This window comes from Mesocricetus auratus, unplaced genomic scaffold (assembly GCF_017639785.1).
Source record: "Mesocricetus auratus isolate SY011 unplaced genomic scaffold, BCM_Maur_2.0 Super-Scaffold_100019, whole genome shotgun sequence".
Lineage (NCBI taxonomy): Eukaryota > Metazoa > Chordata > Mammalia > Rodentia > Cricetidae > Mesocricetus > Mesocricetus auratus.
Window position 1 is genome coordinate 9,108,244 of NW_024429200.1, and position 576,716 is coordinate 9,684,959.

Below are 576,716 nucleotides of genomic sequence, written 5' to 3' on the forward strand. Positions count from 1 at the left end.
GAGTTTATGGAGCTAATTTGTAGGAAGAATGTGGAAAACCTTGGAGATATGGGCTAACTAAGTCTTAGAGTGCTTAATGCAGAGCTTCATGAGCCATTCTGATTGGAGTGTGGGCGACCAGGATGCTGACCGGGGGCAAACAGTATAAACTGCTCATGAAGTTTCATAGGGGGACTAGAAGTGTGTTGGGAAGTGAGCTGGAAGCCATTTGTGTTATATTCTGGCAAAGAAACTGGCTGTATTGTACTCATGTCTTAATCAATGTGAGACTGGGTTACAAAGTAATGCACAGAGTTATTTGATAGAGGAAATTTCAAGACGGCATCATATTCTGTCTATGGCTTGGTTACCACTTACTGCATTTACCCAGATTTCAGCAAGAGAAGAGCATAGAGTGGACATGAAGGATGCAGAAATGTGCAGTTTGATGAGAACAGGAATATGTGCCCAGTGGAAGATAAGGACACAGCGTATTCAGACAAAGCATCTGTAATTGTTGCAGAGATTAGTGCCATAAAAGCAAAAGTGACGATAAGAAAATTACTCTGAGAGTAAGATCCTACCTGTCAAAGGCTCCAACTTGTGAAAAAACTAATTTGTTTGAAAGGAGAAAACCTGAATTAATAATGATGCTTTAGGGGTCACTGCTTGAGAGAATTGGCTAGAGGGATGTATGCCAGGCCCATCCACCAAAACATACAGAAGCCACTTTATTTATAGTAGAAGAAGCTAGAGTATATCTTGAGTTGGCACAGTACTTATCGACATTGTCTAGAATTGTAGTGCTGGTCTTGTAGATACATAGAATACAAGATTTTTAGAACATGGAGGTTTGTCCCAAGGTTCCAGAAAGAAGTGATTCTAAGTAACATGGGTTGGGTTGGATTCCCTACAAGCAAGCATTAAAAAGGCTGTTGTGTGAAATGTGATGGTGAATGCTAAATTATAATAGAGACCCCAGGATGTCAGAGGTGCCAGGATCGTTGGTTACTGAGGAAACCTGACAGAGTAGAGTTCACCCGAGTGAGAGGATTTGTGTGCTGCAGGTGGCAAAGTTGGAGGGGCTGAGCTACCCAAGTTTTTTGAAGCCTTGATGATGTCACCACAAGTCCTTATTCTGGTATGGAGCTGCTATCCTATATGGGAATTATGCAGCTTCATTTCTTCATAGGGGTTTGTCATTCAGATAATGCATTCTTACTTAGAAGAGACATTCAACTTGACTTTTAAGACATTGGGAACTTGGGGAGATGAACCAAAAATGCTTTTATTGTGTTATCAAGAGACATTAGGGACCAGGGGTAGACAGTTACAATTTAAAGTGACATATTTGGGCAACAAGTTGACAAGGAGTGAACCTGTGGTGATTGGCCTTCATCATCAACTTGACATTATTTGCAAGCACCCAAGAGATACTTCCTAGGGCATGTCTGCGAGGATGTTTCTGGGGAAACTGAGACAGGAAGGCCCACTGAGAATGTGGGCAGCATCATCTCAGAAACTGGGAGAGTGGGGTGTGTCCCAGATGAACAAAAAGAAAAGAGGAATCCAGCTGGGCTCTAACATTCATCTCTCTCTGCCTCTGATAGCTATGTAATCAGATGTCTCCTGTTCCTGCTGACCTAGCTAGAATTCTTCTTGCCTCCAAGCCTTCCCCATCATGATGGGCTGTACCCTCAGACTTGAGTCCAAATACATCTTTCCTTATACTACATTTGTTAAGTTTTTGGTATATCAATTAGGAAATTGACTAATAGAATGGGCTGACTTTTAGGAAACTGGGTTGGGTTCAGATCCATAAGAAAGGTTGGGACACAAAGATCTTTTTAGAATGATGGTTGATTTCTCCTAACCCTGCTCTGTGTTCTGCAGTTATGGTACTATGTGTGTTTATCAAGACTGGTTTTATCTCCTTTCCTTTTATAGTTGTGTGCCCTCCCAAGGTTCCCCCAACTTGCTTTCTTTAGAACTGTTATCTCTCTTATACATCTTACTTCAGAGCCTTGTGCTAGTTTCTTCTTTCGTTTGCTGTGGCCCATCCCTGGCCAGCTCTTTTTTTTTATCCTTTTAAGTCACGGCTCAGAGGTTAACATTTCAGAGACGTTTCTCTAACCTGAGAACCTCTCCCCCCTCTATCTATTCCATGCTTTTGCTTTTGTTTTTCATAGAATTTACTACAAGCAGAACTTGCTCATTCACTGACCTTGTTTATTCTTGTTTCTACCTAGAATGTGTAACACAGGAGCAAGGACCTTGCTTGCCATGAGTTCTACTTCATCCCTGGTACTTAGACCAATGCTTGTCACGTCATGGGAGCTCAGGGCATATTTCCACAACAAACAAATAGAAGAAAGGATGAATGGACCTGCTTATGCAAGTCCTTGTCCCCGTTGGATCATTTTGGTATTTACGAAACAAGCATGCTCAAGTACAGCAATCAGCTTCCCATGCAAAGGACTAAAAGGGCATTGTCACCAATGTTTCACTGTTTCGAATCCTAAACTTAGAAGAACATATTATGTTATTTTTTAAATACTATAACAACATAAACATTATTGATAAATTTTAAAAAGGCATAATTGCAATTTGAATATGATGATGTGATCAGAACCTAGAAGTGTTTTGGGAGTGATACCCTCCCCCTTAAGATCCTTTACCCCCACATGAGCTCTCATGTCTTAGCTCAGTCAGGTCCCTGCACTACTCACCTGAAGACCTGGAGGGCAATGACTATGCCTGAGATCTTTGATCTACAGCATAGAGCCATGTAGTAGGCACCCCATGAATGTTGTTTGAATGGATGGTTCTAAACATGACATGAGTTATGCAAACTATCCTGTTGGCATATTTTCCTCTACAATGAAATAAAAAAATCTTTATAGTCCCATGGAAATATGTGGTCTTTGGAAGGTACTTTTATCTTTGCCATTCTCTTATCATTTCTTCCTTTTTCTCTCTTTCTGTCTCTCTCTTTATTCCTTCATGCCTTCCTTTCTCACCCCATTTTTCCCTGCCTCCTTTCTTTCTATGACTTGACTTATCTTTCACTATAGTTTGAATGCTGGGTAAGCATGAAGGAATCAGGAGGACGAAGATAATGGGGCCTGAAAGGAGTTAGTCTCAGGAGAAGAAGATGATGAGGGGTTCATGATAACATAGGAGAATTACAGTCAGAAGCAGAAAAGGGACATTTGGACCAACAATTTGGTGTTCCTGTGGAAGAAGCTACTGCAAATTCCTTCACAGAGAAGTTCACTTGCTGATGAAGCAATTTTCCCCAGGAGATAAGCGATGAAGGACAAACTAGAGGAGGAAAAGCAGGTGTTATTTACAGTTATCACAGTGTGGTCAGGTGTAGGACAACACCCAGTCAGCCCCCAAGCTTACTGTTCCTGGAGTAAACTGATATAAAGTGACCTGATTTCCATCACCAGAGAGCTCTCTGAGATGCTAAGGGGGTCAGCTTGGTTCTTATGCCCTTGTTGCTATAGAAAGTTCTGAGGATGAAAGGGGGTAGGGATGGAGAGATAGAATGGGCACTCCTGGGGAAAGGAGAAGCTGCCAAGTACAAGGGAAGACAAATCCATCCGGAGCCACACAAAAGAAAGACAGGACCATCAGTTACATGGAATGGAAGATGGGTTTAATAATCGTCTTAGCTTAGTTTCCTGTTTCTGTGATAAAATACCCCCAACAAAAACACTTTAGGGAAGAAGGTTTGATTTGATGGTTATAATTCATGATTCTAGGGAAGTCAGGGTTGCAAGAACTTAAAGAAACCAGTCATATCACATTCACAGTCAAAAGCAGAGGGCAATGGATTGATGCATGTATGTATGTAGTGTTCAGCTCACATTCTCCACTCATATATAATCCAGAGCACTAAACACAGGGAGTGATGCTGCCAATGGTGAGGAGGTTTTTCCTCATCATTGAATGTAATTAAGATACTCTCTTGTAGATGTTCTTACAGGTCAATCTAACCGAGAAGTCTCTCATTGATACTTTTTTCTTGGGTGATTCTAGGTTGTGTCAGGTTGACAGTTAAAACTAACAGTCACAGAAACTATTGAGAATTCAGAACCAGGCTATGCAAATATTCAGGGAGGTGGTTTCATGCAGGCCAGCACCGATGGAGCAGAGGTGGTGTTTCTAAGGAAGGAGTGGGTCAATCCAGGTTTACCCAAGGTGAATCCTCTTGCTCCTTCCAGCTCACTCACTGGTCCCATCCATGGGTTCTATCCCTAATGGAGATCCTGGTGGGGGGGGAATGGTTATCTTCCTTAGATGTGATCTCATACACATTGTAGCTGAAGTCAACGGACTTCTGGTGAGTCAATGCCAGGCCCATGGATGCCAACGCCAGACACAGAACAACTAAAATGTTGGAGTCCTAGAGATGCCACTTAGTTCAAATAGCAGTGTCTTCTTCATCATTACCCACTTCCTCCCCACACATGTCAAATGATGGAGAGCTCAGAGCCATGCCAGGAAATCTATTCCTTCAGAGAGCTCTGACGCTTAGAAAGACATTTCTCCTATGGAGCCTAAATGGCTCTACATAAACAAATTATACTCATTGATCCTGCTTACATAGCTTAGAGTTATATGGACCTGATACTGCAACCCACCCCCTTGGCAGCCCTTCAAATATCTGAAACGTCATGTTCCCCTGAGTCTTACTTTCTGAAGTTGAACAGCACTGCTTCCTTTTGTTGTCTCGAATATATTGAGGTTTAAATTTCCTCTTGAGCTGGGCCATTCTCCCCTGAATGTACTCAAATTTATCATAAAGTAGAAGGCCTTGGGCTTCATGTATAATCCTTCTCAAAGTGGAGAAGTGGTTATCACTCCCTTTGGGACTCCACTCTCCATTAATGTACCTTACATCCAAATGACCTTGGTAGCATCCTGTGGTGACTCACACTGAGCATATCATAGGTCTCAGTTTGTCATCACATTGCCTAGGTACTTTAATTGCCAAGTCATTCTCTCCACCTGTATATAGGACAATGGGTATATCCATATCATGTGGTCATTTTTGGGAAGCTTCCCGATTGCCTTGAATGCAGAGTGTGTTCTTCGTGGCTAAGCTATGGTCATACACTTGCAGGATAAAGATAACGAGACTTCTTACTGTAACTTGACAATGTATCTAAAAGAAAGCAAGAGCACCCCCACAAAGGATTGAAAATTGTAGAGTTCTTTACTGATGGCCTCTCTGAGAGGCACAAAATGAGGACATCCAGTTCATCATTACTCATTGTGAAGGACTTCCTAGAAAACTGGTGACAGCTACTGATGTCTCTCTCCCTGCCCTCCCTCATAGCCTTCCTCCTGCCTGGAAACCCCACCCTCCCCTAAGCTTCCCTGCCTGCCTCCCATTGCATACTTCTCCCCATTATTAAATCTTGTCTTTCTGGCACTCTGTGTTTAGCTTCCTTGCTTTCCCCAAGTCAATACCAAACTTCCGAACCAACACGGAACATGCCCCAAATCCAAGGTTTCTTTTTCTCTAAGAAAGGGATTACAATACTCATGTTCAATAACTTTAGTGTAGTCTAGACGAATTTGATAACCATGTCTCCTCTGTCTTCATCAAAGTCACTAGTAATTGTGTTAAGTAGGATCAGTTCAAGAAGGTGTATCCTGACAATGTTTTCCTTCATGCTGCCGTTGATGCGTCTGTGAACATCATTGAGATTTAACCAAAGAGTCCATTCATCAATCAGTCCACATGACCCCATGTCCTTCCAGACTTTTATTCATCAAATACCTGATACAATTTATTCTCTCTCATATTTTCCTTTTAAAATATGTTTTTGGGGATTTCACACACTATAGTTTGACAGTATCCTTTTCCCACCATCCTCCTCTCTGGTCTCTCCACTCCAACTTCATGTTTGAACCCATTTTTTTTCATTTCATGTGCGTGGGTTTTGCTTATATGTCTGTGCTATAGGCTTGTTGAATCATGGCATGAGACAAATCAACCAAGTTTTGCTTTAGAGCAAACTTGAATGATGCTCCTAAATTCATATAGTGCAGCCTGAAGCCCTAAACCCTGATGGTATTTGGAGATGGAGTCTTTGCAGGTGATAGGGTTTGGAGTGTGGTCTTATGGGGTGAAGAACCAATTTATGGTGGGATTAATGTCCTTATAAAATATAGATACTTAAGATCATTCTCTCCATCTTCTTCCCCATATCTCCTCTCTCTTTGGTTCTCCATGAACCAAAGAAAAGCCATGCGAGGACATAGTCAGGAGTACTGTCCTCACCAAGAATCCACTCATGCTGATACTGATCTTAGACTTTTAGCCCCAAAATATTAGGAAATAAACATTTGTTTTTTATTTTTTGTTTTTTTGTTTTTTTTGGTTTTTATGAGACAGGGTTTCTCTGTATTGTTTTGGAGGCTGTCGGTTCAGCCTGGCCTCAAACTCACAGAGATCCGCCTGCCTCTGCTTCCCGAGTGCTGGGATTAAAGGCGTGCGCCACCACCACCCGGCTAAACATTTGTTTTTTAAGCCACCTAGTATATGCTTTTTCATTACTGTAGCCAAATGATGAATATAGCAATGCTAGGCTTATCCCTTAGAAATGAACCAAGCCTTTCCCACCACCAAGTACCAACCTTTGACTGAGGAATTGGTCCATTTCTGGACCATGTTTATGTTCATGGATTTTTCAGAATTTCCATTGTTCTTCCTTTTGAAGCAACAGAGTAATATTTAACTGTCTTTCATTTTCTGTCTCCTCTTCCATTTGAAACAATGCAAATCTTTCTCCCATTAGGAGATAATATATATTTACTTCACCATATTTTATATCCATACCATGTCTGAGTGTTACTTTCTTTGAGTTTACCAACCCTGCTACAGAAGAATATTTCCTTTCTGTCAACCTAAGGTGACTCGCTTAGTGTGGGCAAATGCCATTCTAATATATTTATGCAACCCCCTCCCATCCATATACTATCAGGAAGAAATCCTCAGGCCAAGTTGATTGCTGGCTGGCCTTTAGGTGACAAGATGAGGACTTCTTCATTGGGGCAGACAACCTGCTGAGCGACCGCCAATGAAAAGGAGCAGCTTGGAGCAGGGAGCAGGAAGGTAGAACACAGGCAGGCCTGAACACGATGCAGATGGGGTGGAGGAGTGCTTGGCTGGGCTTGAAAAGTGAGAGCACAGAGGGCTGGCAGTGTGATAAAGATGTTTTTAGCAGCAATATTTTTTTTGTTCATTTTAAAATAAAGCTATTTAAAAAATGGAGAACGCAGTTTTTGCACATGGTAAAATGCCATAAAGAACAAAGGATATGTAATAGAACAATGAAGTATGTATCCTTGTCACCCTATTTTCTCTTAAGCTTCCTGGTGCATTATTTCAGGGTGTTCTGTGTGCATGCAGACCTGCAGAGACAGGAACACACTTCCTGTATATGTGGAAATATGCAAATACATATACCGAGCCATTTTTTTTCCTGCAGAACAGAAACATATATTAACTTCATCTCATTAAGTATCTGTACAGTATTCTATTTCATGGTATACCATAATTTTAATAGAAGTACTTACAGAAAAAAAAACAAACAATGCCAAGCCCTGGGTATTGATCGTAAGTTTGAATGGAAAGAGTAAATGAGAGGTACCCGTGACACTTGGAATGAGAATGTCCCCCATAGGCTCAGATGTTTGAGGACTTGGTCATCAGTTGGAGGTACTGTTGGGTAGGTTTAGAAGATATTGCCTTGCTGAAAGAAGTATGTCCCTGGGGTAGGCTTTAAGGTCTCAAAACTACAAACCATTCAAAGTTTGTTCTCTGCTTCCTGCCTGTGGTTCAAGACATGAGTGCTGAGATTGCTGCTCCATGTCTGCCTGATGCTTGGCCTCCCTCTAGAACCATAAGCCCAAATAAACCCTTCCTTCTGTAAGTCAGCTTGGTCATGGTGTTTTATCATAGCAATGGAAAAGGAACCAAGACAGCATCCATTAGCAAATTTACACACTGAGCTTCCCGTGTAACATGAGCCAGGTAATGCCAATCCTTTACCTTGGTTTGCTGATTGGAGAAAAATAAACCACAGTCCACTTGCTAGAGCAAGAATACATTTCCTTTAATATAAGGCTTAGAGAAATAGCATATGTTAATATTTTCTTTAAAAGTGACATGTGGACAGAATAGAACCCTTACCGTGACTACCATGACACTGAGTTGGGTTGGTGCGGTTGATGCCTTTGATGGTGTTATGACTGGGTTACATTTGAATAGGTGTTGGAGGTTTGGTCCCCAGTGGGTAAGTACTGTGAGGACAAACTGATAAGAAGTGGAGTCTTGAGGCAAATCTTCAGGTCATTGGAGCCTTTGCCCTAATGAAGCATTCTGGTTGTTCTCCTGGGGCACCTGAATTAGTTCCTGCAAGAGAGTAGTCAAAAGGGAACAAATGTGGCTATTCCCAGTCTCTGGCTTTCCATTGGTGATGTGGCCTCTCCCTCTGGCATGTGCTCTGATAATTGTGATGTTATCCCCTGATGGATCCTCCTTAGAGCTGAGCTAGTGCTGGCACAGTGCTCTGGAACCTACAGAACTAAGAGCTAAATAGACCTCTTTTCTTTATAAAGTTACTTAACTTTGGCCATTACATTATAGCAACAGAAGGTAACGTAATACAGATGGAATCTGTTACCAGTCACCTGAATGCCTGGTAAGGTAGGCTAATCTGGACCAATGCCCTGTATCCAAGCTTGTCATTGGCTTCTTTAATGCTATGCCAGCAGATGTTTGCTAAGAGAGTCCCTATTTGTAATGTGTGATAAATATTACGGTGTAAATATTTCCAGTGTCTGATTTCCAGCTGCCAGCATGACATCACTGAATGCAGACATGGGGAGAGACAGATATGATTGGCTCTCCCCTGTTCTTAAACGCATCATTGTGCCTTGGACACCTGTCCCTCTGAATTCCAAGGGATGTATGACATTTGCAAGTCAGTCAGCAGCAGAGCTTCAGGAAGGACTCCTCCAAGAGCAAGGAAAGGAAATAGGCCCCAGGATAATAGAGGCAAAGAATGGAACTTGCCTCAGAGTCTTGGAGAGAGAGTAAAGGGGAAATGGCCACCATGGGTCTGAGAATTGATGGATAATCTTTCTGAAGCTGTCGTCATGGGATTCTCTCTACTCTGACCCAGAATAGTCAATTCTTCCCTTCTCTCCTTCTCTCCCTCTGCTTCGTTTTTCCTTTTTCCTCTCTCCCCAACCTTTGGTTTTTGGTATGTGTTGGGAGTAAAGGGCTGAGGAAGGGTCTTTCTATTTATTCCCAGCTCACTTAGAACTGGCTGTGCTGCCCAGAATGACCTTGAATCCACCATCCTCCTGCCTCAGACTCCTATGTACAGAGACTGCCAATGTGTGCCCCCCTTGTGCACGCCTTGGCACTGCTGAAGACCCTTGCATCCTCCTGAGATCTCCACAAGCTTTCCAGGACTGAACAGAGAAAGTATGGGGACATTCTCGTGGAAAACTGTGGGAGGGAAATTTAAACTACTAGTTCTTGCATTCTCCAGTCTTTACTGTGCCTTCTAGCTGTAAGAACTGGCCATTGACTGCCCCTTCCCCTTGTGGCATGGTGAGGCTCAAGATAATCTGCAGGCAAAGCTTCAAGGGAGAGTCTCCAAGGGAAGTGGTGTTCTGAAGGTCTCGCACTAGGTTCTCACTCAAGCTGGTTTCCAGAAGGCTCTCGGTCAGGGGCTGGAGCCAGACAGCTCATTAAAATGAATAGGACCTAGCAGGCCTTCTGCGTCGCTCCTGGACGCCTCTGATTGCTGACAGTCTGGAGCTGATGACAGCCCACTTCAAGTGAATGCTGGACTTGAACATTCTCTGTGTTTTGCTTTCCCAGACCCTTGGTCGGATTTTGTCATTTTCATTTAACACAGTGAGATGCATTGAGAAGCTTAACCCCAGATTCCTGCCGGGAGATCCTGGCAGGTTGCATATAGGAGCTCAGTCCTTCCCCATATCAGGATATCATATGCACAATGTTCTCCCCCTTTCTTTCTTGTCCTAAAGCCAAATTGGGCTCAAATAATGAGTGTGAAAGGTTAAGGGGCCCAATGAATGATTTGTTCTCCATCACCTCACCACATTGGCCACGTATTGCTGCATGGCAAATTGCTTCCAAATTGCCCCCATAAAGCACCTGCCTTGTACCTCACTGCGAGATTCCAAAGGTTGCAATCAGGTGTTTGTACTTTCTTTTTCAAGAAAGATACAAATCTTGCCAGATCTGGGACTCTGCTGTTTCTGGCCAATAGACTCGGGCCATTCTGATCCGTCTGCCATCTCTTCCCACATCACGGCATCTTCTAATTTTCCAATTTTACTATCAAAAAGATACGTCTGCCAGCGGGTTAAAAGGAAAAAGAATTCTAAAGAGCGGGGAGTGGATAAAGGAGGCTAGGGAGAGGGGGGTGGGCACACACTTGGACCATGGTTGGGGGACACGGGGGATACTTCTAGGATCGGCGGGGGACCAAGATTCCCAGTGTCTGTGCTTGTGTGTGGTTAGATGAGGGCATCCTCCCTGCCTCTGGACCCTTCCCGTGTGGTTCGACAATCCATAGCAAGCCTGTGACACTGGCTATTAGCAGCAGTATAGCCAGGCAGCGGTGTCCTTAGGAGGCCACCACACGGCTATCAATGCCAAGATGTTTTCCCACCAAATGACTGATAGGCAGTGCACATAGTGAGTAAACCTGTGAAAAATAACATGATCAGCTCCCGAGTACAGTCACCAAGGGTCAGAGGGCGGAGTCTCTTACCTTAGATGAATGGAAAGGAGTGAGGTTCAGATGTTAACATCTGCACTGTCATTTACACCCACGGGGGAGTGAAGCAGGGACGGTTTGGATCCTAAGACTGCCACCATAATTGTGACAAGGATGCTCCACCCCCACCCTTTTCAAAGAAAACCATTTCTCTGTCCTATGTCCCAGCACCTGGAAGACAGACCCATGTGTTCTGAGCTTACTCACCGTTTAGTAATGTGAGGAAAATAAGTTTGAATGGATTGGGAATATGTAAAGCTGCTGTTGATCTTTGAAATAGCAGTTTCCAAGGAATACACACTGAAGGCTGCTGGAGTGTACGGAGGACATCTGGTGATATCTGCCTGATAGCAAGGGCCCCTTCTTTCTGTCTGCAACCCTGCCCTGACTGGGCTAGTTTGGGGAAGCTAGGACTTCCCATTCTTGGCTAAGATTTGGGATAAAGTTGATAACTGTGCTCTCCTGCAGGTGGCGCCACAATGTAGGTTTTCAAGCAGTCTTGGGCCATAGGTTTTTATCCTGAGCACAGAGCAGGACCCAGCTAAGGGACAGCTCTTGGGGGAAAGATGTCTCTCTGTAGCACCACCAGACTCTGGCAGTTTGTTTAATAAATTAACCTGGCTTTGTCTCTGTTCCTAAGCTATGGTGGTAATTAAATGAAGGGAAATCCAGGAGTCTTCTCTCTCCCTTAACCCTGGCCCTTTTATTCAGCCACTGGAGATGAGCCAGTATGCTTCTCCCCAGATCTGGCAAAGAATCACAGCCAAAAAGTCTCCCAAAAATAGCTTCTTTAGAAAATAGGACTCTATAAAGCAATATGCCATTTAACTTCTCCCTCTTGTGGCCATGGGGCCAGACGCTGACCTCCCCAGCTCCGCCACCAGGCCAGGGACGCAGTGAGTGACTCACAGGCCCATAGCCATCAGGAAGCAGCTAGACTGCCCAGAGTGTGTCTGTCTTCACCCCTTATCAGCTTGTGGGGGTTGTGTAGCTAGAGAGAGTGAGCCCGAGGGAGAGCGAGGGGGCTTGTAGCGAGGGATGATGTGAATCACTGCACGGTGCTGCCTTTTCCAGGCTGTTGCTTCATGGGGAAGAGTCAGGACAGCAAAGGGCCTGCCCCCTGCATGCATCGTACCGCTGGAGACAAGGATGCTTTCCTATGACAGGGAGTCCAGACTCCTTCCACGTGCATTGTGTTAGAGCTCCAAATCATGCTCGCAGGGGCTGCGTTTCGTGTGAATGCCACTGCAAGCAGAAGGCTTAAATGTGGCAGGGAATGGTACTGAGGGCGTGTGACCCATGTGGAATGAGAGGGAAGGTCAATACCAGAGTCGAGGAGTAGGACAGTCTACCTTGCCCCCCCACCCCGCTCTAGACCTGAGGGGACATTCAATAGGCCATTAGGTCTCTTGCTGTGGCCATCTTGACCCTTTATGCTAACCCTTACAATGGTATGAAGCTGTAACTGTTTCCAGCCTGCCTTCCTCCTGTGGGGTTCAATGGAAGCCAGGGAAGGAGCCGGCGGTGTGAGGGAAGGGTCCCATTAAGAACAGGAGGGCTAGCAGGGGCTGCACCTGCCCTTTGTCAGGCCAGCGCTCCACACTCTCCTTCCCTGTCATTGAGCTCTGTCATTACTCTTCAGGCACCACGCGATGCTCCTTCCTGTGAATGAAAAGAAATGATACCACACACTAGGCAGGAGATAAAGGGTAATAAATACTTTGTTTGCTACCTCTGGGGAGAAAAAAAAAAACATCTTTGACTTCCATCAGGGCATGGACCTGGAATTTACACACACACACACACACACACACACACACACACACACACACACACACACACACACCAAAGGAACAGAAAAAGACAACCAGGCAATATTAAAAACACTTGCTGGGATGCTTAATGATTGACTGCAAGGGGGTTAGTTCTCCCTTCCTCTCCCTTTCAGCCCTTTTACAGAAGTCCTCTATAGCCAAGTGACAATTGGGTTTGAAAAGATCTCTTGTACACCTTTAGTGAAGCATATTATTTAAGTAACCTGTTAAGGTTTTCGGTAGTACTTTCTAGGCTGCCACTTCTGGGGCGAGCCTGCTGTGATGGTACCGTGTGTCAGTTTCAGAGCAGAGTGTTGCTAGTGGGTTTGGGTCCAGGTGAGGCAAACCTTATGTAAACCTATGGGGACAACTTCCTTAGATTTTGCATGTCAGGTGTCTCTGCAGTCCCATGTAAGACAGACATGTGGCCCCAGGGCTTCCTCGGTTCTGGAAGGATGCCAAAGCAGTAGCAGCAACATGGAATTACTGTCTTGTGTTTCTCTGGCCTGCAGAAACTAACTCGATATTGTATGCTCTATCTTGAGTCGGGGATCCAGAGTTTCTGAGATGAGAGGAGCCAGATGAGCGTATTAACGGGAGCTAATAAGATAACCCTTGCTGTTTTCTGGGCCATGCCATGCTCAGCGGACAACCAGAACCTAACAGGGCTCCACACTGTCTCCTGGAACACCCTTTAACTAGAGCAATGTCTGGTGTTTTCTTTTGCACGCTTGATTCTTTGCCTTCTTCTGGTAAGAGCAGTTTCTACCAGGTCCTGTGTGGATAAGTCCAGTCTGACCCACCTGTGCTACCTGCCCTGGGGGCTTGTGTAACGTGTCATCTCACAGCTCATTCCAAAGTCAACCGAGTTTATGACTGATTTCTGTGAAAATCTAACCCCTATAGGAAGGTGTACAAGTTTATACTGCTGTCAGTCATCTCCTAATAAGTAGGTTCTGAGAGGATGGGAGGGGCAGATACTGGCAGGAAGTTGGGGGGGTTGAGAGAGTTAAGATGAATAAATGGCGTGGTTGAGCAGGCTGGGAGCCACAAACCAGAGTCTTCTCCAGAGGGCTCTCTTTGATGAATGGCTACTCTCAGTGGTCGTGGCTGACAACGCCATTTCTCTGGAACTATGCTAGAAGTAAGCATATAGGCTTGGGTAGACAAATAGGTGGGCATCCTGCCTTGTTAGTTTTTAATGGTTAGGCACGTTGATGGGGAATGGTCTATGCAGAGATATTCTACATAGTGCTACCTATTTCCTGTCCTCACCTATTTTCTGTCTGTCGGATGCTGTCTCAAAAAGCAACCTCAGGATTTCTTCCTTCGGGCGTCTCAAACTACTCGGATGTTGGCATTGTCTAGTATATGTTTGGGATATGGTCCAGGACCTAGGGCTTCAGAGACAGAGAAGCAAGGTCAGCCTCTGGACATATTGGTTTACCCAGCAAGCTCTGGGGCATTGCATTGGCCATTCATTTCTTTCCTGTGACTAGAAGCCTTGGACTTGGGCATTCTCTAGTGCTCTGTATGTTTACCTTGGTTGGTGGGGAACAGGGCTGGCCTGGGATTCTAGTTGGGAATGGGTGTATGCTTTGGCTGATGTCTGTTAGGAGTACCCCGAAGTGCCTTCACCGCCTGAGCCCACATGGAAGTGCTTGGAAGTGTGACTAGATCCCAGTGCACTTGGTGTCTCGGTATATGCGCCACTCTGCCCTATGTCGCCACCACCAGGGTGGCTCCAAAGACCCAGTGGGTGTCTGAAAACGTCCACACTGAGGAGAATGGGCGAGCCTGCAGCGTCGACGTTCAGGGAAGCGCCCCCTGCCCCCTCTGCCGGCCGTTCTACCTTGGTCTAGATGTCAGCCGCGAGCTCCGAGCCAGCCAGCGAGCCAGAGAGGGAGCGGCGGCGGAGGCGGCGGCGGCGGGCCGCGGGCGGCGGGGAGGGGGAGGAGGCGAGGAGAGGGAGGGAGGAAGGGAAGCAGGGAGGGTGGGAGGGAGGAGAGGAGGACCCAGAGAGCGCCAGGCAGCTGGAGTTTTTGCAGCGCTTGGCCGGGCTTCAATGCACAGCAGCAGCGAGCCGCGGCGGCAGCAGGCAGCCCGGGAGCTCCGGCGGCGGCCGAGCCAGCGGCGGCCCCGCTCCCTGCCCCCTGCAAACTTTGCGAGCAGCCCGCCCGGGGGGCCGGGGGCGCGCCCGGGAGGCTCGGCTTGGACCACGGCCGCGCTCTTGGCCGCCGCAGCGTCAGCCGCCGCCGTCGCTGCTACCACCTCAGCTCCGTGCCTCCCCGGGGAGCAGTCGGCGGCTCCTGCGGCCCCCAGCCCCGGCCCCTGGGCACTGCCCGGCTAGTCCCCGGGCAGGGGTAGGGGCAACAGCGGCGCGGCCAGCCCTGGGCTGCCAGAGGGTGGCCGCCACTGCCCAGGGAGGCGCGCAGAGGCTCGGAGAGCGCTCCCCGGCGGGTCCCCAACGCACTCGCCGCCGTGCCCGGGCAGCGGCCCGACCCGGCTAGCATGGGCGGCGCAGAGTGACGCCGCCGTGCCCGCTTGGCATCAAGGACATTCAGCCCGCTGGGGTGGGGACGAAGGGGGGCAGCCCCGCGTCGCCGCCGCAGCCCCTGAGAGCCACCACTGCCGCTGCTTGGGCTCTGGGGCTGGGTGGAGGAAAAGGGGTGCTTGGAATCGATCCACATTTTCTGACCTTTTTGTTGGACATTACGCCCACCTTGGACGCTGCAAGAGGAGCTGTCAAGCCCGGCAGGCTCTGATTTGGCCCCCTCCGTTTTCCTCTGCTGCTCGTGGCTTCCCCGTGCCTCGGTGGAGTATTTGCGTTCGGGGCTGGGGCTGGAGGAGGCAGCCACACGCGCGCACACGCACACGTTCAGAGGAGGGCGAGAGGCAGCGGTACAGGCACCATCTGCAGTGTCAATGCGGCGCTGGGGCTGAAGGAGGGAAACGCCGCTCTTCCAGGTAAGGAGGCACCGGGCGGGCGCAGGGCCAGCGAGGCAGAGCGGGCGGAGGTGTGGGGTCCGGTCCCGGAGTCCTCGCCTGCTCCAAGACAGTCCGCTACACAGATACACGCACGCACACACACACACACACACACACACACACACACACACACACACACGCATGCACAGACAGACAGACACACATACACAAACACGCGCGCGCACACGCACACACATGCATACACGCATACACTGAGCTCACGCACCTGCCCACGTCCCACCTGGACACCCGTGTAGGTGCAGCGCAGCCCGGAGCAGGGATTTCCCGTGTTCTTCTCTTCACTGGACCTAGACTTCCCCTCACCGGGACTTTCAGGGTGGGATTCGGTAAATGACTGACTCTCTTACCTAGCCTGATAGAAGGAGGGAGCGATTTTGCTGTTTCTAGCTCCTTTCATTTCCTAACTGTTTTTTTTTTTTGTTTTGTTTTTTTTTTTACAAAACAGAAGTCATGGGAGGTCTTAGGAGACCCGCCCAGTGCAATTGCGCCCTTGGCTTTTGGACACTCGGGGATTTTTTTTTTTAAATAGGAGATAGACGTAAATATTTAAAGGGCAGAGATTTGGAGATTGTGGTGATCAGGCGCTTGGGAGGAGGCCACATAAGCAACCGGGCTGCAGTTCTGTAGGGCGGCGCATATGGAAGAGACTCTGCGTTTCCCTAGTAAAGGCAGCACACACGCCTTTCCGAAGCGTGGCACTGCTTCCCTGGAATGTGCCGGGATTTCAGGCAGGGAGGGGCTTTAGCATCAAAGCTAGAGGAGGGATCCTTGTCTAGAAAGGATGCTGCGGTCCTTTAAGGGGGATCAAACCTTATTCACGTTGCCAGTCACTGGTAGACAGCAAGCAGACAGGGCTTGGGGGACACGGCTTTGTGGCCAGTCCCTCACTCCCTTGTCCTTCTCTGTGCATGCCAGGCAATTTCCTCTGGTGCTTTGGCTAACCCTGTCACATGTCTTTGAGGTATGTGTTTGAGAACACAAACTAGGAGGGAGAGTAGAGATGGATTTAGACTTCCAGGGAAAAAGGACTGTGAACACATTGTCATACCCCACCCTCTAAGGTATTGAATCTACTAGTGCCCACCCACCACCACTCCAGATCTTCTGCGTGCAGAATTACTTTCCCAAAGCCAATGGTTCAAGCCGTACGTCCCCAGAGCTCCGGTCCCCGCCCCAGTTCCAGAGCCTGCTCATTTTGAAACTTTTCCTAGAATGGATGGGGGGTGACTGGAGTTCCAAAGGGCTTTTTCCTGGCTCCCCTGTTGGAGTCTAAGACAGACTTCTCTGGGGCTTCAATTATTTCAGGGAGAATAGAAGATTCAAATAAATCGTAATTTTAGGCTCGAATATACATGTAGAAAGTTTCTATGTTTCTATAGCTGTCCCTTTGTGGGTTTTTTTGGGGGGGCATCCTGATTTTTAAAAAATGGGATATGCTTCTTCCCTCTTTATAAGATCATTTGTTCAGAATGTCCTACAAACCTACCAAAGGGAGAAATACATTGGGAATCTTCCAGTAGGTGAGGGACAAGGAGCAAATACTCTTGAACAAGGAGGCCTGAGTATAGACACAGGATTTTGACTGCCTTATAAATCCCAAAGATGTGGTACAGCCACATAGGGTTTTTTCTATACCCCCACCTCTCCTATTTTTCAAACTTTCTTCTGACCCCACCAAGGTCTCTGAGGGCTAGATGTGGGGGATTGTGGGGAGAGTATGTGCCCCAGGAAAGAAGCTGTACCCCTGCTGTGTGTGGAGTAAGCTGTCCTTTGATTGACTGAAACAGGTAGCTGGAATAAAGGGAAACAATGAGAACCCAGACCAGGAAGAAACATTATTTTAAGAAGGGTGGGTGTGTACATCCAGCTGTATACTCCCGTCCTTAGAACCTTGCCAAGTGCAGTCAGCTTGTCCGAGCACAGGTGACAGGGGTGTCCACTTCTGATACCCAGGCTGTGGAAAAACACTGGTACATTGCAGCATGCACACACTTGGAGTGTGTGCATGGGGAGGACCCACATATGCATGCATATGGCTGTGGCACATGGTTCATAATAAGGAGCGAACCACAGTGACAATGAGTGTCTCTGAGAGAGGCATTCCCTCACAGGACCTGCGAGGGCAGGGAGCTGGGGTGCAAAGCTCCCCTGTCACAATAGACTTCTGATCCTTTCTCTGTCCCCTCTTCCCTCTCTCACATAGTTGCAGCCTCAGGATCTGTCATTTTAATGCAAAGTCAACTGTCATGCTGGCTATAAACACCAGAGCTCAAGAGAATCCCCACACTTTCTGCACTTACCATTGGTTTCTAGGAAAACATAGACAGGAATGAACACTGTGTGTGTGTGTGGTGTGTGTGTGTGTGTGTGTGTGTGTGTGTGTGTGGTGTGTGTGTGTGGTGTGTGTGTGTGTGTGTGTGTAAAAGAGAGACAGACTCAGAGACAGAGAGACAGAGAGTTAGTTCCTGGCTCTCTTGCTTAACCCTGGAGTCTACCACAATATGCTTTACTATTCTTCCATGGGCTTTTAAGTTCTCTGGTCCGTACTGGAAGACACTCAGCTGCATGCACTAGGAAAGGCCCAGGCACAAATGCTTTTCTTTGGTCAGCCTTATTGAGGCTGGAAGTTGTTCTGGATGCATTCCTGTGAACAGCAGGCATGGTTGACCCATGATCTGCTCTGCTCTTTCACTAAATCCTACACACACACACACACACACACACACACACACACACACACACACACACACACACAAATAGGCCCTGAAAATGTTTCAGGGAGGAATTTTTCTCCTAGGCAGCCAATTTGCTCCGGTCGCCTTCCCTGTCTCTCTTCTCCTGCTTCTGCTCTGCTCCCTGCAGACAGGGAAATCGGCATAGCAGAATCTGCCTACACTTGGCCTACAGATCCCTTTAATCAGAAGGAGGGCTGCTGGGAATTAAGTGGGGGCTTTCTCGGGTGCTAACATTCCTACCTTGGGGAGAGAGTTCAGGGGGAGGGGTTAGTAACTGCTCTGGGCTCCTAGGATTTTGCCAGGCTTTCATGGAAAGAGATTACAGCAAGTGCCTCTCCTCCCAGCCAGCTAGGGGGCATTTCTTTGCAGCTCCAGCCCAGTCTCACCAAAGAAGGCACTGTGCAGACAATGCACATTGGAGACCTGTTGGAGTGGCCGTCTGCCTGGCTGTGATGGGGTGGCAGCTATACTGTGAACCTACCGTGATGTGGTTTTGGCTTTGATTACTCTGCAACAGATGTGTCTGTCACTCTGGCCTGGCCTCTTACTTGTGTCCAGTGCTCCCCGATGGGGAATGGGTTCAGGCCCTGGGCAGTTGGGCAGGGCTCCTTTCTTTCCCTTGACACCTGTTCCCTCCTCCTTCAAAGCCCCGCCCCTCCCTCCCTCCCTCCCTCCCTCTCTCCCTCCCTCCCTCCCTCTCTCCCTCCCTCCCTCCCTTCCTCCCTCCCCCTCACTTGAGCCTGCATCCACCAATCCACCAGCCCATTCACCCTCAAATTTGCGGCACTCCACAAAATCAATATAACATGAATTTAATGACAGCTGGATGATTAAGTGTTATTTATATTTAAAAGTGGCATTTAAAAAAAAGACGTTGTGCTAATAAATCAAAGGGCTGTTTGGGAGATGCACATGATTAGGGTAATTGCCCTGGAGGCTCCACTGAGCAATGCTTGGTCCACCCAGAGCCCTGCAGACACTGTCACTTTAAAAGCTAGTCCTCACTGTTCCCTTCCCCAACACTCTCCTGATCCACTCTCACTGTCCAGACTCACTCCAGGTCTCCCTCCTGTCCTTGTTTCCCAGGCTGCAGACATTCTAGTTATGACAGGAAGGTGGAGCCAGCAAGGAGACAGGAGCAGGCTCTGCCATTGAGTGGAAGGAGGTGCATCTTAAAGGGGAAGGCAGGCAGGGTTCCAGAGCGGGGAGGCTGCTTCTCCACTCACTGTGAAGCAGATTAGCTTCTAACTAAAAGTCCCAAGTGAGGAACCCTGTGCTGTGATCCTGCGGTGTCAGCCTCCCTAGGGAAGCAGCTGTGTGGACATTAGTATTGGCTTTAGCCCTTATGAAAACACGGGAATAAAAAATAGTACTAATTAATGATGATAGTGGTGGCTGTGTTTATGGAGCACTTCCTTTGATCTCGCATCATGAGCGCTCTAGTTGGGGTTGCTTCTTTTATTCTTCACAAGCACCCCAAGAGGCAATGGCTACAGCTGTCCCTACATCCCCCTCAAAGGGGCTGAGATGAGGGAGGCTAAGGACTTTGTTCAAAGTCACATAGCCGCCAAGTGGTGGAACCAAGTCTCAGTGCTAAGTCATCTGACCTGGCTTCTTGTCGCCAAGCTGCTTGCCATGTGAGGATATAGGTACTCCACATGCTGCCACCCCCTTGCTAAGTGAGTGGGAGAGTGTGGTGGGGGTCCTGCTTTCTTCTTTGGATTATCTCTGACTCCAAGCAAGAGTTTCTATTTGTTGAGCCTCAAATTTCCCTATTAACTAAGGGGATAGAGTCTCATCCTTGGTTGATGGTGGATTGGAAAGTTACATGGGCCTTTTGAGCAGACCACTCGGCTCTGAGGTCCATTGTTACTTCATTTAGAAATTGCTGCTTTTCTCTGGGAAAAACATGGAAGACATGGCTGAGGGAATGAATGAAGTCTTCACCTTTGCTTTGGAAACTTGGGAAGCTCTAGGGGTCTGGTTCTTTGTAGTGAGTATTCCAAATTGCTGGTATTGTGGAAATGATACTCTCATTGAATGCTTAAAGTAGCCTGTGAGGTGGGGTATTGTGGCTTACCATTTTGATGGCATGAGAACTTAGGCTGAGATGACAGTTAAGGATGCCCCAGGCCCAGGTTGCTAAGCAACAGATGGCCAGTTCACTGTCGGGCAAAGATGCATGCTATGGCACTGCTCACAGGTGGTGCTCTGCAGTTGTTCTTTCATTCATTCACCAGTTCTCAGGGTCTAAGCTTTAGGGTCCAGAGGCAGGGACAGTGTCATGTCATACTAGGTGGAGGTTGGTTGGTGCCTACGACCCGCACAGGAAGGGTAATCCTGTAGCTGTAACAGAATTTGGAATTTATACTAGAAGAAGAAAAGGCATTGGAGTTGCCATAGGCTGAGTGGAGCCACTAGGAATCACATTATGAAATGAAAAGATATACAAGCAGGGCCCTAGGAAAGTCAGGCAGTATGGTGTGTGTTACCCTACTCCAAGGCCAGGGCTCTCCAGACTCACTCCCTCTGGTCTATATTTCTCAGGCACAGAATAAGAGAGGCTCTAGTGGCTAGGGTTTTCCCTCTAACTTTCTAAAGAGAAACTTTTATTCCATGCACAATGCAGTTTGCTTTTCTTCTACACTGTTCAGTGACGGAAAGCTCTGCTAAAGTTGGGGAGGTTATAAGGGGCATAATTAGAATTTTATCATATCCTCCCTGGGTGGGTGAGAGGCACAAGCAGGGGAGGCAGAAAGGACTCAGATTTAAACCAACAGGTGCCTGTGAGTTCTGAAGCATCCTAGGAGCCCGGGGCCGTCAGCTGGAATATCCACTCCCCTCCACGGTGCCTACTCCATGAACCAGGATTTGCAACAGCAAATTGGATTTTAGGGTGTTTTGTCACTCCAACACAAAACACATCGCTAGCTAAGAGGATCTTGTCTTCACAGTCAATGTGCCGAACCCAGCCTAACACAATCAATTCCCCAGTTCTTACCAGGAGAAAGTCTTTCATTATGAAGTGGGAGGAGAGGACCGTTTGGAGATGAGGTCACTGAAACCACAGCTATTACAAGTCTTTTCTGCTCATTGCTGCAGACCAGTGCTTCCCATCTGACATAACCCATGAAAGTCTTGAGAGAGCCCAACTCACTTCCCCTGCGCCAGTGAAGAGCTCTGAACCAGAGGGTGAGCAAACTGACCCTTGGATTTAGCCCAGAGGTCAAAAGGAGAGAAAGTAAGCCAAGTTGAACTGGTTGCCTGTTTCTTTTTACACTGGGCTTAGAGATGGCATTGGATGCTGGTTTTTCTATTGAACCACAGTCCATGCGGCATGGCAGCATCGCAGAGGGCAGGAAGTGCATTTTCTCATCTCAGGCTTGCTTCTTGAAAGTAATGCCAACAAGAGTGCAGAAATCCCCAAAGTCCATTCTGCAGTTGTGTAAATAGATGTTATGCATACCAAACGTTACCAAATCCGGTAAGTTTGAGACACTAGGTAAGTTAAATGAGTTAAGCTAAATGAGTTTCTTGCCGTGGGGTTTCTCAGAGACTGTGACATATAAGCAGCATGGTCCACTGTGGTATAGCCCTGAAATTCATCAAGAAATAAACACTGTCCTGTGTGTGTATATGAGTGTGTGTGTTTTCATATTCACATGTATGTGCAAGTTTGTGTGTATATGTGGAAGCTGGAGTTTCATGCTGAGAGCTTCCCCAGTTGATCGCCACCTTACATTTTTTTTTTTGAGACAGCGTCTCTCACGAACCTAGAACTTGCCAATTTGGCTGGACGGGCTGGCCAGTGAGCCACAGGCCCTTCCTGTTCACAGCGCCAGTGCTGGGGATCACAGTGCCTGTTGCTGTGTCTGGCTCTTTAGGTGGGAGCTGGGGATTGAATTCAGGTCCTTACACTTGCATCATGAGTGCCTTACTGACTTGAACTGAGGTCCTCACACTTGCTTTACTGACTGAGTCATTTCTGTAGCCCACCTTTTTCTCATGACCTTATTATTGATTGAATAATTGCAGCTGAACTTTTATAACCAAGTCCTGAGTTCTGGTGACTATGAGTTTTCCAGGTCCTCAAATTCCGTCTCTAGCCTCAGCATCTGCTGAGCCATCTCCACGCCCTACCCTTCCCTTTGTCCTTCCAAGACAGTAGAACTTCTCAGGCATGCGGACATATTCTTAGATGCATAAATGATCCCTGTAAGGTGTTTTTTTTTTGATAACCAGTGGTGTTATAGGAAAAGTAGGCTTTGGATGCAGCAAAATGTCAATCTCAGCTTGGTCATTTACCAGAAAAGGGTTTTTTTTTTCAAGTGAGATCACCTTATGTCTCAATACTACCAGTTACAAAATGAGGACATTGTTCTAGAATGGGGGATTGAAAAACATTTAATATAAAGCTGAGAAAGTCCTTGTTCAACTGAAATTTTACACGGAATTCTAGTGCCTAGAAGAAGTGTAAGCAGTACTGTTCTGGCCAAAGATGGGGATACCAGGATTTACCCCCTTAGCCTGTCTGCCCCTTACACCTGATCTCAAATGCTGGTGTGACAGGATCTTAGCCTAACTTCCTCAGATGCTGCTGTGACATCACATTATTGAGAGATGGTCACGCCAGGGGCTGCACCTCCGTGGCTCCTCCTACTGTGTTTGATAATAGAACCTTTACCGGAACCTGACCTTTGCTCTGAAGGAAGAAAGACAGTAAGAGCTAAAGGGCAACAGGGCTGGTATGAATTGTCACTGGGTCACACTGAGGGGGAATCTGGATGAAGAGTGGCTGGAGCCGGAAAGAGTCAATTTATCCCCTACTCCATGAATCAGTCAGGTTTATTCACTAATATTTGACTCCTGAGTTTTATTGAATAAAAATATAAAAAGAAATCACAATATCTGGTGTCTCACCTTGGATGCCATGTGTAGCAAGTCTTTCTGTGCCCCACCTGCCAACTCCCAAATAATGACATGGAGACTTACTAATTATGAAAGCTCAGCCTTAGCTTAGGCTTGTCCCACTAGCTCTTATAATTTAAATTAACCTTTTTGAAAAAAAATGAATCAACGTTCTACCACATGGCTTTTACCTCTGTCCCATTCTATGTGTCTGACTCGCTCCAAGTCTCCAATTCATGCCTCCATTCATCTCCTTCCTCTCTCTCTGCCTGGAAGTCCTGCCTATACCTCCTGTCTAGCTACTGGCCATTCAGCTCTTTGTATCTTCACACACTACACAGGGTGGGATGGGACCGATCTGGGCAAATGCATTAATTGGGCTCATGACTGCAGCCCTTCAGGGTCTAAACAGTGAGACAGGAAGGAATTCTCTAATAAAAACCTCCTCAAATTCATAGAGTTGTGGCAACCTTAGTCAATCATACTGCATGCTGCCTGGCCCACAGTCCCAGCTGAACCAGCATTAGGAATGAGCGCTGGCATTCCTAGAGATAGTACTACATTGTTTTGGTTCTTGCCAGTGAAATTATTTTATAACTTATAATGAGCTAATACTGACAAAATTTATTGAGTGGGTCATAGTAACAAAAAGTAGAGAAACTGGGCAGGTATCAAGACGTTTCCCAGATGTTGAGCTGTGTTAGCCCCAGGAGTGCCTTCCAGCATGGTATGGGGGCATACCAGGCACTTCTGCTCATGTGAGTTGATGATACCGCTGCTGGAAGCAGGGGGCAGGAGCAAATGATCTGTCCTCCCTCCTGCTTTTTGAGTCCTGTTGTAAGCTTTGAGGTGTGGTACAATGGAGGAGAGTTCTGCATAAAATTTCTTTTAAGTTGTTGCTTTTAGCCAGCCCTGTTCTCTCTGTAGTTTACTTATTAATTATTTTTGGTAACTCTTGCACTTCGGAGCCCTTCCCAGGTCAATCTGAGCAAAGACTGAATGATCACACTGTGTTTGCGACCTCTCTCTTCTGCGTTAGAGGCTGACATGTCCTCCCTCCCTAGATGCTTTTGCTTTTAACTACTGACTGATGTGAGCAACTCACTGGCCTAGAGACGGGGTTTGCAGAGCAGTCTGCCTGAGAGTTCTGTCCTCAACCCCTGCTTGAAAGCGTGTCTTGTGCAATCAGGAACTCAATTCGTTCTTTCCCACGATGACAAAGAAGCTGCTGCCCGGCAGGGGCAGTGATGACAATTGAAATCATGTATAACCTGCTCTCTGTATCCACGGGTTCCACATCTGTGGATTCAACTAACTGTGCATTGAAAATACTAAAAACAATCATATTGCTGCCGTATGTGAACAGACTTTTCTCCTTGTTCTTATTTCCCCTGCACAATGCAGCATAATGGCCATTTACATAGCATTTCCCTTGTATTAGTGTTATAAGTAATCAAGAAATGATTTAAAGCATACAGGAGGACAGGCCTATGTTGCATGCATGCAAGAATTGCATCATTGTATATAACAGTCTTGAGTGTCTGCAGATTTTTTTAATCCATGGAACTTGGTGTTGTCCTGGACCAATTGCTTGCAGATGCCAAGGGATGACTATATTTTCTGATGTCCTAGATTGAGAGGAACCATTTAATACTTCCTTTATACTCGGCCCAACCCAGAATATTTGCTGAATGTGCAGGATGGGGGGAGATAGTGTGCAGTGGGCTCTTCATGTTGATGGGCATAGAATCAAAGTGTCACTCTCTGTGTGAAGCTTACTGTGGGTTAGATGCTGAGACATGGGGAGAGATGGCCAAGTAGTTTACTCAAAGCCCAGTCCACCGTATGTCCCCTCCTCATGTCCCAGTAAAAAAAATGACACGGTTAAGCAAGTTCTGCAGATACCTTCTCCTGTGTCCTCTCTGTCTCAAGACGCATAGCAAATATATTAAAGGGAGGCCTGCTTATTATTAACCATATGTTTTACAGTTTATCTGGCAGTGGAATTGCTTTGTGTTGATGTATTCAAGCCTGCTGACATCTCCTGGAATAAGTGTTCTGTTTAGTAGAAAACATATTTTGGATGGGGATATAGTTCAAATGCAGAGTATTTGTTTATCATGTGCAAGGTCCTGGCTTTCTTCCATAACTGAAGGAGTGGGGGAGAAAGAAGAGGGGGAGGAAGAGGAAGAGGAGATGGGGGCCAGTGGTAGAAGCATCTTAGTAGATGCTGTCCTTTAATGGGATGCTTTTGAGTTCAAGGTCAGCTTGGAGGGGAGCTAATAGGAAGAGGAATCCACTGTATTGGTGAAGTGAAGGCTTGTGTGGTCCAGATCTCAGGGATCCCACCCACCTGTCGTCCCTGCCAAACGTTTCTGAGGGGTCCAGAAATGACTGGATTCTTACAGAACTTCTATGAACACAGCCATACAGCCTGTAGGCAGGCATCTTCTGTAGGGATTGTTTTCAGAAGCGGGGATGCGTCTCTGGCAGATCGTGGACTTGTTTCCAGCAAGTGGTAATTTTCTGTTGCGCATCATTGGTCAAGGTGGATGTCTGCCAAACCTGTGAGTAATGATGTTCACCTTTTCCATTCCCCCAACCCCAGCTGCTTGTATGAAGTAACAGGCCTCAGTGTAACTGACAACGAGAAATGTTCTTTATCAAATTAACAAATGGGACTTACATTACTAAGGCACATCTCTCTAAATTTTGAATAGTTGAAACCAGTTTGCTCCTGAAATGTGTTGGGGAACCTTTGCCACCCTAAAGGAGGATGAAGGTTTGTGATTTGACTGTAAATTCGTAGCCTTAACCATGAAATCATGACCCAGAGGTTGTATTTCCTATAGGACTCCTTTTAATCACTGGCTATTCATCTTAGATAGGTAAATGGAGTGTGTGTGTTGGGGCAGGGGAGTGTGAACTGAAGTTCCTAGAGGTTTTGTAGTTTGACTGGATAGAACCTCATGATTTCAGAGAGTCAGAACATTGCAGATGGAGAACCAAAACCATCTTGGGTTATCTTTAGACCTTTTATTGCTCACCACTGTATCTGACTTGGCATCCTTTTGACTACCAGGAAAAACATTCAGAATATATTTTTAGTAAACCGTTATCTTCCATTAGCCCCATTGATAGCATCTGAAACCTATAGCAGAGTTTTCCCATTTGCTACACCCACCTGCCTGTGGTCTCAGTGTTTGGTATGTGCATTACTTTATGACTGCTTTTTGATCTGTGTTCCTGAGAGTTCATGAAACTATTTTCATGGTGGATTGTGTTAACCGGAGGCAACACAAATCTGTGTTCCCTAGACCACAATCACTAATATTTGGTTCAGTGCAAGCTATCTAACATCCTTTGGAAGGAGAGTTGCATTTTGCACTGACAAGAGGTCCATTCCAAGTGGTATTTGGCTTTGGATTACCTAGGGACATCAACGGATAACCAGCTTGCCCAGTTGCTGGGCCTGCAGTACCCTTTGCCTGAGCACCTAGTTCCATTTCAGAGTGAATAACGGTTGCTAACACACACTTACTAACAAAATTCCCCTGAGACCCATTCATAAAGCATGCATTGGTGATTCTATCAGCATTAAACTGTTTGGTGACTGAGTTTAGAATTATAGGAATCGGAGAAATGAATTAGCAGTAAATCAAGTCCCAGCTGAGTTCAAACCCAACTGCAGTGAGTTTTAAATTTAAACTATCTAGCTCTGATGAAGCAGTTATAATTCAAACACTGGAGCTCTGTTGCTCTTGACTTTGGAGAAGTGTGGCAGCCACCCTTTGATGGAAAAACCCTGACAACAGCTCAACAGCTTGTATTCATCCCTAGCCATGTTGGGAAACTGTCACTTCATTTCTTCAGTATAAACTGCTCTCGCTCGCTCTCTCGCTCTCTCTCTCTCTCTCTCTCTCTCTCTCTCTCTCTCTCTCTCTCTCTCTCTCTCTCTCTCTCTCTCTCTTCCTCTCCCTCCCTTAAAGTAGGAATCCCATTTTCAGGGACACAGCAGAGGACAGGTGGGAGAGGGGCTTAGACCCATGATTTGGGGAGGGGGACTATTCATCAGTTCCTCTTTGGCCCTGACCATGCTAAGTTCTGGGGAAGGGGCCTCTGTGGCTGCTGCTGGTGGTGTCTCCTTCTGGGAGATCAGCACAGACAATCAACAAAGAGAACACTCTGAGGAAGCAGCGCAGACTGTCATGTTGCAGTTGTCAATTGTAGTATAATAAGAAGTCATTTACGTAAGTTACAGGGTCCCCCAACCAGAGCTTGTCTGAAATGTGGCTACAGCTTCTCCAGACTGATTTTTTTTCTCTCCTGCAAAATAATCCTGTGGTTTTCATTTTCAGAGCAATTGAAGAAGAATTATGTGCTGCTCAGGGAATAGAGTGGCGTAGCTTCTAATCCCAAGTCGGCTGAGTACTCTCCAGTTAGTTCTGTCTGGGCGATGCCTCTATTTCTCTTTCTTTAAAGCCAGGAATAAGCCCTTCTGTTCCCCACCTACAGCCCAGGAGGATGAATATGGCCATACATATTAAAGGTCTGGCTTCAGAAAGCAGGCTCTATTTGCACACAAAGTCAAAGAAAATCAAGAAAGAGAGTGATAGAGCCAGGCTTCTCACCATGACTCCTTGAGCATCTCCTAGTTTTGTTCATCTGGTAAAGAGCTACAAGGGATTTAAGCCCATTGCCCAGGGCCAGAAAGAACAGTGCCACTGGGGACAGCAGGAGAAAAGTGGGCTGGGATGCTTAACACCAGAAAAGGGATCCTGGGCAGGGTGGGTGGGAGAGCTGTATTCCGATTTTGATCATTGTAGATTGAGCTGGGGACTTTGGAGAAGGAAGGGGGCAAGATTTATCTACATTCCCACTTTTCACTGTGCTCCATCCAAATACACTTACATATTTTAGCTAGAGAAGTTTGTTGTGATGGTATAGGAGATTTTACCAAGTATTCTGCGGGCCATCCATTCAGCTAGTGTCTGTTGAATGCCTACTGCATTGCCAGACTGTGGAAGGATTGGTTTGCACAGGAAAGGGCCTCTTTCCTGTCTCTCGGGCATAGTGTATTATGCATGTAGCATGGTGTGAACAGAATTTAAATGAAATGTGGTCAGGGTGGGGTCATGATGAGATCATAAGTGGGCACGTGTCCAGCTATGAGAAGAAGGACATAGAGATGACCCTTGGCAGGAAGAGATGCTACACTGAGTTTGAAGGGTGAATACACAAAGAGGCTTGAGGTGGAGGAAACAGCATAGGTATAGGCGTGGAGAGGGTGTGAGAGTCATCTGAAATAGTTCAAGGCCAAGTGGGAAGAGATGGGTAGCAGCCAGGCCAAGAACAGCATAAGTGCCCCAGAGAGGGTTTTACCCTGCAGGTCCAGCTTTGGGGCATTCCAAGGAGGAGAATCAGCCTGATAAGATTCTCCTGTAAATGGTCTCAATGGGGAGCACATCAAGACCAGTTGGAAGTAAGGTCACTGTAGCAACTCAGGGGATAACCGAGCAGGGTCTGAACAAAGTCAATGGGAAAAGTGGGAAAGACAAGGCTTTGGGAGATGTAGAGGAGTTAAAGTTAATGGTAGTAGTTATGGTGGTAAAGGTGTTGGGTACAAGGGAAGGGGCTGGGGATCCCTTATAGGTGTCTAACTTGAGCAGCTGGTGGCAAGTGAGATCCTTAATAAAGTGGAGTTTTCTAGGTGGAGATAGGGCTGGAGTATGGGTTGGGAGAGCAGTAATGCTTTTCTGTTGGGATATAGTGAACTGAGAGATGTAGGGAGTCAGGGTGGAGGTGACCAGAGACCAGAGACCAGTGGCTTGAGCTTCCTCTATTTGCCCATGCTGTTTTAACCTATGAGACTGTGGACTTTAAGAGCTCACTTTGTGATCTGGCAGTAGCTTGGTAAACAAGGAAGACCCGTGTGTGGATTTTTACACTTTTTTCAAGTGATTCATGTTTTGAATTAAGCATGCTGTCTTGAACAATTTACTTGAGATGTTTCTAGCAGCAATCCAAACATCTACCTAGTATTAGGAGAGCCCCACTCCTTTTCAGCAGGGGAAAAAGTGACAGTCCTTGGAAGGTATAGTGGTACCCATACTATCAAAGAGCAAACTGCACAAAAAAAGATGTCAATGGAGAATGATAGGCCTTTGTTCTGACCATCTTCATGTTCTCTTTCTTGGCGTACATCCCTCTCTCCATTTCAGCAAATCCCCATTCAGAACACTGTGGTCTAGTGAAAAGAGTTTCATCAGCCTAAGAAATGGCAAAGATATTTTGACCTTGCCCCTCAGGAATAATGACTTGTTTACTTAGTCCCAACATCCTGGGTGATAGTGAGGCATGATAATAAAAAAGACCTGGAAAATTCGGGGGCCACGTGGACAGGAAGAAGGGGTCCACTTTGCCTTTCCTGCTGAGAGTCAAGACATTTGAACACAGCCAATAAATCCAGGATTGCTTACAGAGATAATGCATGTTTTCCTAAAGATGCCTCAAATAAGAATGTTAAAAACAACAGACTACACTTATTTAGGGTCAGAATGTTTGTGTCCTTGAGCTTAGCTGTGCCAACAGTCTACTCTCATCTCCAAATTAAAATGATGCTCCTTGTAAAACCATGTGTGATTTCATTTATAAAAGCGAAATCTTTATTGTTGGAGAAAGATCTAAGCCAGTTCATATATATCTTAATTTAATTTGTAAGCTGGGCTTTATATATTGTTGTAAATTATGTAAGAACGTAACATAGAAAGCCACAGAATTATATACACGCATGCATACATACCACCATGATGAGGGCAGCTGTGATGGCTAATTTTACATCAACTTGACACAGGCTAGAGTCATCAGAGAAGGGAACCCCAATTGAGAAAATGCCTTCATAAGACTGGACTGCAAGCAAGCCTGTAGATCATTTCCTTAATTAATGATTGGTGCAGGTGGTTCCATCCCTGGGCTGGTGGTTCTGTGTTCTATAAGAAAGAAGACAGAGCAAACCGTAGGAGCAAGCCAGTAAGCAGCACTCCTCCATGGCCTCTGCATCGGCTCCTGCCTCCAGATTCCTGCCTTGCTTAAGTTCTTGCCCTGACTTCCTTTGATGTTGATTAGTGATGTGGAAGTGTAAGCCAAAAAAGCCCTTTCCTCTCCTGTTTGCTTTCGGTTACGGTGTTTCATCACAGCAATAGTAGCCCTAAGACAATGCCTAATTGACCTCTTTCCAGAACTTGCATGACTTAGTTATAGTCCCCGTTTCTTAAGCATCTCGCTCACTCTCTAACATTCAGACTCACCTTAATAAACTCATTAACTTCATTTCACTCTGGCCTGTCCCAAACTTCCTTTCTTAGGTAGTCTGGGATCAAGCTTTACCCAAATGGAGGTTCCTTAAGTAGAGGACAAACACCTCAAGCTGCTGTAGCAGGGTTGGGTTGCATATCATCTGAGCCACTGCTAAAAGTAGGAGCCTGTCTGCACGGTCAACGTGTCTGGATAGGTCTGACTTGGTTCAGAGTGGTAAAGAAAATCTTACTATTCAAATGCCTTTTAGGCAAGGCAGTTTCCATTTAGGGAGCTCCCTGTATGCTCATACGTTTGCTTTACACAGGTATGGTGAGGGCATTTCAATTAATGTGCCAAGCAGAACTTAGCACCTAGTAGGTATTAAAGCAGTATTTGGCACTTGTCTTTGCGCCATGTTGGAAAATAGGCTAACACATCCATGTCATGTGCTTAGCATTCTATAGGAAGGCTTTGTTGTCCCTATTCACAAGAGATGCAGACTGGGCTGGTAGAGAATCTTAGATTGTGTGTGCCCATTCCTATGGCTCAGCATAGGAACTGGAGAGAACAGGCCATTTGCTTTGAGCAGTTTGAAGAAGAAATATATCCAACTCCTTAAAGTCCATGCAGACGCTTTGAGTACCCGGTGCCTCCGTGGGAAGTCATCAGTCTTAGGTGAGGAGTGGAGGGCTCAGTGCAGGATGCCTGATGAGCACAACCTCTGGTCTGTCCAGTTCTCTAGAGCCAGGGCTTCCAAGAGTTCAGCCCGGACTTTGTTTGTAGCTGAGGAATTCCAGTGCAGTTCCAGGGGAGATGGTACATGTGCTTTCTGCTGGATTGTTTCTAGGTATCTCAGTTGATTCTAAACATGGCTGACCTCTGGGCTTACTCACAGAATAGAGCTAGAACAAGAGTAGGGTGTGGCACAGGCGATGTTTTGGGGGCACTCCCTTTTCAATAGTTCTGCAGAAGCAGCAGGATTCCTGTTCACCTCTGTGTCCAGTTTTATGCATGCTGAACTCTTCTCAGTATGCTAAGTATCAATGTGGCTGCACTTCTGTTCTCAGAAGAGGCAGTGGCTTCCCTGGTTTATCTGGTAGAGCACTCTTTCCTTTCTAGGGGGCAGAGGGCATGGCTGGAGACCCTGGGAGGGGAAGTAACCTAACCACAGCGCTTCTGGTCAGGGTAGAAGGAGAGCTGTGGACACACCCACCTCTCCTGGCTGTGTTCCCTACACACATGTCTCTACCACCCTGCGATCTGAGTTCTAGCCACAGCTCTCTCCAAGCCTGTGACAAAGGTCTGGATCCCCACTGCTCCCCTTCTTATGCTGCCGTCTCATTGACGGATGTGTGCCAATAGACAGCCGAAGAGGGGCAACTGGTCACCCGAGAAGACTCAAGAAAGAGAGGCATTACTTGCCTGAGAGTCAACATGCCAACCATGTACACGCTGACAAATTGGATGAAGATTCCAGGCTGATGGTGGGCCTCAGACTGTGTGTTGGGTGCACGTAGAGAGAGCAAGCTTTGCTAATCCCAGCCCTCTTTGCCTTAGCTGATCCTACTCATTCCATTTCCCTTCATTCCTCCTTCTAGGACTTAAGCAAGACTGGCAAAGACTCAGAAACAGACTCATTAAATAATTTGTATAAACTGTGTTTATGTTACTGGCTGTCATTATCCAGTGAAATACTATTTTATTTGCATTAGGATTTACAATGATGTAATCGCTCTCAGTTTTAATTTGATGAGGCCTGGGTTGGTGTGTTCAAGAGAGCCAGAGTAAAAGTCTAAGACATATCACAAGGCCAAATATAGAAAACAAAGTCTGCAGCTGTCAAATAAAATTTCCCCAGCTCATATTGTTTTGAAAGAATGGCATTTTCACCTAATACTTCTATTTGCAAACTTTCAAATATTGCCAGGCATGGAAGAGACTTTAAACTGGCTAACCAAGGTTTCAAATGCTCTTACTTTCCAACCATTTCCTGGGTCCAGGCATTTTTATGTGGCAGCCATAGCTTACTTAGAGACTGTCTGCAATGTCAGGCTTCCAAGAGTTTCCTGGTAAATTGCAATTTATTGACTTTATTTTGGGTATTTCCATTTACTTAATTGCACATTTCTTGAGAGCAGCTATCTTCTTACCTACATTTAAAATCCCCCTGGACCAAACATAATGCTTCATTTTCTTCTTTCTCCTCACATGCTCACCAGGTTTTCTGATCTTCAAAAAGAGAAGTGGTTGAGGTTTTTTTTTTTGCCTTTAAAAATATTTTTTAAGATGGGATGTTATGTTACAGCTCAGGCGGGTCTTGAATTCCTAGTGAACCTCCTGCCTCAACCTCCTGAGTGGCTGGAATTATAAGCATGTACTACCACACCTGGCTAAAAGGAGGGGAGTTTGAGCGTCCAGATGGCGGAGGGCATTAGCTATCGGGAAGCAACTGAGTATTCGGGAAGTGGGAAGCAGTTTCGTGGGGAGATCTGCATGTGGAGATGGCTGTGTGTTAGTGTGTTTATTATATTTAGACATCGTTACTTCCCAGTGGACGGTGGATGGCATCCAGTGAGTTGGAGCTTGATCACCAACTTACCATACCTCATGGGAGGCATGAAGGGCTGTTAATTCTTCCTTTCCAGCACGAAAACACCACAGAGTTGCGCTGATTTCCTGTTGTCTTGGGCTAGAAAATTCTGAGCTTCTGTAAATATTTTTGAAAAACGGGAACTATATAACATGGTTGTAAAAGTCCAGGAAATAGAGATCTTTCTTTGAGGGCACAAGCAATTGCTCTTGGCAGCTGCTTACCTATTTTCATGCCTTCCCTTCCCTACCATTTTTATCTTCTGTGAAGAAAATATCAAATAGCGGACTTTTGCCAACTCACTTCCTATCTGTCTGGTCTGAGTCAAACATCCTGTCGGGGTTGCCAAGTTGGGAGCCTTTGCAGGGGATGATGGGAGCATCCCAATAGCGGTAGTGGTTTGGCAGACTCTTCCTTTTATTGTCCCTCTGTGTTGATTAGTTAGGGGTGACTCTGCCTCTGATTGGACAGTCGCAATGTGCAGCAGGTGAGTATGGCAAAGGTCAGGGTCAAAGTCCCATGTACGGCAGGCTGTAGAAATTAAGAGTGACTCTGCACACCTTCATTTTGAGTGTTTTACATGATCTTCTGCAGTCTTGTTTTTTTTTACCACCTCTCTCTCTCTCTCTCTCTCTCTGTGTGTGTGTGTGTGTGTGTGTGTGTGTGTGTGTGTGTATTTGCTTGAAACTTAAAGTCTGAACTTATTTTTAATCACATTTAATTTGGGGTGGAGGGATCCCCTTTTGACAGATTGCTTTAAACTGTGGGTCCTCCCCATCAGTGGGCTGAGTCTTACTGTAATACCACATGGATGTTCTTGTATTATCTCATTTGACCTTCCCAAGTCTTGGAATCTGTCATCTGCAGTTTGATAAATGTGATTCTCAGTCTTCATTCAAATTACTGATTAAAAAAAAGTGAAAGAGCCTAGCGCCAAGGACAGAGCCCCTTGCCCGGACATGTCCTGGAGAGCATCCATTCTGAGTTTGACAAATTGCCATTGAGCTACCTTCTCTGGGTCTGGGAAACAGTGGAGTGCCAAGGACCCGGCGTGGACCCTGGAGGCAGACAGGCCCACCGGTGTGACATGACTTCAGCCAACACCACTGTAGGGCCAGACTGTATTCAGTAGTGACAGGTAAGAGGCAGTTGTAGGCCTCCTTCTCTCCAGCCTGCCATTGAAATAAGTTTAGAACTCACTTGGTCCTCTCCTGCCAGCCTTTGTCAGCCATCAGGCCCACCGCACTCTTACAGGTGAGGGAGGACCTGCTGTCTGTCCGTCCTAGTTAGTCTAGTAGGAGACAGATTGATAAGGTGGCAAGTACCTCCACCCCCGTCCCCCAACACACACAGAGGTCATGTAGGACATGCAGGTGGCAGCGGCCCCTTCTTTGATCCCTGGAGTGGGGCAAAAATCTTTTCTGTATCATCTGTAGATGAGAAAGTTTTCGATGCACTGATCTGACAACTCCGGTGAGATTATCTGAGGCAGAGGCAACAACACTTTGGATGTAGTTCCCATCCACCTTCTAGTGCAGTGATTCTCAACCTTCCTAATTCCGTGACCCTTTAATACAGTTTCTCATGCTTTGGTGACCTCCAACCATAAAATTGTTTTTATTGTTACTTCATAACTGTAATTTTGCTACTGTTATGAATTGTAGTGAAAGGGTCATTCATGTCCCACAGGTCGAGAACCTCTGTTCTAGTGGGATCTGTGGGCAACTGCTCTGAAGGTCAGAACTCTGACAGAATGGGAGCCTTAGATAAGAATAGAGCCACAAAGGCTCTGAGCTTGCCAGACACTTATGCCCAAAGGGCAAAGATTCTTGGAAGCTGCTTCTAACCAATCATCTGTCTTTGACATCACTTTTCATTGAAAAATTCTTCCCAACATCCCTCATGTTCATTAACAAATCTGGTAATGCCTGCTGAGACAGTGTGGTTAGAACACTAAGGGTAGGCTCTGAGGGAGGCTTTCCACGCCAGCTCTGTGTGTGCCTCTGATCACGGTGCTCCAGAGGTGTGTGAGTTAAAGTGCAAAGCTGGAGTACATTGGTTCTCCTTACTCAGAGTTTCGCTAGCCACAGTTTCTGTTACTTACAGTCAACTACGAGCCAAATATGCTAAATGGAAACTTCCAGAAATCTGTAAGTTTAAAAGCATGCACCATTGTGAATAGCATGATGACATCCCATGCCCTCGGGTTAGTCTCTTCCAGGACACCAGTGATCTCTCTGTGTATCGCATCCACACTGTATATATTTACCTGCGCATTCCTCGGGGCTGTCTTGTTATTGTTTGCATGCTTCTGCGGTGCTTGTGCTCAAACACTGGGTAAGTAGTCGTGTACGGCTATTCCACAGGGCATACATCATTCAACTTCATATCATCTCATCACATAGGGATTACACAGTCACAGGTAGAGTGAGTCAGTGTGATTAGATACTAGGGGAGAGAAAGAGGTTTCCACATTTAAACTATATTCCTTTCAGTAGATTGTTATGCTTGTTGCATTGTATTATTACTTAATTGCTGATAATCACTTATTATGCCTGATTTTTAAATTAAAGTTCATTATTGGCATGCATGTACATATAGGAACAAGCAGTATATATGGTATTTAGCACTGTACCTATAGGAATAAACAGTATATGTGGTTTTGGGCACCCAGTGTCATTTATGAATAAGAGGCAGACTACTGTAATTTACAGACATGTTAGCTCGTTTGGCGGTGTCCTTGAGTACGTTACTTACCTCCTCTGCTATCCAATTTCTCTATCACTAAAAGGTTAAATAATACATTAAGAACTACTGTGACTATTAAATGACACACACGGGAACTAGCTTGTGTACTGTTGGACATATATTAATTGTTCAATTTGTAGAAGCATCTACTATGTTGTGAAGAGTTAGTCCCTGTTCTCCAGACCTAAAACTTGTTAGTGCTGCCTCTTGCCACCCTGAACTGGACCAAAACACTTGAATCCTCTTGGTTTATAGTCACAGCTCACAACTGTTTTTATGTGGGACTTTGGCAATCCCTGTGGTTCTGTGACTCTCTCCCTCTCCCTCTCTCTCTCCCCGCCCCCTCTTGTTATGGCCTCTTAAAAAGGGACTTCAAATATTTATAGGGATGCCTTCACTTTTGGAAGACTCAAAGATTCTAGATTTAGCAGCCATATATACACAACCAATCTGGGCTCAGTTTGGCCATTTATTTTGCCAGTACTAGCTTGCAAATGCACTTTATTTTTACAGAATTTGCAAAGGTGACACAAATAATGCTCCCCCAGACATAGGTATGCTTATCGGCTTTTTAATTCTGGTTTTTCTACCCCAGGACTGTAACTGTGGTTTTAGGAGAGAGAATGCAGGAGATTCTTGGCAGTGGCTAACCACTACTAAGTACTTACTGTGTGGATGCTGTGCCAAGCATCACAGGACATGATCAGCTAATGTTTGCCTGCAATGAGTCCCAAGGCTGCTATGGTTTACTGGAGACCAGAGAGGTGTGTTCAGTGTGTGTGGCATCTACAGACTTGAATATGCTCAATTGTATCCAACAGGGAGAGTTATGAAAACACCCTATTTCTACTGTGTTCAGCCCCAGGCCCTGGTTCCCTGCCAAGGCAACCTTAGACCACATATCAAGGGCCTCTGAGATTTTCTTGTATGGTTTTCACAGGATGTGGCCATCTATCCAATCAGAATCCATTGCCCCAAAGCATCCTGGTTGTCAGAGAATGTTCAGTTCAGTTCTCCTGGGCTCTGAAAATAAGTGACATCTCTTCATGATGACACGCTCTTCAGCTTGGAACATTGCATTATTTCCAGATACACTCTTACAGGGACAAGAAGAAACCATGAATTGACTATGGAGAAGGATGGGAACAAAAGCTTGGAAAGCATGATCTGTGTCTCCTTCCCCTCTCGTGTGTGTGTGTGTGTGTGTGTGTGTGTGTGTGTGTGTGTGTGTGTGTGTGTGTGTGTGAGTGAAGATGATGGGGTGTCTACCAACACAGTTCAGCCATATCTGAATAGGACAGTTTTTCCACTGTAGAGCAGACCATACAGGAGGACTATCACTTCTGTTCTGTCCTCCAAAGAAAAGTAGGAATCTCTGGTACAAATTTCTCACTATAACCCCACCTCGGGATTCTGTCACAGCTGTCCTTTATTCTTCATCACATCTACAGTGATGACAGAAGAGCCCATGTCCCAGTTATCCTGCGTCATTGCTGGAGTATGTGTCCTGATATTTTTGGTTTGAAAATAGTCATCATTTCCATATTTGTATCTGTATCTCTCATCTGTCACCATCCAAATAGTTACCCTTGAACAAAATTGAGAAGTTACATTTTGCTGTAGGCACACCGTTCAATCTCTCCTTCGCATCTCTCCTTTCTTTAGACAAGGTGTCTAACACTCTATACTGTAGTTTATTTATTTCACTTACTTAGTTTTAGATTCCTATCTCTGCCTCACTCTGTAGACTAGACTGGACTTGAACTCACAGAGAGTTTCTCCTGCCTCCTGTACTATAGTCCATGTCCCAGAGGTAAGAAAGACATTTTCACATGCTCCATTGGGCAGTCTTGCATCTTCTTGCACAGGAAACTGTTTCCTCTCTCTTCCATCACAATGATGTCTACTTACCATGTCCTTGACTGAGCGGAGGGGCCAGGATTCCCTAAGTTCTGGGCAAGCCAGTGAAGACCTGGATGCCACACCCTCCTTTTCTTCCTTTCCTTTTTATGCCCTCTACGGTACCTCCTAATCTTGGGGGACAAGATGTGACAGAGAATGCCCGCTGACACAGGGCTTCTTAAACATTTTTATTCATGGCTCCTGTTGCCTGACAAGTTCCTAGGTGGTTATAAGTTTATAGGTTTATGAAATAGGTTTTTAACTCATTTTCTAATTATAAATCATAATGAGTTTATTTTAAATAACTATTTGGCAATTATATATAGCTTTACCATTTATTGAAGTTAGAAGTAAATTTACATACTAGTAAGGTGGGCACACTCTTTTGTCTTTACATAAAGAACTAAATCTTGGCTGAATATTTGATACTGGCAGGCACAGAGCATTCTCAGGAATGTTCAGAGTTTATCAGTATTTTGACTTTTTAATCATTGATAGAATTAATACCAGTTCATACAGATGCACACTGCAGACTGTCAGAGTATGGCTAGGTCCATTTTAGAGATTGTTGGAAGTTCTGTCCTAATCTGAAGCCAAAAATTCACTTACTCATCTTTTTTCTTAAAAAAAAAAGGAAACTTAACTGGCAACTCCAACAGCAAGTTTAAAAAATATCTATTGTCATTGATGTGTATGAGTCATGTGCTTGACAGTGCCCACAGAGGTCAAAGGTGGGTGGGGCTGGATCCTCTGGAACTGAAATTTACAGACAGTAGCAGACTGCCACAATATGGGTGTTAGGCACTAAACTCATGCTCCCTGCGAGAAAAGCAAGTGCTCTTAACCACTGAGTCCTCTCCTCCATGCCTCAAACAGCAAGGTTTTACAAAACCTGTATAATTGTTTAAAATATCACTTTTAAAAATTTGAGATTAGAATATAATTACATCACTTTCCCCTTCTCCTTTACCCTCTAAACCAGCAGTTCTCAGCTGGTGGGTCATGACTCCCACAGGGGTTTCATATCAGCCTGCATATCACATATTTACATTATGATTCATAATAGAAGCAAAATTAGTTATGAAGTAGCAACAGAAATAATTTTATGGCTGTGGACACCAAAACACGAGGAACTGTATTAAAGGGTTGCAGCATTAGGAAGGTAGAGAACCGCTGCCCTAAACCCTTTGTTATATAACTCTTGCTCTTAAAAAAGGAAATTCTCGCCGGGTGGTGGTGGCGCACGCCTTTAATACCAGCACTCGGGAGGCAGAGGCAGGCGGATCTCTGTGAATTCGAGGCTGGTCTGGTCTGACAGCCTCCAAAACAATACAGAGAAACCCTGTCTCGTAAAACCAAAATTAAAAAAAAAGAAAAAAGAAAATTCTCACATGCTGAGGGGCAATGACAGGAAAATTATTAAAGTCTATTTCTTCATCAAATTGTCATGTTCCTATGAGAGCAAAAAGTGTTGCGTGCAAGTTACAAACAGTGCAATTCGCCATGCACAGGAGTATTGAACCTGAGCCGTGATGCTTCAAGTAGGTCCCTATTGGTGTTGCTTGGCAGGACAGCACGCCCAGGGTGGGGTTTACTTGCTGCGTGTTCAGAACCAGCACTGCAGTGAAGCTGTGTGATGTAACACTGGGAGTGCTACCCAGCACACCTCGGATTTGCTACATGCTTGATTTTGAATTAATGTTTGGTTGTTATGCTTCCGGAAAACCTTTTACTGCTGCCAAGGTTTTCTCCACCTCCACAGTCAATGATGTGGTGACCCACAGTTTAAGAAGCCGGGCGGCAGGAGTGGGTTGTTGAAAAAGCATAGTGCTTGACCCGAAGAAGCAACATGCCAATTAAGTACTTTTGAGGATGTTGGCTGGTACAGGGGACATTGCTAGAACTTCTGGAGCTTGACAGGGAAGCACTGTGTGTCTCTGCTGGCCCACTGTCTGTTTCTCTGGCCACTCGTGCTTTTTCTTTCATTTGAGTAGTCTGACAGGAAGTTCCGCCCCTGAGCTGAAGGCTGTTGCCTCTTTGCTCTTCTAAGAGGCCAGGCCAGGTCTAAACCTGGAAATGTTTTGACAGTGCCATGAGCCTCTTGGGACAAAACGTGACTAGCCATAATGTGGAAAATCACTCAAGAGCCACCGAGAGCTGGCTTCTCCCGTGTCCCCACATTTCCTTTAATATGTCCTCACTGCCGTTTCAGGAAATGTGGGCTTCAGGGTGAGGGGGTCGCAGGCCACACATGGTGCCAGAAATAGAGTTCAGGATGCAGGCCCTCCCGGGCCTCTGGATCACGCAGGTGCAGAGATGGGTGCCAGGGAGAAGTCAGCAGACAACATATTACCTGTTAGCTGCTCTCTCAGACTGGCTTCTCCACCAAGCAGATTGAAAAAGAAGATACTTTCCATGGCGAAGGGGGCCCATTGCACCTCAGTAGCCAACCCAGGGTTAAGGAGCCAATTCTGCCACCTGGCAGGGCTTACCATGGGCAACACTGGACAACTAGGGAAGATTTCTTGGCTTCTCACTCTGAGTCTGCTATTCAGTCCACTTACCTTGGAGTTCCTAAGCTGGCTCTGAGGAAGGGACTGAGTCCCTTGTCCCTGTGGGAGTCTCTTCTAATGTTCATCTCCAGGAAAATGAAATCCTGGGTTTCTTCTTCTGTTTAGGGATTTGTAGCCCAAAGGAGAGGACCTCCAGCTGGAGTGAATCAAGTTGCCATGCTCACTGGAGCTCCAACAGTAATCATCAATTCTACGTCATCTAGAAACCTCATGCCCCAAAGCTTTTCCTCCTGTCACTTTCCAGAACCTTCCTTCTCTGCTCAGAAGTGTGTTACAGGAAATGAAATGTGGAGCTGATGAAGGAAAACAGGGTTCTCTTAGAGGTGGAGACTTCTAAGGCTGCTTCTAAGGGTCATGCCTCTGACTGCTCAAGGCCAGGCCTCCTATGGTAAAAGGGAGCCCAGACTTTGGGGGTAACTGAGACTAACAGCACCGAAACAGATGACTGCTACCACGGAATCCTTTGGAGAGGGGAGTGTTCGCTGAGAATTCAGTCTGCTCTCCTAAGCTTGCTCTTAGTATTTTTAATACCGGTCTAGGAGTTAGGTCTTTCTACCGAAGTTCTGGGTAGTTCCTCCAGCTGCGATCTTGGACAATGCCTCTGTATGGTTTTCCCAACACCAGTTAGCTTCTGTCCTTCACGCTGCTCGCATTAACTCTCACCAGGAGCTTTCCCATGGAAGGGAGGAGGCAAGCACTCCAATTCCCGCCAACTGTCAACTTTGGCCGCATCTTGGCTGCGTTCGGGACATTGATTTTACACATCCCCTCTCAGCGGACCTGTTAATAAGGTTCCTTTCCTGCCTCCCTTTCCTTTCAGCCTGGCCCCAGCTCCTGGTCAGACCTTGATTACATATCTCATTGATTCCATCCAGCTATTTATTAATACACTAATTAGTATGCTCACTTAAAGGAGAGTGACACCGCTTTTAAAAAGTAAACAGACAGAGGTGCAGGTTAATGGAAACTTCCTCTTATTTAACATTGATGTCTGGTGTGGAGAGGATTCATTTTGGATGTTAAAAGGACCAAGGGGGTTTTGCCAGGGCTTAAATCACTTCAGCTGACAGTCAGTGGCACTCTCTGAAAGGTGACACCTAGAATCATATTTCACTCTCCTTCTGTGATCATGGACTCCATGGTTTGGTTAGAGGAACTCAGCGAAGGTCAAAACTCTCCTTTTGTGCAGGGCTGGCCAGACAGTCTTACATAAATGGCTCTGCTCTAGCTGGAACTGCCTGGCCCTGCGGCAGCATTCAGGATGTACACCCTCTGCTCTGACTGTAGGGCCGTCGCATTCTGCAAGGCAAAGCCTGGAAAATGGATGGATATTACTCTTCCTGATATTGGCTCTTTCTGTTGTTTTTGGGTTGTTTGGTGTTCATCGGGGCAGGTAAGTTCAGTAACAATCACCGACTCTCAGTGGGTAAATGCCTTATAGTCTCATACGGCTTAGTATGTATGGGATTTTGCTCCACACAGTGATTCAGGATCCCAGGTTCCTTCTATCTTGCTCTGCCATTTCTGGGGCTTTGAAATTCAATACTGGTTCTTCTGCATCTCACTAAGAGAGGAGGAAAGAGAAGGTAGGGAAACCCCCGTTCCTGTGCTTGGGAGGTAAATTCCAAGATCCCCCTCCTGTGGATACCTCGAAGCTGATAGTTCTAACCTCTACAAAAACACACCATGAGAGTGTATCAATCAATCCAACAACTGAGATGACTGTTAAGTGGGAGTTACCTGAGGGATTGTTGAGGAAAAGAAACATACATAATATGACTGTACGATGACTGTGCGTTTGATTATGTGAGTCTGGAGAAACCCATGGATCAATACTAGATGCCAACATTTTCCTGAAAGAAAGAGAAATTAAGTGTAAAGAGGGAGAAGACAAAACACAATGGGCTTAGACCTCTTTGGTGCCATTGGATGTTGGTAGCTAGGGGATGGATTGAGACAGGAAGATAAACTAAGTTGATTTACTTCTTAGATCCATCTTGGTGGCATGGTAGATGGGTGGAGGAGCATGGCCTCAAAGAGAGAAAATTTGATTGGTGAAGAGGTGACGGGGGCTGTTTAGTTGGGGTTACTGTTGCTGGGATGAAACACCATGACCAAAGCAATTTGGGGAGGAAAGGGTTTACTCAGTTTATGCTTGACATCACAGTTCATTGTCTAAGGAAGTCAGGACAGGAACTCCAGAGCAGGAACCTGCGGTCAGGAGCTGATGCTAGGACATGGAGGAGTGCTGCTTCCTGGCTCACTCCTCATGGTTTGTCTAGCCTGCTTTCCTATAGAACCAGGACCACCAGCCCAGGGTTGGCACCACCCATAATGGGCTGGGCCCTCTTAAACCAATAACTAATTAACAAAATGCCCTACAGGCTTGCTTACAGCCTGATCTTATAGAGGTGTTTTCTCAATTGAAGCTCCCTCCTCTTTGCTGATGCTAGCTTGTGCCAAGTTGGCATAAAACTGGCTAACGCAGGGGTGGTGGATTGAGGGATAGAGAGGATATATAAAAGTGGGCCTAGATGACAATTAGACAGGGCAGCTGAGGGAGCAGTCACACTCCACCAAGGACAGAAGTCAGGAACAGAGAACAGAAAATGTCAGAAAATGGGAGCAGTTCTTGACAATCTGACTCTGAGATATCTATAAGGCCTGGGTAGAGATATATAGGCTATGGCTGTGTGTGTAGTCTGGGATCTGGGTGCGAGAGAGCAACGGAGGTCTAGACTAGGGATAAAATAAGGTGTGGCCAGTGTAGTCTCCCAGTGAAATTGTCAAAGCAATTCCAGGACCCTTGGCGGACAGAGTTCTGGGCTGCCCTTGTCTTCTGCCTAGCAATGATGGCATGGTAACTGTGTTCATAGACTTTCAGTGCCTTATGAACACAATGTTAAGTCTCATTTTGGTTAAAATTCAAATTATGGTTTTTCTAAGCTGGTTTGCTGCACTTGTATATACATATCCTGTGTAGCCTTTGGCACTCAAGGTAAACTGACCAGTGGCTGTCCTATTAACCTGACCCCATGAAGTCCTTTCCAAAATCCCTCCTGGCACGAGGGAGCTCAGATCATAACCCTGAATAAAACTTCTGTGATAGGTGAGGGGTAATAAAAGGACCAGGAAAGTAATAGAGAAAGGACTTCGCCTCTCCTGCAGCTGTGTCTGCAGCTGTGTCTGCATCTCTAGCTTGGGTTATCCTCAAGGGAGTGCCTGAAGGACCAGAGCTCCATGGGCCCATTCTGGATATCCTGTCCCCAGATAAAGGTACTCTGAGCTCAGGTTGGAGACCCAAATTCTGCCTCTTACCTTTTCTCCTAGGAAGTGGGCCCTCCTTTCTGTGGGAACTTCATTCTCGGGCATGAAGTGAATGTGCTCCAGAGGCCTCCAGGTTATCAGTGGCAGAGTTAGGTTGTCCAGTGTGACACGTTTCCCAAAGTCTGGACAGAGCTATAGTTTGCTTCGGGATCCTAGACTCTAACTCCCCTCCTTGTGGGGTGGTGATCTATCTTCTTAGCTTTCTCTCCCTCCCTCACCCCCTCTCCCTCCCCCCTCTGTCTCTCTCTCTCCCTCTAATGCGTAACTCTACAAGGATGAGAGGGAGTTCCTTTTTGAAAACATAGAATTAATTAATTAGTTAATTAATTGTATGGTTTTATGCATGCCACAATGAATGTGTGGAGGGTTTAGAACAACTCACAGGAGTCAGTTTTCTCCTCCCACTATCGGGGTCTGGGGATAAAGCCTGGGTTGTCAAGTGTGCTCTGAGCTGTCTCACCAGTCCTATGCGCTGAGAGCTCTGAAACCACTTTAAGAAAATATAAAAAGAGTTTTTTAAGTCCCACACCACTTTGCAAGCAAACAATCCCCAAGGAGAACATTAAAGAAGCAGCCACAACTTAACCCAACTGTTCGTTTGCATGACTAATAAGACTGCCTCTTTGCAAGACCATTTTCCAAGACATCAAATCAGGTAGTAGACTGGGCAGAGGGAACCTGTCCTGAGAGGTATTTCACAGTCCATTTATTTTGAATGCTTTATATTCAGGGTCTGTGTTTCAAAAATCCTTGGACGGGCCAGATATATCATAAGTGTCTGGGTCACTGTGTTGAGCCCCCGGGATTTACCAACAGTTGCCAGGTGAATTTCATGTGTACCCAAGTTCAAAACCATTTCCATGTCTGAACTCAGATGTTCCAGTCAGACTTCAACACAGTGAGAATTAATTCACTGAATGTTCTGTACACGAGATGAGGTTTCCTCGGGCTGAAGTTTCCTTAGGTGGGGTGAGGGTACTCTTCATGCAGAGCAGGAAAGAGCAGGTTGATGTTTTGTTCTCCTTGTCTGACTGGGTATCTATTGGGGAGTGTCCTTGGGGAATTCTTCGTCTGGGTTGTTGGCCGTGTCGTGACTGGCTGGCTGGGATGGATGGAGGAAACAGCAAACCCAAAGCATCCGCTGCCATTCAGCTGCAGCTCTCTGGTTGATGTCTGCTATTGGTGTCCACAGCTGAGTCCCTTTCTTCAGTTGTCTCCACCAGATAAACTCTCAAAATGCACATGAAATGATGAGACAAAAAAAAAAAACGATAACAACAAATAAAATAACAATCAAACAGGAAAACTGCTTGCACTTGAAATTGCCCTAGGCTCATCTGCATATCATAGAAATCTCAGTCATCTCCCAGTTAGAATCAACTCTACTCTGAATTAATTTCGCATCAGGATTTAACTTGATTAAAGACAAGGGCTGGGCGAGTCTTGAGCTCTGTTTCCTCCTATGACGACCAAGTGCAACTCAACAACCAGCAATCTCTAACCCCTTCCCAAACCCCACTGGATCCTGGAGGTGGCATTCCTCGAAACTCCTTTGAGGCTTTCCAAAGAGCTGCTTTGTCTGTCTCGTTTCTCTCTCTCTCTCTCTCCCCCGACTAGCAGCCCTGGAGCAAAGCCACCCATTGAAAGGGCTCTGTGTGGCTGGGTATTTTCTTCAGTTTCATGTTTTGTTCGACAGCGTTGGATCTGTTTGGGTTCAGACTCCCCGGGGCTGTGTGTGCGTCAATGCAGCCTTTCTGTCCTAATTTGGTCGTGGTGATCTTGGGCTCTGTAGTTGTGACTGCAAAGAGAGGTGCCTTCTACTTTTGTGTCATCCCCAGGGCTTGCTTGAAAGCTACTGCATAAGGTTGGGGACAGAGCCACCCAAAGGACAAGGATCAAGGCAAATCACTTGCTGGATTCTCCCTGGTTGGGTCTTTGGGGGTCTTAATGTTTCCTGTCTCCTCTGTGCTTGCTATTGCAATGCCTGTCCTTCAGTTCTGCATTGTAAGCAAGTAAGTAGGAATCCCTGCTAGTACTTCAGGAGAATCCCTACACCCAGGCCCCAGCCTCTCTTCTTAGTATCTGCCACCTCCTGGACCCTCAGCCACATCTTCTTGGAGTCCGAAGAATAGGACAGATTGCACTAGAATGAAGGAGGACCTTGGTTAAGTGTGACGACACACTTAGTTACAGACTTGATTCCTAGAAAGGGGAAACCTCAGCGGAAGAATTGTCTTCATAAGATTGATCTGTGGGGATTTTTCTTGATTGCTAGAGATGCAGGAGACCCAGGGCACTGTGGGTGGTGCCATTCTTGGGAAAGTGGACTTGAACTGTATAAGAGAGGTGGCTGATCATGAGCCTAAGCACAAGGCAATAAGTAGCCCTGCTCCATGACCTCTGCTTCAGTTTCTGCCTGACTTCTCTTAGTGATGAACTGTTGTCTAGAAATGTATAGACAAACAAATCATTTCCTGGCCTCAAGCTTTTGTTGGTTGTGGTGTTTAACTATAGCAACAGAAAGCAAGCTAGAATATTTAAGCAGTACTCAAAGAACCAACAGTTAAAGCAAAGATGTACACACAGAAGCTAAAGGTGAAAACTCAGGAATATGATACAGATTCAATTCACAGCCTGCCACTCCTTAGCTTGGGCAATGACTTAATCCCCGCCCCTCCCTCACAGTCAGATGACTACCTCTGTAAAGTGGGGATAGTCCTATCTTCTTCACAGGTGAAGTGAGATGTGTGTAAAATGTTCAGCCATGATGCTTGGCCTAGATCATACATGGCCTTGTATATTTTCCCACTGGAAAAGACATTGAACTTTAAATCCTTGAATAGTGGAACCAGGTCATCCACTTTGGCATTTGACTTGTTTATGGTCATTCTGTGGGTATCATGGGTTGGACTTGATTTTCAAGTCCTGCATTATCCCAGAATTTACCTGATGAACTTGTGAAAAATTATTCAGTTCCTAGCCTCATCTCAGACTGATTGAATCAGAATCTCCAAGGGTATTGGGAGTAAGAAGTTGGCATGGAGAGCCTTCTAAATATATACGTATATGTATAAAACAAAAAGTAACAGATACTGGGTGGAAATGTATGGGAGAGTTTAGAGGGAGGAAAGAGAAGGGGAAAATCACATAATTACAATTTTAGAATATAAAAATTATTTTTTTAAAGGAAGGAAGGTGAGTTTGACAGTCATCAGTTTTGGAAGCCCAAGGCAAGGCCATAGTTCACCACTAGGCAGTTTGTTTCTGTCGTTTCCACTAATGGTGTCTCTTCTCCCTCTGCTCTCCAGAGTATCATTAAAATCCTGAGTACTCCAGGGACACTCAGCATCTGCCCCCTTCTGTTCCTGAATCTAAATGAGTATCTGGTTGTGTGTTAATGATGGCCCTACTGGTCCGGTGACACATTCTGGGGATATTCTTACAAATGACTTCCTGAATAATTCTACTTTCTTGGGGTCTTTCAAACTTGAATGCAAGTTGGATTCCCTTTTTTAGTTCATCCAGCCCAGTTCTATAGCATATTAACCATACGAGGGCTGGCAAAGAGAACGGAAGATCAAGTTCATCTTGAGCAAACACAGGGCAGTGGCTTCCTCTGTCTTGTTCCCTCTTCTTTCTGACCTCCAGACCTCTGTATGAGGGTTCATGCCAGCTGTGTCCACGAGAAAAAGAGGGCAAAAGCATAATTCTGTGGGTTCCTCTCTCAGAAATTCTGGCTTTTTCTTCATTTTTTCCTTCTTTGGGCTTGCTCTTCTTGCTAAGTTTAGAGCCATTGCTCTCTTCTAGCCCCACCAGACAGACACTGCCAGAGGGGCTACTTCATCTTTGTATGAGAACATATTCCAGGAAGCATTGTGGGTCTCCATCCTACTTTTCTGTATCTCAAGGATAGGATTTAAATATTCTAAGTGTTCATATTTTGGAATTATACCAACTTTGTTTTTCCTAGACATCATGGAACTCAAAGGGAGAACCTGGAGCCTCAGGTCTGTTCATTTCTGAAGGCCTTCCAGTGTTTTGACAACATGGGTCAAGGTAGAAATGAGAAGTCTCGCTTCTTGGGGGATAATTCTCTGAACCAGGAGGGAGTAGTCCTTTATGATAGAAGCTGTTTAGTCAGCTCTTGGCCTGACCATGGAAAGGGAAACTAGACCACCTTGAACGGTCTTTAACTCAGTGTCAATCTCTTGCTGCTCCCTGGAAGGAACTAAAGTCTATATCCTAAGAATCTAGAAAGGATTGGTTCTGCTCACACCTGGCTTCATGTCCTCCAAAAGGACGAAGAGATACCATAAAGCCTCATGCCTTTCAAATTGACCCCAAACTAATGGTTTTCAGACGTTACTGTTTGACAGGGCCCCCAAAGCCAGATCCTATTTTGTGTTTTGTTTATACCTGTGGAATGCTTTGCTGTGGCCAATATTTAAAGAGATTGAGCTTCAGATGTGGTTTTGCACTTCTGTAGAAATGCAGGCCTGTCTGAAAATCCTGAGCCTTTAATCCCAAATGGGACATCTGGAGGTGCCTGGAGCCACTTCCTGGTGGAGTAAACTCCCCAGCTTGGAAGGAACACATCCTCCCTAGTTTGCTTTAGCACGTGGAATTATTTGTCTTACTTTTCTTCAGCTCTGGGTTGGTGCCTGAGTCTGGGAGTCCTTCCTATGTTACAAGAATGTCCTGAATATCCAGTGACTGTAGAGGCTGCCAGACCCTGTCTCTCAGGGACTTCCCTAGATGTGTTCCTGCTCCTAGAAATTGTACTAGAGGGCTAGTGGCCTACAGCCCAGGGTATGATTTGAAATGAGAAGGGTGAGTGTGATTGCCACATAAGCAACCAAGAAAATAGCATTGAGGGCAAAGACATGTATCCATCTTTGGTACAGGGTTTAGAGTCCTGTGGACCCAGAAGATAACATCAGCTGAGTTTTGTTTTCACCCTCATAGGTGTAATCTGGAAGGAGGTTCCTTCTTTGTGGTTGTGATTGGTGGACAATGGTTGTCTCACTGAAGCCTCTAGAGAAACAGAATGACCCCCCCAAGGAGTGCTTGAAAACGATTCCAGAGAGTCAGCAATGAGTGCAACAATGTGACCTACAGTGGCCAGAGTGAGTCCTAACAGTTCAAAAGCCTGTAACAGTCGAATCCCCAGGACCTGGACTCTCTTGTATATTCTATTCTTTATGGTCCTAGAAGCATCAGTTTTCCTTTGCCCACATTGTTACCATTGTATTTCAGTTTGAACGTTGGTTAGTTTTGTGTTTAGACAAGCTTCTGATCCTCAAGCTGTAGCTAGAGCAAACACCCTGTATTCTCTGTTGAGGGAAAGTGTCTGTAGGTGTGGTTCAGCAGGTGCAGCACTCTGGAGCACCTGTCCACCTGGGACTGTTGTTAAAGCCAGTACTCTCTTAGCAAGCTACTAATGACTGAAGTTATTAGGGGCAATTGACCACTTACTAATATGTTTCTAGGATTGGCTGGTTATTTATGGTGCCCTATTCTGCCTCCATCTTCTGTTCCTTGCTATTCCACCAATCAGCAGAAATAGAACCATCTACCTCCTGCTGGGTCTAGACTTTGCAGGTGCCTGATGACTTAGTAGATGGTGTCAACCAATCAGCCAACTTTCCCTACCTAGCAACACTCACTTTTCTTAGCGGCCTCTGCGCCATCTCACTCCTTAACACCTCAGTCCTAACTTATCCTTATCCTCACCTTTCTTCTCTCCCTGTGAAAACCATGCATGGAGCCCTTTCTACCTTAGACTTATAGACATTCAGTGCTGCTTCTGTTTTTTTTTTAATGGAAGAAAAGCTTTGATAGGAAAGATGTCAGGACACACTCCCACAGAGGACCCTTCATGGAACTGTGTAATGAGAGAGCAGAGAAGATCTTGGGTCAATTCATGGCTGTGCTCTTGGGTAGCAAGTATAGAATTCAGCTACTGCGGCAAGCATGAGGATTCAGCAGTGAATTAGCAACCATGACCTTACCAGCAGGCACTTGATAATCTATTTTTGAGACCATTTCCCTCATCCTTTGTTTTGCTTTAGTAAGGTTTTCAGTCACCTACCCACTTTTGTGTTTAATGTTCATGAGCTGCAGCAAGGCCACACACATGATCTTAGGAGTGGACACCAGGAGATGGAGTTCTTTAGGGGAGAGTTACAAGGAACTTCCATACAATTGAGTCCACAGGATATTGACAGGGGGGGTCCCCACTCTCTTGAATTCCAGGTGTGAAAAGGAAAGAGGAGTCCTGGGATTAGATAAGGAAGAGGCTTTTGTAAGTCTTATTGACTTGGTGAAGACAATTAATAAGAGAAGGTAAAAGGAAGCAGGTCCTGTGGTGAGCTTTGCCGGATGTGGCTGGACCACTCTCTTCAATAGTTCAGATCCATGCCAGGCTCTGTAATTTATTTATGAAATTATGCTTCCCTTCCTTTAGTAACATTTTACTTTTATTTTATTTCATCTTCCAGTTCCCTACAGTGGAAGCAGGAGTTATTTCCTCATAGGAAGCTGCCTTTTGACGTTTATTCATATAAATGGAAGAGTGGATGGGAGAAAATAGCCATAGTGTACGGTAGACATTTAGACCAAAAGTGATGTGATTATAGTTTAAAGGTTTACATTTCCATTGAATCCACCCCTAGGAACCTGGCAAGTTAATCCTAGTGGGCACTGTTTTATCACTCAATGGATCCCATAATGACAATATGTGGAGTCCCCTGGTGTCACCTGTCTTAAGGGGATGGAATGTGCCCCTCTTATTCTCTGCATACTTGAGTCTATTTCTGTGTCCTTTGTTTTCTATGGTACCTCCTGGTTGTGTTTCCGTAGTTCAGAACCTCTGTATATTAACAAGCATCTCAGAGCGGTGTCTCTCAAAAGGATAATACTGCCAACATGTTCACTTAGAGATTATCTGCTATCACCAAATATGGTACACCCACTCTGTCTCCCCAAGAGGTTGTCCTCATCCCTGATTATAGTGACATAGATGTATCTTCACATAACATCATTCCTCATGGGATTTTCTGGGTTGGAGAGAGGCCATTGTCACTCACTTCAGACCGAGATCTTTCCCTGAAGCAATGTCATGACTGAAGGACAGGTAATTGTGGTTTAGACCACCCTTTCATCTGTGACTCATCCCTGTTTAAACCTCAGTGTCACTTGACTCTTTTCTGTCAATTCCACTCTTAGTCAACTGGCAAATCATATCATTCTTCTATTTTATCGTATTTCCTTCATTTGGATTTGTTCTTATTTTTTTCTTTTATCATTTTTTCTTTTAATTTTAAATAGCTTGTTTTACATGTCAATCCCAGTTCCCTCTCCCTCCTCTCCTCCCGCACTCCCCTTCCCCCCAGCCTCCCACCCTATTGCCAAATCCTTCCACATAGGAACTGAACCCAAGGAACCCAGTGACAGAGAGAGGAGTGACGAGCAAATTGGCAAAGAATGGGCTGGCAAAACCAGCAGAGACAGCTGATCTGAACAGAGGAGAGCTCTTGGACCCCAGACTGACAGCGGGGAGGCCAGCATGGGACTGATCTGGACTCCCCAAATGTGAGTGTCAGCGAGAAGGCCTGGGCAACCTATGGGGCCCTGAGCTGTGGATCAGTGTCTATCCCTGGAATAGAGTCATCATGCGCCCATAGCACAAAGAGGGATGCTCTCTCAGCCTGGATTCTTAGGGGAGTGCCTGGACCCTACCCAGAGTGAAATGACAGACTCTAGATATCCCCTATGTGGAAGGATTTGTTCTTATTCTTTAATTCCTGTCTTGGTCTTCTGGTTGGCACACCGTACTCACTCAGGAGTCCTGGACACCCATCTTTCTGTTTTCCTGTTGTCATCCTATAATCCCAGTGCATCTGTGTGAATACCTCTTCTCTTAGAAAGCTTGTTGATATCCCTTCCTGATTTGGAGTTTGGGGTATAGTATTGAAAGCTATTACTCCCTCCTTTATTGAAATTAGATTTTTCGCTCACATAATGTATCCAGATTAGAGTTTCCCCTCCCTCTATTCCTCCCAATTCCATCTCACCTCTTTTCCCATCTGGATTTATTCCCTTTCTGTCTTTTATTAGAAAACAAACAGGCATCTAAGGGATAACAATATAATACTATAATATAGTTTAATATGATAAAAACTAACACAGTGGAATTGAATAAAACTAACAAGAAAAAGAACATAAGAAGAAGCTACAAGAAACAATGGCTGAGCAAGGTACTGATCTATGAGTATAGAGAATGTCATTAGGAGTCATTTTTATTGCTACTTTTTTGGTAGAATAGTAGTATTTGGTTTTACCCTTGGTCCCTGTGCTATCTAGTCTTTGATTCTTGGCCACCCAACCAGTGTCAGGTGTCGGTTCCATCTTGTGGAATGGGACTTAAATCAAATCAGATATTGGCTGGTTACTACCATAAGGTTTTTTCCCCCCATTGCATTAGTATGCCATTTTGCAGGCAGGATACCATTGTTGATCCAATAGTGTGTAGCTGGGCTGGTGTTTATGTTTCTCAAACACATCATCTTTGAAACATTTAAAATATTTTTATTTTATGTGTATGTATGCTTGACCTGCATATATATATATCTGTGAAGCAAGGTATGTAGTGCCAAGGGAGGCCAGAAGAAAATGTCAGTGGGTCTCTAAGAACTAGAGGTACATACAGTTATGAGCCACCACATAGAAGCTGGGAATTGAACCTGGGTCCTCTAGAAAAGCAGCATGTGCTCTTAACCACTGCGTCACTTCTGTAACCTACAAAGACACACTCTTGAATGACATAATCTCAAATATTCAAATCCTAAAAGAATAGCATCCTTAAACTATGAAACTATGAAGATTCAAATCCCCAAAATACAATTCTTGGGAAAGGGATAAAATTCTTTTAAAGGTATGTATTTACATTTTTTAACTTAAAAACTCAGATAATTTAATTATAGCATTTCTCCCTTTCCTTTCTTCCCTCCAAACCTTCCCATATGCCCCTCCTTGCTCACTTTCAAATTCATGGCCTCCTTCTTTTTTGTTAATTTTTACATGCATGTATGTGTATGTCTATACACATATATTCTGAAAATAACCTTCTCATTTGTATGTTTCTGGTATGTATACATCTTCAGGGTTGATCATTTGGTATTGGGTAACCAGTTGGTGTGCTCTTCCCTAGGGAAGACTGTCCCTCCCACACTTACCGTTCCTTAGTTTCCAGTAGTTCTTTGTGTAGGGCTGAGACCTCATGGGCTTTTACCTATGCACTTTGGCATGCCTATTGGTATTTCCTTTGCTCAGATCATTTTGGGTTGCCATGCATTTCCATTGTTTAAGGAGAATTTATTTGAGAAACATTAAAAAGTCACAACGGAATACTTCTCAGATACTTTACACGAGAGTAGTAACAGGCAATAGCAGTAATGCGTTTTTGCAAGCATAAACACCCAGGTATGCAAATGACAGTCAAATGAAGAATGGCTGTAAGCAGAAAAACCACGTTCATAAAGAAATAGGTCATGAAGCAAAATGCATAAATGTCTGTCACTATGGATGGTAATTGTGCACACCCAGTGTTATGACTGTGGTGATCTGAAATGCCATAGCAAGTGACCTAGGTCCATTAATAAGATCATTCAAAAACAGCAGTGGGTCAGCACTTGCTTACACTGTCCCCTGAACATTTAAGACCTCAAGAATTGTTTTCTTTCACAAATACAGACACACAGAGAGGACATCCCTCCATTTATTCTGGAACTTACAATGTATTTGTATATATACATGTGCTTGCATATAATGTCTACATTGAGATAATGTACTTTCCTGGATTTGGCAAAAAAGAAAATTTGTAACAATTCATGCTGAAATTAAGTGGGAAAAAACTTCCAGAGAGTTTGGTGTCTATCTACCATGGGAACACTTGTCTCAAGGCTGACTGTAAGTGAGCCAGCCCTTACAGGTCCTGCTGAGAACATACCAGTCCTTGAAACCATAGGAATACTCTACTGTGTTGCAAGTAGTTACCAGACAGAAGCAACCCAATGCTATCAGGGCGGAGACACTTTATCCTTCTTCCCAATTATTTTATGCAAATAGATGTCTGAAGACAATGCTCAACATACAGTCAAAGAAAAGCTAGTACAGGAGGAACAAAGTTTACCTGAGCAAGAACCAGCTAAAGTGATAGATTTACAGGTTTCCTAGACACTCCAGTTAGGAAGTGCTGGCCTTTAAAATAAACAGACTTACTATCCCCAAGTGGAAATAAAACAAGGCTAAAAGATTTGGCAGCAAATAGGGAACTACAGAAATTATATAGTAGGTTTGAAACAAAGACTAACTCTAGAATGGAAAAATGCAGCAATTTGAGTATGATTTCAATAGGCAGATATAAAAAGAATTCAGAAACAACCAAAAAGATAATAAAGTGGGTGACAGGGCAAAAGAAATTACCCAAAATAAAAGTTAAGGGTCTTAGAGGCGACATTGAGAATATCTTATAGTTTAATTGGAGTTTATATAAAGAGAAAGAATTGGGAAATTGTTACTTGAAGAGATAGTAGCTATATATTTTCCAAAATGGAGGGAAAATATCATTGAACACATTCAAAAGGCCTACCAAAGGCAGATACATAAAAATAAACCAACATCTATCCATGCCACAGTATAAGCAGAATATTGAAGACACTGTTCTACTGTGGGCTCTCCAGCCAACCCTCAGTGCCCACCCTTTCGTTTTCATCTGTCCAAATATTATTTGTTGATCAGTCAGCACATTCTGATGATCCTGTTTTCATCTCCACCTAGATTTGTTATTTAAATAACCAAAGATATGTTGATGTCAATGGTATTAATACTACTTCCTTGACTGTTGCTATCATGTACTTATTTAGTTCAGGTTTTTTCTTTGTCATCGGCCACACATTATTTTATTTAACCCCACAACACAGCCTGGGTTTTTACATAAAAAAATGGAGTCACTAGCCCTTCTGCGAATGCTTGTATCACTTGATTTGTCATTTGCATATAAAGGCAGTTTCATCTAGGGCAAGGCCCCTCTAAACTGTAGGTTGCCACTATGGGTGGGATTGTATAACTGAATGTGGGTGGCTGTCAACTTTTGTTAATAGCAAAAGGTTTCTGAATACACTCTGGCCAAAGGTTAATTCAAGATCAAATGTGTAAGCAATTCTTGGTAGTTCTGCCACTACTCACCTGTGTTTCAAGACACGACTTCACTCTAGCTGTGGTTCTGAACACACCATATGTGTACACAGCACTGCACATGCCTTCACACCACACGGTGCCGTGCCCAGATGACACCTGCAATATTGTGGCTCAGATTTGAAATCATTGTATGGTGCAAATTCCAGTGCACATAAAACTTTCTACTCATGGGAAACATGATAGTTTAATTACAGAAGCCAGAGACTTTCACTATTCTCCTTCCAATCACTTCTAAGCATAGAAATATCAAATTAGTATATTGTTGGATTGCATTGTGTTAAACAAATGGGCATGTCCGTTCATTAGTATATAAATGTCTTTTATCTTATAATTGGTAAAATTACACCTATGTCAAAGAATTGTTTTAAAATAAATCTTAATGATTTGTTGTCAATAAATATTTGATTTGTATGCCTACCTTGTATCCCTATATTCCTGTGTCCTGTAAGCATTAAAAGAGTCATTAGCATAAAAAGTTTAAGATGCCTTGCTCTAGGTGAAGTGCCTAGCACCTAGTGTGTCTCATGCATAGTAGGCACTCACTCCAGTGACAAATAGTTCTTGCGTGTGGCTCCATCCCACAATGCCTGTGTCTCTGTTGCAAGTCTGAACAGATACAAGCAGTGGGGACTGTGACCCTGTCCCCACACCTGTCCTTGCAGCTCCCTATCATGTGTTAGACTGAAAGTAGCAACCAATGCTCTATTTAACGGTACACAAGTGTGTAACAAAGCTATTTCCTTGGTGCGGGAAAGGTATTTTTGGAGAGGTTGTTTTTACCTTTGGATAGGGGCCTTTATAACCAAAAGTCATTATACAACACCTGTATAGATGTCAAAAGAACAACAGAAAAAGAAAAAGAAAAGAAAAGAAAAAAACCCCACCAAAGTATTAGTTACCTCCATCTCTAGCAAGACAAAAATCTGCCCGGTTATTTTCTCCATCAGGCAAGTCTCTCCCATCAGTATCTAAGGATCACACAATATGACCTGAGGCCAGGAAAGTTGAAGCAGGAATTGTCCAGAGCAGAAAGAATAATTGCAGTTTTACCATTAGCATTCCAGTACTGGCTCTCTCTGGGTTTGTTCACCACCTCAGTTTGACAGCTTAATGGCTTGTGGGACAAGGAACATTTTAGCACAGTCAGTTGCTGCTCTGTGGGGAGGGGGAACTGGTGAAAGCATGAGGCGGAAGTCCCTAGAGAGAGTGGCTGTGCCTGGGGACAGAGGCGTTGAGTCAGGAGAAATGGCCGCCAGCTTCATCAGAGCTGTAGGCCTTCGCTGCTTCAGGGGAACAGTGATTTGTGTGTGCCTTTAAGTGCTGTTGCAACAGCCCTCCCTCTGGTTCTGTCTCGTAATGTTACTTTGGGCATCCTTTGAAATAAATCTTTATTGATTCCACTGATCAAATCTCCTTCTTGCACTGTTGACCCACAGAAACTTTTATCTTCTGAACAGTACACACATTCAACCTTCTTCTTGCATCCCTTGCCCTTCTTTGAGCCGCAAATAATAACCGTTAAAAAGTTTTAAAGGTAGGTCCACTCCACACCCATTCTCTTGACCCAACATCAGTTTCCTGTAGGAGCTTCTGGCAGAATAGAGGGACTCCCAAAGACACATAGCATGTTATGTCTACGTACTCCCATGGAAGTGAGCTAGAAGTCAACTAAGTATAAAGGGAGTAAAAGAAAATGTCTAGAGTGGGACCCAGAAATGAAACACAAAGTACAAATTCTGGTGACTACAACGGGAATGTATCTCATGATACTTCTTGTCATTCCTCCCTGACATTACTTCAATTTGCTTGCTAGAGGGTGGCCTGTGGCCTGGGGTTCTTCTCTTCTTGCAGACTTTGGATGGTCAGGGTTTTTGAATGGAGGAACTGAAACAGTTTTGTGTGTGATGGTTCTTCATGATTGAGACTTTTTGCACCACCTCCAGGAAGAGGACCCATGAGCTGCTATATCCTAAAGCCAGGTACATTCAGTATTTCTACAGACCCATGGCAGAGGGGACTTGCCCCTGACTGACAACTTCTGAAACCCAAGAGGAAGAAGAGCACGGTTGAGCCAGGTATAGTAGGTCATACCTGCCCCATAGAGGCTGGGGCAGAAGGATTGCTATGAGTTAAAGACCAACTTTGGCTAATTAGAGACCTAGTTACAAAACTGGAAAAACAAGACAAAGAACAAAGGAGAGAATGGTTGACCCCTGTCCTCTTCCTGGGGAGATGAGCTATTTAGATTGACAGTCCAGTGGTCTTGAACAATTCATTTCCAATCTCCTAGGATCCTTTAAAGAACGAGAATAATTTCTCAGCGTTATTCAGAAGACAAATCTAGCAAATATTTATATAAATGTACAAGATCTCTGCTACTGTTTGTAACCAACCACACAAGGAAGCAGCTGACATCCTTAGGCCAATTTTTTTTAGACTGGGTTTCTCTGTGGCTTTGGAGGCTGTGCTGGAACTAGATCTAGAGACCAGGCTGGTCTCGAAACTCAAAAAGATCCACCTGCCTCTGCCTCCCGAGGTCTGAGATTAAAGGAGTGCACCACCACCACCCAGCCGCATTAGGCCAATTTTAAGTTGGCAGAATTGTTTTGAGTTCTACCTGAATGTGTTAATTAAGGATATGCATCAAGCTGGCCTATCACTTCAGCCAGTGGTTCTTAATCTTGAACATCTTCAGAGTCTCCTGGTAGGCTTGAGAGACTCTGATTGCTGTAACCTGTGCCCTGTCCAGGGTTCCTGATTCTTTGGGGGCTTCGTGGGTTGGAGAGTGTATAGTCCTATCAAGTTCCCAGGTATGGCTGCTCTGTCTACTGAACACATACTGAGAACCACTGACTTGAGCTTTGCAATGCAGGAGTCCCAGTACAGATCCCCCTGCACACACAGCCCCAGGGATTTGTGAGGCTTTGCGTGGCCCTAGATGGGCTGCCATAGAATGACTAGGAAGCAGCTGGGCTGTAATGTCAATCCACTGAGACTCCTGGGTCCCTCAGGCCCAGAATGGAGGAGGCTGAGTCCTCAGTAGGCACTAATGAGGCCCTTGAGCCTTGCAGCAGAAGAGAGATGGGCAGGATGGTTGGGAGCAGCAGCTACAGGGAAACAGACAGGGACTAGGGCTGGGAGGTCACACAAGATGTGGCTCATTATAGGAGCAGAGAACTACACTTAGAAAATGTAACTATGTCTGTGGAGTTTTTAGTTTTTGAGATTTGTATTTTCTTTAGAAAGGTGTCGTAGCTAGCTAGCTTCAGTTATCAACTTGACACACCTGGGAAGAGGGACTGTCCACTGAAGAACTGTCTCTGCCATCAGAGGGCCCAGCCCTCTGTGGATGGTGCTATCCCTAGGCTTATGGGCCTGAGTTATAAGAAAGGTAGCTTGAACAAGCCAGGAAGAGCAAGCCAGTAAGCAGCATTCCTCCATGGTCTCTGCTTCACGTCCTGCCTTGGCTTCCTTTGATGAGTTGCCTCTTCAAGTCGCTTTTTTTGTAACAATTTAAATATTTTAAATTATTTGAAAATTTCATATATGAGTACTGTACTTACATTATTTCTTTCTCTTCCTTTTCCTCCTCCAACTCTTTCTGCATCTCTCCACTCCCTCCAAACTTCATGGCCTATTCTTTAATTAATATTATATACACATATGCATACATGAATGCAGTCTGTTGGGCCCTTTTAGCCCTGCTTGTTGGTGTATGTGATTTTGGCCGACGTTTATCACAGTGACAGAGAAACAAACGAGAACGCGAGGTCAGCCTGAGGAAGCAAGGAAAGTTTCATTCAGCCATGCTTGGACTAGGGCTTGAGGAAGGGAGTTCCTTCTCTTGGCTGTCACTTGTTAGGGTGACAGCTGGGACCAAGGTCAAGAAGCCCAAAGAGAGGCAAACACGGCATAGCTCTGCTGCCAACGGCACTCACAAATGCTCTGGCAGCTGCCCACCCCATCCAGAGATCTCAGTGTTACTGCTAGACCTGCCACTTGCAGTTGCTAATGGCTACGTACCAGGGCTCATGTACTGCACTTTGTTGTAGCTGTGGGGATGGGTCCTGTTTTCAAAATCCACTACATGGATCAAGAATGTAATTTAGAGAGGTGTAGAGATGTGCTCAGATCTCTCCAATGAACAAAGGGCAGCCCGGCCAGCAATACCTCAGGAAAGCCCAGGCCTGTAATCCATTTGCTCCAGTGTTTACCCAAAACCCCAGCTCCTGTTTGTCTAATCAGGGAAGAGCCTTTCCTGACCATAGGGACAGCGAAGAGTTCCATTCAGAAGTCAGAAGCAGCTGGTCCTGAGCTATGTACATGCCTTAGGTTGGCTCTGTCCAAGCATTGTCCTTGAACCTGAGTTGGGTATAGAACTCAGGAGGCCTGAGTGCTGCTTCTGGGTGGGCACCCCATTTCCGTTCTCACTGGGCTGCTGTGTGGGTCCTGCTGTATGTCTGGGATCCTGAGAAGAAAGGCAGCAGCATCCTCCATCCATCCACCCAGGCAGAAGCCCCTCTGCAAGGCAGGCCTCTTCCAAGCCTGTTGCCACACCATGGGAGTGGCGGCAGAAGGAGAGCTAGGGGAGAGGGAAGGGAAAGATGGCAGTGGTCTGATGTCTCTCTCTGGGTGACCTAGAAGCAAGCAGGTTGTGCTGGGGCGAGACCATCAATGTGCTGAGTCCTGCAGAGGCAATGCTTTTTGATGAAGGGTTTTCTCCCCTGCTAGTTTGATAAATGATCCTTAGCCGTGGGAAGGGGGAGGGGATCCAGGCCAAGCAGGTGGGGTGCGGTGGCCCCCGCTGCCTGTGCACCTTCCTGTGAAAATGACAATAGAGTTCATTGCTTGGACGGGGTCTCAAGTCAGATAAAGACTTTTTCATTTATTTTTAGTTTGGGCTTCCATTCTTACCGGTGCTTTGCCTGTCATTATGGATTTGACCTCTTACTCCCAGAGGGCCTTTGGCCTCTGCTTCCTTTTCGCTCCGTGCCTTCATCCGTCCTCTTTTCTGTGTAGCATGAATTGGAGAAAGCTGTGAGGAAATGCCTCCACCCTCTGCTGGGCCCTATCCAGGCTCTGACAAGGTATACAATGCTACTCAGTCTCGCGGCATTGGAAACCCTGGGTCTGGCCATCTCAGAGAGTCTCCAAGAATGCCTTTAAAGGGATCTTGGATGAGCAAGTCGGCTTATCAGTAAAGTGCCTGCCTCAGATGTGTGAGCACCTGAGTTTGGATCCCCAGAACACATCTACAAATCTCAGGGCAAATCCCTGGATCTTACTCACTGGCCAGCTAGCTGAGACTATTTGGTGAAGTTCCACGCCAATGAGAGACCCAGTCTCAAACAAAAGGCGAAAGATGGCTGAGGAATGATGTCCAAGGTTGTCATCTGACTGACCTCCACATGCCCATGTACTGTGTGCACACTCTTACCTACACACACACGCATACCCACTCAGACACAAATGTGAGGGCATGCATGTGCACACCCTCTCCCACCCCCAAAAGGTCCCGACTCAGGACACTGAATACAACCCAAGCATTAGAATACCTTCCTACAAAGCTGCTGCACCATTTCTGTCCATAAGGGATCCCTTCTTATCATTCTATTAGTAATTCCTAGGAAGCTCGATTATGCTGAGCACACAACCTGTCCGACCTGTGTCCAGGGAAAGAGGGGATATCTGTTTTCTGAGTGCAATGGCGGCAGCCTAACCTATTGCTCTTCAGGCTCAGGCACTGTAGATTGTGAGAGGATGGAGAGCGTCATCTTCTGGTCTCCCTTGAGTCTTCTCTACAGACCAGAGCGTTAGGGGAACTTCCTGTGTAGCAGGCAGTCTGACCCCTGCATGTGTGGGTGGAGGGCTTCTTGTTCGCATGAAAAAGAAAATTAAAAGCTGGGGGCTCATGACAAAACTCACTTGGCAAATTTGCTCCCCTAGCATGCCCACCACCCTGGGCTCAGTGCCCACTACTGCTTATGTGTGCACCATGTGTGCGTATGTAAGTGTGGGCGTGTTGTTCCTTAGGTGCTTTCTACCTTTTGATTGAGATGGTCTTGCCCATTGGCCTGGAGTGTTGCCAAGTAGGCGAAGCTACCCAGTTAGTGGACTAGTTCCAGGATTCTCCTTTGTTTACCATCTTGCCATCACTGGGGTGACAGGTACATGCTTGTCACCCTAGCACTTAGGAGGGAGGAGGAGTAGAAGAAACCCAAGTTCAAGATCATCCTCGGCTACACAATGATTTGAGGCCAGCCTAGACTACGTGAGGCCCTGAATCAAACAAAAGAAATTAAAACAAAGCAAGCCCCTTCTCCTGTGGCTGTCAAAGTCCTGACTTCTGGGATCCTAGAACCTTGGGCTTGATAAATTCTAGTGCCACTTTCTAGTAGTTTCTCCTGATTTGGGAGATGTCTTACAAATCACTGTTATTGTAGGGACAAGTTACTGTCTTGCATTGGTTCTGGGTTCACAGCCTGCCTGCCTTTCTCAGCAGCTGCTTCTCCCTGGGGCCTCTGGGCCCATTCGCCTGAGGACCAGTAGCCTAATTAGTCTCCAGGTGTCTGGGGCCCCAGTAGGACAGCCTATATCTGGCAGATTGACGCAGAAGGCGTGGCTTGCCAGGTGTGGGTCCTGCAGAGACTGAAGAAAGCCCTTTGCTGAAGTGACTTCTCCACTCGTATGCTCGTTCCATTCGCTGAGGCCAGGATACAGCTGTGGTGTGTACAGAGGCGATGGTAAGGGTAGTTCCAGCTTCCCCTCCGGAATCCACAGTTTCTCTCCTAGGAACAAGAGGACAGACTTGGCTTACGAAAAAAAAGTAGCAATGGCAACAGCCTTCACTGCTCACACGGCACCAAAGTTTCTCTGCTAGAGTATTCTCTGAAGCTTTGTGTGTGGTAACTCATTTAAAGCCCTGTGCAATATGTCCCAGAATAGCCTCATTTGACACCTGTGGGATCTGAAACTCAGAGCGAAACTTGTCCAAGGACAGACGCCAAGTGTTTCTTCAACTTCTTCTTTCCAGACTGTGAGAAGCAGTAGAGAGGTGAAATCAGAGTTTCTGGGTTGGGCATGAGTGTAGCTTGCCCCTTAAAATGACCTGCCCTCTGTAGCCCCCAATTCCTTTCTTTCTCAAAGGGTTTAAATAAGATTGGATGAATAGAAATGAGGGCGTCAAGTTTGCGGTCCAGAGTTTAGCATGTGGCAAAATCTCTGTAGTTAGGTCCTGTTGTATAGAGGAAGATGCCTTGATTTTCCATTATGGAAAAGTGCTTTGCCTTCAGGGTCTGCAGAATGGATCAAGAGATCAAGGAGGAACCCAAGGACAAAGAGACCCAGGTTCTAGTTCTGTGGTATGCTTGCCTTTGGACTTCCTAGATGAATCAGTAGGGCCAGGCAGATGGGGATGGTTGTCATTGAAGCAAAGGAGGCTTGTGATTTGTCTAAATACCAGGGAATCCCATCTCCTTTGTCCTCTGAAGTGAAAATTCTGCAGCTTCTGGGAGGAGGAAGGATGGCATGAGAAGGAATAGATCACTTGAATGGTCCTAGCCAGCAGAAGTCTCCACTAGATGCTTTCTCTCCTGGCTTCTCCTTGATGCCCACCAACCAAAGCTCAGCCATCCTGTGCCCTGATGAGCCAGGACAACCCTCAGCAAAGAGAGGAGAGGACATGTGGCCCATGGTGTAACTGAGGTGTGCCTCTACCCAGAAGGCCGTGCCTACAAGTACGTCAGCACTTAATGGGAAACTCATCGTTCAGGAGGGATAGCCACAGTGAGTTCTCAAAAGAGTCTCCTGAATGATTTTGATTTCTTTTCGAAAGAAACAAGTGTCTATTCATGTTTTGATTTGTTGATCCTGAGGTTTGTGGTGTGGATGATGAAGAGCTTGCGCCTGGAGTTAAGGGTGACCTCTTCATTTTCTTATTGATTAATAGTGTTTATGTTACTTAATTTCCTACTTACACTGTCCTTGTAGGAATCTCTTAAAACCATTTGCTTGTTTTTTAAAAACCACCGGATTGTTGAGGTGAAATTACTCAATAAATAATAAATTGTCTTAATTAGCTGAGACCAACTGTAATAGCTTATAAAATACCAATGTCTAACTAAGAAGTAAAGTCACTGGGTCTGTCCCTCAGCTTCATGGTGCTGCCTACTCTCAGGGTGCCTTCAGGGTACACATGACCCTGAGTATGCTAACCAGCCAAGATATTGATTTTGTGTGAGGACTCTTAGTTAGAGCTGTTTGTGTTCTTTCCTTTGAGATACAAATATATTTAAATAGGAGCTGTAACACAGTCATGTATGCTATTTAATGATGATGTGTGCTCTGAGTAATGTATCCTGAGGCAATTTTACCTCTGAGCACATGTTGCTGTCTGTGTGTATACTATTATCCCAAGGCTACATGACAGATGTCAAACACTTTATGTGGTATCATAATGTCATCAAGAGACATGGTGGACTTCAGATATCATTGACTGCTGCTGACATAACATACCATTATACAGCCAACTCACCTTCTAATAAGTAAAAGGAGTTTACATTAATAATAAAAGTATAACATGCCAGGCAGTGGTGGCGCACACCTTTAATCCCAGCCCTCGGGAGGCAGAGAGAGACAGGTGGATCTCTGTGAGTTCAAGACCAGCCTGGTCTACAGAGCTAGTTCCAGCACAACCTCAAAAGCCACGGAGAAACCCTGTCTCAAAAAAAAAACCAAAAAACAAAAACAAAAAACAAGTATAACAAACACATCCAATAGGAACATAGTGGCATTGATATCAAGTCTTCTGATTTGTGCATCACTCGGTCATGGGAGTTTCTCGGCTCTGTTTTCATCTCCATGGCTCACTGTCATATGTAGCCTGTCACTGATATATATGACTCTATGCAGAAAATGACTTATTAGTTCCTCTACTCTTCACAGTGGATATCACTGAGTCAAGGCATCAGCTCCAGGCTGCCTTGTGTCTGTCTATACCATTCTACATGTTGGCTCTTCTCACTTTCAAGTCACGGGCCTTTCCTTTGCTGCCTTCTCATCCCTTTCTGTGATGGCTACACAGGTATGTCTCCATACCAGTGGATGACATTCTTGGACACCCCATTACGGCCAGGTATTTGGCTTCTGCGTTGGGCTTAGGTAAGGGTACCAGGGATGGACCTTGGCAGGAACTCTTGACTACATTTCTCTTTCTTGGATACAACCTTCCTTAGATAGTAGATCTAATGGTGGGAGTAAGTGGTAGGATCTGGGTTCTGTAGCAGGTTGGATGGGAGCCCTGGATCATCCTCACTTCCCTGCTTCAACCAAGGCAGAGAACAGTCCTCTATTCTTTCCTCATTCTACTATTTTACATTTCACTACAAACTCCGCTCCCTGACATGCCTCAAGCTGCAGCATCCTTTTTCTTTTTTAAAATACAAGTAGGATCAGCCCTAGGAACCATCAAAAAGCAGCCATTTTATTTCCCAGCATGCCTTTCTCCAGGCCTTTCCTTCTTTACGGGACATCTCTCAATTTCTTTATCTCTGCTGCCTGGATAACTGCTTAAAACAAAACACCAAAACCCTTATTTTGCTCTGTTACGCACCAGGGGACTGGAATAAAGGAAGTGGGCTCCAGAGTTCTGGCCTCATTCGAGGTGATGTGTTGGTGTGTCATGATGGTGCCCAGGAGGCTGTGAGCAGATGAAGGACAGACAGCAGGCAGGGAAAGTACTGTTGAACATTCTGGGTCTATAGACTGTTTGCTGAGGACCTGGTAGCTTCTGTCAAGTCCAACTCCCTATGGTGGACAGTGTCACTGAAGCTTCATGGACTAGCAGCACAAAAGGAGAACAGATACCCTGAGTGTCAAGTAAGAGGAAAATGGTTTTGTTTGGGGGATTTTTTCTTTTGTGTTTTGTTTTAGTTTTGGTTTTGTTTCAAGTAAGCACAAGGGATTCCTGGTGTAAAAGGAATCTTTCAATTGCTGGAAGATGTTGTTTGGGGCTGGAAAGCTGGACTGGGGCCAACCTCTGTGGGTTTGGGGAAACCTTTGAAGAGAGTGTGTCTGGAGGCAAGTTAAACCCTTGCATGCCAAAGGTTTACACCCATCTAATCCCTAAATTCACGTCCTACCCCAGCATTTGTCTCCTTTCCTTTGAGGTTCTAGGCACTATAAGGGTTCTCTAGGGGACAATTTAAAGCCATCCAACACTGATCATTTGTGCTTCTCACTGTGGTTGGGCACTTATGCTGCTCTGTGCACTGGGCTAAAATTAGAAGTACTGCTTCTCCTCCATGGGGTTTCCTTAGCTGAGGGAAATGTATCCAAACCAGATATAAACATTCCTGCAAATGCAAAGCAGGAGGTGGTGAAGACCAATGCTTGTGCCTATTGCCCTATCAAGGGAAGAGGTGAGATTCTCCGGGCTCGGAAGTCAGGAATGATTGGTGGTGGTGGGCACCACTTTGGTGGATTGCCCTATTCATTTTTGTTCTTTACTACAAGTAGGAGGGTGAATCTTACCATCATTTCTATTTTATGGTTAGGATTCTGAATCATAAAATATAATTTTCACAGGGTGAAATTCCTGAGTATAGAAATAAAGAAGGAGTGAGGAGAAAGGGATCCTAGGCAGAGGAGAAAATAAAAACAAATACTGAATGCTGGAGGGCATAACATATCACTGAGCAATGGAGGGTCATTTTATTAGAGGCTGTCTTTGAATAGGCCACCTGTCCCTCTCTCTACAGGAGGTAGGAGTCACCTGAGACTCTTGTATGGGAAGGTGTTATCTGCAGATGGTCTTTTGGAAAGAGTGGACTCTGAAGATGCCAAGACCATTAAGAGATGTGACAAGTGTGCTGCTTATATGGGGGTGGTGTGATGTGATGTTATTATGGGCGATGCAAGGGAGAAATTTTCCTTCATTGGTAAGAGGCAACTGATGTCAAATGAATACAGAAGGGCAGCCCACATTCCAGTTCCTTCCCACTCCTGACCCACGAGAGAACCTCTGGCTACTACTTCCTCAGCCTTTCTGTCTCTCTGCCTTATTTCTTTGGCAGGAATGCCAGTCCTTTTGTAGACAATTCTCATGCCACTCTGCTAGCATGGGTAAAATCTATGTCTTCATTTATTGACCTTGGGGGAAAATGGGCACATAGAACATCTAGCATGCTAGATGCAGGTTTACAGTAGGAAGAGCCTGGGACTCAGGCTCTTAGTCTCACTTAGTTCCACTAGTGCTTGTAGGCTGTGTGGTCTTAGGTTTTGAGTTTCCATTTCTGCGAAAGGATTCTGTTTATTAGCGGGTCCCAAGATATGGCCCTGGCTCCCAGTCCCAGTGGTAACTTGCTAGAAATGTCAAATCATTTCCCACCATGGCTGTGTGGTTGCACATTCACACAGTAGTATTCAAGGGTTGCAGTTTTCAATTCCCCAATGACTAATGACATCAAGTAAGTTTTCATGTGACTGCTAGACACTGATGTGTATTCTTTGGACAAGTATTTCTTGAAGTTGCTTGTTCACTTTTATATGCCTTTGTGGTTTTGTTGTTGTAAAATTCTTTACATGTAGTGGCTTCTAGTTCTTTATCAGTTATTTGATTTGCTACTGTTTTCTCTCGTTTTGTAGGTTGTCTATGGTTGTATTTTAAAATGCAGCTTTATTGATGTATAATTATGTTATCAGGATGGTCTTAAACTCCCTTTGGGAGAGTGGGGGGGGTTGAGACAGGGTTTCTTTATTAGCAGCCATGGCTGTCCTGGGACTCACTTTGTAGACCAGTCTGACCTCGAACTCATAGAGAGCTGCCTGCCTCTGCTTCCCTAGTACTGGTATTAAAGGCATGCACCACCACCTCCTGGCAGTTAGCTGTATTCTTAAAGACTATACTGCCGTGTGATGGGAGATACATAGTCTGGGACTCAGAAGACCATGTTCCCAGTGCTCTGGCTCAAGGCTAGCAAATATGTGATTTTGAAGTCTCTAAAGTTCCCAGGCATGCTTCCTCATCTACACATGACAGGACTCAGCTATCAGAGGTTCCCATCCACTCTGCCTGAACGATTGGACATTTCACGTGAAGGGCATTTTAGAAAGTATACTGCTATCTCCTGCTGACCATTTAAGTCAGAGTCTCTAGGAGTGGGATCCTATTTTACCTGTATTTCTTTAAAATTCTACACCCCATGCCTCTGATGATTTCCAGCACATGCTTTGAATTCCAAAGCCCACAATTTATACTTTATATTATGTATTTCATATTGATTTTATTTCAATCTCTGAAAAACATCATGAAATAGGAAAGGGAGATGTAGCCTACTCAGGGAAGCAAATGAATTTGTAGGTTCCATATTCACAGATACCAACAATTGTACATTAAAATGTTTAAAAACTCATCTCTACTGAGTATGCACAGACTTGTGTCACAATTGCTTAAACAAAACAGTGTAAAAATGATTGATATATTATTTATATTGCGGTAGGTATTATAAGCAGCCTAAGGACAGAAGTTCAAGCATACAGGAGAGTGTCTGCAGGTTATATGCAAGTACTGTGCCGTTTTGAGTAAGATGCTTGAGCATCTGTGGATTTTGGTATCCAGGGGGATCTTACAACCAAATTTCCGCAGATACCAAGGAACAGCTGTTGTGGGCAGATTGCCTAGGTGACTTGAGTAGAGACAAGATACAGGGGGACAGGAAAGTAGCATGTATTTTCTGCTATTTCATCAGATTACTATCAAACAAGATGGCACCAAGATTCAGTGAAAGTTAGTCAGTGGTGCTGGTGTTGTCATGGGCCAGGGTCTGTCTTGACTAGTGTTCCCAGACTGGAACAGGTCTCCAGACCCAATTCCCTCCAAGCTGAGACATAGATGGTATTTATGGAAGGATGCTGAATTATTCACTCTGGTGGGTCTTTTCTTATCCAGTTCATGAAAGAATGGGGGTTTATCCTCCTAGACCCCTCCATGGTCTTTACGTAAACAACTATCTTATTTGAACATCTGTAGCCCAAAGACTTCCAAAGAATCCTAGTGTGATGCTCTCAGATTTTGCCAGAACCGAGGGTAGTGAGAACATAAAGAAACCAAGGGGGTGGGAGGGTCAGTTGCTCACCACCAGCATCATCATACTCTAAGACTTTCCTCACTCTTCTCAGCCATTGTGGTCACGTCACTGACATGATTCCTGGGGGGGGGGCACAGATGGTTTCAGCAGTTCCCAGTTCCCAGGCATCACAACACCTAGATACATTAGGAAGAGACATGCTTCCTTTGTCAAAAGGAATAATTCAATGTCCACGAAGTCTCTAGCAAGCTTCCCATCGCAATCAGTTGGCCAGGCTTGGGTCCCATGACTGTTCCTACCCTGTCAAGGAGAAAGAGATCATTATGGCTGGCTTAATCCAGCCATGATTAGTGGATCAGGCTCTGCACCACAAACTTACTCCAGTTGTGTTTGAGCCCTGCCCCAGATGTGGTCCTTCAGAAGGTAAACACTTGGATAAAGCTGTGAAGATATTAGCAAGAAAAAGGAGAGGAAGAAAGAAAGAAAGGAAGACAGAAATAAAGCAAGCACCGGAGGATGGCTGCCTGGCAGGAAGCATGGAATCAGAAGCAGAGCTTGCTCGACCTTAAGAGGGGTGTCACTCATAAAAATGAAGCCTGAAACACAGCTGCTATCACTTAGAACTCACCTCTCTGGTGAGCCAGTCACCACAGCTCTCTCCTGAACACCGTGAGCTTGGACCCCAAGCACTTCTTGCTACTTGCTCTGCACTCCAGGCCACTGCCCCGAGCTAGCTAACACCTTGTGTATAGTCCACTGTTTCCCTTACGGCCTTCTTGAGTCCCATTGTTGTGCCGAGGATAACACCTTGTCACCCTGATTGGATTGCAGTTCTCGGCTCTTTCTGCAGCAATTTAGGATGCCTTGTGAGGCGGCTTCTGCTGATATCTGGGGCTTGCACATGGATGTCTTGATTGTGACTAAATTAGCTCTTAGAAGGTCACCTTATCTCCCTGTTCCAGAGGCTTCTTTCTCTAGCTTCTGTGCAGGCTTCATCAGCCACCTCTCAAGGGCCGTTTGAAGATGTTCAGTTGGGGTCAGGCGGATGCTCCCATAGATGTTGACTCTGGTACCTCGTGAATATGCTGGCAGGTGGGATGTGAAGTTGGTTTGGGTGAACACAAATATGACATCATATGGTTGAGTATCAATTCAGGTGGAAATACAGGCCATTGGTTGGTTGCCCCATCGATTTTCACAGGTTGAGCATTTGCCTCATTGATTTTTTTTGCTGCAAACTGAATCCTGTTTGTCTGCTCTCTAGGGATTGCTTCATTTCTCTTTCCTTTTTGTACCTGTTTGGCACTTTACTACATTGGATTGCTCTTACTCACTGTCAATGCCAATCAGCTCTTTCTTGGGAGAATCTCTGGGACCTTAAAAAAGATCTTTAGCCCCACTGAGCCTTGCTTTCCTCATCTGCTAAATGGAGGCAGTGACTTCTGTCTAGATTGTCTAGGAGCTCGGTCAGGTACTGGAGAAAATAGGTCCTGTTTGGTGGGTGCTTAGATTTGATTAGTTAGAGAATTATCACCTTGGACATATATTAATATAAGGCTCAGAGATTAGACTACAATGGGGGAAAACTTCTATTTGAGGGTGTGAGATTCCCTCAACCTCCACCCTTGTCTAAAGACGCAGACATCCACAGTTTGGCCATGTTGCTTTCATGATATTCCTCGGTCAGGTCAGTGTGTTTATAACTCTCTGTTGATATCTGATATCTGCACAACTTAACTGGGCGTTTCCCACAGCATGGAGTGAAAAGGGAAATATATAGAGTTGCTGTAACGAGTCCATGAGGTTTCCTTATTTCATTGTGTTGCCTCCTATAGTGCAGGCACATTCTAGTATCTGCTGTGCTGCTGTTTCTGTTTTTGACCCCCTCAGCAGACCCTCAGTACCCCCTGAAAGTTTAGGCATAAAGAGATCTTGAGGAGAATGGGAACCCCACCTGCAAAGGTGTGTCATCATCTGTCTTCCTGATTTTTTTGTTTTTGTTTTTCAAGATAGGTTTTCTCTGTATAGCTTTGTAGACCAGGCTGGCCTCTAACTCACAGAGATCTGCCTGCCTCTGCATCCTGAGTTCTGGGATTAAAGGTTATGTGCTACCACCGCCTGGTTCAAGCCTTCATGATCTTTTGGGAGCTACTTTGTTACCTGGATAATGTACCCCTTCTTAGGGAGCCATGGCAACCTTCACAAGCACGGGCCTGTCCCACAAATGAGGACAGAAGAGTGAGTGCCATTCCCAAGACAGTCACCTCAGCACAGGCTAGAGAAACGTCCAAGAGAGGTTTCTCAGGTGCTGAGTCAGCTCTTTGGGAGCACAGCCTGGCAGGGCTCTTGAGTTTGGGAATTGGTGGAGATCCATTGAGACAGAGACACCTACCGTTTGTTCACACAGACTCACTTTGTTCTTGTTCTTCTCTTTACATTTGTTTTTCTTCAGGGTTTAATACAAGCATAGAAAACTCTGACCCCTCTCTGCTGTGCTAAGGGAAAACAGAAGAAAAGAACTGAATATTGCAGGCTTGGTAATTTGTTTCAATGCATGAAGCAAATTACCTTAAATTTCAAAACCTGCACTACAAGACTGTAGTAAGGGTGGATAAACTGGGCATACACATGCTTCCAGGGTTGAAATCAATTAACGTACAAGTATTTCCCGAAGTGTGTATTGTGAAATGGGGTTCTTAAAGATTTGATAGGTGTACGGCAGTAAAGGGGTTCCTTAGTCAAATGAGTTTGAGAAACCTTGACTCACACACTTTAAGGAAGTTTCATCATTAGAGTGTCCCTTGGGACTTCAAGTAAGCTAATGTGCATCATGGTTCTCCAGGAGGGTGATTCAGTGTTTCCCAATTCCTTGAACAGAGTTTTCTTTGGGTTGAGTCTTGAAGGGACTTCGGTTCTTCTTAACATTGTATTAGGATCATGTGGGCTGCTGGAAGGCCATTTTTTTCCACTCAATATGTATTGACAGACACCTGTCTACACATTGTCTCTAATTTCTCTATCTTCATACCCATAAAACAGCAGCTACAGGAGTCATTGCTTTAAAGATGTGTGTTAAAGAATACTTGGTATATAATTTAGCATTTCAATCATTTTTATGGGTGTGGTTCAAAGACCTTAAATACATTTGCAGTGTTGTGCAGCTGTCATCATCATCATTATCATCATCATCATCCATCTCCAGAATCCATTCATCCCAAGCTCCAACTTTCCCTCTTAAACACAGCCACACTTCCTTGCCCCAGACTCCAGCAATCACTTGGTTTCTCTATGAATCCTGGGGACTCCAGGGACCTCATGAATTCAGGATAAGAACCTCTGCCCTTTTGTATCTGACTTATTTCTCTTAGCATAATGTCTTCAAGGTTCATCCAACTGCAGTCCCTTCCTCAGCCTGAGTTCTTTTGATTTCTATTGAATTTTCATCAGCCTGGCCTGTGGGCTGTCACTGTTTTCCAGAGCCCAGGCTGTTGCTCATGATGTGACTGAAAAGATGGCTTTTTGTTAAGAACTATGTGACAGAAAGAGGATGGGCACTTATTTTTGCTATTAATTTTGGTTGGAAACCTAATGAAGTTTACAGAATACTCTATGTTGCAAGGACATTTTCAATTTCTCTTTGATAAAATGGAACTTTTGCTGTTATTACTTCACAAGATGAAAGCATAAAATTCTAGGTTCCTAAGTAAGGCATTTTAGTTGACATCACTTCTCCCAGTCTAGAAAGCTTAGTGCAAAATCGACACTATCAAGGGATCAGTCCAGGTGAGAGAGCATGGTCCCTAGGGTCCTTTGGTAGTGTAGGTTCATAAACCAGCCTCATTTCATCTCAGCTATGGAGAACCAGTTTCTTATCTAGATATGATGATGATGTTAGCATCCTGTTAGAAGCATTTACATCCCAGGCTTTCTAGAGACTACAAGCTTTGTACTTTGTAAGTCATTCCCCTAGATGATTCTCATAACCATTGTGAACAGGGTAGTCTCTTCAGCCAATCTAGCTCTTGAGGTCCCAAATAAGGCTCTTGACCCCCCCCCATGGCTTGTTCTTCCTCAGTCTTTCCCCAGTCATTAAAATGATGCCACCATCATCCACTCAGATAAGGCACTTAAAACCTTGGAGGTAGGATGAATGCCTTTCTCTTCTTCCCCTCTCATCTCGGAACTCACCAGAAAGCACGTTGGAACAGCCATGCTTCATACTCTGCCAGTCTGGCTCATGTCTTCCATCACTCCTCGCTGAAGTCCTGCAGCTCTCCTCTTCTACACCACAGCCAGGCTGACAGCCAGCCCCATGCCTGACCACTCCCTTGCTGTGCCCCTTCGCAGGCCTCTCATGCTACTTGTGACAAACAGACTCCTCTCCATGGTCCCGCGGAGAGTCCTCAGTATCTGCTACCTTCCTCTGGGGCTTCACACTCATACTCCCATGCTTAGTCCATGCCTCCTACTTTTCCCTCGGGGGGGGGGTTCTTTTTCATGTTTTTTGTGATCACTTTTTCATTTGTCTAGAAGACCCCCCAAATCTTTGAATGGCAGTTACCCCCTGATTGTTAGTCCTTCACCTTGTGGAAATCATTTGGCTGATTCAGACTCCCTGTCCCCACATGTAGTATGTTATCCCTGTTCGTTTTCCTTTAGGTGTTAGTATTATCTGGCTATTTTGTTTTGTTTCCTCTTTAGCACGTGCACATACACATTTGTATATGGTGCTGGGATATACCCAGAGTCTTACACATGCTAGGCGAGCACCCTACATTAAGCTATGTTCTCAGTTTTGTCTTTTAATATGTTTAATAGGATCAAAGACAATGTTGTCTCATTGATGGCTTTACTCATAAAAGGCAGGTTACTAGTATCCAATGTAGAGGACTGCATATATGTTGTTGAACAAATGCACAAATGGAAGTGAGACATCTGTCTTACTAGCTGGTTGGCTTTGACATACTATCTGCTGTCTTCCCCCAAACTTGCCCAACTGTGGAACCTCACTAGGTTCCGTGACATACAACCACCAATGCCTGTCAACGTAATAACACGTTTAAAGATTTCAGCATGCTGACATGGCCTTCTCTCTTCTCAAGTTGGAACTATACATTTGCACTGGGGCCATCTAGACTCATTTCTGCTCCTGCTTTTGATATACAATCTCCAATGATGGGAGATTTGTACTATAGGGGAAAACAGAACAAACAAATGTATTAATGTGGTGTGTTGGTTACTTTTGTGTCATCCTGACACAAGTTAGAGTCATTTGGTAAGATGGACTCTCAACTGAGCATATGCCTCCGAAAGACTGGCCTGTGGGCAAGCCTGTGAGGTATTGTATTGCTAGTGATTAATGTGGATGGCCCAGCACACCATGTGCAGTGCCACCCATAGGCAGATGTTCCTTGGTTGAATAAGAAAGCGGGCTTATCAAGCCAGTAAGTGACACTTGTCCATGGTCTCTGCTTCAGTTCCTGCCCCTGGCTTCCTGCCTTGAACATCCTCCCTGACTTTCCTCAGTGATGGACCTGAGAGTTATACACTGCTTTTGACCATGGTGTTTTATCACAGCAATATAAACACTACGGTGTATGGGAGGCTCGTGAACGTCCCTGAGGTTCAGTCCCCAGCTTTTGGAATCATGAGTGTTCAGTGCATTTGAGTTACTTGAAGGCAAAATGCAAAACGTTACACTCATGAGAGGTGGTAGCCATGACACAGGTGGACTCTGGGACCATGTGAGAGGGACAGTGAACTGGCAGGCACTTCTTCCCTGCCTAGAGGATAGTGTGTTCCCACCCATGGCTTATATGTACAGCTGACTCAGAGCCACTGGAAATAATGGCCTTCTGGACTTTGCAGCAGTCTTGATCCTCTCTGCAGCTGGCTTACCTCTTGTGCTCCTTCCACAGACACAGTTTTGAGAAGATCCTGAAAGAGGGTATCAGCAGCATCCAATATTAATTGGATGTGCCAGGCCTTCCTCTGGGCCCTCCTTTAATTCTGAATTCTTGTAACCTTGAAAAGGGGAAGAGCACACAGCATGTTTACAGGGATGCTATAGGAGAGGACCAGGATACTGGGAGCAATGGGAAGAGGGTCAGGTCCTGACTTGGAGACACAGGTTAACCTCAGAGGTGTGGACTATGCTGCTCTGCCAGTGATGATAGCCCCTGATGGAATGTTATAGCTGTTTCCACTGGGTTGGACATGAGCATCATCACCTTGAAGCAGAGTAGCTGTGATGACTACATGAGATCTGATCTTCTGATATACCTCCCTAGCACAGGGAGGCTCATAAGGTCCTCGTGGAGTCCCACCTCTGTATTCCATTTGCCACTATGGGAAAGGTAAATGATTGTCTCGGGTGGGACTTCTCAATGGTGGAGCTGCTGGTGAGTCACCAATGCACCTGTAAATGGCCCTCTTTTCACCAAACTGCACTTTGATGGGATCTCCTCTTTGATCTGTCAGTCCCACTCTACCTGGGGTACATAAATGCTTCCTATGTCTTCCCAGAAAAAGTCACACAGCGCCGGTTTAACTTCCATGTCTGAATGGTAGGTAGTCGGGAAGAGGACACCATTTTCTGCTGCTTGCCCTATGTGTGGCTGGATAAATACTGAAGGCAGGGAGGTATCAGCACAGTGGGGGCGACGGGGAATAGCAGTTGGGAGGTAGGGACATGTTAGTTAAGCTGGAGTAATTATTAGAAGCCGTAAGTTTCTGCTTAAGGATCTGACTCACATGTGTGTGCCTAATACATGGGAGAATAATGATGTCTTCCCATCTGTTGACTGGGGACAATGTCTTAAAGCACGTATCAGTGCTTAAGAGTGAGCAGAGGGTGAGTCCAGAATGACCTCACAAGGAAATGACATATTGTGCTGGTGTTGCTTAATCAATAGGAAATGTTTTTTAATAGTCATTGTTGTCATGGCAATGGAAATGCTTTCCAAACTTTAGGGACCAGAATCCCTTGTTCTCTCTGCTTTGCATACTTCCAGGTAATAGCAGTGCCTGGTTTCAAAACTTTGTCACCTCCATTCTGAATTTATTTATCTTTTTATGGAGCAAATATAACTTCCTTCAGCTTTCGGCTGCAGTGGGGATTTCTGCCAGGATTCGCGGCACACAGCTGAAATGTGTTCTGTGTTTTATGAGCTTTGCCTCGTTGTGGAATTAAATAGCACTAATTACATGAGTATAGACCAATGAGGCAGACAACTGTTCACTTCCTGATTTCCTCTAGGATTGAAAACGGAAGGGATGGATGGAGTAGGGGGACAAAGAAGTCATGTAAGAGATACCACTAGACTTGGGGGACAATGGAGGTACCATCGCCTGGCAAAGTATGCCTCACGTCAACTACTTCTCCATGGTTCTGCTGTTGGGTGGTGCTTCGGCTTCTTTGCATGAAGACTGTTGGGGCTGGAAGGGCAATGGCTACTTGACTCTGATAAAGGTGGCAGTGACAGGGATGGTGGCAGTTTCAGGGGAGGTGACTGGAGAGATACTCAGGTCCCAGGACCTAAGAACAAAGACTCTCAGTTTTGATTTCCTAAAACCATGTATCTGTTTGTATTGCTTCCAAGCCTGGCAACATTAAGTTAAGAGAGTCTAGTTAAGGGCCTGTGATGTAGCTTGGTCATAGAGCACTTGCCTGGCATGAACGAGTTCCCAGTGCCACACACATGCAAAAAGAAAACACAAGTCTAGTTAGGTATTTTTGCACCAGTCTCAGGGTGGGAATGTCTGTGTCTTACTTGTCAAGGGAAGGGGAGGAGATGGGGAATGGATCAGTTTATTTGAGGCTTCCTATTAGACCTGTGTGGGGGATGGGGTGTTCAGGGCTTGCAGATTTCCTGTCTACTGTTCCACCAACTGTCCTACATAGCCCCAGGGGCCAAAAAAAGCAAAGTCATACTCCCTGGGTAATGAGATAGAGCAACACAGAACTGATGACATGTGTGTCCTACCCCCAGGTACTTCCTCTTGGAAGAGAAAAAGTAAACTCTAGGGAGAGTGATGTGGGCCCACTTGGCAGAAGAGGAGTCTAAGCTCTCTGAGGGCAGGCTGCTGGGTTAAAGCATGGTTGGTGTGCCAGAGACATCCCACAATTTCTGTTGGGTAGCTCAGAAGTCAACTTAAAGGTTCCTAGTCTCAAAAGAGCAACTTCAGGGTCAGCCGTAAAAAAAACACTCCTGGTTGTTGTAGGCACTACCATTGCAAAGCTCTGCCTGGCTTTGCCTGGGCATCCCTACAAATATGGTCTGAGGACCCCTCAAATCCATGATAACCTGTATCCTGGGAAGTCTAAATTTCCTCACTTCTCCAGTGGCTCACCAGAAGAGCAACTTGGGCATGCCCTTTTCCACCGGGCTTCTAGAAATACCACTTTACAAATGGGGAAACTGAGGCATCAAGAAAAATGTGCAGACCACAGCCTGTGAGGGCAGCTATTCCTGGTGTCTGCAGTGTCCTGGCTCATGGTGATTCAGAGAGAAGAGGCTTTAGGGAATGTCACTGGCATAAACACGAATGGCTGTGAGCTAAGGACACGCAGCTGCTCCCCCTGTCTGTGAGAGGAGTCAAGATCTCCAAAGTGAGTTCTCATATGAAAGACCATCAGATGTGGCTCAAAACAACCAAAATGAGCTGAGCTGTGAGCCCAAGGCTGGAGGCCAATATGGGTCTCCTTCCAGAGGAAAACTACTCAGACAAGCCCGAAGTCACATGCATAGGACAAGTGGACCTCAGGTTTCCTTCTGAGAGCCAAATGCCCACCATGTCTTATAATAGCAAAATCGCCATCACTTTACAGGATGTTTTGGTCACTTTTCCATGACGCCCTTCCATTTCTGTTCACCCAGCGGCCATTGCCAGTGTCTGAGGATGGAAATCCAATACTGGGATCAGGACAGCCAGGCAAGGGCTTTCATAGAAGCCGCGCTGGGCAGCTGGGACAGCCAACAGCAGCCAGATCAATGCCAGGCTCTATCAGTGGGTTCTGAACCACAATTCCTGGCCAGACACTAGAAAGAAGTTGTCCACCATTTGCTGCCCAGATCATGCTTCCCTGGAGAATTCTGTGTTCTTGAATCCTCCCAGCCACACCTGGAGTGGAGAGAACCATTGTGTAGTGACTCCTGACTCACTTTGGCATCACAGTGCCTGGAATATCAAGGGTGGCATGCCTTCAGGTCATAACAAAGAGCTTCATCAAAGTTAGCTTTCGGTTCATGACCTTTCTGCATGCTGGAGTTGCAGCTTCCTGGTCATGATACTGTCTGCATGACTTAGGCAGGTGGTGATGTCCCTGGCTTCTGAGAAGGGACTGAGGAAATAGAGTTTTGTACAAGTTCTCCACGGGACAGCTAGAGGTTCTCTAGGAGACTCTCAGGTACTGGAGAGCTGGGACATTACAGTTTGCTTTAGGGGAACGAGCTACCTTTTGGTCCCAGCTCAGGAAATCCTCTTATGGCATATGTTCAATTAGCAATCACTTGCTAGGAAAAAATAGTATGAGTATATATATACTGACTTCTAACAACTAGTATCTACTGTTCTGTTTCCCCCAATATAACCTTCTCAGGCCCTGCTCCTTTCCTTGACAGAGACTGCCCTGGATTTCTTGGTTGAGTAGGGGAAAGTTTAGTTTGTAGGCCCAAGGTGACTTGCGACAATATTTCAGTTGGTGGACTGCTGGTCTCCTTGTAAATCATGCATGGAATGTATGGCTTCTCAGATGCATTTGTACTCACATTTGAAAAGGACAAAATTGAGTATTTTAAGTATTTATAAGCCCTTGATTAGGTAGGGAAAACCAACTTTGTCAATCCAGATCCTCCTTGACCTTGTTGGTACAGCATTGAGATTCACTTTTAATTTTAGCTGTAAGTGATATCAGCTGCTATCTTATATACTCTGCCATGAAAGTCATTCATTTATTTCCTTCTTTCCTTCATACTCAGGCATTTATTAAATACTTCCTGTGTCTCAGGATCTAGGCTCAGAATTGGAGATATTCAGTGATGAAAAAACCCTATCATCTCTATTTTAAAAATTTATTACACTTATTTATTTATTGTGTGTGTGAGAGAGTATATATACCATGTGGAGATCAGAGGATAATTTACAAATGCTTGTTTTCTCCCATCATGTGGGACCTAGGGATCGAACTAGGGTCATCATCTTGGTGTCAGACACTTTATCTGATAAGTCATTTTGCCAACCCATGATTGTTATTCTGAAGGGACTCTGGATAATAGAAAGGACAACATAGCTGGACAAATTTACCAGCTTGTTCTCTGTGGATCTCTGGTGGCCACTGATTCTTGTACAAACATGCTATCAGGACATCATAGAGTCTTCCTGGAATCAGAGATGGCTTCATTTGAGATAGGAAAGCCATGAACAGGTGGAAACCTTGGGGGACTTGTGGGTACAGCCTGAAGATGGGGGGGGAGCAAAATGGTTATGAAATTCTGTATATTCATACTCATCCCCAAATCTTAGCTGGGACAATGCATCACCATTTATAGAACTATAGTTAATCTCTATGGGTAGGGGACACAGAATCCTACTGGCTTGTTATTAACATCACTGAAGAACAGATGGTAGAGAGGATGTGGTGGTAAACACTTTTGGATTTCTCTCATGTGGCTTAGGATTTGCCCTGGTTAGTTTTTTGTCAACCTGACACAAGCTATATTTGTTTGGGAAGAGGGACTCTCAGTTGTGAGAAAAATTCATCACATTGACCTGGAAGCAAGACTGTAGGGCATTTTATTGGTTGAAGGTTGATGTGAGAGTGACCACTGTGGACAGTGCCACCCCTGGGCAGGCAGTCTTGAGCTGTACAAGAAGGCAGGCTGAGCACGCCATGGGAAGCAAGCCAGTAAGCAGCATCCTCCGTGGCCTCTGCATCAGCTCCTGCCTCCAGGTTCCTGCCCTGTTTGAGTGCTCACCCTGACTTCCCTCAGTGAAGGACTGTGATGTGGAGCCATAAGCTGAAATAAATCCTATCCTCCCCAACTTGAATTTGTTCATGGCATTTCATCACAGCAATAGAAAACAAGATTCTTTCATTAATGATTCCAGAAAACCAAACCTGAACTTTGGCTCATATATTATCTGGGCAGGACAGGCACCCCGATGGTGTCGTGCATACTACATAGACATCTGCATAACCTGAACTGGAATTCAGGCACCTCTAATCATTTCTGTTTTCTTATAGCTTCATTATTTGAGGTCCCTCGTTGTATTTGCCCTCTTGGGTTACAAGATGGCCCCAGCAATTCTTAGTCCGTACTCTTTGGGATCACATGCAATGGTAGCTCAATAGAGTCATGGTGAACAATAAAATCAAGAGGAGGTAATGTACACGAAGACGACGTACACACTCTGAAGGAATTTTGTGAGCTAATTGCTATTTTAAACTGCTCTATAATAACTTTCTTTCTGCCACTCAGGAGTCTGAGAGGACGGTAGCACTTCATGAAAATTAGTTTGAGCTCTTCAAAACTTGCCATATAAAACAAAGGCAGTCCCAACTGCTTTAATCAGAATGATGATAAGCTTCTAAAAATGAGTCCCATCTCCCCTGAGACCACTCAGAATTTAAGTCTGATTTCATGAAGGAGAGGTGGCAGTGTGTTTGGGTTTGATTTGGTCTGTGGGGCGTCCTGTCCTCTGTCCTGCCCATCTGCCTGGTTCAGAAATCCCTTTAGAAAACATTGGAGTGATTTGCTGGTGTTTTTTAAAAAATTGTTTTAAGATCACGTTAAGTAGATATTTGAGTGAGAAGTGATACAAGGATCAGAAATTGGGGTAGGGCACTCCTGGGCTAATGACAGTACTTATTATGGGTTGACGTCTTGGTATAGACACCTCCACCCTTTAGAAGCTCCAAATTTGCAGTTCTGTGAGGCCAGAACAACTTTAGATGACCCTGGGTGAGAGGGGGCTTGTGGCTCTGCCCTTCTGTGGGAAGAAGGCCACCTTTGAGCTGGGCTGGGGAGACTGGCATTGACCAGGCTCTCAGTGGGGTCTTCAGTGGACCAGCTAGTGTCCATGTGCTTGTTCATACCACTTCCTTTTCCATTTCTCTGTTCCTTGTTTCCTCTTTCATCTTTTTTCTGGGGCAAAAATGTGAGACTGTTTATTCCAATCACATGTTACTGTTTATGCTAGATCCCCTGCCCCTCCAGGAACAGTAAATTTCACCATCCCCAGATAAAAAGTGATAAGTGTTTGAGATGCATAACTGTGTCTCATTTTTGTACCTAATAGAAGATGGTGAATGAGCTGTGGCTACTGCCTGCCCAGGAAAATCATGATTATGGTCTGCCTTGGCACTGACTCGGGAGCGGTGGATTGGCCGTGGGTCTGTGAGTGTACAGAAAGGTGGGCCAAATGTCAGGCGTGTGGCATGCTCAGAGGCAGGGTCTGCCGAACTATCCCTCCCGAGGGGCTAATGGCTGTGCCCCAACCTGCCTGTGTCTTCCAGTGAGTACATCAGCCCCTCTGGAATTTGGCTGTTGGCAGAGCTGCAGTGAGAGCCCTGTTAGCCAGCAGAGCATATGGTGCCTGAATAGCTGTCACTTTCAAAGCCTGGGGAGCAGATGTTGGAGTAGGTTTAGATAAAGTCAGAAGAGGCCAAATGTGATAGGAAGAGCACTGAATGGCGAAGCAGTGATCTGTGTGTCCCTCATTGCCATCTTTTATTTATATTTTGTTATTGATTAATTGATTGTGTTTGTGTCATGTGTAGGGGGTGGGTATACATGTGTGCTGGCGCATTTGTATTTCTGCATGTACATACAGAGGTCAGAGGTCAACCTTGGGTGTCTTTCCTTTGTTGTTGTCTACCTGCTTTTTGAGATGGGGTCTCTCACTAGCCTAGAACTCATTGATTATATCAGGCTGACTGGTCAAGGAGTCCCAGTGACCTTCCTGTCTTTCCATCCCTAGGACTGGGATTATAAATATATGCTGGCATGCCTGTTTTTTTTAAACATGGATTCTGGAGGTCAAATTTAAGTTCTCATTTGAGCATGGCAAGCACTTTGCCAGCTGAGCTATCTCCCCAACCTTCACCTTCATCTTTTATCCCATGTGGCCACTTTCGATATCACTGCCATTGCCTTTGAAATCAGGACTGTGAGTAGCATTAAACCAGATTACCTAGTTCCGAAAGCAAATTTCTAGAATCCTCGCTGCTCTCTGGATTGGGAAAGACAGTTCAAGAGGAACTGTCTTGACTCCTCATCACTTGTCCTCAGGTTTTTCTAACCAGTAGGAACCATCCCTGTATCACAATCCTTATCTTTCTAATCCAATTTCAATCGTCTTAACAGCTAAGCCCCTCCTGTGTGATGAACGAAGTCCTCATGTCAGGTGTTATCAATACTTTCAGAATTTTCATGGAATAGGACCCATTGACACATGTCATTTCCCAGGTAGTGTCACAGGAATCTCTATTTCTGTGAGTTTGGTAGATGGTATCCTGGGACTTCTGTGTTTGGGACTTGTGTGAATTAAACGCCAAGGGCTCTATATTCTGGGTTCTGTAACGAAGCATTTCTAGACAGTGCACGGACTTTGCAATGGTGTAGACCTGGATCCCATCCCTAACTCTGCCTCTCACTGGCCACATATCCTTGAAGAACTTGATACCTCATCTGCAGAGGAGGAACAGGAACAACCATGATGATCCTATAAGCTTTACAAGGGGAAGTATTTACCTTGCAGGGGGTCTGGGATATGGTCAAGGCTGCACAACTATTGCTTTTCTTCTCTGCTTCTGAACCCTCTTTCTGCCAGTCAGGAAATAGTTGTAGAGCCTCCAATGGGTACTCCGCAGGGCTTCGATGACTTGGTTGCACTAGTGATTAGGACAGGACCTGTTTGGCTCCTGGATCTCACCGATCCTCAGCTCCAATTTCTTCCAATGAAGAGGAGGGCTTCTTGGCTGTTTTTAGTTTGTCCTCTTCCCCCAGCTCTGTGTACTTTACTCTTCACTTTGAAGTAATATCCAGGCAGGGCTCATGGCTTTCTCTCTTCTGCGATACCCTCTTCCTGATTCTTTCCTGAGCTGTGTTCTCCACGCGTAGGCTTCCTCGTTCACACCCTGGTTATTTTTTTCTCTTCTCTGGGTGTCCAGTTAACCTGTCCTTTCTTACTGCTGGGGTGACTGCTATTATTTTAATGATTTACCTCATCCCATAACCTCATTTTTAGGAGCTTGGGGGAAATGAGAAATCCCACAGAGCTGAGATATCTCTAAACAAGGTATTGACAATACCAGCCTTTATTTCATCCAAGCTGGGAGAAATATGATGCTGTCCCCTAGAAACATGTGCAAAAAGTATATTAAATAGAAATGAAGGCAACTGCTAGAATGGATGGCAATTTTGTGCCCTAGAGATCATTTATTTATTTATTTATTTCCTGGACCCCTGGTTTTCTCTCCTTTCAAAGAAAAATCATAGGAGCTAGAGGAGTCCCCACTATAGGAGATAGCCAAAGCCAAGTTGTACCTCATTAAAATGATATGAGAGTCCAGACCTACATGGGTAGTGTACCCCAGTGGGGGACTGGTTGCCCCTGCAACTTGAAGAGATGGAGGATGTGGACTTTTAGTTTAACCTCCCTAAACTGTCTGGCAGAGGAGACATGGAGGACAAAGCAGGTCAGGGACAGCAGTTATAATGGATGGCCTTAGCAATTCTGTTGTGGATAACAGGAGGTGGAGTCCAACTCTTGCCGTGGGATCAAATGAGATGGTTAAGGACCTACTATGAACTAATTCAGCCACCTTTTCCTTTTTTGGTGATACAAGCCACAGAAGTCCCCTAAGCTCACATTCCTTAGCTGTAAAATGTGGTGTAAAATGACCACAGGCTTCTGTTGGCAGCAGTTACGGTTGTGGCATGAAACAAGATGTGCAAATTTGGTCTTTTGGACAGAAATTAATGAGAGTATTTGTGAAAGACTGGTTTCTTCATGGGGTAGTGCTGGTTTTTCTTTTCTTTTTTCCTTTTCTTTTTGAGACAGGGTTTCTCTGTGTAGTCCTGGCTGTCCTGGAACTAGCTCTGTAGAGCAGGCTGGCCTGGAACTCACAGAGAACTTCCTGTTTCTGTCTTCTGAGTGCTGGGATTAAAGGTGTGTACCACTGTCACCCAGCTTAGTGTTACATTTTTTGTGCTATTAACAATGAGATCACTGTTACTCTCTCTTAGGTCTAATGAAATAGGCAGGGGATGGTCCACAGACCATGGAGACAGAGAGGCAGAGGAAGGCCAAAGTGTGGATGCACCTCCTCTAGCCTTCTGTTGATGCTGTTCAGTAGGATCACTAAGTTGGGACCTGTTCCAGGGGACCATCAATGTAGGGTCCATGTGTGTTAACTTTGTGCTCACAGATAAGTGTAGACCTTAATTCTAGAAGGACAGCTGGGATATACTCATTATGGAAGGGTTACTAAGATGAAATGAGACAGTATCCAGAGGTACTGGCCAGAGACGGGTACAAAACCAGACACTTAGTAGGCAATGCTGTTTCCTATCAGCATCACCACTATCATCTTCATCCTCATCACTATCATCACCCATCAATATTATTGATAAAGAGTAGTAGAGCTGCTACTGCCAAGATAACATCTCATGCACCTGTTCTTGGGTCTGGATCCGCTGGCCTCTAGTTTTCCCAGAACAGGTTGGTTCCATGTATGTACTAAATTCAGGAAGAGCTGTAGGCATTACAAAAGCTCTTGGCTCACTGACATTGCAATCTTCTTTCCTTGCTAGGGGAGACAGCCCTGCTGAGCCCTGGCCCTCTGGAGGGACAGTTGTGCTGGTTGCCACTGTGTTGACAGGACCTCGCTCTGAGATGAAAGCCATGCCCTGGAACTGGACTTGCTTGCTGTCCCACCTCCTGGTGGTGGGGATGGGCTCCTCTACTCTGCTCTCGAGACAGCCGCTCCAGCTGGCTCAGAAGCGTTCTCTTGTCACATTCCGAGGCGAGCCCACCGAGGGCTTCAATCACCTCGTGGTGGATGAGAGGACAGGGCACATTTACCTGGGGGCTGTCAACAGGATCTACAAGCTCTCTAGTGACCTCAAAGTCTTGGTGACTCATCAGACAGGGCCAGACGAGGACAACCCCAAGTGTTACCCACCTCGTATTGTTCAGACCTGCAATGAGCCCCTGGCCAGCACCAATAATGTTAACAAGATGCTGCTTATAGACTACAAAGAAAATAGGCTGATTGCGTGTGGAAGCTTGTATCAGGGTATCTGCAAGCTCCTCAGGCTGGAGGACCTCTTCAAGTTGGGAGAGCCCTTCCACAAGAAAGAACATTACCTCTCAGGGGTTAATGAGAGTGGCTCTGTTTTTGGGGTGATCGTCTCCTATAGCAATTTGGATGACAAACTCTTTATTGCCACCGCAGTGGATGGCAAGCCTGAATATTTTCCTACCATCTCCAGTAGGAAGCTGACTAAGAACTCTGAGGCAGATGGCATGTTTGCTTATGTTTTCCACGATGAGTTTGTGGCCTCTATGATCAAGATCCCTTCAGACACCTTCACTGTTATCCCTGACTTTGACATCTACTATGTCTATGGCTTCAGCAGTGGCAACTTTGTCTACTTTTTGACCCTTCAGCCAGAGATGGTGTCTCCCCCAGGCTCCACGACGAAGGAACAGGTGTACACGTCAAAGCTTGTGAGGCTCTGCAAAGAGGACACGGCCTTCAACTCCTACGTGGAGGTGCCCATTGGCTGTGAACGCAATGGGGTGGAATATCGCTTGCTACAGGCTGCCTACCTGTCTAAAGCTGGTGCTGTGCTGGGCCGGACCCTGGGAGTCCGCCCAGATGCCGACCTCCTCTTCACTGTCTTCTCCAAGGGCCAGAAGCGGAAGATGAAATCTCTAGATGAGTCTGCCCTGTGCATCTTCATCTTGAAACAGATCAACGACCGCATTAAGGAGCGCCTGCAGTCCTGTTACCGAGGCGAGGGGACGCTGGACCTGGCCTGGCTCAAGGTGAAGGACATCCCTTGCAGCAGTGCGGTGAGTCAGAGGGGACCCTGTGGGGTGTGGGGAACAAGGACCCCAGCTTTGTAGTTAAGAATTTGGGGGCTGTTGATTACTGTTCCTAAATATAGATAGTCAGTAATGAACCATATTTGTACTGTGTGTGCTGTGTGTGTGTTTGTGTGTGTTACACATTTAGACATAGGTCAGTAGAGGGAAACAATAGAAGACTAGAATAGAGAAGACCATTAGAGAACTCTCTTACTTCTATTGTGGAATACCACCCTTGGGCCACCAATCATGGGAAGAAATTCATTTCTCATTATTTTGGAGGTTGCCATAGTCTACACTCAAGAGTCTGCATTTATTGGGGGCCATTTGCTGTATCATAACATGAGGATGAAGGGAAGGAGAGAAAGAGAGTAAGAGGTGACTGATCTCATCCTTAACTCCCACAATAAAACAATTCATTCAAACAAGGAGTGGTGGCACATGCCTTTAATCCCAGCACTCGGGTTAGAAGCAGACGAATCTCTGAGTTCAAGGCCAGTCTGGTCTACAGAGCAAGTTCTAGGACAGCCAGGGCTAGGAAGAGAAACCCTGTTTCAAAAAAAAAAAAGGAAAAAAACCCCACAAAACAAAACTCAAAAAAACAAAAACAAAAAAAAATCAATCCACTCATTAACCATTTCTTAAATGCCCAACTTGTTTATTTTCTTTTATAATGCTTTGTGGAAGGTGGGCGTGAGTGTGTAGATGTTTGCGTGGACCCAGGTTGATATGGGGATCATTCTCAGTCACTCTCCTGCCCTATACTTTGGGACAAAACCTTTCAGTCAAACCCTGCTAATTTGTGCTACCCAGCTCACTCAGGGAATCCACCTTCTGCCCCTGTCTCAGCCTTCAAGAATGGAATTATAGGTATGTGATCATGCTCACTCGGTGTTTAATGTGTGCTTCTGTGGATCTAAACTCAGGATTCACAGCTGTATAACAAATGCTTTAGCCACCGAGCTCCTTCCCAGCCCCATTACCCTAGAACCTCTTATGACAGTTGAAAGGCAACCAAATTTAAATCTGCATTTGGGTGGGGGTGAACTCCAACCCGTAGCACCCTGGCTAAATTTTCATTTTACATTCGAGTACCCTGACACACTTGAATACATCCAAAAATGTCTCCATCAATGAGTTTACACACACATGTGCACACATTGCTCACACTAAAAGGCTACATTGTAGTGATGTGTGCTTGCTAAGTAGGTAGTAGTTCTGAGATAAGAGGGTTTAGCGATCTCTGACAGTCTTCTGTAGAAAACTTGTTCCAAACTGTTTGGGGGCTTTGCTTTTGGGAATAACAGCATCTGTAGGGAACCACCTGATACATTAACAGGCATGTATCCTGCTCTTGCTCCTGCCATAACACAAAAACCAGTTCAGCACGGAGGCCTGCAGAGCAGTTGGCCCTAACACTGCATGGTACCCTTGGAGAGAACAGAGGGAGTACCGCCTTGAGAGATGACCAATGCCAGGACTGAGAGTCACGGAGCTAGATAACAAGCTTTTGATTTTCTTCTTTTGGCTTTAATTATCCCTTTCAAGTTAGAGGCAAGTTCAGGGCTGAGGATAGAGAGGGGGGAGGCCAGAAACTGCACAGGGCTCAGGCTGTTTCTTTTGATTTGGCTGATACCCAAGTTCCTTTGCTCAGGCTCTCTTGTTACAATTCATCAGGACTCAAGCTCAGATCACACATGTCACATACAGCACAACGTCAGCATCAACCGTGTCAGACCATGACCTGGCCCCCAGTGTCGGCCATGGTGGCAACCCTGCTTTCCCTTGAGCCAGCCATCCCCTGGACTGTTGTTTCTTCCAGTCTAGAGGCAGAGAATGGGCAAGATTCTCTTTCGCCTCTGAATCCGGGGCTCCCTTGGGGGGGTCTGTAGAGTGGGAACCAAATCTCAGGTGGCGTCTTAGTTAGGGTTTCTATTACTGTGATAAATACCATAACCAACAGTGAGCTGGAGAGAAAAGGGTTTGTTTAAACTTACGGTTCTGTACCATAGCCCATCACTGAGGGAAGCCGGGGTAGAAACTGGAGGCAAGTGCTGATGTGGAGGCCATGGAGGAGTGCTGCTTTCTGGCTTGCTCAGAAGGCTTTCTTATAGCACCCTGGACCACCAGGCTAGAAGCGGTACCGCCCACAGTGGGTTGGGCCCTCTCATGTCAATCATCAGCCAAGATAATGCCCTACAGACTTTTCCACAGACAAATCTTATAGAGGCGTTTTCTCAATTCGGAGTTTTTCTTCCCAAATCATTCTAGTTTGTGTCAAATTGACATAAAATTGGCCATCACAGCTGGATTTGCCCTATGGGTCCTATTTCCAGTAGGAAATTGGAGAAGGAGGCTAAAACTTAAGAGGTTCCTTTAAGTTGTCCTTTGTTTTGGAGGGTGGGAATCCTGGGGTTATTGTGGTTATAACTTGGGGAGTTTTAGAAGGGCGTATGACCAGAGATTTGTTTTGATTACTCCCTCATCCCAATACTGTAAGTTAGAAACTTCTCCAAAGGTACTTCCTAGGCTCATATGGCCCTTGCATTTCCTGTGACCCATCTTCCTTCCCTTGAACTCAGAGCTGAAAGTAGCCTGACCCTGAGTCGCTTGCCTACCTCATGAGGTCCTAGCATCCCCTCTGGCTGTGTATGGTGGCAGGTGTGTGGAGGAGACAAAGGATATCCGTATGACTCAGGTTACTATGCTATGGGGCTTTCAAGGAACAGCTTGCTGGGAAAAGGGTTGAGTCATGAGTCCAGAACCTTCTTTCTGACTGCCACTCTCAGAGAGCTCAATGGTGCTTCTGCTCCCCTTGGGCCAGGAAGGCTGACTGCACTTGTATCAGAGAGATGGCTGAGGAACAACCAGGAGTGGTCTCATATGAGTGAGCGACTGTGACTAAAGAAGCACTTGCAAGCATGACTCCCTGAGCTGGGTATGATTCTGTGGGAGCTGGTGATGCATCTCTAGATGTTTGTAGGGATGGGAACAGCCCCCAACTTTGCTCTTGAACCTGATCTTCCCTAACCCAAATGGAGAAGGCATTCATTAACAAATGCAGTAGAGTCTGTATTTTACTGATAGACTCTCAAGAGGGCATAGGCATAAGAGACCTAGAAAGATCTGTTAGGCTTCTCAGGTTGTGCTGAGACTCAAGGGCCTAAAGCCTAGCCTGAGGCGAGTTTGCTACTAAGGCAACTAGGAGGATTAAAACATTCGGTTTAATTTCTATTTCTGTAGCTCTACACTATCCACCTCTATCTCTGGCCCTGATTCCTTTTGTAGCCAATTTCAAAGGTTCCCTGCAAGTCTCAGTCACACTTAACTCCCGGGCTATGGGATCCATAGCCTACCATTTTTGTCTTGTTCTAGGACTCTGTGAAGGCCAGCCTTTCCCACAGAGAGCGGGCAGTTCTGACATGGAGTAGTCCCCCTGCTCTGGGGAGTACACTGTTATGAGCCAAGGATCTGTGTCCTCCGTGAATCTAGAGGCTGTCCTGGATTTGGCTATCTACATTTCTCTCCCTCTTCAGCTTGCTGGGGTTCCTCACACAGCCCTAGCCCCTGCCACCAAGTAAGCTGACGAGGGGAGAAATGTCTTAAGTCCTGGGAATGTTCTAGGGAACTGACTGGCCAAAATCAAGGAAAGACCTCAGTCTCCAGGAATGTAGAAGGGAAGTTGATCACTGTAGCCTGTAGACGGGACAAAGGTTGTAGTCAAGGGAGTGTCTATCACTCCCTTTCCTGAAGTCTGAGTTTGAAATCAGCTAAGGAGTGAAAATGGGCATCAGGCAGCACCAGCCTAGGGCTGATAATGGGGGGGCTGACACAGTGGATGCAAACCACTTCCTCTTCTCTGTGAGCTTTGACCTCAGAGTGACCTTTCATTAGGGAAACTGACTCCATGGGGGCAGGAACTCTTATTTAGAGTCACCGCCTGTCACCTGTGAGGCCCTCATATCTGGGAGTGGGGAGTAACAGCCACCACACATTTGTACAGCTCTGCCCTGCCAGTGTGAGAGGTGCCTCACTCGCCCTTTTATTATTCCCAGAAGAGGCAGCCACCCTTTCCAGCTCCCAGGGCAGGGCAAATAGCACCTCAAGCCTGCTGTGCTCCTGGAGTGCCCAACTCCTGATCCACTGTAGTACAAGGTGGCTGACTTTGACACAGAGAAGGAATAGTCCAGCGAGGAATGCTCTCCAGCGGGAAAGTCAACTACTTACCTTCATGTCACGTAATTAGCAGTCTAGAAAATACTGTGTGTCTAAATTCCCAGCCCATTACTTCTCCCATGGCATGTCTCAGTGCAGGGCCAGGAGTGCTTGTCTGGGTAGGCAGGTTTCTGTGCGAGAACAATCGAGGTAAAACAGGGCATGTGTGATCCTGGGACTTGAGGGTCAGGCTCAAGTGAAGCCTAGAAAAACCTCCCAAGACTCCAGAGGCCCATTTGGAAGAACCATGGCTGGGCCTACGACTCACAGGTTTACCCACTGGTCTTGCCAGTCCCATGGGGGTCCTAGAGGTACAAGGATCATCTTCGTTTTCACTTCCTACCCAACAACCATTAATGTGAAGGAGACCCCCATCCCTACATGCTGTGTGATTCATCTGTTTCCCAGACACAGCAAGTAGTCCTAGGGAGAAGACAGGGTCATCCCCTTGGACTCAAGCTGGCCTTGTGTCCCAGCCTAGATGGTCACTCAGGTTTGCCTGGCGCCTGAGATCCTGAACTCCATTAAAAATGAGTATCCGGAATGGCCAGGCAGCTGTCCCAGACCAGTCTCAGCTGGTCAGCTTGGGCTGTTTTCATTTCCCTGTCAGCAGGAAGCTGGGCTCTGACTACATAGGCTGGTTTCCTGTTATGGTGAGAGGCAAGGGTTTCTCTCTTTGCTTGGTACTTACTCTCCCTTGGTCCAGGAATTCCTCCTCTTCCCTACCCAAGTTCATGGAGTACCACATTCCTGACCCAATAGGTACACACATTGCAATTCTCCCCCAACCCCACCTGAACCCTCACTCCTTACAAGCCCCTTGAGGACCCCAATTTCCTTATTTAAAATTTGGATGCCTGTTATAAGAGAACCCCAAGACAGAAGTCTCCCTTGTCTTCCCTCGATGTAACACTCATGCTAGGGATCCACGTATAAAACCACTCACCTGTCTTATCCGTCTTGGTTGGTGGGGTATGCAGTAGAAGTCCCATCTGGGTCAAATGCCATAGTCTTTTGGGGTCATATGATGATGGCTGAGACTGAGGGGATAAGCTAGATCTGGTGGGAGGGAGTCTGAGGTTGGCCCTAGGCTGAAAGTGTTCTCCTAGGATGCCACTCAGAGGCCAGCAAGTCAGTGGGGGCGGGGGTAACTGTAGAAGCCAAGAATCACACATGCAGAGTTTTAATGCAGGCAGATTCAAGAGACTCAGTAGTAAGTTGCCAAGTGGTGGATGACGGACATGGAGCGTCACTGTGCTGAGATATCACTTCCCGGGCTCGGCACAGTGCACACTACCCCATATGCCCTCATTGCCCTCACCTTCCCTGCGCCTGTGTCCCCTCTTGCTGACATCGATTTGTTTCTCTCCGCATCTTCACGTCTTGCTCCAAACCCTGCTCCCTGTGCCTCATCACCTCCTGGCCTCTCTCTGTGGCCTGTCCCCCCGTCCTGCCCACACACCACTTTCAACAGGGAACATAGTGATAGTCCTCTCTCGTGAGTATACACACATACACGTGCATGCGTGCACACCAGCCTCATTCAGTATGACACAGCACAGCCTGAACGTCTTGTCAATCACCACATGGTATGCCCCACTGATTACTCCAGATGTGGAGTTCCCTTTAGTTTCTTTCGTCTACACAGGGTGGTGTCTTGGCAAGGATGCCGGCCAGGGAGTCTGGACCTTTGGGTCTCAGCCAGCGCCAGCTCATGAGTTCCATAGGACCAGTAAACAGTTTCCCTTCTGCTCTAATTTATGCTAAAGAAGGAGCTGGTGACCCAATACCTATTTAATAAAGAGCAAAAGGAAGCACACAGACGTTCTTAGGAAGTAAGGATAGGCACAGAACCCCTTGATGAATACAAACGACCTCAGCCCCACCCCGCACTCACCCCTACCTCTAGTTACACTGTCCGTGTGATTTATTGCTGAGTCTTCGCCATCCGTATCTTCTTTGGAAAGATTTGGGCTCTACCTAACTGAGGTTGCTTTCTGGTTCTCAGTCCCTCGGACTGGCCTTCCTTTCTCCATGTACACAGGATGACCACTCAGAATGCACTAGAAGGAGACACCTTTGGAGCCACAGTCTCGCCACTCTTATGTTCTGGTGTCCTTTAATGTTTGCAAGGGAAAGATCACACATCCACACACTGACAACTGCTCTCATTTCATTAACACAGTTAAAGAAGAAGGGAGCAACCAAGGGCACTTTCCTCATTCTGTCTGTCCATTTAGATCCTTCTAGATCCTTCTTCCTAGTGAGTCTGCCCTCACGCGCTGTCCACATACAGACTCTGGGGTCTGCGAGGGAGCAAAGAAAGCCAGCACCGCTCTCCATGTCATTACCGTGTCTCTGTCAGTGTTCCAAAATAATAATGGGATGTGTTCTGCTGATTTATCCTGCGTGCAGGCGACATTACCCAGACACACGGGCCCGAGGAGCAAGAGAGGAAGATGCGTGGCAACATGTTTGGTGCTAATAAAATTTATTTCCACTAACAAGGGAATGACCTACCCCATAATTCAGCCTGGCGAGCAGGGCCACTGCTTGCCTTTGCCCGCCAGGAAACACACAAACTTAATAATCGTGGCGTTCTTCACTTCAATTATAGTTCGAGTGGTGGCTGTGGCTGCCTGCCTTAAACTCTGGGAGGGAGAACAAGATCTGGGAATTGATGGGCGGGCTGCGTGGGATCTATCTGCCCCTGTCAGGCAGCTGCTAGGGGCGTGTAAAACTAAGGTCTAGAAGGGGAGGGAAGCTTCCAGAATGATATTGCTCACAGGGCTGAGAAACTCCTCTGGGAGTCCCCAGGGGTCCAGTTGGGGCTACTGGTTTGCTCCCAGCCTAGCTGCCACCTGCAGAGTTCTGATTCTCTTGCCAAGCTGGCCGATGGCTGTGGCCTGTCAGCCCTCCATTGTGCCATGTCCTGGCTGCTTGTCAGAGGGAGGAACCTGGGGCCCTCAGCAGCTGGGCTAATGAGGAGAAGGTCATGGGTCCAGCCCCCAGGATCCTGATGGCTTTGCTCAGCAACCCCTTGGAGGTACATGGCAAACGCTTGCTGTTGGTTATGGCCTGGCTTGCAGAAAGCATGCTGGGATTAGTGCCTCTCTTCTGGGAATACAACAAAAACACGTGGCCTCAGTTCCCTACTAGAAGGCTGGCTTGTTATCATGACTAGCAAAGACTCCTTAGATATCTAGTGACAATGGGCCATACTTGAGCCCCAAGCACATGGAGATTTCAAAATGAGTATAAAAAGAAACACGGCCTTTGTTTATGACTTCCATTACTCCATAGGTATGGAAGTGCAATAATTAAGCTTTAGAAGCTGCCCCAGCTTCCCTGGGACACAATTGGCCTTCTTCTGTCCTGATACTTAGTCCCCTCCCCTCTTTCATAAGATGCCTGGAAGCAGGGCACTTGGTTCTTGGGAACCTTGGCTACAATTTGTTGGGTTGTTTTTCCAGCCCCGAGACATTTTCTACTGGGTCCCTTCAATAACATATTTGTCTAACTAGGTTATTGTGGCTGTGGCTTGCTGGCTCACCCTCCTCTCTTCTGTACACATTCATTTTCCCTACAATCCCACTGAAAAGGACACAAAAAAGAATCACTCTGAGACGATGCATTAGTAACTAAGGAGTGAATGGCTGCAGTCCCCCGCCCATTCCTGTTTCTGCTGTCTATGCTCACGGCCTGGATTCAGGGGCAAGTGTCACCTGTAACAGTCCTTCTCTGGCTTCCTTCTGAGAGTTCAATGCATCAGGAGCCTTAATTGAGCTTACAGAGAGGGTTAGGGATCATGAAGGAGAAAGAGAAGGTTATGCAGATTAGTAAAGGCATTAAAGAGCTGGAGGGGTGTGTGTGTGTGTGTGTGTGTGTGTGTGTGTGCTAACTCTTTGTTATAGAAAAGATCACTTCTCAATAAGGTGAAACAAAAGCCTACCTCAGTCTCCTGGAGTTCTTTCTAGGCTCCCAAGAGCCCTCTCTGTTTACCCCTGAGGAGACAGAGTGGAGCATACACAGGCTCATCTCTAGGGGCCCATGTGCTGTAGGCCCTGGTGTATTTATGAGCACCTGAGGGGTCAGCAGCCATATTTGAGATATGGTTCCTAATAAGTGGGTGATCATTATCAGCCTGTACTGCCGAGCTTCACAATCGGAGTCTGTATTTAGACATGAGCTATTACAGCTTATCTGATCAATACCTGCTTTAAAAAGAAATCCCACATGTGCAATTCACTGATGCTGGGTTTCTAGCAGAGGCTGGCTATGGACAGCTCTTGGTGTGTGTGTGTGTGTGCATGCGTGTGTAGGTGTAATTAATACAAAGAGATCTACGACTTGTGAGGCTAAGGTTCCAATGGTCTTCTGTTCTCAGGAGTGTCGGCTCACAGACATCTCTCCTTTTCCTCCTGTCCTGTATTTCTTTAAAAAGCGTCCACTTTCACTTTCTTTGGAACACATGGACACAAGAGAGGAAGATTATACTTAGATGACTGGTCAGGGACCCACTCAAGAGGGGAGGTTTGCTTGTGTCCAGGCTCTGGAGGTGGCAGAGGGCAGGGGTCCCCCCCTTAAGCTGTAGCCCTTCCTATCCCCGAGACTGGAAGATGCTCACTCTAAGGCTGCTGCCTAGCAACCTGCTAGACATCTGGGTTTTGTTGTTGTTGTTGTTTGTTTGTTTATTTTCTCCTTCTAGACAGGGCATTCCGACTTCTGTTTCCCTGTAACTTAATAGGTTACTCAGGCAGCCACATTCAAGTCTTGATTTTCTTTCTTGTAAAATGGGCTGGTCTGGCCTGGAGATCTTACTCTCTTTGCTGGCATAGTACTAAAGAATGGTGGTATGCTATATTCTAAGCCAAAGAACAGGAAGTGGAGATCAAATCACTGCTTGTTTCCCTAGAAGCTGGTGGCCCTGTCCTCCATTCTCTCCAAGGACGCCTGAAACAGGATACCAACAGGTTGTTTAAATACAGCCTAAGTCTGTTTCCCTACTAGAGAAGAACAATTTGGGGGACATCTACTGAGGCTTATGCATTTTTATGCTACTGGGACTTCCTTTAATGCTTTGTCTTTTATAAATATTCTGAAACAAATTAATAAATGAAGATCTGACAACAGCATTGTTCTCCCAGAAGCTCAGAGTGAGGAGCTCTTCTAGACTAGGGGACCCCAGCAGAGGCCTCTCTCTAGGGATTTGGCAGCTTTCCTCCCTCATTTAATGGGCAGGGTGATGTCTCAGGGTCGGAAGATGCTGTAGAGGTAGGTGTTTGGAACTCCACGTGTGAGGCTAGGCAATACACCCCACCCCAGAAGGGAAGAAGAACAGGTTTGCTGCCAGGTGTACAGATTCCCGGTTTGCTGCCCTCAGAGCAGGTGTAGAAGAACCAGGTCTGGCCTTCCATTTTTCTTCTGGGATTCAGAATAGCCTGGCAGGTAGTCCATGGTCAGAGTAGTTGGCGGCATCCATCTATCATGCTGGCTCACCTGCCCTGCATTTCTATTTGTAAGCAGTGGATGCCTGGGGTGAGAGGGGCAGCCTGTGGCTATGGAAAAGGCTGCATCCCAGAGCTCAGCTAATTGGCCCACAGGGGGATGGACCTAATGACCCCTGCCTCGTTAGCACTGCCTTTGGACCACTGAGCTCTGGCCTAGCTCTGACCTCTCTGTAATAAGGGTTCACTAGAGTTCTGGTAAAGGTGGGCCAACCGAGGGTCAGGGTAAGCATCTCTCTGTGGCAGGGAAGGGGCTGTGAGGAGAGGATCAGGAGCCTGTCAGCTGACGTGGGGCAGCGTCAGGGTCAGGTGCCAACCCACCTCATGCCTTACAGTCTTCAAGGTGGACTGGCACGGTGGTCAGCATGATGGTTGGGTTCCTGAAAGCCAATCACTGGACCTGGGGTTGTAAGGGGATTCTAAGAGGTTGAAGGAGAACCCTCACAGTTTCCCAACTCTACTTCCTCCTCCAGCCCGTCTCAGGTCTGGGCTCCTCAAGTGGCTGCTTTGTGGTTCTGCCCCAGAGCCAGGGGACATTGCTAGCGGCAGGAGGCTGGCAGCCTTTTCATTCCCCTCTGCGGAGATGATAGAGTTTTCAGAGTGCCAGTCTCTGCAGACTGGGAGCAATTTCCCTGTAATTGGTAAAGTAACCGTAACTGCTCTGTCATTTGTATGTAGCGACACATAATTGCACGGTAACCTTTGCTGCTGTGTGCGAGGGAAGCGCAGTAAGCTATTAGATTGTAATTCGGAGTGTCAGCTATGGCTCCCCATGCCACCTTCCCATGGCTGCCAGTGCTTTGCAGGCCACTGGGTAGCTGTTGTGGGACCTTTCGCATTTAGGTGCAGCTTGGGTGGGGTGCTGCTATCTCAAGATATTAGGAGAGAAAGTCCGGGGTGTGGATGCCCATCCCCTCCTCAGTGGGGATAAGGGCCACTCTGGTAACTTTGAAAACACAGAAACAGAGAAGGTCATGAACATATGGTTGTCTTGGCCCTACTCAGCCTTTCTGATGAGTGGGTCTTGTTGGGATACAAGGTTTTGCTGTTGTAACGAAATTGTTCCATCTTCTGGATCAAGAAAAAACATTCATTTGTTCTTCATTTAGCCTTCTGGGCCCAATTTCTACCCCAGCCTTACAGACAATGCTAGTTCCTCAATCTCCACAACACTCCTGAGGTAGAAAACATGTATTTCCTCAGCACTGCCGAGATTCACCAAAGTTGGTGAATTTGTCTCTGGTTGACAAATAATACTCAGGGCTTGTTATGAGAAGCTTTTTCTTTTGCTAGCCGCTTTGGTTTATCCCCCGCCAGTCGCCTGGGCTCTGCCGCGCCAGCCTGTTTCTAGATCCGCATGAGTCCCAAATAAACACACAGGAGGCTATATTAATTATGAAGCTGTTGGCCTTGCTTGTCTCTTACTGGCTAGCTCTGCTTTACCCCATAATTGTTAATCTAAGTATGTTTCTTACCGGAGAATAGTTCCCGGCTTCCTACCCCATGCGGTTACATCTCGAACTCTCTTGTCTTTCTCTTTCCCAGAATCCTCCTCAACTCCTAGTCCCTCCCATCTTGGTTCCCTATAGGCTCAACAGTACTTTATTGACATAAGACTTCCCCAACATCTCCTCTTTTCTGTTTAAACAAAAAGAAAGGTCTTAACTTTAACATAGTCAAATTGTATATGACAGAACAGTTATCAAGTAAGAACACAGTTACAACATTTTGTCTATTAACATTTAGCAAGATCTAAAGAAAATATCATCCATCCCATCCTTGTGAGTCTAAAGTTCTATATGTAGCTTATCTCTTATCATAACTAAGGAAAACTATAATTATAGCTATCTGTCTTCAACTCTATCAAAGACCACAGAAGGGTAATATATAAACACTAGGATTGGCAGAGATATCTTACTGCCTGGACAGTCACCCGAAGTTCCTCTGTAACGTTGGGGCATCCATCTTCAGCCCATAGGCCACAATGTATCTGGAACACTTCTCAGCAAAGCAGGAAATTTCAAACTGTCCATCTGCATCAGCAGTCTGTCAGTCATTTTTCTGTGTCCTGCAGAAAGTCCCGTAGACTCTTTCATGCAGCAGGAACCCTGTAAGACTTAGTTCAGCAGTCACATCCCTATGGGTCCTGCATGTCCAGATTATACAACAATAGTCAAACAGTCTAGGCAAGAGCAGTTTCTTGCCCAAATGGCTAATCTTGCCATGTTGAAAGCAAACTCCATAACAAGTTTCTTCGATGCCCATCTTCCTCTCAGACATAATTGGTGCTGCCAGGAGCAGACAATTCTCATTGTCAAAAAAACCTTAGACCATTTTAAATGCCATGTTCTGAAGGCCTTTGAGAGGTTTGAAGACTGTCTATCTGTCTCAAATATATTTCTGTATATCTAGAAAACCTAGCTTATGTAACTAGAAATTCTATTATAAGTAACTATAGTCTGTATTCAATTATGCATTACGTTGTAAAAGATCAGTATAAGCACAATACTTAATCAAGAGGAGAAATATAAGCATCACAAAATTGACTTTGAATTTGTATCAATAAATGAAAAACAATACCCATAACATAATTCCCCTTTTTTACCATTAAAAAGATTGGCTATGATCACTAGCCAATTATAAACAATCCCATTTAGATGAAAACAAAGATTTATAAACAAGATGGGAATTGGGACGTCGTTCATTCCAAACTGCTTCCTGCTGGAAGGGGGCGCTGTTCATACCATGGGGATCATGACAAAACTCAGAAACCTGTATAAGTCCGTATTTTCGGGGTCTGTAAGGCTGTATCATCTTAGCTGTCTCAGTCGTTGAAACACCTGGTCCACTGCTTCCGGGGGTCTTGGTTCGTGAAACCACAGAAGCCTGGAAGGAATTCTCAGCTTTTCATTTTCTGTAGAAACATAAGCAAAAACTCCTTTTCCGAGTAACATATCCTTATACTTAAATTTTGAAGTCAAGTCATTTTCAAAAGATAGAAGTTGGATTAATTTAGCAGCATTTATAATCAAGTGTACTTTAGCAGCTGTTCCTTCCTGAGCAATTAAAAAATTGAAAAACACAATAGCGTACAGTATCCAGACTCTCTGTGTATTTTCCATCTTTACGTGGCTTATTTATTTATCTAATATTACTTTATTTCTTTCACTTTTATTTATTTTTCTCTGAGACAGGGTTTCTCTGTGGAAACCTGCCTGCCTCTGCCTCTGGAGCAATCCTACCGGCATGCGCCACCACAACGCCGGCTTTTGTATTTATTTACCACTTTGTCGTTTCAGTTTCTCTCTCAATCTCACATATATTTTTAAACACACTGTAAACCTTTAGAAGTTTTTCTTCATCCAAGTCTGACTTTACTGTAATGTTTTTCTGGCCACGTGTCTTATCTGTAAAACCGCGGCTGTTTTAAACTGCCGGTGTTTTTTTTTTTTTTCCGTCAAGATGGCGGGCGTAAGCATGACTCCAGCTTACCGCCTCAGTCCATGCTGACCTCCAGCAAAAGCTGCCACTTCCAGCTGTACGTACACACCTTTCAATCGTTAGCAGAGTCTTTTAAAACAACCTTGCTGTTTTTTTTGTTTGTTTGTTTTTTGTTTTTTATGCCGAGTCAGGAAGACTCCGGTAAGCAAGCCACGTGAATCTCGGCTTGTCGTTAGCAAAACAGAGCACACCTGAGAAAAAATGCTGCTACCAAAAATCTGTGCTTTTGTTAAGAGACGCTTTTTCCTTGAGAGAAGCCTTCCCGCCAGCCTGGTTCCAGAGCCGCTCTCCTGCCAGCCTGGTTCTAGAGCCGTATCAGTCCCAAATAAACACACAGGAGGCTATATTAATTATGAAGCTGTTGGCCTTGCTTGTTTCTTACTGGCTAACTCTGACTTAAGTAATTACCCCATAATTGTTAATCTAAGTATTTCTCTTACCGGAGAATAGTTCCGGGCTTCCTACCTCCATGGCATTACATCTTGACTCTCTCGTGTTTCTTCTACCCAGAATCCTCCTGGATTCCTAGCCCCACCTATCTAGATTCCTATTGGCCAGACAGTGCTTTATTAGCATATACACAGGACTTCCCCCAACATCTCCTCTTTTCTGTTTAAACAAAAAGAAAGGTCTTAACTTTAACATAGTCAAATTGTATATGACAGAACAGTTATCAAGTAAGAATACAGTTACAATATTTTGTCTATCAACATTCAGCAAGATTTAAAGAAAATATCATCCATCCCATCCTTGTGAGTCCAAAGTTCTATATGTATCTTTTATCATAACTAAGGAAAATTATAATTATAACTATCTGCCTTCAACTCTATCAAAGACCACAGAAGGATAATATATAAACACTAGGATTGACAGAGACATCTTACTGCCTGGACAGTCACCCGAAGTTCCTCTGTAACGTAGGGGCATCCATCTTCAGCCCATAGGCCACAATGTGTCTGGAACACTTCTCAGCAAAGCAGGAAATTTCAAACTGTCCATCTGCATCGGCAGTCTGTCAGTCATTTCTCTGTCCTGTAGAAAGTCTGGTAGACTCTTCCATGAAGCAGGAACCCTGTAAGACTGAGTTCAGCAGTCACTTTCCTGTGGGTCCTGCATGTCCAGATTATACAACAACAGTCAAACAGTCTAGGCAAGAGCAGTTTCTTGCCCAAATGGCTAATCTTGCCATGTTGAAAGCAAACTCCATAACAAGTTTCTTCGATGCCCATCTTCCTCTCAGACATAATTGGTGCTGCCCGGAGCAGACATTTCTCATTGTCAAGAAAAACCCTAAACCATTTTAAATGCCATTTTCTGAAGGTCTTTGAAAGGTTTGAAGACTGTCTATCTATCTCAAATATATTTCTGTATATCTAGAAAACCTAACTAACCTAGCTATAAATTCTATTATCATTAACTATCTATAGTCTGTATTCAATTATGCATTACATTCTAAAAGATCAGTATAAGCACAATACTTAATCAAGAGGAGAAATATACACATCACAAAATTGACCTTGAATTTGTATCAATAAATGAAAAACAATACCTATATCATAATTCCCTTTTTTACCATTAAAAAAGATTGGCTGTGATCACTAGCCAATTATAAACAATCCCATTTAAATGAAAACAAAGATTTATAAACAAGATGGGAATTGGGACGTCACTCATTCCAAACTGCTTCCTCCTGGAAGGGGGCGCCGTTCATACCATGGGGATCATGACAAAACTCAGAAACCTGTATAAGTCCATATTTTCGGGGTCTGTAAGACTGCATCATCTTAGCTGTTTCAATTGTTGGAACATCTGATCCACTGCTTCCGGGGGTCTTGGTTGTCGAGTCAGGAAGACTCCGGTAAGCAAGCCACGTGAATCTCGGCTTGTCGTTAGCAAAACAGAGCACACCTGAGAAAAATGCTGCTACCAAAAATCTGTGCTTCTCTCCGTTCTTCTGTTTCTAAAATTCCTTTAAAGCTTTTGTTGTTTTGCGTGGAAATTCAATCCCACTTCTGACACCATTATGTTATGAGAAGCTTTTTCTTTTGCTAGCCGCTTTGGTTTATCCCCCGCCAGTCGCCTGGGCTCTGCCGCGCCAGCCTGTTTCTAGATCCGCATGAGTCCCAAATAAACACACAGGAGGCTATATTAATTATGAAGCTGTTGGCCTTGCTTGTCTCTTACTGGCTAGCTCTGCTTTACCCCATAATTGTTAATCTAAGTATGTTTCTTACCGGAGAATAGTTCCCGGCTTCCTACCCCATGCGGTTACATCTCGAACTCTCTTGTCTTTCTCTTTCCCAGAATCCTCCTCAACTCCTAGTCCCTCCCATCTTGGTTCCCTATAGGCTCAACAGTACTTTATTGACATAAGACTTCCCCAACAAGGGCTAGTGCTCTTGTAGAGTTTGCTGAGTGGTGGACAGTGTTGTCATTGGATTGGGTGATCCAATCTTTGCCACAGCGCTGTGAAATGTGTTCTGCCATCACAATTCCTGTGTTACAAGGATAAACCTTAGTTAAATGATTTGCCCACAGTTACGAAGTTCAGATGGGCAAACCTAGTTCTAAACTGTTAGCCACTGGGAAACCAAAGCTTTTATTTGCTTGTCTGTCTACCTGTTTGTCACCCTGTTGTCCATTCACCCATTTATTTACCTCATGTTTCATAACCTAGTGTGAACCAAGCACCAAGCTCAGAGTACAGAGATGCATAAAGCACAGACCCTGTCCTCCTTCTCAGAGCCCCGAACACAGTGAATCACTCATTTTAAGTTATAGCCTACATGCTGAAAAACATTTTTAAATAGAATTTATTATTAAAAATATTTGCAAATAAAAAGTACAATTCACCAAAATTAACCAAACCCAAATTTTATACAACTTAACAAACTTATATCTAGTTAGAATTGGCATTCAGAATGGAAGCTGTAAAGCTTACATTAATTTTCTCACTTTTAGTATCAAATAGATTTTATGCACTTAGCAACCACCAAAAACAAAAGATCCACGACGAATTAGAACTAGAAAAACAATTAACTTTATATTCTTTTCCATAACTTGTCTTCTTTATGAGCATTCAGTTCTTATCTCCTAATACTCAGTTTTTCTTGTTCTCTTTACTTCATGTTATACTGTACCCATATAGATTCTATACTGTTAACCACTGGGGAAGGAAAACTTTTATTTGGTCATCCGTCCTCCTATCTGTCTGTCCATCCTTCCATCCATCTACCTATCTGTTTACCATCTGTATGTCTTACCCTATTATGAACCAGGCACTAAGCTAAGGATCCAAAGATATTTAAAGTATGTTCATTCACCTCACTCTCGGAGTCCCTGGAATGCAGTGAGCCACTCATCTTAATTTGTATCCCATGCATTCTATGAGGACTTTTGGGGACAGTGGAAAGAAAAGAAAATGTCCCTTTAGTAGTGAGAGAGAAGACACAGAATATGTCACTGGTCTGTCAACAGCATTATCCAAGTGGCACCCATATGCATTCCCTTGTGATGGAATGATGTCCTTGCTCTATAAGAATGGAGCTCATTGTCCAGCTGGCCTAGCTGAACTGATAAACTTCAGGTTCAGTGAGGGACCCTGAGACTCTGTCTCTAAAAATAAGGTGGAAAGCACTATTAGGAATATCTAATATTTATCTCTGGCTTCCATATGTCATTTAGACCTATGTATACATTCACACATGAACACACACACACACACACACACACACACACACACAATGGGGGTGCTGAGGAAGATATATCACACTGGCAACTATAACATGCCCATGGGCATTTGTGGAGTGACTGGAGGGAGAGGCCAGGCCTGGGCCTGCAGGCACAGCTAGATTCTTGATTACAGCTTAGTCTTGTACTGACTCCTGTGACTGTGGCTCTCATAATACTGTTAATGGGGCCCTGGGGAAAGACCCAGCCAGGGTCAGAGCAAATGCTCCACACCCACATCACCCAGGCACTCAGGAATATATAGCATCTGCCCAATATTGTCACCTGCCCAAGGTTTTCACCAATTAGCCTGGAGCCCAGGCATCTGCATTCTATGGGCATCTGTGGGTCTTTGGGCAGGGAGAGTCTTCCAGATCCTTCCCATATGCTGTAATTACCCTGGGACTGCAACTCAGGAGCCTGCAAAGGCCTCTGTTCCCCCACAGCCATTATGTCTTCAGTTCCAGGCTGGATTGCCACTAACAAATCCACGTAAGATTTCCTCCTCACTGAAGTACTTCCAGGTGACAGGTAGCCGTGTTCACTGCCCCATCCAGTCTGGATGTGGGCCCCGCCTTCCCATTAGATAACCCAGAAAAGTGAGCCTAGGAGAACAGCAGGCGAGTTACAGCCCAGAGAGACAGCTCAGCAGCTCTGTAACCCTGTCCTTTGATATTTTCTCGGTGCTTCACTGTGGAAATAAAGAATCCTTCCCCAAGGTGCTTCAGCTTTGAGGAAACTAAGAAAGGGCACTTCTTGGGACAGCTGGAGAACCTCAGCAACCCTGCTTGGTTAAGGTCTAGATCACACCCTCATCATCTGGGGTCTCATTCTGAGGGGAAAACTGAGCCCCAGGGGTGGAGGGTGTCATTTTCCCTCGTGTCACAAGCCTCCAGCAGCATCTTCAGTCTCCTTTGAGCTGAGGGACAGTACTAGGACAGGGAATTGTGTGATGTGGTGTCCAGTGATTCAGGATGAGCAGAGCCCCCAGCTCAGGCATCCAGGCTGGGTAACTCCAGCTTCCTTCTGGTAAAACACACACCTCAACTGGGGCTCCTTGCTGTGACAGGCTGCAGCTGAAGAGACTCACAGGTATCCCCCTTTTTGCCCCCTGACAGCAGGACTTCATGACACAGTTGCCTGAATGCATAGGCTGTTTTTGTAGGTGGCAGCTGATTTGTTTGCATTCCACCAAGCTAAGGGGTGTAACCCTGGCCATTCAAATGTTCCTCTAGATAAAAGCGAAGAAGCCTACATTTCCCTCACCTCAGGTTAACTGGGGGTGTGTAGATGATGGTGGTGCGGGTCTCTGACACACGGGCTCCCTCTCTCCCTGTCCTGGCTTCCCCTTGTGCACAGCAGATTATCATTCATCTTCAGCTACTTGGAAGATGGGTCAACATGGACAGAATACAGACTTTACTGGTAGCAGGAATCCTTGTAGAATGATGTAGGCTAAGAAAATTAGGGATGCTGATTCTTGGTAAACTGGAATCAGCAACATTCACGGGCTGTGAGGCGTCTGTGCCCTCCAGGATGCCCTGGGAACACCTGGCAGGTTGCCATCGATGCATCGAACAAGGAATAGGCATCACGTGGTCTTGGCCTGGATCGTTCCTTCCTCTCATCTGTCTTTCACCTACCACGTGCATCCTCTCACCACGATAGGAAGAAAGATGCAGGTGAGACTAGGTCTTGAAGTTTCATCAAAAACTTCACTGCTGTGGTTTTTTGTTTGTTTGTTTTTGGTTGTTGTTGCTTTGGTTTGGTTTTAGAGGGGAAGGGGAGTGTTTTGTTGGATCTGAGCTGTTGGACCCGATGCATGTAGTAGCAGAGGCTGGAGACCACCTAAGGCATAGGACAGGCATTTGTTCCACACGTGGGAGAAGGGGAGAGGTTAAGAAATTCGCAGTGTCCAATGTGTTGTCCTCCCTCCATGATGCCTGTTCCTGTTCCCCTTCAGGAAGGGAGTGAAAGAGCCGTAGCCCCGGGGAGCTGAGTTGGCCACTTTCACAGGGTTGTTCTGGCAAGCGCCTGCCTGTTGTTCCCCAGGTGCCCCTTGCTTTGACTGGATTTAAGCCTTTAAGAAAAGCGACACCTTGTATTTTATTTCACTGCCTCCTCTGGAAGGTCCAAAGACGTTTACAGGCCTGAGCCCAGCAGGCCTTATGGTAACCCATCAAAAGCCAGGGACTGCGTCCTTTCTCTTTATAATGTGGAGAATAAAAAGCACAGGAAGACAGAGGAACTCTTCTGGGGCCAACGGTGCCTCCAAGAAAGGAGTAGAAGCCAGGAAGTTCCCAGCACCTTGGAGAAGCCTGAGCCAACCCAGACCTGCTGGAGAAGAGCGTGAGAGCTCTTGTCACCCACTGCAGAGGTCTTTACCCACATGGGCATAACAGAACCCAGAGGGGACCCCACAGTTGCATGGGGTCCCCTATGTTGAAAGTAACTGGAAGACTGGTATGGAAAGGGTGCAGACTGAGGGGAAAGATTGAGGAACAGGCCCAGAAGCTCTCTCCCCTTTGACCCTTGACTCCTGGAGGTTCTGTTTCCTGGAGTCTGGAGAATTGGGTCATTTGAATTACAGGCTATTGAAGAGCCTTCCATTTAGAGGGTGCTCAGCAGTGTAGGTTGGTTTGAGAATGAGATGTTTTGGGAAGCCCGAGAGCAGATAGCTTCCTTCTTAAGGGCGTTCCTATGACTGGCATTGTGTCAGGCTGCATCCCAGGAGGTTATCAGAGGGGACTTTGATGTGAGTGTTCTGGGGAAGGTTGCTCTAGGCATGCTAAGGCTACGGCTGCCCCTCTTCACTGTGCTCTAGGAGACAGGGAACCTGAGAACAGCAGCCTGGGCAGGTACAAACCTGGCTCCTTCAAATCCCTGTCCTTGGCTAATCATTTGGGCATGTCTTTGTGCTCCTGTTGGCCTCACTGTAGGTGTCCAGACTCCATTCTCTCCTTCCGAGTCCTCACTAGCACATCTCCTCCAAAGCCAGTGTGTAGACACGGGCATGCAGGTTGCTTCTCTCTTGCACCAGAAGCATGTGTTTGTAGCCCTGCAGAGGGCTAGCCCAGAACTTTTCCATGTGACCGCAGAGGTGGGCAGTCAAGTCCACCAGGCTGGTATTAGAAGGACTGGAGGAGATGCTGTGGTACATGGTGAGAAGCACCTCCAATGCCTGTGCTGCTGCCTTCAGGCTTGAAGCCGACTACTTGGGGAATTAGAACAAATCACTTAGCTCCTTTCAGCTGAGTGTTTCATGCAAAAAGAAAAAAAAGGATTTGGAACAGATTGTCCATTGCTCAGGAGTCCAGAAGCTCCTGAGTTTCCTTTGCCATTCTCTGTATGCTCTTTTCTAACTTTTCTTCCCTTTAACTTTCAGCTCCTAACTATTGATGACAACTTCTGCGGCCTGGATATGAATGCCCCTCTGGGAGTCTCTGAAATGGTGCGTGGCATTCCAGTCTTCACAGAGGACAGGGACCGCATGACTTCTGTCATCGCCTACGTCTACAAGAACCACTCTCTGGCCTTCGTGGGCACCAAAAGTGGCAAGCTGAAGAAGGTAGGAATGAGGTGCGGTCGTTTTGATTGCTGTGAAGATGGTCTCTCCCCGCAGTGTCTCCCTGTCGTGCGTCCGGTGGGCCGGGAAGACAGACTTGCGCTGAGGAGATGCGCTGCTGTTGAGGTTACAGATGTTGTGCGTCCTTTCTCTGCCTTCATTTGTAGGCTGGTGTGCGAATCAGGCTGCAGGAGTGGGTGGATTCACCCTTCCCAAGAGCTGGCATGCACCTGAGACTTGTTAGCCCGGCCTAGCTGGGTGGCTCCAAATGGTGTATTCTGTTCCACTTGGCCTCGTGCCCTTAGGCAAGGGCTCTATTAAGCCTAGGTGGCTGGAGAAGGTGGAGGGGGGGAGGGCTGGGCCTGTTCCCCTTGTTCCAGCCCTTATGGGCTGGTGCATCCATCTGGAATCCATTCAGGGAACAGATGGAGCAATGTGCAGACCTGCTTGAGAGCTGCTAACGGGGCTAAGAGCCAGCTTGTGAGAGGAGGGCACCATGGCTGTAGTGGAAACACAGAAGTGGCTTACGGATGGATGGCATCACACGGTCTGAGAACTTGACCTGTGACCCCTGTCCTGGTACAATGGGCAACCTTGGCCCATGGCACTATCAGGTGTACCTGCCCAATGAGAAACATTCTCAGCCATGGATCCTCAAGGGGACTGGGAGCGGCTCTATTGTGAGCTGTCTTTGACGGGGCTAAGTCTTTCTAACTCTGGAAACCAGACGTCCTGTTTTCTGTTGGCTGGTTATTAGTTGCTCTTTTGCACTTACTTAATTTTCCCTTGGCATTTTCCAAACATTGTGTGATTTAGACTATGTAAAATGATGGCAACTGAACCTTGATCCCGCCTTTCCCTTTGATGTGTGTCTTGGCATTAACTCTGAATGGTCATCAGGATATGTTCTATGTAAGTCTAGAAGGCTATGTGTCTATTCTACCATCTTACTAAATAGTTCCTTCATGTGGACTTGATATTCAAACAAAGGTTGTAGGTCTGGAATGTGACAGTGTGGAGGGCATGTGAGACAGGATCAGGAGTGAGTGGTGGGTGTATAAATAACTATTTAATAATTGGAAAAGAAAACAAGGTCTGTTGCGAGAGTGCCATGGTACTCAGCAGAAAGCACACATGGTACTTACTGTGTGCCTAATCTCATACTTCATTTCATTGTCCTGTCTTCAGTGCCACAGCTGAAAGATAATCTACCCAGTGTTTGTACATCTACCCATTGTTTGTATATTCCCTGGGCCTCCGCCCTTTCTGTGTCATGCATAATTAAATCCCTTCTCACTGTCGTGGTTCCTTGGGATTTCTAGCCATGTGCTGAACTGGGTTCTATAGTTAGCCAGAGAATGTGCAGCAAGGTGTTGGTCCTCAAATAGCTCTAGTGTCTAATTGCTGCCACCTGCCTGCTTCTTCTCAGGTTCTCCCATGATCCCTACCAGTCATCACTTTGTCAATGTAGGAGATGTGGACCGCTTTCCCTTTTTTTAGCCTGAGGCTTCAAGTTTTGAGTGTACTAGGAAATCAGATCCCAAACTTGCTGACTACATGTCTAGTAGGCCTAGGTACAGCCAAGAGGAGAAGCCTGTGAATTTCCTATAGTCAGATGCCTTGTGGGTACCTCTCTTGGCTCTTCAGGAGTACTCTGCTTTGCTATTACTCACTGTGTTGGAAAAGTGAAGTCTGATTCCCAGAGGCATGCTGCCGTTTGGATCAGCTGTAAGATGCTTGGCCCTAGCAGAAGACAGTGAAATCTTTGGGAGATAGGGACTAGTACAAGGCCCCATGGTCATCAGGTCTTGCCCTTGAATGGAATGGCCTAATCCCATTCCTGCATTTCTCTGTCTCTGTCTCTATCTTTTTCCTCTTTTGCTTTCTGACTTGTGTTGTACATTAATTTTTTCCCATCACATGTTGCGTGTTGTATCAACTTGACATTCTCCCAAAACAATGAGGCCAAGTGAAATTAGACTGGAATCTTCTCAGTTGTAAACTCACACCACCCTTTCTCTTTTATAATTTAATTATCTTGGGTATTTTGTGATAGTGGTAAGACACTGTCCAATACAATCACCATACAATTCATTCAATGAAGTGTCTATTTACTGGCTACATCAACTCCCACAGGGAGAATAAACACTATTGAAGGTAAGTTCACAAGCACTTTGCTGCTGAGATTTTCTCCATCTAGACTCATTGGACCGATTTCTCTCCACCCAATCAGTTCCCCCACAGCCATTATGAAATAACCACTCTGAGACTTAATATTTATTTGTAATTGTTTGACCATTGGCTCAGGCTCCTTATTGGCTGGCTCTTTCTTAATTGTTAACCCATAACTATTAATCCGTGTATCTCCACATGGCCTTATCTTACTGGAGAATGCCTGGGAATCCCACCTTCCTGGTAGGTACACTGCGACTCTCCGATTCCACCTATTACCTTTCTCTCTTCCTGTTTGGATTTTCTGCCTGGCTAAATCCTGCCTGCCCATTGGCCAAAACAGCTTTATTCATCAACCAATAAGTGGACCATATATTCACAGCACACAGAAGGATATCTCCCATTACTTAGGGGTGCTTTGACTCTTTTCTTTGGTGAGTCCCATATTAGTATAATGGAGAAGCAACTTTCTTTACCCTAAAATACTGTAACCCAAAGAATCTCAGACTAGCTGTCCAGACAGAATAGCCCCTGGATGAGGGGTAATTTTATGTCATTTCTGGAGTTGTTTAGACTACTACGTTGCCAGTGACAGGAATGTGGAGAGTTCTTTGCACGTAACGGAACAGGCAGTTACTGATGAAAATAGACTTTTTTTGGACTCAGCTATACTGTAAGTCTGAGATGATTTAGAACAGTGCAGAAGCCTGTCCCCTGCCACTGAGACTCAATGTCATAACTCCACGAGTGGTTGTGAGCATAGCCCAGGAGCAAACGCACAGAAACCACCCTTCGGGCAGAATGTAGGGGCAGAGTCATGCATGGGTGACAGGCAACACCTAATGGGAAACGTGGGGGCATTCTCAGTCACATACAGGCTGGCATTTCCCATCTTCCCCTTGGGTGGGTTTGTAAGAGAACAGTCCAGTTTGAGATGTTATATTTAATTTCCACAGCAATGCTTTGGGGCTGGTGAGGCATTAAATATCTGAAAGCTAGGAGTAGAGGTGTTGCATGGGGGGAATGAGCTGGCCCTTCTCCTGGCAGGGGCGGGGCAGGGGGCTCACCGCCCAGGCAGCTAAACTTTCTGCTCCACAGGTTCAGAGTGGCAGCCGCTTAATAGCTTTGCTCAAGCCTGGTGTCTGCTTCTGCCGACTCAGCACAGTCAGCCCAGGGGACAGTCTGAGTTAGAAAAGGAAAGCAGGGCTGCCATGTCTGTTGTTTGAAATAATAAAAAGTGAAAGTGGCCCATTTGTTTATTTTCCTAGACAATAGAATGTCCCGCCGCCAATAGCTCAAGAGCACCACGCCCCTTTCCCTGCAATAACTCTGATTTGCTTTTTCCCAGAGGTTATCAAACCCACTGCCACCTTTCTGGGCAGAGGCCCAGCCCTAGCTGGCTGGAGGCTGCAGCTGAACTTTGCAGCAAGTTTTGTGAGCCACCGAGCCTAGGGTGTGAGAATAATGACAATCATACAGCAGCTGTAATTACGGAGTTGGCGTCTTCTAGCCCTGTAATAATCTCCTGAGTGTACAAGGGCCTTTCAGAGTTCTTTGCAGCGTGACAAGGGACTCGAAGTGGGCAAGGTGGGCGGGAAGGGGCTTGGGTGGTTGCTGAGAGTAAGGGAAGTTGGCTGTGGGCTTTGGGGACCTGAGAGCTAGACTCCAGCTATCCATAGGCTGCCCTGGAAATTACTGACTTTTCATTTTGTTTGAAAGGTATGGGTTCCAATTATTTGCAGCCCTGCCTTTGAGGACCATAATTTCACTCCTTGAGTGCACATCACATGAGGCAAGGGGAAAGGGGGTGAGGAAAGTGCCAATTTGGATGTCTTTTGTATTTTCTGGTGTGTGTGTGTGTGTGTGTGTGTGTGTGTGTGTGTGTGTGTACACGCGCACTTGGCAGACTTTCCCTGCGGTGTACATAAAAGGCATGTTCTGTTAAGAAATCTGGCATATAAATGCTGAAATCATCAGGAGGTGCCCAGGAACTCTGAGGAGCCCACAGCCTGTTAAAATTTCATCTGCAGGCAAAATCCATGAAGCAAACACCATCTTGACTTGCTTTAGGGTGTCTGTGTGAATGCTGGAGTATCTAGATTAAAAATCTGTTTGCTTAAATATCTCTACTGCAGTCCTCTCTGACTCCCTCTTTGCAGTTAAGTGATCACATTTTATAGTTTCTGATCAGCACTGAATGGCTGCCTGACAACAGAGGGAGAGACTGACGTTCCTCGTGAACCACAACATCATAAACTTCCTCTGGAGGTGTGATCACTCCTTTTCGTTCTGTGCTCGTGTTTTTCCCAAGTGCTTTCTGCCGCGTTACACTGTTCGTATCTAAGGGGCGGAGCACTCACCAGTGTTGGTTAAACAGAGCCCTGGCTCTTTCTGCCGTGTGTCTGTATTTGTGTTGCTCCTGGCTGTCATCAAATACCTGCAGGAAGCAACTTGAGGGAGGAAAGATTTCATCTGGCCCACGACTCAGGGGATGCCATCCAGCCTGGATTAGAAGGCACGGCAGTGGCATTGGTCCTGGCCATGGCAGCAGGTGACTGCTTTCTCACATCTCTGTGGATCAGGATACAGAGAAAGGGAAATACTTAAAAGGATCTCTGTGTTTCCTTTTTATTCAACATGAGAACCCAGCCCACATTCAGGATTGACATTATGCTCCTCAATTAATCCTTTGGGGGAAGCATATAGACACACTCAAAGGTGAAGCTCACTAACTCACTAACATCCCAGACATTTCTTAATCCCATCAAGTTGACACTTGTAATGATCAATGACAGAGCCTGCAGCAGGGTATGTGTTCGAGGCATCCATACTCCAAGCCAGACTAACTACCCAGGATGATGGGACCTGAATGTGTGTCTCCATGTGGAGTCAATAGGCATGTGAAACCCACAATCCAACCTTCATCGCAATGTCCCACACATTGATTTCATCATATATTTCCTAGTCCCGTTTTAAATCATTTTGCTTGTTTTCCTAGACCTACAAGGGGGAACCGGTCCCATGGGGATTTACAGCTTCTCAGAATTGAATGCTGGGTGCAGAGAGAGAGAGAGAGAGAGAGAGAGAGAGAGAGAGAGAGAGAGAGAGAGAGAGAGAGAGAGAGAGAGAGAGAGAGAGAGAGAGAGCTTGAGCCAGTAGGGTCTAAACCACACAGCTGTTTCGTATCTGAGGCTCCAGTCCTGCTCTGTTACTCCCTAAATACATCTGGGAATTCCTTTCAAATTCTGGACTCTGAAAATTTGAGCCTACTTTAATTAAAAATAAAACCAGGAGATTGACAAGACATCTCGGAGGGTAATGCTGCTTACCACACAAGTTGATGACCTGAATTCAATCCCCAGGAACCCACATGAAGTGGGAGAGAATTGACTCCACACATGTACCATGCACCATGGCATGTGCAGGTGAACACACACACACACACACACACACACACACACACAATTACAATAAATAGAATGTAAAATGAACCCATGCCATGTGGAGCTGGGCAGGTGGGTGGAAGGATCTGGAAATCTAGGGCAGCCTAGTGTTGGGCACTGTGGGTTGACCAGGAGCAGAGTAGAAATTGTACCATGCTGATTCAGGTTTGGCCATTCAGCCTGGTTGCGTTATTTCCTTCTTGAGCTGCTATTGTGAGTTTGCCTAAGTTAGGAACAAACAAGAAGGAGAAGAGTGTGAAAGGATTGGTACTGAGCCTTTTCCACAGTGGGAAGGATCCTGCTCATTGTTTTATATGTCTTAGCCTGGTTTTTTGCTAGTGTTAAACCTTAATGGATTTTAAACTATGCATTCTGCATAAGAAGTGGAAACTGAGGTTTGCTGCAGTCGAGGATCCTCCTTTGGGTTCATCCATAACTTATTCTGTCACTAGGCATTGAGCCTAGGCATCCTAAGCTTGGCTCTTCAGAATAATTTTGCCTCATGTTGACCTGTCTGCTTCCAGGCATTTCTCTCACTTCATGTCAGTCTCTGTCATGTTTTAACCTTTCTCCTCATGTTGTACCCAGTAAGCAAGTAGAACCACCAACCTCTGACTATTTTATGTGCTTGATACCATGAAGCCCTCAACTATCCATTTATCATGAATATTTCTCCATTGGTCTTACTTTCTTACCTTCATGAGTTTGTGCATGCACCCAACTACTTTCTTGGAAGGGATCTCAAGTGGTCACTTAAAAGGGCATGTTCTTACTGTGGTATCTGCTGTAACTCCTTTCAAGGCAGCTTGACAGCCATGGCTGGATTTTGGCATCTTCTGTTCTGGCTTCCTGCAGAGACACACATTGGGATCCCTAGCTAACAGTGTCTTGGGGTCACCTGTCATTCTCTTCCCCAAGAGACCAGTGTTAGAGTTCATGAGTCAAGGATGGTAGTAGAAATAAGCTTTGCCAATTCAGAATTTATTGATACACATGCCTCCTCTTTGAATTATATGTGTGTATATACATTTGTGTGGTAAGATCCTGATCATATAGTAAAATGAAAAGGACATTGAAATTGAAGGAAGTGCCACTGAACCACTTCAAATGATAGCACACATTCAGATACACAGATGTCAGAAGCACTGGAGGAATTTATCCAGTGACACATACAATTGAAGTAAAACATTGTGCTTTACTAGAACATATCATTAGGGGGAAACTAGCGGCATATCAGGAGTCTGGGCCTGTAACCAAGACAACAAAGATGGGAGAGGATCAGACACATGATGTACAGAGGAAGAAAGGAGAGGCAGAAGGCAAGAGGAGCAGGCCCCAGCTGCTGTTACCCCCTTACCTGCTGGGCTTTTCACTGCTAGACTCTCAATTGAAGGAAAATAGTACCTAGGGGTTCAATAGAGAGAAGGACCACAGCAAGGATGGAACCAGGGAAAGGCTTCATCCCTGCAAATTGCTGTGACTTCCTGGGCCACTTTGATGGAGAAGGCAGTATCAGTTGAATTGAGTCATAGTGGACCTCTTGGTGCTTTCACTACGGCTCTGATTAGAGTTTGCTTGTTCTTAGGATCTGTCTGAATGTGACACCAGGCTTGCTTCTTGCTGATGTCATAGTGGTTTTCCTAGGAACTTTGGTTTATTGTAAAAACACCCATAATGGCTTTGTAAGCACTTTTTCCCACCCTGATTTCAGACCCTCTATCCTGGCCCATGAGACCCAAGCATGTTGATCATCTATAGCTGTGTAAAATATTCCCCAAGCCTGGGAGCATGACACCTGGACTGTTGTAGGCATCTTATCTATACTGTGGGTTAGTGCATGCACGTGTGTGTGTGTGTGTGTGTGTGTGTGTGTGTGTGTGTGTGTGTGTAAGCACTTACACTCCTGTGAGTGTGTATTGTCAAAAGTGATACTGCTAAGATGCCTTTGGTATACTTCTAAAGATCTGTAAGACAATAACTTTACTTTGGTCTTTTTAAAACAGTACTTTTTATTAAGCCTTTGAGAATTTTTTGCCATGTATTTTGAACATAACCCCTTATAACTCCTCACATGACTTCCCTCCCATTCCTTCCCACCCAACTTTGAGATTTTGTCTTTATTTGGTTTTTCTAGTAAGTTACCAAAAGTTTCCTGTGATAATTAAATTCTGTCTTCCCCACAGAGCATGGAATTTACCTGATTTCTTATGAGGGAAAAAAAAAGATTCACTTACTACAGGTGTTCTTCTTGATGGGCAAATAGACTTTTAAGAAGTTACGTGTGATCATGATCATATTTAAACGTGTCAGGGTAGCATATATACATGCATCTGTTTACATACATTTTCTTCTCAATGCTGGAGGCTGAACCGAGGGCGTTGGGCATAGATAGTCAAGCTCTCTGCCACTGAGCTATCTCCCCAGTCCAGAATATCTTATTTAGTGTTCATGATCAAATTTGTTCTGGGCCTTTCTCCGGTCATGCTGATTAGGAAGAGGGAAAGATGTTTATAAGCCTCACTCAGATGAGTCTTTCTTAGATCCAGTGAGGCTTAATTGAGCAGGATGGGATAAAGCCTGTGTGGACCTGACCTTGCATATAAATGGTCCTCAGTGCCCAGCTGGATGGAGCCAGTATGACTTCTAGGACACTGGACTCCACCCGGTATGGACAGGACTACTGTGGAAGGGATGCTGGATTCTGGCTGTACTAGCATTGCTCCCTTGCTTCAGCTAGCCTCTGGGCTTCTTTACCTACTGACATTGGTGGGTTTTTGGGTGGGAGAATGTAGATTCATTGAAGGAGCCAGTGAATTTTTTAAAAAATGAATAATCCATTTCTAGAATTAATAGCCTTGTGATGAATCCATGTTATCAATTTGAATTTTTATTTAGTCACATCTTGATTATGCAGAAATTACAGGAAATAAGCTTCAACATTTGTAGCTGAGCTTTCTTTTCTAAAAGGAATGTGTTATCCAGCAAAATAAAATAAATTAAAAAGGGTGTGCTTGCTTTCTTCAAACGGAAAACACAGCTCATTGATATAGATGACATTTTTTTTCTTGTTGTATAGAAGCACCTTCCTACATGAGTACACAGGACCACCAAATTGCCTGAGGAGATAGGAATCCATGCAGGTTGAAAAAAACATATATTTGGGGATTGATTCTACGTGGTTACTGTTTTTGCAGCATCTGTCTGTCCAGTTTTGTAAGGGTGTATCAGCTAGCTTAGGCTATGTTAACTTTAGGTAAGAAATGACTCCTAAATTTAAGGGACTTTCAGCAACAAACATTATTCCCAGCTCATGTTCAGATGTACCTAGGATTGGTAGAAGCTTTGCTCCCCATTGTTGGGGACAGAAACTAAGGTCCTATGTGGGATATGCCAATCTCACAACAAAGAGAGAAGTAAGATACAGAGCAGCATGTCCTCTAGTTCACTGACCAGGTCAGTGTGAAGAGGAAGGCTAACTCCACCACAGGAAGGGGTTCACTGTGTATGTGGGTGGGGTGATGTGGAGGACAGAGAATGTTTGCTGGTACAGCTTGCTGTAAGTCTTACTGTCATGAACATCAGTCTTCAGGCTGGCAATAGCGCATTGGTCTATGATGTGCCAGGTATTTCTGGAGTTAAAGAACTCATGGTTAAAATTAGAGAAAATTTTTCTACAGGAGGGGATATGGCCATTGTATGTCATCAGCTCCAGATACCGTGTTGCAGGTATTTTTATTAAGCTGATTTCTCACAGCTTGTTTGTAATTTACGTGTTTGCCTCCTGAAACTATACTGAAATTGTTCATTTTCTTCCATTAGTCAGGCTCTGGGTGTTTGTATCTCCCCAAATTTAGTTTTCGTTGAGATTGAGGGTGTGTTCTGACTAAAATGCAGTGATTAGATTGTGTTCAGCAGATGTCTTTTGGATAACTAAATTACCCAAATTTATTGAATCATTTCTTTTACCTACAATTAAATAGAACCGCCCAAATTAATTTTTCCTGAGTAATGTAACTTGCAAAGATCCTCTTACTTTCCCTCTAAACTGCCTCAATTGACTGTGATTTCCAGAAATTCACTCTGGGTACCACTAGAACATTGTCCTCAGTGCTTGCTGCTGCCTTCCTGGGGATGGGAACCCAAAGTCAGTCAAGACCTGAACACAAGTCTAATAGCATTGGAAACCTTAGAGTGGAGGGAATCAGTCTGCAGTTTGAGGAAAGTGGACTTTTAACTCTTAAGTTGATTTCTTGGACTGCCAGATTTATTTTGCACAGCATTAATGATGCCCAAGGAAGCACCAAACAACGTTCATTGGGACACAAATTACACATGCTCACCACTGAGCCAATAACAGCACCGTGCGGGCCTCAGTGAGGACCACAGTTCTCTGGGAGCTGCTGCTCACTTTCAGTTTTGCTAGGAGGCGCCTTCTGAATCTTTCTGAGCTCTTCACATTTTCAGGTTAACACGCACATGCTTGTACATGCTTTCTTATGCATCAAGGCATATCTTTGCCCTACCCCCAACCCCAGGAGTCATCCTCATAAAAATGCACACGGACTTGACTAATACAGACCTACAGTCACCTGGTATAGCCATGTGACCCACAAATGCTCAGGACCACGCACAGACAACTCTCTGCGATTTAAGCCTGGGGCTAATGCCTCTGGCTTCTACCCCTCTTGGAGGCAGCCACTACTTCCCTTCTACACTCCCTGGGAAATTAGCAGCCCACCATCTAATCAGTTTACCTCTGACTCGAGCCCACTTTGGCCTAGAGATGATGACAGAGTACAGCCATTTAGCTGCCAAATGCTCTGACAATAGCCCAGATGGACAGCATCTCTGACATCGGAGTGGTTTCTTCCTCCTCCTGATTGGGGGAGGGGGTAATGGGTCTCCCACTTGGTTTTTTCAAGTGCTTCCTGCATCTGCCTTTAATTTTTGTGCCTTTTGCTTGCTGACCTCGCTTCCCAGCAGCCAGTCTAAGTGTGATTCCCATAATTAGCTTAGTGATAATTTAATCTCCCTGCTTTAAATTTGATTGTTTTTGAAGGGACTCGGGTCTGGGCATGGGGGAAGGAGACCTTTGCTTTTGAATGAACTCTTTCTCTGTCTCGAGGCAGAGGTGAAAGGAAGCAGTGGGTGGGTGGGTGGGATGGGGGACATGGTGACAGATGCTTGTGGCTCATGGGCAGACTCTGCACAGGAAGCTGGGATGGAGTCCATTTCTCTTTCTCTGTTGCTCACTCTCTTTGGGCTTTCCCTCTCTTTGTTCTAATCTCCCCCCTGGAAGTTCAAGGGCACATGACTATGCTCGTACACCACACACCGAGCTGTTAGCGGTTCAGAAGAGCAATTTAAACATGGAAAACAAAGGCTAGGGCTGGAGCATGAGGGAAGCCTTGATTGATTTGATTTCACAGCATTGCATAAACTTTGTGTGGTGGCACATACCTGTAATCCCAGCACTTGGGAAACGGAGGCAGGAGGAGCTAGAGTCTAGTCTCATCTGAGCTACATGAAACCCTATTTTTTTTTTTTAAGAAAGAGCTCAAAATAGGAAAACAGTGCATTTCTTAGGTGCCCATGACAATTGTTCCCCAGGGAAGATAAAGAGCTGGTGTCAGTGAATGCCATCCTATTGCCTCCTGATTCTAAGACAACTCCAGCACATACCTAAGTGGCTGTTTGGTTGGGTCTGTGTCTGTGGTTGGCCTCACCTATGAACTGTTTATAGTCAAACCTGGCTGTTGTGGAAATTGTGTGATAACTGGGAAATCTCAACTTCTGCTTTGAGACAAATCGATTGCACAGATGTTCCAGGCTTTTCGTCTTTGTGATAAAGCTGCAGAATATTACTTATTTGGTGTATGTGTGCACATCTGTGGGTATGCATGTATGTGGGGGGAGTAGGTATGTGGGACAAGGCCTGTGGAGGAGGATGTCAGGTGTCTTGATGCTTTGGTCTCTGATTTATTCCCTTGAAACAGGGTATTTTACTGAGCCTGTTGTTGGTTTTTTGTTGTTGTTGCTGTTTTGTTCCTTTTTGGCTAGGTTAACTGACATGTGAGCCCTGAGATTGTACGGGGTTACAGATGTTCATAGCCACCATGCGCAGCTTTTACGTGGGTGCTGGGAATCTGAATTCAGGTCCTCGTGCTTACACACCATGTGCTTTTACCTACTCCCCAGATCCTGTAGAGTGGTTTTTTTAAATATAAAGCAGGAGGACAAATGTAATAAAGAGGATGTCGATGATCCCTGTGACTGACTTCAACCTCCACAGATATAAACAGCCATGTGAACTTAGGCAAGCTAGGGCAGTGGAGTGTAGAGTGTAGGAAGTCCCCAAAGATCAGCCTCTCCAGGGGAGTATCAGGTGCTCCTAAAAGATGCCTTAACCAGCCCTTGTGGCCTTGGGTTTTGGGTAGGGTCAACACATATGTGTGTGTATTCTAAGGCAGAAGAGGCGATGTGACTCAGCTGAGCAACCCTGGACCCCCTGTGAGGAGGTATTGAGCCTGAAGCCAATGACCTGGGAGAAGGAGACATGCACAGCCGCAGCCGGGACACCAGGCTCCCTCCTCCAACTTGCAACGGAAACAAGGTCCTAGATTCATGAGCTAACATTTAATTAAGAGAACAGAAAAAATATCTCATTTTGACTGCTTAAGATTTATGTAGCACAATCCACACCAATTTTATTTCTTCCCACAAAGCCCCAGGATCCCAGGTGGTGTGACCTTGGCTTAGTACTATGGCTCTGACCCCTTCCCCTTTCTCCCATGCCTGACCCTATGAGCCCTGGCATAAATGTCTGTCTTAGTGTTTGTCCTGGCTCTGCATCTTGTCACTTTCCTTTGCAGCTTTGTCTGAACTCTTCACCTGCAAAAAGATGCTGTCCACCCCGTTCTCATGACTGAGGAACTTCCCTCCCTTTTGTGACAGCAATGCTAACACCACCCGTGGGCAGTCACCCCAAGTTCTCAGTGTGCTCTGATTTCTCTAATAGCCCCTCAATTATGTGTCCTGGGTGTTTCCCAGGATGGAACTGACCAGACAGGTGGCCTTTGTTGTTGGGAATTGATTTCTTCTAATGTGACTTAAACTGACATGGGGGTGGCCCTGGTGTGTTTAGATGGAAGCGTGGCCTTTCTTATGTGACAACATTTATTCCCCGTCACTGCCCATCACCTTTAATAGCATAATATGGATTGTGCTTTTGGGTGGAACCTACCTTCTGCAAGTAGCTGTTCATTTTCACATTTAGAAGTCTGTTTCCTTCTTTGTTTTGAAAGAGTCAAGTCCATTCTCCTGTGATACGTTTATGCCACCCTCCACCAGAAAGATTTGCAGGGTGCTGTCCCTTGTTTACTGAGGTAGTGGCCAAGAAACCTCACTCCAGGCAAAGTACCTCCCTGGCACTGCCCCTGTGGGCAACTTTTGGGTAATGCTGGAGCCCCTGTGGATGGTTTCCTCCAGGATCATCAGGGCAAAAGTCTAACAATGACATACACTATGAAACCTTGAGGGAACTGACCAACAAGTCACCAGCAGGGCAAGCCAGAAACCCCAGTGCAGAGTCACAAACAGGGAGGCTTCTGCTGGTGGAGGACCTGGGATTTGTACTTGTGACAAATTTCTATACTTTTCTGCAAAGGACAAAGATGACCCTTGCTGGGCTTTGGTCTTTTTGGCAGGAGACAGAGGCAATGAGCTTCCAGCCCCCTTTGCCTTCTACCCACTGTTGGATCTATAAATATTCACTGCATAATGTCCTGATGGGGTAGGAAGGGATGATCTGGGACATTGGCCATGACTCTGCAGTGGGAATGCTTGGCCTTGCTTGGTTTCATCTGGATCTCAGTGCTGATATCTGTGGACTTGCTGTGAGTTTTCAGCACTGTGTGCCCATATCTGGGAGACCCTGGGGAAAAACAGGGTATCCTTGTCTCCAGTCCCTCAGCCTGCCACCTGCTGGACACACTCTGGCCAGTGCTCCTCATGGGTTTAGTGTACCTCTACAGGGAACCTATGGCCTGCCACCTATGTTGTAGGGGCCAGTAATGTCTGTCTCTTTCAGATTGTCCAAGTGATGTTTCCCTGAGCACTCTCAGGCCTTGAGGCTGTTCTGCAAGATGAGATCATTGGTGCTAAATTTATCTCTGCTGACAGCCCAGAACCGGGTTCCAGGGCCCCTGCCTGGCTTGGGAGGTAGTCAGCTAGGAGGGGGATGGACCAGTCTCTGGAATGATCTGCCCCAGCTTTTGCTGTGGTCACTGTTGTCTGGGAGAGGAGCTTGCTTTCTTCCTTACACAATCGACCCCCTGTCCCCCCGTCCTGTTATTTCCCCCAGGATTCTGTGTGTCAGAAATGTGCTTTTCTGCCCACAGCAGGTCTTGGCAACTTAAAGGGTCAGTTGGAAACTCAGGTGAGAAGAAATTGAAAAGATCCTGATGTAGGAGGGAAGGGCAGGTGTGAGGGACCCACTAGAGATGGCTAATGCATGTTTAGAACACGTGACCAGGATACAACATTGAAACAAACAAGCAAGAGTCAGAAAGGAAAATATTTCTGAGTAAGGCACTATCTAGATTTGCACTTAGAGAGACCCTTTCTGCATTCCAAGAAAAATAAATGAAAATATGGGGGAAATTTGTTAAAAGCAGGAATGAGGGAAGGGAAGTGAATCTGTCAGGGAAGAAACACCAGGTTGGTCCCAGACTTCTTGGGCTTCTGGGAGATAACAGAGCAGGTTAAAGTTAGTTTCTGTGAGCTTTTCTGCTGCCTGCGGGTGCTAAGAAACTCATGTCCACAGAAGTGGTGTTGGTGCTTCTTTGACTCGACAATGCTGGAAATGCTTCAGGTGTGTCCTGCTTCATGGTTCCATATGGTACAGAATGTTTAAGAATCTGAAAATTAAACAAGCACACAAATAACAGGGGAGAGAGTGCCAGCCAAGGTGAGCCAACACACACACACACACACACACACACTTCCTGCTTTGTTTTGTTATCATGGTGTCCAGTACAGGCAGGGTGAGGATCTGGGTGAACCTGGGACCAAAGGGGCCAAAGGACAGCTCTCTTTGCCGTCCCCCTGTCCCCAGCCACTTGTGGGCTATAATTTTGACAAAGAATTAGATCTCCAAGGGTCCCTGGAATTGGTAATAAGAACTAGTGAGTCCCTCAACAAGCCAGAGTCCCATGAACTAGAGGGGAAGATAGGACTGTGTTCCCTAGCTAAAGGAGAGCTGACTTTGGGGTCATCCCTAGGAGTTCCCCAAGAGGCAGAAGAGCTTTCCTGCCAGGAAAACCTAGTCAGTAGTACCTTTGGGGAGTCCAAGGACAAGTGGAGGGTGGGACCTGCCTCGCCATGGACCAGCAGTGTGCTACTTTGCTAATGCCGTTAAAACATATTGCCAGCAGTTGCTGAGTTAAAGCAAATATTACTATCTTACTGCCTGGAGGTCAGACACGTGTGTCATTGGGCTAAAACCAAGGTACTAACATGGCCTCATTCCTTTCTAGAGGTGCTTGAGGACAATCTGTTTCCTCCCCTTTGGCAGCTGTTAGAAGCCCTCACATTATTTGGCCAGAGCCTTCCTGCTCCATCCCTAGAGCCAACATCATTGTGCCTCTTCCTCTGTCTTCCGTTGTCATGGCTCCCTGTGACTACAGCCAGGAAAAGGTCTATGCTTTTACACCCTGGTGTGTTCTAAGCATATCGATAATTTAGGGTACTCTCTTCATTTCAAGGTCCTTAAACTTGTCACCTTCCAAGTCCCTTTTGACATGTTAGGATGTAGACATCCTTGGGATTGTCATGGTTCTTCTCCCCACAACAGAGGTTCTTGTAAAGTCCATGCAGAATTGCCAGAGAGACAGTGAGGTTGGACAGCTCGAAGGATGCCATTGGGAAACAGATACAGACAGTGTGGCAGGTTTTTACAAAGATGGAGAATCCTGACCAATATTTTGTGGTTCCCAAGGAGAGTGCTTGTGGTTCCCAAGCCTCTGGAGCATCAAACCACTCCAGATGAAGCATTGGCACTGGTCTCTTTCTTGGGCACTGAGTAAGAGGACCCTCCTGCCAGCCCCTCAGTTTCTTTGACTGGACGTTGGCTTTCACTGTATGCAGGATTGAAGACTTTCTCTTGGTGCCAGAGATTGCAGAATGAAAGATACTAGGAATCTCACCATGGTGTGGATTCCATAAGACAGCGAGGCTTTGGGTACTCTGCCTGTAAGGGCAGGTTCTAGAGCTCCATGGAAAGATCTGGGGTATATAGCACCAGCATGCAAGGCTGGGAGTGACAGCTGCAGGAGGTCTCACCACCCTCAGAGGGAGTCTCCACTGACCTTGGTTATTTACTGTCAAGGGAAACCATGATGTCCTGGGTCATGTTGGCGGGCTCTGTTTTCATTCTCTTCCTCTCATTTCCTGGTACCACTGCCATCTTGTATTAACAGTTACCGCTAAGCAAGACACGGCTTACTACATCACTTTTGGTTCTTGTGATTTGAGGTGGACAGACCACGTAGAAGGACTTGTGCATGAAGACTCTGTATGAGCGTGTTGGAACAAAGACTGAGGGTCGCTTTCTTACTGACAGTGCGTCCTCTGCCTGGCTTTTCAAACCTTGTTGTTGAGCCCTGTTGGGGATGGGTGAGTACGCCAGACAGCGGTGGAGGTAGACTTTCAATCACTGAAGTGAGGACCAACTCTGCCAGCAGGTGAGCAACTGAGGCTGGCTCTGCTGTAGAGGCAGAAACCACTTTTAATCTCTCAGGGCTGGGGAAGGGAAGAGAGGAGCTGGGAAACAAAACCAGCAAGCAGCTGCTGTCTGCTGGGTCTGGTGCCACCAACACCTCCCTTATACAAGCACAGCCTAAGGACTTCACTGCAGCCCTGTGAGGGGAGCGGGCTTGCTCCAGCTCTCCTGAAGAAGAAACTTTATATCCACGGCAGTCATGTACTTCCTTGAGCACAAACTTCAAGACATATGTTCTTTTGTGGACAGTGTGGTAGAGGAGGAAGGGGATTCAGGGCTCAGTATGGCTTTACATTAAATACCCACTTCTTATAGATAAAATTTGGAGTATATGAGGAAGCTGTTGGTACCAATACCTCAGGTAGACTTCCAAGCTGGATGCTCTGGGCCTCTCGGGGCTTTCTGAGCTCCAGGGAGGAGCCTTTTTCTCTCAGTGCTGGCTGAAGGCCCGGGACTCTAGCCGTGGGCTTCTGTACGCACAAGATTGAGTATGCTCCATCTCGGTCAGGCCTATGGAAATGAGCAGCTGACATGTTATGTAACTCCTTTTCTGCTCAAATGTGTAATAGTGTGTGCATAAATAGAGGGTACGTGTGTGTAGGGGGGTTGTTCCTGGAAAAGCTTCAGGGGACCTGACTGCCATTTATAGCCACTTATTCTCAGCCTTTCTCCGCCTCTCCTCTCCTCCCCTCCTGCTTCTGTCACTTCTATAGTAGAAGGTACAAAAGCCCCAACCCTGAAGGGGGCCTTACAAGCGTTGTTGGCACTCCTAGTCACCTCTTCCATTTTTTTTTCCACATCACCTTGAAACTTCCCCATTTGACCTGAATTCTTTCGGCTGTGAGGTTTGATCATTTTTTTCCTCTAGAGTTCACAGGGATTGAACGCACATGTCATTAACACTATCTGGAACGACAGTTTGCCCAGAGTGTAAGAGATACGTGTATGAACATTAGTGATGTCACCAAACAGGAGCTGCCCTTTGAATTTCGAGCACCATGCAGTGTGTGTGCACACATCGCTTAGCGCCTCAGCAGATGGGAGGTTCAGCTTTTTCCAGCTCTGGCATAATTACTTCAGGGCCGTCTTAGGCCCAGTTGAAATGAGGTGACCAAGGTTTGTGCCACTTTTTCCAGAGTTAAGGAGTAGAAGAGACCTTCCTAATTCAGTGACGTGAAGACCTGTCAGAGAACACTGAAGTGCTCGAGGAAACCAGTGAAGCAATCACTTGGAGGCGTGTGCACACGACCACGTGACAATGGAGTAGTGGCCGTGTCTAATGGTGTTAATAGGAACAGGTGTTTCTTGAGGTCTGAGAGATTTGGAGCACCTTGACATTACAAAGGCGTCTGAGGGGTCCATGGCCGAGAAGCCAAACTTCTAGTAAGCCCCAAATAACTGCACTCCTTGGACACCACTGTTCTGAATAACAAGAACAACTGAAGTATTAGAAAACCCCAAACCGCCTTCTCTCATGCCACCTATGTGGACATTCTCCTACGACCTCATAGAACTAGGCTGAGAGTCTCCGTCCCTGCGTCCAGAATCTTTTCAGACCATGGGCAGTCACTGTTTCTGATGTCTGTGTTGATTTCCCCACTGTCTTGAAGTCCAGCACACATTTGGGAATTTTACCTTCCAGGGAGTCTTGGTGAGTATAGCTGATCCAGGCTTGGGAGTCGCAGATCCAGGAGCCAAGTTATGTGAAACAGGGACATCCTGAGACCAAGGTTCTTCACACGCTCCTTGCAGGAGATAACAAATGGCTCTGGGTTGGCCCGGGGAAGAACCCAAGCCCTTGTGTAGCTTTTGCTTATAAGAGAGTGTGGCTAATTAAGCCTTCTGAAAGGAACGCAAACCCCATGGCCTCTGCATTGTAGGTCATGTCCCCTCCTACCATACCTTATCCCAAGACCAACCCCCCTGCGGAGCTGTGGGATGGTGGGGCCCTTAAAACAGCCTACTCCTTGATGAACCAGGAGCCTGCCAACTCTTGCACACCAGTAACTCCTTAGGCTGTCTCACATCTTCTTCACGTGAGGAGGCAGCAGTGGGTGGCTTACCGGACAGGGCTGTTTAGAGAGCTGCTAAGGATTTCAAAGCCACCTAAGAGGCAAGGATGGTGAGTGTTTGCCTAAGATGTTCAAAAGCATCCGAGACAAGTGATTTCCTCCTACAGAAGCCTCCTGATAAGCCAGGAAACCCAGGAAGCTGTGAATGGTCAATTACGTCTATGGCCATGCATTACTCTCAAGAGACGAGTCACACAGAGAAGGTTGTTTTGGGGTGCTGTTCATACCCTCTCTGTTACCATAGCAAGTTTACTTACGCCTTCTCATTAGCAGGCTGAGCCAAAAGGGCCCTCCAAAAAAGGGGTACTCTGACCTCTGTGGTGAACGTGTGTCTCGGTCTCACTAATCATACATACTGCCCTGAGTGATTTGCATGTGTTAACTTGCTCTGTGCTCAAAACAAACCTACAAAGTAGATATACTTGTTATTACCACAGGCCTTTGAGGGCACTGAGGCCCAAGAAGTTAAACAGCCAATATAAGCCACATGGGTGTAGCAATGCAGTGTGGTTCAAATGCAGGGTCTAGACAGAGTCCAGGCTACATCCTGTCACACCCCGTTGGGCTGAGGAGGATAAGAAGACCTGTCCAAGGCCTGCAGCTTCTAAAAAAATGTCAAACATTCCCTCTCTTTAGGAATTACCACCCACTTGACTGAAGCTGGTCCCTTCTCTCACATCCTCCTTGCCCCAAGGTCTTCCATAACCAAGACCATGCCCAATGTAGCTGAGGAGTGGCTTCTAGCTGTTCTGTCTCATGGGGAAAAGTTGGACTGATAAATGTTCTCAAGATGTTTCCCATGTTGAGGCCAGGGCTAAGGGTGGTGTGGTGACCTGTTGTGACCCAGATTCTTTCTAACCCAGTTGTTCCCAACCTTCCTAATGCCGCAACCCTTTAATACAGTTGTTCTTCGTGTTGTGGTGACTTCCAACTATGAAATTATTTTTGTTGCTACTTCATATGTAATTTTGCTACAGTTACGAATCATAATGTAAATATCTGATATGGGGTCGTAATGCACAGGTTGAGAACCACCGTAACCTCTTTGAAGCTGTGATCTTAGGCTCCAAGATGGCATCCATGTTTCTCTAGCCTTCTCTTCCCAAATTTGTGGTTGTTTTCCAAAGCTGTAGACAGGTTTCTGGGGCCGCTCTAACTGTTTTCTCCAACTTCCTAGGAAAGGATTGTCTCTTCTGGGTCTTTCTGTGTTTCATTTTTGTTTTCCCACCACACCTGTTGGGTCTCCTTCCAAGCCAAGTCTGAGAAGGTGCTTTTCTCATCTGGGCTCCTGTGGTTTAAGCTGACCAGCAGTCAGTCATGCTCTCCTTGATCCTAGAAGAAATAGAAGGACTTAGTCTGTGAACTAGAAAACTCTTTGTCCTCAAGTATAGTGGCCACATGCCCAGAGAAGCTCTAGGTGCTGTTATCGTAGGATAATAGTTTTCTCTTAAGGAAACATGGTTGTTTGGGTGGGTGAGAAGGCCCTCGGATGACTTTTCTCTATCGAGGAACTAAAGGCCTCTTTCCCTAGACTTCCTTTGGACATGGCCCTGATTAGCCTTAGGACCAAAGATTATGAGACTTTTTGATGAGAGAACCTTTTCTTCCTGTAACATCTTATCTGGAAGCTAGACATAGAACTAATGAAAGTAATTTCAAGTTCAGGGGGCAGATGGGAAGGGGCAGATGTTTTCAGAGGTCTCTCTTTGTCTCCCATGAAATCCTCTACCCCAAGACTTTAGATACCTCAAAGAGCTCAAAGGACCCCACACAGCACAGGCCTTACCTTAACATACCCCCGTAGGAAGTGGCATTGAGTCTCCTGGTGGGGCTGGCTTAGCTCTTGGTGATTCCAACCAAAGACAAGTCATCTGTTCTTTCTCCCAGCTGAATCCAAACTGTGAGAAGAGACATCTGCTGGTGACTTTTGTCTCGAAGCAGAGATGTTTCTACCTGAGAAACATCCCCGAAGACCCACAGGTTAGGGAGATACGATTGTTGAACATGAATTGTGGTCAGGACCACGAGCAAGGTCTACTGACCTTGACCTGGGAAAACCTGTAGTGCTGGAATTCCATGGGTCCTGCTGAAAATGAGGATCTCATGCACTGCCATTGTCATTTGGGCCATTGGGGAAAAGGTCATGTTGGCAAGTATATCACTATTGTCACCAGACCTCCAGGGACCTACTCTTACATTTGAGTGGCAGGCTACAGCTGGCCAAGTTCTTCTATGTGACTGGGGGCCACTGGTCTTATTCACCTTGAGGACAAGGAATCCAACTGAGAGAGGCTACCTATTCAAGCTGGCCACAGGACTGACCAGTGCTCTCATGGGTGCCCATGAGCAAATCCTCACATCCCAGGTCCATGACTCAGAACAGAACCATCAGAATTTCTAGATGGTTCTCTGTCCTCCCCTAAATCTCCCATATTCATGCTTTCCTTACAACCCTCTGTGGGTAAGGCAGAGCAGACTCTTCCAGAATATATCTCCATTGTTATAGTTTGCATGTCGGCACCACGTGTATTGCTATTTTTATCCTGTACTAGAAACTATTAAGTGGGGGGAGAAATGTTAATTGGTATTATTACAGCAAACTGTGTCCTAGTAACATCGAATTCAGAGGTAAGCTCCCCACCCCCTCCCCTGCCTTTTAGGCATATACAAGGATTTTGTTCATTTTGCTGACAGCCAGCACAGATTTTCTTTCTTTTTTTCCGATGCCGTGCCTGTTGGGAGAAGTATTCAGGACTCTGACACATACAGGGCAAGCTGCTAGGCCTCCACTCTGCTTAGGCACAAGGGAAAGGCATGGGGATACCAAGAATTGCCGTGTCTTTAAGTTCAGTTTTAGCCACTGAAACTAGACCAGAAGGAACAGCATGCCTGTGTGGGAAGCACACATGCTGTGTGGCTCACGGGGCCTTTGCGAGAGATTCTGGGGTGTTTGTGTCTTGTTTATTTTGGTAGTAGTGGGCATTCATCCTTCAGCCTTATGCACATGAGGCGCATGCTCTATCTCTGAACGATAGCCCCTCCCTTAGGGTGTCTATATTTATGATATAGCTGAAATAAATAGCAAGTAACCTTCATGGTGGTATTCCCCTAAGTCAGAACGAGGAATGGACAGACTGGAAACCCATGGTGAGAAGATCCAGGCATATTTCCTGAACTTCCAGAGGTCATATATGGGCTGTGCCCAGGACACCATATGTCCTGGCAGTTTCCTTTCTAGCTATGTGGCCTCAAGTGCATCTCTTTTTTTCTCTGGCTTCTGTTTCTTTACCTGAAAATACGACTGGCTCTACCTATGTCTCTGTGTGGCCAGTGGGTAGAGCATGTCCCACAAAACACAAATTAAAGGCTTTCTGGTGATTCTCTCTAAATTCTGGGAATCTCAAGCATGAAGATTTGCTGGGTGCATCAAGAGAAAGTAAGGTCTAAATTCTAATGCAGCATTGTTCACCGTCCGTCAAGCTAACTACAGAAACTAGCATCTTCCAAATTCTCGTCATCTCTTCCTCTTCTACCCAAGTAGATTGGTTTGATTTCTTGGTATCTCAAAGCCTTTTCTATATGTCAACTGTTTTTTAAAATGTAATGACAACATCATATATTGTTTGTATAGAACATTGAAACAAACAAACACCATGAAACAAGATAGCCTGGGAGACCACGAGGGCCTTCTGTGCAGCCGTGCAGGCTGGAGTTCAGATCTCAGAACCTGTGAAAGAAGCTAGGCCTCCCACAAAGGCTTGCCGCCAGCTCTGAGGGATCTGACGCCCTCTTCTGGTACAAGCAGGCATGTTCCCCACTCCCCACACACACATGCATACACTCTCTCACACACATAATTAAATATTTTTGAAAGTTAAAAATAAATAGCTCGAAATCCTACCATAATAAGATAATATTTATTATGGGTGTGTTCCTGTACCGCCCCTCCCATGAGCACGTACTTTAAATATAGCCAAAGGTGTGTATTAATGTTTTACTCACCACTGTTTACTGTGAACAGTTCCTCATGTGTACCAATGTCCTTCCAACCTGCAGTTCTTGACAGTAGTTGGCATTTCACAGTACACATCTTGCTTTGTCATTTGCAATCATCTAGTCTCATTTTTCTGTTCTTTTTTCGGGTGACTTGCTTCCTATTTCCCTTTTATCCCCATTCATTTTTGTTGTGTGGATTGACTGGGTTTTCTCTTCTCTCCCTCTCTTTGACTTGAACAATAGCCACCTATTTTAACTTAATTGTGATTACACTTACGTTTTTTAAGAGCACGCTTAAGCCCATATTCCCTCAGCATCCAAGAGACGCACACAAACCACACATTGTGATTTTTTTTTTGTCCGTCTCCAATTCTTAGACTATGATCTTTCTTTTAGGGCCCCTAATAGTAGTTTCATATCGTGGTAAATTCAATATTCATTCAACCATTGCAAGCATTGTTTTTGACATTTCTACATTTGTAATTGAAATCACACTAAGTGTTTTGACATCTCCACTAGACTATCATGGCTCATAGCTGTAGCACATTGTAATTCTCCACCTGTGGCTTCTTAATTTTGATTTGTCTCCTGGTAGATTGGCATTCATTATTAAGACCCCCCCCACTCTGTTCCACGAAGGAGATACAGGTAATAGAAATTTTAAGCTCTTGGCATCTGAGAATGTCATTCTGTTGACCTCACATGTAAATGAAAACACAGCTTGGTATTTTTCTTCTCTCAATGTTGTGAAATTGCTCAACTGTCCCTGAGCAGTGCGTACAGGGGAGAAACCTGGGGCGAGGTGGACTTTGATCCTTCTGTAGGTGGTCTTGTCTCTTTTTCTGTCTGAAGGCTTACAGAGCTTTCTCCAGCTATCAAAAACATGTTTCGGGATAAGTATGTGGGTTAACTTAATTTCATTTAAATATGTCCTTCTAGTCTGAAGCCTAGTGTTTTGTGTCTTCCCTGCAGAAAGGTCTTTGTTTGACCACCATTATCATTAAACCTTCATTGTCTTCTTTTGTGTTGTTTCTGTATTGGAGGACTATGTGTGTGTGTGTATGTGAGAGAGAGAGAGAGAGAGAGAGAGAGAGAGAGAGAGAGAGAGAATGACTCTATGTACCTTCCCAGGCTGGACTTTAAAATCACAGTGTAGTCCAGGCTAGCCTCAACCTCACAGAAATCTTGCTGTGCCAATCTTCTAAGAGTTGGGATTATGAACATGAGCCACCATACCCTGCTTGGGTGATTCTTTGTGTGGGTGTGTACCCCTGATTTGGTCACTCAGTTCTCTCTCTTCTCTCTCCTCACTCTCTCAGTCTGATTTGTGCATGTTTTCACGACTTGCTATCTTAGTGATGCTGTGATTTCAGCCGCTCATGCCACCTGTGCACCTTCCCCAGCTGCAGGTCCTTCCTCTAGACGGATGAGGCCAGATGACAGCTCATATTTGAATGTGCTCTGCATGTTGTTTGCATATTGCTACTGCTGTGGGGAGGCCAATTTCGAAACAGACTCTGGCCTTGGAGCTGCTAATGTTGACTCTCTGGCCTTTTAAAGGAAAAACTTGCTGACCTCTGTCCTAGGCCTTATTTACTTTGGCTTTATTTTCCAGACAGAAGTCCTCTTGAACTGTAGCAAAATATAAATAAGAAAAAACCCCAAACATTTTCTTTCTCTCCTTTTCCCCCTTATACTAACCCTACCTTGTTGACGATGTTTCCTGTGATACGCCTTTTTTAGCCCTAACATCTGTCTGCTCCTTTGGTAACTCTTTTCTGTTTGCTCAGCCTTAAGAGGAGAGGTTTGGTAAGTCTCTGGGTCTGGTGTGGGCTTTCTTTTCTGAAATGTTTAAATTTCAGTCTCTTTCTCTCCCTCCCTCCACCCCCATTTTCCTTTCTCTCTCTCTCTGTCCTCCATGCTATGCCTTTTCGTCCTCATAGTTACTAATATTTGAGACTAGCAGGGATCCATTCCTACCAAGTTAGCTAGGAAAGGAAGGCAAGGATGATGGAGGCACAGGGAGCCCATGGAGACACACGGTTTGGGGTTTAAGTCCGGCTCTTTTGTTTTGAAGGCCCCGCCCCCTTCCTCAGCAGAAGGCCGGCCCTCCAACTATCTGACTTCATTTGCTTCCCAAGGGGTGGAACCTAGCTCAGGGTTCTTCAACACCTACAATTCTAGAAAGACATGATAGGGAGGAGCTCTGGGAGGTAAGCTGTGCATACAGCTAATTGCTCCCCCCATGAAGTGATTTTTGAAGACATTTGCAGTATTTATGATTTGAGTCCTTTTTATATTGTGCTGTATTAGACACAGCCGTAAGGATTCTTGCTGCTGTTTGCTGCTATAAGTCACTTAGCGGGACTTTCAGAGGCAGGAGGTGGGAATGTCAAATGGACAATGCCTTGTGCACTTGCTGGTTTACCTAACTGAATACAAAAATGGGGCCTGTGCTTTATTACAGGCTCAGGTTGGGGGGTGTGGGCTGGAGCGTGAGCCCTGTGGCTGTTGGCTGTGTGTGTACACTCCGGGGTGGTGGGGGGTGGGAGTGGGGGGTGGTTGTGCAACAACATGACAGAAGGGTTAGGTTATGGGGAACACTTCTTGATACAAACATGAACTTGAAGATCAGAATCTTTTGCAGCTTAGCTCCAATGACCTGCCCTTCTAGAAGGGAGCTGTACTGCCAATGTCATCAGAAACAGCAGATAATTTAAAAATGATTTCCACTTGGTCTTGGGTGTTATATACTAAGTATGGAGGACACACCCCACTCCCATCAGGCTTCCTAACCCCTCCTGCTTGGGAGTTGCTTTCTGGCCTGTGCTTTCTTGGGCCTGAGATGAAACAAATCAGATTTGCTGACTCGAAGCCTAAAGGTCTGTGGGAGTGGAGAACAGTTAAAAATGCCTGAGGCAAAGGAACCGCTCTCAAGAGCCTTGGAGCTGGACCCTGTCAGTCTCTTCCCCTGGACATCCCTGACACCCTAATGTGCTTCACCCTGACAGAATCTACACAATCAGATCTGCTCTAGCCTGCCTAGTGCTCGTTGGCTTTTCCCAGAATTCCTCTCTGCACGCCAAGAAAATCTCATCGCTCCATTTCACAGGCACTGCCATTCAGTTCGCTTCTAACACCTCTTCAAGGAGAGAATGTGACCACAGACTGAGGTTCTGACATAAAGAGAGATGAGGGATCTTTTCCCCGATAAAACAAAACAAAACAAAACCAAAAAAAACCTCCCTGCTAAGAAACACTGTCAATAGCTACTGCTTAAGCATACACTTCATGATTCTTCATTCAATTTTTAAATTAGGGAGGGACTCTGCCCCAGAAGAATGGTCTGCACAGGGGAATTCCCCAAAGTAGTTTATGTCCTTGTTCAGACTGGAGCCCAGAGGGTCGGGAGCCTCCTGGCAGGGTGGTGGGAAGCAGGGTGAAGGTTGTACTGACTGTCTGGTTTGGTCGTGCCGTGTAAGTATACATGCTTCACTTAGACCTGTGTAGATGTATGTGTTTATGGCTCCTAAGTTGCATATTTCAGGGCTGTAATTGCATCCTGTGTCCCCACAACATTACAGACATGAAGGGAAAATGAGGGCTTTGCACGTTCATGGAGATGTAATTATGGTAATAGGCAGGCCTTGTTTGCTAAGCTTGTCCTGTGAGGCATTTAGCCCAGCTCTCTTGTGTGCGTGTAGCTTTGTGAGCGGATGGGCTTGGCAGAGGGACAACTTGTAAAGTTGAATTTCCTGGGCACCTTAGACAACAGTATTGTCATATTCATGTATGATCATGAGTACATCCCGAAGATATACCTTACTAAAACTTCACCCACTCAGTTCCTTCTAACCTATATCAGATCAAGGAACAGAACACTTAAATTGCACAGAAGTCCCTTCCAGTACCCTAAATTCCAGTCCCTACCCTCTGGGGGCAGTCAGCCTCCTGACTGTCCACAACTTTAATTTGCTTCACTGGCTATGTACTTAATCCTCATGGCACCGCGTGGGCTGGGCCACACACATGGTCTACTCTCCCATGTCTCTTGTCCTACTCTATGGGTATGAGGGTGATCTGTGCCATGAATGCATTTGTAGGCTGTTTAAATTCTCATTTTATTGCTGATGAGTCTTTGAATGGTTTGTGATTTTTTTCCTTATAGGAACAGAGCTTTCTTGATACCTCGTGTAGGTCTCCTGTGCAAGTCTTCTGGTGACATATCTACTGACTTCTTTTCTGGAACTGCAACACCCAGGAGTGAAATTGCTAGCTTTTGAGTGCTCAGTGCCTAAAAATGTTAAGATGTACCCTCTAGATGCTGTAGCAAGTTACCACAAATTTGAGGGCTTCAAACAACCCTCCCTGTATAATAAGACTGCCCTCTACTTCTCAATGAGGATGCTAATGGTTGCATTTAGGATCAGTGCAGCTAATATGAGGTAATCTCCCCTTCACCAGGTCCTCAACCAAATCATATCTTCACAAAGGACCATGTGGGGTAACATTCATAGGTTCCAGACAACAGGATTTTGATGACTTGGGGAGCCGTTATTCAGCTTACCACACAGGGAGGCAACATTGTGTCTTGACTTTTGCAGTTTCATTCAGGAAGCACACAACTACACCACCAGTCACTCAACTGTTCGTCCCCTCTTGATGTTTCTGTGGCATCACGGAAGAAGGTGATACTCTGGGCCAGGGTAGTGGACTTGAAGTATAGATGACTTAAGATTTCTTTCATCAAATTCTACTCTGCTTTTCTTAGTGTGACTAAAAATATCAAAGCACATGACACCCTGCATGAAATATGGAGCCTTGGATTGGGTCCTGGGACAGCAAGAGAGCATTAGTGGGTTCTGGCTTGGTTATAAAATGTCCCTCATAGGTTCACATGTTTCAACACTTGGTTTCTAGCTAGAGGTCTTGTTTTTAGAGGTGGCAGAACCTTTTGAAGACAGGGTCCACCTGGAAGAAGTAGGTTATGGGGACAGGGAGGGCCTTGGGGTACAGCGAGTACACTTACTGCCACACTGTGTTCTGTTCTTGGAAATGTGAGGAAGTAAGGATTTCCTCACACTTCTGCCAGCACGGTGGTCCTGCCTGCTGCTGTCCTTTCCCACAGCCATGACGGACTGTGTCACCACCCCCAAACCATGAGCCACGATAAGCCTCTCTTCTCCTAAAGTTGTTTCTCGTCAAGTATTTTGTCACAGCAATAAGAAAAGTAACTGAGACGGCGGGACATTTTCAAGTGCCTCAATAGTTCAGCTTTCAGTCATGCATTAATTTGACATGAACCATTTTCCTACATGTAAAATATTAGTACAAATTATTCTGTCTATGTGCAGGATAAGCAGCAGGTTCATGGATTGCCTGCCTTTGTAAGTCATTTCTGGTATTCACAAAAAGTGAATGAAAATCCCCAAAACCCTATGTATGTAACACAGACAACAAGGTCCAGTGTTCACAGAGGAAGTTGGGAGGGAGGGAGAAGAATGTGTCTTCTTGGTATCTCTTTACAAATGCATGACTCAGTTTCCCCTAAGGTCTTCCAGGGCATTAGAGTAGAGGTGGTCCTGAGACAGGAGTGGAGGGGTCCTTCTTGCCCACAACTTTTGGTTGACTCATGACCTCCTCCCTGGCTCCTCCCTGCTTTCCTCGTTGCTGTGACAGAATGCCTACCAAGGGTGTTTGGCTCATGGTTTTATGGAGTGCAGTCTCTCCTGGCTGCCAAGGCATGGTAGTAGGAGTTCAGGGCAGCAGTCAGGAAGCAGAGAGGGAAGCAGAATGTGGATGCTCAGCTGGATTTTCCCTTTTGTATTTAGCCTGGGACTGCAGTCCATGAGACGACACCACCCACATTCAGCGTGGGTTTTCCCCACTCAGTTAATCCCCCCTGGAAATTCCCTCACAGATGCACTCAGAGGTGAATCTTCTAGATAATTCTAAATGTGGTCAGATTGACAATGAGGGTTACTGTCACAAACCCACCCTTGTCGACTTGACGCCCAAACACATCACTTTTAACCGTAACATTCCATCCCTGGTCCTTAACGGCTCATGGACATCTCATAATTCAAAATGCACTTAGGAAGTTCCTTCTGAAGAGTCCTCCAGATCTTAACCATTCTAATATTGTCCAAAAGCCCCAGAGTACAGAGGCTCATCCGAGATTGACGGCACTCTCGTATGCATGAGGCAAAATAAATAAACCCTTCCTTGAGTTGCGGTTTGCTAGGTATTTGGTCACAGCAACAGTTGGGGAAGAAGCAGCGTTCTGCTCCCTCCATCCCCACCCCACTCCCACAGCCTATCGTGGGCTCAGTCTGTTAAGGGCTCCCCAGTGGCCTGCTGGCTCACGGCTGACTTGTTATCTTCTCGTCACACACTTATCTGGGCACGGTTAGAGCTCTGTAATAAAATTTGTCACCGACTTTAATCCCATCACTGTCCAGACCCGGTTGATTAGCCCCTCTGGTTGTTGTGGCTGCATTCTGCACCTCCAGATTCTTCTCTCTCAGGAAAGGTAGAGAGGGGGGCTCAGAAGGACTGCGGGCCTTAGGAAAAGAAAGCAGAGAAGAGGCACATCAGGACCCCAAAGCTGCCACGGCCTGTAAATACCAACAACTTCATCTCTCTCGTGCCCTCTGGCAGCCTCTCTTCAGGTCCGTGGTAGATGGAGGAGGTGGGTCTTGCCTTCGTTCTGCCAAAATCTTACACACTTGCTCTGAAGTCTCCGGAGATGGGGAGAGCGGTTAGTGAATGTAGCCAAGCAGGGGAGCTGAGGGTCGGGGGGACTTATCTTAGTCCACTAGGAACATGCTCCAGCTCCCACCAAAACCGGGGGGGCTCTCTGGACCACATTCCCCTCCCTTCCACTAGGCCACATAGAGTGTCCTGGCAGCCTTCTCTGCTTGCCTAACTCTCTTCACAGCTGCACATTCCATGCAGATTTGTTGCCCAGAAAGAGCGGGTGTGTGGAGAATGCAAAGTGGGGATTCTCCCAGGACGGCATTCACTCAGCAAACATACTGTGGGCACCCAGCAGATGTGCAGGCGGAGCCTACGTGTGTCACCTAGTGTGTGCACATGTGCATGCCTGTGAGTGAATACATTGGGGTTTGGCCTGTATCTAGGTATGAATATAGACAGTCCTTTAGTGTGTGTGTGTATGTGTGTGTGTGTGTGTGTGTGAGTATATATATATATATATATATGGATGCGGGTGTATATGTGTGTACAGGTATGTCTATGTATATGTACAGGTATGTGTACATGTATGTGGGGGTATGTATATGTGTGAATGCATATGTATGGGTATATGTATGTACATGTCTATGCATGTGAATGTATATATGTGTGAGCATGATTTAGTCTGGCACAACTCAACATGAGTTAGCTTTTCCATTCTTCTCTTTATTTTCTGCTTTGAGCACAGCAGCTGTCACCTGTCTCTCTTCAGTTCCCTCACACTATCCCTAGAGCCAGTGCCCCTCTGAGCCCTGGATAAGCCTGTTCTCTGGAAGGTAACATTCTATCTCTGCTGTGTAGGCCTCCAACCCCAGGCTTCCTGTACTCATCAGCACCTGTTGGGAGGGAAGCAGACAGCAGACTAGCCACTATGGCACCCCAGGTAAGGGCATTGCAAGTACAGAAAGATCGAGATGAGGCTGGAGATCACAGGTGTCCCAGACAGACAGCCTGTGCTGTCTTTCGGAGTAACCTGTCTCCTTGAGGCCTGGCTATCTTCATGGTCCAGCCAGAGTAAAGATGCCCTGAGCCTACACTGCAGAAACTGTGGGTAGTGGGCTACCCATATTCATCAGCTCAGGCTGCTTTAATAAAGAACCATGAACTACATGCCTAAAACACCAGCATGGTGGTTGTGGGGGTTGGAAGTCCGAGACCAAGCATTGCTGGTTTCTCTTAAAGCTTTTCTCCTTGGCTTCTGGATGGCTGCCTCATCTCCACATCTACTTTCTGTGTGTGTCTATCATAATCCTATTGGAAGATACCAGTCTTTTTAGATTAGGGTCTGCCCTAATTATTTTACGTTAACTGAATTACCTCTTTTAAGGCCATTTCCAGATATAGATATAGTCATGATCTGAGGCCATGGGCATTAGGGCTGCTATATAAACTTAAGTAAAGGACCGTATCCAGGCCCGAATCAATTTTTCGGTAGATCTTGTTGGTTGTCTTTCCTTCAGGCTTCTTTCCTAGCTGGCTTCTGTTAGTACTGGCACATGTGTCTCACAGAACATTAGCTCTTTCTAGATGTGTGTTGAGGAAGCTTTGGTCTGTGGCTTGCAAATAAACCTCAAAGAAAATGAAGAGATGTTGTCATTTTAACATTTATAGGACGTTGAGAAGGCAACGTGATAACAGACAAGAACAGGAAGTTTGAGTTGTCATGTGGCCTTTACAAAGTGTCATCACCTCTCAAAACATGTTTTCTTCTGCCATCAGGAAGGTTGGGTGAGTTAGTGTGTGGAGTACCTAGGATATGTCCTGGCACATAGTAGGAACTCTAAGCATCTTTGACTTCCAGTTGGAGTGTTAGTGATTCCTATAGACAGAAGTGTGGGGTGATAAATGCAGGGAGCTCAGTTGACCACTCAGCAAGCAAGCATCCACGGTCCATACCAGGGAGCAGAGACAAGAGCCTGTTCAGCTCCTGGTGAAAACCTAATTCAATTTCCAATGACACCATGAACTCAGATGCTATGTCTGCTTATGGAGGGCCCAGGACGACATTGCTGGACACCAGTGAAGGTGAGGCCTAGTCTCAAGGATGAGCTTCAAACACTCACGGTGGGCAAAGGAAGGAATGGAAAGGCAGAGTTCTCTCCTCGCAAGCTGATTCTCAGAGTGTGAGTAAGACTCCTTCGGGGACCTCTTGCCTTGCATGCTCCTAGGTTTCTGAGCACGTCCTGAGTGAACAGAGCTCAGGTGGGACCTGAATGATAGATTTATTCCAGCAAGCTCCCATGGGCTCCTGCTACTCCAGGGGCCGTGTCTGGGACTCCTGGCATGCAGTCTCTGTCCTAGCTTAGGGTTCATGTCAGCTTGTATCTCTAGCCTCCCTGACCTCTCTGCTGTCCTGTTCTAAATGCTTTTCTTACATTCTTTGCCGGAACTTCTCCATCTCATTTGCATTTGTCCATTGTTGGTGAGAAGTTATTTCTTTAGCCCTTACCCATACGCCTTTGAGCTTCCAGATAAGTAGAAAAAGACAAGACAATTCCCAGTTCTCTAACTAGTATTTGTGGTGACCCTAATTAGGAAGAGGCAGATGCAAAAGGGGTGTCGTCTCCATTGCCCCCCTCATCTTTGGAAGGCCCATGTGTCTCTACCCCACCGTGTATCTGCTCCCTGGTCCCAATTCCCTAATCACTTTGCCAGAGTAAATAATTGCTGGTGCATGGCAACCCAAGGTCATCACCGATGGAGGAATGTAATTAGGACCTTCATTTCCAACCATCTTGGGAGCTGCCTTGCAGCTGATACGTGTTCCTCTGACCCCTTGCATTGATGCTCACGTCTCCCGAACCCTTCCCCTTCCCAGCCTTCCTATCCAGTTTGGACTGGATAGAGTTGGTCATGGACAGATGGCACACATGCCTTCCTTTGCTTCTTTCTCTATGGATGTGATTGGTAGAGTGCCATGTCCCATGGAGCTAGAACCTTTTGGTCCTCACCTGGCAAGCAGTGGGTCTGTGTATGTGAATGTTCTCCACGGATCATTTCAGGGAGGATTGGAGACTAGAAGCTACCTCTGTCATGTCTTTTTAAACATCCCCCTGCCCTAGCCTATCATGGCTGTCATTGGTTTTTGTGTGTGTCAAAACATTTTACTTCCTTTCCTCCTTGCTTTTGGATAATGCTGATATCCACTTGGTAGATGTGGACATGCTTCAAGCTCCCTGGGTGGAGGAGGCCTTCAGATAACTTGGAAAGTATCCTAGAGGGTGGGACATACGTGTGGGAGGCAGAAGCCTGGTCTCTCATTCTTCTCCCCTCTCCCATCTCTCCATGCTGGTCTGATTACTCTTGCTCAGTGCACGGTACCAGAATGCCTTTCTGTAGAAGATGATGACAGATAAACACGTTTAAGTTCTTTTGAAAATGGTTCCCTGGTCAGAGGAAGGGAGGAAAAACATCTTCTTGCCTTTCTTCTGACTCCCATTGTGAAGCCAGATTCGAGATAAAAATAAAATCAAGAGAAAAGGCGAAGGCTCTCCTAAGTGTACTTCCAGGGTTCCTTTTTGGAAGGGAAGGGGATTGGTGGGGAAGGAAGTATGATGTCATGGTTTGCTTTCTGATACTTAGAGTCTCCTTTTAGGAAGACTGTCCACACCAAGGATGGAGAAACAAGCGTTTTCTAATTTAGGGAAGAAGGGGACCATTGGCTATGTCTCCAGGAAAGTACTTCCAACCAACAAACACATGCAGCTTACACAGCTCCGCCCTGCAGTATCTCACATGCCCAGGCTGCTCCAGGCTGTGGAGGCAGTGTGGGGACCTGGTTATACTCAGTTACTTAGAATCTCACTGGGTCTGTGGACCAACCTCTTGCCTCCTTCTTCTAGGCAGATTCTTCACAGGTAGAGACATTTTGTCACCTGCTCAGTCCAACAGACACATCAAAGCACAGACAGAAGTAAAACACAAGTCCCTTTCCTCACTCCCCACCCCCTCTGTCAAACCCGCTCCCCACCCCCACCCTCTCTGCCTAAAGAAAACAATGCAAGAGAACCCTCTCTAAAATTCCACTTGGGAACAGACTCCCGTTTTTGCTTTTTTTAAAAAAATATTTATTTTCACATTTGTTTCTATGTGTTGTTTTGCTCCTTGATTTTCTGGGGACCGTAGCCATTATCCCTGTTATTTTCTGCTCCCCAAATGCCTCCTGAGTTGCCCAGCACATAGGTTCTTGGTGAAAGTGTTGCCAACTAAAGTAGTTGGTAGCCACTGCCATAGCACAGGGGTGTAGCTGAGAGAGAGCCCAATTCAGGGACATCATCAGCAAAGCTGTGGCTCTGGTGGGAGAATCCAGCTGTCCCAGAATCACTCACCAGCTGAGGACTCCTCAGACATCAGCTGTGGAGAGTGAGCCTGACCTGGAGAGAGCAGGGCTTGACCCCACCGAGTCTCTCAGTGTCCTTCTAAGACATGGCCTCTTGTGGGGTAGAAAAGTCCATCTCAGTTTTTAAATGAGCCTGATAGCAAGTAGGACCTTTGGGCTCATGCATTTCTCACCTTGGGGCTGAGGTCCAAAAGGGAATGTGACCTGAAGGTTTTCTTCAGGCTCAGGTGTTCTTCTAAACCTCAAGGGACTGGTTGAGCTTGAAAGAATGAACCTGGTGTTGTGAGCCACGATGCAAGAGACATAGCATCTGCTTTTACATAGTGGGACCTCTGGACCTCTGACTTGCCCTGGGAGCTCCGGGTCACAATAGAACACAGTTCTTACTCGAGGATATGCAGAGATTATCCTGAAATTCTAGGGAAAGAGATGATGAGACCCTCGCTGGGGATAGGGGTGTTGAGTCTCTGGGGATGCCAGGTAGTTGTGTGTGTGTGTGTGTGTGTGTGTGTGTGTGTGTGTGTGTGTGTGTGTGTGTGTTTGCAGGTTGAAGACTTTTTGTTTTGTTTTGTTTTTCTTCAAGGATGCTGGATTGTTGACTGGGGGAGGGCAGGGTCCTAGCCTCAATACCCCCCCCCCATTTCATTTGAAATGAATGACTAAGGAGTTGTGAAGGGATGGCAAAGGAAACAAGATTTTCTGCTGCTGAAACAGTAATGGGATTAATGGACCCATTGAGCTCCCCATTAACAACAGAACTCATGTGTGAGAATTGGTTATGGTCCTTGCCTTCCTGATGAAACCTGTAACAGTGCCTACCTCTGTGGGAAGACATGTCCACATCTCAGAGGAGAGTCCCTGCCCTTTGGAAACTGTGTGGTATGGAATTCTAGTCAAGGAGGAGAGGCTAGGGTTTTCTTACTGTCTCTCAGTTTTAGGAAGACAAACACTGGGTAATGACATCAGGTATCAAAAGAGCCACATGCTTCCAGGCCAACAGTCCAGCCCATCCCTTCTTAACTTCCTGTGTGAGCCTGAACTACTCAGCTGCTTCAATAGTTTGCTCATCTGTGGAGGGGCCCAGGGACAGTCATTTTCCTTTGTGAGTGGTAGAAGGGTCTGAGTGATGACAAGCAGGAGTTGGTATCCAAGAAAGAAATGGATCTCAGACAGCAATTTCTGTGGGCGGAAGAGCTGACAGGAATTTCATCAGATGTTCAATACATGAGACCCCATGTCACATGACTTTCCTTAGGAAATAGAAAGAGATGCCCAGTTACCCCCTAAAGGAAAGGCTCCATCCCACTCCAGTCTCCTGAGCCAGTTGGTCATTGGGGTTACTTCCTAGAGCAACTGAAAGCTGGATGGATACACCACTGGGAAGTCCCCTGGGCAGCTTCTGGGCAGCAGCATCACTTAAGAGTCCCACCTGGGGGGGTTAGGGGGAGGGCACGGGAGGAGGGGAGGGAAAGGGAGAGGGACCTGGAACTGACTTGTGAAGCAGCCTTGTTTCTTATCTAAATTTAAACTGGAAAATAAAATAAAAAAAGAGTCCCACCTGAAGCATGGATGACCCATGAAAAGCTGAACCAGAGATGAATCTCAGGCAACTGTTTACTTCTTCCATGACCTAGGGAGGGGGAGAGCCTTGTGAGGCTCTTATGAAGGTGCTTGAGTCAGTTAAGCCCCTTTCCTCAAAAGAAAATGTTAGTGATCTCCAGAAGTTCTCTCACAGCTGATCATAGCTGCTCTGATTCAAGAGGGCAATGGCCATGTCCAGTTTTGAGGAAACAGTACCACACTGGTTTGTGGAGGCTTCTGAACTCTGTAGAGTACTCAGTGTGTGAGCGTGTGAGTGAGCATCTTCTAGAACATTTTAAGCAGTTCTCAGAAGTCTTGGCCATGCTAGGTGAGCACAGACTAACAGCAGTGAGTGGAGGAAGTAGCCTGGATTTCACTCAGTCGATAGACTGAGGGAATGATCTCTCATTAGAGGCAACAGCGTTGTCAGAAAACTTTGTCCCGTGTCAGGCACCAAAGGACCTCACTTGTGGTTCTGGGTGAAGATGTCAAGGAGCTGGTCAGAGGAAGGCAGTCACATGCAGCAGGAGAGCCCAGTGAGAAAACAACCCGTGATCTAACACTCACCGCTCTTCTTAGGTACAGCCTCGTTTCACATGGGAGTGACTTCTTCCCTGAAGAAAATAATTAGTGGTCAGGTTCTGGGAGCTCAACTGATGGTAGGGGGTGTCCTGTCATTTCTTACCAACCAGAGATTGGTGGGCGGAAGAGCTGACTAAGAGCTCTCGATTGCAGATTGAATGCTGAATGCTCTTTGTCTACAGTCAACCCCAAGTCTCTTCAGCTTGTATAAATGTTTATTCTCCATAGCTAACTAATGAATTCATTAAAAAACAGAGGCTATGCCTTTCCTTTCTTATAAATCCTCAAAGGGGCATGGAAAGGTACTGAGGACATAAGCAATTAGTAGGTACTTAGGTTAGTCATTGAAACTTTATAGGCAGCAAACCCCTGTCTTATCCTCAGAGTTCAGTCTTTGAATTCCATTTTTCCAACAAGGTTAAAGTTAGCCAACTGACTATATCAACAGCCTCTGAATGAAGCCCACCCTTGATCTTTTCTCTGAGTCTAGAGTTCATGCCTCTGTCTCTCCTCACTCCTGCTGTGCCATTCCTGGTGTCACTTTCTGTAGTTTTCTGGGCTTCTGGTTTCTTGTTCAGTTCCATGAGGTTTGTGACTGGGGTTCTCAGTAAGCTGAGAGTAACATGGTCTCTGATGATGTGGGACTGTGCAGCATGAATACTCCCAGTACGACAATCTAAATTCCAGTCAGATCAGTACAGCAAAGCAAATGCCACTATTCAAGGGGCTTATAAGCAAGGAGGAGCCATCCGTTTAAAACTGCCTAGCATAGATGTCCGTGTCAGGGGCACTGTAGCCAGGGAAGTGAAGGGATAACTCCTGCCCCCACGGGAGTGAAGAGGTAGCTACACTTCTCATTGCTGCTCACCATCTCCAGCTATGCTCATTCTAAAATATCAAAGATTACGAATTCCTTGACCTGCCTCCAGCTTACACACCTCTGCCTCTGCCTTTATCTAAGTTGATACCATAGCTGGGTTCTTCCTTACTAAACATTTGGGTGATCTGAGGGTCAGGGGGAGCATGTCCTTATGTACATAGCATAATGCAGTTTTTGTGCTGTAAAAATCCCTACTACAGTGGACACAGCTAGTACAGCGGACAGTATTCCTAAACTCCAATAGTCCTGTTCCCCCCGCCAGTAGCATCAGCACACCACTGAGGGGTCCATCCCTGCTGAACTGGAATGTATTGGTAGGGTGGTAGTCCCTATACTATGCCAACCTGGAGAGGGACGCACAGGTCACCATCTGCTGGGAATGGAAGCTTTGACAGGAAAATGTTGCCCTACTTGGTGCCTGGTTCTCCATGTACTTCACAGAATCAGAAATGAAAAGCTGGGAGAAAGGGCGTGTGTGTGTTTCGGCTCTTACACTTGGGAGCACAGCCCTCCTTCCTGAAGTGCGCCTTTTGGTGTGTTAAGAGATCATGAGACTATGGTCACTCTGTACATAGCAGCAGGTCACAACCCACGCTCCACTAAACCCATCTCATCTTCCATAGACCCTTGGAACCATTTTTGTTTCAGAGTAACCTCATTCACAGGAACCCAAGTTACTGCAAACATCAGTACTTAGGAAGCAGATCAAGACTCATGTGCTCCCACCTCCCAGGAACAGGTAGTTTGTGGGGACCTCTTCCTCTCCCCACTGAGCACTTTGAAGGGTAGGAGTAGAGTATAGGCATCATTTGGGTAATAGAGATGGAGTCCAAGGGCCATTGTGTCTTGGCCCTTGAGATCAGGAAAAGACAGGACAAAAACCAATTCAGCTTCTCTGGGTGATGTGCTGTTTCATTCTGGGCTCCACTGAGAGCCTGTTGAGTCTCCTCAAGGTCTCCAAGGGGGAATCATCCAGGAATGTCAGTCAGGAAGTGGAGCAGGGCCAGAAAAATCAATGCTGAATTCGAGATGCCAGCAGGGGAGGAGGGGGAGAGAAGGCTGGAATGAGAACATTTGTTTGCAATTCTAATATAACAAAGCAACAGATCACTGGGCAAAGAAGCTAATGAAAATGTGCATTATGGATGTGAGTGGGTGGGGAGGTAGGGAGAGAGGATGGAAGTCCCACCTCCTACTTGCTGAGTAATTCACAGGTGTTCACTTGCGTCCATGGCCCGTGGCAAAGGGCCCACAGGTCCCAAACCCAGCAGTCCTGGCCTGGAATTACAAATCTCCCTCACATAAGTAGGTCATGTGACCTTGACCATTTCTGTCTCTGTAAAAAGGAACCAAAAGGAGTAAAGCAGGGGAATGTGGGGCTTTGTGAGGCTATAGTGAGGCATACATCTCAATGTGTCAGGGAAGACACTTTAGAGAGGGTTAACTGAGGGGAAAGACCCACCTTTATACGGATGGTAGCATCCAGTGGAGTAAGAGAAGAAAGTGAGCTGAATACCAGTCTTCCATGTGCTCTGATCCCTCATCTCCATCCAGGCCTGACAGGTCCCAGCCTGCACAACTAAGTGTTAAGGGCATCGTGCCTTCCCCTCTGAAATGGACTGGACTCTCTAAAATTATCAACCAAAAGAAACCATTTTTCCTTCATTTCTATCAGATGCATTTTTTACAGTAAGAAAAATAACAAATGCAGTGTGTTTGAACTACTCTGGCCATGAAATCAAGAAAAACTTGGTAAAGTATATATGTACATTCCTTTTTCTTTTTTCCTTTTTTTTTTTTAACACAAAGTGGTAAAATTTCAGAGCATGTTGTGTGTGAAAAACACTGTCATCCACCCATACGTGAGCGATACCTTGTGTAGGTAGGGCCGACCATGATTTGCTCAAAGGTCCTTATTTCTGGCACTCTTAATGAAAATGTCTCCTATCTATACCATCTCCCGTGGTAGTGGGCAAACAGGTATGTTCAGTGGGACACAATTGGGGCTGAATGAGTGGATACCAAGGCTTGGACCCCCACTCAGCTGTTGCTAGGAGAAAGCTCTGTGGGCCCAAGAGACATAGTCATGCTGGTGTGGGGTATGAATCCCTCCGACAAAACTTTCTAATTGCTTTGGAAATCACACAGAAGAAGCAGGAGGCAGGTTTGGATACTGACTGTGTGGGTCAGGATACAGATGGTGAATTGGTTTGAATGGCTGGATCTGCTGATGTAACAACGATGCACGGTGTAGTGATGTAATGAGCAGTAAGTTCTAGAAGGTGGCTTATAGTGGACCTCGTGTGCTAGCTTTCAGTAGGTGAGGATGGTAAAGCCATTGACCAGTTCTTTTGCTCTCCCAGAAAATTGATTTAGCATACAGGCTCCTCTGAGGGTGGTCAGTAGAGTGCTCAAACGTGGGAAACACAGAGGATGAGTGGACTTGTAGTTCCACACCCACTGATAGACTGAGCCTCATCCAAACCCTTATCCAGACCACCCAAGACAATGCAGACATTCCTGCATGCATTTCTTTCTCAAGATATTAAATTTAATTGGTGGGTATATTGCTAAGGGTCAAACTCCTGATCTTGTCACTTTTAGGCAAGTACTCTATGACTAAGCTTACATACACAAACCTTAACATAGATTAATGTCTATGTGTATCAAGATGCCTGTGACATGAAGATCTATCCTTTTACATGCTAGCTAAAATCACCCATGATCAGAATGCACAAAATACAGAATGGGGGCCTCCTTGTCAAACAGGGAGTCAATTTCTGATTGATAACAACTGAGCTGAAGGACATTGCAGAGGAGGTGAGATGGTTTGCTCAGTTTTTAACTTTGAAGAGGATTGAGTATGGGGTGGAGGGAGTTCTAAAACAAAGGACTTGCACATCACAGGGAACAGTATTAAGGAAGGCTGAAATATAGTAATATTGTGTGTTTTAGTTCACACAAATGACCTTGATCGGACTCAGTTTGTTATCGGAGGTATTTGAGGAGAAGGGGAAAAAAAGGCTTGGAGGGATGCATGAGGCAGACTTCAGTGGTACTGGTAAGTCCGTGGACCCCCTCTGCTCATGATGGCATCCTTCTGTTAGTGTGCATCTTGGAATGTAGGCACATTTTTTTAAAAAGAAGCTATGCCAAGACCATTTTAATTTGAGAGAAGTATCAATTTCAGAGACGAAGGGGAACCCGAGAGAGACGCTGGATGTTGGTCTTGTGAAATTTCCTCTGCTGTGTCTTCCGGCGGCAGTCTCACATCATAAAGAAAGGATGCAGACAGCAGGTTAATTAAGAAAGACATACATAAAGGAGGGCTGAGTCCAGGGACATCGGCAACAGCATCATGACCAGAAGCAGTGGTAGCAGAGGTGTTGGCAGAATATGCGGAGGAAAACAGATGGCTGGCTGCCTGCAGCGGAAATCTAGAAACATCCAAGAGAAGAGGGCATAGAGATCATGGTCCTGGAACTGCCAGGTTGTCTCATGTCCTGCGGGAAGAGAGAATACACAGGGTGGCGGTGGAGGTGAGCCTTGAGGACATAGGTCCATTGATTTAGACCTTCAGCAGTTTAATGACTCCTTAGACAGGTTTGGGACTTTACAACCCCCAAATGAAAGCAGCCCAGTAAATAGAAAGGTTCCCCGCAAAAGACTGAGATATAAGAACAGCAACAACAACAACAAGAACAAAAATAGTCCTACTATTGTGTGTGATGTGTCCTTTCAAAAAGTTCATGTGTTAGAGGTCTGGTCTCCAACTGTTGGCACCATGAATTGGTGACAGGGCCAGCAGGGCTCATCCTTCACTCAAGGTTTAATCCATGTACCGATTCATATCTTATTTATATTATTTGCAAATGATAGAGATGTAGGAAGCGGGGCCTAATTGGAGGACATGTTCAGGTCATTGAGAACATGTTCTTAGATGTTGTATTTTGTTCCTAACCACTTCCTATCATTCTCTCTGATCCCTGGATGCTATGGGGTATAAAGCTCTGTTCCAGCATGCCTTTCTGTCATGGTGTTCTGCTATACCTCAGACCCAGAAACAACACAACCAGCTGACCCCTAAAAAACATCAGCCAAAATAAACCCTTCTCCATCCAGCTGTATCATGTCATAGTCTTGGAAGGCATGACTAACACACTGCCAGTGAGGTTAGCCTTTGCTATCCAAACACAGCCACAATGAAAGAAAGTGTATGGGGCATTGAAAAGTAACATCTTCCTGTTGAGCATGGCTTCTTACTCCTCCGTAGACTACGGGATCTGGGCCTGGAAGAAAGAAAGTATGAAATGTGGTAGACAAATCTGACTGTGAGGATCACTGGCCTGGTACAGCACATCACAGCTGGTCAGGCTTCTTTGTGGAAAATGCCAGTGGGACCTTTAGAGGCAAATGCCTGCAGTACAGGCCCAGCAAACAGACCTGACACCTCCTCTATCAGTGGTTCTGAACCTGTGGCTCGTGACCCCTCTTGGGTTTGAACAACCCTTCCACAGGGATCACCTAAGACCATTGGAAAACCCAGATATTTACATTGCAATGCAAATACAATGTATAATAGTGCAAAATTATAGTTATGAAGTAAAAAAGAAACTAATTTTATGGTAGGAGGTCATCACAACATGAGGAACTATATTAATTGGTCACAGCATTAGGAAAGTTGAGAACCACTGTTCTAGTACCAACAGGCCAGCTCATGATGCTCTACTTTTTCTAACAGCCTATACTTATAAGTCTGCCATACCATGGTAAGTTTTAGCAATAGATGTCATATGGAAAATTTAGGAGCAGAGAGTCACTTATAGGGAAATGGGGTTCCATGTTTAGTGCAATTTTTACGCCCATTTCTAAGCCTGACATAAGAAGGTCTGGGGCCATTCTTGTTACTCTACAAGCTGTGTTCCTGCCGGGCCTGAGTCATAGTGCACATCTTGTAAGCACCTTCTGAATGCAAGGTGGGTAGGCTAGCAACAAAGGTCAGTGTCTAAAAGGAAAAAACTCCAAGAACAGGAAATAGCCCATGGTGAAGCAGCAGGTTGGAATCCAGAAAGAGAACGTAGGTGGCAGGGAAAGTTGCCCATTCGAGAAAGTCAGAATCTTGAGGCATTCCCAGGAAGATAGGGGGTGGGAAGGACATCTGTTAGAACTCGGGAGGATGGGCTGGGGCGGGGGATGTTTCTCTTTCCAGGCTCCCTCTCCCTTCATTCTTGGTTCTCTGCTTGCTGACAGTCAATGTCATCTGTACCTGCAGCCTCAGCTGCTGTTGTCCTCTGGGACCTCTGTGGCCCTGGGCACTGAAATCCAGGCCAGTGGCTCTAAGCCCTTTGCTCCTGGCAGAACTTTGACTCTGTCCTTTCCAAGCTTGAATTTTCCTCACTTTTGTCTCTGTGTCACCCAGACAGCCCTGAAGGACATGTGTGATGATGACGGAGGGGCTGAGACTCCTCAAAGGGAGAGTGAACCTGTGGTTCCCCCAGCCTCAAACAATGGCATCTCCTCTCACCTCTCACTCAGTGATTGATGGCACCAGGGGCAGGGGCATCATTCCAACACACATTTTCACTGAAGGGGTTGATGGCATATCACTTCATGACACAAGTTGGCACTTCTTGTCCTGGAGGGCCCTTCCTAAAATGGAGCCCTGACAGACCGCTGGCCTTTGGAACCATCCTTCTCTGACACTCAGCATTTGCTGGCCTTGGGTAGACCATTCTTTTATAGACTCTCATAGGATTGCTACTTGACTGAATAGGTTTTTATACTGTGGTAGATTCAGGATATTTTTATACAAATATGATACAAAATGTAAAAAAGATATGAAATAAACTTGAAAGCATAGCTTAAAAAAAGGATCTCATTCATTACTCCCCCTGAAACGCAGAGCTTTGGGAATGAGCACATGGAAATGTAGTCTACAACCTTGAGCTCTGTGCGCAGTGGCCTGTGTTTCCAAGCACAGTGTGTTCCTAGCTAGGGAATGTAAGTGAGAGCTGCAAGAATTTTCTTGTTATTTTCAATTCAATTTAATAAGCATTTGCGGAGGACATGGCATAGTCAGTCCATACAAATCCAGAAGAATTATCCATGACCTTATCAGCTCCTAGCCTACCATGTAGATCAGTGCTCCGAAATACTGAAAATGGAAGCAAACACCTTGGCCAAGATCTTATCCCAAGTTCAGTGGCAAAGGCAGGTTTAGAAATCCTAAAACTTCCATGCGGTTACAATTCGAGTGACAGACAGCCTCATGGTGCAGCTGGAGGTCATAGAGAAGCCTTGTAGGGACATATGTTCTATCTCTGTCCTAGATGAGAGCTCACTATGAAACTGAGGCCAGACACTTAGATTATTGCTGGAAGGAGCCCACATTCCATCATTGTTATTCTAGGGTTGAGTAGATGGGTTTTTAACATTCCTAGTCTTGGCACTTTTTCCATATATACACAATAGAAATAACAATGGACCAGTTACCATGAATGAATTCTAATAAATTAAATGTGAGAATAGTCATCAGCATATTTTGGAAAAATAAGTCCATGGTGGTCTTGAACTCTGCTTCTAGAAGCAAATATTGTCTTTTTATTTTTATCATCCACCTTTGCTCATCATTCATGTCTGTCCCAGGTGTATGCCTGAAAACACTGAAAGTCTCAGTAGGGTTATTGCAAAGAGGTCAAATACAATTTTTAAAAACGTTCAACTTATAGACAGACGTCCCATAGCAGCCACTAGCCCTCACCCCTGTGTGGTTAGCTCTCTCCACAAAGAAGTTCCTAGTAATCAACCTTCATCCCGAAATATTTGATTTATTCCATGGAGGTCCTCCGGAGGGCCTTTTCAAAAGGAAACTGTGTAAAAACATTTGCCTGGTAGCTTTAGGAAAGGAGTGGAAGAGCCCAAAGAATTGTGAGCACATACCCTTGGAATTGTTATCTTATTAAACCCGTGTTCCCTGAGTGTACGGATTTTCCAATGCAGTCGGGTCTCTTGTCTCTGGACAATGAAATTGCTATCCTTTGCCACAGAATAAATTACCTGTCAGGCTCTTTTAAGCGGCTTCAGGATGGCGAGTTTAAAGACAGTAGCATATGCTTCAGCCAGGAGCAGGTGTGGGGTGAGGGTACTGCCCAAAGTTGTTGTTGTGTGTTGCTTGCTGTGCTGTGTCAGTCTAGAATGATTTGACAGCTGCAACAGCCTCCGAGGACTGAGAGCTACCCCCCAGATGGCTTATGGTAAAACTTTAGCAGCATATATCCCCACGTAGCCCCGGGAAAGGTAAAATAAGGCTAAAATCTGGGGAGTCTGGTGTTTTCTTGCAGGTTGAAACTCAGTAGATTTTTTGGCTGCCTTACTTGTGGGCAATTTGGAGTGTGTAAATGACCCCACTATGAAGATAAATATATGTCTATGACAGCATGGCACAAACCCACACAGACAGATTCATTTGCATGCACATACAGAGTAAGGTTTTCCAATTAGCCAGCCAAATGCATTTATCCTAACTCAGGAAGCTGCTGAAGGAACTGTACTGCACATTCAATGTTAGGAGATTTTCTAGGGTCAGGAACCAGATGTTTCTCACCTGGGTAATTCCCCCAGTCAGCAGGGCATAAAAGACCATAAGGGGTGGTGTGTGCGTGCATGCCCTTCATTAGCGGATTACAAAGGTTTGATTCTACAAACTGAGCAGCAGAAAATGCCTCTCATTCTCTCACCAATATTCCCTAAGGTGAATGGGATAGGTTTCCATGTGAATCCGTATGTGTGTGTAATGTGAATATGTATGAATATATGTTATATTCATATATATGCATGATACATACATATCTTCACATACGTCTGTATTATATAATGTAAACAGTCAAATCATAGGTTCATATATTCTAAAGTGTGATGGCCACACATTCTGAGAGACCAGTTTGTAGAGGGTGAGGGTCATCATGGGAGCTCCTGGGAAATGACACTGGCAAGCATGAGTTGCTGTGTCTTCTAGGTAGGCCTGCTGCGTCTGGGGACCATGTGCCTGCAGCTCGAGCACCTGCCAGCTGCAAGTGACAGGGCAGCTAGATCTGGCTGAGACTATTTTCTGCATCTCAATTCCCTCCAGGTCTGAGATGAAAATGAGAATTTCAGTTCATGAATGGTGCCAGAACGAAAATGAATCTGAGAGCACCAACATTCTTACCAAGATTAAAGTATATTAGACATGGTAGTAATCACAGGTTCATATTTGCTGCTTTGGATAGAGTTTAAAGGGAATGTTAGTTCACCTTGATGTTGACTGAATTAGTATGGCCACATGTTTCAGATAAACTTGTAAAAGTCAAGTGAGCACATAACTCTGAAGTCTGGCTTTCAGGAAACAAAGGAGGATTGAGAATTCAAGACTGAGGCTAGCCTGTCTGAAAACTCCCTCAAAGACTCTGCCTCCAAACAGTAACAATAACAAACAAAACACCAAGCGAGCATACAAAGAAACCAAAACAATTCCATCAGTGGCTTACTGTCCAGGAGTGACCAGTTGTCTGAAGCAGATCTTTTGATTATGATATTCTGATGGAGATAAAGACTCATAAGCCTTACTTTATCTTTGATTGACAAACATTAATTGTATATACTTACAGGATACAAAGTGATGTTTTGATACATGGGTAGACACTGTGGAATGATCAACTCAGAAAAGTGGAATATCCATCCCTCCAAATATGTATCATTGCTTTGAGATTATCACATTTGAAATTCTTTCCTTCAGTTATTTACAAAGTTGTAGCAAGCCAGGCACGGTGGCTTCCACCTATAATTTCAGTGCTTAGAAGGCTGAGGCAGGAGAATTGCTATGAGTTATAGGGCAGTCTGTGCTGCAGAGTGAGACCTTATCTTCCTCTCCTCCCCACAGAGGAAGAAATATATAGCATATGCCGTGTCACTACTAACCATATAAACTGCCAACATACCTTCTGCTAATGCAGATACTGTGACTTTGTACCTGTTGACAGATGTTAGCCTCTCTTCCAGCTACGCACTCCACCCTGCTTCTGGTAACTACCATACTAAGATCTCTTGAAAGAACCATTAGACAAAGAACAGGACTGAGGAGATTAAGGCACATCTAAATCTCCACAGAACTTTCTGAGCTTTTGCCAGACATTGGACTAAAACCAACCCAATTAATAGCAAGTGGACAAAAATAACTTCACAGTCTACTATCAAAGTCCCTGCCTTACCATCATACTAGAAGAAGCTCTAAACATCCACTAGACTAATGTTGAGATGATCTAGGTAGAGCTATCATCCTACACAAAGATTTCAATGAGCACTGGAGGATCTAGTGGTTCTTTGGTAAACTGGGTAACAATAGCTGTGTGGCAAGTAATGAATTACACTACATATATATATATATATATATATATATATATATATAATATGTACATCCCGTTTTTGGCTGAGTCATTTTAAATCGTGGTGGTGGGAGGAAACTGGGAAATTTTAATAAAGCAGATGAATATTTAATTAGCTCTTACTATGCCAAGCATTTTTTTATGGATTGTCATGAAGGCCACCCTGTGAGCATTAATTAATATGATTTCCAACACATAGATAAAGATAAAGCCCCAGGTGGTCACATACTTTAAGGCTGGTATTATGCCCAGGGATCTCTGGTTGTAATCATCATTTAACCCAAATTTACAAACACGCTTTCTTCCTGGGACACCCAGTTTCATCCAAGCTGTTTTGCTGAGATGTGTATCAGGCGCACCAAGACAGCCCCTGAAGGTCCACAGCTTAGCACTAGCTTCTTCCCAGGACACAAACTTGACCCTGCAGGAACACAACCACCATGAATGCAGCTCACCTCACCTCCAGGCCTCCCTCTCTCACTGTTTCACAGGACCCCTTGTCTCTTATCAATTGTACTGTGCCTCCTACCCACTCTTCTATAGCCAACCTCTCTCTCCGTGGGGCTGGTACCGTAGGTGGGGCTTTTCCTCTGCTCTTCAGACTGCCCTTTCTGATTCATGTGCCCTTGTGCCTGCCGCACAGGGCAGTGGCAGTGGCTGAAGGCATTTGTGTACCTAGGTCACTGCTGTCATCTCCTCTCGACTTCTCCACATCTCGGGTGTGTTAAGGTAGCAGCATGGGGCTAATGTGGGAGAGAGAAGTAAGGGAGAACTCTGTGGCAGAGAACAACGAGGACTCAGCAGGCTGAGGGTTTCCAGGCTAGAGCTGCAGACCTAGATTTCTTTGCCTCAGACGCAGCTCTTCCACTCGTGATCCTGAGTTTTGCATAATCACATGCACGGCCTCCCCAACTCTCACACATCCACCCACACATCACCAGTCACTGCTGTTTCATTTGTGAGAATGTGCATTTATGTACACACACACATGTGTGCGTGCGCGCGCGCACACACACACACACACACACACACACACGCCTGTGTGTGCACGGTTGGGGAGAGAGAGAGAGAGAGAGAGAGAGAGAGAGAGAGAGAGAGAGAGAGAGAGAGAGAGAGAGGTCACATAGTCTCCTGATAGATTTCTATACCACAGGAGTTAATTTCATTGGTGCCCTTAAACGATTTTATCTCAGGGCCATGAGAAGGAAAGGGGCCTGAAATGTGTGGACTCTGCAGGATCTTTCTGTGCTTCATGTCCTGACCATTGCACTTCCAGGGCGCCTCCGCAAACTGTAGAGCAGATGCCTTGAATTAATTGGTGGCTCACTGGAACTAGATTCTCATCATTTCCAGAGCTAGTCCATAGTCATCCTCACCTGAGGATTCAGAGCACGAAAGCGAGGAGAGCCTGCATGGATGCTCACCTGTGTACTGGGACCAAGGTTGAGGTGGACAATGCCCTTAGAATTACTCATGCTGGTGTTTGGATAGAGTGCTCACAGAACCTTACAGCTAGACAGCCCAGTAAATTCCAAGTCAGAGATGTTACACATCTCCTGCAGGGCTGTGCTGGTCAACAGTCTGAATCAACCACACCCTCCCAAGTATCTGACATCAGGAGTATGGGGCCCATGCAGTCCTTACACAGAACTGTGTCACAGCTTGAGGGGAAGAGGGGAAGAATTATAATAGGTCTTTCCTAGCTGGTGGCAAATGTCTTTCAGCCTCTCTGATGCTGCATTCACCATGTTGGTCATTTGCTGATTTTAGGTCCTTCTAATCTCTTGATTCATCAGTCAGCAATAGAAAGTGAACATCCCAATTCTCCATGGAACAGTTTGGAAGGGAAACATGGGGATTTCCATGGGGATTCTTCTCTGGAACTCTTCAAGGGTTAGAAATGGGATCTCTTGCCTCTTTGGCTCCTGCTGTGTTTCCCGCAGCACATATGCATACTCTGGAGGGAATGGGCTTCCAAAGTGGACTGGTTCTATCCCCATTGCTTATAATCCATGGGCACTCCACCCCCTGGCTCCAGGATGGCTGGGTGAAGTAATTATCCCAGACAGCTGCTTGGTGTTCATGCCATTGCCTTACATCATCAGCCCCCCATTTTGCACTGAGCTGCTTAAAATATAAACCAGACCCCTTGTCCCCAGTAGACAGACTACCTTCAGAGCAGGCCGGAGTGCAATGTGTCATATGTCATGTGATTTGCAGTGTGTTGAGGGTGATTGCCAGATGGGCAGTAGACAAAGGAGGGGAACAGTTATGAGCATTCCTAGAGGAGTGAGCTTATTTTTGGGGGGAACAAAATCCCTAGACTGACACCTGACCCAGCAGGTGACTTTGAAAAACTTCTTGTCTCTGTAATCCCTATAGATAATGCCACAGTTGTTCTTGACAACCCAAAGACTGGCCAAAAAATGACGGGAAGCTGCTCCTGTCTCTTTCCTGCTGTCCACTGTTCTTGGCCTTCACCACATAGAAGTTAACCTTTGGCTTCAGCCTAGGGTTTTCAAGAGAAGGGAGGGAGTCTTAGTAGATGTGTCCCACATGGCCACACCCACAGGGTGGCTGACATCATGTGGATGCTCAGAGCTCACCATCACAAAGACATAGTGGTCCCAACAGATACTCACAGTGACATCCACACTAATGTCAGGCTTCACCTTTGATCTCTACTCTCCACCCTAGAATAGTCCTCTGCATTTCCCATCCTCCTCAAAGTTCTTGTAAACATTCCCTCTCCTGGTGTGCTCTTCTCTACAAAGGGGACTGGGGTAATGGGAGGGTGATGGTGGTCCTCCAGATGTCTCTGGAGTTCTATTTCTCTTTCCTGGGATAGAGGGGCCATTACTCAGGCTGGCTGAAGGCTGTATCCACAGAGCTGATTGGAACAGGCTGCAGTGTGAGCAACTGTAATAAGGAGCAGTTGTCATGGAAACAGGCTCTTGATGTTGTCCAGATTTCAGCATCTCGCCCCTCACCCCTCCTTCATTATTTTTCCTTCCTTCCTTTTTTCCCCCTGGGGCTGTGGGTACACACGGAGCAGGAGTTGTAGACCAGCAGCAAGAGATCCAGGTCTGCAAGTCTAGGAAGACATTGGTGAGAACGCTGACCTTCCAAATGAGGAAGTGGCCTTGCATGGCCTAGAACCTTGAGGCAAGGCATGTGTGTTTCCTGATCACATCCCAAAGATATAGGATGATGTGTCCAGTTTGCAGAAGGCAGGGTGACTATTCCCAAAGTGCCTTTTATGAGATGCACAGGAGGAAATGGAGCAGACTGGGAATCTAGAACTTAGGTCTGTCTCCACCCAAGAGGAGCCCAAGGACTAAGCAGCTATGCTTGAATTTCTCATCATATATGAAAAATATTCATATTCATGGTGACTTTATCACCATCTTCATCCCAGTATTCCATCTGTGCAAGTGGCTAGTTCTCAACTCATTTATCCTTACACGTAGTCAAGGTCATGTCGGTTCACATAGCTGAAGGTGGTCAGAGCAAAGCAGAGGCTGACATTTAGGATAGCATCCTCACAGATCACATAACTCAGTGTCCCTGAATACAGAAAAATGGGACTCATGTGTCTTGATTTAATTGCATCTATCCCAAGGATGCTGTGAGGCTAAAAAGAGACAGCAGATGGCAAGCTCTTGGGAATGGAGCAGGTATTACATAAAGGAAAAAGGGAACTATGGAGAATCCATTGTGAGACAGGACAGCAAGACTTTTAAAAGAGCCCCACACCGATTTGTGTCTTAGAGAGTCCGAACTTCAAATTCGAGAATAATGATATAAAGGATAGACTGCATGATGCCTCATCTTCTTTCTTGCATTTCACCATGGGCAGCTGGAATATTCTGTTTAATATGGACTGGACCCCATGGACAGCTATGTTAATACCCCAACTAAACAGAAAGCCATGGAACTGAGGGTTGAGTACAAACTCTGGCCAAAAAGAGACCAGTGATGTTGGAAACACAACATCCCAGTGGATGTTAAGAGTGCAAAATTTGATAGCAAATCTGCTGCTGGCTGGGACCAGGGAACAGGAGACAAAACTAACCCATGACAAGTTGAGGAAATATAGGAACAGAAGGAGAGTAAAAACAGGTTGGAACATGTCCTTGGAATCATGCAAAGCTATATGGTGGTGAGTGAGTTGTCTGGTATGAGGGCCCAAATTGGAGCTCTTATATGGTAATTGCCTCTGGTAGGTTCTAAGCAGGCTCTCATTGGTTGCTTGGCACTGATCATCAATCTGTGGGGACTTCAGCCATCAGCTTTTCTCTCTGTGTATCCTTAGCTTAGGTTTCAACATGTTGGCCATTTTTGCTTCTAATTTCTCTCCTCTGCTCACTCCACTGAGTGGAATGAAGTTTATGGATGGAATTATCCCACTAAGTAATTCTTTCTAGAATTCTAGGATATGTTTCATGATGTATGTAAAAGCCAAGGGCTGGCCCTAATTCCTGCACCTTGTTGCTTAGTAGGTTAAGGGTATCACAGGTCAGGTCTACTGCGTGGGGACCCCTCCTTCTAAGTGACTGAATGAATCTGCATTGCTGTAAGTTCGGAGAGTAGTAAAGACAGTGGTGTTCAGCTTAGTCCCTAGCTCAGACACCAGCCAACCCCCTTTCCCTTTGGTGGTACTTATGCTGTCTCCAGAGGGAGAAGAATGTTGTGCATAACACTGACAGTATTCTATTTTGCAACAGTTCTGTCTGTGGCCATGTGGTCTCTCTTTTGCTTCTGTTTTATTTGTTGTCCTTTTACCTCCAGCTGCCTGTGTGTTGTGTACAGCTCTGACTAGCAACGGAGGCCCCCGAAGCCTTTGCTGGGTGTTTAGGACAGAAGGCTGTGTATGCCTTGTCCACTTCAGGGACCCCAAAGGCATGCTTTCAGTATTACTTTTGTTGCTGGGACAAAAGAATGGCATCAAACCAGTTGCTGAAGTAACAGGTAACATCACATAGCTGTCACAAGGGATCCGTGTTTCATAGTCAAAAGCACTGCTATGCTTTTTAGTCTAGTAAGACGAATGTTCTTAGAAGTTTGGAGAGTAAATGCAGCTCAGGTGATAGAGCACTAACCTCATGTGTGAGGCCATGAATTCAATTCCTAGCAGAGCAGGAAAAAAACTGGTTTTTCGTCCTTGTTGCCCTTGTGGTATAGATATTAACTAGAATGAGAAAGAAGAACTACATGTATAAGAGAAACTATGCCTCCTAACATAAGACAGTTTAAACATTTCAGCTGTATGTGGATACCTTACAAAAGAGACACAATAATGAATAGTTTGTTATAATTCTCTGAAGAGATGCTGCTCAAAGAGACTCAAAAGACCCAAGTTCAAATCCAGGCAATGACATTAGAAGCTGTGTGATTCTTCTAGGCTTTATTTGTAAGAAGAATCAAATTTCAGAGAGCTTGCTTCAAAGAAAGAGATGTCATAAAATTAAATGGGAGAATGTTAGAAGCACTACCCAAACACCACTCACTGTTAGAAATGCTTTTCTGGGTGTTTCCTGAGTCATCTTCCTTACTCGTTGCCTCAGTTTCCCAACCTGTTAAATGGTTCTCCTCTACTCCTTATACACAGGACTCCTCCCATCCTTTCCCTATCTTAGTGAAGAAAGAATAAGTGGGAAAAGCTTCAAGCTCTTTGAAACCAAAGAGTGGGATAAATACCCTATATTGATTATGATGATTATATCTGGGACTAGAAAAATGTGATTGCCTAGTTGCCAATAGCAACCAGATGGAGATGCAGGAGTAGGAAGCTGTGCAGAGAGGTTCCCTGGGAATGGCAACAGGCTTTCTTCTCTTTCAAAACCACTTCCCTGCCGCCTGGGCCTGGCGTTTTGCTCTTGGACACATGGCCGTTTGTGAATGGCTTTGACAGGAGTGGCACAAAGGACTGACTAGGGAATGCCATCCGTGGTGGGTGGGTCTTTTTTCTCTGGCCACGTGCCATCAAAAGCAGGAGTCAGCTGGAGTCAGAGGTCTATGCTTGGAGTGAGGGAGGCTGTCATTGGACTGTTGAAGAGACTACCATTGTGAGCCACACAGAAACTTCAAAGGACAAGGGTCATGTAATAGTGGCAGGGGAAGACAGGAGAAGCTGTGGGTTTGGCTTCAGCCCCTTCCTCCCAAGCAGAAGTGAAGGTCTAAGGCAGTGTTGACTAGGAAAGAAAGAGGCACAGCATTGTGAAATTGGAATCTGAAAGGTCTCCTGTGGTTCATGTTTTAAGCTCTAGCTCTCCAGCTGTTTTAGTTAGGGGGCTGTGGAACTTTCAGCAGATGGGGCCTCATTAGGTGGAAATAGGTCAAGAGGGTTGGACTTTTGGAGATTATAGTCCAAACCTCATTCTAGATCTATTCTCTGTTCCCTGGTCCTCTACGAAGTGAGTCACCACCATCACCACATGCTCCAACCACTGCAGTGAGCCACTCTGCCATGGTTTTTTCACCACATTGTATTTCCGTCCTCTGTAACTTGTAAGCCAAAACGAACCTTACCAACCTCCAGTTGTTTCTGTCAAGTATTTTGGCCACACTGATGCAAAAGTGGTCACTATACCCATCTTTCCTTCATGTGGTGAACGAAACTTCAGCTGTGTCTCTGAGCCCCAGAATCCTCTCTCTGTAATGTGAGAGAGTCCAGGGTACTGGACTATAGTTTGTGTTGAACACACATTATTTCATGGACACTCATTGGCTGCTGGTTATATTGTCACATAGTCCCCAGTGAGTGGCAAGGCCAAGTCCAGCATTCAGCTGGCTGCATTCCAGTGTTCTTTATGCCACGTCATTGAACTCTTTACCCTGCAGGTCAGAGGCCTAACAAGTATTTGATTACTTCATCACTGCGTCTTGAGAACAGGACTCACTGAAATGGGGTCTAAGTATTACTGTCTAGACTCTGCTGTGATCAGAACCTTCATGTTTCTATTCAGTATTCCTGTGTTGTAAAAAGGCATTTGGCTTCTGCTTCAAGCCTTTTCTCTCACCTTTGCACGGTGAGGATGATGAGTGCCTTTCTGACCACTGGTCATCACTAGCTATTAAGGAGGAACTGAGTGTGTGTGTGTGTGTGTGTGTGTGTGTGTGTGTGTGTGTGTTGACTCTTCCACCCAAGACTGGGAAGTGTGAAACAGGGTGAGAGGAATTGCAAATTACCCTTCCATTCCTTGCTGAAAAAAAAAGCTACTGTGGTCCCAATGGTCCCCTGACAAATGAATACAAATTGATCCTCGGTCATATACTAATATGTAATATGTTTCACAGTCACACAGACAGACTCTTCTCTAGGTGTAGAAAGCCATTCTAACATAGAGCAAACAGTGACAGCCGATGTATCCCAAACCTCTGCTCTGTGCCTGGTCCTGCAGCAAACACTTCCCAAGCATAACCTCATCTACATGCTGTGATGACCCCATGTAGTTATGACTCCAATTTTTACCTTCGTTGCACAGACAGGAACACTGTATGGGAGACAATCGACCATTCAGAGCTGTTGCTGCTGTTGGACTTGAGCCCAGTTTAGCTAATCCCAGGCTCCACTCATAAATACTAATCACTTTGCAAGTTCCACTGTATTCCAGGTGTCCAAGAGCACTTTTTTGTTCCTTCTCATTGTAGCCTAACCTGCCTGTTTCTGTTCTCATCTAGTCCTTTAAATGAACTCCTTGTTTTTTACAGACCTTAGGTTCCCAGTCATTGTGATAATTCTCCTAATCTCATTGCCACCCAAGCACTCAGGTGAGGTTCCAGTTCCCTACCTCCAAGGGGTTAAATGTTCTTTGACATTATTGGCCCCCTGTGAACTGCAGGCAGCTTGGCTCTGGACTCTTAGTAGTTGGCTTCTTAGTGACCAAGCCACCCTGTGACTCAGCAAGCAGAGTTCAGGTCACTTCCTTTCTTCTCTCCTCTCTCCCTGCAACCCACCGGTACACAGCCGAGTCTCATTGGGTTTAACTCAACTGCTCCTACTGTTGAGGTGCGTTTCCTCAGCTGAGTATCAATTCTCTGTCCTTTCAACCTACATCAGATTTGTCTTCATTAGACCAGCCATTTCCATCTTGCATATACTTTCATCTGAGCTTGACTGAGTCTCTCCCATGTGCCCCTACCCTTGAGGTACTAACACCATAGACACAGTTGGTTTCAGCAGGTGTCTAATATCCTGAGTTGACTTTCTACTTGGAACAATGCCATCTGTAGTGGGTCTTCCACTCATTGTTTGTTTTCAATGAACGAAAGTGCTTGATTGCTACCCATTGGTAGAAGGAGAGGCAGTAGGAGCAAGAGAAAGTTAGATTGTGCTGCATAGGAAGCCAGACCTCTCTAGAGAAGACTGTGCTGTGGCAAGATCCCTCCTCCATTTTATTCTGGGGAACAGTTACTTGCCCGTTTTCTCAGTCTTCTCCTGGGAACTGAGTGAACACAGATGGAAGGGACACATCTAACGAATGTTGTAGAATGATTGATAACAGCTTGACTGAATGTGCCATGGGACTTAGCAAAGACTGGCTATCAGGACTCTTTCCAAAGGCCACTCTGGGTCTGAGAACCCTTTGTCTACAACTTATTTGTACACAGCTCATGAGGGAAGAATGAGTTGCTTTTACATTTCTGAAGGGCAAAAGAAAAAGAAGAAGGAAGGAAGGAAGATAAGTATCATTCCATGTCACATGAAGTGTCTTAGGGTTCACAAATAAGTTTTCCTGGAACACAGACAGCTGCATGTTCGTTTATAGACCAAGGCTGCTGTCCCACTATGCAGCAATGTGGAATGTTCGCAATAGAGCCTCTTCAGCCCACAGTGCTCCAGCTATCTATCTGGACCCTTATACAAAATGACTGCCAACTGTTTATCTGTTTATGTTTGAGACAGGGTCTCATTGATCCTAGACTGGCCTCAAACTCCTTATGTATTCAAGGGTGACCTTGAATTTCTTATCCTGCTGCCTCTACCTCTCCAGTGCTGTGATTACAGGTATATACCACCATGCCAAGTTTATGTGGTACTAGGGCTTGGACTTGGGGCCTTGGGCATGCTAGGCAAACATTCTGTCAACCAAGCTACATCATGGCATCATGACAGCCTGCTCTCATGGTATATCTGTCTGTTCCAGTCAAGAGGAAAGGACTTTATTGCTCTCACAGTAGGTATCTGTCAACTGGGACAAGTGTTTAAGAACTCATGAATGGACAAGGCATTGCCTAGACTTTGGAGAACTTGAGCTCTCTGTGATCTGGGCAAGACTTTTGTCCTTATCTTTGTTCCCCATCTTGGAACTGAGAAGTTTGGGCTCTAGGATCTCTAGACTTGTCTTTCTTAAAGGTTTATGTGGTTGTCTGCTTTAGAGGCCCCACTCTATAAAATGTATGTGTGATGACCTGTGTCTTTCTTTGAGCCTGGACAGCACTGACCGACAGGTGGACACAGGAGTGTCTGTCCCCTTCCTCTCCTCCAGCCTCCCAGTCCTCCTAGCCCTAATGTTGTGAGCACCAACCTTTTCCCCACACCCACACACCCATCCCTGTTTGGAATCATTACAGCTTTTTTTTTTTTTTAATTTTGAAGTGCCTGAGATCTAGGCGGACTGTAATTATGTAATTCTTCCTTGTTATCTTTTCTAATTGTTCTCAGAGCTATTTCCTAAACTGATTGGAAACAATTGCAGACAGGGAATGGAGTCAGAGGTGGGCAAGGACCTGGCTGCTGGCCAGAGCCGGCCTGACTGCGGGAGGAGGCTGGATGGTGTAGCAAAGATGGCGGGGTGAACATCCGGGGACCCTTGGTACCCAGGCCACCCGAGCGGCTGAGTGATCAGGGAGGATGCATTCATGGAGGTGCTGCATTAATCATTCAGACCATGGCCCCCTCCTGTTCCCAGGCTCCAGAGGCCTGGCTGTTTTTCCTTTCCCTGCTGCCTCGGTGACGTGGGTAGGACTCCCCAAGGGATGCTGCCAGTGGCCAAGGGGGAACAGGGCCTCTCCCTCCTGGCATCGAATTGTTTGTGCTTTCTTGATAGAATAAACATATGCAACTCTTGAGCCATCTATCACCCCTCCCCCGAAAGCCAGGGAGAGTGAACTTGTGCAAAGAGCTTGAGGGCTTGCTGACTGGGGCCCAAGGGGGGTGACATAGGGTCCCTGGAAGAGCAGCTATGGCAGAACAAGAAACTTTTGCTTTTGGTTCTGAGCCATAGAAAAGTGATCCAAATAGTGTTGCCTGCCCGCCCCCAACTTACTGTAAGCACAGTGTCCTGTCTCTGCAAGGAGCACTGGGGTTTCTAGTAACTACAAGACTGGCCTGCTATGCACCTAGCCTCTCCATCTATGACAAGCTCCCTCCTCCCTGTTTCTTCTCACCCGCCATGCAAGCGCATGAGGTTCTTAGACAGGAAAGGCAAGATCCAATGAGGAAGGCACACCTCCGCCCCGCCCTCAGCAACAGGATCTCTTTCAACCATCCTCAGAGGTAGGGGCTTTTCCCCTCACTTTTCTTTTGTAAAGACATTTGACCAAGATTCTCTCTCTCTCTCTCTCTCTCTCTCTCTCTCTCTCTCTCTCTCTCTCTCTCTCTCTCTCTCTCTCTCTCTCTCTCTCTCTCTATCTGTTTCTCCCTCCCCAGTCATGTGGGGACACCTCAGAATGCAGCAGGAAAATAATCTGAGGTGAGACAGAGCCTCCTCAGGAACAACAGTCTCCTCAAGGATCCCCATGCTGTGTTGGGGCCAGTCTTCAAAACCAAGTGTGTCTGACTCCAGAGTTCTTTCCTCTAGCTTCAAATTGCCCTCAAAGGGGAGACTTGTCAGGACTGAAGCCCAGCAGCTTTCTCACTTAAAAGGGGGTGGCCCAGACTTGTTGGAGGTTTTGGGGGTGAGTGAGGACTTGTCATTTGCATGGATAACACAGGGTAGGGGCCAGCTGTCCATCTTATGTAGCTAGTTCTCCTTAAAGGTCTCCAGCTTCCGGAGCTAGAGGGGGAATAAAATGGAGGACATAATAGATATCAGCACAGAGACCCAACAGTCACCACCTCAGCCCTCCATCAGGAACATGCACTCTGCTCTGGCCTCTTTGAATACCTCAAATCAGCTCAGCATCTGCCCCCACCCTGCTGCCTGGAGAATTTACCATTCTGTTTCTAGCACTTTAAGGCTGGGATGCTGGTGGGTGAATACCCCTGAGTCTTTTGTTTTGCAGACACTCTCCTCTGACCTGAGAGAATGTGTAACAACACTTCAGGATCTTCCACAGACACCCTAGGAGGACCCTTAACCTCTGACCACCTGGTAGGCTTTGCAATGCCCTCAGAGGACACCACTGGCTGGGTTGGGAGCAGAGCCTCTCCTGTGCCCTGTTTCTTGTTTCGTCTGCTGTGGTTGGTCTCAAGTGAATCCATGGAAGTCAGTCTGTCCCTGGTCATGTGGCCTGTATTGTGACCCGAGGGACCTTGTCGCTGGGCCAGCATTTCTGAACTTCTTTTTCTTTTTCTTTTTAATTTTATTTTCCAGTTTAAATTTAGATAAGAAACGAGGTTGCTTCACAAGTCAGTTCCAGGTTCCTCTCCCATTCCCTCCCTTCCTCCCGTGCCCTCCTCCCAACCCCCCCCGTTATCCCCTCATTTCCCCAGGGAGGGTGACGCCCTCCATGGGGGTGTGCATAGTCTGTCATTTCATATAGGGCAGGGCCTAGACCCTTCCCCAAGAGTTCAGGGTGAGAGTGTACCTCACATTGTTCTATGGGAGTCCAAAGTCCGTGTGTATACTTGGGATGGGTACTGATCTGCTGCCCAAGGCTCAATAGATTCCCTAGGCCTCTTCACTGACACCCAGATTCAGGGGGTCTTGATCAGTCCCATGCTGGATTCCCAGGCTGATGCCTGGGATTCAAGAGTTAGCCTTTGTCTGGTCAGCTGTTTCTGGGGGTTAAACCAGCCCAGTCTTAATCTCTTTGATCATCAGTCCTCCCTCTCTGTTACTGGCTTTTTTGAGTTCAGCTCAGTACTTAACCAAGGGAGTCTGCCTCTTCTTCGATCAGCTACTAAATAAAGTTTCTGTTTCCCAGACTCTCTGGCCATAGGATTGTAGGCTGGCACTCCCCAGATCTATGTCTAAAATCCATATATGAGAGAGTACATGCCATGTTTCTCTTTTTGTGACTGGGTTACCTCACTCAGGATGGTTTCTTCTAGTGTCATCCATTTGCCTGCGAATCTTTTTCATTATACCCTCTTCCCCTTAGAGGAAAATTCAAATTCAGATTCTTCCTAATGAGAAGACACGCACATTTGCTGGAGAGGGTGAGTTTTGGGAGACTTTGTAAACCATTACAAAGGTTAAAATGTTCCTTCCAACTTCTGACCTTTGAGGGCTGTTCTACTGCCCCCATTGGGAGCACATGCTCTGGCTTTCCCAAAATTGTTGTAATTTCTTCACAGTCTCATTTAACGTGTGGAAACAAGGGTCGTAGTGAATGAGGAAGACGATTCCAGCAATCCAGCCTAAGGAATGTTTGGCAGAGACCCTCATTCCCTGTGTCATGACAACCCTTCTGGGCCATCCCTGTAGCCCGTGGAAGGCCTGGTAAACAGTGGTGGTGAGATCTTCAGGGTGACAGGGATATCTCTTTAACTGGCTTCCAGATGTGCTGTGTCCTCCCCATAGGGGAGCCTCTTGGCCCTTTCTCCCCATGGGGGTGGTGGTGGTGGGAAATCTGGGAATAAATCTCAGCAGTGGGAAGGTCAAGACCAAAAGGAAGCAAAAACTGTGAGATATTCTGCCTTCCTTCCAAGTGAGGCAGCCTGGAGCTTCATACCTGCACTTTATAAAGCATGTGTTCCTGTCAGGCCAGGGAGCTTGGGCAGGAAGCCTGCGTCCGACTCCAGTTCAGAATGGGTGAAGTGTGTCCCCAAGTTCAGACGCAGACCCCATCACACTGAGGTAGAGTTTAATGGAGCCCACAAATGAGAAACAGGCTTCTGGAAGTTAGCTGGGCCTCTCTGTTCTGTTTCTTCACATGCTTCTTTCTTCTTTGCTCTCCAACGGCTTGCTCTCTGCCCTGTTCTGGATGCTATTGTCTGGCCCTGTGTCTCCTCACCTGCCTCATTCCTACTCATGTGGTCAGCTTCAAGTCAGGTCCCCTGATCAGGGCAGAATTGAGGTGGGGATGGAAGGAGGTAAGCAGAGAGGAGGAGGAGGGGGAGGGGAGGGGGAGGGGGAGGGGGAGGGAGACGGGGAGGAGGAAGAAGAGGAGGAGGAGGAGCCAGGAGTGGCCCAGATCCAGCACTTAGTCATTAACCCTTCGCTAGCCTGTGGAGGTCGCCAAGTCACCCCTTTCCCTTCCCGCCCAGGTCATAAAATTTATTTCTAACTTTTACCGATTCCCCTGTTAGTACTAGAAACACAGTTAGCTCTGAAAGTGTCTCCAAGCTGTGGCCAGTTAGGAATTTATGGCTCCTTTTTTAAAATTATTTTTAAAGCTTTCCTTTAAAGTGGCTAATTAGGTGTGTTTCTCCAATGGTAATTTAAAAAATGCTAATTGGTCTGCACTTTGGAAAGAGGAGAGAAAACTTTCCCCCTTATTATCTCAGCACCAGGGAGAAGCAGAAAGGGACCAATGTTGCCTGCGTGGTTGGTGCAGCCTCTGAAGAGAGAAACTGGACAGGGCAGGAGAGGGTCCAGCAGAGGGAGTCCTTGGGAATGGGACACTGCAGTCTAGAGAGGCATGAGGGGAACTCAGTGGGCACTCTTCAGAGAGTCATGGCACCCATGCATGCAGCCCTAGGAGAGTGGGTCAACCATCAGTTTACAGAGGGCATGCCGCACCTTAGCCCAGAGCTCAACGGTGACCAAACCAACCTAGCAGAACATGCCAAGTTGAAGCTCATCTTCCAAGGGCCACTAGAAACTGTATGAAGGGAACAGAGTCTGGGGTTTGTAAGTCCTCTCCTCAGAGATGTTCAAGTCACGAGGAGCATTGGAACAGAGCCACTGAAGCCAGCGAGAGCACCTGCCTTGTGACATAGAAGACAGGGTGGGCTTACATCAAGACTTTGATCCCGATGGAAGGATGGGGAAGATCCAGTTGCATTGGACATTGTGAGGGGTCCCGAACTCTCAACTTACTCCTAATGGACTCTTGGGATGATTCCTTCATTAGTTCCTCTAAACTGGTCTAGTTGAATATTGGAAGGTGGCAGTGGCTTTCTAGGATATACATCTTTTCCAAGTTAGTCCAGCGTGGGACAAAATACAAGCCCAGATCTGGCCCAGCTCAGCAGCATTGGTGTGGGAATCCATATCCTTCCATTACCAGGCTGAGAGTGAGACTCACTGTTTTCCATTTGGGACTATAGAGTCTACTGGGACCCAGCTCTTGAGGTGGCTGGCAGGGGGTCAATCCATTCAACATCTTCATGGTAGTTCTCCTTGGGAAAGTTGAAGGGTCTCAGGTGACTGTTGGCCTGTGCTTAGAGCCAAAGGTCGTGCTCTGAGAGATGGTCTAGAGGGGAGCACCAGCCGAGGGCATTGCCTTGGTGCTCTGCCTGGTGTGCAGGCGTGGTGCTAATACATTGTTATAAGCTGCCACATGGTCCCTTTGGTCCCCGTGCTGGTGGCTTTCATCCTGCCATCCCTGTGTGTTGCTATGTGATTAGCACAGTCAGGGAGACGCAGACAAGGATCAGGGAGGATTAGCAAACATTTCTGCAGTAGAAGGAGTGGAAGGCAGTCACAGAAGCTCTTCACTCTCTGATCATTTCAGAAAGGAGCAGAGTCCCAGGAAGGGAGGCCAGGCTGGCTTAAAAGCCCATGGCTCTGGGAAAAGGGACAGTGGTGACTGTTTGTCCACAGCAAGCATCCCACACCTCCTCTCTTCAACTCACCCCCATCTCAGGGAAAGACAGGAGTGTAGCTTAGGATTCTAGCCCCAAGTCCCTACAGCTCTTCTTTTGCTCTGCTCGGGGACTTAGTTTACCCATCAGCAGAAATGGGGTGGAGGAGAAGACCCCTTCCCTGTGTTCCCGGCACAGTAGCACTGAGCATTCAGAATTCAGGCTATGAAATCCCCCACTCCCAAATGAGTTTGGAAGTGTCATTTCGACTCATAAGCTTGGGTCTGTTGGGGAAGTTCAAATAGAATAATGTGTCAATTCTGCACAATAGAAATATCGAGTCAATATGATTATTGTAAACATGAAAGGGGATGAGTGATGTGAATCCAGTATTCAGGGATTGTGGCATCCCTCTACAGGGCAGATTTCATTTCCCCACCGTGCCTTCCTGGCCAATTGTTCAGCACGCACATTGGAGCTGTGCAACCAATTCTGCGCCACTCCAAGGAACTGGGTGGGGGGGCAGAATGATAAATGTCCCTAATCAGAGCCCACCACACAATTCAATTTACTCTTCCCTACCTCTCTGAGTCTGGCTGGGTGGAGGAATTCTGGCTTCTTGAGCAGAAGGGGTTTTGCTTAGGCTTCGCCTTCAGGAGTTTCCTCATTTGTACATCTCCTGGAGCATCCAGCATTATTTAACCCTTACAACCCTCCTTGGGGTAGTAATGTAGCTACTCAATAGGGTTATTAGGAGGATAGTGCAGATTAGGTGTGATCAGGAGCTCTTGGGGCAGCTCTGAAGGTACTTAATGAATTCCTCTTCCTGTCTCCATGCAAACCAGTAGCCAGCCAGCTGACTGGGACATGCTTAGCTAGGTCATGAAGGAGGCAGACAGGGGAGAGAAGCATGTGAGTAGGAGTGACTAGCAAGGATCTGCTTCTAGGTGGAATATTGGTGGACAGTCAGGAGGGCTTCCTGCTGCTGTAGCTGACTGGAAGAGTTCCGAAGTTTGGAATCAGACAAATCTGTCTTTTATCCTGACTCTATAGCAACCAGCTGTGTGACTCTAGATATGTGGGACAGCCTTCTGTGATTCGTTCTATGTCCTCATGTGTGGAGAGGGTCGAACATCATACTGGGAGTACACACGGAACCACAGTATATGCCATCTGTATTCTCTGTCCCTCTGAGGCACAGGCTTACCTGTAATACTTGGGTCTCTCCCAATACCATACATGTACAGCCATGCATGAGTGTGGGAGGAGGTTCCATGTTCCCTCTTACTTCCTAGCTCCTTAGATGGGGCTTGGCATGTGGAAGTGTTCAATGGGCAAGTTAGTCTCCAAGCGTCATCTGTCTATAGGTGTCTATTTGACAATGAGTCCCCTGTAAAAGGCTCATGGTACTTGGGTAGCATTACCTCATTGCTGGAAGGATTTTAGAGGCACCATTTGATCTGCTTCCTAGACAAAGCCTTGCTGGGGTCATGTGGAGGCCACGATGTATCTGTGGCCCAGGACCTAACTGCAGTGCTTTTAATCATAGTTCAATTGCTACTTCAAAAAGAGCTTTCTGGTGGTGGGGGTAGTGTGTGTGTGTGTGTATGTGTGTGTGTGTGTGTGTAGGTCTGGGGGTGTTCCTCTGCACCAGTAGGAATAGTCAGTGGTCCCGAGGGACATTATTAATTGATTACTACTAATAATTGTCATCATTTTGAGAGTAAAAGCTAAGCTTTCTGTTAGATATTTCATACTTTGAAGTTGCCCAATAGCATATAAGGTAGCCAGTTTCACTTCATCAATGAAGTTCTAGGCAGAAACTTTAATAAAGTAAAGAATCAGCTAAGGCTGAAATGCCGCTGGTGTGATTCCTGTGTAAGCCCGTGCTTCTTGGTCATCATCGTAGGTGAAGGCAAGGTGGACGTGGTGAGGTTCTACAGGGGAAGAGCTACTGGAAAACCCCTTAGCTGGGGGATGCACAGAAAGCTGTGTCAGAGATGGGGAGTACAGCTAGCCACCCTCTTATGTCTTAGAGAGATTTGAGCCCTGCGGTATAAAAGTGAATGTGCTCCTATTCTGCCTAAAGTAAGGACCCATTTCTGACCCATGCTGTGACATGGATGAATCCTGAGGCTATGCTGAGTGACATGAGCCAGATACACAGTGGAAGAGATTCTGATATTTTGAAATATCTGAATAACTTAAGCCATAGAGGCAGAAAATAGAATGGTGTTCACCAGGACCTTACGAGAGAGAAATGGGGCTTTATAATAGTGAAATGAGTGTAGGTTTTCAGTTTGGGAAGACAGAAATTCTGGAGACCGGTCATGCTGGGTTGCATAGAATGGAAACTCTACGTACTTCCACTGACTTAAGAACTGTTAAAATGACAACTCATTATGTCTATGCTTTAGTTATTTCGCTTATGCTGTGATATCCTGACAAAAGCAACTTAAGGAAAAATGGGTTTATTTTTGGCTTACAGTTTCAGAGGGCATATAGTCCACCATGGCAGGAAAGGCATGGTGGCATCAGGAGCATGAGACTAGCCTGTCATATCACATCACATTAGCAGTCCAGAAGCAGAGGATAAACAAGAAATGAGGCTATACTGTAGACCCTCAGAACTCATCTCCAGTGATGTACTTCCCCAGCATGGCTCTGCTGAAGATTCCCTAACCTTTCCAAACAGTGCCTCCCGCTAGAGCCCAAGTGTTCAAACACATGAGCCTATGACCCCAAGGGCTTGGGAGTGAAGAGCTTCTTGCTGGACAGACCACACACAAGGACAGCTGGGGTTCTGTGCTTCAGGTGGTCTGGTGATGTCACAGAAGGCTGAAGTACAAGATGGGAAACCTAGGAGTTATTGAGACTGGGTCTGAGAGCAGATTCTCTAGGACTACGGTTTGAGTATAAATATCCCCCATAAGCTTGTGTGTTTGCATATTTGGGCTCCATTGTTAGCACTAACTGGGGATGTTTTGTGATATCTAGGAGGTAGAACCTAGTTAAAGATTAGGTAGCAAACCTTGTGGGTTACATATAGCCCTTTTTCATTTCTGGCCCAAGTTCTCTTCCCCTGATTCATCAAGATGTGAGCGACAGTTTCTTCTCCCACTGCCATGGACAGGAGCTTATTTCACAGTCATGTGGTCCCCTCCATAAGGGACTGTTTCCTCTCAAATTGTGGGCCATCATAAACTCTTCCTACTTTAAATTGTTTCTTGTTCAGCATTTGGTCACTGTGTGAGATGTCACCTATGTACGTAGTATGCCAGGAAAAGAAAGACTTGGGAAGATGGAGATTGTCCCTTTTATACCCTACAGGTGTCAGGAAAGTTCTGGAGATACAAAGCAAGCTTGGTAATGTCATGACAGAGCAACACATACTCACTCTGAAAACATAGCTCAGACAAATGGGGATCACTGGTTAAAAGTGTTCATACATAGACTAACACAAATGCTCAAGGCCATCCTAGACCTGATCCCGGTACATGGGCAGCTATAGCTAAGCTTATTGGGACTCCCCATACCACAAGCTAGTTTAGTTATAAATGCTAGAACCCACAGATGGAAGGTTGGGAGCATGTCACAAGCCATGGATATGGTGTGTGTTCTACAGATTAACAACTATGACTCATGGGACATATCCAGCTTGCCCTTGAGGTCACACAGCCCATGGGGTATGATTCTTATAGTTTATTTAGTGGTTAAAAAAATCTAAAGCAGAATAGCATTTCCTCACACGTGGAAACAAATGCCAGACACATGAGAAAGGTTTGTTGGGCCACCTTTCTGTGCATCCTATCTGTGACTACTTTTTCTGCTGCAGTGGCCAGGCTGGGTTGTGACACGCAGTATAGACTGCAGATCTGACAGTAATTCTTATCTGCTCTTTATAGAATATTTTGCCGTCTTCCATTCTAGTCCATTATTTTTTCTAACCATGGGTCATAACGGCTAGCTATGAATAAACTTAAAAGAACATGACCAGAATTCTAAACAAACAAACCAAAACGTGAGAGGAATGGAAAGAAAAGAATAGAGTGCGTAGCTTGTCTGTCAGGCTTCTCCTTAGATAGCTGTCTTTTCTTCTGATTTCTGTTTCAGTCAGCTATGCACATGAATACTGGGAACATAACATGGATGGTGTCTGTTATGTTGGGTCTTGTTGATAAAACTTGGAAAACTAGTCTAGATGTACCTGGAATATTGGCCTCTATTACTCTAAGAGGCGGGACAAAGTATAAGTGCTTGCCACTGGGGTACTTCTGTCCCACAACACAAAGCCTGGACCCTGGGAGGATCCTGACCTTGATATACCTAGTTTTCCCTCACGTGGAAAAGGCTCCCATTTTTTTCCTAGTGGGAATGAATGAGTGAATGAGTGAATACTCATGATTAGGCAGAAAGAGAAGCACATTCCAGGGCCAAGGACACAGAGCTCCCTTCTTGACCCCATTGATTGACATCTAATAGTGATAAGGGATGTCTCTCAGACAAGGTGACAAGAAGCCAGATCCAAGAAACCTTTGTGTTTACAAACATATTGCTTAAAGTGTCACGAATATAATTGAAAAACATCAATAGCAATCAATGGCGACAAATCACTGTCCCCGGCCATTAAAAACTAAATCTGGGCCTGGAGGAAATGAAGGGGAAGAATCTATTGAGGAAAGTCACGTTGCCACACACTGTCACTCTCTTCTACTCCACCTTCCCCTCTTCTCTCTATTGTCTCCTGTGCCTCCCACCCTGCTGCTTAGATTTTTCACTGGAGATGCAGTGGAGAGAAATCCGCAGATCTATACAGCAGTCTTGGGCTAAGTCTTCGTGGGAGATTAGACCAGCCCTCCCTGCTTTTTTCTTCCATCCTCCCAGCTGTGCCCAGGTGGCTGCTGAATTTGAAACTCAGTTTTTAAAACAAGGATGCTGCTATGTCTCATATTCTGGAAGGACACTGACTCTCCTCTTTCACAAAGGCCACTGTGGCTGGGTGCTTTGTCAGTATCAGACTACATTATTCCTGGATTTGAAAGTTAGACTCGGTTGGGCCCTTGTAATGTGGTTCAGAAACTTCCAGGGGCTGTATTCACAAGAGGCCTCTGACCTTCACACTGACCCACACAATTGTGGCGGGAAGCAGGTGCAGCAGCCTGTGAAGCAGGAGCGATTGGTGGGTATTGGGCTCTAGAACGGAGGTGGATGTGTTGCTACATTCCATGGGACCAGTGCGGACACTGGGGAGAGACTCAGGGGCAGGAGAAACGGGCACTGATGGAAAGGGGGGAGGACCTCCCCTTCATTCTGGTTACTCTACAGTTTGCAAAAGGGATGTAATATCCTCATTTAAAAAAATAAAAATAAACCCTATAGCACACCAAGATGGCTGGCACTGGTTCTTAGACTGAGCCAGTTTGGAGGACTAGCCTTGGACAAGGAGGAGTTTGCCGGGTGCTGAGCTTTGGGTGACCATGGAGAACCTGAGAAAACTGTCAGAATAAAGTGAAAAGACCAAGGGAGAGAGATGAGTGTGAGGCAGCTGAGGAGAACGTGACATAGAGATTGAAGAAGGGAGATGTGGGAAGCTGCAAGAAAGACAGCAGGGGCTCAGGACCAGGGCAGAGCCAGTAGTCCTGGAAGAAAACAGCGGCAACCTGGGTGTGAGCACAGTCATGGGGTTGGGGCTAACTCATTCTCTGTCTCTGTCTCTGTCTCTGTCTCTGTCTCTCTCTCTCTCTCACACACACACACACACACACACATCTATTCATTCATCCATTGTGTTGGTTGTTTATTCTTTGAAGCATTTTTTCTACATTCAGGGAACTCAGACATAAAAGGTTCAGAAATAAAATCTTTGCTCTCAAGGACTTCAGGAGCTAGTGTCACCTCATTCCTTACCCACTGAACAAAGCCTGAATCTGAGACTGCTGTTTATCTCAGAATAGCTGCATCGTTTCACTGGCTGAACGTGAGATTTCTGGAGAGAGCCCGAGGAGGCAATCCCAGCGAGAACTGCAGTTCTCCTAAGGAAGGGACCCGGCCTGACTCTGAAGGAAGTAGAAAAAAATGACATCCTGGCAGACGGGGGTCACGTAAGAGCATTCCAACAGGAGGCACTGTACAACTTCCTCTGTGGCTCTCAGCCATCCTCCATGGGCTAGCTGGTAAGTGAGACATCAGGAAGATGGATTGGCCTTGTGCAGTGAGGAAGGTAATGACCGTTCAAGGTCAGAAGGGAGCTGACCTGTGCAGGAGGCAGTAAAGTCAGCCTTGAGAGTGCCTTTGGGTTTCCAGAGCAGGAAAGACATTCAGCAGCATTCCTTTGCAGAAGCTGAAATCCCTTTTTTGGCTTTTTTTAATTCTTAAAATTATTTTTATGTATATGGGCCTCTTGCATATATATACATACATACATACATACATACACACACACACACACACACACACACACACACACACACACACACACACATGCACCACCTACATGCCAGGTGCCCACAGAGGCCAGAAGAGGGTGTTGGAATCCCTGGGACTAGAGTTGCAGATGGTTGAGAGGCATTGTGTAGAGGCTTGGAATTGAACCTGGGTCCTCTGGAAGAGCAGACAGTGTTCCTAACCACTGAATTATCTCTCCCACCTCCTCCTCTGTGTTCCTCTATCAGCGGATACAGTCACTTGATGCAGCTGTATATATTCTGCATACTGAGACAGTTTCCTTTTTAGTGGCTGATTAGGCAGCACCATGAGTGTGTCACTAGCAGTGTTTGGCGGGTGGGAGAGTGAAGGAATAGCCCATGAAACAGTTAAAGGACTCCTAGACAGGTGACATCCATCAATTATCCGCCCATCCAGCCACCTCCCCGTCCATCTAACCATACTTTAGTTGGTTTACTTGAGGTGTTTACTGACTGCCTACAATATGCCTTAGTCCACAGGGAATAGAGTGCAATGAGAGTCTAAATTTGCCATTTTTCACTCTTGTCAATTGCTGCCGTTTAGCGAACACCTGGCCTCCATTCTTGGGCAGCCTTGTGCTGTTATAAGAAAGGACACAGCCAGAGGGTTAATGACAGGCTTCTCTGAAAAGCAAAGCTTACCTGCTAGGAGTCAGAGTAGTGTGATGTCACAATAAATATCACCTCAGGTTCCTCTGGTGTTTTCTGGACATTTCGGAGGAGAACAGGATGACGGGAAGGATCTCGAGTAGCAGGCTGTGATGGGATAGGAAAGACCCAGACTTAATGGATCATGTGATCCCCACAGGTTGCCTCCCTAGTTGTCCTGGTGTCATTTGTAATGAGTAGGGGTCATGCATGCTAACTGTCAAGGCCGCTTCCTTCTATGACATTGAGTGAAGTCGCACTTGTTAGTGACACCAACCTATTGATCTGTGCCCGGCTACTCTCTGCTCTTTGCTTCCCTAGTCACCTCCTTCTCCTTTCAAGATGCAAACAGCCCTCAGGTTAATGCAGCCCCTCCTCCCCCTGGCTTTCCTGACAACATGTCCGCTGGCCAGCCTCTACTGTTCAGTAGCCACCATTGTCCAGTGAGCCTTCAGTGATGATGGTGTCGTGTGTCTGCACTGGGCATTCTGCTAGTCTGACACATGTCACAAATGAGTACCTGAAATGTGGTCATTGTGTCTGAAGAACTGCACTTTAAATTTCATTGAATTTAAATTTATCTGTCTGTGTACAGCTAGTCACTTCCTTATTTGGCAGCACAAACTTTTTTCCTAATGGCCTTTTTTGGTCACTGTTGAAGGTATCTACTCCACCTTAAAGCACCGGTTAAGAGCTGGCTAAGTGCAGTTGAAATTCCTTGATTCCAATCCTCCTTGGTCACTTACTATTCAAGGGACTTTGGGGGACAGTTTATGTAATATTTCCAAGCCTCAATTTCATCACCTGTAACTGGGTGTGCTCATTATCATGCCTCCTAAGATTACTGTGGGCATTGACTGAGAAACTGAATGAATAACATTGATCATAGAGCCTGTCACTTTGAGGATGTGGCATAATGGAGTATGTTGACAGATTTTCATCTTTCTTCTATTAAGAGAGGTATGCCTTGAGTTCCATATCATCTAACTGTTAGTATCTTTACTTAGTATAGGAAGACAAGCCTAGATCTCTCGGGGTTCATGTGTGGATATCCTTTTTATTTGACACACACTCTATATCTGTGTCCTGGGCCAGGACCATATAAGTATGTTAATAATACCTAATTTTAATGTGAACTGAAAGACCATATCCCTTCCTACACACACACACACACACACACACACACACACACACACACACACACACACACTTCTTCCAAAGCACAATGGCCTGTGATTTCATTCCTTCATATGTTTCTGTGTCCCCTGACTATGGCTACTGCTCCTTTGGGATAGGGAATGGGGTGACAACCCCATTAATTCCAGTCAGGTCCTTGTTACTTTGCAGGACTCAAACTCCTTCCAGACCTCCCCTTTGGCCAACTTTATCTCCCCAGTGACATCTCTCAATCCTGCCCCAGTAATCAGATGTCTAAATAGCAAATGAAAGATTAATGCCAGTGGCCAAGATTAGGATGTGAATAATTTAAGGAGGAGAATAAAAGCCAGCTCCACTTACCAACATGACTGCTTGGCAGAGGTCAGGGAAAGGGTTAGGGGCAACTTAGGGCCAAGGATAGAAGCTTTTGCATTCCAGTGCATTGATCAGGAAGAGGGTTTGTTGTCATTAGTGTTGGGAAGAATGTGTAGCTGCAATCTCCAAATGGACCCTTTGACTTCTCATCAATCTAGTATCTCATGTCAGTTTCCCATATGGCTGCCATGTTTCTGTGGACTTTGTAGTACATCTTCTGCTCCTTAAGATGTATATACCTCCCACGGTACATTTTTACTGTTGTCTTGAACCTGCTGGGCTTTGGTAGTCCACATGACCAGGGAGAGTAGCTTATTGATTAACTTCTTTCCCTGCAATTGGTGGATTATTTCCAGGGGATATGGAGTTTGAGATGAAACACAAACAGGAGTTTCTGTTGATAGCTACAATATGAATGAATACTTTACCAGGGTGTGACTGTTGTCCAGGCAGGAAACCTCTGTGTGGATATTTCCTTTTTGTCTTCCTGCCATTCTGGTCACCTCTCTGCCACCCCAGCCTCCTGTTAGGTTCACCGCAGCCTTTCTTCTGATGGTTTGGGGTTTGATAAATATTTTCCCCCTCTGGAAGTCTTTAGCAGTACAGCAAAAAGGTTACATGATGGATTCTCCCCATCACTTAATTGAAGCCATAAAAAATGAAAAGAGAGTTTCCAATAAACCAAGCCATTACTCACTGGTGGCTAGAGAGGAGAACCCAGAACAGAGCCCTGGGAGGCACAGCTGGGAAGCCCTCCAGCTCACTGTCTATTATGATTATTAATCACAACAGCAACAGGGTTCATCTGTTCCAAGCTCCTTAATGAACTTGGACTCATGTCCTTACAAGGTTGTAGTCATTATAGCAACTGGGGTCTTTCCATTGCAAATCCCTGCAGGATTTGTTGTTTGGGATGGATGTGTAAGAGGTTGTTCTTATGCTCCCAAAATCATGAGATATGTCTAGCAATGTCTAGTCCTGGGCAGTGGTAGAAGAAAATTATATTTTGCTGTGAGTGGCAGATTTAGGTGATAGTTAATGGTGTAAGGGTAAGGCTGGTGGGCACAGAGAATGACCATGTATCATAAATGGAATAGTGAGTTTTGCTTGTGGGGCAGTCAATATTGGGGTGGAAGTATGGTGTGTATCACAGTAATAAGTGTGTATACTTTACCATGGCATCCTTTCTGTGGGTAAATCTATGATATTTGGGTTCATGGTAGCTAAGAAGATTCTAGAATTTATTGTCCAAACTAGAAGGAGGAGCTCTTGTGACCTCATTACCTCTAAGAGGCCCCATCTCTTAATATCATTGTATTGGTGATACTTAAACTTCTGCAATGACCCGTGACAGAGAATAATATTGCCTATAAAGGCAGGGTCCTTTTAGCAGCTAAAAAGACAGCATTGGAAACACACTGTTTGGAGAATCATACCTTCTTTGTCTGTTTGTCCCCACTCTTTCTCTTTAAATCCCAAATCCAGCAAATCTTTTCATCCAAATCTTTGCCCCCAAAGCTTCCAGAAGGTTGTCCTCAACATCTCCAGTTCTCTGTTTGTGGTTGTCCATTTCCTGAATGACACCACAAGGTTTGGGAAGTAAGGAGAAGGGAGCACAGGTAAAATGTTAGTACAGTATTTCTCCCCCATGAAGGCCCTCCCAGCGTTCTAGGCTCACCCTTCCCTTCCCACTGGCCCTGAACCCACAGCAGGCAGTGCACTCAATAAAATAACAGCCAGAAGAAATCTCCTCCAGCTGCTTTCTTCCAAGGTCCTCTCTCTTATACCCTCCACCCCAAAACCCTCACTCTGCCAGCAACTAGATATAAACAGAAATTAATCCATGTGAGAAACCTCAACATGTCACCTGATCCTTATCATTGCCTCATAATTGCCTCCAAGGAAGATCTTATTATATTAAAAAGCAATTGCCCTCCATGCCAGTTGTGCTAATAGATTCTCTGTGATATATATGCAGAATTTCATTTTCAGCACGTGAGATGCTGTTGCCCCCCCTTTGCCTCCTTCCAACCCCCTTTATCTCTGCCCAAAGCACCTGTAATTCCAATTTTCCACAAGCCTCCTGTCTGCAAGGTGACTGCCTCTAGGAGATCAGTGTATGTTGAATTCATTGTTTCCCTAGTACAGGGAGAGAGCTAGCATGTAGTAGGTATGCAGATATTCAGTGTCCATCCATCTCTCCACCGACTTTCAACCTCATTTATTTCATTTTATAAATGGAGCCATTGACCAGAAGGAGAGACCAGGAACCGCCATCCCTACCCCTGCCCACCCCAAACCAATGTTTTGAAAGAGATGAAGAGAGTGACTTGGGATAATTGGGTTTGAGTGGGGGAAAGAGGATCTAGTTAGGGTGGAAATCTGTATCTCATGAGGTCAAACTGATGATGAGGGGCCCAGGTAGAATATTCTGAGCTTTCCCCCAGGAAAAGCTCAATCTGGAGATCTGAGGAGGAGAGGGTCCTGGAAGGGTTCCTGTGGCAAAGCCTTTGTGTATGAACAGCAGAAGGAATAGACTGCATTTATAGAGGAAGCTGAGGACTAGGTCACATTCTATAATGTCTCTGGTCAGGATAATTAGGCATGTGATCATGCGATCATGTGATCGTGCGGTCACTGGGTACACAGAACTGAAGACCCTCATCCTTGAAATCTGTGCCATCTAGGGTTAAAATGCATAGTGGAGAAAGGATATCTAGGCATGTGATTATGCGACCATGCAGTCAGTGGGTAGATAGAACTGAAGACCCTCATCCTCGAAATCTGTGCAGTCCAGGGCTAAAACGCATAATGGAGAAAGGATATCTAGGTATGTGATCATGCGGTCAGTGGGTAGACAGAACTGAAGACCCTCATCCCTGAAATCTGTGCAGTCTAGGGTTAAAATGCATAGTGGAGAAGCGTAAGGTGAAGGTGATGGAGCAGGGGACCCAGGGATGCTGCACAGAAGGCTACCCAAGCAAGATGCCAGGATTTCTGGGTTTCCTCTAGCACTGCAGTGGCATATCATTGCGTTTGATAGGAAAGTTTTTGTTTCCCTGACTATGGTTGTAGACACAACACAAACATGAATTCACCTTTGCACTCATATGCCTCTTGCCCAGGTGGTAGCAGAACTTGAAATCAGATGAAAGCCTTATGATAAGTTGAAAAGGTTCAAGTTTCACACACACACACACACACACACACACACACACACACACAAACAAACAAACAAACAAAAAAACCATAGTTTGGGCAGTCCCAGTAATAGCCTGTTATTAAATTCTGTGTTCTTTAGTGTTAGTAAATTGCAAGTAGCTTCAAATGGACAGAGATTTAGAATTAAAATCCAAGCTCATAAAATACACTTCATCAGTTATGGTCTTGTCAATTGCATATCAGAACTAGTCTTTCATGAGGGATTTTGGGGGCTGAGGCCCAAATAGGGTGGAGAGGTGCCAAAATTCAGTACAATTGGTGGGAGCTTCCCATAATGATGTGGAACCTTTGATTCCAGGGGAGCTTGGGTCTTCCTTTACAAAGAGGGGAGAGATGGGAGCATTGTTTAGACAAATGTAGCAGCTCATTAATTAGAACTGAAATACCCCCCCTTTCTCTGCCAGCTCTGAATACATTAAAGTGAAAACATATGAACACAGGCTCGTTCCTTAATGTTCCTGCTCTACTTCTAAACATTTCCTTACGTTAAGCTCCCATATCTCTATCATACAACAACCAGATCATGGGAGGGCATACATGATTGGGATGCTGGCCAAGGTGCTGGAAATTTCCTTAGCCACTGCCAAGGACCTGTATCCACTTCATTACTCATGAAGCTCATGTTTAAGGCTCTGAGTCCTCGTGGAGTGCCTTCCTAGCAAGGATACTGATGTGCATGGACAATGTACTGAAAGATGGATAATGGACCATTAGAAGGGATATTGCAAGTTCTGATAGAGATTAGCAAAAGAATAATCATGATGGCCTGCCCTACCAATGCCAGGAGGACAATGGTGACATGTACCTATTTTTGATGAAGTATTTGAGAAAGCCAGCCCTCCATGAGAAAGGCAGCACTCATAACCCTCCTTCCATGAAATCAACCTCCCTGGTGTCCATTGCAACACACTTTTTTCCCTCTCACAGAGAAGAAAATGCTATGCTGTCAAAGTCATTCACTGCCCACTGGGGTGGAGGTGACAGTCCTAATGATTATCCCCCTGGAGTGGCTAACAGTGAGGGTGAAGGTCTTCCCAGCTGTGAATGTGACAGACAGGGTGACCCGAGGCCAGGAGTGCGGCCCCTCTGTGCTTCTTCATTGTCTTGGCTGAAGCCTGCAATAGCATCTTGGCTACCTCCCGCAGATGTCCTGTGAGAATTGTGATTAATGCTAGTTGGGGAGCTCAAAAGAATGGCATCACGCTGCTCTAGAGGTCAGAAAATCTTCCAGCTTGATCTGAAGAGAGGAACCATAAACACTGAGAATAGTACAGAGGTCAGAGAAAGAGGGACATAGCTTGCCTTTCCAGTTTGTCTGCTAGTTACTGTCACCATGTCCCAACCTTTACAGCCTCAAGCAATAGGGACAGCTTGGTGACCACGGTTACATTTGAACCATCCTGGTTATCCAATACAACTCTCTAATCCAGGATATACCGGCAGGTCCTTCAACCTAGTGGACTAAATTCAAGAAGAGGGCACAAACAAAGAAAGGTGAACTAAGTACCTGAGCATGAAAGGCATAATGCTGGACAGAGTTCCTGGAGGCCCCTGCTGGGCAAACCATGAACCTTTTATGTTGATATAGGTTAGGGAGGTCACTGGGTAGTGGGGCAGGAGGGGGATGCTAATGGAAGAGCCTGTGCTGTTAAGGTGGCCATTTACCAGCTATGATGGAAACACCGTGTCTTGCCATCTGTCCATCCTACTGTGTGCTGTCTGAACATCAGATCCCACAGGAAGCTGTTGTGTTTCCACACTGTGAGAAATATGGACAAGGTCTTGGGGTAGGGTTCTACTCAATAACCTGAGGCAGACTGTGAGATGACTGTATTCAGTGCCTACACACACACACACACACACACACACACACACACACACACACACACACACACACACTTTTCCTTGAAGTTTGATGAAGAGATGTTTGTGGATGGAGGCTGTAGGACAAATGATCAGTGTATCCTGTTGTTCAGTGTAGCCCATCAAGCCCCTTAGCCAGCATCTTCAGAAAAGGACTCCTTGAGTGGAAGCATAGTGCAGAGCCCCCCACCTCTCCCAGCCATGAGTTCTTGGCTTCACAGCACAGCTGCCAGAGGCCCCCTTAATTTGGATGTTTGGCTCCAGCTGTCCAAACTCAAGGACATCATGTCAGCATGTTTCTCTGCTGACTGTAAAGGAGCAGCTGCATCTTCCAGAAGACCATCCAAGTCCATCTCTCGTTAGGATGATTATAGTATTTTACTTGTAAGATGGTTACGCCTCTTGGACCCCTTTTGAGATCCCATTCTCTAACACAGAAGGATGATATTTTGAGATTCAGAACATTTCAACAGAATGGTTGCAGAGACCACGTGATCCAACACACTCATTACAGAGATGGTGACGAGGGGTGAAGCGTTAGTGGTGGGAAGTGACAGGGAAGCAGGCAGATAGGAACCCCAACTTTCTGGAGGTTACCTGCAGGACTGGTAGCACACATGTAACCAGGCTGTCCTGCAAATAATGTCCTTCTATGTTCAAAGCTAAAAACAAACCAAAAACCAGTATAGTTTTTTTTTTAGCTTGGGAAAACACAGAAATACATAGGAAAAAAATAAAAGCAATTATGCACACTGAGTGCCTCTGCTTCATGGGCTTTCATATATTTCTATTTTTACGGTAATTGTTTTCTTTTAACATTCAATTTTGTGTGTGTTCTGTGTGTGTGCATATGCACTCTAGTGTGTGCATGCAAATGGGAATGTGAGAGACTGACTTTGGCTTATCGTCAATCATTCTCTGACTTATTTTCTATTTTGAGACAGGGTCTCACCACCAAATCTGGAACTAGCAGTTGTAGCGAGATGTGCTGGTCAGTGAGCTCCAGGCACCCGTCTGTGTCTGACTGCCCAGGTCTCTCTAGAGAGCCCCTGTGTTCAGCTTTTGTGTTGGTGTTGATGCTTGAAGCTCAGGCTCTCTCAAGCTTGCACAACACTCACTCTGCCCACTGAGACACCCTCACAGACCCCACGATGTTCATTATGCTCTATATGTAAGAATGTACTATACATGTGACCCCCACACCTACCCAGCAAACATTGTGACTCAGCCAATTTTCCCAGTTGTTATAAACCCTCCATAAGCACAATTGTAATCATCTGTTTAATATTCTATTATGTGAATGTATCCCAAATTGCTTACCTACTCTCCTTTGGTTCTTGAAAATATTTGATACATCTCATTTTCGAGTTATAAATAATGCTAATATGGAAATTACTGTGCATGAAGATTTGTGGTCTTTTTATTCCTGCATTGCAGACCATTTCCTTTGGTTAGAGTCCCATACATGGTATTTTAGGTCAGAGAGTATGAATATGTTAAAGATTGGCTAGCTAGTACTAAATTGCTTACCAAAAGAATTGTTCCAATTTATGTTCCCACTAGAAAACTATGAAATTTGATTACATCCTTGCATAATGTGGTAGACAGTCTTCATTTCTGATGTGTAAAAGTCTGAGGCTTCTAAGTTCCAGGATGGCTCTGATGTAACAAAGAATATGATATGAATATTTTCACTGAACATGAACATTTAAAACATTTTATTAAACCCTGAACCCACTCTACAAGTCAAAGAGTTGGCCCACTTCCCACAATTGACTTTGACCTGCTCCTCAGATTGACGACTGTACCCCAGGTCAGGAGAGATGCGTTGATACAACTCCCCAAGAATAAAAATATAACAATATAGATTAGACCCTAGACCTGTTTCTGAACCTAAACAGTCTATGTACTTTGTCTATATATTTATGTGTCCTGTATGTGTATGTGTGAGAATATGTCTGAGAACACACATGCCTATGTAAATGGGAGTGTGTGTGTGTGTACGTGTGTGTACATGTGTATGTATGTATATGAAGCATTTCCTACTCTCAGAAACTAGAGCATGGGACCGATGAACCCAAACACACATCTCTCCTAGAAATCATGCATGATGAGCCCTTGTGAAAATCACTCTTGTGGTTCGGTTGGCTGTGTTGACTGTGTCAGGGCCCTGAGCGTTGCTGTTCAGAGGCTTTCCTGACTCAGAAAGGGTCAGGTCATTTCTGCTACACCTGGGGCCAGCTGAAGGGGGCAGCTTCTCATCATAAGATCTGGCAGGCAAGACCCTCCTAGGGTAAGGCTGAGTCTTTTTCCAGATGCTGCCTCAAGAGCAGTGGCCACTTGCTGCCGCATCCAGCGGCATAGTGGAGATGATGAAGACGAGCAGTCGTTTGGAAATCCTATCTGGACTGGTCCTTTTCATATTCCATGAGGACAAATGTGGCCTACAAAGTCCAGTTTTGTTTTTAGGGTTCAATCCATGTTGGTTTTCTAGAGCCACCTAGCCTACCTTGATAACAGAGCTCAGTCCCCTTGGGAGCACTGGGGATGTAGCCCTCCTCCCTCTGTTTATGGAGAAGCCATTTAGCAATCCAGCCTAGGAAACCGACCCCTTAATGCCAGCTCTCATTCTAGTCCTGTGTGTGACTGTCAGGAACTGCTCTTTTGGTCATTGTCTTCTAACCATGAAGTTGGAAGCAAAATTAGGTGACTCAGGGGGCTTTCCCATTTATTTACTTTGAGTTTTCTGAATTTCAAGTATGATAAAAATCACATGCTCCTGTAGAAGAGACACTTTTGGGGAGAGTTGTGGGGAGAACTGTTTATTCTAGTCCATGCAGTCAGGAGGCTCCAGAGGTTCAGTTCCTGGAAACATCCAGAAGGAAAAAGAAGTTCAAGGCAAATAGGTGTGAATGAGAAAGGCCCAAGTTACTACATTCCCCAAGCGAGAACAAAAAGAGCCTCCACCGGACTAGCTAGCAACAGAACACGATTCCGAGGACGTTCTTGGAGTACGTGCTTGAGTGACTTATCTAATGTGGGCCTCATTCATGTGCCACAAAGGAAACACTCACACTATTGTGTGGCAGGAGTAACATTCTGTACCTTTCTAATGAACCAATTTGAGGCTGTGTTCAGAAATAGTCTCTGGAAGGAGAGGGATGGTCCTCGGCGAATTGGCTGGCTTAGGGATCTAGGCTGTCCTTTGAACTCTGTGATTCAGCCCTGGGGCTCTTTGGGCTCTGAAGTTGTCAGGCAGTCTGTCTCTCTGCAAAATGGGATCTTGGACAGCTTTGTGACCACTTTGAGTCATTGTCACTTCCCTGCCTCTCCAAAAGCGTTTTCCAAACCATGGGTCACAACTTCTTAGTGAGTCAAGAAGTCAGTGGATTTTTAAAAAGGTAGTAGAATAAAGAATGAACATTTCAGAGTCCTTGCAGATATGGAAAAGAATGCTTGGTTTCTGGTAATGCTTTGCTTCAGTCCTGTCTGTGAGGCTGGTAAGATCTCTAGACAGGTCAAGTTTCAACCAACAGTTTCTAAAGCTATTCTTGGGAGGGGGCTGAGGATCTCCGAACATCCTCTGCAGTGTGTGCTCTGTGCCACACGGGGACACTCAGTTGAACCCTGGAATAGCACCCCTAGAGCTGTGTTGTCAGCGGGTCTGGGGATAGGAAGCTTCTAGGTAGCTCATGTCCTTGACTTTGTGGCCTGAGCTTCTGATTCATGAGACCTGCCAAGCCAGTGCTTCCTTCTCTATGGGCAGGGATAAGGAGGGGCAGCCCATAGCTGTCACTCAGCTTCCCAAGACTGGTGGGGAACTGGAGTTATCCATTTCTCTTTGTGTTCCGTTGTTGGGATGACCAGGGAAGTTGAATCAAGGAAGGATAAAGAAGGAGAGGGACAGGAGTCAATGACCAAGCATCTAATATGGCATCAGGGTCAGTCTTCAGAGTCTTTTAAGCACAAGGAGCTATAGAAATGGAATTGGCCTGAGGAGGCTCGGCTCACTAGGACCCAGGAGCCCCAAAAGCTAAGGGTGTGCAGCTTCCTATAGCTGGTTTAAAGCTCAGGCTTCATCTCCACTGTGCATTGGCCTCTTCCTGGCTTGAAGCTTCACATCTGAACAAGCAGCTATGAAAGCTTTAGAAGGAAAGCACACCCCTCTCCGGATAGTATGTAACACACACACACACACACACACACACACACACACACACACACACACACCAGGGTATGAATATGCAAATGCAAAATGTCTCCCAAAAGCTAGTGTGTTTGAATTCTTGGTTGCCAGCTGGTGTAACTATTTTGGGGATTGTGGAAGTAGTAGAACTTTCTGGATGTGTGACCTAACTGGAGAACACAAGGCCATAGAGGAGGGACTTGGAGATTATAGACTCACCCTTGCTTCTGGGCTGAACTCTCTGTCTATTGGTCAGTACCATGGCCATGTGAGAACCTACCTCACGCTCTCACTGTCGTGATGAGCCCTTCCCACTCACTGCCATGCCGTCTCCATCATAATGAACTATAACTGTATCCCTTAAGCCATGAGCAAAAACCAAAACTAAAACGCTCCTACCTTAAATTACTTCCACTGGGCATTAAAAAAAAAAAAAACAACAAGCCTGGAAGCAACCGAGATGCCCCTCAACTGGAGAATGGATAAAGAAAATGTGGTACATTTACACAATGGAAAACTACTCAGCGGGGGTAGTTTAAATCTTTAAATTGTCAGGCAAATGGATGGCACTAGAAGAAACCATCCTGAATGAGGTAACTCAGTCACAAAAAGACAAACATGGTTTGTACTCACTCATATATGGATATTAGACATAGAGCAAAGGATTACCAGCCTACAGTTCATACCTCCAGAGAAGCTAGGAAACAAGAGAGACATACATGGTCCCCCAGAGAAGGGGAAGGGACAAGATCTCCTGAGCAAATGGGGGAAGGGAGAGGGAGTTGGGAGAAAGAGAAGGAGAGAAGAGGAGGGGCAAGGAAGACATGAGGGCAGGAAGATTGAGTTGGGGGAAGAATACAGGAGAGCAAGAAAAGCGATACCTTAATAGAGGGAGCCATTATAGGTTTAAAGAGAAATCTGGCCCTAGCAAAATGTCCAGATATATACAAGGATGACCCTAACTAAGAATCTAAGCAATAGTGGAGATGCTACCTTAAATGCCCTTCCCCGATAATGCGATTGATGACTACCTTAAATGCCATCCTAGAGCCTTCATCCAGTGGCAGAAGCAGAGACCCACAGCTAAGCACTGAGCAGAACTCCTGGAATCCAGTTGTAGAGACGGAGGAGTGATGAGCAAAGGGGTCAAGACCAGGCTGGGGAAACCCACAGAAACAGCTGACCTGAGCAAGGGGGAGCTCATGGACCCCAGACTGACAGCTCGGAAACCAGAATAGGACAGAACCAGGCCCCCTGAATGTTGGTGTCAGTTAGGAGGCCTGGGCAGTCTATGGGGCCTCTGGTAGTGGGACAGTATTTACCCCTAGTGTACAAATGGACATTGGGAGCCCATTCCTCATAAAGAAATACTCTCTCAGCTGAGACACATGGAGGAGGGCCTAGGCCTTGCCCCAAATGATGTGACATATTCTGATGATCTTCATGGAAGGCCTCACCCTTTCTGTGAAGCAGAAGAGGGATGGGATGGGGGTTGGTGGGTGGGCATGGGAGGATGAGAGGGAGGGGGAACTGGGATTGATATATAAAATAAGATTGTTTCTAATTTAAATAAAAAGAAAACAAAACAAAAACAATAAAGAAACCAATATGGACACCCTTGTTACCTCTTTGTTTACTTCTGAAATAGCCCCAATACTCTCTCAGAAGCATAATATCAGAATTCGATCTCCTACCAACCAGTGAGAGGAAGGCTCATGTCACCTACCCCTGCAGCTTCATGGCTCAGTTCTCCCAAAACTTGGCATATCCTTAGCCCTAGATTAATGAGATTAAGAATATCTGGGGCAGCTGGGTGTGATGGCACATGGTTTTAATCCCAGCACTCAGGAAGTAGAGGCAGGCTGGTCTCTGTGAGTTCAAGGCCAGGCTGGTCTACAGAGCGAGTTCCCTGGTAGCCAGAGCTACATGGTGAGACTCAGACTGTCACTGTTCCTAGGACTTCCCAGGACTGTCTAACTAACTAACCTCAGTGCCCCATAAGCTGGTGATGCCACTACCGCCCTCTTATCAGGGATCAAAGAAGGCACCAAAAAGTTACATTGTGAGTTACCATATGAATGTCAGCTAAGTAGTCTCACATTAGAGTCCCAGTCTTAACCACTCAACGAGTACCCTGTAGTGAGTAACCCTGTGCCACTGCCAGATCCAGCCTGACAATACCAAGCAAGCTGCATTAGTGGAGTCGCCATCCTATTCTGTCATCCAGATGATGATAGTGTCCCCTGCCTCTGTCTCTGTCTGATCAACAAAGGGTAGAAGGTGCAGACTCCGCTGCTACAGAATAACCCCTAGTCTTCAGTGAAGATTGGAGGGTGATATCACTGGAGGAGTCTCCTGTAGTTCTCCAGCAGGCTTCAGAAAGCTTCCGAGGTCTTCCTGAGGGTAGCACCAGATTTCAGAAACAGCAGCACTGTGTACAGTTAGTTCCCAGAGGGTCACAGGAGGAGCATGCTTCTCAGGAGCCCTTGGGTCAGGGCCTCTGGGTTAATTCCACAAGGGCATCAGTCCTGTGTTGCATCATGGAGGTGCTGGGGAACCATGGAAACAAAAGAAGTGAAAGAAACTCTTCTCTCTCAACCACCCACAGAGCCCAGGGGAGTTCTGGTCCTCAGGATTGACAGGGCCCCCTGCAGCCCTCTCATTCCCCCTTAGCTGCAAGCTTTACCCCTCCCTAATCTACTTCTGTGTGCCTTTGGCTGCACTGGGAGCCTCAGCAGGAGTTTGCCTGGGAGGAGACCGGTTAGGAGTCCACTAGGCTGGTGTGTTTGGGTGACACTTTTCTCCCTGCTGGTCACTCAGTCCTGTAACCTCCCTCAAGGGCCCCCAAACTTCCTCTCTGTGTGTGTTTCTCTCTATCCCCCCCCCCACCAAGCGAAGCCACAAACTGACATCTCGGGTTTGCAGGCAGAGAGAGTCCCTGTCATCACTTTCTGTGGGAAGGGAGGAGGATGTTGAGAAGAAAAGGGGGGGGGAGCGAGTAGGAACAAAAGTCCCCATTTATACCCAGGCCAATTGGAGAATTCAGCTGATGCGGCAAGAAAACAAGATTGGGAAGAAGGGAGAGGGGGATGATTTATGTTTCATGCCTGAAATGCCACAGGAGACTTTCAGGTGTCTCCCACGCTGCCCAGTGATCTTTAGCAGCAATCAGAGCCCTCACCTCAGCCCTGACCTAACTGTTTCCATCCCCCTTACCTGCCTACCTGGTTTTCTCCCTCTGCCTCCATCTAGTCCTGTGGACAGGGCATTCCAGAACTTGTCCTTCCCTGCTAGGCTTTTGTATATTTGGATGGAGAGAGGACACTGGTACCAGGGAGGATACTTCTGAGAGCTAGCATCCCAGAAGTGGGCCTCACCTGGCTAGGCGTCTGAATGTCTCAGCATGCAACCCCCATCCTTCATGCCTTAGTCCTCAGCCAACCTGTGTAACTCATGTCAGGCCTTTGAGTACGGGGCAGGGACCTGGTTCCCATTTAACATGAGAGACCAGTCCTCTCTGGTTTTCTCTCAGCTGTGTGTTGGACGTTCCCAGGGCAGGCTTACACCTTTGACTTTGAGCTTTGAAGCTAGCCAGTGCAACCCAGTTAGCAGACAGAGGCTGTGAGTCATGTCTGGGTCCAAAGTTCCAATGATAGCAGTGGATCAGCTGTATTCACTGTGCTTTGCTAACAAGTAGGACCAGCGACAGGGAGAGCTCGGCACAAGGTGTCACTGGGTTAAGGACAAGCAGCATTTCTGACCACACTAGACCTGGAGTTTACAGCAAAACCCGTAGCCCTTGAAACGCTGGGGGTGTCAGTCACTCCTCTCACTTCTTAGTTGCCTTCAGAAGTCTGGAAGATGCAGTGGGCTGAGTAATTCTGGGGACTTCTGCTCAGGCAGGACAATGGACAGCACTAGAAGAGGAGAAAACAAGCAGAGGTTTCAGTGATTCTGGGGTTAGAATGATTAGCCTGCTGTCCCCCCCACTGGCCACCTGTAGAAGGCCTCTGTCACTCACTGCTCTACACATGTTGGGTCAGTTGATACCATTCAGATGCTAAAGAAAGAAGGGGTACTCTGGGGCTTTCGGAACTTGGGGTGGGTATCTTAAAGCTTTCCCTTAGCTTTGCAACCCCCTCCCCACCCCATTTCAGGTGAGCACTCCAGGTAATTTTTGCATAGATGTCTCCCTTCTTCAACCACCAGGGTGTCTGTTACCTGTCACTGTTCACTGTCATCAGTAATCTTGTCTGATGTAGCTCTGCTGTTCCTGTTTAATTTGTTCCTTTTAATTGGCTGTGGGCTTGGCACCAGACACTCAAGTTTATTAGACTTGTATATAAAATAAGAATAGAGGCATTGAGCAGTGAGTGACTCAGGAGACCCTGTAAGTCAGGAGCATTAACTTGGTATGTGGGCACCGAGATTTCCGTTAGCCTTTCCCAGGTCATGTCTAGGATTTTCTGGTGCACGGCTGGCTTTTCAGCTGGAAATATCTGAGACAGTCATGTGCAGACAGGCAAAGGGACATGAGCCATGATGAGGACGGCTTGCTTGCCTCAGACCCCATCAATGCTGTATGCTCAAGTCACTCTAAGGTCTCCACGTTTGGTTAGCTGAGGGACGCCAAGTGTCTGCTGGAGAACTGGCTCTTTGCTGACAATTACTCCTGACAGTGTGCAAGGGTTTGTAGCTGGCCCAGATGTAAACAGAACCTCTTGTTTGGGCACCCAGCAGGGATGGGACAGTCATGGTTTTTATAAACCTTCTCTCTGTAAAAGACCCACATTCTGTCCTTATCCATCACAGGCTGCTGCATCTTTCTTTACTTTGAGGATGATCTTTGCCCATACCCTGGTTGAACTCATCCCTGTTGTGATGATATCCTCTAGAGGAACCCCAGCCTGTCTTCCTCTCACTCATGTACATGTTCTGCCCAGCAGCCCTCAGACTTCCTTCACAGCTAAGCCTTTGGTCCGGAAGGCATGCCAATGGCTTCCTGGTTTTATGTTATTTGTTTGACCCCAGCCACAGTGAACAGGGTTTTGTAACTCTGGCTGCACAGTGGCATTGTGGGAAACTTCTCAAACTCCGATGCTGAGGCTATACCCTAACACTATTAACTCAGCCCTATGCTTTTTAAAACATTTTAAAAAACAATTGCAGAGTTGCTCAAATTTTCAAAAAACTGTGCAAAGAGGTCCCATGTACATTTTACTCAGTTTTCCTCCATGATAACATTGTGTAGAACCATAGTATGAAAAGATGGCGTGACTGGGGGCGTGACCGGGGTCTTTCTGCAAATCCACACTATGATCTGGGATGGTGAGTACTGGGTTACTGGAGACCTCCTCTGGCCCGCTTGCACAGATAGTTATTTGCAGGACTCACAAATGAAATTGAAAATAGACCAAACAATGTGACAGTTTTCTGCTGCTATTTTTTCTTCCGTGAACAGAATGTTCAGCATTATTTTTTTTCCTCTTTGTGCAATCCTGCAAGTGAGAAATAATCTGATTGGAATGGTGGCCGATGCTGCAGAGAAATTTGCCATCTCCAGCAAAGGGAGTGAGTCCCAGGAGCACATCTGGGGTCTTAGAGGGTTGGTGTGTGGCCAGCTATGCCATCCCTGGGTACTGAGGAGACTGGGAAGTCCATGATCTCAGTCTGTCTGTGGATGTTGGTCTTAGAATGTCTGTCTTCTCTGGGGATTTGCGAAGCCTTTAATCTGGAAAACTGTTAGGCAGTGGTGTGGCTCGTGAGCACAGAAAGCAAAAGTGAGGGTACCTGCCACTGGGGCCGATTTTGCCTCAGACTTGGTCAACTGAACAGTTTAGGAGTACTCTGGGCTGCCTGAACCAAGAGTGAGATGCTGGGGAAAACAAGGTGGATGGTAAAACAGACAAATCCTTTTCGGAGTCTGATGAGGACTCAGGCATTAGCATCGCACAAGAGAAGGAGGAATACTGTTGGTTCCTTGGGAGAGTTTACCCCAGGGACAGTTGTTCTTCCTTTATTTGTCAGAAGACTTTGCATCACCCACTCTGTGCCTGCCAGGGAAGCTTGCTTCCAGGAATACAAAGATGAGTGATATGATGATTGACTAGGCATTTGCCTCTCTGGATGGGCCTTGACTTTATTTTCCTTTTGTCCTGAGAAGGGGAGGTGGGTCATTCTCATGGGTTTTAGTTCACAGGAGCCCAGAAGGTGTGGATAGTGAATGGTCAGATGTAAAGGTTACATTCTTATTCTTCATCCCCCATGGAAATATCCTGGCTTGAAACAAGAGTTTCAGCTGCACAGGTAAACACATTTGTGAAAAATTCATCAGTGTGTACACTTAAGATCTGGAAGTGTAAGTTTTATCTCTTAAAAAATTTCACATTCTGGGCATATAGAGAGAAGAAAAGAAAAGCCATGGTTAAGGGAAAACCCCTTTAGTTAGAGGCAAAACCTTGATTTTGAAAAATTTCTCCTACTAGCATTTCCCAGGCCGTAGCTCCCTCCAAAATGAAATGTATCCATGACCCCAAACCTCTGTTCTCCAAGGCATAAATGTATGTCCTTGGCAAGCTTTCTCCAGCCCTGGCCTGGGATGCATTGAGATCATGAAGATCCTCCTTCATGATCTCCCTGGCCAAAGTGATCTTCCCGGTTTCTGACTCACTTGGTCTGGCTATAAAGTAACCCTTTATTTACTGTCTTTCATTTGTATTTTTAAAGAAGCTTGTGCCCATAAGAGCTGGCACACGGCAAGTATTCAATGAATGATCATTATTTCTGTCATGATTTTTGCTTAAAGTCTCCCCAGGACCTTGTACAAGTTCAGCAGGGACTGTACTGTATCCTTTGGTGATAAGCATATGGTGAGCACATGTCACCATTTGAATCCTATTAAACCCGTATAAATATGTGACAACTTCAGGCAAACTTTAAAGCCCAAAGCCCATGTCTGGAAGAATCTACCTATGCCAAGGAAATGACTGAGGAACAATTCTATAAGGGACTCTCTGCTTAGATGCAGGACCACCAAACAGGTGTTGTTGGGAGGGAAGTAATGCCCAGAGTGCCAAGCCCTTCCTGCAGGCGGTCTGAGGACCTTGAGACAAACTTGGTCCTGCACCCAATGACAAATAGAGGTTGATGGCCTCAGAACACTTGGCTTTTGTGAATTATGTTTCCTGTTTTCTGTGACCAGTTCAGGGTGGGGTAATAGGATGCCCTTGGTGACAACAGCCCTGCCTTCAAAGTGACACTCAGCAAAGGGCCATGGTGACAAGAACACCTGCTCATCTCTCTTGCCCACATCCAGTGGGCACAGGCTGGGCCACCCTGCTCATTAGGTCAGCATCTGTCCCCACCAGACAGCTGCCAGCTGATGCTCATTAATCCCGGAGCCCTGAGCATGCCTGCCGTAAAGGGCTGAGCTTTTAGAGCCATTTATGGTTGTGAGCTCTGTGAGGGCTGCTAGATTGATTTATAATTGGGCTAAGGGGCCTCCCTGTGCCCCTGGAGCCCAGGTCCTAAACAGGGCCAGCCCCAGAGAGTAGTTTTGTCTCGCTGACTTCCTGTAAATGACCACAGTAGGGATGAGGCTCTTGCCAGACCTGCATGGATGGCAGAGCTACTGTCATGATACCAACACATTCCCTGAGGCCTCCTGTTCCGGTTAAAGCAGACATGGGGTTCCTTGAGAGATCAAGCGGAGTCTGCACTAGTGAGAACACAGTCCCTTCAGTGAGCAAGATGCTCCAGAGAGCCTTCTTCCAAAATCGTAGCATGTTTTTGTTTTATTTTGCTTTGTTTTTGAGAATAACAATGCAACCAGCAGATAACGTTTACTGACTGCTCAGTATCTACTTGGCATTGTGCTGAGACATTCAAATGTATCACCTTACCCAATGAGGTAACGAACAATGATAAACTTATTTGGCATGTTAAATAAGCCACGTAGGAACACGTCTTTGTAGAGGCAGAACTTGGCTTGGGGTTTTTATCTCTTTTCTTCTTATTGCTCCAGGCCCAGACTTGGCTAGATCAGCCTGGGCAGTGTATGATGTGTCATCAGAGAACTTCCCCAGGGTAGGGGGTCAGATCTGATGACAGAGAAAGGAGTTGCAGATGTCAAGAAACCAGGGTTACATTGCATTCCAACAGCTGAACAGCATGCATTGTGAGATCTTTTACTTCCGTGATCTGAGCCCTCAGTCACACGGGTGTACTGTCCACCATTGCAGTTAGATGTAGACATAGCTGTTTGCAGTAAATGGAAAAACTGTCCAATTCGGTAGAAAGGAAGCAAAACTTGGATGAGAACATCCCATTTCAGGTGGTAGGCCTTGACAGTCTGGGTGTATTTCAACATGGACCAGGGGTGAATTCTGGCTCTCGGTTGGCCTCTTCCTTCCTTGCCTGATGGGGAGGGATAGATGCTGGGGAAGGCTGAGCTTCTATCAGCTCTGCTTGTCTCTGGTGTGAAGTCATCTTGAGAGTGTGCTGCATAAGTGTGTGTCTCTCATGTCTGCTCTCTGGATTCTCTCTGCTCCCTCTTTTCCATATCTCCTCTATTTTTCTTTCTCTCTTCTGCTGCTTCACCGTCATCAAAGAAAAATCTCACTATCCAAACTGTGCGCCCAACTGTCTCCGTTGCTGCAGGTTTCAGAACAGCCCAAGTGGCGGTGGCGCTTTTCACGGCAACAGAAGCTGCTGATGCATAATTCAACAAACAATCCAGAAATGCACCAGAATCCAAATCGCTCACATCAGAAGGCTCTTGATGTTAAACGGTGTTTCTGAAAAACCCACTCCATTCATGCCGATCCCCGCGCTTTTATCTTCCAGCATTTGTACAATTTTCGGGAAGACTGGTTACAGAGAGGAGTTTTAGCTTCCAATGGATAGCAGGATTTCCCAGCAGAGTGTGGGTGGTGTGAGGTCCCAACCCCCACTCCTGAGCAGCTGTCAGAGTATCAGGAGCCTGGGGATGAGTCTGGTGGGTGGGGTCCCCCAACATCAGGTGACTGTGGAGTCTGGCCAGCCTAAGAGTTCTTACTCCATGAAGGCAGGGATAGGCCCCGAAGAAGCCAGTGGTCCCGTTCATCCTGGGGGAGGCCATGCCATAGAGTGGTTAAGAGCCTTGAGCTGGGGATATAGCTCAATTGGTAGAGTGCTTCCCTTACATATACTGGGTTTAATCCCCAGGGCCCATAAACCTGGCATGATGGTACACCCCTATATTCCTAACACTCAAAAGGTAGAGGTGGGAAGTTCAAAAGTTCAAGCCATTCTTGGCTACATAGTGAGTCCAAGCCAGTCTGTGCCACATAAGACTCTGTCTGTGAGTGGGGGAGGGGTGCAGTCTTTGGAAAAAATAGAACATCTCTAAGTTCAAAGTCTGACTATTATAAATCTATTATTTGACTTTAGGCCTGACACTTAACCACCCTGTGCCTTTGTCTTTGTGGCTACAGAATGTGGGTAAAAATATTACATACTGTTGTGAAAATAAAAGAGTTCAATGTGTGTAAGTGCTATATAAATGCTGGTTATTATTGTTCTAGAAACTTCCATGGCTCTCTAGGGAACTCCTGGATTTCCCCATTTGTTTAAGTGATTCCTTCCTTGCTTTTTACAGCATGGGCCTGGCAGAGGCCTCCTTGGTGGGTGTCTGACTGAGTCCCTTGTATCTTGCCCTGTCAACTATGTCAGGGACATTCCAGGGAGAGTTTGATGCCACAACATTAGCCACTGGCTTTCTATTTCTGGAATGCATTTGACCTCAGCCATCTCATGTCTGCTCATGTGACCATAGAAGGCCCTAGGTCACATCATTCTTCATGGTGTGGCTCCGAGATCAATATATGCTCCATCAAGCTAAGACACTCTTGGAAAACTATCTTCTGTAACTAGGGAGAAAGCAGAACAAAGGATCCCCAACAAAGACATCTGTGGACTTGAGTGCAGACAGCAGGTGTGAGGGCCAGTCCTGCACTGGTGATGGACTGGGACTGGTTTCACCATGAATCTCTTGGCCATCAAGGCCTTGGTGCTCACCATCATCTCTTCTGGATTCAGGGGCTCTGGATAGAATTTGCTTCTGTGCCTCCTGCTTCTTCTTGGAGGCAGAGTCAAATGACATTTTTCTGTCTATATAAGAAGCTGGCCCAGCATCCATTAGACCTTATCTGTGATATGGCCAGCCACAGTGCAAAGATGGTCTGTCTTCGAGAGGCACTTAAATGAGGAGGGGTTTATCTGGTTCTTAGTTCCAGGTTGCCATCCATCATTGCAGGTAAATCAAGGTAGAAGGAACTTGAAGCACCTGGAGAAATGACATCCACAGTTACTATCACAGAGAAATGAATTAATACATACCTGTGTATGAGCACACATTACACACATTAGTACACAACACACACTGCTCTCTCCACGTTTACATAGTACAGGACTCCTAGCCCAGAGGATGGCACCACCCACAGTGGATGGATCTTCTTACCTTGATTGACTTACTCTAAATAGTCTGCCATAGACATGCCCATAGGTCAACCTAATGTAGGCAGTTTATCATTGGGACTTCTAGATTATGTCAAATTGACAATTAAGATTAATCAGCAAAGGCTCTAGCATAGGTATCAGTGCACCCTGTTGGGTAGGAGGGTCTCCCTCTCTGCTTCTGCATTCATAGGCATTGGTGACCACATGTAATGCTTGCCTCAGAGATGTGTGACTGCCTGAAAAACTTGCAAAGGATGCTTCCTGGCCCCAGGATGTTTTCACCATTTATTGTTGCTGTACCCTCTTCTACAGAGTTTCCCCAGACCTTGATTTATATCCTCCTTTTATAGCATTGGCATTTAAAGCACCTTCCTGCCTATTCTGCCCCATAACTCTACCAACCTCTCTCTGCCCAGATGACCACCAACCACTCCCATCCTCCACTGAGCTCAACAGCATCTGAGAAACTGATTTTCCGTCTTAGCATTTCCCAGGATTCTGGAGGGCCTGCCAGGTCAGCCTCCATATCAACTCAAACCAAGTTCTCCCTATTGGGTTCTTCTCCATCTCTTCCTAGTGGGAAACATGCAGTTGAATGCTCAAATGCCTTCCTTGTTGGCTGGTGGCCACTTGCTGTAGGTACGAGACTCACATCTGCAGGACTGGGCAGCGATCCCAGTGCTCCCACAGGGAGGCCCACATGGGGATACGATGAGGACCTGGGTCCCCAAAGCCTGACAGTTCCCAGACTGAGAACATAGTGGCTGACAGATCGAAGCAGCTGATGGCCGTGGAGAACAGCAAGGGGGAGGAAGCGTGGAACGCAGCGGGAGCAGGACTGGATAGCTTTCTGGCTCCACGCTGGAATCCTGTGCTAGGTAGTGGAAGGAGTAGAGAAGAGCGCTTCATGGATTCACCTGACTCCTTCCTGGGCTTAGGGGTATCCTGCACCCTCTGTGTTAGTTCCATCTTGACACCATTCTACGTGGGACGTGACTTCTCATGGTGTGCTAACCTTAGCATGCGGAGTTGAGAGAGTTCGCCCAGAATTACACAGCAGGTCGATTGCATAGAAATGGGGGGCCTGGATTGTTCTCTGTCAAGTCAGAATGCTCACTCCCAGAGCAGAATCACAGGCTCAGAGAGATGTCCCTGTGCAATGTCACACAGCCCGTTAGTTACAGAATTGGGATTAGAACCCAGGTTTCCGACTTTTAATTTAGTGTTTGTTCCACTTCTCACCCTTGGTCTGGTCGGCTGTTTCTTTCACCTGCTCCCTCATTAGCCAGGAGGAGGGAGCTCTCCTGATACTGGCATCTGCCAGTACCATCTGCACTAGTTCAGTCTGGCAGTCCCTAGAGGGTAGGACAGAGGCAGCCCTTCCCGGCTGGGCACCACTTCAGAAGCAACTTGGCTGCCCAGCACAGGGGCTGAATGGAAGAGCGGGTTTAGCATAGGCACAAGCTGAGCCCATCCCCCTCTCCCCGCCTCCTCCCATGTGTCCTGGGTCTCAGCCAGGGCTTGTAAAAAAAATAATAAAATAAATAAATTCTGGGTGGCTGCTAGCCAGGCAGACACCCAGGTTATTGGAGGATTGGGGAAGGTCAGACAGGGAGGCCAGTTAGCATGGGAAAAATAAAAAGACACTGGGGTGTGAATGAGTGGCCTGGGTCTCACGGGCTCTCTGCCTGGAATTGGTAATGGGTCTGGTGGCGGGTGGCTTCTGGCTGCATGGCTAGGTTTCTCAGGCAAGCCCTGGCTTTATCCCTACTTGGAAGGGGGATCCATGTCCTGGTATCTCAGCTGAACTTGGCTTCCATTTAGCCCACTGAACCCATCATTCTTTGCATCCATGGGCCGTCTGGAGCCTCAGTCATGGGTACCCTAGTGTAGTCTTCCCTATTCTGCCTTCCCTGGTTTTGGCATCCCTAGAGAGTTGGTGTTGTGTCTTGCTGCCCTCTGTATTCTCAGAGCACTGCTTACTGGCCTCCGATAAGTAGTTCTCAGATGGAATGAGCGAATACGTGCATAGTAACACTGGGAACTGAGCAATAAGCTTGGTGAGGCTCTTATCCCTGGCTCTTGGTGCCCAAAGTCCAGTTGCATGCATGGGAGGCTGTGTTCTTTTCATCCATGGCTCTGACTTGGGTTCATGACACTTCTCCCCATCCCCCGCAAATAAAGCCCAACCCCAGTGGACAGCACCTCCATGTAGTGTGCCTGACACTGTCTTGTGTGCTTGCCTGATACCCTCATGAGAAGGGAAGATTCGCTAACTTAGAGGGGCAATGTCTGGTTGGGGAGTCAGATTGACTACCTACAGGAGCCTCGGCTAGCAAAAGGAAGTCGGTAGGAGCAGAGGGCTGCTGCTGCAGTAGGCGGTGGTGATGGTGGGGGTAGAGATGTTAAACAGTGCATTAGCACAGTGAACACAGGCTAGCTGTGATGGGTCAGTAGGCAGCTCCCAATAGTTGACGAGGAACAGAGCAAAAAACAGATAATCAGAGCAGGGTTCTATCAAGGCTTAATGTAACTGGTCTATGCGGTAAGCAGGGGCCAGCAGGGCCTGGCTGGAGAAGTTTGGGGTGGTCCTTCTCATCCTGAGGAGAGAGTTTTCTGTGCTGCTCGCCACCCGAGCCTGGTACAGAGGCAGCATATCCCAGCGGTGCATATCCCAGCACCGCTAAAGTTTTGGGAAAAACATTATCCATGTGTGTTTACTGACTGGCCTGGGCCTCAGCAGGATTTGGGCTTCTGTGACCACTGCCTCGGCCTGCACAGTGACCAGGACAGCTGTGATTTATAAGATAGCCACAACCTCTGACAGGGTTCCACTGGGATGGCCCAGAGGAGGTTAGATACTAGCTGTTGCCACAGCAACTTCCAAGCCAAGCACTTGGCAACACAGGGGGGGTGGCACCAAAGCCCACATAGAAGCACACTGAGACCAGACAGAGGTGCGGGAGCTCTGGGGCACCTGATGCCCATCCAGAATGTCCCTGTCACTGGAGCCACTTGTCGGGTATGGTGAATGTAAGCTGGGGACTCAGAGAAGAGAGCTCTAGAAGTAGATGGTAGGTAAGCTGGGGAAAACATTTTACTTTTAAAAGACTTATTTGAAAGGAGGGATATCTGAAAAGAATGTATCATGCCACCCCACACACATATACACACTTGAAAACGTATCAGGACCTCATTTGTTCCCACTGTGATGAAGTCCCCCTCCCTCCTTCCTCCATTCATATACTCACTCACTAATTTCATAATATGGATCGAGTGTCTAGTGGGTTTAAATCCAGAGGAGGATAGAAACACAGATCTGTGTGGCATTTGACATGTGCCTGTCCTGGGTCTTTGGTTGAGCTCTGTAGTCTTCATACCATCTATGGACTGCGGAGCCACCTATCCCAGTGAAGGGGGACAATGGGGAGCCTTAGCAGAAGAATGGCAATCGAAGGAGAGATGGGTTTGATCCCCCAGGTCCTCCTTACTGTTGGTAGCCTGAACTGGCTATACCCATCCCTAAGGTCTCTTCCTCAGCCCTGCTCATTCATTGCTCCTCCAGGTCAAAGGGTGGCAAGGTCCTTCCCCGTCTCTAGGCTCAGGGTAGTGTGTTATTTATCCCCATGGTTCACGTAGGAGAGACAGGTTCCGAATAAGCAGTGTGAGCACAGAAGCCACATTTCCAGCAGAACATCAGCTCAGGCCACTCCACTGGTCTCTCCTACATCCTGCTGACTGCTCCTTTACCCTTTATACATGCAAGGACACAGAGCTAGAAGAGCTTGGAAGAAAACAGTCAAGAATGCTACTGTCCCAACCTCCTTTGTCCTGGTCCCAGTGCTAGATGGTTCCGTGTCTCATCCTGCTGATGTCACCCGGGAAGGTGGCCACTCCAAGCACAGATGCCACACCTGCTCTGATCAACCTGTGGCATGCCACATACTCTTAGCTGGACGCACACCATCTTTCCCATCCTGCCGTCTTGTTTCTGGGGGAGAGCAGAGACAAGGATCCATTAGTCCTTTGTTCATTCAGAAGGAAAAGGGGGAGGGCAAGAGGGAGCTCTCTGAGACTGTGGAGCCTGGGAGAAATGACAGAGCTGGCCCTCTGTGTCTGTAACTGCTCCACAAGCCTTCTCTGCTCTCTGGCTTTTGAGTCACCAGTCAAGAATTTCCTTTTTTATTGCTGACATCATTTTCTAAGACTGAAAACACAAAAGCATGGGATGGAAAAAAAATGTCACAGCCCATCTCATGACCGACCAATGAGAGGAAGTTCTGAGTTGAATGTTCTGGTTCTCAAGTGAGATGCTGCATGTGGACAGACATTTCTGGGGCAACTCTGAGGATGGGGTGTTGTGGTTACCCACAGGGACAAAGATGAGTGGGACACACTCTGTCTTGTTTGGGGACTTACTTTTTCAGAAGTTTGTAATAGCTGAGTTTGTAGCTATGCCTTCCAGTCAGAGCTGCGGGTAGGCTACCACCTCTTGTCTGAGCTGCTTGCTTGGCACTTCTGGTTACTCAGGGTCCCCTCATCTGTTACAGGGCTTGGTGGAAAGATGCCCGGCTTTGAGATGTGGAATAGTGAAGGCTAGTGTTTCCCAGTGTCTCACAGGATCAGAAGGGAGGAGGTACAATGTCATGAGCCTCTGGCTTGTACTCCTCAACCTGGGTCCTAGAGCTGAGTCACTCTGAAAGCTGGTGTGCCCTGGCAAGAGGGCCAGGGGACTCTAGGGAAAAACACAGAAGAATGTGGGGCCAAACTCACATCGATTTATTCTCCAGGGGCTTTTATGCTAGAACCCCATTGGGAGGTAAAGATACAAGTCCAAGGCCAAAGAAACTGGAATGATCACAATCAGGTATTCTGAACACAAACTAAGGGTCAGGGTAGATGATAATGACATAATGTTAAGCACAAAAATTGTCGCTGTCATTTGGTGACTAAGCAAGTCAATCCTTTGGCTTCGAAAGTATCACTTTTCTCATTTTCGTTTCAGACAGGGACACAAACTAGCCTGGTGACTTGGGAAAGATAAGCACCGGAGCCTCCAGTTTCAAGGGTCACCCCCAGATTTAAGAATGGATTATATCAGAGGAAGAGAAGAGTCTCCTATTGCAGGGGAGAGTCAAACTGAAATGAGTGTCATAATTACAGAGGCAAGGGGATGCTCAGAGAACTTGGGTGGCTGAAGCCATCATGCACCTCATGTCATTCCTGTGCGGGTTGGGTGTATTCATTAAATACTAATGTGTGCCACAGTGGAAGTTGATTGAAACCAGTCTGCAATCCCAGGCAGAGGCAGAGGCATACAGGAGGATGGAGGAACAGAGGGGCCCCTGGGAGTATCCAGCCTCTCTGGCTCTATGTTGGAGACAGACTAGGATGTGGAGAGCACTTAATGACCCAAACAGATTAAGGGAGAAGTTATAGCTGAGGGTGCACAACCTAGTAACTGATAACGAACTCCCTGTATATGAGTGGACCGGCCAGCAGACGCAGTGTAAACACTGTCTCCAGTGAGGCCAGCCCATTCAGTTGTGGAATCAATTGCCCCCTCTCTTCACCTTGGACTTCCCAAGTCACCCTCTGAAATACTCCATATTCTCACAGCATCCCTCATACTTACTCTGCTGGATGCACAGTTGATCTAGCCTGTATGGCATTCCTTATCTGGACGCATCTAAGCCATAGTATCATCTGGCCACCGCTGGGATGTTCACCTTCAGCCTTTCTCTAATGTTTCTTCTCAGTTACCAAATCTCTATAACATATTTCAGCTTGAAGACCCTGCCCATCTTTATACCTGCCTCCTACTCCAATGTAGCTAAGAAACGTTTGTATATGTGTATATGAGTGTCCAAGTACTGCTTATGTGTGCAGGTGTGCATGTGCATGCCTGTACGTGTTATGTGGAGGCCAGAAGACCACCTCGGATGTCATGCCTCTGAAACGGTCTACCTTCTTCATTCTCTCTGTCTCTCCATCTCTCTCTCTGTCTCTGTCTCTCTGTCTGTCTCTGTCTGTCTCTCTCTCTGTGTCTCTGTCTCTGTCTGTCTGTCTGTCTGTCTGTCTGTCTGTCTCTGTCTCTGTCTCTGTCTCTCTGTCTCTCTGTCTCTCTGTCTCTCTGTCTCTCTCTCTCTCTCTCTCTCTCTCTCTCATCTTTCATTGGCCTGATACTTGCCAAGTAGGCCAGGCTGGCTGCCAGAAACCCACAGGGCTCAGCTTGTCTCTGCCTCCCCAATGCTGGGCTTATAAGCATAGGCCACCAAGCCTGGCTTTTGTTACATGGTTCCTAGGATCAAACTTAGGTCCTTCTGCTTGAAAGAGGAGCCGGTTACTGATCAAGCCATTTCCCTAGCCCCTCAGCTAAGATGCTTCAATGTGAAGCACCTTGTTTACTCAAAGGGGTCTCTAGAGTTGAGTGTGAAAGAACTTCTGTAGTGCATTAAATAATAAGCCTGGTCAATTTCAGCCTATCTCAAATGCTGGCATACTCAAAGTTCATGTGAGCGCTTTTGGCAAATCCAAGACTCTCACTCAGTAGATCTGGGGTGGGACATGAGACAGGGCTTCCCGGGTCCTCTTGGAACTGGAATTACAGACAGCTGTGAGCTGCCATGTGGATGCTGGGAATTGAACCCTGTTCCTCTGGAAGAGCAGTCAGTGAGACATCTCTTCTCTCCCAGGAGATCTGACTTCTCTAACAGGCTCCTATGTGACTCTGAAGCTCTGGGTACTAGAACCATATACTGACTCTTAACTAGACAAAGTGTGGTGTGGTATTTGTCAGTGGTCTGTGCAGGGATAGACATCACAGAGCGAACACTTGGAAATATGCATAGCACTTTGATATTGCTCCCCATCATGGAGTACACTCAATGAGTAAATTTGCCTGCTGTCACTTTCCCTTTTATTTTTTTCTAGTCATTTTTCTGCTATTTGACAAAAGTAGCCTATGAAGGACTAGAAATGTTACGATGACTCTTCTGTTTATGAAGCCTTGGGTTAAATGGTGCCTCTGAAACTTCGAGTTGCTCTGCCCTCATGCACAAAGGTGCCCTGTCTTGAGCCACATATCCTGGAGACGGTAATCCCTGCTAAGGATTTCCAGCCAGGTTTTTGGCATCATCCCATCTCCCTGTTTTCCAAACTCAGCTCAGTGTTTTCTTTTCTGAGGCAGAATTCCAGGGATCTCAGACAAAGGTTAAGCTTATGGGAGGGGGACTATGCCAGGAAATGCCAGAAGAGTGGGTGTTGGGGATTCTGGGTGCACAGCACTGAGGTACCACCCCAAGCCTAGACAGCTCCCTCTCCCTCCCCAGTAGGCTCCCCTTCAACTGTGGCAACCATCTGCCCCACTTCTGAGAAAGAAAAAAGCCAGTCTGAAAAACAGGCCGATGAGGCGGCTTCCTGCCCCAATGGCTGAAAGGGGAGGGCTGGGTTAATGAAGCCAAGTGCAGTTATGACGGGACTGGGGCCAGCTGGAGCTCGCCCAGGCTTGACCTACGGTCCTTTGGCAGGACCCAGGCTGCTGGGGGAGTGGCTAGAGACAAAAACATAGTCTGGTTTTCTCCCTGCTGAGGAGGTCTTTGTTGCTCTTGGACTACTGTGGGATGTCATGCAAGCTGACCTGGCCCTGGTGGGATGACCCTGGGGAATCAGGACTGGCAGGTCTCCTCTCTAACTTGTGTTCTTCCTCCCGTTCCCAAGTCTGGTCCTGTACAGAGCGACTGATAGGCCTCCCTCTATCAGTATTCTATTTTTGTCAGGCAGTCAGTCATCTAGGTTTCTTGTTTTGTCTTGTTTTTGAGACTGAATCTTATTATATGGTCCAGACTGGCCTTGAACGCATAACCCCCCTACCCCAGTCTCCCAAATGCTGGGGTTGTAGTTGTACACCACTACACCCTGCTGCCAATGCCTGTTGACTGGTGGGTTCTTTTTGCCCTTGTCTTCAGTACTTCAGGGAATCCCTCACATAGAGCTGCTCCATAGATCATCTCATCATCTTTACTGATGCCAATTAGAGTATAATAACTCAGAGGGTAAAGAGACCAGTGTTGAATAACTACATTCTGAATGATAGCACATCATGTGGAAATCAGCCACTCCAGTGTTCAAAAAGGATGATTTTGGTCAGGCCTGGATTTAGTTGAGTGGTTAGATTTTGATGTGTGCTTATGATTTATTGGATGACCCTAAGCTGCTTCACCTCTGCTTGTGTGATTTGTAAGTGAAGTGTCAGGTTGGTCAATAGGAGGACTTGTCATTGAGAGATTGTGTGTGTGTGCTCGTGTGTGCATACACGCATGTACACATGCATGAGTGCACCCATGTCTTCTCCCTTTTATATAAAAAGAGATTCTAGATATGGTATGCTTCTAATACTTTCTTCCAGGGAAGGGGGTGAACCGTTGCTAGCATATGGTTACAAACAGGCGTAAGGAAGGGAGAGTGGACTAACTTAGGGAGTGTTCTGCTATCCCAGGCAAGAACACGCTTTTGCTTATTTGATTGGCCTCGGAATGCATGTCTGCCCACCCGGCCTCAGAGGCTGGTGTGGCTATGAGTCTCTTGTTGTTCCCTCTTACTATTTATGATTCAGGTCACTACCCAGATTACTGTGCCAGTTCCTGGGGCCGGGTGTGACACACAGACCTGGGTCATATGCTAAACTCTCTGGTTGACCCAGGATCTGGCCCATGGCAGTGGCCTCATTAGGTCCACCCCAGAGCCAGGGAGTCTCAATCTTTATGAAGCTGAACTTCAGTATCCACACTTCCTGAAAAAGGAAAGTGGGGGACGGGGTTGGGGATACTTCCGTGTGTCATAGCCCATGTCTGCAAAGACTCTCGAAGCCATTACCTAGTTTATTACTGATACTAACCTCCACCCATCCCTTCTCTTGGGGTCAGGTAGTCCCAGGTTCCACTGAACAACAGTTTCTATGTGGGTGTCTTCTCCAGCTGTTAACCCCACTGAGAACTTCAAAGCTGTATGGACTTGTGTGGTGTTGACCCTACCGAAAAATGGAAACAGACAAACTAACATTGATCTTAGTGTGATCTGATCTCAGTGTGATTCTGGGTTTACATCATAGCTCATATCTTGCCATCTCAGTCCTTTGGGCAGAGGAAAGAATTCTGTAATTGTCTCTTTGCTTCATTTGGTTAAGTAGCTGGTTCCTTGTCCCCAAGCTACTTGGACACTGGAGTGCAGGCCCAGTCAACTTTTCTGGTGTTACTGCTACAAACATCAATAAGATTAGGTGACTCCCTCACTGGAATACAGGTGTCTCTCAAACTTGGCTTATTATTTCTTCAGAGAAGGCAGGATCTGTTCATGTTACCATTTGTGTGGTCTGGCGTCTGGACACTGTGACAGGGAATGAAGGAGCTCAACTTCTAACACAGGGCTCACAACCTCACCAGCCTCTAGGGGCAGGTGGGCAGACATGCACGCTGAGGCCAATCATAAGTGCAAAGGCTGTATTCTTACCCAGGACAGCAGAATACCCCCAAAGTTACTTCAGTCTCTTGCTTATGCTTGGATATAACCACATGCTAGCAATGTCTCTTGCATGGCCAGTGTCTGACACAGTTCTGGAATTCTCCATGAGGAAAGCTGGAGCAGTGAGTGGTGAAAGGAATGAGAATACTTGGTGTCATGTCCCCTCACGATTTATTTCCTTACCTAGGAAATGAAATAAATAAGGACATAAGAAGGGAGGGCTGGTAAGATCACTCAGCAGAAAAGGGTTGGTAGATCAGCAGATTGCCACCAGCAACCAAGCCTTATTATTTGAGTTGGATCTTCTGGACCCACGTGATAAATAGAAAGAACCAACTCTGACCTACATATGAATGCCATGGGACATGTACTCACACACATACACTGCACCTTTGCATAGACATACACACATGTGCATAAAGTAAAAAAAAGACTGTAATAAATTGTTTTTTTAATTCAGGAAAACAGCATCTGAAGTTAGAGACGACACCTGAATAGAAGAAAAGGACTACAGATTTATTCATCTGCTAAGAACCTTCATATTAAACAAGGATAGTTCCCATGGGGTATATAGACATCATTCTTGCTGGAGTGTTCCTTGCCTATAGAAATGGATGGATCAGAAGACTTCCCAAGGACAGAGTCTCATGGATGCTTTGGAATGAGTTTCCAGGGTGGAGACTTTGTTGAAGTGGACACTCCCTTGTGTGTGTTTGCCTCTTAGGGCTGAGTCTTGGCGTGAAGCGTCTGCAGGTACAGGGGGACAGGTAAAGCAGGGATGTTGAAGGAACTGAACAGCATCACAAGCAGTTGTTGATAAATGATTCCCAGAGGTGCACTTCAAAACTGGCTCTGTTTGCACTGAAGCGCGGCTGTGGGAATTCTAACTAGCGCGACACTCTTAGAAAACAATTCACAAATATTTAGCAAGAGCCTTGCAAACACTCAAATCCTTTGAACTAGTGGTGGTTTATGCAGGAATAAACTGTGGATTTTAATCACCTAGGTACATGTTTCAACATTATTTAGCATACCAGAAACAGAAATTTATGCTGGTCATGGTGGTCCATGCCTGTAATCCCAGCTCTTTGGAACCTGAGGCAGGAGGATTGCCAATTAGAAACCAGCTTGGGCTACAGAGTTAGTTCAGGATAGTGTGACCCTATTTAAAAACTGAAATTGATTTAAATACTATTTATAGGGGAATGGTTAAGTAGATTTTGTATATTGCACAGCCACTGAAAATTTAGTCTCTAAAGGCCAGTTTTGTAACTGAGTCTCATGAAATAACATTAAACAACAAAAAAGATACAATTAAAGCCTTCTATGATGTACCAAATAAAAACAAGAAAGGAATCTACCAAAGTGCTAACTGTGGCTGTGTTGGGAAAATGAGACAGCATTTACTTTATTAATTTTTTTCTATTCATCCTCATTTTTCTAGAGTTTCTTTAATGAGCATTTATTACTTTTGTAATTGAAAGAGTTTGTGGGAAATATAGAAAAATCCTGGGTCTTAGAACAGAGATGTTTTAAGTTTCAGTGTCCTGTTCCCAGCAGGTATGCTGCTAACTGAACGATTCACTCGATAGTGAGGTGGTCTCTTTCTGAACTGGTCACTGGGTTTGCTCATTGTCTCATCTGACTCATGACATATGTTATGAATAGGACTCTAGGGTTGGACCGTGAATGGAGCCTGAGCCTTTCCCCACTTTCTGGGCTGAGTTGGATACCCAACAGCATTTATTTAGAGTTGCTTGTTTTGAAATAAGGATGATGGAAAAAAGTGCATGAGAAAAATGATTGCCCTTAAAATGGTGCATTCCCCAGGGCTGGAGAGGCCACTCAGTGCCACGTGTAAGAACTGCAGTTTGAATCCTAAGAGCCCATGTAAATGGTGGATGGACATGGTGGCCTTTCTGAAATTTCAGCACCTGGAAGTCAAAGATAGGGGATCCTGAGAGCAAGCTGGCTAGCCAGACTAGTCTATTGGCTAGCCCTGGATTCAACTGAGAGACTCTGTCTCAAAGAATAAGGTGGGGAATAATGGAGGAGCAACCAACTTCAACATTGAGCTTCCACACATACACATAACACATAGATACACATGCAAAATCAACCAAACGAAAATTTCATAGTTATCTAGGGATAAGATACTTATACATATGCACCCCAAACAGTACATGATCATGATAACATGCAGCTACATATGTGTATATGTGTATTTGGATGTATGCATATATGTAATATACAAGCAGATATATGTACTCACAAGTTCACACTTCCAGCACCCTCAAAAGTACTAGTAGACTGGACAATATCTGATCCTTGTGCAATGGAAAATAAGCACTTGCTATACTGTGTTGGCAGCATTGTCTTTGAACACAAAGGACAGCGTATTGTTGCAGATCATTTTGATAGCAGTAACAATGATTGCAGACCATGTCAATACTCTCTTTTATTAATGAGCTGATGCTGTAGCAATCTCCATTGGCAAAATGCCACCCAGAGCAATTTTAACCTCGCCATCCCTTTGCCAAAGCTGACTATACATGCTTAGCATAAGAGGTTAGTGAGTGGGTCTTCTGTGTGGGTCTCACTCGGGTCCCTTCGGGTGAGTTTGAACAGCCCAGTGCCTTTAATCCAGGAAGAGGCCGAACATGTTGCGGGATGCTCCTAAAAGCTGGTGTGATGCAGAGCTCCTGTGTGAGCACCATGCTTCTCAGCTGCTCAAATATTATCCAGGCAGTCAAGGCAAACAAGCGTAAGAGGCCCCTGTTCAAGCCTGGGTCAGCGGTTCAGGCCCTGGAGACTGGCGGTGCTCTTAGCTCTCTGGCAGCTGCTTTCTCCAGGGGCTTCAGGGAAAGAAGGACAAATGCCACATCGCGTTAAAAAGCACATCTTGTGTCTGCCCTTATGCCCCCCAGAGGCTTCCTTCTACTCCCACCCCTGGTGGCCTTCTTCTTTTCTTTTATCTCCCTTGAAGAAGGCAAATAGATAGAGATGTAAACAATTGATTGGGAAATCCCTGACTGGCAAAGAGTTCTGGAGGGAATTATGAGGCCTATGGAAGATACAGAGGAGGTGGCTCCTATGATGGCCTAATACCCTTGGCTCCTGCCCTGGAGGGGTTGCAGGTTGAACGGGGCCTCCAGTGCCCTGTGACCACCTCTGGCCTTGCTCAGGGCTCTTGGAACTGGCCTTAGACCTGTGTCAGTATTATAGGGGCCTGGAGGTGGCTTTCTCTTTTAATCTAATTTGGATCACACCAAACATGGTTTCTCTGCTTACTTCAGAGTATGAATGTGTCTTGAAATTGAATGTAGGTTTGTGGTTAAATTCTTGGCTTTATTAATATCCAGGGCATAGGTTGCTGGGCTGTTTTCTTCACAACTATGTCACTAGATATTAAATAGTTTATAAATGGTTCTTTGCTTAGATGTCTGTCTCCCTGTCTCTCTCTCTCTGTCTGCCCCACCCCCTAGGTTACAGTTTGAATCTTAATCTGACTTTATTCATGCATGCTAGGCAAGTGTTCAACACAGAGGTACACTCCCAACCCTCTCATCCAGTTTGAGAAATGTTATACGCTTCCTCTCTGAAAGTCACTATACACTTGTTTTTATATTAAATAAAACATCTGATAAATCTAATAATAGATCCTTTATTTTTTATTTTCTGAAATTATAATTATATAACTTTCCCCTTTCTTCTTCCTATAAACCTCCTTATTCTCTTCAAATTCATGGCCTCTTTCTCTTTGATTGTCCCCCCCCACCCCATATGTATGTATGTATGTATGTATGTGAATATGTAAATATTACCTACTCAGTTCTTATAATGTCACTTGCATGTATATATTTTTTAGGACTGATCATTTGGTATTAGATAGACAATTAGTGTACTCTTCCTTGGGGAAGATAATTTATTCTGATTTCAGCACTCGTTAGTTGCCTGTTGTTCTTAGTCTAAGGTTGAGGCCTCCTGATCTTTCCCTATCTGTGTTAGCAAGTCCATTGATGTCATCCTTATTCAGGTCATGTTTAGGCAGCCATGTTGGTGAGAGTTCATGGGTATAGTTCTTGATATTCTAGGAGGCAAAGTCTCACAGAAAACTTCCTTTCCCTCTAGCTCTTAGTCTTTCTGTCCCCTCTTCCAAAATGATCTCTGAACCTTAGTCAAGAAGTTTTGTTGTAGATGAATCACTTGGGACTGGACTTAACGACTCTGCATTTTGATGAGCTGTGGTTTTCTGTACAAAGAGAAGTTTCTTTGAATAAAGGGGAAGACCAAACTTACCTGTATATCCTTATAAGTATTTAGAATGCAGTTAGGGATTATGCCATTTTAGCAGAGTGGTTGTTATAGTTTCTCCTCTAAGATCCATGGCTTCACTGCCCCAGGTAGATGGCTAGGTTTCACTTGTTAAGTGGACCTTATGTACAATTAGTGAGCTGTGGGTTACTGCCAATATAGACATGTCACTATTGTGTTACTCTATCTTAGGGTTATCACATCATGCTGGTCATTGTTGCAGGTCATAGTCATCACAGCTGCTTAGGACGACTGGCTGCCTCCCTCCTTTGGAAACTTGCATGGTGCCTTCTGGTACCACGAAAGCTCAGGAAGAAAGCTTTCAGGTCAGACGCAGCTTGAGTCCTCTGGGCCTCATGTCCAAAATGCATGGTATCCTCAACAATAGGAACTTACTTTTCATATCTGTGGGTCAACTAAGGGGTGAAAGTAATAGCCTATGACGTTTTGGTAGTGTCTTTGACAACCCTGACGAACAACTCAAAAGAAGGCTTCTCATGACCAGTGCCAGTGTTTTTGTTAGACAGTCCCTAGCTCCTGGGGGGAGCATTATCAGCCCAGATGAAAAATAGGACTATTGAGAAACATATTCAATAGATGATAGATAGATTATAGTGTGTGTATGTATACATGGGCACATGTGTATGACTTTTTTTTAGACATTCTGTTATTTTACCCTTCTTCCTTCTTGTGTGTGTATGTACACATGGACACATGTGTATGACTTTTTTAGATACATATTCAATATATGATAAATAGATTATAGTGTGTGTATGTATACATGAGCACACGTGCATGTCTTTTTTTAGACATTCTGTTATTTTATCCTCCTTCCTTCTTCTGTATTTAACTTTTCCTTCCCTAACTAAAGCCCTGGTTCCATTTCCCTGAGCAGATCTCTTGTACCCACTATTCTCCTCTCACCAATAGATGTGTTTGACTATGAGACTGTATTTGGGATCACCTTAAATTTTTTTTGTCTTGTTCCAAGCATGTTAGGGTATATAGCTCCTCTCCCCACCTTATATCTTGCTTCAACAAGACTACAGATGTGGCTTTGATTCCAGCCTTTGAGATCTTGCAGGACTCCATGAGTCTCAGGTTTTTCCATTAATAACAAGAATAAAAGTCAAACAACCCAGCTCTTGCTTGGAATACAGTAGTGATGCCAACCCTCTGTGTGAAAAAGGGATGTAAATACAAACTATGGCAGGCAAAGTTACCTTGCTGCTAAGAGGAACTGAATGGGATCCATTTTGGAAACCTGATCTTCAATTTAGACTTAGGTTTTGGCAGCCCTCCTTCTAACATGATATCCTGCCCAACCCTTAACCTTGGCAGCGGGGAGTTCTGCGTGGTAACTCCCTTTATGCACTGGTGTTGAACCTAATGTATAGCTTCTGAGCCACCCACTTTAGCATCACCTGGGGGCTTAGTTAAACATACACATTCAAGTATTCTGCAGGGACTCAGTGACTCATGCCTGCTTTTCCAGTAGTCAGGAAGATGAGGCAGGAGGATCACCATAAATTTCAGGCTGGCCTGTGCTACATCGTGAGTTTCAGTTTGGATTACAGAGTTATATCCAGTCTCAAATATCAAATGCTCAAGCTTGTGTGCATGCATGTGCAGGCACACATGTGCCCCACACACACACATGATGGGGAGAGAGGTATAAATTGTGTGTGTGTGTGTGTGTGTGTGTGTGTGTTTGTCTATGTGCATGTGTATACTATCTTGTTCTTGGTACCCTAAACATACCCTTTCTCCTTGTCTACCTTCCCAGGGTAGAGTACTGTTTATTTCCTGGATTCCTGGAATGTAGCCAAGTTGTTTAAAATCTTATTTTAAACAACTTTTTGATGCTTAAAGCTGTCCATACTTGAGCCTCAGCCCAGGATGTGTAGGACATCTTATCTGCTCCCCCTGTGGATCATTGCACACCTCTGGACAGTTCCTGTGATACTCCCCATCTGTGCTAGGCACCAGGGATTGCGCCAAGAAGTCCACACTATTGCAATGGAGGAAAACAAGTTCTCTGGGGGAGGCATGCTAGATAAATATGTCTCCTCGTTATCACCATGGGGCCTGGTGCTGCCCTTCACACATGACCACAGCGCAGCAAATTCCACAGGCACCTCTCCGTGGGGAGTTGGGCAATGGATAACAACTGTCAGGAGGGTTTTTTCTTCTTTGGTATTTTGGTTCATTAAAAAAGTTATCTGTAGTTCCCAGAATTCCCAAGAGGATGGGCTGCTTTTACTCCTGGCATCCCATGTGGGGCCAGTTTCAGAGACTTCGGCCCAATCCTCAACTGTAAATCAGCCAGAACTATGGCATTACTCAGTGAGCCCTGCCTTGGAGTGTGAGGGCAGGGAGGTTATAGGGTGGTGGTTTGCTTCAAGACCATGCCAGCCAGTAGTAAACATCAAGCTTGAATTAGATACCTGGTCTCTACCCTGTATCTTGAGGTCTTGAGGTCTGTGGGCAGCGTAGAGACTAAGCAAGCTAATCATTTTGATAGTATCTTTCATTGCCTATGAAATCAGCTGTCACCATATGAGCTACATCCCAGGGTCTGGAGCCTGATGGTTTGTGACCCTGGGCAAGATTGTGTCTTCATTCCAAGTTGTTTTTTTTTTTTTTTTTTGCTTCCAGAAAACTTGGTTTGACAGATACTGACTATGCTTGTTGCTGGTGTTTATCAGAGTGGATGCATAGCCTCTATCCTAAGAGCTCCCACTGCTGAGAGAAGGTGTCTATAAAAGCATACAGTCCACAGAAAACTCAGAGCACAGGTTTCCATGCAGCATGGAGGTTTGCACAAAGTCCAGGGGACAGCAGTAGAAAGATCTGTAGGTACTAGAATAGCATTTTCTAAACAAGGTTTTGAGATGCTGTCTCCATTACATCTTCCCCTTTTGGGGTTTTACAAATGCCAGGACATATCAGCCTAGCTGTAGCTGACCTGTACCCCAGACATCAGGCAGTTCCAATAGCAGAGAATGTTGGCACCAAATGGTATGGACATCTGTTATAAACAAGATGAAGAGTGCTCACATCAGGTCTCCCAGACCAGAGGACAGGTGCCTATTTCAGGATTGTGTTGTCTCCCATGTTGGTTTAAAGTTTCTCTGTGAAACTCCTTAGAAGGTCTGGTAGTTTTTCAGAGAATGGGGAGAAGCAAGAGTGCGAAAACATTGCTCGTGTAACAGAGTTGGGTTGAGTCCTCAGAAGTTACGTGACCATGGAAGAGCCTAACACACAGAAGGGGCAGGGATGTATCTGTAATGTAAATCATCCTCATTCTCTTCCTTTGAACACCATTTTATTTTGCATTTTTGAGACAAAGTCTGTAACCCATGTTGACTTGGAAGACACCATGTAGCACAGGTTGGCCTCCAACTCATAACCATCTTCACCCCTTGGTTCCCTAAGTGCTGGAATTACATGGGTGAGTCACTATGTCCAGTTAGACTTTTTTTTTAAGTTTTTCAAGATAGGGTTTCTCTGTGGCTGTCCTTAGAACTAGCTCTTGTGGACCAGGCTGGTCTCGAACTCACAGAGATCTACCTGCCTCTGCAAGTGCTGGGATTAAAAGTGTGTGCCACCACCACCCAGTTCTAGACTTCTTTTTATACACAAAATTTCTGAGACCTAAAGAAATTAGTTCACTGGTCCAAGTTATTATTTATCTTGGATATTCTCTATGAAACTCCTTAGAAGTTCTGGTAGTTTTTTCAGAGAATGGGGAAGATTCAAGAAGGCAGAGTCCTCAGAGGCTATATGGCCATAGAGGAGTTGGAAGAGCCTAACACACAGCACACCCCACCCCCACTCACACTCCCTATTTTGGAGTAGTTAATAATAACGAGTAACTCAAAAAGTAATTTATCGGAGCACTCTGTCCAGCCATGTGCCGGGGGTGATAAGGAGGGAGAGCCTTAAATGAAACATTCCTCCCTGCTCTATGCATCCCCAATTCCAAAATGGTAACAATAACTATTTTTGTGGCTTCAGAACACCAGCCAGGTGGCCCAGGAGAGAAAAACCACTTCCTCTATACAAGGCAGTGAGTCTGTGACAATTAATACCACTTCCCGGCACCATGGGCACTGCCGAGACTGACATAGATGCTTCTTACAGAAACACAGCAATTGGGGAACCTAAAGAGAGCTTTCACAGGGGCGCATGACAGGGATGGGGGTGGAGTCTCCAAGATGCTGCACCTACCCTGTCTCCTAATAGCCAGAGAAGGGCACCATGTTAGCGCAAGTAGGAGAATTACTCCGAAGGCCCCTCAGGCAGCTCTCACACCACAGCCTGGGCCTCCTCCTCTCCATATCCAGTGGCCCTTTTCATTACCCAGATGGTGTGCTTTTCTTTTGTCCCATCCGAGACAGAATTGTTGTGCTGTGGGAAACAAGACTTCTGTGGAGACAGCGCCTCCTCTCTTTGCTCCCCTCAGCCCCAGGCCTCTCCTACTCCAATCATCACTGCCAGAGCCTCTTCCTACTCATAGGCGGCTCCTGCTTTCTACTAGAGTGCTTCTCGAATAGACAGCAGAACTACGGTGTGCTCTGCATGGTGCTGGTCACAAGGGCAGCTGGGAAATCAAACGGTCTTCATGGATAGATAGCAAAGAGCCAAGGGGAGGGTATCAGGAGGGAGAGGGGCTAATGCTGCAGACTCTGTGGGTACAGTGGAGGACAAGAGGCTCACCCGCCCCAAGCTTGAGGCTGTGCTCATTTCCGGGTGCTGCCCAGCAAGATGCATGAGAAGGATACAGAGAAGAAATTGAGTTGGTCACCTCCACTCTGTGTTTCATGGGTTGATTTTATCTATCTATCTATCTATCTATCTATCTATCTATCTATCTATCTATCTATTTTTTGAGGCATAGTCTCATGTATCTCAGGCTGGCCTTGAACTGGCTATGTGGCATGCTCAGATGATGAAATGAGGAAAGAGGTGCTGGCGATCTAACCTGTACCCTATGCATGTTAGGGTACCATTCTACTTATGATGCTACATCACTAACCCTGTACCTCAATTTTCCAACCTGTCAGAGCGAGTGATCTTTCATTTACTTCCCCTTCTTCTGGAACTTAGAGAAGCCTGGCTGGGGGAGCTTTGGGCTTATCAGAGAACACCTTCTACATGTACCTTCCTCTCAGAGTCTATGGGCAGGAAGCAAAGGGTATTTGGCTCAGACAAGTGATCCTCAGGATTGAGATCATTTGAAGCAATTTTGGTAGGAAGATGAGAGAATTTATTTGTTTGGGGATCTGTTTCTTTTCCAGCTGGGTCCCAGTAAGCAAAGCTAGTAAGCTATCTTATAGCATAAATATTTCATATTTAACAGTTTTTTCTAAATAACAGGAGAGGGGAGAGAGAGAGAGAGAGAGAGAGAGAGAGAGAGAGAGAGAGAGAGAGAGAGAGAGAGAGAGAGAGAGCAGGCAATTGTCTCATAGAGAATATCTGGGGAATATAGTGTAGGTATTTCCCCCTGTGTTTTGTTTTTTACAAAATTCATGAGGCTCGCAGAGAAGTTTTTGCTAGCATTCATGTTTGATGAACAGAGCAATGCAGGCAAGAGAGCTTTCACAAACAAGCATTGCCAAAGGCACCCATGCTGCTTGCAGGGAGGCAACAGGCCTGCCTCCACACAGGTGGACACCACAGAACAGAGAGACACAGGCAAGGAAGCATCTGGACGCTTCAGGGCATGTGGGCTACATTAGCTTGTGCTCAGTCTGTATCTTTTCAGAACATTCTTGGGGGCAGTTTCTTCTGATTTCAAATCTCGACCAAAGCCACAGGGAGGACTGAATGGGTGGAATTAAAGGGGATGGGTGCTGGCCCCCTTGCATGAGGGAGCCGTTGGAGGGCTTAGGGCATTTCTTCTGCCTTACCAGTAGTCGGCCAACCCCAAGGAATGGGTAACATGGAGGTTTAGCAGCTGCATTTATTTTTCTTGTGGTTATTTCTCGCTGTAAATGCCTTGCCTAATGTTGGTTTTTAGTCTTGAGGTTTGAAGGACCCTCAAAAATACTCCCTTTAAGGGAAAGCATTTGGGAAGATGAGTAGAGCGTAAAGGAGGAGAAACAGCTACTTGCTTGGGAAGCAGTGGGTACTGGGCCTTATTTAGCATCAAGCCCCCTGCATGGAGTGCAACAAACGTAGAGATGAGCATCCTCCCTTCCCGTGTCCTGGGCTGGTTGGTTGCGCTTTGCATTTTGAAGGGACGGGTAATTTCTCTTAGCACATAAGCTCCTAAGATTCTTCAGCAAAGGTGGCTTAGTCCCCGGGCCTGTGCTGACACACCTGCTGGTTATGGATAGCACCTTTCTGTAGCTTTCCACTTTCTTCAGTTTTCAAAGCAGCGATGCTTTGCTTGCCAAGCCCCGTCCACATTTGATTCTCACAGCAGAATGCGAGCCGGGCACGGTGAGGTGGTCATCCGTGTTCTGAATATTGGAAGCTAAGGCTCTGTGGTTGCCCAGCCATTGTCTGAGGTCACAGCCAGAGAGCTGAGACTCTCGGTAATGTGGGACTGTTTACCCACGTCAGAGAAATTCTATTATATAGACTTAGTTATTAATTATTGTGCATGTGTGTGCACATGTGTCACATAGCTCGTGTGGAGGTCAGAGAACGACTATGGGGACTCTTCTTCCTCCACACGGGGCCTGGGGAACATTCTTAGACCATTAGCCTTGACAGTATGTGTCTTTACCTGAGAAGTCATCTTGCTGGCCCTCTTTACCCCCTTTTCATCCAGGATTCCGTGAACTGGAAGGATAGAATGCTCATGCTTTCCTTAATTTCCTTAACTGTTTTTCTTTCTACATCTCATGTAAGTTCCACCTTCACTCTATACTTACGTCTCACCAGCTCTAAACTACACTCTGTCTACCCAGACCAAACAGGGCATATCCTCCCTAACCAAACGGGGCGTCTCATCTGCCCACAGCACCTCTGTCCATCCTCTTGCCCATCCTGGAAGCTCCTCCTCCACTCAGACATCATGTCCCATGGGAATCTGTCTTTCATAGATTTGATCCTTTCATCCGACTCCTGAGCAGAGCAAGTCCTTCTTGTCCTGCTGGGCCTTGCAACATGCCCACACTGGACAGTGCTGTAGTTATTTAATCCACTGTCTGCCATTCTTACAGGACTCTGTGTTGGGCAGCCACGTTTGTTTTGGAGCCTTCATGCCCTGTACTAAATGTGCATATGATACAGATACTCCTGCACTTCTAGTGAAGTTACATGCTGGACAGATCAAGAGCCTAAAAATGCATTCATTTTAACTAACCTATCAACTCCCGTGGCTTAGCTTGACACTTATACACACTTAGAGCACTTACCTTATAGCCTGCCATGGAGCAAAGTCACTTAACACGCAGTGTATTTGATAATATGTTGCATACTAGTGTGATTTATTGGCTGCCCTGCTGAAAATGATGAACAAAATTCCTGTGTGGGTGAGCTTTGATACTCCCATAAAGTCCAGAAATCCTAAGTATTGGTTAGATTTGTTGGTAAATTATTTTTGATTAACGCAGTGGCGCTGTCCTTCAGTGTCCACAGGCTTTTCTACTCCAGGAGGGACACTAGGCTTCTTGACCCCTAAGGAGAGTACCTCTGTGAGATGAACCATACTTTATGAAATGCTTGCAAGGGCTGGGTCAGGATGGAACTGAGGGAGCTTGGGAGCTCCGGAGAATGCTGAAAGGTAAGGAGATGACACGAAGGATAAGAACACACCTGTCACATGGGCCCTGAGAAGACCCGACACCACCTGGAGGCCCTAACTGACCAGGTGTTCTCAGACTACCCAGGCCTCTACTGGGAAGCCCTGATATGGAATGGGGAGCAGAGACATCCTATGTCAGAGGACTTGTGACAATCTGGGATGGACATGGAGACAACCTTTTCTTTGCTGAGCTTTTCTCTGACACACTTAAACTCGCTGTTGTAATCTCTTCCCAAATCCCACTTTTCCTGTCCATCCCCCAAATTGACAGAGGGTGTGTTTCAGGACAAAAAAAAGAAAGAAAAAATAAAAGGTCATGGTGACCACCTACCACCTACAATTATAGTTTTTTCTCTACAGATCTCCTTTGGTGAATTTAGGAGTAAATATGTCTCTTTGCATTGATATAGAATTGCTTGATAAAAACTACATGCTCCAAAAACAGAGTGGTCAGGACTTCCGGAGTAGGCCACCCACTTCACTTTGTTGAAGGCACACAGTTGGGATCATTCCTCTCCCCCCTACACCAGGCCCCAGACTGAGCAAGCATTGGGTGAGGGTGGCTGTATAATAGTCACTTCAAAGAACCCAGGGAATCCTGGTAACACTATCACAATACTCTCTCAGACAGGCAGGCAGTGTAGGGACGCCCCCACCCCCCCAAAAAAACCAAACAAATTACATGCTCCATGTTACTGCAAGAACTTCACACAGACTCATTATATCAGTCACAGTATTTCTTTTTTCTTGGGAACACATCAAGTGTGAGTGGAGCGTAAAATATCTAGGAGCCATGTTTAGAATTCAAGGGTTTAGCAAGCAATGATCCCTTGGTAATAGCGGAGGAAGAGCCCAGAACCAATGTCGTTCCCCTATCTCACAATGGCTGTGGGTGTGTTTATCTTCAGAGATTTCTGATGGATACATTCTGATACCCACCAGTGACTTCTAATTATCAGCTGCTAACCCTCAACTTCCCTCCAGCTCTCAATGGCTCCGGCTTGGCATCTTTCAGCAGTTCCTTTCCACATCCCCCCTTGTTTTGAGAAGGTGCCTGTCATGGAATATTAAGGCTCAGTGGATCACCCCCTCAGAACTGAGAGTGAGACCCCCCAGATAGAATTGCATGTGACAGGAGAGATGAATTCATCAAAACCAACAGCTCCTAATGAAGACAATGGCCGGGTGCTAATGGGAACCTTAAGGAGTTAGGCATGGATTAAAGGCTCTGCAGCTTTCAAATGCAGATGTCCCCAAATAAATCACACGTTGAAACTCATCACTTACTCCTTGGGTCCACTTTTAATGAAGACCATGGTGAGCTTGCTTCTCAGCTCGGGAATGAGCGGGAGCCAGGCTGCCGTCTTCATTCGGCCCAGGTCAGCCCGGAACGTCTCATGATTGTTCTCTGATGTACAATGACTGCATGCTGCTGGGCAGGCAGCTCTGCAATCAATCCCAGCTGCCGAGCTGTGGGATGGGCCCCCGCCACCTGAGCCTCAGGTTGGAATCATCTCTTATATCCCCATTAAACCCTGGCCCCCTACCACATGGGAGAATTTACAGGGAAAATGAGGTTTTATTAAAGCCAGGGGACCTCCTTGACAGAACAGAACGCATTACTAATAAGAGCTATATGGCTTTCTTATCTTGGATGAAACTTTCCTTTTTTCCCAGAGTCCTTCCTTTCGTTGTGGCTGCTGCGTGTCTCCATTTCCACAGGTGCCTCATTATTTGGCTTAAAAAATGCCAAAAAAACAGTTAGTAGCCAAACTATCCAATAGCCTTTCCCCTCTAATGAAGGCCCAGTGGCTTAGAGTACGAGTGTTTTAATGTCTGAACACAGTGACTTCAAAAGGTGTGCGAGCTTCCCAACAGTTGTGTGATATGGCTTTCCAAGAGGAAAAAAAAAACCTGGCAGGCCAGACAAATGGGTCCATCTGTGTCTCTTAGGAAACTGTGACCAGACATGCCCAATCCAGCTTCTTGCGGTGGCTGCCTGGTGGTCTCAGAACACTTTAAGCATATCTACAACTAGAGAGACCAAGCCGGTATAACCATAACACCCTGTATGGGGGGCACCAGTCACACACTTAACCTTCCCTTGCTTCCCTCTGCCTTTGTCTGAGCCTTGTGGAGAGCATTGCAAGCCTGAGCTAGGCCAATCGCTGGGAGTCTGCTGCAAGTTTTCCTGGAATCTCTGTACCACCACTGCAGATGAACTCAGCTCGGCACTCGTGGCCAATCAGGCTGGCTTGACTGTTCTGCAGATTCACTTTTCCTTCTGTTGCCAGTCCACACCGTGCTCTGACCGCTTGCAAAGCTCAGTCCTCTTGCCCGTGTCAAGTGGGAGAGGGTGATGATGGCAAGCCATACCCTCTGAATCCGGGAGAGATGCCACCGCCAAGGACGAGCATCCTTAGTATCTGTAGATGGGTTCTCGATCCCCTGAGACTATAGCAAGTCCCCACAGATGCTCAGGGACTTTTGTACCAGCCCTGTGCACACACTGCACGTCCGCATCACGTGTACTCCATGATATGAAATGAATGCTATACATAAATAGTGGTTACACTGTTGCTTAGGGGGAAATGGCCAGAAAAAACTATACATGTCGAGAACATGGATCCATGGCTAAAAGCACATCCTGCTGATGAAGAAGACTCCAGCTCAGTTCCCAGAACCAGTGTTAGGAGACTTACAGCTGCCTGTAACTCAGCTCCAAGGGATTCCACACTTTCTTCTGTCCTTTGTGGACACATACACACCCCCACACACACACACACTTAAAAGTGAAAAACTTTTTTAAATAATCAATTAATTAGTTTTTAAATTTCTATACAAGGCCAAGGAGTGTCACCAAAGTTTTTGGGAGGCCATGTCCTGGCTAAGAAATCACATGACCCTGGCTCTGGAGCCTGGCGACCCCCCTTGTCACCCCAGTAGATTGCTAATTTTTACCCTGTAACCTCTGGCTAGGGCCTCTCACATGCCAGGGAAGGCATGCAGCAGAGCTGACCTTGGGAAGAATATGCCATGTCTGCTACATTCCACTTCCCAACCAAGGACAGGCTTGGGAGGGTCAGCAACCAGCCTTGTCCCACCTCTCCAGCCTGAGGTGTTTGGGTTCTCTTGAGAGTGGCCGAGCCTCCAGTTAGCTGTCTGGAGCCACATGGCATACTACTGCTTAAACAGTACCTACTGCTTGGGGGCTATACTGGACATACTAGGCATCGATATCATTTCTTCCCAGAACACCTATAAAAGCACACTCCGTTCGATGAGATTGTTACTGGCAGTGATGGTGTCCAAGCGGTCACATAATACCTACCTGCCAGCCCAGGCTTCAGTGGGATGTTGGCCCCTCAACACTGACCATAGGTGCCTCTCTTGGGGGTCTCATGAGGCCCGTGGGAACTCTCTCTGCCTTCCTCACAGCCCCCTTGCTTCTTCAGTCAGCAGAGGTAGTGCAGTCATTATCCTACCCCCTTGGAAGGTTCCTCAGGTTTGTGACCAGATAAGAGGAGCCATCGACCCTGCTTCCCATTCTCTCTCTCTGTTCTCCCCAGGCCTGGAGAGCTCCCTGCTCACTTCATCTTTGTCTCCAGGAAGCCGCGTCTTGTCAATTTGCTGAGCAGGGAAAATATGCTTATGATATCAGCAAGGGGTCTGCTGATGCGTCTTAGCAGGCTGCTGGCGCCGGGGTGGCTCTTGGGGCCTGAGAATCAAAGCGAGTGCTTAGGCCACTGGGCTCAGTGTTGTCTTTGCTGCTGATTTTGCCAGAGGCGAAGACAGGAGTTGAAAGGCTCTGTCTTGGTAGACTGGCAGAGCCGCTGAGGATCCGGGTGGGAGACACTCAGGGTTCTATGCAGACAGGGCCAGACAAATCGGAGCAGGTAGGCAGACCCATGAAGAATTGCGAGGCTGGGGATTAGAGCAGGCGTGTGGGAAGCAGGGCAACAGGGGGAAGGAAGCCCTTCCTGTGGTCCTAAGCAGCTAGCACGTTAGGACTATGCCTGAGGTGAATGCAAGGCCAGGTCCAGATCTGAATTTGATTCCCAAGGTTATTGCCGGAAATCCAATGTCCCCGCATGCCTTGGGGCTGACACCGGCCAATTTCATCCTGGCAACCATACAGTTTGGAGGGTTTTTCTTCAGGGCTCTGCAGACAAGTGCTTGTCAGTTCTCCTCAGCTACAGGCGTGTCAGCAGCTGGTGACGGCGATGGGCACAGTGCCCAGGGCAGACTCAGATGTCCTTGGGCTGGGCAGGATGAGCCTCACCTGTGCGCCTGTATGGTGTCTGAGCCCCGTCCTGTGTACTCTCCCACATGTCAGAGCAGGGGCAGTAGTGACAGGAGAAAGACCATGGCTTCTCTCCACCCCTCATACCCACTGGGGGACCCTAGCATCTGGGCTGGCACTTGGACATCTGCCTGACAGGCTGTGACTGGGAGGAGTCAGGCAGAAGGAGGGCCTGCCTGCAGGCAGAGTCTGCTTCCCTTCCCCTCTCCTGTTGCTGGGACATCGCTGCTTCTCTTTTTCCATGAGAGCTGAAGAGTCGATCAAATCCTTTTTGCATGCTAACTTAAAAAGGGAAAAAAGCTAACCAGAACAAAATACACAAACATGCTCCGATGCACTGCTGAACAGGGCCCCTCCGACCTTTCTCCCCATGGAGGCCACACTGCCCTATGACCATGGATCACGGTGTGGTATTTATTGTGGCTCAAGTCAGCACCCTGCTGGGAAGCCCACTTTCTCTCTTTCTGGTCTGATTATTGTACCTGGGTGTTTCCTGTGTTATCTCCACTGTCTCTCAGGCCTGCAGTCCGAGCAGAAAGAGGAGGGCATAGGAGAGCTAGCCTGGCGAAGAATGGCAGCTCTGCTGTGCCCAGGGGGAGATCTGGACCAGCCACGTGCCTTCCTCCTAATAACTGTGCTAGGACTCAGGCCCACCCAGGGACAGAGACTGGCTCTTGGTTATCTTACTCCCTTGGCTCACTCCTTCCTGCATTCTCAGCAGGACCTAGATGTGTGTCTCCTTCAACACACCTTCTCTATATGGTCATGTCTCAGCTGGACATGCCCATCCTTTGAGTATCTTAGTCTGTTTTCTATAGCTGTACTAAACAGCACAGCCATAAGTAACTTGAGGGGACGATACGTCAGCTTACAATGGTAGTTCATCATGAAAGGAAGCCAGAGTAGGAACCCAAGACAGGAACCTAGAGACACGAACTGAGTCAGAGGCTGTGGAGGAGCTCTGATTATTGGCTGGCTTGCTCAGTTTGCTTTCTTATATACCCCAGGACCACCTGCCAAGGGATGGCACCGCTCACAGTGGGCTGGGCACTTCCAAATCAGTCGTCAACCAAGAAAAGACCCCACCAGCTTGGCTACAGACCAGTCTGATGGGAGCTCTTCATCAACAGAGGTTCCTTCTTCTCAGACAATTAAGTTGACTAAACCCAAAACAAATAACTGATACACTGAGTCACTGCTGGTGGTCATGTTTACCCCGGGTTCTGCTTCTAGGGGAGTTCAGATCTACCTTTCGTGGCATCTTTAAAATTCCTCCCATTGGATCCCATTGGCAGATTTCAATAATCTTCTCATTAATTTTCTCAAGGTGGATTACAACTGGCCCCTTGCTGGAACCTCAACCATTCATTTTCTTGGATAGCTATTCTTGATTTCCCTTTCAAGGTGGGCCGGAGACAAATATTGCTTGTTTGTTTCTTTCTCTTTTTATAATATCTTCAGACATAGCAAGGCACAAACAAGACCTTGCATCTTGCTAGAGAGGACCTCTTGGCATGGGAAGTGGGACACAGATCTTAGAGCTGTGGTTCTCAACCTTCCTAATGCTGTGGCCCTTTAATATAGCTCCTCATGTTGTGGTGACCCCAGTCATAAAATTACTTTCATTGCTACTTTGTAACTGTAACTTTGCTAGTTATGGATTACAATGTAAACATCTGGTCTGGGAAACTTGTGGTGTTGCGACCCACTGGTTGAGAACCACTACTTACAGTGCCTTCCACAGCTATGAGCACTGTGGGCAGTACAGTCTGACTCACCGGCATCACCACCAGCCATTGCCATGTTGCTCAGATGCTGATTTTGAGATAAGTTCCCTCCTACTAACTCATCATAAGGCTTCTCTGAAGGGCCCCCTAAGCTTTCTGAGAGATTAGGGGTCACCAGGAAGTGGTGAGAGGGGAAAGAGCCCTGCCTGCTGTGATTAGAGATGTGAAACAGGAGGTCATGGGGTACCTAGCTCTCCCCTTTGCAATGTGCTTTGCTCCTTGGTTCTGCCACTCCCCGCCCCACCCCCTCCCTGCCTCCTGAGGTTCTCCAAGGAATTGGGTTCGGATATTTCCTTATGGGTATAGCTTCCTAGTCAAGAGGATATATTTCATTGCTGATGTGTCCCACCCCACCCCTCTCTGCATCTCCTTGTCCTCTGCAGCCTGAATATCTGGAGACCCAGTTTACCCATTACCTGTTCTACAAAGCACTTCTTTCCTTGCTTTCCTATCCATTAGCTGGAGTTCCTGGCCATTTTAGCAGTGTATTTCTAACATCCTTTGTTTTAGAACCAAAGGAACTGAATCCCCGGGGTTGGGGATGGCTTTCTCAAGACAGAAATGAGTCTATTGTCCAGTTACTTAACTTCTATCTCCACCCCACTTGCCATCTCTCCACCCCTACCCCAAGGACCCACTGGGAAACCCAGGAACTCGGGTCATAGAAACGCCAAGAGGAACACCTCCCCCAAAGCACTCATGTGACCAGCATCCCCTGAGGTTCCATTGACTCACTACTCACCTCTCCCAGCCAACTGCTCAGCATCAGGAATAGACTTCTAGTTTTGTTTTCTAGCCCTTTTAATTTGGTGAGAAGACATGACCGTTAATAAATTCTCAAATACAGCTTTTGGGACCCTCAGTAGGAAAGCCATTCTTCAGAATGGATGTCCACCAAGGGCCCTTTGGCTCCGTCTTTCTCCAGAAGGACGCCTTCATTGAGACAGACAGCAGCCTGCAGTCTTTCACGGTGCTCTTACATGCTAGGCTCTGAAAGTATTACACGGGGAAGAAATCCTGCTGATTTCTAGACACAGACAAAAATGTGTGAGAGAACGAAGCTGTGTAGCTATACTAGCTTCCTTCGATTCACAAGCTGTTTAGTGTCCCCTCTGCTAGTCCAATAAGTTTGTAGGATCCCACGAGAATTCTTAGTAATAAGGAAAATCTCTGCTGTTGGAATGGGATGGCTTTCCTACCATCTGCGTCTGCTCTTCCCAAGAAGGTGGGCAGAAGGCCGGCCGTCAGTGGGCCCTTTGAAATCCCTTGTCTTCTAGACAGGTTTAACACTGTTACACTGATTTCCAATCCAGAAATGACTGCTGGAGGCCTTGTCTTTTTAAATAATCTTCATATGCTGTCAAGAGGATTGGCACCCTCGGATGCCAATGACACCCTCAGCTGGGATGCACCCAAGCAGCTCTGCCTCTTAATGGCTCCATGTTGGCATTCCACCACTGCTCCACCACAAGAGAGGACAGGATCACAAACTCTACGCTCTTGCAGACTTGCCCTGCTCGTGCCAGCTGCCAGGCCTTTGTGGAACAAAGAAAGGCAGCGTGTCTCTTTCTTTGTAGCCCATTATTTGAAAGCAGTGTCTATCAGAACATCCTATCATTAGCGCCACATGACGAGGCCTGAACATAAATATGTCACAACCGAAATGCTAATGGCTCCCTCCCACCATGGCTGCCCACCCTTCCCTCTTGTACCCTCCCCCACACCCCCGCCCTCGTCACAGATGGAGCTGCTTTTCAGGGGTGACATCTGAGTGGTACCCCTGCCAAGGAAAACACTGCATTCGATGAGTGAGAATCCTCTTCCCCACAGGCCCAGGAACCACCTGCTCTTCACACACCAGGCGTGATAAAGTGGACAGGCTCAAGCTGTTGCTCCTGCATCCTGGACCCCTGACAGAGCAAGATGGCCAGAGCTGCAGTCAGGTCACATCCAGGACAGGGGATTTTCTAGGTACTCCTGGCCAGGCACACATCATACCTAGCTAAGGTCAACTTGCATTTCTTCAACCTTTACCTTCTTAGGATCTTTTTACCCCCTCTACCAACTATGTCAAACAGGCATTGCTGATCCAAATTTAAGATGGGAGTAGTGTGTGTGTGTGTGGGGGGGTGTTCCTTAAAAAACTTAGTATCGGATTACTGTATGATCTACTAATTTAGTTCTGAATAATTACTAAAAAGTGTTGAAAGCAGGACCTCAAACAGATTTTTATACATTTGTGTTCATGAGAGAATTGTTCATTGTAGCCAAAAGGTAGACACAACTCATGGTCATTGATGGATGGATAGATAAGCAAAATGTGATATATCCATACAGTAGAATATTATTCTGCCCTTAAAAATGAAAGAAATTCTGAAACATTTTAGCAGCATGAGTGGATATGAAAGATATTATGCTAAATGAAATAAGTCACAAAAGGACAGCAAGTCTGCACTTATGATACCGAGACTAGTCAAATTTTATAGAGACAGAGCAGGAGGGTAAGAAGAGAGGTTACAATGAATTTGCATTGAAAACAGAAAATCTAATGTTATGCATTTTATTAAATAAACAAAAGCACATCTGAAACATTCCAAAGTCCTGTCTTTCCCAAGGCCTTTGGGTTCCATGTCCAGAGATCTCTTCAGTGTACCAAGGTTGGACATACACATGACATGACCATACACAAGATTAATGTTTTAGTCTGTCTGTACACTATACATTACACCTCTGAGCCAATATAAATTGCAACCTCCAAATAATTCTTCACTGGTGCTTCAGACAGTCACTATCAATCAGTCAGAGTTTGCACACATATTACAACTCACTTCCCATTTCTGGATTTTTTATTTTGTTTTGTTTAAGACAGGATCCCACGTAACCCAGGCTGGCCTCAAATTCATTTTGTAACTAAGGATGACCTTGAACCTCTGGTCCCCCTGCCTTTATCTTCTGAGTGTGTGGATTGCAGTATATATCACATGCCTAGTTTTATTCAGTGCTGGGGATTGAACCCAGAGCTTTCTGTGTGCTGGGCAAGAACTTTGTCAATGGAGACATGTTCCATAGCCTCCACCCCAGCACTTTGGCCTCTGTATCAGTTTCTTACTCTAGGTATGCCTGCTCTGTCACTGTGGCCTTGGAAAGTCTTGGAGATGTGTGACATTGGTGTGTAGATAGGGAGTCCCATTCCCTGGGGATCACTGGGGTTAGTTACAAGCATTCCTGAAGTGAGTGTTTGTGGCTCTCTCTCCTTTGAATGCTCCACCTCTTTGGGTTTGGACCGGAGCCCTCACTGCGTGGATGGCATTCCTCCAATAGACATGTGCATCTCAGACCTTGCCAGCCTTCCCCTCCCTCCTTGATCTGAGTTGACAAAGTACCAGTGCCTCTCAATGGTCTCATGCCTTAAGTGGGGTCCAGGGAGGTGACAAGATCTTTGACTAAGAGAGGACTCTTCAGGGGGGCAGGGGGTCTAGTGAACTCACAAACCTCATTTGCAGGATGCTGCAGCCTTCTAGGTCAGCCTGGACTGGTGGCTGCTGACTATCCCTTCAGAGCCAGTTGTGCTATTGGTCCAGTGAAGGAAAGAATAGGAACAAAATGGGTGTCACTTTCTCCTCTTCCTCTGTGATGCCCCTCTTTTCTCTGAAAGATCAAAGGAGGACCACATGGAACTCTCTTTTTGTTCTCCATCCCCCCCCATCATAATAGAACACAGGAGGGAAAATTCCAGCAAACAAAATTGTTCTCAGACATCTCTTTATTTCTTTTCAGTGGCTTTGACTGAGGTCCTATGGCTTTAATCAAAATATTCAGGGAGGCACAGAAATGATTCACTTAAACTAACTCCTGGCCCCATGCTCTTCCTTTTCAAATGCTTCCTTTTTCCTCTTCTCACGCACATTTTTTATTATTATTTTCCTTATTAATGTGAGTAGAGGCAAATATTCTTCCAACAAAGGAGAAAGTGAGGACAAGAGAGAAATTTTTTCTTCTGAACTAATAACTGGATGCTGGCGCAGGCACTCTGCAGCTGACAGACCCCTCTCCAAACTGCATTGTCCCCGCCTCCTTCCCACTTCGCTGAATTCATCCATCACTCTGAGCACGATGAATAAAGGCCCAATACAACAATCAATCCATCACTTTTTTGTGAGCTCACTTGATGCCTGCAATCGAAACACAGGTGGGCAAAATTCTCATCCCAGGTATTAGACACTAGCCTCTGCCATTGGGCTGGCACCAGGAGTGGCTCCATGGCTGCCATCACTGTCTTAGGCACATCTGATGTGTTTTTCTCTCCAAGATCCTTTTGGTTTTCTCTGGAAAGAATTCTATGGGCTCTAAGGTCAATGGCAGCAGCTACCCTTGAGTCCTCAGTGTGGCTGAGACCTTGTGGGGATGGGATGTCATGGAAAACCGCCCAGATTCAGGTCACCATCTTGAAACAGATGTTCCCACAGCTGTTGGTAAGCTGGTGGGTGGTACTCATTCCTTTGTTGTATGTAACACTCACCCTGTGAATGTTCAATGAGATATTACACAGTGTTATGGAAAACCCAGCTACCAGGAATGAAATGACACATGGCAGACATGGCCTTGCACTCAAGCTGCATTTAATAGAGCAACACAGCAGGTTGGGGATGGAAGTGGGCATGACAGCTTAAAGCCTGTGCCCACTACTGCCAGCCCACACAGGCCTCTCTGTTGATGTCTTCTGAACTCCTGGTAGGTGGAGAGTCTGGCCACGATACAACGCCGTGAGGAAGGTTTGGATGTTTTTCTCCATGACTATCAATTTTCGTCTTGGTTTTGTTTGATTTTGTATTGTTTGGGTTGAGAGAAGGCACCACTAGGCTCTGGGGTCATTGCTAGTCCTGTCACTTCCAATGCCTGCCACAGAAAAGTCAGCTCATCCCTCCACTCCTGAAGGATAACCATTTGCCTTTGTATTTAAGACATCATCTTTGCCCTGATCCTCACAGTCTGAGGGACATCTAGGGCCTGGGAGAGATGTTTAAATTGGCAGAGTATCGGGGACTACTCCTGCAGTCTTTCTTGAGGTTCATCAGGAAACCTGACAGACCATGAGAACTCTCACAGTTGTGTGAGAATAGCGGCTGTGTCCCCCTCTGGAAGTCCTGACATTATGGTCTCCCTCAGTCTCTGAGACTGGACTGGAGGAAGGCAAGTTTGGGGAAAGGAGGTACCCACACTTCCAGGTATGTAGCAGTGGTCCTTAGAGCTGTGGGCTTTTGTAGGATGAGAAAGGGGATGCTGCTGAGTCTGTCACAAGTCCCTGAAGGGAATACATTTGTTAAATGTTATAATTACCCTTCCACAGCTGAACTCCATGGCAAATGAGAACTCAATAGCAATTGAGAACTGTATAGCAGTTGAAGCCACACAGAGGCCTGTTACTGTTTCTCAAATGATGCATTCATTTAGATAAGGCAGGCAATTATACATCTTGATTAGACCACTGCCCCCAAGGGGATAAGGTATTTTTCAGAATTGTCTCCTCCTTGTAAACAATGCCATAGAACTGTAGCCCATGTCCCATAGATCTATTGTTAACCTTTCTCTCTGACTCTCTAGACCTAGATAGTGGGGTATGGGTAGAAACCACAGAGATCTGTGCATCGCAGACTTTATTTCTGTCATTCTCCTCAACTCTTAGGGTCAGTGTGTATGTCTACATGATCATGACAGATGTCAAGGATATTAATGATAACGATAAACCCTTAGGCATGTGTTTTCCTTTACTTTGCCAATTGTAAGTGCATCGTTTCTTTTAAAGATTACCACAATCAAATAGAGCCAATAGGATGACTATTAAAGGCCTTGTTATTTTTTTCCCTTCTGAAACAGGAGGGAGATGCCCTTGAAAACACCCCAAGGTGCCTTGCTTGTTTAAACACAAGCCTGTTCGCTTTACCATTTTACAGATAAGAAACTGAGTCCCAGGAAGCATAGCGCTTTGTTAGGAAAGCTGGCTGGTTAAGCCAGGACCCAGGACTCCAAGTCTTCTACTCCTGGTGTCTAAACCTGTCAGCCAATGTTTATTGCACTCATGTCAACAGCAGACACTCTCTGTGTGCTCTGCAAGCTTGGTTGATTCAGGCTCTGACTTGCTGGAATTTCCCCTTCTGGCTCTTTCAGATACCCTGCCCTCTTCCTGCCTAGAGAAAGTCCATCCGGTAACGCTTAGAATGCACCTCTCCCAACGTCACCGGTGGCCATATAGTTCCTTTCACCTTCTCTTTAGAGTTTCCTCTGTTTTAATGAATCAGTTGCCTAAGTTTTAAAAAGCCTTGATTTTTTATGCCCTTATTCCTAACAGTTTTCTCATCATACAGCATGCACCAGATTACTATTCAGTGACTGAACACATGCATTATGGAATTAACTATGACTGGAACCTAGAAATCACCATATCTGAAGATCCTACACAGCTAACCATTTCCACAGAATTTAATAAAAGACAGTCGTCTTCTTGACCAGCTTTCTTTCCACAACACACACTTGTTTTCCCAATTGCTACTCTGTTTAGAGATGCTGCTGTTACTTGGTATATTAGCAATATAGTTCTTAAGCTGATTTTTGGACCTGGGAAGATAGCTCAGTTGGTAAAGTGCTTGGCTTGTGAACATAAGACCTGAGATCTATGTTCAGAACCCACAGAGAAAAGCCTGTTGTTGTGGTGCGTGCTTTTAACCCCTGGGCTGAAGAGGAAGGGACAAACAAGTCCCTGGGGCTTGCTGGTCACCAAGTATAGCCTATTTCAGTAGTTCTCAAACCTGTGAGTTGTGATTCCCATAGGGATCACATAACAAAAGTAATTTTATGGTCGGGGTCATCACAATATGAGGAACTGTGTTAAAGTGTCACGGCACCAGGAAGGCTGAGAGCCACTGGCCTATTTGGTGAGCTTAGGCTGGTCAGACACCTTACCTTTAAAAAGTTAAGGTGGATGGCACCTGGGGACAACAGCTGAGCTGCCCTCTAACAGTCACGCACATGTGGGAAAACACACACGCACACACGCACGCACACACGCACCACGCACGCATACACACATGCACGCACGCACGCATGTACGCACGCACCCCAACTTCTTCTTCCCAAAGAACAGGAGTCATTGCTCTAGGATCACTTTCTCATAGGAAGGACATCCCTTAGACAACCTCCTCCCATTTTCACATGAAAACCCCAAGTCAGACACTTTCTACAGAGGACACACATCTGGGTTGAATTGAAAGTGTAGGAATAAAAAGGACTCGTGCAATTTGAAATATAGAGATAATTAAGTAACTTCACAGTACCCTTCCAGATGGTTGGTGGCACATAGATACAGACACAGAAAGATTTTTGTTTCAAACTTTAAGACCAATTTGATGGTGGCAGTGGAACTTGAATTTTTTCACAAATCCTCATCTCCATTGAAGCACACTGGCAAGGGGTGGGGGGAGAATATGCTGTGGTCCCTCCCCTGCCTGGAAGGCTGTGTGTCCAGTTGCCTTCTGCGTCCTGGTACACGTTTCCCTGTAATTCCTTTCTCAGACTTTGGTTTAACAAAATCCTTCACTTTAACTTGGGCTCAGCCAGGCACTGTTATTTATTTATTAGAGTTGCCTGCAGAGTTCTAAGACCACCGGGTGTACGCACAAATCTATAAAAACACACAATGCAATTTCCAAACACCACAGTAAACTCCCCCTGAAGAGTGCACTGTCACTGGGGATGTTAAACTGAAAAGACCTGTGTTGGAGACAGGGAAGGTTGGCTGGCTTTCTGTAAATTGAATGAGGAGGGAGAGGTGCAGCCCTTAATTCTTCTTGGGGAAACATCTGAGCCCCCACACGGGCTAAGATGAAATGAGGGAGGCTCAGTCTGATCCTGTCTTTATGACAACCTGATGGTCAGACACTACACTGAAAGGCAGGGATTTCACTAGATAGGTCTCATAAGATTCCCAAGTGGACCTGGACCCAGGGCCAAGCTCTTGCGTGAGCTCAGGAGGCACTGCGTACTAAGAATGTGGAAGTTAATCCTCCTTTGTGGCTGAGATCCAGGACAAGAGCATCGTCTATGAGTTAGACCCTTGGGCACCAGAGGGAGGCAGAACGGTCTCCATTGAGGCTTGTGATGGAGGTGAAGGGGTATGAAGGAAAGATGGAAGCTGAGGGAGATGTAGGGCGGAGCTTGACATTCAAAAAGTCATCTGGGCATTGGATAGAGTTCTCAGTGAACGGTCAACCTGGACAGCAGCCTCCTTTTACCCCACCTTCCCTAGAAAGATGGGCTTTTCCTGTGGCTGCTGTGGGAGAGGTCAGGAAGTCCTGTGGCTTGAACTCAAGGTGTTTCTGATAGGTTCTTGTTCCTGGAAGGACGTCATGCTGATCCACGTTCAGTAGCCTGTAACCTCCTCAGTCCATCTGGACAGTACATTGCTTCTAAGCAGAGATGCTATCTCCTGCCGTGAAAAGCCGGTGATGCCACAGCAACTTTCTCGAGAACTTGTGTTTTTCACTGTCACATGACTCCCTCGTGGGGCATTTTTTTGCTTCTATAACATGTTTCTTCTTCAGAGAAGGAGGTTGCTTCCTATCCATTTTATGGGAGCTACCACAGAGAGAGAGAAAAGAAAAATCCTTACTAAATTCCAACTCCATTATGTTTTGTTTGGTATCATAAGTTTTTCTAGGTTTTCTCTCTCTGGTCTTTTGACCATTCCAACTTGCTTTCACCTGGAATTTGCAAAACTTGCTTGGGCTATGGAAGCAATGCTGCCTGGCTAAGAACGATTGGCTAACTGTGACCTTGCTCTGTAATGCTTGTACCCAAGGCTTCTGTTTGGTGGCCAACAGCAGTAGAGTCAGATCTGTCCTAGGATATGACGAAAGCAGGTACTGAAGACTGCAGATAGCACCTTGCCCTGCAGGGATGATGGGCATGAGAATGTGGGAATATTTAAAGAACACCCCTTCTACTTTTGTTTCTTAACAACAGCCTTGACCGAATGCAGGAAGTTCATCTTTAATATCACTGTTTATAAGCTGCTTGGCGATGTTTACCATGGTTATAATTGGTATCATTAAGTTTAGGTGACATTATTAATGCTGCTGATTAAATTGCTATAAACCCCACTCTGCCATTTACACAAACAGCCATGTCGGAGTTCCTGGCATACACTTCTGAGCACCACCGTGGAAGAAGAGGCCATGGGAGGCACAGTCTGGGAGGATTCTGGACCTCTTAGTTTCTTAGCTATCTGTCAGAGCTTTAGTGCTCTGCCTCAGAATACCTTCCCTTATGCCATTTTCCTTTCTTTCTTTTCTTTTCTTTTTTTTTTTTTACAAGACAGGGTTTCCCTGTATTGTTTTGGAGGCTGTCGGTTCAGCCTGGCCTCGAACTCACAGAGATCCGCCTGCCTCTGCCTCCCGAGTGCTGGGATTAAAGGTGTGCGCCACCACCGCCCAGCCGCCATTTTCCTTTCTAAAGTGACATCTCAGTTCCACCAGCACAGGGGGCATCAGGTATTCTTCTCTTTGTGCTCCTGTGTCAGAGTCCCTCCTACTACTCAAAATGAGCACCCACGGCTCCATTGTGTCCCTTGCTCTACAACCTGCTTCACCGTTTAGCATAATGCCATCTTCCTATTGTCTTCGGCTCAACAAATGATAGCTTCTTTTCTGTGGATGGACTGTCCCCCACCAAAATTCATGCTGTGACTCAAATGTCTTCAGAGCAGTTATTAAGAAGATAGAAACCTTGGGGAGATGATGCTATTTTCATGAATGTGTTCGTGTTATAGGGCTACTTCATCATAGGAGTAGCTTTGCTATAAAAGTGAGATCTCTTTTTGTTTTCTTCCTCCCTCTCCCCATGTCTCTCAGCCAGACAACCTAACCAAGATGTACCCTGGCCACCCTGAACTTCCCAGTCCCAAAGTGTGAGAGCTGACACTCTTGTTATCACTCACCACCCACCCTGTGGTCTTTCTGTTATTGCAGCATGGACTCCACTAAGCTATCTCTCTTTTCCCAGAAACACATCTCACCCCTGCCTCAGGGACTCTTCATTTCCCTCTCTTTTTCACCTTCCCTCTGCTCTGAGATCACTGGTGTTTCTGTGTCTGTGGGGTTTGCTTGATTTCTCACGTGTGACTAGTGGTCTTGGATCCAGGGTAGAGACAGGTTGGAGTCAATGCTGGGTAACTGCTGACTGACTTAGCAGGAGACTATTAGGCAGGGATGGTCGCGTTTGACTGGACATTTGATGGAAAGTAAGGTCTGTGGTGAGTGTGTCTCCACCTCCCAGTCAATGGCCTTTCCCTTCTGGCTAATGAAATCTGACAACAGTTGTCTTTGGAACTTGCCAGTTAGAGTTTCTATTGCAAGGGACAGTGGCTGATCAGGACGTCATAATCAATCACAAAGGGAATCTATAAGGAAGGAGACCAGGGCTCTGAGAACAGATGGATAGCTGGGGTGCAGACTGGGACCAAGCAAAGGATGTAGGTCACTCTGGCAGCTGGAAACGGCAGTGTCTCTTACAGGACATGGTATCCCCTTCTGTCCTGTGCCATCCTACATGGCCTCTTCTCAACTCTCCATGGGCTTTACCCTCTGGAGATATGAAGACTGGGGAGTAAAAGCCTACTGAGCAGCAAAGCCTGAGTGCCAAGAGGAGGAGGAGGGCAGTCGTTTTGCACCACAGTAGGGTACTAGGTCCTACCTACCACCTCAGCCTCCTACAATAGAAGGTTCCTCCAAAGGAAGGGCTGCTGAAACAGTGCCACCAAGGGATACCCAAGCTTCCTGGACATTGTGTCAGTCAAATTTCAAAGTGGCTCAAAGATTCCTTACTGTATACTGCAAGCCCTCAGGCTCTTCACACTTTTCCAGGGCTCTCAGTAAGTTACCTGCAAGAGGGCCTTTGTGAAACTCATGACCCCTTGTCTGGTTCTCTGCCTTTGCTACATCTGTATATGCTGTTTGCTAAGCAGAGGGAGGAGTTAGGCCATCTTCGTTTTTTCAAGACAACCGTTCCTCTCTGAGAGCTTTTCTTGCCCAGATTAATAACAACATCTGCAGAGCAGGGGCACATTAGGACACACACATGTGTGCAGGCATCCAGGGATCATTCGCCACGAAACTGCCTTTATTTCAGTAACTTAAGTGTGTGAGTACTAAACAGCATGAACATGATGACGACGATACATTATGACGAAAAGTTATTTTTATCAAAGGCTCCAGCCTGACACCCTCTGCCACAGCAATATTGTTTTCCCTGATGGGAAAAAGAAGAGCCATAGTGACAGAGTTGTGGCTATGAGACCAGAGAGCATGTTGACTTCAGATAACTGAGCCCTAGGAAAAAAATTGCAGGGTTTTTGTTTTTTTTACCCCAGTGGGTTTCAAATCATTATTCATCCTGGATAAATGATGAGTGCCTGAGTTCACAGTGGTATGATCCATGTTTGTGGATTTCAGCCCACCCCTTACTATGCTGACTCGGGGATTCCCCTGCTCCCTGCTCCCAGGCAAGTGCAACTCAACTCTATCTGTAATGATTCAGATGCCATTAGCCCAAACCCACCAGGACAGTTGCTCCTTTGATGTCCCCTTGGGGGAACATTCCAGGAGGTCCCACTCCTACTGATGTGGAACTCTCTGGGGGTCAGTGTGCATTGAGGACATGTGTTGGGGATGGGGGAAAGGGAGGAAAAGAAAAACCATCCCCTGGGCTCAGGCTCCATGAGGGAACCAGATCTGACTTGAAAAGAGCAGACTTGGAGGGGTAGCAGAGCTCCCCAGAAGCTTAACAGACTTGGTGAATGCCAGGCTAAGAGGGTTTCCCTAGAAGTAACGGGACAACTGGTCCCCCCCTCATGATTGGGCAAGATGCTTCCTGGCCTGCCGCCTTAGTTTCCTCCCTTTGTGCAAGGAAAGTGCACGCTTTCTCTCAAAGATGGACACAGTTGCTTCCCAGGCACTGATCAAATAACTGGGGTAGCAGAAGCTGTAGCTTTGAACCTGGAATCATGCTGGTCTGATTCTCTTTGGTTTTAGGTTCTCTCCAGTGTCAGGAAAACTCAGTTATCACCTAAACTGAACTTGCTGCGTAGGCACTTTAAGGTGTGACAATATGTGTGGGGAACACAAAAGCCCCAGTGAATATAAAAAGACATTGTTTATAAATATTAGATTTACAAGCAACTTTCCCCTACACGTGTGTGCTGTGCTGCATAGAACAGAGCGAGCAAGCCTGTGATTAAGTAATAATGATAAGATTACAGCAATTGGCACCACACTGATGCTAAGTTTATACCATAACAATTAGCCCTCAGATGCGATTTAATACAGGCAGAAGCACATACTTAGGAACGGATCTAAGAACTACTCAGAGAGCGATCTCGGAAAGCGTTCTGGGATGGAGCCATAAAAATCGGGCCAGTAAACCTCCGCCAGCCTACCAGACATTCTGTTATTTGATAAAACTAATAATGCAAAACTTATTGCTAGAGCAGAAACGTCATAAAAATGTAGTAAAAATAAACAAGCACATGGCTCTGGCAGAAGAGTTGAAAACAAGTGTGGAAATTGAAGACATCAAAGTATAGCCAAGAAGAATCTTGGCAAGTGGAAATGGGTGATATTCACATGTATTAGTGAAAATTCTTGAGGAATTTTATGTGTTTTTTTCATGTTTGAGCAATATTTTGGGAAATGATATTTCATACATCCCTGTGCCTGTACCAAGATTTTTCTCATCCCAACATTATTTTGTAACACACTTGGTTGGTGACGTCTGTTGCCATGATGGTGCCTTTTAGTAGAACTACATGAAGCCTGGCAGACAAAGGAAAGAGGAGACGGCTTGAGGGTTATGAAGCCTCAGAAGCACCATCTTACCTGTGTTCTCCGAGTTAGTTTCTAGAACCTTCTGGAAGAGGAGAGAACAATGTAACCTCACTGTGCAGAGAAGTTGGGGGCAGCTTTGTGAATGTGAGGTGGATGGGAATCCCAGTAGGACCCTAGGCTAGACCATTATACTCCTGCCTGGAGCATCTGTCTTTTGGCAGAGGTAAGGATAGAGTATGCTGAGCCAATGGGGAGGCAACTCAGTTGGTAGAAATCCTGTATTTGCTCTCCACCACTGCATAAAGCTAGGCACGTTCACCTGTAATCCCAGAACTCAGGGGTAAACGTAGGAGGACCACAAGTTCAGGGTTATCCTTGGCCAGAAAGAGCTGTGTTCTCAGACAGGACCTGCTTGCCTGCCTGGTGAACAATGAACTCACAGCCTCCTGTGATGGAAGAACTCGTCCTCATGTTCCTTCTCTATTCTGATTCCACCTGTCTCAGGGGTCATTTGGGGTTCAAAAATCAAGGTCTGTGCTTCTAGCTTCAAATCCTCCTCTTCATCACAGCCCCATAAGAAAGCCCGGCACCCTCTGCTGTCAGTCAGTGTCTCCATCCAGCTGCCTAGAACCCAGATAGGTGAGGTTAGCCCCTCTCCCACAAGCTCTACTCGTAGTCTGAAGCCCAGTACCCACTCTGGTTGGTACCCATAGGTGGGCAGCTTCCACAGCTACAGAGTGAGATGTCTGCCAGGCAGCAATGGGCACATATGTGGATGAGAGGGGCCTGCTCTAGAGCAGCCTATTGGAGGAGGAGAGAGGTGGAAACTGCTGTTTGGAGCCAGGATGGGTTATAGGCCCGCTTGGACCCTCAGTTGGTGGCCAGCAGGGAAAGTACAGATGCTGTGAGGAGAATACGAAGTTTCTCCTTGCATGGTGCCTATTCCAGCTGAATGCAGCCTCCTTGCCCTTAAATCCAATTAAAGGCCGATATTATGTCAGTGGAAATGTATGCCAATCCTAATATAGTCTAATAAGGCTTAAAATAGCACTCTGCTGGTGGAAAGCCCTGTGGTTTAATTTGATTCGCAGGCCAATAACAGGCTTAATAGGAGGGAATTGGCCCCCTTTTATTTGCCAATGCTCTTTTCTTCTTTTCTTTCTTTGCTTCCTCTTTCTCTCTTTCTGGAGCTTTATGGAGTGACAGAGCAAGAGAGGATGAATACTCCTTTCTCTGCCAGGCTTCTGGCAGACAGCCTCAAGTGCCTGCTACCTCAGGGAATTCAGTCCTGACACATTTGCCTTGTGCCATGACCGGGTAAGATGTCCCCTCTATATTTCCTGCCTTCCACTGGAAATAGGACAGTTCGTAGAGAGCATGTTTCTTGAATTGACCCTGGATGATGGGTCTCTCCACTCCCTTCTTCATAGGCCATTGGCATTACTTTGCTGTCTAGTGGGGACAGGGGCCATTCAATTCTCAGTAGCCCACCAAGGAGATTACAGGATGCCTGGCCACAGATGAACTTTAAGAACATTGTAGAGATCGATCCTAGGATTTCTCTGGTGCCTCCGCCTTGGCCCAAGGATTCTCAAATACCTTCTAAGCAGAGTTTGGTTATTCAGTGTATTTTTCTAAAGCTTTAATGAACTATAATTTGTGTTCCATATAATTCATCCATTTGAAGAGAGTATTCAATGGCTTTTATAATTCAATAGCTTTTACTACATTTACAGAGTTGTGTAATCATCACCACAATCAATTTTAGAACATTTTTATTAATCTAAAAGCAAACTCCATACCCTTTAGCCATCACTCTCCAACTTACCATGCCTCCCAGCCCTAAGCACCACTTACCTCCTTTGGCTTTAGATTTGTGGACCTGGAAATCACATACCAATGGCATTATATAATATGTGGCCTTTTGTGTCTGCCTTCTTTCATTCAGCATAATGTTAATGAGGTCTATCCACATAGCACATGTCAGCAATTCATTCCTTTTTATTGCCCAGCAATATTCCATTATGTCGCTAAACTACATTTTATGTATCCATTCCTCATTTGATGGACTTTTGGGTAGTTTGGACCTTTTAAAAAAGTTGACAGTGTCTCAGATAGCCCAGGCTGGCCTCCAACTCATTATGTAGCCCAATCTAGCCTTGAATGATGCCCTTGGCTCTACCTTATAAGTGTTTAGGTTGCGGGCATACGCCACCATATCTGGCTTGACCGTTGGATCACTTCTACTTCTAGGCTGTGATGAGTGATGCTACCATGAGCAGCTATGTCCATGAACTGTATTTTCATTCCTCTTAGCTGCAAACCTACAGTAGCGTTGTGGGGTCATGCAGCAAATCTCTATCTAGCATCTGAGGAAGACCTTGACTGTTTGCAAAGCAGGTGTCTCATTGATATTCACACCAGCAGTGTGTGAAGATCCTGATTTTGCCACTTCTTCACCAACACTTGGTACAGCCCAACTTTCATTGTGATCATCCCAGCAGGTGTGAAATGGAATCCAGTTGGTGGCTTTGATTTGCATTTCCTGAATGGAGCTGATATCCTGTTGATACAAGCTGGTGTGTGAGTTTATAAACAACTAGATCTGAATTCAAACCTCAGCCTACTCTGATTTGGGGGGTATATTTGATTTGTCAGAATCTTCACATCCAGGTTTGGGAAGCATCTCAGATTGAGAAGATTCACTGAGAAAGCGTGGGGGCAAGCATCCGGCATGGGTTCTCTGGTCTCGTTGCCCCTGCTCTGATCACTATGTCCCATAATGGTGGAGTGATGGGCAGGAATGCTGTGTACATGCACTCTGCTAATTTTGCCACAAGGCCAGAAGAAAGATCATAATTTTAAAAAGGAAAGGGGGGTGCTGATGGGTTGGCCTGACACAAAGGAAAAGCGTGTTTCACGCCAAGATAAAGAGATCAGAATTCAGCGTTTTCCCCCCTCACAAGGAGAAGCGGAGGGTGAGGAGTGACATAATAACCATCTTCAATGTAAGAGGGTTATTATGAGGAGGATGGTGACCAGCTGTTCCCAGCTCTACAAAGAACTTCTCAAGGAAAGGGCGCTGAAATTGTGGGGAGCCACCTGGAGCTTGGTTATTAGGGACAGCTCCTTTGCTGTTAGGGTTGTGAAACATTCCAATGGCAATTCATCAAATTTCCTGTCCCCCAAGTTTCCAAATGTGATAAGGTGCATCCAGGAGTGTGAACAAGATGCCCAGAGGCAGATCCTTACACCACATGTATACAGCGCCCCCCCCACACACTGAAATTCCTGGCCCTACCCACCCCAGTCACCTTCCCCATGCAATCCCCTGCACATGCCAGGCAGCACAGGGCAGCATCCTCCTCATGCCATGTTTTGGCTGGATTGGGTTGCTTTCCCCTCTCTCCCTAAGTGCTGTGGGGGCGTTACCGCTCTTCTCTATTTCAGTAGAGAGTGATGGGGTTTCTATACATAGCCGCAGCTTCTAATTTCTCTGGCAGCTCCTGGGTTGAAAGATGCTGTTAAGGGAGAGACTGGGGAAGAGCTAAATAACACCTTTATTTATTTATTTTCGAAACCCTCTCGAGGAAAGCTCAAATGTGTTGGCCCTTCAGTGTGCCAGCATGAGGTGGCCATGTAGCTCTCAGGAGGTCATTCGGGCTTGGAAGCTGAAAGCCTGCTGTGTTAAAGATGAGCAAACCCAGGGACACACTAGGGAAGGCCCGGGACAAGGGTCACAGAGAAAAAGCCCCATGTTTGTGACAATCTTTCCATCATGAATCATGGTTTTTGGATGGAATTGTGATAGCTCCCTAACCAGCATTCTGCCTTTCTCCTAGAGAAATTAGATTTAAGAGGATGGCTCCACCCCCCAGGGCCAGAGGAGGGCTTCTATTGGCTCAATGTAATCAGGGTTTTTTTATCCACTCATTAGTGCCCTGAGTTTCCCTGGCTCTAGAGATTGTAGCCATGCCCTCCATAAGTGCAGTTTTGAGCTGCACTTTCTTCTCTGTCTCCTGTTTATAGCACAAGGATGTTGATTCCCCACAGCCCTGGGAACTTCTGGGCAGGTCTAGGGGCAGTCAGAATCCCTGGAGTTTCTTGCCTGAAACAGCAAACAACCTCTTCAGTTAAAAACACTAGGGTTTTTCTAGTGTGTTATGATAGGAAAAGGGTCAGGCGGCACTGCAGAGTCAGAAAACACCAGGTTTGGAATGAAAGGAATGCAGCAACTTGCCCTCATTCATTCACTTGCTCATGTACAGTTGGATCTGTGAACCATGTCCTTGGACCAGAGCAGCAGAAATGCCAGTGACACCTCAGAGCTATGTGCTCCATCATGGGAGACTGATGTATTCATGGCTTGTACATGGCAGTGGCTCACATACCTAAATAAACAAATCAATGAGAGAAGAACTCACTTTGGCTCATGCTTTCAGAGGGGTCAGTGACTGGTTGATTGGCCCATGTGCTTTGTCAGAACATCGAGGTAAAAAAAATTGTTTGCTACATAGAGGGCAGGAAGAAGAGTGAAGAAGGGGTAAGGACCATGGATCACCTTTGAAGACACTCCCAGCAACCTACCTCCTCCAGTTTCTCCCAACTCCCTAAGGTGCTACACCTTCACAGTAGCACCACCAGCTGGGGACCAAGTATTTGACAAATAAGGCTAAGAGACATGTTTTGTATTCAAATAATAGCAGTCAGTTTGCCATGGTTCTTATACAGAAGCCTAGGAAACTGAGGCAGAGAAGATGGTAGACTAGAACAAGTGTCTGGTTAGTGAGTGGTGGTAAGCCCCTTCATGCTCACCTACGCACTGGGGCATTGAGCAAGATGGAGGAGAAGGGGAGCCTTATACGTAATACCTAACCCACAGAGGGGCCCTCCAGCACCAACCCAAGGTAAAGCAAAGAGGCAAGTGAGACTTGATCTCCTTCCCATTCATCTTTTATCCTAAAGCTGTCCCAAGAAAGCCACCCCAAGGATAACACTCAAATTCTAGTGCCAGTTGTCTTGTGTCCATGGGTCTCTCCAGAGAAAACTGAGTTAAGATGAACATGTGGGAAACACTATGTATGGTCATGTCTTACAAGAGCAGGTGCTTCTTGGGAAAGGAGATAAAGCCAGCTGAAAACAATAATATGGCCCCAAGTTGAGTAAGAAAGTGTAGGACGAGGTCTGGGCTCTGACACTGTCACTGTGATTCTGGGCAACTGTCCCCTCTCCCTTCCTTGTACTCCAGTATACTCTGAAGGCTCTTTTAGGAGGAAAACTGTCCCTGTCTCACGGCTAATAGGCTCAGCATTAGATTTGATATTTCCTACCTGGCTGTCTTGGATGGCTGTCTGGGTAGCAAACTCTCATCTCCAGAAACCTCTCTTCCTTGATTTTGTCAGCTTCTCAGAGCCCGTTATAAGCCTTTTATTTCCTCTCTTCCCTTTCCACATTAGGTATAGCCTGCACCCGAATTCAAGCAGGCCCATGCTTATGAGACTTCAAACTTCCCAACACATGTCCCCCCCTTTTGTAGCTTGTTTAGTTATAGTTTCCAGGTGATGAAACTGGCCTTGGCCTGGGTGGTTGTCATGGAGATGCATCCCAGTTTCCCTCCTCACACCGGCCTTTAAGCTCTTCCCAGCAACCTCTCTGGGCTAGGCAAGGAAGAGAAGTCTGCCTCTGAGCTCTGTATTTCCTTTTGTCAGGGGGGATGGGGTTCAGCAGGGAGTGCTGAACTGTCATTTAATATAGGTTGTTCGGCAGGGATGGGGGAGTCGGGGTGATACAGCAAAAAAATCCAGGTGGCTTTCTATTTGGCTTGTTGTACTAGCTAATTATCTCAAGTGGTAATCAGAATAAAAAGAAAAACTGGAACCAGTGCAGCATCCATATTATTTATATTTTATCATGTTTTCCAAGCTCACAAAGGAAAGCAGTTTCCTTTTCCTGCCCTTTCCTTTAATGTCATCCCCTTACTACTGATCAAATCTCTTTGCCTGGTGATATGACTGCCAAGACCGCCTCACCTTTTCATTCAACACCCTGGATACACATCACATCAATAATGTTGGCCAGAACCTCAGCTAAACCACTTCCTCTAGGAGCTTGCACTCATTTATCTGAATGCCTAGGAATCTGTGGTGTGTGTGTGTGTGTGTGTGTGTGTGTGTGTGTGTGTGTGTGTGTGATTTAACCAGAGGAGATCTCTAAGCATCTCCAAATACTTTGGACAGTGTCTTCTAGAGCAGGGGTAGAAAAGGCCTGATTCAAAAAAGCAACCATTGAGCTGAAACACCTACCTACCTCTCTTGAGGTGAACAGAAGTTGTGAAGATCTTGTGAAGCATGCAAAACATGTTAGAAAATCTGAATTATTGAAAACACTAAGATATCTCATTTAGCCTTTCACTCCTCCTATGAGGTCAGCACTATTGTGTGGAGCTCAGAGATGTCAAACAACTTGGCCAAAGTCACACAGTAGCCAGTAACCATATCTGAACAAGACTGTGCTAACGTAAACTTGAGTGCTTTTCAGTAGCCCACAGATATCCATGGGAACAAGGTTTACTCAGCACTGAGGCAAGATTCAGATGGAGGGTCATTTCAAGGTCACCCCAACAAACAGCCTGCTGTCCCAGCTTTGGAATGATATGCAACCCTGTTGACCAGGAGTGATAGGGGCATTATAGCTTACACAGCAGATGGGGGATGAGAAAAATTATAGGGAAAAGGAAGCCATGAGCACAGTCCACTAGCCTGGCAGAGCAGAGGGTAAATGTGCCATGCTAAAGTCCTTTGAACCAAGAGAAAATGTGTGTCTTTATCTTTGTGAGTACAATTTATGGTCCAGCTGGGCTCTCCTGTGAGGGTGGGGCTGTTCTGGCACTGCCTGAAGAGTTCCTCTTGGGGTGAGACACTTGGAGCCTCTGGGACTCTGCCAGCAGCTTCCTGTAGCCATGGTTATTGGAGAGCGTTCCCACTGGGGTTTGGCTGGTTCAGCAGAAAGATTTAGGGGACAGATCTATGGGGTTCCCAGAGCAGCCAGCACACCTGAACTCGTGGGAGGTAGACTCATGGGTTGCATCATTTCCTTTCCCAGTGATCTGACAGACACTTTCCCCAACTCAGTTGTTCACTGCATTCATTCAGTTCAACACAGCAGGCTTGGCGCTTGGGGTGACCATAGCGGAGATACTGCATGTCATCCTGTGGGAAGGCTTGATTCACTGGGTATACTTGAGATTTCTTGCCTTTAGGAAATAAACAGGAGCAAAATGTTAATGTTTAATGCATGTATAACAAACACAGGGTATATAAGTTGTTGTAGTTCTTTCTCAGGTGGATTCTTTTATTTTTCTTTTTGTAGTTGTTCATGTACAGGGATTAATGATGATCTTTGGTGTGTTGGTTTACTATAAGAATCATTTAACCAGTGCTATGTATTGAGTGCTTTGGAGGTGTTGGTATTTACCAAATAGCCACTCTTAATGTGTTAACAGTCATGACTTGGTGTTTGTATTTTGTTGGTTATTAAATACTCTGTGTGACTTTCCACTTTTCTGCCTATTTCCATAAAGAGTGATTTTAAAGACCTACCCCCAAATGTATGTATGCATGCATGTACAGGCATGCATTTGGTCAGTCATCCATTCGTCCATTTTACCAGCATCCATCAGCTGCTGGTGCCTATTCTATTGAGGGAATATTTATCATCTACAAAATTGCAGTGAGAACACTGAGGTAGAATGCTCCAATCCAATGCAACTAGTTTACAGCAGCCATCATTTCCCCTTTTAAGATAGGAGGTTTGATCATTGTGGTGTGACTTTCAACCCAGGGTACCTCCATGCTTTGGAGACAGTACTGCCCCTCATTCCACTGACGAGCTCACCTCATCTCTTCCTCCTCACATAATTAAATTCTGGTGCTGAGAAATGCAATGATCACACTTTGAGGTCAGAAGTAAAGCTAGAAAGTGCTTTGGTGGGCAGCTGCTGGGGATCTATATGAAACCATGTAGTTAATAGGGCAGCTGAGGGAGAGAAGAGGAAGGCGACAAGTTAAAGACAAAGGAAGGGAGAGGGTCCAGGTCAGGCTGTCACTCAACAGAGGCTGGTGTTGACTATTTCAGGTAGAGGGAGTAGATAGGCACATCTGATGTTCTGTGGCAGTGGTTTTCAACCTATGGGTCGTGACCCCCTTGGCAAACCTCTAAGTCCAAAAATATTTACAGTGAATTCAAAACAGCAAAATTACAGTTATGGAGTAGCAATGAAAAAAATTATGGTGAGGGCTAACCACAACATGAGGAACTATATTGAAGGGTCACGGTGTTTGGAAGGTTGAGAACCACTATGGGATGGAACACTTTCAATGGCCCACAGTGGCTGAGATTCCAAGGTAGCACTTCACCGCTCTGATCTCTCTTCTGCAGGGAACTGAGTTTTTCTGAAGTCTTTGTCCTGTGAAAAGCGAGGAACCCTTATTATGTCATGGCACATATAGAAAGTGATATCTCTGGGGTACACAGCAGCAGACAGCTTCCTTCCCCAAGAGTCAAGGTGGGGGTTACTCCTAGCATGATATTCCTATAACCCATTCATAGGCTGTCTTCTGTGCCTTTCACACTGTTAGGGTGAGCTCACAGAAGAAAACCTGTCTCCCATAGCAAGAACATGGCTTCCAAGATGGCATCCCACCTTCTCTCCTGCCGGAGACTAGAGTGGCACTGTCATTTGAGAAGACACAGGCATTCAAAGTGGCAGTGGGTGTGACATCTGGAATCTAAACAAGTGTCCATCTGCTTGCGAATGTCACTTCACTGTGCAGCCCATGGTTTACTCCCTTCTGAGCCTCTTTCCCTATTACAAGTGGCTCTCTAAGGACTTGAGAAGTCTCTTCCATTTTCAAGTGGTAACAATTTCAGAAAGCTCACTGAGAGAACACACATACTTATTATGGACTAGTCCACATCAAAAGAACTTTCCAGATGGACCTGCTGGTGTGTGGGCTTATAAATCCAGACATTCAAGGGGGTAAAGCAGGAGGATCACAAGCTCAATTCTTGCCTGAGCTACACAGGTCTTGACATTGCCTCCTGAAAACATAAACACAAGTAATATTATACAGACCAAATAGGTTGTATTTATACATGAGGAATATATATGTATATAGATACCAGCATATAACAACAATTAATGAAAAAAAGGAGCCACGGATTTGAAAGAGAGCCAAGAGGAAGGCTTGAAAGGAGAAGACAAAAGGGAAGGGAGAAATATCATTTTAATCTCAATTTTTAAAATATAAAATAAAATAGCATAGACAAAATATTGGATAATTCCATGGTGTGATAAAAAAGTCAAGAATATAATAAAATGAAACTTGTTTTTAAAAAATTAAAAGGGAGCTAGAGATTCAACCCTTTGGTAGAGTGCTTATATAAACAAGGCCCTGTGTTAAACTCCAGTACTATTTTTTAAATTTAATTAATTTGTGTGTGTGTGTGTATGTGTGTGAGTGTGTGTGTGTGTACGTGTGTGTGTGTGTGTGTTTTGGTGGCAAGCACGCCTACTCACTGAGTCATTGCAAGGGCCCAACTATTATTTTTTAAGATGTACTTTGACTTTTTTTTTTTTGAGACAGGGTCTCATGTAGTCAGGCTGCCTCAAATTTATTGTGTAGCTGAAGATGACCTTGAACTTCTGTTCCTCCTAACTCCACATCCCAGGTACTAGGATTAAGCATATATCATCACACTGTTTTTTTTCTCATTGAAACACTGCTGGAGTATGTAAGGGCATTTTCATATCAGCATATGATGTAATTTGAATGTATTCCCTGTTTACTGGGAGTGTATTCCCTTTTTGCTGTCTATTTGTTTCCTTTGCTCCCCTAGATATTTTTGATCCTACTTTCCTGTCACATGTACAGATGTCATCTTATGTACCTATGTCAAATCTATGAACCACAAATAGAGAAAACATGCAATTTTTATCTTTCCGAGACTGACTTCATTCATTAAATATGATTATTTCCTGTTTATGTCCATTTTCCTTCAAACAAGATAATTTTATGCTGCTTTATGGCTGAGAAAATTCCACTGCTCTTTTTCTACTGTGCCACTGTCATAGACACCTTGATTGGATCTGTAACTTGATCATTGTGAACAGTGCCCCAGGAAACTGTGATGTCCAGGTATCTGTGTCATAGGTTGGCTTGTAGTCCTTCCGGTAAGTTCCCAGGAGTGGTGTAGCTGGTGTGGTGTAGCAGTCTCTTTGGATTGATTTTCAATGTGACACCTTTGAAAACTGTTTCTTTTTCCAAGGGCTTGGTCCTTGAAGGGACTTCTGTCAGATGCCTATGGCCCCTCAGAGACACCCGAGGGAAGTATATTCCTGCTCAACCAGGCTTGGCCATCTCTTCTTAAGTGAATTACAGAAGTCAGAGGCTACCTGCACAATTCCCTGGTCTCTCTGGTCATCCCAGAGCTCAAGAAACAAAACACAGAACTCTGATTTGGAGTTATGCTTCCAAATGTATCAAAAGACACACTTGTCTACACCATGTTTTTAAGCCCAGATTAATTTATGAGAACAACAATAATCACAGCCGCTTCTTATTTTACAGCCAAGATGAATCTGCTTGCAACTCATTATATTCCTAGATCCTTTATTTGACTAAGTGTATTACTATGGCTCATGAATTCTCTTATTATTATCAGCATTGTTATTCATACTTTTATCCAATGTTATTATTTTTATCTAGTTTCCTTTTTATTTAGTTGTCCATAATGCCTCAAAGCTTTTGTTTTATTTATAATCATACATTTCCTCATGGCTGAGACAATTTTGTTGATGTTACTGGGAGGAGGAAATATAAGAAACAGAGCCAGACTGGATGGTCCTCAGAAAGCCGTTTCTACACCAAAGGAAAACCATGGTGATGGATTTGTTCATGCTACTTCATGCCTGGCATGGTGCCCGTGCTTAAAGCCACTCGGATCCAAAGTGACTAAAAATGGACAATGGTGTTTCCCAGAATGTGTCTGAGTACTATTTTGACTAAGGAATACAGTCAATGAATTCAGAAGATGGCATGAGTACCTGTTTCTCTGTGTGGTATAGCTGGTTCTAAACACTCCGTTGGTGTGAAGGCAGTACTTAAGACTAGTTAAGTAGATTCTTCATTTCAACTTGTGATTATTGCTCTTTTCAATAAAAGATAGTCAGCCATTAACTATGCGATAGGTTCCATGTTAGATTGTTTTGCCCAACTGCAGGCAGTTCTAAGCATGTTTAAGTAGGTGTTAATGGCTTGCATGTGAAATGTCCCTCATAGGCACCTGTGCTGGAATACTTAGTCCCTTGTGAAAAAAATAGTTTTGAGAGACTGGGGAACCTTTTAACATGGGGAGTAGTTGGCCTATAGGGCAAAGTGTATGGGTTGTATCCTGGCTCTATTGAGCCTGAGTCTTTGTTTCCTGATCTATCATGATGTGAACCAGCTGCCTTATACTCCCACTGCCACAGAGGCCATTCCCAGATACCGTACCTTTCCACACGATGGACTATAGCCCTTTAACTGTGAGGCAGAATAAGTCCTTCCTCCTTTTAGTTGGTTTCTCAAGTGTTTGGTCACACTAATGAGAACAGTAACTATCAAGAGGCTAGGCCAATCTAAGATGATCAGTAGACTAGGCATGTTAAATTCCTTTTTTGTTTTACATATGACATTTTCAAGTGACTATGGGTATCTAACCTGGTCACATATGCATATGTATGTGTCTGCATATGCTTCTATTATCTGACACCCAATAGATGCTCAATAAATACTAAATTATTGTTTCATCTTCCTTAAGGAACTTGTAATATACTCAAAGGAAAAAAAAACCCAATACTCAGAATTATGCTCTAAAGAAAGAGGTTAAGGACTGCACTGAAGATAGAATGAAGTATTTCAGATGGAGAGGCGTGTCTGTCTACCTTCTGGGTAAAAGAGGCAGCCCCTGTCCAGGTCTAGATAGAGCTGTGAGTGAACTGGTGAGGCAGAAACAGGGCTGGCTGAAACACTGGTTCATGAACAGGTAGAAAAGGAAGACAGACACATCAATGAGGCCCATTCTGCGAAGGGCTTGAGTATTGTTAAAAAGATTTAGGCTTGACTGTATTTTAGCAATTCTAAATACACAGTTTTTCCTCTCATTTTCAACATCTCTGAAACTGAATGCATTTACAATCAATGCATTGTCATACTTAATTGCCTGCCTTTTTTTCTTTCTTTCTTAGTAGTACATAAAATTACAGTGTGCCGTACAATTGGTGCTTTAGCAGTGTGTTAAAGACTGCAAGACCCAAGGATTGGAGAAAGCTTCATGCTACTATTTCTCCCCTTGCTATTCCAGGGACTTGTTCGATGCTTATAAAATGTGTTCCGTTGTCATCAGGTACAACTCAGTTCTGATGAGAGACCCCAGTTTTCCTAATTCCTCAGGGTTATGGCCCAGGGTAGGTAAGAAGACCCTTGACATATTCTATTACATCTTCTAGACTGCTTCTTCTCCACACAGCTCTGTGGACTCCACAGAGTGAGCTTGGAAGTAGAAAACTGGACCAGAGGGACGCTCTTTTCCATGCCTTTTGTTTTTCTTGGTTCGTCTCTGTGCCCTCTTGTCTGCTTTTCTCTATTGAGCAAATCTGCCTTTAGGGACACTAAATCCATGGTTCTGTCTGTTGTAGTGACAGGGGTAAGGAGACCAAGGCAAGATGTACTAAAAACTTCTAATAGCTGGCACTCAGAAACATGAAGTCATGGATTTAAAGCTACACAGAAGTACCACCCACTTTTGTGTTGGACCATGGCTGGTTGCTTAGCAACAATGCCCTCTGCTCTTCCCATACTTTCTCTTCAGAGTCTTCATTTCTCTCATTTTTCTTTGGCTATCCCATTAAATTCACTCTCGATTCTGTTTTAAATGTGAATGGCAAATTCAGCGAACAGGGATGGGATGAGTGTTTGGTGGGATTTTCCTTGGACACTCAACCTTTTAAATTCAACCAGGCCGCTAAGAATGAGTGATATCCGCTAATGTCTGAGATTCTGCTAGCCATGGCTTGCTGTTGGATGGGTTGAAAGAAGATGGTGAATGAGACCCAGAGAGTGAAAACCAAACAAAGCAAAACATTGAGATCTATAGGACCCATGTGGCTACTAGCTAGCCAGCATCCCCTGCAAAGGAAATTCAGGAATACGGAGTGAATATTTTCAATCTGTGTTGTGATTACTTGTCTTAGATGGTGATAGTGGTAGCGGGTGGGTGTATATTATAGTATCTTTGGTAAAATTAATGCGTCTGTTATCACTAGGATCAACATCGGTGTCTGGTTTTGTTACTAACACTGTGCCTTCCAAGAAGTTTTCCATGAGAGCCCAGACTTTATGGTCTCATCACAGTGTGTCCTCCACACAGGCTTTTCAGGGGCTAAAGTGCCTAAACCATGTTCAGTAAGTTTTCATCTAAACCTAAATAGATAGAAAACTCAGGTCTCAACATTTAAGATCACCACATCTGAGTTGTAGAGAGGTGAGTGGTTTAATCACTGCTCATTTACCTACATGTGAGAAAATACATACTTTTCACCAATGGAACATTCTTTTTCTTGATACTTTGCCTATGGTATGCACACTGCAAAATATTTGAAAAAAAAAGACATGGTAGAATGGAAGGCATCTCCAGTTCAATGGCTTTAATAAAACAAATCTTTTTTATGCAATTAAGCATATGGCTGAGAACTGCCATAAAATTTCACTTGAGATAAACTTTCCCATGATCTTTCCTGGTGTGATAGGTAGGAAACACTTACCTGGGGTTTGGACATGGCAACTGTCCTTCCTAGTTAGGGTTGTTATTGCTATGATGAAACACCATGACCAAGGAAATTTGGGGGTGAAAGAGTTTATTTGGGCTTAAACTTCCAGATAACAGTCCATAACCAAAAGAAGTTAGGACTAGAACTCAAAGAGGGCAGGAACCTGGAGGCAGGAGCTGATGCAGAGGCCATGGAGGAGAGCTGCTTACTGGCTTACTCATCATGGCTTGCTCAACCTGCTTTCTTACTGCACTGGGACCACCAGTTCAGGGATGGTACCACCCATAATGGACTGGGCCCTTCCCCACTGATCACTGATTAAGAAAAGTCCCTACAACTGGATCTTTTATTTTATCTAATACTTGATATTTTTATTAATATATTCATTTTATTCTTCTCTCATACATAACACTCCAACTTCAGTTTCCCCCATCTCTACTACCCCCAGTGCCCCTCCCCTCTACCCCAGATCCACTCCTCTTCCATTAAAGAGGTATTTTACCCGTTGAGGTTCACTCCTCTCTGGTGACAATAGTTTGTTTCAAGTTGACATAAAACTAGCCAGGACAATGACCATGATTCATGTCTGTCTTCATCATTTTCTCTTACCAAACAAGGATGGCCAGAGTATCAAGCTTGACATTCTGTGTTCCAAGTGTTACTCTTTCTTCACTGGGCCTCACTTTATCTGGTCTTTGAAAAGACAAGGATGGCGCCTCAATCTACATTCCCTCACAGAGTGATCATCTGAGCCCACCCAGAGGATGTGGGGTACAGCTTCTCATCATAAACACATCTCAAGGTTCCCCTTTATCTTCTGCAGCCCTCCCAGAGTCCTGAAAGGAGCTGGCACAGAGAACAGTGACAGGTAGCTGATGCTGTTATATCAGCCATCCTAACCTGGTGATTGGCCATGTAGAGAACCTAACATCTGAATGTGACTTTATGATATGTCTCCTCAGGGAGCAAGGGGCTATTTCCTTGTCTACCCAGAGGTTGATGAGCAAAGTGGGCATCACTTTCCACATTATTTTAGGAAAGATCCTGTGTCTTTTTCAGTGGTATTTCTCAAGAGCCAGACCCTTGTCACCCTCTGATATTTGCAATGTGGTCACTAAGTAATTATTGACTGAATGCTAAGCATTGTTACTCTTAAGAGACATTGCAGGCTAGACTAGGAGGCTGTGTGTCTATCTATAGAATATCTTCCTATAGTGAGGGTCAGGATGTCAAATAATCACTGTGTAAATATCTGTGTAATTACTCTGCTGGCAGCATTTGAAAGACAGTTTGTCTTGAAAGCATGAAACAACTCACTCTTACTGACACCACATTTCAGCCAGCCTTAGTAGATGGCTGACTCTGGTGACATCCAATGCCTTCTATTTGTGCATAACATTTTAAAATGAAGGGAGGAAGGAAAGAAAAGAAAATATTGGCATTCATATTTGACACAAGAAGGATATTTGAAACCATCTTGGAGTGATAAGTTTCACTGAAGGGCTCCAATGACACACTAAAGTGTCACTGTCTCCTTTTGAGACTGAGAGGAATTTGTATATGTTCACCATTTTGGTTCCCAAGCTGGTGGCAAAGACAGCACAGACCTGGGTCTCTGGGCTCTTAATCCAATATTCTCTCCAAGATACACATAGCCTTCCATTCTACATTCCTTTCTGAAACTGGACATTAGAAGACCATACCCTCACTGTAGTATGAAGCTGTGAACATGAATTCTGTGAGTGTGAAAGTGATGGTGAAGTTGAGATATGTCCAGTTTCAGAGGTAGATAAGGGGTTTCTAGAGTGTGATGAGCAACTGTTTCCCCCTCAGTACAAGAATTTCAGGCTTAAATTGCTCCTCTGGGAAGGACTTAGAACAGATAATCCGGATAACATTTGGTTGCTCTGCTTTATGGTCTGGGCAGGTATGAGATCTGCTAGGGTCAGTGCAATGAGCCCGATGCTCCCAACGGCCAGAAATGACTTTTTTCCCTGCCACTACCACATACAATCATTCTCCCCCAATGCGAAGACAAAACCAGCTAGTGAGCATGGCACATTTTTGTCCAGCTAGAAACACCACCACGGGCACAACCTCATATCCCCTCAAGCTGATTATTTCCTGCTCACCTGGCCATGGCTGTTGGTTGTGTCATTTCAGATGACTTCTTTCTTAGAGATAGGTCAGGCAGAGAATATTCTAGATTTTCAACATTGCTTTTAAGATATAGTTTAAGCTTTCTATAACTTGATGACAGAGTTTCATGAAGTAGTTGCTGGTGGCGTATGCATGCAAAGAGAGGAGTATAAATCCCTGTCTGTCTAATGGCCACTTGAGCACCAGTGTTGAGCAAGAATGAATGTGTCTAACAGGTATAGCCGCACCGTTATACTTGTACGTTTCTGCACACATATCCAAGTATCTACATGTATAGTTGTATGTGTTTCCACAGCCAGGGGATGTGTGTCTGAACATGCATGTGTATGAGATCCTGTGATGTTTTATCTTGAGATTAACCCATAGCCCATGTGTTTATAACAGGTATCTAAAGTATGTCTATTCTGATTTTGCTCATGTGACTCCCCTACCCATCTTTCTAGGGGAGAAATTATGCAACTGTCGTCCATATAATAAAGAGAAACAGATTTCTATAGAGCCCTCCTTTGCCCTGCAGACGCATTGCCACAGCTTTTATACAACACATTACACTGTGGTGAAATTTAGTTAATTTTATGGTTTGTTATTACAGCAGCAGAGTGGATTGAGAGAAGCAGATTTGTTGGCTCCAAGACCCATGTTTCCTGGGTGTGAAGGGAGCGAGTAGAGGCAGGAAGCTGGCTGTGGTAAGAGACCAAGTCCACATAGAAGCAACGAGGCTGCTCTGATTGGCTATTAATTTGTAGACCCACAGGAGTCATTTCTTTAGTCAACAAAGGCTTGGCTGCCTACCTCCATGGAACATAAATCTTGGTCAGGGAAAGGGGAGGAACAGGCAGAACAATGAAGAAGAAGACAGGTACACGTCAGTTTTGCTGAGAAGCATTTTAGTGAAGGGAACCTTGTTGTCTGAACATTCCATGTTCAAATCCCACCTTTACCAGCTACGTACTCCCTTGTCTCTGGCCTCAACTTAACTCATTTACTTTATTTGCAAGACTTAGACATTTAAGTAAGGACTCTCGCTTGCAAAGGAGGTAGTAGGGCTTTTAGGAGATGGAATCTAATGAAAGGTAGGTCTTTGGGAATGTGCCCTTAAACAGGATGTGGGGACCTCAGTCTCTCCTCTCTCTCTCTCTTCCATTCCTGGTTACGAGGCAAATCAAGCCCATTATTCTAGCTGTAGTACACAGATAAACTTATTACAGGCCCAAAGGTGACAGGGCCAACTGACCAGGGACAGAAAATGCAAAAACTATGAACCAAAACAATCATTTTCCCTTTATAAGCAGATCACCTTAGGTATTTTATTATACTAATAAAAACTGACTTGTCAGGCTTTAATCCCAGCACTCGGGAGGCAGAGCCAGGTGGATCTCTGTGAGTTTGAGGTCAGCTTGGTCTACAGAGTGAGTACTAGAAAATTCAGGGCTACATAGTAAAACCCTGACTGGAAAACCAAAAAATAAAAAAATAAAAAGAAGAAGAAGAAAAAATAAACAAAGAAAGAGACTAACAGCTCCCTTCAGGTACCGGGGAGGCCAACACCTAATGCATGGCAAGTGTTCAGAAACTTCTCAATCCACAACCTCACAGAAGCAAGGCAAAAAGGGGGACCCTAAGAGGGACACACATGTAGGGCCCCAGGAAGGGAAATAGTTAAGATCTCTTGAGGGGAGATAGAAGGGAGGAGATGAGGGATGGGAGCATGAGGGATCAAGAAGACCAAGACAGGGGAGGGACAGAGGAGGAGAGCAATGAAAGAGATAGCTTGAAAGAGGGAGCCATTCTGGGGTTAGGGAGAAACCTGGTGCTAGAGAAAATCTCAGGAGTCTATAAGGATGACCCCAGCTAAGACTCCTGGCAATAGTGAAGAGGGTGTCTGAATGGGCATTGCCCTGTAATCAGATTAGTGACTACCTTAATTGTCATCCAGTAGCTGATGGAAGCAGATGCAGTGACCCACAGCCAAATATTGGTCTGAGCTCCCAGATTGTCAGTTGAAGAGAGGGAGGAGGGATCATATGAACAAGGGTGGACCATTCAAGAGCATGATGGGGAAAACCACAGAGACAGCTGACCCTAACTAGTGGGAGCTCGTGGACTATGGACTGACAGCTGAAGAACTGTATGGGACCAAACTAGACCCTCTGAATGTGGGTTACAGTTGATTTCTTTGGGAGGAGGTGGAGCTGACAGTATGACTATAACCTATTCCAGGTGCATGAACTGACTTTTTGGAGCCTACTCCCTATGGTGGGAAACCTTACTCAGCCTTGATATAGGGGGAGGGGCTTGGTCTTGCCTCAACTTGGTATGCCAGACTTGGTTGACTTCCCAAGGACGGCCCTATCCCTTATGAGGAGTGGATGGGGGAAGGTGAGGGAGGTGGGGCATGGGAGAAGGGCAGGGAAGGGGATCTGGGGTTGGTATGTAAAATGAAAATAAAAATTTTAAATAAAAGATAAAGAGAGAAAACTGGAGAAGTCAGGTTATGAAATCAGGCACTTTCTGCCCAACAAATCCCCCAGGGAAAACAATTTGAGAGGAGGATAGCTTGACTGCGGTTCTTGGCTTCAGAGCATTGAGCTCATTGTTGGCCAGTTATGAAGCGTAGCAACATGGCAGTAGGAGCAGGTGGCAGACAAATTCTGTTCACCTTATGTTGGCCAGGAAGCAAAGAGAGTATGAGAAAGAAAGAGACCTGCCCATAGCCTTTCAAGTTATAAATTCATCAGCGGGTCAATCCATTCATGAAGTCAGACTCCTCATGATCTTATCCGTTTGCATCGGCTCCACTTTGAACACGGATGTACTAGAGATCAAGTCTTCAACACAGGAGCTTTCAGGAGCGCATTTCAAACCCAAGGTACAACAGATTCCAAGTGAATGTACAGGCCACAATGGCCATAATTTCTGAACCGCTCTACTCCAAACCTCTAATCAGGGTATACAATCAAGAATTTGGAAAAGGTTATTCTGGAAAATCTAGAGTGCAGAACATATATGCTGCTTGGATCTTAAGCTCAGCATGTTGAATCTGGCTGGGAATAAAGCCCATTAGCTGACTGGGGATAGACCATTGGTTGCTCTGAATGAAGCAAAGCTATTGACATACTTATTTATATCACTAATGGAGCTAATTAAATCTTAAATCCAGAAACAGTTAGCATGGACTAGATTACTTAGAGAGCAGAAGCTATTTTCACGAGAACATGGCTTTCCCTCTTGTTCTCAGCTGGGTCCTCGGTTGCTGCCACGAATGGTAGGCAAGCAGATGATGAAGAATATGTCATCCCCACTTTCATTCCTCCAAGGTCTGGCAACTTCTCTCTCAGTCTGGGAGGCTGTTTACGTCTGTGCCCATGGTGTCTTCCTTTTTAACAGACAGTAGCCCAGTGACTCTGCTGGTCTTGCCAAAGGTATCAGCAGGCCCCCATCCCCTTCTAGAAGGGGGATGCTGCCTTCACAAAAAAAAAACAAACCAGACAGAATGTGAGCCTATGGGTGCAGTATGGAGGTGCTATGAATCCATGTTTGCTGATGGCTTGGATGAGAGAAAAATAATGTTGTCTTTGTTCCATGAGTTGGAACTCATCATTTCATGGACAATGTCAGAACTCACCAATTTAATGTAGGCTGGCCTTGAACTTTAAAGCTAAAATCAGGGTTGATGCACTTTCTATTTTGGTTCAGGGAGCCCCAGAATGAAAGTATTTGAAAACCACCAAACAAGGCTAAGTCATTTAAGGAAAATTAAGTCTATTGATGGGGGCAGGAGGGAGAGGAAGGTGGCATTGGAAATGAGCAACCTCTGACAGAGAACACAGCCTTCTGAGTCAGCACATCATAGAATAATTAGATCTTAGCAATTGCTGAGCCACCCCCTTATTGTAGAAAAAGGAGCACTGTTTATTTAGTGTCTTTATTCTAGCCTCAAAGGTTCATATTGCTCATTATCCCCAAACTCCTAGTTTCTTTCCAAAATTTTTGTTGCAAATGCATGTGTGTCTCTTTGCACACACAAATATGGCACATATGGGTGGGTGTGGGTAGATTTAGGGGCACAGAGACTAACTTGAAAAACCTGAAATGTCATTATTCAAGAAGGCTACCCATAACCTTTGAGACCGCGTCTCTCATTGGCCTAAAGCTCATCAGTTGGGCTAGACCTACCCAGAAAACTAAGAGATCATTCTATCTCCGTAGCACTTGAATTACAAACATGTGCAATCATGCACAATAGTCTTAGACCCCTATGCTCCCAGTGTCAGAGCCCTAACTTTAAGTTCATGGAAGTCGGTGTATAACCAGCCCCACCACAAAGGCTACACCTAGAGTCATTTTTGTGCTGCACATGCAGATCAAGGAGGAAGAGCTGTTAAGAGACCTCAAGGCAGTGGGTTGTATTTCAAAATAAAACCATGCTGACTAATTTTTTATAATTAACAGAAGTAGTGAAGATTTTCACAGGGCTAAGAGTGCTCATCTCCACTGCTGATCTGTCAGCATAGAGTGCCGACATTCTGGTTAACAGAAAGACTCTGTAAAGAGAGCCACAGAGCCTGCATTTTTTTAAAATTAAAGAGCTTGAAGTAACATCTAAAATACATTAGCCCTTGTGGATGGCCACCTTGTTATAACCAACACTGGCATCCCAGGCACTGCTTAGCGGGCTGTCTGAGGGTAGACTTGAAGGAATAGCAGGGAGACTGTTTTCCATCTGGTAAAGAGGGGAGGTTTGTGGGATCCTTACCTTCTGCTATTCCACCCATGTGGTCCAGCCCTGATTCTGGCCTAATGTCCTTTCTGAACCTGAACTTAGACTTCCCACTGGTTACTATCGGGCCTCAGGATCCAGGGTGTCTCTTGCTACAGTGAGCAAAACAGCTCACAAAGCACCAGGGGGTAATTCTTAGCTGAGGGTCTAGTTCTGCGTGAATATAAACATGAGACTACTCTCTGTGCAAAATATATGTCTACTTCTATCCACCCCCTGCTGCTTCTGCATCTTACACTGGGCCACAAGAATTTTATTAGAGAGATGATTCACAGTGCAGAAACAAAAAGTTAGAGATGCTATAAAATCATTCCAATTATTAAATGCATCTAATGAGCATGCAAACAGTAACTAAATATGTGAGCAAAACTCTGTTTGGCTTGAAATCTTTATAAAGGGAAGTAGGTGAGTTCTCTTCTTGGGGGACAAGTGGGAGGGGCTGAAGGATCCTCGAGTTGTGCCTATGCCAATATGAGGCCTCCCTTGAGATGTTCCTGGCATGGTTTATAAGGCAAGGGCCATGTGAAGCCCCATCTCAGCTCTCACTTTGGGGAAGAGCAGCCCTTATGGAGCAGTAGTCCTACAAATATAGACAATTCCTTAAAGACACCATCAGTGTTAGCTGCTGAGGACCAACTACAGCCGAGCACCTGCTCTCCCTGTTAGCCCCTTGGCAGTAGAAGCCAGGGAGGAGTCAGGGAGGGAAGCCAAAGAGCCTCCCTCTGAGGCCTCTCCTGCTACTTGTCCTTGCCTAAGTTACGGGCAGTTACTTGGTACTCATGGCCAGCTCCCTTCCCCAACTGCTTCCCTCTGTCTCCTCCCAGGGGACTAGATAGAGTTCAGGGCTGGTAGCAGATTCAGGGGTAGCTAGCTGCCCTCTACAATCACCTGGTCAAAATGACATTAGGCTGGATTCCCCATAACAAGCCTTCCTTCTGGAAACCTCTTCCCATGAACCCCCAGCAGCCGTTCCTCATACCAGGGAAGGCTGTCATGGATCCACAAGTTGCACAGGGAAGAGCCAAGGAATGGTCCTTCCTGACCTCCAGCAACATCAGAAACCAGCACCATTCTTTTGCAGTCACCTAACCCAGTGATTATTGTGAGAAACTCAAATGTGTCATGAAAACAACTTAATGGGTGATAAGCAGGATTTTTCTTTAGGAGAGAGGGAGAGAATGGAATATAAGAGGACTATTTGCTTCAGTTGGCTATAAGAATGCATGTCCTGACTGTAAGTTTCAGATAGAATGCGGGAGAAATGCTCTACCGGTCTACCCTGCGCCATCAGCCACCGTATCTAACTCTCCACACCAATGAGAACCAATAAGAGAAGAGTGTGGGATCCATTTGTCATCCCTTCCTGCCAGAAGTTCTTCCTTGCTCTTCCAAGCTGAATACGGATCTCTTTCTCTCTCTTACCAGGTTCTAGGACTCCTTCCTTCGTAAGAATTGTCTTGGTTTAAATTTTCCCATGAGAAATTTAGGAATCTCAGGCGCTTGGGTAAGAGGTTGCCAAGCTTTCCATAGATGATGGTTCCCCTTTCCAAATTTGAAAAGATTCACCTTGCAAGATCATCTGACCCTTGGATGCACCATATAAACAACCCTTAGATAGGTCTGACTTACTATAAACAAGATGGGATGGAGACTGCCCTGCAACCCACATGCTGTCAAGATAAGCAGTCACAAGAGGATGGCAGGAAGGGGGATGTCTCCTGACTCCAGGGCATACCCGGTCCCCGAAGGCAGTAAGAGGAGGGCTGGCACACTGCAGTGCCTCCATCTAAGATGGGACTCGAATGATAAGGACATTCTTCCTGTGGCCTGAAAATCTTCAATCAGTCCATGCAAAGAGCTTTCCCATTGTCTTCGCCCTTGTAAGTGGACCAAATGAGTGTGCATGAAGTGTGCACACTTCTTTCAAGTGTGTATGAAGCCAAGAGGAAGAACTGGGGGTTCCAGAAAGCCCTGGAATGTCCCCTTAAAAGACACAATGACTTACTCTTAAGCATGAGCACTTGAATGGAATTTAGAAATTTCTTCCACGCCCGTTATTTTGTCTAGATGACATACTGTCCTTGAAAGTCCAGTGCCTTCCCTAGGGTCATGAAGAATCATGTGGCTGGGTATCATCTGCAATCAGATTTCAACCCCTAAGTTCCCCTTCCTCTTTCTCACGGGACCTCCTGTGGGTTGGCAGGAGAGACACCACAGTCATGTGAGAGACTTCGCCTGGCTGTCTCCATGCAGTCTACCTAGCATCCTTACTTCTGCCCATCCCCCTTTGTGGAGGGGCCTAGAGGAAGTAAAATCCGAGTGTGTGCTGGTGCTTTGGGCCCCCTAAAGGGGAGGAAAGGAAAACTTTCCCAAATAGAAGAAAAGCTGAGAGCAATAGCCACACGTGATGATTATGAGAGAAATAATGTACACTTGAGGTCATTATTAGATTTAATGGCTGAGTAAGCAATTCACTTGGCCCTAATGGTGAATTGCTCCTGACAACTCTCCATGGTCACATGGTCATAGGACCTCAAGGGAGGCAATTGAGAGAAATGCTCTCATCTCTGCTGGGGAGTGGCATATGCCAGATGCAGATTGGGGAGTCTCTTCCCAGCCGTCCTGCAGCGCAGGTGGCTCCTTACAGGGCAACTCCGAACAAGGATGGGAGGAGAGTTGCCAGCCTGCAGGGTCCAAATGATTGCCCTTGGCAGAGACCAGAGCTCTGACATTGGCAAAGCGGAGGCCATGTGCAAGGGTGTGATGGCCTCTTGGCTGGCTCTAGTTGACATGGTTGAGGGGCTGGAGCTGGGAGAAGCCCCCATATCCATCTGCTTTTGGCTCTCAGCTAAGCCCATTAGAAATGTATCTGTGCCTCCTGATTGCTCTTCTGCGCTATTAATTTGTAGCTGTATTAATTCCTGCTGTTATTATACAGCTAGGTGATGCAGAACAAAGCTCATTAATGTGACCCAGGAGCTGCTCCCATTGCTTGGGCTGACTCTTCCCTCCCTGCCGCCAGGCCCCACTCCTATCTCCTCTCACTCTGTCCTGGCATGAGTGGAGTCATGAACCTTGGAAAATGACCGGCAGGTCCTAAGACCCAGGTAGCTATTTGGAGTCGGAGGTGTCTGATGGGATACTGTAATGGGGATTGTTTTGCTCTGTGACTACCCTGGGATGCCCTCCCCTTTTACCTAAAAGCATTTTTTATTGTGTTCTAAAGCTCTACCTGCTACTCCTTATGCCACACGCCCTGGGCTGCTCTGAGGGTGAATAGAGACCAGGGTGCTCCCGGTCATGTTCACATGGTGTCTTCCGGGAATGCTGGGACTGTGTGTGATCTCAGACACCTCCTTCCTTATGAGCCTATTGACTCATGGTCTAGCTCAACTCAAGCAGCAGTTCTTCAATCAGTCATGGCGTGGCATGTGCCTGAGTGGTTCATCTTTCCATGACCAAGCCCAGTTGGAGCTGGGAGGGATCTTAGTAGAACCCAAGGTTTAGCTCTTCCGGTTGTGTATTTTCAAGTGTGTCCGAAGGAAACCCCTGAGACTCCTCGGGGGCAGAAGAGCCATTTGACTTTGAAAGGCTGGGGACAGCTTCTGCCTTTCCCTGTACATTGTTCGCTAATGAACAGGATCCAGTTCACTTGGAGTATGATTGCTTGAAAAGTTAGATAGTGACGTTCTCGTGCTCACTCTGCCACTGTGAGACAATGGATTAAGTTATGGCTAGTGACCCAGGGTCCCCAGTGTTGGGTGACTAGTACTCCTTAAGCTTTTATCACTCTATCCCTCTCTATGACCTCAGCTCCAGCCAAGCTGGGTGCCTTCTGGCCACCTAACACTTCCAGTCTTCACCACCTCCATGTCTTTGTACATGATGTTCCTTTAACTGGACCACTCCCCATCTCCCACCAGAAGAATGTTCACATGCTCCTTAAGAGCCAGCTCATGGAAATAAATGTTCTCTGCACTCCTCACCTGCCTGCAGGCTCACAGCATCTTAGTAACATCTTTCAGCACACAGTACAAAGTACCCCAAAAGTGTGCTAAGCACTGTGTGGTCCAGATGCCTAGCACAGAGCCTGGCTTCTGTGAGCCCCCAGATACCTACTACCTGGGTAGGAAAGTCTCCCACTGCTTCTAAATATAAAGCCTTCACCATGGGGCTCAGACTGGGTCAAAGTCATCATAGGGCATTTCAGGGGCAGGTTAAGGAAATGGCTCATTGGATAAAAGTGCCAGCATGAGGACTTGAATTCAAATTCTCAGATCCCATGTCAACCAAAGTGTGGTGGAGTGTGTCTATAAATCTTGTACTTCTTTGGCAAGGTGGGAGGCAGAGGCAGGAGAATCTCTCTAAGTTCATAGGGCAGCTGGGGTACAGAACAAGAGGCCCTACCTCAAACAAGGCAGGAAGTAAGGTTGTCCTTGGCCTCTATATGCACGCATGTGCCTAAACACACACACACACATGTACACAAACACAGGCACACACAGAAGTACACACACACAGGCACAGACAAACGCAAGCACACATAGGCACATATACACATACACACAAACACAGGCACACACAAGAACACACAGTTACACACATATACACACACAAGAACTAACACACATACACACACAGGCACACAGATTGAGAATGTGCACACACCACACACACACACACACACACACACACATACACACTCACTCACACACAGATTGAGAGAGGGTGATTCAGGCAGCAGGACCAGAACTTCAGAATCCAGCCATTCCTAGGGTTCAGCCCATTGGTCCATCAGAATGGCTGGATTTCCAGAGATCACAGAGGCTGGGAGTCACCTACTTTTATCTTAGTGGCCTTTGGTCCCTCTGGAGAGTGGTTGGTGCAGAGCTGGCAGCTTCTTATTATTTTGTAATTAAAAACAGTCTGGTGGAGTGGAGTGCCTGTTGTGTAAATAGGGCAAAGCAGCTGGAATTGGCTCCTAGCTCTGGGCAGTGCCGCCACAATTAGAGCTTGTGCTTAATCCATTCTCTTTGGTGTCTGTGAAGGCAGTGAGTGACAGTCACTGCATCCCTGGGGATATAGGCAGGCATGGGGCTGAGCACCTAAAGTGGAGCCCCCAGGGGCACAGATAGGAGTTATTGTGCAAGGGCAGATACAAAAGCTCTCACCAAGTATGAGAGGCAGGCAAGGGTGAGGGAATGAAAGGGTGACAATCCAGAGGTCTCCGGGGACTCCAGAGGGGTCTGGAGTAGGCCCTGGAAGAGTGAGGTTGGAGCTTGACTCACGAGACAGATTTGCTACAACCAGGAACTAAGCATCGACATTTGGCCTGGGATCCAGGGATGTCCAACCTTTTGATGTTGTGGTGTGATATTGTCATCTATGAAAGTGTCATGCCTCATCCGTCCTGTGGATTATAGGTCAGACATTCCAGGTAGGTGTTTCCTTTGTGGATCAGCAAAGGAACTCTTTGAGCGGAAGTCCTAAGCTTGAGTTGGTGTCTGATTCCTGGTAGGGCAGGGACCGCTGGGCTCTATCTTGCGGTTTTGATCCAGGTGGTTCAGAAGAGAATATTTTGAATACATTAAAAGATGCTGATGGTGCTAACCCCAGGGCTGTGCTTGGTGAACCACTGTTCTGAAGAAATAAAAGCAAAGGAACAAGACCGTTTGTAGTCTGAGGCATGCTCAGGGCTTGGGGCTTGAAAAAAGATCACTTTTATTTGTCTGCAGTGGCCTCTGCCTCCCAGAGTTGCCATGAGCCACACAGAACATGGTACCTACAACATATGCAGCAGTGCCCAGCACATAATTCTCAGTCGAAGGCAGCGGATTTGACAAGTTTTCATTATTACCACCTTTGTGAGATGGCTCTGCTAGTTTGAGATGCTCTTCCAGGTGGCCGCACAGTTCAGAATCCAGACTTCTGGATCCTCATCCAGACAATCCTCTTGTAAGACTGGACAGTCAGGGGCCCTAATGAGAATGTGAGTGAGTCTATGCAGCCTGTCTCCAGGATGGAGAGAGAACCAAGCCTCTCCACAGAGAGCCTCTTCCCACCACATGCTGTGGCAGACCCCAGGCAGCAGGAACCCTCTGTCTGCTCAGGATGGGGAAGTGTGGAGGCACAATTCCCTGACTGGAGCTGGGGAACACCAACTGGAGTCGACACCTCACACACCTAGCAGCGTACAAAGCAGCACCCATTTTCATCAGTACATGTTCTGCTGTGGTGGTTAACCCCATGAGCCAGCTCGCTCACTACCCCTGCTCCCGTCCATTATGCCAACAGCAGAATGTGAGGTGTGCCCTTTAGGGATGGTTTTTTTGTAGGACTGATTATGCTGGGTGAGCTGTACCATTTCCGGTGGTGGTGGCTATAGCAATGGGACATGGTGGCACTTTGGGGCATGCCATCTGCCGGGTGACAGATCTTCTAAGCTTTCCCCAGAGCTTTAGGAGAGCAGATGTGTTTTTCTGGGATGTTCTCCCAGCTGGCACAATGAAGGGGCTTCTGGGTAGTGCGCTGATTTTGCTGGACACTGCCCCACATTACCCAGTTGCAGAGATTTTTCTGGGCTGAGGATATACTTCTCATGTTCTGAATTCTAGCTGCTGGTCTATAAACTCCTCTAGAGTAGTTCCACCCTGCATCTGGGCAGGACTATGTTGAGCTCTAAGGCATCTGCTGATAATACCCACAGTAGAAAATGTCTACTACAGCAAATGGTGGTACCCACTGGTCCTTATGGCTAAGACACTGGATTAAGAGGTAGGAGGTTTGGACAGAATGAGATGACTTTCCCATTCTGCCCCTCCAACATCTTACACAAAATGCTCCTTTGTGTGGCCCTCCCCCAAACTTAGGATCTTCAGTGATGTCATGATGAAGTTTGGAGGAGGACAGCCACCATGCATATGGGGGAGGGTGACACAGGCCTAGAGTATCAGAAATGCAGCTGAGAAGGTGGCTCAAAATAGCTCATGGAGAACAGGCTTTTGCTTGACAGGCTGACAAGGATGTGCCTGGAGCCAAACGCTCCTCTTTGAATGCTCTGTCTCCTTCTAATTATGGATCTGTCAGGAGGAAGAGAAGCCAGCGCCTGCCCGACCCCTGTGACCCCTCACTTAAAGTGCAAATAGGGAAGTAAAGCAGAGTCCCCTTTAGCAGGGTCAGGCGCCTAGAGGAAAACGGGCCAGGACTGGGAGGAAAATTCAAAGGCTCCCTCTGTGACATCTGGCACTCCATCACTTCCATCAGTTCTGGAAGTTGTCTCTGACTCCCCCACCATCCAGAGCTCACCTGGGTCCCCCAGTAGGAGCCAGGGTACCCATGTTCTCAGAGTGTAATAGCCAGGGTTGGGACCTCTTTCTTCAATACTTAGGTGAACCAAGTGGTAGGTGGAGGACTTACTGGAAATTACTGACTCTATATATGCCCCATCTTCATATGCAGGACAAAACTGACCATGTGCTCTGTTGATTTTCTTATTTCTTTTTTTGAACCCATACATGAAAACTTCTATACAAGGATTTAAATTTTAGTCTAATTTGATAAGTAACTCATACAAATTTAGGTTTTGCTTTTGTCACAGAGTATTCGTTCACATGTCTAAGGACCCAGAGTAATAGGACTTCTTGCATGTGACTTCTGGCATGGTGACCATGCTGTTGTAAGGGTTACCAGTACAATGCATCAAAGCAGACTCAACTTTATAGGCAAGCAAGGTGTATATGGGTCTTATTCTGGAAAAGTAATTTGGAGTAGGGGTGAGAGTTCCCTTTCTTCTCTCCTTTCTTTCCTTCCTTTTCTGGTTCTCTCCTTCACTTCTTCCTGAATGTCAGGTCTGTCCCTGAGCAGGGCACAGACACTGTGCAAAGAGGCAGGCATGGTTCCTGCCTCTGGGGAGTTGATATTCCACAAGCAAAGAGACAATACAAAACTAGCTGTAGTTTCCAGTGTCACTATAATGAAAAAGAAAACAATAAAAATATAATAATAGTAAATAAACCAAGACAGATGTGTTATAGGAGTGGGAGACATCAGAGCTGAGAGAGTCAGGGAAGGCATCCCAGAGAGAGGTTGTGTCTTAGTTAGGGTTTCTATTGCTGTGAAGAGACACCATGACCATGGCACCTCTTATAAAGTAAAACATTTAATTGGGGCTAGGCTACAGGTCAGAGATTTAATCCATTGTTGTCATGACAGGAAGCATGGCAGCACACAGGCAGACATGGTGCTGGAGAAGGAGCCGAGAGTTCTGTGTCTGGATCAGCAGGCAGCATAGCTTGAGCATTTGAAACCTCAAAGCCTATCCCCAGTGACACACTTCTTCCAGCAAGACCACACCTACTCCAACAAGGCCACAGCTCCTATTAGTGCCATTTTCTAGGAGCCTATGGGGTCACGTTTATTCAAACTATCACAGGTGGTGATTAGCAGATCAGGTTAAGAGAGCAGATAGACATGAGGGGCTCTGGGTCAGAATCACTCTAGACAGAAGCTGGTCTAGGAGGGGCCATTGGGAGGTTAGGGAGTTGGGAGTAAAGTGATCAGTTGGATAGAGGTGGGAGTGGTATGCAGAGTGGGAAGCACTGGGGCCATTCATTAGTCAAGGGCTTGAAGGTTGATAAGCCCAAGGTGTGTTTGACTTCATCCTCCAGAGATGCTGATGCTGTTTACATGGCAACTGCATCTGTGTATGAAGTTATATACCTGCTGCAATAAAGCACTTAGAGATAGAAGCAGGAACTCTTGGTTCTCTTTTGCTCTCTTGGTCCTCTACTCTCTGTTCCTGATCCCTCCCTTTGCCCCTCTCTCTTTTCCTCCTTTGTTTCCCTCCCCCTCTCTCCTCTCATAGCTTAGGCCAATCTGCCGGCCATGCTCAGTCTGGACTCCTCCAGATGCCTCTGTCTGTTCTCACCCTCATATCTACAACAAAATCACACACACAGAGACACACACAGACACACACACACACACTGGGGTAAGACAATACACATCAAGCCTACTTATTGTGCATTGTTGATTAAATTGTGATTCCTATCACCCCAAAATCATATACTGAGGTTTTAACTCCTGGTACCTCATAGTGTGACCTTATTTGAACAGGATAATTTTAGATGTAATTAAAGTGAGGTCATTTAAGGTGGGTCATAGTCTGATGTAAAATACCAAATTAAAATGGAGATGCATAAAACTGTATATACAGTGGTTCTCTGTGCATATACAAACACATGTATGCTTATATATTATTTTTTTGCTTATAAAAACTGACCCATGTCAATGGAGATTGCTGAGTCCTAGAGCCTGCAGTTGGCCAGATGAGGAATCAAGATGTTGATGTTATACACTCAGTCTGAGTATGGAAGCGGGAGACCAACATCTCCACTTGAAAACAGGTAGACAGAGCACATTCTCTTCCAGCCTGCACAGTTAGTTCTATTTAGACCTGTAGTGAATGGATAGCACCCACCTGTGAAAGGAAGGGCCATCTGCTGTACTCTGTCCTTCACCCCAAACCTAGTCTCATCGAGAAGCATCCTCACAGAGGAAACAAAAATAATGTTTAAACTATTATTGGGAGGCAGAAGCAGGCAGATCTGCACGTTTAAGCCTAGTTTAAGGTCTAATGAATGAGTTCCAGGAAAGCCTGGACTACATAGAGAAACCTCATCTTAAGAAACCAAAAAAGTTTTCTTGAAAAGAAGAGAGAATGTGAAGAAGGAGATTGGATGGTCCCTGTGTCCTGGATGTTAGTTTCTGGGCATCCATTGCTCATCAGTCCCTGATGGCTCTTCAAAGCCCATGTCCTCTCTTTCCATTTACATGGCCATCTCTAACTTCCCAGAATAACTTGCAGAGTTTAGTTGTATTTTTTCCATTTGTCTGAAATCAGGGAGCATCATAAACTGGGTGGCTCTTAAGTTTCAAGATGACAGAAACAGGAAAGGGAGGTGTTGGTGGGGATGCATATCCTGCCCCAAGATTCAGGACGGAAGCCGTCCTTGGCCCCCTTGACATTGGCTATCTGTCTTGGATATTCCTTGGCTTGTGTGCGTTACTTTATTCTGTCTTCACCTTCACATGGTGCTTTCTTTTTATAATGATGCCAATTATGTTGAATTAGGTTCTACCTAGTTATCTTATCCTGATTATATCTGCAAAGATATTATATACAAATAAAGTCATTCACAGGTATCTGGTGGGATTCCATATGTATTTGGTTAACATATCCAACCAATGACTCTTGAATCCCTGGGTTTCTCATGGTAGCCAGAGGTAGGATAACAGGGGCCCTGATAATTAAAACAGGAAGAATTGCATTGTTCTCTCAATTATCAACAAACTGTAAGTGACCAGAGATCTGGAAACTTCTCTGAAGTCGTGAAACATCCTTGCCCACACCTCAAATCCAAGAAAAGTTTTTTTCTTAATTTTTTTGCATTCATTTATACACATAGAGACAGGGAGACAGAGAGATCTCCACACACAATTGTGGAAATCAGAGAACAATTTATTGGAGTCTATTCTTTCCCAGCATAGGTTTTAGGGACTGAACTCAAGTCATCAAGATTGGTTAGCAAGTGCTCTTAACTACTGAGCCATCTTGCCAGCTCCCCAATAAGGGAGGTCTTAAACTGTCTAAAAGCCACTGTGAACATCAGTATGGTTAAACTGGAGCCACTGAGTGAGGTTTGCTGTCTTCTCCATGGTGTGGCCAGGAGTCACCAGGTAGGGCAGCCCTAGAAGCAAAGGCAAGTTGGGGCACCTAGCCACCAGTGTTCCTGTGACAGTCTGCCGGTTGAATGTTCCAGCAAAATCCTGGGCAGAGAAGGAGGCTGGTTCTCTGTTCTGTGCTCTGCTGGGGTGGGAATTCTTGACTGTAATCTTTCCCTGAGGACATAAGGAAGGCCCATAAAGTGTATTCTGTTTCCTGTCACTCACTGCCTGCCATTCAAATACTATCCCAGGAATCTTTGGGGCATCTATTTTTGGGAAAAATTCAGTTCCCATCCATTTGCTGTTGTCCCCCCACCCCTGTAGCACCCATACAATCCTTCTAGTACAAACCTTGGCTTCTGGAAGGACTCCCATTAGCCCTGGGGGGAAAACCATTTAATCTGCAAAATTACTTTGAACTTATCTGAAGGGGGCTCTTAGATTCATAGCATGTTTTCAATAGCCAATTCTCATTCCTGTCTCCATGGAAAGATGAGGGGAGATTTACTCCAGCCATTTTATCCCAAGTAAATCTTGACTATCTCAGCTTTACATTTTAACAAGAAACAAGCGCTTAATAATAACGGCCCAGATTAAACTCCAGCATACTTTCAAACCATTAACCTGAAGGAATTGTAACGATAAATTAAACATATTAATGATGCTGTACTACAAGCTGAAAATTTGTTAGGTAATTGTAGATTATTAACAACCAACGTGACTTATCACCACCTATCATTGGGGGAAAATGAACTAAAACAGTGATTACATGACATGCACACCCTGCTAAAATATATAAAAACAAAAATGGCTGTTAGCAAGAGATGCAGATCTGGTGGGGCATTTTCATTCAAGATTCAGACCAGGCTGTTCTTTTCTGTGTGCTTTTGTCTCTGTCCATCCTTCCTTCACTCCCTTTCTGCTTTCTTCTCTGCTCCCCATCTTGTCTTCTATTCCCACCCATTATCTTCCCCCTCTCCTTGGATCTTAGCATCCCAGTAGAGAATTTGTGGATGAAAGTCCTTGCCTGTGATTCTCCAGTAGCTTTGTAGGAGATACAAATGTCTCCAGGCTCCTCATTAACCTATTGCCTTGCTGTCTCTAGTTATCTTAGAGTTGTCCAGGTCCTCAGCGGTCCTCTGGTGGATGCTGGGATTATTTGCACCTGAATCCATTTTCATTTTGTGTAGAATCACACACTACATGCTTGGAGGAGCCATAGTGAGAGGAGACTCATACTGCCATAGACAATAAGGCACTTTTCCTGTAGCTTCCAAGACACTGAAAAGACACAACAATGATGACAATAACGGTGGGGGTGATGAAGCCTTCCTGCCATGACAACCTTGTAAATTGCTTCACATGGTTTTTAATCTTGGGTTGAGCCTTTTTTCAGAACCTGTGATAATGTTCTTAACCTAATCATGGTCACCTCTCTAGGGGTTAGCTGAGTCTTGTTCAACCATGGCCCATGAGGTCCTCCCAGAGGAGTAACTGGTACAATGATGTCCTGCAAGGTGGAACCTTTGAGGGACAGGAGGACAATAGACCTACACTGGAGGAGAGCATCTGCCTCAGTGTCTAGAATAAATTGTCCTCTCATCATTCCATGGAGAAGTGTGCTGGATAGTTTTATGCTAATTTGGCATAAGTTAAAGTCATCTGAGAGGAATTAGCCTCAATTAAAAAATGCTTCCATAAGATTGGACAATAGGCAAGCCTGTGAGATAGTTTCTTAATTAGTGAGTGATGGAGAAGAGACCAGCCCATTGTGGGTGGTACCATCCCAGGGTTGGTGGGTTCTGGGTTCTTTGAGAAATGTTAGGCATGCCATAATGAGCAAGCTAGTAAGCAGAACTTTTTCATGGCCTCTGAATCAATTCCTGACTCCAGGTTCCTGCTTGAGTTACTGTCCTGGCTTCTTACGCTGATGAACAGTGGTGTGGAAGTATAAGCCAAATAAACCCTTTCTACCCAAGTTGCTTTTGGTAACGGTATTTCATTGCAGCAATAGAAACCCTAACTAAGAGAAGAAGGGAATGAGATTTGGCTACAAATGAAAACATGCTATGAAGCCAAGAGTCCGCTCCAGATTAAGTTCAAAATAATTTTGCATAGCAAATGGTTTTGGATATTAGTATATGAATTAATTGTATTTTGGATATGAGGAGGAGCTAGGTCAACCATGGAATGGGGAATTGGTGTCCCTCTGGAAGTGATAATGGCCAAATTCTCAGGTTACTGTCACAATTGGAGGAGCTGATGCAAGCACTGTGTAGTGTGTCATACTAAGACCAGATGGACCAAGCAGTGCTACGGTTATTCTACTCATCAACACACCCACATCTTTACACTGTGTGAAGAGCTCAGCAAATGCTCATTTTTGTCTGCCATCAGTTCCTCTTTCCCCTGACAAATTTGGACAAATACCCAGGGACATAGTAACAAGAGGGAAAATGACATGGGGATTGTGGGAAGTAGAGAGGAGAAGATAGGCCGGCCAATGCTGTTTTTCTGTGGAGTGAGCCCGCCCATGTACTTGACTGACTAGACCATCCCTCAGGGACCTGGGAACAACTCATTCCTGAGGAAGTTGGCTAAAGAATGTTGTAGCCACTACATTGCCAACCCAAGAGTCTCCCATTTTCCATGGCTTTGCATTCCTCCCAAGCATCTGGCCATTGGTTACATGAATCAAGTGTCATCCCTAAGCAATATGCAGGCACAGGTGATTTACAACCATGTTGGGGGATGGGGAGGAAGAAGAACTAGACAAGGTGAAGTCATGGGTATCACAGCTCAATGGCCACCTGAGCTATGAGTCTCTCCTTCCATATATCTCTTCCCTCCATGAATTTCCATCATGTCACATAGTGTTTCATCAGCACCAGAAAATTAATGAACACTGATATAAACAGATCCCCTCCTCCAACCTTGTATTTCTCATTCTGATGTCTTTCCACTTGCATTTTCAGAAGACACCTCAGAGCAATGGGGGATTGAATGTCCTATTCAGTCTGAATGACTCTGTTGCATCACAGAAAATGGACTCTTGGGATTTTGTGACATCCCTTTCATCCTAAACATCTCTGCTTATCTCAAAGAGTGACCCAGTGATTTCTTTAGCCCATAGTACAAAATAAATCACAAAAGTTTAAAAATACACATGTCACATGAGGCATTTAAGAAGTAGAGATGAGGGGATGCATATGGGTTTTCAGCTCCCTAAACCAGTAGTGGTAGAGAGACTCTACGTCTCCAGGACTAGGTGTGTTTGGGGCTAGATAGTGCCCTAGGGGTAATGGCAACAGAGTCGCTGACTAAGAGGGAGCTGTGGTCAGTACACTCAACTGCTCTCCCTTTGGTTTTTAAAACTTATTTTAAGTGTGTGTGTGTGTGTGTGTGTGTGTGTGTGTCTCCATGCGTACCTGTCTGTGGGTCTCTCTTTCTCTTTCTCTCTGTCTGTATGTGTGTGTGTATGTGTGTCTCTGTATGTGCATGTCTGTGTGTTTGTGTGTCTCTATGGGTATGTACATGTGAGTGCAGATACCCTCTGAGGCCAGGGGCACCGGATCTTTCTGGAGATGGAGTTACAGGCAGTTGCAGCACCTGCATGGGTGCTAGGAACCAAAGTTTGATCTTCTACCACAACAGTACTGTTCCTAACCACCGAGCTAGGAACCAAAGTTTGATCTTCTACCACAACAGTACCATTCTTAACCACCGAGCTAAGAACCAAAGTTGGATCTTCTACCAGAACAGTACCATTCTTAACCACCCAGCTGTCTCTCCACCCCCATGCTGCCTCCTTGCTCTGCAGCACACACATCTCTTGCATCCTGATGTGGATGGAATGGAAATAATGTGGGCAGCCCTTTAAGGGAAGCTAAACTCAAGTAAGCCCTTGTCTGGCTGGCTTATAGATTCTATGCAAATTGGGTCTCAGGCCAAAGTGCCTGCCTGTGAAGATGTTTAGATTCCTCACACAGTCTCTGTGCAAGCCCCTTTCCCTGTCTGTATTCATTTCGATTGAACAATGATTCTACTATGATGATTCCTGTTTTTGACTGAGAGTTAGAAGATAGAAAAGCTGGATACAAATCCGCTAAGACCTTCTATATGCTGCTACCTTCTTTGGGGAGGTGGAATTCTAGGGGGCTCCTATGTTTCTAACATCCCTTCCCTTTCCTCTTCCACAGCTTCCTTCCCTGACCACGTTGAGCCTGGGCAGAGTCCCCAGGGACTTGGGACTGTCCTAGAAGGGTTCAACTCTTTATGCACACATATGCACACATACACGGACACACATATATACCTACACTTTTAGTACATGTATCTTATCTCTCTGAAGAAGATTTTTGTGACCCTCCCCATCTCATCACTGAAATAGTTTTCATTTCTTGAATATTTACTAGGCTCTAACGTCTGTCTCCCAGACACCCCCCCTTCCTGTCTATCTCCCTACCTACCTGCTGGTCTGTGTGCGAACAGGCACATACCAGCATCTAAGGTGGCTGGAAAATAGCCTTTCCTGGGGATCAGAAGTGTGAACAGATGCCAGCAGTGACCCACCACCTCTTATTCATGGTGGTCGTTGGTCCCCTGGATTAGGCAATGTGTACAGAGGCTGTCACTTCTGGCATAAAGCACATCCAAGAGGTTTCCACTGACAGCTCCCAGGGAATTGGACCATGGTTTTAAAAACAAAACCTAACAGCAACAAAAACTCGCTTAGAACTCAGACACGCTAGGATAACCGTAGATCTTCTGTTCACGCACACCCTGGGCTTTGACATCCTTGCCTTCAGCAGCTTGGCAGATAGAAAAAAAATAACAGTTTGTTTTACGTGTGAGCAGAGCTAACTTAACCTACCTCTGTCAAGACAAAGAGCTGCAGGGAGGTGAGGACACGCAAGTATGTCTGGGGGGCAGCCAGGTAAGGAGACACAGAGGGCAGACTGATGGGAGGAGTGGATGGCTGACATTCTCCAGCTGCTCACACGAGGCCATGTAAAGGGCCTCAGGGAGGAGCAAGCCTGCCCACAGAACACAGAAGAATGGGGAGATCTTTGGCAATCAGCGATACGCTCTGTTGCTGGCAGTTGCCGGGGGCCCCTCATGTCCTCTGCTGCTGGAACCATCACTTCAAGCATAAGAAAGCATCAAGATTTGTTCAAGGCAGGCTACTGCTCCAGATCCCCTGAGCTTCTGACTGAGTCCAAGAGTTCGCATTCCTGAGGAAGAAGGGATGTTGCCACAAGCCAAGGAACGCCAGGGGTTGGGAGCAGCCATGAAGTGGGAAGGGGGGGGGCTTGTGTAGCCTTCCAAGAGATGTGACCCTGGGGGTGCCATGATTCCAGACTTTGGAACTTCAGGATGCAGAGAGACGCATCTCTGTCACCTGCGCCCTGTTTCTCAACTGTGACTGTGGGTGTGGCTTCAGGTCGCTCATCTGTGGAACATTTTACCAGGGCAGTTGACTCAGGTACTTGGGGACAGGGATGTAGGAGTGTGGGGAAGGGCCTAGGAGCAAGGCTGGGGTGACAGGACTCCTGTGTGCTGTGTGAGAAAAATCTTCTTACTCGATAGGAAGCCCCACAGTCGCATGACCCCAGGGAATGAGCTGGAAGACCCAGCAAAGTGATTAAGAATGGGAACTAAGCCCTCAGCATGTAGCAGCTGAAAGACAGGAAGCAGGTGGGAGGGACTGTAATGATAAATAAAAAAGAAAGATGAAGTAGGTACCTTTTGGCGGGTGCTGCCAAGGAATGCCACTAAGCAAACACACCAGGGGCAACAGAGTTGGCCCAAGAGGTTTACTGGGGGAGGGGGAGAGTGAAAGGGTGATAGGTCATATCGGAGTGGGGACCTGGGAGAGACAGACAGACAGACAGACAGACAGACAGACAGACAGACAGGAGGAAGAAGAGATACAAGTGAGAAAAGAGACAGGAGTGTGAGCTGTGCTCCGGGGGGCACTTTTAAGGGGTGTACACATCACACAGCTGACGGCGGTGACAGATGATGACGTAACTGCTTTGGCAGCAGAGGCAGGCTGCTGCTGTGGTGAAAACTAGCAGGATCATAAATGACCCAAGGGCTGAAGACAGGTCTAGGTGGCCCTGTATTCAGTAGTTTTCTTCCTCATTCTGAACTCAGCATACCAACCACCAGAAGTGTTTATTTGAAATTAAATTTCCCAGGTCCCTGCAGCTCTGATGAGTGACAACTCACATGGATGGAGCCCGGAAAGCAGTATTTCCACAAACCCTACAGGCAGGGTTAATGTCCACTCAGCCTAAAAACCATACAGCAAACACTTAATAAGCATGAAGAAACATCCCTTTTTCTAGATAAAACTAGGGAGGACAATGAGAAGGAGAAGAGAGCAGGAGAGGTAGATAAGAGATTTCAGAAGCGTTTTGGCCAGCTCTCCTTCAAACCATCTTGTGCAGGACCTCTGCACAGGCCACTTCAGGGTACATGTGAACTTCTAAGTCCTGACCCGAGCACCATGAATCAGTGGCCTGTCACAGCTCTGCCACCTACTGGCTGCAGAAGGAGATGCAAGATTCGGTGTGCCCCCCCCCCCCACACACACTGGTTTAAAGAGCAGCTTTGGAAAACACAAATGAACAGGCACGTGGGTGCACACATAGGTATATTCGCAGCCATTTATATACTACACATGAATGTCTACACACCTCACTGAGCAGGCCCCCTCCAGCCTCCTGCAGCCTGCAGCAGCAGCTGGAATTCCCCGTTGTGGGGAGCACAGATGGATTAGGTTTCTGTCTTGAGAGACAGATGAGATTGGAGTGAGAAGGAGAAGGAAAACCAAGTGCACAATGAAAACTAGAAACTTTAAAAGATTCCTTCTTGCACAGAAGGCAAACGTGTTGGTGAGAGCGGAGGAGCTCCTCCCTTGGTGGACGGAGATAGGAGAGAGGGGCTCCCAGTTCTAGGGAGAGGGACACGAAGGAGGAGAGCGGCTGACCTGCCTTCCACCAAGCCCCCCGATATCCAAAGCAACTGAGCACAGAGTAGTAAGATGCCTTTCCCTCGAAGCTCTGAATTCTGGGTAATATTACTCTCTGCAACCCCCCTTCCCCTTTAGTGATCAGATGGGGTTACCAAAGGGGTAACTCACTGTGACTTCCCCTGGTGCTCAGGAGGGTGGGAGTGTTCCCCTTTCAATTAGGAAGGGTGCCAGTCCCCCCAGGGCTACTCTGAGACCTGTCACCCTTCTGCCTACCTGCTCTCCCTCCACCACCTGTTGCGTGCACATGAACTTCGGACATTGCCCTGTCTCTGTCTGTGGCCTTATGTTACAACCACTTAGGACTGAGTTTCATTGACCGAGTTACCTTGGGTTTGGAGGGAAAATAGATCACAGCCTTTCCCAGGAGTCAGATTCTCGCACACTGAGAGATTGCTCGCTGGCATCCGAACTCACTTGCTGGCATGAGACCTCAGCTGCCTGGCCCCCACCCCTCCCCACTGCTCTGCCTGCTTCTCACTTGTTCTTCGGTCCCTCCCTGCCTTTGATTTTCTTCCCTACTGCTTTCTGAAGTAGCCTGGATGGTTGTAAGCTGAGCCAGCTAAGGAAAGGGAATGACTAGGAGGGTCCCTGATGCTGGTATTCAGGCAATGTGGTACCATCCTCAGCATGTGGAGCCTCACTTTGCTCTTGCCGCACACAGCGTGGCCACTGTGGCTCAGCAAGTGTGTGTAAGTAGGCATTGGAAGGCCCAGAATCTAAGCAAACAAGAGAGATTTGGGATTCAGTCTTGCTTGATCACACACAGACCAGTAATGCCAACCCAATTCAATCCCACTCAACCTAACTTAAGTCAACCTAATGGAGCTCAACCCAATTTAGTCTACTCCAGTCCAATCCAATCCATTGCAGTAACTCTTTCAATTCAGCACATTTCACCCAACACAGCCTAATTAAATATAACACAACACAATAGTATATACCTAGGTCCAAGCAACGGTAAGATTTATAGCACCCTATTTGTTCATGCTAATTGATGCATTGATCTATAGAGGGAGGTGGGGGACTTAAATGGCGGGTTTTCCAAGATAAGTCTCTGATGCTTCACTTGTAAAATTGTCGAAAGAAAAATGAGTGTCAAGGCTACCTGGTAATGGCAGTAGGTTTAAAGCCCAAGAACCAATGCAACTGCAGTGGGAACAGGAATTTGTATAGTCGTTTCACATCCAGCTTTTGGTCAGTCTTCTGCTAGCAGGCTGGTTCCTAAGGGCTCTGAAAGCTGGCTATAGCCCCAAGGCTCGGAGAGCCACTGGTGTGACCTATATGAAAACCCTCTCCAAAGTTTGAGGCATGAAACTACTGTAGGGTAAATGCTTCATGGGGGAGTTGGATGTCTGCACTTTACAGTCTTCCAGGCTTGTGAGAGTTGAGCATCTTCATTCCCCGTGACAACTCCATCATGGGAGAGTGAAATTAAAAGGCTAAATCTCCTGTTTTCCAGAATCCTAAATTGATTAATTCAGATTCTGTTGAGAATGTGAAGGCTTTCAAAGCCTCAGGTGGAAACCTTGCTGGAAAGAAATGTGTTATTATCCCCAATGTAAACGTAGAAACTTGGCACTGGGAGAACCCAGGGAATGTAGTAGATGCTGCTGATAGTCCCCAGTTTATAATGGTCTCACTTAGAGCTTCAACTTGACAATGGAATGGACACAGTCAGCGTTCCATAGAAGTCACACTTTAGACTTTGAATTGTGGCATTTCCTGGCCCAGAGCCCCACAGTATGATTCTCTCCTGTGATGCTGGGCCAGACACAGCCCTCACTTAGTCACATGATTGCAAGAGGATCAAGGCATGACTACAGTGTATTCTGTTACTACAGTGGGGTGTTGGGTTGTGTATTAGCTATGTTTTGGTGCTGTAACAAAATGGCTGATGAAAGCATCTTAAGTAAGGAAGGATTTATTCTGACTCAGGGTCTGTGGAGATCTAGCCCATCCCAGCGAGAAAGGCCTGGATGTGGGCCATGAGGTAACTAGTTACACAGAATCAGTCCGCAGCCAGGAGGCAGAGAGAGATGAAGGCTGACACTCAGCTGCCTGCCTCTTTTTATTCAGTCTGAGACTCGAGTCCTGTTCAGGGTGAGTCTTGCTGCCTCAGTGAAGTCTTTCTGGAAACAGCAGAGGTGTATCTCTCAGGTGGCTCCAAATCCAGTCAGGTTGACAATGAAGATTAGCCATCATAGGCTGGTCAGGTGTATCAGATGAATCTGCAGCATAGGATATTTTATCCTTAGCATCCCAAGGGCTTACTGGGATACATGGTAAGCTTTAGAACCTTTTTCAGCCACCTCCCAAGACAAAGTTGGTAGACATAGGGTGTTGGCATAGACTTTTGTATTTTCACGATTTCAGATGGTAAGTAAATGTTTACCTCAATGGAAGGTATGACTTAGTGCTTCTTTAGTGACCTATATATAGCATATTCTCCAAGATGGGAGTGTGGGTCAAAATTACATTGTCTCACTTTTATAAAGAGCAGACCAAATCCATCTCCATCTCAGAAATACGCAGCGTTCTCTGCTTTGCCTCCAGACTAAGCCAGTGCTTTGAAGAACACTCAAAAGTCTCTATGCCTCCATCCAACCTCCTACTCCAGACTTCCCTCTCACCATTTTACTCTAATCACGTGCCCGGACCACACACAGTCCCTTTCTATTGCATGCATACAGTACTCTCCTCCATCTCTGCACTGGCCCCGGCCAGCCTGGCCCAGGACACACATGCTTCTTCCTTTAAAATCAGTTCAAGTTGTTACCATGCTAAGAAGCTCCCCTCTCCCTTTGGGGCCCACACAACCTGGGATCTGAATATACATCACTCAGGAGGAGGTGGTATGATTGGCAGGGCATATTGGCAGGAGGCCTGTTGGAAAATCCTGAGCCCACCACTTGCTAGCTATATCTGGCATTTGGGCGTGCCATTTGGCCTCCATGACTCTTCATTTATTTATATATGGAACATGAATAAAAATAGCTGTCCTCCTTACCTTCATGAGATCATGGTTCATTTTAATGTATAAATGCTTATTGTTCACTTACTATGCTTGGTGTGAATCAAATTGGAAAATAAATGTGAAATGGCTTTCTAAATCACCCTGTTAAAGGTAACTGCTTTAGACAAGGAGATCATGAAGGTAGGAACCAGCCAGATGCCATTGGAATCCTCCCTGTCTCCGAGCAGGATTTTACACAGTAGGTGCACACTATGGAGTGAACTAGACAAAAGGACTCTCAGTGGAACAGTATAAGAGTCGTTCTGGTCCTATCTCTCAAGCTCCAGTCACGGAAAAGTCACTGCATTTCCAGCCCTTCCCAGTGCTCATCTTAGATGCCAGTGGAAAAGTCAGGGAAGGGATAGCGATGGAGAAAGAACACAGAATCCAGCTGCATGCTTAGGAGAGTGCAGGATAAGATGATCCTGGAGTCCCTGACACTTTTATTTATATAGAATCAGTATAAAAAGTGCTCACAGCCCACTGGAGACCAAGGAAATAGTCACTTGCTTAGAAATCTAGGAAGGGCATGTGTGATAGGAGGCTATTTTTCCCACTGGATTTCACTCCCTTCTCTCTGCAGTATAACATGCGGGTATGATCAGAATTGGGCCTTTCTCAGATCCACTTTGTGAAATGGGAAATCAAGTGGTTAGTAGGTCAGTTAATAGATGAAGGTCTATGGATAAAGAGGATGGGTTTTGTCATGGGGGTTGTGTTTTGCAGGCTTGATAGAGACCATTTTTGCAGTTAGGGGACATGGAAACTTGTAAAATCTCAACTCCCCCACTCCCCCCATCCTCTTCCCCTCCATCATTTTCCCCATTGACCCCCTTCTGCCTCCTTGCTGATTAGGGTCAGCTCTGGAGACCCCACAGAAGCAGAAAGGAACAGGTGGCCTCTGGTGGTGGACACTGGCTTGAGGCGGCCTGAGGTCTTCAGGGGAGGAAAGGAACCAACCTCAGAGTACAAACCATTCTGTTTTATGCCTAGGCCATTACATGAAATGAACACTGAGGAGTGTGTGTGTGTGTGTGTTGTGATATAAATTTGAGACTCACATTGCTTTTGAGGCAAGGGGGAAGTCCCTGAAACAGTTTTAAGTGAAATTTGTACAAAGAGATACATTTGTTTAATTCCTTAAAAGTGCTTCCTATTTCCCCACCCTTATCTATTAAGACTTTTTTTGTCCATTTATAACCTTTCTACACACACACACACACACACACACACACACACACGTGTGTGTGTTATATAATAAATATAGACAGATTTATGCTTATAGTAAAATAATTGCATGTGGCTATATGTAATTATAGGTATTTATTCTGTATAATTTGTAATTTGGACCTCAGAGGGCATTTAACCCCATCATTTTTCAATGATTCCTAGAGAGGAGACAGGGCTATGGAGCCTGTCAATAACCGAATGGGGAAGGTACTCTTAGTGGTTGGGTTTCATGAGTGAGGAAAACAAAGGTCAGAGAAGTTGAATCATTTTCCAGAAGCCACACAGCCAGTTCCAGGCAGAGCTGTGATTGGAATCTATAGGGTTTATTTAAATCATTGCATGATTTAAAATCTTGGGAGGCCTAATATGATCACCCTTCTTGGTTGGAAACTTGACTATGTCTAGAATGTACTAAAGCACAAGCAGCTGGGGAAACCTAGGAGGGATTTTCTTTTTCTTAATGAAATTACTTGAGGTGGGAAGATCCACCTTCAATCTGGGCCACACCTTCTGCTGGTAGCCTGCATAAAGAACATGCAAGAAGGGAGCTTGCTCTCTTTGTCTTTGATAGCCTCAGTTTTTACATCTGAAGCATGGGAGAGACAATTCCCATGGGGACAGGGACAATACCTATGGGTTTTGCTCAGTGCCTCTGAGTCCTGAGATCAATAGTGTAATTGCTGTGAAACACACAGGCCATGGTGCTGCTGCATAAATAATTGTAATCACTGTGGCCAGTGACAGATAGGATGGTTTTCCAATATCTTATTCTAAAATGCATTTCTCTGCAATTAAACCCATAGGCTTTTTGGCAGAATGAGCATCTCATATAGGCACATAGTATACATTTTCCTTGCTAGGCACTGAGGCACTTCAACTCTGACACCTCCTTTTCCTCTAGGCACTCCCTTACTGAGGTCAAAGGTTACCATCTGACTTGAGTGTGTCTCTAGGCCACTCAACTGAGAGTGGGGTGGATAAGAGGTGGTCAAAAGAGTCTTTGTAGTATCCTAGTCATCCTCTCCCCTGGGCCCCCTGGCTCCCAGAGTTCTATATCTGTGTATTCCAGCTCTGTCTGGTGACATCATCCAGGCACAGGAATGTCCTTTTCACATCCACAACTTGAAGTCAGGAAAGGGTCCTTCTCCACAGTGCCTTTGGGGATAGAGTTTTCTGGCTCTGAGCTATTCACATGCCTCACTCCAGTCATCAAGAATTCCTAGAAGTTCATTTGGGACAATTCCAAGCATTTTTTAGGGTGACGTCTATTAAAAAAAAGATGGGACAAAGGCTGTGTGTGGGGAGACCTACAGGAGCAGTATAGAAAGAGGAAACATGAAATCCCATGTGGTAGTCTGGAAGATGGCACTGGGTGAGGCTCACTCCAAGAGGCTCCAGGCATTTGTTACTGGAAAGTAACAGACATCCTCACCACGGCGTATGACAACATCTACCTTTAGATGCATTTTTGTCAAGTACAGGTTTGAAGCCAAAAACCGTCAACGCAAGGTTGGAGTCCCTCTGGTGTCTTTTGTGCTGTGAGCCCTGTATTTGAGAAGCACACAGACAGGATGAAGGAAGGCTGAAAGAGCATGGAGCATGGGAATTTGCTGAGCAAGATGTGCATGGACAATTGCTGTAGTACACGGAGGGCGTGGGCTCTGTCTTGGCATCTAGTGGGATGGTGGAGGAACCTTCCATTCTCAGCGACACCTGAGCTGGGTCTTCAGTAATGTGGCATGCATGGATTCTATCTTCTCACCTTGTTTTGTCTTCCCACTCCTTGGATGGATAGAAGATAGATAGATAGATAGATAGATAGATAGATAGTAGATAGATGATAGATAGATGATAGGTAGATAGATCAATCGATAGATAGATAGATAGATAGATAGATAGATAGATAGATAGATAGATAGATAGATAGATCTATAGATCTATCATCTGGTTCCAGGCTTTTCCAGTCTCTTAATATCTCAAAGCAGCCCTCAGTCTTTCATCCAGCAGTGGTGCCACTTGGACCCGTGTGGCTCTCAATGTGGAGCTATCATGGGCTCAAAGGCCAAGAGGTTGCAAGAGGAAGACTCCTCATCCTTGTTTGTATTCTCCCTCTTCTGGTTAGCTGATTCTTCACTCCTTTGTCCCAAGTAAACATAGACTTTTTGCTACACAACAGTACTCACATCTGTCCCTGCAAGGAAGCCTTCACGCTCCACAGAAAGACTGGTGCCCCAGCAGCTTGATGAGGCTGTGGGGAAAGGACCAGAGCAGAGCTCATCAGTGAGAGCAGATGTCGAGCTAATACACACTTGTCTGATGCTCCCTGGGTGATTTATTTCTCAAGAAAATTGCAGAACAGTACCTAGGGGGATGAGCAACAGTTGGTCTCCCGAAGTTTTCCTATAGACAGCTGGGAGCAATATAAGATAGGTTCTTGGTGTTAGGAGGCCTGGTGATCATTTAGGATGATGTGACATTAGGAGAGGTAAGCTTAGGAGACAGTCACAGGGTGTCTGAGAACTTTGGGACCCTTTGGGGTGTGTCCCGTTATGAATGGAGTGTGCATGCTCATTGGTTAATTTAGTAAACACTTATTAAACAACTGGTGTGTGGTGGCTGTTGGGGACCTTGCTGGGAAGCACTGTTCTGCTATGATGCCATCCAGATCTTTTGTTTCATCTGCATCTCCACACTAATCAAGCACAGTGCATACCAATTAGCTTCAACTCACATGTACATGCTCTTAACTCCTAGTGACCAAGAGTGGTTCATAATCTACACACTGAAATCTTCACAGTGGTCCTGAGATGGAGTCTCTGAGCCCTGTATTTCATCTGAGGCCACCCGACAAACCAAATACATGCTGCAAATATTAATATGAGGCAAGATGGAAAGGGTATGGCTGGATCCATGACCTGACCCCTAAACACTTGCCCTTGGGACTTTGACCCTCTGGCATGGAAACAGAACATGCAGGAAACATAAGAGGAAGACAGCAGAGGCTTTGGAATCAGCCAGAGTACGTGGTAGCTTTGCTTGATCATAGGAAGCGATGGAACAAGGCAGCATGATAAGGAATCCTAATGGCGTCCTGGGGCCAATTTCAGAGGGACTAGTGAACTAGACAGGTTTAAGGGAAGCAGAAAGGGTATTGAATAAATGCATTTTAGTTAGGATTACTGTTGCTTTGACAAAACACCATGACCAAAGCAACTTGGGGAATGACAGGGTTTATTTGGCCTACACTTCCCCGTTGTAGTGCATTATTGAAGGAAGTCAGGACAGGAACTCAAGCAGGGCAGGAACCTGGAGGCAGGAACTGATGCAGAGGCCATATAGGGGTGTTGTTTACTGGCTTGCTCAGCCTGCTTACCTATAGAACCCAGGACCATCTGCCCAGGGATGGCACCACCCGCCATGGGCTGGGCCCTTGCCTATTGGTCACTAATTAAGAAAATGCCTTACAGCAGACCTTATGGAGGCATTTTCTCATTGGAGGTCCTTTCCTTTCAGATGACTCAAGCCTGTGTGAAGCTGACATCAAACCAGCTGGGACAGAAGGGGAAGGGGGCAAAGATGAAAGAAGGCCTATCCAAAGGCCACTGTGTCTTGGAGAGACGGGACCTGCAAGTGGGTTAATATCCCAGCTAATTTTATGTGTGGGTCCCGGGTATCAAACTCAGGTTTTAGCGTTTGCAAAGTGAACATTTTATTGATTGAACTATCTCCCTAGTCTGGATTGCTAGTTTTTATTGAAGCATGATGGTTACCCCTTTATTAAATATTTTACATGCTTGGGGTATTATCATTCTGATACAATCCTGATAATGATTAAGTTGTTATTATTTCTGCTTTTAACATGAGCAAAGAGATGCTTGAAAAAGCCCAGGATTTTCTCAGTCCACACAGTCCCTAAGTGCCAGAGTCAGGATTCACAGTGCTTGCCCATGAGCTTAGCTGCGGCCTGCTGTGTACCCCATCTCAGGACACTGATCTTTCAGAGCATGGATGAACATGGTCCAACTGTCAGGCACCGGAAGGAGCTGTTGCATGTAAAGCACATGACATGGTACCTGGCTCATGGTAGCTGTGCGAATTAACTGTCTATCCATTGTACTTAGGTTCTGAGAGTGACAGCAGTCTGTCCAGCTTCCCATTTGAACAGACAAACATGGGGGATGGACAAGCAAAGTTTGTGAGGGAAAACTACCCAGGACAAAAGGCGGCAAGCAACACTAAGCGTTCAAGCCTGTAACTCCATCATATAGGCTCCTAATGCATCTCTTGAACCAGGGAGACAATTTAAAAATATTCTGCATTTGGGATATGTCAGGCTGAGCCTTTTCTGGTCCTTGCTTTAAATCAACCATGTTAACTTTGTTTTTCATGTCTTTAGATTCCATACCATCTACAGTTGGAAATTTTCTCTTGTGTCACAACCCATGCACATATGTAGTTCAGAGGCCAAGATCCCTGATTTTTTTTTTGCTTTGGACAGTGCAGGGCAAGAAGGTCTAATGCCTGCATAGAAGTCATCACTCAGCCCTTTGAATGTGTATAATAGGGGACCCAATAGGATTGGTTTTGCCTCCAGTGTTTAGTAACGCGGTCGTGGCGTGGGATTCATGCACACACAGTGCCTGTCTAATTAATTGCTGTTTACAGTCTTGCTGCTCCTTTTGCATTTTCTTTCTCCTGGCTAGAATCAAGAAATCAAAACAAAGAGGCTTCATTGTGCTATTCTGGGGCAACTTAAACAGGCTAAACATGGATGCCGGGTTCAGGCCCACTTTCTAAGTCTCAAAATGTTGAGGCACACCACAGAATGTAGTAGATAGAGTTCATAGTGATAGGGAAATAGGGCCCAGTTGCCTACAAGTGCCTGTGTAAGGCAGCTCCAGAACCATCCTGTCCCTGTATCTTTCAGATAGAGCATCCTTTTTCATCACTATAAAATAGAGAAGCCACACATGATGAAGGTGAATAGAGATATCAATGGGCATTTTTTGCTCATTCATTCATTCATTCACTCACTCAAAAAACATCTGAGCAGCTACTCTGTGCGTAGTGCAAAGGTTTGAGAGATATACCCCGATAAAGGTTTCTGCATTCCAGGAAGGGGACATGTAATAATATAATAACTGAGTTCATTGTGGAGTAAGTTACAGAAGAAAAAAAGAGGGCCAGAGAAAGCATATGGGAAGTGGCAGCAGGGACCAAGGGTGATTCTAAAAGCAAAAGCCCTGGAGAAATTAAAAGCGTCACTGAGTGAGGTTTTCTCAACAGATGTATTTGGTTTGTAGTTCGAGGCACACTGTCAGGGAGTGGGTACATAGGGCATAAAGGAAGCCTGCTAGGAAGAGGGTATACTTCTAAATGCCCAGAATCAAATGAGGACTTGAGGCCTCAGCCTGCCACCACACAAAGCTGGCATCTCCTCTCCAGGGATAGAGAAGGAGTACAGGATCACCGTCTCCAAGTGTTTAACACCACAGCCAGCCAGCGTATTCATGCCTCCCCCACATCTGCCTCTGTCTTTGTGCCGACCCACTGAATCCTTCCTGGTTCCTTCTTCTTATCAGCGTTGAGAAACCCACCCTGCATCACTTTCCATAGAATTACGCCAGGGGCGTTCCAAAGGCTGTGTTTGAACTGAGACTTGCTTCTTCTTTGGAGACAAAGCCTGTATATATGCATAGGTATGTTCATGAGTGTGTGCATACAGAGGTGTGTGCGTATGTGTGTATGTGTATGTGTGGTGTACATGTGTGTGTGATAATTCTACGCATAGCATCTCATACTGGAGTGGGCTCCTCTAGGTCATGCATTTAACAAATGAGCACCTATTATGTCCCTGACTCTGGCCTTCTGTGGTGTGGCTGTTTTTTAATCTGCTTCTGCAGCCTGTGTGGCAAGATGCTGAGACACAGGCCAGGGCTACATCAACTAGCGCCTGTGGTGATCAATGGCATAAAATGCCCACCTGGGATCTGATGGCTCCTGGTGTGTCTTTCTGAGAGAATCGGAGTCCTCTAGTGAGGACTGAGTACTTATCCCTGACCAAGCGCCCTCATCACTACTGCCTAGGTGACAGGGCCGGGAAGCTGAGTCAGCCAAAGTCATGCACTGGAGACTTCTGAGAGGAAGAGGCAAAGCCCAGGTTCTTCCCTTTCCTCCTTAGGTTCTTTGCCTGCCCCAGCAGAGTCCAACTTCACAAACTTTACTGCATAGGACCTTCTTCAGATTCTGGGTACTTGGGAGGCCAGTCCATAGCTCCAGCCTGAGTTGAAAATGGGGTATACCACCTGCACTACACCATCCTGAGCAGTACAGACCTCCAATCCAGGCTCACAGCTAGCTTGCCCGTTGCCTCTGTGTTTGAGATTGAGATTCTACATAGAGACTTCAGAGTGGGATGGGGTGCACCTCTAAGTTTAGCCTGCACCCCTCCCCTCCATTGCCAGTTCTGTCTCCATTTCCCTTCCTTCCAGGAAGAAAATAAAAATAAAAATAACAACCTGATTCTCACCTTTTTGTACCTGGACATAGCCTAGGTATAGAGCTGTTCGTGGGGAAACTAGAAGAGAATGTGCAGGGAGGGAGGAAATGGGGGAGTGCAGGGATGGCCCAAGTCTTCAGAGATGAATGGCACTGTTTGCTCATTAGGGAGATTATTTCAAGCAAGACGGCAGCCAGAACGCTCTAGTGCAAGCATCTGCCTGCTACTGGGAGACGATATTTATTGTTCAATCCTTCAATGGATGTAAATAAACAGCCCGGCCCAGATAATGTTCCAATAAACAAACAAGCAGCTGCCAGGAGCTCCCTGGATGGCTGACCTTTGTGGAGGCCACCCTGCTGATGTTTCAATAGCAGTCTGCCTGGCAGCTCAGAGACTCCCTGTGCCAGGGATAGAGATAGGTGCCTTGCTGAATGGTGGGTAGGCAGGGGGCCAGAGGCTGAAGGATGGAGGCTGGCTGCCTAGGAAGATCCTGGGCTGGAGACTGACTGGCTAGAGAAGGCAAGTAGGATAAGAGTAGTGTGTGTGTGTGTGTGTGTGTGTGTGTGTGTGTGTGTGTGTGTGTGTGTGTGTGTCCCTGTTAAGCCACATGGAGGGAGTGGTACAGTACATGCCCCAGGCTGTAACAGAGGCTCCTGCATGGGCCACAAAGGGGTGATGTTCAATTGTTAAGTCCTAGTGTGACCTCTCCAGTTGTCAATACTGAAGTGCATCTGTGTCCTTGGTAGTTAGCCCATTACCATCTAATTGTCTGGCTGCCACCTTCTCTCCAGCAGATGTAGCTGATATAGCTGGAAGCCTCCAGAAACCTGCTCCCACAGCAACTGTTTGGCTAGTTGGTCCTGTGCCACAAGCAGATGTTATGTATATATATATTTACTATCATCCAGGGTATTGGGAGTCCTGCTGTGCGCCCAGAGTATGGGAAGAAAAGGCAGGAGCATGTACAATAGGGCCTAGCAAGTGCCAGGCTGGATTAGAATCAGTGCATCTGAGCATCTTGACTTCCTTGACCTGAAGGCGGTCACACCAAGGAGTGATGCTTACAGCCCCTGAACATCAAAAACACGAGGACTATGAAACACACTGTGACATGCTACAGTTGGAAGGTCCTGGGGAGATTCTAGTATATTGTGGTTGGGCAAGACCTACGCCTGAGGTACACTCAGGAAGATAGTCACCAAGCTAAATTCTTAGTCAAGTTGGTTAGTAAGTATAAAATAAGAGTGTAGGGATGAGAATAGCCTAGAATGACATCATACAATATGGTAGCCATTACCCATATAGTGAGCACCCAAAATGTAGATGTTCCAAATAAGATGTATAATATATGTAAAATATAACTCAGATTTCAATGATTTAGGCTCAGAAGAAGTATGTAAAAATATCTCATTGATAAGTTTGCACTTATATATATATATGTTAATATAATCATATTTGGAACATACTAGCTTAGATAAAATGTTACAATCATTAACTTTATTAGCTTTATTTTTTTCAATGTGACCACTACTAGAAATTGTTAATGACTGAGATGGCCCACATTAGTAGTTTTCATATTTCTATTGTCGAATGTTGTCTAGAACATTCCAGGGCTCAGATGCATCCTGGAAGAGCATCTTTCTCTGCCAGGGTAAACAGACAGGAAACACTTAGATCTGCTTCATTTATCCCATCCTCATGACATTGTTGAAGAAAAATGCCCACACTTTTCCCTCTGATACCCTTTTCATATATTTAGTTTTACCTTCCTGCCAGGCTCTTGTAATTTTATGAAACCATTAGTACTATCAATGTTGCTCCTTTGATTCAGTATTTTTAATGACCTAAGAGATTTAGTAACCCATGGAGGCTTTTAGGTTACCGAAGTTTCGTGGTCCAGATGAGCTGTGTTAAAAGCCCTTTGCCACGTGACTTGTGAGCTACCTGCTACTTACTAACACTTGGGGCTGTGCTTGCCAATCCTGGTCACACCCTAAACAGTCGTTCAGACTCCCTAGAAAGAACCAGTATTGGCGTTTGAACACCTCTTTACTCACAGACCTAATTGATATAAAGATTGAACCATTCAGGAGCCAAGCTTCCTGGAAGGCCAGGTTGGGGTCTCTTTTCCTCTACAATCTAGCTCAGTCTAGACAGTCATTCAGAAAATGTGGGACACAGAATGAATGAGCACGCCACTACAAGAGGGAACTGACATAGTGGGGATATGATTTTCTCTTTGGTGTTTGCCTCAGAGATTAATGTCCTCCAACATCCAAATATGCATCCACGGCTCACGTACAATTGGTCTACATTTTATGCCTTTAAGTACAACAGACTTCTCTAACTGTTCCCATTGCTTATGATCCACAAGTATCATCGGCATTGTATAAAGTAACAAACCTTGTTTTATTATGCTACTACTTCAAAAGTTTTGGGGTAGCCTTTGTACTATGACTGAAGCACAGCCACCCGCCAACGGTGTCCTTCCCTCTCAACAGTCCCTTCCCTGTCATGGTTCGAGCTGTTGTTCCTGAGCTGATCATGAGCTCCAAACGTCTGAACTGTGTTCCAGCCTTCTATAGAGTGGGCTGCATGAGATAGCCCATGTTGTGTTCAGGTAGATTAGGTCAGGAAGATGGCCGTGTGCTATCCCACTGAAATGCTGTCTAGCCTGTTGTTGAGTGCCCTGGGGTACTAAGAGTAGAAAATGTCATACAGGGGCCCTCTTTCTTGATTATGATGCCTCTTACCTTGATTGTGTCTAGCAACTTAAGAGTCTGTTGTTAGATTGGTAGAGTGTAGTTTTCATTTACTCAATAATGAATCACAGTATACTAATCATGTCCTACATACAGTCTATGAGAAATACACTTGGGTCTCACACCTGTCTCCCCCATAATAACAGCTCCTCCCTCACAGTCAACCCACAGAAGACAGAGCCCCTTTCTGTAGTTCTGTCTCTACTGTTGGGTTTTGTGTTAGTCCCCAAAGCTTAGAATCATCCTTGAAGTTTCCAGCTCCCTTCTCCGACCATGTATTAAAAAAAATAATACTAGTGGCAACATTAGTGCTTGGGGAGTTCTCAGTGCTATTTCTCCATGCAGAAATATGTCTTTTCCTGTCTCTAAGTCAATTCTGTTTCTTTGGTCAAACTGCCTAAGATCCCGTGGAGACTCATTATTTTAAAATACCTTTTCATGTGGAGCCTTGTCAAAGACTTTTGGAAAAACTAAATAGCTAAGAGGCAAATGCTGATCCAGCAATCGGGAGAGATCCAGGTTCTAGTCTAGCCTGACATTGTTTCCTACTGAACTTTGGGCAAGATTCAAATCAATCCCCATTTCAGTTGCTTTATCAATAAAATGAGAATGATTATGCTGACAGTCAACATCATAAAAATTTTACAGCTGTCAGATGAGAGAGTGTTACTGAAGAATACTTTGCAAGGTCTAAAACAAAAATATAAGGGCTCATTATTTTGAAATTTCACACCCTTGTGTTCATTCATATGGATGTTCCTCCCCAAAAGAACTGTAGTAGATAAAGACATGATCCCTTCACCACCCCCAGTGTAATGTTTGCACAACACAGACTCCTAGGCAGAATGCAAATTCATATCAGCAATAGGACTGAGTTAAGTATTAGGCTTTGAGGTCCAGTGTAACGGTTCAATATAGTGTGTAAACTCATAGACACATGGACAATGAAGTTAAATCGGTCTGGGTGTGACTCCATGCCCATGTTCACTTGCCCATGTAACCCTGGACAGGTTATTTAGCATCCTAGGCATCACCTGCAAGTATGGAAAATATTAATATTGGTTACAGATTTATGAGATATAAATGCCAGGCATTGCCTATTCCATGAAGATTAATTCCTATTTGTCTAGGTTTAAGTCTGGAGAGTTGTAAGCTAGTCCATTCTGCCTAAATTTTAGTACTGTTCACCAGCCTTTCACTCATGTCTTGTATTTAGTTCTTTCAGGAAACAGATACATGAGTTCTTTTCTTCCTGTAGTATATAAACCTGTGATCAGGATTGCAGTAGAGGAGAGGAGGAGGAGGAGAGATACCTTCCCAACTGTTCTCCTACTCTGGCAGAATATGGAGAGTAGGGAACAAAAAAGCCCAGGCCCCATTGGTGTCTGTAGGGTCCTTACTTTTTTCATATGATGTCTACTACATCTAGAATATCACCCTATCCTAAGCAGCAGGCAAGTTAGAGGCAGGTGATAAGGAACACTCCTGAGGCACTGAATCTAACTTTTAATGGGGATCAAACCAAAGACATGGGATGGGTCCCTATGGGTGTCTGTGTCTGTGAGGGGCCCAAGAGAGCCAAGATCAGCCAGGGTGCTCAGCATCACTCTCTGTTCCTGCTCTAGGGCTCCTCCTGGCTGGGGATGAAGTCTGGTTAAGCCACTGACCACAACCATAGCTTCATCACCAGACTGGTTTTGCAAGGATTTCTGTTTGTCTTTGGTTGACAATGTGCCCGCTGATGGCTCAGCAGTAGGTACAGAAATGGAGAGGGGTGCCTCTGAGGCATTTCTACCTCAGAGCTGAGCATCTCTTTTCAGGCTGGTTTTCCTGTTGTTGTTTTCATGAGCCTAATGGGAAATCAGCAAAGAGGAGTCTCAATTTCATTTATTTGTTCATTTGAAAATAAATAGTGGTCAAATGATCAAACTCAAAACCACAAAATCAACTAGTATCTGAGTTCAGTGAGCTTGGAAGAGACGAAGCATTCTTGTGATCCAATGTATCAGTTTTCACCAGCTGTGGTGTCCCCTTCTAACATTTAGTTCCTCTGAATAACTCTTTTGTTCTCCTTGATCTCATAAGAGGTTGAAAATTACAAGGTAAAAATTAAAATGACTACATAATGATGGCACTTGGAATGCAATGTGTTCTTTAGTTTTGTTATTGGACTCACTAAAGCTCGCTCCAGAGATGCCTTGTATTAGCATCATATCATCAAGGCCTCTGATATCCACTAACTCTCACTTAGCCATATCCTCAGTAGTACTGTCCCACCTTACATAGATGGTGCTATCTCATGGGACAGGATGCCTGCTGGATCAGTGTGGCTACACTGGGCCATAGACTTGGGTCAGAGGCCAAATGAGCATTGTATTGGGTTGGGAAGCCCAAGTCCTTTCTAGGTTTGATCTCAGTGATGGGGTATGTGGGGAGGAGGACATCTGTTTTGGTGGTTTCCACATTGTCTAAACATTTCTAGGAAGAACTTTGGGATGGCCCAAGGATCATGTAGTCATCTAAGTATCTTGAAAGATTGAGGATGACTCATGATGGAGGCACATCTTCCTGTGATTTCCTTCCCTGAGACCATGCATAGAACCTCACAACTAGCTGTTTCAGGACTCACTGTCTATTTTAAATCCTCCAAGTATAAGCTACTGGTTTTTATGGACCAAAGGAGATCAGAGATGTGGAGCTTCTGGGATTGACTCCTTGAGTCTTTTCCAAAGCAGAGCAGTGATACCTGGGTGGAAGTCTCAGCGACTAAGCCAACACCCGTATATCAAAAAATACTTGTGCTAACAAATGCTAGCCTTTCTTCTAGTCTTTCTTATGTGGGATGATCCCCTGACCTGAAACTGCCTCAATACCCAACCCAGACCCTTCATTCGGATACTAACGCCGTACTCATCACTAAAGACTAGCACTGCCTCAGTGAACTGATCCTAAGGCTTAGCAAACCAGAGACAAAACCAGATTCTTTTCAAAGCTCAGGTTGGTCTGTTTGCTCCTTCCTCCATGAGACCACAGGGGGCTTCTGCCACTTATAACTTTGGTTTTGGACTCTAACGTCTGCAGAGACAGAGCTCCCTGCCTTTGACTTTCTCTAGACTGAAGTTGGACTGTGAACAATATTAACTGGGCTTGTGGTTCCAGAGGGATACAAATCAGTGATGACAAGCCCAAATGAATTGATCCCTATGTAAGTTGTCTTGGTCAGAGTGTTTTATCACAGAAAAGAAAAGTAACTGAAACACTCACCTCATCTTCCCTCTTCCTTTTCTCTGCAGATCCGGGTGGATGGGCCCAAGGGCAATGCCCTCCAGTATGAGACTGTGCAAGTGGTGGACCCGGGCCCAGTTCTCCGGGACATGGCCTTTTCCAAGGACCACGAGCAACTCTACATCATGTCAGAAAGGCAGGTAAGGCTGTTGAGCTCTGCTCGACATTTGTCTTGCAACTAAATGCTACCTGTGGCTCCATAGAGACCTACAGGAGGCCAGCTGCAGAGAGGTGATTTGATTTATTTGGCTCAGTGTGTTTCCTTTCAGTTATGCTGCCTGGGGACCAGGGCTGGGTCTGTTGTAATAGGAATGGAACATTTGAAATATGAAAATATCCATGAGTCTAGGACAAATCCACTGGCTTCAAAATGATGGTGTGGATGGGCTCAAAACCAATACTTACTACCTTGAAGAAGAACTCTTAAGTGTAGAATCCCAGGTTCTCGGACAGATTCCCCTACACAAAGGATGACTACCTATCAAAGTCACCTTCCAGGTCCCGAGAGGTCTGTGTGATGGCAAAGACTTATTGCTGTAAGAAACCTAGGTAAGTGAGCATCACAGAAGAGCCCGATGAATGAAGGTTTGGAAGCAGTGAAAGGAGATGATCCATCCTGTGATCTGAGCACTCCCGTGCACCTCCAACCTTGTGGAACCTCTAGAAGAGTACATGACTGCCAATCTGCAAACAGAGTAGGCACAGGGATGACTGTTGGCTGAAACGAAGTGGGACTTAGCAATGTTAGATTTGATTCTGGAACTTAGCCAAGTGCTAAGTAAGTTATTCAGGGGTCCTCCGTGCAGACCAGAGACAATTTCATATAATTAAAGGTGTTTCATTGTCCTGTAACTCACTGCCCAGAGTGTTACATTCCACAGTATATCCCAGAACCCCAAGTGTGGGTCAGCATTGCTGTACCTCTGCTCCATTATTTCTAGGGGGTCATATTGGAAGTTGTCTGTCTAGCTCATAAATATGGATGCCTGAGCACTGAGTGACAGAGGCCATGGCCATGAGGGACAGCTCTCTCTCTTATTCATCTTCATTAGTGTGCCTGAACTCTCTAGAGGACCTTGCTGACAGAGTCTAGATTGTTCTGCCTGTCCCAACTCCACGGAGTGAGGGAGATGAATTCCACATTATGCCACCCACAGTACTTATGCATTATGTCCTGGAAGCCCACAGTAGCCCCACCCTCCTTAGGAGCTTGATGACATCTTCTCTCAGTGTGGGTCTCTGGATCTGCCAGCTTCAGCAATACAGGGATTCATTGTGGTGCCCTTTGGAGGCCACCATGGCTTGGGGATGGTGAAATATTTTGCTCTGGGACTAGATACAACTGGGATGGAATGAACAGCTGGTGGTGAATCTATCCCCCATCTGGAATTTTTCTTTTCTTAGTGTGATTCCCCACTTCTTACCCTTTGCCTAACTCCATGGCCACAGGAGATGGGGAGGGGGATGACTTTCTTTGATGGAAATGAATTCTTTAAAGAAGGCCCAAGACCTGAGTACAACACTGAACATTTCAACATCCCTTGCCTGATCTGAAATCCAGAATTTCTTTTTTTTTCCTTTTTTTCCAGGGCTGAGGACTGAACCCAGGTCTTTGCCCTTGCTAGGCAAGTGCTCTACCACTGAGCTAAACCCCAACCCTGAAATTCAGAATTTCTAAACCTGGGATTTAAAACATGGAAGGACTTTGAAAGATGTAAAAGCTAGACTACTAGTGCAAAACTATCAGTACTCTCTGATAACACTGAATGTGGGTATTCCTCCCCCTTCGAAGGACCCAGCTGAAGACTTACTTGTCTCTCTGTTCTCATCTGGCTCTATTTCTTCTAGTGGGCTCCCTATGCACTCTGGCTTGATGATAAGACAAGCTGAGAGTTTGATTTATGGCATATTGGACAGGAAAGAAAGGCAGGAGTAAGAAGACCAGATGTTCATCCATTTTGGAGTTGTTCTTCACAGAGACCCCAAATCAAAACCAGCGGTCTCATTGCCTGTGTCAGCACTGGTGTCTGATGGGTTGGCAGGTTCATTGTGTAGCACAGTGGATAAGGGCACAGGTACCACGACATCTGAGTACATTAGTTGTGTAGCATTGCTGCGACCAAATACCTGACAGGGACAGCTTAAATGTGATTTTATAAACTCATGGTGCAAGGGATATAGTCCATCATGGCAAAGGAGACTGGAGAGGGTCATTCAAAGCAATTGAAGCTTTCAGTGTCTTGCTACCTCATATTGGGTAGCATCGAAGTCAGGCTAGATGTGGAGCTAGGCTGTAACCCTCAAAGACCTGCTCCCAGTCATCTGTCTGCTAGCTTGGCCCCATGCCCCAAAGAGTCTATAACTTCTCAAACCAGTGCCACAATTTGAGGACCAGTGTTCAAACACATGAGCCTGTGGGGACATTTCACACTCAAACTGTAACATTGAGCATCAACCCTGACTCTTATATTTGATAAGTATAATATCATGTACTCATAGAAATTCAGCATTCTTTGCTGCGAATAGCTTATGCTCCAAACTTAAGTGAGATGACAGATATCATAATCTTAGCCATGAGGTCAATCCCTGGATTTCAAGCCAGACCCATTCTTAGCTGACTGGGTGACCCTAGTCATACCATTTCAGCTCCATGATTTGCTTTCTCTGATACTGTGATAAAACACTGACCAAAAACAACTTTGGGGAGGAGAGGATTCATCTCCCTGATTGTTGGAGTGGTAGAGTCCACCATTGATGGAAACCAAGGCAGGAACTCAAGGCATGAAGCGAGGCAGAAGCCGTGGAGATATGCTGCTCACTTGGTTGCTTTCTATGGTTTCCTCAGCTTGCGTTTTTAGACATTTCAGGACCACTTGACTAGGGGTGGCACTGCCCACAGTGGCCTAGAGCTTCATGCATTAACCAATTTATTAACCAATCATGAACCAAGAAATTCCTCATGAGAATGACCATGGGCCAATCGAATGGAGACAATCCCTCAGTTGGGTTTCCTCTGCCAAGGTGTCTCTAGTTTGTGTCCAGTTGAGAAATAACTGGCACATTACCTGTCTTGGCTTTATCATCTGCAACCTAAGGGTAACAGTGATGAGCTACTGAGCCACTTGACGTGAGAGCTTGAACCATCTAAGAGTGACATGTGCTAGTCTTCAGATTACTGTTTTTTTCTTCATGTGAATAAAGACTTAAATATTCCTGAAGGATATAAATTAATAACATGAAACTCCAAGGAGTTAGTCCTAGGATTCATGGTCCTTTTCTATAAAGCCTCCACTAATGTGTAGTTGAGGGTTCATGGAACACATGGGTTCTATTGAATCATCCAACTCTGCTGTTTTGACATAAAGCTGCCATTGATAGCACAGAAACCCACAGGTGTGACTGTACACAGCACCACTGCATTCATAAAAACGAGTAGCAGGCAATAGTTTTACAAAACTCGAGTCACTTCTTAAGTGGAAGTGTTTTGAAGGATTCACCTATCATTGGAACCTTAGTAGAGCTATTGTGTGGAGAGGCTCAGAGAAATTTATGAAGCAAAGCCTTCACCTATGAGCTTCAAAGCTTAGAAAAACCAGGCTGTCTTTGAATTGTTGCTTCTAACGTCCCTCACCATCCTGGAGTTCCTGTTACCTCTGTGGCTGCTGTTTTTTGGTTTCTACCTGGTCCCCCCCTCCTCTTTCCTTTGTCTTCTTAATGTTATAATATTATTATTTAATGATGATATTCAGTCCCATGGCTTCATATCTTATCTGGTGCCCTGCACTGAGCCCTTCTAACACAGCTACTTGTCTTTTAGGCATCTTCATGTCTGTTCATTCCATACATTTTCAACTTAGCATGCCCAAGTTCATATTCTTCATCTTCCTCCATTGCATTCCTCATCTGTAATAATCCCTGTCTTAGTTAATAACAACCAAACCATCCAAACTAAAAACCTTATAGTCATCTTTGGCTTCTTTTTTAACCCATGACTCTACATTCCAACATATTGGGAAAGTTATTGATTCTATAAAATATTTCCAAATTATGACAATTTCCCATATCACTGCTACTACCCTAGATCAGGCCTGATGCTCTCAATAGACCCCTGTCTGCTTCCTCTGTAACTATCAGTATTTTCCCAGACCTATTCCCAAGGCACATAACATAATCTTTTAAAGTTTAAGTTAGAACATGCCATCATGTTCTAAATCAGCAAATCCTTCAGTACTGATGAGACCCCAGAAGGACTGTGTAATACTTTTATTCATTTGTCTGGGAATTGTTTTTTGGGGGCAGGGTACTGTGTATCCCACCTAGGACTTGAACTTGCTATGCAGCTAAGAATGACCTTGAATGACTGATTCCCCCTGCCTCTATTTCCCAAATGCTGGAATTGTAGGCATGCTCCTCTTCTAGTTTCATTCATGTTGGCTGTGATAAAGTACTCAGACAAAAGTCACTTAGGGAAAGAGGATTTATTTGATTTACAATTTTAAGTTATAGTCCATTATGTGGGGAGGTCACAGTGTCAGGAGCTAGTCATATTACATCTGCAGTAGAGACCAGAGATAAATAAATACATGCTTGCTTGATTGCTTGCCTAAATCTTAATTTCTATGTGCTTATGTATCTTAGTAACTTTTTGAGTAAGGAATAGTTCTGCCTGCAGTGGACTAGGTCTACCCATATCGATTAAGGCAGTCAAGATACTCCCTTGACACACCTACAGGCCAACACAATATAGACAGACACTCTCTAAGAATCTTTTCCCAGATCATTCTCGATTTTGTTAAGTTGGCAATTAAAGCTAGCCATTACAGACACCATGCCTTGTGAGACTTTGTATGTTTGATGTTCTAGAACTATCTAACCTTGTCAAACTCTATCTTACTCTGCTTTCCATACAAAATCTGCAAAATCTGGGCAGAACATGTGTTCCAGACAAAGATATATCCCCAGGTGACAGTCCTCTGCTATGAGGTCTTTGCTCTAATGATTCTCATGCCTAACGTTGTCTCCAGATAGCTCCAAGGTGGACTGTCTTCCAAGTCTTTGCTTCTAGAAGGTTCTTCTGAGTTCCTCAGAGAAACTCCACCTTCCTGTCCACCAGATTCAGGAGCTACTAACTCCCTACATTCCTCTATTTCTAGCTGCGATGCTTAGTCTCTTCCTGTATAGTTCCAATGGCTGTTATGAGTGTTATTGACTTGCATGTCTTTCTTGTGTAGTGTGTAAGCACCACGAGAATAGAAATGCTGATATGTTTCATCTTTTTAGTTTCATGAGCTGCAGTACGCATGCTCATGCATTCACTAACCTCATGAGAAATCCTGAGGAAATTTCCCCCTAAGTATGGAGAAAGGCTTGAACAAAAGCATTTGTTTTGAATGTACACAACATGAGAATAGAAATGTCGATATGTTCTATCTTTTTAGTTCCTATATGTATAATAGCCCCCTAGAACAGTATCTGACACATAAGAATTCAGTACATGTGTGTTCAACAGGTGAGAGAATGAACAAACAGCTACGGAAGTCTACGGCCTTGAGCTTCTTGTTTCAGTGATGTTGCTCTGGACACTAAAGCCTGACCACAGGCACCCCAGGGTCTACATTTCCCAACCTCATGAGACGGGCAGACTCATTCCTAAACCCAGTGCAATGGCAATCTGAATTGCAGCCTACTTCAGAGTGAAGGACGTGTGTCAGAGGGAGCTAATGGAGAACCTGTGTAAGGAGGAGCTGGGAGTGGAGGGTGCCAGCCATGCTCCACCACATCTACTTAGAGACACCCTTCCACCCTCATCTGGAGCTTTTGCAATTGCAGCAAGTCATCAGCCTAAAGGAACTTTTGGTTCTGATGCTGTTTCTAATGCAAGTCGAAGAAGAGGCAGCCAGGAGAGCAGTGGAGAGGCGTCTGGAGACTGTGAGCAAGCTGGCTGAGTTCTCCTACCACCAATGCCTTCCTGGTCCTCTTGGCATAAAATCCAAATTCTAGTCATGGGCCCTTAACTCCATGTTGTGACCCTTCCCACGATCATATTGTGATCCTATTCTCTGATTCTCTTATACCAACCTACACTGTATCCCTGACCCTGTAAAGCTCCTTCCAGATGTAGGACCTTAGGCACCTTGGCTGTTCCTTCTTGTCATGCTGACGGCCCATCACCCTAGTCCCTTTTCCATTGCCTACTGGCCTGAATATTCCCTACTGACTTATTTTTCACCTCTGCATAGGAATCCCCCTGGAAATCCCCAGAGGGTAGGGACCTTGTCTCTCTTGTGTCTGGAACCTGGGAGAATGTTTTGCTCAAAGTAAAATCCCCCCAAAGTCCTCTTAGTTCCTGTGGGATTGGTGCCAGTGACAGAGCCATGGGTCTAGCTGGCTCCTTCTGGAGGCCTGAGACACTGAAGAAGATTCAGATGAGATACCTGGCACTGAATTGGGGGTAAAACCCAGGGAACCCTGGTTCTATGAGCTGTTTAGCAGCTCCAGGATGTCAGTGTTGTGCCTGAGGAATTTTCTACTTGGCCATGAAGTGAGAAACCAATGCATCAGTGGATGCTCTCTCTCCTAAAATGTGCCTGTACATCCTTGCTTTTCCCAGGATCTGTTAGTGATGCTGACCTCTGCTGTCTCCATTCCAAATATGATTTATTGTATTCCACACTATGAGAAAGATATTTAGACATCCAGGAAGAGATTTTACACCTATTTTGTCATTGTGGTACACCATGAACCTATAGATATGAGATTCCAAAGTCTTCTCACTGCTGTTTGGAGCTCTCCTCTGATTCCAGACATTGTCTCATCATTTTTTTAGTATATGTGCTGCCAAAGCGAGCATGACAATCTCTTTCCACAGGCAAGCACTCAGTGTGAGGAAGGATGGCGGGAGGATGGTGGTGAGGAAATCTTATGACAACAGAGGATGAAGTGGGTGGTGACTGTACCTGTAGAAGACACCTGTGTATCATATGAACATGTGATATTTATTTCCTGGTTCTGTAACTCCAGCTAAGTAACTAACGTCCTCAGTCCCTTATTCATTTGATACCCAACAAGGATTTACTGACACCTACTGTGATCCAGGCTTCCCTGTAGATCTTAGGGACTGTGTGTGCATCGGGGTACCAAGTGCTTCTTCTTGGGTATCGTACTTTCTGGGAAAATGAAGGGATGAATGAGTAGCTTAAGTTAGATAACAGTGAGCCCAGTGGAAAATGGAGCTGATTTGGGAGTAAAGCCATGTCTCAGAGAGTGACAGAAATTTGCTCTTTGAAAGGCAGTCCCCTGGGAACTGTTCCTGGGGAAGGACCTTCTGAGCAAAAGGTAGCATGAAATGAAGTAGCAGCAGGTGGCTGTCATGGGAAGAGCCATCCAGGCAGGGAAGAGCTCAGTAAGCTCTGAGGTTCTGAGAACACAGAACGGTTGCAGTGAGAGTGGCAGGTGATAGGGAGTCCATTGCAGAGAGCGACACACTTGGGTCACGCAGGAACCCATTGGCCGTCTTTACAATGGAAATCTAATAAATAGGATCAACCTGCATTTCAGTGAGGATTAAATGAGATACAGCTAGAAAACACTGATCTTGACATCTGGTAGCCAGACAGCAGTGAGCAAAAGTGGGCGCCTTGTTTGATAATTTGCAAATTGCTCTTTCAGAAGCCAGGACATTGTTTCTGTTCTCTCACTGTGTGGGCTCCTGTCTCTCGCTCGTCAGCTCTGCTTTCGATGGAGCCTTTTCCTTGGATTGAATGAGCGCATACTGCCAGCGTCAGTGTCATTTTGCCACTGTATAGCTGACTCTTTCTGTGTTGTTTATGGCTCTCTCATTTCCCCCTTTTATTCTGCACAGTTCTGTTGCATGCGGGTATACATGTAAGAGCATGGACACGCACCTTGTTGCTGTCCCTGTGTGTCTCCGCCAGCCTCCTCCTTGCTGTGTGTATACATGTGCATGTGTCTGGTTTATGTCTATTGTGCATGTGTCTGGTATATGTCCATAAACAGGGAGGGAATATCTACACATTAGGGAATTACTGTGTGATTAAAACAAAACTGTCAAGATGATAAGAGGAACTTTCAAGGAAATGTCAGCAAGGCAAATCAAAGAGAGAAGATGAGTTGACTGAGTCAGGAATCCTGGGGCCCTGGAATGACCCAGCAGGAGTAGAAGCATCTTCCCCCAGTCAATGCAGGCTTTACTTTTAGAGGCCCCAGAGAGAGGGAGGTTTCTCTACCACTTTTACCGTCTCTGCCATCCCACACCACAGCCTTTCTCTGTCTGAGATCCAAGGGCCCTGAACCCATGTCCCCACTAGCTTTTCTATATCCAAACCAGTACCATCTTTCATGGTTTCCTTTATTTTACTGGCTTCTGTTGACAGTGGGTGGCACCCAGGCATCTGGGGATACCCCTAAGCCTGTCTTCGCTCCTGAGTACTGGGGGGGGGCTGGAAAATGAAACTACCTCAGAGTACAAGATGAAGAAGGGGCAGCCCTCTCCGACTTTCTCCAACATGATCAAATAAGCAAGCCTTTAAGACCATTTGCCCGGGGCTCATTCATCCATTCATCCAGCAGATAGTCACAAAGCACCTACTAGGTGCTAAACACTTGCCAAGGTATCGATCCCATTTGAAGGGATAGATGGATAGCCTTGATTTTAGCAAGAAGCAGCAGCCAAGAAGAGGTAAACATAATCCACAGCTCACGGAGTAGCTTGGCAGGTGGTAAGGGCTGCAGGAGGAAGGAAGTGAGTCAGGGAGGTGGACTCTTGTAGCCCTGGTAGGAGCCAAGATTTTGATTTGAAAGTGTTCAGGGAAGGATGTTGGAGAATAGAAGGCATGCAAAAGAATAAAGACAGGCAGTTCCACATCTTTTCCCCTTGTCTGTTTGACATCCCGTGAGAATTTCTGAGGAGAAGGTGGGACTAGAGGTCAAAAAAGGTCTGTGGGTCTGGAGAGATGACTCAGGTTAAGAACAGCTGCTGTTCCTGCAGAGGACTTGGGTTCATTCCCAGCATCCACATGGAGGCTCAAAACCATCTATAACTCCAGCTCCAGGAGATTCAACGCCCTCATGTGAACTTCACAGGCACCAGGCATACAAGTGGCACACAGACATAGGTGTAGAGAGAATACCCATGCACAATAAAATAAAATAAAATAAAAAGTTAAAAAAAGAGAAAGGTCTGTGCCACTCAGGGCTCCAAAGCCTATGGTATTTCTGTCAAGGATCTCCCCATGTTTCAAGGCCATGGCTACTATTTTTGTGCCTCAGTGTCCCTAGAGATATTCTGAGTGTATCTGATATGAACTGTCACAATCTTGAAACTGGCACTAAGTGTGGCCATCTTGGACATTAATTCAGTGGAAAACGCTAGTGTGGGGATAAGATTTTTTTTTAGCTGAGGAGGTGGTCCCTACTCTGTCAGCACTGGGTCTCCAGAATCCTCTCACCTGAGGTGTGTTTGACGGTGACGCTGTCACTATCTCCATCATTCGTTTCATTCCCGTGGAGGACCAAGTTGTCAGGTCTGGTTTGTCTGGATGCCTGACACTGTGACAAGCTGGTTTGGACATTTGCTCCTGGCACCCAGACTGGGCCGTGTCTGATAGCTCCCGGGAGTGTGAACTTGAAATGTAGGCTGCAAAGTGAGTGACAGGAAGCTGAGCCACCTCGGGCATTCACAAAGGGAAAAGCTGTTGCAGCAATTCTTCCAGTTCCACTCAAGTAGAAGCCTTCCCATTGGTCTGTAATGGATCCCAAAGGCTCTCTTGTGTCATTGCTGAAATCTTCTCCCCCTGCCACTTCCTTCTCAAACAACAAAGAATGTCTCCATCGTATAATTACAAAGTCTCAGAGAGCAAGAGAAGAGGCAGCTCCCTTCCCCAGTTTCCTACAATCCTCAATGCTGGCATCCTGAATTTCCCATTGCGTCCTAGCCCTCAGAATGGGAGTGTTCACCAAGGCTTCTCTGATGGAACACTCTCCCCCAGCCTGCTTCCCTCCCTCCCCCAGCCTGCTTCCCTCCCTCCCCCAGCCTGCTTCCCTCCCAGGACTGGTGGGCAGGTCTTCTGTAGCCTCACAGTAAGCAGAAGCAAGAGCCAGACTGGAGACAGACTCAGCTCCTGTGGTAGGCTCTTTCCCACATCCCCTCTCATGGGGAACTAAGTTCTTTGTAGTAGCAAGCAATGGTATCTGTCTTTTTAGCTTCTTGGCAGAGAAGCTTTGTACCCCATTTTCAGAACACACCTTAGAAGGTAAGAGGGCCCCTAGGGATGGTAAGGCAGGATGAAGGGTCGAGAGTGGGTAGATTAGGATCCACCCCTTCTTCCTGGGTAAGAAGGCCCCTTAATTTGGTCTCTGTTGATACAAGTTAGGACTAGAGCCCTTTTGCAACATCTAGGGTATCTTGGCATATACAGAGCCCCAGGAAGCACCAACCCCACCCTCCAAGATACAGGAAGTGAAGCACCCCCACACTTTCCCAACAGATGTGTTTCTAAATGGCCACTTATGTAGCAGAAACGTCTATAATATCTAAACATGAGTTTAGTAGCTTCTTTTATAGAAAAGCATAGCTCTTAGTCTATTCAAAGAGGTAACCAGTGTGTATTAGCTGGGGACCATGGGGGTTCATGAATAGACCATGAACTTGGCTTTTCATCCAGGCCCTCACTTCTTACTAACTCTGCTGCCCAGAGCAAATTGTTCAAGCAGGTTATGCTCTGATTTCTTGATGTTTCAGTTGTGAACCTTAGCAGTTAGTGACTGAGCTACCACTCTATTTCATCCTAGTCATTATTATCATTACCATCAGAAGCTGTATTGTTAGGGGATAAGACACCTGAACAAACTTCTGCCTGAGACTAAAGCCTGGATCAATCTCAGATGCCACCTACTACCCAAGAGCACTGTTTCCTTCCAAGTGCCTTGGGAAATCCCAAGGTGTAGTCTTCATTCATGTTGTTGAGCAATGTCTTCTAGGGTATAGAGAGATCAAGAGTCTTAGTCTCCTGCTCTAATCAGACACAGCCATGTCACTGATATTCTGTTGTTATTCTTCCCAATCTAGGGAAGACGTCTTAATACATTTGAGCCCAGCCCCATTGGATTCTTGAAATTTATCCTAAGCTGGTAAAATACACTAGTTAGTGTTAAGCCGTATGACAAAAAATACCTGAACGAAACTAAGAAAGGAAATTTATGCTTTGGCTCTTGGTTCCACAGAGATCAGTCCATGTTCTTTAGTTCCATGTGCTTGGGCAGGGCATTGTGTCAGCAGACATGCGATGGAGGAGAGCTAATCACTTTATGGAGGACCAGAAAACAGAGAGGGTAATGGGAAGTAGAAAGGGTAATGTGTCCACCCAAGGACTAACTCCAGTGACTGACTTCCTCCAGACAAGCCCTACCTCCTGTCTTCCAAGTCCTTCCAAAATTGTACCACCAGCTGGAGAACCAAGCATTTAAAATATGGGCTTGTGGAAAGCACTTAAGATTCAAACTATAACCATGGCCAAAAGGAGTTTCTGACTCCTCATCTTCCAGAACATTAAATAGATGAGAAAATGGCCTGTTTACCTTCCCTCTGTCTTGGAACAAGGGCAGAGCACAGGCAGGCAAGGGAGGGATGTGACGACAGAATGAGAATTCTAAGTGTTTATGCAATAGGCAGGTTATACATGTGTACTATATAAAAAATTGCTAAAATGGCTAACATGATAGAGGGAGAGTGATCCAAATGGCCACCTGCATCCTGGAAAGGTTCAGAATGAAGTAAGCCTCTATGCTCTACCTCAGCAGCCGCAATCTGGTGACAAAGGTCAGCAAATTTCATAGAAAGCTGTTGGTCTTCAGTGCATGTTGAAAGCAAGAGAAACTGAAGTCCGATGTCTGTGAAGGACAGCAGCAGCAGAGGCAAGCAGGCCAACAAATCCGCTTTGTTCCTTCTTATAGCTGAGTCAGCCATCAGAAGGTGCTGTCTACCCTTGGGAAGGGTCCCTTCCCCTCAGTTAATCCTTTCTGGAGCTGCCCTCACAGATATACTCAGAGGCATGTCTCTTAGCAGATTCCAGAAGCCATCAAGTTGACAATCAAGATTAGCCATCAGGGTTGGTGACTAGAGCAAGTGTTGACAGTTTCCTCTCTGCTCCTGAGACCCATTAAGCATCTGTCTCTAGTGATTGCCCCAACAGTCATTCCTTCTCTTAATTTGGTGTCAGCATCCTGATACTTTGGTCCTCTTGAAGTGCCATGTTTGAAGACAACCACCTGGGATGCTACGCAAAGCATCGCTAAAGGGAACCACCATGTGGGCGCACAGGGCCCTGGGCTGTGTGTCTGCCACCTCGCCTCCTGCTCTGTGGTGATTATACAGAAATCTGTGGGCTTGAGCTTGGTATGTGTGTTAGTCAGCTTTTTGTTACTGTGACAAAATACCTGTAAAAATCGACCTAAGGTGGACAATTTTATTTTGACTCATTACTACAGGTTTCAGTTCATAGTCACTTGACTTCACTGTCTTTTGAGCTATGGTAATGCAGAACATGACGATAGGGAACAGATAATAAAGCAAAGATACTCACCTCATGGTGGTTGAGAAGGAAGGGTGGAAGCTGTGGAGGGATCAGGGATAAAACAAAGTTCTCCTATGACTTCCTCTAGGCTCTACCAGCTAACATTTCTACTGTCTCCCTCTTGCCTATTACTATCAGTTCATCAATTAATCTACTGGTGAGATCATAGTCCTCACTGTCTAATCATTGCAGGACCACACATCTGAACACTGCTGCACTTGGGACCAAGCCATCAAAACATGAACTTTGGGAGGAGCACATTTCCAATGACCATAACAAAAAGAGTAATGACAGCCACTGGCAGGATACATCTTTCCTGTTATAAGGACACTGATCTGGAGACAAAAGCTCATGAGATATCGCTGGGTCTATCGGTTCTGTGGGAGGTTGTGGGTGACTCACTTCTTACCCAAGTCCCCAAGTCTGGGAAGCTAATAAATAATCCCAAGTCCACGCAGCACCCATTCCCATCCTCTCTAAATGGAAGTAGTGAAACTCCCTGAGTTCTGATTGACTGGCCCTGGAGTTCTCTAGAAAAGAGACCAGAAATCTGAGATACTTAAGCACATCTTGTACTCAGTTTGAATACTGATGAGATATTCTCGAAAGTAAATAGGTGCCTGTTAATGTGTGCCATTGTTCAAGATGACTCCATGGCATTAATGTTGTCATGTGACTTTATCAAATGCAATATAAGAATAAAAGGGTAAATTGCAGATGGCATAACTGTATCTCACATGAGTTCATAAAGTGCCTTTAAGTAGTGCAAGATGGCAATGGAAATGTGAACTTGAAACTGACTCAGTATTGGACGCAGTGGTTTCAAGGGAGTGGCTAATGGTGGGGGGCGGGATGAGCTAGATATAAAGGAAACAGAGCGGAGCAGAGAAGCAGTCGGGAAATGGGAGGATACCACATCTTTCTCTAGTATCGTCTGTCCTGGTGCTGCCCGTCCTGTGCTGAGGCTAGAGATGGGCCAGACCAGATCCACTTCCTAGATCTGCTTTTCCATTTATCCTTGAGCAGGTTACTTTACCTCTGAATGTTTGATATTTCTCATGAGCAAAATGAGGCTACATTCATGCCTGTAGACTGAGTGGTTATAGTTAATGAGTAATAAAATTTATGCCTATAATTCTTAGAATCCTGGTACACAAGGGTACACTCTTAGCTTTCACTTCAATTATTTTCAGACGGCTTGTAATTGTTTTAAGGTTGTCCAGATTTTATTGAAAAAATCCACCCAGAATGCTTTTCTTCCACCACTTATAACCTCACCCCTGTAGCCTTTGGACTTACATTAGGTCCTGTGGTTTGGGTGCCAAGTGTAATGGAGAGCAGACTGGTTACTTCCTCCTAGTCTGAGTCAGTGTGTATCAATGGCTCTTCAGCCACCCATTTAGGGATATAGTACTAACCTCACTTCCCTGAGACACACAGGCCTGTGACTCAGTTTACCCCTTGTGCTCAAGGTTGCCTTCAGAAGTTCTACTCTCCTATCCATACAACCAGGAGCCCCACAGTCCTTTTTGCTAAAATGCAAGGTCTTAAGTAACAAAGGACCCTATATGTGTAAGCGACCTGGCCCACAGTCCTGCCTGGATACAGAGTTCAGCAGCTGTCAATCTAGCATTTCCCAAATTTTCCTTCTTGGAGCTAAGGCATGGAAAAGAAAGTTTCTTTGATAAGATGCATCTGGGGAAATCTGAGTTGAGCAAATAACTTCACAGAAGCATTTCTTGAATATTTAATAGGTTAGTATTATGAATCTGCAAACTATGCTGACCATGTGGGAGGCAATGTCACTCAAATATATTTGGCCTCAGCACTCAATTAGCCAGGAGCCCCGAGAGCTGGGGGTGCATTGAGGGACCCTTGCTAGGGAAGGCTGAATTCTCTTTTCCTCTGCCTTTCTGCTGTCTGACTACCCTGGCTTTGACCTTAACCCTGCTCCTTCTTTATGATCTAATGTCTCTGGGCACAGGCAGAGTTTCCGATCACAGCACTGGTGATCAAAGTTCTTTTCAGCAGATCCTCAAAGCCCCCAGTACAGCTGGGCAGAGACTCTTTTTCCAGTCGCTAACATCTGGCCTGATTGGGCTTCCAGAAACTCACAGGTCTCTGCATCCTAAGCTCCCTTTGGCTCTGAACTCAGCCTTCAGCTTTTCTCTATTGATCAGCATCCCTTTCTAAGACATATCCATTTGATTAAAACTATTGAAATTCTGCCTTGACCTACTGTCACCAGTAAGTCACACAGCTCTATTTGGGAGATGCATCTTCTCAGATGGTTTTCAGGTTATCCTTAAATGCATACATACACCTTTGTCTCCAACAGTTCAAATCAAACACTGGCCATCCAGGGGGTCTGAAATTCACAATGGTCTGGAGGAACTTATTTACGTATTACTTTATTACAAAATATCAGAAGCCAAACTCTAAAACATCTAGATTCACATTTTTTCTAATCTTTTATGTATGGATGTTGTGCCTGCATGCGTATCTGTATTTTGTGTGTCTATGTACCATGTCTATGTACCATGTATGTGTCCGGTGCCCGTAGAAGCCATAAAGGGCATCAGTTCCTCTCAGTTACAGATGCTTTAAATCATCTTATGGGGTCTGGGAATTACATTCTTGTCCTCTGAAAGAGCAGCCAGTACTCTTAACCTCTGTCATAGTACTCTAAAAGTGTATTTTAATCCCAAAAGGTGCTGAAAGATGGCTTAAGGAAAAAAAATTGTTACTACCTCTACTTTTTATTTTTGAGATTATAATACAATTATATCACTTCTCCTTTCCCTCACCTCCCCACATACCCCTCCTTATCCTCTTTAAAATTCATGGTCTCTGTTTTCATCAATTGTTATTACTTTTCTAAATTTTCTATTTAAAGAAAGAAATTTGGCATTATGTGTGTTTCACATTAGCTGACACTTGCCACACCCCACCCCAGGTTTTATATCACTCATGCTTGGTCATCCTACAGCAGCCATTGACCACTAGTAAAGCATGGAGCTCTGTGGGCTTCACGGTTTGAATAGAGTAACAAACACTAGCATTCTTTCTAGATGATTTTGTTACATATTACTATCTATTTGTAGTTTATTTGTGACAGACATTATCAACGACATAAACACAACCCTTTAAACAGCATTTTATGGTGTTTTGCAGTCCTATGGAAGGGGCCTTTCTTTATTTTTACAACATAGACATGTGCTGTTTTGGGAAACTTAATTAAACAGTTTTCTTTTAAAAGGAACCAAAATGTTCCACATTCGTTGACCTTTTCAGTTCTGACAAGCAGCTGTCAGGAAATACCACTTTCCTGATAACTTTGAAGAAAATAAGCATAGCTTCTTACCCTTCAGCATAAAGGTAATGCAGTAATACTGAGCAGTGAAAGTGGGCTCTTTTAGACAGAAACGATAGCATGGAGAGACCACTGTGAGGGAGGAAGGTTTGGAATATGCTTTTATCGTGGTGTGATTTGGTGAAGATAATGAGTGTGCCACTTGAAAAATTTATACCTAACAGCTTTGAAAACTTAGTCAGAAACCTTCTGCAAAGGAAAGACTCCAGAGCACTGTGTTCACATGCTAAGATATGTGTAAGAACTCGGCGCTGTCCTCTGAGCTGTATGGAAGCTGCCTGACATCAGGGAAGATGAGAATCTACCAGTCAGCCTCCAACACAAGTCTTTACTTAATTGCTCCGCGAGCCTGGGAAAATAAATAATTACCTTGAGTTACTCAGCTTAGCCAACAATGCCCATTTTTGCATCTGTTTCTCTATGGGGTGTCCTTCCCCATGTGGTAGCCATCAATAAAAACCACTGGAATATATTGAACCCAAGATGCTGAATTCCTGTATCATTAAATGCCAAAGTTTTTATAATGAACCCTAAAACATTATTTCTGCCAATATTAATAAGAATTTTCTTGGTTATAGTAAGATGTTTTACTACTCATTAATAAAATGAAAATTAAGATGCGGTTTTACCTCTATACAGTTTGCTTTCAAAGTGGTGGTGATTTGGGGGCTAGAACTCAGGGCCTGGCAATTGTCAAGCGAGAGCCCTACCACTGTGCTCCATGGTTAGCTGGGAGGTCTCTGCCGGTGAGCAGTATCAGGATGGAGGCATTGGGAGGAGGATGCTGCAGTTGCCAGTTCTTGCACACACTCATCTGTTGTTGGTAACTACTCATACTTAGACCAGAGGAAGATGGCTTCATCAGCTCCGAGGCTGACTCACATGCAAAAATAAAACTTTGTCACTATCCTATGGGTCCAAGGCTGTAGTACTTGTCATGGCTGTGCCCATGTTAACAATGCAGGTTCCCTTAGAATTTTATTCACTCAGGGCTTCCTCTGCTCACTGCAGCCCTGTGTGTCTGTCCATCTGTCACTTCTCTATAAACTGTTCTTATCTCTCTTGAATTTTTTACTTCCCTGTTGCCTTCTTAACGGTTTCCTTTATGCCAAGAGTTTACCATCTAGCCCCTGCTCAGAAATTTCTAGAGCCTGCTTTGAAATCAGAGTGAAGGGGAAAGTATGGTTAGCTTCCTTGTTGCTGCATGTTTGTCCCATGCCTTCTTTGTGTAACCCAGATCTGTGACCAATGTATGGGAGACTCTCCCTTGAAACAGTGAGAAGGAGCTAGGTGGGTCTGGCAGACCCATACCCAGATACACTGTTAACATGGTGGGAAGATCACGGCCAGAGTGACCCCTGAAACTCGAGGGCGGTGGCCAGCAAGATGGGTCTATCAACACAGGGCGTGTCCATCAACCAAAGACAGCTACCAAGTCAGGATTGCCTTTTCCCACTCGCTCTCCATTCCTTGTTCCCCTTTTCTCCTTCCCACTTTTTGACTCATCTTTACATTCACCGTTGTTCTTCCAGTCCCTGAGGAGGGAGGCAAAGCTGGTATAGGGCCTGGCCAGTGTTTTTCAAACTGCTGGTCATGACACATTAATGGGTCAGGAAATCAATTTGGTGGGTCATGGAATCAATTTAAAGGGTCATGGCCAGAATTTTGTTTTAAATGGAATCAAATCAAATCAAATGGTGTCTATCAAACATAGTGAAGTTAAGTCCTATTTGTTATATTGTATAGGTACATGGGGATATGTCCCAAGTTACAATGTAAAAACATGTCCATTGCATGAGCCACTGTCAGAAAGAAAGGTATGGTCTAGAGAAGACGCTTCACCCAAGCTAGTACCACGTTACCTTTGGTTTTGAACAATCACTTCACATTTGAAGCCATACCAATGTTATTTTTCCGTCTTCCCATTCATTTTTATTCAGGTGATTTCTTAATCTCAGCTGCTGGGCTTGAACAGTTAGTTCTCTGTGGGTATTTTCATAGGCATCTGTACAGCAGGGCCATGAGGAAATGGGCAACGAGCCAGTCAAGTGGCAGGCGGGATTCAAGCCTTGGTTCAGGACTTTTGAGTCCCTTCTCATTTACCAACCAGATCAAGACTTTCTAACCTGTCACCCCAGGAAGGTCCAGGTGGAAAACAACTGCATTTGTACATCTCTGTAAGGAGATAGACGTCCCTTCAGGTCCACAGGGGACCAATACCTTGGGGCACAGATTATTCCAGGCGTTTTCTAGCTGTCACACAGTCTGGTGGCATCAATAAGGAAGCAAAGTTAGAACCTGTCACAGTGAGCCGACACTCTCCAGTTGGGAAGCTCACAGTCTTGGAAATCTTTGTACCCACAATCCTGTGTAGGTCTCCATGCTGAGGATACCTGCAGATGTACAAGACAAGTTTGGGCCCTCTAGGAGCTTACTGTTTAGTGCTTGTAATCGCCACCTGCAGTTTGCAAGTGATGCTGTGTGGTCTGGGACACAGAGTCAGTCTAGTGGTGATGAACACTTACTTTAAAGTCTCCTTGTCTGGAGCCTTGATATGTGAAAGTCTCATTTGTCTCTTTGGGATCTGAGCCCCCACTGGCCCCAAACAGTCTTCTAGTCTTTTTCTTAGTTATAGACATAAACCCAGGGTAAGCCAAGATGAGAGAGACAGAGTCCAATGGTTCTCCAAATGCCAAATTCTGTTGCATTCACCATGTGCACTGAACAGGGAAAAAAAACAACTAATTACCACCTTTCTAAAGAGCTGAGCATGGATGGGATATGCCCTTGAAAGTGGCCATCAGAAGTGTATCCTGCGAACCACTGTCTCCCACAGAGCTGCAGATCTCTCTCTCCTAGAGCCTTTACTTCCATGAAGACCCCTGCCTTAGGCCATTAGCGAAGAGGCTGGTCATTATTAACTACTTGGCATTGACTGATGCCACCAACGGGGAGTTATAGCCACGCATGGATGGTGGCAGGCATTCAGTTGACCCCTGGAATTTAGAGTTTATTCTGCTGTGAAAACAAAGAAATAAACAAGAGGGTGAACAGAAAAACCCTGGTTAAAAATACTGGCAAGGGACTGAGCTGTTCCCCATCCCATCAAAGCCATGCCTCCTATAGGAAACTCGACTTGCAATGCCTCAGTTATCACCCCAAGACTTCTCCTGGGACTTTATGCCATGGGAGCGGATGTCTTCTGAATCTCTTGCATAAAAGAAGAGATTCCAAACTGTGGACTGCACTTAAGAGGCCCATTGCTCAATGTGTGTCTGTCCAATAGCTTATATGGTACATGTACCCTGGGCATCTTTCTACCTAGAAAATAACTCTTGTAACAGGTTCCGCATGTGTTTACCTTGTTGGATTGGGTCTGGTTTTCCTTTTAAGTGAGAGCCATTGTCATTCAATGGTATCCTTTCAATTCAATTCAGCATGTGTTTATAGTTCATCTATTAGAGGAGCTGGCATGGTGCAGCCCAAATCTGATCAAACGCCTGCTTTTGTGAGTGAAATGTTATTGGAACTTGGTCACCCCCATTCATTTACATATACTACATGGCTCTGTTTAACATAGAAGCAGGGTGCCATAGAAGCAGGGATGTGGATTTTCCTGCCTGGGGGGTATATATAAAGGATAGAACAAAGTCTGTAACAGGGTCTTCATCCATATGGAGATTATGTGTTTCTTGCAGAGAAAGACCTTAAACACATGAACACAGTTTCCCATCTTCTGCATGATATGTGGCCTTCCTCCTTAGCCCCTGCTTTGGTCATCTGTCCAGGATACACTGTGACTCAGATCCCCGAGGATTTTCCATACAGGCTTCTGAGCCTATGGTCCATATTGACTCTTCTTTACCCACATGGCCTAAGCAACATGTTCCTGCAGGGCACAGCCTGGGTCTCCTGTTTGTCTTGCAGTCCTTACCTTCCCACCGTGGGATCCAGAGCTTGGTGATTATACTTTGAAGATTCCCAATCAGCGTTTGGTTCAGCTGAATGAATGTTAAGCACTGATTTGATGATGGAAAAGATAATCCCAAATGGACCCTGAGCTAAGCTCATCACATGAAAAAACTCCATGCCTCTACAGGTCAGGACTGTGGCTTTGGTTTTCATTCAAAACCAAAAAAAAAAAAAAAACCGCTTCAAATAATCAAACCATCTGGCAATTGTCTTCAAAAAGCAAGACATTGTTTCTGGAGAATATCTGATGCCTGAACATTTTTGTTTTATAAGAAAGAGAGGCCAAGTATCTCCTTCCTACTCAATGCTCTTAAATCCCACACAAAAGAAATTTTTTTAAAAATCAAGATGAAAACAATAATTTTCTGTGACAGGAGCATTTATATGGCAGCTTTCCCCCGATGAGCCCATCTGGGGTTCAGCACCTGCCCCCCATACCAATTCATAAATCAGAAAATGCTATTACCCACTGGCCATAAAAGAAAAACCCACCACCAATGCAGGGGGCTCATTTCAGAAGCAGCAACCCCATTTCCAGGGCAGAAATAAGCTCAGAAAATCTCCTTGGCTGACCAGAGAGAGGAGAAATATCCTTTCCTTGATAATCAGTTTTTCTTTCTTCTCCATCCCTTTTCCTTCTTGAAATATGTAGAAAGTGGGGCTACCTGCCACTCTGAAGAAATAATAATAGCAGCTAACTAGTTTGTAGTGGGGCAAAGGCAGCCATAGGGAGGACAAGGAGCCTGTGGGTTTCTGGAGTAGTCTTTCCTATTGCCTGGAGTCTGGTTCATGAATGAATAGTGTAGACACAACTGAATAAGAAGCTTCCCATCTGGGTGTGCCTCCTGAGCACCCAGCAAGCACAGTTTGAGAGCCAAGTGGAGGCAGGGTACAGGGAGCTACTTTAGGAAAGGCCAGGAGAGAGCAGGTGGGACCTCATGTAACCTTTGAAATTCACCAGGGTCTTTAAAGCAGCCATCAGAACCTCTTCCTGTTCTTCATCCTCCTCCTTCTCCTCCACTTTCTCCAGCTTTTCAATAATTTTGTTATACAGAGTACAGAACCCTGAGTCTTGTACATACTAGACACTTGGTATACCACCAAACTACATATTTATCCTTTATACTCTGGTTTTGTTTTGTTTTGTGTTTGAGACAGAGTTTCTCTGTGTAACTGTCTTAGCTGTCCTGGAACTTTTTGTAGACCAGTCTGGCCTCAAACTCACTGAGATCTGCCTACCTCTGCCTCCCAAGTGCTGGGATTAAAGATGTGCCGCCACCACTGCCCAACTCTAGTCTTAATTTTTAATCCCCGGGGGAAGTGTTTTTGGATGGGGGTCACAAGTAAAGTTGAAGATGAAGAAAGGGAATGAAGGGAGATGAGCTGATCTGGGGAAAGAGTGCATGTCAGAATTCCCCACACAAATCTAAAGGATGAGCAGTTGCAGTCAAAAGCAGCAAATTCACAGCGCTTATGACCCATATATCTCATGGGCCAGAGGAGACCTATGAGAGACAAAGAACATGATAAAGAGTCAGTTACTACAATACTATATTCTCATGTCAGTGCCAGAAAGGAAACAACTGTGATACAGAGAGATACTGGCATGACAGATAGAGGAGGGTAAACCAGTTGGCCCAGGAGCCTGTTGGGATGACATAGGAGCTTGTCATTAAATATCTGGTAGGAAAAGAATATAGATATAGAGAAGAGCAAATGTGAAGGCCCCGAGGAGTGTGTGCAAATGACAGAAAAGCAGTTAAACAAAGAGAGGAAGCAGGAGGAAATGGGAACCCATGCTGATACAGGGGGAGAACTTGTGGACCTCACTCCAGTAGTTCCGGAGATGTGCTGGTCCCAGGTGTTCATGGCTCTTTTTAATCTAATTCATTCAGATTAGAAATAGTCAGGGGTCATGAGAAAGGAGAGACCCTTCTCCACATTTCTTTGTTTACCACCTGCACTGGCCACTTTTGATCATCTAAGCCACTAGAACCCCGAACACAGGAGACAAATGATATGGGAAACCACAGCGGCAGTCATGAGAGCTGAGGGTGACATGGCACCATTGTTTTCCTTGCAGAGGTTTGACGGATTGGATTTGTCTTCTGCTAGGTGTGTTGAAGTATCATTTGCACATGATCGCCAGTTATAACTGGTGGGCATGGTGATCTAGACATGATAAAGTGACATTAATTATAGTCACAGTTCATGCCAATGTAGCTTTCTTTAATTTGATGTTATTCTATAGTTGTGTGAGATGTAGCCATTAGTGAAGACTGGGTGAAGCGTATATGAGATCTCATGTATTGTTGTTATTATTATTATTATTATTGGAAAGTGTATATACCTGTGCCTGAAAGTGCACTTGTACACTCGCCCATGTACATACATACAGAGACCAGAGGTCAACATTGGGTGTTTTCTTCTATTACTCTCCACCTTGTGTTTTGAGATGGAGTCTTTTACTGAACCTGATGTCTGCCACTTTTAGTAGACTTCCTGCCTGGACAGCTAGTGAGACACTGCAATCGACTAGAATTAGAGCTGCATGCTGTGGCCAATTTTTGCGTGGGTGCTGCAGATCTGAAGTCAAGTTTATATGCTTCTACAACAAATTCTTTACCCACCAAGCCATCTCCCCAGACATCTCTGTGATATTTTTGAAATGCTATGACTCTGTGATTATAGATTGGATAACCCTATCTGAAAAATCAAAAAAATCTCAAGTGCTCCCAAATTCAAAACTTTTTTGAATGTCAAAATGATGTCACAAGTGAAAAGCTTATTTCATCCATAACATAAATAAAATATTTATCTAAAAATCACCTTCAGGCTGGTGGTATCTAAGTGCAGGCAGCCTACACAATAGCTGAGTAGTAGTCACCAGGAGCACCAAGATCAAGAAGACAGTGAGAGATTGACGACCTATTGGAATAAGGTTGTGCCAAAGAGGTACCAGCTACAGAGATAGTGGGACCCCTGGGAAAGAATAAAACATGAAGTACAAAGACCAGGAACATTAAAATAAAGCATAGAGCATAGTCACACTGTCCTATCGGTATCTGCTACCAGGCTGTGTTCAGAGAACGGTTGTGGATGCGCTCGGCATGAGGGAAAGCTGGGTGATGGAGTTATGGGGGCTCTTGCTACTCTGTGCAATGTTACTGTGTGTCTAAATAGATTTGTTCAAAAGACCCATGGCCAAAGATGTAACGAAATGGGTGGAGCAGTGGAGTCGCCAGGCAGCTCCTATACAGACACCTTCATCACCCCTGGAAGTCTTCTCTTGCATTTTGCAGTCAATCATTGTCCCCTTCTCCAGCTCTGGGCATCACTGAATTTCATTCTGTGGCTTTGCCCTATCTAGAATTTCATGTACATGGAATCAGACAATTCGAGGACCTTCACATCTGACTTCCTTCACTAAACCTAACACTTTCAAGAATGACCCATTGTGCTGTTCCTTTTCTGTCACCCCTGGGTGTTCTCTGGTACGGGTATACTCAGTTTGCCATCCACCAGTTTTGATGATGCCTGAGCTTTTTTCAGTTTGGAGCAATTGTAAATAAAGTTCCTGTAGACACTCTCATTTGTGTTTCTCTTAGGTTAAAGAGCTAAGATGCAGCTGCTGACTCACGGTATATGAAAATGGCAAACTGCTTTCCAGGCAAGTTGCTGTTAGCATTTTTATCAGTGATGTATAGGAGTGCCAGTCGCCTCTCAGCTTCACCAACATTTGGTATTGTCAGATTAAAGAAAAATATATTCACCTCGTTGGATATAGTGACACACACCTGTAGCCCCAGCTCTTGGGAAGAAGAGGCTGGAGGATCAGGAGCCCAAGGTTATTCTCAGGTACATAGCAAATTCAGAGCCAACCTGGTAATACTTAAGATCATCTCAGAAAAAAAAACCACAACAAATCCAAATGACAGCAAAACCAAACAACAAAAGACTATCCATCTAGTAATAGGGACTAAATTATTATGGGTTTAACTTTCATTTTTCCTAAAGTCCTAAATGTCTTTTCACATGTTTATTTGCCATGAATATATCTTCTTTGGCAAAATATTTGATATTTTGCCATTTTCAATCATGTTGGGTCTTATTAACTTGTAAAAGTTAGTCATATTTATGCAAACCACCTTTTGTCATATATAATCTTTGCAAATATTCTCTCATAATCTATAGCAAGGTTTGGGTCTGCAGAATAGGAAGATAAGGCAGAGGAGCTCCTTGAGGATGAAGAGTTTCTACCCTGAAAGCTGGTCCTCTTAGCCACTGAGCTGTAACTGACTCTGGATGGTCACCATACTAGGGGACACAAAGATACACCATCCTCCTGGTCCCCTATCAGTTAAGCTCCTCTTTTCTCCGCCCAAAGAAACTCCACAGCAACCCCTGCAGTAGCCACTGGGATCATCAGTGGAAATCACACAGCTCTGCTATTCTCCCACATAGACCTTTATTTTTAGAACATTCCTCTATAAGTTGAAGACACACCTTGTCAGCCTTTTGGTTTCCATAAAATGATCATTCATTAATTATAATTTCTTAACCACACATAACAACCCCTTCTTCTGAAAACAAAAGGGATATTCTTTGTCTAATGATGCTCTAGGCTTATTTTAGCTTCCTGTGCTTAATTTTTGGCAGCCCAGTTAGATATTTCTCTTATAGCTTGTCACACACTTCTAAAGGAGGGGGTAGAGGATGAAGGGTTCTTTTACATGTTGAGGTTCTGCAAGTGGGATTAAGGACACCAGTTTTGGCTTCAAGATACTTGGAGTCATTTAAGATATGGAGGTTGGCTCTTTGCTTTTTGGATCTTGGTGGGTAGGAAAGATCTAGAGGTATAAAATTCTTTCCATTTTGTGTAGTTGCGGAAAGCAAGGCAATGTCCAAGTCATGACTATGGTGAGACAGACACCAGGGAGTCTGAAGATCTTGATCAGTGCCACACCCAACAGCTTCACTCACTATCCCTTCCTTCTCTTTTCCTCTGAGGCCAAATCCCATGCAGCATGGCAACACTTCAGCAAATAATTAAGAAGAAATGCCATGCACCAGCAATATAGCTTTCTTTATATCCCAGAACCAAAGTAAGAGGATTGCACATTTTATTTCAGACTGCAATGCTGCGTGCGATTTTCTAGGCTGAACTAGTCTATAATGTTATGAATCTAGAGACAAGGTCAAAGGAAGGCTTTAGTATATGTTGGTGTATGTAAAAGATGTGCTAAAAACCAACAAAGTATAATTTAGAGAGCTTTGGGTATGTTGCATTTTGTTGTGATTGTAGGTACCTCCCCTTTCAGTTATTCTAAAAGCAGGAGCCCATTAGAGCAGACGACATTTGCTCCATGAAAACTTGGACTAGGTAGGGTTGGTCTTACATTTTCTACACTGACTCATTGTTTTTTGGTTGCTCTATGCAGACATTCATCCCATTATTATTAACCAAATATTTATTGACTGCTCATCAAGTATAGGATACTAGTGTAGGCAAAGAAGACACAGAAACAAATAAAACTCAGCCCATCTGTCAAAGAGTTCATAAGAGTTGACTGTCATCATGCAAATACAAAAATGATAACATTATGAATTAAGTATGACAGGAGTAGTGAGCATACAATAAAGTTATATAAAGGCATCTGATGATGACCACATATGAGTTGAGTTACAATGATGAGAAGCAGTTAACTTAGGAATCCAGAGAAAAATAGAGGCATTCTGGGTAGTAGGAGCAAAATTATAAAGTCAATAAATAATTTGAAATATTGTGAAGTCTTAAGGAAAGTTATAAGGTTTTCTGTTTGTTTGGGTTTTTTCTGGACTATCCACTAAGATGAGAAATGGTAAAGGATTTAGGGTCAGAAAAGATTGATAACAGACTGGGTCTTAAGTTCCAAGTCAATAAGAACCCTGGACTTGATCCTATGGACTATAAAGCTTCCTTGACTGCTGCTACCATACTCAACTCATTGTGTTATCATTTGAGTGTTTGCATGACGACAGTCAATCACCAGGAGCTCTTTGAAGGATGGACTGAGTTTGGTTTGTTTCTATACCTTCCTTGCCTATACCAATACCTCACCCTTGATAAGCATTCATCAAATATTTGATCAAATAGTGGCCCAAAATTCCAGAGCTATGGAGTTTAAGAAATTTTTATTATCACTATGCTGGCTACTTATTTAACTTCCCATACAGTGCTAAAAGTAGTTTTTATTTCCATTTTGTAGATAAGAAACTGAGAGATTTATAATTTGCCTGTAGTCATATAGCTGGTAAGGAATAAAGCCGTAACTATGACAGCTTCGTCAGAATTAAGAGCCCTGTTTAAAAGGCTGTAGGAATAGAGACATAGCAGTGTAGGATTAAGGTATACTTGTGAAGTTGTATACCCTTGGTGATGGTAGAATGTAAGGGGTCAGAAGAGATCCAATGGGATGACTGCTTGGGATGATTCCTAGATCTCTTGATCATTGTAAATTTGATGTATGGTGATGCCAACCTCTCAATAATAAATGTAGAAGGACTAACTTTTAAAAACCTTCATGTAACCCTCAATTTTATGGTAAGTATCTTCTACCTGTGTTCTAAGTCCTCACCCCTTGAGCTCAAGACACTCTTGCTCTAGTCTTCAAGTGCTGGGATTATTAGAGTGGCTATCATGTCGAGTTACCTTCTAACTTCATACTTCCTGTCATCGGGTAGTCTTATCTCCATCTTCAATAAAATTCAATTTTGGTCATTTCTCTTTATCTACACCCTTGTTTCTTTTCTTTACTACCAAATAAATTTGAATCTGTGGCTTAGATGTGTACTTTCAGTTTTTCTATCTTTTCTTCCCTAGACCTCTGCAATCTGGATTTTCTAACAAAACACCTTTGTTAAAATGGTAACCTATGACGTCTGCTTGACCAACCTCCTGATTTCTGATCATATCTAGTACTCTTTGACCTTGGCTTAATGCTCATGTCCATCATCTAGTGGCTGTGATATTGACCTTAACCTGGATTCTTCCTACATAGAACTCTGCTCATAAGAAATCCCATATGGATCCCTTGAACCTTTTAAAGAAGACTGAAAATGGAATTTTATGCCAAATGAGCATCTAAGTCTCTGAAAATCATTATTTAATAGCATTTGAAATAAGCCAATGTAGAAGTCACCACCACTGGGAGAAGGACACTGCCAGTTGTATGTCCTCTTTTCTTTCATATGACTAATCACTTTCCTTCCTTATCTATTTATTTAATTTCCTTAGCATCAGGGTGAGGTTTTATTGTGATAGAGTTGATTTGTAGACAAAATAATTAATTTATAATATCAACTACAATGGGGGTAAGATAGCATCAGAGATGTTTGAAACTTACATGGACTTAAAACAGAATTTTTTGTTTCTATTTCATTCTAATTTTCCTATAGTTCTGGTAGTCCTGTGGGTCTGTCAGGTAAGATATTTTGGGATCAAAGTTGATTCTCTGTGTACCTCTGTCTCTCAGACATGGTCTGTCTTGTTATTGCTTCTGGGGAAAGAGAAAGCTAATACTCACACATTACTTTAAAAATGTGGTGCAGCAGTTACACATAGAAATTATATGTAATTTTCCACATCCAACTGGCCAGGAATATGGCCTCATACCCATTCAGGATAATGGAAGAGTCTATTTCTATACCTAAGAAAGAAGACCTGAGTACAAGTGACCACTGCTATTCATCTCTCTATACCACATTGAGACTATTTTTTATAATTTCCCCTTGATTCTCTAGTGGTTGGATAAATGCTCACTGAATCCTACATTGTCCATGTGTGACCAAGCAGAAACTCTTGTTAGAACTAAGGACACACGCTAGTTCACATTGTAGAGGTATTTATCTGTAGAGCTACATATCAGCACCGGAGCTTGAGGACAGCTCCTCTGCCCTGTACAGGATCCACTGCTTGAAGCACTGATCTGCAGAATTTTCATTGGGGTGTAAATGTATATACAGTGTCAAATACAGCAACTAAATCCCCTTTTTTCCCATTCCTCTGGCCCACAAATTGGAGCAACGTCCTTGATGAGCAGACTGTTAAATGCCATTCTCTCTCTCTCTCTCTCTCTCTCTCTCTCTCTCTCTCTCTCTCTCTCTCTCTCTCTCTGCATTTGGTTGTCATGTCCGTCTAAATTTTAAGCGACAACCTGCACTCTGTGTTTATGAGTCTGCACTGCGTTTCACCCTAATGAAACTGCCAAGTAATTTTGGAATCACTGGAGAAAGTCTGGCTCTAACCTCCAGGAGATAGATTGAATAACTAGTCTCTTGCTGACCTCCATCAGTTTGTAATTTCTAGCCATCTTTGGCTCTCATCTCCGAATCTGTCCCTCTCTCCAGGTTCTATTTGGAAGCCATCTCCATACTACATATAACTTAAGGAGTCATGGGCACACCAATTACCCATGAAAGAAACTCATGTGTGTGTGGATTGGAAATTAATAAGTATTTATTTTATGCCAAAGTCTTAAAAAAAAAACAAAAAATCTGTAGGTAGGGATACACCCTTACTTTTCTGTATATGCATATCTCTTTATACATAGGGTTTCTTGCCAAATAAGCATTTAGGAAGATGGGTTCGGCTCTTAAAAACCTGTGAGTGAATGGAATGGATTCTGAGCATGCTGGTGTTCTCGATTGCTCCTGTCAGCCCCTCGGGCACGTTTCTTCATGATTTCCCATTATAAGTGGGGTCTCAGCACACTGACTTCCAATGACGTGCTGAGAGCATCCCCTACTACCCTCTGCAGGCCTCCCTATTTGCCTCATTCCATTCTCTCTGATGATAAAGTATCAGACATCCCAGCAGTGTCTTCTTATTCACCCATACCTAGCAGCCTCTTAGGGAAAAGGATGACAGGATGAAGCCACACCCTGAGGGAAAACAAACTCACTAGAAGGACATATTTAGGGAAGGGCAGTCACTGGCAGAAAGAAAGTGACTATTCTTAACAAAAAGAAAAGAACATTTCAGAGTATCAGTGTTAGGTCAACTTTTCGTTATTTCTGTAGTAAGACAATATTTGTACTCTCAGATCACATTGTCCTTTACATGCATACCCAACCTGTCACCAAAACCACACCCAAGCCCTCAACCAGTAAGATATTTGCCACATAAGCTTGAGAATTTGAGTTTAATTCCCAGCACTCACACACAAAACTCAGTGTCATGTTTGGAGGTTTCTGGTCAAAATGTGTTGTCTGGGCATTTTCTTTCCTCCTTCCCTTCTTCCTTTTTTCCTTATAGGTCTTTTTGCACACATATTATGGTTTTCAGTGCTGTGTTTTTATGGGATTTCTGTACGTGCAAATATGTGCATCTCTGTGTCTATATATGTGTTTCTTGAGCCTTTAGTTGGGACTCTTTTTCTCCTGGTAGATCCTATTCTTTTTTGTTTTTAGTTTATCTTGCTTACTATTGTTTTTGATTCCTGTTTGTGTTCTAATGAGACAGAGAAAGAAAGTATGCATTTGAGTGGGTGGGGATTTGGGGGGAGGATCTGCAAAGAGTTGGGGAGGGGAAATGTAATCAGAATATACTGTGAATTAAAATATGTAATGAATAAAATTTAAAATTTTATGAAAATATTACTGTTAAATTAAAAATAAAGCTTGACATGGAGATATGTGCTTGTAAGTCTAGTGCTGGAGAAATAGGGACAGGTAGATCCCCGGTGTTTCCTGGCCAGCTAGCCTAGCCAAGTCACTAAGCCCTGGGTCCTAGTAAGAGACCCCGTCTCAAAAACAAGGTGGACAACACCTAAGGACTAGTACCCAAGGTTGACCCTTGGCTTCCACATAAATGTACATATACACTTATAGCTCTATATACAGGAGCACACACACTCTGTGTATGTGTGTGTGTGTGTGTGTGTGTGTGAGAGAGAGAGAGAGAGAGAGAGAGAGAGAGAGAGAGAGAGAGAGCTGGAGGTACGCTTCAATGGTAGTGTGTTTGCCTAGCATGCACAAGGTCTTATGTTCAGTCCCCAACACTGATAGAGAAAAATTCCTACGAACTCGTCTAGCAGATGTGGCAACCCATTCTGCTTTAGGACTCACGAGCTGAATTGTTTAATTCCCTTCTAATCTATAATGTTTACTTACCAGTCAGAACATCTGGACACATTCCAAAAATAAAGAGCATGGGCTAACAGAATAATAATACCTCCGATTTACATAACACTTTCCTTGGAGAGACTCCAATTGCTTTCTCAGTTACATTCTACTGGCCCTAAAAGAGGGGTTACTAGCCTTTGTTACTGAAAGGAACAACTGAAATTCCACTAAGAGAGCCGTAAGAATGGAATAGTGTATCCCCATGTCTCCTGCGTATTTCATTCCCAGACATAAACCTATAGATGACATGCCAGGAACATGTTTTAATTCTCTGGGGGTGTAGCAAGTGGTAAAAAGGAAAAGAGGGCTGGAACCTGTCTTCCATAGTGTCTGACAGCCTTACTCCTCCTAGAAGCAGCAGCTGTCTGAGAGGCTCACTGGGTGTGTCATACCCAGCAAGCACCTGCAGTGTGCAAATGGGCAAAAGCGTGTGATAGCTGTCTGAGCAGCCTACATGACAGTGGGCAGTGGTTCTTAACCTGTGGGTTGCAATCCTTTGGGGGGTCACAAACAGGGGTTGCCTAAGACCATAGGAATATTTACATTACGATCATAACAGTAACAAAATTATAGTTATGAAGTAGCAACAAAAATATAATTTTGTGGTTGAGTATCACCACAACATGGGGAACTGTTTTAAAAGGTTACAGCATTTAGGGAAGTTGAGAACTACTGCAGTAGGGTGAGCTTTAGCCCCTAAGTAAATACATTCCGCATTTTCCCACTATCCCCACTGGACTTGTTTGGAGTAAATTTTCCCAACTATTTCATGATCAAAGCCATGAGATAAGCATAGTTTCAGATTCATGATAAAGCTGAGACCCAGAGATGTGGGGCAAAGGAAGAAGCCATGGGTGGTTTACTAGGATAGCATGTTTCCTTCTCTGATACTTTATAAGTGAACTAGGGGCATGCACAAGGTAGATTGTCTGGCAAGGAGAAACCACCCTGTCTATTTTCTTGTGTAAAAAAATCCTTTCCTGTCAGATCAGAGCACTCACAACAAGTCAGAGAGTCCCATGCCAGGCAGGTCATAGCTCAAGTCTGCAAACCATAGAGTGGCAATAGAGGTTGGTGAGTTCATAAATTATCCTCCCCGCAGAGTCGATCGCATTTTTAATCAGGGTGTACACATGAGCACTAATGGCACTTGCTTACAGAATGAAGCCCCAGTATTTATCTTGTTTTAATTATATTAGGAAGCAGTGATATTCAATTAACCAACTAATCAAGCAATCCAATCAATAGTGGTCCTGGCAGGATTCCCCACTGCTGGACTGGGTTGCTTGTTGTGGGTGATAGTATATGTTTTAGAGTCCTGTGGTGTTAACTCTTGAAGACTTAGGTGGTCTGACTAGGAAATGAGAGAAAGGAAGCCACATTGTAGCCTTCAGATCATGGCAGAGACTCCAAAGTTTTCCCTTTGCCTGACCATAATGGGCTTCTGCAGCAGGTTCCTTTGGAGTTAAGGTGTAATTTGTTTTCCTTGTATAATTGTCTCCAGTATCCCTGTCTGCTTGGTTCCTAAGCCTCCAGTGGACACCAAAATCTTCAGGTGCTCAAGTCTCTTCTATAAAATAGGGAGGTATTTTCATATAATTTGTACAGCTCTCCCTGAACAGTTTAAATCATTTCGACAAGGCTTGTGATATCTAAAACCATGCAAATAAAGAGAAATTCTACACAAGTTCAGTAAAGATACAGTTTAGTTAATATGTTTGGTCCAAAGTTGGTTGGATATAGAACCTACCAATGCAAAGAACCAACTGTGCCTTTAAAGTGCCATTTCCCCCCATTGAAAGACTTGAGCTCTAAGATCCCTTTATTATACAATAGTCCAAAAATAGTATATTAACTGTGCCTGCAGGTTGATGCTTTCTGGGTGACGAGGTGGTCTCTTGCTTCACCAGACTGTCGCATAGCATGTCATCACCCTGGAAAACCTCTCCCAGGAATACTGGGGCATGTGCGTATGTCCAGTGTGGAGAACAGCCAGATGTTGTGATTCAGGGGCAGGCCCGTGAGATTGGTACACACTCCACCCTCACTGCCTGCATGAACAAGCAAACTGTCTGAAACTTGAGAGTGATTGGTGGCCAAAGAAGACAGTAGTCCCCTGGACAGTGCCCTTTTCTCCGTTACCTTCATCAGGCTCCTCCCATCAACACACCTGGATGTAAACATGCAAGTTGTAACTCCATTTTCCATGATAATCTGGTGGTAGAAATTTGCTCGGGGTTGCCCTATTGTCTGACTATATGTGTGTATAAACACTCAAGTCCCAACTGTCATTCCTTAGGTTCAGTCCACCTTTTCGTTTGAGACAGGGTCTCTCCCTGTCCTGAAACTCACCAAATGGGCTAAGCTAGCTGGCTAACAAGATGTAGGGATCCACCTGTCTTCCCAGTACTGAGATTACAAGCACTTGCCACCATGCCTAGCTTGCTTGTTTGTTTTTTCACATGGATTCTGGGTCTCAAACTCAGATTTTTGTGCGTGTGAGGCAAGTACTTTAAGGACTTAACTAGCTCTCCAGCCTATTTCACTGTTTTGTTGGTTTTTTTAAGCTTGTGGGAAAAATCCAGTGTGGCATTTACCCCTAGATGCTCTCATCTTTCATGGATATTATTCCCTGGACCCTGAGCCCAAGCAGTCAGGGTTTCAGGACTTATCACTAGGCCTATAACAAAGCCAAGGGTCTCAATGGGAATGCCCGTGGGACCTCTGCCTGTAGCTGAAGACGGGAAGAGAGAGCATCTCTAAAAGAGATCGCACTTTCCTATGCCCATCCCATAAGCTCACCACTGCCTAGTGGCAGCATGGTCCGTGCACAAGTTCAGTTGCCCAGAAGCTCTGTTAGGTAGCTGGAGCATGGGAGGAAGTCAAGTGCCTGAGCGCAGAGCGCACCCTAGGTCTGTCCTTGCAAACACATCAAAATTCCCACGACATCCTTGGAGGGCCAGGGGACATACTAGGTGCAATCCAATAGTGGGTATTTGTGCAGAACAGCTTGCCCGAGTCCTCCAGGCCTTGCTCCTCTGTTTCAGGTGGACCAGGGTTTCCTGAAATGCAGCCATGGAAACATAATGGAGTAGATGGGAAAGTAAATTATTTCACAGAGAGGCGTAAAAAAGAAAAGAGCTTGAAGGCTGCTATCATTTCCAAACGTTTGATGAGTTTACGTTCATTAAGAGTTTTGTTAGGCTTGTTAATCTAATAGGGGCAAATAGGGCTCCAATGTCAGACAACAAACTGGTAATTTAAAGGGGATGAAGAGCGATGAGAAGCAAATCGGTCATTACCTGGCACAGGGTTTAATCAGAAGACATGCACTTTCAGCATCACTGTAATGTCAAAAACTGGGGATCTCTAACACACAGGATTATTATTATTTTTTTACTATTGCTGGCAGTCTGGGGAAAATGACCATAGTTGTGATAGATTTTAAAAATTCAACTCTTCTGCTTGCTTCCATTCAAACACAGATGTACACCCTAAGCCTTCACTCTTCCCCAGAGCTACTTAGCCACTGACTAGAGAGGACATCTTTATCATAATGCCTGAGGTCTTGTGAGTCACACATAGATACCAAGTCTATTTTTTGTCTCTGAGTCATTCAAACATCCTCTTTTTCCCTTTCTCCCCTTTTTCCTTCCTTTTCCTGCATCCCTTTCCATGCTGCAATAGAGAATCCCATGCACCACCCACTTTCCCTATTCTTCACCAGGAAGGCAGTGGCCATGTGCTCTGTGCACCCCCCCATACACACCATGTAGACCCAATGTCCTACTCCAGCATCTGCTTCTAGGTGGCTATGGGTAGGTAAGTGTCCATAGTGTGGCTGGTAGGGTCACAACACACAGTATTACTAAACCTGTGTCATGGCCTGTTCTTCTAAAACTGTGTAAAGCTTTCCTCTTGGAGGGCCTGGGCACACTTGCCTGTGCTATATACACACCTTGCTGGTTGGGGGTAGGGCCTAGAATCCTGCCTGGCCTATTCCTTAAACCAATCCTTTTCCCCAGACCGAAAATGAACCTCATCCTGGCTTCTTGTTCATTTTCACCCATTCCCTCCATGTATCTTGCTGCTACTCACTTCATAATTCTTGATGCCAGTTGACCATTAAAGAATAAGTAATGGTTCAAAAAGCATCTTTGGCCGGGCGGTGGTGGCACACGCCTTTAATCCCAGCACTCGGGAGGCAGAGGCAGGCGGATCTCTGTGAGTTCGAGGCCAGGCTGAACCAACAGCCTCCAAAACAATACAGAGAAACCCTGCTCATAAAACTAAAAAAAAATATGCACAGAAAGCATCTTTGACTTGAAGTTTTCTGACCTGGACCAGAATAACATGAACCTTCTTTAGGGATAGCTGCCCAGCAAATGATGATCACAGATGAGCAAGTGTAAATCAACCAGCCTGTGCTGATATGTTTTAGGGTGGCTTTGGGCCTTGGACCATCAGGTGACGATGAATCAAGCAGGGCTGAGCTGACTCCACAAAACAACTTATAATGAACATCTAGAGTTTCTCAGAGCTAGGAACCTATTACATGGTGTGGTTGGGACTCAAACCCTAGTCTCTCTAGCCCCTTCCCACTATACCAGGCTACCTCCTTTCTGACTTGCTACACTTGTTGTTTAAGTAATAAGTAACATCCATTATTATTTAAGGGACTACAATTTTGTGTACTCCTGAGACTTCATTGTTCTGTTGACGTAAGTAGGGGACATACTGGGTATTACTCAGAGCTAAATGATATCCAAAGAGCAGTGATGTCTCAGAGCCATGCAGAGCCCTGATAAGTCTGTGGTCTGGTGGATGCTGAGATCCATTCTCCTTGGGTATCACGGAAGTGACAGAATGGCAAAAAAAAAAACAAGTGTCACTTGGTTTAAGAGGCCTTAAGAGCCAGGTCCAACACCAGGGTGGGAGTTACTGTAATTACTGTGAAAAGAATGTGTCCAGGTCTCCAGTCCATGAAATCGTGCCTCCAACATTTAGGGTGGGTCCTCCACTTCGGCTTACTTCATCTAGCTAATCCCTTACAGACATACTCGAAGCTTGTCTCCTAAGTGAGTATAGATCCTGTCAAATTGATAATCAATATTAACTATCACAGGAGGGCATATGATGCCTCTTTTGCACAAGGAATGAATGAGTTCTGAATCATAGAAATCCCAGGACAAAGCCAAGTTTGCCCAAACCCCACAACTGATAGTCATTCTATTGTTACTTCTGAGCTCCGTGGGCTGCATGTCCTTAAAGACAGAGTCACTGAAGTATCTATTGCAGTGAAAGCAGAGGGCAGGGCATACTGATTAGACCTTGGTTTCCCAAGAACGTTTACCCTATACTCTGGGCCTGGATGCTTTCTCCTCCCTCTCCTCCTCCTCCTCCTCCTCCTCCCTTTCTTCTTCTGTGCTTTCTTTGTTTGTAATGTCTCACTTCTTCTATCCAGCTTCTCAGTGTAGCAAGACATTTGAAACAATTACAAGTGACTATAGCGAATATTGTTTGTGCTCCAGAAGGCTCTGTAGCTGAATTCTAAACTCTTTGCTGATTGATAGGACAGTGGTAGCACATGAAAGGGTACCAGGGACATTTTCCAGACTTGCAATTTCTAAAGTGCTTTTTTCACACACTATCTCCTTGAACCTGCCCAGCACCTCCTCACTATTGGTACGACAGTCTTCCAGAGGCGGGTGACAGAGGTTAAATTGACTTCTAAAGGTTTCACCACTGATGAGTGGATGGCAAGTCTGCAGCCCAGATTTGGAGTCCAGGGCCTCTGCAATGACTCCAGAAACATCCCTGTGTCTTTTCCTGGATGTTGCTTTTAATTTTCTCTCCCACAAAATCAATGCAAGTAAATGGCCAAGTTGGTAGGTTTTGAGTAGTATCGCCTTTCTGTCTTCTGGAAGACACACTAACGGGGATGAAATATTCCAGGTAGCCTAATGGTGGGATGCTCTCATTTCAACCAAGCCAAGGATCATTAGTTCTGATCCATAGTGAAGACACTGAGGCTCAGAGATGCCAGAGAACTTGCTCACAGTTAATGGGTTGTGGGTAGCCCACCCAGATTGCTCAATGGCGATACACAGCGAAAATGTTAGGCTGCTCACTCCCTAGGATACTTGTGTTGCTATGGCTGTGAATTCAAATGAGAAAGCACATTGGTTGGTCTGGCAGTCACCTCCCACAAAACACCTGCGAGCTTTGTCCCTGTGGTGATAGCCAGCCTGATGACTTTCCCCCTTACATGAACCAATCTCCGCTTTCTCCTGCCTGGCATGTGTTTTTACCCAGGGTCCTGTGTTGACTGTAGGCATGCAGTCAGCCTTAGGAGTCCGGAGGCTGGAAATGGAGAAGTGGGTCTCCGATTCCATGGAGAAAGAAACCGGTTCCACTTGGTCACTTACAACTTACATCCTTGCCTAAGCCTCGGTTTCAGGGCCGTGTGCTTGTGTAAACTTGAACCCTTGACCTAGGGAGTCACAGATGGTGGCTAAATTCTAGAGCTAAGCATCCATGCTGCTTTACCCCTTAAACAGACACCCTCACCTCCCTTTCCAGGTACGTTATTGCACTGGAGCCCACAAAAGACTCCTTTCCACCCCCAAATGGCCGTCTGAAGTAGATGGCACCACCCCTCTCTCTCTCTCTCTCTCTCTCTCTCTCTCTCTCTCTCTCTCTCTCTCTCTCTCTCTCTCTCTCTCTCTCTCTCTCTCTCTCTCTCTGATCACATAAGGAATAACCCCAACAACAATATTAACTGATAGCTAATTAATTTAAAGATGTGTTGCCAGGGGAACCTGATGGGCTCATAGCACTGTGTTGCCACCCACTGAGCAGTCTGGGTGAGGGAGACTCTTTCCGCTTGTGCCCCTGGGTCTTCTATTCCCTCCACCAAGGAGCTATATAGAAAACCAGCCCCAGCCCCAGCAGGCATATCTGCCTACTGCTGGAAAGCAAGGAGGAAGCCCATTACAATCCCTTGTCAAAGGTCCACTGGAAACCAAGTTACAAGCAGTCACAATGTGTTTCAGAACATCTGGGCTCCCATCCATCAGCCAAGGACATCATTAATAATCCACAGCCTAATGACAAAGATGAATATTGAAGCAGAGAGTGGGGAGGGTGGCCGTCTCAGAGCAATGAGGCGGCAGAGGAGGAGAGTGACATATTAGGCCAGTATCTGGTGTAACCTCCCCACAACCAGGCTGGGCCCTGAATGATTTATCGATATAGTAAACTGATTTTTATAATTAAAATTGATTTTGTTTTGTTTTAGTGTGGTCTAGAAGGGTTGGGTCAACTTCAAGAGCAGAGGTAGGGAAGGAAAAGGAGTGTGCTCTCAATTTCCCATATATCTTAGATCATTAGAAGGAGATGGAGCCTCTTGTTTCACAAGTGAGAAAGCAGTAGTCTGGAGAGGCTGACCTACTTGGCCAGCCTCCAGAGGCAGGGAGAGGTCAGGCAGGGGCTGGATCACTGAGACACTCTCATTTGCTCGAGACTGCCCATGTAGACGATCATGGAGCCACAGTTCTCCCCTGTGTGGCTGGCTGCTGCTTCGCCCCAGATATGGCACTGGTGACAAAGAAATGATTCTTCCCAAGCCTAGCTTGTTGAGCCAGTGAGTTTATTAGGATTAATTCTAGAAGCATGGCTGACTTGAGCAATTGTATCACCAAAAGAAAAAAACCTCACCCCAACTAGTGACTCAGGAGAGCTGTATTACTAGAGTTTCTTGCCCAGCCTGAAGACAGTTCCCCTGAAGAACTTCCACCTCCTTTCCCTAAGCATTGTTTATACCTCTATAACCTCGGAGGAGACCTCCTGGATTTGTAATGTCCCCTAAGAGGGATTGATACAATTGGAGGAAACAGCTATACAACAGTTGCCTCCCTAGACAGAGACACTCACTCCACTAAGGGATGATGAGCTAGGAGTGACTTGGCACCATGTAAGCACAGGTCTCTGCCAGCGGGGGCTGAGTTCACAGGCATCTCTGAGACTTTCCTTTAGAGACAAGCTCTTGCTAAGCAGCTACTGTGGTCCTCTGCCTCTCTGCCCATCTGCCTAATGCTCAAATGGCTACGCCAGAGCTCCTCCAGGGTTTGGTGTAGGCAGTGGAGATGCATCAGTCCAGGCATGCAGCTCTCACCCAAGAATGGCAGGCGTAACTCTGCAGATGGAATGAAAATGTTTACACGTTTAGAAACACACATTTAAGCAGGTGCGTAAGATGAGACTGGGTTGCAGCAGGCATGAATACATGAACACACATTAACCTTGACTTCCCTCTAGAGAAGGCCCAGAGTTGGGGGTGGGGACACACTCATGTCCATTCAGCCACTTCAGTCCACCCTATCACATGACTTGAGTCAAGCGCTCTGAGTCCTTCCCCACTCTTGGCCTCCATGCCAGGGTTCTTAGCAGAGTCCCAAGTCATCCTGGTGGCAGTGCTGTTCTCAGTTGCCCATGTCCATTTGTGTGTGTCATGATGGACTGTATAAGGAAGCAGCCAAGGCTACATGAATGTGATCATAGGCATCAAATGTTGATTAAAATGGGAAAAAAATCACATATTACCTCCATTCCTATCATCATTTCAAGTTCATCACAAACTTGAGCATAAAGAACTCCCATAGACCTCTTATCCAGCCCCCATGGCCTTTCCTGCTATTAGTATCTTCCGCCAGAGTAGTTTGGTATAGTCCATGCATTGGCACTGATGCACCATTATTACCCAGAACCCACAGTTCACACTGGAGCTCCTCCTTAGTGGTATTATGCCCTATGGGTCTCTATGAACGTGTAGTTGTATGTATTCACCACGCTAGTGTCATACAGAATACTCTGCTAGCTAGTGCTACTCATTCTTCCTGCCTCGCCCCAGAAGGACATATAGCCGAATCATACAGCACGTAGCCTTTTCAGTTACAGTAACATGTATTAAGGCTCCTCTGTGTCCGACCCTGAATTGACAGCACGTCTCTTTATAGTGACACATAGTATTCCTTTATCAAGCTGTGTCTGCGTCTCTAGCCAGTCTTCCAATAAAGGGCATCTCAGCTGCCTCCAAGAGTGCACACTAATGAATACAGATGCCTTAAACACCTGTGTGCATCTAGGTCCTGTTTGCTTTTTCATTGCTGCCTGTGATGGGGAGAAGACCCCGGCTGTACAAGGTTTTGGTGAGCACAGATGGGCTGAAAGATCTCAAAGGTCTTTCACACTTTGTCACATGGATTCCGGCCCATGCGCTGACCCCTGATGGGGCTCTACATCTGCTTGCTGGTGCTGAAAGTGGGGCCTCTCCAAGACTAGCTAGCTATGAAATACGAAGAAAGCTCAGCATTTTTTTTATGTGTGCAATGATGGCGGATCACGTGGTGCACATGGCAGGGAGATACAATTGAAAGCTTCACAGAATTCCTTTCTAAGTTACAGTTAAGAGTGTGCCTGATTCTTTAAAAAAACATTTTAATTAAATGTGTTTCTTTACTTACGTGTGCACACACATGCATGTGCGATGCGCATGGATGCCAGAGAACTGCTTGGGGGAGTCTGTTCTCTCCTTCTACCTTGTGGGTTCCAGGGCTCAAACTCAGTAAGCCTTGTGCTTTCCACTCCTGGGGCCATCTCACCGTCCCTGCTCTGATTGTTTCCTTTCAAATCTGTGTAACTGGAAGATGCTGCGTGCACGGCTGTGGTGAATGAGGGACCTCTGAAGGGTATGGGCCCCTCTTGGTGCTTGAACTAGCTTCATGTAGCCAGCCCATGCTTTGGTAGAGCTGCATCTCATCCTCTTTCTGTGTGTTGGCTCGTGTGGTCTGGGTGAGTATGGTGACTTTCCAGAATCACAAAAATCTAAATTTCAACATACGAGTAATGCACATGACGGCCACCGGGAGCTCGGCCACTGTCTCAATCACTGTGCTATTGTTGTGAAGAGGCACCATGACCAAGGCAACTATTACAAGAGAACACATTTAATTGGGGGCTTGCTTACAGTTTCAGAGGTTTAGTCCGTTATCACCATGGCAGTGATCACGGCAGCATGCAGGCAGATGCTGAAACAGTAGCTGAGAGCTACAACTTGACCTGTAGGCAGACACCCTGGGTTTGCCAAGAGCTTTTGAAACCAGTGACATATTTCCTCCAAGAAGGCCACACTTCCTAACCCTTCTAATCCTTTCAAACAGTGCCATTCCCTGGTGACTAAGTGTTCAAATATATGAGCCTATTGGGGATATTCTTATTCAAACCACAGTAGTCACAGAGGACAGACTGAAGAAAGGAAAAACAGCTGCTCTATAAGCAGAGACCCATCAAGCAAGGTAATCTGCTTCTGACGTCATGTGGAACATTGGGTTCTCACTCCTGCCCCCTGCTGGTGCTCCCAGAAACAGCATGGCATGAGCCCATTCATGCCAAACGAAGAGTGAGTATTCCCTGGCATGGTACGACTCCATCTAGTTGATTTCCAGGATTATTCATAGAAAACCAAAAGGGGTCTTCCAAGTTGGAGGAGCCAGGTTTTCCGATGTTCTTCCCTCTCAGGGGAACAGTGGATGGAGAAACCCCAGATACTCCAGGCCTTAATGAATCTAACTGAATCAGATGTGGGAGCGGGGAGCCAGCTGGGCCTCCATGACTGAGCTTTCTCATTGACCTTTCTGCATTAAATGCCCTGGTGTCTAACCAAACCCTCCAAACCAAAGAGTCAGTTTTACTAGGCCCAGGCTGTAAGGACTTTGAGTGCCTGTGGTTCTGATGGACTCTTCTGAGATCAGGAAGTTGAGACAGAGGGATCAGAGTGGATACCCTACAAAACTTAGCCACAAGTTCCTAGTTCCCACACAGTCTTCGGGGTCATACATATTCCTCGCCACTATTGGGAAGGTCACTCCAAGGGCATGGCCCAGGAAAACAAGCCCATAGCAGGGCCTTCAAATCTCAGCTCTAGCATGCTGGGAAAGGATTCGGGAGGGGGGTTCAGGTAGTCCCGAGGAGTTGTTCATCTGTGTGCTCTTGTTAACCCTACTGAGGACCAAGGCCAGATACACATTTTCTACCCAGATATGTATACTCTGTTCCGGCACACATACCAGCACAGCAGTCTGCTGCCCCAGGAGCCATAATAATATTTCCCCTGAAGTCAAGGACAGCATCCCCTCCTAGCTCCTGCCAGAGAGACAGCATCCCATAAAGAGTGATGCCTCAGAGTCTCTGTGATGACCCAGGGTCCTGCCTAACCCCGAAAGATTGAATTTATTTGAATAAGAGTGTCCAGAATATGGAGATAGCTTGCCAAGCAACACAGGTCCAAAAAGCAATTATAAGATATGTTTGTCTGGGACCTGGCCAACACCAACACTGCTTTGCCAATGCTCTTAGGGTTTAAAGCCATGACCCTACAACTGGCTCAGGTAGAGTTCTCTCCTTATAGATGGGGGGAATCTTTCCACTTAGTCCCTGCCATAGAGGGAGCTACACAGAAAAGAGGACATACAATGCCAGGGAGTACTCGGAGGTCAAGGAGAAGGTGTGAATTAGTCCTGGCCCAGGCATTCACTGCATGGCCCTAGGTCAGTCACTTAACCTTCTCTAACCTGTGTCCTGATCTGTAAAATAGGGGCTGCTATCCCTGACATGGTGACCTTGCCACATGTGCTGGGGGACATACACGATCATGACTGTGAAATTGCTTCAGCAATTGTGAAGCTGTGTCCCGCTGGCTGGTGTTAGTGCTAACCCCGCCCCTCTCTTCCACCTCTGGGTCTGTCAGACTCTGGGACAAGGATTCTGTTCTTCCTGGGCAAGACCAGTTATATGTCCCACACCCAGCCCATCATCAGGGTCATCAGTGGTGGCTGAGAAGAGAGGGAGAAATTCGCCTCAGCTCTTGGATATCCTGATTTTGCTGAGCTCAGCTTTGCTTGGACGTATTTTTAAACGTGTGTGTCTGTGTTTGTGTATGTGTGTGTGTGTGTGTGAGAGAGAGAGAGAGACAGAGACAGAGACAGAGAGACAGAGAGAGAGATACAATAAGCTGAAACAGTCAGTTCTTTCATTTACTATGCGTGTCTCCAGGAATCAACTTCAGGTCTCTGGCCTGAACATCACCACTTTTAAAATTTTTATTTATTTACTTATTCTTCTCTCATACAATATATCTTGACTGTAGCCTCCTTTCACTCCCCTCCTCCCAGTCACCCCCACCCCCCTTCTCCCTAGATCCACTGCTCCTCTGTTTCCTTTCAGGAAGGAGCAGGCCTCCCAGGGATATCAGCTGAGCTTAACCTCACAAGACGCATTAAGACTAGACACAAACTCTCATATCAACCCCGGAGGAGGAAATAGGTCCCACGAGCAAGCAAAAGAGTCAGAGACACATGTTTGCAGAGGGCCTGGTGCAGACACATGCAAGATCTGTGGTTGCCACGTCAGTCTCAGTGATTCCCTATGAGCCCTGCTTAGTTGATTCTGTGGGCTGTCCTCAACCCCCTCACTCCTTCGATCCTTCCTCCCCATCCTCTGCAGAGATCCCCAAGCTCCACCTTGGCTATGGATCTTTGTATCTGCTCTCATTAGCTCCTGGAAGAAGCCTCTCTGATGTCAATTGGGCTAAGCACCAATCTATGAGTATAGCAGAATATCATTAGGAATCATTTCATTGCCTTTTTTTTTTGGTAAGTTGTGTTTGGTTCTACCCTAGGTCTCTGAGAGCTGTCCATCTTCCTGATTTTGGCCATGGGCTCCCTCTCATGACTTGGACCTCAGGTTAGACTAGTCATTGGATGGGCAATCCCACAAGCTCTGAGCCACCATTTCCTGAGATTATCTTGTGGACAGGGCAGGTTGTGGGTCATAGATTTTGTGATTGGGTTGGTGCCCTGGTCCTACCACTGGTTTCAGAAGATGGCTTGTTCAGGTTCCATATTCTAGGTTAGTGAGAGTCCTTGCTAGGGCTAACTGAGCATCAGTATTGTTTCTCTGAAATCAGTTCTGATATTCGACTAGGTTTGGGGGCTCTTTGATAAGACCCCCAATTCCCTGCCTTTACCCCTTTTCCAGCACTTCACAAGAGTCCTGATTGTCCCCTTGAACACAGAGGATTCCTGAGGGGCCTGCAGCTCAGTGAGTTTCCCAGGAGCCAAAGATGCTGCATTAGGCCACGCTATACTCCCAATGGTATCCCAAGCAGACGTAATGGAGAAGGCAGGAAAGGCAACTGCCAATGGCCGGCACTCATAGCAAGCTCCCTGCCCCACACAGATGCATTTGTTGCCTCGCTGCTGCCTCAGCCCTGCATTCTGCAGGTTTGTTTGCAAGCTCAGCAAACAGGGAGACAGCCTCCTCATGCCCTAGTCACTGCAGGGACCGTCAGACTCTGTGCCAAATGCCACCATGCTGGGCCTCACTGCCTGACCCTTGCCTGCCAGACGTTCCGTGCCAACGCATGTCCCTACATGCTGGCATGCACTACAGCTTCTTACGCTTGGCCAGGAACCAGCTCAACTTTCTATCCCAGACTCTTGGCCAACTTTGGATTGTGTCTGTTCACAGAGGCCAGGGAAAGGCCAAATTGAGGAAGTCTGCAGATGACCCTGTCCTTGCTTCATCTGATAGAATTGCTCACTGCCTTCACCCAGCCTGCCCAGGTGGTATGAGGAAGAGAATGGGCCCCCTAAAGTTTCTGACCTTCTCTGTGTCATTCAAATCAAAAGAAACCTTTAGTCTGGGGAGATGGCTTGCAGGTTCAGCGAGACACGGTCTCAAAATATGAAGTGGAGAAATTAAGGAAGATACCCAATGTTGATTCACCCATGTGCTCATACACGCATGTTCACCTGCATATGCACGGAAGGGAAGATACCTGGTGTTGATTTACCCATGTGCTCATGCATGCACATGAAAAGCTAGTGAGTAGAGAGCAAAGGATACCAGCTGGAGAACTTGGGTTCTGGCTGCATCACTAAGCTCCTATTAATAGGGGGAATTTCTGCATAGCTGAGACCCTAGAGTATTACCAGAGACTTGGTGGCTGGTTCTAGAATGAGATTGTAAAACCCCACCACAGCTTTTTCCCCCTCAAATCCTGTTCTTTCCCTGGCATGTAATCATAGGCCTGAGGGCAGAAGTGGTTAGCCGCTACAGGGTACCTCTAGCCACCCTTGAAGCTGAACTTTAAAGTTGACCTTTTCATTTAGAGGGATGTCATCTATTCTGGTAGAAGCTAGCAGCCTGGTTGTCCTGACTGTGATGACAGTCACTAATGATTTGGGGAAGATGCTGCAAAGAGTGGTGTTGAGTCCCTGTGTGTGTATGCTATGATTTAATCTGCATAATGTCTCAGGGATCTTGAGGATGACAAATGTCTGCTCGAGTGAAGAGCTTAGATTGTAACATCCAGGTACCATCAGCTGCGTGTCCTGGTTTCCAGACCTCAAGCCTCCTGCGCAACACCAAGTCACTGGGAACCACTCCCCCTCCTCCTCCAGTGGACTCCACACTTCCAGATACCTCTCCCTCCCAGCTTCTCTGCCTACCAAACGTCACTACAGTGAGTAGGGATGAAACTCCAAACCTTTCCCCCAGGCCACCCACATTCGTCCACTGAAATTACCCCCATTGAGCAGAAACAGAGCCCCCCCCTTCACTCATATCCTGGACGTGCAATCACTTCTGACCTGGCTGAGCCCCCTATCTACATGTAGTACTGGCAGTCATTTGTCACTTGCAGGGAACTATCTAAGCTCTAATGTGATGTTGATCAGACTCACATCCACAAAAGACGTGGGACAAAGACGTGGGACAGGTGTGTTGTCTCCCGTCACCTCCACTCAGCCCTGGAAAGTAAACCTCCTAACTGAAACCATCCAGCATCCCCTTTGCCTCAACTTCAGTGTGGTGGGGCCAGCACCTGGCAGACAGAGGTGTGAAGCCCTGCTCATCTCTTCCTCCTTGGGAAATGTGACCATTCTCTCCACACTGTTGGACCTGACTGTCTTTCTTGTCTTGCTTAGAGACAGGCAGTCAGTTAAAACAGGATTTACCCGGCACCTAGAAAAGGAGAGTTTTTCATTACCCTCATTGAACAGATGAGGAAATGGAGGTCAGGATGGGTTTGGAAGACTTTGAGGTTTCCATCCCATCAGGCTTGTCTAGCCATATCTCCTCATGGACACATTGACTCCCTCACTCGCTCTGCTGTTTATGTTAATGAGAGAGAAATTGCCGTAGTACAGGTTGGTAGCTTTACAATTTATCATCACAAGCTGTGGTCTTTTCCCATCATAGAATTCAAAGCATATGCCAGATTGACATCCTCCGACATTGTCAGAGTCATAAGAACTAGGACAGAACTGAGCATCCCAATATGAAGACAGACCCAGTTCCCAAGATGGGAGATAAAGTTGGGGGAGATCCTGCAGCAAGGCACCTGGGGCCTTTTCCAGGGTTAAGTTGGTGGGTTTGAGGGGTTGCTCTGCTAGGAAGGATAGCAGAGATCCACTTTGAGGTGAGGACATCTGCCCAAGGTCTTACTTAGGTTAGGGAAGGGCTTAGGTCTTCCCAGCGCTGTCCTCCTAATGGGGGAAATGAACCTGCTCCAAACTGATGGAGTCTACACCTGTCCTCGCCTAGGATCTTCTGTGGGGAGATGGAGACTTCTCCATGTTAGATGGGGATGACATGGTGTTTCTGCTCTAAAGCTTCTGTGTGAGCAGGCGACCTCACTGTGTGCTGTCATTGTCAGAGAGTGTCTCTCCATTAGATGTGTTGGTTAACTCTGCTAAGAGGAAATACTTTTGACAGACAGTGGCACATTGTGCCTGTCACAAAATGGACCAGGAAGAAGACACGAATCAGCCATGAATCCTCCCCATATTTCCAGAATGTGTGAAAGTATATGAATGTTAAAAACAGAAAACAAGTAAAGCTTTTTGGTCCTATGATACACACTTTGGGCTAACTCACACTACTCATACTTCTAAAATATCTGTGAAAAATTCAAATGTCCTAACGTTAACTCCTGCTAGCAGCTTCACAGTCTCTCCAGAAATTATTCTTTATGCAAAAATCTGCCTGTGCATATGACTGTGCGCTGCACAACTCTCTGAAAACTAAAAACTGATCAGGACATGGTGGTGCACACATGTAATTCCAGCACTCAGGAGGCGCTAGGAGGAGGTTGAATAAGGATTCAGTCTGGTGAATAGATAATGAAAACCTGGCACATATATAAAGTGGAATACTATTCTACTCTGAAGAAAAATGACATCACGGAATTTGCAGGAAAATAGGTGGGGGTAGAAGGTGTATTAGGAAAGGTTCCACAAAACCCGCATGTTCTCCCTCATATGCAGATCACAGCCTGTAATATAGGTATGTACAGAGGTAAACAGATGTACATGTGGATGCAGTGCAGCATGTGGAGAGGAGAATAAGAAAGGATGAATGTTAGTTGGTGAGAAAGGGCAGAGTGCCTGCCATGGACACGAGTCATCAAAGAGGATAGACGCTATCGTTCTCCTAGGACTAACTCTGCCCAGGATTTCACGGTGTGTGTGTGGCAGGGTGTAAATGCAAAACACATATATCTGATAGTGAATGTGTAAAAACCAGCATGAAGCTCTGTGGCTTCACAATGGCTATTCTAACTGTACAGAGGTTCACCGAGATGGATGGATTTTTAAATCTGCCTAATCTCATTGCAAGACATTTTGCAAGTTCTTACAATAAAGTTTAGTAAAACTTTTTTTAAAATCTGATCTGAGACACATATCAAGACCCTGTCAAAAACAAAATTTGAGTCATGAAGTACCTTTTTGGGAATCATGCTTTTTAAACTCAAAGATAGAGCGTGGCTATCTGTCCATGTCTGTAGATAGCAGACCAGTAACGTCCCAGAGTATGGGTATTTCGCCACAATCCACCCTGTCGTTGGACATGTATATTCCTTCTAAATAATCATTAGCACAGCAAGTAGCCACAGACGCATGCTCAGGTCACGTGGATTTTGGCTGGGAAGACTGCAAAGGGAGCCTTGCTGGTCATTTATTTTAGGTTTTCACCATCACTGCCAAGTCGCTCCTCAGAAAGGTTGTGCCCATCCATCTGACCCCAGTCCTCTTAGCATGTTCTTAGCATGCTGTACTGTAACTGTTGACCTTTCATGCGCACAGTGCCCTCACTGCATCTCCTTCAATGAAGAGAATGTGTTCCGCCCTTGTGGCCACAGGTATCCAGCAGTGAGCAAAGGCTCTTTGCCTAATTTCCCCAGCAGCAGTCTGGGCCCAACCCACAAGCAGAGCCTGGGTGGGTGCTGGTAGGTTAGGTGGTATCTTGAGACAAGCAGTAAGTGGAGAGAAAATGAATTCAGGTGACCTCATGGCATGCATGTCCTCTCCTAAAGCTGGCAGCACCTGGCTTCCTGAGAGAGGGGGACCCTTAGGACTTTCTCTGTGAGATATATCACTTTCCATGCTTTGGGGCACAGTGGCTTTCCCAGGATCAAATTCCTTCTAGAAAGAGGATACTTGCTCCCCGCTCAAACGATGTGCATATCTAGTTAGGCATGGCTGCAAGGAAAAGTGGGGCATTTTCTGTGGCCCAGAATGAGCACGTGTGTGGAAGAAGCATGACTATGATCAGACACCACATCTGAGCATGCTCCCTTGGTGGCAGCATACATGCTCACATGAAAGGCCTGTGGAAAGTTCTCATAGCCAGAGCAAAGCTGGGGACACTGGCCAATGATGCCCTCGACTGAGAAAGTCAGGGGAAGGGGAGGGCACTACGTGGAAGAGAGCCCATCCACCTTCCCACTGCTTCCCACAAAGAGCCAGCCAGCCAGAGGAGGACTCGGCATAGCCTCTAGACCAGCTTGTCTCAGCTGCCTGTGGGGCCTGGAGTTAGGTGTCCCTGTGCCTCCCTCTCCTTCTTGGCTGCAGGAACAAAGGCCCCCACTGAGCAGGCTGAGCTTAGAAAACCCAGCCAGCAGGTCCCCAACCCCAGTTCACGTGAGTCCATTGCCTTTGTTGGTGTCACTGGTGAAAGATGGATGGAGCAGGAGCAACGCTTTGATCCCCAGTACAAAAGCTACTTCTTCACCTGATGTATGGGGTGGGGAGGGAGCCCCTTCCCCTTCCCCACCCATCAGGCTCTGGTCCCCTGTACTTGTCTCTTCCTCTAGCCTTGACCTGAAGACTGGGCCAAGAACTAGCACCCTAGCCATATTGGTTGTATTGGTAAAATAATAGCATTGGGAGCTGCATAGCCTTGGATAATCCCTGAAAGCACAGAAAAGCGGGGCAGACGATAGATTATCCCCAAGAAACCTTTCAGTGTGTTGACTCGGAAGATGCCAGCATGCTCGTTCCTTCCCTTAGCTCTATTTCCCCTGGAAGTAGTCAAGGCTGCTGTCTGTAGTATGAGAGGGTGATTGACAGTCTTCCCCACTGGAGCATGCTGGCCCAGGAAAATTCCCAGCTTGTACCACCACAGCCCTGAAGATTAGGTCTCTGGAGACGCATGTATAAGCATGACACTGTAGAGGACAGTGACTTTGACCTCCTACACATAAAGTGAACTTGAGACTTGAGGCAATAATCTGAATTTGAGACAGTAATCTAAAATTGGTTGGTTTAAGGTAAAGTCAGTATTTTGCCAAATAAGTAAATTTTTTAATGTATAAGAGCTTGACAGGGACCAGTCTCACTCATTCAATCTTTCATTCATGCATGCATCTATGCCTTTCTGTTTGTATGCAGGCATGCATCTCAGTCTTCATCCATTCTTGCATTCATGCATGCATACAGTCACGAAGGCAGGCATTCGCTCACATGCCTGTTCTCATCAACAGTGCATGAGCTGAATACAAGGTGTGGGGGAGGGGAAGAGATGACTTCTAGCTGAGTAAGATGCTGGAACAGCAGATGAACACTTATTATTGGCATTTCACTCACACAGTCATCCGTGCCATCCCAAGTAACCCCAGCCCTCCAGCAGGAATAGAGGAGAGGAAGCGCAGCAAAGTGAAGAATTTGCCCAAAGCACATAAGAAATGGCAGACACAGTACTCAAAACCCAATTCCATCCCACCCCCCAACTCCAGCTTCTCACTTGTTAGACAAAGCTATTTCAACCTTCATTTCCTCCTCTGATTATACTTGCCAGAGCCAGAGAGTATCCCCAGAGGTGGAAGAAATGTACAGAAAGCAACCACTGGTCTCTCTTTAGGGCTCCCACGTGGTGCTGACTTCTTTGCTCACAAGGATATTCACTCCAACCCTGAACCCAGCCAACCCATCCTGGCATCATAGTAAGCATCCTGTAGGGTTGTGACCTTTTCAAGCCAAGTTCTAGGAGTAGGTGTGGAGTGGCGGGTTCCTCCGTCCCCTGGGTCGTATGTAGGAAGGGCCAGCGATGCCTAGAAGACCCACTGGAAGCTCTGGCCTCATTCCCTTTCAGCCTTCACCACCACCCAGTCAAGTGACCTTGGGAAGGAAGTTCAGTCTTTGTGGGCCCTGGCTTTTCCAACTGTGCAGTGGGAAAGGGTTCAGGTCTCCCCTTGGAGGGGTCCTGCTAAGGGCGATGATGCTGACATACTGTAAGGCACAGTTCACAGCAGGAGGCCCAGGGATGGGCTGAGGTGCTGGAATATAGAGATTTCTTGAGGCTCTGCAAAACGCATAGCGCTCCTACTTCCCAGCTACCACCAGCAGCTAACGAGGAGCAGCATATGTTGCTGATTCCGGCGCCTGCACTCACTCCTTGGCTGTCCAAGATCCCAGAGCAAACTGGCTTCCTATTAGGCATTTATACTTATTAATAGCAGCAAATTGCAGCCCTCCACAGCATCTGCTACTGTTCATTGCAGAATGCTTCCTGAACAATTTGTATTAGTATTTTTGTGACCAATACTCAGAGACAGCTTGACTTATCCACCTATCTGAAAATGAATCCTCGGAAACCTGATTAGGTTGGGGGGGCGTTTATCTAAGGTCACCAATATAGTATCCAGAATAGATTGAAGTTCAGCCCTCACCCTCCCAAGTCTCATGCTCTGGAGTTATTATGCTACTCTAAGTATCATTGACCTTGACTCCAGAACTCGTATGTACAGCAGGAGGACACAATATTGGCAACATTGGCATACTCAAGCATACTCCCTGATGCATTGGCCCCATGGTGCAGGCATAATCAGGAGAACTCAAAAAACTAAAAGCAAACTAGTTCCCAAGGTTATGACACCAGGAAGGCAGTCCAATGAACCACGAACATCTGGAGATCTGGGTTTTTATTCTAGAGCCTTTTTTTGGTATTTTTCACTTGGCTGGACTCTCTTAAGATCTACCCATCTATAGGCACAGATTTAAGAGAGCATGACGTTCATTGAAGGTCATGAGAGGATCCACTGAGCAATACTGAAGCTGTGAAAGTCTCTGAACAGGCACCTGCTGCCACCAACCTCACTGTGGGTGTGGTACCGATGCCCAGGATAGAAAGAAGCTAGCACATCAAAACCTATCTCCCCTCCATCTAACTCATCCCCTACTACCTCTCACAAGGCTTTTGTGCCCTTCTGTAACTCTCCCCCATCACCTATGCCTCAGCCAGATATTGCCATTACAGTGTATGTTCTTACTAGGCTAACACAGAACTCAGTAGCACATTGTAGATATTTATTCTCATGCTCACAGCTTTGTAGAGCAATGCCATGTCAGCGATCTTACTGGGTAGTTCTGCTTGAAGCTGGCTTGACATCTGCCTGTGGGTGGGACTCAGATCTTGCTCCACACAGGTTCTTTAAGGCCCAAAAGGAAGAGGAAGTAGAGACCAAGGGAAGTCTTCTTGCAGAGATGCCATAGGCATAGGAGGCAAAGTCAAACCCATAAGCAAATCTCAAGCATGTACTGGCCCTGTGTTCCCTACCATCTCATTGGCCAAGTCAAGTATTGAAGCCATGCCCAGAGTCAAGGGTGGAAAAAGTACACCCTGCCTCCTTATTCTCCATGAGGCCACAGTATGGTTGATCCTAAAAGGCTGTCTTAGATGAACTGAGATGCAATGTATAGTCCATGACTGCCTGGACCGGTATCCGGACAGCTGCCAAGTTAGAAAGACCCCTACTACCATTGCCCCTGAGAAGAGAAGAAGTGGGTTTAAGGATACCACATTCCTGGAGGAGTTCAACCATAGGTGACATTTTTGGCCATAAGGGGCTTCCAGGGACTCTAAGAATTCCTTGAATGACCGCAAGTCAGAAGAAAGAAGCCTAGAAATGTAGCCAGAGGCCACCGAAGGAAAGAAATGCCTGAGAGCATTCCACTGTGATGCAGATGCATTGTTGAGTTAATTCACTCCTACAAGGGGACCAACTTTCTTCAGCTACTTCCCCTGCCAGGGAACAGGAGACAGGAGGACAGCATGAAGGATGATGGCACCGAGTGCCACATCTGCACAGCTTGACAGCTCCCCAGGAGCTTCTTCGAGTTTCTTAATGGGTCTTCATGCCTCTTATTTTTTCTTTTTTCCTTTCTTTCTTTCTTTGACAATTTTGAAGGAAACTGGGTACTTAAGAAGCCTTTTGGACATTTAAATTAACTCCAGCCATGAGGCTCAGTGTAGCCACTGTGGCATTAGCATCCAATTATAAGAGTAGAGATGGAGTAATAACTCACATTTCGACCAGGATGTCAAATGCTTAAACAAATGAGAGATGCACAGGGAGACTGTGTGCAGTACAGAAGGAGTGTTTCTGCATGGAATCTGCTGGCAGTCACTCTTTGGAATGAGAGCTGCAAGAGACAGAGTAGGGCCCAGCTTCCAGAGAAAAGCACCTTGCGGGGGGGGGACCGGCCATCAGGGAGCTGGACCTCATGATACCACACTGATTCCTCCAGCCACTAGGGGGTGCTCAGCTTCTGATAACCTCTAGAAACGGGAGACCAGGGCTAGATGTTGAAATCTGGGGTGGGTCTTTGCTCTATTCTGTCATTTATCACCTTCATAGCCTACACTAGTGTTTTATAAATTGGTGGTCTTTGAGACCAGTAATGTAGGAAAGATGAAAGATGACAGTGATGATTATGATGATGCTTCTATTGATAAAGGTAGAGTTGGTACATAGCTCAGTCAACAAAACTGCTTGACTTGCAAATATGAAAATTTGAGTTATAAGCCTAGAACCCATGTAAGACATCCAGGCATGGTGGATCCCTGGGTTTGGGTAGCTAGCCAGCTTAGCCTACTTGGTGAGTTCCAGGCCAGTGAGAGACTCGGTCTCAGAAGAAGAAAAAAAAAGCAAAAGTTGAGGCAACTGTGAAATGACAGTCAAGTTTGCCTTCTAGCACACATGTATACCTGCACATATATACACACAAATAATACATGTATACCTATACATGCACACACACAAATTAAATGGTGATGTTCTTTCATATAGTCTAAGACCAAGCCAAAGTATACTACATTACTTAAGGAAGCTAAGCTTAGTTAGAAAACAACAAAGAAAATCAGTGTGATTCCCAGGAAAGCCAACCAAGGAAATAAGGATAAGAAAGAGCCCACAGGCTATACATGGGAAACGGGTAATTATCTGAAGTCAGGATTGGGCTGCAGAGATGCCTCAGAGGTTAAGAACATATACTATTCCTGCAGAGAACATAAGTTCAGGTCCCAAAACCCACACTAGGTAGCCGACAGTGGCTGAACATTAGTTCTGGGATACTCAGTGCCCTCTTCTGGCCTCAGAGAGTACCTGCATGCACATGGTACACATAAACTCATACAGACACATGAACATAAATTTAAAAATAAAAGAAACAAATCTTTAAAGTAAGTGACTGTTCTGAGCCTCTTGGAGGATGTGGAGGAGATAAAAGTTCTGGATAGATAGGCTGTGACATTATCTTTCAAATCAGGAAACAAATGATAGTGCATGATAGGGGACTTACCTCCAAGCCTTTGTCCAAGGGGGATTAAACTGAGGAGCTGAAAAAAAATGAATGTCTGTTTACTAAAGTATCTCAGAATATCTCATGGAAATGAATGCATTAGCCTGCTTGCCCCTCATCCTGGGAGCTGAGCAGGTGTTCTCATGCCAACTCTGACATGCTGAAGATGCGTACTTTGCCAAAGCCCACTCAGAAGATGATTTCTGTAACATTTTGATAATGACTGTAAAATAGATGTACCATGAGATTTGCTATTTTAACTGTTTCTGGGTGCTCATGGGCATTAGGGCTTACATGAATAATGGTATAGCCATTTCTAGAATATTTCATCGTTCTAAACTGAACCCATTCAGTAGTAACCAATTCCTCCCTCTTTTCTTCCAGACCCTGTCAGCCACAATCCCAGTTCATCACTATGACTAATGATTTCATATATGTTGTCATCATTGTCCTTTTATGTATTACCTGTTTTATTTAACATACTGCCCTTAAGGTTTATCTAGAATGTCTTCCCTCTCTCTATCCCTTGTTAGTTTCTTGAGATAAGATGTCTTTGTGTAACCCCAGCTGACCTCAAGCTTGGTATGCAGTCCACATTGGCCTTGAACTTTTGCTTCTGCTGCCCCAGCTTCCAGAGTTCTGGGATCATAGGCATGTGCCAACACTCGACTTCCTGTCCTTTGAAGGCTGAATACCATTTCAGTGCAAGTACATACCACTTTTTGTCCATCCATTCTTCTGTTGATGGACACTGGGTAACTTCCCTTTTTAACTATTGCACATACTTCTGCAATGAATATGGGCTTGCCAATGTGTCCCTGAGACTCAGCTTTCCCTTCTTTTGCATGTGTACTCAAGTTACCATCTTGCAAGGCAAATCTCTGTTTTTTGAGGAATTTCTCAAAGGTAGAACAGTGTGCCAAGACAACTCTGCAGATGCTGTCTCACTCCTGTTCCAGTAGCCACATTCTTACCCTGCTTTAGTGTAGGGCTGGTCCAGAGAAGGGATGGGGCTCCCTCTCTGGAAGCACTAAAGGCTACATTGTTGCCACATCAATCAACAATTCTCCTGGAGTCCAGTGGCCAGGGGAAGGGACCTCAATCTTCTGTAGTCTCAGACACCATCTATCATTATGATAGCTCAGGTCACATTGTCATCTGATTTGTTCTCTCGACAGAAGTCATCCCCCTGACACACATACACTTCTCCTTTTTACACCTCTTCCTGTGGTCTGAATTCCCCTACTTGGTTAATTAGCATGCCTGGCACCGTAGCTTAAGACTTTAATCAGTGTGGGGTGCTTTTAATTAATCGTGTGGCTCTGCATCTGGAGTGGTTTGTGTTCCAGGGTCAGGAGAGGAATTGAGGTGGGGGTTGGAGAGGCAGCTTTGTCTGGTGTCCAGTGTAGGTAGAGAATCCAGATACTGAGGGTAAAGAGAGAAATCATAGGAGCGAGTTGGTTGAGAAGCCATCTAGTCACCTTTGCAACATACTAGCAAGGTGTGAAAGGTAGCTGAGGACTTTAGGGTATATATTTTGCAACTGAGATAAATGACTGGACTAATTCCAGTTTGTGAAAGTGATTCTAAAGTATTGGGAAAACTTCTGGTGCATTCTAGAATTGTCCACAGGAAAGCAATGTTGTAGATAGAGAAGATGGAGTCACAGAGGCAGTACTAGGCCATGGAAGAAAGCAGGTGACAGGAGAGTGGGACTTCTGAGAGTTCCTGGCCCCTGGAGAAAGGAGAGAGATGACATCAACCCCTCAAATGATGACAACTGTTTTCTTTGATCTATTGGGATTCCCCGGTGACATGTTAATTTTAGCATCCATGATTCAAGAGACTGGGGAACATTTAGATCAACCTCCAAGCAAGTAGCAAAAAGTGACATGAGTAGGAATGAGCTGCAAGGAAGGCAAAGATCTCTGTTGTTGGCCTTTCAAGGGGAAAGTTCTAGATTCCCAGATGATGATCTTCGGGGTGTGTTCTCTTGAAAGTCTCCAATTGCAGGTTTACACATGTCCATGAAAGCCAAACAAGAAAGATGGACTGACTTGGGTGAGGTTTCATCTGGACAGTTAGAAGGAGCAGAAATGTCAAATCCAAAAGGAATTCTAGAATGAGTCCATATGGTTGCTTATTTTATAGATGATTGAAAAGAGCCCTAGAAGGAACTGTTCAAGTTCATCTAGAGAGCTGGGACTGTTGGGGACTTTTGCCCTGTCCCACATAGGCATATAGCTGAAATGAAAGAACAGCATGGAGCTCACTCCTAAACTAGGAAAAGGATCTGAATCAATCCAGGAAGCTTGGGAGAACTTCAGAGCCCCATCTGAATCCTGAATTGGGGAATGGCTTAGGGGCTGATGTCACATTCAAAGAGAAAGTGACACAATGAAGGGACTAAAAAGGAAAGCATCTTCCAGATCTGTTAGCTCCCTCGACCTAGAGAAGGCTCAGAGCATGTCTCTGTGACTCGGGAGACAGGTCAGTGCAATAACCCACAGGGAATGGAACACTCATAGAACAGCCTATGGTGATCTCAGTCATACCTGTGGGGTACTATACCTGGACCCGTTATGAATCAGTTTCATGATCATGTGCTTCAGGAATAGGAACATGGGGTTTATATCCATATTTACAGACAAGAAAAACAAGTATCAAGACATTGCTAGCAATGGCCAAGGATTCTGTGAACCTCCCTCTGCAGTCTCTGACATTCTTTCCAACCAAACAAAAAAATATGACAGCTGTTTAAAATCAAGAGAGGAAGGACTTTATAATCATGGCCTATTGACATTATTAAACACCAGTTGCAAGTTATTTTTAGAATGCAAAGGTTTCTGAGGTATCCAACTTACCCAGTGACTGACTCTTAGTGTGGCCAACCCCAGAACTCCAGAGAACAAGAACCCCCCTGGAATCCCAGGGCACACTTCAGAAACCTGAGGCAGACCCCAGAATTCCAGGTACACACCAGAAACAGAGCTAACATTCTAGAACCCCAGGAAACACCCAAGCATTTCAGGGCATACCCAGAATTGTAGGGTACACCCTAGAGCCCATGGTTCACTCTGGAATTCCAGGGTATATTCCATCCAAGAAAGACTATTGAACATGTTGATAGGAGAAACTGCAGAGAATGTTAATTAACTTTAGACCAAGAAAATGCTTTTGGTTGAACAAGCCATGATATTTTTCCATGCAAAATATGGAGTGCCAGACAGGCAGCTGGAACCCATGAAAACATGATTATGTACTTACAGTTCCCAACTTTCACCATCTATAACCCTTTTTATTATTTTTCCCCTCGGGGAGTCACATTTTGAAAGATTCTGTCTACTAAACAAACTGCATTTATTAAGTAATAATATATTTCCTACTTTAATATGGGACACACATGAGTATGCATAAACACATAAAAAAGCAACAATCCAATTTCCATTAGGCTTTTGGAAGTATTGGAAATAGCTGTGAATCTCATTCCTACTCCTGAATTCCTAGGAGTTGGAGTCCTCTGGGCTGAGCACTATTATATATGTGTTTACATGACTAGAAGGTATTTGCTTAAGGAGGGGCAGGAAAAAAATTAAGTGGTACCGGGAATAAGCTAAACTCCTAGCTACATTTAGAGCTAATTTATTTAATAATAATAAATCCTTATCATCAAACTTAATCACAATGGAGTCCTGTGGGGCTCCACCTGGGCAATGATAGAATTTAAGATAAAATTCTAGGGGCCAGAGAAGTGGCTGGGTGGGTACTGGTGTTTGTCACCAAGCCTGATAACCCAACTTCTATCCCTAGAATTCACAAACCCTGCAAGTTGTCCCCTGATCTCCACATGTATGCATGACAAATACATGTCACACACGCGCACACGCGAATAAATGTGTGAAAAACATAACAAACTCCAAATGCAAAGCAAAGGCATCGAGAAGAAGTCATGAGGGCCAAGGGCAGATCTGTAAGAGTGAGAGGAGGCAGCTACAAAAAGATAGATAAAGGAAATGAGGAAATTAAGGCAAAGGAGACCATGGTGGGACTTGGAATTAATTAATAATTCATTCCAAAAGAGTGCGGAGACTAATTGAGCAGGCTCTGGTGCCAATTCGCCTGTGCGTGAGTTACAAGTAGCCCCTGCCAAGTGGACATAATTGTTCAGCATAGAAGTTTTATGGACCAGCAGGGAAAACACAGCCCCCGGCACTCACTCGCAGGCAGAGATGGTTCAGCCGGGTCAGTGGGTACAATGTGCCATGCCAATTCTGATGATGACCATAGCTAGTTGTCCTGGCTCTGGCTAAAAGACTAGGCAAGACGTCCTCCATTGGGATAAAAAGAGATATACAAAATATCCCAAATTAAAAAAAATATTTAATAAACCTCTTTATAAAGAAGAAACCGGCAAAATAGAAAATAAAGACCAAGGCTATAAAAAGAAATTAAAATTCCATTTGATCATGAGTCTCATCTTTAAATACCTGCTGTGTAACAGGTACTTGGGCGTCATGTAAGGCGACATCAAGGCTGCCTTAGAGAACAAAGAAATTCAAACGATATTTAAGAGCGCGCAGGAAATGGAGGCATTTGGGCTACGTGAAAATGTCATGTGGAACATTTTATGTTAACAAGCTGCTGCTGGAAGCGCATGTGAAGTCTCTGGGCTGGAGAGGAAGCCTCAAATCACGGAAAGGGCGTGGGTAGGGGGGAATAGCAAGGCTGATCTTTGAAAGAACTGCGGTGAAATCAATTTTGGGAGCAAGCTGGTCAACAACACGAAGCAGGAGAAGGCAGGAGGCAGCCACAGGGCAGATCAGGCACCTTGTTAAACAGCCAGGAGGAAGAAGAGGGAAGGGTGCTGGGTGGGGACTAAGTGCTCTCTGGAAAAAATCAAAGTGCCAAGAACTAAGGGAAGGGGTGAGGGAAAGCAAAACAAGATGGCCAAAGAACGAACATTCGGTTTATTACTTTGATAGGAAACAAATATGCAATGGATTGGGTATTTGCAGAAATATTTGGGGGTGAGGGTAATAGGAAAATTTAAATGTGTAGTGTGTAAGTCTCTTTGTGATACTTTATAAGAACTCAATGTGGTCTGTATTCCCAGTTACATTAGAACCTAGTAAGTGGTTGTATCCTTAGGATGCTATGCAGCCACCTACTCCACTACGGCTCCAAAAAGTCTCTTTGATACTGGGGCTCTAAGCACCTCCATGCTCCTCCAGGGTCTTGGGTGATGCGATGCTATTTTGGATGGCAGTTTTAGCTGTAAACTATTAGGTTCTCTGAAGATCCTTGACTGCTTCATCTTCATTGTGCTGTTCTAGCTAACCAGAGTTCCTGTGGAGTCCTGCGGGCAGTATCGGAGCTGTGGCGAGTGTCTTGGCTCAGGTGACCCCCATTGTGGCTGGTGTGTGCTCCACAACACGTGAGTACCATTGTCCGCTCGCTCCTGCCTCCTTCTGGCGGCTCCCCCCCCACCCCCGCCCGCCCTTCCTCTCACTCCCCTTGCACTCTTCCTCACCTTTCTTCCTTGCAGTGTTTGTAAGCTTTATCTCCCTTCCATTCTTTCCGGGTTCACTCTACCTTGTCCAGTTCCCCTAAAACATGTATGGTGATGGCACCATAGAGCGATGACAGGTCAGAGTATGGCATTCACCCTGGCAATGACACCCTGCGGAGTCACGGGAAGACGGCCTCTTGGACTTGTCTATCTTCAGTTTGCTGACTGCCACGGAGTTCTCCCCCCAAGTGGCATGGGGTATTTTTCTCAAAATTCACCAGACCACTAAATTATGTACTAGGTATATGATGTCCATCTTGTCGCTCAGCATTCGTTCAATATACCCTGTGCTATAACCACAGAACTTCCTGCTACTTTTATGTGTAGCACACCTGAGGACCCTTCCTTGGCTGTCATAACTCCTATAGGCTGTCTATAAACGAACTTGGGCCTAAAGTCATGAGGAAAGAATGGCCAGGCCAATTGCTATCACATACACGTCTGCTTCCTTCTTTTTCCCATTCATTCTCTAGAAGAGGGGAGAAGATAAACAGGAACTCAATGAACGAGCTTAAAGATGCAGACAGCTAGTCAGGAGACAGGAGAGAGCTGAAAGTCATTTTTAAATTCTTATTAGTTTTTATCTTACATGTATCAGTGTTTTGCCTGCATGTGTGTCTACATACCATGTGCATGGTTGGGGCCCACAGAGGCCAGAGAAGGGTTCAGATCCCTCAGAATTAGACTTGCAGATGGTTGCTAACTGTCATGTGAGCACTGGAAATTAAACCCGGGTGCTCTAGAAGAGCAGTTACCCACTGAGGCATCTCTCCAGTCCCATCATCTTTATTCTCCCTTCCTGGCAAAGCCATCATAGTTAGACCCCATCCAACGGAATTTGACCCTAATCTAGCTACAACTGATTTCCGTGGCCACCTGGAACCTGATACTCTTCTGAGCTAGCCACAAGCATCTTAAGATTTTAGTCTTCCCATTAACAGCTTGAATTACTTGAGACCAATGACATTTGTTGCAATTTTCAGTAATTTTGAACTATAAGAAACTTGAGGTGGGATCTTATCTCTCTCCTCTTCCAAAGGCAGGAAACACTCTTTTAGATTCTAGCAGTTAAAGACACCCTCCTAATTTCTCACACAGCCTCTCCAATAGAACAGCCAACTTCCCTTTTTCTGGGTGTTGGGCATAATGAGGCCTTGAATCCCTTAAGGGAAGGCCTGAAATCTGTTAGGCGTATTATAGCACAAAGAAATTGTGAATCACTGAGCCACACTGAAACACAAACGACTTGGAGACAGATTGGAAGCTGTGCTGAAATGGACATCAAGGTCATATGTAATAGTGCAGTGACCCCAGGACTGGCCCCCACAAAGGAGGGTGGAGAGGTGCATTTAGAATGCATACCAGCCTGTGTCAAGCCAAAAGCGGTCCCTGATGCTACTTTACAAGGCAGAAGGAGATACATTTCTTTGTCCAGCATAGTAAGATCTCCCAGGAAAGAAATGAATGCATTCTCAACCTACGCTTTCCTTGGGAACTTTGAAGCCACCTAACTGACTATTAAGCATGCCTTAGTTGTCACAGCATGGTACAAGTGTTGCTCCAGGGCAATCATAAAAGCTGGCCCCTCCCTGAAATCCTTCAGGACCAAAATACAGGTTTCTGTGTGGCTGTTAGTTTGTGTCATGATGTTATCCCAGCTCCAGATGGCACGGATCTCAGTGAGCATTCAGGACACCGATGTTTAAAGAAGATTAAGAAGGGCAGGAGCGTCCCTCCAGTCAGCTCCACAGCTGGGTTAAGCAGGTCTGAGAAGAGAAAACGCCATACACTACTTCTTATGTGGCACCATACCTGACTCCTATAGCAGAAAGCAGGGATAGAGTAAAGTCAAAGGATAGTCGGGGTCATATATAAAGCAGGCCATCATACAGGAAAGCCAGCAACTCCAGTCTCAGCATGCCGTAAAGGGTAAAGGAAACAGTCGTGGCCATGACTGCAGTATCTGACACAGAATCAAATCCAAACCTCCTCAGCATCCCAGGCTCCTCTGTGACCTGGAAAGAGGATGCATGGATTGCCTACTTCAGTGGGTTATAGGAAAACTGATGAGGCTGACCATTTGGGTCAGATGCTTGGTGGTTAGAACACTGACACATCAGGTAGGATAGTCAACAATCTCAGTCTACAGCAAGGACTGAGAGTTCATAAGGTCCTTCCTCTTAGGCTTGGATCGACTCCAGTGATTTTCTAGATGGAACTTGAAGGGTGTGTCCAAGTACCTGAGGGTGTCACAGCTTCAAGCTGCCTGTGTGTAACTGGCAGATGTTCCTACTGTTTAAACCCCTCACCATCTTCAGCTTGACATCACATCTCACTCCTGTTTGCACATCAGATGACAGCCCTCACTAAACATGGGCTCACAGAGAACAGGGATAATATACAAGGGTCATCTTGTCTGCAGTCGAGCACTGAGCTGCTTCTTCTGGGACCTCTCTTAGCCCAAGGAGCTACAGTAGGAGCTACTATGTGCACTATAGTTCTCCTGTCTTGTGAACTGATTATATGAAATAGTGGTATATTGCATATAATCTATAAAGACCTGTGAACACTGAATTAGCAAATGCCAAACCACTGTCCTTAAAAGAAATAGAGGGTCAGATTCTTGAGACCCTCTGGTCGCAACCTTTTCATCAGTGGATTGATGCTTAACCTCATTTGGTGGACATCTGTATTAAGACATCTTCCTCAATAAACATTCTACATGAAGATTCTCATGATCCTCCTGTCTCTACATCTTCTGCATATCCAACTAGTATGTGCCTCTACAATTAGCTGAATGAAGCCACACACACACACACACACACACACACACATTCTCTGATCAATGAAATACTCAGCAGGTCCTTCCCCTTCCCTCCCAGCGTTAATAACCAAGATTAGCTCCTGCACATAATGGACGAACAAGAGTAGGTCCCTGGGTCTCTAAGATGCCTTTCATCAAGATACAATTTTAAACTTGCATAGAATAAAATGCACAAATCCAAAAATGACCCATCTGAAATCATTAGCATATGCCAACCTAGGTAGTCCAGGCAGGCAGCATTGCCTCCCTCTAGAAGGTTCTCTCATCTTAGTCAGTGCTACTATGTGCCTTGGTTCAGAGCAGACACAGAAGTTGCTCTTCCTGCTCTGTCCTCCTTTTCAGTGGGTACAACATAAGCACATATGATTGGGAGAGACAGCAAAAAGACAGGGGCAAGCAGAAGAAAGGAGAGGACTGGGGTGTGGACAGCGAAAGGTCAGTGTGTGAGCCAGTTTACAGATGCTGGACCTGGGAGGCTCTGCCAGCATGCAGGCTTCAGAGTTTCCTAAAGCACTGCGTGTACACACACACATACACACACACACACACACACACACACACACACATACACACACGACGGTGGTGGGGAGGCTCTGAGACCAGTCATGCACTCTCTATGCTGGACACGGTGCTAGGCTCAGGGATGCAAAATGACCAGGTTATATTGTCTCTGCCCCGAATCTTCTTGGGGACCAGGCCTTTGCTGCAATGGTGGGGTCCTAGAATCAGCACATTTGTCAGGCTTCTGTGCTGGGTAAGACCCTGTGCTATGTGACCCTGGACCTTGCTGAGTGTCCCAGCAAGCTTGACCTTTATGAAGTGCATGGCAAAGAGCCAAACGGGACCTCTGAGTGTGAGGTTGAGACTGTTTTCAATCATTTTTAACAACTTTGGTGGTTGTAGGGAATGAGGTGTGTGTGTGTGTGTGTGTGTGTGTGTGTTAAACAAAGAGCAAGAGGGTGGGAGAGAGCCATAGGAAAAAAACCAGAGGAACGAGAAGTCTGAAGACAGAGCCTCTGCAAACAGGTGGCCATGTCACTGAAAGAGCTTTTGTACCTGTGAGGTCACAGGAGGGCTGTGAGCTGAATATGCTGAAGAGATGACCCTGCCGTTTAAATCCTCTGTGCTATCCCTTTCTCTGCCCTGGTGAGTGACAAAGTGCAAACCCACCAGCCCAGAGGGAAGGAGATGTGGTCCTCCCCCCACCTCCCCCCCGTTGCAGTCCCTGCCCCTGCCTTCAGTCTTGCCTTCCTAACAGCCAGGGCAGCAAACACAAGGCTGCCTGTTCATTCCACCCGCAGTTTTCAGCCTGGATTCCCAGGGCCTTTCTCTGTGTAGGAGCCCACCTGTTCTGATTTGGGCAAAAAGGGAATAAAACTCCCAAGCCCATTCTGCCTTTGTCCCATCACAGATGTCTCCTGTCCTGGGCCTAGAACACACCCTCCAGGCTTTGGAAGGTCCCCAGCCCCTTTCCATCTCCCCCTGCCTTGGCACCGTTCCCAGGCAAAGAAGACTCTCTTAGTCTGGGCAGTAATGGATCCCACCACCAAAGGCAGACCCAGCTCATTGATTGACCTTTCTTAGGAAGTCATGAGCACCACTGGTAAGATCATGCAAGCAGGACCCCACAGGGTGGTGATGAGTGCAGACTTTCTCAGCATCTCTGCCTCCATCCTGCTGATTGCCTCTGTTAGAAGAAGCCCCACCACACCCCAAGCAGGTGGCACACAGGTTCAGTTCTTCCTTCCTATAGGACAGCAGTGCTCAGCCCATGGGTAGGTCGCAACCCCTTTGGAGGTCAAACGAGGCTTTCACCAGGGTTGCCTAAGACCATCAGAAAAAACATATATTTACATGATGATTCATAACAGTAGCAAAATTATAGTTATGAAGTAGCAATGAAAATAATTTTAGGTTGAGGGTCACCACAACATGAGGAACTGTATTAAAGGATGCAGTATTAGGCTTGTTGAGAAACACTGCTGTGGATAGAAAATAAGAAGGCCACCTTCTCATGTAAATTACAGAGAGACTGGGGGGATAACTCAGTCGATAAATTTCTCGTCATACAAACTTGAGGACCTGACCTTAGCTCCCTGGCACTCACATGAAAAGCTAGGTGTGGCAACATGTTCCTGTAATCCCAGCATTGGGGAGGTAGAGACAAGGGGATCCCTGGGACTCACTGGCCAGTCAACCTAGCTGAGTCAGTAAGTTCCTCATTCAGTGAGAGTCCTTGTCTCAAAAGAATAAGGGGGCTAGTGATCACAGAAGACATCTATTGCTCACCTTGCCTTCATTCTTATACGTATGTGTACATCTACCTACATACATACACAAACATGCGTATACAGGCATGTAGCATGCACACATACAGCTTTATGGTTAGCTCACCAGTCTAACATCTTGGTTCCTGGGGACATTCTAAAGAGCTGAGCTGCCTATAGGGTTTAAATTCACACACACACACACACACACACACACACACACACACACACTCGCACACACACACACACACTCACACACTCACACACACACACTCACACACTCACATACTCACATACTCACACACACACACACACACACACACCACACACACACTGGGGGGGTAGTCATGAACCACCACACTGGTGCCGGCACAGAGAAGAACAACCAAGATTGCACATAGCAAGTGTTTCCAGCATGCTGTACCCGATGCCACTAATGGACACGACAACGCCAGGACGTTGGATAAAGTGCATAATGAAGCTGATCAGAATCAGCTGTAGTCGCCGTGGCAAAGCGGCTCAAGTAAAAGGCGGCGTCTCCCTCGGAACAGACTGGGTTAGAAATAGAAGAGATCAGCTCGGCTACAGCTTTGCCTTCTCCTGCTCTTCCTCCCATCCCCCTCTCCTCTCCTGTCGACTCCAGCCTACTGCCTACCTGTTCTTTCATATCCGCTTGGTCCTGTTACTGTGTGCCTGTGGGAGCATGGATATGTCATGGTGGAGACATGCAATAGAGAAGCCTCTTCGCCTCATGGCATCTGGAAAGCAAAGAGAAATAAAATGGCCCTGGCCCCATATACTCCTCAGGGCCATACCCCCAATGACCTAGCTTCATTCTAGTAGGCTCTATCACCTAGGCGTTCTATCACTAGGCCAGGGAACAAGACTTTAACACAGGGACCCATAACAAGACTATAGCTGGGGTCATCTGAAAGACCCCTGCCTTATTCTTCCCCCCCTTTCTCCTCCCCTCTCCCCCATCCTTCTCTTCTGTTGCTTCATTGTGATCTAAGCATAGAGCTCCTAAATGATTCAGACCAAGCATAGGCCAACGCCAACACAGTGCTGAGGATTGGAGATCATGGAGAAGATGGAAACAAACTCTGATTTCTGGGCCCAGCGGGCCCCCACTGGAGGGTCTGGGGAGACAGCCTATCTATGATCTCTCTGGCTGGGAGATTTACCTGAGCCAGCCCATCAGAGAGTCTGGTTTCCATGCTGAGATCTGTTTGCTTGGCCAGCAGCAGTGGGAGTTAATATTTCTCTGTGTGTGTTTAGGAATTAATTTCTACTAAACTTAATCACCCCCTCTCCCCTTCCCTCTCACTCACCGCCTTCCTTCTCCATTCCTTCCCCTTCTAATTTTCCACTTGGCTGGGAATTCTCCAGCAGTGAAAGTTCAGGCTTAGGGGAGGGCGAGGGTAACTGCTTCATTAGAGAGGATAATCTCATTGGAACCACTGGCTTGAATAATAACCCCTTGCAGGGGCCCGGGGCCTTTCTCCCTAGAGCTGTTAGACCCTCTGATCTAGGGCTGGAGGAGCCCAGGGCACAGGAAGAGGAATGAGAAAGGGAAGAGGGACAGCTCAGGAAGGAAGACCTTTACTCACGGGGCTGAGTTTCCTTGGGGCCTGCTGGTCGCCTGCACATCTGTATGTGAGGCGGAGGCCGCCGTGGGGATGGACAACAGAGACAAATGCCTGAAAACTCATGCATTTTGTGAGGCTACATAAGCACCAGCTCCCCCTATCTGGAGATACTGAAGAGGCAGTAGAGGCCATCATCCCATCACATTTAAGGTCAATTGTCTGTGTCTTTGGACATTTGTCGCTCCACCCTCCTGAACCATGCACAGTGGTAGAAATGCCAAAAACATCCCTGGTCCTGACCTTAAACTTGACTTTCCACTGAGACAGAGCTCAGTTCTCAATACGCTTTGATAGCCGTTAATGAAGCTACAACCTATAGCATGCCTTCATGCCCCTGTCCTTCCTGGTGCTGACCCTCCCTCCTCCTTCAGTGAGGAAAACTGCTGCAGCCTTGCCTCTTCCCTTTGATGTGCCAAGGAGCCAGTCTGCATCAGCTGCAGTGCAGAGCCACAGAAAGAAGAAGTTAATGGGTTAACAAACCCAGCTCACACCTGTTGATAACCCTCTCTACGCTATGCACAGTTCTAACTACTTAGAGCACACCAGCTCATGTAATTTTCAGGAAACTCTAGCTGCCTGAGCCCATTTTGTTCCCATTTTATAGAAGAAAAGACAGAAGCACCAAGAAGTTAAACATTTGACCCTGATGCTCAAAGCCATAAATTATACATGTCTCCTATCCTCTGTGCTTATAAAACTGTGGTGAGATGCAGCCCTAGGAATCTGGGTAGCAGCAAGCAATGCAGGTCACAATTGTCCCCACCCAGCTACCTGTGCCTCCTGCTACCTGGGAGAGAGAGAGAGCTCATCTGTTCTACTTAGTGACTTCCAGTGGCCTGAAGCTGGCCTGAAAGCAGCTTCACCCACCCTGCCAACACACCCTTCATAATTTAATCAAAGACGCTCTTTTCAGACCTACTGATTGCTCTTGGATACAGGAACTTCAAAGTTGGGGAGTCTGTGAATAATTGAAGCCGTACCAGTTCTCTAGGTCTGCTGTTAATGGGCGTAATAACACTATTAATAGCGATGTCAGCTCAGACACTCTGGAAAAGTCCATAACATTAGTCTAATGGCTGAAGGTAATGGAGTCCTTGCCGGGGAGCTGGCCTGGTAAATTAACTCCCAAGACTTAGAGGCAGACACTCTTGTTGCCAGTGGTTTGCCCGAGTCGCCAGAGAATTCTGTGGGGACCCCCCCAGACTCACTCCTGACCTTTCCCTCCTGGCTGGGGGCCCTTTGAATCCATCCCAGAGAGTTCGGGTTTGTCCAACAACTGTGGATGATAGTCAGATGCTTTCTGCTGAGTCTAGAAGGAGAGACAATGTTTAAGAAGCATTAAGGATGAAAGAGAAGCATTAAAACTGAAAGGCACCTGGGTTAGTCTGCAAGGGGGTCTGCTCCCTTACTTCTTAATCCAGAAGCTTCTGGAAGCTTGTAAAGAGCAGAGGTTCTAAGTTTGCCTGGGCTGGATATGGCCTTGAATTAGCTGGGACTGGGATGAAGAAATAACCCACTCATTGTCTCCTGTGGTTTCCTGACCTCCAAGATGGCTTGGCCACAGAAAACGGTGCAATGCAAAGCCTTGTCACATTGCTATAAGCTACACAGTAATTAGTGGTCACAATCGCATTATGTAGAGTTGGGTTGACTTTTGTGTCACCCATCCAACTGACTGCAAGGCCCTCCTTCTGCCTCAGCCTCCCTTGCCCCAGCCCTTCCCTCCAGGGCAGCTTAGGCTGTCACCTTCAGTGCTTTCCCCTTACTTAGTGAGACTCTCTAGCTCTGCACTCTGAGGCCATCCCTCCAACAACTGTGGCTAACTTTGTCTCCTTTTGCTCTGACTAGAGGACAGGTCACAGCTTTCTTCTAGGACGAAGTTGACCCACAAGCCACCCAAGATACCCTGACACCTTGCCCTCCCTCCCTTCCCTGCCCTACCCCTTACCTGCCTGCCTTTCCAGAAGAAAGTTCTCCTCCCCATGCTATTCCTTGCCCCTTGCTCTTGTCTCCTTCTGTCACTTTGCCCAGTCCTCTCTCAACAGCTCTGGATGTCACCGGAGTGATTTCCCTGCAGTCCCATCTCATGTCAGCTTGTCCCCTGGAACCTCACCCACGTGCACTATCCAGTAAAGGCCGTATTCCAGAGTGTCCACATCCTGGCTGCTGGGCACAGCTCCATATTTGTAAGGTTTCTCTGACTCGGGTTTCGTTCTATTCCCTGAGTGTCAGATAGCTTCACGCGGTGAACTTGGGGGTGTGCACAGCTGGGCACAAACCCTGCTTGTATGTGCATCGCTCTCAAGGGCGATGACTGTTAAGGGCCCAGGCCACACTGGATGTGGTGCCCCGGGAACAGAGCACACTTTGAACAACACAAGGGCATTAAGCAGTGACAGAAACACTTACGCAGCAGTTCCCCAGTGCCGCAGATGCTATTAGCTACTATTTTCTGTCCCTTTGATCCCCCCCTCTCTCTCCCCTACCTGCATTTATCTCCATTGCTAGAATGTATTCAGGGGATTACAAAAGAAACTGGACAGTGTTTCTTCTCTTGGGAAGCACCCATTTGGTAGGAAAGGGCTACTTTCAGCACAATAATCGTCATAAAACAAGAAGTTCTAGACTGTGAGAAACTCCAGGGTGATATGGGGGAAAGAAGAAGGAATTTCATATCTGCCTGCAATCAGGGTGGGTGGGGTTGTGGGTACAAAAGGGTTAAGCTGGTCTGTAGGTCTACATGGAATTGGACAGGTAAAAAGGCATGGGGGTGCAGACAGACGGGGTGCACGAAGGTGAATATCATGTTCTATACACATATATGGGAGAAGGGAGGCTCGCACAGCAGGGATACAGGGCGTCAGATGGACAAAAAGAAGACTGGACAAGGCTGTGTGAGCACTCGTGGGACCTGGAGGGAGTGAGGAGAGTTGCTACCTTTCCCAAAGCTGAGCATGATAGACGCGGGAAGAATATGATAGAAGCTTGAAGATGGAAGCGAGATGAGCGCTTTAGGGTCACAGGGACCCAGAGATGAGCACTTTAGGTTCACAGAGACCCCGAGATCTTCTGCTGGCTATGCCGTCTCTTTCTGTGTCAATTGATGGTCATGGTTCTCCTTCCCAGGTGCACCCGTAAGGAACGGTGTGAGCGCTCCAGGGAGCCCCGAAGGTTTGCCTCAGAGATGAAGCAGTGTGTCCGGCTGACAGTCCATCCCAACAACATCTCTGTCTCTCAGTACAATGTGCTGGTAAGGGACAGGGCAGGGTTAGAATCCAGGGAAGGACTCTCCCCCAGCAGAAAGCACCGAGGCCTCTTAGGAGCAGCTCTAGGTCGGGGTCAGGGTTGTTAGTGAAGAAATATCTCCTGGGAACCCAAGCAAGGTGGCATTGGCAAGAATATTGAAGAAAAGGTCCTGCTCCTAAGGACAAGGAAATGACCATATCAAAGGTGATCAAGAAATACAAATTAAGGCAACACGGAGATTCCATCTCACTTCAGTCAGAATGGCGTCATTAAGAAGGCAAAATGCTGATAGAAATTTAAACTAGTCTAGGCACTGTGGAAATCAAGGCAGAGGTTCCTCAAAAAACCATATGACCCAGATATAATACTCATTCCTGGCTATGAGATACTTGAACATTGATATTTTCAGTCATAAAGAAGAGCAAATCCATGTCATTTGCAGAAAAATGGGTGCCACAAGATCATACTGTTAACAGGATTTAAATCTGTCTCAGAAAGATAGATACCATGTTTTCTCTCATTTGTGGGTCCTAGATTTTGTAGAGACTTAAAATCATATATTTATATACGGTATAAAAGTAGAAACTGTAAAAAGAGGGGAAAGGTGACTAACTGGAGAGTGAGTGTTGGAAAAGGGGAGAGTGGTAGAGCATGGGGCAATATACTCCAGATATATATTTGTGGGAAAATAGCATTATATTACCAGCATAATAAATAGTGTAATACTTTATTATAATCCAAAATATGCCATGGGTATACCTAAATATCCTATAGAAAATCTCAAATAAATTAGCATGCAAATAAACATAGAATAATTAGAATAAGACCATGTAGCAATGGGTGTCAGGAATGATGCCTTTATCTCTAAAGGGGGTCAATGTAGGTACATTGGGAGAATGATTTACAGACTCCCGGTTCTAGCACTGGGTGTGTGGTCATTAGTTTTCTTATTCTACCAAACGGAAGAGGTGGCCCATCAGCCAACCCGGTCCTGCTCAGAATTCGTCCAGCATACAAATCCCTGAAGCATTCCCACTTTCTGGGGCCAAATCTACACCACTCTATAGCAAACTGATCCATGTTAATAATTCTCCTTTGTCTGTCTCTCTCTCCTCCTGCTGCCTTCCTTCCCTTCTTCCCCCATTCCCCCCTCCCCTCCTCTTTCCCCCTGCCTGGCTGGGCTGTTCACAGCTGGTCCTAGAGACATACAATGTCCCGGAGCTGTCAGCAGGTGTCAACTGCACCTTTGAGGATCTGTCAGAGATGGATGGGCTGGTAATAGGCAATCAGATCCAATGCTACTCCCCTGCAGCCAAGGAGGTGCCCCGCATCATCACGGAAAATGGTGAGCAAGTGGTCCCAGGAGGCAAAGTTGGGTGGCAGACTCTTCATCGTGCCTGGGTAGCAGAGCTCATGACAGACGTGGGAGACTGAGGGAGCCTAGGGGCAGGGATAAGTCAGAGGGAGTGGGCTGATGGTTGAAAGGGGGTAAAGGTGAGATTTGCCTCTTTTACCCTTGGAGATTGAATGGTACAGCCCTTCTACCTCAGGCCCAGCTTAGCAACCAGACTTCTACCTCATACTAGATGAGGAGAAGCTACAGAGACGGCAGGAAGAGGCCAGGCCAGAACAGCAGTGGTGTATGATGGTGGTGTTCATGTGTTAGCTGGTCTGGGCAGACTGTGGAAGAGGGAAGTTAGCAAGGGTATGATGGGGCAGGTTCAATGGCTCCATGACCCTTTGTTCATAATCACATGACTGGGTCTCTGGCTCTAGGGCACTTTCTCCCAGTGTCCCCCACACAGCTGCCTGTTGCTTGTGACCAACTATATAGGGAAAGGATGTGAGTGGGCACAGGCTTGACACTGGTAAGGGACAGGCTGGCCTAGGTAGACAGATTCCGTGTTGTCCCTCCCACTTGGGCTTGTCACATTTATTCAGAGCTGATTGATGAATGAGGCTCTTGGGGAGGGCAGAGAACAAGGCTGGAAGTGGGGTCCAGGGTCAGGGCTGTGAATTAAACATGGGCTCCAATGCCTCTTTGGTGCCAGCTGAGGAGGAGTCTAATATTTCTGACCCCTACGGAGCCACACCTACAGAGAAGAGAGAATCAGGACTGGTCTCTATCACAAAGATGAGTGAGCTTGTGTGTGCACATGTTTACACATATATACAATGTCACTTGTGCCATTTGCAACAGCTTTCCTAGGATACTACATTTTTTTTCCTCCTTGGCTACTCATCACTGTGATTCTGGGAGGCTTTTAGACATAGCGTGTAAGGGTATGCGTGTGTGCGTGTGAGTGTGAGTGTTGGCTGGTGGGGGGGTGTCATGCTGGAATTGAACCTTGCTAACTCAGGGACCTCTGGAACCTGACAGTGTCCCAGAGGAGCAGGCTCTCTTTCCCTGCAAGCACTACAGCTGATGGGACTTTGGCTTGGGTTTTGAACTTCCCCTGGAGCCCATTGGTGTGCTCTGTCTTATAGGAGACCATCATGTTGTCCAGCTGCAACTCAAGTCAAAGGAGACCGGCATGACTTTTGCCAGTACCAGCTTTGTCTTCTACAACTGCAGTGTCCACAATTCGTGAGTGCCCTGGCTTCACTCCTCTCTGTCCCTAAGGTCAAGGTTCACACAGTGATCAGAAGAACCCACTATGATTTTAAGGAATCATTGTATGGAGGCTTCCAAAGAGGCCTCCTCAATGCTAGAGAATGGGCCTCTCTCCTGTACCAATAGGGTGAATGGAAAGAGACTAGACATAAACAAAAGTGAGAGCCTATGGTGTGAGCCCTGCAAATCCCTAGCCCATGCAGCCTCCCTGGCATAAATCTTCTAGCCTGTTTCCCTTCCCACCCTCCTACTAGGACAGCAGTTCACACCTACACAGAGGAGGGACCAGAGAAGGGAGGGCAGCCTTTGCATGTATCCAGGAGAGGTCCGGTGATCTAGCAAGTCAACTAAATGCCCCACCATATAAACTGGGTCAGGACCCATACAGGCTGATAAGTGCAAAAGGAAATTCAAGAGACACACAGTGACTGAGGACCTGCTATGGAGATATAGAAGCCTGACTCTGGCTTTGTTTGTCTTTGGCATCTCCCCCTCTAAATAGCAACCATGGGCAGCAGATTAGCCAGAGGACTTAACCACTCTGGGCTCTATTGTCCTCTATAAAAGGGGACACTAGCACCAAAGTATTTAGTGACTGGCATGTATCGGTTACTTTTCCAATTGCTGTGACGGAATACTTGCTGGAAGTTAGTGGCACACGCCTTTAATCCCAGCACTAGGGAGGCAGAGGCAGGTGGATCTCTGTGAGTTCAAGACCAGCCTGGTCTACAAGAGCTAGTTCCAGGACAGCCTCCAAAGCTACAGAGAAACCCTGCCTCGAAAAACCCAAAACAAAAACAAAACAATAAAGCAACTAAGAACATGTTTAATATCATTTATCTGGGTCAGGGTTTCATATGTAGCAGAGCAGCTTCCTCGCTGCGATCTACTGAAAGTCAGCCCTCGACACAGACTCTACTTCCTAATGCTCTCCTAATTAGCAAAGGACTGTGTCAACCAGTCGGGGGAGAGGGAGACTCAACAGGCCCTGGAGGAACAGGGTTCCAGTTGTGAGCTCATTCCCTGAGGTCTTGAGAGGAGAGGAAGGACATATTTGCATGGGGCCTTCCTCAGCTCGTCATTCAAGGGTCATTTCCCTCGATAGCAAAACGTTCTGCTAGAGTCTAGAGTCGTGGGTGCTTGGGCTGAAGTTCTAAGATGTGTGCTTCTTCTCTGTGCCCAGATGTCTGTCCTGCGTGGAGAGCCCATACCGCTGCCACTGGTGTAAATACCGGCATGTTTGCACCCACGACCCCAACACATGCTCCTTCCAGGAAGGCCGGGTGAAGATGCCAGAGGTAGGTCCCAGCAGTGGGATGGTGAGAAGCACTGCTTGTAAGCACAGCACACGTGCAGCCCTTCTCCTGAGAGGGAAGACCAGGAGAAGACCCAGGAATCTCTTCCTTCCCCCCTAACCTTGGCTCTCCAGGCACACTGTATGAAAGCAATGGGTGAGCTCAGCCCTGCATTGATGCTTTGGCTCCGGCTCAGCTGGGAGGGAGCTGTGTGTGTGAGTTTCCCGTGTGAGAGCCTTTCTTTAATATAAATGGAATTAACGTGAAGGGAATAGGAGAGACATGAGTCAGCCAGCCGGTGGGCCACCGTGGCATGAAAAGCTGGCAAAAGGCTGATAGTCTCATCTATGTGGCTGGATCTTGATCTTGAGGACAGGAGCAGAAGAGCAAATGTACTCCCTTGAAGGCAGGGGTCAAAGGCTCCGGGAAGCATCCGTCTGAAATCTGTCCGGAACATGACAGAAGTGAAAGTTAACTTTCAGGGTCGCTCCAGCTCTCAGAGTAGTGAACCTGACCAAGGACTGGGAACAGAAAGGTTCAAGACCAACAGGAGAGTGAAAGCAATGGACTTTATAGATTGCACACACCTCCCGCTGCTCCCTAACCTTGGAGAAGGCTTGCAATTTCTTCGTTTTCTCTCTCTTGCTTGTTTTCTTTCCTGTTCCTCTTGCAGCAAGGTTATTTTTGGTGCTTAGAGAGAAAGGTTAAAAGAACCAGAAGAAAGCAGAGGAAGAACTGCCAAGTTTCCCAGAAGAATGGTAGGATGTCTGTGAGAGTTCAGGGTACCCCATTTATGCCTGGCTTTGCCAGCTTCTGCTGGGAATCCATGGCCTCTCTGAGGATTGGATACCAGGGCTCCTGAGAAAGGGGCGGGCTTTGAGCAATATGGCTAATTACAAGGGCATGGAGACGGATCCCACTCTTTCAATTTTCAGTAAGCTGGGCATGGTGACCAGGGAGGCCACTGGAGTCCGGGACTCCAGCATCACTCAGAATCTTCCATTTCTCCCTATCATGCTATTGCATGCAATGAACTTTGGCTCTTCCTTGTCTTGGACTTTTGCTTATTCTAAAAGAAAGAGATTCTAAGAGTTTGCGTCTGGTCTGACTAAATCCCAGGGCCATTTTGAAGTGAGCACAGAGGGAGAGGCTAAGTTGATTACCTCATCTGGTTGCTGTGGCAACATCTTCCTAGTAGATGTACCAAATGGGAACTAAAGAAATAAACATTTGTGAGCTATGGATTAAATCTAACTATTTGGGTTCAGTGAGAGAAGGTCATTGTTTCCAGAACTCAAAACAGAACCCCTACCTCTAAGCATAAATTTAGCAATTTTTAATGCCTGTAGCTTTTTTGTTTGTTTTGTTTTTCTTCCTTTCTTTGTTTGTTTCCTGAAATAAACTATGGCAGTAATAAAGGATACAAAGGGGAAGTATGCAGCAGAAAGAGGGCTTTGTAGAACAAACAGTGTTGTTTTCTCTTATGCCAGAGAAGTTATTCACAGGCTAATCATCTGAGCTTCTGCTGTGGTGTTGGTCAGCTTTCTGATACTATTGCAAATGCCTAATATAAATCAGCTTAAAAAGAAGAAAGGTTAGGACAGAAAGACTTCAAAAGCCAAAGGGCTCAGAAGTCTGCTGTGAGACTGTCTCCTAGTAATGTCAGAAGTGTCACCCATAAAGTCTCACCAACATGATTGCCTAAACATGCGCTGAACAAGAACAATAGACATGCCAAAGTAGATGGGGATAAACCTACTAGTGAGGCCTCAACCCTGCACAAAGAACTACAGGCAACTAAGTGCTGAGTGTAGGAGAAATTGACTCTGCCCAGGAAGAACACACCCACTGCTTATCCACCCCTGAGAACACACATATGAGTAACATATTCAGACTGAGCAGGTTGTATTTGGGAAAATGTATATGTAACAACAATTAATGGGGGGGAAGTCATGAATTTAAAAGAGAGCAAGGAAGGGGTATATTTGAGAACTTGGGGGGGAAGGGGGAAGGAGAAATAATATAGTATAATCTCAAAAATAAAATAAAAGCAAAATGAAAAACAAACCAAAAAGAGCAAAGGTCTATTTTGGCTCACTGTTTTGGAGTTTCTAATCTATGGTTGGAAGGACCCTGTTCCTTTCAGACCTGCTGGGAGGCAGCTTACCTCATGATGGCCAAGAGGTGAGAAAAAAAAAAGAGAGAAATGGACCAAACTTCACCATTCACTTTAGGATACCCGCCGCCCCGCAATGACTTATGACTGTCCAATTAGCCCTCACTTTAAGTTCCCACTGCCAATGCCCCATAGCATCCTTCTGGGGAAATGAACCTTAAAATCATGGGCTGTAGTGGGGGCATTCCAATCCCCAAACTACAGCAGCTGTGATGTTACTATTATCTTACAATGCCCTAGAACCTTCTTGCCTAAGCTGCTGAGCCTTAAAGGTATAGAGGAGATCTTCAGATCTGCATCTGATACAATGCCTCTGGTCTACCCATCCTCTCTGTTTCTATGCTTGCACATAAACGCAAGCTGGAATACACTTGAGAGAAATCCACAGCCAATAACTCTTCTCACAGGGCAAGAGTGCACTGAGTGTTCTTGTGACGTGAGTACCCAGCCCATGTTCTGGCAAGGTGAATGTCCAGTCAAGGCTTAGAGATCCAAACAGAGTCTCACTGGGTGACTCACAGTCTTAGAGCCTGAAGTTCCACTAGACATAGGGGCCAAGACCCTCTTGGAGTGCTGGTAAGAGTCAGGCCACAAGGATTCTTCTGGAAGTCCTCAGGTTCTCACTCCCCTTTTCCCTGTGAGGCTGTGCAGATAGGGGCCCTTTGTTTGGCCCGTGGGGCTGCCAGGTGGCTTTTCATCTGGGCTGCTCCATCTTGTGTCCTCAGGAATGCTTTCATGTTGTCTCTCCCAGTTTCAACACTGGCTATCACCAGGGGTGTTGAATTACTTTTTCCCCCCTGAACAAAGAGCACGTTCAGGCGAAGTTACTGGTCTGGAATGGAGAACTGGTGGACCATTGTGGTTGTGTTATGAACAGCAAGTATTCGGGCATAATTACAATGATTAGAAATAGAATGCCCAGTAACATATGTCGTTTATAGTAACTATATCCCAGTTACAAGGGATGGTTTTGTTTCAACTAATGATGGCATTGTGATAACAATGTAGACCCTTAGATCAGCTGCCAGAGCCTGGGCAGCAAATACAAAGGGAGAGGAGAGGAGACATGAGGTGACAGCACGCTGGGGTGGCAGTGTCTCCCTGCTTGCTCTCAGTCCCTCTCCCAGTATCCGCAAGGCTTCCTGCATCTCCTGGATTGGCCTTTGGCTGGACAGCCATTAACAGGGCTGCAGGAGCCTCTGTCCTCCTGTGCACTGCACAGAGTTGCTGGCTCCTCCCCAACCTCACCTGAACAGATCCATCTGGCAACACACACTTGGTAACGATGATTGAGACGAACGGCTATAGAAAACAAATCCATTGGCAAGAGGTGGTCCCCAATGAGCTATTGCACTGTTGTTTTTCACCAGAGCTGAAAAATCGCAGTGAACCGCTACTGAAGCTGTGTTCTCCAGGCACCAAGCTAGGAAAGCGTGTGGGTGGCTCCTGGGGGAGCATTCTCAGACGGGAGGTTCCAGGTACGACTCTTCCTCTTGAAGTTCAAACAGCGTGCTTACTCCAGAGAGCAGCTGTCGTAGCAGAGGAGGAGAAAGGCATTCTATTTGCTCCTCAGTGGTGTACTTGAAAGGTTGTCCCTACATCCACTGCCACCTGATGCCACCAAAATGTCCTACACTTAGGACAGGTATGATGAAGTCTGGGTTCAGTCTAGAACTATAGAACCAGAAAGGAAACTGCTGCTTGTCCCTGGTGCTGAGTGAAATCCACCTTTAGAGATAAAGGCCAAAGGCATGTACCCAAGGCTTGACTTTGGAGAGAAATCAGCTCTCCCCATTAGTGATTCTGCTTTAATTCCAGCAGACAGCCATTCCTGGTACCCACCTCCACCTTGCCTTTAACCCTCCTTTGAGAAAACAGAGCCAAACCCAGCTCAAAAACTTGTTTCCAACCAATGCACACCTCCCCCTTTCAGGTATTCAATTACTACGCTGCCATTTCTCCAGACAACTGCACTTTCCATCAATCTCACCTGCCCCTCCCCCCGGGGGTTACGGGTATTTCCTTTCTGTATTATTACTTCGCTCTCTCCATAAACCAGCCAATCGTAGATCATGCTAATGGCATTATAAACTTGGGGAACAGCAAGAAAATATATGGTGCATTACATCTATGTATTGAGCATCAGGGGTCTGAGAAGGCTAGTATAAATTTGGGGAGTTGTTAGGGCTACTTGGGCAGGCTCCTGTTTTGAATTGTTGGGGGTGGGGCTGAAGTGGCATTGGGGGAGAAGAAGTGACCGACCTGCAAATCATGCTTTCCTTAGCCACTCTACATCTGCTGTCCCCTAGAGCTTTGCACTCTCCCAATTTCACTGTAAGAACTGGGTGAAACAGGGCTTTCATCTTGCAAATCCACCAGGGGCTGTAAATCTACAAGCCTGTCCCCCCCAGTCCCAGGCAGCCCCAGGCAGCCCCAGCCCTGAAGGCAGTGTTCTCTCTCCCAGCCCAGGAGCGCTCTTTATGTCCTTGTTCAATTATTTAAATACGCCAGGAAGCCTCTGCCCAAAGGAGCCACTGGGGAGCCAGACAAAGTGGATGGAGAGGCAGCTCCATGGCTTCCACACATCGGTTTTGCTCCCTGCACTGGGCACTCTACCCTCATCTGTGTGCATTTAAATGGAGACCACAATATACAAGGAGCCCGACTGCGGAGCCGGAGTCATCTGGATCCACCTCCAGAATTTCAAGCTATTAAACATTTGTTTATGCCTCCAGCCACTGTCCCTCCATATCTTCGGTCTATTCTTGCTACTGTAAAATGTAGCCACAGGGTGAAACAGCCTCCAAGGGAGACTGCTTGCATTCAAGTCTCCACCTAATCTTGTCAAATGCAGGTGTTTTCCATTCTGCAAGAGTTGGCCCCTTTCAAATGACGGTTCAGAGAAATACCTGCTTTCAAAAGAGAAGGGCAGTACGTTTTGGAGGGAATCAGTATGGGGTTAGATAATCATCTGTGACTGAAAATACGATGAGCAGGATACGATTGACTCGCCGTTTGTGAGTACTGAGGTTACTGCTTATTTGAATCATCTTCATTGAAACATCAGGATGATGACATGAGTTGTGTTACAAAACAAGATAGCGCATGGGAAGGCTTGTGTGATGGGGGCAGGGATGGAATCCCTGTACCAAGTTAACCACATCAGCTAGAATTACAAGCACAGAATGCCTACCAGATCCAGTGTCTGATGCTAGGAGATATCAGGCCAATAAATGCCAATGATTAAAATAATCATTGACAAATAACCTCCTTGTAAGGACTCCTATTATCCTTGTAGTTTTATTCAGTTGATTGGTATTTTAAATACCACATTTTAAACTAACTGAGCAATACTGTTTTTGTTTTTTAACTTTTTAAGCTAGCATGTAAAGAAATAGATTTGATCATGCTGTGTTTGTGTGTGTGATTATTCCTTGTTCTCCATTGTTTATGAGGAGATATTATTATTCCTGTTGTAGAGATGGGAAAATTGAGCTTCAAAAGGATTCTATTGATGAATCTCAGATCATCTATTGGGCTAATAATGGGGCTAGGACAGAAAGAAAAACAAACCATTCTTTTCCATATGTCACATCATGACACCACCTGTGTCACTTTTCCTTACTAAGACACCAGCTAGGAAGCCTGCAGTTTGCTTCAATTCTGATGCTATTTACTGGAGTTACTGTCGGATCCCACAAGTTAAAGGGCTCAGTTCCACACGCTCACCCCCACTTAGGATGCCAGTCACAAGACATGGTCACCTGTGCGTCTGACCAACTGGCTGTAACTTGGGCTCCCTAAACCCCTTCTGTGGTTGTACAACAGGGGACTGGAATGGGATTTGGGCATGGTCAGGCAGTGCGGCAGGTGCGTCTGATAGATCTCTCACTACACCCTAACTCACATTTAATACTTTGTTGCAACGGGTCGCAGCTCTCAGAGAAACATTTATTTTCATTTCCTGGTTTATCAGAAAGGGTACTACAAAAGGGATGCAGATGAACAGCCAATGAAAACTGTGGGGAACAGGGTCTGTGAGCAGGAGCCTGGGCCTTCTTTCCTGCTTCCTGTGCAGACCCCTACCTCTGTTGGCCAACTAGGAAGTTCCAGGAACTTTTCCATGTAAGGTCCCTTTTTTAAAAGGCTTATTTATTTATCCAATTTATCTTGTGTGTATGTATGTGTGCACGCACACATGCAGATACCAGAGGAGGTAGGAAGAAGGTATCAGATCCTTTGAAGCTGGAGTTACATATGGTCATGAACTACCTGGTGTGTGTTCTAGGAATCAGACTCTGGTCCTCTGAAAGAGTAGCAAGTTCCTGTAACCAGTGGGGTTCCTATGGCAGTCCCTTTGGGCAGGCATGGCTGAGTAACTCCTCTTGAAGTTCAACCAGCGTGTTTACTCCAGAGAGCAGTTGAAAGGTCGGAGGAGGAGAAATGCATTCAATGTGATCTGCAATGTTGTACTTGAATGGTTCTCCCAACATCCACTGCCACGCTGGCCACTGATCCTGAACTCAACCTTTAGTTCCTCTCTCTTCTTCAGCATCTGGGAAGATCCTGTCATCCCACAGTGGGCTATCAAATAGTTCCCATCCTCACTCAGATGAGCTCGAGTACGGTTGAAGTGGGCTTATTGAGAACAACAGAACGTTCCTGTTACCACAATCATTCAAGAAACTCCAAGGGTTTTAGAAGCTTGTGTGCCAGGAACCAGGGACAAAGCCCAAATGTGTTTTTTATAGTACGCGCTAATATCCAGGACTATAAAAATCTCCTAGTCTACACCACGTCTTCATTTTATGGGTGAAGAGAGGGTTTGGCCATGTGGTTGCCTAGCGGGTCTCCTGCCTCAGAGCATATGGCAATGTAACTTCAGGGTGTTATATCTCCTGATAGATAGATGCAGGGGACCAGATAATGGAGAATGGGGATTGAGCCACTAAGACTCCCTGAGGGGATATGGTGTGGTCCCCAGAGGTCCATCTCTTTAGAGCCCTGGGACCTCCTGTAAGAGGAGGAACAAGACTGTGGTGTGTCCTCACCAGTACTCCTCCTGAGACTTTGCCACTCTTTTGTGTTATAGGTTTGTTGGTTGGTTGGTTTTAGTGGTGGTGAAATATACAAATAAAAGCTATGCCATTCTAACCCATTTCAAGGTTCCAGGGTCCTGCCTACCAAAGCAGAACAGTCCCAGAGAGAGGATTCCCAGTAGGAGAGCCATAGACAGAGGATCTGCCTCTCTGCTTGTCGCTCCCATGCTTGAGGCACTGGAAGGTACTGGGATGAGTCAGACCCAGCAAGAGACATGAAGTCTAGAAGGCTGGGCTATGCTGCTGAGAACTGATGCTATAATTCTGGAAAAGGCAGAGATGGGAGTGTGCTAGATGGGTCCTGCGGACAGGAGGTAGAAACGGGGAACAGAATAGGGATAGGCCCCAACCTGAGCTGAAGGAGACAAGGAAAGAGGAAACACTCACTGAGCCAGCCACCTTGCACATGGTGACTTGTGAAATCTCCAGAACACACATTTGGAAGAAGACTGCTCATCCCCGGAATTAGGCCAGCCAATGACAAGTGCACTCTTCTTGTTTCAGAAAGAACCATGAGCTACACAACTTAATTCTCAGCATCTCTGAGGGACCCCAAATATCGATGACCAAGGTGTCAGAGTTCTTAAGCCCTTGGGCTGGGAAACAGGGCTTCAGACTCAAGTCCTGGGGGATTGTGGCCCCTTCTCTGACATTTCTCATTGAGGTCCGAGTCTGTAGGTAGCTTTACACCTGGCATCTTAGCAGGCAGCAGGTCAGTCTGGTATGATGGGTAGGAGGAAGGGCAGGGTGGTGGAGACGGCCTCTTCATGCCTTGTTGCCTAGGGGAAAATTGCCATTTTACATTTCAATTAAGCAGGGGTGCTGGGGTCAAACATCAACATTACTTAGAGGAAGATGTGTCCAGCCCATCCCTGGGCCTCTCCAATTATTATTAATGAACTTCCTCTCAGAACTGCCAACCTTTTTATATGCAAACTAGGCCTTTATGGGGCCATTGCTAATCAGGACTCATTAGAGCGCTCCTAACAAGCTTTGGGGAATCTTACAGGGGACAAGTGACAATGGCTTTAGTTCTTGACATCTCCTGGGCAGGGCAGGGCTCCAGCCTAGCTCAAGTGGGTCTCACCGCTCCACCCGACTAAGAGATTCCATACAGAGAGGGCCCTGCTTACAGAAGCTGTTCTTCCACAAACAGGAGGAAGGATGGGGATGCAAACAGTTGTCTTCTTCAATTGTCCACCCACCTGCTAACACTTGAGTTATTCTTTTGCTTCTCCCTGACTCAGTTTCTCCTTTAGGAAGGGGCCAGTCAGGTTTTTCAGAGGAGTCTGGAATTCCCAGGTTCCCTGGGTTCAATCATGGATGGCACATTTGCTGGGGGGTGGATGTGAGAGGTACCAGTACTCCCTGGCCTGTAGTCACAGGCCTAGCGCCCAGCAGGGAAGGCAATCCCAGACATAGGCAGAGGTGGGTCTATAGTACCCAAGGACTGCCTCCACAGGCCAAAGCATCAACCTCTCCATGGAACCATTCCTGCGCATGCCCCATTCACAAGTTGTCAGAGCATGGGTAGATGTGAGGGGTGCACAGGAATTAAGCCACTAAGACTCTATGGAGGTACCTCATAGTCCCCAGATATCCACCTCTTCAAAACCCTGAGACCTCCTGTAAGAGGAAGATCAAAGTTGTGGTATGTCCTTGCCCCTACCCCCCTGCTGTCCTGAGACCCTCATCACTCCTCTGCTTTCGGTTGGTTGTTTTTAATAGTAGTGACATATATAAATGAAAACAACACTATTGTAACATGTTTCGAGGGTACAGTTAAATGGATACACACTGTGTATACCCATCCCACAGTCCCCAGCTGAAGCTGTCTCTATGGAGTAACATCCCATCTCCCCTTACTTGTCCATCACCATTCTCTCTTCTGCCTTGGAGTATCTCCTCTAGCTGCCCTGTGCACATGGAATCATGCAGAATTTATCACTGTGGGGCTAGCTTATTTCACTTAGCATAATGTCCTCAGTGTTTAGCCATATTGTCATGTGGGTCAGAATTTTCACTCTAGTTAAGGCTGTATACTTTTCCATTGTGTGGGTATGACATTTTTTTAATCCTTTCATTCATCCATCGACACTTAGTTTATCTCTGCCTCTCAGCTATTGTGACTGATGCTACTGTGAACGTGGCCTACAAGGATCTCTTTAAGTCCCTATTTTCAACAATTTGGGGGATCCCTAAGGGATGGAATTACTGTGTGTGCTGATCCCCTTTGAACTGCTCTCAAATGGACAAGATATCCAAGTCCTACCTAACCTAATGGGGTGTAGGGGTATGCTAGGGAGGGTCAGAAGATCAGTGTTATCCTAGTGCAGCTGTTGGTAACATAGGGAATCAGTGGCTCATTTGCTTTGAGAGACAGCTTCCAGTGACCTATGAGACCCTTCTAGTATGTTTCTTTAATCAAAATGACTCCATCTAGACTGGCCCTGGGGAGAGGAACAGCAGCCTCAGCTGAGACTCAGCAGTGTGACTATGTATGACTATCCCCAGGAAGGACATGGGTGCCATGCTTTCTATAGTCAGCTTGCTCAGAGGTCACCTGGTTTGGCAGTGCCCAGAGAGAGAGAGGGCAGAACCTAGGGGATAATGGGATCTTCTTGGCATAAAGCCAAGAATACCCATCCCATCCTCTGACTCCAGTATTCTCCAAGCCCATTCTGTCCTCTCAGGTTAATGCTTGAGAAAGGGGCCTAGTGATTCGTTTCTTCCCCAGCAAAGACCCTCTGTGGTTGCATGGTTAACAATCCTGTTGCAGGCATCAAGGAGAAGCACTGTGTATCTGCTCTGAGGGGCATTTCCTCAGTGCCAACCATCCTCAGAGCCTAGTCAGAAGTTTCTAGACAGAAGAGTCCACAGAACACTATTCTAGAATATTGCCAAATGCCACACTCAACCCACACACTAGAGGCCTTCTCGGTTTCCCCAGCTGTGTTCCAGATTTGAGTTCTATGGGCAGAGCTGAGGCCCAGGCTGTTGCCTCCATGTGTGACTTCCCATATGGCCCATCTGTCCTAACTCCTGGCTGCCTGGAGCTTGGCAGGCAAAGATGCCATCAGTCCCCAGAGGGGCAGGATGCCCAGGCAGCAGGGTCAGTCTCTGCCAAGGAAGGAAGGGAACTGGGAGGGGATCACAGGCCTGTTAGAGATCTGAGGTATAAATTGGTATTAAAATTAAGGATAGACTCTAGGAGGAGTGACCTCAAGAACGGTGACACTAAGTTTTGGCATTTCTCATCCCTGTTCCTTCCGTACTCTCTGAGGGTGGGCATGTGATTCTCTGGGGACAGGGCACAGCAAAGACCAACATCTCTGTAAAGTTTGTAGAGGTCACTGTCTTTTTGGTTTCTCACATACCCAAGCTGAGCCCTGCCCTCTGTCCCCAGGACTGCCCCCAGCTGCTGCGAGTGGACAAGATCCTGGTACCAGTAGAGGTGATCAAGCCCATCACTCTGAAGGCTAAGAACCTCCCACAGCCTCAGTCTGGACAGCGAGGCTACGAGTGCATCTTGAACATCCAGGGCACCGAGCAGAGGGTTCCTGCCCTGCGCTTCAACAGCTCCAGTGTGCAGTGTCAGAACACCTCTGTGAGTCACCCTGCTGTCCCACTACTATGGGCCTCAGCGAGCTCCATCAGCTCCACCCTGTTGGACTTGCTATCCCGTAGATTCCTGGGGCCTCTACCTACCTGAATCCCTTCTCCTACTTCTACTCTGTCTGTCCAATCCAGCCCCTGAACCCATGGCATAATGAGTTCTAGGACCCCCGAAAAGTCCACCAGCTATGGACTCTGACTGTAGCCATGGGGTACTGAGGGTCACCTGCACAAGACATACTGTTGGGCTGGTGTAGGTTTCTGGAGCCCTGTCTATGTGCAGATATAACTACAGAAAGCCGAACTTCCTCCTTCTCAAAAGTTGCTCTAGAAGACTTAGTCCCTTCTCTCTCACCTAGCCCGATCTGAGTGTTGCCCTTAAACCTACACAAAGGCTGTGTCTTAACAAGAACAATAAAGTGTCACCACCAAGCACCACTGATGGGTTAGGAGTTGGCTTGGATCATCTGGTCCCTGCCTAGGGTTTACAAGCTCCATAGTTAAGGTCAAGTTCTGCCAATGGGGTCAGCAGTCCCCAAGCTGCCAACAACTGCCCCTGGATCCGTATGAACACAGCGTTCCTGACTATGTGCCCCCTTTCCTCCCAGCTTATCCCTTCCCTTCTCATGCTGCCTTCCAACCTTGGCTCTGCTCCCTGTCACTCGTCGGGGCTCCCTTCTCTTTACCTAGATGCTTGAGAGCAGCTAATGTTGGTTTAAGGACTTATGGACTTACACTGCTCTCCAGCAATGAAAAGTCGTACGGTTCTTCACTGTACAAAAGAGAAGACAGAAGGCAGGTGTGGTGGCTTAAGCCTATAGCCCCAGCATTTAGGAGCTTGGTTCAGGAGGATCACCACAAGTCAGAGCCTAATGGGTGCATCAGAATGAGACCCTGTCTCAAAAAAGGAAAAAAGAAGGAGAAAAGAAAAACATGAAAAGGAAAAAGGAAAAACGAGACCAAGGCAGAAGAAGGGGAGGAGAGGGAGGGCAAGAACATAAGGACCCTGGTTGGAGGGGGCACAGATTCAGGCTTGGGCAGCTGAGGTTGATGGAACGTGGGTACCTTCTTTAGTGTCACAAAATGTAGGAAGCATGAAATTAGATTTGTGGGCAAGGCCTAGCAGGGCACCTGAGGGCAAGGGCAGCCCCTGAAGTTGAACTTCCATTTGCTTCCAGGCAACCTGTCCCTACTCAAAGCGGATTGACTCACGCAAGGTCACATAGTGGTGAACAGCAGGGCTGGCTGACTTTGGGGTCCCCCTCCTGTGTCACATTGTCTCCCAGTCATTCATCTAGCTGCTATTGAGTAGGGAAAAACTGCGGATTTATTTGAGAATGTAACTCAGGGACCTCAAGAGTCCCCCACAAAGGACTGCTTGGGAAAACCCCTACTTTTCTTGCAGGAAGTAGTTGAGGAAAAACGGGGCTTCAGAGAAGCACACATGCTTGCTCTGTGTCACTCAGCAATGCAGGGGCTGATCTGTCCCCACAGCTTCCTCTCCTGTTCCAGCTATGGACAACCAGACCAGTTTTCAGATTTCTGTAGTGTTCTAACCTGCAAGCACAGGCGATATTAACTGCTTCCTCACAACTTGTGAGGCCCAGCACAACAGCCCCAAAGGCTCAAGTAATTCTCCCCCAGACAAGAAGGCACGAGTGGAGAGGGGGAGCCAGGACCCCCTACTGGACTCTGCAGACACATTGAAATTTCAGACCCTGGGGAAAACAGCCTCTCTTTCTGGGAGAAGCTGCCCCATTGTGTAGGGAAATGTCTGGAGCAAGGACAGAGTCTATGACCTTGGTAATAGAGGGTCACAATGTCATAAGATGCCCCCAGAACCTGATCCCCTAAACCCCCTATAAACTAACTGACCTTCCATGAAGCCCGTTTAGACAAGCTGTCTATTCTCTTCAGTGATGGGTCAGAAGCAGCCCGGATTGCCATGTCCTTAGCAGGTCCAATTGCCATATCAACAACCATAGTCCAAGCGCCCAATGAGCCCTTAAGGTAGTCAAAGGAGACTCTCTGGATGTGAGGGTGATACAGGGGCTGCCTAAGAAAGAGGGCACAAAGGGGCGGGCCAGCATTGTCCCCTTTCCATAGGCTCTTGGTGCTAGCACCCAGTCAGCGTGAGTGGGAGTAGGACATTTAAAAGTCCTATCACTAGGGTCGTTAAGGTGAGAAAGGTCATGGGTATTAGTGACAATGATGGCAGAGAAGAGCAGAGAAAGAGTGGGGGCCTGAAAAACAAGCCCTGTGTGGCATGCCTCTGGCCTCAGTAGGCCGATGGGATCCCTTCCAGACCCACTCTTTGGGAACAGGCTTGGGGCCAGTGGCTTTAGCTCCTTGGGACAGTGGGAGGAACAGAGGGATTGGTTTCACGCAGCCACTGAGGGAGCCTCTGTGGAGATGCATGGCCTACTTTAGACCAAGACTCCGGGAAAATGTCAAGTGCTGCTAATAATAGAGCCTGCCACCTCCTCTCAGGCTGGCGGTCATGAGCATGAGTGGGCTGCAAAGGGCACAGGCCCACTGCAGTGCTGGTCCAAGAGGAAAGAAGGCCATGAAGCTGGCCAGAGCCCTGGAAATAGGCACAGTGCCCCAACCAACTCCTGGTGTGCTTTCCTGGCCTGCTGGTTCAAACAGCAGAACTCTCTAGCACAATCTCCAAACACCCAGGACAAGGGAATGCTCCAAGGCGAGGATAACTCCATGCAGAGGACTCCTCTGCCTTACAAGGAGAGGAAGCTGGGGGTCACACACCCAAAGGGCAGTTGGAGAAGTAATGGACTAGAGGGATTGGTATGCCAGCCTTGATTGAGACACTTAACCTCCTGACCTTCAGGTGCCTATAACCTCTCCTGTCCCTCCATTCTGTGTCCTGTGGAACCCTGACCTTTGTACAGACAAACTGCCTGCTGATTACAGAGAGCCATATAAATGCTAAGTGGGGCAGAGTGAGGGAGGTCAGGGGGATGGGAACCAGTGGTCCAAACTGCCCAGCTTAGGGACACACAGGGAGCTCCTACTGTGGCCCGTGTGCCCCAGATAGATGCAGGTCATCTAGAGAGGGCAGATCTCCAGAGCATGGTAACTTCCCTAGAGGCTCAGGGCCGGTGGTGGCACCTGGGTTAATGATGTCTACAGTATTTCCCAGTTGCAACCTCAGAAAATAGGAGAGAGAAAGAAGAGGCACCGCACAGCATATTTGATCCTCATAGCCTTTCGGTTTTCAGTTTTCTTCCAAAGGAAAATGAACACAGACATGTGCCTGCATCAGAACACATAAGCGTTCTCACATGCATACAGCTCCATATGTACCAAGTGTCTGGCACATAAACACTCAGTTCATGGCTGCTATTATTATTCTCCATAAACATAAACACAGGCAGCACAAATAGAGTTTCCCAGAGCATCCCCAGGTGTATACACGCAGATTAAAACACACGGTGCTCTTTGGGGCTTAGAACAGGTGACAGACACTGTGCTCAGAGCTCTGTGTGTATTATCTCCAGCCTACATGCTAATCACCAAAGGTGTGGGCTGTTTCTTAATTCCCACTTTCCAAATGAGGGACCCAAAATTTGGTCATTAGCTCATGCTCATATGCCCCCCATGTGTGTGTGTGAGAAAGACACAGAGATTGAGGCATACATACATACAGACAGATGTACGAACACACAGACTCTCACATATGTTCATAGTAGGAATGTCTTGCCTTCCTTCCTGAGCCACTTCAGAACCATCCTGAGAGGGGCCTGAGGACTTCACTGACATCAGGCTAACTGTGGTCTATTTGACACCTGCTGTTCCCACATTGGGTAGGCTTGAAGACAGAAGCTGGGCACCCTGCCAAAGTCCAAATCCCTGGATGTCCAGTGCTACCAGGTGTTCAGCTGGTGCTCAGCCTTGGGTGGACCAGGTGACCTACCCTTAGTCACGTCCCCCACTGGGATCTATAGCCCTGCAAGGAGGGAGAAGGGGACAGGGCAGGGAGAAGGAGACCAGGAAAGAGGTCAGCCAGAGACCCACTGCTTTCTCTCACATAAGGAACGGCACCTCCTCCTACATGCTCCTCTCTCTTCCGGGCAGCCCCTGACTCCCTACTTTTGGCAGGATTCTTAATTTTTGCTTAATGTCAGAACCACAGAAACTGTCTTCAAAGCATCCCCCATCTCCAGACAGTGGAATTAGCCACTTCTGGAAGAGGCCCCTGTGTTTTCCACCTCATTCCCCATTCTGATACCCTCTCCCAGTGACTGAAGTGACATAACTTGAGATGACCCAATATTGTGTGACAAAACTTTTCTTGGGGAGATGGAAACACACATGTCTACTTACCTCAGATAGGGAGCCTATGACAGACCACCGTATGGATACCACCAAAGTCCAGTTTGGTGAACCAATGAGTTCTATGGATTTTATTTACAGGAGTATGGGGGAGAGGTTACTCCCAGGAATAGAAATGACTCAAAGACAGCTGCATCACCAAAGCTCATACCAGCTTTGGTGACAGCTCATAAAAGCTGGGAACCTGGAGCACACTATATAGGCTGCAGTTAGCTCAACGGGTTGGAAGTGTCTTTTCTGTGTGCATGAGGTTGGTCTAAAGCTCTTCCAGGCAGGTCTGTTGGTCTCTGCTCCTTCCAGGCAGCTGCTTAGGTCTCAGAGTCTTTGCAGCTTGGCTGGTCTGAGAATCTTTTTTTGCAGCTTTATTGCTTACTCTGGGAGGGTGGGGCCCAATGAATCTAGTTAGTTTCAGGGACTTCCTGAAGCTATTTTGAGTTGATTGCCTCCTTGCTTAAACAGCTTCCAGTAGAACACAATGTTTCAATCTCAGAAGAAACTGTTAAATAACACACAGTCTGACCAAGACATAGCTCAGTCCCTGGGTAGTTGATTAGGGTACTTTCCCCCCACCTATAATTTTACTTTTCATAGTAACACATGGCCAACCACAATCAAAAATCATTAAATGGAAAATTCCAGAAATAATTTTTCAATGAGACCCCCTTTTTCTGCATAGAAGAAATGAGCCATATTTTTATCCTGTGTATTCATCCCATATATGCTATCTGGCTGTTGGTTACTTAGTAGACAACTTGGTTATCATGCTGTTTTTCATTTTTAGTTCATTGAGACAAGGTCTCACTATGTAGCCTTGGCTGACTTGAAACCTACTATGTAGACCAGGCTGGCCTCAAGTTCACAGAGGTCCTACTACCTCTGGTTGGGTTAAAGGCACAGGAGACTATTGCAAGCTCTTTGTTACTATGTTGACAGATACAGAGTTACCAGTTTGCTAGCAAGGAAGAAAGGGGAGCATATGTGCATAACTTTACAGTATATTGTAAGTGTTCTACTTTTTAATTGTTAATCTCATCCTGTGCCTGAATTATGCCTACATCATTTGGTATGTGTTTGCAAAATAAAAACAACATAGAGGTAGATGCTATCTGAGGTTTCAGTTATCTGTTAGGGGCTGGTCAGTATATGTCTCAAATTTGGGGGGGGGAGTCACAGCTGTACTGAACTAAAACCTCTGCTGTCATTTCTTCAGGGCAGGAGTCTTTGCTTTCTTCTCTGTACCCAGCAGGAATCAGTCACAGACTTGCTGAGTAAGAGGGTGGACAGTGTTCTGGGAATGTCTCCCTGTTGTTGGGGAAAATGCCAAGTGCTTCTGGCTAGACTAGGTTTATGCTGCTAGGAAGGAGGGTGTTAAAACTTTCGATTGCTAGGATAGAGCCTAAAGAAGCCTGACCACACATGCTGCTTATTATACTGTTTAGACCCCTCCACCCCAGCACACTCACAGTGTGGTTTATTCTGTCACTCAAAGGCTTGGAGTAATTCCTTGGACTTTATAAGCTTCTACAAGTGATAGAGGCTTGGTTCCAGCCCCTGAGAGTCTCTCCAGGCCAGCATGTACAGTACCTGTGGCTGTTTTCCCTCCCTCCTCACTGAAAGTGCTGCAGCCACCTTGAAGAAAGGACAGCTTCCATCTTAAGATCCACCCACACCCACAATAGTTCAGACCCTCCAAACCTCAGCTCTGGGCTGGAAGAGCCCATTGGATTTGCAAGACTAACTTCTAACCAAGCCCAATGGATTAATCTTTTTAACAAAATGCCAGTCCTCAGGCCTTCCTGTACAGAAAAACATGTCGCAATTCATTCCTCCATCCTACCCCCTGTGGCAAGGAAGTCTGCTAGTATAATAAGAAAAGCACCAGGTACTGATTAGCCCTGCTGCCCATGGCAAGCTGAGTTCCCTCTGCTCACTGCCTCTCTCTTTACTGACCAGTAACTGCAGCCAGAAGCAGAGCAGAGGCTGCCACACAGGGAGCCTTCGTGCTGCCCCCAGCATCTCCAAGTCAGCATCCTCTTCCCTGTATTCATCACCATCTCTTACTCAGGACCCACCCTTGCTCAGAACAAAACAACAGGTCCTAGGGAAAGCAGACAGAGGATTTGAATGATGCAGGGGTCTCCTCCATTATTTCAGGATAACAGGGTACAGTATGGTGGGAAGCTGGGGCTGTGAGTGCATTTGAAATCTTACTCAGATCCCCAGGCTCACCCTGGCAGCAGCAGGGGGTGGGGACCACAAGGTATCCCATACTTCCCTAAAGCTTCTATGGGATCCACTTCTCTCTTATCCTCAGCCAATCGTCCCCTTAGAGCACCACCTCTTCATTCCTAGCCATTGCTACCCACTCCCTCTGCCTGGTGGTCAGCAGTCCCAGTCCAGGCTCTGGGGAAAAGAGATGACCTATACTACATGTTTTCTGAAATAAGCATTAGTTCCCTGTATAGATGCAGGCTGGCAGGGCCAAGTGACCAGAGTTCCCTAGGTAGTCAGGGCAGATCAGGACCCTTTCTTGGGCTCAGCTCCCATGTGCAACCCCCTCTTTGAGACCCTTGGCCATGATGAACAGCTCATCCAATTTCTTTTTTTTTTCCCCTTTTGAGAAATCTGTACATGTATACAATGATATGTGATTATCACCACCGCAGTTTCCCCCTCCAATTTTCCCTGCAATTCACCTCTCATATCCACTTCCCAAATTCAACTCCTCCTCCTCTTCTTTTTCAATAACCTGCCAAGCTCCTTTAGGGCTTTCCACATTTGCATGGGTATAGAGCTATCTGGTAGACTGTGGGCAACTTACCAGTAGCCTTTCTGCAAAGAACAAGCCCATTGCACAGTTGGTGAGGTGATGTGACTTCCTCACCCATCCGTGCCCAGGTTGGGCTGACTTCACTCTGGGCCTGTCTTATGCGGGTAGCCCAGCTGCTGTGAGTTCATGAGTCTGGTAGCCTTATCTTGTCCAGAACACAGCACTCCTCCCCTCGGGTTCTTCTATTCCTTCTGCCAGGATCCTCCTCTGTTTCCTGGCCTTGGTGGTGTTCCCTGGACACAGGGGTTGATAACTACGTCCCATTTGGAGCAAAGCACTCACAATCACTTATTTTCAGCAAGCTGGCCAGTTACGAGCCTCTGTATTGACTGTTGTGGTCTGTTTCTTGAACTGGCCCCAAACATGTCCTCCTGCACAGAGATGTTGCTGTGCAGGTATACTGTTCACAGGTAGGTTGCTGCATGGGTAGTGTTGCTGCACAGGTAGGATAGAGGCCTAGCCCCACTCTCTGCATTATCATCTGGCCCCTCCGTTCCTTCATCTGACCGTACGCATGAGTATATGTATTCAAGAATATGTACACAGGCGCAGTCTTGGCTAGTCCTTAACCCTGTGTGCTCTATGGGGCCTGGGCTAAGCTCCCGGGTCTTGGTAGAGATCTTTCTAACAGCCCTCTTGCTCTTTGCTCGCCCCCTCAATCTGGCTGCAGTATTCCTATGAAGGCACGGAGATCAACAACCTTCCAGTGGAGCTGACAGTCGTGTGGAACGGACACTTCAACATTGACAACCCGGCTCAGAATAAAGGTGTGAAGAGGCTAAGGCTGCTGGGCACTGCGGGAGGGAGTGGGGGCGGGGCAGGGGAGAGAAGGAGAGAGCAGAGCAATCCTGCACCTCTACCTCCCAGACCTGTCAATCTCCCTTGGGCTTTGAGTCTTTCCTTCACAGGCCTAGCTCTTAGCCATCCACTTTCCGCTGTTGTTTCTTGACCCTGGGCTCCGCTCTGTGGTGTCCCCCGGGAGAGGGGAAGGGTGACAGGAGCTTGCTGGGAAGGATGGCAGAGACCAAACGGAGACTCACAGTTCCCTTGTACCCATTCTCAGCCTCTCCCCATCCCAAAGTGCCTCTTGTCCTTGTCTTCCACAGTTTACCTCTACAAATGTGGGGCCATGCGTGAGAGCTGTGGGCTTTGCCTCAAAGCCGACCCGGATTTTGAGTGTGGCTGGTGTCAGAGCCCAGGCCAGTGCACCCTGCGCCAGCACTGTCCTGCCCATGAGAGCCGGTGGCTGGAACTGTCAGGTGCCAACAGCAAATGTACCAACCCTCGGATCACAGAGGTAAGCCACTGCCTGGCCTGTAGCATACTCCAAGCTGCCAAGTCACTCTATAGCCTGCCAAGGACCAGGGCTCTCAAGACAATGCCTGGTTATGGTACTGGTCACACCTTGTGGTCACCGTAGACTTGGGTGCTCTCACCGGCTGGGCATATCATTGTTTTCCTTTATGGCTTCTATGAAAGCTTAGGCTTGGTTCAGAGACCTTTCCCTCACCCAGGGGACAGAAGAGTTCCACAGCCCTGTTGGAGTTTTATTTCCCCCTCCCTCTGTATCCAGACACTTCAGTGACAGGAGGTGGAGCTTCATCCACAGGAGCCTTACTGCAAGTTGACAGTAGTGATGTCTGCACTAGATCTAGCTCTGGAGAGCAGCAAGAGGCCACGGCAGAGAGACCTCAGAATTTGTCCCAATAAGACCTCAGCTGTAGAATTAGAAATAGATCTGGATGCAGTTTGGGGGTCTAACTGTGAAGGATAGGGAGGAGCAGGGCAAAGCAAGGCACTCAGACAGTGGGGACACAGCCAGGCCTGTGCAGGGCTCTGTCAGCATGCCTCACCTGCTGTCCCGCAGGGGAGTTCAGGGATGGGTTTGAAGGCACTGACAGCCATGGTACTTCCTCAGCTCCTGTACAACTCTGGGGGTGCTCATCAGCCTCCCCCACCTCCTTCTTGTTCATCACCATTAAAATCATTACCAAGGTGTCTAAAACAGGGAACTTCTGCCCCTGAGGTTTATATGGACATTTCCATCTCATGTACACAGTCCATACTTATGACAGGGAGTCTATCTTAGACCAGGCCTGAGATTCTTGCTCTCTTCTTAAATAGGAAAAGAAATGTGTGTCTCCTTTTTAATATTCCCCAACATTAGGATCGCATCCTCCCATACCCCAGGAATCGGGCTTAGCACACGGTAGGTACTTAGCTCATCCTCTTTGTCATGGAGGATGCTGATTATGATAAAGGCGTAGATGGGGAAGAGGGGAAAGAGAAGGAAGTAAGCAGCTGTGTCTGCATCCGTCAATCAGGAGGACACACTCGGCTTGGCTCAGTTTTGCTAATGTACCCACTCCATATTGAGCAGTGATGACCATGGTCCTAGACTATGTGTGTGTGAAGTGCTTTGGTGTCTGCACATTCCTTTCACAGCCTGGTTAGTTAGCAGGGAAGTCCTGTTATTTTGGGCTCCTGGGGTTTTGTAACCAAGCATCACAAACCGCATAGCTTAAAGTATCACTCTCCTGGAGGTAAGATTTCAAGACCAAGGCACTGGCAGGACTGATTGCTTCCAACAGCTGTGAAGAACTAGTTAGCTGTCACCTGTGCTCCCCATGCCTCCCTCTATGCAGGTCTCCATGTCCTGGCTGCTTTTAACAGCACCATGATCACACTGGGTTAAAACCCATGCTAATGACCTCCCTTATGCTTAATGGTCTCTGTAAAGACTTATCGCTACCTAAAGTCACATTCTGAGGTATTAGAATATTGTGGTTTGAATATGAACTGTCTTTCACCGGCTTGTGTGTTTGGACACTTGGTCCCCAGATGGTGATTATGTTTTAGGAGATCATAGACCTTTTAGGAGGTGGAACCAAGCTGGGGGACATGGATCCCTGGAGGATAAGCATTGAGAGTTAGAGCCCAACTTCCTTCTGAATCCTCTGCCTCGTGGGCACTACCATGCTACAAGCAGCTGCCACATGCTCCTGCCTCGGGGGACCAGGCCCTCTGCAATCCTTCCCCACCACCTAACCCCATAACCATGAGCCAGAATAAATCATTTCTCCTCCTTGAGTTGCTTCTCTAAGGTATTTGGTCATAACAATAAGAAAAGTAGCTAAGTCAGGAGATTAGTTAGGACCTCCACCTATGAAGAGGAGGGAGGGGCGTAGTCAGGACCTCCATCTATGAAGTGGCAGGGGTTGAGGGTGGTGAGCACAGTTGAAGATGAACCATTCATACCTGTGAAGGCCAGGGTTACTGTCTTCCTCCCCCAGGTGGAGAATAGTATCGCAGCTAGAATAACCAGAGTATAAAGAAAACAGTGTTGCCGCCCCAATTCCGAGCCCTGGATTCCTGTTCTCCTCTACACCGTGACAGGACATATACTCCTTACAAACTGTGCCGCTGGGAGGGATCTGAGCAGAAACAGTGTTGGCTGATATGAGTGAACTCCTTAGCTACCTCGGGGTGGCCTTCAAATTGCATCCCTCCCCTGAGACCCTTCCTCTTCAGCATTCCCGGGGATGGCAATATCAAAACTGGGACTTTCTCTGAGTCTCCACTTCACCCTGTTGTTAGTGGTGACTTCCAGGCTGGAGGGACTGGGTAGGGGGCAGGCAAATGCCCTTCAACCCACTTCCCCACATCCCCATCCCTCCTCCCCAGTCCTTCCCCAATCCTGCACCTCCTCTGCTGCAGAGCCACTGCCCTCAGGCTGTCACCAGCTAAGCCATCCCTGGGGCTGTGGCACATGGTGATTTACAGTGCACTGAAACCTATCGGCTGGATTTGCTTTCTCCTTGGCCTGAATCCAAGAAAATCACAGGAACGAGGTGACAAATTAAACAACTCTCCCTAGGGTGGGGCAACTCACTGCCTCCAACCTGGCATCAGCCCTCCAGGGGACCACAGACTGGTCCAAAGATAAAAGCCCTCTTACAGGACGACAAGCCAGGGCTAGAATTTGGTGCAGGCACCCCACCAAGTGCTAGGGGTACACGGGGACCCACCATCTGGACAAGCACTGGGGAGAACCTAGGCACTCTCTCCCTGCCTTCCACGCATCTGCCCACCTCCCCCCAGCAGAAAGGGCTCCATTTCTCCAAGGAAGCTCTTCTGTTACTATGATGGGAACATGCTTATATCAACTTGCACCCCACAAACACACTTACTCACAAGCATGTGTGTCCACAAAGGGATATGTAAGAGGAAGGAGGTTGCTTGTCATTGGTTAGTGAACAGTCTCATCCCAGAAAAGCTGCCTCCAACTTTACCAGCCATTCAGGACAGTGCCCATATGTAACCCTTGCAGACTGGGGTAGTGGAACTTTCTGGGAGGAACTAAAGACCCTGTCATTCAGATTCTCCCTCGGGGGCCTCACTGCGGGTGTATGTGCTCTGAGAGCCAGGAACAGTTCTTACTGTGGGAAGTACCAATTTGATGTCATTCACCATCCATAGCTCCTACCTCAAAGCAAGCCAAGTCCTGGGTGACAAGTCTTGTGTTCTAATTATGAGCTTTGACATCCACTGTGACATCTCTGGAGGGAAGGACAGACACATTGACCAGGCTAAAGTCCAAATTCAAACCTCTTCCATGACAAATGAAGCCAACAAGGAAGGTAGACACTATGCCAAATGCTCCGAAGAGATACTGGTGGGTTGGCTTGGCTGCTCCAGAATTCTACCACAGACAAGGAAGTTGGGCTAGGAGAACTGGAGACATCATGGCTTGCTCTTAGAGAGTTCAGGTCAAGAGAGGGACTGGGTTGGAAGAATGGGGAACTCACCTGAATAATTATTGTCATGAATGTAGCCTTAGACCTTCAGTGAAGAGAAACAAGTTGTGATTATGGAGACTGGACATTTGATGTTGGAAGTGGATGGGATGGTTCTGGGGAAATGAGAATGTTGTATTATATGCCAGGAGTCTATCCTGATTTTCTTTGGAGTATGTTGTAACACTCAAGTCATATTATCTTCTTCTGTGAGATAGGAAGATAGAACAGAGACTTTGAACATGACCCTCAGGGCCACAGAGAAGCAAAGATCTCTTTACCCAGAGAAATCACCCATGATAACCACACACCACTTGAACCTGCTTAAGGAACTGCGCACACCAGCATAAAGGGCCACGCCCACCATAGCCTCTTCAACAAGTAGGCAGCAGCGATGCTTCTTGAGACCTGAAGGATCACCTCTCTTCCTCCCTGCAGATCATCCCAGTGACAGGCCCTCGGGAAGGGGGCACCAAGGTCACCATCCGAGGGGAGAACCTGGGCCTGGAATTCCGGGACATTGCTTCACATGTCAAGGTGGCTGGTGTGGAATGCAGTCCCTTGGTGGATGGCTACATCCCGGCAGAGCAGTAAGTGAGAACTGCCTGAGATATGGGGGTAGCCAAAGGGGAGCGGGAGAGATGGCAGCACAGGCGTGTGATGTCCTGGATCCACAATACTTGGGACCAGAAGTATTTTGGAGTGGGAATTGTTTTTCCCTTTGGACTTTAGGATGTTTGCATACACATAGTGAGATATCCTGAGATAACACAAAATTCATTTGGGTCTCATATATACCTTATACACATAGCCCAAAGGTGACTTCATATAGTATTTTTAAGTAATCATCAAATTAATTTTCCTGGCATAAAATTTTCCATTGGTGGTGCCATATCAAGGCTCAAGTGTTTCAGATTTAGGGCTTGCAGATTAAGCACTGACAGATAAATGGCAAACTCAGAGCCAGATTTCGGGGTAGGGGCAGAGGGTGGAATGCAGCTAATATTTTAGGTGTCTACAGGTCCCCTTGGCTCCCTGCCTTCTGCACTACCTACTGACATGCCATACTAGGGAGGTAGGGACAAGGATGGTAATGGTAACGAGGCAGGGACAAGGAAAGTGATTCTGATTACTTGGGGGTATGGAGAGGAAGAGGTGAGAAAGAGCAAAATTAAAGTCTGCCAGGGAGTGTGAATTCAATTCCTTCTATTGTCTCTAACTCTCCATGAGCTTCCCCACAGGTAGGATAGCCCTGGGCTATCCTCTGTGGAGGCTGAAAATGAAATCCCATACCTGTTCCTTGGCTAATTTTTCTCTTTACAAACCATGCGTAAAAGGGTCATTCAACAGATGACCTTGACCCTGAACACACCTAGTGGAGGAGATCCAGTGAGCCGTGCATTGTCTGGTAAATAAGTAAACACCACTTTCCAGCCCAGCAAACACAACTGTGGAATGTTTGTCAGCACAGTGGAATCTATGCTCCTTCCTGTTTCACCCAGACTGTACCCTGATCAATTGTCCTAGGAGCATTAGATGTGGGCTGCTAGCAGGGTCTCCCTTAGGTCTGACGGTGCCCTGCGCTTCTGCTTGCTGGACTGAATGATTCAGAACTACAGAGATGGTACATGTGCTATTCCTCCTGACTTCCATCAGGGTATCCCCACAGCATTTGTAATGAGTGGAACGCGGAAGATTCCACTGTTACGTGGAGACATCCCTGTCATCTGCCATTACTTAGTGACCCAAACATCTATCCACGGCTCCTACAATTTTCCGAAATCAAAGCAATGCCAACTGCTGCTGATACAGCATGATGCAGGGAAGCTTAACCGTAGACCAGACATCAACAATGTTATTATAAAGCCAGATGATTAAAGTGCTGCAATATCAGTTAGATCCAAGGAGTGATATAGAATGCTCAGGGCAAGAATCCTGACACACAAGAATTTAGTGTGTGATGAAGGTGACAGTTCAAATCAACTAGGAAAGGCAAGACCCTTCAGCAAATGGTGCTGGCTAATGCCAGAAGAAGAAGAATATCAGATCCTTAGTTCACATTCTACACCCAAACAAATTCCAGGTAGATTAAAGAGTTAGGGATACAAAATGAAACTGAAAGATTAGAAGAAAATGCAGGTGCAAATTCATTTGATTTCATGAAGGAGAAGATGTTTCAAGCATGAGCTGAAAAATAAAACATAAAGAAAAGATTAGGGGTTTTGAGTATATAAAACTTAAAAACTTATACATCAGAAATCACGGTAAGAAAAATAAACGCTAACAAAAAATTGGGGATGTGGTTATACTCATCACAGATAATAGACACATTTTTCTTAACAGATAAAGAGGCTTTATAAATAAAAGGCAGTTATCACAAAATGAGCAAAGAGCATGAATGTATAATTCACGAGGTGCACAAAGAACCAAAAACTCATGTGAGACATGAAATGCAGATGACTGCAATGGAGAAAAATTTTTAAAAGTTAATGCTCGGGAGGCCAGAGATTGAGTGTAGCGGGTAGTGTGCCTGTCTAGCTCACAAAAAGCCCCGAGTTCAATCCCCAGCAAGGAATAAAACAGGTGGATAAAGACAGGAAGGCCAGAAGTTCAAGGTCAGTTATCCTTAACTGCATAGTGAGCTTGGGGCTAGCCTGGACTGCATGAGATGCCATCCCAATAAAAACAAAAATGAAAATAAAAATAAGCACCAGATGCAACTGGCTTACTTACTTGTGTGTGGGGGGGAACTGGGATAAACTTTCAGGAAGGCATTTGGACACATGGATTAAGAAAGTCTTAGCCGGAAGCTCCACATGGCTGCATGTGCCTATAACACCAGCGCTGAGGGGGAGACAGACGACAGCTCACCTAGCTGAGAGGATAGACTTCTGGTTCAGTGATGGATGGTGTCGAGGCAATAAGATGAGAGTAATGGAGTGAAACCCCCCGCCCTGCTCTGGCCTTGTGTGCATGTCTATCCACACGCCCACAGGCATGCATCACACACATATGTCATGTCATATATGTCATGTCATATATATATATATATATATATACACACACACACACAACCATGCAGTGTGCTCTCTCTTTCCCTCGCCCAAAAGAATAAAAAACGAAAAACAGAAAAAAGTCTTAGCTGGCACTTTACGTGCAGGTCTGTAATTCCAGCTATGTTGAGGCAGGAGCATCTCATGCTCAAGTCCTGCCTGGGCTAGAGTGAGTTTAAGGCTAGCCTAGGCAGCTTAGTGAGACTGTCTCAAAAGCAAGAAGAGAAATAAAAAGAAAAATGAAGTTGAGATGTAGCTCAGTGGTTGAACACTCCAGGTTCAATCCCCAGTATCACACTCCACACTCCTCCCCGGTCTTTAAATCTAGCTAATATGCTTCTAGAACATTCCCTAAACAACCAAACTTGCAAAAAATTCATATTTAACAATGCTTATCTCAGCTTTATTTATGATACAAACAATTCAGAAGCAATGATATTTCTACAAGTATTGAATTTGTCAACTCAAAGTTATCATACAGATGTTCCTCAACTTTACATGCCTTTTGGACATGATGGTTACTGAATGCAGGGCCATGTACATACGAGGCAAGTGTTCCATCACTGAGGTGCATTCCCAGCCCTTTGTACTGTGTCTTGGTAAACCCTTCTCAAGTTGAAAACATCATGAGATGAAACTGTGTTATATATTCCTAACCAGCAACCAACATTGTTTCTTCTTATGGTCCCTGGCTCACAGGAACCTGAAGCTTTTCACCACTGGCCAGCATCACAGAGAGTATCATAGAACATGTGGCTAGCTCTAGAAAAAGATCAAATTTCAAAGTAGAAAATTGTAGATAAGAATTGACAGACTTATGTATCACTCTCATACCTTTATAAAGCTGGAATCTTACAAGTTAAGGCCTGGTAGTTCATCCCACACCTCAGAAGTCTTACAGACAGGCACACAGGCAAGGTATCACACATGCACACACACACACACACACACACACACACACACGTGACCAAGAATACAGCTTCTACTTAATTTGTGGAAGAAAAGCCAGAGTGAATCTATCTTTTCCCCATAGCAAATGTGTTTATTAGGCTGTCTATATAGAAACACACACACACACACACACACACACACACACACACACACACACACAGCAAGACCTTTCCTTAGCATAACTTTTTAAGAAACATAATACATAAAAACTGCAAGTCTGGGCATGTGGCTTGGTGACAGGGTGCTTATATAACATGTGCCAAGCCCTGGGTTTGATCCCCAGTACCACAAAAGATAAAACTGCACCAAAACCAACTAACCAGCCAAAAAACAAACTCCACAGGACTCAAACTGTAGAAATGAAAAAGTAAAAGATCAGTATGTTTAGCCACATAGATGCTTAGGAATGTAGTGTGGCAGAATATAATTGAAAACCAAGTTAAAGGACAGATAGCAAATTGACAATTAGGAAGAAAATAATTGTAGTATTACAACACATAAAAGTTAATATGCCTAGTTAAGAAGGTTTCATGAAAGGACAATTGGCCAGCATAATAGGGAGAGGACTTTAATCGAGAAGCTAGAGGAAGGCAGTGTAAAATAAAGAAAGACACATGAATATGTGTACCCTCTGCAACAATCACTGGTCTTAAACAAGATGTTTTCTGTAATGTATTGGAAAAACTTCCAAAGACTTGTGGCTATCTAGTCTTTGCTAGAGTAGTGGACCCTTGACACAAATACAAATTGGTAGAGCTTTGGGGGAACAGTATTGGGCCCTATCAATGTTAAGTAAATAAACTATTTGTCAGTGCATTCCCTCCTGAAGAGTCTATTCTAATAAACACATGATATTTAGGTATGTCTGTGTTTCCTATTTTTCTGTTTGGGTTGTTTGTTTGTTTTTTGAAGCAGGAGAACGATTAGAGTATTACATGCCCCTCAATAGGAAGATTATTACACAAATGGTGGTTTAACCATGTATATAATATTATAAAGCTGTTAGGAAGAATAAAGTAGATGTATGTAAAAGCTTAATAAAGGCACATGAAATGCTGCTAAGTACAAACTGTGCTTATGCTATGTTTTACGTTTACCTTTTAAAATATGTGTTTATATATGCAAATATACAAACTTTACAAATAACCATAAATGTGTGTCTACATGTATACAGAAGATGTGTACATGTTTAAGTAAGAGTGTGCTTGTATGTAAAGGGTACCTTCTCGGTACCTGTGGGGGATTGGTTCTACGACCTTCTGAAGACACCCAAAGTCACGATGCCCAGGTGACTTCTGTAAAATAGTGCAGTCCTTGCAGACAACCTGTGAGCATCCTTTTGCATACTTTAAATCCTCTCTCCATCACTTATACCTAATTCAACAGAAATGTTAGATGAATAGCCATTCTGCTGTGTTGTCCAGAGGATCCTAAGAAAAAATAAGTCTGGGCACCGGAGAAATGGCTCAGTGGTTAGGAGCACTGGCTGCTCTTGCAGAGGACCCAACTTGGTTCCCAGAACCGACCTGGTAGCTTAAAACCATCTGTGACTCCAGTTCCAGGAGATCTCATGTCCTTTTGCCACTTCCATGGGAGCTAGGCATGCATGGGGTACACAGGCACACATGCAGACATATGCTTATGCATTTAAAATAAAAGTAAATGCATCATTTTTAAAAGAAGAAAGGAACCTACACATACTTCAATACAGATAATATCTGTTTTGCGATTTTTTTTTTTTTTTTTGGTTTTTACGAGACAGGGTTTCTCTGTATTGTTTTGGAGGCTGTCGGTCTAGCCTGGCCTCGAACTCACAGAGATCCGCATGCCTCTGCCTCCCGAGTGCTGGGAATATTTTTGATCTATGGTTGGTTGAGTCCCTATGTTTGATTCCATGATGCTAAACACAAATATGTGGGCAAGCTGCCTAACTTTTCTGTGTCTCGGTTTCTTAATTTGTGAGATAGAGAACACACACGCATGTGCACGTGCACACACACACCACACACACACATATCTGTGCTAGTAACTATACCAAACCCTCTTCCATGTACAAACATGTAAGCATGGAAGGCCTCTTCTCCTGGCATAAAATTTGGGACAGCTGGGAGCAAACTGAGGCAACCAGATGCTGGGAGCAGGCGCTCCCAAGAAGAGACTAAGGTCAGATCTGAATTCTGGATCACTTGTTGAGTTCGTGAAGGTACGTTTACCTGTCGGGGCTCACTGTGGGCCTAGGCCATGCTTGGGAGTCCTGCGGCTCATGAGGTCTCTCCTTTGCTCCTACAGGATCGTGTGTGAGATGGGGGAGGCCAAACCCAGCCAGCATGCAGGCTTCGTGGAGATCTGTGTGGCTGTGTGTCGACCTGAGTTCATGGCCCGCTCCTCACAGCTCTATTACTTCATGGTGAGTCCTGGATGCTGAGCCCTGCCTGGGGGCAGATGACGGCAAATTTTATGGCCATCAGTGCAGAGCAGGGCCTCCACCCACTAGCCACAGGCTTTGGGGAGTCATTTGGGCTTTCTCACCTGCTCTGTTACCTTTAATTCTCCACCCAGTTTCATGAATCTCAAGGGTTCAAATCTCCACCGATGGAGGGGGCGTTAGTGTTATAATGGTCCATGAGTCACCTACAGACAGTGGTGTCCCTGTGCCTGTACTGGAGGCTCCACATTTTGGGTCACCCATAGTTGGTGCTGTTCCCAGCCTTCTTCTTTGCTAATGGGGTTTTCTCCCTCACTAATTTCACCGTCTTTCATGCAGGGCTCTCCCAGGCCTTACCCTCTGCCCCACTCTCCTGCTTCAGGGACAAACTTGGGTTTCCTTCAGTTTCTCTCCACAAAGCAAACCAGGCTCTGATGTGTAGGTTAGTCACATGAATGTCAAAGCCCAGATCGGTGCACCTGGCCCGCCGCCACAAGCTCTGTCCCAGGAGGTCTCCATGCTGGGAATGCTCCACTCCCTCTCCCTTCTAAGTCTGTTCGTTCATGGAGCCAAGTAAAGAGCTGGCACATAATTCAGACTTTGATTTCCCGTGCAAACCCACCGTGAAATATTTATGAAGCACGACTTGAATAATTAATAGCTTCTCACAAGTCTAAAACATGTTTCCATAACACCCTCTCCCACCCAAAGCAGACCCCTTCCAGCCAGTCCCTGCATTAACACCACCTCAGTGAAGCAAGCACTGATCCTTCCCAGGGTTTGACTCTGGGCCTTCCCCACAGCCCACCAGACGTCAGCAGACAGACTCAGCGTTCCCTCTCTGGGGAGGCTAGTGGGGCCAAGTCATCCTTTGGAAATAGCTGGTTACTATAGTTTATTGAACAAGAAAACTGTCCGTGACCACTTTAGGGATAATCACACAGTTCCCCAGTTGTGTGACTAGCTTGCCCAGAGTCACATAGCGTGATACAAAAGTTCCTTGTCCTTGGCTGTTCCGTCACCAAGCCAAGATTTTAAACCTAGCCGAGGAATGTGGGGACAAGGTCAGTGGGTGTCTCCAGGTGAACGCTATCAGTGTGCCCTTCTCTGGGGTCTGGGTACGTGGTAGCTAGGTGGGTTTGCTGGCCCCCAAAGGATGCCTCCTGAGGGAGAGAGTACCCATGGCCCTGTGAACCCAGTGGGCTCAGCCTCAGCTTGGAGTTCTTTTAGGGACTGTGGCTGGGGAAGGGAAAGAGAAATCTTCATTTAAATGCAGATACAGGCTTCTCACCTGGGACCAGGGAAAGTTTTTCCATTAAAATGCTAATGAAAGAACAAACTGCAGCTCCAAATCCCCTGCTGTCTGGGGCTCTGCTCCCTGCCCCCACCCCAGCCTGCACCTCCAGTCAGGGCAGGGGGCTTGACAGGCCTTGAAAACTTCCTTGGGCACAATCCTCACACATCCCATCCCATGCTCTGGCCACTGAAGGGTTCCCTGAAGGGACCTTAGGGAATGGCAGGTCCCCTTCTCTGTCTGTTGGAGACGTGGCTGGAGACCAGAGGTGTGGAGTGAGGTCTCAACTACAATACTTTTTAGCCATGTGACCTTGGAGAACTTCAGTTAACCCCTCTGAATCCCCTCTGTGAAACAGATGATAGCCATTTTTAAAAATCATTGACTGGATAATTATAGATATGTCTATATCACTAGAGATATACACTGTCACTAAAAAACAAAACAAATCAGGGCACAGCAGCTCTCATGACCACTATTATTCATGTAGAGATGAAAGCTCTGTTCACACAAGAATACAAAATGGCTTGCAGAGGCCACATGATGGCATCTCTTCAGTAGGCCATGGGGCACTGCCTAAGGCCTGTTCCAGCCTCCTCCACCTATCCCAGCATGCCTCAGTCCTCTTCTTTTCTTTGCAGACTCTGACTCTCGCAGACCTGAAGCCCACTCGGGGACCCATGTCTGGGGGCACACAGGTTACCATCACAGGCACCAACCTGAATGCAGGCAGCAATGTGGTGGTGATGTTTGGGAGCCAGCCGTGCCTCTTCCACAGGTAACCGCTGGGCCCAGACAAGGGAGGAGACCTAGGGTCTCATGGAGATGAAGCTGTCCAAAAGCTGTCACTCTTCTCTTTGGGGAAGAATAGTACATACCTGCCCTGGCTTCCCTGGAAGGTGGGTGAGGCATCATGCTGCTGTCCACAGATCAGCCTGGTGTCATTACTATGTTCCCTTTGCAGAGGATGAGGGGTGCAACCGAGCATCCAGCTTGGGACCAAGCAGCAGATGCCCTGTCAAGGGGTAGAGCCTCTCCTGCTGGGAGCCGCTTGGGATCACCCCATGTGCTCTAAGCAGGTGATCCCAGAAGGTCAAAGCAAGCCACCTTCCTCCCTCTGCCCATTTGGGTTCGGCAGCCCAAAGGGATATTATCTTCCCTAGCCAGGAGCCTGGAGTAGGGGCTACAGGGAGCCCATCCCAGGAATGCTGTGAGACATGTGGCCAATCTGAGCCCAAGTTCCCAGAGACATTTATTCCTAGGGTAGGTTATGGCAAGAACTGTGACAGATTCAAAGTCAGAACACCTGGGGTCTTGCATTACTGCTATCCAAGAAGCCATTACTCAGTGTGAGGGTGGTGAGGGTGACTTTGTTCAAAGCGACTGTGGCAACGGTTGAGACTCAAAAGAGGGTAGAGGCGGAGCTCAACCCCAGTGCAACAAGCATGGTTAAACCAGGGCTCAGGACTAAGAGGCATAGGGAGGAGGTGCAAGGGATCGATCCCGCCAAACTCACTTGAGAGGATTCTCATTGTTGGCAAGCCAGAAATGACACATGGAGGAGGGAGCCTCACCAGATTCATGTAGCTAGACCCTTGCTAAAATTGGGGCAGGGGCTAGGGTCAAGGACAACCCAAAGACCAGGCTTCTTTGAAAGGTAGCATCAGAGGAGCCTCTCAAAAGGTTGGTCCTTGTCCCTGGTTCATGAACTTCAATCTGTGAGGGTACCATCCCTTCTCTGAAACCTGATGCACGAAGAAAGGGGTTGACCTGGGACCCCTGTGACCCTTAACACCTGGGAACCCACACTCTGCCTTCCCTTCCAGGCGCTCACCATCCTACATTATCTGCAACACCACCTCCTCGGATGAGGTGTTGGACATGAAGGTGACTGTGCAGGTGGACAGGGCCAGGATCCGACAGGACCTGGTCTTTCAGTACGTGGAGGACCCCACCATCGTGCGCATTGAGCCTGAGTGGAGCATTGTCAGGTGGGAGGACCCCTCCCCCACTCTCCTCCCTGCCTCAGTTCCCCCTTTCTCCCTCTCAAAAGTCCAGGAGAAACCAGGGGCCTGGGAGATGGAGGCCTCTTCCCAGCCCTCTCTTCACCAGTCCTGGCCCCTGCTTGCCTTTGTCCCTCTCAAATAACAGACTCAGCTGGGCAGAGCCTGGTTCCTATTCCTCACTGCTTCCCCAGCGTCCCACACAAACGCACCAAGCAAAATGACACGGGAGGCAGAAGAGGACAAGGGACGCTGCTCTAAGGAGAACCCAGGCAGGGAGTCCAGCACTTCAGTAGTTCACCCTGGGCAAGCCATGGCTCTTCCTGGACATCTAGCTTTGGAGGATTCTCCCGGGGACTGAGAGACTGCAGGACCCTCAGGCTGTAGGAGTATAGAGCCTCCCTTCAGAGATAAAGTTGCAGGCACCTGACCATGTCCACTTTTCCAAACCTGGAGGACATATCAGGATGAGAAGGCTCCACAGAGACTTCTGTGAGGGCCCCTGGAGATCACTGGGAAGCCGCTGTTCTGGACTGCATGGGGAACACAGTGAATACTTCGGGTGGGAAAGAAACGGGTTCAGTTCCTGTCGCTTACCTGACAGAGGGCCTTAAAGGCACCTTCTTGTCCATCTGCCCCCTGTTGAGTGCTCCCCACAGTTAACTTCAGCCAGGAGGGGCCCCAGGACTAGTGAAGTTAGTGAAGACAGAATAAAGAAGTGCTCTGTGCTGGCTGAGGCAGGGGCAAGCCTAGTTCAGGGGGCTAAAGTTAAGCCAGTGACCCAAGGTCATATCTAACTGGCTGCCTGAATTTTTATTAATAAAATTTTATTGGCACAGGGCTCTGCTAGCTGATTGTATTGTCTACAGTTGTTTTCTCATGACTGCACAGAGTTGAGTAATTGTGACAGAGACCATATGGCCTGTGGAGCCTAAAATATTTACTGCCTGGCCCTTCACAGAAATAGTTGGCCACACTCTGCTTGAAGACCAAAGAGAACCAGCCTGACTGCTGGGATGAGAAAGGCCATTGGCTGTCCTTAGCTAAGACATGAAGGGGAAACAGCCTTTCAGAGTCATGTTAGGCCTTGGCCCCAGAGCCCAGTGATGCAGGAAGGTGACACAGGCCTTTGTATCTCACTCAAGAAGCTAGGCAGTGATACTCTGGGACCTTCATGGCTTTATTGAGTTCCGTTTCCCTCCATATTGTCTCAGAAATGAATGTGCCATCTTCCTGGACCTCCACAGTATCCCAAGTCACACTCATGCCATGAGGGAGGTTGGACACACACTCTAGACTGCCAGCATTTTTGCTTAGGTTAAGGAAATCTGAGGATGAGGTGGGCTTTGCACAGTGTGTGGATCTGAGCTTCCTATAAGTGCCTGGACTGTTTGGGGACAATGATGGAATCCATTTTCTACTGAGTGCAGAATTAGTGATTGGGACATCTGGAGACAGGGAGATTAGGCACAGAAACTCATCTGGACTGTGCTATGTATAGAAGGAATCCTGCAGGCACACCTGGAAGTGTGTGTGTGTGTGTGTGTGTGTGTGTGTGTGTGTGTGTGTGTGTGTGTGTGCGCGTGCGTGCATGTGAGCTCACGGGGGCATGCAAGACACACTCAATGAGAGAGAAAAGCAATGGGAAGTTTAAAGATGGGAAAGGGGACAGACGGATAAAAACCCATGTGAGGACAGGTGACAAAGAACCCTAGCTTAGAAGTACTTCATCTACATAGCCCTGCTTTAGACAGCAGAATGTTTGCCAATGACACTCTCTTGGCTAGCAATCAGGTCATTGCCTACTCTGGTCCAAGTAGGACATAGCCAAGCCCAGGGCTGCCCACTCTCCCCACCAGCTTCTCAGTGTTCCTGAGCACAGAGTATAGCACCCTGTGAAAGGCCACACTGAGGCTAATCACCTGATTCCACTCGTCTGTGTCCTGTGTCACGCCAGGGCTCAGGAAACTGTTGGCTCATAGCATGTCACACTTGTCATCTTGGAAGAGGTGCCTGGACCTGGACCATGGCTTTCATAGGTCTCAGCTGGACTGAAGCCACCAAGGAGGAAATTTGTAGCACAATTACCATGGACAGTGGAGGTTCTGCTGAGGACCATAATTTTAGGACAAGACCAAGAGTGATGAGGATCAGGGGAGGAGATTCCAGGGCTGAAACAGCTGGCTCTGGTCTGGGTCGCTCAGAGAACTAAAGCCCATGCTGTCACCTGGACCTTCATGAGATGTTCATGTTATGAACAGCTCAGCAAGCAGCAATATAGATATCTGGTCACCACTGTCGTCCCTCTTGGCTTCTGAGATACGGTTCCTTGTTATTGCAGCCAACTTTTCATCCTCGTCTCCAAGGACACATCTGTGCTTCCCCATCCTCATTGACATGGGCTTACCCTGATAATCATTGTTGTTGTGTTCATTGCATCTCCTGTGGCTATGGCTCACAATATATTCTTTCTTTTTTGGACAGTGGGAACACACCTATTGCTGTCTGGGGAACTCACCTGGACCTCATACAGAACCCCCAGATCCGTGCCAAGCATGGAGGGAAAGAACACATCAATGTGAGTCCATTGGCAAGTCTTTGCCTACATACAATGACTCATAGCATGGGATACCTCCAAGTCCTGGGAAGGTGGGATAGGGGAGTTGACATGACCCCATTTCAGCTTTTGGGGTCTATAGGCCTGAAAGACCAAGAAGTTCCACAGTTCATGGGGTTCCAACCTCATCCTACCCTCCTCACCCAGTTTAGAACATACCTAGTCATTGTCACATTCATGTTGGGAAAAGCCAGAGATAGGGGACAGTTGCAGGGAGGGATCTGTGAGTAGCCAAGAGTATGACTCGGTGCCCTCCTCCACAGTCCTCCCATATGAACCCAATGTAGCATGGATGGCATACCAGGAGTCCTAGGGTGGAGTGACTTCTCATTGTCCCTTCCTCTGACTCTTGCAGATCTGTGAGGTCCTGAATGCTACTGAGATGACCTGCCAGGCTCCAGCCCTTGCCCTGGGTCCTGAGCACCAGTCAGATCTCACTGAGAGGCCTGAAGAATTTGGTTTCATCTTGGACAATGTCCAGTCACTGTTAATTCTCAACAAGACTAACTTCACCTATTATCCTAACCCCGTGTTTGAAGCTTTCAGTCCCTCGGGAATCCTGGAGCTCAAGCCTGGCACCCCCATCATCCTAAAGGTATTCCAGATAAGCTTTCCATAGCACTTTAATTATCAATTATTGATTTCCTCCTGGGAGGAAGAGAGGATACTAATGTGTGCAATGTATTAGTCTGTTTTCTGTTGTCATAAAATACTTGATGCTGGGTACTTAATGAAGAAAAAAATTTAGCTTGCCTCATTATTCTGGTAAATGAAAGGTCAGTAATAGTCCTGGTTCTCATGAGGGCCTTCTAGCTGGAGCACATGTGACAAGGGAACCAGAGGGGATCTTTAAGTTATGGGGAAGTCATAATCTTCCATTAAAGCCCACATCTTAAAGGTCCCATTATCTCTTACAGTACTAGGGACCAAACTCCTAAAGTATCACATCTAACACGTGTACCAATTCTTTCGGCTTCTTATTGATGGTGGCCTCTTTCCCAGTTCATCCATAAGATGGGATATTGGGTAGGCCATGACAGCCAGTAGCATCTGTGGTCCTGACTTGGGGTGGGGAATGGTGGCTTTCCTGTCTGTTCAGGGCAAGAACCTGATCCCACCTGTGGCTGGCGGCAACGTGAAGCTGAACTACACCGTGCTGGTTGGGGAGAAACCATGCACCGTGACGGTGTCGGATGTGCAGCTGCTCTGCGAGTCTCCCAACCTCATCGGAAGGCACAAAGTGATGGTGAGGCTACCAGGGTCCCACTGTGTGTGAATCAGGCATGAGGGGTACTGAGTGACAGTGGCTCACTGTGTCTATGCTATCAGAGACTTCTGCCCACCGGGAACTTCCCTCCCAACTCTTCCCAGACCTGTTTCCATCTTCCCATCCCACTGGCTTCTTGTGTATTGTCATTGCCTCTGTCCCGGCTGGTACAACAAGGGCAAAGCATTAAATAGAGCGATATCAATTGTCTGTTAGGGCCAAGAGGCCTTTACGATGAGGATCATCATTGGTGTAGGGTGCTCCATGGTGCTGTTTGTGTATCTTAGTTCCCAACTTGGAACTAAGGATGAGTCTTGGGTGAAGCCAGTTGTTGGTGCTATATCACTGTATTTACACTGCAGTTGTGAGCTGTTTCCTTGTGATGACTGTGTCCTCCTGAGTGAGAGGATGGGTACAATTTCTAGCTGAAGGGTAGTCTCTGCAATCCGTGCTTTCTCCTATTTGACTGATGGGATTGGGGGATCCTCACTGGCAATCACGTTCTCCTTCTGACTGAGAACTCCTCCCTAGTCTGCTCTGCTACCATCCCTCTCTTCTTTGACTCCACAGGCACGGGTGGGTGGCATGGAGTATTCCCCTGGGATGGTGTACATTGCCCCAGACAGCCCACTCAGCCTGCCCGCCATCGTCAGCATCGCAGTGGCTGGTGGGCTCCTCATCATCTTCATTGTGGCAGTGCTCATCGCCTACAAACGCAAGTCCCGAGAAAGTGACCTCACGTTGAAGCGGCTGCAGATGCAGATGGACAACCTTGAGTCTCGTGTGGCCCTGGAGTGCAAGGAAGGTACTGAGTGTTCAGGCGCTGGTGTCTGGTGTGGAGTCTGTGTGTACACATGCGTGCCTCCCATGTACAAGCACACAGGCTGGGTAGCAGTGGGTAGTATCAGAGGTTACATATGCAAGTATGTATATTTGGCTGGGCAGCAGTGAGTAGTATTAGAGGTCATGTATGCATGTAATCACGTGTAAGTCAGTGTGTGTGTGTGTGTGTGTGTGTATACATATATACACATATGTGCATCTTTAAAACACCAACCAGCCTGGGCAGCATTTGGCAATGCTGGAGGTCTTGCATGTGTATATTTATATGTGTGTTTGTAAGTGCATTAACCAGCAGGTGGGGTTACAGTGGGTGGCAGTTATGTGTATAAATGTACACGTGTGTGTTTGTGTCTTTCATTTACAGGTCAGCAGCCTGGGCTATAGGTGGCAGTGCTGGAGGTTGTGTGTATGCATGTATGCACTTGTGCAAGTCAGGGGGTGAGCAGCTGTATGTGTATATGTTTCTTCTTCACAGGCGGGCAAGCTGCAAGGGACAGCCTTACAGACTGGGCTTTCTACCTGCAGAACCCTTCTGCCAGTCTCTGAGCTTAACCAGGGTCCTGACCAAAGCCCTGTCTATCAATCCACCTGTGGTTTTCTCCCTACTCCTTCCAGATACATCACTGGGATCATTTATACACCAAGAACAGTACCCAGGGGGTGGTGGTGGTTGCAGTATCCTCCAGAGAGGACCAGAGTATCTCCACATGATGCATGCAAGCAATCTTCAGTTCTTTTCTATCAGCAGGAAGGGAATTCTGCAGGGTTGATTTGGGATTTCAAAGGAAGTGTGTTTCACAGCTTGTATTTGAAAAATGTACACAAGCCACCATGAAGGGAGATCAGCAATGTCAAACCCAAGAAGGCAGCTTAGCTAGCAGACTCATATAACCCCAGGACATCTTCTGTAAGTCCACCCTGGGAGGAAGGAGCTAAGCCATTTATCAGTGGATAATATATATCCAGTGTTAATGTAGCCCTGTATCTGGGCTCCAGCATCATACAGGTTCCCGGGGAAGCTCCACCTCTTTTGATGGGGTAAGGCTTCATCCCATCTCTGTACCCTTCAGCTGTCATCCTGGCATCTGCCTTGTGGGACTGTTAATTACTGCCTTTTATTATATTTACACTGCTTAATTTTTTCTCTGCAATGTACTCTTCCCTCTAATTAGGTGTAGTGATTAGGATCTCTTTTATGTGTGGCAGGCATGAGGCTTTGAATGTTGGAGGCACATGGTGACTTAAAGGAAACTGCATACCCATCAGACCTGACTCCCTCCTTTTCCTCCTGGCCAGAGATGCTACCCAATTAGGAGGAGGCAGCTGAAGCGGGCAGTGTGTGTGTGGGGGGGAGGAGTGCCAGGTTCCCCTCAAAGCTCCAGAGGAAGAAAGGCTCAGCAAGCAGAAACCCATGGAGTCCCAAGGGGACCATGGCTTCTGGATGGGGACACTTATGCTATTGGGATGGAAGGAGGCTTCTTATAGCAAAGGACCTGCAGTGTTGGCCATGGAGGCACTTTCCAGGATGCCAAGGCAATTTCTGCATGTTTATAAGGCAGCTTAAACCCAGGGCAAGGGTTTGTGTGGAAATTTCACTGTCAGCAGGAAGCTACCTACACCTACTCTAGAAGACACCAGCTCAGATCTAAGCTTTGGACATACTGGCACACATGTGTGCAAACATACATTCCCACTACGCATCCTCACTGGCATGCTTGCACACTCTTACTGGCATCCTCACTGGCATGCAGGCCCACATTCACACAAGTGCACCCCACTCCTGTTCATGTATACCTCTATACACACACACACACACACACACACACAGAGTTCACTCCGGATATGCACAAGTGTGTTGGTTGGTTTACAGTACTGTGTTTGAATAACCCAACAGAACCAACTTAAAGGAGGGTTTCTTTTCTCATGATTTCAGGGGGTTCATACACTGTGGAGTAGGGGGAGCATGGTGGAGTGCTCAACTGACAGCTGTCAGGAAGCAATGAAGAGCAGAGACAGAAAAGGGGCCAGAGCAAGGCGTAGTGCCATGGACAGCTTCCCACCCCAGTCATCCCAGGCTACACCTTCCAACGCCCTCCTAACAGCAGCATCGTATTATGAGTCCATCAAAGGACAAGTCAATCCATTGATAATTACTATCTAATCGTTTCTGAAAAGGCCCTTACAGACACACCCAGAGATAAGCCTCATTAATCTCCTGAGCTTTTCTCAATCCACTAGAGCTAGCAATTAAGATCAACCATCAATACACGTTCGTTAGGCTTTGGTGACAGTGCATGCCAAAGAGGCCGCCTGGCTCCCTTTATGTACACACAGTGCTCACATGCATCAGAGGGCATTCAGAAGCTTTAGGGCATCTGCCTCTGGTGTCACTGCATGACTAGAACCCCAGCAGCCATGTAACAGGGCCACTAGGAAGGGAACACCAGAAGAGGTTGCAGGTCTTTTAGTGTCCAATGCTTACCAGCAAGCCTTGGGGATCTCCTGGCATCAAGGCTCTTGGACACCTGTAGACCCCATGTCAGTTCTACCATAGTTGCTGGCAAGGACACTGTGGGATCCTTTGTGCAGTTCAGGGTACTGGTGTCCTGTTTACATGTCATCGTGTCCTATTGGGCACCAGGCTTGCTCTTTGATGCCCCTATAGCACATAGAGTTTGTGAGTCCCTTTTGAATCCACCAACTACTCTTTTTTCCTAGTCTTAAGCTTACATACATGAAAATAAATATTGGTTAGGCAACAACCCTGACTTGTTCTTTGTAAGTGTGGGTCAATGCAATCTGTTCACACATGTACATGTATGTGCATGCATGAATGCATGCAGGTGTGTGTGAGGGCGTGCACCAAGGAGAATGCCACAGCTTAGCAGGACTGACAGCTGCAGCTCTGAGGTGGCAGAGGATGGCCTCAGGGGGCATTGTGCCAGGATGGAGTATGACAGCTTTGGCTCTGGGCTGCGTCGCATGCCAGGTTTTCCTAGGGGCCAACTGGGACCTTGTAACTCTATCCATCTGGAGGCCTGAGCTGCCCTCACAGACAACAGTGCCTACGTGCAATAATAACTCACTACCAGATAGCATTGCATTGAGGCAGGAAAGACAAAGGTGCCCCCTTCATATGTATGCAGAGGTTAAAGTTACTACTGGCCCTCCGCCCAAGAGTTGTTTGGTTTCTGAGAGCTACGTGGTTCAGGATTGTATCTCAAGCTCTTTTTTTATTTGAAGAAATTATTCTTGACTTTGCTAAGAGAACCAGTTCAAAATGCAGCACTAGACATCGGGTCATGTTCTTCACCTGTCCTCTCTGTCTTCCTGCCCTTCCATGTTTCCCTTCCCAACACACTTTACAAACCAGAGCCCTTTCTCTTTTGACCCCAATAGCATTACAGGTCTAAAGGTACTATTCCCATCCCTCTGCAGTTTGAAAGACATGAGGCCCCAGACCAGCTTCCTCTGATGCTAATGCCATCTAGATCCATCATTCTTGTATACACAGGTTCACAGATCACATTCCCAGGAACACAGGATCACACCCACAGGATTCTCAGCTATTGCTCTTCAAGGCTTTGTCCACCTTTGTTTTTGAAACCAGGGTCTGTCACTGGCCTGGAGCTCTCCGTGTGGGGTAGCCTAGCTGGCTGGTGAGCACCAGGATCCTTCTGTCTCCATGTGTGTGACACCATGTCCAGGGATAGTTTTTTTTTTTACAAGAGTTGTAGGACACAAACTCAGGTCTTCATATTTGCAAGAGAAGTGTGTTAGCAAGTGAGCTATCATCCCAGGCTCCTCATGGGCTTCTCTTTTTGCCAGCTTTTGCAGAGCTACAGACAGATATCCATGAGCTCACCAGTGACCTGGATGGAGCTGGCATTCCTTTCCTGGACTACAGGACCTACACCATGAGGGTGCTGTTCCCAGGGATTGAAGACCATCCTGTGTTACGGGACCTGGAGGTAAGAATCAGTGCCCACCCCCATGCTGGTATTACAGTAGAAACCCTGGCATTCTGTTTCAGATGTGAGACAACTGAGACCAGGGAGGCAGCACACCTTTCCTGTGGTCCCCCAGCTTGTAAACACCAGCCAGTTTCCTGGTGGAGACAGGACCAAAACAGGCAGCCTCAGAGCACAGATTTCAATAGGGTTTGGGGGTCTTGCGTGTCCATAGAACTTATAAGACTGAATGGGTAGAGAGGACCTCTTCCAAGAAAAACTATACATGCATGTCTTTGATACTTTTCTATTGAGTGATAAGACACCATGACCAAGGTGGCTTACAGAAGAAAGCGTTTATTGGGGCTTACAGTTTCAGTGGGTGAGTCCATGACTATCATGATGAGAAGAATGGCAGCAAGCAGGCAGACATGGTGCTGAAGTGTTCACTGAGAGCTTATGTCTCGAGGCAACAACCATGGAACACAGAGATCTAGCTGCAAATGGCTTTTAATACCTCTAAGCACACCCACACTGTCACACCTCCTCCAAGAAGGCCACACCCCTTAATTCTTTCTGAATAGTGCCACCAACTAGGGACCAAGCATTCAAATATATGAGCCTGTATGAGTCATTTCCATTCAAACCAACCCAATGCAGACACAACCAAAAAGTATGCCAGATAAACATGGACTTGTGTTTAGTAAAGCACAGGATAAATGATCTTGCTAACTAATTGGTGCTCAACAAATGTATAAGGGCTTTGACCACTTGATGCTTTCTTGGGAAGGACAAGTGGTGGGTGAGAAAGGGAGGTGGAAGTGGGATTGATTTAAAAAAAAACAACCCATTGTTGTACTGCTGCTAGGGACCCCATCTTTTGAAAACATTGTCCCATCTACTGTCTAGCATGGTATCTCACTTATGCACATATTCCTATTACCTATTACACTCTACTCCAAAAGAGCTTTAGAATGACTTATTCAAGATAAATACCAGATAAAAGTGAGAAACGATGAATGGGGAAAACAGGGAAAAATAAGACTCCTGAGGGATGATCATTAGAAGTTGTGAGGCATTAAAATCCCTACTAGGTTTTAAGTACTTTTCATGAATTCAGCCATCTACCGTCCCAGCATGAGAAGATGAACCCATTTTATCAGTAAGCAAAGTAAGAGGGCAGAGAAGCCCAGGGAGTGGCTAGTACACACAGCTGCTGGGGACAGAGCCCGAAGTACAGTCAAGACTGCCAGACTTGATGTTTTCTACTGGCTGTGAGCCTGTGGGCCATAACTCTGGGGTCCTGTTGCTCTGCTTGCCTATCAGGAGGAAGCAGAATATACAAATGAAGCAACAATGGAAAAGAAGATGCAATTCAAGATGTACACACAATTGTCCATGCAATGAAAACAGACCCTTTGCTCAGGTTGTAGATATTGATATTGGAGGAAGTGTTCACATGGGTTTCTTTGGTTGCAGCAGGCTGTGTACACACTGCTCATTCACAGTCATGTATATGTCACCTGTATTTCTCCATACTTGCTTATTGGATGATGCAGACATATATGCATGTGTGTGTGTGTGTGTGTGTGTGTGTGTGAATGTGTGTGTGCATGCAAGTGTTCATGCATTGTGTGCTTGTGTAATTTTGTAATGAGAAAATGAGTATTTCTGTCTTTGAAATGTTCTCCTTCCCTCTCTAACTGATAGACACAATTAAGCACTTTGAGAGACTATAGACAATAGCACTACCTTCTCTCTGGACATGAGTCTCTAGTCTTTATCAATATGCGTGTGTTTGTGGGAGTGTGTGTGTAAGTGATTATACATGTGCCATATATTTATACACAAAGATACTGGGTATCTCAGGACATTCATTCCATCCATCACCTTGTTTGAACTCTTCGTCTTTAGTTATCCTCCTTTCTCTTCTTCCTTGTCTTTCATTTCATCTTTTCTCAGCTTCACTTTAATTTGCACCCAGACACCAGGCTCATGAGTTTATAGTTCAGAGAGGAAGTCAGGGTGGAAAGCCGATAGATCACTGTCAATGCTCATGAGTGTTGCTGGTGTATGGACTGTATGCTACACTGTCAATGCTCATGAGTGTTGCTGGTGTATAGACTATATGCTACACTGTCAATGCTCATGAGTGTTGCTGGTGTATAGACTATATGCTACACTGTCAATGTTCATGAGTGTTGCTGGTGTATAGACTATATGCTACACTGTCAATGTTCATGAGTGTTGCTGGTGTATAGACTATATGCTACACTGTCAATGTTCATGAGTGTTGCTGGTGTATAGACTATATGCTACACTGTCAATGTTCATGAGTGTTGCTGGTGTATGGACTGTATGCTACACTGTCAATGCTCATGAGTGTTGCTGGTGTATAGACTATATGCTACACTGTCAATGTTCATGAGTGTTGCTGGTGTATAGACTATATGCTACACTGTCAATGTTCATGAGTGTTGCTGGTGTATAGACTATATGCTACACTGTCAATGTTCATGAGTGTTGCTGGTGTATAGACTATATGCTACACTGTCAATGTTCATGAGTGTTGCTGGTGTATGGACTATATGCTACACTGTCAATGTTCATGAGTGTTGCTGGTGTATAAACTATATGCTACACTGTCAATGCTCATGAGTGTTGCTGGTGTATGGACTGTATGCTACACTGTCAATGTTCATGAGTGTTGCTGGTGTATAGACTATATGCTACACTGTCAATGTTCATGAGTGTTGCTGGTGTATAGACTATATGCTACACTGTCAATGTTCATGAGTGTTGCTGGTGTATAGACTATATGCTACACTGTCAATGTTCATGAGTGTTGCTGGTGTATAGACTATATGCTACACTGTCAATGTTCATGAGTGTTGCTGGTGTATAGACTATATGCTACACTGTCAATGTTCATGAGTGTTGCTGGTGTATGGACTATATGCTACACTGTCAATGTTCATGAGTGTTGCTGGTGTATAGACTATATGCTACACTGTCAATGTTCATGAGTGTTGCTGGTGTATGGACTGTATGCTACACTGTCAATGCTCATGAGTGTTGCTGGTGTATGGACTGTATGCTTCACTACCATGATCTGACTTCGTACCAGGTGGGGATCCTGGCATAGAGTATCAGTATAGGAAACATCTGAGTGAAAGAATATTTGTCTTTCTCTCTGTCTGTCTGTACTAGAGATGACACAGCAGTCCTAACAAGGGCAGTAATAGTATATTTGTATGCAGCAGAGGGAATAGCCTAAGAATTCAATCAAGATGTGTATATAGAGTTATTTTCCTCATTTCACTAGTTCAAAATCCTAAGTCTACATGAGGATATAACTTTTAAAAGAGGTTTTCTAAGCCCATGTCAAAATTGGGCCCAGAAATCAACTACACCATGCCCTGGGGCTGTGGACCTTATGTAGTCTTACTGGACTATTATTTGTTTGTTTCCAATTTATTCTGGCTATGGAAAGTTCCTCCTTGTTGTTCTGGGTGTGGAGACAGCCTTTTTTTATGAAATCAGTGTTTCACTAACCTTTTATTTTCATGGGACACGTGACCAAAGCAGAAAGTATGAAGGGAGCGTGTCCTCTTCCTTTGGTAAGTCACTAGGCCACACGGGGCAAGTGGAGGCATTTGAGGAAGAGACTTTCCTGGCCCTAGTCATGTACCAGTACTTTAAAAACATTCAAAGAACCTCTAGCCACACACTCCTGGTTTTGACCCATCACTGGCTCCTCAATTCTAACATATTGGGTTACAATTAAAATTTACTATCCAGTTTTATAGGCACAGAATTCAGCTAAAGTGGGGAACCATCTGGGTAATAAAGAATATTTGGTTTCAGAGTGACTTTAGCTGGGGACGGGGTGGGTGGCTCAGTATGAAAGTGGTGATCTGGATACCCTTTCCCAAGATCCTTCACTGCCATCTCCACTCTTATCAGAGAGAAGATGTCCACCTCCAGCACAGGACAGAGAGCGATGTGTGTCTGACATCTAGAAACCCCTGGCAAACAGAGACCAGAAAGCAGCAGTCCAGGACATGCAGAGGCAGGCAGTAAAGCCGCTGCCGATTCTGTGCACAGGCTGCATGCCAAGTACTTCACGTACATTATCTCATTTAATGTTCATGAAGCATTATGACACAGACCCTCCTATTCTCATTTTATACGTAAGGCAGTAGACTCTGGAGGGGTTAGCGTTCTCTTCCACATCCAGTTGCTATGCCATCTGATGTCAGAACCCAGGATGCTGGCCATAGTGTCTTTCCTGCAGGAGGCTGGTCAAAACTACCCTGGGCCCCAGGTACTTGCTGGCCACAGGCGTATAGTTTTGTTAAGGTTCAAGAGAAGCCCACACAGTAGGTCCAGAGTGGGTCTTCAGGGCGTGGGTTCCACACAGCTGGCACAGTGTTCTCTCTATACGCTGTACTGCCAAACCTGCTCGTGCCCCCCTCTCCCTTTGACAGACAGTCCGAGCAGCTGGGAGAGTGTGCCTGGGAAGGCTGTAGGGAAGAAGCCTGTGTCAGCTTCCAGACAGACCCTGAGTCCAGCGGTGGGGTAGACATGGTGACAGGTGGGGAGTTTGGGTTTGAAAATTCAGCTCTGCCCTTTAGCAGAAAGGTGGCCTGGGAACAAGTGTGGCCATTTATCAACCGAGAAGATCACAACTGTCCTATGAAAGATCACTAAGAACGCACATACCGTGCCTTGCACACGGAGCCCAGCAAACGGCATTATCTGTTACAGTTAGTCCAAGTGGCAGGAGAATCATCCTGAGGAGAGGTGAAGGGGAGGTCGGAAAGCATGACCACGTGCGTGAGGTGGCCGTCACAGGTTTGGGAAAAAAGGAGGAAGTAGACAGATGATGCCTGAGCTTCGGCAGAGCGAGGCTACCATGCATCCATTTCAGGACTGCATCAGTCTGCTATGGATGGGGAGCCACGGGGGCCAGGTGTAAGGTAAGTCGAGGCTGGGCCCTCTGTGACGATGAGGGACTAGGAGGCGGGGCTGTCATGAGGGCCAAGATGAGCTGCCTGCCAGGTTGTCCTGGCTGCTCCCCACTGTACCCTCTTGGCTCTGTCCTCCTCCCTCTTTGTCTGAGGACTGTCATTGCATGTATTAGTACTGCAGCCAGAGGAGTGACAAAGGACTGGCTTTGGGAGCAGACGGGCTTCCTCTGAGATCCCAGAACCACCGGAAGGTGCTGCTACCAGAAAAGCTCCCGTAAGACCCCTTCCATGCAGAAGAGATGAAGACCCTGTATGCCCCCTGCAGAGGACCTGGGGACTTGGAACTGGCCTCTAGCTGATGCCAGCCTGCTGTGCCTCAGCCTAAGTCCAGAACACGGGGGCTTCTGAGTCATGGGGACAATGCCTATTTCTGCCATATTCTGTGACCTGGAACCAGCAGAACTTCTCTGTCTGCCTCTGTCAGCCCTTGCCAGTTGAAACCAGGGAGTTACAGCAGGATAACAGAGCTGCCCTTTGTGACTTGGCTGTGTATGGAACTCAGTGCATCAGGCTTCTCATGAATTGTCTGAGGTAGAGTAGGACATAGTACTGACTGCTCGGGTCATGGCCTAGCTTGGAGGCTTCTGTCTTTGGATCCTTAGGAAGCTCCTGTCCTCACGCTGTCCCAGAGGACCTAACAGAACCTGCACCCTAGAGCATGGACTAAAGGGGCCAATGTTTCCAAGTCAGTCCAAACAGGACTTGTCATAGAGGAAGATCCATGTTCATGTTAGCTCTTTCAACAACTGGACTTATATGGCAAAGACATTGACAACTACTGAGTGACAGAATTAAACCCAAGCTTGGCCAACTCTGAAACTGAGTTCTTTACTTTGGCCTACATGACAGTCCTTCTCAAAGATCCAAGGGGTTGGGACATCACCCTTCAGTTGCTTCCCTGGTACCTCTGATAGCTGTCCCTCCTGCCTCACCATACCATTAGGACTACATTCAAGGAGACAAGCCATGCTCAGTGTTCCAAGAAGGATCTCCACCAGGGCCAGGCCTGTGGCCGCATTCCCAAGAGTTCATTAGTTTTCTCAGAAGCAAACTGGCAGAGCAGGATGCACATGCATCACTGTTCTGCACAGTGACTGACAGGTCCCCACCTGTCCCACCCATCGAGTCACTGTTCAGGTCAAAAGGTAGTACCAGGTCTTCAGCAATCCTGCGTGCCCCTCCCAACTGCCCAATAAACCACTTTCCTATTACCATTGAGTCCCTGTCTGTCCCAAATCAGTGTTTAAATGTTGCTATGTGGAGAGTGAGCTCACTCCAGTGTCTGTCCTTCTCATTCAGTGCGTTCATAGCATTCGCTACTTTGCTGTGGCTAGTAGTACGTCATTCCTTCTCAGGGCTAGGGAGCATTCATCCATTCTGTTGCTGCTGGGCAACTGGGAGGCCCCAGCCCGAGGTTCCTCTGAGCAGGGCTACTGTGCCTTTCTGGACATCTCAGGGACTGTCCTCCATGCTCAGCCAAGTGGTCAACAAGTGTCTCTCAAGATGATTGTACCCTCCTGGGGATTTCCCAAGCACCCTACCCTGCAGGGAAGAAGGTAGAGTCACCTTCCTTCTCTTTCCCTGGGTAGAGAACACCAGGGTGCTCCTTAGAGGCCTGTCTCTCCCTTTCCTAAAGTAGATCAGTTGAGGTCCATATGAGATAAATGAGCTTGCACAACCTTATAGAGTGTGGTCGTTTGACTGTAACTGGCGCCAATAAGCTCACAGGAAGTGGCAGTATTAGGAGGTGTGATTTTGCTGGAATAGGTGTGGCCTTGTTGGAGGAATTGTGTCACTGTTGGGGGGGGCTTTGAGATCTCTGTTGCTCAAACTTCACTCAGTGTGACACTCAGACTACTTCCTATTGCCTTCAGGATCAAGATGTAGCTCCTTCTCTAGCACCAAGTCTGCTTACACACCACCATGTCCTGTCATGATGATAATTGACTAGACCTCTGAAACTGTAAGGTGCCCAATTAAATGTTTTCCTTTATAAGAGTTGCCATGGTCGTGGTGTCTCTTCACGGCAACTGAAACCCTAACTAGCACACGGAGTGTGGTGGTGACAGAGTCCAGGGGAAACCCAGTAATCTTGATTGTTTGGCCACAGGACTTTTGGGGATGTTAGGTTAGCTGGGAGACCAGGCCTGGTAATCCCTCAGGCAGGTTACAAACCACAGCAGTTCTGGGCTTTCAGAGCTCCATAGAGTTAGGAGATAGTCTAGGTCATAGGCATCACCATCAGGGAAGAGCATCTAGAGTCTAGCACAGGTGAGTTCAAATCTCATGGCTACTTCTTAGGAACTGTGGCTAACTCTTCTGGGATTAGTGGCTGTGTCTCAAAACTGCAGCTACTTCCCTACGTTGTGGGCTGTGATGAAGGTTAAAAATATACTAGGCCGCATGCCTGACTCCTGAGAAGGCCTTGACAGTGTTAGCCAGATCAACTGTGCCTAGACTAGAGAGAGTGGGAGCCTATTTTGTGAATCAGTAAATGGGACACCCAGAAGCTCATGTTAGGGCCCCAAATCTCCCTACAGGTCCCAGGCTACCGGCAGGAGCGTGTGGAGAAAGGCCTGAAGCTCTTTGCCCAGCTCATCAACAACAAGGTGTTCCTGTTGTCTTTCATCCGCACCCTTGAGTCTCAGCGCAGCTTTTCCATGCGCGACCGAGGTAACGTGGCCTCTCTCATCATGACGGTACTTCAGAGCAAGCTAGAGTATGCCACAGATGTGCTGAAGCAACTACTGGCTGATCTCATTGATAAGAACCTGGAGAGCAAGAACCATCCCAAGTTGCTGCTCAGGAGGTGAGAGAGGCCTACAGTGGCCCAAAGGGGTCAGAGTACTCCTACCCCAGCCCAACCCTCATGTATGGCTCCTGGAGGCCTTCATGCACACCAGGCAGGCTGCAGAGGGATCAGCTATGCTTCCTAAGGGTGAAACACTGACCTGTGGGAGGCCAGTGCCACCCACTGCCTGCATGCCCACAGCCTAGCTCACCACATATCCACTTCCTATTATACCCCTGTCCTTCTGATCCCTGATGTCATTGTCTCCTGTAGTCCTGAGTTAGAGATCAGTTAGGCCATGACCTGGCCTCATTTAGGCCAGGACTACACATAGAAAAAGACCTTAGGCTGTCCATGGGCCAGCAACAAGAGCAGCATACAAGACAATAGAAAGGAAGTCATTTGGGCCCCTCCCAGACCTGATGAGAATCTACAGTTTAACAGGGAACTAAGTAACTTGGTTGTGTGTTATAATTCGAGAAGCAGGAAGTGAAAGTCTTTGGGGACAACTGACTCAGTCCAGCCCAGCAAGCACATCCTGACCCCCTGTTAACAGGCTCCGGATTCCCTGCTGAACAAAGTTAGATGCTATTAGGTCTCTCATCGCTGTGTCCAAACACCTGATACAAGCAAGTTTAAGTGGGAGTGGTTTATTCGGGCTCATGGCTTGAGGAGATAAAGTCCATCTCGGTGAGGAAGGTAATGGTGGCTATGTGGCCAGTGGCCCTCTTCCTTCAGCAGGGTCCCGCCTCTTAAAGGTTCCAAGAGCCCTCGCATCCCCCCAACAGTGTCACCACCAATGGAGGACCCGGCATTCAAATACATGAACCTGTGGGAGCATCTCGTTTGAACCATGACACGTGCTTCCTACCATGTGCTTCTAAAACCCACAAGGCTAGACAAGTGTCAATCATTCCTACCCTGAGCTTTTGGCTTGCTTAGAAGACACAGGACTCCTGTTCTGTATGGGCACCCTTCAAATGGGTGCCCATTTCTCTTCTCAGCTGTTATTCCAATGCCCAGCCGTGGTACCACTGCAGTTAGAAGGCACCATAGAAACCACCACACCCAGCTCTCTGCCCAGACCACTCCATCCTTCTTCCTGACCTCTACCCTGTCGTCTCTGAGTCAGACTCCAGGCCTCAATAGTGCTTGCCCTGTCTTGCAGATAAATAGACTTAGCTTTCCAAATCGTTTGCCTTAAGTTTTTTTGGGGGGTGGGGTGGGGTGGGGTTGGTGCACATTTGCCTGCACAGCTGCAAAAGGTTGTGGTGCCAAGGAGAATCCCACAGCTCTGCAAACGGCAAGGTAGATAATCTTGATTTTTGTTTTACTTTCACCATGCAGCCACCCACTGGCATAATTCTAGGGTTGCCGCTGCCTGCCAGCACTCCCACTGACAATTTCCTGGCATGGTCTCATGGTCTCGCTCGGGGTCTCGGTCTCCTCTCCTTGTTTTCTGCCTGTGCTCCCCGGATGCTCTGGCATGTTCCCTCCCTGCTTCGTTATGTTCTTCTTGCCCCTGGCTCCTCCCTGCCCCACCTCCAATATTCTTCCTCTGTCTCTTCCCTGGCTTCACTGAATACCCGCAGCTGTCCAGACACCTGGAGGTCTCAGTTACCAGTATTCTCTTAGCAACTGTGTATTTAAGTTCACCAAACCTGTCTAGACCCTCTAGTTTGTCTCTGGCATTGACCATACTCTCAGCACAAGTTTCAAACCCTGAATGGGTGCAGCTCAAACCAGTAACACTGCCAGGGAACCAGGGAATCTTCCTTCCTTCCTTTCTTCCTTCCTTCCTTCCTTCCTCGCTTTCTTTCTTTCTTTCTCTTCCTTCCTTCCTTCCTTCCTTTCTTTTTTCTCTTTTGCTTGTTCGAGGCAGGGTTTCTCTGAGTAACCCTCACTAATCTGAAACTCACATTGTAGATCAGGCTGGCCTGGAACTTAGAGATCCGCCTGCCTCTGCCTCCCAAGTGCTGGGATTAGAGGCATGTACCACCACTGTGCGGGGGCATCTTCTTTCACAAAAGAAAAGAATAAGTAGGCTTGAGTCATGACTTAAAAGATGCCAGTTATATTCAAACAGTAGTCCCTGCCATTGCAGAAACTCTCCTTAAAAGTATGCAGCAGCCTTTGAGATACTACAATGGTAACATATCTGTGGATGAGCCATGGTCCCCCTCTGTATGCTGCCAACGCAGTGAGTCTAGACCAGGCAACAGGCTCCATATGGAATACCTTGTCTCTCTACCCTGATCACCTTCCTATGCGATCCTTCCCATGCCCTGCCTAATTAGATCCCCCTGCCTTTTGTTTTGATTTTCTTTATCAGTCTCTCCCCAAGTTACTTTAAGGCTGTACTATCCAACAGGAGATCTTCGGTCATATGCAATGACATAAATCTAAATTCAGTGAAGCGGACAGACACACTGGCCACATCTCAAGTGTTCAGTAGGCACATGTGACCAGTAGCAAGTGGACAGCTTAGGTGCAGACCATTGCCACTGCTGTGAAGTGCACCTCTGTAGACAAGGAAAAACCGGCCTGCAGCATATGCATGCCCAGAAGGCAGATTTTCAGAAAGAGCTCTGTTCTCAGCCCCAGGGGCCTGGCACGCTGCAAGGTTCTCCTGTACATTAGGTCGCCAGACACCGTAATCAGCAAGATGGTGGCGGGTTCTTCCTCGATCTACTCAGCTCAGGGCCTCTGACCAGCCATGTTTGTCTTCTTTCCCCCATCCCCTCGGTGACCATGGCAGGACAGAGTCGGTGGCTGAGAAGATGCTGACCAATTGGTTCACTTTTCTCCTCTACAAGTTCCTCAAGGTAGGACGGGACGAGGACACATTTCCAGCTCAACTACGGTTCTTCCTCTCCGAAACACCCAGCCCACATGAAACACAGTCCTTTGTCATCAGGAAACTGAATTGAAGACAGACCCGTGGCTAGTTCCCTAGCTCCTCCCAAGTGAGGGCTTAATGTTCTGCTCAGGGGGCTCCATGTGGTCCTAAAGCTAAATTCCCATCTCAGCTGAACGCAAGTCACCCTTGAGTCCCCTGCTTCCTCCCCCCCATCCCAAGCACCTCCTTTTCCCCAGCACCAGGGTTACGGGTGCTGATGAAGGGTCCTAGGGCAGGCACATAAAGCATGCTGCTGCAGATAGAAAAACTGAGAACGAGCCCGGGCAGCAGAGGAGCCAAGCTGCTGGGCTTCCAGTCGTGAACTTCAGAGAACCAATCTCTGCTTCTTGATTGGTTCCCAACGAAAGCAGGATGGGGTTGGGGGGAGAGAAGGAGCAGGGAGGATAAGAGAAAGGGAGGATAGGAGAAAGGGGGAAGGGAGGGAGGGAGGGAGGGAGGGAGGGAGGGAGGACAGGTTCTGGACAGGTGCAGGAAGGAACAGAGTCGCCTGGGTCCACAAGGTGGGAACCCACGCAAATCTGAAGAGCACAGAAGAAGAAATGGGAGCCAAAAAACAAGCAGGACCAGGAAAGCAAGGCCAGCCAGCAGAGTGGGCCCCGCATACCTTTGACCCCTGCACTCTAATAGCAGGAATCTTCTCTCATGCAGGAGTGCGCCGGGGAGCCCCTCTTCTCCCTGTTCTGTGCCATCAAGCAGCAGATGGAGAAGGGCCCCATCGACGCCATCACAGGAGAGGCCCGCTACTCCCTGAGTGAGGACAAGCTCATCCGGCAGCAGATCGAATACAAGACCCTGGTGAGCCCTCTCCCTGCTCCCCTCAGCTCTGGTAGGTCAGCTTTGGCACTCGGGCAGCTCTGCCCTGAAGAAGGAATGGTGAACATGACAAACGAGTGACCTTTGCAACTCTGTCTGCTGTAGGGTCCAGGCAGGTGCTCCCCTGTGTGCCTTCCTCTGCATCCTGTGGCCTAGGCACCAGGGTAGCCAGAGGCTCAGCGGTATCTCAGCCACTCTTCAGCGGGTGTGTGGGTGTGATGACAGACAGGGGCTGAACTGAGTAGGCACGGCCAGGTAGGGGTGAGGGTGGAGGTCACGCTGGTAGGGGCCGATGATCACGTAGGCACGCTCAGATCCTGTGGCCAGGTAGGAAGATGATTCTCCTCAGAACAAAGCTATTCCTGCCTGCGGGAAAACCATTCTGGTTCTCCGGTTCCCATCTTTTTAAGGGCTCCAGGAATCCCAATAGATTGACTTCCTGAGAACCCAAAGGCACAGCCTGTGATGTGAGGGCAGTTTCTGCTCCCTCTCAGTTCCCAGCTCGTAGAAGAAGGACAGAGACTGCAATTAAAATGGAGAAGAGGGAACACACCCTTCCAAATGTAGAGGCTTGAATGGATTTCTTAGTGAGAGAGGAAAACCTTTAAATGTCTCCTGTCCCACCCTCCTCCATCCCCTTACAACACAATGAGTTGAGATCACAATCATTCCCTGTCCCCAAATTGCAGCAGCAGTTATTTTCATGAGCCTGGGCCGAAAGATTGTGCCCAGCTGATGTCCGGTGACAGACTTACAGAGAACGGGGAGAAATCATTAAGTTGGAAACCTCTAAAGACAGGCAGAAAAGGAGGGGGATGGGTGATTATTTTGCTTGGAGGTGGCAAGGCTGTGGGGAAGGGTGCTCCTACATGTGAAGGGGACACTCCACCCAGTGGTGATGCAAGAGAATGGTCCTGCACCAGGACAGATGAGCAGCAGACAATCCTGCTGGGCAGCCCAAATATAAAGGGCACATGCAGTGACTGGGGGAGCCAGGGAACTCTGCTGCTGGTGACCTTATCCTGATGGAAGTTGAGTTAGCACAGCATGGGAGCGCTCCAGGATTTACATTGCAATACCAGGGAACCTGCTGGAGTGCTAGACACTCACCTGGTTACCTGCCAGGGAGCTTCCTAGAAGACTAGATGTGTGCCAGGTTACCTGCTTGAGTTCTAGATATCTGGGAACTAGCTAGGGTACAAGACGAATACCTGATTACCTGTCAGAGTATTAGACGTATGTCCCCTGGGAGTTCACTAGCTGTCTAGATGTCCCCCCCAGGAGCCTACTTGAAGGCTGCATTCTTTCCCAGGAACCTGATAGAATGCTAAGTGTTCCCTGGAAGTCTACCAGATGGCTAGAGCCTCTCTGGGAACCTGCAGAGACAGCAGCAGGTGGATGGTTCTGAAGCAGTTAAGAGCCAGGAGCAGAAGACATTTTTTTTCTGAGCCTGGGACCCTTTCCTCTGTGGGCTACTGCTTTCTCTCTGGAAGATAGGTGCCTGCCCTGAAGCATGCTATGAGAGGTCACCCTTAAGTACCAGTCTCTGCTACATGGTCCTGCTGGGGAAATAGTTCGGACAAGGCTATATTGCTGCCTAGGGGAGGCTGAACTGCCCATCACTGACTTAGCAAAGGACAATGGTCAGAGCAGGAGGAGCAGAAGGTTCTTAGGAGAGAGGGAGGGAGTGTCTGGGAGAAGGCCCTCATAGACGTTCAGCTCGGAGGCCTGGCCTCCCTTATTTTCAGTTCTGGACATTTTGGAGGTGAGAGTATGATTTTTATAGATTTAGGGTTTTTCCCTCCCTTCTTCTTAATGGAATACGCATGTTCCCCATTTGTGCTCATAGCAGTCTAGCTGCTAATGAGAGGCAGGAATCCAGGCCCAGGGTTCTGATTACCACCACATGGAGCAGGAGGAGGGCTGGAGTCTGGCTCTGCAAGCCAGATGGGACTATTGGGAAATGGTTACTGGGAGGGGTGTGGGGTGTTTAACTTCTGAGAAGGAGAGGGACACAGAGCACTCAGGCTCCGGGGACAAAAGGCTAGTTGGGAACCCAGAGCTGCAAGACATCTGGCCTCAAGTCCCCCAGTACCCAGGCCTAGCTCTTATACACCCCTGACCATTCCTGTACCCCACAGCCCCGTTCTTGCTCCACTGAGGTCCACCCAGGGAGCCCCAAAATGTCAGCAATACAGAAAGAACACCTGTGAGGATGGCCGGTGGGTGCTTTGAACATCTTAGAGGAGGGAAACAGCAGATGGTTTCAGTTTCTCTGCTCTCTCTGAAATGAGAACTGGAGGCCTGCACTAGCAGCGGCCTCGTCACCTGACCAGAGAGCCAGGTTCACAGTCATGGAGGCCTCTTGGGGGGCCCGAAGCTGCAGTTTTTAAAGGGCACCTTTTTATACTTAAAGAATACACTGGGTTTCTAATAGATCCAGCAGCTCCTAATCAGCCCGAAACGTTTCCCGAAACCAAAGCTATTAAATCTTTTAAAACAGGAGCCCAGTTTCTCATTAGTATGGAGCATTTGTGTGAGGGTGTATACGAGTGTGTGTGCGTGCGTGTATGAGTGCATGCACGCGCGTGTGTGTGTGTGTGTGTATGTGTGTGTGTGTGTGAGTCAGAGACAGAGACGGAGACAGGATTGTGTTTTAGAGGAACAATAAAAAGAGTGACACATGAAGTTTGGAGTTCGTGAGGACTAGGCATGTTAGGTATACAAGTGAGGGACTGTACATGTGTGCATACTTCTATATCTGTTCTGTTACAGACTCCCTCCCGCCATCACTTTCTTCACAGAACACTGTTCCCTTTGGGAAATTAGAGCATTCATCCTGATAGGGAGTTAATGGGTACAGCTTATACTCCTGCAGTGATGTTGAAGGCATGGTGACATCCTGTCTCTAGTCAGTCATGGAAAGCAGTCATTCATGAAGGATCCAGGATGCTGCTGAGCTCTGGGAATCTTTGCCACTGTCCTCATCCATGTGACCTCTCCCTGCCCCCCTCAGGTCCTGAGCTGTGTCAGCCCAGATAATGCCAACAGCCCAGAGGTCCCAGTGAAGATCCTCAACTGTGACACCATCACTCAGGTCAAAGAGAAGATCCTGGATGCCATCTTCAAGAATGTGCCATGCTCCCACCGGCCCAAGGCTGCAGACATGGACCTGGGTAAGAGGGCTGCTTCCCCAAGGCTATCCCTGTGGCTGGCCTTGGTGACTTCAGACCTTCTTGGGTCAGCAGTAAGTGGAGCTGGGCTTAGAGAACAGAGAAGGAGCAGTGGGTGGAGGGAGGCAGGCTGAGTTTGCCTTTGGAATTGGTGGGAGATGGTCCATGATCGTCAAACAGAAGAGGGGGCAAAGGCCAGCAGGTACTCTGTTGGCAGCCCTTCCTGGCAGGGAATGCCTCTGTGGTGCTGTGAGTGGTGGAGGGCTAACATTGCTGGTGTCATATCTAAATGAAGGGATGTAAAGGCAAAGTCTGCTCTTCCCGGTCCCTGTGGCCAAGGTCTCGACACTGCCTTTGTTCCCTCCTGGCTCTCCCTCCCCTCCGTGCTGTGCCTATAATTTTTGCTGAATACTCACAGCTCAGGGGATCTGGGTCAGCCATGGAGGATGGAGAAAGTGAATAGAGGAAAATGAGATGTGACGGCCCGCTGTGGAGGAGGATGACACTGTGTTTCAATGTGCCATGAAGAGATGGCATAGCCTGTATAAACAAGGGCATTCCACCCAGGGCCATTTGTACTTTGCCTGAGTGTTCTGCAGAATGTCATACTGAGATATCCTCTGGAGGAGGCTCTGAAGAGTCCAGGATGGAAAAGGGCAATTCCAGCATTGTTGTAGTATCTGATGCAAGGCCTGATGTCTCTAGGTCCTTGCTGTATAACCTTGTCCAAAGTACTTACACTGTCTGTGCCTTCTTCCTTTGCCTATGAGGTAGAGATAATTACAGCAACTACTTCATAGTAAGAGTTCAGCGGGAGGGATACATTGAAAGATTTGTGTGGCCTGTCTGGGCCATGGGAGGTGGGAAGATTCTGCAAAGGACACTGGATTATGACTGTTTGTGGATCCTGGGGGGTTATGAGGATGGCGTTGAGTCCTGGAAACATGGGGGGTGGGAAGACCCCCCCAGAAGCCCTGAGCACCCATCTGGGCTCTAAGCTGGCTTCTGCTAAGTCGAATAAGACAGATGGGCATCTATGATTTTGCTCAAATCCAGGGTGATTTTTTCAGCCTCCCTACCCTGACTGCCACCTCCCACCCCCCCACCGCCCCAGATTCTGATACCTAAAGATCCTGAGCATCAGGAAGTTCCATTAATCTCCTTGAATGTCCCGTATCCCCTCTTAACCCTGTCTTGGCCCACTAGACTTAAGATTAGATGTGTGCAGGGCCCTATGCCCCTCTTCTTGGGAGGTGTCTCTAAGTGTCTTGCTCTTAGGACATGCAGGAGTCTATGCCCCAGGGCAGTTGTGGGTGTGCATCCATGCATGTGTCCCAGGGACACCAATCCTTAGAACTGGGGTGGGCTTGTATGGCTTCTGTATGCATATTTGCCCCATGTCTGCTGCCCTGAGGGGCCCCAAGGACTAATGGAGAAAAGGCCCCTGCTGTAGAGCCAGTGGGGAATGAAAGGCTTGCAGGATGGAAGGCTCTGATGCAAATCCCTCATTGCAGAGTACTCTCTAATGGCTTGGGTGGGATAACCAGTTAACACCAACATTTGTTTTGTTGTTTCATCTATGAGCCCAAGGTGGGGCCACCCAAATCTCCTCATTGTTAGTGTCTGTGAAATAAGTGGGGGTCTGGGAAGAGCTGGTGGAGAGCATGGGTGCTGGAAGGCAAAGGGACCACTGAGCATGTGTACTGTGCTTGAGAATAGGGTGGCTTCATTAGGAGTCAAGCAGTAGCCTACTGCACTTGAAGACGTAGGGCTCAGTTGCCGCTGGGAGATAGCTTCTCTGCTACGTTGAAAGTCAGTGGGCGGTTGTGTGAGCTTCAGCCCTGATGGAATTCAGGAAGGGTGGGACCAGCATTTTGTATCACACTCCTAAAAGAGGAAGTGTGTACCTCCTGTGCCTGCTGGCTGTCCTAGAGAGACCATGTGTCAGGGCTAGTGGCTGCTGTTTATGACCAATCTTCTTTTCCTAAAGATTTCCCATCCTGAATATGGGAGAGGAGAAAACTGCTGGCTAGTTTTGGAGAATTGCTTCCCTCAGAGATCAGAGGATGCAAACCCACCAAGTATGTCTTCAGTGAAGAAGTGTAGAGTGTCCCACAGCCAGTCAGGGGCCATCTTGAATAGAAGCTAGAGCACCCAAAGAAATCATTTCCTTCTCTCCATTAGGAGGGATGCTTAATCCCAGGGCCTGCCAGAGGGTGGCTGTGCTCTCAACCAACAGGTTGCAGAGGCCCTGGAAAGGCCACCTCCCTCTGAGTGAACAGGTCTCCAGTATTGCAGAACTCCCTGGTAACCCATGCTCAAGTGCCAGAACAGATTCTCTCTCCCACTTTGGTGCTCTTGAAATTACCCTAAGAGGAATCACACTACCCTGTAGCAAGACAGCTATAGCAGGGATCCATAAACCAGTGTAAACTTAGGCCTCACTGTCTTGCTGAGTTTTCCCAAGGACCTCTCTCCTAGCCCCGCTGTGTGTTCTTTTTCCCAGGGTTCCTTTTTATTTTTAATTAAAGGAGCAGTTCCCAAACTCTGGTTTTCTTCAGACCAAAACTAGGTTGTAAAGCATGGAAACTGAAGCCTTCTCAGACACCCAAAAGTCATTTCCATGCCTGGCCTTGTGGGGAGAGGGAGGTGAGGTAAGTTGTCCATGGAAATGAAAGTGCTTTGAAAGCTTAAATCGAGTATATATATATAAAAAAAAGGATGTCATTGTTACCATAAACCAGTCTATGTCAAAGGCAACTGTGCCCCTGGCACACAGATGGGGTGAGACCTTATCAGCCCTGGGCTGAGGCAAGATAGCACAACACTCTCTACTTCATCTCCTTGAGCCTCTTGTTTCCATGGTGAAGCACTAGCTGCCTCCTCTCCCCAGATGACCAGCCCCTGTCCCAGACTCAACTGAAGCAAGAAAGCCTTCTAACACGTCTACTGTCATCCTAAAGAAATCCATACCCAGCCCACCCCTCCCTGGCATGAACTGTATTTTCATCTCCCCAGTGGTCCAGCCTGCTGCTGCTGTCCCCAGCACATCTACTCATGGTTGCTGGGATGGGAGGTTTCCCAGCATTCCTTTCATCTCTACATGAGCCTTGTCCCGACCCAGATGTTAAAGTAGCTATGTATGCAGTGGTGATTGGCAGGATCTGAAGGAAACAGAGCCAACATCCCACCTGTATAGTGGTATGGCCCATACTCATTCATTGTTTTATTGCACACCTCTAGTAGTGTGCCCTACCCTGTACAGATCTTCACCACATTAGAAAAAGCAGGCTTTGTTCAGGTAACTTGGCCCAACTGTGGGGTCTGTAAGTGCTCTAGTGTTTAAGCTGGGGTAAGTTAGGATGCATTTTTATTTTTACTTACATGGTCCTCTTAGGGCGTGCTTATTTGGGTATAACTCAGGGCATAACTCTCTGTCTGTCTGTCTATTTCTCTCTCTTTCTCTCCCTCCCTCTCTCTCTCTCTCTCTCTCTCTCTCTCTCTCTCTCTCTCTCTCTCTCTCTCTCTCTCTCTCTCTCTCTGTGTGTGTGGGGACATCTTGTACAGAATTGACCATATCATTTTGGAGGTAGACGAGTCAAAACTCTGCAGGATGCACTGGAAGGCTGGAGGCCCAGGGAACAGTTTATGCCCATCTGCATACAGAATTTCCTTTGGCTCATGGATGGGCAGCCTTTGGCTCTCTGCAGACCTTAAACCGATTGCATGAAACCCACCCACATTCTGGAAAGTAGTTGATTTACTTCAAATCCCTGGATTTCAATGTTAATCTTATGTACTCATACCTGCACAAATAGACTGAATAATGCTTTGCCAAGTGTCCTGGTACCTAGGCCCTGCCAAGTTAACACCTAAAATTCAGCACCACAGTACAGAAAGGGTCTGCCTGGATTACAGACTGCTGGGGTGTATGGAAGGAAAGATAGTCACATACACAGGTTTTAGGAGTGTGGGATTCTCAAGGCACAGTGTCCGGATGGCACTCCACTCTGAATGTATGAGCTGAGCCCATCAGTTCACAGCCATGGCTCACCCTGGAGTACTTGAACAGGGGTGCATCTCAACTCTCCGTCCATCCTCAGAGCTCACCTGTTGTAAGTAAGCTAGCTGCCAGGAGTGGTGGCTAGGAGACTAGGAGAAGCCCATCACTGCCTTTCTGAGATAAGGAATGCTTCTTCATATCTCCTACTCCCCAAAGGGAATAAAAATGTTTACCTTAACTTCCTAGCACAAGCGGGGAATCGGTAGTTCAGAGAGGCGCAGTGCTTAGGTCCATGTCTCACCACAGGGATGTGGAGAGAAGGCCCATTTTTCTCCCTAGTCTCATCCACAGGCCTTTCTTCTGCCTCTGGGACTGTCTGTGACCTGCAGAGGTTCCTCTGGTTTAAGCCAATGCTCTGTCAATAGCCCCCAGAACTCTGCCACCCACCTCTGTCTTGCTACTGAAGTCATTCCGAAAGGATTTTTTTTCTAATAAGAAATCCCTGCATGCTATAAAAGATACACCCTCTTCTGGGTGAAATACAAAGAGTTCGTGGCTGCTGTCTCTCCCCGTTTGCATTTTTTCTGCCGGGTGATGGGAAGGACAGATAAAGATAATGGGATTTCTTCTTCTTCTTTTTTTTTATCGCCCTCACTTCTCTCCTTGGAAGGTAGAAGTATAACAAATTGGATTGCGAGTGAGTCTGTCCTCTGTCCCTGGTGCCTGGAGCAGGGCATAGGTCTGTGGGCAGAGCAGTGGTGAGAGAGGTCTCAGCCTGCAATTTTCTCTTGATACATGCATATGAATGCCGGGGTCACCTTCGTCCCTCCTCATAGCCGCCACCTGCCTGTTTAATTCTGTTTGGACCCACCACGTGGTCTGGAGCCAGACTGTCAGAGAATAGCCACCGGAGCTTGAGTTGGTGGTGCAGCCTTGTCATTCCAGCTATGGAGGAGGCTGAAGCAGGAGGATCCCAAGTTCAAAGCTGGCATGCCCAGGTTAGACCTTGACTCAGAGTATGAAATGAAAATGAGAGCTGTGGATGTAGCTCAGTCAATGGGATAGTGCTTGCCCAACACACACAAGACCCGGGATAGTGCTTGCCCAACACACAAGACCCTGGACTCAACTCCCCTGAGCTGTGGCTAGGATCCCCTTTGCCTCTCCTGTGACTAGCCAGGGCAGGGCACTTCAAAATTTACAAGACCTATGTTGCATTTCTATTTTTGAAATTACTTCCCTTAAGCACTAACTTTCATAGTTCAGTAATTTTCTACTTGAGAACTTGTCATGGTGTCTCCTTTATATATAAAAAGTTTCAGATGGTCACCCCCACACACACACACACACACACACACACACACACACACACACACACACTTGGATCAGTTTTCTTACTCTTTCTTGTGGTTTTTCAAAAGTCTGGGCACTGAACATAGGATAGTGTGCATGCTAGACCAACACTCCACCACTGAGCTATATTCCAAGACCTCTTTTCACTTTTTATTCTGAGACTGAGTTCTCCACTAAGTTGCCCGGGTTGACCTGCAACTTGCTCTGTTGCCCAAGCACTTTTGAATGTGTAATTTTCATGAGTAGCCAGGGTTACAGGCCTGTAGTACCAGGCCAGGTGTCCAATCCCCATTAGCACTCGCTCCGTACCCACTACCCTCTCATGGATTTCCCAGTTGCTTGTGGTCCCTGTCCCAGATCCTCAGGGTAGTGAGTATGGAGAGTCATGGCCTTTGCCAAGGCTGACAGGGCCTCACCTGCTCACAGGTGTGCACAAGAGACTCTTGCTCCTCTTCCAGCCTCCCGTGGGTTCTGTGTGTGGTACCTGTTGGCAAGTGTGGCCTCTGGGCTCTGGCTTTCCTGATGCATCTCACTTTGCCAGTCAGCACCAGCCCGTTGGAAGTCTCCTGGGACAAGAACACCTGTGAGTGACCACAGACAGGAGAGCTGGGCTCTGGGCTGTCACGGTGTATGAAGGATCCCCTGACTAGAATAAATGATGAAACGAGCTATAATGCTATGCCTCCCTACCCACCCCTCTGCTTCTCTACCTCTGTCTTTATTGGTCTGTCGGTCTGTATGTATGTCTGTCTCGCCACCCCTCCCTGCCACCCCGTGTGTGTGTGTGTGTGTGTGTGTGTGTGTGTGTGTGTGTATGTGTGTGTGTGTATCTACACTTATGCATGTGTGAGTCTACCTGTAGACAATGCTACAAGAGCCAAGGCTGAAACTGCTGAGGTGGTTTACCCCTCTGTATAGCATCTGACTAGGCGCTCTCTTGGAGGCGGAGTCTCCTTCCGGGTCAGCTGCAGGTGATGTCTTCTCTACTCTGATGTGTGTACACACTGTCCCCATCTTCCATCAGCAGCTCCAAGTGCTTCTGGCCCATGTCCTGAGCACTCCTGTGGTCTGTGCCCTGTCCCCTGCCTGCCTTACTCACCCTTCATGTTCCTGTCTGGAAGAAAAGTAGCCATCTTTTGTAGGTCTCTATTCGCCTTGCTGTAAGACCGGCCTTACCCCTTTACCTTTCCCCAACCCACAGTCTTTAGCTCAAGCTCACACACCATGCATGGTTCAACCTCTTGGATCTTGTGGGAATCTTCTGATCGCCAAAGCCCCTCAAGCCTTTCACCATAACCTACTCATTCATACTTATGGATTCATGAGGTCACACGAGTGCCACATTGGACCAGAATACCCAGCTCTTGTTAGATAGGCAGAGACGTACTGTCCTTCACAGTCCAGCTGGAGCAGCCCTTTCCTGCCTGGCTCCCCTCACACCCTGCTCCTTCCTTTCTCCATCCAGCCCCTTGGAGAGCTCGGTAAAGACAAGGGTGACCAGTGCTGTACTGCATAGCCCAGATCCGCATGCCAACAATAAGTGTAACATCAGAGTCCAGCACTGGGACTTCCCATGTTTGGCCGTTCAACATGGTAGTCACACCTCTTCCAGATAATATGGTCGCTGTCCTCATCTGCAGAAGGATTGTCAAGAGTTACCCAGACCCAAGGTTCATTGCCATGTCACTCAGTACCTGGAGGAGATTCTTACCCCCTCACTGGCTTCTAGGGCAGCCCCATGCGTCTGTGCATCCACCCAGAGCACTGCCATTGGCTGACTTGTCCCACTGTCCCTTGACTACCCTGACATGGTCACCTCATACAGAGCAAAGCAGGGACACGAAGAGAAGGTTTTTATTTAATTTTCATTCATTTGTTTTAGGTACATGTGGTAGGTATGGAAGCACATGGATTCTACATCACACATATAGATATTAGAGGATAACTTAACTCAGTTCTCTCCTTCTACACTGTGCGTCCTGGGGACCGAACTCAGGTTTTCAGGCTTGGCGGCAAGCGCCTTTCCTGCTGAGCCATCTCACCAGCCCAAGAGCAGTTTTTAATATTGGTTTTCCTAGGTTATAGTAGACACTCATCTGCTGTAAAGAACATAGAACTGGGGATTTGGAGACCTGAGCTCTTTTGTTCCTTCTCTGCTTTACTTTTTCTAACATTTAATGTTTAACGTGCAACAATATGGAACACAACATAAGGTGTGGCCCCTCCCAGAGGCCTCCTGAACTGGTCTAGACAGTGGTGCATGCAGCATGGGGCCCTGGGCACTGCCCCTCGTGTCTTAAGATGGAAGGTTCATTCTTTCTCCCGAGTTCATCTTAGATTTGTCACTCCTAGAGAGGGGTAAGGGTTTATGGACCCTGCATGCAAATCAAGGGTGCTGGCTGCTCATAGGACAGGGAGAGTGACTGGCTTAGACTTGATTTGGCCTCTCCTGGTGCCTGCCCAGAGCTCAATGGCTCCCACTGTCCAGGCAAGGTCATGATTAGGACAAGAGCATTTAGAGACTGAGCCCAAGTTTACAGTAGGATTTTTCCTGAGGCCTACCAAAGACACAGGAAATGTCTGATATTTATTTGGTGAAGAGGTGACTGAGTGAATGAATGAATGACTGAATGAATGAATGAGGGGGCAGTGAAAGTCCAGGTGAATAACTGGAACTCAGGGTCTTCCGAATCTGGGCATCATGGGCATAGGACATATGGAACAGTTTATGGGTGGGAAGCCAGAAGCCAGAGCTAGCCAGCCTCTGGGAGGTTCTAGGACAGCATGGAAGGTTGGTCGGTGTAGACATGCAGTGGAAATGGGGTGCTCCGATGGAGTAAATGTGGTGACCCTGGCCAAGTCCTGGGGAGCAGTTTCCTTCTCAAGGTACTGAAAGTCTGCCTGGGAATTCAGGGGTGTCTTCCAATTGCACTCCCACACTCCCATCCACCCAGAGATCAGCTCTGCGGCTGATTGGTAGCCATTGCTCCTTTGTCACGGGTCCCAGGAACAGAATTTCCAATGGCAGCTAGCTACCCAGCCCCCAGGTTTTCTTCCACCAACAGTGGACTGGGATGGCACAGAACTTCATTTCTAAAAAACCTTTCTGATCATTCAGGTAAAACACACATAGCAATTTTTCTGTGTAAGAAGTAACAAAAATAACAGGCTTAAGGGTTCTGAAAGCAAGGCTAAGTGCCCTTTAATTCCATCTTACAGTCCTTATATTGGTATTTAAGGCGACATCCTTAACTGTTTGAGACTAAAAGACACTAGTTGCCACCTCCCAGGTACACAGAGATACACCTGCCCAAGCGTGGGGCTGGGTTGGGAGATGTAAGACTGGGCAGACCAAGCCCTACACCCCATGGCCAAGCACTGGCATCAGTGGTGTGTGTCTTGTCTGCCCGCTGCCCAGCGTCCTTGCCAGTGTCTTGGCTGTGGGGAAAACATCTCATCAGTATGGCAGGACATTATGGGAAGGGAAGACCTAGGTCCAGTGAAGACAGCCAGACCCCCAGAGCTCCAAGTGGGAGGTTTAGTCAAAACAGTCACATGCCACCATCAGCCTGGCCACAAGTGAGGGTACAAGCCCATCCCTTCCATTCCCTTCCTCCTCCCAGCACATGGGAGGTGCCTGAGCTGTGTCCACACCCACCGTCTGCACTGAGAACACCCAGAGCACACAGACTCCTTTGTGGGCATTGAGTGGCCCCAGAGGTCCCTGGGTGTGAGCTCAGCTGGCCAGTACTATGAAAAGTGCCTGGCATGATGGCCTCTGTGTCTGGTTCCCTGGACTGACCTGTTTTTCATTTTCCTAGTTTTTCTATTGGTGGAATGTGGGACAATAATCAAAGATCAGGTCACATTTCTCAGTTCCCATAATCCTTTCACAGTTCACCTCCGACTGTCGCTCACTGTCCATCTGCTATGGATGGACACAGGCAAATATGAGGTCCCCTTTCACTGTGTATAAAACAAGCAGCCATCACCAAGTCACAGGTGCCCTTTCTTCATTTGCTTGTTTGTTCGCTTATTCATTCACTGAGTGGATATTTGTCAAGTGCTTCCTGTGTCCCGCGCACCATGCAAGCCCTGCTGGTAGGCATCTGTGCCCCTAGGGCAACGCGGCCTTTTCCTGCCCTACTTTTTTGAATGGGGGCATGGAAACAGGCTGACTCCCATTTGCTTACATAATTACTGGACAAGACTGACAACCATGGCTGCTAAGTATGTCTGGACAGGCTGTGCATTGCACAATTTCAGGGGGGGTGTTGCAATGGAAATCCTGTACTGCGGCCCAGAATTAGTAGCTTGTTATCATTGCTCGGATGCCATCAAGACTGTTATGGCTCTACTAGAAAGGGAACCAGTATGCTTGAGGGCTACGAGCTGGACCTTAGGGAATACCTTCTCCAGCCCAGCTGATAGGCAACGTGTGGAATGCCGACCACCCTCTGTAGTGTGCTTTTGACTCCCCCAGCACCATTGACCATGCAAGCAGAAGATTCCCACTGCCATGTTCCTCAGTCCAGCTGCTCTTCACTGGGGTCCACTGCACGGAGGATCAGTTACTTGACCACAATAGGCATTCCTCCTCCTCCTCTGGCTGAGAGCTTGCAGACCCATGAGAATTTAAAAAGCAGAGCAAAAAAGAAACAGGGCAGCCCAATGACAGATGGAAACATGGGCCATTGGGTGCCTCACAGAGCACCTCCCTCCTGCACATCACCCTTCCAGCCCCAGGCCCCAATCACCAAGAGCAATCCCACCAAGGTCATCTGGAGACCTCAGAGGCAGGCATCCCCAGTGACTCCTCCACTCCAGCGAGCAAGCAGGTCATACTTGACCCATCCCTTTGAATCTTGGTACTAAGCTGGGTACTAAGCATGGTGCTAAGCTGGGCATTGAGGATGTCCTGGTAAAACAAGGCTGGCCTTGGAGATCAGGATCTCCTCTGCTCCGCCTCAGGGCAAGATGCTTCCCTTCTGGGCCTGGATTCCATGCCTGGTAGAGTCAACAGTTCTAACCACAGCACGCACAATGAGGAAGAAATAGAACTTTCTGTGCCTCAAATGGGACCAGAAGGGGAGGCACAGCCTGACAGGAAAAAGAAATCTGGCAGGCCAGGCAGGCAGTTTGATGCAAGAGATGCCTGCATCTATCTTTATGGACTCTGAGCAAGCTCAGTGTGCTCCTCACAGCTCGGGAGCACTGTCTGGGCTGCCTGTAGACCAGACCAGCAGCTGCTTGGCTGGGACACATGCTCTGTTTGACTTTAAAAGACTGCAATTCCTTTTGAGTGTGTGCTCATAGGAGTGATATCTGTATACACACACACACACACACACACACACACATGAACCCATGTAGTAGAGCTGCCGTGTACATATGCTTTCATATGCGTATTTCAATATTACAACGTGCCCTTCTCCTTCGACATGTGATCTGTGCTAAACAGGACAGAGGTTTTCTGCTGATGAGAAGCAAGCTCTTAGCTCCTTCCCCCTTTGTGTGATCCATCAACAAGGCCCTGGGGTGTAGATACTGGAGTTGGGGGCAGGGAGGTAGGGATTTAATATGTATGCATATTAAAATATACTAAAATAATTAGGTGCTGTCTAGATCCCAAGATGGAGGTTATCCACATCGTTTTGTGGAGACGGGAGTTGAGGGATATACGAATGGTCCAAACACTTTTTTAGCCTGGTCCTCTTCTGAGGGTGCCCCATCTTTGGGAAAAGATGAAGGGCTATAGTGAGTGCTCACCTGCAACGTGAATTTCATCAGGGCAGGAACTTTCCAGTACAGCCGGCGAGTGGAGCTGCCATGAGGTGCTGCCTCCATTTGTCAATGCTGTGCCAAGCCCTCTGTGTCTTGTTGAGTTCCTAGTTCATTCACCGCATGCACACTGCATAGCACTCCCTGATGTGGCGGGCGCTCGCAGCTAACAGGTGCAGGGGAGAACAGGCGATGCTGTGCACCTCCCCCCCCCTCTTCCTTTTGGCTCGGTTCATTGAGTTAGGACCAGGACTCTGGCCTTCTCTGCCTTGAGAACATCTAGATTCACCCCTTGGGGGACGTGCGCTTGCCCCAGCCAGTCTGGATGTCTCCTGGAGAGGGCTCTGTGTAATCCTTGTATGGAGTACATCCGTAGGGCGCTCCCAGGAGGGGCCAGAGGGCCTTTCTGAATTGTCACCTCTCTCCTTGCAGAGTGGCGACAGGGAAGTGGAGCAAGGATGATCCTACAGGATGAAGACATCACTACCAAGATTGAGAATGACTGGAAGAGACTCAACACCGTGGCCCACTACCAGGTGAGCTGACCACAAAAGCCAGAAGCTGCTCATAGCGGGTCTTAGATCACAGCCACTGAGATTAGACGCCAAGTCTCCAATGCGTTCTTCACCAGCAATCCATGATCCTTGGTGACCCAAGGGAAGCTGATGTCGCCCAGTCAGAGAACCCCTAGCCTCTTGGGAGGTAGGATAGCAACATGCGTACTTCTTGGAGGGTGTGGGCAGAGTCCCTGAGGGCCCTTGCTTAGAAGGCCTCCTGAGCACTTAAGGCTGGGTGATCTCCAGAAAACCTGGGGAGGGAAAAGTGAGGGAGGGGCTCCTGCCAGAACTTTCTCTCTACGGAGACCATGAAGTAGTTAGTACTTAGGTCTTTGCCATGTCTTATCAGACGGGAAAGGAGTAGTCTCCAAAGCCCAAGTTCCAAGAAAGGTGCTAATTGTCCCTCATTTCCCCCAAATAATCCTAATTTGTCCTCATTTCCTGGAATGGGTAGGAAGAGTTTCCATGCCCAGGCCCTTAGAAGCCTCTACCCTGTAGGTGCCGGATGGTTCCGTGGTGGCTTTAGTGTCTAAGCAAGTGACAGCCTATAATGCAGTGAACAACTCCACAGTGTCCAGGACTTCAGCGAGTAAATATGGTAAGACTTCCTCAGGGGTGGGAGCTAGAAGTATCCTGAGCAGGTGTTGTCAACAGACCTCATTGCCTAGGGGAGAGGAGCAGGTCAGGTGACCATTGGGGAAGAGAGCGAGTATGGGGCAGAGGTAACTGGTTCCAATCACTAGCTCTAGAACATAAACATGTACTTTATCTGCATGCAAAAAGAAACCTAGGGCCGGGAATAGCTGAATGTGTAAAGGGTTTGTGGTGCAAACACAGGAATCTAAGTTTGACCCCCATGTAAAAATGCCAGCCATGGTGGTGTGTTTACTCGTAATCTCAGCTCTGGGGAAGTGGAGATAGGACGGGACCTCGAGCTTTCCGGCTAACCTAATGGTGACTCTCGGCCAGTGAGAGTACCCATCTCAAAAACCGGGAGGGATGGCACCTATTAAATGACACTCAAAGCTGACCTCTGACCTCCATATATGTACATACACGTATACATGCTCATGATGGATGGATGGATGGATGGATGGATGGATGGGTGGATGATGTGTGGGTGGATGGATGGATGGATGGGTGGATGATGGGTGGGTGGATGGGTGGATGGATGGGTGGATGGATGGGTGGGTGGATGGGTGGGTGGATGGATGGGTGAGTGGGTGGATGGGTGGATGGGTGGGTGGATGGATGGACGGATGGCATACACACAGAAAGAACTTAACCTTCATGAGGTCATACAGTCTATAAGCCTTACCTTCCCCTATCACCTCACGTCAAGTTCACAGTAATCTAGTCAATTAAATAATTATTATCTCTCTCCATTTTTACATTGCTAAGCTATAACTCAGACGCACAGAGGTTAGACGATGGGTAAAGGTCACCCTGCTATTATCCAGTAGCGTGAACGGGAAGGAAGGAAAGGGACTCTGGATATAAGGTGGAAGCCCCAGAAGTGCCCTGCTCTGTCACTTTGTGCTGGGGGACACCTGGCCACCCCGAGCAGTGACATTCTTGTTGTAAAGCAGAGTTTAGAAAAAAAAAAAAAGACAAACATCGCAGGGTGTTGTGGACAATAAAGAGGTGAGTGTATAGGCTACACATGGGCATAGTAGGGCATCATTCTCTACCTGTTCAGTTCCCATTTACCACAACTCAAAACACAGGAAGGAGGCTCAGCAAGCAGATGAAGTGGCCCAGGCCAGAGGGGGACGAAGACAAACAGATGGCCCCGTGAGCCCTCACCTGCCCACGATTCATTAAGGGAGACAGCCTACCTGCTCTTACACGGGCACTTAATTGGCCACACATGCTACAGGACTGGAACGCAAGCACGAGGAAAAGTGTAAAAGAAGAACACACTTACATGTCTACAAATTGAATAATTAAGGGTTGACTCAATGCCAAGTACAGGAGGAGGGCGGCTTAAGTGGGAGGAATTCGCTAGAGATAATTCCTGGAGGTGGCAGGAAAGACATAGGCATTTCGGGGAATGTGCCACACCAAGGCAAAGGAATAGCAGCAGCCGGTGGCAGGAAGGATCAGACAGCAGTGGCCTTGGCTGGGGAGAGGAGCATGCTGGGGGCTTCTGGGTCCAGGACTGCACAGACTCACTCTACGGGGCTGGGTTCTTTACTTTGGCAGAGAACATGATCCGGTACACAGGCAGCCCTGACAGCCTCCGTTCCCGAACACCCATGATCACCCCTGACCTGGAGAGTGGAGTCAAGCTGTGGCATCTGGTGAAGAACCATGAGCACGGAGACCAGAAGGAGGGGGACCGGGGGAGCAAGATGGTGTCCGAAATCTATCTGACACGGCTGTTGGCCACAAAGGTATGGACCATGGGAGCAGCAGTGTGCAGGGAGTGTATGGTCATAGGAAGGGCCTCCGTCTGCCGCGAAAGAACTGGGGCCGAGGGCTAAAGAGATGGCGCTGTTGGTACAGAGCTTGCCAGACAAGCATGAGAGCCCAAGTTTGATAGCCTCAAGCCCCCGTTAGGAAAGACAGGCTGTGCACAGCGCCTTGCTCCTGCTGGGGAGACTCAGAAAGGAGACTGCCTGGGGTTTGCTGGCCAGTCAATTTAGCCGAATCGCCAACTCCAGGTTCAGCAAAATCCCGTCTCAAAAACTGTGGAGAGGAATGGAGGAAGACGCTTGGAGGTTCCCCTCTGGCTTCCATGTACGTGAACACATATGCACAAACACCTGTACACAGGATAGCCACATGCCGCACTCTGGCTTCCAAGTACGTGAACACATATGCACATACACCTGTACACAGGATAGCCACATGCCGCACTCTGGCTTCCAAGTACGTGAACACATATGCACACACACCTGTACACAGGATAGTCACACTCCGCACATATGCATAATTGTTGGCGCAGCTGCCAAGTGCGCGCCAGCCCCCTTTGCTGTCCTCTGGCACCAGGTACTGTCATCAGCCTGGGATGCCCTGGGATTGAACTGCAGGATCCTGCTCAACGTGTCACTCCAGGCAGATCCCAGCAGACATGAGCACACAATCTGAAGTTTTAGTCCCGCCCTCCTCAGCACCCTTCCTCAGTTATGGGCCCTTGCTGCATCCATTCCCAAATCTCACTATCCCAGTGGCTACACAGCATCAGTAAGGACAGAGACTTGGGCTGCATCCCTTTGCCGACGCCATCTCTAACCCTGATACTGGGGATTATTCCATGCCTAGGGTTCTAGCCTTTCTCTTCAGGGTCTAGGTTCTCTGGTCTCTCCGTGGACCCAGATGGTCATTAGCCAGGGTGGGTGGTAGCCAAACAGAACCAGCAGATTGTATTTGTCGTCTCTGACCAAGCATGCTCGTTAGCATTTCAAAAAGTGATACAATGACACCAGCATAGATGAAGCCAAACCCGGTAGCTGGCAGAGGAAGGTGGCTTTGGCCCTGCCGTGTGTCTTCTGACTGTGGTCTGTGTACTGCCGGGGTCCTGTGAAAGGGGAGAAGGTCTGGTGCATGCTGTCCCCCGCTGCCATGCTTAGCAGGGAGGCAGTGTACTGACCCTGCTTGCCCTGTCCCCGAGGTAGCTTTTTCAAACTACTCAGAGCTGCCTAGGCTGGGCTGGGTCTAAATGTGTCCCCCTCCCCAGGGCACGCTGCAGAAGTTTGTGGACGACCTGTTCGAGACCATCTTCAGTACAGCCCACCGCGGTTCTGCTCTGCCTCTAGCCATCAAGTACATGTTTGACTTCCTTGATGAGCAGGCTGATAAGCATGGTATCCATGACCCGCACGTCCGCCATACCTGGAAAAGCAACTGGTGAGTAAAGGGTGAGGGAGGGCATGTCTGGAGAGGCCGGCGACCTGCCCACCCAGCCTGCATCAGAGAGACAGGTTTTCCGGAGACCTGGCCACTGTCTCCCTCCTCTATGGGTCTCCACTCAACCACATTCTCTGGTCTTCCCCATCTTCTTACTTCCCCCTCCCCTAATCTCTCTTTGTACCTTTATTTCCAGCCTGTTATTCAGTCAACAAACTATACTAATCCCATGAGCATATGCCATCACATCCAGGCCACTGTCACATGCAGCTACTTTCTGGGTGTGGGACAATATGTCCAACACTGAGGACCTTAGACCAGTCAGACAGAGTCCCTGTCTTCAGTAAGCTGGCAGATGAGAATATGGAAAAAGAGAAAGAGTTGTCTATCTACATGGACAAACACTAGCATAGAAAAATGCATGAGTTGGACAGGGCCACCGAGTAACAGCATTTCATGAAATCTTGTCAGGAGGGTTTCGAGGCATGTGCAGATGGCACCTGGATTCTAATTCCATCCAATAAGCTTATCTTTTCTTTCCCCAGGCTTCTTTCCAAAAGCTGCTAAGAATCGGTTTGTGTTCCCTGGGGGGCACAGGATTTTCTAACTACTGACAACACTCCAATCATCTGCACTGAGGTCCCCTTTCTCCTTTGAATGCACAGCATCTTCCCTGCCATCTGTATATAGTGGGTGTTTCATTTGAGGTGGAAGTCACAAGGCCAAGCATCAGTATTCAACACAGGATGCAGAACCTTGAGGAAACGGGGCTCAGTAAATATTGATGAGAAGCAGGCAGTGATGGCTGCTTGAGAGTTTTACCTGGGGCACAGCTAGCTGATGTGAGTCTCGTCCTCTAGAACTGAATCACTGTCACCTTTAGATGGTCCCCTTCCCAGGCCATTTTCCTTCTAAAGCAGCATGGGAGTGGTACCCAGTAATGTAACTACTAGGCTCGGCCATGCTCCAGGACACAGGCAGTCACCTTGATGCCCATGTAGGGGCCCAGACCTGAAAACTAAGGCAGAAGTCAGTCTGGGGTATTGTTGTTGTTCTCGTGAGCATGCTGTGGCCTTTCCTTCTGCCACTTGTAGAGGAGCACTAACCCCCAAAATGCACAGCACACACATCATCCTTACTGTCCTTCTAAAGCAGGGCCCCTAGAATCTGGGTTCCATTCTGTGCCCCCATTCTTATGAAGTGGCTTCCTCCTCTCAAGTCCTATCTGTGATTCTTGGGAGGAGACCTGCGAGTCTACATGTCTCTGACAATGAATCTTTACCTAGTGTCAGCCACCTTCACGTGGAGCAGGTGCTCCACCGAGTCCTATTGCTGTTGGCCAGGGAAACAGGATTTTGCAAGCCACCCCTAAGTGCCAGCCTTCTTTGGGAGTCATGCCAAGGTCTCAGATGCTGCATAGAGACATGGACTGGGCCATGGAAATTTCCGCTCAGGGACTAAGCACACTCCACTTACTGTAGAGAGAACTACACCAGCTTCAAGTTCTCCCTCAGAAAGGCATCCGCCCCTGATCTCCTGGTACCTTGGACAAGATGCAATTAGTAATGATCAGCTCTACCTGTGGATTAGAGTTCATTGTCTCTTTTGAGGACATTGTCTCTTTATTCCTGAATCAAGGTGTGACTTGCCTGCCTCCCCCACCCCGTCTTCCCCAATTCCCTACAGGTTCTCTGTTAAATAACACTCCTTCCCATTTAGCCAGAGTGGCTGCAATCAGCCGGAGATGAGTGTCACCACTGATGTTAATAACATGCTAATATTTCATTAGGCAGGAGCCTCGGTGGTGCCTCTGCTTCCTGTGTGGTATGCCTGCCTCCCTACAGGTTTGAGGGACAGGGAAAAACAGTTACTGCAGCCTTATGGGTTCCCAGCCCCTCTGATCTGAGTGGGACTTAGGGAGATTGGAACAGGGGAATTGACTGGTAGGGAAACTGAGTGTCTCATTCAGAGTTCCAAGCCCAGAGATCATAACCACCTCGTAGGGAGGTTGAGAAGCTACTGTGAGCCTCGGTACTCAGGTGCTCTCAAATCCATTTACTTTCTATCCTGAATTCCCAGTGATAAAGCACAGACACCAAGTATTAGTAGACCTCAGTGTGCCTGCCCCAACCCTATGTGGCACTCATTGTAGAGACTTAGTAAATGCTTGTTGATTGATTGGCATCTGTGAATGTCAGGTCGTCCTGTATTCACGGTGTTTGTTGTCTGTATTATACCGACTGGCTGCTGGCAGCTAGAACAAGAGCAAAAATATTGTATCCAGTGCCTTGAAATAATGTAATTCAAAGATGTTAAGTTCTAAGAGGCAAGCCAAACACACGCGGGCATTGTAACTATCACCAACCGTGAGCACAGCCACCAAAACAACAATAAAACATCAGGGGAAGAGGCGGGAGGCAAAGAGGTAGGAGCGAAGAGGAAGAAGAAAGCCATGCCTGCACTGTCCCCCTCCTTACTGGCAGCCCAGCTGGCTGGTGGGAGCTGCAGAGCTAGAAGGGGCAGGGAGAGCACAGCCCAAAGCTCTCCTCCTGCAAGCCTTCTGTCTAGAAATGCAGTGACCACAGAACCAGGCTGCATTGCATAATTTTCTCCTCTTTGTCTTTGTATGTGGATTCCTTACCTGCAGCCCATCCAAGGAATACACCAATGCAATGTTTTTAAAATAAATCAAGCATGGGCCCGGGGATGTTTGAGCCCTAGGTTTGCTCCCCAATGCCACATAAAACTGTGTATTGTGGTACACACATGTATCCTCAGCACTTGGGAGGTAGAGGCAGAAGGATCCTCAGCTACATAGTACATTTACAGACAGTCTGGGCTACATGAGATCCTGTCTCAAAAAAGAGGGGGAGGGATGGGGAACCGGGGAAATGGCTTGGTTGGTAAAGTGCTTGCCATGCTTGCATGAGGACCCAAATTCAACCCCCAGCACCCACAGAAGAAGCTGCTTATGGTGGCATATACTTGTAAGATAGCACCAGAGAGCCTGAGGCAATAGGATCTCTGATGATTTCTGGCCAGCCAACTTAGCCTAGGTCATGAGTCCCAGGCCAAAAGAGACTCTGTCTCAAAAGAGCAAGCTAAAAAATACAAGGCTGCAGGGTGACCTCTAGCCTCCACAAGTACAAACACAAAGGTATATCCCCCTCCTCAGACACCAACACACACACAACAACAACCATGGAGAACAAACTCATCAAGTGTCCCTCTGAGAAGGCTCTGCATGGGCTGCTCTGGGTGGATTTGGCACCTAGATTAATATGACATTCTCTGCTCTCAATAGCAAATGTTATTTGTGTGTGCTTGGCTGCATATGTCTTCCCTACAAACTTGGAATACAGGGTTCCTGAAGACGGGATGTGTCTCAGTTATTGTGTTCCCTGTTGCTAGCCTCGCTCTTGGAAGGCAATAGGTACTGACTGGAAGACAGGAGGAGAGGGATGAGATACTCTGGGTTAGATCAGGGGCTGGTGGTAAAGGATCATATCCCCCCTCAGTGCCATTTCCTTCACCAAGCAGGAAGTAGCTTATGGCACTAGACAGGAAGCAAGGGTGTGACGTCTGTCACATCATCCAGTAAAGCAGTCAGATGCAAAACCTAGATCCCTTAAAGTCCATCAAAGGGATGGTCCCAGCATCAGGCAGGTAAGAATAAAGTTCAAACTCTGCTTTGAAGCATACACATAGCTGACTCCTACACCAAAAGGAAGGTGCAGAGCTCATACCACAACTCAGTCTCACATCCTCTCAGGTTCCTCCAGAGGTATTTCTCTAGATGAGGTTCCAACCTCACTCGTTTCCTGTGTGTTGAATAGACCCACGTCCCTTCCTGTCCCCTTTACCATCCATGGCAGTCACAGATGGTTCCTAAGCTCTGTGAAATCTAGCCATTGCTCCTTCTTGGAACTCTCTACCAGGCTACACCCCACCACCCCATCACCCCTGACTGGCTGCTTCTTTCCTCCGACAGCCTGCCCCTGCGGTTTTGGGTGAACATGATCAAGAACCCTCAGTTTGTGTTTGACATCCACAAGAACAGCATCACGGATGCCTGTCTCTCTGTGGTGGCCCAGACCTTCATGGACTCCTGCTCCACATCGGAGCACCGGCTGGGCAAGGACTCCCCCTCCAACAAGCTGCTGTATGCCAAGGATATTCCCAGCTACAAGAACTGGGTGGAGAGGTGAGTATGACCTGAGGGTACCTGGTTAGAACAGGCTACAGCCCTGGACCAGACAGCCCTCCCCTGCAAGCAGGACAAAGCTACCACACTAGTCACTGTCACAGAGGATCCTGCAGCTGAAACACCCAAAACTCATGTCCTCCACATTGAAGCAAGCACTGGGAAACATGGCAGAGCTTACTATGTGACCCACATTCCTATTTGGAACAGCATGGATCTTAGTGAAGTGTCTTTTTTTTATCCCAGAAGGAGATGTGATCCCTGATCTTCTCTCTTCTCTCCACACACACACACACACACACACACACACACACACACACACACTCCACTCGTGCCTACATCCACATATTCCTTACACATACATATTACACACATATGTTTAGCATATATACTCTGCAGATGCACAGACTAGATAGACATGCATTCACAGTATTGAATGAATGCACAGGTACCATGAACACATGTATGCACCACACATATATACACCACAATTGCATACATACATATATCTGCCTGCCACCCATGTCCATTTACACATATGCCATACACATAGGACATATGCGTACGTTCATAGCATCCATCTTCCCGTCCATCCTCCCACCATCCTTCCTCCAACCCTGCATCCCACTTCTGCCTCCACACACCTTGCAATGGTAGTGGTGGTGACCCCCTGAAGACTTCCCAACTTGTGGCTAAATTTTGGCAGAGAGGAGAGCCTCTTGCTTTCCTCAGACTGTAGGCTGCTGTATTGACCTCACTGAGGGTACCCAACAGAACAGACTCCTGAATCTGGCATATGATTGGCTATCCCTTCTACTGTATTACCAGTAACCATGAACTATACTCTCATTTGGTTTGGCTTTTCTTTGTTTTTGTTTTGTTGTTGTTTACTTAAAGACTGTTTTTATATTTACCATACAAAGTAATGGGCTTCACGATGACATTTTCTACACGAACGGCACGCCCTCTGCTTATATGCATTATCCTCTGGTCCCCTGATTTCCTCAGATTTTAACCTGGGAGAATCTCAAGGCTGAACCTGTCAATATGAGCCTCACTCGTTTATCATCTGCAGATTTTGTCTGTAGGAGCTAAGTAGAGAAGAACTGCTGTTGGCCCACCAGGGACCTCACCTCTGTGGGCCACACATTAAATGCCATCCATGACATGCACCATAGCATCGAGAAGGCAACAAACTGTAAACATCTAAATACACTTTCTAAGGAGCCCAAATGGATCCTGTGCCATGTAGCTACTGGTCAGTGCTCATCAAGATCCCTAGTTATAGATGAAGGTAAAGCTGGCCCTGGAAGCAGCACTGAGAGGAGGTTGGGCAGCTGGCTTTTCATGCATGCATCCACTAGGCTGACACTGATGCATCCGTGGGCTCTGCTCTGGGTGCATTGTGCACAGGGGAAATATTGGACATGACCCACATTGCGGCTCCCACATCTGAGTGTCTGGCGTTGAGGGGATAAAGGAGTGAGACCCTCATTCTGCTGGGTCTGGAGACATCAGTCATCCATTCCAAGAGGCCTCTGAAAGCCACATTTGGGGGCATCATAGCCTGAGGCTCAAAATGGTTTTTGGGTCTGCATTCCTACCCTCTTATAACTCTCAGATGAAGATTCTTTCCAACTTTGTTCAACCCATCACACTCAAACCCATGAAACATGGAAGAATCCAGATTTCTGGGGCCTTTCCCTGGATGGCAACCCCCTGAGTTCTGATGTGGGGCCCCCAGGGGCTGGCATCTCACCTAAGTTGGGCAAAGCCAAGCAAGGAGAGTAAACTGAAACCAGGAGTGGGGACCCAGACCCTGCCTGCCACAGCAAATGGCAGCCAGCCCTCCAGGTTGCCAGGGCCAGCTAGTCCTGGGATGAGAGAGGGGGACTAAGGGATGTTCAGAGCCTCTCTGAAGAGGTGCCTCACTGTAGGCAGAAATACTGTAAGTTCAAGAAGGGGGTCAAGGCTGACCTCTCTGTTCTTCGTGTGCAGTCAGCTGCTGAGAGCACTTGTTTGACGTTCATTGTCAGGGCTTTATCACATTCTTAACAATCGATAAGACACCTCAGCTGAGGTCCAGCATGAAGGCCAGCTTGGCAGGAGGAGTAGGAAGGAATTGTGTACATGGCAGAGGAGACTCCATGCAGGGTCATGGTCAGGCTGTGGGTGGGGCAGGCTGGATAGCTGTGGGCTGGGCAGAGCCCTGGAGCTGTGGTAGTATTAGCTAAGCCCTGCAGAGAGGGTGGGACCACTTAGCAGCAGGCAGCCTTGGGCTGAGAACAAGATAGAAAGCCAGTGACTGAGTAGCCTGTAGCCACTTGCCTCCACCCATCCGGAAGTTTCCAAAGATAAGGCCACGTAGTTGATCCACCTGGGGGCTAGTAGAGGACCACAGACATGCCTTAGGGTGCAGTCCAGTCTCCTCAAGGAAAGAGGAGTGTAAGAGATGAGGCGAATTCTTCTGAAATATTCTCTTTGTCGAAATATGTTGTTCAAGCACCCTGCAGGAGGCAAACTGCTGCAAAGGACAGATGTTGAGCATCTTCTGTTTCTAGCATGGGAAAGGTCCTTTCCCTGTGTGGACAGGCTACTACACCTGTCAGGGACCATGCAGCAGTAGGAGTCTGTTCTGTTTGTAAGAAGCCTGACAGTTTCACATGCAGGTAACAGGAGCAGCAGGGGCCTTCACTTCTGTTGACAGTTGTGTCTTCTCTGTGGAAACCTGAGTTTTCTGTCCTGGAGTTTCTGGTTTTCTACAGATGACAGAGTAGAACTGTCTGGACAAAAGCTTTGGACACAACCACGGTCCATGAGCTGCTGACCATAGTGCTGAAAATGAAAGAAACCATTGTCCATGCTTCTCAGGCATAGGACTGCAAAGATAACCTTTCCTCGGCAAACCTATCTAGCGTGGCTGTTGCAGAATCCATGAGGGCACAGTGGTGCAAATCTCCTTGGCAATGGCAAGGTCAGGACCTATCAGAGAAACCTCTGTTCTGCTGTAAAATGGAATGTTGGCCTTTATTAGATCCAGATATAGTTTATTTGTGGCCATGTATGAACCTTTACTACCTGCAATGTCACTAAGTCACCCAGACCCAGCATGCTCGAGCACTGAGACAGGAAATTTAGGGCAGAGTCCACCTTGAAAAGAAGATGGTGGTCTTCTGGGGTAAAGATGTGAGCACTGCGGGCTTCTGGGGACAAGAAGGAGATGGGAGAAAGCGTTGTGAAGGGCGGGATGGAGTCCAGAGGAACCAAGGGCAGCACATCTTCCAAATGTCCTCAAGCCGCTTCCTAAAAGACCTCATCATTCAGCCTTTGTCTTATTCTTGCCTAGGCAGCAGGCCATGACCAATACCTCCTTGCCAGTCACAGCGGAATCCACTCAACAGGCAGCGGGCATTGTGTCTGCTTCAGCAAATGGGTTTCTGAGGCCACAGGTGTTTCCCTCTGATCACCCCCTCCCCCAGACAGAGGCCAGACATCTTCTCCTTCCTTCTTCCCTGAAGACACAGCAGCAGACTGTGGCCCAAGGCAAACGGTCATCTCAGCCCTTGCCTGCCTGGGAAGATGCTGGTCACAAATTGAGCTGTCTTTTACTGTAGCCCTGGAGCTGATGGCTGAGGGAGCCAAGACCATTTCTGACAGCCTGTCACCCAAGTACTGAGAACTGTTGGGGACAGGCAGAAGTCAGGCAAATGGCATGGGGATAGGATAGGAGCACCCTGTCAGAACAGGAAGGGATATAAACCAAGAAAGACGCAGCAGGGCCAGTAAGAAAGACACAGGGTCACCTTGCAACAGAAACCCAAGTCCTTGGAGATCCGAAGGTTCATCACACCAGTACTCATAAACCCTTGAAGGAGTTTCCTTCCTTAAACACCATGCTGGCACCTCACCTGCCTTACCCCGTCCCTTCCCTGGGATCTCTTCTCCCTTCCCCCATTCTAGCTCCTCCTGTTGCTGACTTCAGCCCTGCAGCCCAAGGACTTGGTGTACCACGGGCCAGCAACTTCAATGCCTCTTCACTTGTCGGTGACTCCCCATCTCTCCACTTGCCTCGTCTCTTTCCCTGACACCTACAACCCCAAAGCACACTGTAGAAGGTGAAAACGTGGCTGTGTCAGGGGCACAGAGATCTTTCACTTCCTCATTAGGAAACTACACAGCTCTCCTCTGGCGGGGGGCCTCGGAGGTCTGGTGCATAAAATGTCAAATTGCAGAAATTAAAAATGTAAATGCTGGCATCTAATTAACCAGTTGACAGCAGTGCACAGCTGCAAGTGACAGTGACTGATTGCCTTCTGCCAGCCTCTCTCTCTCCCAGAAGCCCCCCCCCAACTCTCTCCTAACCTCCAGAGAGCTCAGGCCATCAGGGAACAGCAACTGTTCAAAAGAATCCTCCAGTCCTGCTCGGGAGGCAGAAGGCAATCCTGTGGCAGGAGCTTGGAACAAAGTAGATGCTGTGGGCAGAAGTCCTCTAACTGTTGGTTTTTCTCTCTCCACCCTTCCATACCCTTCCCTCTGTGTCTCTTATGTCAGAGCTGCAGAGAGCTCTCCCTGACTGTGGCACAGAAGCCTGGATGGAACACTACTATGATCCCCAAAAGGTCACAGCATAGGGTCCCAGTGCTTGGAGCTTCCCTGTGGCCCGTACACTCTCTGCATAGATTCCAATTCCTCTCTGTCTGCCACCTCTCACAGATATTACTCAGACATCGGGAAGATGCCAGCGATCAGCGACCAGGACATGAACGCATACCTGGCCGAGCAGTCACGGATGCACATGAATGAATTCAACACGATGAGTGCACTCTCAGAGATCTTCTCCTACGTGGGCAAATACAGTGAGGAGGTAATAAGCTTTGCCCTGCCCTGCCGGGGCCTGTAGAGGCAGAGATGAGGAGCACGTCTGAATGCTTTGTGTACAGAGACAGCCACACGGATATGCCCCCTGATGCCTCTGTTAGGAAGATTCTACCAGCCAGACCCAGGGCGGCCCTGTGGGACTGAAGTGGGTACTGAGGATGGGCTGATCCTCATATCTGCATCAGATCCTATTCTTCTCAGATACAGATCTCTGTTTCTTTTATTCCTCTCTATTCCTTGCCCTGGGACTGAATCCAAGGCCTCACACATGCTAAGCAAGAGTTCTACCATTTTTCATTGTGAGATAGTCTCCATAAATTGTCCAGACTAATCTTGAGTTCACTTTGCACCCCGCCCCAGGTCCCAGTCTGGTCTTGAACTCGCCTCCTGCCTCAGCCTTCCAGAGTTACTAAGAATACAGCATGCCCCAGCAGACCTAGCTTATTCTTTCTCCATCATTGCCCTTGAATTCTTTTCATTGTCGTCTCTGATCCAATCCTCCCTGAGTGAGGACTTCCTCACTCTTAGTGTACTATGGCATCTTGTAGAGCAGAACAGACCAGAACAGAATAGATACAGGATGGAACGGAAAAATAGAGTGGAATAGATGGACAGAATAGAAAGGAATTTTGGGATAGAAGGAGAATAAACAAAACCAGAACAGAATAGGGATGGAAAGTATGCATTTTTTATTGTATTCTCTAGTTAGAAAATACCACCTGGGTAACTGCCACTATAGATTCTACCTTCATTCTGGTTAACATAAAGGAGCTATGGGAGGTGCTTAGCTGTGCGGATACAGACTTAAGTGGTTTGGGATCCAGAGTCCCTACATCCAAGCACAGCATAGCAGCCTTCTTGGAGCAGAAGCTAAGCACACCCAAGAGCTAAGGCCACTGCCCAGGCTTTTTTATTCCTTACAGTCTTGTCACCCAGAGAAGTTCAAAAACCCTGTTAAAGAATCCCAGCAGGCAGGTCTAGAGCCCAGTGTCCTGCAGTCGATGAACAACATATGATATGACCTTATATGACCCTCATGTTAGCAAAAAGGGGTAGTGAGTCCCTTAGGGGAGGGACCACTGCCACCAGTCTCCAGATCAGTTATGGTCCCTGGCAAAGTGTTCCTGTTTGTGGCAGTCAAGCAAATAAGAATGTTCTGTGATACAGCACTGCTCCTTCATCTTGGAAAGGACCACCCCGTCACCTACCAGAACACTTGTCAACTTTTAGTATCACAGCGGTAAAGGACAAATCCTGGCTAGCTCAGTAGGCAGCTCTAGCATCTGTTCCTCAATTAAATATGCATCAATTAGTCATGAAATTCAAAGCCCAAGGAGCCTCCAGGTTTCCCTAAGCTCAGTCACCATTCTTTGCTCTCCAACCCTCATCCCTGCCCTTCAGACCACAGAACATCCCACCCTGCTGGCCTCCTGTGGAGCAGGCATTGTGCTCAGGTTGCTCGTGTGTGTGACCTGGCCTTATCCATGGGACCTAAGCAAAGCAGAGGTAGATTCCAGAGAAGGAAGCATGATCCTTCAGAAAGATCATGTTTTACTCCATTATCACCAGGCTGGAAGCTGGCAGAACCATGACTCCGTGTGGCTTGTCTTGAGTCCCCAGGAAATCCCAGAAACTTTTCTGCAAACACCACCATCACCCATTATTGTCCTCTGCCAATCTCCTGACAGCAGAACGAGTTTGGGAGACTATGTGCCTGTTATAGAATAGGATTGGAAAGCATATTCAACTTACAACCTTATTCCTTCAGGGATATTTGGCTTTTAACAGACAAAGTTAAGTCAACTGACTTTCTAAATGTGAATATTTGGGCCCCAAGGAGCTACTGGGAACTCTCTTCCTTATAGTGGAAGGAAAAGTAGGACTTGTTAATATCATAAAAGCACCACCAGCACCCCACTTTTGTGCTGGCTCTGGAACTCCCCAGATGCCACTGAGACAGAGGTGACAGTGGCTTCTAAGCGTCTTCAGCAAAGCTTCTCCTCCTGCCACTGTTGCTCACACACTATCCAGATGTGACAGTGTGTGTGCTGCTGTCCCGTGCTGCTGGTGACATGGGTGCTTTTATGCCTCCCACCTCTTCTTACCCATGTCCCCATGTCACTCAGGCTGCTTGCTTACACAGCATTTCTAGTAGCAACAGGTGCATTAGTGCCCTGACAATGTCCATGCTGCCTTTATGTTCCCTACAAACATGGGTACACATACCCAGACTAGTAATTTTCCATCTTCGATCCTTCCACAGATCCTTGGACCCCTGGACCATGATGACCAATGTGGAAAGCAGAAACTGGCTTACAAACTAGAACAAGTCATAACCCTCATGAGCTTAGACAGCTGAGAACTGTCCTTCCAGGGCCATCCTGGAGGGAGGGACACACCAAGCCGTGCCTCAGTCTAGATTATCATCTTTACCAAGTGCAAGTTCCGACAGGCATCAGCAGCAGCAATCCCCCCCAGCAGCGCCGCCGTCTCTCCTTCCGTTTTTCTCTCTCTCTTCTGTCTCTCCCTCTTTCCGGAGTCCCATCTCTCTCAGTTGCTCTGTCAGTGTGACTGGACCACAACACTGACCCTCAGTCAGTCCAGGGATGGCCAGACCCATGGTGAGAGATCTGACCAGAAGATGTCAGAGTGAGGCTCTCCCTCCCAGCTGCTCCTGGCTCCGTGCATCAGCAGCAGGCCTCAAATAAGGACGAGGAGCTGAGGACGGAGAACACTCCTATGCTGCTACTTCACCTTCTGCGTTGAAAATCCCAACTGTGGTCCAAAACCTGGCTTCAGGAAGCAACTGTGAGCTCAGTATTATCTGAAGTAGGAGACATCACTTGGATCTCCCTTTCCACACCCTTAACAAGGGACCAGGTAGTGGCCTGGGTGCTTTGTAACTGTGAGAATAAAAAAGGTCTTGCCTCCTTCAAATGTAGAAGTGAGGACCAGTGGAAGTTTAAAGATGCTCTCTCAGGGGCCACTGCCTACACGTTTGATGTCCAGCAGCCTTCCATCCCCTTCCAATAGCCTTCCAAGTATCCATACAGATCTTTCTCCCCTGCCTGTGAAAAGTCAGGACAGGAGAAAGCTAACGGTTACATTCCACCATGGATATTCTCCTACATCATCTAATCTGGTTCCTAATAGCAGAAATGTAACATGGAGAGAGAGAGAGAGAGAGAGAGAGAGAGAGAGAGAGAGAGAGAGAGAGAGAGAGAGAGAGAGAATCATCTATGCCAGAAGCAACATTTATTGTTCTCTATTCACCCCCAAGTTCAAATGCATCCTGACCATAGTCAGAGGTCCATGGCCAGAGCCTCGTACGTTGTCTATAGAAGGCAACTCCATTCTCCTTTGCCACCATCATCAAAGGTCGCAGTGAAATGCAGACTGGATCTAGGAGATTCTACCTCCAGCCATCTCCAAGGCTCCATCCCCACTGTCTTTGAGAACACCATAGAAGGCCAGGGCAAACAGCCCAGTCCCCGTCCTCCTGCAGAATCTGGTGCCATTGCTATGCAGATGACTTTGTCACTGGACTGTCCAGACCTCTGTGGGATTGTTTCATCAACATATCAGCTGTCTCTTCCATGGTCCTTCTTCTCCATCCCTTCTGAAGTCATCATTGGAGGAAACACACTTAAGCACAGCCTCACCAAGACAGAACAAGACGCCAGCCAGCCTCAGTCACCAGCTTACGCCTGGAAGGGACTGGAGAGCCAAGTGAGGAATCTGGATGGATACGGAAAAAAGTGCATCCCACTGTCCACGGCCTTGGCATTTATCTTTCCATCGTGTTTTTCCATCCGCGGAGATATGCCATTTTGTGTTAGCCACTCAGGCAAATGTGTGCTCAGAAATGTAACAAGTGGTTATGACAAGAGGTGGTCGTCTCGTGGGTCTTGGGACCCCACAATCTCGAAGGGATCTTGGATAGTGAATGGCCCAGTCTCTGCTGTGAGCGGGAATCTCTTTTGGCAGCTCAGGTTTGTTGTCCATCACTCATGGAGCCCAGAGAGGCACTGGAGAAGGTGGTGTTAATAGCATCCCACAGTCGTGTCTTCCTTCGTGTCCCATGCATCACGGGTCATTTCTTCCCATAACCTAAAATGAGCCTCACACGGAGAAGGAGCTCCATACTTTTCAAGCCAAGTTTATGTGTCACCCTGCACCTTTAAGGACATGAGCCTCTTTGCATATGGGAGAGCAGGGTTGAGGGAGGCACCTGGGAATCTGCAGAACGCTCAGAAAGGTTTCTTGTCCCGTCTAAGAGGACGTTGAGATGGTCTCCTTCTCTGTCCCCTGGCTCGTCCGTCCATCCTTCAGTGTCGGTATGCGTCACTGAGTGTCAGTGTGTGTGTGGTAAGGGCATTCTTCTGTCCATAGGAAATCAGAGTGTCACCTGCCAAGGCTGAACTTTGGCAACCCGGAGCGGGCAGTACCACGTAGCATTGCTGGGGACAAACATGGCAAAGACACAGCAATGGAGACAAAGGGAAGAGAAGCCTGGGGAAAAGATGCCCTGGAAGAGGGGAGGGGCGGCGAAAAGGAAAACAAAACAACACAGGTTTGACAGATCAAGTCCCAGGTGGAGACGTGGAGTTTCTATCACTGGTTATTGGTTTTCTTCCATGAAGCTGCAGGACCCGGCAGGCTTCAGGGTGCACGTGGGGGTCAGGCCGAGGGAGCACCTCAGCTGAGAAAGTATTTTTTGCACATATGAAGGGTTGTGAAAGGAGAGAGAGACACGAACATATTTAACACAGATTTGCGGGATAGAAGAGGTGTTTGTGTGTGTGTGTGTGTGTGTGTGTGTGTGTGTGTGTGTGTGTGTGTGCATGGATGAGTGTGCTCTGATTTTTAAGTTTTGCACAGTTAGAGAAAAATGAGACTTTTACCATGGCTTTGCTGACTTTTTTTTCCTGGATAATTTTACTGTTGTTATTATTTTGTCGGTACAGATTCTTTTTCCTTGCATTTGTTAACAAGCAAAACTTCAAACACCTCAGAGAAATATACATATCAGGAAGAAAGAAGCAAGGACAGTCTCGCCTGGGTTTCCTGGGTCTCCTCGTTTCTCTTGAGGAGGGCTTTAGGCAGATGATTTTACTTTAATTGGGTTCTCTCTGGCACTTCATAGGCAGTCCCTGTGGCCTGCTTAGGGACACAGAAATTGACGCCCATCTTGCCTGTAAAAACCTTCCCTTTTGCTGTTTGTGTGTGTGTTTCTTTTTGTTTTCCATTTGATTTTTTTTTATTATTGCAAGTGTGATACATTTAAAAGCAAGCCTAGGCAACGTTGTCCGAAATCTGTCATATCCTCCCAGATTATTCCTTCCAAACCCCCTTGGGATTTTCTAGTTCCTCTTAGCAGCTAGGAGACCCTAATGGTCTGTGAGCTTCCAGAAAACTAAGTCAGAGAAACTAGGACATACGACAAAGTAGTGCCTCGCCCTCTCTCCGGTTCACTTGCAGGGTGTTCCAGATCTGTTGAAGGTGGAACCGTTATTTATCTCTTGGAGTTTGTTCAGAGGGAATGTGTGTGGGAGTAGGTATTCTCTCTCACATCCCCTTCACCTCACCTCTGCATCCTCCTGCTCCCTTCCCCTTCACCTCACGCCTGCATCCTGCTCCTGACACTACTGGTCAAAACGGTACTGATTGCACACAATGAATGTCCAAGTGAAGATTTGAATCTTAAAGGGAGAGGACCAGCAGGGAGCTTGATGGGGTCCTGAACATAAAAGAAAGGATAAAAGAGACCTAGGTCGGTTACTTCTCTGTGGCATATATCTCTGTAGGTGTGGGCGTGGTCTGGTTCTGTCTTTATCCTGCCCTGTAAGGAGACGCTGTGATGTTTCTTAGTGCCATGAAGTCATTAGCTTCTGTGTCAGCTACTTCCTCAGGAAAATACTTTCTTGCCTTTTTCTTTCAATGCAGTTTTAAAAATGGGGACAGAAGATAAGCAGAGAATCCCCCAGACCAAGGTACTTTGCAACCCTGTGCAACATGCATGGCCAGAACCAGCCACTGGAGCCTCCACGTTGGGAGTCCATAGCCCTGGAGCGAGCTCAGGGTGGGTGCCTGAGTGGGGCCACGTTTGGAAAGAGAAATAATTTGTAACGAATCCTGCAGCTCAAGGCAGAGTATCCAGGACAATACCAAGGAAGCAGGAGTTTCTGTGATCGTGGGCTCAGGTCCTGCTTCTACTGGGTTAATGTTGATATAATACCTATCATGTCCACACATCCATCACCCCAACATTCCATCCTGGAGGTCCATGGTGCTCATGTACCACCCCATACCCACACCCCAATGTGCATGTCTGTCTCCCGACTGTGCCCCACTCTGGCAGCTAGCTTCCTCCCTGTTCCTCCTTGAACCTCCTATACAAGGAGCCTCCCCAAGGTCAAGTACTGATTCCGATACAGGAGTTAGTCAGTTCTTCATTCCATTAGAAGTGAGTGCTGTCCCATCCTAGCTTTGGCTGCTTCCCCTGAGTGATAGGATCTCCCTCCTCCAATCAAAGCCCTGTGGGTTCTCCATTAGAGGAGCCACAATAAACGGCATCCCAAATGATCTATGAGACGCAAGCCCTGCCATACTTTCTAGGGGCCTGAATGATGCTACTGTGGTTCATCCTGGCCTAAGCACCTCCCACTTTGACATAAATAGGAGAGCCTCCTTTCTGGCTTCTATCCTAGGAGACTCTGCCTTTGGCTTCACTAGACATCAAGTAACTGCTCCATCCTGAGGAAGGCCAATGACCCATAATCAGGAATCAATTTTCCCTCTTCTCACAGACATGGGGAGGTTCTCAGCTGGTAGGAGACTCAGGTACTTAGTGTGTGTTCCTTCCAAGGGCAGCACTGAGTGACAGTTCTAGCAAGCTCCTAAAGGGAGCGTTGGGTCCAGGGGCATTTCAGTGAGTGAACCAAGGTGACCCTGTCCAGGCTTTTCTCTGGCCTTTCCTCCATCTTTCTCAGCCACATCAAGGACCTCCACCCATCCTTTCAGGACTAGTGTACCCAGACCATACAGCCCTTCCCTTTGGAAAAAAAGACATGGCATATTTGATTGGGTTTTTGTAGTTCGCTGGTTTTTTGGCCTCTTCTCTTAAGAATTTGAAAGTCATGAGGGAGCCTGGCTGTGGGAATAGAATGACTGAGAGGAAGAGTTAAACAGAATTCTTAAATTCTTCCAGTGACTTCTAAGCAGATGAGGCGAGTTTAAAGATGGGAGTGAGAACGCCTCCCCATTAGTAAAAGCAGAGGGTCCAGAAATTCCCCCATGTGAACTGTGAGCATGCCAGTGGAGGGGAGAAGCATCCTTGTGGCTGATAATACCCTCAAGCTTCCCCTGCCCTTTTGACAGACAGAGCCCTCTCCTCCCATCTCTGACAGATTTACCCCAGGCATCCTGCATGAACCTGACTCAAGCTTCATTCTCATCAGTGGGCAAGCTTCATTCCCATCAGTGGGCAGTTGGGGTACCATTCCAGGTGATGGTAGAGGGGCAACTCCCAGAAGAGGCTGGGGCCTTGTATGCTTCTCCTGGTGCTCTGAAGGGGCCGCACCATTCCTCCCATTTAGAAAGCAACCACTGCAGGAAATGATTTAAATATTAGGAGAGACTTTTTGTTTTACTACAAATCATTGCTCTTCAGTAATATTGCTTTTAATTACAGGGAGCATTCAAGTTTAAAAAAATTTAGGTCTTTTCATTATAAAGACAGAACATCTTCATTAGTGTCCCGTTGGAATCCTTTGAGTAGACTGACGGCTATCAGAAAGCTGAGCAGAACAAACAGTTCCCGAGGAGTGAAGAGAACATTGTGTCCTAGGTCCTGGAAGAGATGGCGAGGGCTCTAAGTGGTGGGGTTTGGTTGGGGAGTCTCCATATCCCTCCTCTCTCTTCCCTCCTCCTTCCTCCTTGGGCTCCTATCTAATCCTGGCTCTCTGGGCTGACTCTGGAATCGGTGAATCCTTCATATTGTTTCTCAGCTTCCTTCAAACTGCACTGAAGCTCAGTTTGGGGGGACCCAAACTCTCCCTCCCCAGTGACACAAAAGCAGGTGGACAGCTAATCAGCCAGTTTCTGCCCGTTTCTTTTGTTTGTATCTTTAAACTTAAGACTCAAGCACATATCGGAAAGGGCTCCCTTATGAGAGTAGAGTTCAAAGTGGCAGAGGGTACGGTTCGACAGCACCCCCAAAGACACTCTGAAGCAGAGAATCTTTCAGCAAACAGGACTGAGGAATGTCCCTGTGCAGAGATCAGCTCCATTTGAGCAAGAGGCGAAGATGGGCTATGTGCCTGCATCTACCCTCCTGCCCCTCCCCTGGCGTTCCTATCAGTTGGTTGGCTTATGAAACCTTCCGTTCTTTAAAAATAAAAGCTAGTTTACCTCAAAGAATCATGTTTCCATTTGGAAACCTGTGACATGGCTTGAGAATAGATGGCCCTGCCCACAGCCCTCCCTTCCTGAGCCTAGTGTCCTTGAGACTCATGGTCTTAGCTTAGTCTGAGGATGGCTGCTCTGAGGAGGAGCCAGGTCCTCAGGCCTGAGATGGGGAAGAAGGTTGGATGCAGCCTTCCTCCCCAGCTAACATGTAGGGAACAGCCTCTGTCTCTTCCAGCAGGGTCCTGTCAAGTTACCATAGCAACCAGCAACTCCAGGTACCACAAAAGACAATGGCTCTAAGAACTGAGGTGTGGGAGAGAGCAGGGATTCTGGCCTGGTCAGAGTACCCAGGATTAAGCCCCAAATGCTAGGAGGGCCAAGGAGGAGGAGAAATAGAAATGGGCGCGTGAGTGGGTTAAGCCGCTGCAGAGGCCTTGTGAGTCTGAGCGAGAGGCCGCTGAAAGAGGCAGGACAGATCATCTCTGTTCTCTTCACCACTCACCCCTTTCCAGCATCATGCCCCACTTCTACTCCAGAACTCTCCCCTTGAGTACCGACCTTCGAAAGAAGGAAGCAAAAATATACCTTTGGACAACAGTGTTACCCTGAGCCTCAAGGATAGGTGGATGGGGTCTCTGAAAAAAAAAAAAGAGGGTCTTCTGGTTTTGATTTTTAAAGAAGAGTATCCTAGTAAGATTAAAAAAAAGATTTAAAAAAGTTTTTAAAAGAAAACCTATGCTATTTAAATTGGAGCCCAGTTGTAACTTGGTAAAGGCAAGCTTCTGTACCTTTGTTATAATTAATTGTATACCTGTGTATGTAAATATAAGGCATTCCTATTTTGCAGTTCAGAACAAAAAAACTATTTGTAATATAGAATAAAGTTTATTAAAAAATAATAAAAATGCAGTTTGAGATCTGGGGTCTTTATGTGACTATTTGGGTAAGGTGGGTAATGGGTAGGCGTTGACCTCTGCCATGATGACATGTGCACCTCCTCTCTCCAGACACACAAGGTCTAATATTCTGAGAATAGCCCTTCTACCTAAGGCTTTGTTCTCACTTAAACAGCCACACAGGGTGGTGCCTCTGCACCCCCACGATGTTGACAAGGCTTTGTCAGGGACCTCTGCCAACCCCTGAATCCATCTTGACGCAACCCTCAGCTCTCTGACCATCAGAGTCACTTTGCAAAATGAAACAAGTTTTGCTTTTCTGCTCTAACTCTTCCTGGCAAGCCACACTCTAGTTTCTCCAGCCTGAAAGGCAGCGTCCCTGCCCCCAGTGTAGCTCAACCATGGTAGGTGGTGAGGGCACCTGGCCTTAGGAAGGGGCTTGGAGGAAGCAGCCATGGGTGTGCCTATGGCTGGACATCTTAGCCTTCCACCTCCAGAGAGTCACACTGGACCAGGACGGAACTGCTGAGGAAGAAGATGGTGAGGCTGGGAGTCAACAACCTCTATACAGACAGCCGTGACAAGCAAGTGACACAGAAACACCTCCACAGTGACTCTGTGAACAGAGGGAGACATGTCTGCGGCCTTAAGACCTGGGTGCTGGTTACTCAGACTCAACCAGGAAAGTAGCCAGTGACCAGCAAGAATGCTCTCTTCTTAGCAAACATGGAGGCTGGGTAGGCACATGTAGATCAAGATGCTCTACTCCACCCTAACCCCACCACATCCCCAGAAGATGTTTATCAATGTACTCTCCAGCTTCACCAGACCCAACCACCATGACCTCAAGCAGACAGATCACTTCTTGGTGCACTTGCTTCCTTATTCACAAAGTGAGGGTTGTTCTAACTGTGCCATGAAGTCCAGAAAGGCCTTTTAGTCTGATTTAGATAACTGATTGAAAAGAGATCTGATGTTCTGCAAAAGGCCATGCAAACACACTAAGTTTTATTAGCCACGAAAACAGCCTTGTACAAAAACACAGGTTGATCAGTCCTGGGGCCTTGGTGACATTTAGAGTGGCTACCTTAGATACTCATTGGAAAACAAAATAAAAAAGTAAAACAGTAAATAGCTCACACCTTCTGAACAAATACTGTCATTAAACTGGGACTCTTAAAGACTGTGGCCATTACTCAGTTGAATTTACCTTGGCTTAGCTCGGTGACTGGCTCAAGGAGATACTCAGTCAACTGCGGATGAATTGAAAGAGGGAAAAAGCTGTTGAAGTATACAAAAGCAATCAGCAACTCAATTGGCGACTGAGCTGTCTTCCCACTATGAGAATAGGGGTCATTATTTTCCACAATGGACTACACATCCCATAAATACTTTATCTTCAGGATGAGATATTCAACTGGGTGCTATCTTTTGCAGGTAGAGAACAGGAATTATAATCAGATTTATCAGAGTTGCTCCTGACATAGCAGAGGGCATGGAGACCTGGGAGGGTCATTGTAGCACCTTGCACCTCCTCTAACCCATCTGACTTTTGTCTGAGCAAAAAACCTTTGAATACAGAGGCAGAAACCATAGGACTGCTGAGGGAACCCACTAGAATTAATGACACATGTGTGATTGTGAAGTCATGCCTAGAGACAACTTGGAGTTTATGTTACTGTACCATTTCTACTTTCCCCTCTCTGGATGGACAATGCAATGTCCCACACCAGCAAAGTTCATCTGGCCCACAACTTGCTTCCAACCAGTGCAATATGAGAGCTGAATGATATAATCACCTGCAGTGCTCCTGGGAGCAGCTTGCCCCATCAACCTGGACAATGACAACATACGAAAGAGCCACTAGGTGATCCTGGTGGATATACGGATTAAGTTAAGTCTCCATCTTTGCTTCTCTGGATCACTAAGATATGAGCTCTCTTGTTACTCAGGCAGAACATAGTCCACCCTGACTACTGCCTCTGGGAATAGCGCAACTGATGAAATTTGCACTTTCAACTACAGAGAACAGAGAACTATTCTTCTGACTAAAAGGTCTCTCTCTCTCTCTCTCTCTCTCTCTCTCTCTCTCTCTCTCTCTCTCTCTCTCTCTCTCTCTCTCTCTCTCTCTCTCTCTCTCCCCTCCATTCATCTCCCCTCCTTTCTTCCCCTCCCTCCCCTCCTCTCCTTCCCATCTTCCTCCCTTTCTTTCTTTGACAGTCTCTCACTACTAAGTCCAGGCTGGCCTCAACCTCATTAACAAGTACCTAGACTTAGGTACTTGGCCCAAGTCTATTATTCGCTCATGAGGTGCTCCTAATTTTCCTAGCTGGGTCTGGGACAGATTAGGACAACAGAAAAAAAAAACTAAGGGAAGGAAGGAATAGTGGAAGGACGATTGCCCAGGGAGAAGTGAATTTTTTTTGGAGAAGGCAGAATCTAGCCAGAGTTTTAAAAAATAACCTACGGTTTTCTGGCATTTTGATTCTGATCCACAATCAGAAGTAGGGGAAGCAGATGACTCATACTCACTTATGGACAGAGACCTTACTCTTTGCTTTCATGACCCAGGCACTTCAGGGGCCATGGATTAATTGTCACGTCCAAGAATCACACCAAGCACAATCAGCCCCTCAAATGACACAGAAATAATATCCAGAAATCCCAGTCACATGATACATGTCTCTAAAGGGGAAAGACCTCAAGTTTTGGGGGAACATTCAGTTTGCCAAAATACGCAAGAGTGAGCTTAAGAAGATACAGATAAACTGTGCCAAGGTCAAGAGTGCATGTGCCAAGGATATTAAGCCCTCACCTCATCAAACCCAAAGAGGTGGAGCCCAAGATCCAAAGGGTGCCAACAGCAAGCTCTATCAACTTGCCCACCTCATGCACTCCAAGCCTATGAAGCATGTTCATCTCACATTGCCACAGATCACAATGTACTTTCCAAAGAGTCCCAAGCTGACGTTTCTGGGTCAGACCCAAGGCTCCCTCAGAGGCTCCCAAAGGTGTCCAGGCCTCCATCTGACAATACAAGGACTAGTGTGATAATGTGACTCTCCTGTCCCACAGCAGCCTTCTGAAGGTGATTAGTGTCCCAAAACAGAATCGCAAGCACATACAAAAGGAAGAGGAACTATATTGTCAACGTAAATCCTTCTCAGCATGGCAGTTGCCTCTCCAGGCTCTTGCTGAAAGTGTGACACCTAAAAAGATGCCGCCTGGTTTTAGGAAAGGCCTGATAGTCCATCTAAGACACCGGGGAGGCAGAACACATCCTTATTTTGCCACTCTCCACAGTCATGCACTGATAAGGACCTTCCCACACATTCCACATAGGACCCATTCGACATGGCCCGAGATGTCCTCTAATCATCTCCATTATACCATCCCAAACTCCACTAGACCGCTAGGGAGGTGTACACAACCCTAGCACAAGGAATGTATCTTTCAGCATAAACACCCTGTTTCCTCAAACCGAGTAACCTAAGATACGTATGCTTGAGTGAAACCGAGTAACCTAAGATATGTATGCTTGAGTGAAACTGAGTAACCTAAGATATGTATTATTGAGTGATCCTTACTGCCCCATCGCACTTTTGATTCCTTGTCCCACTCCAGTTTGTCTTCTGCTCTTTGCATTCCCATGAACAACACATACTTCAAGTGTCACCACTGCCACCACAAAGCTACATTTGAAGCCCATGCATGTATGGACTACCACCTCTAGGATCAATTTCTGATTCTCCTTTGTACCCTGCACATTCATACTGTTTACAGTAAAGAATACAACTAAAGCCGGGCGTGGTGGTGCACGCCTTTAATCCCAGCACTCGGGAGGCAGAGGCAGGTGGATCTCTGTGAGTTCGAGACCAGCCTGGTCCACAAGAGCTAGTTCCAGCACAGCCTCCAAAGCCACAGAGAAACCCTGTCTCAAAAAACCAAACCAAATAAACAAAAAAAGAATGCAACTATGATGGTCTGGCTCAAACATACCCTGTACTGATCAGATCTTTCTAGAACAAACTCCTAACAACCTGTGACCCTCAGAATTTTTGTCTGTCAAGATGAGAACCATGACTTCTTTCAGGCAGGATTGTTGCAAGTAAGATAATGATTGAGTACTTAACACAGGTCTGGATACCTTGTAACTTCCTGGCAGGTGGCAGCTTCTTCTGCTGCAGAAAACACACTCCTGAAGAACCCTGTATGCTCACCCCCTAGCCCTAGTTTACAGGACAGCACTTAACATGAAGTAGTTGCCCTAAAGGCGTGCTTTAAACAGACAGATAAAATTAAGCAGCAGTAAAACTTTCCAACAGTACAATCTTGCAATATAATTATATGTCAACTTCTCAGTGGACTTTGGAAATGATAACCAAAGATTACTAGTACCAGAGTTCCCAAACCAGTACCCTGACCAAAGGGCTTGCGAGCAAGTGGTCCTGAGGAAGGGGAGTGGGGAATATGGAAGCAAAGACAAGCCATTTCAAACTGTCCCCTACTACAGGCAGCTGGGATTCCACTCCCTTGGATCTGTAAAAACTGTAGAATGCCCCTTGGGGTGGCTCTCATTCCTAATTGCCTAAAGACTGCCCAATGACTATTTATTCATCCCTACCTCTAAGTGAGCTTGTTGGAATGGCTAAGTAGCTTCCCCAGGGACTGCATCAATTGGAGCAGAGGAGCTGTAGGACTGAAGGGAGACATGGTTTCCTTAAATAAAACAGATGTTGTCAGACTACAGATGAATGTGTCAGCTGGTTGATGTGAGGACAGCTGGGATAGAAAGGTAGGTCAATGCACTATGCTGTGGTATGAAAAGTGTCTGCAATACAAGATATAATCCTTTAAAGCCCTTAATTGATTCTATAAAAGTAATATTAGAGTCATTTCAAATTATATTTTTCTGGTAAGAATCCCAAAATTTCTTCTACCTTTTTATTTTCCCATTGTTCCTTTTGTTCTCGCTAACCCTTTATTAGTTCTTTAAGACCTTTGTATAATAGATTTTGGTCATATTCATCCTCCTCCCCCAACTCACCCCTCTTCCCAACCCTCCCAACTTTGTGTCTTCTTTTTGTGAACCCAGAAAGTCCAGTTTGTGCTGCCATGTCTTAGATGTTTGGTCATTCACTGAAACATTGTCTTCCAGTGCCTCATACTCATGGGGCCTTCAGCTAAGCGCCCCTAATGGCTCATAGGAAACAGCCCACACGAGACTAGCTTTCCTTGTGTTGCTTCAGATGGTGTAGCCTTTCTCTCAAAGAACAAATAGTTCTGTTACGGAGTTTCTCCACGTTCACGGCGCCCAGCCACCCTCATCTCTCAATCCTTCACAAGCAAGGGTGTGAGCTCTCTTTCGCTTTTTCCCAACCCAGGCATTTCAGAGGCAAATCACTTCCTGATTATCATAATCCAATGTACCGAGCCATTATTAAGGCCCCATCTCCATGCTAAATGGAGGGTTTCCCCTCCTCTGCAATAAAGGTCGGACCTGAGTGAAGACTATCTCCTATCACCTCTACCTTCCTCTCTCCCACATTACTGTCCTGTTCTTCCCAGGGTTCCAACTCTTTGGGTCCTGGGAAGAGATCTGGAGCACAGACCAAATTAACACTCTTTCCCTTTCGCTTCACCAGGAAAGAAAGGACAACCCGGCACACCTCATGTTTCCCTTTTCCCACTTTGCCTGCCAACGCCAAGGCTAACGCAGAGGATAACAACCGCATGACCTATTACATTGTAACTCCTCCATTGTGAGAGCAGGCCCTTTCTAAGAAGATGACGCAGCCTTGGTTGTATATCATATCACTCACAATAGGAGTCTGAGATTACCGCCATAGCCTCTTTGCCAAAATGTCCCATGTGTGCTACTTTTAGGGATTAAATCTTCTACTCCATCAGTCATTTGGGGGGGCATCCCAATGACAGACTCCATGGTATTAAAACAGACACAGAATTACCCCAGGGATGTATCACCCTCAAACGGTGCAGTCTCAGTTGCACATCTCGTTACACTTAGTAGGACCCAAACAAGTGATGCTCCAAGACTCATCTTTGGTTCTGTCAGTCTCTGTCCAGGAGCCAACTGCTCTGGGACTTTTCCTAGGAAGTCTTCCTATTCTCCCAAGGGAGGGGGGAGAGGGAGAGAATAAACAAACAATTCTATCCAAATGCAGTCCATTGAACCAATGTGTTTATCGGGATTACTTACAGGAGCAGAAGTGAGCTGCACAGTGGCATCACTGAAAATCTCCATCCCAGAATGGGTCAGTAACACATAAAAGCTGCATCACTGGAGTTTCCTGAACGACTTGCAGGCAGCTACACAACTGAAGAATCACCCCTCACACAGCAATGGTGTGCCATTTATATGACCTCTGGGAAAGGCCTCATGAGTAGTATGAGTTACATGAACCTCGTCAACCAGCCTCCTCTGTCTTATAACTTGAGAGGCAGAGGCAGGTGGATCTGTGTGAGTCCAACGCCAGCCTGGTCTATATTAGCGAGTTCTAGGTCAGCCAGGGCTACACAGAGGGAAGCTGTCACAAAAAACAAAAGAAAAGAAAAAAAAGCACTAAAAGCATGGAGTCTGATTTGGTGTTGTCTTAGCATGAGGCCTGCCGTGGGTTTTAGTTAATACATCCAGTGCACTCCATTGAAGAAAGCTGGTCTTTCCCTCCCCCAGCAGCCATTGCTTCTCCTTCACTCTGGGATTTTTGTCTAGTTTGAGCTTGGGCAGGTCTTATGCATGCTGTCAGTCTCTGTGAATTCACACGTGCATCTGCCCTGATGTATCTAGAAACTGTTGAATTAAAACCATCCACCATCTCTGACTCTGGCAATCCTCTTACCCACTTTTCTGCATAGATCCCTGAGCCTTGGGGGTTGGGGGGATAAGACATCTATTTCAGGGCTGAGCACTCCAAAGTCTTTCACTGTCTGAACATTGTTTAGCTGTGAGTCTCTGTTAAACTGCAAGGAGAAACTTCTCTGCTGAGATTTGGGCTAAACTTGAATATAGCAGTATGCCATTAGGAGTTATTTTATCGCTAAGTTCCTTTAGCACAATAACAGTAGTATGTTTTCCCCTGGGTCTATTACCTATTTAGCCTCAGGTTCTTGGCCTCATTTAACAATATAACCATTTTTTTATTGGTTACTCTCCTGACATTCATGCCACTATTACACCAGTAGGCATATTTTTCAGGTAGAGTTCATTATCGTAACCCTCAGATTTATAGCTGGGTGAGACTGATAATTATTTTCCCCTTCAGTAGTGTGTATAGAACCTTCTAGCACCATGAATGCAAGATAGTAGGTTCCCAAGTTGAGTCCCGGCTTAATTTCTCCATGTTATATGCCATAAGTTATGTGATGTCTTTAGCAACAGGGCCTTACCATCAAGTTGTGAAGAGTAACCAATAGCACTGACCATAGTCTATGGGGCTTGGGGATATATGGGACATCTTTTGCTAACAACTCCAAAAGATGTAACCCATTCCTGGTACTGGGGTTTTGGTAACATAGGATGCCTAGTTGGGGTACTAAATTATATGGTGACTCTATTTAAATTCCTTTCATATATGCATATATTTTAGGGAACATCTAGAGTAGTAGGTTTCCATATGGCTTTAGTAGTTAGTTACCCATCCCAGAGTCTCTCCCTCCAACCTGTCTTCACATCCCCTTTTAATCTTACTGTTCTAATTTACCCTTTATCCTTTAATAACACTATATTCTTTATCTCCTTCCTTGGAAGACCCACAGTTACTTACTAAACACACATACTGAAAGCATAAGAGCTAACATAAAAGAAAACATGCAATGTTTGTCTTTTACCTCACTTGGTATGATTCTTTCTAGAACCATCCATTTACCTGCAAATTTTATAATTTCATTTTTTCCTAGCATCTGAAAAATATCTTGTTATGCAAACGTACCACATTCTCATTATCCATTCATCAATTGATGGCCCTCTTGGCTGCTTCCAATTTCTGACTACTATGAATTAGAGCAGCAGTGACTAAGGATGAGCAGCTGTCTCTGTAGAATGTTCTGGGTACATGCTCAAGAATGGTACGGATGTATCTCATGGTAGATCTATTCTCAGTTGTTTTGAGGAACCTCCACACCAATATCCATAGTGGCTTTACCAGTTTGCACTCCCACCAGCAATAAATAAGTGTTCCCCTTTTCCCTCATTCTGGCCAGCATTGGTTATCATTTGTTTTATTAATCTTGGCCATTCTGACTGGAGTAAGATGAAATCTGAAAGCAGTTTTAATTTCATTTCCCTGATGACTAATGCTAATGAATAATTTTTGTTAGTAATACTCTTTATTAAAATTTTTCATACATTTTGATCATTTTCCCTTCTCCCATCTCATTCCAGATCCTCCCCAACTCCCTATCCATTGCAATTTTGGTTTTTTGCTCTCCCCGCTCTCTCCAAAGAAACTCACCAAAATAAAAGTTATTTTAAAAATTAAGACAAAACATATAAAAACTAAACTAAAAGCTTGTTCCACCCCCAAATAAATCATGGATTTTTAAAAAGTGCTTCTCGGCCATTAGTATTCCATAGCTTGAGAACTCTGTTAGCTCCACCCCCATTTTAAAATTGGATTATTTGTTTTCTTGTTGCACAGTGTTTTTTTTTTGTGCTCTTTCTGTATTCTGGATACTGACTCAGTCAGATGTGTAACTGGCAAAGATTTTTTTGCCCATTCTGTAGGATGCTTCTTTGCTGGAATAACGGTTCTTTGCTGTGCAGTAGTTTATTTTGTTTTGTTTTGTTTCATAAGATTCCTCTTATTAACTGTTGACAATTGAGGTGAGTTATCCAAAAGATTTAGGGATAGGACAAAGGAGAGGTTCCCTTGTGGGATGCATCATAGTTACAAAAAATCAAGTCTCCAGTGACATGCTTGTGTGTGCATTTTTTAACAGAAACTGAAGGTTTTTATTTCTACGACTCACTGTCCCCTCCATGAAATGGCAATACTTTGTAAGAATTAAATGTGTATGCAGAGTATGCATACCACATGGAAGGTGGCTTTTTTAAATTCAGTAATAGGGGTTGAATCCTGGGTTTTGCATTCTGGGCAAGCTCTTACTATCAGGTTGTGTCGACAACACACACACACACACACACACACATACACACACACACACACACACAACTCACACCCACACTTGAAGATAGGATCTCACTAAGTTATCCAGCATGACCTCAAACTTACTCTGTATCAGTGGAACCCTTAAGCTCGTGATTCTTCTGCCCAAGCCTACAATAGCTGGTGTTACAGGCCTTCATCACCAGATCCTCCAAGGGTGGTTATTACCACTGATGAACCATTCAAAACGGTCTTGCTGGGGACTCTTTCATCCTGGTCATGACAGTGGCTACTGCTGAGGCCAGGAAAGTGTGGACATACTGATAGTCACTCGCCAAAATGGTGCGCTACCATGAACATTATCCCCAGATAAAAGAGGACTAATGCCAGATGCCTCAACAAAGGATTCCCCCTTGGTCTGTGAGTTCCTCTGGGGCCCAGGCATTTCCTCCCTGGTGAGAGGCTGGTGAAGACCATTTTTTATTGCAGCAGCCTAGAGGCACGGTGGTGACAAAGAAAAGGAGGAGTGGCTTCATGCCACACTCTTGCCCCATCCACAGAGAACCCCATGTTGTCTTGCTACACGATTCCACAGCACCCTATGGAATGTGGTTGACGGCACGGAATGCTACAGAAACCCACAGAATGTCTTCCATCTGCTTGTTTGGTCCTGCAGCTCTGCTTGCCTCCTGGTCTCAACTTCTTGGCAGCTCACTCTGACACAGCCCCACAGAAACCCTGACATTGAGGCCCAGCTGCCAGGGACCATGCCAATCTTTTCACCATTTCCCCACAGAGGCCTCTCGTTACTGGCACCCACATGGGCCTTCCCGGGGGTCCTTGAGTAAGAGCTGAGGCCAAGCTGCAGGAAAAAGCCGGCTCCAGTGAATTATGGGGCTGTAATTCCATCAGGGGCTTCTGAAGAGATCGTAAACTTGCATCCCAAGCTCTCCCAGTCCCCCACCCGGCCCTTCTCTCTTTAGAATGATTTACAAGTCTATAATTCTGAGGCAGGATTGCCTCTTAGTTCACATAATCCAAATATTTAAGTAAAACAGCATCAGGCCTTCTCTTGGCTTCCAGTTCCTCCCTCAGAACTAACAGGCTGCAACAGTGTCCTCTAGTGTTGCACCCCAGGGGAGACCCATTCTGTTTTGAGAAAGGAGGGTGACCTTTGTCTTGAGATGATATGTGGCAACTTGAGTTCCGCCTTAAACCAAGTGGCCATGAAGGGCTTCTCTGAGGAATCAGGGACATGCAGATGTGAGCTGAGAAGGACTAACAAATCCTTGATTTCTGTGCCTCTGGGTCATTCACAGTTGACAAGCATTAGTTGGGTCTCCACTTCTGTGAGCCGCATGACAAGATCTATGTCCTACATATCTGTGCTTCACATCTGTAGACTGTGTGTGAACATTTTCATCCTTGGCATAGCCCTTCCTGACCCAACTCACTACCCTTCAGCCAATGGAATGAATACGGTATCTGTAAACACTACATATTTGTGTCTATAATCTTTATCTCCTGTTAGAATAAAAGCTTCCTGAAGCCAGGACCAGGACTAGTTGAGCTCTGCTGCATAGCTCCAAGCATTGCTACTTATCGAGCAAAATATGAATACAGATATGAGCAAATGAATGACCATATAAGGTAACTTGAGGGACCAAAACATGATAGCTCTACTACAGCAAAGACCCCAACAGATGGCAGAGGTGGAGCTTGCCTGGAAGCATCCCTGCCATCTTTCCCTTATGGTAATCTGCACTCTACATCCTTCATGAGAGGTTGTGGTGGTGGCCTGGAGAGATGGCTCAGTCATTAAAGGCTAGGCTCACAATAAAAAAATAAGAGAAGTTGTGGTGGCAATATCCCATCATTCATTGATCCCTAGGACTTCTGCCCTTGAGAGAGACAACTACTGTCTCCAGCTATGCTGAATCCCGGCTCCCCTCTCCAGCCTGGAGCCCACCTGGCATCAGGCATCCTCCTTCCCTCCTGCTCCACCGTCCTGACTTCTGTCTGTGTCTGAATTTTCCCTTTAAGTTCTGTTCATATTCTCATCAGTGGTGGCTGGTAACTATGGAAACTACAATTAGGTGGCGGTAGCCTCTAACTTAGCTGAGACCCAGCCCAAGTTCTTCCATATGTTCTAGGATGCACCCTGTGTGAGTCTGAGATGATGCTCCTAAAAGCAGCAGTACTGAAGGACCAGTTTCTCCTTTTCAAAATTTCTAATTCATCACAGTCCAATATTTTTGTAACATACAATGAAAACAAATTAGGAATGGAATGGAAATAAATACACAACGTTACAAGCTCCAATTTTATAATAGTACATTCAATAGCATAAGATTACTCCCTCTACAGCAATGGGCTCAAATGCTGACTCTCCGTTTCAATATCATACCATCATGGGTCAGCACAGGTTTGTAGATAGGCTCCAGTCTGTGGACCACTCCCTAAGTAGCTCTGGCCTTGAGCCCATGGGGGATAGCCTAGAATACTACACAGTCTTCATACAAGCTAGCCAATCCTTCTGACCTTGTTCAGTTTTAGCCTCTACCCAAATATGCTTTGAGATGGCGGATGGGGCTTTCTCTGAAGCAACTGACAACCCATGGAAAGATATGTGCTTGACTTTGAGCAAATATATGCAGAAACATCTCTTCTACAGGGCCCTCATCATACCTGGAAGTGCTCCCCAGCATTCATATATCTACATAAGACATAATGGAACACAGTGGGTGTCACCCAGAGGTTTCATAGAGTTTGTGCTTCCCTCCAATTTGCCCACCCCTGTCTTCAGGCCTTCTAGACTGTCTACACAAACCAGTGGATTGCCATCATTTATTTTCTACCTGATACTTTAAAAAACCAAGGCATATATTCTAGACAATAAAGTGAATGAGTATTAAGAGAACAGCTATCAGTCTACATGTGTATACAGCCCAGATCAAGATACATAATACAGAAAAGTCTCCCATGTCCCTTTCTGGTATGAAGGTCCCATCATCTGAAGATTCATCCAACTGTGAACTGAAAAAAATTTTAAATGTCCACACTTAACATGTCTATCATTTATTTTTCTTATTACTCCATAAACAATAGTTTGACAGCTATTTACACAACATTTACATTGTATTAGAGAGCTGTAAATATATGGAAAGGTACCCATTTAATATGCACACATATTATGCCAATTTCAGAAGGGACTTGAGTATCCAGATTTTTGTATAAGATGTTCCTGGAACAAATCAGTCCTTTGAGCATCAAGGCATGTCTAAATAACTGTTTCACACAGACCTCTAGATCAACATAGAGAATATATCCAACATGAGTTCCCTCATACTCCCTCTGGGTAAATACTGCTGCACACACATAACCACAAGGTAACTACCATTCTGTTTTCACTAACTGGTTTTGCACACGCTTCACTTCGAGGAGTGCGAACTCCACCTAGTTCATTCCTTTTTATATTCCATTGACTTCTGTGACTTCCTCCAAGTTGTGGCTTCGTATCTTTCAACTCCTCTTACTGCATTTGTGTTCTATTGTTGCTGCAATTCATTTCCCTCAGGTGAATACCTGATAGAAAGACATTCAGTCACGAAGTAGCTGAATGCTTAGGTTTGCAAACAGACATGTAACTGTTTCCCCAAAGCAACTGAACAGCCAACCTCCCAATGAGAACTGAGGATGCTTTCAGGCTATGTAGTACTTTATTGCAATAGTTTTTCAAGTTAACCACTCTTGAAGATGCAGGGTAACACCTCATTATGGTTTTAATTTACATTGTCCTGATGAAGAATGGTGTTAGAGACCACTTCATCAGATGACCTCTCTTTCATCTGGACATTTCTTCTGTAAAGCACTATAACACTTCAGCCCTTAAAAATACTTGGGTTTCTTATGGGATACACTATTAATATCCTCTAGTCTGTGGCTTGACTGACCTTTTACATCCTTAAAATTTTGTACTTTTATTTTATGTGTATGAGTGATTTGTCTGCACATATGTAAGTGTGTTGCACAAGTGTTGGGTGGCCATGGAGGTCAGAAGAGAGTCAGATGCCCTGTGACTGGAGTTGCAGATGGTTGTAAGCCACCACACAGGTTCCAGGAACCAAACCTGGGTTCTCTGGAGGAGTGGCAAGTACTCTTCACCACTGAGCCATCTAGACCCTGATGTTTGCATTCTAATAGATGCCTTTTAATAGGAAAATATGGCTGTCCCTTTATGAGTAGTAGTTTTGTGTACACTTTAGGAAATGCTGCCTGTCTTCAAGGTCACAGTGATATTCCTCTTGTTTCCTTTTAGGTTTTTCTTTTAATCTTTCATGCATGTACGATCCACATAAACTATTTAGTGAGAGATGAGAGCAAAGCTCCTTTTCTCCCATATGGATGTCAATTTCTCCCAGTTTCACTCCCTGAAAAGATCATCCTTTCCCTGACAGAAGTGCAGCAGGGTTTTGGTGTAAATCTCATGACTATGGAGGTGTGAATCCATTTCTAGATCATCTGTTCCATGTCACTGTTACCCTGTTTATTTCCCCTTTCCCTAACACCTAACTATCTCTGCTATTTTTCTTAATTTTATTTTGTATTTATGTGTCTATTGCCTACATGCATGTCTGTGCACTATCTGTGTTCCAGGCACTAACAGAGGCTAGAAGAAGGAGTCGGATCCCTGGGTACTAGAGGTACATACAGCTGTGAACTGCCACATGGGTGCTGGGAATCAAACCGGGTCCTCTGGAAGAGCAGCCAATGCTCTTAACACCTGAGCCATCACTCTAGACCTTTCTCTCATCTATTTTTAGGTATACAGTAAGTAGTGTTGACTGCATGTATATTGTTATATAGCAAAACTAAAACCATATCTACATAGAACAATACCTGTCCATTTATGGATGTTCTCACTCCTGGTAACCAGTTTCTAATTCTTGTTTCTTTGGATTTGACTACTTCAGGAACCTGATGCATATCAACCAGGGAGGAAGTGCCTTTTGGTAACTTGTTCATTTCAGTAAGCACACTGTCCTTATTTATATTGTGTCATAAATCAGGATTCCTTTATTTTGAAAGCTAAATAATGTTCCAGTGCTTGTGTGCATGCACACACATGTGTATGTGTGCACATGTGTGTAAATGCACTATATATGTGCATGTGCATGCACATGTGTTTGTATGTATGCATGTATGTGTATATCAGTGCTCTTTAAATTTTTCTTTGATTCTTCTTCTTGGCTACTGGAGACAATGTTACAATGCATGTGCAAATATGTTGAGATCCTACACTCAATTCATTTCTCTTTTTAAAGATTGTTCTTAGACAATTTCATACAAGAATATAACATACTCTGACTCTTACCCCTGGTAATCCCCACTCCTCACTACAATTCCTTTTCCCACATCCATGGCTCTTTGTTTAGTTTAATAAGACAAGAAACCTTAGCACACCTTTCTGTGTAACCTTGGCTTTGAAACTATCCATTGGAGTCTGAATGGTTCCAGTGGGCATGAAACTAAAGTCAATGAGTCCCTGCCTCTTAGACTCTATCAGTAACCAATAGTTCAGCAGGAGGAGTCAAGCCCTTTGAGCCCCTCCCCATCTCGACAGACTGTTGACAGGGCCAGTCTTGTACAGGCCCTGTGCTGGTAACTATAGCTGCTGTTGAGTTCAGAACTACAATGGATGGCTCTGACATGCTTAGATGATGACAACATTTCACAACTCTTCTACTTCTCTCGCATTCTTTACACCCCCCCCCCGCCATTGAGCTCTGTTCCTTAAGCCTTAGATGAGAAGCTACTGATGTCTCTTATTTAGGACTGAGCATTTAACTATCACTTATTTGAGAACAAGAAGGCAGAGATTCATGATGCCTTGAGCAGCCATGAGTTTCTGCGTTCACTTTCCACACACACAAAGGCCCTCACTGATTAAGGCTGGGAGTAGAATTTGTCTATGGGTATAAATATAGATTTTTAGAAGACATTTTGACACTGTGCCAATTTAGCAAAATAATAGTAATAAGTTCCCTTTAGGCCCTTTGAGTTCCCAGACACCTGTTTTGACGAGGTTACAGCACTGGGCATGGGTTCCCTCCTGTAGAGAAGGCCTCAGGTCTGCTCAGTTTGGCTACCCCCATACAGTCACACAACTATTGTACAAATAAACTAATCTTGCCATCAGGCTGGCGCTAAAGTTTGTAGGGCTCACAGCTGGGTAAGGGCATGAGAAGGCTGATGCCTTGGGGGAAAGGGAAGCAGTAATACATAGTAAAATGAAGGTTAAGATGGGGAGTAATAAAGATGGAAAAGGTTTAGGCAGGACAGGAACAGGGGCATGAGAGAGATGGGAGAGCAAGGATAGAGGGTTAACTAAAAATAAACAAACAAAAATATATGAAAAAGCCATATGGAAAAAAACCCATCTTATAACCCAATTAAAATATATAAATCAAAAAGAAAAGAAATACTTTGTTGGCTGCATACTACTACTCCTAGAAACTATTAAATAAAAATGTCAATGCCACATGTGGGATACTTTTGTATGAGTTGTTGATCAAGGAGGTCCCAGAAGCCTCCAAAACAGTACTGGTTCTTGCTACATCTCTTGGTGGCCCATCCGAAGATGTGGTAGCCTTGCATGCAAGACAGCAAAATCAAGTTGGGGCTGAACTGCAGCCTGCCTCCTGCCTAGCTTTCATAGTACCAGACTACTAGGAGACACAGCACCACGGGTCTTACCTTGGTGAGAACAATAGGAGCTGTGGTATCCGTTCTTTTGAATACATATCCAGGAATTCCATTCTTAGTTCTTAAAATAATCCTGTTTTAAAACTCTTTTGATGAAACTCTACAGTGTTTTGTTTTTCCTTCAGCAGCACCATTACATACTCCATATAAGCAGCATTTCAAACATCTCATTGTCCAGTTGTTTGTATTTATAATTACAACTGGTGTTTCATGTCTCAACTTTGTCTGCATTGGTTTTTTGCTAAATTTAGTAATTTTAATACATTGCAGGTACTGTTAGGTTGTTTATGAATACAGCTTTGATATCTGTAAAAGATGATAGTGTTTGGCTGTTTTATATCCAATGTCTACATCTTTTATTTATTTTTGTCACCTTATGAAAATTGCAAGGAGCTTCGGTGAAGTTGAACATAAGGGCCATGCTACATTTCTTTATTCTCTTCCATGTTTAAAAAGTCTTGTATCTCATGGGCCTGGATAGGATGGTATCTGACCCCCAACTAGAAGCTGAAATTCCTGGTGCTTATTTTCTGTTTCCTTTGCAGTGGGGGCATTGATTTAGTCAGACTCCCATGGGGAACAGAAGACATGCCCAGACAGGCTCTGAAAAGACTTAATGAAGTGACTATGTATAATGATATGGGTGGGGCTGCAGGAACCAATAAACAATGCTGAAGCATTCAGCCATCGCCAATAATATCTCCATGTTCAGATCTAGAGAGAGTAAGAAAGGGAACACTTTCCTGGTGAATCTGGACCCTGGGAAGAGGACCACCGATGGGAAGCTGATGTCTTGGGGAAGTGGGAGTTCTTCTGCTACTCCTGCACTGACGAGAGAAGAAAATGGAGCAGAAAGAGCACGGCTTCTTTCTCTCCTCACTCTCTTGTCTCCTATAAGGACCTTCCATCGCTCTAACCAGTGGAAACCAGAGGGAAAAAGCGGGCAGTCCTTGGGGATTAGTACACTAAAACAAACAAACTAGAAAATGATGGAGCAATGAGTGAGGGCAAGAAGAAGGATGAAAATGACTGGTGTAGACAGTCATGTGACCTAGACTTAGCCAATCAGATGCATACTTCCAGATCTTCAATCAGAATCTAGTAGCACAAGGAAGCTAGGATGGTAGAGTTTGCTCACAGGGAAAGGAACGACACAGTGTAGAACGGAAGCTGCCAGTGTTGTTGGGATAAGTGAGGCACGAGTCATCTGCAGACTACCCAATATCTAGCTGACAAGGTTCTTTTTGTTTGTTTGTTTTTGTTTGTTTTTACAAGACAGGGTTTCTCTGTATTGTTTTGGAGGCTGTCGGTCCAGCCCAGCCTCGAACTCACAGAGATCCGCCTGCCTCTGCCTCCCGAGTTCTGGGATTAAAGGCATGCGCCACCACCGCCCAGCTGATGAGGTTCTTTTTAAAGAATACAGAAGTGAACTAGTTCAATCATAGCTAAGAACTTGATTTAAACATTCTCTAGTTCAGGAAGATTATTTCTATACCAAAACATTTTGAAATATCATATTCTATCATCAAATTCAGCCAACATTTACTGACTACCTAACACCATCCCAACCAAGGTCAAATGTGCACAATGATATCCTTATGGTTACTTGTAATGTGACCAACAAGAATTAGAAGCTGTGACTCAAAGATAGTTAAGGCCCTAAGGCAATGGATTTTATATAAACATGTTTTGAGGACAATTGGTTAATGTACTAATAAATACACTTTTTCCCTTTTCTTATTTAAATTAGAAACAAGCTTGTTTTACATGTCAACACCAGTTCCCTCTCCCTCCCCTCCTCCCCTGCCTCCCACCAGCCCCCTATCCCATCCAGTTTCTGCTCCCCAGGGAGGGTGAGGCCTTCCATTGGGGATCTTCAAAGTCTATCATATCATTTGGAACAAGGCCTAGACCCTCTTCAGTGTGTCTAGGCTGAGAGAGTATCCCTCTATGTGGAGTGGGCTCCCAAAATCCATTCATGTACTAAGGATAAATACTGATCTACTAACAGAGGCCCCATAGATTAATCAGACCTCCAAACTGACATCCTCATTCAGGGGTCTGGAACAGTCCTATGTTAGTTGCCCAGCTATCAGTCTGGGGTCCATGTACTTCCCCCTTGTTCAGGTCAGTTGTTTCTGTGGGTTTCTCCAACCTGGTCTTAACCCCATTGCTCATCACTCCTCCCCTCTCTGCAACTGGATTCTAGAGTTCAGCTCAGTGTTTAGTCATGGGTGTCTGCTTCTGCTTCCATCAGCTACTGGATGAAGGTTCTAGGATGGCATATAAAGCAGTCATCAATCTCATTATCAGAGAAGAACATTTAAGGTAACCTCTCAACTATTGCTTAGATTGTTAGTTGGGGTCAACGTTGTAGATCTCTGGACATTTCCCTAGTGCCAGATTTCTCTTTAAACCTATAATGGCTCCCTCTATTCAGGTATCTCTTTCTTACTCTCCTCTATTCTTGCCCTGACTCAGTCTTCCTGCTCTCTCATGTCCTCCTTTCCCTTCCTCTTCCCCTTCTCTTTCTCCTAACTCCCTTTCCCCTCCCCTCATGCTCCCAATTAGCTCAGGAGATCTTGTCCCTTCGACCAAACAAAATCTTAAGTCCAACAAATCTCTAACACATAAATGCATTTTTTAATGGTGAAACAATCATACATATCACACTGTGGCGTTGAATGAAAAAATTTGCCTGACTTCCTAAAACAAACTTTAAGGCTTCAACTATTTTTCAGAATTACAGTTGCTCACAACTTGACACTCAGAATGCAAAGGAAAATCACACCAGCAATATCTCCTGTGGAGGATATCTCCAAAACATTTGATTGCTTATGATTGGGAGAAGAGGAGTTGCCCTTCAAGTTTCTGAAAGTTGCTACTGGCAGGAAGAATAGCTGGTTATAATCTGGCCATTAGAATTTAAATACAATGACTATATTTGAAATGGAAGATCAGAAATGACTTTCATCAATAGTATCATTAACATATTCTAAGATCCTCAAGGACAGTCTTATGCCAAACAGCCTGACCTTTGAATACTTGGCATCTACCAGTATGGCAGTAACTATGGCTGCTTCCAGCAGGGCATCATCTGCTTGGTTCTAGATGAGTCAGCTCCCATGATGATAAAGAGCAAAATGTGCCAACGTCTATTGTTGGTAAGCTAGAGACCCAAGAAAGCTGATGAATACATAGTTCCAGCCTCAAAGCCAGAAGCCATGGGACTCAATAAGAGAAGATGTTTTAGTAAAAGTCTTAAGGCAGGAAGAGTGAGACAGAGGGAGTTACCTTACTTAGTCTTTTCATTCTATTCTTTCATTCATTCCAGCCTTTGGTTGATTAGATAAGGATGACCCTGGGCCTTTAAATACACAGGACTGAAAGGCAGGGGTGCAAACAATCCACCTCAGTTAGCCTACAGATCCAAATGTTCATTTCCTTTAATCATCTCCTTCCAGAAGTACTCAGAAAAATTCATGGCCAAATGACTGGGCACCCAGGCCCATTCAAGTAGATACACTCAAGGTGACTATCACATTTCTATATACACAGAAGTCTCAATGGTTCCCTCTTCCATGCAGCCTGGAGACACAGCTGGTCTAGACTTCTTTGATGCATCACATACCCTGGTAGAAGAACTATTTCTCTACAGATCCCATTAAGCAAAAACCTTGGGCTGCCAGCAAGGATTTTCCTGACCACAGTACTACCTAATGATGCCTATGGGAGAAACCATTGCAACCTGGTTTTATCACAAAAAGTCCCATATCCTGAGACACCATCCTGGAGTTAAGAGCTGACAACCTCTGTACATCTGCAAACTATAACTCTCACTTCTTGTCCCTAGTTCTAAGAAAGAGGAAACATTACAGCTTGATTTTCCTTACTCATAGCTGTTTAGGCTGTATATTAGTCTAAATGCCCACTTATTAGAAAGAAAAGAAATGCTTTGAGTCCCACCTTTAGATTCAAGAAACCCATCCTTAGACAAGCACCCTGCAGTGATGTATATTCCAGCGCTGTGCCCATCTTAAAGACAAAGATGTTATAAGGCTTCCTTGAGTTCTAGGTGATATAACCATTGTACTTCAGGGGCCTCCTAATGGATACTCTTTCTTGAAATTATTTTATATTTTTCTGTTCTCACCATAATGGTTGCTTGAGTCTTTTGTGATCTTCTTTTAAGTGCTGGGAATCAAACCCAGGCCCCTCTTCAAATGAGGTGAATGATCTACTGATCCATGTTCACAGCCATTTGATGGGCTCTTTTTAAATCAACACAGCCACAAATGGAGTTGAGCTTGATATCCCCACCAATGAGTCTTTATTGTGTGACAAGGTAGCTTCAGAGCCATACAATGTTCATCAGCAAAAGATGTGCTTCCTGGCTTCCCCGGGAGTTACCACATGGCCCACACCCTCCTCCTCCAAGACAGCAGTACCAACAGAAACATGATGGATAGAGTACTAACAAAAGAGACGGAACAAGAGTGAGAGGCAGAGAAAGACGATGAGGCATTTTCCCCCTTTCTCAAAATAACCGGGACCCGTTGTAATACTGCTGTTGATTTCCCTGCTTTCACAAATAGAATGCTGTCTGCTTGCACTCCAGGCATCTCAACAGAGAGAAAACAGGCTCCTGAGTGTATGATTAAGGCAGACATAAATCTGACTTGTAAGTATCAGGTGATCCACTATGGTAGAGTTGACTTTGCCATGAGAGAGCCGGGGGATGACCAAATGGCACTGTTCACCCATGACTGCCAAGATCATACCTTCCTGTAGCTCCTGACTTGTGTCATACTATGTAATGTGTATAATGAGTGACCAATCCATCAATACTCATGTTATGTTTAACAGGTAGTAAATACATGTTCATGGTACCCAATTCAAACTGGAATGTCTATTCTAACCATATCCCAGCCGTCAGTTCCCTTGCATAGGACAGTCCAGCTTTTTTCTTTACAAAGACTACCCACAGGTATTTCATGACGCCAGTAGTTATTCAGTTGTATGTTTTGAGATAACACAAGTTTGAGCTCTGTGAGCAATATCTTGAGGATCTAAAGTCTGCCGGGCTACATACAGTGACTGACATAGTCCTTTTGTTTATTTGTCTATTTGGGAGTCAGACAGTCTCTTCCTTCTTTTTAAAACACATATATGAGCACATCTAGACCTGTGAGGTCCTTGATGAAAGAAAGGAATGGCATGCTATACGGAAAGAAAGGGAACTGAGACAAGAGAGTGGACAGAGACGGGAGGAGGCTGCTCCACATTTAAGGAGTCTTTCTTCCAAGCTTTCCCTACAGACCAGGTTCTAGACTGTGGGCACACTGTTGGCTTTGGGGATCAGGCTGCTGACATACAGAAGCCACCGTTCCATTGGCTCAGACATATACCTCTTCTACTTCATTGACTCCCCAGTCTCTGTTAGGAACTTCCTCATGTGTGCAGTGAAAATTTAGAACTACTGGGAATGATCTCCTCTGGGAACTTTGTCTTCTTTTAAACACAAGGATTCTATCCACTGAAATTCCTCTCCATGCAATTTCTAGACTAACTCAGCCTGCTAGAACCAATAAAACAAGAGTACATAGTTGGGGAGGAGGTGGGAGAGAGGTACACAGCGAAGCTGACTTTCTAATTCTGGACCTATGAAATCAAGGATCTTTTGAAGCATGGCCTGGTGGTGAACTCCTGCTCATCCCTGGGCTTTTAAATACACGGGACTGAATGGCAGGGCACAAGCAGTGTGCTCCATGGTACATTCGGGGCAGTCCTAAGATATTCCTTTAATAGAGGCCATGATATTAGAGACCTCTATGAAAGATGACCATAAACCCCCATTCGGATCCCAGTCAACTTAGTAAGAGCAAACTTTCCTGGTTCTAATCTCCCAACCAGATCCAATTTTCCTGTGGGGCAAGGCAGGCAGAAACACAGCCATACTTAAGAGTGTCCTCTGAAAATGAGATCCTCGCTGTTCTGGGCATAGAGGAGAAGACTGACCCAGTAGAGACCTGGACTTTGCTTTCAGAAACTACAGTGTAACTAACTAGACCATAGCAACGTGAGAGTTGCACAGATGATTTGACCAAACTTTGCCAGTGGACAACAGAAGCGTCACAGCACAATTTGGTGGCAGATATTATAGGAGTGCCCTGGGAAAGCACACAGCCAAGGCTCTTTGGAGAAGTTATGTTAGAGAGCAGATAAGTTGCGAATGGAAACGAGAAAGTGAGTGGGCCACATCAGAAACTATCAGTGGTCACTCCTGGGATCTGAGGATATCCCTGCTCAGCCATAGACAATTCAAAAGAATTGAGACAACATCCAAACTCAACAATACTGGATAATTTTGTGTTAATATACCACAAGCTAGAGTCATTTGAGAAGAGAGAACCTTGAGTGAAAAAGTGTCCCTACCAGATCACCCCATGGGGAACTTTCTTGATCTCAGTGTGAGGGTGTCTGCCTCCTTCTGGGGCCCCCTGCCCTCCCCTACAACCCACTTGCCTGCAGCTAAGTAACGCAGATGATCTCTGCTGTTCCTTTGCACTGCTCTGCCCCCTCACATCCAGAAGGAGAGAGAGACAGCCAGACACACAGAAGCAAATTGCTGCTAATGTTTCCTCCCTTCTCTCCATTGGAACTGTCACTTATAAATATTGAAGACTCAAGCACTGCCAACTACCCAAGTCCCACTGTGTGGCGGCTGCAAGGCCCTTTATTGTGTCTCCCAGGGCAACCCTCCTGGAAGTGTGTGGGAAGATACCCTGCTCCATAGCCAAGGAGGTCACAGGCCAGGAACAATGTCAGAGTCAGCCACCCAGCTGCTCACCACTGGGAAAGAGACTCTTCTCTTAGTGGGAGCATGGTGCCCAGGGAGGAATGGTAGAAGGAGACGGCAACCCCACAGAGGGCCAGGCACAGATGAGATAGAAGACAGGTGCTGAGGTCCAAGAAGAGAGAGGGAAACATACTAAAAGCAAACGGAATCTCTATAAAGAAAAATGAAACTGCCTCATACCCATTGTTGTCACCAAGTCTGAGCAAGATCTCAAGCTGAAGTATGGGGCGTGGGAGGTACATACGTGTTGGCTGTGCTCTGGTGAAGCCGGGAGAGAGGATGCCCCAGTCTCTGGCAACAGTCTGCTGTTGCCACTGAGGATTTTGTGATTTATAAACCCAATCAGAAGAGAGGCCATCAGTTTGTGGTTAGAACTCTTTCCAAGTGGTGCTTCCATGCCTGGCACAGCAGCGACAAGATGTCTTTTCAAGGGAAGGGGTGGTATTTTCAGGCCACACCTTAGCCTCCAACAAAAAAATGGTCCATGAAGACTAGTAAGTCAAGTTAACTCAGAGAAATTCTCCAGGCATAATGCAGGGGAGTCATTGTTTTAGATCAAGGACATGACAAAAGAATAAATGACAGCAGGGTGAGGCAGGCCTGGGATCTAGAAAGTTCTGCTCTTTTCCTGGAAACAAAAAAACAGTTTTTACCTTTGCAATGGCCAGGGTCAGTATAACAGGAGTTAGGAAAGCTAGACACAGGAATACAGATGTGGTGATGGCAGTGAAACATGGACACCCATGCCAAGCTTCCATTGGGTATAAGCCTAGGCTGGTACTGTCAGCTTGCTGGGATATTCTACAGGAAAGGAAACTCAAGAAGACCCAGTCATAGTCTGAGTCACACTGTCATGCACAGACTTGAGCTGCCTATAATGGCAATGGTCACCATACTGTCTTGCTTTCTGTCTTTCTTTCTATTCATTGATCCTCAGGCCTCATATAGGGTAAGACAATTCTCTACCACTGATCTGTGTCTCCAGCCCTTGAACTTAACTCTTATCTCAGGTGAGCTTTGAACTTGCCATCCTCCTGCCCAGGAGGAGCATTGCACTGTAATCTTTAGTAGCCGGGACTACAGGCTTGCACCACAGGCTCAGCTCATTAAGCTATATTCCTGCAGCAGACCGTTGCAAACTCTCTGCTGGAAGGAAAGGAATGTGGCAATGAGCTGCGCATGTGCAATGGAGGCTGGTACAAAGAGGCCAACAAGGATGGTGTTGGGAGCTGAGGGCTCCCATAATTCACACTCAATGCCTTTTCCCCCCTCAGGCTTCCACGGGTTTTCAATTTCACACTGAAAGGCCAGGAGCCGTCACTCAGATCAAGCCCCTCAGCTGGACTCACAGAACAAACAAAGCAGGGTTGTACCCAGCACCTGATGCTTCTCTCCTCCATCAGCCATAAGATCCTGAACATGGAGTCTGGGTGTGAGGGTCCATGGAGGGAATTTCAACCCTGATTAAAAGGACGTGGGGCTCTCGCATTAGTGGCTTTTTATCTCGCTCTCCATTTGACAGCCAAATCAATTCTTTCTTTTTGACAACCACTTCTGCTTTCCCTGTGATCAGCTCCCAGCTGGTGGAGAGGGTTCCTGTTCCCCCAAGCCCACCTCCATTGATTCAGTTTCTTAGAAAAAAGAAGTAAAAGATGCCGCTAGTTGTCATTTTTGCTTTAGGAATTAGATGGGTCTAGTCCAGGGGAAGTCACTGGCTGAAAACACCTCTGGAAACTGGACAATTAATATGCTCTAGGAGAGAGTCACCTTTAAATAAAAATGGCAGAGAAGGATCTTGGGAAAGCACCACATGAGCCCTTATCATGTGTGTAGTGCTGCAAAGGGCAGTTTACACACAGGGCATGAATAAAACTGATTGCCCTATAATTTTCGGCCCCTCTTACCCACCAACCATCTGGTCATAGCTTGCTCTGAGTATCTCCTTCCTTCTATGCCCTCACAACACACACAAGAGCTAAGTGAGAAATTCCCAGCTGGGTTCTCAGGAGCTTCTTGATCTGTCAAAAGAGTAGCTGAGTGTAATTGGAGAGGTTAAAGGCAGGGGTGTGTGAGTGAGCCGGAGAAGTACGCCAGGAAGACTAAAATCCTACAGAGGAGAGCAATAACTGAAAAAGAGGGAGAGAGTTCAGGGAGCGGAGAAAAGCTAAAAGGAGAGCATTTGGGGCGTGGAAGGAAGCCAGGCAAGGCAGACAGACCTGTCCACGGTTGCTGTGGGTTTGGGATTTTATTTCTTTAACGTTCTGCAAGATATGCTAGAGAAGTAGGGATTCTTTCGTGGTTCTCACTGTTTGACCAATGTCTGTCTGCACCTCCTTAAATGCAGTTGTCTAACTAAGTTAGGGCTATGGGGCTATGAGCTTTCCGGCAAGGAGATACAAAAAGTGATTTTGAGCCACAGTAACAATTTGCAGATGAAACGTCCAACTCGATCCTTGATGTCATCATGAAGAAAGGGCCCAGTTTTGTCCTGAACACACAGCTACTAAGATCGTGTCTGTCAAGAGACTGGGTGAGGCAGGTGCCAGCTGGGGAACAGAGCTGGTGCCTTGAACAAATCTAAGCAGGTCAGATGCTGACATTTTCTCACTGCTGAGAAAGGAGTCTGGTTTCTTAGGAAAGTTGATTTTATTGAGGTTGGATGAAAATGAAAGTCGATTTTTTTTTACAAGTATCTCCATTCAGGGATTCTCTCCTAATGCCACCTGGAACAGCACGTTCCAAGCCCTGCACTGTCCTGTAAGTTATAATGCCACCTGCCCAGCATCTCCCCCATTTCTCCAACTTTAATGGTGCACCAAATAAGCCACATGGGGCCTTGGAATTTATTGTGATTACAAATACATTTATCCCGTTATGAGACGAAGACTCTGCTTTGTCCTGGGAGTCTACTGTTAGTACTTGATGCCTTAAATTTAAATTAAGGCATCTGACCTTTTAAATCTAGGAAAAATATGACTTTCTTCAAAGTTTAGGCAGTAAAAAATGTTTAAGTATTGATATACTAAGACTAAAAAATTAATAAGAATGTATGTGTCTCGCCGGGCGTTGGTGGCGCACGCCTTTAATCCCAGCACTCGGGAGGCAGAGGCAGGCGGATCTCTGTGAGTTCGAGACCAGCCTGGACTATCAAGCGAGTTCCAGGACAGCCTCCAAAGCCACAGAGAAACCCTGCCTCGAAAAAAAAAAAAAGAATGTATGTGTCTCTTTCTTTCTTTCTTTTTTCTTTGCTTTTTTTTTGAGATAGGGTCTCTCACTGGACTGAGACTCACCAAGTAGGCTAGGCTAGTGTATCTGTAAGTTCTGGTATACCCCTGTCTGACTCCTCAGCCCTGCTTTTTAAAAAACAAAAACGTATGTTCAAGAGATGAAACTCAGATCCTCATCTCCCAGTCCAACAAAGAGCTCCTTTGCCACAATTTGTCCTATCTATTTTGTTCCAACATTGTATCATTAAAAAAAATGCCACACATCATGTAAAATAGATAGGCATTCTCTCTTCCCCTCTCTCTCTCCCCACCCCCCTCTCTCTCTCTCTGGGTTTTTCTTGTCAGATCTCTAGCCTATATCCCTCCACCCCTCATCTTCTTTTCAAATTTTAAACTGCAGATGTCAGCACACTTGCCCCTAAATCTTTCATGTCGTTACCTTGATTTCAAGACTCGTTACAAATGCCCTTATTTTGAAGTGTAGTTTACACACTATGAAGTGTACCTTTTGTGTGCATTTGCTGAGTGCTGGCAAACACATACACGTGTTGAAAACCACATCCATATCAAGATAGGAAGTGTGCCACCACTCCAGAGAATTCCTCTTCTCAGTGGTCCTCTCGTTTCCACCCTTCAAGGTCACTCACCTTCCTGACTTCTCCTGTTGTAGATTATCTCAGTCTGCTCTAGAAGCATCTATGAATGGGACCATGCAGTCATTCCATTTGATAGGGGCATCACTCATACTAGACAACCGTACTACTTTAAACATAAACCAAACCAATCTCTGGATCTCTCCAGGTGAGGAATGCTTGGACATCTTCTCATGTATGGCTCTGGAATATGGGCTTTGCTCATCGGTCACCGAGACTGAGTGCTTGGGTTATTCCTCAAGCATTCTCTGAAGAGTCAAGTGGCTGAGTGAGCTGTCCTGGGCAGGAGGCCTGTGGAACCACTAGAGGTGTGTAGGTGGGATGGGTCCCCTGGTGCACACCTCCTACAGCCTTTCCTTGTTTTGTGGGAAGCATTTCCTGTAGCTCCAATTAGCACCTTAATCTTCCAGAACCCATGGGATCAGTTAGGCTGAAATTGTGTTCAAGGCCAGGAAGCAAGGTGACATTTGACCTCACAGACACCCCCACCTAAGTCCTCATTGAACCCATCTGTCTGATGTGGAGGGCTGTGACATCCTATCAGTGCTAAACTGTGAGGATACTGCAGAGCTTGTGCCTGGTGAGAAATGCCTTGTTTTCTGTGTGAGCTCAGCAGGAGGGATCCAACCAAGGAAGGAGCTGTCTGCCTTGTCTGTGGTGAAAGACCACCCACCAGCACTAAACAGGAAGTAGGAGAAAGTAAACAGAGCAATTCAGAGACATGCTCATCAGCTCAATCTGTCCCTGAATGCTTTTGCAGCAAGATAGCAACAGTGTTAAGATGCAACCAAGTGGAAGGAACTAATCAACCAGGCCCATGACAGCCCTGAAGAGGGGAAAGGAGACATCCAGATGGTGTGTGTCCCACAGACATATGTGGCAGGGTGGGCTGCCCTGCCTCAGACAGAGAGTTATTGGCTCAGCTCAACCCATTAGTTCCCTCAATGTGGATTTCTTTCATCAGTTGCTACTCCCATGAGTTCTGTACTGTTGGACTATATGATGTCCATGAAAGCGTTGGTGGTGATGATGCTGGTTGGTGATGATATGGTCAGGATAAGAGAGGAACTATGGATACACCCAAGTGAGAATATCTTAAGTTTGTTCAGTGCAGCCATGTAGCGTACCTTGTTTTATGATGGAAAGTTCCTCAATGGAAGATATGAGTAACATATATCATATAGTATCTACTATATACTATTATATATATATATATGTGTATGTATGTATGTATATGTATGTCACAACTCCAGAAGACTGCCCACTATCTCAAACCCAAATTCAAAATTCTAGAAATGATTTCTAACAAATGCATGTAACTTTATCGACATTGTAAGGTTGAAAGGTCTTACACTGAACACCCTAAGTCAAGATCGGTTGTGTGTATGAATCATTTACCCTATTTTAAGTAGAGTCTAAGATCTAAGATTACACAGTTTGCAGGGTGGAGGTATCCTCTTTCGTTAAGCCTTGTCAGCCCATGCCCAGTGGGGACTCTTCAGAAACTCCTAGACCCTGTCTCAGGGGTATATGAGTCTGTATAAAGGAGGGAGAGATGGAAAAAGAAGTGAAGGGAGGGGGGAGAGGAGCTGGAGGGAACCCCATCCTACATGGCTAATTGAAATTCATTGAATGTTCACTCATATTAAGGCTCAGATCTGGCCCAGAAGGGTTGCAGGTGCAGTGGTGGCTGAAGGGAACAGTCCACACGTTCCAAGCCTCTACTTTGAAGCTAATAAGAATGCTAATGGAGGTGATTAGAGACCGATTGATTACCAGGGATGAGCTGGGGTGTTATGGGTTAGTACACATTAGGGCTGAGAACCATGGATCCTGGAGACAAGAGCCACAGTGTGCAATCCCCTGGTCCTCTTGATGGATTGGTGAGCCTTGGAGGTAGAGCTAGCATGAAGACAGTCCACAGCATCTGGAAGCTGAGAAAGCACCCACAACATTATTTGGAAACTAAGGATCAACCCATAGAAGACGAAGAGAGATTTTCCCTATGTCCTTCTGGATGTGAACTCTAACTTGTAATCCTAGTTCTCCTTAGATGCTTCATGCAGAGAATGCACCATGACCTTGGACTCTTTCAGGCAGTCCCTACCCTGACCTACTTCAAGGACAAATTTTTCTTCTTTTCTACTTCCAACTTACCTGCTTTATTCCCTTCTTCTCTTTTGACACAAATACAAAAGGCCAAGGCACGAGCATCCTTAGAAACTAAGGCAAGGAATGACAAGGAGTATGCCCTGACATCTGAGCTCAGAGCCATTTTCCTTTCCTTCCAACAGTCTGCTGCAGGACTTAATGAGCTGAGCCTGTGGTGCAAGCCTGTAGTCCCGGCTACTAAAGATTACAGTGCAATGCTCCTCCTGGGCAGGAGGATGGCAAGTTCAAAGCTTGCCTGAGATAAGAGTTAAGTTCAAGGGCTGGAGACACAAATCAGTGGTAGAGAATTGTCTTACCCTATATGAGACCTGAGGATCAATCCTTAAGACTGGGACAACTAAATAAATGAATAGAAAGAAAGACAGTATGGTGACCATTACCACTACAGGCAGCTCAAGTCTGTACATGACAGTGTGACTCAGACTATGACTGGGTCTTCTTGAGTGTTCCTTTCCTGTAGAATATCCCAGCAAGCCAACAGTCCTGGCCTAGGCTTATACCCAATGGAAGCTTGGCATATGTGTCCATGTTTCATGGCCATTACCAGATCTGTATTCCTGTGTCTAGCTTTCCTAACTCCTGTTGTACTGATCCCAGCTGTAGCAGAGGTTAAAACTTTTTTATTTGTTTCCAGGGAATGAGCAGAACTTTCTAGATCCTAGGCCTGACTCACCCTGCTGTCATTTATGTTTTTCTCCTGTGCTTGATCTGAAACAATGACCCCCCCCCACATTGTGTTACTTAGCTGCAGACAAGTGGGTTGTAGGGGAGGACAGGGGCCCCAGAAGGAGGAAGACACCCTCACACTGAGATCTGCCCATGAGCTTACATCCTACCACAGGCAGGGAGGGGCCAGATGGCAGAACACCATGAGGCAAAGGGGAAAGAAAAGGGCTCCACAGGGCATAACCAAGAGTTGGAATAGCAGCCCTGCCCTAACTCTCGATGTCTCTGTTAGGGTTTCCATTGCTGTGAAGGACGCCGTCCTAGGGAGGAAGGTTTTATTTGTCTGAGGCTTCTGGTTAATAGTCTGTCACTGAGGGAAGTCAGGGCAGGAACTCAACCAGGGCAGGAACCTGGAGGCAGGAACAGGGGAAGCAGAGGCCATGGAGGAATGGATGGTGCTTGCTTGTTTGTTCCCCATGGCTTGCTCAAGCTGCCTTCTTATTCCATTCAGGACCACATGGGCCTTCCCACATCAATAATCAATCAAGAAAGTGCCCCACGGGGTGATCTGGTAGGGACACTTTTTCAGTCAAGGTTCTCTCTTCTCAAACGACTCTAGATTATGGTATATTAACACAAAACTAGCCAGTACTGCTCTGTTCCTTTTAGCTGCTCTGCCTCCTCACATGCAGAAAGAATGAGAAAGCAAGAGAGAGAACCAGAGACACAGAAGCAAATGTGCTGCTAACATTTCCTCCGTTCTCTCCATTAGAGCTGTTAACTTATAAGTATTGAAGACTCAAACATGGTCAACCACCTAAGTCCCACTGTCTGGTGACTGCAAGGCCCTGTCTTGTGTCTCCCAGGGCAACCATCACAGAGGTGTGTGGGAAGACACCCTGCCTCAATCAGCTTGTGTCTTCACCCGAGGAGAATAATTGTGCTTGTTACTTTCATAGTTGCTCGACAACATACCTGACAAAAGCACTTGACAAGGGGAGGGCTTGTTGTGACTCACAGTTGGAGGGAACAGTCTATCACTGGAGGGAAGTCATGGTAGTAGCTTGAGGCAGCTGGCCACGTGGCATCCACAGCCTGGAAGCAGCAAGGGATGAACGCTGGTCCCCTGGCTCACTGTCTCCTTTTTACTAACCCCCCCCCTTTCTCAAGTTATGTGTGTTGTCACAGGGACTGTAAAGGTAACAAATGCAATTATTATCCTTGGGTGAAGAAACCAGCTTGAGGCAAGCATTTCAGAAGCAGCCCAGGAAGTGGGAAAGAAGGGACTACTCGAAGAGCCGAAGGAAAAGATATGCCACAGCCAAAACTGATGCCAACACTCCATGGTGTGGTGGTTTGACTACGTTAGGACTTCATTCATCAGTGTCCCAGGTAAGTCATACTGGGAGGCGTTGGGTTCTAGGATAATGTGTTATATCGAGAAGAGGCTTGCTATTTGCGGGAGTTGAACTCCTTTTCTCTTTTCCACACGTGCCTATTTGTCCCTCTGCTTTCTGTTTGAGTCAAAGCACACAAGGCTCTCAGTAGAAGAGCAGATGCCAGTGCCGGGCTCGGTGACTCCCTAGCTGTTAGACCTCACCAGAATAAAACCCTATACTTTGTAAACTAGCAAGACTAAGGTATTCTGTTTTGGCCACACACAGAAAGAAAGAAAGAAAGAAAGAAAGAAAGAAAGAAAGAAAGAAAGAAAGAAAGAAAGAAAGAAAGAAAGAAAGAAGAGGAGGGAGGGAGGGAGGGAGGGAGGGAGGGAGGGAGGGAGGGAGGGAGGGAGGGAGGGAGGGAGGGAGGGAGGGAAGGAAGGGAGAAAAAAGGGCCAGGACTCATGACATACACCTCAATTAATGCTGTTTCAGGAATGCATCCTTGAGGACTGACCAGCCCTTACCTATTTACATCTGTTTTAAAATCCAAGCCTGAGTCTCACACTCCGTGCACACTGGCTCTGTTGTCCTCTCTCTCCTTCCCTTCTCCAGCCAGGTACAGATCCCTTCTTCCACCAAGATCATCACTTTGTCAGTCAGAAGACTGGCGAGGTCCCCATGCTGGTGCTGTTGAGCAACTCATGTCCTAGGGGGCATACCATGTCTGTCTGCCAACCCGTCTCAACCTGGACAACTGCCCACTCCAGGGAGAGGCCTGGATCCTCCCTGCATGGACCTACTCAGGAACAAAGCCATTGGGAAAAGCCTCACACTGAAGGGACCAGACCGTCACATAGCCCCCTGCCTTAGCAGTCATGACAGGCTGCAGAAAAGACTCAACACGTGCTTGTCTGACCTCGCCCTTCCTCCCAATCACTGGGAGGTCAGATACCCACATGGCAAGGAACCAATCAGAAGTTAGCTGCCTGCTCTGGACATGTTTTATGGTGCTTTACTGTAAAAGTGGCATAACAGTGGCATGCAGATCATAGCAACCACCCTGGGGTGGGGTCTATAGGCCATAACAACCGGTTGACCAATCAACACAGGACAGGTCACCCAAGCCTGGAAGCGTACCAATCCGGAGGCTGTTGTGTACCCCTAATTACTCCCCTTTCTCCCCCCCAATAAATTCCCCACCTTGCAGCCCCTTGGGGTCCTTCTCATGCCAGCCACCATGTTGGAGGGACAAAAGGGCCGAGTTAATGTGTTGTGCCCAAATTCTGAACCCCAAAATCACCAAGAGGCCCATTTTGATGCAAAAGCAAAGAGTCTTTTATTGTAGATGTTTAATGAGCTAACCCCATTAGCTCAGTCCCTTCACCCTGCCACCATGGCAGATGGCTGGAGAAAGACCCCAAACAACCTCGAGGCAGGGACCTTAAAGGGCAGCGTAAGGGGAGTGTCTAGGAGTATGAAACAGTCTCAGGATTGGTGCGCTTCCAAGTTTGGACGACCTGCCCTGTGCTAATTGGTCAACTGGTTGTTATGGCCCATAGACCCTCCCAGGACAGTTGCTATGCTCTGCTCGTCACTGTTGTGCACTTGTCCATAAAGCACACTCAGAGCCGTAAAGCACAGCCCCACCAGCTAACTTCTGATTGGTTCCTTGCCACAAGGAGGGCATCTGACCTTAGTGACCAGGACAGGAGCGGCAAGGTCATGCAAGCATGTAATGGTTGCTAAAATGGGGGACTGGTCACTACAAATGCAGTTGACTTGTCAATAATAAAAGATGCTTTGCTTTTGCATTGGAATAGGTCTCTTGGTGATTTGGGGGTTTAGAATTTGGGCACAACAGACTTGTGAGCAGGAGCACACACAAGCATGCATGTGTACACATTCACATATTTACACATGTGCCATGCACCACACATATCACACATACCACACACCACACATAGCACCCACGTGCATGCACACACACACACACACACACACACACACACACATACTGGCCTCTACCAGACAATCCTAACTCCATCTGAGACAGTTTACAATACAGTCATTGCCCAGTTAACTTCAAAAGAACTGATTTGGAACTTCAGTATGTTTTGTGCTGTGCTCGGCAGGGTCATCTGTCCACCCTCTAAAGCGCCTGGCTGTGCTTTGCATCAGGGAGCTCAGTGCCTGTTTGAGGCAACTGGCAATTATCCTAGTGTCCCCAGACACTAGTAATTGGATTTTGTGAAGGGTGCTTTTTCCTAATATGAAAATAGCTTCCCTTCCCTGAAACACAGCAGCTCTTGGGATGCAATTGTGGGGAGAGACATACCTGCGCACAGCTCTGGAGGGAGGAGAGAGGGAAGCCATGCTGGGATGGGAAGAGCCCTCAGGGGGCCATTTCCCAGGGCACTCTCTTAGGGCTGATGGAGTTGCTCTTCTGACACAAAGCCAGAGGAGGACTGTCACACAGGGCCACATGAGCAAGCCAGGAGACTGAGGCCTTCCCCAGCATGAGATGTAATAAACTGTAGGGTAAGCAAAGTTGGAGATCGAGGGCAGACGACCCTGAGGACAACTTAGAAATGAGTTCTTCTGGCACTCTGTCTAAAGATAGGGCACCAACCTAGGAAGGTTGGGATTCAACTCAGCTCCTTGAATCCACTCAAGAGCAAGCAGGGTTAACCTTGGCTTCTGAGTTCCACTGGCGCCCCTTCTGTCACATGCTAAGATGCCACCATGGCATAGTCTAGCCCAGTAAAATGCCAACCTGAGTAGACTTTCCAGATCTCCCAGTGGAAGGATAAACCCACCCCTTGAAGGTTACCCTCTGACCTCCATACATGTGTGTTAGCTCTGATCTGTCTGTCTATCTGTCTCTCTCTCTCTTCCTCTCCCTCACCCTCTCTCCCTCCCCACCCCTCTCTCACACACAAATAGTGAATGAAAACAAATTTTTAAAATAGACATTTTTAAAAAGGTTTAAATAGAACGCATGCCATACTTCAGAAGAGAACAAAGAGGATTGGAAGGACCCCAAATCCCCTTTTCCCCAAGGATTGTCCCAAATTCCTCTAATATGCTACCACTCCCCCTTCACAGTCTGCCACCCAGAGAAAGAACAGAAGGGAATTCAGTGGGGCTGTGTGAGCATGAGTGGGAGCAGACATAACAAGAAGTCCTCCTCCCAGGTTTCAACCAGGGAGGAGCAGTTGTCCCGTCCAGCAGGGCCAATGGGTACAGTTGGCCACACGTCTTTCCAGGGCTCCCCAGGGGCTCCCATGCCAGAGAATAGGTGGGGTCCTAGGTGAGGAGCCAGAGATTGGTGAAGCACAGGGAGTGTAGGTTCCTACAGGCTGCTGTCTGGATGCCTCTCTCCTTCAGGACGCCATTATCCTGGTGATGGGCCACAGTGGCATGTCTGCATCTTTTATAGCCTTTTGCTTACTTCCCTTCCTGCCCTCAGAGGACAGGGGCAGCACACAGAAAGAGGTGGCTAAGCTGTCACCCCAACACCACCACTGCCAGCTGTGTGACCTTGGGCAATGCTCCAAACTCCTTAAATATCATCATTTTCATCCAGGAAAGGAAAGTAATACCTTCTCTCTGGTTCTTTGGGAGTATAAAGGGAAACACTGAGACAGATGTGACCTTGACCCATGAGAGTCACTCTGTGAGAACTTTACTTCCTGCATTTTTCTTTGATGGATATGCAAGGCTTAACATTGTCATTGGAGGCCCCTTACCCAACCTACGACATGACAGGAAGAGATGAGAGGAAGGAAAAGCATTTTCCACGAGCTCACAAGACCAACACCGCGTAGGAGTGTTCTAAGGTCCACCCATGACTCTCTGGACAATTTGTAAAAGGAGGACACTGATCCTGCCTTTATTTGTTAGTACAGGAGGGAGATAACATGTGGCTACCGGGAGAAACTGCACCCAAAGAAAGAAGAGGGTGCCATGTAGCCCCCATTCTGTGCCCGGACTCCGTGTGAACTGAGGCTTGGGGACAATGAAACATACTCTGGTCACCTCTGTACACCTGAGACTAGGCTGTGCTTTAGGGTGTTTGATGGCATATTTGATATGGAAATCCCCTAATGAGTGACACGATTATTATCTAACTCAAAATAGTACTATCATAAATATTTCAAATTGGATTAGGCCACCTTTGCTTACTGGAACAAATAATGAGGTTAATTAAACTTACACTGTATCAGAAACTGCATGTTCTTCAAGGTGTTCCTGTGGATTTAGGCTATGTGGGCTGGAGATGAAAATATCCTGTCTGGCCATGTCTATCTGTCAGTCTGGCTGTTCTGATGGCATTCTCCCCAGGAGTGAAATGAACCTACGTGTGTAATGTGGAAGGCAGTTTTGGACCTAAGAGGAGTTACTCGATGGTTCTGCCTTTCAAAAAGACCCCAGGTTTTCATCCTTTGGCAAAAATTACATCATTCTCTACCTTTCACTTGCAGATGGAAATAGATTTTCACTTTGGGCACTTTTATCTATAGTTTGAGACAAGAACATTTTCTATGGGGACTGGCCGGAGTGAATGAGATGGTTTTCTTTATCATCATTAAAATGTTGAAACTCGACTTCAAATAATTTATTACAGAAGAAACTGCTCTTCTCTCTTTCAATTACTGGCAATCACCCTCTGTCTTTTTCGTCTTTCAATCCAGCCACTATTTGAAATAATCAATATTTTATTTTCAAACAAAAGCACTTAGGCAATTTCACTTCACCAGCACAGAATTGGATGGCATTGGAGAAAAAAAATCATCTTTGAAACTGCAGCCTTTTGTTAAGATAGGGACTGGGCTCTGTGTATACTCTTCTTTCCTCTCTCTAGGCAGAGAGGAAAATTTTCTCCCAGCCTCCTTTACAAAACCTGGGGTCATGTTAATAAGTTCTACCACAGGGATTTGCATGGGGATGATTAAGCCACTAGGAAACCTGATCCTCTAACATGGTGGCTTAGGAGGCAGGTGTTGTGAGGTTGTATTGCATGGAAAACCCTGTAGAACAACATACCAATAATCACTCATGAGCAGTTACACACCAGTACCTAACAGTCAGCTACTATTTGTTGAACTTCCTCTATGTTACAGACAATGCTGTGTCTGAAGAGAAATTCCCTCTGTCTGTCCCCATTCCTAAACACTCTGACCTTCTCAGCATATCAGGGAGACTCTTGCATGCCCATGTTTATAACAGCATTATGCACACAAGTGATGGGATTAGCCTAGATGGCCATCAAAGGATGAATGGATAAAACAAAAATGTGGTGCAGAAACACAATGGAGTTTTATTTGGCCACAGAGAAGAATGAAAATATGTCGTGTGTAGAGAAATGGATAAAACTGGAGATCATCAGCCAAACAAAAATAAGCCAGACCCAGGAAGACAAACATCACATTTTCTTTCCTTTCATATGTGGAATCTAGATTCGTGTGTGTGTGTGTGTGTGTGTGTGTGTGTGTGTGTGTCTGTGTGTGTGTGTGTGAGAGAGAGAGAGAGAGAGAGAGAGAGAGAGAGAGAGAGAGAGAGTGTGTGTGAAGTGTGAAAGGAGAGGAAGAGTGGAGGAAGAGCAAGGGATGCTAATTGGGGATAAGAAAGACCAAATATCATATATATTATCAGTGTATATGTATATCATATATATATATATATGATAATGATGAAACATGAAGGCTGAAGAGAGCTTATTTTGGAAAAAGAAAGTAGACCACCAAGGATAGGAAAGAAGCCAGATGGATAAGCAAGGTACACTATTTATATCTAGATATGTATCTAGATATATATGAAAATGTCATAATGAAACTCACTACTTTGACATTGCATTTTATGCCTCCTTAAAAATAGATTAAATGAAGTAATTATCTTACTATCTATCCATTTGCATCAAACGATCTAGTCTAGGACACAGTCATAGACTGGCAAGATGACTCAGAGGGTAAAGCTGCCTGTCACCATGCCTGATGACTGACGTTTAATTCCCAGGGTGACAGGGTGTGAGAAAAGAACTGACTCCTGCAAGCTGTCATCGAATGTCCACATGTGTTGTGGAATATTATTCTAAGGTGTGTTCATGTTGTGGAACATCTGTTTTAATGGTACAAAGATGGGTTGCATTCTTTTGGGTTGCCATTTTTTAATTCTGTGAAGCTGTGTTGCTTTGCCTGCCTAAAACAACTGATTGGTGGAATAAAGAGCTGAACATCCAGTAGGCAGGGAGCAGAAAGGGTAGGTGGGCTGGCAGGCAGAGAGAATAAATAGGAGGAAAAATCTGGGAAGAGAGGATTGAGGATGAGAAGAGGAGAAGGAGAGAGGACATCAGGGTCCAGCCACCCATCCACACAGCTAGACATGGAGGAAAAAGCAAAGAAAAGATATATAGAAATAGAGAAAGATAAAAGCCCAGAGTCAAAAGGTAGACGGGATAATTTAACAAAAGCTGGCTAGAAACAAGCCAAGCTAAGGCTGGGCATTCACAAAAAAGAATAAGTTTCTTTAATTTTATTTGGGAGCTGGGTGGCAGACCCTTCTAAAGAGAAAAGAAGCAAAAAGAGTAAAGAGAAAACAGTTACATACATACATGTTGTGGCATGCACATCCCCACCACCAGTAATAAGTGTAATAATTTTTTAAAGAACATAGTCGTCTCTTGTTTATTTCCTGAAACCTCAAGGAACTTCTTTGTTTGGCAGGTCACTTGGCAATAAGGAACTGAAGCCATTATTTCACATTGAAATAGCTAGTGTCGGTGTACATACTTTACTAAGTTCTCATGACATCTTAAGACTATTTTCCATGTCCCATGACCAAGGATATGGTGGCTTGGGCTAAGTAACTTGTCCGAGGTAAAATAAGTGAATAAAAAGTGAAACCGGGATTTAAACACAGAACTCTCTAGATCCAGGCTCTTTTTTCTTGAGCTGCACTGTCTCTTGCAGTCACATTAAAATACAGCAGGATTCACATTACTATGGTGTGATGGAGAACCTCCGCCTGTCTCTTACAGCCAGAGCCTCAGGCTGAGGACAGAGAAATGAGCAAGGGGATCCCTGCCTTGAAGGCATGGGTATAGATCTTGGCTTTTTGCTTTTAGGGGCTTTAAAAATTAATAGTTTACTTTTTAGGGAATGTGCAGTTTTAACACAAAAATTCATTGAAAAATAGAAAAAGGTTTCCATCTATGCCCTCTTGCCCATCCTATTACTAACATTTAGTAATATGGTACTTTTGTTAAGATAATATCAATATGATTTTTCCCCTTGTACATAAATTTATTTTTAGACAATGCTCTAAATGTCTTTGTTTCTACATATTTTTTCCATTTTTAAACTGCTTCAAAACAATTTTATCTTCCTGATTTTTTCCTTTTCTCTGAAATTGGCCATGATTTAAATAAATACAAAGAGGAAAAGAAATGTCAGGGGTAAAGGACAGTTGGTGGTGGGAAGACATAAGGAAACCACATGATTTTGGGAGAGGTCCTCAAGCTGCCAAAAGAGAAAAGCAATGGTCCTACCCTGCAATCATGCTAACAAGTCATTACAGTGACCGGCGTGGCAAGATATTCAGAAAGACACAATAGTGGCACTCTCTAGAGGTAACTACCAGTCACCTAACTGCATTTAAGGCCCATTCAATCTGAGGGAATGAAAGTTGGAGCTATAAGTTCAGTCAACTACTTGTGACCAGTGAGACTATGCACCTAAAGGAGAACCTGTGACTGACAGCTTTCTGACTGGTTCTAAACACTTAGCCTTATGCCCTCCATGGAATCTCAAGGAAGTTCCCTTTTGTAGCAGACAGCACTCATTATAGAAAGTCACAACCAGACAAATACAAAGATCAACTGACTGTGGGGTGGCTGCTTCCAATTAATACATTTGTAATGCAACCCCTCTACTTAAGGTTCAGAGAACATTGTAGAAGAGGGAGCAGAAAGAGTGCCAAAGCCAGACGACCAAGACATCTGCTTCAGAATAGTCCTTCTTTAAAAGAGAGAACGTGAAGTTGTGGGTGTGGATCAGGGAGGAGCTGGGGTCCATGGGGTGATTATAATCAAAGTACATTGTATGTAATTTAAGAATTAATAAAAATGTTTTCGGGATCTCCTGGCCTAGGGACTATAGGCAAGTGGACTCATCCCCCGCAGACCTAGCAACCACAAGTCTGCTGAGATCATTGGGCTGTTCCCGCCCCCACTCAGGGCAGAGGTGAGCTATAGGTCTCTCCTTGGGCCTGACTTCTGCTTGCCAACTCTGGGATCTCCTGGTCTGGGGGACTGTAGGTAGGTTGACTCTCCCCCAGCACACCAAGCAACCATGAGCTGGTCTGTTGCCCATAACCCTGTGCTAGTCCAGCTCCCACCCACTAGGGGAGGGAGTGCCTTAGACCCACCTGCACCTACCTTGAGACCCATCAGAGTATTGGACCTATTTGCACCCACCAGAAGAGAACCGTGAATGCGTACCCACCAAGAGAGGAAGAAACCCCACCTACACACAGGGGAATAAAGGATGGGAAGGAAGACAACAATATAACAACACATTCAACAACAGAAAAACCAATATCATGCCACCAGAGTCTAGGGACTCTACCAGCAAGACGTGGACATCCCAACACAGATGAAGCAGAAGAGAATGATCTTAAAAACAACCTCATGAAGATCATAGAGACCCTAAAAGAGGAAATGAGAAAATCCTTTAAAGAAATGGAAGAAAAGACAAACTAAAAATTGCAAGGAACAATTCAAACAGTGCAAGGTTTTAAAGCTGAAATAGTGACAAAAAGACAAAAAAAAATACAGTCTGAGGGAATGCTGGAACTAGAAAAGATGGGTAAATGACCATGACCAGGAACTACAGATGTATAACCAACAGAATACAAGAGATGGAAGAGAGATTCTCAGGTGTTGAAGATACACTAGGAGAAATAGATTCATCGACCAAAGGAAATCTTAAGTCCAACAAATCTCTAACACAAAATATCCAGGAAATATGGGACACCGTAAAGAGGTCAAACCTAAGAATAATAGCTATAGAAGAAGGCGAAGAAACCCAACTCCAAGGTGCGGAAAACATATTCAACAAAATCATAGAAGAAAACCTTCCCAACCAAAAGAAAGACATGCCAATGAAAGTACAAGAAGCCTACAGAACACCAAATAAAGTGAACCACAAAAAAATCCCCTTTGCACATAATTATTATTGTATAGTATTAATTAAAACACCAAACATACAGAACAAAGAATATTAAGAGAAGCAAAGGAAAAAGGCCAAGTAACATATAAGGGTAAATCTATGAGAATCACACCTGAATTCTCCATGGAAACTCTGAAAGTCAGAAAGTCCTGGATCGATATTCTACCAACACTAAGACACCACGAATGCCAGACCAGACTACTATAGCCAGCAAAGCTTTCAATCACTATAGATGGAGAAAACAAGATATCCCACGACAAAACCAGATTTAAACAATACATATCCACTAATCTAGTCCAGCAGAAAGTACTGGAAGGAAAACTCCAACAAAAGGAAGTTAACTACACTCACAAAAACATAGGCAATAAATAATCCCACTTTACCAAAAGCCAAAAGAAAAAGTGGGGTAAATCCATACATAATGGCACCAACAACAACAAATCAAAAACAAACAAGAATTAACACTCAATGGTCCTTAATTTTCCTCAGTGTTAATGGTCTCAACTTGCCTATAAAAACACACAGGCTAATAGAATGGATACAAAGACAGAATCCATCCTTCTGCTGCATACAAGAAACACATTTCAACATCAAAGACAAACATTACCTCAGAATAAAGAGTTCGGATAAGATTTTCCAATCAAATGGACCCAAGAAACAAGCTGGTGTAGCTATCCTAGTGTCTAACAAATTAGACTTCAAATTAAAATCAATCAAAAGAGATGAAGAAGGTCATTTCATATTCATTACAGAAGAAATCCATCATGATGAAGTCTTAATACTGAACATCTATGCCCCAAATACAAAGGTACCCACATTTATAAAAGAAACATTACTAAAACTCAAATCACACATAAGACCTCATACAGTTATAGTGGGAGCTTCAACACCCCACTCTCACCACTAGACAGGACCATCAGATAGAAACTTAACAAAGAAACAAAGGAATTAACAAGTTACAACCCAATTTGGTTGAATGGACATCTATAGCACATTCCATCCAAACACAAAAGAAAATGTCTTCTTCTCAGTGCCACATGGGACCTTCTCTAAAATCAGCTGCATACTCGGCAACATAACAAACCTCAACAGGTACAAAAAAATTGGAATAACCCCCCGTATCTTATTAGACTACCATGCTTTAAAATTAGAATTCAACAACAACACAAACTGCAGAAACCGCACAAACTCATGGAAATTGAACAACATGCAATTGTACCATTCCTGGGTCAAGGAAGAAATAAAGAAATTAAAGTCTTCCTAGAATTCAATGAAAATGAAGACACAACACACTCAAACTTTTGGGACACTTTGAAAGCAGTACTAAGAGGAAAGTTCATAGCACTAACGTGCTCACAAGAAAAAACTGGAGAAAAGTCACACTAGAGAATTAACAGCACAATTATAAGCTCTAGATAAAAAAAAAGCAAACTCACCCCGGAGGAATAGATGACAGGAAATAATCAAACTGAGGGCTGAAATCTATAAAGTCAAAACAAAGAATACAATACAAAGAATCAATGTAACAAAGAGTTGGTTCTTCAAGAAAATCAGCAAGATAGACAAACCTTTATTCAAACTAACCAAAAGGCAGAGAGACAAAATGCAAATTAACTAAATCAGAAATGAAAAGGGGAACATAGCAATGACACAGAGGAAATCCAGAGAATCTTCAGGTCATACTTTGAAAATCTGCACACCACAAAATTTGAAAATTTAAAGGAAATGGACAATTTTCTGGATAGATATCATTTACCAAAATTAAATCAAAAACAGATACGTAATTTAATCAGACCATTAAACCCTAATAAAATAGAAGCAGTCATCAAAAGTCTCCCAACCAAAAAACATGCCGGGCCCAGATGGTTTCAGGGCAGAATTCTACCAGAAATTCAAAGAAGAGCTAATACCAATACTCCTCAAAATGTTCCACACAATAGAAGCAGAAGGTTCATTGCCAAACTCTTTTTATGAGGCTACAATTAACTTGGTACCCAAGTCACACAAAGACACAACTCTAATAAAGAGAACTACAGACCAATATCACTCAGGAACACTGATGCAAAAATACTCCATAAAATACTGGCAAATCGAATCCAAGAACACATCAGAAAAATCATCCACCATGATCAAGTGGGCTTCATTCCAGGGATGCAGGGATGGTTCAACATATGAAAATCTATCAATGTAATTCACCATATAAACAAACTGAAAAAGAAACACCACATGATCATCTCACTAGATGCTGAAAAAAGCCTTTGACAAAATCCAACACCCCTTCATGATAAAGGTCCAGGAGAGATCAGGGATAACAAGAACATACCTGAACATAATAAAAGCAATATGCAGTTAACCAACAGCCAACATCAAAATAAATGGAGAGAAACTCAACTTGATTCCTCTAAAATCAGGAACAAGACAAGGTTGCCCACTCTATCCACACCTCTTCAATATTGTACTTGAAGTTCTAGCTAGAACAATAAGACTACAAAAGAAGATCAAGGAGATACAAATTGGAAAAGAAGAAGTCAAACTTTCACTATTTGCAGATGATATGATAGTTTACATAACTGACCTGAAAAACTCTACATGGGAACTCCTACTGCTGATAAACACCTTCAGCAAAGTGGCAAGATACAAGATAAACTCAAAAAAAATGAGTAACCTACTATATACAGAAGATAAACGGACTGAGAAAGAAATCAGAGAAACATCACTCTTTATAATAGCCACAAACAGCATAAAATATTGGAGTAATGCTAATCAAACATGTGAAAGACCTGTATAGTAAAAACGTTGAGTCTTTAAAGAAAGAAATTAAAGAAGATACCAGACAATGGAAAGATCTTCCATACTCTTGGATAGGTAGATTCAACATAGTAAAAATGGCAATCTTGCCAAAAGCAATCTACAGATTCAATGCAATCCCCCATCAAAATACTGGCACAATTCTTCACAAACCTTGAAAGAATAATATTCAAGTTTATATGGAAAAAACAAAAGACCAATGATAGCCAAAACAACCCTGTACAATAAGGAAACTTGCAGAGGCATCACCATCCCTTAGTTCAAGCTCTATTACAGAGCTATAGTCCTGAAAGCAGCTTGGTATTGGCACAAAAATAGACAGGTAGACCAATGGAATTGAATTGAAAACCCTGGTATTACCCACATACCTATGAACACCTGAGTTTTGACAAAGAAACTAAAATTATACAATGGAAAAAAGAAATCAAGCATGTTCAATAAATGGTGCTGGCATAACTGGATGCTGGCATGTAGAAGACTGCGGATAGATCCATGTCTATCACCATGCACAAAACTTAAGTTCAAATGAATCAAAGACTGCAACATAAATCCAGCCACACTGAAGCTCTTAAAAGAGAAAGTGGGAGGTACCCTTGAATGAATTGGTACAGGAGACTGATTCTTGAACATAACACCAGTAGCACAGACACTGAGATCAACAATTAATAAGTAGGACCTCCTGAAACTGGGAAGCTTCTGTAAGGCAAAGGACACAGTCAATAAGGCAAAAAGACAGCTCACAGAATGGGAAAAGATATTCACCAACCCCACATCTGACAGAGGGCTGATCTCCAAAATTTACAAAGAACTCAAGGAGAAAGTCTCCTAAACACCAAATGTTCCCATTTAAAAGTGTGGTATAGAACTAAATAAGAATTCTCAATAGAGGAGTCTAAAATGGCTGAGAGACACTTAAGAAAGTACTCAACATCCTTAGCCATCATGGAAATGCAAATCAAAACAACTGTGAGATACCATCTTGCTCCTGTCAGAATGGCTAAAATCAAAAACACCAATGACAGTTAATGCAGGAGAGGATGTGGAGAAAAGGGAACACTCCTCCACTGCTGGAGGGAGTGCCAACTTGTACAGCCACTTTGGAAATCAGTATGGAGATTCCTCAAGAAAATGGGAATCAGTCTACCACAAGATCCAGTATTTCCTCTTTTAGGCATATACCCAAAGGTGCACATTCATACAGAGACAACTGTTCAACTATGTTCACAGCAGCATTATTTGTAATAGCCAGAACGTAGATGCCCCTCAACTGAAGAGTGAATAGAGAAAATGTGGTACGTTTACACAATGGAGTACGACTCAGAGGAAAAAAAACAATGGAATATTGAAATTTGCAGGCAAATGGATGGAACTGGAAGAAACCATTCTGAGAGAGGTAACTCAGTCACAAAAATACAAATATAGTATGAACTCACTCGTATATGGATTTTAGACATAGAGTAAAAATTACCAGCCTGCAACTCACACATAGAAGGTAGGAAACAAGGAGAACCCTAAGAGAGACATGCATGGTCCCCTGAAGAAGGGGAAAGGGACAAGGTCTTCTGAGATAATTGGGAGCATGGGAGGAGGGGAGTGGGAACTAGGAGAAAGAGAAGGGGAGAAGAGGAGTGGCAAGGACATGAGGGAGCAGGAAATTTGAGTTGGGGGAAGAATAGAAGAGAGTAAGAAAAGAGATAACATAATAGAGGGGGGCATTATAGGTATAAAGAGAAATCTGGCACTAGCGAAATGTTTATAGATCTACAAGGATGACCCCACCTAGCCATCTAAGCAATAGTGGAAAGGCTACCTTAAGTGCCTTTCCCCAATAATGAGATTGATGACTCCCTTATATGCCATTCTAGAGCCTTCATCCAGCATCTAATATGACGTAGGAGGTTAATGTAATATGGAATATAAATATTTATTTACATACAAAATGAGAGGACCGAAAGCATGGCAGCTTCCAGACAAGGAGAAGAGGAAAAGAGAGCTTACCTTTCTCTTTCACTTCCTTTTATCTTTACCTGTGCTTAATTCCCCTACCCCCGCCCTTATGGGCAGATAGCTTTGTGGAACTCACCCCTACACTAATAGAAGCAGAAGCAGACACCCATAGCTAAACACTGAACTGAACTCCTGGAATCCAGCTGCAAAGTGGGAGGAGTGATGAGCAATGGGGTCAAGACCAGGCTGGAGAAACCCACAGAAAAGGTTGACCTGAACAAGGGGGAGATCATGGACCCCAGACTTAATGGCTTGGAAACCGGCATTGGATGGGACCAGACCCCCTGAATGTGGGTGTCAGAGAGGAGGCCTCTGCAATCTATGGGGCCTCTGATAGTAGATCAGTATTTATCCCTAACATACGAATGGACTTTGGGAGCCCATTCCACATAGAGGGATATTCTCTCAGTCTAGACACATGAGGGAGGGCCTAGGCCCTGCTCCAAATGTTATGACAGACTTTGGAGATCCCCCATCTTAGCCTGTATCACTTACCAAGCAAAAGGGAAGCTAATCCCCTCCCCCCAGCTCTCCCTCTTTCAGTAGTAGGCATGGTGAAGAGAGAAGAGATTGGAAAGAGAGGGTCTGCCAGGGTTCAGAGGCAGGAAGACGTCTCTGTAATTCTGCAATCAAGAATGGGGCAAGAAGTAGGTGTGATTAAGATTCCCTTCCATCCAGCACCTGGCAGGGCCAGCCTCTGGCCCATTAGCCCAAACCTTGAGATTGGTGAGGGAAAGAAGCTAAGTGGTCACACTGAACATGTTTCTAGGAGGCTATAGTACACTCCTCCATAGTGTTAACATCGATTGTAACAGTGGTGCTTGGAAGGGGAGGCTGCTGGTCACACACCAGCTTAGTGTTCCTTGATCCTCAGTAAATGTAACCCTTTTCAGTAGGTCATAAGACTACACTGGCAGCCCATGAGGAAAAGTCATGTCTGAGCACACAGGAACACCACACATGCCATTCTCCTGAGCTGGCTCTCTTCTCTCTGTCCTCTTCTTCCTTCTCCTCTGCAGGATTCCAGGGCTCTCCCACAGAGATGACTGAAGAGCCTAGAAGGGGTCGGAGGTACTAGAAATCCTGTGGCTTGTGCTCCTCGCTGCTCCTTCAGCAGGGATAGGGATCAGTAATACTAGAAACTGAAGTCTTCAGTTGGTGTTAAGGTCTACTTTTATATCATACATTCTATGAGTGAAGAGAATTTTATAATGACCAAATATTACCATTACAGTAGTTTAAGAGCTCTCCTTGAGTGGTTGTCACAGAAAAGCTTTGGGAAAGGAATCAAATACGGGTCAGATTTTCAGGTGATCTGAACTCAAACCCCAAACCTAAAATGAAGGAACAGACAAGGCATGTTTCAAACAGCAGTGACATGTCAGTTTGTCTTAATAGAGTTGATATCTGGAAATACAAAAGGAAATGTTTATTTGGCACTGTTATACGTCATGCAATTGCTAAATACTCTACATGCATTATTTCATTTAATCCACAAAACAGGTTATTAGTGAGTATACAGACTCAAAGCTGGAAGGGGATGTAAAAATCCCTCCACTGCCCCTCAACTGAAGAGTGGATAGAGAAAATGTGGTACATTTACATAATGGAGTACTATTAAGCAGAAAAAAAACAATGGAATCTTGAAATTTGCAGGCAAATGGATGGCACTAGAAGAAACCATCCTGAGTGAGGTAACCCAGTCACAAAAAGACAAACATGGTATGTACTCACTCATATATGATCTCAGACATGGATCAGGGTAGTGTCAGCCTACAATCCCACTGCCAGAGAGTCTGGGAAACAGAACCTTCAACCAATGACTGATGGAATCAGAGGCAGACACCTACAGCTAAACACTGAGCTAAACTCAAGGAACCCAGAGACAGAGAGGGAAGACTGATGAACATAGGGGTCAAGACTGGGTTTGTTTAACCCACAGAAACAGCTGGCCTGAACAAGGGGGAGCTCTTGAACACCAGACTGATGGCTGGGAGACCAGCATGGGACTGATTCAGACTCCCTGAATGTGGGCATCAGTGAGGAGGCCTAGGCAATCTATGGGGCCTTGGGTAGTATTTATCCCTGGCATACAAATGGACTTTGGGTGCCCATCCCACAATGAGAGATGCTCTCTCAGCCTGGGCTCTTGGGGGAGGGCCTAGGCCCTGCCCTGGATGAAATGACAGACTATGGACACCCCCCATGGAGGGCCTCACCCTCCCTGGGGAAAGGAGTGGAGTTTGGGGGAGGGGGGAAGGAGGGCTTGGGGGAGGGTGTGGGATGAGGGGAGGGAGAGGGAGAGGGAGCTGGGATTGACATGTGAAACAACCTTGTCTCTAATTTAAATTTAAAAAGAAAAAAAATCCCTCCAAGGTTGGTGAGATGGCTCAGTTGATAAAGGATTAGATTATGGGAGCCGAAAGATCTGAGTTTGATCCCCAGAACCTGCGTAAAGCTCAAAGGAGAGAATAAATTCCACCAGGCTGTCCTCCAAGTTTCATGTGAGCTTGTTATTAATTGTGCACTTGTATAGACACACACATGTTCATGCACACATGCGCGCACGCACACGCGCTCACACACACACACACACACACACACATATCCAATTCTGGGATCACAGGCAGAATTAGCCAAGCTTCCTTGGTCTCAGGCACTGTATGCTGCAGTGCCTCTGCAGTAAGACCAGAATGCATAGCAGATATATGAAAATGGAAATTGAGGGTCTGTGAAATTAACTTGGATGTTAGAGTTAAAAAATGCTTAAAAATTGCTTTCTTTCTGTTACATAGTTTTCAAGAAAAATATATACTAGTCTTTACTTCTGGTAGTTGAGACCAAGTAAGAAGGGAGGGGCAGATCTATAGACCCTTGACTGCTTCATAGCAGCTTTCCCTAAGCACAGACCCACAAAAAAACCTGTTTTTAGGGGTAAGGTGACAAAATTCTACTTGGGACTTTTACCCTGGAGAAGTCATGTCAGGAAAGAAAAGCAGCTAGGAGGAAGCCGACATCACTCTGAGCAAGTGCACACAGGTCTGGACATGACACGGAAGCCACATCAATGGAAAGGAATGGGACTCGATTGCTGAAATGTGAGAGAGATGAGAATGGTGTCTGGAGGACTTCAGGGTAGCTCAACAATGGTGGGACTACTTTCTTAAAAGCTTAAGCTGGGGCTAGGGAGATAGCTCACCCAATAGACTGTTTGCTATGGTAACGTGAGGTCCTGAGCTCAATCTCTTGAACATACAAAAAAGACAGTTGCGGCCATATGTGCTTATACTCCCAGCTCTGAGGAAAAATGGGGGCGGGGGTTACCTAGGGCTCACTGGCCAGCCAGGCTAGCTTGCTTGGTGAGTTCCAGGTCAGTCTCAAAATGCAAGGTTGACAGTGTCTGGGGAATGACAGCAGAGTTGATGCCTGGTTTCTACACGCATGCTCACAGATGTTCATGTGCATCCACACATGCACAAGTCACACACGCACATCACATACTCACATACACACATATACATATACACATATATATACACATAAACACATACACATGCACATATATATACACATACACACCACACACATATACATACATACATACACACACACACACAACCACACAACCACACACTGCAATAAGGCTAAAGGGAGGATAGCACCAGAAGAGCATAGCCTAGAAGGAGAGCACCCTTGAATTTAGGCCCCCCAGAGGGTGACATGGTGTATGTGTCCAGGAGAATTAGAAGTAAAGGCTACAATTTAGAGAAGGGGTCATGGCAGAGTTCCAGAGCTACCCTGTAGAGAAGATGAGGGTAAATGGCCAAGAGCAGAGAGCAGAAGAGAAATGAACTCTTTCTCCGTGACCAGCCAAGCATGGAGGCAGGAGACAGATGCTCGGGGAAGGAAAAGTAGCATCCTCAGGCAGAGGCATCAGATCCTGGGATGACTTAAGCATTTCAGAGAGAAGACTGAGACAAAATTGCCAGATGCTGTGTTACTGTGAGACCACAGGGGACAAAAAGGAGAGGGACTTTGGAGTCCTTTAACATGAGTCGGAGAACAGGAATGAAGAAGTGGAGGGAGGAAAGTGGACATCGGGAGTTGGGGAGCGATGAAGCAATGAAGGACGTGCCTTTGCTTGGAGAACACAGACCCAGAAAGGGAGATCTGCTAAAAGATGTTGTTCAGACATGAAAGGAACAAGTGACAACATCAGTCCTTAAGGACAAAACAGAACAGCTGGCTCTACAGGGGCTGCCAGAAGAGTTTGCTTCAGAGCAGTCTAGAAATTGCTATGTAGTCACATGGCCACCTGAAAAGAAATGGGGGGGGCACAGAGAAGACTGAATTACTGAGTTTTCAACAAGTTATCTATTTTGACTTTCACATGCAATGCAGTTATTAGCCATTTGAAAAAAATGTATTAAAAATAGCAGAAGCTGGTGAGAAATACTGATTAAGGCCAAAAACCAGAAATAAAGGGAGTCTGAGAGCTCCCAGGAAAGGTTTGAAATATCACAGCATCTTACATACTGTGCTGGGTCAAGAAGGTCTCTTTTTGTATACACACACTCACACAAGTACATACATGCACATACATACATACATACATACACACACACACACACACACACACACACACACACACACACACACACGAGAAACAGCCTCTCTTCCTTGCAGAAGGCTTAGGCCATGTGACCCAACTCTACTTGGAATCACTTCATAAGATATAATAAGAGGAAAACTACCAGGAGCAAAGAATAGGCTCCTCCTCTTCCTCTTTTCTTCTGTGACCTCTTCCATTTTTCAGTATTTTCATGTCTTATGAAGTACAGTTATCAATGTGTTAAGTAGAGTTTGTCACTCAGATGAAATGCTGATTTCAACAACAGTCTAAGGAGAACATGATTAGGAAGGCCAGTCAACTCTCAGGAGTGATAGAACTATACATTTTCAAAACAATGGTAATGACTTTGAAGGACCCTGGCTTCAGTCAGCCATGCTATTGCTCATGCTACAAACCATGTCAGCGTCAGGAAAGCCATGAAGTCCTTGAGCACACCTTGAGAATTCCCAGCTGATACCCAAGAACAAGCTTTTCCCCATGGGACCAGATTGGGCTGTCATCCATTGCTTCTTAACTTAGAAATGGAGGACAGAGATCAGATTCTCCAACAGGTCAGCAGCATCCTTAGAATCACACTGCATTCTCCCATCACCATATGCTCAAGGTTGTACACATACACACTTTGGGTGTGGAGACAGCTCAGCCACATTCCTAAGACATGGGATAAATACTTCCATTGCCATCTCCAACAAGAAGCCACATCTCACAGCAAACTTGCCTCTAATTCTGCATAAATTGGGAAGCATCTACTTGAAAGGGATTGGAGAGTGATTTTTGCCTCCTTCATGGATATCCATTTTAGGTAGCAAGAGTATTTTGAGTTCTGGAGTCAAGTCTTCAAATTAAGCAACATAAAAAACTGGTAACTAAAAGGACAACCTCTGAAGCTGGGAAGATGGCTCAATGGTTTAGAACACTGGCTGTTCTTCCAGAGGTCCTGAGTTCAATTCCCAGAAACCACATGGTGACTTATAACCATCTGTAACGAGATCTAGTGACCTCTTCTGGCATAGCGGGATACCTGCAGGCAGATCACTATATACATAATAAATAAATACATCTTTAAAAAAGTAAAAATAAATAAAAGGACAACCTCTGTGTCCCACTGTTACCAGCACAGAGCAGGGAAAAGATCCTGGATCAGAGTGGTATCTTACTCAGGGGCTGCTGGTTCCACGCCATCACAGAAAACTTAAGAGCTCATGAGGTGAGTGGCAAATGCCAGGCAGACCAGGCTGTCTGGGGACAGGGTGAGGGCCTGAGCCCACGACTCCTTTCACTCCATTAGAGCTTTGAAATCAAGATCTGACACCAAATCCAAGGCGTGTGGTCAGATGCATAGTTTGCATATTCTGGGCATGAGAAGCAGGCTTAGAGAGGTTGCTTCTGGAACAGAGATTTCAGATCTTTGGGGACATTCTGAAGGCTTGTAGAAAAACAATCCAGTCTATTTGACAGAGCTAGCCTGTTCTTACCACTTCAACATGTTTGTTCATCTTTCCAGAATTTTCTCTCACCCACCAGATCTGTTTTGACTTCATGGCTCCCAGAGAAGTTGCTGGCAGCAGGGACCTGCATTAGCCAATCACCTTCACATGTGAGATGAAATGCTCAAAAGGACAGATGTCTTTATCTTGAGGATGAAGCCTTATTTGGGCATAATTACTTTTGGGTTTGGGCTTGCAGAGCTGGGTTAGGACACTGCTCTTTGGAAGACTCCACAAACTGGAAAGGAACCAAGAACCTTTCTTGACCCGGACAGCAGGATTAGGATGTGGGATGTTTTGCACATGTCAGAGTCCTCCTGGCATAGGAAAATTGAAGGCAGGGATTTCACCCCTAAGACTGTCTCTGACATCCAAACAAGATCTTACACTCAAAAGGCACTGGCCCACCATGAGAGTGGACAGTGAGCAGAAGTGGGACACAGAGAGATTTATCTGCTTCCCAGATGAGCTTACAAAACTTCACAATGCTTATCTCCCTTTGGTGGTCTTGAAGCACCACGAGTTCTGGTTCCAAGACAAGAAGCTAGTCCAGGAGTCCTGGGATTTGAGCTTTAGCTGTGCTGATAAAACTTGTCAGTTGTGCAATCAATCCCCAGAAGATCCATGGCAAAACTACCCTGCTGCTAGACCAGATATTGTGGGATAGCCAGACCAGGATATTTTAGACCTGGGTATAGAAAGCATATAAACCCAGGCTGGGCATGCTGGTATATACTAGTAATTCCAACACTGAATAGGTAGATACAGGAGAACTGAGAGTTCAACACAATCCTGTGTTATGCTGTAGATTCTGATAAAAGAGAGGGGGGAGAGAGTAAGGAAGGGGTAGGAAGGAAGGATGGAAGTAGGGAAGGAAGGAAGGAAGGAAGGAAGGAGGAAGAGTTGCACCTAAGAAACCCAGGAAAGCAATCCAGAAGGTCTGTATCTCCTTCAGGGTCTTTGGGACTGGAGATGGTTCTATCTAGTGTCAGCCAACAGGGTTCTGGCCAAGAGCTCTGAGGACTGTGTGCAGAACTTTCAGTCATTGTAGAACTGAGAATAACAGGTCAGGGCCTCCATGATGAAAGTCAAAAGGACAGGGATGAGGGGAGGAAGATAACGGGAATGGCTCAAGGGATCAGGAGCCAAGTCCTGAGCTTGAGTGAGCTAAGACCAGGAAACACGGCCAGGTCCTATGTTCAGAGTATCAGCAGAAAGGACTGCTTGATCCTGTGTTTGAGGGCTCTGTAGGCTCAGGACCAAAATGATAACTTAGTAGTCAACACAAAACCAATGGTAGAATAAGGGGTTCATTCAAACATGCAATGACCCTGATGTACCTTGAGATAGCCACAAGTAAAAAAAGTCGTATAGCAACAAGATCACAGCAAATTAGAGACCTAGCCTGGAATGCACAGAGCCAGAAGCACTGTGGAATTTAACAGTCCCGGTGGGAGGGACACATCCTAAGGAAAGACGCCTGTGCCATTCCCTTCCACTATCAAACTTTTGAGATCATGACTCCCAAGTCTAGGAGTTTTATACCTAGAGAAGAAAAAGGCTAAGACCTCAGTGCCAGTCAAAGGAGAGGGGGCTTGGGGGTTGTCTCTCTAGGGGAGACTTCAGACAGCTCTGGCTACCAGCCAGGCCATCTTTCAGGGAAGACTGGAGTAAAGAAGATGTTGGGTCCATGGTGGGCAGGACCACACCTTGTCCAGGACTGCTTAGCTATGCATACCCCTTACCCTCTATTTAAACCTAAACTTCATGGTAGGACCCCAGAGAAGAACTTGGCGGGGTAGGCAGGTCACTGGGCACAAATGGAGGTGTTAGAAAGTGGGAATGGTGAGGCTCTGCGGGTGAGAATGGACCAAGCTGGGATATATTTGTAAAGAGGCTCTGAGTGTACACCTGACTCTAGGGCAGCAGGGGCAGGGTGAATCTACTGACATTGCTTAGGGTTGTCTAGTCAGGAGTAACACAAACACCTTAGTCAAAGGAAACACTCAGAAGGTCAACAGGAGGCTCACATGCCCACATACTCCTCTATGGGTTGATAGTCTCACCAACCACACAATAAGGTGTGGTCAGTGTCTCCCTAAATGTGAATAAGGATTCAAGAGCCCAAACAAGAGATTAACTTATTAGCTACCAATAATCCTACATGTCTCAAGTGTCTAAGTCAGGAGTGACCCAGAGTAGAGATCAGTTCACTTGTTTAGTCTAGGGTCAGATACTACATATTTCAGTGTGCAGTCTGTGGTCTGTGAGAACATTACTTTGTTTATGATCACGTGACCAAATACCCCTGAGAGAAGCAAGTCAAGGAGTATGACTTATCTGGGCTTACAGTTTTGGAGGTATCAGTTATTTTAGCATGAAGGGGCATGAAGTGAGAGATCTAACCAGCCACACCTGTGGTACGCATGTAAGCGTGTGGGATTTGGTCTGGAGTCCGGGACAGGCTTACTGTCTCTTGGTTCCAGTCAGGTCACGGAGAGCAGCTGGGTGTGGATCCTTGGAGTTGGAACTTGTGAGTCACTAGTTTCTCAAGTAAGTGACTTATCCCTGAATAAAACTTAACCTATATTGATCCAAGTCCCATGTATCTTAATCTGTGTATCTACAGGGACATGACAGAAAACAGTTTACATTATGATGGCTAGAAGGCAGGGATTCGAAATACAGAAGAGGCTAAGGTAAAATATAGCCCTAAGGATGTGTTTCCAGTGACCTACTTTCTCCAACTAGGCCCCATATAATCCCCATCAAGGGACTAATCTATTTATTAGGTCAGAAGTCTTATGATCTAGTCATGTCCTGAGAGACCTTCTAAGTTACTTTCCTGTCACTGTGACCAATATCTGTCAGGAAACAACATAGGGGAGGAAGTACTCATTTTAGCTTATAGTTTGAGAGAATATAGTCTACAAAGCATGGTGGTAAGAATATGAGGCTACAGGCCACACTGCATCCACAGTCAAGAAGCAGAGTGTTCATGCTCAACTCGTTTTCTTCCTTTACTATTGCCTAGTCTGAAATAGTGACGTCCACATGCAGGATGGGTCTTCCCTTTTCAGTTAAATTTTTCTAGAAACAGTCTTATAGACATATCCAAAGATGTGTTTCTATGGTGATCCTAAATCCAGTCACGTTTACAATGAAGATTGACTATCAAGCCTTCACAGACATACCCGTGATGTGCTTTACTAGTATTGTAGGTATTTAATATAAATGAGTTGATGAGCAAATTGATCTCCTTAAATAATAAATTCACCACCTGGCCATCAAAAGGTTCATGTGTACCCTATAATGAAAATTTAATTCCATTTGACATCTAGAGTCCTCATAGTCTTAGTTTCAGCATTGTTCAAAAGTCCAAGTTTAAAGTCCCCTCTGAGACTCAAAATTCTTAGCTGAAAATAAAAAACAAGCTATATACTTCAAATGCGCAATGTTACAATGTTACAAGACAAGTATTATTATTCCAAAAGAGGGGAATGGGGCCATTGTGATGGCTGGTTTTATTTATCAGTTTGACAAACTCTGAATCACCCTGGAGCAACTGTCTATATCAAGTTGTCCTGGGTGTATTGTCTCGAGGTTGGCTATCTTGATTACATTAACTGAGGTAAGAAGACTTGCCCACTGTGGGTGGCACCATTTCCTGTGTAGGAGACCATGAAGTACAGAAGATCGGGAAAAGCAAGCTAAGCACAAGCATACACAAACTGAATCATTCCTTTCTGAGTTTTGCTATGGACGCCATGTGAATAGATGTTTCAGGCTCCTGTCACTGTGGCTTCCCCACAATTATAGACCATAACGTAGAACTGTGAGCTAAATTAGCCTTTTGTTGTTGTAAATTGCTTTTGTTGGGGTTGTTTTATAGCAACAACAGAAGTGGTACTAAACCAGAAATAGAAAGGAGAGATGGGAGAGAAGACCAGGCCCTAAGACGTGCCCTCAAGGCATCTTTTCTACCATCCAAGGGAAAAGTGCTTGGCTTCTTTTTAGTGGCATTAATTTCTTTGACAATAATGTTTTCTCCTTGTCCACAACTTTAAATACACTCCTTTTCTGTCCAAATAATATATCTTTCTAGTGTTTCTGTTCTGCCTTTTGTATAGGATTCTGATTATTAATCTTGCCAAAAACATCTAGACTTTCTTAAAATTTCCATCAACAGATAAATTAATCCATTAATACTACCCTCAGTCTCAGGACATAGACAGAGTATAGACAGATTATTAGCACAATGTAACTTGCATGGCCCCTAGCCCAACTCTCAGTGGAAGTATTTGGTCCCATGTGAAACTTCGTGAGCTTGGTATTCACTGTCCACATTTCTGAGAGCAACCTTACCTTCTGAGCTTCCTCCAGAACTGTCCACTGAGCTCTAGTTACAGCATTCCATGATTCTTCTACCAAGTTTCTCCAGACTTTTCCAAATTCCTTTTAGGTACCAACTCAGAAGACTTAAAAACCTCTTGGTCAAGTAGCTATGACTCCAACTCCTCAATACCAATTTTCTGCATTAGCAGAGAGAAACAACTTACTTGTGGGGGGGGCTGATTTTTGTTCACAGTTTCACAGATACTGGTCTGATATGGCAGAGAGGGGCATGGCAGAACAAAGCAATTCACATCACAGTGAGAAGAAATCAGAGCAAGGGATCATAAGTGAGGGCCAGGACAAGAGATTCCTACAGACATGGCTCCAGTGACCAGCTTTCTTCAGCTGAACCCCTAGTTCTACTTCACCACTTCAGAATAAATGCTTCATAGTAAGATTCCATGAGTGGATTCATCTATTTATGAGGTCAGAACACACATGATCTAGTCATCTCTGGAAATACCCTCCCAGACACACCCAGACATGAGCTTTGCCAGTGTCCTGAGTATTTCTTAATGTAACCAAGTTGACAATCAAAGTTAATTCTCATATTGAGATAACTCCTCAGTTATACGGTCCTATCACAAGACACAGATAACACATAAGTGAATGGATAACGCAGGATTCCAACACAACTTTATTAATTAAACAGTCAAGGGGTTGGATTGACTCCTGGTTTACAGGCCTTCTGACATGGATATGCTATACAGAAGGGTAGATACTGAAAGTAAAGACACTTGAGTAAGAAACAGTCCTGTCCACTAAAACACATCTCAACTCCTCTAAGTGCACCTGTGCATGTGGGCTGGACTGTTGTTGGGTTTGTGTTGGGTTTGTGCTTTGTGGGTGGGGTTACTGGATCCTGGGGGCTATGACCTAATCAATAGCAATCCTTTGATGGTTTCATAATCTGATGGGACATGGGAGATATGGTCTAGTTGGAGGAAGTTTGTCACTAGACAGCTTGGCTGTCCCTTTCCTATCTCACTCTCTACTGCCTGGCCACCATGAACTGGGTGACCGGACTCTATGAGTGTCTTCTGGCATGATCTGCTTCACCACAGCCAAGAAACAATGGAGTCAGCTGACCAGAGGCTGAAAGCTTTGAAAGTATGAGTCAAGATAAATCTTTGCTCCTTTTTAGAAATCCCTCTCAGGTATTTTGTCACGGCAATGAGAAGCCTGACTGACATAGGCCCAGCTCAAGGAACAGACTCCCTCTTTCATGGCATTAAGTTCTCTTAGCTGCTCATTTCCGTGGGGGCCTCCATTTCACGTCTTTCCTAAGCCTTGGCAAAGGTAGAAGCCATCCTCCTTAGCAGGAAACCAGCAATCCTTGCCTTGTTTCTCTTAATTACACTGTCACCATGGGTTTCCCCATGTGGTACACCTGTATTTATTGGAGTCAGTTATTTAAAAAGAAAAAAAATACGACAACCCAACTGCAGCCACGCTTGCCAAGCTGCCACCTGGCTTGCTGCTCCCCACCCTCAGAGCAGAGCCTTCCTCCGAGTTGTTTTGGAGCCATGATAGTTCAGGAAATCAGGGGGTGGGGACTAGAAAGCAGTGGGCCAGCCATGGCAAGGCAGAAGCCCAGGCCTCTTTTGTAATCATGTCTTCCGGGTGAGGCAGTATGCTGTAAGTTGGTGTGTTCCAGGCCTGGAGTGGGAACATATGGTGTGTCTCTGCTCCTTCTTCACTAAATCCTGACATTTTGCAGCTGTCAAGATAAAGCTGTTTATATGAGTAACATTGTAGTTTGTTTATAGGGAAATAATGTGCAGCAAGTTATGATTAATCAAGGTGTTTAAAATCTGCTGGAGGCTTCGCCATAGATTTGTTGTCACTACCATGACTTTGTCTCCTAAACCTGGCATTTAGTTGCCCTGGCACAACTCCTTTGTACTTTGCTTGCTTCTTAGTCCTGCCCTCTCTGAGTGGCAGCCAGCAAAGCCAAGTCACAGAATGGCAGGGAAATCCAGGATGTGGCATGGGACAGGGTGATAGGAAGAACTTGTCTTCACTCTTCTGAGCCCCAGAAGCTCATCCAAGGACCACCATCTCCTCCATTCTGCTTTTTTCTGTGTTTAGAACCCAAACCTCCAACACACCATCACCCTGAGGGCTGGGAGCAATTTAGTCTGGTCCTGCAGGGAGGACATGCAATGGCTTTGTTTTCTGGGGGTGAGGTGGGTGGCAAGCGGTCACAGCGCCTCAAGGCTGTAAAAGCTGAGGGACATCAAGTTCTAGAAGTCAGCTGAGTGCCTCTTATTTCTGTGGCCCTGAGTTCAAATTTCCTTATTGGAGGAAAATTGGTTACAGCTCAAAGCCCCAAATGGAAAAATCCTTTTGTGTGATCTTGCTCAGTTTTTTCCACAAAGCAAGAAACTTTCAACTCTGATGATAGGGTCTGCATATGCCGTGAGTGTGTTCTCTGGGGTTGATGTTTAAGAGTTTGATCCCCAGTGTGGTACTGTTGAGTTCTAGTAGAAAGTTTAGCAGGCAAGGTGCAGGAGGAGGTTACGAGACTAGCCACTTCCCCTCACTCTGGCTTTCTAACTTTCAAATGACCTCTGTCTGTCTGTCTGTCTGTCTGTCTGTCTGTCTCTCTCTCTCTCTCTCTCTCACACACACACACACACACACACACACACAACACACACACATACTCTTGTCCGTGTGGTGCCATTAACTGTTATGCTACCCACCAGCAGCAAAGCTGGGTCCTATGGGGGTTACCACTCGACTGTTTGGACTTTCAACCTTCCAAGCTGTGAATTCATTGAACCTCTTTTTCATAAAAATGTTGCCTCAACTATTTCATTACAATAATGAAAAATGGACTACTACAGTTATTGACATCTGACCTAAATCACTGCCTAATCTTTTTGGCAAGAAGAAGCAAGGAAAAACTATGAGGAGGGACAAAATGTGGGAGAGAGATCTCCCTAGAGGTGGGAGGGAAGCTGTCTGGAGAAATGATTCTGCAGGGGAACACAGTTCAGTACCCACCACTCAAATGGGCTTGCTCACAGCTGCCTATAACTCTAACTCCAGGGAGGTCTGATGCCTCTAGACCTTACAAGCACCTGCATACATGCACACACAGGCACAAACACATGCATGCACACACACACACACACACACACACATACACACACACCACTATTTAAAAAGTGGATTTAAAAAATCTGTGCCCAAAGGTTGTATCTGTGGCTCAATGCTAAAGCACTTTGCCCAGCAGTGGTTCCAACACTGCAAAAGGAAAACAAGCAAGAAAATATACTTCTAATCCTGTGATATGACTGTCCTACCTTTGTCCTCTGGCACAACATAGAGCTGACTGATTGCTTCTCTCCATGAAAGGCCTTCATTGTTGGTAGACAGACACCATATTCCATGTGGGCCAAACTACATAACTATCATGGACAGTCCTTTCAATGACTAGCTCCCCTCCAAGCTGACTGTGTCCTGGGTCCAAGCTGGCTGGAAGCCCCTGTTGATCTTTCTTCTCCTTGTATTTATTCTTTTCTAAGGCTCACCACAAATGGAGGCATAGTCTGATACCATGTGCATATTAAGCGTCTTTGGAGATCAATTATCATCAATCCATCCATGACCTTTCTGAAGAACTTCTTACCATTCTTAGAGAATGTCCCCTTTGTTCAGGCACTATCTATCTTCTCCTAACAGCATCCTGACATCAGAGTATCTCATAAGTACCAGGCCTCATTCTGGGCCTATGTGCCAAACACATTGAATACATGTGTGCATGAGTGCATGCTAGGGTCCACACACTGGTAAGCATCTCTCTTTATAAAGCATGAAGTGATGTTTATCTCTCTTCTGGGCAAAGAGTAAAGTGGACAGTCAGTCCCATCATGGAGATCCAGACCTCTGTGGCAGAGTTCAACCCATGAACTAGAACATTCACTCTGCTCTGTCTCTGTCTTCCTGTCTCTGAATTTCTGTCTCTCTCCCACTCTCTCTGTCTTTGTCTATGTCTGTGTCTCTGTCTCTCTTGGTGTTTCTATAACTCTGTCTCTCTCCAATTCTCCCTGTCTATCTCTGTGTCTGTCTTTCTGTCTCCAACTCTCTCTCTGTCTACCTCTGTGTCTCTGTCTGTCTCTCATTCTTTCTCCAACTCTGTGTCTCTCTCTCTCCAGCTCTGCTGGCAAGACAGCATTGAAAAGCAACTGCTCCTCAGCCATGGAGACAGGGTTAGTAGTAGCAGGCAGCAGGAAGCTGCTGCAATGTAACACTCTGCTGCTCTCCACCTTCGCTGGCATGCAAGAGGCAGCTGACAGAAAGAGGCACAGAGGGTAGGGATTTGCTATCTGATGGGTCCAGAACTATGGAAGGGCTATAAAGTTATCACCCAACTCCTTCAGCAAATCTTTCTCCCTCCCCACAATGGCTGCTCATTGAATGTGTTTCCACTTTTAGAAAAGAGCAGATGGCATGGACTGCAGGCTTGAGACCTCTAGGTCTGCATGAAGGAAGAGAAATGAAGCCACTGGAGCCAGTGTGTAGGGCAGAAAGGAAACAAGGGACAGCCCAGAGGGATGAATTGAATGACCTGGCAGGGACCCTGACTTAGAGTAAAAGATACTGAGTTTGGCATCATCAGATCCTCCTTTCCGAGAGGTAAGCAGATGTGTTGTCTCCTGACCTGGCTTGGTCAGAGATTCTACTCCAATCTTGTAGCATAGCAAAGCCATAGAACCTTGAGCCTCCTCTGCATAGATGGGAGAAGCCAGGAAAAACCAAATAAAGAGCCAAGGGTATCCTGCAAGAGATGCAGGATGCAGAGAGGTAGGGAGGGAGGGAGGGAGGGAGGGAGGGAGGGAGGGAGGGAGAGAGGGAAGGAAGGAAGGAGGGGGAGAGACCCACCCAGAATCTTCTAGAAACAAAAATACAAGTAAATAAAGAACTAAATCTCATAGGGGTGCCTGTGTTTTTCCCCATGGCTGTCCTTCTGCAGAGCCAGCCACGAAAGCCTCCTGTTAGATATTAATATCACATACGACAGTTAATCAAAGCTGAGCTGCCCCCTCCACTCCCAGTGAGTGAGTGGTGTTTGGAGCAGAGCTGACAGCCTCATAGATGAAGGAGTGGAGGGGACCCCTCCCCCTGCAATAGCCCACCTGCAAATGGGAGGGGCATAGGGGGAGCACAAAGCCAATTTCTTCCTATAAAAAAATGATAGGAGGTAAAAAACCGTTTACTGCATATTACGATCCATGGTTGCACCATTTGTATGTTTCGCTGGGATGGTTATGTCACTAAATGAAGCCTGAAAAATCCATCATGGGCAGAGAGCCTGACAGAGGCTAGGTCAGGGAAGGGAAGCCGGAGTGGGGGTGGAGAGGAGAAATAGAAGGGACAGATAACTGGTCCAGGAGGACCTACCCCCCACATGTGTCCCAGTTTCCCATCAAAGGGTGGGGTGAATCCCTGTCAACCGTGTTGTCTTCTTAGGGAAAAAGAAACTCCGGGAGTTCCCCATCTCAGTTCTTTTCTTTTTCTGGGAATCAATCGATCTGTTACCCCCACCTTAACCTCTGACTTTCATTGAAGGACTTCTGTGCTGGGACCCACAGGTGACAATTGTTCCTCACTAGCCAGGTCCTTTCTGTCCCGCCCTTGGGGCCCCCACCAGCCTGTCTCTCCAAGAGACATGGTGACATGGTGACAGGTAGTAGCAGGAGCCAGGGGGAGGGAAGGGTGCAAATGTCATTTGCGTGGATGCTGGTAATCAGAGCCTGACTAACGAATGCCAGGGCCACCCCCCTGAAATGCCAGTTTGAACTTTAATTGTCCGCCCACCTCTTTCCCTTGCCTCTGAGCAGAGGGAAGGCTTCAGTGGTGTCTGGCCCTACCTCACTGATCAGCCCCACACTGTGTGAGTGTATGGGTGGGGGTCTTTCCCGGCCTCCATGTTGTACTGTTGACTCCCTGCCCCCATTAGCCTTCAGTTTCAGAGGCCTGAGAACCAAGTCCTGAAGTCGGGTCAGAGGCCCTCATTACATGGGACAAGAACCCTGATCCCAGCAGTAGAAATCTGTTTCCCTGATTCCAGATCTCCCCCTCTGTACCTGCTGTTGCTTTTGAAAGGCCAAGGGAGCCACCACATCACTGGCAGTCATGTGCCCATTAGATGCTTTCTTATTTAAGAAGCTAACTAACACGGTAGGTGGCAGGGAGACTCACAAAGACTCTTCAGTCTGAAACCAGCCACTAGATATTAGCCTATCACATGTTCACCAGAAACAGCTGGAAAGGGGCTCTGGGTACTTACTAGAAAGCACATTCCAGTCATCGCTCCCAGCTTCACTGGTTCATTTTCCCCCTTTTCATTCTTCATGGTCCCTTGGTACCACCAAATGGGAGACTGCGGGGACTAGTATAGGGAAGCAATTCTTATCACCTAAAGGCAAAGGGGCAGGAACATCATTAGATGTTAAAGGGGCTGGACAGGTTGGCAAAATGGCTTTCTGGATCCAATAACCACAAGCAGCCACGAGGTCCATCAAGGACAAGATGAATAGAACTGTCGATGGAGGTCTTTGACCAGACTGGAAATGTTGTGTGGCTGCCAAGTGGATGGGCACGATGGGTATTCTGTTATAAGTTCACCTGAGGACAGACTAGACTGCATTATGCACAGAATCCAGTCTTCCAGGTGAAGAAAGCAGATGCCAGAGATGAATCATGCTCCCTATTGGGCAGCAAAGATGCTATGTATCGAGTCCCTGTGCCATGTCCCATGGAGAGAGAGAGAGAGAGAGAGAGAGAGAGAGAGAGAGAGAGAGAGAGAGAGAGAGACAGAGAGACAGAGAGGCAGAGAGAGAGAGAGACAGAGAGAGAGACAGAGAGACAGAGAGACAGAGAGACAGAGACAGACAGACAGAGAGAGACAGAGAGAAACAAGGGCCCGAGTCCAAGGGTGGATGGTCCATAGCCCATCAAAATGACGGTCCAAATGATGGTCATGCCTAGGAGACAACCTAGGGAAGAGGACATAGTTTCTGCCACCAGGTGCTGGCTAGTTATGTCCGTTTTGCAGTTTCCTACATGTGTGATGACCTTCAGCAGGCTCCATACCCTTGTTTTCACTTCTGTAGAGTGCAGAGTAAAAGTGTCTATCATATAAGGATGCCTGCAGAGTAAATAGATTCAGGCTTGTAAATTTACAGCAGGGCCTGATCAATGCTACAGTGAAATGAACAGTTCCAAACTGTCAAACAGAAGGCAGAAATGTTCTCCAAGCAGGCATTTCTCTGTAGGTGTACCCAGGTGGCGCTGAGGGGTCACCAACCACACACACGGGGACAGGCAGTCTTCATGTCTTGTGGTTCTCCCATCTATCTGAAAGCATCTCTATGTATCTGCCACCCAGGGACGCTGCCTATGAAATCAATTCTTAGGGCATGCATCTTCTTTTCTTATTCGATTTCAAGATAAAATTAGGGTTGTGTTCCTTCAGGGGGAAATGTTGGCCTCTCCTCCCTAGTGCAACAAACTCCCTAGAGAATGCCTGTTAAAATCCTTTATTTAAAGGGATATATCAATGTTTTTCTGACAAAGTATTAGTAACAATAAATAAATTTCCAAATAAGATGGCAAACTAATAGAAATGCCTGACATTTGAGTGACAGTTAAATGCCTCATGAGAAAAACCAGTGACAGGTGACATGTCACCAATGACATGACCTCGATTGCTCAGGATCCAAGGAGCTCCTGCTGGAAGCAGGGCAATGCAGAAAGGATCAGGGTGGGACAGGTAATCTGTCCAGTGTAGGGATTCGTGCAGTCACATGTCTAGAGGTCAAAGGGCAAGGTCAGGGGTGGGAGAGTGGGGCTAGGTCAAAGTCTGGTGTCCGTGAGCCAGAGGATGCTCAAGTTAGGCAAGCACCACCACGAAGGTGAGGTTTCTGGAACTGATGCCATCTACATCAGGTAGACATTCAACTACTTAGTGGGTAGATATGTAGGAATTCTAGAAGCAGAATCTGATCCAAGAAAGAAAACTAGACAAGGGACCAAGGAACCCGGGCTCAGAGAAAGGCCCAACTCCTGCTGGGTTAGTTCAGGAGGGAGAAAGGGGACAAGGAGATGGTCTGGTGACAGGAAAACAGAGGCAAGAGCACAGAGTAGGCCTTCAGTAAAGACGTCTCCAGGGGACTACATCTATCCCAACAGGCAGCAGGAGATGTCAGCTCCTCCACCTCTGAGATGGGCTGAGAGCTCTTCATCTGCTCCTCAGGCTGAACTCTGGGCAGCTTTTGTATGGAACAGGAAGGGAGAGTTGTTGATTGAAACCCTGAGTGTCAGTCACCCCTCCTGCCAGGGTCCCTTATAGCTGGCTACCTTGTCCTGTGGCAGTTGCACGCCTGCCTTCTGGGGCTCACATGGCTTCAGAAATGCACAGATCTCATGAACATGCAGAAAGCCAACCAGAGGTGGGAGTTCTTGGCACTACAAGAAGGAAACAGGGAAGGCAACAGGACCTCCAGGACCTGCTATGAACACGGAGGGCCTGATGTCCAGAGCATACCACCAGGGGCACTGGAAAACAAATTCTTCTTAGAGCATGCAGCTTAGAGTGTGGAAAATAGTAAGTTCATCCCTTAATCTGTAAATCAAACTTACAGAAACTGTATCCAAAAGTCCTACGAACACAAAACTGTTCATGGACATGGTAGGAAATGTGGAGATACTGATTCCACTGTAGGACTCCCTATTGCCGAATGCATCCTCAACTCTGTGGCTAACAGAATTCTTTTTTCTTTTCCTAAGATCAGAGATTGAAACTAGGACCTCATGCATCCTGGTCAAGCTATATCTCCCAGTGGTAGTCTTTACCATCACATGCTGCTTTTGTGTCTTAATCTTTTATAATAATGTTCATGCACAGACAGACAGACAGACAGACACACACACACACACACTCACACACTAGAATATTTTATGGGAAGCATCCAGGATTTTTGAAAATAACTTGTGGAAGCATCTGGAAGACTCCTGGTGACCTCGTACCACTGGAGTAGCTGCCATCCCCCCCCCCAAGTAAGCATTTTTAGCCGAAGTTGTAGTAGGAACCCTTACTGCCTTCCTCCCTCACTGTAGCTCCATCTTTGCTGGAGTACTGGAAGGAAATAGTCTGTCGCTTTCCTGCCTGACCCTCCAGCACCCCCTACCACTGGCAGAGTGGTATGTCCAAGGATTAGGTGTGGTGGCTCCCAGTCCAGGGAGCTGCTTTTCATGACCCAGCACTGTTAAGAGGTCACACTGCTGGCTTCCCTCTGCAGGCTCTGTGCCTTGGCCTACTCAGCTCTCCTCTAGAATGACCCCAGGTCTGAAACTAGAGGAAAGTATTTGAAAAGAAGATCTTTGAGTTTAATCTTCTTCCCCTAATTGAGCTTTGCCAGCAATGAAGCTAATTTTAAAAATCTCTATTTGACTTCTTAAAATGAAAGAATTCATAATTCATAGAGGCAAGGATATAATTAAATGACTTTTTTTCTAGTCCCTCATAAAAAGGAACACCAATAACGTTGAGGTAGGTGGGCAGAGAACACTTCTGATTGGAAGGAAGAGGTCATAGGGATTTATCCCAGGCATCATCAAAATGACAGTATCTACCATCTGTGGAGTGTTTACTGAATCGGGCATGGTGCTAAGGGTTACATGGCATTTTCCCTCTTAATCCTACCATAACATTCAAGATAAGGGAACTGACACGGAGGAATACCAGGATGGTGTCTGATGATGATATAGAGCCAGGATCCACATGTAGGATAAGTTCCCAGCCCACACTCTGAAACACCACCTACAAGTAGGAGATTTTACTTATGGGCCTCCTACTTCTAAGGGACAGCCACACCCTGTCTAGGAATGGTTATAACGGACAGTCACTTCAGGGAGAGCTCACCTGCAAAGGGTCAAGAACAAGATGAACATAGACCAGGACAGGTTATTCAGGTACCCAAATGACCACAGTGGTGGTTTTTAGCAGCTAGGGGAAGCATGGAAGGGCTAAGCAGTAGACTTAGGGATGAAAGTTTGTGGAAACCCGAGGGATCCTGAATTTTCATATTATATCCATTCCTCACAATGGTAAGTTTACTAATATAATGCTTCCCCCTCCCCTGTGCTTGGACGTTAGAACTACAGTGAAGCTCAGAGTTCATTCAGATCCCCCATGTTAGAGATGTGGGTCTGGAGAGGGGATGTCATTGCCCACAGTCAAAAGACACACAGGGATGGATTTATCAGGAGCCCAAGAGTTCTGAGTCTTATCCCATGTCTCCTTCCAGAAACTCTCATGAAGCTTGATTTTCTGCTGTATTTCTGGTTCTACTAAGATTTATGGACCATCTACTCAGGATAAAAAAACATAGACACCATGAAAAACCCAGGAGTATTTTTAAAAGAAAAACAAAGCTAATGTTCATCCTTAATTGTGGACTTACAAGGTGGCTCATGGGATTGGAGTCATGTTGGAAGATGACAGAAGAGCACAGTCAGCTCAGCATGGTGGAGTGATAAGCCTAGCTCTTCAAACTCGTAGGTTATAAACAGATGTCAGAAACTGTGACAGAGGAATAGACGATTGATTTTCTATGTCAAGAGCAACTCCTAATTTACACACTGTAATAGCCAATATCCTGTATCTTGAGAGACATCTATCCTAGCAGCTCAAGGTACGTTCATACCCCATCTCCCTTTCTCTGTCCTGACATAGCCCTTAGACTGCCAAGTGGCCTTGAAGAATTCAATAATCATCCCAAGGTCAAAGCGGAAGACACAACAAGGACCCAACTGTACAACACTGTGCCCTAGCTCTCCAGGACTTCATAGCTAAGCCCCCTCTGATGTTACCTCGTCATCCTGCATAGATTTCTGCCACTAGAACACAAAAAGATCCCTCAATCAGGAACTTCATGTCATTGGAATAAGGAAAGGAGTGAATCTCAGCCCCCTGGAGGCCAGTTAATGTGGACAGAGGTGCAAGGAGAAACAGAGGCAGGTGTTCCCGGACAGGTGGTTTGGCCCTCACAAAGGCCTTCTACACTGACAAAAGACCCCTAACTCTTCCTTTCCCAGCATCCAAGCTTCCCTGCTGTTCTTTTAATAGAAGTATTTTCTCTGCCTGCCCCCCTCCAAAAAAGCCCTCACAAATATGTTGTGTGAAATATCAGGACTAATTAGACCAAATGGTGCTCATATCTGTCACTGGCTTTTCTGGGGGAGAGCAGCCTGTGTCATGGAGGGAATTTTATTAACTAATTAAGGGTGGTGTTCAGGGGGACTGCCCGGCTCTTGGGAGAAAGGATGAGGGGACTAAACAGTGGGGTCCATGGGCAATGGAGAAACATCAAGGAGAGAGGGGAAACACATAGTGAGAATGGACAGCCTACATGACGGGGGAATGGACTAGTGCTGGAAGCTCGACCCCTGGGCAATGAGTTCCATGGTTCTAACAGTCAAAGGGGGACAGTGTTTGTTACTAAATGTAAAAGCATTTAGCACACTCATTTAAGAAAAAGAGTGAGGAGGAGTATGTGTCCATCCTTGCTTACTTAGTGACTGTGGATGCTACCGTCCATTCACCAAGGCAAAGAGCAAGTCAATTCTCATTAATGTTCCCCAACTCTCAGCACAGTGTGTGGTACTGGTAGTCACCCCTTAATTTTGACTACAACATGGTATAGAAAGAAGAAAACGCTATTTATAGGCGTCTATTTAGACTGGAGACAGTTTGATGTTTTTTTTTTTTCTTCTTTGGGTGACATCTGAACATAAGTAACAGAAAAAGAACCCGAGGGTCTTGCATCTGAGGGAGGCTCAGGAGGACTTCCAGCTGCCTCCACAGAAAGGGGGAGGGGTGGCAGTGGTTTGAATGAGAATACCCCTTCCCCTCATTGGGTTGGGACTGTTAGGGAAAGATTAGGAGGTGTGACCTTGGTGGGGGGGTCATCTGGGGTGGGCTTTAAGGTTTCAAAAGCCCACACAATTCCTGCGTAGTTCTCTCTGCCTTCAACTTGTGGATCAAGATGCCGGCTCTCAGCTGCTGCTCCAGCTCCATGCCTGCCTGCCTGCCTGCCTGCCTGTTGCCTCATCATGGACTTACCCTCTGAAACTGTAAGCCCCAAACAAAATCCTTCTATAAATTGCCTTGGTCATGGCATCTTGTCACAGCAATAGAAAAGTAGCTAAAACAGGGTGGATTAATTCCCAGTGTTCAAAGCAGGATAATTAGGGAGACTTTGATCCATAATAAAGAAGGCATTTTGAATGATGATGACTGAGGGATTAAACAGGCTATCTGTTGCCATGAGAGGCAGTTAGTGACACTGCTTTCTCTGAGTATCAGATACAAAGCTATGAGGCATCAGAGAGGCTGTGAGAGGTGGGTACTCTTCAGGCTCCTTGAACAACAGATGGCCCAGGTCTGTAGACTTGTTCAACTGCTTTAAGAGTGCGCTTAGCCACACCCCTGCATGGTCCCCTTCCTGTGCTACACAGTCCTGGTACACCAAATCCCAGGTCAACTTCTCATTCTTCTCCCTCTGACAGGTTTGAATGCCAGGCCTAAGCTCTGAGTGGCATGGAAGATGGTGGCGACACTTAAGAGTGCTGGAAGCAGGAGGCAGTGCTGAGAACCAGGGTCTCAGTCCTGTGCCTGCTGTTCTCTATGATGTAGGCAAACTTGTAGCACTCACTATTTGAGCATGACCCTAGCTCCATTGGCCCATCTAAACTGATGACTCCAATCCTTTGCTCATAGGACTATGGTAAGGACTATAGGAAGAAACTCCAATGTCAATCATATGCTTGGAAAGGACCATAGAACATACTGATATGTGAGGGGCACAGTCTCAAATGACACTTGACACTGCACTCCAAGCTCATACTCACTGCCCTCTTGAGGGTATGTGTATGTTACCTTTCTTTTTTTTTAATATTTTATTTATTTATTGTGTATACAGCCTTCTGCCTGCATGCCAGCAGAGGGCACCAGATCTCATTCTAGGTGGTTGTGAGCCACCATGTGGTTGCCGGGAATTGAATCAGGTCCTCTGGAAGAACAGTCACTGTTAACCGCTGAGCCACCACTCCAGCCCCGATATGTTACCTTTCTTGTAACTGTGACCCGACACCTGACAAACATCAACCCAAAAGGAGGAAGAGTTTATCTTGGCTCAAGGTTTAGGGTAGGATTCAGTCCGTCACCGCCGAGAAGATGTGGCAGCAGACACAGGGCCATCGTGGAGGGAGGGTGGAGCTAGGACTTCCCAGCATCATGAGATAGGAAGCCCAGCTAAGCTTCAACATACAACAAACCTCCTTTCTCCACACAGGCTCCGCCTACAAAGCAGCCGGCTGGGGCCCAAGTTTCCAAACGCATGGTCCTGTGGGAGACATTTTACAACCAACCACAAGAAGGGGATAAAAAGGAGAAGCCACATTGATCAAGGACTCCTAAGAGGCCTCCCTCAAGTGGTTGAAATGCCCCGGTCAAGGCTGTTCCTTCAGAGTGGCAACCAGTCACCTACATCAGATGTTAAAAAACAACACAAAACAAAAACAAAAACAAAACAAAAATACATCCGTGAGTGAAGATGATCAGAGCTAAAATTGCCCCTAGAAATGGGATTGTTGGCATGCTACTCTTGTGACTTCGGTCCTTGGCCTAGAGGTCATGTGGCCATCCTTCTGGAGGCTGCTGGAAAGGAAGAGGCAGGCTCTACCTAGGGTTCTGCTCTGGCTACTCCAGAGGACCGAATTTGGACATCTTCTGGGCTCCTTGCCAGCTTTGGGCTTTCCCCTCAGACCTTGACAAGACACGCTTTGCAACTTATCTAACGGGTTGGAGACTGGCTCAAAGTCACCACATGAATGCGTGTCAGGCCTGGGGCCAGAGCGTCCACTCCCCCTGCCGTCCTGAGGTTCTCCAGCCTGCCTGCTCCCCTTCCGGCCCCTTAACATTCATTTCCCTGGTCTAACAAGGCTGCCCCTGCTCTTTGGCTCTGCTTACTTTAATATACACATAGATTACAGCTACATTAAAGGAGCCCAAAAATACCAAAGCAGAACTAAAGCAATTATTATAATGCAGCCTTAACAGCAGCAGTAACGAGACAGAATTAAAAATGTGCCAGCGTAATCACAATTCACTGTTCCCAACGACCTTCCAGAACTGCCTTCATTTGGAAAGAAACATCCAGTCCTGAACTGTCAGATGGGAAGGAAAAATTCACTTGTGCCGCCCCGTGGGACCCCGTCCCTGGCTACCAGCTCTGGCTCCTCCACACGAAGGCATCTGTCCCAAAGCTGCTGCTATGGGGTATTCGCCATTTGCTTGTGGGGGGCAGAGGGAAGGGACATGGATGGGGGCTGGTGTTCTTTCCATGGCACCAAGGCTGGTTGATTCCTCTTCCATTTCTTTGTTGCTGAGGCTGCCCATGCACACTAGAGGGAATTCAAGTGTGCTCAGCATCCTATCCAGCTCGCTCGTGGCGTGTGCTGTAATGTGTCATACACGATATTCATGCCTCGTGCTACTGCAGTTATCCCGCAATAACCCTGAGTGAGGTCCCTCCTTTGACTTTTCTATTTTGCGAACAAGGAAACAGAACTTAGAGATACTGTGTGGTCACTCAGAGCCAGGACCCAAATCCTTGTCTTCGGTCCCGGCATATGAATTCTCATGATTTTATGAGAGACGTCAGAGAGAAAGATGATCTCAATTCCATCTTACCTTACTTGTTTTGTTACGGGAGCTCAGGCTGGAGCGGTCCAAGAAAGTTGAGGATGAAGTAACGGTGGAAACAGGAAGTACCTCGTCCTGAAAGCTTCCCAAGGCCCATCGCACACTTGCCATGAATCATGGGCATATGAACGGGCAACAGTGTCTGTCCATCTTGTTTCTGTTTCCATGGCTCCTCCAGAGAGCCCAGCAATGATAAAAAAAAGTGCCAGGTGACAAAGGAGTCCAGAAAGAAGAAGTGCGGGTTTCCCTTCTCAGGTTGCTCCCGAAACAACTCAAACTCAGTCATTCCGGCATCAACTTCAAATTGAGCTGTCTGGTTCCTCAACCATAAGCCAACCCAGCCACTCACTTCAGATCACGCTCGGCTTAGAGACTCCTGGAATTTGGTTTGGATTGGTTTTTCCTAGTGTTGCTTCAACATCTCTCCAGGTGAGCTGGTTCCCACCTGAACAGCAGCGCAGGCAAAGGGCATGAGGAGGAGGAGGAGCCAGGACTTTAGACCTCATCTAACTGGGCAGGCTACAGCTCCAGGCAGTCAGTTTTTCTTTTCATCCTAGCCCCAGACAGGCAGAGTTCTGGAATGCTAGTGCTGGGGACTATGCCCCATGCATCCTGGTACAAAAAGCCCATGCCCTTGCCTCTGGGCACGTTACACAGGTATTGGGAGTTTACAGTGTCTCCTTGCAGCTGCCCTGGGCTTTGGCAAGATGTCTATCCAAGTCTTTTCACAACCCCACTTACAAGCATGGTCAACTATATAGTCCTTCAGCTAGGTGACTGGATGGCCACCAAGTTCATTGTAGCTTGATAACTACACAAAGGGTCATCGTCATTTCCAGGGACCCAATGTCCAAAGCTTATACAAGACTCAACTGTTTCCTATACCAAGATTGCGGGGCCCCAGCTTGCCCCTCATCCAAAGCACACGGTATCTTGGAATCTAGTCACACACGGCAGTCTCTCTTCTGCTAGTCTTTTTCTTTTCGGCCACCAACCAGCTTCCAAATCATGGCATGGAGACTTCTAATTACTCAGGAATGCTTGGCCTTAGCTTTTGTTTGTTTCTGGCCAGCTTTTTTTTTCCCCCTTTAACTTAAGTTAACCTGTTTCTCTTCATCTATGTTTTTGCCTCGGGGCTTTTTACCTTTCTTTCCGTACGGCTTACTTTCCTGCTGTTTCTTGATCTGGCTGGTAGCTGCCTGTCTCTCTGCCTGCCAGCCTTGCCTACCCCTCCCCTGCCTGGCTATTGGTCATTCAGCTCTTTACTAGACCAATCGGGCGACTTAGGCAGGCAAGGTGAAACAAATCAGCACATCTTTACATAGTTAAGCAAATGCAGCATAAACAAAAGTAACACACCTTTGCACAGTTAAAGTAATATTCCAGAGCAAAACAAGTGTATCGCTTCTTTGCCTGGTTAAAATAATATTCCACGACACTCTCGGGTTGCCTTTGCTGGAGAAAGAGGATTTCAGGAAGAAAACTTTTCCAGCTCCACCCAGTGAACTGTCACGCCTTCTTCTCTGTGACAGACATTCTTCACTTCCCATTTTACGAAGGACATTGTCTATTTGACTTAGAGAGACTAATATTGCCATGCACAAGTTCCTAGTGTAGAGGAGAGTTATGGGAGAAAATATCTGGGAGGATTTAGAATAGTAGAGTCCCTGATCCTGGGAGTTGGATAAGACTCCTGCTCCTACTGGCCTGGCTTCTCTTGTATCAAAGGACAGAGAATGACTACAGTCTGGCATATCTCCCCTCATAGGCCAAGATGAGCTTCCTTAGAAGGCCAGAGCATGAAACTCCAAGCAGGGAGGGAAAAGGACAACGTGGGGTGAAGTGAAGGAAATTGTTGTTGATTTTCTTGCCTCGTTTCCTACTTGGGAAAAAAAAGAGGAGATTCTGGTGAGGAAGAGGGTATGTGCTTTTTTGGCAATCGGCAGGGCCTAGGTGGGGAGGAATCTGCGAACTTAGAGTCACCTGAATCCAACTGAATACATCTGTGCTGTGAGGTCAGGAGTTGGCTGAAGACAGGGTGGCTCACCTTCGTGAAAATTATACCCAATGGTTGAGTTTCAAATATACGAGCAAGTTTTGACCATTTGGGGAAACAGACCCACCCCATCCCCCAAAATGTCCCACCCGAAAGGATTTAATTACCTAGTACCTTTTTATTATTGCTTGTTGGTTTTGCTGAATGGAGACTAGGTCTCACTCTGTAGTTTTGTCTGTTCCAGAACTCCCTATGTGGTCCAGCTGGTCTTAAACATACAGCAGTCTTCCCGCCCTCAGTTTCCAGGGTGCTGGGATTCTAAGTGTGAGGGAATCTGATGGAAACTTGCACACAGGCAACAGAGCAATGGCCACAGCATCTGAGAGGCCTTTCCCAAGCTCCGAGCAGCCCCTCCCCACTTTCCCTGGGTTTTGCATTTTTTTTCAGGCCCCTTAGACTTAGGCAGTTCCAGCCAGCAGCTCTCTGCCTACCTCCAGGCGCTAATGAGATGCCCAGAGGCCTCTGTGGTCCTTGAAACTTTTGTTACTGCTGTTTTGAAAATATCTTTCTCTAGTCCTCTGCCAGCAGCTTTGTCCCCAGTGAGTGAGTGGTTTTCAGCTCTCAAGATGGTATGATGCCCCACCTTAGACTCCAGGGGGGAAATCTACAGACGTTTGTCCACAGAGTCCCCAGGCAGATGCTCTGGAGCCTCTCCAACTGTCCCTGTCACATATGTACCACACCCCTTTCAGGCCACAAGTCCTGGGAACCAGGTGTTAAATCCCACATCCGACAGAAGCAGTCTTTACCATCTGGGTTGCAAAGGTGTAAATGGGTTGACAGAGGATGGAGAAGGGGGAAAAGGAGAGAAACTAGCCCCTCCCACTCTCATAACACCACACACACACACACACACACACACACACACACACACACACACACACACACACGTCAGAAAGCCAACATCGACCATAGCCAGCACACTAACACCAGGCCTCCTCTCACTGGGGGCTGTCTAGAAAGAGTCCTATTTGGACTCTGGTCCCCACTGTGTCCCAGACCAGCTGACACAATGTGAGGATCTTCATTCTCTGGACATAAACATCCTTTTGTTTGTTACTGTCAATCATCCGCAGTTTTCCTGATGAGCAAGCAGTATCCCTGTTGAGACCACCTATAACTTAGCACCCGGCTCACAGCAGGACCATTTATTCACAGGAGACTAGGTAGAGCTCAGAGAGCTCCTGGCTTCACCTGTGTAGAAGAAATGATGAGCCATCTCGATACTGAGTTTTCTGCAGCATTTGCCCCCATCCTCATTTTGTTAACGAAGTCCTCAAATTCATATTTCTGTTTCTCAAGCGAGCTGCATGCTATGAGCCACAAGTGTACTGTTTGCCAAAAGCAGATACTCCTTAGCCAGAATCTCCTTTGAGATCACTTCAGCCTGACCGCCTCCCCTCCTAAACACACAGCCCACACCCTTGGCCCTCATCTTGACTACTCAACATCAGTACCTACTGCTATTTCAAAAGGAATGCATTCAGTCTCTCTGTTCTTGGTGGCTACCATTAGACTTTACATCCTCAGAAGTTAAACAAGATTTCCATCCTTGGGTTCCCCACCCAGCTCCCACCTTCCACAGTGCTTTCTAGGAATCCAGCATTTGGGTTTCCTCTTCATTTTGGTACACTTGCATTGTGAAAGTTACTGTTTATTTAGACTTACCAAAGGTTTACCCTTTTCACTGCTGTGATTTAGTAGCATTGCGGCTGGCATTCAATTGCAAAAGTGGTCTCGCCAGTCTCAGGGGCTAACAGTGGGGGGGGGTTGTTCACTAGACTGTAGCCCAACAATGTAGTAGAATGTGTTCAGGCACATCAAGGTTTAAACGCTGTAAGGCTTATAAACGAAGTGGGAGCGTGCTGTTCATATCATTTTTGGAGTTGTAAAGACAGGTTAGAAAAATAGTGTGCCTGATTCTTTTGCACAGAAATGTGACTATGTCCACATTTGATTGTGTCCATAACATTCAGAAGCCAAGTCCCCTGTCTCGTGTCTTGCGTCTCAGGGTCTCAGAACCCTTCAAACACTTCAAGTAAGCAAAACCCTGTTAAACTCAAGTGTCAAATCAGTAAAAGGCTGTGATGCACCCGTGAGTTCCTTTTTTCCCTAAAGCCCTGTGGGCTTGCTCTAGCTGAAGGAGCAGCTATAAAACACACACAAACACACACACACACAAACACACACACACAGATGCACAGAGTGTGTGTTTCTGCTGTGTAGTTCACAGCTAGCCAATCAGACATGCTCTTGAGCATTGGCCTTCTGACAATGGGTTAACGACTGTCCATTAGGTCCTTGTCACAATGCTTGCTTGCTGCTTAGTTCTTGTTGCCATGGTAGCTGCCAAGGGAAGATGGCCCAAAGGTAATCCAATCCATACCCGAAGTTCCTTTTCAGTTACCACCTAGAACTGTTAAAGCTGTGTTTGCTTCATGCCTGTTCCACACTACCCAGTGCCCAAGTGTGGTGACTATTAAGGTTGGTGACATTCACCATGTGCTGGACAAAGCCCCCAGCACTCTGAACTCTTCCTTGCTAGCTTATATAGGTTCTTTATCCATAAGTTTATTCTGGAACTTCAATATCTTCCCTCTACTCCAAAACTAATTGGAGGAGCTCTCTGACACTCTCCCTAGCATTGAATTCAGCAAGCAGAAAATGGAATATTTGTTCCTTCCTACCTCAAAGGCTCTTCACTTCTTTGGAGTTTTCAGAGATTAACTTTTTCAATTTCAGCAAAGGTAGTCTTGCATGGGCCATAGGAGACATTTTCAGACTCTTCTTCAGAAGCATGGCTTCCTCACACCCAATTTAGGAAATAACTCAGACATATGTGAAGAAAGACATCACACACACACACACACACACACACACACACACGCACATGCACATTAAAATAATAACCATTGCAAATTGATTGAACTAGGTAAAGATTTATACAGAATCCAAGAGAAGAGGGTGTGGGGCTAAGACCCATAACTCAAGAGAGAAGCCAGGTCGTATTGAGGTCCCACCCTGAGACCTCATCCCCAGCCCAGCCTTCAGCAACACCTGCCTATTCAGCCAAGGCTAATGAGCTAGGTGGAATGTGCCAGTTCTGACTCTCCCTGGGGCTATGTCCTGCCTTCCCTAGCTCCATCCCTCCTGTTCTTTGCTCCCTAAAGCATCCTCCAAGCAGAGATCAATTAAAAGCCGGGGTAAGAACCACATAAGGGCCCGTGGGAAGCTGTCTGTGGAAAACCCTGGAGTCCCTTTGTCTAAGGAATCATCCCTTCTTCTCTCTCCTCCCCTCCAGCTTCCTCTAGAAGTCAGGAGGGGGCAAGCAGACACTGAGCAGGTGGCTCTGACTGGTGCCTGGGCTGATGGCAGGTTGAGTGGGAAGACTCTCATCAGCATATGGGCCAAAGGAACACACGGCCCCCAGTTCCTGGGGACAGGAGGGGAACAGGCTGGAGCAGATGATCTGCTAAGCAACAGGGTTGGTAATTTCAGTCAGAGAACTTTCCAGCGATAAGAAATAAGGGAAGGCAGCCAGTGGGGGAGCATGGGAGGGGAAGCTGAGGGACTTGGTGGCCTGACTCTGGGCTCAGAGCAAGGGTAGCTGTGTTCATTTCTATTTAAAAGTGAACTGTCACCATGCTTTGGAAGCTCTTGGTCGCCCTGGCTGGTAGAGGTGAAAACAATAGAGGATGATAGTTTTCTCCCCCTCCATCCTGGTAGATGCCCACACAACTCAACACACACACATTGAAATGATTTCTGAACACAGGAGACTCAGTGGCTGAACTTAAACATGCAATCTCAAGAGCGGTCAGGAGCCCTAGGTGTTTTAAAAACAGCCCAGAGTGTGCATAGAGGGTGCCTCCAGGTTATGGCGATACTCTTTTTGGATGACTATTCTCTTCCTTCATACTTTTCTGTACTTTGCATGATTGTGTAATGTGTGCATGTGGTCTCATCACTTTAAAAGACTTTTAAAGTAGACGCAGTGCAGATTTATAAAAGAGGTAATTGTAGGGTCTGGTGGTTCTGGAACCTACCATGTAGCTGGTAAAATACCAAGGGAAGATCTCTATGTCCATTGTTTAATTTGACCTTCACAAGCATACTGAAAAAAATGTGCTGTATTCTGTCCTCTGCACAGATGTGGAAAGTGAGTTTCAGGGTAAGGCCATTAGCATCCCCAGATGGTGGCATGTTTTGGGGAGTTTCTGTGAACCTTAGGAAGCAGGGCCTACATGGAGGAAATAGTCACCAGGAAACCTGTATCTTGTCCCATGTGGCTTCCGTTTCTTTCTGGACTCTTCCTGCCCTCCAAAAGCAGAGTAGCCTCTGCCACATGCTCCTGCCATCAAGATATCCTACCTACTTCACCCATGGGACAAGAATTGGCAAAGCTAACATTTGTGGACTAAATAGTCCTTGAGCCTAAATGAGTCTTCCCCATGTCCCTGTGAAGTTGATTGTGTCGTACTTTGTCATAGGGATGTAAAACCAGACCAGCACAACTCCCCAAGGACTCCTCACCATCCAGCACACCACTTTGCTCATGTTGGAAGCACTGATCTGCAAAAACAAAACCATAGCCCTCTCTCACCCAGAGCAAAGGTAGGCTCTACCTATAAAGCTCCCAGGAGCTGCTTGGCTTTAACTAGACCTCTACCTTACCATGCTCAAATAGACAAAGTAAGACAGGCCTATCTTTTTTCATGAGAACAATAACTAGAAAGTGACTTCAGGTTGTTTCAAATGCTTGTGCTTCTTCCAGACTACAGATGTGCCCAGGACTGACAAATGCCAACAGGCCCTGGGAGTATCGCAGCCCAACTAGAAGAAGCAAAGGAAGAGGCAAGGTTAGTTCACATGTGTTCAGATTATTTCAACCAACATTTATTGATTTATTGAGTGTCTACCAGATGCTGGGTCAATTGGTGGTGGTGGTGATGGTATGTGTATGTGTGCAGGACAGAGTATGCATTAAACACGTTTGCTCTCTAGTGGGGGCAAGCAGCCAGCTGTTCATATGTAAGGAAAAGACAGGGCAAAAAGAAAAAGAGAAGAATGTAACCTCTCAGCTTTTATCAGAGAAGTTTCTCCCTGCAGTAGATGGAAATGAACACACAGACCCTCTAACTGGTCTACATCCAGTGTTCAACCCTCAGTTGGACATTTAGAAAACATTCTTCCTGCTAGGCTCAGGGATCTTCATGGAAGAGGTGATGGAAAGAGTGTAGGAACCAGAGGTATGGCTGAAGAGGTGGCCCAGTGTTTAACAGCACTGATTATTCTTTCAGAGGATCTGGGTGCAAAGTCCAGCACACACATGATGGCTAATGAGTATTGAATTCCAGAGTATCCAACACCTCCTTCTGGCCTCTGGAGGCACTATATCCTTGTGGTACACATACATACTTGCAGACAAAACACCATTACACATTAAATAAAAATACACCTGTCTTTAAAACAAACAAACAACAATCAAAAGAAGGCCAACAAGTCTTTTTATAAAAGAGCCAGAGGTGTTCTGTAACATCAACAAAATGGTGCTTTTCCAGATGCAACGGGAAAGGCACCCAGATGAGCTCACAGCATTTGTGAGCTTCCCAGTATAGAGGATGAAAGGTGGAGACAAAAAACCCTGCTCTAGCTGAGCAGGTAATTCCACTTGGAAGTTGTTCGACCCGAGAGAATCAACTTTCTTTAATGAGGTGTGTTCCTCTGGTAGGATGGCCACACAAAAGGCTGGCCTGACTCACAAGAATGCCAGGCAACACTAACTGGACTTGATGGGAAAGAAGGGAAAAAGAATCCCCAAAGATGGGTATGAAAGGCTGAGAGGGTAAAAAGGGGGTAACGGGAGAAGTTTGGAGAGGGAGATAAATAGATTCAAAAGGCACTATATGATATAACAACAGCACAGAGAGAAAGAACACTAAAGAAGCTTATGTCTCAGGGACTGAGAGAAGAGCTTTCAATAGACTCAAAGTTTAAGAGACTGCCAAAGATAGACCCTTGTTCAGCATGGTTACCTCAACTCCTAGGTTTTCATGATTTTCCCACGCAAATACTGTTGTAATTTTTAAAAAGTGGCACTCAAGAGAAAGATGCCATGTGACAGGGTTCAAGCAGAGGTTTTTTTGTTTGTTTTTGTTTTTGTTTTTTTAATTAGGGAAAGGGATCATAAAAAGGGGAAGTGTGGAGATCGGCCTCCAGAGACAGGAGCAGCAGAAGAGAGGAGAAAGGAAAGAGGGGCAAAAGAGGAAAGGGGGAGAGAAAGAGAGAGGAAACAGACAAAGAGAGGGAGAGAGAGAAAGAAAGAGAGAAAATGGGAGGTTGGCAGGGTCCTTTTAAAAGGGAACATAGTGAATGTGCACAGTTGGTGCGCTTAGTGGCTACAGCTGAGGGCATATCGCGTCAGAACCCCAAGGGCAGGCCAGTACAGATGCCTAAATGCTAACAAATACCCCGCAACTAGAAAATTCATGTGCTCTCTTAGCTCAGGTCCCATGGTAGAGAGTTGAGTGGGCTGAGAGGAGCCTGTAACCAGGCTTCATTGATTCAGGCTTTCGTCAATTCAACCATGGCTTAAAACAGCCTGGCTACGTTAGTTTCTTTTCTGTTACTATCACAAAATGCCCAGACAAAAACATCTCAAGGGAGAAAGACTTTGGGCTGTGGTTCCATAGATTCAGAGTCCATTGTGGTAGGGAGAACATGGCAGAGGGTACAGAAAACTGGCTGATTGCATGGTCTTTACACACAGAAATCAGAAGCAAGTGTTGTCAAGCTATAAAACCTCAAAAGGCCTGCCCCAATGATATACTTCCCCCTGGAAGCCTCCAGGCCAAATGTGTTCTGTAATCTTCCCAAACACCACCAACTAAGGATCAAGTGTCCAAATATGTGTGCCTATGTGGGACATTTCATACTCAAACAACAATACTGGCTGTCCCAAACATGGTATGATCCTGCTGGTTAAACAGTGAAAGACATCCATGACAAGAAACTTTGCACGGGATCTGGATTGTGAATGGAGCCCAGTCAGGCAGCTGAAAGACAAAATGAGAAAATAAAGTCAGTGGGAGGAAGGAATCCCTTTTGTCTGTCCTCTGTTCTGCTGAGGTTTCTTTATGTTCTTTGTTAGAAGGGTATGGGGGAGGGGCAAGAAAGGCTTTCTGTACATTGTTGTGAGTAACGTGATCCTAATGAAGGATAATGACGAAGGGGAGAAGTCTACATGTGTTGGCTCTCTTGCCATTACAACAAAGAGCTCCTGATGGATATGAAATATTTAGGACCTAGATTTGCAGAATCTCTGAAAAGAAAACCAAAAGCCAACTTTTCTCCTTTTGATCACCAGGTCTCTAGAAAACCTGGTCCTGTGGCCCGTGGGGATTTTCTGAGCCTCAAAACAAACAAACAAACAAAAAAACCCTTTTTGCCACTACAAGTATTCAGTTTTCATCCTGATTTTCTCAGCTGGAAAATACCATGGCCTTCTGCCACTCGTGACCTGACCCTCAGAAACCTTTACAGGCTGAAACCAAGACACACTTAGAGCAAGAAGCCTTTGGAAGCCATGCTCCCGGCTCAGTCGCTGCTATCATCCCTGCTGCGTGTGCTACACAGGTGGTTCCTGTCCTCAGCTCCCTCAGACACCACAGGGAGAAAGCCTGAGCCAGTCATCAGCAGAGCAACGGCCTTGTCTGTTCTTCTCCCTCCCAGAACCTACAGCAACTCTTCCTTTGTTCTCCCTCCAACAACCGTGTCGTCTGTCTCTTAAAAAAAAGATCCATTACTAGACACTCTGGATGGCACCACATCTTAGTTTCTGGGTGTCAAAACATTTTTAATGTGAGTAAGCCCTTGTCTGTCTTTATGGAGGGAGTCAGGCCCAGATCTTGGATAATCTCGTCACTCTTCCTCCTCATATTTTTTCCTTCCTCATCTTCTCCACAGCGTTCGGTGTCTGTTCCTGTCCCTGTCCTTTCACAGCAGCAGGCCACAGATTAATGTCATGGAAGTGAAGTGTGAGAGGCAGTAGCCCTGCCTAAATCCCAGTCTGCTTTAAACACGAGCTGAGACTTAGTCTCTCTCCGGGGCCTGAGCCTAACACTGCTCTCTGCTTAGTTACAACTTAGAGTCCAGTAATCAAAACTCCAGCTACTGAATGAAGAACAGAGACGAAGAATCAGGAGATGAAGTAACTACCCATGGGACAGGTATTTGGGTATATTTCCCTGGGTTGAATATACACCCAAGCCCCTGGTCTTCTTAGCTTGTGTCCATCCTGGCCACTACGTCAGAACAAACGTGGTCTCAATAACCAGCTGTCACCCTCAACACATCCTCTTCTAGCATCTACCTCCCTTGACTGCTTAGATTTTTAAAGTCATTGTTATTGGGCATTGAAAGACTCAGCTTATCCCTTCTTACATGAACTATAGGGAAAGAGACGACAACGTTTTCCAAGATGACATATTGGATGGCCCATATGAGACCACACTAGACTGCGATCTACTTCAGCTGCTATCACAAAATGCTGAAGACCGGGTAAGCTATTAAGAATAGATACTGATTTCCTCATAAGTCTAGATTCTAAGAAATCTACGATGAAGGCTCTACCACCCAGTGAGGACCTTCTTTCCACCTCATTCCATCATGGAAGACAGAAAGGCAGTAATCTCATCAATGAGGAAACAAGCCCATATGGTCCAATCACTTCCCATATTTCTACCCCTTACCCCATTATAGTGGCAGCTAAATTTTAACTTGAGTTTTGAAAAGGGTAAAATTTCACACTATAGCAACTATAGAGGAAGACTGAAGGTATGAGCCTGAACTGGAATAAATGGAACTTGGTCACAGAGAGCAGTGGGAAGGAGGGGTTGCAAAGGTGTAAGGGACTAGTAATCTGGTATCTTGTTTTTAAACAGTCAATTTAATTTTGTTTTTAATAACGAGGAGGTGGTTATCAATAATCAAGAATGGTATAATATTCTATCTTAGTTCAAGGAACAAGGCAGACTGCCACAATTTCATGGATGGCAGCAGAAGGTACAAGACTCTTGGATACTAACACAGAAATCCCTTGCTCGCCACAGTAAGCAGCAGTAACAATGTCAGCATTTGCACTCAGTCACCAAGAGTCATATTTCCATAATACAACATACATGGGATTTTGTGATATCTAGAAAACTTGACATCTTACAATGGGCTGTTCTAGGTCTACTTAAAAGGAACCACCACATAGAATGTTTTTATAACTTATTATAATCTACACTTTTAATAATATCATTTTAAAGTACAATACAGCTTCCAACGTGTTGACTATTTTATTAAAATAAGGCTCTAGATTATCCCTCAACAAAAAAATATTTTCAGGATGTGTTGTGGGATGTTTACTGCATTGTTAAACCCAAGACTGTGCTAACAAAATCAACCTTGGATCAGAGGGAGGAGCCAGTGACTAGCTGACAGAAATTAGCCATAGAGAGTATAAAGGAGCTAGGAAGACAGATAGAGAGATGCACAGGAAGGAGTGGGGAGGGAGTTGGAGATTCATGGTCTCTTTTGCTTTGGGACAAGTGGAAAGATACTCTCTTGCTGGGTCTCTGGCCAAAAAGCAAGATTATCTGGTTGCTTTTTGGCCTCTCTGAGCTAGCAGGTTTTCACCCCAACATCTGTCTCGTAAGTCTCTATTGGTACACAGAACAATAGAGACTTAGTTAAAAACTACATTTGGCAGTAGCAGCAGAGCAGTTGCTAGAATAACCTGAAGTCCCACCAGCCATGGCTCGAGGAGCAGGATGCTGACTGCTGGGGGTGGGCAGGTAGGGGAGATGCTAATTAAAATATCAGTAGGTTCATGTGCAGCAACAGTGCTGGAAATAAAACAGCAAGGATATTGATGTATATATAGTCTCCAGAGTCAGGAGCACCCCCTTCAGGAATTGCATAGGACAATTCATTTCACTTGTAGTAATAAGGGTGCATTAGTTCATCTTTTCACTTCAATATAATTCATCTTTTAATATATCTATTACATATATTTTATTATGTTATATTATTGTGATGCTTTAAGTAAATATAAATGATATGCAGATATATTGCCCTGTTTTACTTAGCTATATTTTGCAAAGGGTTTTTTGTGTGCATGTGTGTTGAAGTAACACTTTAGTGATTATGTGGATATATATATGTGTGTGTGTGTGTATCCACACAACTAATAATAGTTATTTACTTATGTAGAATTACTCAGAATGGAATTGCTGGATTAAATGGCATGTACTCCTTTTTAAGTTCTTGAGTCATTGTTTTCAATATTACCCAAAAAATCTATACCAGTCTCTGCCTCAATGCATCAGACTTGGAGCGTACATGCTCATATCCATAGCCTGATAACTCTGCCTACAGTTAAGAGAGGATTTTTGCACCTTTAAAAGTTTTATTGATGAATAACATTATTTTGTTTTAATGAGAATATCTTCCATTACTTAAGGAACACAATGTTTTCACATATATCTGATATTAAATTTCTTCCAAAACTGCCTGTTTATTTCCTTGCCTTTTCAATTAGAATGATTCATCTTTTATTTAAAAATTAATTTTAAGAGCTCTTTGTATGGTTAGTTTATTTATTCTCTGGTACATATATTACAAAAATGCTTTTTAATTCATCCTTTACTTCTTTACTTGTTGATGATATTTTCATATGTATAATACATAAATATCATTGAATTTATCAGACATTTTCTTCATGGTTTCTGCTTTCTGAAACATATTAAAAAGTCAAAATTTCATTTTCTAAGATCATAAATTCATATCAAATTTTCTCTTAAGACATCTGCTTTATATTGAACTCTGATTCTATGGAATTATGATAAAATATGCAAGATAGACATGTTATCACACTACAATCATATGATTTTTTTTAATCCACTAGTCTGTTGTAAGCACTGCTAAAACTTCAATCCTATGATTTTTTTGTGATTAATAGCATGCTTCAATACAGGACATTAAACATCAAGAATAACATTAACACAGCAATCAAAGTAAAGCTAAAAATAATTACTTTCCATAGTAAATATTTTATATACTAGGAATGTGCAACTTTGAGAAGAAAGGATTCAATCCTAGCAAAGAAGGAATGCAGACAGTAAGCTGGGATATCACATTGCTGTCTTGAAAGCTAAGGGTCTGCACAGTGGGTTGGAGCAGATCTAGGTGGCTCTAGAACTAAGGATAATGGATGGGAATTACTAAAGGAGAAATATGACTCATCAAAGACCTTTACCAAAAAGTTGTTTAGCAAAAGAACAGGCCATTTGAAGGGAGCACAAGGAAGGTGTGTGTGTGTGTGTGTGTGTGTGTGTGTCTTAGTTAATTTTCTTACTGCTGCAAATGTCTGACCGACAAGGAGCAATTTGAAAAAGAAAGGGTTTGTCTTGTTTGAAAAGGGATGGTGGCCATCATGAAGAGAAAAGCGCTGGCAGGAATGTGAGGTAACTGGTCTCATTGTATCTACAGTGAGGAAGCAGACAGGATGGGAAATGGGATCCAGCTCTCAACCAGAACTGCTTCCTCCAGCAATGAAGGTTCCACAACAAAACAGAGCTACAAGCATAGATCTAAGTGTTTGTATATATGAGTCTATAGGAGCTATTTCTCATCCAAACCACAAAAGAATAGGTTTTTCCTTTGTAAATAACCAGTTTTCTTAAGGGTTTAACATAGAAGACAAGCAGAACAAAAGAGGGACGATGTTATTTAAAGGACATCTGTCTCTAAAAGCATGGCCTTTGTCACATTATAATCTTAAAAATCAGTATCATAACTGCACTAACATCCACATGTAGCTACAGACGGACAGCCCTGGGAGATTCCAAATGCAACAGGGCCGAGTCATTGGTTCCTAGAACTATGGAAGCTGCAGTCTGTTTTTCCTTTGACTATGCAGCAGAGTTAGAATGAAATGCAAGATACAAAGCCAATGAAAATCGAACAGGTTCCCACTCAGTCTTTGCTTTTGTTTAAACTTTCAAGTATGAAACAAAGCACCCCGGGGCACCCCGGGTCTCACTTTTGTTGGGTTTCTGCAGACAGGGTGGCATTGAGCTGAGGTGTGTCTTGCACCCTGCTCCCCTCCATCAGATATGGAGAAGAGAACTTCCTTTAATGCCCCAGTAAAATATTCTGAGATCCCTAGAGTTGTGCTATTCAAATGCAGTGGTTTTATCTATTATTTATCCCGTGGCTTTTGGAGAAGAACCCTCTCTGTCTTGCTATGAAGAGAGGCACAGCTTTGAAGCAGTCCCCTTCAGGCAGTTTTCTTCTGGAATAAGCAGTCACCAAGAGCAGGGAGCGGAGGTGGTGTCCTCGGGGTCTGGGCACCCTGCTATTTAGTTCACTTTGTGCTACTATAATGGAGTACCTGAGATTAGGTAATGTATAAAGAACAAGGATTTGTTTCTTATATTCTGGAGGCTGTTAAGTCCAAGTCATATCTTTAAATGAGTATCTGTCGCACCCCATGGTGGAAGGCAGAGGGGTAGGGAGCAAGTACGCATGCCCACAAGCACCCGAAAGAAGCAGGGGGTGGTGGCGACTAAATTCACCTTTTCCCGGGAGCCCACTTCCATGATAGACAATCACCTCCTGAGACAAAGATGTAATCCATTCCTGTGGGCATAGGCCTCATGACATAGTCACCTCTGAAAAGTCCTACCCTCAACCTGGGTGCACTGGGGACAACTTTGTTAAACTTTGGGGACAGATCTAAACCACAGCATCTGAAGATCTCATCAGCAAGGACATTAGTTCAGCAAGTGTGTGGTCACTTGGGCACTCTAGCCATGGTCCTCTGAAGATTTACAGTTCTCATTTTGTTAAAAGCTTAGACAGACGATGGCAGCAGCAGAGCCCATCTTAATCATCCTAGACCCTCAGCTTTCTTTTATTATAGGGAAAAATATATAGTGTGGGCTCAAAACATGAGACAGAGAATTAACAGCACAAGATGCTACAGGCCTTACAAACACAAGGCCGAGTGGAAAAGTAAAAAGCGAGACACAGTCGAGTTCTGACTCCATTTATATGAGAGTCTATGGTGTTTGTAGATAAGGCTTCTCTTGTGGGAGGGGTTGGATGTGACGTCCAGCAGGATCTCCTGGGGCCTCTAGGATGCTAGAAATATTCTGTCTTAAACTGAGTGCTGTCTTCTCAGAGTATATTGAGTTATTACACATTTATGATTTATGCATATATGTATGAACACTTAAATTTGAAACAGAAGGAAGGTGATGACTTGGCACTTAGCATGGTAAGTGCTCCCATGTGTTTAAGCCATTTAGTTCTCACACCTACGTGAAGTCAGTAAGCCTTCATTTCCGTTCCAGCAGAGGATGTGGACATCTAAGAGATGATACCGTGGACTAGGGTCACATAGCTGCAGTCTATCAAGACTGTGTCTTCCTGACTCTAAGCTGAGGCTCAAGTCTTCACTAAATATTTACAACAAGCAGAACAAAATTATGATGTGGCACTCGAAGGAAAAGGAGACCAATGTTTCTCAACCTGTGGGTCACGACCCTTTTAGGGAGAAGGGTCAAAGGACCCTTGAATAGGAGTGGCCTAAGACCATCAGAAAACACAGATAGTTACATTGCAAGTCATCGCAGTAGCAAAATAACAGTTATAAAGTAGCAATGAAATACTTTTATGGTTGGGGGTCACCACAAAAGGAGGAACTATATTAAAGGGTCACAGCATTAGGAAGGTTCAGAGCCACAGCTCAAAAGCCTCTCTTGCCTAGAGCTCCAACCCATAACTTGTGATATTTGGGGAAATATCACAAGCCAGGGGACAACCCAGGTACCCCAGAATCTCTTGGAGCTACCCGATGAATGCAAGGATACTATACATTATTTATCTGTAACCTTGGAGAGGACCTTTCTGTCTTGTTCAGTAGAGAGGCAGAGGGTCCTAAGCTCCTTAGTGGATGCTTCTAGGCTTTGGGTAACACTGGAAAGTCGTTCTTAAATCCTCTGTCAGTATCCTTCTGGGACTTCTCAAGCTAGCGTCATATTTGAGTCAAGATTCCTCCCAAGGCCTGAGTAGAAGGGAATAGAGACAAAGTCCAAGTTACTCATATCAAAGTAGGTACACAGTCAATAAGTTAGGCAGAAACACAGGCTTTAGACAAGACTTAATTATATCCTTGCTATAAAACTGAAGAATGAATCTTTCCTTATTGAGGTTGTTCCTTTATGATAAACATCTTGGGGGTGGTCCTTTGGCACAACTACTGCTGTTGGTGTGTTCTGGAAGATGTAGGGGGACATTTTGTTGTGTTCTGGAAGCTTCAAGACCATTTAGATGCCCAGTGAAGCTGTATCCCCCTTAACCTTACAGAGATGCCAGGTTCTTATAGAAGTGCAAAAAAGTCCTGTGCATCTTTTGAATCCTAAGGTAACACTGTCTGTGTCCCTTGTGGAACTAATTCAGTGACAGACATAGTCCTGGGAACATAGGAAAACTGTCCATTGAAACGCTACTAAACTGGAGCACATGAATTGTTCTGGTCATAGGGCCACAGATGATGCAGTGAGAGCAAGTTATGGGCCAGATCAAAGGGAGGGGCTTTGAGTTCTCTGTTCCCCTTATTTCTTTCTGTAGGGTGATGAATGGCCCACGTTCCAAAGCATAGCAAGATGAGAGTGGTCCTCATTCTCAAATCACCCTGCAGAGGGCAGGACCTTAGACATGGGCAGCCAATACCAATGGAGAAATAAAACTAAGTGTTTAACCACAGAGATTCCTTCCCACATAGCACTATCATAATACAGCAATCCTTTGGCTCTATTTATAGTGTCTCCTCACTAGGGCCCACCCCAAAATTTAGAAACTAGACACCCTAAAAGCCTTTATCCCCCAACTTTTTCCATTTCTCTTTGTAACATGATTCTTTCCCATTATCCATAAATACATCTGCATTTGGTCCCAGGGGAACCATGTCTTATATTTGTCGGGGTCTACAGAAGTGGCTCCATTCCGTCTTGACATAAGGTCAGAGAGTTCGAGCCTTCAAAGTAAAACCACAGAATGTTTAGCCTAAGGTATAGATATTTTGTGTTTTGCCTTGACAGCAGAATATCTGGCCTAAAGAGCAGCTAGTAGATATCTTACCTAGACAATAGGATATTTGGTTTAGGGTATGGCTACTTGATATTTTGGGTGTTGAGGGGGTATTAACATCTGTTTGTTCCTTGTCTTTTGCCCCTGCCCCCTTTTGATTAGGGTATATAAGAGCTTTGAGTAATAAACTTGGGGCTGATCCTAGTATTCACTAGGTGCCGTCCCAACTCTATCTCTTGTCTCTTGCTTGTTTCTTTCCTCAATCCACATGCCTCCTTCCAAGCACGGACGGGACTGGCTGGCGGGACCAGACAGATGCCCCTGAACGTGAACTACTACAGATGCCCCTCAACATAGTTACTGCACATATTTACCTGTTAAGCAGACCTGTCAGATTTTACATTTAGGTGGGAACTGGTTGATGTGCATTGTAACAGAGGTAGTAGCATGTGTGCATATGCGATGGTTTGTTTCCTGAGCCTTAAGGCATTGTATTTATTATATTGATTGCAAGCTTGACAAGATCCAATATTACCTAGGAGACAGATGTCTGGGCATGTCTATGAGCAAGTCTCTAGATTGGGTTAACTGGGCAGGTGGTGCTGGGTTGTATAAAAAGCCAGTTAATAAATATCACTCCTCCAAGGTCTCTGCTTTGGTTCCTGCCTCTAGGTTCCTTGACTTCCTACCCTGAGTTTCTTTCATTAACGACTATGAGATATAAGACGAAATAAATCTTTTAATTCCCAAATTGCTTTGATCATGATGTTTATCACAGCAATAGAAAGCAAACATAACACATGGTCTGGGACTCTGGGCTGAATAAAAGGGGAAAGTGAGCTGAGTTACCAGAATTCATCTTTCTCTGCTTCCTGTCTGCAGATGTAATGTGGCCAGCCACCTAGAATCTGTTGTTCTTTCCTCAATGTAATGAACTGTATCCCTTAACACCATAAAACAAAGCAAACTGTTTCTTCCCTAAGTTGTTTTTTTGCCAGATACTTTGTCATATCAATGAGAGAAGTGATTAATGTTGTATGAGAGACAGGGATATTTGCTTGTCATTTGGGCAAGATGATGTTAATAGATCACTACTCACTCATAAAGTATTATTCTCAGGCATGTTGCTGCCAGAAAGTCCTGGGACTGGTCAGCCTTGAATGGAATCTGGAGACTTTGGTGTATAGGAATGCATTGAATGGATGTATAGGTTTCTCTGGGAGAAAAATCCTAATTTAGATAGGGAATGTGGGTTTCTCTCAACACATAGTCATGAAACAAAAGGCTTTGGGATATCCCATATATTCAACATCCATTTGTGGAGATGCCCTTACCAACTAGCAGAATGTCATTAAGTCTGGGTAGAGTGTATCCTGGCTCTCCTCAAAGTTCAACAGATGGTGTCGCAGCTAGGATTTCTATTGTTGTATCAAAACACCATGACCAATGCAACTTGGGGGAGAAAATGGTTTTTTGCCTTACTCATCCACATCACTATTTATTATTGAAGGAAATAAGGATAGGCGCTCAAAAAAAAATAGGAACCTGGAGGCAGAGGCCATGGAGGGGTGCTGCTTACTGGCTTACTCCCCATGGCTTGCTCAGACTGCTTTCTTACAGAACCCAGGACCACCCATCCAAGGGTTGGCCCCATCCACAATGGCCAAGCCCTATCACATCAATCACTAGCTTAGAAAATGACCTACAAGCTTGCCTACAGCCTGATGTTACGGAGGCATTTCTCAGTTGAAACTCCCTCCTCTCCGGTGACTTTAGCTTATGTCAAGCTGACATAAAACTAGCCAGCACAGGTGACATCTTCTTGAAGAAACCATAGCCATCCCAGAATGCTAGGACCAGTAAAAGATGTAGCTGACACAGAAGGAGTGAATGGAGGATAAAGGCATCCAGGAACTTGAGCCAAAGGACGGGGATAGCTAATTCAGTATTTCCAGAAGACAGTGGCAGATACACCATTGTTGGGTAGTATATCTGAGCAATGGTTCTTCAGGTCCAAGAGTTCATAAGCATAAATTAAAAAGGGACCCTTAATCATAATAATGCCTCACATTAAAAAATAGTTCTCAAACACAATCCCAAAATGTGTAACCCAATCCTGGCACTGTAGGGTAAGACCCTATTGCTGAAGATACCACATACTTGAGTAATAGAACATGGAGAAATAAAACTCACACTTACCTCAAAGCTTCTCCCTTCCTGGCTAGCTTTCATAGTGCTGGAACTATGCTGTGCATGCAACCAGAGGAGAAAAGTAATCACCAGTCTTACCCAGCTTTGAACTGGACAAGCTCCAAGAATGAGTGGCCTATGATACACCCACCTATGCAATAGTGACATGAAAGCTATGGGGTCACTTAATACTCCCTGATTTGATTTAAGGCCTGCTCCACAAGGTACTTGGAACCATTATTGGGGGATGAAGAACATGCTGTTAGCTAGGTCACAGGTCCTAGCAGAGAAAGTGCTACTATTGTTCTGCTAAATGGACATATTCCTAAATGGGAAAACTCTTCCTAATGACTTACTGTATACCCATAGATATACTCACCCCTCATCAGAGAAGCTTCTTATTGTAGTAGATGGCGATTATCAGAGACTCAGGACTTGTCAATGTGCAGAGAATAAGGGACTATGGAATTCTCAGCTCTAAATGGGACATCTATATCACAGTCCTTTCCCCAAGGCTCAGGCATCATTGTGGAAGAAGACGTAAGACTGTAAGAGCCAGAGGCTGTGAGTAACTACAAGGAAACAGTGTTTTTTAGATGCAACAGGGGAGAATGCACATATAAACTCGTAGCAGCTAAGACAGCATGTACAAGACTCTATAAAATCAATCCAGGCAAAATCCAAGCCATATAAGGAGGAAGTGGGCAAAGTCCCACCCCTAGCAGAAAAGTTATTGTCATTTGGTAGCTGCTTGGAGAGTGAGAGAAAAACCCATATTCCAGGGATTGGTGCCACACTCAAGATTATTTGGGCAACACAAACTGGATTTTATGGGTTTTCAAGAGTATTTTTAAAAGTTGGATGGGCAGGAAGGTGCGAGCAGATATGGGAGAAATTTGAGGAGGAAGGATGACTATGACAAAAACGCATGGCTTGGAATGATAAAAATATTATTTGGAAAAGGCTGATGGGATTGAATGGAAGACCTGGCACAGTTTATAACCAGAAGTGACTTAATGAAAAACCATCAAGTCCAAGACAGATCTGCCACATTTCCACCCTTGGGGACAGGCTTAAAAAGGAGGCCAGGTTGGAGGTAACTGAACCATAGCAGCTCTTGAGATTCCTGGTGTTTGTAGCATAGAAGCAGCTGGAATGGAAAGGGACATGTCTACAAGGACTTCAAAGAAGTCTTGATTCTTCCGGAAGCTATTGCTGTAAAAGTACATATGTATACTTATATATTCCTAAACAGCAAACCCTCTGAAATTTCATCAGCATCATCCAAGCCAAACTTTGTTTGAAACGCCTTTTACGTTGTTATAATAATGACAGTGATGGATTTTATAATTTGATTTTTTTAGCAGAGTAATTCTGGTTTTTCAATGTAATTCTGGTTTTTCAATGTAAATTTGGCTTTTGCCCCACCCCCACCCAGTTTTGTCCTTCTGAGGCAAGCCAGATTCTCCTTCGTTCTATCTGAACCCACTCTATGCTTGTTCCTCACTGCCAATGCCACCAAAGGACTGCTTTAACCGACGGCGTCACTGGAGCGCCCCGACTGCTGGACTCTCAGATCTTTGTGGAGGAAATGGGAATCGTGTTGCAGGCCTGAAGTAGCGCATAGAAAGGGGGGTGAGTGCACAAAAGCATCTGGCCTCATTTTAAAATTCATGGAGGGCCAGAGATGTAGCTCAGTGGGAGAGAGCTTGCTTAGCATGCTTGAGGTCCTGGACTTGGTCCCCAGTATTGCAGAGAGAGAAAAATAGCTAGTCAGATTAAGTATAATATATATATATATTATATATATGTATATACATATATATATATGGGAGTGTATACAGCTTTGTCCAGCCAGCCAGCTGATTTCTAGACTCTCCCAGGCTGCTCACGTGCCTATGTTCTCTTTGTTTCTAGGCTTTCAGACTTGAAGTACTGCCTGGCACATGGCCTCTAGGTTGTAGTGCAATTGTGCTTTGCTCTGAGGTGGTGGTATTGGTATTCCACCTGACAGCTGATATGTCTGTTCTGAACCCCCTTCCGGTTCCTCCCGTTTAGTCTCACCGTTAGGTAAATGCCTGAACTGTGGGCAGTTACTGCATTACTGAGCAGTGAAACAGAGCACTGCAGCCGGACTCATCAGTGGCAGGCCCATTACAGTCAGTAAGACGGTGGGGTCTGCCTTGGTTTTACATACTGAAAACAGGAAATTGAACACCCGGAAGCTGGGGCCAGTGGTGTCTGGGGTCAGAGCAGTGGGACGACACTATTGGTGGCTTGAGATGAAGGCCACATCTTTGTGTTTCTTAGCTCTTGTCCCCAGCGACCAGGATAGAGCAGCAGTCAAGACAAACTCCCCCAGGCAATGGAGGTCAGGTTGCCAGTCACAGAGGCCTTGGCAATGTAGTGACCATGAGCTGAGCTCTGCAGTAAGACTTGACTTTGTCTCCTAAATGCAGCCTCGCCTTCTTCCATTCTAATCATCAAATTTGTGGGGCTTAGAAACAAAAGGAAAAATTGGGATGATTCACTTTAACATGTACTTTCTGTGTACAACTCCCAATAAAACAGCTTTTCCATTGGGGAAAAATATTATTTTAAAAATAGTTCTCTACCTTCTTCTCAAAGGTTTCGTTCATGTCTTATAAGTCTTACATAGTGCTATATGGTAGACATAGCAAAAGTAAAGGCAAAATACAAATTAGCGTTCCTTTTGTTACAAATGTCACCAGATACAGTGTATAAAATGGATGAGCTCAGAGAACGCATGTTATTTTGTGTGTGCGTGTGCACACATCGGATGTGCTTGCACACAGAGTTTAGAAGAAGCATGTGTGACTTCCTGCTTTATCACTTCCCACCATCCCTCCCTTGAGATAGGGCATCTCAGGGAACTGGAAGCTCAGCACTAAACTGGTTGGCCAGCAAGCTCTCAGGATCTACTTATCTTTGGCCTCCCTTGCTGGGGTTATAGACACATGCAGCCATGCCTGGCTTGAATGTAAATCTTTTTTTGTGAGACGTGAGATCTCTACTAGAAAATGCAGAGAAGAGGCTGAAAAGAATAATTTGCTCTTGTTGCAGGTACCAATTGTGGTACCCAGCTACCCATCTTTCAGCTGCTATGGGTTGTATATGTTCCCAAAGGCACGTGTTGGTAACTTGACTCCAGTGCAATGCTGAGAGGTAGGGCCTGAGAAGACACAGGGGCTCGAGCATGCTGGTACTCTCCTGGTGGATGGACCAATGCCATTATCGTGTGAGTTGGTTTCATATAGATGGCTAGGTTTGGCCACTCTGTTCCTCTAACCCTTGCTTTGCCTTTCCTTCTTGGGATGACATAGCAAGAAAGATCTCACTGTCTGCCACCCCTCAGTTTTAGACTTTCCAGCCTCCCAAAGTATGAGAAATGAACTTCTGTTCATTATAGCTTACTGGGTTGAGCACTCAGTAAGAGCTCTCAATAGCAACTGACACTGATCCAGGTATGTGAGCCCTCGAACTCCATCTTCCTTCCATGAAGAGCATTTTGTTCACTGACATAACAGATAAATAACGGAATCAGAACTAGGAGCAGGGTCTTCTGAGAGACTTGACTATGAGTTTATACCTCTATGTAATAAGCCAGACAGCACACAGCAACTAGCCTTACAGCCAACCTACATTAATACCACATAGTGGATAGCAAGTCCCTGTAGCCAGAGAACACAGACTTCCCAAGATGTCTACCAGCATCCAGACCTGAACAAGCTGTCAGGTGCCAACCAAAGACGTTTAAAGACCAGTTGTTGCAAATGCTTGCCAAGACCCAATGCTTAATTAAGACAAAGCCAATTTCCCCTCCTACTGTCCAAGTTTAGAATAGTTAGAATTTAAAAGGAGGGTTGCTATGGTTCTCTCTCTCTCTCTCTCTCTCTCTCTCTCTCTCTCTCTCTCTCTCTCTCTCTCTCTCTCTCTCTCTCTCTAAAAAAATTAAAAACAGACCTCCAAAAGGATTGGGCAGAGATTATCGGGCTCTTGAGAGGAGTTAATTACCACTGAGACCAAAATTGAGGCGCATTTCCTAGCAGGTAATACACACAAAAAAGGAAAATACTTCTCATTATCTAATGATAACAACTTGTAAAATAATTTATTAAATATCTCTTCAAGGCCTGCCATGTGAATGTCTTTGTATGTGGTGGAGCCAACTTCAAGGAGAGTTGTATCCGTGCATATTCTTCTGCCGGGAATAATTAGGGTCATAGATGTATTCCGTCCTTTTCCAGTCCTGCCGTTCTTTCTTTCTTTCTTTCTTTCTTTCTTTCTTTCTTTCTTTCTTTCTTTCTCTTCTCTCTCTCTCTCTCTCTCTCTCTCTCTCTCTTTCCTTCCTGTCTTCTTCCTCCTCTTCCCATTGTCTTTTTCCTCCTTCTATTGCCTAAGAAGTGCTGAAAAGCACATGAGTTGTATGCTCCTAGCACCTAGAAGTAAACTGTACTTGATTTTGTTAAACAAAGTAAATAGAACAATTAATGCAAGGTAAAAACCTCTTTTCTGCCTTCTCAGGCATGATCACTATCATCAATTTAGGGTACATTTTTCCAATGATGTTTTTATATTACATATACAGCTATAAATAGAGTGCTATTAAGTTATGTTTTACATAAATAGTGTAATACTGAATCAGGCATTCTGCAAGTTACATTTTCATTCAGTATCATGTATCTTTTCCCTCTTCACATTAGTACATGCAAATTTAATTAATTCATTTGTCTAGTAGTGACCCATCACATGGCTCACCATAGTTTCTTTATCTCTTCCTCTATTGAGCATGTTATTTGTTCCTACTTTCCCAGTACAATTTACTATGGTTGTATACATACATAACTGTTTGTACACATGTTGGAGAGTATTCCTTGGTATATACATATGTGGGCATGGAATCCTACATCATTTCAACTTTTTCTAGATTGCAGAATTCACAGTAGATTGAATAAAAGGCAGTATATTTAAATGATCTTAGACTAATGTTTTCCTGTTTTGTTTCTTTGAAGAAAATGAACTGTCATGGTAGGCTTATAGACTATTAACCTTATCAGAAATAGGGACATCCAAAGATAGCCAGTGTTCTCAATGGCTTGAAATGAGCTGTGGGGCTGGAAAGAGGAGCTAACACTTAGAACTGGTGGGCATATTGCAGAGGCTTGGCAATCTAGCCTATACTCACTTGAAGCCATAGGCACCCGCAAGTCAGGCCCCCACCTCTGCTTACAAAATCTCCTCTGGGGTGCTACCATGTACTTGTAGGGTCCATCTAGTACATAAGAGTAAATAAGTTCCCCTCCAAACTCTTTCTTTAGAACTAGTTTTACCCCACCTTGTGAAATCTCTACTGGCAAGCCTCCCACCTTTTCTAAAGAGTTCTCAAATTGAGGGCCTGATGGATGACTTGACAGTGGAGAGCACTTGCTGCCCTTGCAGAGGACCAGCGTTTGGTTGCCAGGACTTACTTGGTAGCTCAGAACCACCTGTGACCCCGGCTCCCAGGGATCTGATGTCCTCTTCCGGCCCCACAGGGGCCTGTACTTATGTGCATATACCTCCCAGATACATACAATGTCAAATTGTTCACAATGTCCTTCCTTCCCTAAGCAGCCCACTGAGAACCTCTATCTTCCACCTCGGTGAGTAAACAAGAAGACCCTTCTCCACACACCTGCTTTCTGCTCTGTGCAAACATCATGCCTAATGTGCTCACAACAATCAAAAGCTTGTTCAGATCCAGTGGTTCCGGGTAACAGTTGAGAGGCATGCAACCTGGCTGCCTGGAGAAGTGGGTCCCGATATTTTCTCTTAAGTGTGGACTGCCTAATAAGGACTTCTTTGGGTTCTCAAAAGACATACACTGAATTCCAGAAGCAAGCAACTATTATATCTTAGGAGTTAAATATCCCAGTAATTGCCTTCTATAAAATCCACCATGACAACTTCCTAATGTTTAGCTGTCTAGTATTTTGATAAATTTGTATTGTCAATGAAGAAAAAAATAGAATTGTTCAACTCCTCAATAATTTACTTTGATGAATAGCAAGACACAGACAATGTTATTGTTCCATTTACTATCTACGTGATGAGTCCCTGACCTCCCTGAGAGCCTCATCTGATACCATGGTAGAACGAGGGGACCGTGCATGAGTCTAGGCTATGAGCAGGGCATGACTGATGAGGACAGACACATTGTGCACTTGGTGGATACCCGGTAAATGGAGCTAGCATGGTTATTCCTCCAAGTTCAGGAACATGAAGTTAGCTCCAACATATTACAAAGAATTTCCAAATCAAAGCCTTGATATAGACCCATCTGAATAAACAAAATTGGAGATTCAGTTAGCCAGTCTTGTCTAGTCAATAACATCTGTCTCCTTGTTAAAATCACCTAAGGAAGAGTTCAGGGAATGAATCAGTTCATTCATTCATTCATTCATCCAATTCCCCATCTATCCATCCATTCAACTCCCTTTCTTCTTCTAACAGGAAGGGAATGGAAGCCAGATTATACAACAGTGAGAAACATCCCAGATGCCATAACTATGTTCCTGTCCAAAGGGCATGAATTCAAACATCAACAATGAAGAAATCCAAAATGTAAGACTTGTTAACAAAGAAAAAATTGTTAGTTTGCCTCATTAGCAATATAAAATTTGCAAATGCCATCAGTTTCTTACCCAAGAACAAACTAATGATGTTTGAAATAAGGGTTCTTGGTGTTTGAGGACACAGCTGCTACCTCTAGGTGCAAATACAGTCATGTGAGTGGGCAGAAAGGCCCCCACGGGAAGGAGGGGAGGGCCTATGGTGCCTCCAGATTGCTTGGTACCCTATCCTTGAAAACAACATGGAGGTGTGCTAAAGCTGTAGCCCTAAGATACTCTTCCTGGCTCTGCAACATTTCCAACTTAGAAAGGACATGAATGACAGCAGCAGTCAAAGTAGTGATTCGGAAACTCTGCAGCCTAAAGGTAAGGTCTAACCCTTCCACCTTCTCCCTGTGACCTTGAGCAAAATGTTGCTCCCCAACCTGTTTTCGTAATAAAAAAACAGCGAGATGATACATCTAAGGCAGACCCATAGAAAGTGTTTTGTATTCATTATTATCAAGTCATGCTATAACCACATGATAGAGTCCATTGTGGACATAAAAAAATGATGTTGTGGAAAACCAACGACACTCAGACATGTTTATGGAGACTTTTAGGCTAGACCGGCGCTAAACAGAAGACAAGAAATAAAAACAGACAAGAAGAGGGTGCACAGGCACTTCCTTTCCACAGGGCAAGGGCAAGAGAAAGAAAAGTAAAAGGAAAGAAAGGAGTTTGGACTTGTGAATGAAATCAGGGCCCCTCCTCTTCCCAGTCAGACTCCAAGCAAACCGCATTTTCCAAGAGTGCAGAGGGCGGGGCCACACACACCTAGAGGAGATCTGCAAAGGTTTCCAGCAGAAGCCTTGCCTAGGTGGGGGAACTGCTCATTTCTTTGGACGCCGCCTGTGCTTAGCGTTTACAGCGCATGGCTGCAAGCATGGAGTGCTTTCCAATTACGCTTAGAGGGTATTTGTGGAGCCAACTACCCGCAATTACTCCCCTGCTTTCTCCTGGGTATTTGTGCACTTCGGGATGATTTTTCTGAGACGATTTTTTTTCCTAGATGGTTAACCCTTGACTTCGTGGTGTTCCTAAACAACTGTGATTTAGGGATGGTGTTAGCAGGATGAGAGAAAGCTTTCCTTCGTAGCTTAAAAAAGCCAAAGTGACGGTGAGAACGGCTGCTTGCTACACCACAGCACTGTTGGTAATAGGTAAATGCAACTGTCTGAGAAAGATTTGAAAGCTCCTGGGTAAAGAGGTCCAGCTCTGTCTTGCTGAGTGCTGAGCTCTGCAGATGGTCAGTCCACCTTGGGAATAAGTGTGGTTTGCAAATTGACTTGGCTGACCTGGCTGACCGGGCTCAGGAAAGCCTGAATGGAGAGACTATATGAAAACCATCACCTTGACTATTTTGACTTTGAATGTCTTAGAATATGCCCCTTCTTGGTCCGTCTCCACTCAAGACCTATGGCTCACACCTGCCTGTGCTTTGGTACGTCTTGGTATTTAGGAAGCGGTCCAGGAGTCACTGAGAAGTAAAAGGATGAAGGTGGAAAAAAGAAATTATGTTCAGAGCAGAGTGGAATGGAGTTGGAGACAGCTCTTCCCTCCCTGGAAGACCTGTCAGATTCTCTTTTGTGGCCTTGCCACCCTGTCAGCGCTGACCAGACGGCCGGGCAGACACTGTCGTATCCCACCCTTGACTTATAAAGGACGTCTTGCTGCGCCCGTGTCCATGTCTTTTGTTCCTCAGATCTAAGGCACTTAGGAAGGTGACAGGAATGATGAGACTCTGAATGGCCTTACCTGGGATGTCTCAGGGGTGAGTCACAAGCCACACAAAGTCAGGGCCTGACAGTCATCTGCATGCTATAGATACACTCAGAGTTGGAAGAAAACCTTCCCAGGAAGGGAGTGGGCTGTGCTGGGTAGGGGAAGAGAGGCTGAAAGATGAGCAGCCTGTCTGGTCCCCAAGGGGGCAGACATTCCTGCCATTGCCACAAGGGAATCTCCCTTCATATACCAGATCTTTCAGCAACCGGAATTATTATAAACACTGCAATTAAGGTAATAGAAGTACATTGACTGGTGCAGCTCAAAACACAGAATGGTGGATGGGTGGAGTCCCATTCTTGGGCAATTTTGACTCCAGGTGCTGGCAGATATGACTCAAGAATAGGCACTACTTCCTCGGGGACCCCATGACAGACTCCTTGTTGCCAGGAGAGGAATTTCCCATCATCCTCCCTTCTTGTTGTACTGTGCGAGCTGGCAGCAGGCTGACAAGGTTACGGGGAGGTATCTGATATGTTATCACGCCTCTGGGGCCTGTGACAGGCAGACTTGTGTGGAGTGGGCCCACGGCCTCTTCTGCCTCCCTCTCCAAATATCCCCCCACCTGTGTGCCTCACACGGGCCTGCCAATCAGAGGCAAAGATAAGGAGCTGACTTGAGGCCTCCTCCCAGAGCCCAAGCACTGAAGGCAATTATGTGTGGGTGGGAGAGTCTTGGTTTCTGTCAACCTCAGGCCTGAGGCTTGCTGTAGAACTACACGGCAGCTGCCAGAGTAGAATGTGTGGCCTTCTGAAGGACACAGGGCTACTCTTAGACAGACCCTATATTAGACAGACGCCGTGCATTGCACTACCATGCTTTCTATTGACAATGTGCAGTCACGGAAAAGGCCATGATGGTGGCCGTGGGGCAGGCCTGCCACCTGTGCACAGGGGTCTTTAAAGAAAATCACCAAGGGGCACAGTCTACACTCTTCACAGCTCTTCCAAACCACACAGGATGCAGAGCATGAATCAGGACCATCTGCAAAGAACTTGGTAACGGCTCATGAAGATGTCAGTACACATACTGCAAATCCACATTTGAGACTCTTACAATAATCACACAGACAAGCCCAATGTGTTTACATCAATAACGAAGAAGGAATTTGTGGTTTTCTATTTTTCATTTTATTTTTACAGAAATATGTTCTATAGAGTACATCTTAATAAAATATGGGAATATTCTGTGGGGTATAAACAGATACTGTAGGAAAACATCAGTCAGCAGCAAGTTGTAAAAGAAAATCCTGTTCCTTTACCCCAGAGTTTGAGAAGTACATTTCCAGCTATAGTTTGCTGCTTCAAAAACACAGCATTCAAGCCACTAGGCTCTGGACAAAAAGGTATGCAACAACTCAGCTGCAGAAAAAAACAAGTGTCCAATTATGTTGAGGTCTTTGATCCAGTTGGACTTAAGTTTTGGGCATGGGTTAGATATGGATCTATCTGCAGTCTTCTACATGTCTGCATCCAGTTATGCCAGCACCATTTGTTGAAGATGCTTTCTTTTTCTACTGTATAGTTTTAGCTTCTTTGTCAAAGATCAGGTTTTCATAGGTGTGTGGGTTAATATCAGGGTGTTTAATTTGATTCCATTGGTCTACCAGTCTGTTTTCGTGTCAATACCAAGATGTTTTCATTACTATAGCTCTATGGTACAGCTTGAAATCAAGGATGGTGTTGCCTCCTGAAGTTCCTTTATTGTACAGGGTTGTTTTGGCTATCCTTGGTTTTTTTGTTTTTCCATATAAAGTTGACTATTGTCTTTTCAAGGTCTGTGAAGAATTGTGCTAGGATTTTGATAGGGATTGCATTGAATCTGTAGATTGCTTTTGATAAGATTGCTATTTTTACTATGTTGATCCTACTTATCCAAGAGCATGGGAGATAAAGACCTCAACATAAATTCAGTCACACTGAACCTCTTAGAAGAGAAAGTGGGAGGTACCCTTGAACAAATTGGCACAGGAGATCACTTCCTGAACATAATGCCAGTAGCAAAGACACTGAGATTGACAATTAATAAATGGGTCCTCCTGAAACTGAGAAGCTTCTGTAAGGCAAAGAACACAGTCAACAAGACTAAACAGCAGCCCACAGTATGGGAAAAGATCTTCACCAACCTCACATCAGACAGAGGGCTGATCTCCAAAATATTCAAAGAACTCAAGAAGCTAGCCATAAAAACACCAAATAATCCAGTTAAAAAGTGGAGTACAGAACTAAACAGAGAATTCTCAATAGAAGAATCAAAAATGGCTGAAAGACACTTAAATTGTTCAGCATCCTTAGCCATCAGGGAAATGCAAATCAAAACTACTCTGAGACACCATCTTACACCTATTAGAATGGCTAAAATCAAAAACACCAATGACAGTTTATGCTGGAGAGGATGTAGAGAAAGGGAAACGCTTCTCCATATCTGGTGTGAGTGCCAACTTATATGGCAGTTTCTCCAGAAAATGGGAGCCAGTCTACCTCAATATCCAGCAATTCCACTCTTAGGCAAATACCCAAAGGATGCACATTCCTACAACAAGAATATCTGTTCAACTATGTTCATAGCAGCATTATTTGTAATAGCCAGAACCCGGAAGCAACCTGGACGCCCCTCAACTGAAGAGTGGATACAGAAAATGTGGTACATTTACACAATGGGAAAAAAATCAATGGAATCTTGAAATTTGCAGGCAAATGGATGGAACTAGAAGAAACCATCCTGAGTGAGGTAACCCAGTCACAAAAAGACAAATATGGTATGTACTCACTCATACATGGATATTAGACATAGAGCAAATAATTCCCAGCCTACAATCCACACCTCCAGAGAAGCAAGGAAACAAGAAGGACCATAAGAGAGATTTACATGGTCCCCAGTGAAGCAGAAAAGACAAGAGCCCCCGAACAAATGGGGAGTATGAAGGGGAGAGGGAAGGGGGTTAGGAGAAAGAGTAGGGGAGAAGACAAGGGGGGAGGAGAACATGAGGGATCAGGAAGATTGAGTGGGGAGAGAAATAGAGGAAAACAATAAAAGAGGCACATCAATAGAGGAAGCCACTATAGGTTTAGAGAGAAATCTGGCACCAGGGAATTGTACAGAGATCCACAAGGATGACCCTAACTAGGAACCTAAGCAATAGTAGAGAGACTACCTTAAATGCCCTTCCCCTATAATGTGAATAATAACTACCTTAAATGCCATCCTAGAGCCTTCATCCAGTAGCTGATGGAAGCAGAAGCAGAGATCCACAGCTAAGCACTGAGCTTAGCTATGGAATTCAACTTCAGAGAGGGAGGAATGACCAACAATGGAGTCAAGACCATCCTGGGAAAACCCACAGAAACAGATGACAGATGACAGTCTGACAGCTGGGAACCAACATAGGATCACACCAGGCCCCCCAAACATGGGTGTCAGCTAGGAGCATTGAGCAGTCTATGGTGCCTCTGGCAGCGGAACCAGGATGCATCCCTAGTGCAGGAATGGACTTCAGGAGCCCATTTCCCATGGAGGGATACTCTCTTAGCCTAGATACACAGGGGAGAGCCTAGGCCCTGCTCCAAATGACTTGGCAGATTTTGATGATCCCTCATGGAAGGCCTCACCCTCCCTGGGGAGTGAATGGGGGATGGGATGAGGGTTCGGTGGGGGGATATGGGAGGAAGAGGGAACTGGGATTGATATGTAAAATAAGATGGTTTCTAATTTAAATAAAATTTGAATTTAAAAAAGTGTTGAGTTAAAAAATGCACAAATGGGGGGGATGACTCACAAAAGTGCCCACCTCAAGACTCAGGACCTGAGTTCAGTCCCTGGGACCCATGTGGTAGAAGGTAAGAACCAAATCCTGCACGTGGTCCTCTGACTCCACCCCCAAATCCTGCACATGGTCCTCTGACTCTACCCCCAAATAAATAGACTGACAGATAAGTAAATGTAAAAGGTAAAATAATTGAACAAATGAGCAAAAGGGATACTTCCTGGAAGAGAATAGGAAAATGCATATGTAATGGAAGTGTATGGAAAGTAAGTAGCCAGTGTTCCTAATCATTAGGGAAACCCAAATCAACACCACAGGACATCTTCTCGTTCCTGTAGGAAAAGCTGTCATCAAACTGGCAAAACACTAACAAATGGGGATATGGAGAATGGAGAATGCTCTGAGACTGTTGGCAAGGATTCAACTTAGAGCAGTTGCCGTAGGCAACAACATGGAGGGTCCCCTGCAAACCGGAAACAGAACTGTCTCTGATTTGGCAGTCCTCTACTGCCTATACATCTAGGGGAATGGGAGTGGACACATGCATGACAACACACGTGTGCTCACAGATAATCTCAGTGCTATTCACAACTGCCAAGATATGGACTCCACCTTGGGAGCCATCAGTTGATTAGTAAATAAAGTAAATGTGGTATGTAAACATAATGGACTAGTACTCAACCATAAAAAAGCATGCTATTATGTCATTTGTGGTAACATGGAGACTGGAGACCATTATGTTCAGTGAAAATAAGTCAGGCACGGAAAAGTGAACATAGCATGTATTTTGCTTAGACTCTTAGAAGTCAATCTCACTGAAGGAGAGAAAAGAATACTGGTTATGGGGGCTGGAGAGATGGTTCAGTGGTTAAAAGCACTGACTGTTCTTCCAAAGGACCCAGGTTCAATTCCCCAAATCCACATGGCAGCTCACAGTTGTCTGTAACCCAGGCTTTGGAGAAGCAACACCCTCTTCTGGCTACAAAGGGCATCAGACACACATGGTGCATATATATATATATATATATATATATATATATATATGCAGACCAATACCCATATACATAAAAATAAATAAATTAGAATTTTTAAAATAAAACAAGGGTTGCCCAAACCTAGGAAGCTTGTGGGAGAGAAGTGGATAAAGGATGGGTACCAGGTACAGAGTTCAGTTGGACAGGAATAACTCCCAATGCTCTGCGCAGAGCGCGGTACCTGTGGTTGGCAGCATCCGTTGCATATTGCAGAATGGCTAATGGAGAAAGGGGTTACATGTTCCTGACACAAAGAAGATGAACAGACGTGTAAGGTTATAGATATTCCATTTACACTGACTTGATCAGTACACAACATATGTCTGCACCAAGATGCCATGCTGGAGGCTGGCTCTGCAAGCCTGAGGACCTGAGTTTGAAACCCCAGCACCCGGGTAAAACTCTAGGCACAGCTGTGCATATCTGTAACCCCAATAGCATGGGTCCAAGACAGGTGGATCCCAGGATTTAGCTGGCTAGGTAGCCAAGCACAAATGATGAATTTCCAGTTCCGTGACAGAGGAAGATACCAGATATCCTGACCTGATCTCCATGTGTGTGTGCATAGATGTGTGTAACACACACACACACACACACAGTGTCATACTGCACTCCATAAATACATGCAATCATTATGTGACAATTAAAAATAAAAATATATTTAGAAAAAAACAAAACTACCAGGCTGAAGAGTAGATGATTTCTGAGAGTAAGAGAACCAGGGAGAAGAAGGAAGTGGGTAGAGGAAGAGAAAGAGAGAGGAAGAAACAGAGCCAGACTAATAAACAGAAGGAGTTTCCAGTGTGGTTGGCTCCTCCTGAAATGAGACAGACCGGTGGCCTGTAAGTGACACAATCAACACATTCCTCCCTGGCATCCTTCCCTGAGATCACAGCTGTGAAACAAGGCGAACAAAGGCAATGTACCCTCAATATGGTGGCTCGCTAGCCACAATACCGAGTGAGGCCAGACAACGCCCAACCCTGAAGCCCTCTGCCTGGATGAGTGACTGTCACTGTCCTGACTGGCCACAGCCTCTCTTCTACATGCTTCTGGTCTAGAGGTCCCTGCTTTGTAAAGGACAAAGGGTCCCCCAGAACCCCAGCCTCTATCACTGTAGTTACTCAAGACTCTCTGAAGGGATTTCCCAGCTCAAGCAGGATGTCCATGGCCAGGAGCAAGGGTGTCTCAGCAGAACCTGAGCATAGTTCTGGCCCCAGATCTCCCATTTGGCCCATGCTGTTAGCTCTATTGAGGCCTCACTTCTCAAAACAGACTAATAATACCTGGTGTTTGTTCACTGATGGTCACAGGGTGTGCCAAGCAATGGTCATAGGCTTGATTTGAGAACTCTCAAGAAAATAACTCTAAGAGTCAGATGAATGCGTTCCCATTTTCTGCGGCTGGAAACAGATTTGGAGAGTCCACACGCAATACTTTTAAGTCAGGACTCACACTTCAGAACTCACCGCAGAGGGTCGAATCACTACAAGGCCCCAGTGGCCTGGCACTCCTCACCCAGCGTTGCTGAGATCTGATGACACCCTTAGCATGGTGCCTTTCTAAACATTAGGGCTATTGCTTTTGACACCATTTTCCCAGGGCTATCTTGGGGCCTCCAAGTGTCCCTTGGCTGTAAGGCTGCAACCCAGGGCAGTCAAAGCTTGGCAAGCTGTGGAAGGAACAGAGCCAGGGATACCTTGGCAAGAGGCCCAGGAGCACATCCTTTAATAGTTCAGAGTCTCCTATAAATATGCCAACTGCAAATCAGAAGCTCAACAGCAAATCCCAACAGTGACTCAATTTCAGGGTCTGAAGCCTTCTCGGCCCAGCCTTTCACATCAGCTCAAGTTCCCCCAGGTTCGCTGGCTCTCTCCATCTAATCTTTTGAGACACGAGGCCCTCTCCACTGAACGCTGCAGCGACCAACTATGAAGAGAGGGAACATGGCCAAAGGGTCGGGAAGAAGTTTGGTAAGGTTGCCTGACTCTCAATAAATAGTTATTCCCTCTTGGGGAGCTGGGGTAGGACCAGAGCGCCCCCTGGGCTTCACGTGGAGAATTTTCGGTGCTACAGGAGAGTAAAGCTGGGTGCCGATGTCATTCCCCACCATATCCTTGAAAATCTTGGGTGACGCCAGCAGTGCCTTGTGTTCTGGGTAGACTGTGTCCGGTCAAGTCTTGTTGTCTCTAATGTGTATAACAAGCTGTGGTGAGATATTGTTTTTGATTTATTAAAGCCACCGAAGATCAGAAAAGACAAGCAGCCAGCCACTAGCTCTACCTCAGCTCAGACCAAAGGGGTGATCTTCAGACTGCTTCCGACTTTACTGCTCCTCAGATTCACTCAGACTGCTATGCTCTCCTTAACATGGCTAGAGACTAACTCTCTACCTTTTATACCTCTGGGATTAAAGACGTGAGCTCTGGTTCACTCTGCGGTAGCCCAGGGTGGTCTTAGACTCAGAGATCTATCTGCCTCTTAATCTTGACTTGTGGATGAAAGGTGTTGTCCACTAACTCCTGGATTCCATAGCTAACTAGTGCTCTGCTATTTTGATCTCCAGTGGCTTTAATAAATCATAAACAATATATCACCACAATAATCTGCAGAGGGAGCACTGCTGTTGTCTTTTCCAGAAGGAAACTGAAGGGGGAGGAAGGAGGGAAATGGAGGCACTAGCTGGAAGAGCCAGGGTTTAGCTTGGATCTGCTTGGCAGTGGTGTCTGAGCTCTTGCCCTCCAAATGCCCTGTGTCTTCTCCCTCTGGTTTGAGATCACAGACCTCTGCCAAGACTTGGTTCCCTTTTTTTCCCATCCCTCTCCCAGGTTCCAGGAGGGGCTTCACTCTTCTGCCACTATCCTAAACAGCCCTGCATGTCCTAACCTCCATATACCACCCTGTCAAGGCCCCCGTTACCTGTGTGTCTTACAGTCTCACTGACTTCGTTTCCTACGTGGTGATATAGGAGGAAAAGGCAACCTTGTGGACTGGGCTAATGAAGGTAAGCAGGGCCTTTACTTATGGGTATTAAACAGTTTCCCTATTTCATGTGAGGAATAGTCATGTCCTGGGCCTCTCCAAGGTCACTGGAAAGTATATGGTTTTGAGACACAGCCTGCATAAGTCTCTGGACAGCGTCTCTCGAAGTATCCAACAGTACCACCTAGCACAGGATTTCCTGGGGCTTGTTGACACTTGTCAGTCTCCAAACCTTAATACCATCTACAGTGGAGACCAGGCACATTCACAGGAACCTGGTGACTCAACTGTCACTGACATTGCAGAATCTTTGCCTTTGAGCATCAGGTTAGAACCAACTTGATTAAAATTCCTATTTGGGTAAGTTACTTGCCTGATTTATGCTTCAGTATCTCATCTGATTCCTGGGACCTGCAAAGAGAAGGAAAGTAGATGTGGGGGGCATCTAAAGGGCTTCTCTTCCACCCAGCATTTGAATGTATCACCCAGACTTAGTAAGGAGTCCAGAAAGGAAAAGGATTTACCCCTACAAACCACAGAGCAGGCAGAAACTAACAATGAAATCACATGTGAAGGAAAGCAGCTCTAGGACTGAGTTCTAAGCCACAAGTACCCATGATAGGTCCCTCATCACCCAACAACCAAAATGTTTTCCAATAGAAACTTCAGTTACAATTGAGGAGATAGTGAAAACAAGCTTAATAAAAATGAAATATAATTGAAAAATATGGTAGTTACCAAAAGATGCTTCTTGCTCATTTATTCTCTCAATACACACACACATACACATACACACACACGCACACACACACACACACAGAGAGAGAGGGGGGTACACACATTAATTGCATAGCCTATTGTGCACCATGGACTGTACTGGAAACAATGTTGACAAAATAGCTCCTCCTTCAAGATATTTAAAGTCTAGAGAAGTAGACAGGTAAATAAATCAATGTTCATAATTAATTTACTCTCTTCTGACTGGGACTATTGAAAAAGGATAAGCCTGTGCTATTTGAAATGCTTTCTTCAGGGACCAAGAGGTCAGCTGCAATACTTTAGACAGAAAAATATTCAAGGTCTGGGTCCTGGTGTCTGGTAACTCAGAGCTTGAGATTCCAAGGGTAGAGTTAAATATACTAGGCTGACCCTTCTCCAACTGATAACAGAAGACAATATTGAAATCCTCATCTAGAAGTCGTTGTGACATCTGAAAAGATAGGCAAACAGATTCTGAACGGTTAGCTGCAATCCCAGCAAAGGGGAAAGGAGACAAAGCACCAGCCATCTTTAGTAGCCCAGCGCAAGGGAGAAAACAGGGACGGAAGAACCAAATCAGCCCTACATTTGCTGTGAACTCACCGCCTCGGCACCTCACAGGGAAGAATTACAGCTGCCTGCTCCCCGCTCTGTAGGCAGCACCCAGCAGAGTGCCCACACAGTCACTCGGTGTCTAATAAATATTCATTGAATTAATGAGTCAATGACAACACAATTGCTTAGATGTGAGAAGGCCTTGTGCCCATTATGCAGCCAACCACAAACCAGTGAATTGGCAACATACAGCCTTGTAGGGAGTCTCGAACTGCTCTGAGCTGTACATGAGAATCCAACTGTCTGCTCATCAGTTTCCCTTAGATGCCGTGCAGTTACCTTGAACTCAAAGGAAATGGGTGCAAAAATATCCAGGGTGAGAATTGAGTGTGCCTGGATTTGCTATTCTTTCTCATGGCTGTGATGGGACCCGGCAGGAGCAACACAAGGAAGGGGTTCTCCCTGTGGTGACAGCAGGAGAGGCTGGGCCCAGGCCAAAGAGAGGTGAATATTTGTGGTGCCACGAGCAAGCCTAAAATATTGGGTGAAAGCCTAGAGATTTAAATAAAAGACAAGACGTCTGGCCATTTGTGCTAAGAGAATTCATGTATAAGAGTCCATGTTTTCCTTGTACTAGATGTTGATGCTAGTGGGGTAAGGCCAGGGCTGGAAGCCAGGACTAGAGAGCAGGATGCACCTATGGTTATCAGCTGGCAAGCAATGCATGGAGATCCATGGGGGAATGGGGCCTAAAATCTCCCCCGTCTTTATACATAAATTAGCGCCTGACTTAGGTGACTAGGACTTTGACCCCCAACCTTACCCACCAATGGAGGAATCACCCAGGATGCATGACCCTCTTGTCTTAGGTTGGCTGGTAGTCTCTTAGTCTCACCTGTCACTGGCTGCCTAATTTTTCTGTAATCTCAACCATAGTTGAGCTGAAGGATTCTCCGTGGCCCTGGAGTGACAAATTGAGCCTGGGCTTGTCTAACACGGAGGCACCTTAGTCAAATGAAGTATATGATAATAAGTCCTATGGCTACAAGGCCCAGAGATAGGGACCCAGCCCATTCTTTGATTACACGGAGGATCTCTCTAGAGGAAAAAGGAACCCGAGTCTCGTTAAGAGTCTCTGTTACTTCGCCTGCCAGTTTATCCACTGTGCTGTATAAAAGAAAACAAACAATATTTGGGAATGTGGGCGTTGTTCTCTCTAAAACTGCCTCCTGCTGTTCAGGGGTGCTGAAATACCATGGGGATCCTTAGAAAACCAGAAATCCTGGTTGTAGTGGTCTGCAAGCAAGGCTGCATCATCTCAGCAGTTTTGAATGTTGGATCACCGAGGCCACTGCTTCAGGTGGTCCTGCTTCATCAAACCATATTAGCCTGGAAGGAATCCACAGCTTTTTATTTTCTATGGAAACACAAACGAAAACTCTTTTCCTAAGTAACCTGTCCTTATACTTAAATCTAATAAATGTATTTTAGCAGTTATTCCTTCCTTAGCAATTGAACAATTCAAAGACAACACAATCACATACAGTATCCAGACTCTGTGTATTTTCCATCTTTACATTACTTTTACTTTTTCCTTCATCTCAGTACTCATAACTTGGTAGCCCTCCTCTCCATCCTTCTTTTTCCAGTATCCACATCACTCTTCCTATACTCATATGTGAACTCTTCTCCACCAGGTTGCAGCGGCCCAGCCTCTTCTCCTTCCTGACTAGGCCAAACCTGTCCTCCATGTGCTCCATTATATCAGGATTCAGAGTTTCAATCTTAGAGTCCACTATCCAGAGGACAATATCGTAATGTGGCTTCCTAACCCAGAACAGCGAATTCTATTCTGTCTTCTACTGCAAACAGAGTGATGGTGAACTAGCTGATTCTTATTTCAGCATCTTATCGTGCCCTTCCTTCAAGGATGGAGTGCACAGAGAGCAAAGTGTGAACAAATGGGAAGTTTTTATTTGCCACAAAGGAGTAACAATATCAACAGGAAAGTAGAAACATTGAGACTTTCAGTAGCACAGGATGCCAGCTGAGAGAGGTTGAAATATAGTTCTGTGCCTTCAGTAGTCTTCAGGATGCCAACCAAGAGATTGTCAACAAGTCTTACAGCCCTAAGTTCTTGGAGGGTCTAAGATACCCATTGAGGGTAGTCCACTGCAGAGCAAGTCTGCAGAAGACAAGCCACCACCAACAGTGGCAGCAAGCAGTGGGTCTCCCATCCCTCCAAGATACCAAAGGCTGGTGGAGTCACTGGGCTTGTAGTGGAAGCAACAGATCTCAAGGCCAATATGGATCCTGAAGCAGGAGCATGGAGTGGGGGCAGCGATGTAATAGTTACTTCTCTGCTGTTGTGGAAACACACCATGACCACCACAATGTATAGAAGAGTTTATTTGGACTTATAGTTCCAGAAGGCTAGAGTCCATGGTGGCAGAGAGGAGGCAGTAGGCAGCAGACATGGGGGCTAGATTGCCATCAGAGAGCTCACATCTTGAACCACATGCTCAAAGCAGAGACTGTGGCATCCGCACCACGAACAAGTCCAGGATATCGGGAAATGAAAGACAAGACGTCCAGCTGTTTGTGTTAAGAGAATGCATCTGCCGCCTTTATTGCCAGGAGAGAGAAAGAGAGAGAGAGAGAGAGAGAGAGAGAGAGAGAGAGAGAGAGAGAGAGAGAGAGAGACAGAGAGACAGAGAGACAGAGAGAGAGACAGAGAGACAGAGAGACAGAGAGACAGAGAGACAGAGAGAGAGAGGGTGTGTTGTGTGTGTGTGTGTGTGCCGCTTCTGTATGTCTGCCTGTATGTGTGCTGTAAGGAGTGATCAGTCTTATATACAGACTTACAGAACAGTGGAAAAACTCCGGATGGACAAGGCCAGGGTTGTAAGCCAGGACTAGAGAGCAGGATGTACCTGTGGCTATCAGCTGACAAGCAATGCCCAGAAATCCGTGGGGGCTGGGACCCAACAGAGACAGTAAACTAGGAATGACGTGGGTCTTTGAAACCTCAAAGCCTTTCCCTGGTGATATACTTCCTCCACCAGAGCCACACTTTCTAAGCCTCCCCAAAAGGCACAGCCAACTGAGGGTCAAGCATTCAAATTCCTGAGACTGTGGGGTACATTTTTCAAATCATCACTCGTTAGAAGCGGAGCCCTAAAGTCACCTCAACCCCATAGGTCTCCTTTTGTCCCTCCTGTGCATCCTGAAAGTCCTCTTATTCCCCATTCCCCTCCTCTCAGGAAAAGCATCCATGAGTTACCATATCTCTGTTGTTTCTGTGTTTGATGTATCACATTAGTCAACTACCAAGCTCATCACTTGACCTCCCCCAAGTCTATCTTTGCTTCTCCAGCCTCCTTAACAGGATCTCAGTCCAAGTCATGACGCCTTCCCCAGAGGACGGCTAGAATCTTACCATTGATCTTAGTTCCTCTAGCCTGGTCCCCAATCCATTCCCCACAATGCCCTTTGAGCAACCTTCCCCAAACTCAAGTCTGATGAGACTGAGCATCTGAGTATCTCCTACTGTGACAAGGAGTCTGTATCTGACTCGCAGAAACCCAGTGACTAGCATGGAGCAGGTGTGTGCTGTGGGTGTGTTGCATGAATGATTGAAATGTCTAACCAATTCACTGCACCTGCAGCTGACTGATGATTTCAAGCAGTCCTGTCTTCAGCACACGTGGCTTATTTTTAGCATTAGTGTTTCATTTCCCAGTGAAATTTGGTGCCAGCTGTGGTCACCTGTTTGATTGCTCTCTGAGCTCTGCCTTTAACTAGAAATTAATTTGGATTACTTAAGCTTTCCTTGCCCAGTGGAGAAAAACTCTGGCTGGATAAATCCAAAGCCGCTGGTGATTTTTCCTTCTCTGTTTAATCTGTTTCTCTCGTGCGCCAACTCTAATTTTGTGCTTTCTGGCTTCCTGCCCCCTCAGGGCCCCTCTTTAATCGGCCACATCTGACCCTTACACAGATGATGCTGATCTTCATCTTCCAACTTACACATTCATTGCAGGGACACTAAGGTCAGTCTTGTGACAGGACTCAGTTCACATTGCTTGGGAAGTCAAGACAGCGAGTTCCAGTCTGCTGCCCTCCGGAACCATGCCTTCCTGGAGATCAAGAGTTTCAAATGTCAAGTCCAGCCAAGTGCTCTGATTTTAGCAGTGGGAACAAACAGTCTGACAAAGAGGGGAACAGGCACACAGCCCACTGGCCACTGAGGACTGAACCCAGGGCCTCAAGCATACAAACAAGCTCTCTTCCACTGTGCTGCACCCCCAGGCCCCTTTGCTGCTGCTATTATGGTTGAGGCAAGAACACACTAAGTGTTCCAGGTTGGCCTTGAACTCACTCCTGCCACAGTCTCACAAATAATTAGTATCCCATGCTCTTTTTGATAGACCACTTCTATGGGGAGTCCCTTCTAGCTAGTGAAAATTAAGGAGTGTTTCGGCGCCCCAGCTGACCTGAGAACCCTGCTTCAAGTCCGACTGGAAGAGCAAAGTCAAATGCATCTGACCACCAGTGTCCAGGTCTCTCCTGTTTCCCCATCCCTGTCAGCCACCTTCCCTGAGCTTTCATTTTCATTTTTATTTATTATTTTGTGTCTGTGGGTGTGTGTTTGTCACAGCATGCTTGTGGAGGTTGGAGGGTAGCTTTGTGGAGCTGGTTCTCTCCTTCCTCCTACACATGGGTCCTGGGAATAAAACTCAGATTATCAGTTTTGTGTGGCAAGCACATTATCCAGTGAGCCATTTCATTGACCCTGCCCTGAGCTTCCAACCAAAGTCTGACCACACCGTATCCAGGCTCTATAATTACACTGCCATGTCTCCATCAAGAAATCCTGCCAAGGCCTCAAAGAGGGAGATGGGGGTGCCCTCTGGTCTTATATGAGATCCAGCACATACTAGGGAATTTACAGAAGCCAAAGACAAAGCTGTCTGCTGAGTTGTCAGGATGCTAGGAGTGGTAACGCAGAGCTCAGAGCTTCCTGAGGAAGACGCTGCTTTTCAAAGAGAGTCTCATATATCAACAGCTTTATCATCATCACGACCCAGTGTCTGCTGTGCCTGCTATGGCCACTCAGCGGCTCTAATTTAGTAGAATGTTAATCCACTTTAATTTGGACACTCTATCCAAATTACATATATATATATATATATATATATATTATATTGTTTTTAAACCGTTTGCTTCACACTACTGATTTGTGTTGAACTTCTGAGAAGCCACACCAGCTCTTCTCAGTAGCTGGATGGAAACTGTGCATTTCTCTGTGTTGTGATGACCCTTGGTTCTAAACTTCTGCAAAAAAGAAAAATCTTAAAGACGCTATTTCCTTTCTTTTATACTGAAAGTATCATGTGTACTGTAGTTTATTTAAGAAAGGGAAGCTAGAGAAATTCCTTATAGGTTAAGAGGTCGTGATGCTCCTTTAGCGGACCTGAGTTGGGTTCTCAGCATCCATATCAGGAGGCTCACAACCACCTGTTACGCCAGCTCCAGGGAATGTGGTGCCCTTTGCTTGTGTGTGTGTGTGTGTGTGTGTGTGTGTGTGTGTGTGTGTGTGTGTATGCATGTGCAATACACACATAGAATGAGGAGATAATATAACATATTATTATTCAAACACACTATATATGTTAACATAGGTCCATTTCTGTCCCATGTCCAATCTTTTACATATTTTAGAGGGATGGAAGGTTAAATAGAAAGATGGATGCGAGGATGGCTGTGTGAATGGATAGATGAGAGAATGGGTTGAAGGTTGGTTCGGTGTATGAATGAGTGGATGGATGGTGGATGGATCAACCAGTGAGCTGTTTATCTAACAGTTTGTCATCTACAGAATATAGAATTTTAGTTCCTCACTTTATTCTCTTAATTTATGTTAAGATTATTTTCTTAAGTGACTTTTTTGTCCTCTATTTCTTTAAGGTTTCATAACAGCTCACTGATTATTTTATCAAAGGCTTTATTGTTGCTTTATGTAGCTTCTTGGTTCTTGACATTGACTTACGCAGTTGGATCTGTCCTTGAAGGCTATAACCAGAAACAGTTTTGAGAGAAACCAACCAAGAGCCAGGGGTGTAATACAGTCAGCTGAGTTGAGGGTGTAATCTCAGACCAAGACCCATCTAATCTATGAACAGTGTGCTGAAGTAGTCGTTCCCATCTTGCCTATGCCAAAAAGTGGCCCAGGAGAGGCAGGTTTCAAACAAGCCTGGAAGAGGATTTAGAATAGCACAGAGCCCCTATTCAACACAAGATTCAGCTTAAAGAAAACTGGAAATAATTCAAAAACGTTTGACAAGAGAAAATATGATTTCACTTAGTTTCTTTTCTTGGATTTCTTTGACTGACAGGAGGGTGGAAAGTATACATTAAATGCAGCTTTCCCCCATCTTACGTCTTTCATAAGTTGCCCATTATTTGCCTAGTTTTGCACAGAGGGTTCCTTTCCTTTGTCGATTTGTGAGTTCTCTACATATTCATTACATTAATTCCTTATCCTGTCGTCTGCAAAATGTTGCTGAGGTTTCCTGGCTGTTACTTTGCATGGCTGTTTTTCAAATAGAATTTACAGCTAGATAATCCTATATCTTCCCCTGTAATATCTATTAAAATATTTCTATTACATTGTGTGTCATATGTGCCTCTCTCTCTCTCTGTGTGTGTGTATGTGTGTGTGTGTGTGTGTGTGTGTGTGCAAACTCATGAATGTGTCAACAGAACATTAGTGGAGGTCAGAGAACAACTCAAAGGAATAGGTTCTCTCCTTCCACCACGCGGGGTCACAGGATCAAACTCAGGTCATCGGCCTTGGCAGCAAGCCCTTTTCCCTACTGAGCTGTCTCGCTGGCCCCTCTTAGGTGTTTCTTTTTCTATTACCTTCCAACATCATAGCTCCCTTCCTGACTGGCATTGTGTCGTCCTTCAACTCTTCTCCTAACGTTGAGCTGAGCAATGTGGGGAGGGGACTCGATAACTAACCATCCCAGTCACCTCCCAACATCTTCGGTCTTCCCACTTTATTGTCTTTCCAATCATAAATATGACATCCCAGATAACACAAATGTTAATTTGGGGGACCAGAGAAGGATTTCAAGGAAATAATCTTCTAGGTTAAAACATGCACATGTGCTCATGCACACCACACACACACAGCATGTATAGTGTCCTTAGTAATTCTTCAAGTACTTTTTCATGTATGAGAGCAATAGTTAGACAAAGCTTTGTAGATGAGGACTAGCAAGGCTAAAGAATTTGCCATAAAGCACATAGGAACTAAGGAGAGGGGCTGTTACCTTCTCTATACTAATATAAGACCATTTCATACACAAGTTCATGGTCTCTGAGACGCAACCCTGAAGTAAATCCCTTTGAAATCAATATCTGTATTTGGTGCATAAGGAGCTGCAGTGTCAGATCCAGCCAAGCTGCTGCCTCTGGGGGATGGAGGGGGATGCAGCAATGCTAACACAGGACTAAACAGCACGTGCTACCCTTGGTGATCTGACAAACGTTTCCTTAGCACCTATCTGAGCAGTGCACACATTCAGCAATGCTAGCCTGCCATGATCCATCAAACGGAGGCTTCCTCTCCAGAAATTCAGTCTTGTTGGGAAGCTGGCTTGGGCATAAATAGGAGTGTATGTATTGACGTGAACATAAAAGATTGATCTGTTAAAATAAGTTTCTGAGTATAAGATTGCATAAGCTTTGAAGTTTATAAAAGGGAATCGTCAGAAAAACCAGCTACCATGTCATTTTAACAAAGTCTAATATCAGCTCTGAAAATCGGGAGATTCTGGTGTCTTGTTCACCTGTACACATTCAAGGCAGAAAGCAATTTACCTTGGGAGGAATTAGCAGCCACAGCCAGGATTTGTAGGTTTCCCTTCATTTCCGCCTAGCAAGAGAGAAATCCAACTTATTTCAAATTCATTATCCCTCAATCTAAACCAGTTTGAAAGATTAAAGTAAATTACGGAAGGGATGCCTAAAATCTACTGACCATATGCTCCAATATCGCAGGGTAATGGAAATGAATAGACCCCCTCCTTGATTACTGATACAAAACTGACCATCATTGTATACAAACACAACCATAAGGCAAGATTCTAATTAATCTCCACCCCAACATCTGTGTGGATACCAAATAAATCCCTCCAGCAAATGAAGCCAGGAGGAGTGAAAGCTAAAGTTGGAGATGCAGGTGGCTATAAGTCATCCAATGCGGGTGCCTGGGCATGAGTGTGGAATCTCTGTAAGACCATAAGTGTGCTGTTAACCACTGAGCAACCTCTCCAACCCTGCTGGTGTTTGCACCTTTTGACTTCTAAATAATATTATCAGGACCTGGCTCATGGAAAGTAGTCAACAATGAATGTGAATGCATAGTATTGTTTGAGATAATTTAAAACCTGAGAGCAACTTAAATATTCAGAAAATTTGGCTTTCTGCAAAGTGTGGCATGCCAATACATTGATCTAAAAGTGATATAGAAGCTATGCAAGAAAAGTTAATAGGTTTGGCTACACAAAGGTTTGCATGACAAAAAATTATGAGATTTATAGCATCAAAAGACAAATGGGAGTATTAAGGTAACATATGTGACAATTGAGCTAATTTATTTGATGCAAAGAGACTCTTTAAATCAGCAAGACAAGAAGCATAGAATAAAGCATGGTCAATGACCTCAAGAAAAGGCCACTGACACACAAAGAAGTGTAAACCACACTATAGCTATATTCAACTTTGTGCATATAAACAAAGTAACATCCGGTGGGAACCAAGACTTAGAGAGGTGTTCTCTCTCACTCGTTTTGACTGAAAGTATAAATCGGTACATCTTTTTGATGGACAGTGTTATAATCTATCAATTTAAAATCTTTCAGTATTTACATTACAGGGGTTTAGCCTTACACATACACTGTACAGGTAAATATATGGATTGGATTATGTATAATAATGCCATCAATAATATTAAAAACTTATATAATATATAATAACTGGAGTTACAGTATAATACAATGCTAGTATTAGAAAAAGTGATACAGCATGGTATAGACAGATATGGAAAACAACATCCAAGAATACAGTCATTGATAAATAAAAGCACAAGCAGTGAAGATGAGGCCTAAAGAGCAACATCTATAGGATACCCAGGTTCTGTACTGCCACCTATGGCCATGATGGGGTCAGAGTGATGGGCCATGCCAATCTGAGTGTCAGGGCCATGCCAATCTGAGTGGCCCACACTGCCACCTGGGGCCAGAATTTCATCCAGCCCAAGCTGCTGCCAGGGTCTGCATTGATGTCCATGGTTTCCATTACCACTAAAGGCTGTGTAAACTCTCAGGGTCTGGGCCACCACCTGGGGCCATGTTGGTGTCTGAGAGTCAGGCTGCCACCAAGGCCATACAGATTGGGGTGGCCTGCACTACCACCTGGGGCCATAGTGATGTCTGGCCTGAGATGTAGCCAGGGAGCATGTCTGGGTCTGTGGCCCTACTGCAGCTAGGGCCTGTGTTGATATCTTTGGATCCTGTTACCATTGAAGACCATGCAGCTTCCAGGGGTCTGGGCCACCATCTGGTGCCATGCTGGAGTCCAGGGACCATGTTACTGCTGGGCCAATTCCAATCTGAGAGACCTGAGCTTCCAGGTGGGGCCATAATGACAACTGGGCCAAAGCTGCTGCTGATGGCCATGTCTGGTCCCAATGCACCTGGGGTCTGTCTGATGCCCATGTTACCACAGGGCTCATGTGAACAATGTGTTGAACCATATGTTAAAGAACGAGGGCCTCACTGAGCTGGCCCTGCCCTTCATTGGCCCAAAGAGAGCCAGCCACACTCACTGGAGAGCTGACCCTTCCCCACCTGCTGGTCCTGCCACTCATAGGAGAGTTGCCACCCCCCACCCCCCCCAAAAAGCTAGTCACACCCCTCACCACAGTCATGGGAGTGCTCGCTCTGACCCTCACCCACTCAGCTATCACCCAGACACATATCTAGGGTTTTGAGTTGGCACTCCTCAACATCTACCCCATCAATGGTCCTGTGGAACCAAATACTCTGGGTAACAACAGAATATCCAAGAGGAGATTTGGTGAGGATCCAGCATTGATGGTGTACCAGAAGTCAGAGGCCTTGAACATGACCAGTAACACACTGCACAATGAACATTTGCAAATAAAGCTGTTTGGGCAAAAGGGTCTACTGCATGACACACAGCAGCTCCCAGTGTCACTAAGAGGAGTGAAGAGGTGACAGAGAGATGGAAAAGGTGGAGGAGCAAAGTACTTTGTTTTTATTTTTGTTTGTTTTAGTATTCTTATTTGTATCTGTATTTTATTTTTATAATTTCTTTTTAAGTTTTCCTGGGGGTGGGCAGCAGGCACTACAAGGTTGAAGGACAAATACGGAGGGATTAAGAAATGAGGAGTGGGATTGGAGTACATGATGTGAAATTCCCAAAAAATTACTACAAAATTATGTTTAAAAAAAGAGTAACACTTATGATATGCATAGGTATACGTGGATTTTCTCACAGAGCCTTAGGAAATGTCTTAAAAGATATGAAAGAAATATAAACATTGGAACTTCCAAATACACTAGAAAAGCAAATTTACATTGTATTTCACATTATTCTGGACTATTTGTTTGTTTCTTCAATCATTACATATTTGTCTTAGAAATGAAACTAACTTGAACTGTTATTACTACCTCTCCATTGGAGCAATCGTTTAAATATTCATGCTACAGTGGTACCCAGGCAAACATGATCTTTCAAGTAATGAGAAATAGTGTCTTAGTTGGGGTTTACTATTGCTGTGAAGAGACATCATGACCATGGCAACTCTTATAAAGAAAACATTGAATTGAGGGTGACTAGCTTCCAGAGGTTCAGTCCATTACAATCATGAAGGGGAGCATGGTGGCTTGCAGGCAGATGTGGTGCTGGAGGTGAGAGCATCTTGCAGGCAACAGGAAGTCGACTGACTGTCTTACTGAGGGAAGCTTGAGAAAAAAGACCTGGAAGCCCACCCCCACAGTGACACACTTCCTCCAATAAGGCCACACCTCCTAATAGCACCACTCCCTTTGGGGGTCATTTTCTTTCAAACCACCACAAATAGCATGAAATGAAAGGTCTATTTCATTACTATAGACAGTGGGAGGGTATCTTAGTTGGGCTTCTATTGCTAGAACACAATTCTGAGATTAGGATATTTACAATTGAACATGGTTCTATAGATTGGAAGTCCAAGCCCAGGCTGGAAACTTCATGCTCTTTGGACTCATGAAAGAAAGAAGATAAAACCGGCGCATGCCCAAGAGACACAAGGCATAAAAGGCAGCCTTGCTTTACCTCAAGAAAGCCCCTCTGACAGAAACTAATCCAGGCTCGTGAGAACTGCATGAATCCTTCTCAATGCACTAATCGCCTTTGAATGTGCCAGTACTCGTCAGTACCATTACATTGCAACTACATTTCAGTAAGGGTTCCTATAGTCCAGCCTTCGTGGGGACTGCAGGAATCTGGGGAGTGGTCTTACCCTAAGACCCGAAGGCACCCCAGTAATCAGGAAGAAGCAACATAGTGCAGGATTTACTTTTACCGAGAACAGACAGGAACTGGGTCTGGAGGTATGAGGTGATCTGACTATTAGCGAGGGATTTTCTCTGGGGTTGGCCTTATGTGCAGATGAGGTGATGAGGCCTGGGTGTTCCCCTTGGGCTGGTATGAGGGGGTCATCTAGGAATCCTGTCCAGGTTCCACCAGGAAGAGTGATTTCTTGCAGGAGCCCAGGCGCCAGAGCCCAGGTGGAATTCTGAAGACAGTCATGGCCTCCAAAAAGTTTCAGTGCTGGGTATTTTAGACCCCACAAATCGCCAAAGAAAAGTAAACAGCTAGCTTTGGAATGGGGGGACCCTGAAGAGGCTGCATCAAGTCCACAGGCAGCTCTCTTCGCTCAGCAGTTTCAAAAATGCATCTTCATTTGCCTAGGATGAGAAAGAGCGATGGCCGCAACAGAACAGATGGCACAGAATGGACCTGATTATGTAGGAAGATGTAAGATTCATTACCGCTCAATGAGGGGAGGAATGCGTTACCCAACGGCCGGTCCTGGGACAATTAACTGGCAATTGAGAGAAACAGTAATTTTAGAATCTCACTTTCCGCTATGCACTGAGATAAATTCCAGTTGGGTGGGAGAGTTAAATGCTTCTTTTCAAACTTCAAAAATCCCTGAAAGACATCAAGTATAGTATAGGCCTAGAAGTGATACTGGAAGTAAAAAAAATGATCTTCATTATAAAGTTGCCTTCAGCAATCAGCAAACAAAATATTGCTGCAAGAATAATGAAGGGCAGTAAATTTAAGCCCTAAAATATTGATCAGAAATAAGGCTCTAAAATATAGGAGAGTAGAATAACCTGACTAAAAGGGCAATGCAATTAGGGGACAAAGATTTCAGATATTTGGTCCTTAGAAAATAAAAATACAATGTGTGTGTGTGTGTGTGTGTGTGTGTGTGTGTGTGTGTGTGTGTGTACTATATACTATTTCCACTGTTAAATCACCATAAATTCTAAAATAATTCCTGTGGGTCTGTGATATGATTTAAGACATGGAAGCCACAAGTGACTCTTGAAGCTGCCCTAGAAACAGAACTAGTTAGCTAAGCTGTAACATCATGGCTTAAAAGCCAAGAAACTACACTGAAGCCTAAATGTCCTTCAGTGCAGAAAGGGACACACTCTTCTCAGGACAGATGAGAGCCACTGCTACTGATGTCTGTGAAGAAGCAGCTGACATAAATTCAAAGACATACCTTTTTTATTATTCTTAAAAGATAGCATACACGGTGGTCTGAATGAAAATGGCCTCCATAGGCGCACAGGAAGTGGCACTGCTAGGAGATGTGGCCTTGTTGGAGTAGGTGTGGCTTTGCTGTGTGCCACTGGAGGTGAGCTTTGAGGTCCCAGATGCCCAAGCCAGACCCGGTCTCTCTTTCTTTTCCTGCTGCCTGTCAATTCAGATGTAGAAGTCTCAGCTCCTTCTCCAGAACCATGTCTGCCTGCCTACCACCATGCTTCCCACTGTGATGACAATGGACCAAACCTCTGAACTGTAAACCAGCCCTAATGAAATGTTTTACTTTTCAAGAGTTGCTGTGGTCATGGTGTCTCTTCACAGCAGTAAAATCCTAAGACAGCATACATGTATACAATCATGCATGTAATATATCCTTGTCATATTTATCCCTACTCTCTTGCTCCAATTTTCCCCACCCCCACTAACACTCTGAACAGATCTTCCCTCCAACTTCATGCCCTTTTTCTTTTTTTTTCTTTGTTGTTTTGTTTTGTTTTTCAAGACAGGGTTTCTCTGTATTGCTTTGGAGGCTGTCCTGGAACTCACTCTGTAGACCAGGCTGGCCTCGAACTCACAGAGATTCACCTGCCTCTGCCTCCCGAGTGCTGGGATTAAAGGCATTCTTTTTATAGTCCACAGAATCTAATTAGTGCTGCCTATATGCAATGGATGTAGGATCATCCCTTGGGGCACAGGCAGCCTAAAAGCAGCCATTACCCCTAAGAAAATTGACTCTCCTTCTCTCAGCAATCATCAACTGTCCCTCTCTCTTCCAAGCTGGAATTTTTCCCTGTTTGATCTTATACAGGTCTTGTGCGGGTTACCCCAGCTGCTGTGAGTTCATGTATATAACGGCCATGTCATGTGTATAGGCCAGCATTTGCCAATACTCCTCCTCATCCTTTGGTTCTTTCATTTTATCCTCACTCTTTTCTACAATGCTTCCTGAGCCTTGCCTTTGGGAGAGGGATACAGGTATTCCATCCACAGCTGAGCATTTATAGTTGCTCATTCTCAGCACTGCAAACAGTCATGAGTCTCTGCATTAGCTACTACATGTAGCATTTTACTGGTTTTGAACTAGCATGATGTTTAGAGTCCCCTCAAAGCCACGGCCATGCAGCCAGTGCACAGCACCCACAGGCTACCTTCTCATCACTCTTTATCAAATGATAAGGAGAACTGGGAGAAAGGATAATACAAGAGAGAAAGAGACTGTCCCTCACTGATACTGGGTGAAGTCAGGACCTTCCCAAGTACAGGGCAGTGATTTGCTAAAAGCTGGGCATACGAGAACTTAAAGAACAGATTCTCCACAAAGTGCCGTGCATGACCCTCCTGAGAATGGGGGCAGACGGCGATGGAGGAGGAAGGTTCTCAAGGGAAGCATGTCCCTAACCCTGTTAGCACAAGCAGGGATGTGACACACAGACAATGTTGGGTTTTACTAGCACTGAGGCCCCAGCCCTGCTGAGGTAGCACCATGATGCCACGTGGGACATCTGAAGCCAATGTGTGCCTGTCCAAGCAGAAGCTTCAGCAGAACCTGGCCTCTGCTTGAGAAAACTGCAGACGTAGATCCTCATACTGCAGGCTAGTGGAAGTCATAATCTTTTCTGTGGATAAATATTTTTACCTGTAAGTACTCTTTAAACCCAACATCCAACATGAACAAAGAACCAGACACCATCAAGAAAGCAGGAAAATGTGGAATAAGAGAAACAGTAAATATGAGGCTCAGGTGATTTAGACAATGACTGTGAAAATATATATTTATGATGTAATGTATATGCTAATTAGCTTTATTTAGTCATTTCGTAAGGAGTGCATATTTCAAAGCAGCATGTTGTACAATTTAAATAGATACAATTTGTTGACAGAAAGGACAATAATCAAAAAAGAATCTAAGGAAAATAGGAAATTTTAGAGGAGAGATGAAAACTATAATAAAAGTCAAATGGGCATGTTATTAAATCTTTAAAAGACCATTAGTTGTATAAAACCAAAATTACTACAACGAATTACAGGGTTCATAGCACATGTAATAGAAAAAACATGACAACATGAACACAGAACAGGAATGAGTCAGCAGTGAAGCAGCGTAGTTTAACATTGCTCACAAAGTGGTTATTTGAAAGTATGTATTCATAAATCAAAGGATGCACAGGATAATCTACAGAGAAATTTTATAACAAATATGTATATATTTCAAAAGCCAATAGAGATGTTAAAAGTAATGTACTGAAGCTTTCAGTTTCCCTAAAGAAATGCAAGATAGGGGAAACTGAGTAAAAACAAACCAAGTAGACAAAATAGAAAAATCCACCAACATATTAAGCCTAAACTCAATCATGGCAATAATTGCATTAAATATAATTGAGCTAGCTGCTCTAAGTTGGAAGCAGAAATCATCAGACTTTTAAGAAAAGTAACACCCAACTATAGCCCATCCTAAGAAAGACATTTTATACCTGAAGATGTAGACTGGTTAAAAATTTTAAAGATGCTCAACACAACCTGTATATCTAAACCTCAAGGGACATAGCAGAAGGGTAGAAAGACTGTAAGAGCCAAAGGATCAGGACAGCTGCTGCAAGTTTTTGTCTTCTATATATGACAGGGACAACACCAGTTGACATGCCAACATGGAGGGAAGAAATCTCAGATGGCTCCACCCTTCGTGAAGAGCTACAGACAACTAGTGACTGCCAAGAGAGGGAGAGTCAGTCTTCCCCAGAGATGAAGCCACTATTGCTTAACCAATACCAAGTGGTCAGCTCTAAGCACATATATATATGAGCAACACCAGATAGACTCAGCAGGTTGTATTCATATATCTATTTATAAATGTATATCCATAGCAGTCATAACTAAAGAAAAAATTTAAAAATGAGGAACTAAGCCATGCAAATGCTAAACTTAATACAATTGTGTCAATAACAGCAAAGTGACTTTCAAAATAAACAATATTGAAGATAAAATAAAAGACACTTTATAATAGTAAAATATTAAATGCAAAGGAATAATGTAGCAATCATTAATGCCTATAGACCTTAAAATGGAACATCAAAATATACAAGGTCAAAAATGAGAAGACATAGAAAGACCTATAGCCATGATTATATTTTGAATTCTCCCTTGGTAATTTGTGGACATATAGTAGATTTTAGAGACAACTAAAAATGTATAAAGTGCTGTACCCAAACATTTTAGTAAGGCTTCTCTTAAACACAAATGAGATAAACATAGGTAGACCATATTTGGGTTCATAAAACAATTATAAATA

The 576,716-nt window shown here is 45.8% G+C and overlaps 1 protein-coding gene and 2 long non-coding RNA genes across 10 annotated transcripts; 2 read left to right on the forward strand and 1 right to left on the reverse strand.

Moving 5' to 3' along the window:
- The first annotated feature begins 14,701 nt into the window (after nucleotides 1-14,701).
- Nucleotides 14,702-453,404, forward strand: Plxna4 (plexin A4). 3 transcript variants are annotated; one of them, XM_040728754.1, is made up of 33 exons: nucleotides 15,010-15,607; nucleotides 83,891-85,157; nucleotides 105,510-105,692; nucleotides 290,914-291,045; nucleotides 349,320-349,420; nucleotides 359,422-359,545; nucleotides 360,733-360,886; nucleotides 362,029-362,128; nucleotides 363,339-363,453; nucleotides 374,132-374,332; nucleotides 382,194-382,290; nucleotides 382,630-382,820; nucleotides 386,758-386,909; nucleotides 392,613-392,730; nucleotides 394,684-394,820; nucleotides 395,869-396,033; nucleotides 398,530-398,623; nucleotides 399,018-399,257; nucleotides 399,762-399,908; nucleotides 400,500-400,734; nucleotides 404,601-404,743; nucleotides 412,296-412,564; nucleotides 415,305-415,371; nucleotides 416,115-416,261; nucleotides 419,296-419,455; nucleotides 431,022-431,125; nucleotides 431,645-431,744; nucleotides 433,352-433,542; nucleotides 434,829-434,998; nucleotides 438,990-439,202; nucleotides 443,916-444,066; nucleotides 446,344-448,072; nucleotides 450,027-453,404. In XM_040728754.1, the coding sequence occupies exons 2-32, from the start codon at nucleotides 83,973-83,975 to the stop codon at nucleotides 446,437-446,439; spliced, it is 5,682 nt and encodes a 1,893-aa protein (XP_040584688.1). In that variant the 5' UTR covers nucleotides 15,010-15,607; nucleotides 83,891-83,972; the 3' UTR covers nucleotides 446,440-448,072; nucleotides 450,027-453,404. The 3 variants fall into 3 exon arrangements, with proteins under 3 accessions (XP_040584689.1, XP_040584690.1, XP_040584688.1); XM_040728755.1 differs by having other exon boundaries at nucleotides 14,702-15,607; nucleotides 446,344-453,404; XM_040728756.1 differs by lacking the exons at nucleotides 349,320-349,420; nucleotides 359,422-359,545; nucleotides 360,733-360,886; ... (24 more) ...; nucleotides 446,344-448,072; nucleotides 450,027-453,404 and adding an exon at nucleotides 296,415-297,130 and having other exon boundaries at nucleotides 15,003-15,607.
- Nucleotides 453,405-509,397: 55,993 nt separating this feature from the next.
- On the reverse strand, nucleotides 509,398-524,800 carry LOC110339350. Its single transcript, XR_002381470.2, has 3 exons — nucleotides 523,562-524,800; nucleotides 515,093-515,221; nucleotides 509,398-510,511 (listed from the first exon to the last, which is right to left on the reverse strand). It is a non-coding gene; the product is annotated as an uncharacterized LOC110339350 (long non-coding RNA).
- A 3,198-nt stretch (nucleotides 524,801-527,998) lies between these two features.
- On the forward strand, nucleotides 527,999-551,295 carry LOC110339352. 6 transcript variants are annotated; one of them, XR_005869736.1, is made up of 8 exons: nucleotides 527,999-528,113; nucleotides 530,120-530,243; nucleotides 530,404-530,488; nucleotides 532,996-533,489; nucleotides 533,595-533,857; nucleotides 534,083-534,188; nucleotides 549,474-549,584; nucleotides 550,644-551,295. It is a non-coding gene; the product is annotated as an uncharacterized LOC110339352 (long non-coding RNA). The 6 variants fall into 6 exon arrangements; XR_005869738.1 differs by having other exon boundaries at nucleotides 551,014-551,295; XR_005869735.1 differs by having other exon boundaries at nucleotides 551,094-551,295.
- The last annotated feature ends 25,421 nt before the right edge of the window (nucleotides 551,296-576,716 follow it).

What these genes read in the sequence shown, in the direction of transcription:
- Plxna4 (XM_040728755.1), top strand. Translation starts at nt 83,973, where the DNA reads ATGAAAGCCATGCCCTGGAACTGGACTTGCTTGCTGTCCCACCTCCTG. An exon ending in CCTGAGTGGAGCATTGTCAG is followed by an intron (nt 396,034 to 398,529) that starts GTGGGAGGACCC and finishes TTTTTTGGACAG; the next exon opens with TGGGAACACACCTATTGCTG. An exon ending in CATACCTGGAAAAGCAACTG is followed by an intron (nt 434,999 to 438,989) that starts GTGAGTAAAGGG and finishes TTCCTCCGACAG; the next exon opens with CCTGCCCCTGCGGTTTTGGG.